The sequence below is a fragment of the Dryobates pubescens genome, chromosome 2 (assembly GCF_014839835.1).
Source record: "Dryobates pubescens isolate bDryPub1 chromosome 2, bDryPub1.pri, whole genome shotgun sequence".
NCBI classification, from domain to species: Eukaryota; Metazoa; Chordata; class Aves; order Piciformes; family Picidae; genus Dryobates; species Dryobates pubescens.
In genome coordinates, this window is record NC_071613.1 from 52,069,787 (window position 1) to 52,597,446 (window position 527,660).

At 49.3% G+C, this 527,660-nt stretch overlaps 6 protein-coding genes across 10 annotated transcripts; 4 read left to right on the forward strand and 2 right to left on the reverse strand.

Annotated features, from left to right (window-relative positions):
- The first annotated feature begins 31,163 nt into the window (after positions 1-31,163).
- STAM2 (signal transducing adaptor molecule 2) lies at positions 31,164-66,949 on the forward strand. Of its 2 annotated transcripts, none has more exons than XM_009909431.2 (14): positions 31,164-31,294; positions 41,939-42,023; positions 46,399-46,474; positions 47,399-47,494; positions 51,749-51,895; positions 54,670-54,739; positions 55,413-55,599; positions 57,963-58,057; positions 58,770-58,852; positions 59,032-59,119; positions 60,580-60,634; positions 61,831-61,984; positions 64,347-64,516; positions 65,767-66,949. In XM_009909431.2, exons 1-14 carry the CDS (start codon positions 31,255-31,257, stop codon positions 65,996-65,998), a joined length of 1,578 nt encoding a protein of 525 aa, XP_009907733.1. In that variant the 5' UTR covers positions 31,164-31,254; the 3' UTR covers positions 65,999-66,949. The 2 variants fall into 2 exon arrangements, with proteins under 2 accessions (XP_009907733.1, XP_054033566.1); XM_054177591.1 differs by having other exon boundaries at positions 58,773-58,852.
- A 6,144-nt stretch (positions 66,950-73,093) lies between these two features.
- Positions 73,094-203,774, forward strand: CACNB4 (calcium voltage-gated channel auxiliary subunit beta 4). 2 transcript variants are annotated; one of them, XM_054177601.1, is made up of 14 exons: positions 73,094-73,121; positions 73,233-73,316; positions 165,554-165,673; positions 166,001-166,123; positions 174,594-174,724; positions 179,050-179,126; positions 179,495-179,514; positions 179,624-179,704; positions 183,995-184,053; positions 188,526-188,635; positions 190,738-190,889; positions 191,970-192,065; positions 198,531-198,716; positions 203,498-203,774. In XM_054177601.1, the coding sequence occupies exons 1-14, from the start codon at positions 73,113-73,115 to the stop codon at positions 203,756-203,758; spliced, it is 1,509 nt and encodes a 502-aa protein (XP_054033576.1). In that variant the 5' UTR covers positions 73,094-73,112; the 3' UTR covers positions 203,759-203,774. The 2 variants fall into 2 exon arrangements, with proteins under 2 accessions (XP_054033576.1, XP_054033583.1); XM_054177608.1 differs by lacking the exons at positions 73,094-73,121; positions 73,233-73,316 and adding an exon at positions 132,558-132,757.
- Positions 203,775-215,680: 11,906 nt separating this feature from the next.
- Positions 215,681-235,405, forward strand: ARL5A (ADP ribosylation factor like GTPase 5A). 3 transcript variants are annotated; one of them, XR_008463056.1, is made up of 7 exons: positions 215,681-215,885; positions 218,314-218,374; positions 224,291-224,438; positions 226,390-226,473; positions 232,010-232,161; positions 233,078-234,677; positions 234,717-235,405. XR_008463056.1 is itself a non-coding variant. In XM_054177616.1 (6 exons), exons 1-6 carry the CDS (start codon positions 215,840-215,842, stop codon positions 233,124-233,126), a joined length of 540 nt encoding a protein of 179 aa, XP_054033591.1. In that variant the 5' UTR covers positions 215,681-215,839; the 3' UTR covers positions 233,127-235,405. The 3 variants fall into 3 exon arrangements, 2 of the variants coding, with proteins under 2 accessions (XP_054033591.1, XP_054033598.1); XM_054177616.1 differs by having other exon boundaries at positions 233,078-235,405; XM_054177623.1 differs by lacking the exon at positions 215,681-215,885 and adding an exon at positions 218,163-218,183 and having other exon boundaries at positions 233,078-235,405.
- A 26,417-nt stretch (positions 235,406-261,822) lies between these two features.
- NEB (nebulin) lies at positions 261,823-425,123 on the forward strand. Its single transcript, XM_054177633.1, has 145 exons — positions 261,823-261,906; positions 263,311-263,376; positions 265,960-266,004; positions 268,082-268,318; positions 270,440-270,547; positions 272,326-272,430; positions 273,243-273,347; positions 273,456-273,560; positions 274,936-275,040; positions 275,680-275,784; positions 276,480-276,587; positions 277,928-278,044; positions 278,774-278,875; positions 278,967-279,074; positions 279,167-279,271; positions 281,073-281,171; positions 282,419-282,523; positions 282,626-282,733; positions 284,108-284,419; positions 285,414-285,620; positions 286,448-286,552; positions 288,299-288,406; positions 288,664-288,975; positions 289,079-289,285; positions 290,598-290,702; positions 290,840-290,947; positions 291,571-291,882; positions 292,560-292,766; positions 295,363-295,467; positions 296,431-296,538; positions 298,656-298,967; positions 299,920-300,126; positions 301,308-301,412; positions 302,247-302,354; positions 303,549-303,860; positions 304,073-304,276; positions 304,764-304,868; positions 305,993-306,100; positions 306,638-306,949; positions 307,442-307,645; positions 308,002-308,106; positions 308,202-308,309; positions 309,432-309,743; positions 310,738-310,941; positions 311,298-311,402; positions 311,498-311,605; positions 312,531-312,842; positions 313,292-313,495; positions 313,852-313,956; positions 314,052-314,159; positions 314,668-314,979; positions 315,750-315,953; positions 316,645-316,749; positions 317,777-317,884; positions 318,475-318,786; positions 319,185-319,388; positions 320,129-320,233; positions 321,890-321,997; positions 322,982-323,293; positions 323,707-323,910; positions 324,025-324,129; positions 324,602-324,709; positions 326,421-326,732; positions 327,341-327,544; positions 329,493-329,597; positions 329,780-329,887; positions 330,403-330,714; positions 332,027-332,230; positions 333,087-333,191; positions 333,331-333,438; positions 334,046-334,357; positions 336,348-336,551; positions 336,924-337,028; positions 338,011-338,115; positions 338,650-338,961; positions 340,344-340,448; positions 340,700-340,798; positions 341,531-341,632; positions 341,810-341,917; positions 343,319-343,630; positions 344,154-344,258; positions 344,344-344,448; positions 346,014-346,118; positions 348,025-348,132; positions 348,220-348,333; positions 349,828-350,025; positions 350,573-350,677; positions 351,962-352,066; positions 352,164-352,268; positions 353,373-353,480; positions 354,170-354,283; positions 355,102-355,299; positions 356,525-356,629; positions 357,911-358,015; positions 359,083-359,190; positions 359,474-359,581; positions 360,746-360,853; positions 361,790-361,894; positions 361,987-362,091; positions 362,959-363,057; positions 363,524-363,634; positions 363,819-363,923; positions 364,608-364,712; positions 365,735-365,839; positions 366,947-367,051; positions 368,694-368,798; positions 369,508-369,612; positions 369,974-370,078; positions 372,089-372,193; positions 374,433-374,537; positions 374,754-374,861; positions 376,748-376,852; positions 378,156-378,260; positions 378,358-378,462; positions 379,199-379,303; positions 379,467-379,577; positions 380,753-380,863; positions 382,823-382,924; positions 383,057-383,155; positions 388,193-388,303; positions 388,974-389,078; positions 389,906-390,010; positions 391,754-391,858; positions 392,707-392,817; positions 393,234-393,344; positions 395,220-395,333; positions 395,465-395,569; positions 396,665-396,769; positions 398,352-398,456; positions 400,646-400,738; positions 403,292-403,384; positions 404,283-404,375; positions 411,545-411,637; positions 412,250-412,342; positions 412,903-412,995; positions 413,477-413,569; positions 414,979-415,071; positions 416,221-416,313; positions 416,611-416,703; positions 418,452-418,559; positions 419,161-419,344; positions 421,781-421,873; positions 423,126-423,275; positions 423,994-424,103; positions 424,948-425,123. The coding sequence occupies exons 2-145, from the start codon at positions 263,344-263,346 to the stop codon at positions 425,119-425,121; spliced, it is 20,199 nt and encodes a 6,732-aa protein (XP_054033608.1). The 5' UTR covers positions 261,823-261,906; positions 263,311-263,343; the 3' UTR covers positions 425,122-425,123.
- A 2,335-nt stretch (positions 425,124-427,458) lies between these two features.
- On the reverse strand, positions 427,459-473,165 carry RIF1 (replication timing regulatory factor 1). The gene is made up of 35 exons (XM_054173571.1): positions 473,059-473,165; positions 471,583-471,661; positions 470,032-470,128; positions 468,842-468,972; positions 467,587-467,681; positions 465,125-465,314; positions 462,992-463,084; positions 462,761-462,899; positions 460,048-460,199; positions 459,469-459,592; positions 457,707-457,880; positions 456,741-456,851; positions 456,437-456,499; positions 454,128-454,228; positions 453,694-453,780; positions 452,310-452,383; positions 452,030-452,210; positions 450,586-450,693; positions 449,195-449,344; positions 448,342-448,441; positions 446,833-447,097; positions 444,956-444,998; positions 443,941-444,143; positions 442,946-443,045; positions 441,864-442,007; positions 440,828-440,970; positions 439,873-439,962; positions 439,737-439,791; positions 434,448-437,135; positions 433,271-433,408; positions 432,963-433,040; positions 432,705-432,820; positions 431,112-431,265; positions 430,069-430,561; positions 427,459-427,828 (listed from the first exon to the last, which is right to left on the reverse strand). The coding sequence occupies exons 1-35, from the start codon at positions 473,163-473,165 to the stop codon at positions 427,608-427,610; spliced, it is 7,287 nt and encodes a 2,428-aa protein (XP_054029546.1). The 3' UTR covers positions 427,459-427,607.
- A 6,891-nt stretch (positions 473,166-480,056) lies between these two features.
- On the reverse strand, positions 480,057-499,893 carry TNFAIP6 (TNF alpha induced protein 6). The gene is made up of 6 exons (XM_054168889.1): positions 499,729-499,893; positions 490,674-490,811; positions 486,663-486,824; positions 483,601-483,829; positions 481,240-481,280; positions 480,057-480,227 (listed from the first exon to the last, which is right to left on the reverse strand). The coding sequence occupies exons 1-6, from the start codon at positions 499,820-499,822 to the stop codon at positions 480,064-480,066; spliced, it is 828 nt and encodes a 275-aa protein (XP_054024864.1). The 5' UTR covers positions 499,823-499,893; the 3' UTR covers positions 480,057-480,063.
- Positions 499,894-527,660: the final 27,767 nt, after the last annotated feature.

Below are 527,660 nucleotides of genomic sequence, written 5' to 3' on the forward strand. Positions count from 1 at the left end.
CCTTCTGGTGGCCTTTCAGTGCTTAAAGGGCTGATCAGAAAGCTGGGCACAGACTTTTGAGCGGGGCCTGTTGTGACAGGATAAGGGGTAACAGTTTGAGCTAAAAGAGGGAGATTCAGACTGGAGAGAAGAAAGAAATATTTGACACTGAGTGTGGTGAGAGCCTGGCCCAGGCTGCCCAGAGAGGTGGGAGATGCCCCATTCCTGGACCCATTCCAGGTCAGGTCGTCTGGGGCTCTGAGCAACCTGCTCTATTTGCAGGTGTCCCTGCTGAGTGCAGGGGGGTTGGACTGGATAAGCTTTACAAGTCCCTTTCCACCCAACCCATTCTATGACAATGTTTGCTGGGTGGAGATGAAATCTCCCCCTTCTTCCCCCAGCCAGCCCCCTTCATATCGCTCCCAGAACAAGAGGACACAGTCTCAGGCTGCATCAGGGGAGGTTTAGGCTGGAGGTTAGGAGGAAGTTTTACACAGAGAGAGTGATTGCCCATTGGAATGGGCTGCTGGGGGAGGTGGTGGAGTCACCATCACTGGAGGTGTTCAGGAGGAGACTTGATGGGGTGCTTGGTGCCGTGGGTTAATTGTTTGGGTGGTGTTGGATTGGTTGATGGGTTGGACGTGGTGATCTTGAAGGTCTCTTCCAACCTGGTTAATTCTATTCTATTCTATTCTAAGCAGCAGACCTGGACCCTCACTGACTGAACCCAATGAAGGTTTGTTCTTTGAGGACAGAAAGGTTGGGTTTGATCAAAACCCCATCTGGGGGCTGGTATCTTCAGATTCTGTTTTCCTTTTCTTTATGGCTCCCTGCAAGCTCTCTCCAACACAGCGTTCAAGCGTTGCGGTGGTCAAACCCAGACCTTGGCAATCATGGAATTGTAAAGGTTTGAAAAGACCTTTAAGACCATCAAGTCCAACCATGCACCAATGCCTTTGGCTTCAGCAGTATGATGATAGTTGCTTTAACCATTTTGGGTATTAAGCCTTTTATTTGGGGGAGCAACTGTGTGTCTGCAGCAGCTGAGCTGGCCAAAAATTCCGCAGCCCAGCTTGAGCAGGTATTGACCCATTTGGTGACGGTGCTGTATTGCACTGCTAGCTGTTTTATTCTCCAGTCAAGACCTAATTCCCCTCCTGTCACCCCTCACCAATCCATATCTCACTGTCTTATATTAACATTCGATTATCCTGCCAGGGAAGAACGATTTTCACTCAGCTTTCACCTTCCTGACAACACCCCTGCTGCCCTTCCTCCTCCTGCTCATCGCTGCCTTGGGTCCATCCTTGCCTTAGTGTCCCGTTGCAGGGGTGTGCTCTGCATGGTGCCAGCTCGCACCTATGGACACAATTACCATCATCATCATCCTGCAGCAGCCCTGCAGAGAAGGACTTGGGGGTGCTGGTGGATGAGAAGCTGGACATGAGCCAGCAATGGTAACCTGCAGCTCAGATGGCTAATGGCTGCAGCAAGAGTGCCCAGCAGGTGGAGAGGCGATTCTGCCACTCTGCTCTGCTCTGCTGAGACCTCACCTGGAGGGCTGTGTCCAGCTATGGGACCACCAACGTAAGAGAGACGTGGACCTGCTGGAGCAGGTCCCAAAGAGGGCCACAAAGATGATCAGAGGACTGGAGCACTTCTCCTATGAGGACAGGGTGAGAGGGTTGGGGCTGTTCAGCCAGGAAAAGAGAAGTCTCCAGGGACACCTTAAAGCAGCATTTCAATAGCTGAAGGTGAGTGAGAGGAAGGCTGGGAGTGAAGGCTGTTTAGAAGGACCTGTGGGGATAAGATGAGGGGCAATGGTTTGAAACTGGAGCAGGGCAGATTTAGGTTGGACATCAGGAGGAAGTTCTTCACAGTGAGGGTGGTGAAATACTGGAACAGGTTGCTCAGGGATGTGGTTGAGGCCCCATCACTGGAGATAGTCAAGGTCAAACTTGATATGGCTCTGGGCAGCCTGAACTAGTTGGAGGTGACCCTCCTGACTGCAGTGGGTTTGGACAAGATAACCTTTGGTGTTCCCTCCCAGCCCAATGCAATCTGTGTGAATCTGTAGAGCTGATTTTCTTTGGTAAACTGAAGGTTAGACTTTGAAGCTAGCTGAGGAGCAAAAGCAGGCATTGCTTTTTGAGGTTCACTTCCAAACTGCTGCCTTCTCTAATTCTGTGATTAAAGGCTTTCAGTCATTAGCTATGAAATTCTGCCTTTGCTGCAGTTCAGGACTTTTGGTAGATCTCATGAACCAAGCTACCTGAGGATTCACCGATTGCACTGGGCTAGAAGGGACCCTCAAAGGTCATCTTGGCCAGCGCCCCTGCAGTCAGCATGGACACCCCCCCAGATCCTGGGGTGCATTAAGAGAGGTGTGTCCAGCAGATTGAGGGATGTTCTCCTCCCCCTCTATTCTGCCCTGGTGGAGCCACACCTGGAATATTGCATCCAGTTTGGAGCTCCCCAGTTCAGACTCAAGAGAGGCCAATGGAGAGCTACCAGACTGGAACACTGCCCTTTGAGGAGAGGCTGAGGGACCTGGGGCTGTTTAGTCTGGAGAAGAGAAGACTGAGAGGGGATTTAATCAATGTTTATCAATACCTGATGGCTGAGGGTCAAGAAGGAGGGGCCAGGCTCTGCTCACTTGCACCCTGGGATAGGACAAGGGGCAGTGGATAGAAACTCCAGCACAGGAGGTTCCACCTCAACATGAGGAGGAACTTCTTCACTGGGAGGGTCACAGAGCACTGGAGCAGGCTGCCCAGAGGGGTTGTGGAGTCTCCTTCTCTGGAGCCTTTCCAGCCCCATCTGGATGTGTTCCTGTGTGACCTGTGCTGGATTCTGGCAGCGGGGGTTGGACTTGATGATCTTTGGAGGTCCCTTCCAACCTCTAACATCCTGTGAGCCTGTGATCAGGCTGCTAACACTAAGCTGGTGGCTGGCAGCAGATGCACCATCACACTCTGCCATGGGATTTGGTGGGAGCCATGCATTTCTACTGGGATGGTGCAGAAAATTTTGGCTTTGGTTGGTAGGAGGTGGTAACTGTCCACATGGAGATTAACTGGGGGAGAAAAAGCCAAGGAGATGAGCATTATTATTTAGGAAATGACCTTCTTAATTAGCTTAGGATGACACTTGTGCTGGAGGCACAGCTCAGGACACTCCGGGAGATGTGTGCTGCACACACGCAATCCTCCAGCTGAATCCCCAGGAAAGCTTTTCCCTCTGTGTGCTCTAAACTAATTAAATGTGCTCATTCTAATTAAATATGTTGACAACTAGGGCACACCCTGTCCCTGCTTACACTCTGCCTTGCCCCATGGAGCATCAGTCAGTGATGATGACCCAGGAAAATGGGAATTTAGGGCTGAGATCCAAAAGAAAAGAAGAAGAAGAAAAAGAAAATAAATGAGAAGGGGAAAAAAGAAAGGGAAAGAAGGGAAAGGGAGGGGGGAAGGGAAAGAAGGGAAAGGGAGGGGGGAAGGGAAAGGGGAAGGGAAGGAAAGGGAAGGGAAGGGAAAGAGAAGGGAAGGGGAAGAGAAGAGAAGAGAAGAGGGAAGGGAAGGGAAGGGAAGAGCTTGGGAAGTAAAAATGAAGTTGGGAAGAAAAAATGAGGTATGGAAGAAAAAAGGAGGTATGGAGAAAAAAAGGAGGTTGGAGGAGAAAAAAAGGGGGTTGGGGAGGAATAAAAAGGAGGTTGAGGAGGAAAAAAGGTTAAGGAGAGAAAAAGGAGGTTGGGGAGGGTAAAAAGGAGGTTAGAGGGGAAAGGCATTTAGGATGAAAAATGGAGGTTAGGAAGAATAAAGATTGGAAGAAAAATGGAGGTTGGGAAGGAAAGAAGAGGTTGGAAAGCAAAAAGGTTGGGAAGAAAAGAAGAGGCTGGGGAAAAAAATAAGTAGTTGGGAAGAAAATAAGGGGTTGGGAAGAAAAAATGTGATTGGGAAGGGAAAAGAGTTTGGGAAATAAAAAGGTTGGGAAGATAAAAGGAAGAAAAAAAGAGGTTGGGAAGGAAAAAGGACATTTGGGAAGGAAAAAGGACATTTGGAAAGGAAAAAGACGTTGGGAAGGAAAAAGATTAAGAACAAAAGTATCTTAAGGGGGGGGCTCCAAGAAAGCTGGGGAGGGACTTTTGAGGGTGTCAGGGAGGGATAGGACTGGGGGGGAATGGAACCAAACTAGAAATGGGTAGATTGAGACTGGATGTGAGGAAGAAGTTGTTACCCATGAGGGTGGTGAGAGCCTGGCACAGGTTGCCCAGGGAGGTGGTGGAAGCCTCATCCCTGGAGGTGTTTGCAGCCAGGCTGGATGTGGCTGTGAGCAACCTGCTGTAGTGTGAGGTGTCCCTGGCCATGACAGGGGGGTTGGAACTGGCTGAGCCTTGAGGTCCCTTCCAACCCTGACAATTCTGTGATTCTATGAAAAGAGGTTGGAAAGAAAACTGGAGGTTGGAAGAAAAAAGGTTGGGAAGAAAACTGGAGGTTGTGAAGGGCCACCTGAGTGATGCTGGAGGTGTTGACTCTCACTCTGCAGGCAGCAGGGAAGGTGTTACCCCAGAATTTGTTACCTTTGTTATTTTGTTAAAACCCTAACATTCTTGCAATATCCTAAATAAAGAAGGTTTTAAGGCCCCAGGCAGTGCTAGGGAGTTAATGCCCTTGTCAATAGTGATGGAAGGAACAACAGATAGTTTGCCTGATGTCTTTTATCTGAGACGATCACAGTTCTTTGAAAGATTAATGAGTTAATTAAGCTTCACACCACCGCTGCGAGATAAGGGAGCACAAGGCTGTCACAGATAACACACCAGGGGCAGGGTGCAGGGTGCTAAAGATCATCTCCAGCCAGGAATCCTTCATTCTCCCAGCCACTCCTCAGGCTCATGTTGCAGAGCAGGGCCTCACTGACACCTCAAAGTGGTCCTGGGTGCCTCAAAGTTGAGCCCTGGAAATCAGGAATCACCCAGTGTTACCCTCAGCTCCCTTTCAAACCCAGTTCCAAACTACATTTTCTGGTGTTTCAGCATCCCCAGAACATGGAGGAGCATGGTTTGGGTTGGAAGGGGCCTCAAAGATCATCAAGTTCCAACCCTTTGCCACAGGCAGGGACACCTTCCACTAGTCCAGAGGGTCATAGAAGGGTTTGGGTTGGAAGGGAGCTTAAAGATCATCAAGTTCCAACCCTTTGCCCTAGGCAGGGACACCTTCCACTAGTCCAGAGGGTCACAGAAGGGTTTGGGTTGGAAGGGAGCTTAAAGATCATCTAGTTCCAGCCTCCCTGCCCATGGGCAGGGACACCTTCCACTAGCCCAAGTTGCTCAAGGCCTCATCCAACCTGACCTTCAACACCTCCCTGGGCAACCTCTTCCACTGTCTCACCACCCTCACCATAAAGGATAAAAGATTCTATGGTTCCAGGACTCGATGGCCTTAAAGATCTTCTCCAACCAAACCAATTCTCTGATTCTATGAAATCCTCCCAGGATTTTGAAGTCCTTCTTGGATGAAGGAAGATGTTCAGAGCCTGGGAGCTGCTGCTAGCTACACATACCTGGGAAAGGTTAGGATAATTACTGGGCAAACTGGATTCTTTGGCTTCTGTTCAGGCAAAACTCAAAGGCAGCTCTGAATGGTGCTATGAGGCAGCTTGAGCTCAATAAGCAGACTTGCAAAACTTCTAATGAAGCTACCCACCCATGTGTGTGGTGACTGATGAAGCTCAATCAGATGGTGCAAAGGGAGGGAATCAGAGAATCATAGAATTAGGGAATGGTCTGGGCTGGAAGGGACCTCTGAAGGTCACCTAGTCCAAACCCTGCAGTAAGCAGAGGCATTCTCAACTAGATCAGGAACTCCTGCAAGAGAACCAGGTGATTTCTGAGCAGTTTGTTGTGTTCTCCAACTGGGATGTGGACATTTCCAAAGGTCAGAATTAGTGTGGGAGCACTGACAAAATAAAAAGAGCTCCTGAGCTGGCTTCTGTTTAGGCTAGAGAAATTATTCTGGGATGAAAAAATCCTAAACAAGGCCTTCCTTTGGACAGCTATTGATTGAAACTAACTAACCAGCTCCACAACTGTCATTTACAGAGCTCATCCCAGGCACCTGGGTGAGTATTGGGTCCTCTCCAGTTCAGGAGAGACAAGGATCTACTGGAGGATCTCCAAAGATGCTGAGGGGCCTGGAGCATCTGTGTGAGGAGGAAAGGCTGAGAGCTCTGGGGCTGTGGAGCCTACAGAAGAGCAGCCCCAGAGGGCATCTGATCAATGCTCAGCAAGAGATAAAGGACCTGTAGAGAGCAAAAGGATGTGGCCAGACTCTTGTCAGTAGTGCCAAGGGGCAATGGGCACAATCTGTAAGCCAGGAGGCTCCATCTGAAGATGAGGAGAAAGTTGTTTGGTGTGAGGGTGCTGGAGGCCTGGAGCAGGCTGCCCAGAGAGGTTGTGGAGTCTCCTTCTCTGGAGAGCTTCCAACCCAGCTGGCCATTGTGCTGCTGGGCAAGCTGCTGTGGGTGCCCCTGCTTTGGAGTGGATGATCTCCAGAGGTTCCTTCCAACCCCCCCAGTGCTGGATCTGGGATTTTCTGCAGTGGGATTAATGGCTGTAGCAGCTCTGCAAGGGCTCCATGCCACCAGAACATGTGGAATTTCACAGGAGAATGAGACACTTTTCAGCCTTTATTGAAGCTAACTTGTACCTCTGTGTCACCAAAATGATGTCATCCACATTACAGAATCATAGAATTGTTTCCCTTGGAAGTGACCTCTAAGATCATTGAGTCCAACCATCAACCCAACACCACCATGGCCATTAAACCATGGCCCACAGTGCTATGGCCACAGGTTTCTGGAACACCTCCAGGGCTGGGGACTCCACCACCTCCCTGGGCAGCCTGTTGGAACAGGTTGGAATGCCTGAGACTTTAAGAGAAAGCTGAAGTTCGTGGCCAAGTCTTCATTAAATTCCTCTGAACCAACCTCTGCTTCTCTACTGATGGGGGAAACCCAAGGGGAATGAGGGTTGTTTAACAAACCCTCCTTTTCCCCAGAGAGATCCTGGGGTGCCATTTCAGTGAAGTTCCAGCTGATAGAATGTTCTCCAAGCTGGAAGGGTCAGCACCAGGCTTTAATAACTAGCCAGACCCCAGCTCAGCAGTGGCACAGCTAATCTTCATCCATAACAAAGATGGAGTGCAACCATAAACTCCTCTGCGAGAGCTGAGCTGTGTGCGCTTAGGAAGAGCTTATTGATTGCCCCCCATGAAGAGCTTGACCTTGCCTAGAAGCCTGCAGAGGGCTTTTCCTTTTTTTTTTCCCTGTAATAACTGCTAAAAAATATATCTAATAGGCTGCTTTCTGAGGAGAGCCTCCTGAAGGAATGTCAGCTCCTGCAGGGATTGTCATGATGATGGGAAGTACATTGCTGGTAGTCTTTACCCTGACGCACGTCTGCCACTAAAGAAGAGGCTGTTCCACCTCAGTTCATCATGCTTTGCTTGGTGCAACAGTCCTGCTCTCCACTTCATGGCCTGTTAGTCTTCAATTTATAGACTTTCCTTCCAAGCACCAGACCCCTGCCTTTTCTCCCCTCAGCAGATCGTAAAGAAATGCGTTGCAAGGTAAAGGTCAGGCCTGGTAACCTCACTGGTACTGGAGAGTCATCTTGGAACAGCACAGAGTTTGTCTGAGAATTAAATCATACAATCATTTGAGTTGTTTGGCTTGGGAAAGCCCTCTAAGATCATCCAGTCCAACCATCAACCCAACACCACCATGGCCCAAAGTGCCATGGCCACAGGTTTCATAGAATCGTAGAATCAGTCAGGGTTGGAAGGGACCACAAGGATCATCTAGTTCCAACCCCCCTGCCGTGGGCAGGGACACCCCACACTAGATCAGGCTGGCCAGAGCCTCAACACCTCCAGGTTTCTTGAACAGCTCCAGGGATGGGGACTCCACCACCACCTCCCTGGGTAACCTATGCCAATGCCTGGCAGATCTAAGACCCATCTAGAACCTGAACCTGAAAAGCTCCTGGTCATTCCAACTGCCCTAATGACATCTTTTCCCCAAACACCCATATGTCAGCACATAAAGCCTTTGGTCCTAGCTTCTGCCACACAGGTGAGCAAGTCCACCTGTCTTATGGATTCATAGGATCAGAGAATGGTTTGGCTTGGAAGGAACCTTCACGATCATCTAGTTCCAACCCCCTTGGCACAGGCAGGGACACCTCCCACTAGCCCAGGTTGCACAAGGCCTCATCCAGCCTGGCCTTGAACACCTCCAAGAAGCAGGCATCCATGACTTCCCTGGGCAACCTGGTCCAGCCTCTCACCACCCTTACTGTAAAGGCTTCTACTCCCTTTTTTTCATGTCTGTGTCCACATCCTCGATGAGCAATTGCTGTTTCTGCATCTCATGCTGAGATCTGAGCTTGTGCTAACAGATGGAAATGATTGGTCCCAGCAGAGCAAGTTATTAGGTTCATATCTTATTAGCCCTCTGATTTTTCTCTGTCTCTGCAAATCAAATTATCAACTTTGAAGCTGATTTCCTTGCAGCAGCTCTGCTCGGCTTTGACTGTGCTGACGTCCTTAGCCTTAACTTCCAACAGTTGATTGCAGAGATCAGAAGGGGCTCCATCAAAGCAATCTGTGATGTCAGCAGCAATGAGATCAACCCCCACTTTCTCCTCAAGACCACTCCTCTGCCTGGAGTAGGCACTAAATCACAGAGGCATAGAATCATAGAATTGCTAGGGTTGGAAGGGACCTCAAGGCTCAGCCAGTTCCAAACCCCCTGCTGTGGGCAGGGACACCTCACACTACAGCAGGTTGCTCACAGCCACATCCAGCCTGGCCTTCAAAGCCTCCATGGATAGGGCTCCTACCACCTCTCTGGGCAACCTGTTCTAGTGTCTCACCACCCTCATGAGGAAGAACTTCTTCCTACCACCATAAATAGCAGATCCAGATCTTCTACAGGAGGGCATGTAGAGTTCTACACACTTAATCCAAGAGCAATCCATCCTTCCAGACTTGCTGCTTCATTCCAAGGTGCAGGACATCTCCCAGCCCATGGCACTGGACTGACAAGCCCAAAGCCAGGCTCTGTCTGAGCCCAGCATCAAGCTTGTGATGGTACCTACAAGATATGGTGCCACCCTGATGGCCCCATCCTGTTCAATATCTTCATTGATGATCTGTGTGAGGGCATTGAGTCCATCGTCAGTAAGTTTGCAGATGACACCAAGCTGGGGGCAGGAGCTGATCTGTTAGAGGCTAGGAGAGCTCTGCAGAGGGACCTTGACAGGCTGGACAGATGGGCAGAGTCCAAGGGCAGGAGATTGAACACATCTAAGTGCCAGGTTCTACACATTGGCCACAACAACCCCATGCAGTGCTACAGGCTGGGGTCAGAGTGGCTGGAGAGCAGCCAGGCAGAGAGGGACCTGGGGGTGCTGGTTGATGGTAGGCTGAACAGGAGACAGCAGTGTGCCCAGGTGGCCAAGAAGGCCAATGGCATCCTGGCCTGCATCAGGAACACTGTGGCCAGCAGGAGCAGGGAGGTCATTCTGCCCCTGTACACTGCACTGGTTAGGCCACACCTTGAGTCCTGTGTCCAGTTCTGGGCCTCTCAGTTTCAGAAGGACATCGAGACACTTGAACGTGTCCAGAGAAGGGCAACGAGGCTGGGGAGAGGCCTTGAGCACAGCCCTGTGAGGAGAGGCTGAGGGAGCTGGGGTTGCTTAGCCTGGAGAAGAGGAGGCTCAGGGGAGACCTCATTGCTCTCTAAGGAGCTCCCAGGACACAGAATCACAGAATGGTTTGGAGTGGAAGAGACCTTTAAGATCATGCAGTCCAATCATTCTCTAACAAGTCTGGTGCTAAGCCACATCCCTCAGCACCACATCCCTGTGGCTTTGAAACTCCTCCAGGGATGGGGATTCAACCACCTCCCTGGGCCACCTCTTCCAGTCTTTCAGAACCTTTTCAGTGAAGAAGTTTCTTGTAATATCCAACCCAAACCTCCCCTGGTGCAACTTGAGGCTATTTCCTCTTGTCCTGTCTCTTGTTCCTTGGGAGAAGAGACCAACCCCCACCTCACTCCAACCTCCTCTCAGGGAGCTGTAGAGAGCACTGAGGTCTCCCCTCAGCCTCCTCTTCTCCAGGCTGAACACCCCCAGTTCCCTCAGCTGCTCCTCACCAGCCCTGTTCTCCAGACCCTTCTGCACCTTCCTTGTCCCTCTCTAGACATGCTCCAGCCCCTCAGCATCCTTCCTGGAGCAAGGTGCCCAAAGCTGACCTCATGCCATGCAGCTATAAGAGGAGGGCTGTTTTCTGGTGTGATCTCCCCAGCCAGGAGCTCACTGCTTATTTGTTGGCAGGAAGGCAGGCAGACAAAACACAACTTCTGAATTCCCAGAAAGGCAAAGAATTGGAAATGCAAATGAAAGGGAGATAATGGAGCAGAAAATAATAGGAGGGAATGAGTCAATGTTTATGGAAGCCTCTAGCTGAGTATAGAGCAGCACTGGCTGTGCTCAAATGGAGCCTGGACTGCATCTCTGCCAGCTTTAAACCAGCTCTAAACATCACAGCTGAGACAAGAGGCACCAGGAGCACTTTTTACTACATGGACATTGTCTAACCTTTGTGGATTCCTGATTGACAGCCAGAGTGTGCCCAGGTGGCCAAGAAGGCCACAAGCATCCTGGCCTGGATCAGCAAAGGTGTGGCCAGCAGGAGTAGGGCAGGAACTAGATGATCCTTGAGGTCCCTTCCAACCCTAACAATTTTATGATTCTGTGATTGTCCTCCTGTGCTGGCACTGGTGAGGCCACACCGTGAGTACTGGGTTCAGTTTTGGGTCCCTCACTCCAAGAAGGACATTGAAGGACTGGAGAAAGTCCAAAGAAGGGCAATGAAGCTGTTGAAGGGTCTGGGGAACAGGGCTGGTGAGGAGCAGCTGAGGGAACACCTCACTGCTCCCCAAAAGGAGGTTGGAGTAAGGTGGGGGTTGGTCTCTTCTCCTTAGTATCAGGTGATAGAAGGAGAGGTAATGGCCTGAAATTGCCCCAGGGGAGGTTTAGGTTGGAGATGAGGAACAATTTCTTTGCTGCAAGAGTGGTCAGGCACTGGAACAGGCTGCCCAGGGAGGTGGTGGAGTCACCATCCCTGGAGGTGTTCCAGAAACCCGTGGCCATGGCACTTTGGGATATGGGCCATGGGCCATGGTGGTGTTTGGTTGAAGGTTGGACTCCATGATCTGAGAGGTCCCTTCCACAGTCTCACAGTATCACTAAGGTTGGAAGAGACCTCAAAGATCATGTAGTCCAAGCTGTCACCACAGACATCATGACTAAACCATGGCACCAAGTGCCACGTCCAGTTCTCTCCTGAACACCTCCAGGGACCGTGACTCCACCACCTCCCTGGGCAGCACATTCCAATGACCAATGACTCTCTCAGTGAAGAACTTTCTCCTCATCTCCAGCCTAAACCTCCCGTGGCACAGCTTGAGACTGTGTCCTCTTGTCCTGGTGCTGGTTGCCTGGGAGAAGAGACCAACCCCTTCCTGGCTACAACCTCCCTTCAGGGGGTTGTAGAGATCAATGAGGTCACCCCTGAGCCTCCTCCTCTCCAGGCTAAGCAACCCCAGCTCCCTCAGTCTCTCCTCACAGGGCTGTGCTCAAGGCCTCTCCCCAGCCTCATTGCCCTTCTCTGGACATGTTCAAGTGTCTCGATGTCCTTCTGAAACTGAGGGGCCCAGAACTGGACACAGGACTCAAGGTGTGGCCTAACCAGTGCTGAGCACAGGGCACAATGACCTCCCTGCTCCTGCTGGCCACACTATTCTTGATGCAGGCCAGGATGCCATTGGCCTTATTGGCCACCTGGGCACACTGCTGGCTCATGTTTAGGCAGCTGTCAACCAGCACCCCCAGGTCCCTCTCTGTTTGGCAGCTCTCCAGCCACTCTGACCCCAGCCTGTAGCTCTGCATGGGGTTGCCCAAACAATTCCATGATTCCATGATTGTTGTTCTGAACTGCAAAAGGATCTTTCCCCACCCCAGTTTTCTCTCCCCACGGGAGCTAGCAGTGTGTGGACTGGTAGGGCTGCAGCTCCCTCAGCTCCTCAGCCCTGAGCCTGGCCCGTGGCTCCTAGCAGCAGCCCCGGGACGATGCTGCCCGTTGTGCCGGTGGCAGGAGAGCAGCTCGGTGTGCTTCCATTGTTGGGGCTTTTGTCCCCACCCCCACCCCCCCAAGGCTCTTGACAAAGAGCTCCTGGGGAGAGTTAGGCCAGAGGGATAAAATCCATTTAATTTTTGCAGCTGATAGAAGCTGTTTCGAGGCCTTAAATGGGTTTCAGAACTCGTGAGAGAAACAGGGATTTCCACTCACAGCCCTGATTAATCCCAGTTGTCTCCCAGCAAGGCTGCAAGAAGGGAGGGGGGCTCTGCAGGAGCAGGAGCTGTGCACTCAATGGAGACTCCTTCTCCAGCTTTTGCTCACCAAACACAAGCCCTATGAGGAGAGGCCTGAACGTGTCCAGAGAAGGGCAACAAAGCTGGGGAGGGGTCTGGAGCACAGCCCTGTGAGGAGAGGCTGAGGGAGCTGGGGTTGCTTAGCCTGGAGAAGAGGAGGCTCAGGGGAGACCTTCTTGCTCTCTACAACCAACTCCCTGAAGGGAGGTTGTAGCCAGGAGGGGGTTGGTCTCTTCTCCCAGGCAAGCAGCACCAGAACAAGAGGACACAGTCTCAAGCTGTGCCAGGGGAGGTTTAGGCTGGATGTTAGGAAGAAATTCTTCTCAGAGAGAGTGATTGGCCATTGGAATGTGCTGCCCAGGGAGGTGGTGGAGTCACCATCATTGGGGGTGTTCAGGAGGAGACTTGATGGGGTGCTTGGTGCCATGGTTTAGTTGGATGGTGTTGGGTGATAGGTTGGACTTGATGATCTCGAAGGTCTCTTCCAACCTTGTTAATTCTATTCTATTCTGTTCTATTCTATTCTATTCTATTCTATGCTATTCTGTTCTATTCTATTCTATTCTATGCTATTCCATTCTATTCTACTCTATTCTATTCTAATGAGCAAGTGATATGTGTGCATGGCACTGTGGGCACGATTTAATGGCCATGGCAGTCTTAGGGTGATGGTTTGACTTGATGATCTTAGAGGTCTTTTCCAACCCAAACAATTCTCTGATTCAATGGTTGAGTGAAAATGAGCTCTGGGCTCTTTGAGTGAATCTGGAACTTGTGAGGTCCCCACCTGGTCTCGTGGTAGGGTCATTAGAAGGGTAAGTGGCACTGATTTTCACCAAACTGGTGAGCCTGTCCTCACCACTTAGGGTCTATTTATAGTGGATACTGGTCTAAGATTAAAGAATCTCAGAGTCCCAGCATGGTGGGGATTGGAAGGGAGCTTTGCAGATCATCCAGTCACACACCCATAGCAGCTTGCCCAGCATCACAGTGGCCAGGTGGCTTTGGAGGCTCTCCGGAGAAGGAGACTCCACAACCTCTCTGGCAGCCTGCTCCAGGCCTCCAGCACCCTCACACCAAACAACTTTCTCCTCATCCTCAGACAGAACCTCCTGGCTTCCTGTTTGTGCCCACTGCCCCTTGCCCTGTCCCTGGGCACCACTGACAAGAGTCTGGCCCCAGCCTCTTGGCCCCCACAGCTCCTTTATCTCTTGCTGAGCATTGCTCAGATCCACTCTGGGGCTGCTCCTCTGCAGGCTCCCCAGCCCCAGGGCTCCCAGCCTTTCCTCCTCACAGAGATGCTCCAGGCCCCTCAGCATCTTTGCAGCCTCCACTGGACTCTCTGCAGCAGTTCCCTGTCTCTCTTGAACTGGGAAGTCCAGAGCTAGAGAGAGGACTCCAGATGTGTCCTCACTACAGAGGAGCAGTGGGAGAGGAGAAGGTCCCTCAGCCCCCTGCCCCCCTGAATGCACCCCAGGACACCATTGGCCTTCTTGGCCACAAGGGCACATTGCTGGCTCCTGGGAAACTTTTTGTCCAGCAGCACTCCCAGATCCCTCTTCACAGAGCTGCTTCCCAGTAGGTCACCCACTCACCTGTACTGGTGCAGTTGGTTGTTCCTGTCGGGGTGCAGGACCTTGCATTTGACCTTGTTGAACTTCAGGAGGCTTCTTGATTGATCAGTCTCAGCTGATGTGTTTCCAGGACAGCACTCAGCACTGCCATGCCAGCTCAGGCACACTCATCTGGAGTTCCTCAGCTGCCTGGTGGGGCTTGCTGGTTGCTGGACACTTGGGCAAGTCATTACTCATGGCAGGCAGGCAGGAGCTCATGAGATGGGTCCTGGATGGCTCCATTTCCCTCCAGGTCTCACAGTGCAAGGTTTTGTTCCAGTGCTACACTACACCAAAGGTCAACAATGGAGCTTTTCCCATAAAGCAAAATCATCTCCCTTCCCATCCAGCTCCAAACATCTCCACTTCTGCTCCCAGACAAGGCCAACAGAAGTTCACACTGAATTATTTACTGCCACGGGGAAGCAGGGGACTGAAGGCAGACAGCTGAACCCAGACAGGAGTGAAATGCTGCTAGATGCAGGGAGGGTGAAGATGACTCCTGCATCTTTAATAGCTTCTCCAGGAAAGCAGCTGGGAGGGTTTGCAGATACCCAAAGTGATTGCCCCCCTGTACTGGGCACTGGTGAGGCCACATCTTGAATACTGGCTTCAGTTGTGGGCCTCTCACTCCCAGAAGGACACTGAGGGGCTGGAGCAGGTGCAGAGTACAAGCTAGCCTGTACTGGCCCTGAAAAAACTTATTGGAGCAACAACAGCTCTTCACATAAACAGGTCATGCCAACTACTTCTGGGACCCTGCTCCAATGACATTGAGGGGCTGGAATGGGTCCAGAGAAGGGCAACCAAGCCGGGGAAGGGTCTGGAGAACAGGGCGGGTGAGGAGCAGCTGAGGGAACTGGGGGTGTTCAGCCTGGAGAAGAGGAGGCTGAGTATCCTTAATATCAGGGGATAGAATGAGAGGAAATGTCCTGAAATTGTCCCAGGGGTGGTTTAGGTTGGACTTGAGCAATAATTTCTTTGCTGTAAGAGTGGTCAGGCACTGGAACAGGCTGCCCAGGGAGGTGGTGGAGTCACCACCCCTGGAGGTGTTCGAGGAACGTGTGGCCATGGCACCTTGGGACATGGCTTGGTGGCCATGTGGTGTTGGGTTGAAGGTTGGACTTGATGAACCCAAACCATTCTATACCAGCTGATAGCAGTTATGAAACCCCCACTGCTTTCCATGCTGCTGGTTATGGTGGTGGTGGTAACACAACCAGGGGTAGCAGCAGAGCCTTGGAAACGTGCATCCCAAACCCTCCTGTGCCTGGAGAAATGGTTGTGATGTCGGGTGAGTGGGATTCATGGACACCCTCGAGGCATCCCCTGCCTTAGGGCACTTCTCTGGGCATGCAGCTGCACCCAGCCAGCATCAAGAGATCAGCTTCACTGAGAATCACAGAACTACAGAATCACAGAATTAACCAGCTTGGGAAAGACCTTCAAGATCATCGAGTCTAACCTATCAGCCAACACCACCCCATCAACTAAACCATGGCACCAAGTGCCTCAGCCAGGCTCCTCCTAAACACCTCCAGGGATGGGGACTCCACCACCTCCCTGGGCAGCACATCCCAATGGCCAATCTCTCTTTCTGAGAAGAACTTCTTCCTAACATCCAGCCTAAAATGCAGAATTGTTTTAGAATCATAGAACTGTCAGGGTTGGAAGGGACCTCAAGGCTCAGCCAGTTCCAGCCCCCCTGCCATGGCCAGGGACACCTCACACTACAGCAGGTTGCTCACAGCCACATCCAGCCTGGCTGCAAACACCTCCAGGCAGGAGGCTTCCACCACCTCCCTGGGCAACCTGTGCCAGGCTCTCACCACCCTCATGGGGAACAACTTCTTCCTCACATCCAATCTAAATCTACTCATTTCTAGTTTTGTTCTATTCCTCCCAGTACTATCATGATCTGACACTCCAAAAGTCCCTCCCCCATCCCTGTTCCCCTCAAACCCAGAGCACCTGGGCTCTCTTGGAGTCTCCTCCCACCCCAGGTGTGGACACTTGGCCCTCCCCACCCACTCCCCTATTTAATCCCCCCCCAGGCAGGGCAGCAGCCCCAAGCTGAGCCCATCTGGGCTGAGGATCCTCCTCTCATCCCTGGTGAGTGCCCATGGAGCACACTGGGTGATGGTGGTGGTGACAACAAAGGCCGGGGGGCCTGGTGGCCCCCCGGTTGTTAGGGCCAACATTGATTGCTGCTCCAATCTCACCCACGGGTGCTGGCTGGGGCTGAGCTCCTCTGGGTGCTGTCTTGGCTGGCTGAGGGTCTTGCCCCTGGCTCTGGGATGGGTGTAAAAGTGGCCTAGAGGGAGCAGGAGCTGCTCAGTCCTATGATGTTATTCTAATTACACTATTTTTACCTGGAGGCCCCTTGAGTCTGCTCTCATCATTCAACAAACCTCTGCTTTTGTGCCTCACTTGCAGACCATTCTGTCCCCCTCACTGCCTCCTTTCAGAAATAAGGAAGGAAAGGAGTTCAAAAAGCACTAAAACATCTCTGGAAAATGCATTCACTTATCACCCAGCTCTGAGCAGGAAGCCTTCAGGAAGAGGGGCAGGTCAGAAAGTGAGAATCACTTCTCATGAAGCACAAGTCAAACTTCATAAAGAACAGACAGGACAAGACTGCTTCTTCTCCATGGTGGTTGTGTTTCATGGTGGTAAATGCAGGGGCTGGGGGTGGGGAGGGAAAGTTCAAGCTGGCTTGGAAAATCTCAGTCACAGTTCTGTACAGAAAGCATCTCTGAGAAAGGGACATGGTGACAAGTGAATCCCCATCTTTCAGACACAATTAACCAGGCTGGAAAAGACCTTTGAAATCATCAAGTCCAACCTATCACCCAACACCATCTAATCAACTAAACCATGGCACCAAGTGCCTCAGCCAGCCTCTTCCCAAACACTTCCACCTCTCTGGGCAGCCTGCTTCAGGCCTCCAGCACTCTCACACCAAAACACTTTCTCCTCTTCTTCGCAGAATCAATAAGGTTGGGAAAGACCTCAGAGATCATCAAGTCCAACCTATCACCTAACACCTCAGGACTTCAAGTGCCACATCCAATCCCTCTTGAACACCCTGAGGGAGGGTGACTCCACCACCTCCCTGGGCAGCACATTCCAATGGCCAATCTCTCTATGAAGAACTTCTTCCTAACATCCAGCCTAAACCTCCCCTGGCATAACTTGAGACTGTGTCCTCTTGTTCTGGTGCTGGTTGCCTGGGAGAAGAGACCAACCCCCACCTGGCTACAACCTCCCTTCAGGTAGTTGTAGAGAGCAAGAAGGTCTCCCCTGAGTCTCCTCTTCTCCAGGCTAAGCAACCCCAGCTCCCTCAGCCTCTCCTCACAGGGCTGTGCTCCAGACCCCTCCCCAGCTTTGTTGCCCTTCTCTGGACACCTTCCAGCAGCTCAACATCTTTCCTAAACTGAGGAGCCCAGCACTGGACACAGGACTCCAGGTGTGGCCTAACCAGTGCTGAGCACAGGGCAGAATGACCTCCCTGCTCCTGCTGGCCACCCCATTTCTGATGCAGGCCAGGATGCCGTTGGCCTTCTTGGCCACCTGGGCACCCTGCTGGCTCAGGTTCAGGGCATGCGTGTGCTGTGCATTGTAGCTGCTCAGCCACAAAACCAGGCCCAGGCTGGGATGTGAAGGGGGATCAAGCACGAGCAGTGGCCATGCCAAGAGCTAAGATGGGTGCCTGAGGAATGCTTAGTGAGCAGGGAAGGGCAGCAGTGGCCGCGCGAGCCGGCAGCCATGGAGGCCTTCTCCAGGCAGCGCTGCTGCCCGGCCCTGCTGACTCAGCTCCTCTTTGTTTGCCTTCTCCCTGCTCGCCGGAACAGAGATGCTGCCGAGCACGACTGGGTGGCTGACCTCAGCCTCGATGCCAAACGGATGACTGCAACCAGCAGAGCAAACACAAGGCATTGTCTTCTCCCTGAAATGCCAGCTTTGTTCCACGTGGAGCTGCTGGCTTATCGCCGGAACCCCTTCCCTGCTGCGCTGCCGCTCAGCCTCTGCAGCCGGGCCCTCGCCTCCTGCCTGCCCCGGCACTCAGCTGGGCTTCAGATAACCAGTGCTGGCACACAAAGGTTTGCATGCACCTGGCCAGATCTCACTGAGCAGCTCCACCACCTCCCTGGGCAGCCTGTTCCACTCTTACAGCACAGAAACTGTTCCTCATCATGTCCGACCTAAACCTCCCCGGCACAATTTCAGGCCATTCCCTCTCAGCTCCTCTGAGTGCAGAGCCTCCTTCTCTCCAGGCTGGACACCCCTGGTTCCCTCAGCTGCTCCTCACCAGCCCTGCCCTCCAGACCCTTCACCAGCTTTGTAGCTCTTCTATGGACCTGCTCTAGCACCTCAGTGTCCTCCTTGGAGTGAGGAGCCCAGAACTGAACCCAGGATTTGAGATGTGAATATTATGTCTGTATCAGCCAGCCTAGCCCCAGCTATGTCCTGGGCTGATCCCCAGCAGTGTGGGCAGCAGGGGCAGGGAGGGGATTCTGCCCCTCTGCTGTGCTCTGCTGAGACCCCACCTGCAGGGCTGGGGCCAGCTCTGGAGCCCTCAGCACAGACAGGGACCTGCTGGAGCAGGGCCAGAGGAGGCCACAGCAATGCTGGCAGGGCTGGAAGCCCTCTGCTGTGAGGCCAGGCTGAGAGAGTTGGGCTTGTTCAGCCTGGAGAAGAGAAGGCTGCAGGGAGGCCTTCTGGTGGCCTTGCAGTGCTTGAAAGGCTGATCAGAAAGCTGGGGACAGACTTTAGAGAAGGCTCTGTTGTGACTTGATAAACTCAAATGTCTCTTCCAACATCAACAGTTCTATGATTCTATACAGGACAAAGGGTGATGATTTGAACTAAAGGAGAGATTCAGACTAGAAAGAAGGAAGAAATGTTTGACACTGAGGATGGTGAGAACCTGTCCCAGGTCACACAGAGAGGTGGGAGATGCTCCATGCTTGGAACCATTCCTGGTCAGGCTGTTAGGGGCTCTGAGCAACCTGCTCTAGTTTCCAGTCTCCCTGCTGAGTGCAGGTGGGGTGGCCTGGATGACCTTGAGAGGTCCCTTCCCACCCAGCTCATTGCATGATTCTGTGAAAACTTTTTTGGTGGGATGAGAGAGCTGTGGTCCTCACTTGGGCCGATGTGAAATCCCTCTGTTGCTTCTCTGGAAGCTTGGGAATGTTGCTTTCAGTTTGCTATTGGATTTTCCAAGTGCTTTGGGACACCTCGAGCAAGGTTGCTGTGGGGTCCCAGGGCGAGCATGTTCACAGCAGCCTGCTAAATGAGTGTGAGGGGGGGACCCAGCCCAGGGGTGACAATCTGCATGTCCCTCTCCTGAAGGCACGTGCAGCACTCAGCTACCAGATACACCAGATAAGAGGTCTTGACGTCAGATAAGCACTGGCTGTGTTGACAAGGACAAGCACGGGATTAGCAGCAAGACACACGCCCTCAGGGAGCAGCACAACAGGGCAGGGGGGATCCTGCTGCCTGGCAGTTCACTCCTGGTGAGGCCAGGACAGAGGCCCCTGCAGCCATCCTGCTCAGGGACCCTTCCCCGTGCAGCTCAGTCCCTCACAGCTAGAGTTAGCCACAAACAGGCTAAAAGCAGTGGAGATTTTTGTGCACACCAAGCTGCTCCTGGACACAGGCATCCCTGACCCCTGGACATGCCAACCCCTCCAGGTGACAATCAGAGAATTGTTTGGGTTGGAAGAGACCTCTAAGATCACTGAGTCCAACCTTCAGCCCATTAAACCATGTCCCACAGTGCCATGGCCACAGGTTTCTGGAACACCTCCAGGGAGGGTGACTCCAGCGCCTCCCTGGGCAGCCTGTTCCACTCTTGCAGCAAAGAAATTGTTCCTCATGTCCAACCTAAACCTCCCCTGGCACAATTTCAGGCCATTTCCTCTCCTTCTATCACCTGACAGTAGGGAGAAGAGATGAGCTTGTACCTCACTCCTACCTCACACCAGCCTCCTTTCAGGGAGCTGTAGAGAGCAATGAGGTCTCCCCTCAGCCTTCTCTTCTCCACACTAAACACTCCCAGTTCCCTCAGCTGCTCCTTGCCAGTCCTGTTCTCCAGGCCCCTCAACAGCATCGTTGCCCTCCTCTGGACCCACTCCAGCCCCTCAATGTCCTTGGAGCAAGGGCCCCAAAACTGACCCCAGGATTTGAGGTGTGGTCTCACCGGTGCCCTGTACAGGGGGACAATCACTTCCTTACTCCTGATGGCCACACCATTGCTGATCCAGGCCAGGATGCTGGTGGCCTTCTTGGCCACCTGGGCACACTGCTGGCTGATGTTCATAGGGCTGTCAACCAGATGTTCCTGCTTGAGCAAGCCCCTCCATCCCCCCAGGTCCTTTACTCCTCTCTCACATGCCAACAGAACGTGGAGAAGGTGCCTCTGTGTGCCCCCCAGACCACAGGGCCACGCTGAGCGGTCCTGCTGTGAGGGTGCTACTGAAGAAGCAAAGTTTGGGAAGGAGCCCCTTTCAGTTTATTTGCCTTTTGGTGGTGGTGGAACCAGGGCTCTGTGGCCATGTTTGCCACCTCTCACGTGGAGCACACCTTGCTCAGCAGCACCCAGCAGTGCCACCACCCCCACTGGCACCAGGAATGGGTGGCATGTGGTCTGCTGGTCCCCAGCATGGCCATAATCACTTTGTTGGACCATCACTTGTCCTTGGCCTCACTTCAGATCCTTAACTGTGAGAGTTTTAGCATTTTTGGAAACAATTACAGTTGCAGCTCCTCCTGCCCCTGGCCCACTTCCCACCAGCTCTGAGCACACCTAAGCTCAGTTTCACGCCTGTTGGCCCCCACCTCAGGAGGAGCAGGCAAGACATTTGGGTGAAACTCAGCTGAGGTTACAGGGACCCAGCAGTGCCTGGAGAAAGCAGACAGAGCATTGATGTGGAGGGAGGAAATTCAGCCTGGATTTGAAAATTAAGCTTTTTTAATTAGCAAACCCCTGACTGAAGAGCAATTTCCATCAGCAAGTTTGTGATTCCTCATTGCTTGAGGGATTTCAAACCAGACTGCTTTCTGCCCCAGAAAAAGTGCTACAAGCAACAATTCTTTGCTCATGATGAACTGGAAATACTGGCAAGGCTCCATCTCCTTCAAATATTTCCCCTGCTACCTTCTGAGGTTGAAACAAATGACTCTGAGATGTAGCAGATGTAGAAGGCAGACAGGGACATCCCTCCAGCTTCTCTGACTGAGTTGTCTCTTCTCTAAAACATGTAAGCAGCAGCTTTGGTCAACCTCTGTTCCATAGAATCACAGAAAGGTTTGGGTTGGAAGAGACCTTCGAGATCATCCAGTTCCAAACCCCCTGTCATGGGCAGGGACACTTCCCACTCTACCAGGTTGCTCAAGGCCCCATTCAACTTAGCCTTGAACACCTCCAGAGAGGGGGCATCCACAACCTCCCTGGGCAACCTGTTCCAGTGTCTCACCACCCTCACTGCAAAGAATTTCTTCCTAACTTCCAGTCTCAATCTCCCCTCTTCTAGCTCAAGGCCATTGCTCCTTGTTCTATCACTAAAAGTCCTTGTCAAAAGTCCCTCTCCAGCTCTCCTGTAGCCCATTTCAAATACTGGAAGGCTTCTCTGAGGTCTCCCTGATGCCTTCTCTTCTCCAGGCTGAACAGCCCTAACTCTCTCAGCCTCTCCCCATAGGGAAGGTTCTCCAGCCCTCTGATCATCTTTGTGATCTCTGGGCCCGCTCCAGCAGTTCCATGTCCTTCTCATGCTGGGGTCACCAGAAGTGGATGCAGTACTGGAGGTGGAATCTCACCAGAGCAGATCAGAGGGGCAGAATCACCTCCTTTGTCCTGCTGGTCACATTTAGAATCCTGGAATTGTTTGGGCTCTTTGGATGCAGCTCAGCATGTGGCTGCCTTCTGGGCTGCCAGCAGTAACTGCCAGCTCATGTTGAGTTTTTCAACTTGTTGAGCTTGTCATCAGCTCTGTCCCCAAGTTCTTCTTCTCCAGACTGCTCTCAAGCCACTCCTCACCCAGCCTGGATTTGTGTTTGGGATTGCCCCAACCTTGCACTTGACCTTGTTGAACTTCATGAGGTTGCCTTGGGCCCACCTTTCAAGCCTGCCCATGTCCCTCTGGGTGGCATCCCCTGACCAGAATCAGCTCTGCTCTAGCTCAGACCAGGACATGAGGTCCAGGACAGGTCCCTTCCAACACAAACCACTGTATGAATCTATGAGGTCTGCAGCCCTGGTCCAGAACCAAGGGAGGGAGAGAGCAGCCTGCTGGGCCACGGTCACCCCAGGAGAGCCTGGTCCCAGGGAGGTGAGCAAAGCAGCACACGGCAGCTCTGCACCGTGAAGTCGGCCAGCACTGTGGTTGCCCACGAGGAGTTCAGAGCTGTGACCTTCTTGATGACATAAAGCAGAGGGGCAGGAGCAGCCTTTCAGTTATTGAGACAAGTCCTCCAGCCCCTTGGCTCTCTGCCTTTCTCTTTTTATAACAGAAGCCTTTTCTGTAGAGAAATGAAAATCGCCAGTGGCCAAACCACCAGATTTGTGCTTTTGGTCCGTGTCCTAATGGGGTGTTAGTGCTGGCTGCTACTTCAGAAGTGGCAGATGGTTTGTCCACGCTGTTTGTTTTGCATTTCCCCCCATTTGGCCACAGCATTTGCATGTGCACAGCATCCCCTGCCATGGGTGGCCAGCTCTGACTTGCCAGCTCCTCGCCCCAAGCTGAGCGCCCAGCACCAGCTGCGGAGCAAGGCTTGAAGAGGAAATGTTGCACTTCAAGAGGAAATGTTGCTCTGCTCATGATTCATCCATCAGATGAAGCTGTAATTGTGTTGCTTTCTCTTAAAATATTAAACAGCACAAGCCCTGTGGCATAGAGAACAGCCTCCTTCTGGAAGGGGGCTCTGCTGATGGTCACCCATCCAAGAACCTGAGGAGCACCATGGCTTGCGTGGTAGCTTCCCATCCTCTGTACACCCCCATGGATCAGTACAGGTTGGGCACCTGTTGGAGAGCAGCTCTGGGGGAAACAGGATGATCATGAGCCAGCAATGTGCCCTCATGGCCAAGAAGGTCAATGGCATCCCAGGGTGCATGAAGAAAAGTATGGCCAGCAGGTTAAGGGAAGTTCTGCTTCCCCTCTGCTCTGCCCTGCTGAGGCCACATCTGGAGTGCTGGGTCCAGTTCTGGAGTCCCCAGTTCAAGAGAGACAGGGAACTACTGGAGAGGGTACAGCAAAGGGCTACAAAGATGCTGAGGGCACTGGGACATCTCTGTCATGAGGAAAGGCTGAGAGAATTGGGGCTGTTTAGTCTGGAAAAGAGGAGCCTGAGGGGGGAATCTCGTCAATGCTGATCAATACTTCAAGGGTGGGGATCAGGAGGATGGGACCAGGCTTTTTCCAGTGGTGCCCACTGACAGGACAAAGGGTAGTGGGCACAAACTGGAACATAATTAGTTTCATCTAAGCATGAGGAGGAAGTTCATGAATTTAAGGGTGACAGAGCCCCAGAGCAGGCTGCCCAGAGAGGTGGTGGAATCTCCTTTTCTGGAGACCATTCAACCCCAGCTGGGCATTGTGCTGCTGGGCAAGCTGCTGTGGGTGCCCCTGCTTTAGCAGGGGGGTTGGACTGGACGATCTCCAGAGGTCCCTTCCAACCCTCACCATGCTGGGACTCCAGGATTCCCATCTTTCAGTGAATATTTGCAGGAGGTTTTGCACCAAGGCTGTGTGAATAGAGCTCAAAGAGAGAACCTAAAGGAGGAGGAGGCCAGCTGAAAACAAAGGGCTTCTCCATTTCTAAACCTTAGAAAAGAAGTTCAGGAAGGTTTTTCTCAGTTCATAATAAAACATTAGCTGGGCTTACAGCAATGGAGGGAATTCTGCATTTTGGCCTCCCTGGATGGCTGATAGAGACTGTTCCCAGACCACTTGTGTGATCTTGTCCTCCTCCATGTCTCCTTGAATGCAAAATTATCTGTTTATGAGGCTGGAAAGAGTTTGGCAGCTTACTCTTTTGCACTCCTAAATCCTTTTTCATCTGAGGATCTCAGAGTAGTTTATAAACATGAAGGAAGCCACAAAACACCCCTGCAGAGCCCATCCTATCATACTTGTCCAACAAGTGTGTGATCAGAAATGGAGCTTGCCTGGTTCTGCCCAGGAGAGGACATTTCCTTACAGTTTGGGGAATTTCCTTGAAGTGTGGCAGATGAGGTCTGTGGTGACAGGTTGGACTTGATGATCTTTGAGGTCTCTTCCAACCTTAGTGATACTGAATACTGACTCATCAAAGTAGATCTGAAATACAGACAAAGAGAAAAAAAGTAAGACAGGGAAACCAAGGGAAACATTTTCTGAGACACAGAAATTCAAGACAGCCTTTTTGGGGCTGGACTAGATGACCTTTGGAGGTCCCTTCCAACCCAGCTCATTCTATAGTGATTCTATGGTTCTTGCACACCTCGCCAAGGTGGAGGAGCATCCTGGGATCACAGCTGGGTACCAGGGCAAACCTCTGCTCTTAGAGGTAGATGTGCAACAGGGTCCTGCTGTGAGCAGGACATAGCTCAGAGTAAAGGATCACTCCCAAAGGCACCATTAACCCCTATGGAGGTTTACCTTGGAGAGAGCAGAATTCTTGAGGAAATGTCCCAGAAGGCAAGCTGCTCATGGCCAAAGAGATCAGGCAGGAGGGTGGAGGACCTAGGGTTCTCTCCCAGTGAAGCTGTTTGCCAGCTTGGGCCTGGCCAGCATCCCTAAGTGGGAAAAGGCAAGCATTTGCCTCTCTGCTGTCATGCTTCTGCTGTCAGTCCCAGGAGGGCCTCTTATCTTTGAGTTCTCCTCTCTAGAGGTATCCCACATCCCCCATGGGGTTTCAGCCCATGGATGGCATCTTCAGGAGCAAGCTGAGGGATCCCCAGGGTCAAGCCTCTACTTCATCCCAGCAGGACTCTGTCCCTTCTGCCTTCCATCCCCATCCCTGTGTTCCTGAATTCACTTCCAGAATCCATTTCCCATCTGCTGCTCAGTCCAGGCTGGGACTTGCCCAGTGCCTGCCCCTAGTATCAGTGGTGCCAACGGTGCCATCAGGGGCTGGGTTCCCTGTTGGTTTGCGTCTCTTTGTCTCTCTTCCATGATTGCTCTTCTTTCCACCCCAGCTGGTTGAGTTTCTTTCCCAGCCCATCAGCCTCTCTCCCTTCTTCCCTTTTCCTCCCTCTGGGCAGGCAGAGGGGTTCCTGGAGAGCCCTGGGCACTCCTCTGGCGCCCAGCCCTGACCCTGGACAAAGCCATCGACAAGTCTGCGTTTGGGGTAGATGGGTCAGGAAAGGAGATGAAGGTGGAGGAGCCCCAGCAGAGGCAGTGGCAGTGCTGGAGCGGCAGGCAGAGCAGCTCGGCGGGGGGCGCGCAGAGAATCGCTTACGCCGTGTCTAGGGGCGCACGGCCGCCGGCCAGCCCGGCGCAAAGCGGCGCGCAGGCAGTTTCCATTCAGGGCACAAATGCCCCGTGAAAGGACAGCGAACTTTGGAGCTCAGCAGAGGAAACGTCTGATCCCAGCTCTGCCCCGTGCTGGGAAACAATCGGGACGGCCGACAGGCGCATTCCTGCCCGCCGGAGCTGCATTCAGCCCAGGGATGTGGCCGGGGCGGGGGGGCGCATGGTGCCGGGGGGACACAAAGGTGTTGACAAAACCCAGAGCGCTGGCTTGGTGTCTGCTGCCCTGGGGGTGGGTGCAGAAAGCCCCCTCAGGGCTCAACCACTGCAGCTAGAACACTTCTCTGAGGTAAGTTTCCTGCTGTCCTGGAGCGTTATCCTACAGACCAAAGATGTGGCTCCTCTCACTCCAAGAAGGACATTGAGGGGCTGGAGCAGGTCCAGGGAAGGGGAACCAAGCTGGTGAAGGGTCTGGAGAACAGGGCTGGTGAGGAGCAGCTGAGGGAACTGGGGGTGTTCAGCCTGGAGAGGAGGAGGCTGAGGGGAGACCTCATTGCTCTCTACAACTCCCTGAGAAGAGATTAGAGTGAGGTGCGGGTTGATCTCTTCTCCCTAGTGTCAGGTGATAGGGAAGGTTTGTGTTGGACATGAGGAACAATTTCTTTGCTGCAAGAGTGGTCAGGCACTGGACCAGGCTGCCCAGGGAGGTGGTGGAGTCCCCATCCCTGGAGGTGTTCATAAATGTGTGGCCATGGCACTCTGGGACATGGCTTAATGGCCATGGCAGTCTTAGGCTGATGGTTAGACTCAGTGATCTTGGAGGTCCTTTCCAACACAAACAATTCTCTGATCTCCAGAGTTTTCTCTGCTTAATGAGTCTCCCTTGTCTGCATGACTCCTACACAGAGAAGCAGAGGAGAGAGACCTTTATGAAAAGAGGAAAGAAATACTTCAGTGAACCACAAAGCAAACCAGAGGGCAGCTGGAGGAACACAGAGAATCCACTCAGACACAGAACAAAGCTCAGAGCCTTAGCACGCTGCTTCTCTGCATGAGGAAAGAGCTCCTCAAGAGCTCCTCAAGCAAACTCTTACAATCACAGAATCCTTCATGGTGGAAAAGGCCCCTAAGATCACTGAGTCACCCTTAACCCAGCACTGCCAGCTCACCATTAAGCCATGGCCCTCAGCACCACATCTCCATGGCTTTGAAACCCTTCCAGGGATGGGGCCTCCACCACTGCCATGGGTAGCCTAGGCCAGGCCTTGACAACCCTTTCGGGGTTCCCCATGTCCAACCTAAATACCCACAAGGTGCAACTTGCAGCCACTTATTCTCATCCTGTCACTTGTTACTAGGGAGACTGACCCCCACCAACCTCCTCTCGGTGAGCTGCAGAAAGCAACGAGGTCTCCCCTCAGCCTCCTCTTCTCCAGACTAAACACCCCAGTTCCCTCAGCTGCTCCTCACCAGCCCTGTTCTCCAGGCCCTTCAACAGCTTCATTGCCCTTCCCTGGACCTGTTCCAGCCACTCAATGTCCTTGTTGTAGTGAGGGGCCCAAAACTGAATCCAAAATTTGAGGTGTGGTCTCATCAGTGCCCAGTACAGGGGGATAATCACTGCCCTTCTCCTGCTGGCCACACCATTGCTGATCCAGGCCAGGATGCCGGTGGCCTTATTGGCCACCTGGACACACTGCTGGCTCATCTTCAGCTGCTGTCAACTAGGACCCCCAGGTCCTTTCTCTTCCAGTTTAAACCCATTCCCTCTCATCCTATCACACTAATTCCTTGTAAAAAGTCCCCCCCCAGCTTTCTTCCCTTCACTTGGGTTATGGTTGTCACCTAGAGAAGTTCTGTAGATGCTTCTGAACTCTCTATTCCTACACTTCTGCTTGAACCTTGGGGGCTTAGACCTAGCAGTGATGATCCTGCTCACTCCATCTCCAGGGGGTAAGGCTGCTCTCAGAAGCATTGTCCCACCATAATCAGATAAAAAATGGAGCAGATGCCCATGAAGATGATTTGATGACATACATTTGATTCAACACTCAGAAACCATGTTTCAGGAGCTGAAGAAGTTATCTGTGGTTATCACACCACACATGGAATCCTACAATGGCTTAGGTTGGAAGGGACCTTAGACATCATCTACTCCAACCTCCCTGCCATGGGCAGGGACACCTCTCAACTAGACTTGGCTGCTCGAGGCCTCATCCACCCAGCCTGGAACACCCCTGAGGAGACATCCACAACCTCCCTGGGCAGCCTATTCCAGGGTCTCACCACCCTCGTACTGAAGAACTCCTTCCTAAGATCCAGTCTAACCCTGCTCTCCCTCAGCTTCAAACCATTCCCCCTTGTCCTGTCTCTAGACACACTTATGAAGAGTCCCTCTGCAGCCTTCCAGTAGGATCCCCTCAGGTATTGGAAGGCAGCTCTAAGACTCCCCTGGAGTCTTCTCTAGACTAAACAGCCACAGCTCCCTCAGCCTATCCTCATAGCAGAGGTGCTCCAACCCTTGGATCATTTTTGTGGCCTCTGGTTTACCCCAACAGCTCTGTGCCCTTCTTATGCTGGAGACACCAGAACTGGATGCAGTATTTGATGTGGGGTCTCACCAGAGCAGAGTAAAGGGGCAGAATGCCCTCTCTCGCCCTGCTGGCCACACTCCTCTCGATGCAGTGGAGCTAATGAGAGACAAATCCTTGTCCTGACTTCTGGAGAGCTCAGCATGATTTCCTTTTCAGCCAGACAGCATCAGTGGTTCTTGCCTCCCTGCACAGATTGATCCATCCTTCCTTTTTTCAAAGCAATTAAACCAATTACTGCCGATTTAGTTGTGATTCATTAAGTGAAATGCTAAGCTTCAGTGTAATTAGTGAATTTAAGACTGAGGGGAAGATGCTCTGGTTTTCTTGCCTTAAAAATCGGACAGAAGAGTTCATTGGCAGCTCAGCTCAGCTCAGCTCAGGCCGGGCAGCGCTGGCTGTGACCGTGGGACAATGGTGCCACCTGCAGACTGCCTCCAGCGCTGGAAAAGAAACGGGAACGAACCAGGAACGAAAGGGGAAGTGCCCCCATGAGAGGACACTGGCTCCGGAGTGCTGAGTGACCTGCTCCTGCCGTCTGCATACTCGATGGAACCCGCAGCAGCTGATAGCAGTGCACCAGCAGAGAGCCAGCAGATTTAAATCAGAATCATAGAGTCCTTGTGGTTCGAAGACACCTTTAAGATCATCCAGTTCCAACAACTAGCCCAGCACTGCCAGGTCACCACTAAACCATGGCCCTCAGCACCACAGCTACACAACTTTGGAACCCCTTCAGGGATGGGGACTTCACCACTGCTCTGGGCAGCCTGGTTCAGAGCTTGACAAACCTTTTGGGGAAGAAATTGTTCCTTGTGTCCAACCTAAACCTGCTTTGGTACAACTTGAGGCTATTTCCTCTTGCCCTTTCACTTGGTGCTAGGAGAAGAGATCAACCCTCACCTCACTCCAGCCTGCTTTCAGGCAGTTGTAGACAGCAATGATATCTCCCTTCAGCTTCCTCTTTTCCAAGCTGAACACCCCCAGCTCCCTCAGCTGTTCCTCACCAGCCGTGTTCTCCAGACCCTTCCCCAGCTTTGCTGCCCTTCTCTGGACCCACTCCAGCCCCTCAATGTCCTCCTTGCAGTAATGCTGCCATGCTTCACTTTTCCACCAGTTCTCTGCTTGAAGAAGTCAAAACCAGGCTCTGACTAATGCAGTGCCACTACCACAGTGATGACTAAGGCTCATGACTATGAGATGTGCCTTGAAGAACTATGACTGTGCATACTCCAAAGAGCACGTGGGGTATGAAAGTACTGACTCACACCTGGCCTGGCATGAGTTCCTCTGAAGCCCCATTACTCCTCACACAAAGGAGGTACCCCCCAGCAGTGGTTAGTAGCTCCCCCAAGATCCTGCTGGCAGCTGTTGATGGCTGCTTGCAGCAGGCATGGGGCCAGGAGTGCCCTGCAAGTGGCTTTTTGGGGAGCTCTTCCATATCTTAGCCTGAAGAAGAGGAGGCTGAGAGAAGACCTCATTGCTCTCTATGGCATCCTGAAAGGAGGTTGGAGTGAGGCCAGTGCTGGCCTCTTATAAGTAACTAATAACAGGACAAGAGGAAGTGGCCTCCAGCTGCCCCAGGGGAGGTTTAGGTGGAACAATTCCTTTGCTGCAAGAGTGGTCAGGCATTGGAACAGGTTGCCCAGGGAGGTGGTGGAGTCACCATCCCCAGAGATGCATAAAACAATACATTGATGTGGCACTTGGGGACACGGTCTAGTGGTCATGGAGGTGTTGGGTAGAAGGTTGGACTTGGTGATCTCGGAGGTCTTTTCCAACCTGAATGATTCTTTAACTCCCCTCCTGGTTACCCAAGCTGTGAGGCTGTGGGCACAGCCAGCAGAAGGCTGAATGCCCTCACCTCAGAATCACAGAACATCAAGGGTTGGAGAAGATCATCCAGTCCAGCTCCCCTGCCAGGGTCACACAGGAACAGATCCAGGTGGATTTTGAATGTCTCTAGAGGAGGCTCTACAACCTCTCTGGGCAGCCTGCTCCAGTGTTTTATCACCCTGACAGTGAAAAAAACCTTTTCCCATTAGCCATTGGGATGTGCTGCCCAGAGAGGTGGTGGAGACACCATCCCTGGAGGTGTTCAAGAGGGGATTGGATGTGGCACTTGGTGCCATGGTTGAGTCACGAAGTCTGTGGTGACAGGTTGGACTGGATGATCTTTTGAGGTTTGGTGATTCTGTGAACCTCCTATGCTCCAGCTTGTACCTATTGCCCCTTGTCCCATCACTGGGCATCTCTGACAAGAGCCTGGATCCATCCTCCTGACACTGCCCTTCACTTCTTTACAAACATCATCTCTTCAGCATGCTGGGGGTTGGAAGGGACCTCTGGAGATCATCCAATCCAAACCCCTGCTGAAGCAGGGCACCCACAGCAGCTTGCCCAGCAGCACAGTGGCCAGGCGGGTTTGGAATCTCTTCAGGGAAGGAGGTTCCACAACCTCTCCGGGCAGCCCGCTCCAGAGCTCCCTCACAGGAAAGATGCTTTTCCTCCACCCGCCCTCAGCCACACTCCCACAGCAGCCACTCTCGGGCTGCTTCCCCATCCTCCACTCCTCACACCCACTGAAACAATAAAGCTTTTAATTAAGTTTAATCAAGCTGATTAATCAAGACACTAGGGAGGAAGAAACAGGGAACGAAGGTGAGAGGGCGGTGAAACCACGAGTCACACCGGCAGAGACTCGCACGGCCACCACCACACCAAGATGGCGCCGGTGACGCCGCCGCCCACAGGAGCGGCGGAGGGGGAGTGGCCTCCACACAGGACCACCTCTAGCCCCGCTCCCTCAGGCCCCCTTCAGGCCCCCGCCTGACTCCGCCCCCCCGGGGTGCCCACGCCAGCGCCTGACTTCGCTGCGCCGCTGCCTGCCCCAGTAGCTCGTGTTCCCCTGCCCGGTACCGGTGCTGTCCCCCGCCCTCCCGCCTGGCCGCCGTGTCCTTGCGGTGCTGCTGGGGTGTTTCCTCCGCCACGCGATCAGGCGCAAAGGACAGCGGCGGGGGCCTTGAAGCGGCGGCGGTGGGGCGGAGGAGATCAGGCGTCCGGGGTCGGGGTGTCTGGGCTGAGGAGCGGGTGACCGGCCGAGCGCTGCCGAGATGCCGCTCTTCGCCCCCAACCCCTTCGAGCAGGACGTGGGTGAGCAGCGGAGTGCGCGGAGACCGGGTGGTGGCGGTGGCTGGGCCCGGTTGGGCGGCAGGGCCGGTGCTTGCAGGGCGGCGGCCTCCTCTCCGCGGCGGGCCCGGGGCTTCTGAGGGAGAAGGGGTAACGACGGCCCGGTGGTGGAAGTCGCGGTTGTGGGCCTGCTCGGTGAGCTGCCCGGCCCCGGGGCGCCGGCGGCTGCCGGCAGTCTCACCGCGAAGCTCCAGGCGGAAACCTACGTGCCGTTCCCGAGGGGATCCCCGGTACCCCGCGGCTCCGGGGATCGCCGGCCCGGCCGGCCTGCCTGCTCTCCGATAGAGGAGGGGGGCCCGTCGGTGCTCCAGCACAGCAGCCGGAGGCGCTGGCTCGCCCCATGTGCGCTCAGCAGCTGAGGGGAGCGTTTCGAGAGCCAGTCGGGCTGAAGTTTCCCTGCTTTGACAGCGTCTCTCGGAGGTGTTTGTTCACCTCCCGCCTGCCACGCCGTGTTGCTCGGTTTGCGGCGTTTCAGTGGAGTTCGGGGCTATGTAAACCTTGGGTTTGGTGTAAAAGTCGAGGGTGAAAACCAACTCCGAATGTCAGTAGGATCCAATTTTTATACCTCTTCAGTTCCTGATGCTAGGGCATCGTCTAAAGGTTGGAGGATCAAGTTAAGCCTTAGCTGACGTTTCTTCCCATTACAAAGCCATGAGACAGCTAGGGCTGAAGTTGGTGGCATCGGTAGGAAGAAGGAGGATGACTCAGTTGTTTTGTTTGGTGTTCCTGTGCTTTCTGGGGCAGCAAACTTGTTCTCTCTCTTGCTTCTTTAGGGTTGAGTGCTTTGTTTTCTAAACAAGACTTGTTCTGAACCAGAGCACTGGGGGGGGGAAAAAGCCCCAAAACACAATCTAAGGTAGAGACCAAAGTCAGATTTGCATTTCTTGTTGCTGCTGGAATTTTAGGCTAGAGGAGAATTCAGCATTCTTGGGGTTCTTCAAGGCCAGGATGGATACAGATAGAAGAGGTTGCTGGGAGTACTCCTGTTCCCACAGCATTCATTTTTTTATGTTGAGTGTATGTTGCAAAGTTTGTGTAATAAAACCATTCATTTTCTTGTTATCTTTCCACAAACCCTTGTGAGAGTTTCAGTGTTGACCTAGGTTTGAAAGCAGGAACTTGCCAGACCAGCTACAGGTAGTGCAGTTACTTCAAACACCTTCTCAAGTTTTGTGTGTGTGTTTTCCCAGACTTTTTATCTTTCACCTGGCTCTAGCTCTGATGTATTTGCACAAGAGAAGACTTTTTGACCAGGGCACTCTCCTAGCTGTGCAGAATTCTTGCTCAGACCTGGTTGCTTCAAGAACTTCAAGGCTGTGGCAGTCCCTCCACTCACAGTGCCTGAAATTTGGCCTCAGGACTCTCTGCACTTATTACAATTAAACAAATGCAAGAGAACAGGAACTTTGTCATGATTGAGGCTTAATCTTACAGCCCCTTGCCAGAAAAAAACAAAATCTATTTGCTAATAGGAGCTTTTAAAGTAATGACTGTTCCCTTGTAAATTAGACTGCCCAGAACATCCAGTGGGGATGGCTCTACTTTAACCTGCAGTATTTACATGAAGATTTTTTCAGGCTTTTAATATCTGTTTAACATTTTGTTGTCTTCTTTTCACTTAACCCCCTCACCCCAAAACAAGAAAATAGCTGGTCCTGTGGGGAAAGGTTATTCCTTTTCCATGGTCATAGAATCATGGAGTTGTCAGGCTTGGAAGGGACCTCAAGGCTCAGCCAGGTCCAACCCCCCTGCCATGGCCAGGGATACCTCACACTACAGCAGGTTGCTCACAGCCACATCCAGCCTGGCTGCAAAAACCTCCAGGGATGAGGCTTCCACCACCTCCCTGGGCAACCTGTGCCAGGCTCTCACCACCCTCATGGGGAACAACTTCTTCCTCACATCCAATCTCAATCTACCCATTTCTAGTTTTGCTTCATTGCCCCCAGTCCTATCCCTCCCTGACACCCTAAAGAGTCCCTCCCCAGCTTTCTTGTAGGCCACATCTACCCAGGTTTGTTTGGTTTATTATTGTTTTCTCCATTCACCATCCTGCTGATTCAATCCTTTATGGCAAGAAAACCTCATTTTCCAGAAGGAAATCTTTGGCTTGTGAGTTGGATTGTCTGTGAAGTTGACGAGTTTGGAAGTTTATTGGCTTGAATAAGCTCTGCAGAAGGTGTGAAGTGGCAGTGAAAAGAGGAGCAGGACATCCCTGCAGAGGTTCATGTGAAGAACAGGACCCTGCTTTTAGAATAGAATAGAATAGAATTAACCAGGTTGGCAAAGACCTCAGAGATCATCAAGTCCAACCTGTCACCCAACACCATCTCATCAACTAAAGCATGGCACCAAGTGCCTCAGCCAGGCTCTTCCTAAACACCTCCAGGGATGGGGACTCCACCACCTCCCTGGGCAGCACATTCCAATGGCCACTCTCTCTGTGAAGAGCTTCTTTTGTTAACAGCCAGTGGTGGGGTTAATCCAGCTCAGCTCTCCCTTCAGACCACACATGTAGCTCTGCTCTTGGAGCACCTGTAGGAAGTGCTGGTGAAAGCACTTCTGCTGTGCCACCACTGGTTTTGTTTCCTTGGTTCTAAGCTCATGTTTGTTTTTCAGCAGAGCTGTGCAAGAGCCTCCGTTTCCTGGCATCTGCTTTGGTTGCTTGCAGTGTTGCAAGACTAGCCTATGGAACAGTGTTTTAGAAGAGGGTGGGTTCCCTCATCTTTTTCTTACAGAGAGGGTACCCCAAAACCTCAATTGTTCAACGCTGAAAGGTTCTTAATTCCCTGTCTGCATCTCTTCCTAGCTAGTTCATAGAATCACAGAATGTTTTGGCTTGGAAGGGACCTTAAAGATCATCTAGTTCCAACCCCTCTGTCATGGGCAGGGGCACCTCCCACTAGACCAGGTTGCTCAAGGCCCTAACCAGCCTGGCTTTGGACACTGTCAGGCTTGGAGCCTCCACAACCTCTCTGGGCAACCTGTTCCACTGCCTCACCGCCCTCATGGGGAAGAATTTCTTCCTCATGTCTCACCTCTATCCCTCTTCTTCCAGTTTGAAGCCTCATGCTGTCTCTCCATGCCTTTGTAAAAAGTCCATCCCCAGCTCTCCTGTAGCCCCTTCAGATACTGGAGGGCAGCTCTAAGGTCTCCCTGGAGCCTTCACTTCTCCAGGCTGAGCAACCCCAACTCTCTCACAGCAGAGGTGCTCCAGCCCCGGATCTCATGCGTTTGCTGTTCCCTCAGCATTATCCTTCCTCTGAAACAGCCTTCACTTCTGAGGTAGCTGCTCCTTTAACAGAGGACCAACCTATTCCCTTTCATCTTTTGTTTAGTTATCTTCTTTCAGAGCATTGTTGAGAGGATCAAGGGAGCAGGAAGTGTTTTCCTGTGTGGTTTGTCTGGCATCCAGAATTGCCCAGGGGACGGCTGCTAACCTCTACCATAGCTTCTCGTTTCCTGCTGCTTTGATATGTTCACCTGGGGGGGCTTCCTTCTGGGGTTGTGCCTGCCTTTTGGTGGCTGCTTTCTTTCATTGAGTCAGTTGGTCAAGTCAGTTGGTGGCTTGGCCACCAGAACTTGGTGCACTCCAGAATCACAGAGTGGTTTGGGTTGGAAGAGACCTTTGCAATCCTGGAGTCCAGCTGTTCTGGGGTGAAACCACCGCACTGCGGCTCTGAAACACCTCCACGGGTGGGGATTCCACCACCCCCCTGGTGACCCTGGTCCAGGCTTTAAGAACCCTTTCAGTGAAGAATTTTCTTCTAATGTCCAACCTAAACCTCCCCTGGGGCAGCTTGAGGCCATTTCCTCTTGTTCTGTCGCTTGTTCCTTGGCAGAAGAGACCAACCCCCACCTGACTTGATGTGGCCCTGAGCAACCTGCTCTAGCTGGAGATGCCCCTGCTCACTGCAGGGGTGGGGGTTGACAAGATGACCTTTGAGAGCCTCTTCCAACCCCATGCTCTCTCTGAACCTGTGGTTCTCATCCCTGGAGGTGTTTAGAAGCCACAGAGGTGCTGAGGGCCATGGTTTAGCACCACCCTTGGTAGAGTTATAGTCTGATGATCTGAAAGGTCTTTTCCAACCAAAACAGTGCTGTGGTTTGATGAGAATCAGCTCTGAGTCTGCATTTTTTTAATGGCATTTCTTCCTCTTTTGAGGTCATTTACTGATCTGCTCCCTCACCCCTTCCTTGTTTTAGATACAACATAGCCTCTCTTCTGGTTTTAATTATGTTGTGAAGGATGTTTTCTTCTGGAACATGTAACAGCTTTCATTTTGGTGCTTTCCAGGCTTGAGACAAGGAGTTTCTATTAATCCCTCCCTTGACTTGTGGTGGTTTTCACAGAATCACAGAAACATTCAGGTTGGGAAAGACCCTCAGGCTCACCAAGTCCAACCAACAGCCCTACTCTACTCAAGCCTAAACCATTTTAGAATAGAATAGAATTAACCAGGTTGGAAAAGACCTTTGAGCTCATCAAGTCCAACCTATCACCCAGCACCATCTCATCAACTAAACCATGGCACCAAGTGCCTCAGCCAGGCTTTTCCTAAACACCTCCAGGGATGGTGACTCCACCACCTCCCTGGGCAGCACATTCCAATGGCCAATCTCTTTTTCTATGAGGAACTTCTTCCTAACCTCCAGCCTAAACCTCCCCTGGCACAACTTGAGACTGTGTCCTCTTGTTCTGGTGCTGCTTGCCTGGCAGAAGAGACCAACCCCCACCTGGCTACAGCCTCCCTTCAGGGAGTTGTAGACAGCAAGAAGGTCTCCCCTGAGCCTCCTCTTCTCCAGGCTAAGCAACCCCAGCTCCCTCAGCCTCTCCTCACAGGGCTGTGCTCCAGACCCCTCCCCAGCTTTGTTGCCCTTCCCTGGACACCTTCCAGCACCTCAACATCTTTCCTAAACTGAGCAGAAGTTTGCAGATTGCAGATGTCTGAGAAATGGGATTGGTTAATCCTCAGGTTATTGAACTCAAGAGAACTGCAAGAAGTTCTTTTGATATTCCACTTGAATACAATTATTTTCTTTTAGACTATAATGTTTGGAGTGACCTGGTTAAGGACCTGGGGTCATTCTAAGCGGTGCTGCACTTCCAGCAGGGGTCAAATGGACCACACAATGTTGCTGGAAGTGCAAGTCCTGTGACTCCAGTGTCCCTGTGTCTACAATCACTGAATAAATCAAAGCTAGAATGTTGGCATTTGCTTATGCAAAGGCAGAGTGAACAAATGAAGCTGTTTGGGATTGAATATAGAATCATAGAATAGAATCATAGAATCAATAAAGTTGGAAAAGACCTCAGGGATCATCAAGTCCAACCTATCACCTAACACCTCAGGACTAACTAAACCATGGCTTCAAGTGCCACATCCAATCCTTTCTTGAACACTTTCAGGGATGGTGACTCCACCACCTCCCTGGGCAGCACATTCCAGTGGCCAATCTCTCTCTCTATGAAGAATTTCTTCCTAACCTCCAGCCTAAACCTCCCCTGGCACAGCTTGAGACTGTGTCCTCTTGTTCTGGTGCTGCTTGCCTGGGAGAAGAGACCAACCCCCACCTGGCTACAGCCTCCCTTCAGGGAGTTGTAGAGAGCAAGAAGGTCTCCCCTGGGCCTCCTCTTCTCCAGGCTAAGCAACCCCAGCTCCCTCAGCCTCTCCTCACAGGGCTGTGCTCCAGACCCCTCCCCAGCCTTGCTGCCCTTCTCTGGCCATGTTCAAGAGTCTCAATGTCCTTCTTAAATTGAGGGGCCCAGAACTGGACACAGGACTCAAGGTGTGGCCTAACCAGTGCTGAGTACAGGGCAGAATGACTTCCCTGCTTCCATGGCTTTCAGCCATGTGGTCCTGCTTTATCTCCTGAAAGCCAGAAGTCTGGAGCACTCCTCAGTTTTGTTCCTCTTTCACTTTCCCTGTATCACCTCTGGTGGGTTGTTTTGGGGTTTTTTACTGTGTTGTAAAAGCTGAAATATTTATGTGCAGACAAGAATTTACTTCAGGGGGCACAGCAGCCTCCAGAAGGGGAGTGCTGACAAGGGCTTGTGGTGACAGGACAAGGGGCAGTGGCTTTGAGCTGGAAGAGGGGAGATGGAGACTGGAGATTAGGAAGAAATTCTTTACAGTGAGACACTGGCACAGGTTGCCCAGGGAGGTTGTGGATGCCCCCTCCCTGGAGGTGTTCAAGGCCAGCTTGCATGAGGCCTTGAGCAACCTGGGCTGGTGGAAGGTGGAGTTGGAACTAGATGATCTTTCAGGTCCCTTCCAACCCAAATTGTTCTATGAATCTATGAAGTGACTTTTGTGATCACTCTTTAGCAACTACCACATCAACTAGCAGAGTTTTGTGCTAAATCAGTGCTTGAGTGCTTATTTTTTAGCCCAAAATAGCACCAGGTGGAGGGGGGGGAAAGAAAATGTTCTCTTCCAGTGCTTTCATCCTTTTTTTCCACCTGAGATGTTATTTGGCATTGCTGACAAGTGTGCCCCAAGGGAATGCAGGACTGAAAGAAGCCAAGCTCTGCAGGTTTGAAGGTTGTGTGTGGTGGGCCAGCACAGAGGTAGAGGTGTCAGCAGCCCAGGCTTGCTGATTTGGCTGTGTCAGTGTCAAGTGCTGGCTGGTCAGGGGGATTTGGATTGCCAGCAGAAGCAGTCACTGGGAGATCTCTGTTGTGCCATTTCTGGTGGGAATCAAAATGTCACAGTGACAGAGATTGCCACTGAGCCTTTGGGGTGCCCTGGTCATGCTGGGAAGCTGTGAGCTTCCTGCTGTTCCTTTTCATAGAATTGGTTTGGTTGGAAGAGACTTTTGAGATGACCAAGTCCAAGCATTAACCCAGCACTGCCAGGTCACCACTAAACCCTCAGCACCACAACTACACAGCTTTGAAACCCCTCCAGGGACAGGGACTCCACCACTGCCCTGGGCAGCCAGGGCTTGACAACCCTTTAGGGAAAGAAGTTGTTCCTCATGTCCAACCTAAACCTGCTGTGGTACAACTTAAGGCCATTTCTTTTTGTCCTGTTGTTCCATCAGACTGACCCCCACCTCAGGAGAAGGTGATTCAAGTGGGAGATAAATCAAGAGCTACAACCTCCTCACCCCAGCCCCAGCACCTCTGCTACATTTAAAACCAGGGGCACCTAAACCTCCTCTTTCTTTTCTTCCTTTTCATCTTCACCTGGGTATTTTAAGATGCCCCCAGTTGCTCCAGCTGTTTCCCTTGCTTCTGGCAATGTGTTCTGAAGGGTCAAACCCTGAGCAGAGATCCTAGCACAGCTGCAAGAACCCTCCACCTGCATTTGGAAATGGGCTGTGGGACTTCTGGATTTGCAGACCTGAGAGCTCCCAGTGTTGCCAGGGCTTGGAGAAAGGAAAGCTGCAAGGTAGGGAGGCTGCAAGCTTTGCTGCTGTCTGCAAGTGTGTAAGAGGCAACGTGGAGGAGCACACTTAAATTATCACTGAAACTATCTTGACATTCTGCCAAGATCTTCAGAGACTGAGGACTTTGAAAGGACGTCAGCAGGGAGGCTTTTGAGGGTTGCCATGTGCTGCCCAGTTGCAGTCCTCATACTGTGGTGGCTTGCTTTCTGTTTTGGTGTTATTTATGTCTGTTGCTCATCCCCTGCTTGTGAACAAGGGGAAGCTGTTTAGTGCTGCAAAGGGTGATCCTCAGCTTCCTCTCAGAAACAGCACTCCTCCTGCTGGGTGCAGAGCTGGGCACCATGTGAGCCCAATCCCAGCTGTGTCCTGGGCTGATCCCCAGCAGTGTGGGCAGCAGGGGCAGGGAGGGGATTCTGCCCCTCTGCTGTGCTCTGCTGAGACCCCACCTGCAGGGCTGGGGCCAGCTCTGGAGTCCTCAGCACAGACAGGGACCTGATGGAGCAGGGCCAGAGGAGGCCACAGCAGTGCTGGCAGGGCTGGAAGCCCTCTGCTGTGAGGCCAGGCTGAGAGAGTTTGGGTTCAGCCTGGAGAAGAGAAGGCTGCAGGGAGACCCTCCAGTGCTTAAAGTGCCTTTCAGTAAGCTGGGGCCAGACTTCTGAGCAGGGCTTGCTGTGCCAGGACAAGAGGTGATGGTTTGAACTCAAAGAGGGAGACTCAGACTAGCGAGAAGAAATGTTTGACAGTGAGGGTGGTGAGAGCCTGTCCCATGTTGCCCAGGGAGGTGGGAGATGCCCCATCCCTGGAGCCATTGCAGGTCAGGTTGTCTGGGGCTCTGAGCAATATGCTTTACTTGCAGATATCCCTGCTGAGAGCAGGGGGTTTGGCCTGGATGACCTTTAATGGTCCCTTCCCCTCGATGATGTGCGCTGGAGGCTGCTGAAGAGCTTGGCCTTGGCCTGCCGTGGTGGATCATTGCCTTCATTCACAACAGTGTTTTGGGGCAGTAGCTCCACCAGCATGTCTTCTCTTGGCAGTGAGATCAATTCCCATCCCCTTCCCACCTGGTGATTTTAGTGCCATCTCCTCTCTTGTGTTGGCACGGTGCTCTGTGCAGCTGCCTGGCACATCGGAGCAGGGAACGGATCCAGTTCAACAGCAGTAATTGTAGGGGGGGTTTAATTCTTGGTGGGCTGCTGTTATTTCTGAGGAAGTCAGCTCAAGCCTAGTGTTCCTCCATGACTTGGAAGACTACAGACTAGAAGTCCTAGCATTTATTTGGGTTTTTTTTCCAAGTTGGTGTTCACTTTGCACTGAAACAAACACCCAACCCCTTGCAGAGTGCATCCTCCCACAGCTGGGCTTTTGGGCCTGCTCAAAGTCCATCCCTCAGCATCTGGGATGTGGTTTCACCCTTCTTGATTCTCCTTCAGCTCCAGCTCATGTTCAATGAAAAGCCAGATGCTGTGAAATCTGTCATGCTGGCAGGGAAGGAGAGCTCAGAACTTGCAGGGGTTTGTTGTAGAGCAGCCCTTCATCTTCTCACCAGCTCCTAGATTCATGCTGAGTGGGTCCAAGAGGGTCCATGGATGAGCTTGCAGGCTGGAGGAGAGGATGAAAGGCATGGGAGCTGTGAGTAAGTAGTGTTAGGGTAGCCATGCTGTTCTTCAAGGTGTAGATGGTGTGGAGTTGAGAACTTCTCTGTGAAGCCTGGTGAAGGTTCAGCCTTCATGCTGGTGGTGGAAGAGTTGCTCAGGGCAGCATGGGCCATCTCCTGCCATGGCAGGCAAAGCTGATAGTGACTTTGGTGGGGTTGTGAGCTCCAGGTGAGTGCTTGGACTTGATCATCTCAAAGGTCTTTTCCAACCTCAACAATCCTGTGGTTCCTCTCAGTCCAGGAAAACTTCAGCCTATCCTCTGGCAAGTGATTTCCAGCCTTCTGTAGAGGAGAGGCTGAGGGAGCTGGGGTTGCTTAGCCTGGAGAAGAGGAGGCTCAGGGGAGACCTTCTTGCTCTCTACAGTTATCTGAAAGGAGGTTGTAGCCAGGTGGGGGTTGGTCTCTTCTCCCAGGCCAGCAGCACCAGAACAAGAGGACACAGTCTCAAGCTGTGCCAGGGGAGGTTTAGGCTGGATGTTAGGAAGAAGTTCTTCCCAGCAAGAGAGATTGGCCATTGGGATGTGCTGCCCAGGGAGGTGGTGGAGTCCCCATCCCTGGAGGTGTTTAGGAAGAGCCTGGCTGAGGCACTTGGTGCCATGGTTTAGTTGATGAGATGGTGCTGGGTGATAGGTTGGACTTGATGATCTCAAAGGTCTTTTCCAACCTGGTTAATTCTATTCTAAATGTGACATATATCTCTGCATGTCACTTGGGATGCATTCAGTAGAGTGTGGCCAGCAGGTTGAGGGAATTTTTCTTTCCTCTCTGCCCTGGTGAGGCCACATCTGGAATACTGAGCCAAGATCTGGGCTCCCCAGTTCAAGAGAAACAGGGAACTACTGGAGAGAGTCCAGTGGAGGCTCTGAAGATGCTGAAGGGCCTGGAGCATCTCTGTGAGAGATGCCCTGTCCTGGGCACTGGTGAGGGCACACCTCAAACCTTGGGTTCAGTTTTGGATCCCTCACTCCAAGAAAGACATTGAAGAGTTGGAGAAGGTCCAAAGAAGGGCAATGAAGCTGTTGAAGGGTCTGGGGAACAGGGCTGGTGAGGAGCAGCTGAGGGAGCTGGGGTTCTTCAGGCTGGAGTAAAGGAGGCTCAGGATGAAGCTGCCTGCAGTTGTGGCAGGGGAGGTTTAGTTTGGACATGAGGAGAAAATTCTTTGGTGCAGGAGTGGTCAGACATTGGAACAGGCTGCCCAGGCAGGAGGTGGAGTCCCCATCCCTGGAGGTGTTCAAAAATGTGTAGATGTAGTGCTGAGAGACATGGTGGGCTTGGCAGCACTGGGTTAAGCACTCAACTTGATGGCCTTGGAGGTCTTCTCCAGCCTGAATGCCTCTGTGATTTACACCATTAGACTTGCAGAGTTGTTTATATGTTTAGAACCTTTAAATATTTCCCACATCTGTTAGACCTCTGCTGCAGACTGCAGGTAGCACTTCAGAAGGTGGCAAGGATATGTAGGAGACCCTGACAGCACTTTGTAGGTGGGGACTCTGGGGCTGGGAAAAGTGTCTGCTGTCTGGAATCTGAGCTTAACCAATCCTGGCTTTCTTTTGCAGAGAAAGCTACAAATGAATATAACACCAGTGAGGACTGGGGGCTGATCATGGACATCTGTGACAAAGTTGGGAGTACTCCTAATGGGTAAGGATGTATCTCAGGGGTGCAACATGGAGTTGGTTGGGTGGAGGGGAAACCTCATCAAGTTCAACAAGGGCAAGTGGAGAGTCCTGTCCCTGAGGAGGAATAACCTACTGCACCAGTACAGTGGAGGAGTGACCTGCTGGAAAGCAGCTCCACATAGAAGGGCCTGGCAGTGCTGCTGGGCAGCAAGTTCCCTGTGAGCCAGCAATGTGCCCTTGTGGCCAAGAAGGCCAATGGCCTCCTGGGGTGCATAAGGAACAGTGTGGGCAGCAGGTCAAGGGAAGTTGTCCTTCCCATCCACTTGGCCCCAGTCAGGCCACAACTGGAGTCCTGAATGCAGTTGTGGTTTCCCCAGTTCAAGAGAGGCAGGGAACTAGTGGAGAGAGTCCAGTGGAGGCTCCAAAGATGCTGAGGGGCCTGGAGCATCTCTGTGAGGAGGAAAGGCTGAGAGCCCTGGGGCTGTGGAGCCTGGAGAAGAGCAGCTCCTAAGGAGATCATCTCAATGCTCAACAAGAAATAAAGAAGCTATAGGGGGCAAGAGACTGGGACCAGACCCTTGTCAGTGGTGCCCAGGGACAGGACAAGGGGCAATGGGCACAAACTGGGAGCCAGGAGGTTGCATCTGAAGGTGAGGAGAAAGTTGTTTGGTGTGAGGGTGCTGGAGGCCTGGAGCAGGCTACCCAGAGAGGTTGTGGAGTCTCCTTCTCTGGAGAGCTTCCAACCCCAGCTGGCCATGGTGCTGCTGGGCAAGCTGCTGTGGGTGCCCACAGGGGAGTTGGACTGCATGATCTCCAGAGGTGCCTTCCAAGCCCCACCATGCTGAGATTCTGTATGCTTTCACATTCCTGTGGAGAAGAATCCTGGTTGAGAAAGAACACATCTCAAACTGCTCAGTGTAGTCAGCTCTGCAAGCGGCTCCAGCAATGTGACACTGCTGCAAAGCCTACAACTGCCTGGAGCTGGCTTGGAGATTCTTTGAAAGACACATTGCAAGAGGGTTTCTAGTAGAGGAGTTTGTAGAGCTGAGTGCATTCCAATTTTGCTGGGAGTGCTGCACAGCAGGCCAAGTTATTCATATTTAATGGTCCTGCATAAATTTCAAGGAGGAACTGTGCCAGTAGGAAAAACTTGAGCTGGGTTCCTTGCAGAAAGGGAACTAGCTAGGACAGTTTAGAATAGAATAGGATAGGATAGAATAGAATAGACCAGGTTGGAAGAGACCTTCAAGATCATCACATCCAACCTGTCATCCAACACCATCTAATCAACTAAACCATGGCACCAAGCACCCTATCAAGTCTCCTCCTGAACACCTCCAGTGATGGTGACTCCACCATCCCTGGGCTCCCTGGGCAGCACATCCCGATGGCCAATCTCTCTTGCTGGGAAGAATTTCTTCCTAACCTCCAGCCTAAACCTCCCCTGGCACAGCTTGAGGCTGTGTCCTCTTGTTCTGGTGCTGGTTGCCTGGCAGAAGAGACCAACCCCCACCTGGCTACAACCACCTTTCAGGTAGTTGTAGAGGGCAATGAGGTCTCCCCTGAGCCTCCTCTTCTCCAGGCTAAGCAACCCCAGCTCCCTCAGCCTCTCCTCACAGGGCTGTGCTCCAAACCCCTCCCCAGCTTTGTTGCCCTTCTCTGGACCCCTTCCAGCAACTCAACATCTTTCCTAACCTGAGGGGCCCAGAACTGGACACAGGACTCAAGGTGTGGCCTAACCAGTCCTGAGCACAGGGCACAATGACCTCCCTGCTCCTGCTGGCCACACTGTTCCTGATGCAGGCCAGGATGCCATTGGCCCTCTTGGCCACCTGGGCACACTGCAGGCTCATGTTCAGCCTACCATCCCTGGTGGTAGGCACTGATGAGGCCACACCTCAAATCCTGGGTTGAGTTCTGGGCTGCACATTGGCTGATGCAATAGCTGCAGTACCAACTGCTCCACCACTACTCCCTGTCGTGCTGAGTTAGGTGGTGATTTACACCCAGCTAGAGAAGTGAGTGTGGGTTTACTCCTGGCAGTATGTTTGCTCATAGTCAACACACACACAGCCCAACAAGGCCAAGCTTGTTGTGAGCTAGATATTTATTTAGGAGTAGGTGGCAATATTTAGTATTTCTGGAAGCTGGCTCTCAGTAAAGGTCAGGAGGGAAGCAAGCTACACAAAAATGGAGTGAAATATGCTCAAGAGTGGTGGCATTTGATGTTCTTTTGGTGCCAAAAAACCCCCAACATGTTTTAGGCAAGGTCTCAAAGGACAGTCCCCACTCTTTCATCAGGATTCAGAATTCCCAGCTTGAACAGATTTGTTGTTGTTCCTTGTGGGAGGTAATTAGCACAAAAAAGCCATCCCAAATTCTCAGGGCAGGCCTGTTAAATGTTACCTATCACTGATGAGAACTCCAAGATCAGTGAAGAATTCAGCCTGTGCACTAATTCAGGTTTATTTCAAAGCTCAAAGCATGTTGATTTAGATAAAGATCCTAGAACCATAGAATTCTTTGGGCTGGAAGAGACCTCTAAGATCATCCACTCCAACCTTCAACCCAGCACTGCTGTGGCCATTAAACTGTGGCCCAAAGTGCCATGGCCACACAGCTCTTGAACACTTCCAGGGATGGTGACTCCACCACCTCCCTTGGGCAGCCTGTTCCAATCCCTGAGCACTCTTGCAGCAAAGAAATTGTTGCTCATGTCCAACCTGAACCTCCCCTGTGGCACCTTGAGGTGATTTCTTCTTGTCCTTTCAGTTGCTACTAGGGAGAAGAGACCAACCCCCACCTCAATCCAACCTGCTGTCAGGGAGTTGTAGAGAGCAATGAGGACTCCTCTCAGCCTCCTCCACATTAAACACCCCCAGCTCCCTCAGCTGCTCCTCACCAGCCCTGTTTTCCAGACCCTTCTCCAGCTTAGTTGCCCTTCTCTGGACCTCCTCCAGCCCCTTTTGCAGTGAGCAGCACAAAACAAACCCAGGACTCAAGGTGTGGCCTCCCCAGTGCCCAGCACAGGGGCACAATCACTACCCTGCTCCTGCTGGCCACACCAGTGCTGATCCAGGCCAGGATGCTGGTGGCCTTTTCAACCACCTGGGCATACCCTGGCTCATCTTCATGGCTGTCAACCAATACTTCCAGGTCCTTTTCTGCTAGGGAGCTCTCCAGCTACTTGCAGTTGGTGCATATTCTTACTGCTCATTTAAGGGATGAACATTTAGAGACCTACTCCTGATTTTGCTGAAGCAAAACATAATATCTCCATATTAGTGTTTCCAAAATGGGATCCAAGAGCTGGCAACCTCTGAGCACAATTATAGAATGCAATCCATAAGGACCCTTCACAGCAGGCAGTAAAAGAAGCATTTGTTTTATCATCACTGCTCCTCAGTCTCTTTTTATTTATGTAGACATTTATTTCATTGTCTCTTTCAAATCCATTTCCTCAGCTTAATGCCAGTTGTTCCCTGGCTGGAGAGCAGCCAGGCAGAAAGGGACCAGGGGGTACTGGTTGACAGCAGCTGAACATGAGCCTGCAGTGTGCCCAGGTGGCCAAGAAGGCAAATGGCATCCTGGCCTGCATCAGGAATAGTGTGGCCAGCAGGAGCAGGGAGGTCATTGTGCCCTGTGCTCAGCACTGGTTAGGCCACACCTGGAGTCCTGTGTCCAGTTCTGAGCTCCTCAGTTTAGGAAAGATGTTGAGTTGCTGGAAGGTGTCCAGAGAAGGGCAACAAAGCTGGGGAGGGGTCTGGAGCACAGCCCTGTGAGGAGAGGCTGAGGGAGCTGGGGTTGCTTAGCCTGGAGAAGAGGAGGCTCAGGGGAGACCTTCTTGCTCTCTACAACTCCCTGAAGGGAGGTTGTAGCCAGGTGGGGGTTGGTCTCTTCTGCCAGGCAACCAGCACCAGAACAAGAGGACACAGTCTCAAGCTGTGCCAGGGGAGGTTTAGGCTGGATGTTAGAAATTTTTCCCAGGAGGAGAGATTGGCCATTGGAATATGCTGCCCAGGGAGGTGGTGGAGTCACTATCACTGGAAGTGTTCAAGAAAGGCTTGGATGTGGCACTTGGAGCCATGGTTTAGTAGTCAGGAGGTGTTAGGTATTAGGTAATAGGTTGGACTTGATGATCTCTGAGGTCTTTTCCAACCTGGTTGATTCTGTGATTCTTTATGAGCTGTCAGCAGTTTTGTAGGCATGAGCACAAAATGCTGGTGTGAAATGAGTCTGTTCCACTCCAGTCCACAGAGAAGAACAGAAAAAACCAGGTGGGAAATGCTTCTTTTGCAGCTGCCTCTGGAGGCTGCTTGCTCAGCTTGGTAGGCTTCATTCCACAGCTGATGTTGGTCACCTTGCTGACTAAGGGTTTGCTTTTGTCTGTTTTTCAGAGCAAAGGATTGCCTTAAAGCCATCATGAAGAGGGTAAATCATAAAGTTCCCCATGTGGCTTTGCAAGCACTTACAGTGAGTAAACTCTCTCTCTCTTTGTTCCTAAAGCTTGGTGTTCTTTTATGTAATGCAGCTCTTAAATCTGTACTCATCAGTGAGTACCTTCAGAGGTCATAGGACCATGGAATTTTTGGTTTGGAAGACACCTTTGAGGCCATGGAGGCCAACTGTTAATCCAGCACTGTTAGGTCCCCACTACACTGTGTCCCTCAGCACCACATCTACATGGCTTTGAAACCCTTCCAGGGATGGGGACCCTGGGCCAGGGCTTAAGCCCTCTTTCATTCTTCTAAAGTCCAACCTAAACCTCCCCTGGTACAACCTAAGGCTATTTCCTCTTGTCCTATTGCTTGTTCCTTGGGAGAAGAGACCAACCCCCACCTCATTCCAGCCTCCTTTCAGGGAGCTGTAGAGAGCAGTGAGGTCTCCCCTCAGCCTCCTCTTCTCCAGGCTGAACACCCCCAGCTCCCTCAGCTGCTCCTCACCAGCCCTGTTCTCCAGCCCCTTCAGCAGCTTTGTTGCCCTTCTCTGGACCCACTCCAGTCTCTCAGTGTCCTTCCTGAATTGAGGAGCCCAAAACTGAACCCAGTACTCAAGGTGTGGCCTCACCAGTGCTGAGTACTGGGGGACAAGCACTGGCCTAGTCCATTGCTGAGCCAAGCCAGGATGCTGGTGGCCTTGTTGGCCACCTGGGCACACACTGACTCATCTTCCACCACTGTCAACTAACACTCCTAGGTCCTTTCCCAGCAGGCAGTTTCCATCCACTCTGCCCTAAGTCTGGAACCTTCTTAGGGTAGTTGTGACTCAAGTGCAGTGCCTAGCACAGATCTTCAGTCAAGGGTCTGCACACTGAACAGAAGATCCAATTGAACTCTTCATGTTTGCTTTCATTTTGCCTTCTTTTCCCCATTTTCACCCCTGTGTTTCTGTTGTCAGCTTTTAGGAGCCTGTGTATCCAACTGTGGGAAGATCTTTCACTTGGAAGTCTGCTCTCGTGATTTTGCTGGTGAAGCTCGAAGTATCATCAACAAGGTAAATTCTGATCACCTCAGCTGCTTCTTGGGGTCACTTGGATTGTCCCAGCAGAGCAAAAGAAGTGGCAAAACCTTCCAGTTTGTGCTGTTCCCAGTTTTGGTGCAGTTGCTCATAGTGCTGCTTGAATTTTTACTATGAGAGTAGAACAGATCAAAGAATCACAGAATTGTTAGGGTGGGAAGGGACCTCAAGGCTCAGCCAGTTCCAACCCCCCTGCCATGGCCAGGGACACCTCACACTACAGCAGGTTGCTCACAGCCACATCCAGCCTGGCTGCAAACACCTCCAGGCATGAGGCTTCCACCACCTCCCTGGGCAACCTGTGCCAGGCTCTCACCACCCTCATGGGGAACACATCCAATCACTTCCTCACATCCAATCTCAATCTACCCATTGCTAGTTTTTTTTCATTCCCCCTAGTCCTATCACTCCCTGACACCCTCCAAAGTCCCTCCCCAGCTTTCTTGGAGCCCCCTGCAGAACCTGGAAGGCCACAATGAGGTCTCCTCGGAGCCTTCTCCTCTCCAGACTGAACAGCCCCAACTCCCTCAGTCTGTCCTCACAGCAGAGCAGCTCCAGCCCTCTGCTCATCCTTGTGGCCCTTCTCTGGACACCTTCCAGCACCTCCAGACCCTTCCTGTGCTAGGGGCTCCAGAACTGGGCACAGTGCTCCGGGTGGGGTCTCACCAGAGTGGAGCAGAGGGGGAGAATCACCTCCCTTGCCCTGCTGGCTCTGCTTCTCTTGCTGCAGCCCAGGCTCTGGTTGGCTTTCTGGGCTGCAAGTGCTCACTGCTGGCTCCTTATGAGCTTCTCATCCCCCAGCACCCCCAAGTCCTTTTCTTCAGGGCTGCTCTCAAGCCAGTCCCTGCCCAGCCTGTATTGGTGCCTGGGATTGCCCTGACTCAGCTGCAGGACCTTACACTTGGTCTTGTTGAACCTCATGAGGTTGTCATGGGCTCACCTCTCCAGCCTGTCAAGGTCCCTCTGGATGACATCCCTTCCCTCCAGTGTGTCTGCTGTGGCAGGCTGATAGCTTATATCTACTCCAAATTTTTACATAGTTATATGACCAATTTTAATTAAAATCTGTGGGTTTTTTCCCCCTGAGCCCTACTTAATTCAATCATGGGGAAGGCAGCTCTTGAAGAGAGTTCTGACTGGATTTCAGCCCATGAAAGGGAAAACCAGGGGAGAAAAACAGACTATGTTTTCACAAGGAAAAGTATAAAGCCTTCAAACTTACTTAGTGTCCAAAGGTCCTCAGAATGCTGAGTGAAGAGATAACAAAGAAGAGAAGACTGAACCTGTTAGGATCAAGCAGCTGATGGGATCTGAATCATAGAACACTTTGGGTTGGAAGGAAACTTAAAGTTCATCCAGTTCCAGCCCTCCTGCCATGGGCAGGGACACCTCACACTAGACCAGGTTGCTCAAGGCCTCAAGGAGGAGAAGTTGCCCTTCTGGTTGTGCAACTGCAGCACAGGAGAGCAGGCAGCAGGCTCCAGAGTGCCCAGAATCCAGTGTGGTGGGGGTTGGAATGGACCTCAAGTGTGGGTGTAATGAACTGGGCAAGCAAACAGCTTTCCCCTGATGACTGCTCCAGCTGCAAAGAAAGATGGCTGATGGGTTAAAAAGGAGAAGTTATGGCTAATGGGTTAAAATAAAAGTTAGTCTCCAAATATATGGGAGGCCTGGAATCAGCAGAGGTGGAGCAAAGCAATTAAGGAAACTAATAAACTTGCTGAGAAGCCAAATGAGTTCACAGTGCTTCTGTTCCTCACTTTCTATGGAAAAATAGGTCTGGAAGTCCTCCCCTTTGTTCTCATTAGCCATGGTCCATTCTGAAATAGAGCCCTGACCTTCGTGGTCTGACAGTGCTTGTGGGTGTGAGAACAAACCTTTAATCCCCTGCAGAGTGGCTGAGTGGAGCAGAAGTTATTTTGTTGGTGGGCAGTGCTGATGTTTCCCCCCCTTCCCTGGCCCACTTGGAGGAGCAGTCTTCAGAGGGCAGATAAAATTGGTCTTTCTCCCTTTGCTCTGTAAGAAAATGAGTTCAGATGAGTGTAAGAAATGCCTTTGTGCTGGGACTGAGCCTATCAGTCTTACTGCAATTAAGTGCCCGAGCTTGTCAGCGTTCTTGCTGTGCCAAAAAGACCTCAGGCTCCTAACCAGCCAAGTGAAGCAGGGGAAGGGGAGCCCAGCAGTCCCAGAACCCTTGTTCCACAGCAGTCTTTCCATCAACAGAACCAGGAAGTGCTTGGAGTCTCAAATGCTTTGGTTTGTGTTTTATCCTGGAGTCACAGAGCTGTTGAGGTTGGATGAGACCTCTCAGGTGTGAAGCCCAACCACTCCCCTAGAGCTCACAATCCCACCACTGCTGCTAACCTACCACCACTAAGCCACATCCCTCAGCACCACATCCATGTGGCTTTTAAGTACCTCCAGGCATGGTGACTCCACCACCTCCCTGGGCAGCCTGTTCCAGTGCCTGAGAACCCTTTCTAGGAAGAAACTGTTCCTGATGTCCAGCTTGACCCTCCCTTGGCACACCTTGAGGCCATTTCCTCTTGACCTGTCACTTGTATGTGAGAAGAGACCAACCTCCACCTGGCTCCAGCCTCTTTTCAAGGAGTTGTAGAGGCCAATGAGGTCTCCCTCAGCCTCCTCTTCTCCATTCTAAACACCCCCAGTTCCCTCAGCTGCTCCTCACCAGCCCTGTTCTGCAGACCCTTCCCCGGCTTGGTTGCCCTTCTCTGGACCCCCTCCAGCCACTCAGTGTCCTTGGAGCAGGGCCCCAGAAGTAGTTGGCATGATCTGCATGTGTGTTAGCTGCTCTGCTGAAGAGTTGTTCTTGCTCCAATCATTTGTTTTTTAGGGCCAGTACAGGCTTAAGCAGCTGATGTTTAATGTTACTGAGGTTTGCTCTGCAGGGTATTCTTTAGCCATACAGTAGAGTTGGTCCCCGTCCCAAACCCTGAGGTATCCCTGTACCTCAGCTCCTCATTCAGGAGCTGGTAGTACAAAGTGTCCCATCAGCTGCTTCACATCATGCAAGGTGAATCATTCCTTGTTGGGAGTGAATCTCAATGAAGGAGACACTTATGGATACACAGAGATCAGGGTTTGGGGAGATCCTGCCACCTGGGAAGTCAAAGAGGGAGAAATGTGGCATCTGAGAAGCCTGCAGAGGTCACAGGAGGTAGGGAAGATGCAGTCTAGGGAAAGACACTAGCTTATGTTAGACCAACTTCTGTGGCTGGGACTGGAGTAATAATACAAATCAGAAGTGATGAAGGGAAAAATGGAGGGGAACTAACACAGAAGTGCAAAGAAGTTGGTAGCAAGCCTTGAATTCTCCAAAACTGGGAACATGGCTAACATTTGAAAAGTCCAAAGTGTTGCCAGTCTCTTTTTTCCCTCACTCACCTAAAATTGACTCCAGTGAAATAACAGCAGACTAGGTGGGTGAGCTGCCTGCACCACCTGAGCTTGGGCTGTGCAGGAGGATTTGCCTCTGAGGGTTGCTGTCAGGCTTGAAGGAGCCCTGATTCAAAATAAGGAGGTTTCTGCCAGACTCAGGGAAATCTGAACTGCCTGGGGTGAAGAGCCTGGGAACTGCTGTGCCAGCTTTCCAGTGAAAGGGTGGTGCTCCAGAAGCTAAGCATGGGATCTCTGAGAGCAGAACTGGGGTATAAAAGATTATATATTCTAGGCTCTGGTTTTCATCAAGCTAATTACAGGATCCCAGAACTGTCAGGGTTGGAAGGGACCTCAAGGATCAGCCAGGTCCAACCCCCTGCCATGGCCAGGGACACCTCACACTACAGCAGGTTGCTCACAGCCACATCCAGCCTGGCTGCAAACACCTCCAGGCAGGAGGCTTCCACCACCTCCCTGGGCAACCTGTGCCAGTCTCTCACCACCCTCATGGGGAACAACTCCTTCCTAACATCCAATCTCAATTTCTAGTTTTGTTCCATTCCCCCTAGTCCTATCCCTCCCTGACACCCTCAAAAGTCCCTCCCCAGCTTTCTTGTAGCCCTCTTCAGGTACTGGAAGGCCACAATGAGGTCTCCTCAGAGCCTTCTCTTCTCCAGACTGCACAACCCCAGCTCTCTCATCCTGTCCTCATAGGAGAGCTGCTTATTAAGGATGTGTATAATAAAATGCTTTTGGTAGCAAAGTTTTACTGAGAGAGAACAACTCTTTTTGAGGTACAAGCATCCCTTTCTATGCAATTTTGTCTTTCAGGCTCATCCAAAAGTATCTGAGAAGCTAAAAACTCTAATGGTGGAGTGGTCAGAAGAGTTTCAGAAGGACCCACAGTGTAGCTTAATATCTGCAACCATTAAATCTTTGAAAGAAGAAGGTGTCACTTTTCCTGCTGCTGGATCACAGGTAAGAGCTGAGCAGGGATTCAAGGTAGTGTCAGATTCAGTGTTCCTGGTGGTGAACAAGTGAAAGAATCACACAGAATCACAGAATGTTAGGGGTTGGAAGGGACTTCCATAGACGAAGTCCAACTCCCCTGCCAGAGCAGGATCACCTAGAGCAGGTCACACAGGAGCACATCCAGGAAGGTTTTGAATGTCTCCAGGGAGGGAGGCTGCACAACCTCTCTGGGCAGCCTGCTCCAGGGCTCTGTCATCTTCACAGTGAAAAAGTCTTTCCTTGTGTTCCCATGGAACCTCCTCTGGCACCCACTGCCCTTTGTCCTGTCACTGGACTGAGCAGGGCCTGGCTCCATCCTCCTGACACTGCCCTGCACGTCTTTATCAACATGACTGAGGCCCCCCTCAGGCCCCTCTGCTCCAAGCTGCAGAGCCCCAGCTCCCTCAGCCTTTCCTCACAGGATGCCTTCAGCATCTTCATGGCTCTGTGCTGGACTCTCTCAAGCAGTTCTTGAGGCCCTTCTTGAAGTGAGGGGCCCAGGACTGGACACAGTATTCCAGATGCAGCCTCTGAAAGTGAGACCTTTTGTGCTTTGATCGGAGGAGAGTAAGATCCTTGGGTTAGTTTGGTTGCCTTGTGCTGAGGTTCATCTATCTTTACATCCTTCCTAAGGAGAAGAACAACAGTCTAAAGGTCATTTCATGATGCCTCCAGGAATTGTTTCACTTCAGATCCTTCTTCTAATCTTTTTGAGACCTTCATTGAGCTGTCAACCACCTTAACTTGAAGCAATTCTACGCCCACACTGTGTACCCAGTGTTTCATGCTTCTGATTGCTGTCTTGGAACACACACCTTCATTTTCCTTCACTGAGCCTCACAAAACAAAGGGCAGGTCTGGAATGGAGGCATTTTGGAGCACGAGCTGTGCTCTGCTTTCCTTCTCATCCCTGTCAGGAAACTCTCCTGGCTCTGCAGTGCTCCAACCCCTGACCCCCCACCCTTTGTGTCTTCCTTCTGGTGGTGTGCCATGCCTCACCTTCTGCTCTGGGTTTTTTTTCCCTATGCTTCATTATTGCTCCTTCTAAATATTTTCCTCTTTTGAATCAAGTGAGGACCAGTCCTGAAAAGCAGAACTTCAGCCCCTCTTAGGTATTCCTCACATGAGTTTTCCTTTTCTCTGTGTTAAACACAGAGGGGGTTCCTTTCCCCCCCCCCCCTTCACTTCTCTCAACCTTTTTCCTTCCTCCACAAAGATGTTTTCAGTTCTAAATCTAGGATATGTGTTAAAACATATGGCAGGAACATAGGAAGATCTACAGCACTGGCAACCAATTAGGCTTCCTTCCCTTCACATACAGGGAAAATGACATCTTGGTGTTTTTACCTCACACACTTCAAACAGGCAGGGCTGAGCTTTCATTGTATGCTGCTGGAAAGCAGCTCCCTGGAGAAGGACCTTGGAGTCCTAGTGGCCAAGAAGGTATCCATGGCACAGCAATGTGCCTTTCTGGCCAAGAAGGCAAATGGTCTCCTGCCTGTCCAGCAGCTCTAGGGAGGTTTTCCTCCCCCTCTACTGTGCTCTGGTGAGACCACATCTGGAGTATTGTGTCCAGTTTAAGAGAGTCAAGGAACTACTGGAAAGAGTCCAGTGGAGGCCATGAGGATGATGAAGGGACTGGAACATCTGTCTGATAAGGAAAGGTTGAGACACCTGGAGCTGGTTGGTCTGGAGAAGAGCAGCCTGAGAGGAGATCTTACTAATGTTTATCAATATCTGAAGGGTGGGTGTCAAGAAGAAGGGGCCAGGCTCTGTCCTATGGTGTCCTGTGATAGGACAAGGGGCAACACTCACAAACTGGGACCCAAGAAGTTCTACCTCAACATGAGGAGAAATTTGTTTGGTGTGAGGGTGCTGGAGGCCTGGAGCAGGCTGCCCAGAGAGGTTGTGGAGTCTCCTCCTCTGGAAGCTTTCAAGCCCCATCTGGATGTGTTCCTGGGTGACCTGCCCTGGGTGACCCTGCTTTGGCAGGGGGGTTGGACTTGATGTCAGGGGTTGGAAGGGACCTCTGACCATTCTCTGATTCTCTCATTGAGTGCACTTGCACAGACTTGTTTTGTAGGACCATTGGTAAGTCCTGGACACAGCAGTGTCTGAAACTTCCTTCCTGTTATCTGCAGGAAGACTTCCTTGTTGGAATGATGTCACTCTGCTGCTGTGTGGGCTTGTTATTTAAGTCATAAGTTTCCAGCTTGATGTATGGTTGCTCTTCCCTCCCATCATCCCACCAGCAGAGACAGAAAGGTGGCTTTTTGTTCTCCAGAGACAGATCTCCCTTTTCAGCAAGTCCAGCTGCTGCTCAGTAACCTGGGTCTTCACAGGTGTAGGTCTCCAAAGAGCTTTTCTTGACTTTGGAAGGGAGGAGTAGAGGACAAAGGTGGAAAGAGCAATCATTTCAGTGAGCAGCCTCACTTGAATAAGCAGCACTGAAATAATGACCTGCCTGAGGTTAGTTATTTAAACTAAATCTGGTGATTTCAATTTGTTCCTTGCTGTATACAAAACAAAAGAAAACCTGGCTGGGATTCTAGAGAATGCTTGTGGGTTGGTTGGTGTTTGGTTTTCTCTTCTTCTAGGAGGTCATTTTGATTCAGTGCTGGAGTGCTGCAGTAAGCAGTGAACCAGAGAGCAAATGATACTAATTATTTTAAGTCTATGATTAGAGAGCTCTGGGGTTTTGTTTGTAACCTCAGCTTGTTCTGTTCCCAACACCTTTGCAGGCTGCCACAAATGCTGCTAAGAATGGCTCAGCCTTGAGTAAGAACAAAGAAGATGAAGATATAGCTAAAGGTAAATTGCTAGTCACAGCCTTGGCTTAGACTTGAGCTCAGAATCTCAGCGTGGTGGGGGTTGGAAGGGACTTGTGGAGATCATCCAGTCCAGTCCCCCTGCTAAAGCAGCAGCACCCGCAGCAGCTTGCCCAGCAGCACAATGGCCAGGTGGGTTTAGAAGCTCTCCAGAGAAGGAGACTCCACAACCTCTCTGGGCAGCCTGCTGCAGGGCTCTGCTCAGCCCATGGATCCAGCCTGGCCAGGTCCCTCTGCAGAGCCTCCTCCTCTCCATCACTCAGTTTGGTGTCATCTGCAAACTTACTGTGGGAGCATTTGATCCCCTCGCCCAGATCACTGATAAAGACATGAAAGAGAACTGTCCCCAGCACTGAGCCCTGGGGGACACCACTGGTGACCAGCCACCAGCTGGAGTTAGCTCCATTCCCCACCACTCTCTGGGCCCAGCCACTGGCCAGTTCTTACCCCAGCAAAGCATCCAGCCACCCAAGCCACGAGCAGCCAGTTTCTGCAGGAGGACGCCGTGAGAAACGGTGTCAGAGGCTTCACTGAAGGCCAGACGCCATCCGCAGCCACTTCTGTGCCAGCAGGCAAGCAAACTGCCTCTGCACTCAGGGTTAACAGACACAAACTTCCTCACTGTGGCTTTTTTTCCCCTCCTCCCTTACCTGCAGCTATCGAGTTGTCACTGCAAGAGCAGAAACAGCAGCAACTGGAAACCAAATCCTTGTACCCATCAGCGGAAGCTCAGCAGAGCAACCAGAGTGCCAGGAAGGTCCGAGCCCTCTATGACTTTGAGGCTGTGGAGGACAACGAGCTCACCTTCAAAAGTGGAGAAATCATTTTGGTTTTGGATGACAGGTAGGGCAGAAGTCTTCAGATACAACTCCTGCTGTCTTAGGCTGGCACGTTTGTGCCCTTTTGTGCTTTTTTTTAACCCCACAGTTGTCACTCTAGCCTCCCCCAGATCCTATCATAGAATTGATAGGGATGGAAGGGACCTCAAGGCTCAGCCAGTTCCAACCCCCCTGCCATGGCCAGGGACACCTCACACTACAGCAGGTTGCTCACAGCCACATCCAGCCTGGCCTTCAAAACCTCCAGGCAGGAGGCTTCCACCACCTCCCTGGGCAACCTGTGCCAGTCTCTCACCACCCTCCTGGGGAAGAACTTCTTCCTGACATCCAATCTGAATCCACCCATTTCTAGTTTTAGTGCAGCAATTGGATGATCCTGTGAGTTAGAATAGAATTAACCATGTTGGAAAAGACTTTTGAGATAACCCAACACCATCTCATCAACTAAACCATGGCACTGAGTGCCTCATCCAGTCTCCTTTTCAACACCTCCAGGGATGGTGACTCCACCACCTCCCTGGGCAGCCCATTCCAATGGCCAACAACTCTTTCTGTGAAGAACTTTCTCCTCACCTCAAACCTAAACTTCCCCTGGTGCAGCTTGAGACTGTGTCCTTTGTTCCATTCCTCCTAGTCCTCTCATTACCTGACACCTTAAAAAGTCCCTCCCCAGCTTTCTTGTAGGCCCCTTCAGCTTGTCTATTTCAAACCACTGGTGGTGCACTGGATGTTAGGAAGAAGCACTTCCCAGCAAGAGAGATTGGCCATTGGAATGTGCTGCCCAGGGAGGTGGTGGAGTCACCGTCCCTGGAGGTGTTTAGGAAGAGCCTGGCTGAGGCACTTGGTGCCATGGTTTAGTTGATGAGATGGTGCTGGGTGATAGGTTGGACTTGATGATCTCAAAGGTCTTTTCCAACCTGGTTGATTCTATTCTATTCTCTAAGGTTGGGTATTTCATTCTGTGGTGCTGCTCCAATTTGCTTGTGCTTTTCAGGATGCTAAGTTGCTTCCAGTGTATGTGATAAGCAAATAGATTTCACACCACAGTGCTAAATGCCAGCTACCCCCAGAAATTACCTCTGGCTATCAAGCCTCAGATTTGCTAAGAATCAAACTGAATTAAAAACACTGAAGGTAATTATTGCTATTTGCACTCGATGGCTATGAAGCAGAACAGCTTCCCTGCTAATACTCTGGTTTAATAGGCTGTGACAGATCAATTCTGTCCCCACTGGTAGTCCCTTCTTGTGTAAACTTGTAGATGAGGCTGTGAAGAGCTCTCACCTAATCAACCTGAAAGCTGAAGTTGTGCTACACATTGAGTGATTGCTTCTGAATGATTTTACTTCCCCAAAACCTTCCTCTTCTCCTCCCCCCCTCTCTGCCTCCTGTTTTGGGCTTTGCTGCTGGGCTGCTCATCCCTACAGATGTTGCCCTTTGCCTTTGTTATCAGATATGCAGGGGAAAAAATGTGTTAGATGTCACAGGTGCTGTGCCAAAAGACCAGAAAAAAGGAAGGTTGGAGAACTGGGTGCAGGGGAACCTCCTAAAGTTCAACAAGGGCAAGTGCAAGGTCCTGCCCCTGGGGAGGGTCAACTCCCTGCACCAGCACAGGTGAGGGAGTGACCTACTGGGAAGCTGCTCCATGGAGAAAGACCTTGGAGTGCTGGTGGACAACAGGTTCCCCAGGAGCCAGCAATGTGCCCTTGTGGCCAAGAAGGCAAATGGTGTCCTAGGGTGCATAAAGAAGAGTGTGGGCAGCAGGTTGTCCTCTGCATCTACTCTGCCCTCATCAGCTACATCTGGAGTGTTGGATGCAATCCTGGGCTCCCCAGTTCAAGAAAGACAGGGAAGTAGTGGAGAGAGAGCCCTGGGGAGGCTCCAAAGATGCTGAGGGGCCTGGAGCATCTCTGTGAGGAGGAAAGGCTGAGAGCCTGGAGAAAGGCAGCGCCAGAGGAGCTCTTCCCAGTGCTCAGCTGTGTGGACCTGTGTGGGGCAAGAGGCTGGGGCCAGACCCTTGTCAGTGGTGCCCAGGTACAGGACAAGGGGCAATGGGCACAAACTGGAAGTCAGGAGGTTCCACCTGAAGATGAGGAGAAAGTTGTTTGGTGTGAGGGTGCTGGAGGCCTGGAGCAGGCTGCCCAGAGAGGTTGTGGAGTCTCCTTCTCTGGAGAGCTTCCAACCCCAGCTGGGCATCGTGCTGCTGGGCAAGCTGCTGTGGGTGCCCCTGCTTTATCTGGAGGGTTGGACTGGATGATCTCCAAAGGTCTCTTCCAATCTCACTGTGCTGGGATTCTGTGGAGAGCCCCAGAGCTGCTGCTGACACTGCTGCTGCTCAGGGTTTGTAACACAGCTTTATTTCCACAGTGACACCAATTGGTGGAAAGGTGAAAATCACAGAGGAGTGGGACTCTTCCCATCTAATTTTGTGACTTCTGACTTGACTGTGGAGCCTGAGGCAGGTGAGTTAGCTACTAAAAGCTGGCACATTACTTTAGTAAGGTGACTTCATGGTGGAACTAGTGATTAGCCCATCAGCTCAACAATGTCCTGAAATTGGCCCAAGGAACGATCTGAGAACCAAATCCTGCCCTTCTTTCAAACAAGGGAGCTGCTGGAGCTCACTTTACTGTTTTCTGTCTTCTGATTCTCTCCTGAGTTGTCCTCCTTGACAAAAGTTCCATTCAATTTGCATCATTCTTTGTCAGTAACCTCTCAGATAAGAATCCAGTAAGTTGCCATTTTCACATGTCTCTTCAGCCCTCAGCCCTGGTCTAGGATCACCTTCTTACTGGTGTCAGTGGTTTGCAAGCATCACACTGTGAGCTTTGCTCATCCTCCTGACACCAAAATAAATGTTAGCACTTTGAACTTGGCTGAAAGCAGCTATAGATGTGTTGGAAGTGTTTGTAGATGCTAACATGACTCTAGAGTCTTTCCCTTGCTGGGGCTAAGTTCATGATCATGCTAACAGCCCAAAGGAAGCAGCTTGTCAGAACTGTTTGCAGGCAAAGCCATCACCCCTTCTCCAGCAGCTAGGTGCCTCACTGCTTGAAGTCTTTATTCAGTGTCTCTCTCCTTGCAAGATCTGATGGCAAGCAAGGAGGAAGAACGTGTGCTTGAAGTTAGCACACAAGTCAGCTGCAGAGAAGAAACTAATGTTTGTTCTTTCAGCAGCTGTGGAGAAAAATTCTGTTCCTGAGGATGCAGCAGAAGATGTTAAGAAAGCAGAACCTGAGCCAGTTTATATAGATGAGGTATGCAGCCACCTTCCAGCTAAAGCACTGCTGAGCTGTTCCAGGGCTTGAAGCATTCTTTTGGGTGCTGAATGTTAGCAGATAATTCATGAGCTATAAAGAAGTTTTAATTAGAGAATTAAGCCAGTCCCTGCCACGCTTCAGCAAGCACTGTGCCTAATCCTCTCTTCACCTTCCAGGATAAGATGGATAAAACACTGCAAGTACTTCAGAGTATAGACCCTACAGATTTAAAGCTTGATTCTCCAGATCTTCTAGACTCAGAAGGTACTTTGAGCTCATTTTTTTTTGGGGGGGGGGTGTGTGTGTGTGTTGCTTCTCACAGTTCCCTTGTGTGGATGGGGCTGGTAATTCTTTTGTGGTTATTTTAAGCTTAGGGAAAGCATGCTCTGTGCTAATAGCATGCTGTGGAATTTCACAGTGGGAGCATGAAGCTCTGTGTGGAACTCTCCAATTCTCTAATAGTTGCCAAGCCAACTCCATGTTCAGCAGAGTCATTTGCATAACTCCCAGCTAGTGCACAATGTGATCTTTGCAAGATCTAGCCACCTATCCAACTCTGCTTGAAATAAGCAGTTTGGGGTCAAAATCCCTCCCAGATACTGCTGGTTAGGAGGGGAGAAGCAGAGCCAAGCAGCTGAAGGTGTGTAAGAACAATTGCATTTAGAAAGGAGTCTTCCTAGGATGGGAAGACTGAAGGAGAAGGAGGCTCTGTGGTGCAGCAGATGTGGGTGGACTCGCAGTCAGTCTAGATTGGATGTTCCAGAAGGAGATGAAGGTTGTAGATCTTGCACAAGGCAAGCAGAAATGCAAAATTCTCCACATGGGCCATGCTTCATCAGTAGCATTCTGCTTGAGAGGGTGGATGGCCAAGGAGAAGAACCAAAGTCATTCTCCTGTCTGGTGGGGCTGGAGGAACGGGATACACATGCCAGGGCTTGACAGCCCTTTTGGGGAGGAGGTTGTTCCTCATGTCCAGCCTGAAGCTCCCTTGGTACAACTTGAGGTCATTGCCTCTCTCCTTATCTGGGCAGAGCAAAGAATTTACAGTAACAGCAGCACTGCAGAGGGACACCAGAGGGCTGGGACTACCCTTAGCTGGCCAGATGATCACAGAATGTTAGTGGTTGGAAGGGACCTCAAAAGAACATCAAGCCCAACCCTCCTGCTAGAGCAGGACCACCTAGGGTAGGCCACCCAGGAATGGGTTTTGAATGTCTCCAGTGAAGGAGACTCCACAACCTCTCTGGGCAGCCTATTCCACTCACTGTCATGCTGCAGGGTCTAGAGAGCACTCTGGGGCAGCAGACACAGCTCTTGCAGGGAAGAAAGAGTCTTGTGGTGGATCAGAAATGATGCATCCAGGCAATAAATGACAGTGGTGGGATCTGCAGGGACTTTGTCCAGTTATTCTCAACAGGCAAGATTTGCTTGGGGAGTGGTGAGGAGGCTCAAGCTGAGGAATTTTTAAAGCAAAGAGTGGCTCACCCTCACAAAAGTGATGAGCAGGTGAGAAGCTTTTGTGTTGAGGACCATCTCATTTCAACTAGATTATTACCTAGAAAGGTTGGACCAGATGCTCCTCGGGGTCCCTTCCAACCTGGCCCTCTGTGATCATAACTAGGGGCACTCTCCAGTTTCCTGTCACTTTAGTGTATTTGGATAAAGTACTTTGTTCATTTGGCCTCTACCAGCCTCTAACCACCTCCATGCTCTTGCCTCCACAGATATTTGTCAGCAGATGGGTCCAATGATAGATGAAAAACTGGAAGAGATAGATAGGTGAGCCAGAACCTAGCTTCTGTGTTGCTTACCTTAAACTCTGCACTTGTATCAATCTCTCTTCACTTCTTCCATCTCCCAAGCTAGGAAATCATCCCAGACAGAAACTCTGACTATTCTACCTTTTATTTTTCAACATGTAGGTACTGAGGTCCCAGATTTGGCTGCTCCTCTCCCAGATTCGCTGCCTAAATTACTGGGTGCATTTTACTGCTTGTGTGGCTCCAGCCTTTTGCAGTCTTGTCTAGTACTTAGTATTTTCAGTCTGCCACTGACTGTCCTCCATGACAGGAAAAATCTGGTCACCACTGTCTTCACCTTTTCCTCTCAGGCTCCTGGGGATACTTGAGGATGAAAAGGAAAGGTGACTAACACCTGTGCAGTTGTGTTGTCTTGTTGCAGCTAGGGAAGGGCAGTAGGTGACCATTTGGACTCTGCTTCTAGTGCCAGTGGTGAGAGGAGGAGGAGGAGGAGAGTGGTAGGAGAGGAGTGTTGGGAGGAAGAGGGGAGTAGTTCAAGAGGTCTAAGGAGGAGAGTGGTGGGAGGAGGAGGGTGGAGAGTGGTCCAAAGGGTCTAAGGAGGGGAGAGGTCCAAGAGGTTTAAGGAGTGATCCAAGGGGTCTGAGGAAGGGAGTGGTCCAAGGGGTCTAAGGAGTGGTCTAAGAGGTCCAAGAAAGAGAGAGGTCCAAGAGGTCTGAGAGGAAAGTGATCCAAGGGGTCTGAGGAGGAGAGTGGTCCAAGAGGTCTAAGGAGTGGTCTGAGGGGTCCAAGGAAGAGAGAGGTCCAAGAGGTCTGAGGAGGGAAGTGGTCCAAGAGGTCTAAGGACCTCTAAAGGGTATAAGAGTGGTGTAAGAGGTCTAAGGAGACTGGCCTGTGAGGAGGAGAATGGTAGTTGTCCAATACAGAGGTGTTAAGAAATCAACCAGCTACATTGCTCATGATTTGTTTTCTTCCATATTCAGACCAGTTTCATGAACCACTCTTTCTTTAGCACCTAACATAAGATGTTAGGGAAACGTGCCCCCTCCCTGGAGGTGTTCAAGGCCAAGTTGGATGAGGCCTTGAGCAGCCTGGTCTAGTGGAAGGTGTCCCTGCCCACAGCAGGGGGGTTGGAACTGGATGATGTTGAAGGTGCCTTCCAACCCAACCCATTCTCTGATGCTCTGAACCTTAGTGTTTGCCTCTGTTTCACAACAGAAAACACTCAGAATTATCTGAACTGAACGTGAAAGTTCTAGAAGCCCTGGAGCTCTATAACAAGCTGATGAATGAAGCCCCAATGTATTCAGCTTACTCCAAACTCCACCATCCTGCACAATACCCACCCACATCTTCTGGTGTCTCAGTGCAGGTCAGTATCCCTTTCTGGAAACAGAGAGTTGCCTGATATAGAGTTTTCTATTTCCAAAGAGATGACAGCAGCACAAGGAAGCTGGTTAGCCTACGAACAATCTGACATTGCCTGTTGACTCTTTATAGCCTTCAGCAGGAAATATCATTTACCTGCTGGAGCAGGGGGGGCTCCAACTTGCAGCTACCTGCTTCTACACAAAGGTTTGGCTGCTGATTCTTTTGCTCTGCTTAAGGTGACCTGCTCCTGGGTGAAGGTTTGGTTGTCCATTTTGCTCTGCTTAAAGATACTGCCTGGAAAAGACTAAAAGATTCCTTTCCATGATGAATTGTTTTTTTTTTACAGTCAGAACTCTGTGTTTCAAGCAGCTTGGTGGGATATTCTTGCTGTGAGTCATGTCCTCAGCCTTCAAGTCAAAGCTTACCTTCTTATCTAATAGCAGGGGGAGCTTTAATATCAGTGCTTTAATCATCAGTGCAGTGAACTTCTAAATATAGTAACACTGCTCTGCTTTTAGCACTTTATTTTTTTCTCTTCTATTAGGCAGAAATTCTTTGCAGTGAGGGTGGTGAGACACTGGAACAGGTTGCCCAGGGAGGCTGTGGATGCCCTTTCCCTGGAGAGTTGTTCGAGACCAGGCTGGATAAGGCCTTGAGCCAACCTGGGCTAGTGGGAGGTGTCCCTGCCCATGGCATGGGGGTTGGAACTGGATGATCCTGAAGGTCCCTTCCAACCCAACCCATTCTGTGAATCTATGAATTCAGAGAATCAACAAGGTTGGAAAAGACCTTTGAGATATCAAGTCCAACCTATCACCCAACACCATCTCATCAACTAAACCATGGCACCAAGTGCCTCAGCCAGGCTCTTCCTAAACACCTCCAGGGATGGTGACTCCACCACCTCCCTGGGCAGCACATTCCAATGGCCAATCTCTCTTGCTGGGAAGAACTTTCTCTTCACCTCCAGCCTAAACCTCCCCTGGCACAGCTTGAGACTGTGTCCTCTTGTTCTGGTGCTGGTTGCCTGGCAGAAGAGACCAACCCCCACCTGGCTACAACCTCCCTTCAGGGAGTTGTAGAGAGCAAGAAGGTCTCCCCTGAGCCTCCTCTTCTCCAGGCTGAGCAACCCCAGCTCCCTCAGCCTCTCCTCTAGAACTGAAGATGTTATTTTAGGGGGTGTAGCTGCTCAGAGCTGTTTTCAAGTCTCTCTGATGTGCCATGCTTGATGTTGTGGTGGGTTTAGGCTGTGCCTTTAAAATGTAGTTGCAGATTTGGGGCAGAAAAGTAGAAAGCTAGCAATAAATCACTGCTGGGTGGAAAAAGGAAAACTCAAGATGGTTCTAAACAATTTCTGAGGATGTCTTAGGAAAACCACAATGGAGAAGAAAGATTTGATTATTATTATTACTCTTGTTTGAAAGGTCCTTTCTGGAGAAAGCCAAGAATGGGAGGTTTTGCTTTAAGTGGATTTAATGTTAATTGTTCAGTGGGAAAAGAATAGTTGCCATAGCAACTCCAGATCTGAAAATATGTCAGTTAAATGTAATTCCCTGTCCTCAGCTCCTGCTAAGGGTGGAAAATTCATTACATTTGGAGGTTACAAAGTAATTGAAGCCAAAAGGCAACTGGAGTTTACTGCTTCTTCCAAGAGGAATGCATCCAGTGGTGGAAAACACAGGACAAGTGCTAAGCTTGCTGGGCTGAGAGCCGTTCCGTGGTGCAAAAATATCTGTTCCTTCGGTGTCCATGTCCTAGCCAAAGTCTAAAACCAGACTTGTGTGGATTGAGCATGTTGCACCACCTGCTCCATCTGCATTTGGAGCAGAGACTTGCATCTTAAAGCAGAAAAGAAATCAAGAAACGGAAGGTTTTGCTTTCCTTTTGTGTTGCAGCCTTGGAATATTCCTCTGTTTTAATCTCCAAAGCGTGTTAAATAACAAACCTCATATGGTGCCCCTCTTCCTACTCAACTCTGTGCATTCAAAATATGCCAGGCTTGAACATTTTAAAGGCAAAGCAAATGAAAGAGAGAGAGGAAGAAATGAGGTTCCTGGGGAAGGCAAAGGCCTTCTGCGTGGTACGGAAGGTTCTTCTTTCACCCGTCAAGCCCTGACCTCGCTAGCAGAGCGTGTCTGGGAAAGGATGAGGAAACAAAAGATGCTGAAATCCAGGGGGTCTGCTTAAAATGTGTGTTGAGAAATGACAGGGATTGGGTTTAGAGCCTTGTTGAAACAATGAAGTGGTGTCCATCCAGCCTCTGAACCCCAACGTGTTCGGTCGTCCTGGGGATGATCTGTGCCACACCTGCTGCTGCTCAACTGAAAACTAAAGGTCCAAAATTGTTTGGCTTTTATTTACAGTCATATCCTGTACAGCCACCTAGTGGAAACTACATGATCCAGGGTGTTCACCAAGTCACCATCTCGCCGGGTTACAGCCTGGGACCTGATCAGATGGGACAGCTGAGGTCTCTGCCACAAAGCATCAACTCGTCTGGAGCAGCTCAGCCAGCTCAAGCTGCCTACTTAAGGTATCCCTTCAGCAAAGGCTTAAATCTCCTTGTTCCTGATGGGAGCTTTGCTGCTGTGTCAGGGGGTTGTGTGCTGTTGGATGTTATGCCTGCATGGAGGACTGTGTGATCATTGAGGAGGGTGGGGGAGACCCTGGCCTGGGTTGCCCAGAGAGGTGGTAGATGCTCCATCCCTGGAATTATTCCAGGTGAGATTGTTTGGGGCTCTGAGCAACCTGCTCTAGTTGCTGATGTCCCTGCTGACTGCAGGGGGGTTGGACTAGATGAGCTTTGAAGATCCCTTTCAACCCAAACCATGCTGTGGCATTGAAAATACACAGATCACTTTTAGAATCATAGAATAAAATCATGGTGTGGTTTTGGCTGGAGAAGACCTTCAAGTTCCTCAACTCCAACCATTGTAACTCCTTGAAGTCTTGTGCTAAGCTATGTCTCTCAGCACCACAATATTGGCTTTGAAACCCCACAAGGATGGTGACTTCACTGCCCTGGGCAGCCTGGTCCAGGCCTTGATAACTCTTTTGGAGAAGAAATGGTTCTTATTTCCAACCTATGCCTCCCCTGGTACAACCTGAGGCTATTTCCTCTCAACTGATCACTTTTTCCTTGGAAGAAGAGACCAATCCCCCAACCTGGCTCCAGCCTCCTTTCAGGGAGCTGTAGAGAGCAATGAGGTCTCCCCTCAGCCTCCTCTTCTCCAAACAACCTCAGCTGGTCCTCACCAGCCCTGTTCTTCAGACCCTTCACCGGCTTTGTTACCCTTCTCTGGACACACTCCAGCCCCTCAGTGTCCTTCTTACAGTGCTTTTTGGCCTGAGCAGAGCCCTTCCCTGCAGCCCAGTTGTGTGAGCTGTGGCAGGAATGGGATGGAATTGGAATGGAATTGGAATAGAATGGAATTAGAATGGGATGGGATGGAATGGAATGGAATGGAATGGGATGGAATGGAATGGAATGGAATGGAATGGAATGGAATGGAATGGAATGGAATGGAATGGAATGGAATGGAATGGAATAGAATAGAATTAACCAGGCTGGAAAAGACCTTTGAGATCATCAAGTCCAACCTATCACCCAGCACCATCTCATCAACTCAACCATGGCACCAAGTGCCTCAGCCAGGCTCTTCCTAAACACCTCCAGGGATGGGGACTCCACCACCTCCCTGGGCAGCCCATTCCAATGGCCAATCTCTCTCTCTGTGAAGACAAGGGGGAGGTAAGCAGGAGCTGTGCTGTGTGTCGTTGCAGCCCCGGGCCCGACGCCGTGCTGAACCAGCCCTACGGCAGCCCCAGCCCCGCCGTCCCCTCCGCCGCCGGCACCGCCGCCTACGCCCCGCAGCAGATGGGAATGGCCGTGGATCTCTCAGCCTACCAGAGCAACACACCCAGCTTGCCTCAGGGACCAGCTTATCCCCTGGCAGTTCCTGCTCATTCCGTGCTGCAGCAACAAACTAATTACCACCAGCAGCCTCTCCTCTAAAAGCGAAGCAGCTCCTGTCTCCCGCTTAGCGAGTGAAGGCTGCCTGACCCGATGAGTTGGAGAAGGAACCTGCCCCGAGATGGCAAACCCCATGGTTGTTGGGTTTGGGTTCTGGCTTTTTATGTTGTTGTTCACTTTGAAATAACCCAGCAGGGTCTCAGATATGCAGCAGATCTGATTGTTGAGCATTTGCATAATACCCTGAACTAGATTTAGCTGATGGTTTTCAAATCATTCCAGTTTCCTCTGGGCCCTTTGTGGTTGGTTGGTTGGTTGGTGGTGGTGGTTGTGGTTTTTTTCCCCCAGCCCTTTCCAGCAAACACCACTTGTGAAGCTTCACTTCAAAGAGATGCTCCCCAAAATAGTAGTTTGGTTGTTTTTTTTTCTTCTTTTAAAATGTATTTTTAGGAAACTTGAGGATGCTTAATCATCCTTCTGTGTTGCTCTCATGAAGTGTCGGTATCTTGCTCTCATCCTTACCCAAGGGAACCTCTGCTGCTGTAGAGAGCACCTCCTGTCTGCGCTGCGCGACGGGAGCGGCCGCGGGAGGACGACAGCTGGAGGGGGACCTGGTTTGATGCTGTGACAGTGAGGACCGCGGGCCTACAGCAGTAGGAGAAAGGAGGTTTTTGCAGTGCTGCCTGAGAGGTGGTTTTGGAAGCTGCAGAGAACATCTGATGTGTTTTCTCTTGAGGAAGGCAGGTGGGGGTTTGCTGGAGCTCGCTTTCGGCAGAGGTGGTCCTGCAAGCACAAGTCTCCTTTGCAAGAGCAGGCAAGGGATGCTCCCAGCTGACTGTGTGGGCACTCTGTGGATGGATCCAAGGTGCTGAGCCAGGGGCTCGTACAGAATCTCTTTTCTTCTCCTTTCTGGATGTGTTTAGAAGTGAAGGAGTATTGTAGTTCCTTGTGGTAAAAGGGAGGAGGCTCAAGAATGTTCGAAGCCTTTTAAGACTGAGAATCCACCTTGTTCTTTTTCCAGCGGGGAGCTAAGTGGAACAAGAATCTTTCTGGGACCAGAGGGCTCTTTGCCTCTCCTGGATTTCCTTTCTCTGCCACCATTTCCACCTCTGAGGGCACATCAGTCAGAGAAACTGAAACGATTGGCCGAGGTGTATTTGACGCAGCGGTGCTTTGTGGGGGGCACCGTGCTGGGACTGGGCTGGGTTCGGGCTCCTCCTTTGATCCAAGGAGCAGTTGCGTGCTGCAAGCCCGCAGCAAAGCCTTGGAGCTGTGGAAGCTTTTGGTGGCCACGAAAAGAAATCCAAGAATTTCTGCCCTGATGCACTTTTTTTTTTTAAGGGGGTGGGGTTTGTCCAAGAGGAGTGGGATTGTCTTTGAGGAATGTGGGAATTCTTCCTGTTGTTGTTTCAGCCTCTGGGTCAAGTCACTATTTCTCTACCCACTTCAGCACAGTCGTATTTCTGCTGCTTTTAAACAGTGATGAGTAATAATCTTTAAATTGGGCACATAATGAAAGCAAATCACTCATTTAACACATCTTGGCTCAGTGCATGAAACTCCCAGATGTCTCAGTAAGTTTGTTTGTTTGTTTGGGGGGGGTCTGAATTTTCTACCAAGTGAGAACTCTCTCAGCTTGTGGGCTGCTGAATATCAAACCCCAGCCTTCCCTCCATTCCTTTCCTCTGCTGTTTAACTGTTTAGTGTCATGACCTTATTGATTTGCAGCCTCATGCATGTGCAGTGAGGCACCTTTCAATCTGCTCTTCTGAATCATAGTTTTGATTTCAATCTGTGCAATCAGAGGGAAGCTTTTGTCTTTCCTTTTGACCTTTCATTTCTCTTTGTCCTTCACCCCCTCCCCCAGAAGTAGTTTAGCACACACCTTGCAATACTGAAGTATTAGGACAACTTGTTCTTTACTAAGAAGAAATCATTTTGATGCTGCTGTTCCAAATTCTTCATGTTTGGAGATGTCTGACTTTGTTCCAGGTGGGTGTGTAGTCAGACTAAACCATGCTGTGTTGTCGATATTGATTCTTCATTGAGATGAAAATAGATGTTTTCATTGATCCAGCAAAACTTGTCAGCCTGGGGGGCACCTCCCAGTTGACTGCCTGGCTGGTGGGCACCTTCCAGTTGAGTGCCTGGCTGGTGGGCACCTCCCAGTTGACTGCCTGGCTGGTGAGCACCTCCCAGTTGGCTGCCTGGCTGGTGGGCACCTCCCAGTTGAGTGCCTGGCTGGTGGGCACCTCCCAGTTGACTGCCTGGCTGGTGAGCACCTCTCAGGTGACTGCCTGGCTGGTGGGCACCTTCCAGGTGGCTGCCTGGCTGGTGGGCACCTTCCAGGTGACTGCCTGGCTGGTGAGCACCTCCCAGTTGAGTGCCTGGCTGGTGAGCACCTTCCAGGTGACTGCCTGGCTGGTGAGCACCTCCCAGTTGAGTGCCTGGCTGGTGGGCACCTTCCAGGTGACTGCCTGGCTGGTGAGTACCTCCCAGTTGAGTGCCTGGCTGGTGAGCACCTTCCAGGTGACTGCCTGGCTGGTGAGCACCTTCCAGGTGACTGCCTGGCTGGTGAGCACCTCCCAGTTGAGTGCCTGGCTGGTGAGCACCTCCCAGTTGAGTGCCTGGCTGGTGAGCACCTCCCAGTTGAGATGGCAAGAGAGCTGTGATTTAATTATGTTCAGTTAATTACTGACTATAAATAATGTATATACTAATTTGTCTTCAGATTTTCTACATGGCTCCATAAGCTGCACACTGTCCAAGCCTGAAGTTTTCTACAGAGCAGGATTTGTCCTCTCTCTCTCTCTCTCTTTCTCATCTCTCCTCCTCCCAATTCTGTGATATGCAACTTGTAGATAGTGTAAAATAATTTAATTATTGTTCAAAATGGTGTATTTAGAGGGGGTTTTGGTGTTAATAGCCTCTTGTTTTCTCTCTCTCTGTACTTCTCTACATGACCATATTTATTTTGAAGGCCTGATTGTAACTGAACATGCTGCCAAAGGATTTCTCTAACTTCCAGTTTCTACACCAGGTTTCTACCAGCCCTTTTATTATCAGGGTTGAGAACTTCTGCTTTTTTTTCCACAGAGACTCATCATGGTTAACATAGACATGGGGGGCAACTTTCTAATGAGCCTTTTCTTGTCACCTCTCTTGTTTCCCTGGGTGTTGGAAAAACCTCAGCGCTAGGTAAATTTTCTTCTGTTGTGTCTGAAAGCAACAGTTGGGTTTGTCTCGTGTCACCATGCACAGCTGTGTTTGGAGAAGTCTTGGTCTTTCAGGCAGCCTTGGGCTGATGAATGCATTCTCTGTTTCATTTGGGGCAGAAGTGGTGATGTTTAGGGATCAGGTTGTCTCTCTCTGCACCGAGCAGAGCCTGCAAAATATTGTTGTGCGTTCGTTGTCCTTCAGGTTTTGTTGGTAGATGTTGGTGGACTTGTGGACCAGTGTCATTCTTTTGAAGGCTGTCCTTCAGAGAGGAGAGCTGAGGGGGACGTGGCTGCTGCTGCTGCAATCTCTTCCAGGAGTTGTTTTCTGATAGGAAGATTTATTGGTTTGGTTTGTCCTTATTTTTATCTATGCATCTTTTTCTTTTCCTTCTAAGAGATAATAGGCACTACTCTTGCTGACACTGAACACTGTGATCTAGCTGCTGAATGAATGAATAACTTCCTACAATTTATGGCTCTTGGCAGTTCAATTGAACACTCAAACTGTTTGGAATTGGTGAAAATGAAAAGAAATAGAGCTGGGGCAGGTCGTGGGCACGGCTGAGCTTTCACAGCTCCTCTCCCTTCACCAGCACTGGAACTGATGGGAGGCACACCTGAACTTTGGAGTTCTGCTTCTCCTTCGGTGCGGGGTTGAAGGAGAAGACGTTAAGAGATGTGTCACAGTTCTTACAGAAAATGATCTTAAAGAGTTTGCAGTATGAAGAAGAGGGATCTGCTGTGTTGGGCTTTCCATGAGGCCTCCTGTCTGCAATCTGTGTGCATTGCCTTGTGTGAATAAAACAAAGTTTGGTTAACAAACACGGGCGGTCTCTTCTCTTTGCTACCTGGACAAGCCCTTGCCAGAGGGATGAAGCAAAAGCCATGCCCTTCTCTGCTCCCCTCTGTTCTCCTGCTGAGCCCTCAGCTTTGCTCCTTTGTGGGGATCCATGACAGAGGAGTCCCTCCTGGGCTTGCATCCCCGGGCTGTGCCACCAGCCTGACTGCCTCCAGCTCGTTATGTTCCCTGTCAGCACTCTGGAAGAGAGCATTGCATAGCTGTGCTGCCCTTCACCCCTGTTGATGAGCTCTTCAGCTGGGAGCCAGCACCCTGCTGCCTGAAGTGTCAGTGGGTTAGCAAGAGGGCACTGCCAAGTGTGAACTCAGGGAGTTGGAGAGAGCAATTCTGCATTAAGTGATCCTATATTTCACCAGACTTGGCAAGGAAAGCAAGTGCACTGCTCTAATTCTGATGGTGTGGAGCACCCTGGCTTAGTGGAAGGTGTCCTTGCCCACGGCAGAGGGTTGGAACTAGATGATGACAAACAGGAGGAACTTCTTTAAGGGTTGCAGAGCACTGGAGCAGGCTGCCCAGAGAGGTGGTGGTGTCTGCATCTCTGGAGACACTCAAAACCGCCTAGATGTGTGCCTGTGTGGCCTTCTGTAGGTGAACCTGCCTTGGCAGGAGAGTTGGACTCGATGCAGAGGTCTCTTCCAGCCCCTGCTATCCTATGGTTCTGTGTCTGATCTTGAAGGTCACTTGCAACCCAAACCATTCTGTGGTCCTGAGCAACCTGGTCTAGTGGAAGGTGCCCCTGCCCATGGAAGGGCTTTGGAACTAGGTATCTTTAAGATCCCCTCCAACTCAAACCATTCCATGATCTTAAGAGCCATGATTGTGTATGACTTACAGGTTTTCACCAAGGCTCTCAACAAATGATTTCCACAGAGACTCTCAACAAATTCTTCAGGGATCTCTAACTCATCCAAGAAAAAAGAATGAATCCTTGAATCAGAATGAATCCTTGTGCTTTTAGACATGTCTTCTGCTTAGGCTGTGAATGGACACCCAAAACAAAAGGCAAGCCAGCAGCCTAATGGACCTGAGAACAGCTCTTTGAGTCATCATTTAGCCATTAAGTGATGAAATCCCATTATTCTTCCCAGCACTTAGGAGGTGCTGACCCCAGTGAGTTGATTTCAGGTCATTTCAGGCTGCAGATGTAAATCTTGCAGAGCCTTCCAGCCGAAGCACTCACTGGATTCACAGCAAGTGCTGCTCTGGTGTCTCATTTCGGTTCTCAACCTGAACATTGCTATGTCTTGATGAAATGAGACAAGCTCTTGGGTTTCTGGACAAGGAAGTCAGCCCCAGAGTCACACTGAGGTGGATGTTAAAAGCAAAGGAGCCTTCCTAGTACCAACTTAATGATTAAACTGCATTTAAAAATAATCCAATTTAGACCACAGCATTCCTGACCCACATTCCTCTCTGACAAAGAAACCAGGCTGCCTAATTTCATCCAAGGAATTGAAAAAACAACACCCCCACCCTGCAGTTTGTGTCTATGGCAAGAAAGAGAAGGAAATGTTGGCTCTCTTGTGCTTTGGACCTCCACCAGAGGTGTATGCTGAGAGCTTTCTGGTGTAGAAGTGAGATCAGCTCCAAGAGGCACACGTTTCTCCTCTTATTCATTGCAGTGGGAGGTGTAATGTGCTTGTAGTTAAAGCACAGGAGTGGGAAGCAGGAAATCCAGGTCCTGCTTCCAATTCTTCCCCAGATTTCTTCTTGAACTTCAAAGAAATCGCTTGGGTCTCCTGATTTGTCTTCCCTGCTCCCTCCCCTGGAAGTTTCAGCGCTCTCCATCACTGGTAGTTGATGCAAATTAATGCTGATCAGTACTCGGGTGGCGTTGAGTGCCACTGGGGCTGATGGGGTCATGGCCTCAGTGTGAGGAGGTGAAACTGGGCTCAGAGGCTCATAGTATGCTGCAGGTTCACCCTGCTATGGTCCTCTATGGGATACAGAGAATCATGGAATTGTTTAGGTTGGAAAAGTCAGAGAATGGTTTGGGTTGGAAAGGACCTTAGGGATATCTAATTATCAATCCCCCTGCTATGGGCAGGGCACCTCCCACTAGCCCAGGTTGCTCAAGGCCTCATCCAACCTGGCCTTGAACACCTCCAATGAGGAGACATCCACAACCTCCTTGGGAGGTTAAAAGTCCCTTAAGGTCATTGAGTCCAACCATTAACCCAGCACTGTCAAGTCCAAGAAAGCCAGGATGGGAAAAAGGGTCACTAGTGCAGAAAACTGAGCCCAGAATCCCAGCATAAGTAGGGCTGGAAGGGACCTCTGGAGATCATCCAGTCCAACCCCCCTGCTATGCCAGGGGCACCCACAGCAGCTTGCCCAGCAGCACAGTGGCCAGCTGGGTTTAGAAGCTCTCCAGGGAAGGAGACTCCACAACCTCTCTGGGCAGCCTGCTCCAGGCCTCCATCACCCTCACACCAAACAACTTTCTCCTTGTCTTCAGGATGGAACCTCCTGGCTCCCAGTTTGTGCCCAGTGCCCCTTGTCCTGCCCCTGGGCACCACTGACAAGGGTCTGGCCCCAGCCTCTTGCCCCGCACAGCTCCTTTAGCTCTTGCTGAGCACTGATTAGATCCCCTCTGGGGCTGCTCCTCTGCAGGCTCCACAGCCCCAGGGCTCTCAGCCTTTGCTCCTCACAGCGATGCTCCAGGCCCCTCAGCAGCTTTGGAGCCTCTGCTGGACCCTCTCCAGCAGTTCCCTGTCTCTCCTGAGCTGGGAGCCCAGCACTGTCCCCAGTGCTCCTGGTGCGGCCTCAGCAGCACAGAGGGGTGCGAGCCTCTGGCTGTCCGCGCTGCCCACAGGCAGTGCCCGCCCCGCACGGAGGGCAGCGGCCGTGCCGTGCCGCCCCGCTCCGGGCGCTCCTCCGCCGCCGGAGCTCCCCCGGGGAGGGGCCCACGCGTGTCCCGGCCCGGCCCAGCCCCGCCCCGGGGCCGCCCGGCACCTCCCCGACTCTCTCGGCTCCCTCCCGCCGCCCGCCCTCGCCCTTCCCCAGGCGCTCGGCTGTCTGTCGGCGCAGGCAGCGAGCGGGGCCGGGGGCAGAGGGGAGCCGCGATCCTTGGGCCGCCATGGCCGCGGTGGGTGCAGCCCCGGGGCGCGGCGGCGGGGGAGAGAGGGCGGGCAGGGCGGGCGCGGCGGCTCCGGTGGCGCCGACACGACCTTGATGTCTTTGGCCTCCCCCGGGGCAGGTGACGAGGGGCACGGCGACCAGGAGAAGCCGGCTGAAGCGCTCGGACGGCAGCACCACCTCCACCAGCTTCATCCTGCGGCAGGTGAGGGGCGGCGGGGCTGGGCGGGGGGCGGCGGGCCCGGCCTCCTTCCCCCTCACCTAAGGGATTGATTGATTGATTGATTTTGGCTAAACCCCGCGTTCTGGGCCGATTTCGGTGCCCCTGCTCCCGTTGGGAGATGCTCAAGGTCCGGCTCTGAGAACACAGAAGTTGCGGTCAGTGCCTGTCCCCTCTGCGCCAGTCCAGGGGAGTTTTGGGCACAGGTCAGAGCTGGGCTTCAAACTCTCAGCCCCAGAGAGCTCCAGCATCAGGAGAGGAGCCTGAAGAATCCTCCTGGAGTCATGATTTATTCTGATCAGTCCATGGATTGTGTTCTCCTTCGGTGCCTGAGCTGCGATCTGCACCCTGGGCTGGTTTTCTAGTTCTTCCCCGTGGCGCTGCGGGCAGACTTCGCTCGGAGAAGGGAAGCTGAGGCTTTGGTGATCTTCTGAGTGGAAAATCTGATTGTCAAGGTGTCAGGAGCAGCTCAGCTTGGGGCTCGGGGCTGCTCGGTGCTAATTATACAGCAGCTCTGCTTCCCCTGGCACTGCAGGAGTGCCGTTCGTGATCTAGATGAAACCTCCTGCTAAAAGTCACCCTTCCCTCCTCCCTTCCCAGCCCTGCACCCTTCCCAGCCCTGCACCCTTCCCAGCCCTACACCTTTCCCATCCCTACACCCTTCCCATTCCTGGACCCTTTCCATCCCCACAACCTCCCCATGCCTATACCCCTCCTATCCCTGCCCCTTTCCCATCCCTACACCCTTCCTATGCCTACCCCTTTCCCATCCCCACACCTTTCCCATCCCTATGTCCTTCCTATCCCTACACCTTTCCCATCCCTACACCCTCCCCTGCCAGCTGTCTTCCGCTAAACTAAAACGCAGACCAAGGTCCTGTGTCTGCCCCAAGAGTCACTTTCTCACCTTCAAGACACTCCTCAGAGTAAATACTGTCAACCTGGAGGTAGGACATCTCTTGGAGCACAAACCTGTATCCCAAGCGCTCCCAGATTCCTGAGGAGCAGCTGAAAAGCGGCTCAAGGAAAGCAGAACCAGGCCCTTGACAAAATTGGGGACACTTGCCATGCGTGGCAGCATCTTTTGCTCAGGCCATGGAAGTTGTGAGGTCGACTGAAATAGCCAGGGGAAGGTGGATTTTGCTGTGTGGTGTCTCCTTGCCAGCAGCCGAGCAGAACCACGGCGGTGTCGGGCTGGCAGTTCCTGTTTCCACTGCCTGGCAGGATGAGATGTGAGAGTCTCAGCAGGAATTTGATGTTCAGTGTGAGCTCAGCCATGTAAATCAGAGGTGAAGCAAGGATAAGGAAATAACAAGAGAGTTCTAGCTTGTCGTGGTGGCTGAGGAGATGCTGCAGGCTGCTGGGGGCCCTTCGTGGATGTGTCCTGGAGAATCTTTCTGCTTGTCAGAAGTGTGGTTTCAACGGCTTCAGGTTGTGCCAAGGGAGGTTCAGGTTGGATATTGGGAAAAATGTCTTCCCAGAAAGGGTTCTCAGGCACTGGACCAAGCTGCCTAGGGAGGTGGTGGGGTCACCATGCCTTGATGTCTATAAAGGATGCATGGATGTGGTGTTGAGGGACGTGGTTTAGCGGCAGTGGCTTAGCAGCAGCATCGTGAGCTCGAGGCGAGCGGCTGGACTTGATGATCTCAAAGCTCTCTTCCAATCTCAGCAGTTTGATGATTCTGGGATTCTGTAACTCATGCTCATACAGAAACTGAGGGCTTGTGATTTAGGCAAAGGGACAGCAAAATCAACATCATCCTGAGCACTCAGGGTCTGAGGGAGCAAGGCTGAAGCGCTCAGGGTCTGAGTGGGCAAGGCTGAAGTGCTCAGGGTCTGAGGGGGCAAGGCTGAAGCGCTCAGGGTCTGAGGGAGCAAGGTTGAAGCACTCAGGGTCTGAGGGAGCAAGGCTGAAGCGCTCAGGGTCTGAGGGGGCAAGGTTGAAGCACTCGGTCTGAGGGAGCAAGGTTGAAGCACTCGGTCTGAGGGGGCAAGGTTGAAGCACTCAGGGTCTGAGGGAGCAAGGTTGAAGCACTCAGGATTGGAGGGAGCAAGGTTGAAGCACTCAGGGTCTGAGGGGGCAAGGTTGAAGCGCTCGGTCTGAGGGGGCAAGGCTGAAGCGCTCAGGGTCTGAGGGGGCAAGGTTGAAGCACTCGGTCTGAGGGGGCAAGGTTGAAGCACTCAGGGTCTGAGGGAGCAAGGTTGAAGCACTCAGGGTCTGAGGGGGCAAGGTTGAAGCGCTCAGGGTCTGAGTGGGCAAGGCTGAAGCGCTCAGGGTCTGAGGGAGCAAGGTTGAAGCACTCAGGGTCTGAGTGGGCAAGGCTGAAGCGCTCAGGGTCTGAGGGAGCAAGGTTGAAGCACTCGGTCTGAGGGGGCAAGGCTGAAGCGCTCAGGGTCTGAGGGAGCAAGGTTGAAGCACTCAGGGTCTGAGGGGGCAAGGTTGAAGCACTCAGGGTCTGAGGGAGCAAGGTTGAAGCACTCAGGATTGGAGGGAGCAAGGTTGAAGCACTCAGGGTCTGAGTGGGCAAGGCTGAAGCGCTCAGGGTCTGAGGGAGCAAGGTTGAAGCACTCGGTCTGAGGGGGCAAGGCTGAAGCGCTCAGGGTCTGAGGAAGCAAGGTTGAAGCACTCAGGATTGGAGGGAGCAAGGTTGAAGCACTCAGGGTCTGAGTGGGCAAGGCTGAAGCGCTCAGGGTCTGAGGGAGCAAGGTTGAAGCACTCGGTCTGAGGGGGCAAGGTTGAAGCACTCAGGGTCTGAGGGAGCAAGGTTGAAGCACTCAGGGTCTGAGGGGGCAAGGTTGAAGCGCTCAGGGTCTGAGGGGGCAAGGTTGAAGCACTCAGGGTCTGAGGGGGCAAGGCTGAAGCGCTCAGGGTCTGAGTGGGCAAGGCTGAAGCGCTCAGGGTCTGAGGGAGCAAGGTTGAAGCACTCAGGGTCTGAGGGGGCAAGGCTGAAGCGCTCAGGGTCTGAGGAAGCAAGGTTGAAGCACTCAGGATTGGAGGGAGCAAGGTTGAAGCACTCAGGGTCTGAGTGGGCAAGGCTGAAGCGCTCAGGGTCTGAGGGAGCAAGGTTGAAGCACTCAGTCTGAGGGGGCAAGGTTGAAGCACTCGGTCTGAGGGGGCAAGGCTGAAGCGCTCAGGGTCTGAGGGGGCAAGGTTGAAACACTCAGGGTCTGAGGGAGCAAGGTTGAAGCACTCAGGGTCTGAGGGAGCAAGGTTGAAGCGCTCAGGGTCTGAGGGAGCAAGGCTGAAGCGCTCAGGGTCTGAGGGGGCAAGGTTGAAGCACTCAGGGTCTGAGGGAGCAAGGCTGAAGCGCTCAGGGTCTGAGGGAGCAAGGTTGAAGCACTCAGGGTCTGAGGGAGCAAGGTTAAAGCGCTCAGGGTCTGAGTGGGCAAGGCTGAAGCGCTCAGGGTCTGAGGGGGCAAGGTTGAAGCACTCAGGGTCTGAGGGAGCAAGGTTAAAGCGCTCAGGGTCTGAGTGGGCAAGGTGAAACGCTCAGGGTCTGAGGGAGCAAGGTTAAAGCGCTCAGGGTCTGAGTGGGCAAGGTGAAACACTCAGGGTCTGAGGGAGCAAGGTTAAAGCGCTCAGGGTCTGAGTGGGCAAGGTGAAACACTCAGGGTCTGAGGGAGCAAGGTTAAAGCGCTCAGGGTCTGAGTGGGCAAGGCTGAAACACTCAGGGTCTGAGGGAGCAAGGTTGAAACACTCAGGGTCTGAGGGAGCAAGGTTGGAGACTTTGCACATAGGAACTCTCACACCAGCACACCAGCTGCTGATGGTGTGCAGGAGGGCTGCAGGCTCTGGCTCCTTGTAATGGGTTGCGGCAGGTCCCCTCCCCACCACAGGCAGAAATAACGACTCAGGCAAACGGATTGCAAAAGTGATGAAAGTTTAAATAGAAAGCAGTGAATGTTACAGAACACCCAAAGCGCAGTGACAAAGAAAGATCCCATCCCCACCTGAGGGTGCATGCAAAACCCCCAGGGCTCCTTCTTCCCCCTCCCTCTGCTGGGCTAGTCTCAGCTGGCCAGGCCTGAGACTGCCCATCCCCCTGTGGCCTTGGGCCCAATCAGGCCCATGGCCGGGAGATCTCTCCCCCAGTTACCAAGTCTCGGAGAGGGAAGGAAAGAGGAAGTGCCAGACCCCGCACTGGATCTTATAGTGGTGCAAAGAATTATGGTAGGAAATACACAATTTCCTGTGTCCATCCCTCTGGGCTGGACTTCTGGACACAGGAAGTGAACCCACCAGGGGGGCACCCAGCTCAAACTACAACACTCCTCCAACAGATACACTGAGCATCGTGGCTGGGTTACACAGGTGGCATCCCATGCCTCAGCCCCTGCAGAACACCTTGATGTGTGCTACATCATAGAACTATAGAATGGTTTGGGTTGGAAGGGACCTTAAAGATCAGCCAGTTCTGACCCCCCTGCCCTGGACAGGGACACATCCCAGTCCTGAGGGCCAGCAGTGTATCCACAACCAGCACCAGGGCTCCCTTTGCAGCAGCATTTGTCGGCACTCCCCTGGCAGAGAACAGTGCTGTGCTGTCTACATCAATATAAATTCAGGCCCATGCTATGGTGACCTTGCAGTCCTGGGTCAAAGACTGGATGATCTTGAAGGTCTCTTCCAACCAAAGATACTCTGTGATTCTGTAATCAATATCATTTCAGTAATAGACAGAAATGATTCACATTGATCCACATCAGAACTTGCTTATCCCAGCAGGTCAGAGGGCAGCAGACACACTGCTCTGGCTTTCTGAGGTCACCACTCAGAGACCTTTTAAACAGGCAACTGTGGTGGCTCTCAGGAGACTGGTGAGACACTGGAACAGGTTGCCCAGGGAGGTTGTGGATGCTCCCTCACTGGAAATGTTCAAGGCTAGGATGGATGAGGCCTTGAGCAACCTGGGTTAGTGGGAGGTATCCCTGCCCATTGCAGGGGGTTGAAAGTGAATGATCTTTAAGGTCCCTTCCTACCCAAACCACTCTGTGATTCTGTGATTCTGTGAGTCTCATTTGAACTCTGTGAGCAGCAGAACCAGCTCTGGGATTGCTTTCCTCCAGCCCTCAGTGGGGCTGAGTTGGTGATGTGCTGAGGCGAGGGTCTCACTGCTCCTTCCTGTGGACTTCGCGTGATGCTCCTCAGCATGCAGTGCTTCAGCTCAAGGTTTCCTTCCCACAGTGGTGTTTCAGCTGCTCCTTTAAAACTCTAATGAGGCTTTTTCTCAGCCTTTGTGGTTAGTTTTCCTTGGAGATTTCAGCTTTGCAGACACAGAGCAGTCCAGGCTGCCCTGTGGGGGCTGTCCTCTCCTCCCATAGTCAAGTTTCCCTGATGGCAATCAGGCTTTAGAAGCATTAGTGGGGGAAAAGGTCCTAATGGCAGAGCTTAACTTCAAGTAAGGTTGTGGTGGTTGTAGTTATAACTGGAAACCCACAGAAGTTCTCTCAGAGAGATTTGCAGTAGATGTTCCAAGGGAGCTTAAACTTCTTGGAGGTCTCATGTGTGTTAAGAAATGGTCACCAGCTGCTTGCCCAAGCCCAGAATACCAATGGAAATGTTGTTAATGGTTTTGTTTTCTGTCAAGAGAGGAGCAGGTCACCCAGATTTGAAGTCTTTTCTTGGTTTTACATTATCACAGACTCACAGCATGGTGGGGCTTAGAAGGGACCTCTGGAGATCATCCAGTCCAACCTCCCTGCTAAAGCAGGGGCACCCACAGCAGCTTGCCCAGCAGCACAGTGGCCAGGTGGCTTTGGAGGCTCTCCAGAGAAGGAGACTCCACAACCTCTCTGGGCAGCCTGCTCCAGGCCTCCAGCACCCTCACACCAAACAACTTGTTCTCCTCATTTTCAGGTGGAACCTCCTGGCTTCCAGTTTGTGCCCATTGCCCCTTGTCCTGTCCCTGGGCACCACTGACAAGTCTGACCCCAACCTCTTGCCCCCCACAGGTCCTTTGGCTCCTGCTGAGCATTGCTCAGATCCCCTCTGGGGCTACTCTTCTTCAGGCTCAACAGCCCCAGGGCTCTCAGCCTGCCCTCCTCAGATTGATTCTCCAGCACCCCTCAGCACTTTTGTAGCTTCCACTGGACTCTCTCCCATATTTCCCTGTCTCTCTTGAACTGGGGACCCCAGCACTGGACCTGGTGTGGCCCCTCCAGCTTTGATCAGCATTGAGAAGGTCTCCTCTCAGGCTGCTCTTTGCCAGGCTGAAGAGCTTGGGGAGCTGGCAGGAATCACAGGGTGGTAAGGGCTGGGAAGGACCTCTAGGGAGTCCACACCTCCTGCCAAAGCAAGATCACCTTAAGCAGGTCACACAGGAACACATCTAGGTGGGTTTTAAATGTCTTCAGGGAGGGAGACTCTGCTGGAAGCCATGGATGGAGTGATGGATGAGTGGGAGCAGGGAGATATGTGCTGGAAATCAGTGGGCTGGTATCAAAAAAAGCCCTACCCAGTGAGTAAGATCACTGGTGTCCCAGAGTGACTTGGGGTGGGGGAGTTTCCAAGCTGTTGGATGGGCACCTCTGTCTCCAGCAGTACAACCAAGTTTGGGAGTGGAGCTGGCACTGAAGCTGTTACTTGAGCAAGGAAGGGGTGTCCAAAGCCGTTCCTCTGACGTGGCAGCTGCTGCTCAATTATAGTGAAGCACTCCCTGAAGGGACAGAAGTCAATTGTAAGACAAGAAGTAGGGCAGCTGAAGACATATGCTTGGGATTCTGCAAGCTGCTGTCATGAGCACTCATGGTTGGGTTTGCTTTTCTCCTGGAAGATTTTTGTCTTTCCCACACTTGTTCTGGCATGATGTGACTGCTGAGTACATCCAGCTGAGCTTTTGGCTTCTGCTGGCAGCAGTTTCATTGCCTGTGAGTTTGGATGGCGTTTCTGCCGCTGAGGAAAGTGAAGTGACCTGAGGAGAACAGCAGCAGTCAGCCACAGGTTGTGCTAGAGCATCCCTTCTTGTCACTGGTGCCCAGTGGCAGCACAATGGGGCAAGGGGCACAATCTGGAACCTGGGAGGTTCCATCTGAATATCAGGAGAAACTTGTTTGCTGTGAGAGTGGCAGAAGTGTGAGTTTTGGTGTCAGGAACAACCTTTCTGCCTCTGTGTTTGGAGAAGCTCTGACTCCATAGGTATGGCATGGAGAAGGAAGGGTCTCTTGAGGCTGAGTGGGGTCTCTTCTGGGCATGTCCCTGGGCTGGTGTCCTGGGGTGCATTCAGGAGAGTGTGGGCAGAGGGCTGAGGGACCTTCTTCTCTCCCACTGCTCTGCTGTAGTGAGGACACATCAGAGTCCAATGACTAGTTCTGGGCTCCCCAGTGCAAGAGAGACTGGGAGCTGCTGGAGAGAGTCCAGCAGAGGCTCCAAAGATGCTGAGAGGCCTTCAGCATCTCTGTGAGGAGGAAAGGCTGAGAGCCCTGGGGCTGTGGAGCCTGCAGAAGAGCAGCCCCAGAGGGGATCTGATCAGTGCTCATCAAGAGCTGAAGGAGCTGTGGGGGGCAAGAGGCTGGGGCCAGACTCTTGTCAGTGGTGCCCAGGGACAGGTCAAGGGGCAAGGGGCACAAACTGGAAGCCAGGAGGTTCCACCTGAAAATGAGGAATAAGTGTGAGGGTGCTGGAGGCCTGGAGCAGGCTGCCCAGAGAGGTTGTGGAGTCTCCTTCTCTGGAGAGCCTCCAAAGCCACCTGGCCATTGTGATCCTGGACCAGCTGATGTGAGTGTCCCTGCTTTGGCAGGGAGGTTGGACTGGCTGATCTCCAGAGGTCCCTTCCAACCCTCACCATGCTGGGATTTGGGGATGCTGTAAAGGAAAACACCCCTGTCTCTGCTCTTTACTGAAGAAAGTGTCAGATGAGTTATCAGGGCTGGGGCTGCAGCTCTGGGTGGGTGTGCCAGAAGCCATCAACCCCCTTCTTTCCATCATCTGACACCTTTCTGGGAGGGAGGACAGCACATGGTGAATGGCTCCATCAGCCAGGATGTGGGCATCCCCAGGGAGCAGTCAGCACCTGAGAGAGGGACTTCTATGCTTGGAGCTGGGCTGAACAGGGCTACTGTGGTGCTGGAGGTGGAAATTCAGCCTCCCTTCCTCCTCCTCCTCCTCCTCACTCATTGAGTGTCTCCTCATGGCAGTGCCCACTCTGGAATGTTGATGCTCTTCACTTGCTGTTGACCGAACCGCAGCCCTTAGGACAGCTGTGACTGAATGTCTCCTTCTAGGTCTCCCTTCAGCAGTCCCTTCCTCCTTTAAAGAAGCTTTTCTGCAGTTCAGTGTCATGAGGTGGTCTGTGTTGAAGAAGAGTCAAGTAGCTCCACTTCTGCAGATGCCACCAGAATTCAGCTGGGTAGTGGATGATGTTTGGTCCTTTGTCTGCTCACGTTCTGGATTGTCCTGCTGGGTACCATGACCGGAAGTGAATGACAGAGTTCTTTGCTCTTCAGTATCACAGGGCCTTGTAATGAAATCTTCTTGCAGCACTCAAAGCAATCAGTAGAAGGACCTTGAGGTGATGGAGCATGTCCAGAGAAAGGCAACTAAGCTGGTGAAGGGCTTTGGACACAAGTCTTCCAAGGAACAGCTGAGGGAACTGGGGTTGTCTGAAGAAGAGGAGGGTGAGGGGAGACCTCTTTCTCTCTACAACTCCCTGAAAGGAGGCTGGAGCCACGTGGGGGTTGGTCTTTTCTCACATGCAACAGGTGATAGGACATTGGGATGGATATTTGCCCACTGGAATGTGCTGCCCAGGGAGGTGGTGGGGTCGACATCCCTGCAGCGTTTAGGAAGAGACTGGATGAGGCACTCAGTGTCATGATCCAGTTGATTAGATAGGGTTGAGTGATTGGTTGGACTTGATGATCTTGGAGGTCTTTTCCAACCTGGCTGATTCTGTGACAGGAGAAAACAGCCTCGAGTTGCAGCAGGGGAAGTTCAGGTTGGACATTAGGAAAAATGTCTTCTCAGGAAGGATTCTCAGGCACTGGACCAGGCTGCCAGGGAGGTGGTGGAGTCCCCATCCCTGGAGAGATTTAAAAGACATGAGGATGTGGTGCTGAGGGCTGTGGTTCAGTGGCAGGGGCTTAGGAGTACTGGTGGGATTGTGAGCTCTAGCTGAGCTGTGGGACCTGATGATCTCAAAGGTCTCTTCCAACCTCAACAGATTCTGTGACTCTAAATCCTTTGCAGCTCATGCCAGAGACTTCAGTGAAAGCCACCATGTGTACCTGTTTGGTCCAAGCATGTGTAACCCTCTATAAAATCATCTCTAGATAGAAAGAAATGAAGTTCCAGTTTAGATCTGCAAGGGGGTTTTTTTGCTGCATCCATTTAGAGATGAAGTTAGAAGTCAATTGCCTTCTCAGGCATGGTCACACCTGCTGTGGCATCTCTGGCAATGCTTGTTGGGATTTCCCCTTTGTGATATGAAGAAAACCAGAAGAGTTTTGCTGTCTTGTGTGCAGGTATTTCTGTATGTGTGGAGATGGCATTGTGGTGTCCTTCCTGCAGGACCAAGCAGTGGACTAGACCAGCCTGGTCCTAGTCTCTTTTCAGTGGTGTCCTGGGCAATGGATACAAACTGGAACCCAGGAAGTTCCACCTCTACAGGAGGGAAAAAATGAATAGACTAGACTAGACTAGACTAGACTAGACTAGACTAGAATAGAATAGAATTAACCAGGTTGGAAAAGACCTTTGAGATCATCAAGTCCAACCTATCACCCAACACCATCTAATCAACTCAACCATGGCACCAAGTGCCTCAGCCAGGCTCTTCCTAAACACCTCCAGAGATGGGGACTCCACCACCTCCCTGGGCAGCACATCCCAATGGCCAATCTCTCTTGCTGGGAAGAACTTCTTCCTAACATCCAGCCTGAACCTCCCCTGGCACAGCTTGAGACTGTGTCCTCTTGTTCTGGTGCTGGTTGCCTGGGAGAAGAGACCAACCCCCACCTGGCTACAACCTCCCTTCGGGGAGTTGTAGACAGCAATGAGGTGTCCCCTGAGCCTCCTCTTGTCCAGGCTGAGCAACCCCAGCTCCCTCAGCCTCTCCTCACAGGGCTTGTGCTCTGTTCTTTGCTGTGAGGGTGCTGGAGCCCTGGAGAAGGCTGCCCACAGAGGTTGTGGAGTCTCCTCTGGAGACTTTCAAGCCCCTTTCCTGTGTGACCTATCCTGGGTGATCCTGCTTTAGCAGGGGGGTTGGACTGGATGATCTCCAAAGGTCCCTTCTAACCCCTACCATTCTGTGAGTCTGTGACTCTAGCTGGGTGTTGGCATCTGCAGTCAGAAATCTCCTTTAGTCAAGCAGAAATAGCTGTAGGTCAGATCTGGGGAGCTTTAAAGGTGTCTGAGACTTGTTTGTCATTTATGAAGTCTGAAAACCTTTGCCGTGGCACATGGGCCACAGAGCTGTCCAGCTGCCAGCTCCAATGTGCCTTTGTGGATGCAAAGTGGACAAGGTCACTCATTGACTCTGGCAGATGTTAGCTTAATGACCTACACTGATGTTCCCAAGAGCAAAACATGGCCTGAAGTCCAGGACTGAGTTTCATAGTTGCTAGTTTTTGCTGATCTGACGTAGGGGGAATCAACATTTGGTCTTGATCATCAGTGATGAAATGGTTTGAGTTGGAAGAGACCTTAAAGATCACCTAGTTCCACCCCCTGCCACGGGCAGGGACACCTTCCACTTGCCTAGGTTGCTCAAAACCTCATCCAGCCTGGCCTTGAACACTTCTAGGAGGGGGCATCCACAGCTTCTGAGGTAGGCAGCTTCAGTGACCATTGCTTAACAAACTTTGTAACCAAACTGTGTGTTTGATTTCTTCCTTCAGTTCTGATTGCTTTGGACTTTAAATGATTTTCCTCTGAATGAAATCAGCCCTCAGCTGATGGCCTTGAGGCTGTGGTCATGCAGGTGTTGGTGCTGAGCAGTGTGGTCCATACCAACCTCAGCATGCAATTAGGGTTTTGAAATAGAATAGGGATAGAATAGAATAGAAATAGAATAGAATAGGAATAGGAATAGGATAGAATAGAATAGAGTAGGATAGGGTAGGATAGGGTAGGATAGGATAGGATAGGATAGGATAGGATAGAATAGAATAGAATAGAATAGAATAGAATAGAATAGAATAGAATAGAATAGAATAGAATAGAATAGAATAGAGAGAAGAGGGGAGGGGAGGGAGAAGAGAAGAGAAGAGAAGAGAAGAGAAGAGAAGAGAAGAGAAGAGAAGAGAAGAGAAGAGAAGAGAAGAGAAGAGAAGAGAAGAGAAGAGAAGAGAAGAGAAGAGAAGAGAAGAGAAGAGAAGAGAAGAGAAGAGAAGAGAAGAGAAGAGAAGAGAAGAGAAGAAACAAACCAGGTTGGACAAGACCTTTGAGATCATTGAGTCCAACCTATCACCCAACACCATCTCATCAACTAAACCATGGCACCAAGTGCCTCATCCAGTCTCTATACACCTCCAGGGATGGTGACTTCACCACCTCCCTGGGCAGCACATTCCAGTGTCCAATCTCTCTTTCTATGAAGAACAGTTCCCCAGGGAGGTGGTGGAGTCTCCATCCCTGGAGAGGTTCCAGAAGCCTGTGGCCATGGCACTTTGGGCCATGGTTTACTGGCCATGGTGGTGTTGGGTTGATGGTTGGACTGGGTGATCTTGGAGGTCTTTTCCAAAGCCCACAATTCTATGGTTGTGTGAGGCAGGTGTTTTCTCAAAAGCAGAGGCTGAGGAGATTGATAAAATAGCTCTCTGCAGAGGAGCAGCCTGGGGTGGCAGTGATTTACCAGGATGAGCTCAATTCTCTGATGAGTCATTAATCTCTAAAATATAACTTACTGCCACAGAACATGATTATCCCTCTGACACGGGGCTGGAGCCTGACTTCTCTGCGTGCAGTGTTTGGGAACTCTTAAAGCATTTGACAGGTGAATAAAAGAGTCAGCCTTTCCTCCTAAGAACAGCAGCCTTGGCTGCACAGCAGCCTGACAGCCTTTGAAGATGCCCTTCTGCTTAAATCAGCCTTGCAGCCAGCAGGAGCAGGGATTGTGTCCCTGCACCGGGCACTGGTGAGGCCACACCTCTGATCCTGGGTGCAGCTTTGGGCCCCTCACCACAAGGAGGACATTGAGGGGCTGGAATAGATCCAGAGCTGGGATTGCTTAGCCTGGAGAAAAGGAGACTCAGGGGTGACCTTATCACTCTCTACAACTACCTGAAGGGAGGTTGTAGCCAGGCAGAGGTTGGTCTCTTCTCCCAGGCAGCCAGTACCAGAAGAAGAGGACACAGTCTCAAGCTGTGCCAGGGGAGGTTTAGGCTGAATGTGAGGAAGAAGTTCTATACAGAGAGAGTGATTGCCCATTGGAATGGGCTGCCTGGGGAGGTGGTGGAGTCACCATCACTGGAGGTGTTCAGGAGGAGACTTGATGGGGTGCTTGGTGCCATGGGTTCGTTGTTTAGGTGGTGTTGGATTGGTTGATGGGTTGGACACGATGATCTTGAAGGTCTCTTCCAACCTGGTTTATTCTATTGTTCTATTGTTCAGAGAAGGGCAACCAAACTGGAGCATGTCTAGAGAGGGACAAGGAAGGTGCATAAGGGTCTGGAGAACAGGGCTGGTGAAGAGCAGCTGAGGGAACTGGGGGTGTTTAGTTTGAAGAAGAGGAGGTTGAGGGGAGACCTCATTGCTCTCTACAGCTCCCTGAAAGGAGGTTGCAGTGAGGTGGGGGCTGGTCCCTTCTCCCTAGTATCAGGTGATCTAAGGAGAGGAAATGGCCTGAAATTGTGCCAGGGGAGGTTTAGGTTGGAGGTGAGGAACAATTTCTTTGCTGCAAGAGTGGTCAGGGGCTGTAAGAGGCTGCCCAGGGAGGTGGTGGAGTCACCACCCCTGAAGGTGTTCAAGAATCCTGTCGCCATGGCACTTTGGGGCAGAGTTTAATGGCCATGGTGGTGTTGGGTTGGTGGTTGGAGTGGATGATCTTAGAGGTCTTCTCCATAAGAAACCTGATTCTGTCATCTTTTTGAGTGATGAAATCATTTTAAACTTTGAGGTAAGCCTGAATTAGTGCTTAGGCTAAATTCTGCAGGGATCTTAGTGATTTTCATCAGGACAAGGGGCAATGGGCACAAACTAGAACCCAGGAGGTTCCATCTGAAGATGAGGAGAAACTTGTTTGGTGTGAGGGTGCTGGAGCTGTGGGGCAGGCTGCCCAGAGAGGTTGTGGAGTGTCCTTGTCTGGAGAGCTTCCAAGGCCCATCTGGATGCATTCCTGTGTGGCCTGCCCTAGGTGACCCTGCTTTGCCAGGGGAGTTGGACTCAGTGATCACAGGAGATCCCTCCCAGCCCCTACCATTCTCTGATTCTGTGACCTAATGATAGAATAGAATAGAATAGAATAGAATAGAATAGAATAGAATAGAATAGAATAGAATAGACCAGGTTGGAAGAGACCTTCAAGATCATTGTGTCCAACCTATCATCCAACACCATCCAACCAACTAACCCATGGCACCAAGCACCCTATCAAGTCTCCTCCTGAACACCTCCAGTGATGGTGACTCCACCACCTCCCTGGGCAGCACATTCCAATGGGCAATCACTCTCTCTGTATAGAACTTCCCCCTAACCTCCAGCCTAAACCTCCCCTGGTGCAGCCTGAGACTGTGTCCTCTTGTTCTGGTGCTGCTTGCCTGGGAGAAGAGACCAACCTCTGCCTGTCTACATTGATCTCAGGTGCTCCAAAATCCTACCTTTCTTGTGTTCCTCCTTGCATGGCTAGGAGGAGGGGGTGAGTGGGGGACAAGCTTCCCCAGACTGCAGTCCCAGCAGGAGGAAACGTAAATGGATTTGGTGCCTGTAAAACAGGGAGTAGGGAAGTTGGCTTCTCTCCCCAGCCCTGCCATCACTTCATCAGGCCATGAAGAAGCCAGCAGACTCGTGTGGCTTTTGTTTCTTCATCTGGAAAGCCAGCATAGCTGTGTATCTCTGTGTCACCAGCAAGCTTAATTGAGTGTTTCTTAATGCACTAATTAAATCTCCAATTACCTTCCCACTTAGCGCTGCGTTAGGGAAGGAAAACGACTTGGTGCCTGTCTGTTTTGCAAGCAAAGCCTGGTGGTGATTGCATCCTCTCCAAACAAACCCACTCCCCTCCCCCCTCTACTTGTGGTTTTGCTGGTGCTTGGAGACGTTTATCACCCTCTCAGGCAGGTTCATAGAACGCTTTGGGTTGGAAGGCACCTTCAAGATCATCCAGTTCCAGCCCTCCTGCCACGGGCAGGGACACCTCACACTAGACCAGGTTGCTCAAGGCCTCAAGGAGGAGAAGTTGCCCTTCTGGTTGTGCAACTGCAGCACAGGAGAGCAGGCAGCAGGCTCCAGAGTGCCCAGAATCCAGTGTGGTGGGGGTTGGAATGGACCTCAAGTGTGGGTGTAATGAACTGGGTAAGCAAACAGCTTTCCCCTGATGACTGCTCCAGCTGCACACAAAAATGGCTAATGGGTTAAAAAGAATCACAGAATGTCAGGGGCTGGAAGGGACTTCAAGAGATCCTCTAGTCCAACCCCCCTGCCAGAGCAGGATCACCTCTACCAGGCCACACAGGAGCTCCTCCAGGCAGGTCTTGAGACTCCGGAGAGGGAGACTGCACAGCCTGCCCTGGGCAGCCTGTAAGAAGCAGTATTGGCCAATGGGTTAAAATAAAAGTTAGTCTTCAAATACATGGGAGGCCTGGAATCAGCAGAGGTGGAGCAGAGCAATTAGGGAAACTAATAAACTTGCTTCATCCAGCCTGGCCTTGGACACCCCCAGGGAGGGGGCATCCGCAGCCGCCCTGGGCAGCCTGCTCCAGTGTCTCCCCGCCCTCACTGCAAAGAACTTCCTGATCTCCAGAGTAAACCTCCCCTCTTCCAGCTCAGATCTGTTGCCCCCCATCCTATCACTACTCGTAGAACATCCCTCCCCAGCTCTCCTGTAGTCCCCTTGCAGGTACTGAAAGCCTTGCAGGAACCTTTGAGGTTCCCTGGCTTCCCTGGCTGTGTCCTGGGGCCCGGGTGAGCGTGGCACCGTGGAAGTGGGACGTGACTCATCTCCTCGGCGAGCCGGCGCTCGCAGCTGCTGCAGGCTCTCTGCTAGCGGCTTCTGGAGCACAAGCGGCAGCTCCTCAGCTCCCCAGGTCTCTGCTGGGTGACAGCTGAGCGAATCAGCGGCAGCCTGCGTGTGCCGCTCGCCGGAGTCGCCGGCGCGGATCCGCCCGAGCGGGAGCCGGTGGAGTGCTGCGCTGCGGAGCTCTGCTGTCCTGTTCCCCGGCGGCTGTGCTGGCCTGGCTTATGGTCTCCATGGCAACGAGGTTTCGTTTTTAAAATAGCCTCGAGCCACCGAAGAGAAGGCAGACGTGAACAGCACCAGCAGCAGAGGTACCCAGCCGACGCAGGAGCTGGCCCTCGCTCCCAGCTGGGGGCTGCCTGCCTCCTGCTGCGCACCGCGGGTGTCTGCAGGAAGGAGTTGTTCTGGTGTGACCCCCAAAAACTCATCCACCTGAGCCATGCACTGCTGCACAGGGAACTGGTGACCCATCTGAACCATAGAATCATGGCTTCATAGAATGGGTTGGGTTGGAAGGGACCTCCAAAGGTCGTCTAGTCTGACCCCCCTCTGCAGTCAGCAGGGGCATCCTCTACTAGATCAGGTCACCCAGAGCCCTGTCAAGGCTCACCTTGAATCTCTCCAGGGATGGGGCCTCGACCACCTCCCTGGGCAACCTGTTCCAGTGTTCCACCACAGAATGTTAGGGGCCAGGAGTGACCTCATGAGATCCTCGAGTCCACCCCTCCTGCCAGAGCAGGATCACCTGTACCAGGTCACACAGGAACTCCTCCAGGTGGGTCTTGAATATCTCCAGAGAGGGAGACTCCACAACCCACCCTGGGCAGCCTGTTCCAGTATTCTGTCACCCTCACAGTGAAATAATTCTTCCTCCTGTTTCCATGGAACTCCCTCATGGTACAGGATCTGGATGTGTTCCTGTGTGACCTGCCTGAGGTGATCCTGCTTTAGAAGCAGGGGGGTTGGACTCGATGACCTCCAGAGGCCCCTTCCGACCCCTACCATTCTATGATTCTGTGATTCAGGTGCTCAGTACTTCCCTGTGCAATGCTGCATGGATCAGGTCTGTGTTCAGGGCTGTACCAGGCTGGGCAGCCCCCTTGCCACCTCCCACCAGCCTCTCACAGTCTCAGCAGTGCCTTTTGGTGCAGGGTCCCAGGCTGCGCAGGGCCCCCGTTGGGTGCTTCAGCGTAGTGCCGCCTGCCAGAGCCCTGGCAGCAGCTCTGAGGAGCTCCAGCCGTGCTCAGGCTCTGCCTGCTTCTGCTGTCACACAGTTTCTATGGACACCAACGGGCTTGTGTCAAACACAGCCCCCATGCCATTGTCTCTGCTGAATGTGGCAGAAGCAGAGCTGATTACATGGGAGTCCGAACCTCTCTTTGCTAAAATATCTTTCTGTTGCGTGGAAAAGAATGTGGCAGAGACAGAAATAGATTCCTCCTGAAATCCTTAGCTCTTGGGTGACCCACAGAGCTGCAAAAAATAGCTTCTGAACTCCTTTCTGGTGGTTTCAGGGTTCTGGAGGAGAGTCTGATGCCTGTCAGGTGAGAGCACAGCAGCACAGGGCTTATGAGGAGCAGCTCAGGGACCTGCAGTGGTTTGGCTTGGAGGAAAGGAGGCTGAGGGGAGGCCTTCTGCTTCTCTACAGCTCCCTGAAAGGAGGTTGGAGTGAGGTGGGGATTGGTCTCTCCTCCTGGGTAGCAAGTCACAGGATGAGAGGAAATGGCTGCAAGTTATGCCAGAGGAGGTTTAGGTTGTGTGTGAGGAACAATCTCTTCCTAAAAAGGGTTGAGAGGGCCTGGCCCAGGCTGCCCATAGCAGTGGTGGAGTCCTCACCCCTGGAGGGGTTTCACAGCTGTGGAGATGTGGTGCTGAGGGTACAGTCCCTATCCCTGGAGGGACTGAAAAGCCATGGAGATGTGGTGCTGAGGGTACAGTCCCTATCCCTGGAAGGACTGAAAAGCCATGGAGATGTGGTGCTGAGGGTACAGTCCCTATCCCTGGAGGGACTGAAAAGCCATGGAGATGTGGTGCTGAGGGTACAGTCCCTACCCCTGGAAGGACTGAAAAGCCATGGAGATGTGGTGCTGAGGGTACAGTCCCTATCCCTGGAGGGACTGAAAAGCCATGGAGATGTGGTGCTGAGGGTACAGTCCCTATCCCTGGAGGGACTGAAAAGCCATGGAGATGTGGTGCTGAGGGTACAGTCCCTACCCCTGGAAGGACTGAAAAGCCATGGAGATGTGGTGCTGAGGGTACAGTCCCTATCCCTGGAGGGACTGAAAAGCCATGGAGATGTGGTGCTGAGGAGCATGGTTTCATGGTGACCTGGCTGTGCTGGGTTAATGCTTGGACTTGATGATCTTTGACTCCATGATTCTTTGATCCTGTATCATATGAAAAATTCTGCCTTAACCAATGCCAGAGCAGAGCCTTGGCAAAACCAAATGTAAATGGGAACTTCTTCAGCCACTTGCAGTGTTAAGACCTCCTGTGAAGGACAGGTTTCAGCCCACAGTCAAATACAACAAAACCAAACAGAGAATCACAGAATGGTTTGGGTTAAAGGCTACCTTCCTCAGCCCCCTGAGTCACTCCATCTGAAGGTGATTTTGATCATCAGTGGCAGATAATTGGACAGTTGACAGATGATGTAAAATAAGTGTTAAGAGAGTCTGACCAACAACAGTATGTTGGACCAGACCCAGTCTACAATGATGGGGTGCTGAGGAGAGCTCTGATGTAAGAGGCTGTGGCAAGGCCTTTGGGAATGCCACTGCAGAAAGTGAGGCTTAAAATCATTCCCTTTTGTCCAGGTGTGAGCCACAGCAGTTCTGCTGAGGGCTGGGACTTCCCAGCTCAGGCTCTGCTCAGTGAGGCACCTGCTGAAGTCCAGGGCAGGGTGGCACAGCCAGGGGCTGCTTCTAGCAGGGAGAAGCTGATGGGAGAGGTCCTGCCAAGGGCTGCCTGCAGAAAGGCTCTGCCTGAGACTTGCTCCTCTGCACACCAAGGGCACTGCCACAGCTTGGGGGCAGCAAGGCAGAGGTGGCAGCTGTGGGGAGGAGAGGCCAGGACAGGGGACCCTCAAGTGCCCAACAAGGGATTGCAGCCCATGGAGGGCATCTTCAGGAGCAAGCTGAGGGATGCCCAGGGTCAAGCTGCTTCTTGCCTGGCTGGTGCCCCAGCAGGACTCTGTCCCTTCTGCCTTCCATCCCTATCCCTCTGTTCCTGAATCCACTTCCAGAATCCAGCTCCTGAATCTGGTTTTCTCTGCTGCTGATTCCAGGCTGGGACTTGCCAATGGTGCCATCAGTGCCAATGATGCCATTGCCATCAGGGGCTTGGGTTCCCTGTTGGTTTGTGTCTCTCTGTCTCTTCCATGGCATTGTTCTTTCCATCCCAGCTGGTTGAGTTTTTTTCCCATCCCATCACCCTCTCTCCCTTCTTCCCTTTGGGAAGGCAGAGGGCTTCCTGGAGAGCCTCTGGCACTCCTCTGGTGGCCAGCCCAGCCCTGATGTGTGACAGTGAGATCTGGGCTGCTGTGAGTTAAACACTTGAAGGCACTGGAGTAAAAATACCTCTGAGTAGCTGCACTCCAGTCACATTCCTTCTGCATTCTAAGCCTCTTTGCACTCTGTTTCCTTGACACTCCTGAGGACGATCATCACAGGTTTGGGGGAAACCTCTTTTTGTTGTAAAGAAGAGATTTGATGTTGGGAAGTGCGAGTGTCTTTGAGTGCTGGGTTCTGACAGCTCTCTGCTGCTTGCTTCTGGGTTGTGACATCTTTTCTTGCACCTAAATAAGCAATATTCTGGGTGCAGTCTTCATCTGGTTTCACTTGAATCTGGTCTCTGCTGAAATCTGTGGGTTTCTGGTGGTCATTCTCCTGACCAATGGTTTCAGTCCTTAACTACAGCAACTCTTTCTATGTTGGAGAGCAGTGAAGGGGAAAGGGACCTGGGGGTCCTGGTGGATGGAAGGATGTCCATGAGCCAGCAATGTGCTCTTGTGGCCAAGAAGGCTAATGCCATTCTGGGGTGGATTAGAAGGGCTGTGATCAGTAGGTCGAGAGAGGTTCTCCTGCCCCTCTGCTCTGCCCTGCTGAGGCTGCATCTGGAGTATTGTGTCCAGTTCTGGGCCACTCAGTTCAAGAAGGACCTCAGGGAACTGCTTTAGAGAGTCCAGCACAGAGCCACAAAAATGACTGGGGGAGTGGATCATCTTCCTTATGAGGAGAGCCTGAGGGAGCTGAGGGTTCTGTAGCTTGGAGAGGAGGAGCCTGAGAGGTGACCTCAGCCATGTGCAGGGTGAGTGCCCAGAGGCTGGAGCCAGGCTCTGCTGGGGGATGCCCAATGGCAGCCCAAGGGGCAGTGGTGGAAGCTGAGGCAGAGGAAGTTCCATGGAAACAGGAGGAAGAATTATTTCACTGTGAGGGAGACAGAGCACTGGAACAGGCTGCCCAGGGGGGCTGTGGAGTCTCCATCTCTGGAGACATTCAAGCCCTGCCTGGATGCGTTCCTGTGTGAGCTGCTCTGTGTGACCCTGCTCTGGCAGGGGGGTTGGGCTCCGTGATCTCTCCAGGTCCCTTCCAGCTCCCTAGCATTTTGTGATTCTCTGTGATTCTCCCAGCTCATATAATGCATCCTTTTCCCATTTATTTCTCCAGACAGCAGGGTCTGTCCCTGTGTCTCAATACTGCTGTAGGTTCACACACAGAATTCCTTCTGATAACCCAAGCTTTTTCAGTCTCTGCAGAGAAAGACTTTCCACAGCCTCTCTGGGCAGCCTGCTCCAGTGCTCCATCACCCTTGGTTCTTTCACCTTCCTTTCTGTGTTTTTCTCTTGCAGAGGACTCTGTCTTCCATGATCTTTGAGTGAGAGGTTACCACTCCCATGCAGGAGACAGAGAAGTGTGATGAATTACAAGCCGGTGTAATTTATGCAGGAGCAGTGTGGGGGGGGAAAGCACAGCCCACTCTTGTTCCACATCAATTATGCATGGATCTCCTTGAAAATAGCTGCAGAGGGTGTTCAGATTCTTTTTGGGCTAATGAATCATGCCCTAAATTTCTACAGCACATACATTGACTCAAATGTCTCCCTTTTGCCCCACCTTTATTTTTAGCTCCTCGGTAAACCTTTGCTGACCGTGCCCTTCCGGCTGCTGCTGTGTTTGCCTCACAGCAGGCCCCTGCCTTCAAGACCCTGCTTTCCAAAGGGCTTCCTGCATTTCTCACTCCTCCCAGAGCCATTCCCATCTGAGAGTTTACATCTGCAGCTCTGGAGAGCTCCAAAGAGATCCTCTGGCTGTTGTAGTAAGGACGTTGTGGGAATCGGTGTGTGCTTAGGAGGGCAGCGTCATGGAACGGTTGAGGTTGGAAGTGACTTCTGGGATCATCAAGTCCAACCCCTCACCTAGAGCTCACAGGCCCAGCGCTGCTGCCAAGCCACTGCCACTAAACCATGTGCCTCAGCACCACGACCACACACTTTTTATAGGCCTCCAGGGATGGAGAATTCATTGCAGCTCAGCCCAAACCCAACACATGACTCCACCACCTCCCTGGGCAGCCTGGGGAATGGAATGGAATGGAATGGAATGGAATGGAATGGAATGGAATGGAATGGAATGGAATGGAATAGAATAGAATAGACTAGAATAGGAATAGAATAGAATAGAAGTAGAGTAGAGTAGAGTAGAGTAGAATAGAAAAGAAATAACCAGGTTGGAAAAGACCTTTGAGATCATCAAGTCCAACCTATCACCCAACACCATCCAATCAACTAAACCATGGCACCAAGTGCCTCAGCCAGGCTCTTCCTAAACACCTCCAGGGATGGTGACTCCACCACCTCCCTGGGCAGCACATTCCAGTGGCCAATCTCTCTTGCTGGGAAGAACTTCTTCCTAACATCCAGCCTAAACTTCCCCTGGTGCAGCTTGAGACTGTGTCCTCTTGTTCTGGTGCTGCTTGCCTGGCAGAAGAGACCAACTCCCACCTGGCTACAGCCTCCCTTCAGGGAGCTGTAGAGAGCAAGAAGGTCTCCCCTGAGCCTCCTCTTCTCGAGGCTAAGCAACCCCAGCTCCCTCAGCCTCTCCTCACAGGGCTGTGCTCCAGACCCCTCCCCAGCTTTGTTGCCCTTCTCTGGACACCTTCCAGCAGCTCAACATCTTTCCTAAACTAGTCCAGTCCCTGAGAACCCTTTCTGTGAACAAATTGTTCCTAATATTCAACCTGAACTTCTCCTGGTGCAACTTGAGGCCATTTCCTCTTGTCCTGTCCCTTTTTGCATGTGAGAAAAGACCACTCCCCACCTGGCTCCAACCTCCTTTCAAGGACACTTCTGTGCAGTCATCTCCCTTCAAACCATGGCTGTAGACATCTTTGGAGCTGTAGCCTTCAAGCCTTGGTCATGGGCAAGACCAAACCTTTGATCTTGAGCACAGAAAGAAAGAAGTTGTGAAGAAATCATGAAGAAAGATGGTCTGATGCTGTCCACCATGTGATACCTGCTTGCTGTGATATATAAACATAAGATTTGTTTGCCCATAAACCAGTGGAGCTGGGTTAGTGTGAGGCCACATCTGGAGCACTGGGCCCAGTTCTGTGCTCCCCAGCTTATGAGAGACCAGCAACTACTGGAGAGAGCCCAGTGGAGGCTCCAAAGATGCTGAGGGGCCTGCAGCATCTCTGTGAGGAGGAAAGGCTGAGAGCCCTGGGGCTGTGGAGCCTGGAGAAGAGCAGCCCCAGAGGGGATCTGAGCAATGCTCAGCAAGAGTTAAAGGACTTGTGAGGGGCAAGAGGCTGGGGCCAGACTCTTGTTGGTGGTGCCCAGGGACAGGACAAGGGGCAGTGGGCCCAAACTGGAAGCTAGGATGTTCCACCTGAAGACAAGGTGAAAGTTGTTTGTTGTGAGGGTGCTGGAGGCCGGGAGCAGGCTGCCCAGAGAGGTTGTGGAGTCTTCTTCTCTAGGGAGCTTCCAACCCCAGCTGGAGATTGTGCTGCTGGGCAAGCTGCTGTGGGTGCCCCTGGTGTAGCAGAGGGCTTGGACTGGATGGTCTCCAGAGCTCCCTCCAACCCTCCCCATGCTGGGATTTTGTGGTGGCTGGTTAGAGGAGCACTGTGTGTAGCCCTAGCCACCCAGTCACCAGTGATGACCCTGGAGCAGCAGGGCTCAGGAGCAGCTGCAGAGGTAGAACTCCCTGCGCCAGGCAGCAGGGGTGAGAGCAGCAAGCAGCAATTTTGGAAGGACTTGGGGAAGACAAGTGCTGTGAGGAGGATGTGGAAGGTGAAGAGTGCCTGTTTGGAAGATGAGCCGATGGAACAGCTTTGGGCCTATAATCAGCTTGCTCCAAGGCTACAGAATGCTGTGGAAAGAAGGAGTCAAGGAGAAGTGTGATGTTCATTATAATAAAGGTGTGGGTGGAGCAGCGTAGGCAAGCCTGGGAGAGGAGGTGACACAAGGCTTTGGCTGGAGTGGAGGAGCACAGATATAAAGGAGCAGGAGCTGTGGTGGGGAGGAAGGTGGGGGCAGCCCTGGATTTCGTCATGGATGTGGAAAAAGGAATTTCAAGATGCTAAAGAGAGACACTGGCTGCACTTTATCGTCATGGCTATTCATAGATGTGTTTAGGAAGAGACTGGATGAGGCTCTTGGTGCCTTGGTTTAGTTGATTAGATGGTGCTGGGTGATAGGTTGGACTTGATGATCTCTGAGGTCTTTTCCAACCTGGTTTATTCCATTCCATTCCATCCTATCCTATCCTATCCTATCCTATCCTATCCTATCCTATCCTATCCTATCCTATCCTACCCTACCCTACCCTACCCTACCCTACCCTACCCTAACCTACCCTACCCTACCCTACCCTACCCTATCCTATCCTATCCTATCCTATCCTATCCTATCCTATCCTATCCTATCCTATCCTATCCTATCCTATCCTATCCTATCCTACCCTACCCTATCCTATCCTATCCTACCCTACCCTATCCTATCCTATCCTACCCTACCCTACCCTACCCTATCCTATCCTATCCTATCCTATCCTACCCTATCCTACCCTATCCTACCCTATCCTATCCCTCTGTGCTTTCTGGAGGATCTTGCTGTGGTTCCCCCCCACCCCCCCTGTTTTATGTTATTTTTTAAGCACAAATGCCTATTTTCTTCTGATGTGTCTAAGTGAAAGTGTATTTGGGGCTAAATCCCTGCTGCTTCTGTCCTGCTCTTGCTGACAGCCAGGCCTGCATCAGGAGCAGTGTGGCCAGCAGGACCACGGAAGCGACTGTCCCCCAGTGCTGAGCGCTGGAGAGGCCACACCTTGAGTCCTGGGTTCAGGTTTGGGGTCCTCACCACAACAAGGACACTGAGGTGCTGGAGTGTGTCCAGGGAAGGGCAATGAAGCTGGTGAAGGGCCTGGAGAACAGGGCTGGTGAGGAGCAGCTGAGGGAGGTGGGGGTGTTTAGTGTGGAGAAGAGAAGACTGAGGGGAGACCTCATTGCTCTCTTCAGCTCCCTGAGAGGAGGCTGGAGTGAGGTGGGGGTTGGTCTCTCCTGCTGAGGAACGAGTCATGAGACAAGAGGAAAAGGCCTCAAACTGCACCAGGGGAGGTTTGGAGTGGAGTGGAGTGGAGTGGAGTGGAATGGAATGGAATGGAATGGAATAGAATAGAATAGAATAGAATAGAATAGAATAGAATAGAATAGAATAGAATAGAATAGAATTAAAAGGTTGGAAAAGGACCTCAGAGATCATCAAGTCAACCCATCACCCAGCACCATCTAATCAACTAAACCATGGCACCAAGCACCCCATCCAGTCTCTTCCTAAACACAGTATCACACACACAGTATCACAGTAACTAAGGTTGGAAGAGACCCCAAGGATCATCAAGTCCAACCTGTTCCAACAGACCTCACAACTAGACCATGGCACCAAGTGCCACATCCAATCTCCCCTTGAACACCTCCAGGGACGGCGACTCCACCACCTCCCTGGGCAGCACATTCCAATGACAAATGACTCGCTCAGTGAAGAACTTTTTCCTCACCTCGAGTCTAAACCTCCCCTGGCACAGCTTGAGACTGTGTCCCCTTGTTCTGGTGCTGGTTGCCTGGGAGAAGAGACCAACCCCCTCCTGTCTACAACCACCTTTCAGGTAGTTGTAGAGGGCAATGAGGTCGCCTCTGATCCTTCTCTTCTCCAGGCTAAGCAACCCCAGCTCCCTCAGCCTCTCCTCACAGGGCTGTGCTCAAGGCCTCTCCCCAGCCTTGTTGCCCTTCTCTGGACACCTTCAAGTGTCTCAATGTCCTTCCTAAACTGAGGGGCCCAGAACTGGACACAGTACTCAAGGTGTGGCCTAACCAATGCAGAGTACAGGGGCACAATGACCTCCCTGCTCCTGCTGGCCACACTCTTCCTGATGCAGGCCAGGATGCCATTGGCCTTCTTGGCCACCTGGGCACACTGCTGGCTCATGTTTAGGCGGGTGTCAATCAGCACCCCCAGGTCCCTCTCCGTTTGGCAGCTCTCAGCCACTCTGACCCCAGCCTGCAGCTCTGCATGGGGTTGCCGTGGCCAAAGTGCAGCCCCTGGCACTTGGACTTATTAAATGCCATCCCATTGGACTCTGCCCATCTGTCCAGTCGGTCAAGGTCCCTCTGCAGAGCCTTTAACACCTCCAGTGCTGGTGACTCTGCCACCTCCCTGGGCAGCCATTTAGGTTGGATGTTAGATGAAACTTCTTTACTGAAGGGGTTCTCCAGCACTGGAACAGACTGCCCAGGGAGGTGGTGGAGTCCCCACCCCTGCAGGTGTTTGAAAGCCACAGAGGGTCAAGGTTTAGCAGCAGCCTTGGTAGAGCTGGTTAATGGTTGGACTGGATGATCTTAAAGGTCTTTTCCAACCCAAGCGATTCCATGATGGTTCCATGAACTCCCCGAGAGTCTTCCCTATGCAGTGCAAGCAGGGTGGCCTGAGCTCATAAAAAAGGTTTTTTCCCTTGTCTGCTGTTGGCAGTAAAGTGAAGTTTGCTGCCCCTGCATGTCTGTGTTTTGCTAAGTGAAGAAAAACCACTTGGGGGAATGGCACCAAACCCAATTTGGATGGCACCGGAAGAATGAAATATGATTGGCCTGGGGGAATGATGTGTGACATGAGCTGGCTGTTCAGATGCCAACAGTGATGTGCTTAGGAGAAGTCATTTTCTGCTCTTCTAGGTAGCAGCAGGCTGATAAACTCTTCTGCTGCTGCTCTCCAAGACAAAATGAGTGCTGGGGCTTGCATCTTGACTTCGAAGGCCTCCGTGGGGGTGGATCATCCACTGCTTCACCAGGCAGTGACAACAGTCATCTCCTGGCATTGTCCAGCTCTGTCTTTCAGGCAGGGAACTCCTTGCCACAGGGGGCTGTGGCTGCAAAATCCCTTCAAAATAGATCAGATCAAGGAGGCACTGGACAAAGCAGCAGGAGAGGAATCTTTCACAGGCTGTCAAGCACTTGGCTCTAATTCCTGGCTCTGGGATGAAGCCAAATCGTGGGTGCTCGGAGCACGCAGCGGTGTGCCTGCCCTCTTCCTTTCCTCTCCCTGGGAGGGATCTGCTGGTCAGCCACTACAGGCAGGGCACTGGGACAGGCAGATCTTTCATCTGGCCTGAGGTGGCTTTTCTACCTGGGGTAACAAAGGGATTTCTTGAAGACCTCAATAAGCTGTGTTAGACCTCACTCCTCAGGGCAACTATTCAGAGCTTTCATTCCCATTGCAGTTCACACTGCTCTCTACAACTACCTGAAGAGAGTCTGTAGCCAGGTGGGGGTTGGTCTCTTCTCCCAGGCAACCAGCACCAGAACAAGAGGACACAGTCTCAAGCTGTGCCAGAGGAGGTTCAGGATGGATGTTAGAAAAAAGTTCTTCCCAGCAAGAGAGATTGGCCATGGGAATGTGCTGCCCAGGGAGGTGGTGGAGTCATCAGCACTGGAGGAGTTCAAGAGGGGATTGGATGTGGCACTTGGTGCCATGGTTTAGTCATGAGTCTGTGGTAACAGGTTGGATTTGATGATCTTTGAGGTCTCTTCCAACCTTGGTGATTCTGTGATTCACTTGGAGCCATGGTTTAGTAGTCATGAGGTGCTGGGTGACAGGTTGGACGTGATGATCTCTGAGGTCTTTTCCAACCTTATTGATTCCATGGAGCTTCAAGTAGACTGGAGAGTAGGAAGAAATTCTTTCCAGTGAGGGTGGGGAGACACTGGGACAGGTTGCCCAGGGAGGTTGTGGATGTCACAGTACCACAGTACATTAGAGGCTAGAAAGGAGCTCAAGAGGTCATCAGGTCCAACCCCCCTGCCAAAGCAGGATCACTCAGGGCAGTCTGCACAGGAATGCATCCAGCTGGGTTTGAAAGGCTCCAAAGAAGGAGACTCCACAACCTCTCTGGGCAGCCTGCTCCAGGGCTCTGCCACCCTCACTGTAAAGAAGTTCCTCCTCATGTTGAGGTGAAACCTTCTGTGTTCAAGCTTGAACCTGTTGTTCCTTGTCTTATTAGTGTACACTTCCAAAAAGAGCTTGGCCCCCTCCACCTGACACCCACCCCTCAGATATTGATACACATTGATCAGATTCCCTCCCAGTCAAGACTAAGCAGCCCCAGGCCTCTCAGTCTCTCTTCACAGGGGTGATGCTCAAGTCCCCTAATCGTCCTTGTGGCTCTCTGTTGGTTTCTCTCCAGCAGGTCTCTGTCTCTCTTGAGCTGGGGAGCCCCAAACTGGACACAGTACTGCAGGTGTGATCTGAGCAGGGCAGAGTAGAGGAGAAGAACCTCCCTAGCCCTGCTGGCCACACTTTTCTTGATGCACCCCAGGATCCCACTGGCTCTCTTGGTCACAAGGGCACATTGCTGTCCCATGCAGAACTTGCTGCCCACCAGCACTCCAAGGTCTTTTTTGTGCAGCTGCTTACCCTGCCTATGGCATGGGCCTTGGAACTGGAAGATGTTGAAAGTTCCTACCAACCCAAACCATTCTATGGATCTATGATTTGACTTCCCAGCTCAGTCTCTGCTCAGGGAGGCACTTTCTGAAGTGGAAGTTGATCTCTTCTCCCTAGTACCAGGTGACAGATGTGAGGAAATGGCCTGGAATTGTGCCAGGGGAGGTTCAGGTTGGAGATGAGGAGCAATTTCTGTGCTGCAGGAGTGGTCAGGCACTGGAACAGGCTGCCCAGGGAGGCATCACAGTATCACAGCATCACCAAGGTTGGAAGAGACCTCGAGGATCATCGAGTCCAACCTGTCTCCACAGACCTCATGACTAGACCATGGCACCAAGTCCCTGGAGGTGTTCAAGAAACCTGTGGCCATGGCACTTGGGGCCATGGCTTCATGGCCATGATGGGGTTGGGTTGATGGTTGGACTCCATGATCTCAGAGGCCTTCTCCAACCCAAACAATTCTCTGATTGTCTAATCTGTGTCCAAGACAGAAGCATGGAAGCCCAGGCCCTGGAGGTATGCTAATTAGCTGCTGAGGGGCAGTGAGGATGCATTGTGTTCATTTACAGCATGAGTGCTGGGCTTGGGTTTGGTGGTGGTTTTTTTTCCCCCCCAGTTCAGCTAAATTTGGCTTCTGGAGCTGGGTAACACTGCTGTGAGAAGCTGTTCCAAGCCACGTTTGTTCCTCATCCAGGTCTATTCTTAGCATGCTTCTTTGCTGCTGTATGTTTGAAAGCCATCACAACCCAAAATGCACTTTCCAGCTGGTTGCTGGCTCCCTGGTGTCCCCTCTCCTGACTCTGCCCATTCATTAGCCCTGTTGTGTTCACCTCCATGGCACTGCTTTGTAGGAGGGGGGAAAAAAAGGAACCTGGTGTGCCCAAAAAGCAGCTTCTGGTTTGTACCTAGAAAGCAACTTAAAGGGGTGAGCAAAGTTACATTGCTCATAGCTTCATGGGATGGTTTGGGTTGGAAGGGACCTTGAAGATCATCTGGTTCCAGCCTACCTGCCATGGGCAGGGACACCTCCCCTAGACCAGGTTGCTCAAGGCCTCATCCCATGGAACTAGGAAAAAAAACCCAAACACCACCTTCCAGGATCTGAAGGGGGCTACAAGAAGGCTGGGGAGGGACTTTTGAGGGTGTCAGGGAGGGATAGGCTGGTAATGAATGCTGGTGGAGGAGAAGCTCAACAGGAGCTCTCAGTGTGCACTTGCAGCCCAGAAAGCCAATCAGATCCTGGGCTGCAGCAAGAGAAGTGTGGTCAGGAGGGCAAGGGAGGGGATTCTCCCCCTCTGCTCTGCTCTGCTGAGACCCCACCTGGAGTACTGTGTCCAGTTCTGGAGCCCCTAGCACAAGAGGGATCTGGAGGTGCTGGGAGGTGTCCAGAGAAGGGCCATGAGGATGAGCAGAGGGCTGGAGCTGCTCTGCTCTGAGGACAGACTGAGGGAGTTGGGGCTGTTCAGTCTGGAGAAGAGAAGGCTCTGAGGTGACCTCATTGTGGCCTTCCAGGATCTGAAGGGGGCTACAAGAAAGCTGGGGAGGGACTTTTGAGGGTGTCAGGGAGTGATAGGAGTAGGGGGAATGGAATGAAGCTGGAGGTGGGGAGATTCAGGCTGGAGGTGAGGAGGAAGTTCTTCCCCATGAGAGTGGTGAAGCCCTGGAATGGGTTGTCCAGGGAGGTGGTTGGGGCCCTGTCCCTGGAGGTGTTTAAACCCAGGCTGGATGAGGCTCTGGCCAGCCTGATCTAGTGTGGGGTGTCCCTGCCCATGGCAGGGGGGTTGGAACTAGATGATCCTTGGGGTCCCTTCCAACCCTGACTGATACTGTGATACTATGATAGGACTGGGGGAATGGAACCAAACTAGAAATGGGTAGATTGAGATTGGATGTGAGGAAGAAGTTGTTCCCCATGAGGGTGGTGAGAGCCTGGCACAGGTTGCCCAGGGAGGTGGTGGAAGCCTCATGCCTGGAGGTGTTTGCAGCCAGGCTGGATGTGGCTGTGAGCAACCTGCTGTAGTGTGAGGTGTCCCTGGCCATGGCAGGGGGCTGGAACTGGCTGAGCCTTGAGGTCCCTTCCAACCCTGAACAATTCTGTGATTCTTTGTTCTTGGAAATTTGTGACCATTTCATTTGGCCTGAAATTGCAGCAGAGGATTCTGTGATTCAGTGAATGTCAGGCACTGGACAGGGCAGGTGCTGGGGTTTTCTATGCTCTTACCTCTTTTGTGGCAGCGTTAGGAGGAAAGTGAAGATCCTCTTGATGCACTGAAAGTGCTTCTCTTATCAAACACAACCTTTTCATTCTTTATGACCTCTGATTAAGTCAGGTGAAAATGCTTTTCCAACAGGACATGTGCCAAGTGTCTTTGCACAGGGATTTTTTTTGGACATGAGGAAAAATTTCTTTCCCCAGAGGGTTCTCAAGTCCTGGAGCAGGCTGCCCAGAAAATCATAGAATCAACCAGGTTGGAAGAAACCTCAGAGATCACCAAGTCCAACCTATTACCTAATACCTCACACCTCCTGACAACTAAACCATGGCTCCAAGTGCCACATCCAAGCCTTTTTTGAACACCTCCAGGGATGGGGACTCCACCACCTCCCTGGGCAGCACATTCCAATGGCAAATTACTCCTTCTGGGAAGAACTTTCTCCTCACCTCCAGCCTAAACTTTCCTTGGCACAGCTTGAGATTGTGTCCTCTTGTTCTGGTGCTGATTGCCTAGGAGAAGAGACCAACCCCCACCTGGCTACAACCTCCCTTCAGGGAGTTGTAGAGAGCAAGAAGGTCTCCCCTGAGCCTCTTCTCCAGGCTAAGCAACCCCAGCTCCCTCAGCCTCTCCTCACAGGGCTGTGCTCCAGACCCCTCCCCAGCTTTGTTGCCCTTCTCTGGACACCTTCAAGTCTCTCAATGTCCTTCCTAAACTGAGGGGCCTAGAACTGGACACAGGACTCAAGGTGTGGCCTAACCAGTGCAGAGTACAAGGGCACATTGACCTCCCTGCTCCTGCTGGCCACATTATTTCTGATCCAGGCCAGGATGCCATTGGCCTTCTTGGCCACCTGGGCACACTGCTGGCTCATGTTCAGCTGGCTGTCAACCAGTCCAGAAGTGGTGGAGTCCCATCCCTGGAGGGATTGAAAAGCCTTGGAGATGGGACATGTTTTAGAGGCCGTGGTGATCTTAGGTTGAAGGTTGGACTCGGTGATCTGGGAGGTCTTTTCCAACTGAAACAATGATTCCATGATCCTAGATGTGGTGCTGAGGGCCGTGGTTTAGTGGTGACCTGGTCGTGCTGGGTTAACTTTTAAACTTGGTGAGCTTAAAGGTCTGTTCCAGTCAAAAGGATTCTGTGGCTCCCTGATTCTGTGATGGTCTTTGACAACCGTGCTTAAACGTGGGCTGAAGCCTGCAGTTCCTATCGTTGCCACAGGGTGGCGGTGTTAGCCAAGGCTTGCTGGGGCGCTCCAGTCCCGAGCAGCAGCCTCAGCCCCTGAAGCCTCCGTGGCCCTTCAGTCCTTGAACCCTGCCCGGCCTTAGCCTTTCTCAAACTCTCCAGCAGAGAGCTTGGCTGGGGCACAAACGTCACAAGCCCGAGGTGAATTAATTTCCAGCGAGCTGCTTCTGCCGATTGTGTGGGGGATGATTTGCTGTGCTGATGTCGGGGGAAGATGCTGAGGTTATCTGGGGAGATGGGAGTCAGAGCTACAGGGAGGGCTCCTTCCAGGAACTTCTGGTTTCTGGAGCCCAGAAGGACAGAAATTCTCTCTCTCCTGCTCTGAATTTATATTTCATAGAATTGTTTGGGTTGGAAAAGCTGGAGCAGGTTGGAGCAGGTTGGAGCAGGTTGGAGCAGGAGCAGGAGCAGGAGCAGGAGCAGGAGCAGGAGCAGGGAGGTCATTGTGCCCCTCTACTCTGCATTGGTTAGGCCACACCTTGAGTCCTGTGTCCAGTTCTGGGCCCCTCAGTTTAAGAAGGACATCGAGACACTTGAATGTGTCCAGAGAAGGGCAACAAGGCTGGGGAGAGGCCTTGAGCACAGCCCTATGAGGAGAGGCTGAGGGAGCTGGGATTGTTTAGCCTGGAGAAGAGAAGGATCAGAGGTGACCTCATTGCCCTCTACAACTACCTGAAAGGTGGTTGTAGGCAGGAGGGGGTTGGTCTCTTCTCCCAGGCAACCAGCACCAGAACAAGGGGACACAGTCTCAAGCTGTGCCAGGGGAGGTTTAGACTCGAGGTGAGGAGGAAGTTCTTCACTGAGCGAGTCATTCGTCTTTGGGATGTGCTGCCCAGGGAGGTGGTGGAGTCGCCGTCCCTGGAGGTGTTCAAGGGGAGATTGGACGTGGCACTTGGTGCCATGGTCTAGGCATGAGGTCTGTTGGAACAGGTTGGACTTGATGATCCTTGGGGTCTCTTCCAACCTTGGTTATACTGTGATACTGGAAGAGGCCTCTAAGATCTTTGAGTCCAACCTTCAACCCAGCACCACCATGGCCACTAAACCATGTCCCACAGTGCCATGGCCACAGGTTTCTTGAACACCTCCAGGGATGCTGTGACTCCACCTCCTCTCTGGGCAGCCTGTTCCAGTGCCTGGCCACAATGTCAAGGTTTAATGTTATATAAGAAATAGCCAAGATGAGACATCTTGGATTGATAGTGGAAACTGTAAGAGACAGATGTTACCATCACCTCAGACTCTTGGGTTCAGTTGTGGGCCACTCACTCCAAGAAAGACATTGAGGTACTGGAGTGTGTCCAGAGAAGGGCAATGGAGCTGGGGAAGGGTCTGGAGAACAGGGCTGGTGAGGAGCAGCTGAGGGAGCTGGGGGTGTTCAGACTGGAGGAAAGAAATCAATCAAGACATCTCAGCTTTAATGTGAAAGCTTCTGGCCAGCTCAGCTGGGGAAAGCTGCCTTCAGAAACAAAAATCACAGCTGCACACCAGGTTTAGATTGGACATTAGGAAGAAGTTCTTCAGCATGAGGGTGGCAAGACTCTGGAACAGGTTGCCCAGGGAGGCTGTGGCTGCCTCCTCCCTGGAAGTGTTTTAGGCCAGGCTGAGTGAGGCTTTGAGCAGCCTGGTCTAGTGGGAGGTGTCCCTGCCCGTTGCAGGGGGGTTGGAACTGGATGGTTTTCAAGGTCCCTTCCAACTCAAACCATTCTGTGAGTCTGTGACTTCATATGCACTGGTGTAAAGTGACTCCAAACCAGCTACTTTGAAAAGGATTGGAGTCAGCTTTATTTCTGAGAGTCAAGACTTGATTCCTAAGCTCTTGGCATTGCCAAACTCTCCCAGGCTACATCTGCAGAGGATCCTTTTAGCACAGTCGATTGTCCAGCTCAAGTTTCTCGGAGCCCAGAGCTATCAACTGGAGCTCCTGGAAGCCCTGCCCAGAACTTAAGAGCTGTGCCTTCAGGATGCACCTAAAAATAAGCTGCAGTGCTCACCTGGGAATTCTGCCTGGAGCAGCCACTTGTCCTCCCTGCCTAATTGCTGTTAGTCAGGGAAGTCTAAACCATGCAGAAAAGTGGAAGGTTGGCTCTGCTGCAGAGAGAGATGCTCCTAGGAGGATCCCTCCTCACCTTTTCCTAGGAGGATCCACATGAGAATCATAGAATCATTGTTACAGCATGAATGTGAAGGGGGAAAAAGGTAGCTCATAGAATTGTGGAATCATAGAATCAGTCAGGGTTGGAAGGGACCACAGGGATCACCTAGTTCCAACCCCCCTGCCATGGGCAGGGACACCCCACACTAGATCAGGCTGGCCAGAGCCTCAGCCAGCCTGGGCTTAAACACCTCCAGGGTGTTAGTAGTGCTTTCTGTTTTGAGCAATATCTTTGTCTTGGAATAGAATAGAATCATAGAATCAACAAGGTGGGAAAAGACCTCAAAGATCATCAAGTCCAACCTGTCACCCAACACCTCATGCCTACTAGACCATGGAATGGTTTAGCTTGAAAGGGACCTTAAAGATCAGCTGGTTCCAGCCCCCTCCCTGTTACGGGCAGGTCGCACAGGGACACATCCAGATGGATCTTGAAAGTGTCTAGAGAAGGAGACTCCACCACCTCTTTGGGAGGCCTGCTCCAGGGCTCCATCACCTGTACAGTAAAGAAGCTTCTCCTCATCTTCAGATGGAACCTCCTGAGTTTGTATCCATTGCCCCTTGTCCTGTCTCTGGACACAACTGACAAGAGTCTGGCCCCAGCCTCTTGCCCCCCACAGCTCCTTTAGCTCCTGCTGAGCATTGCTCAGATCCCCTCTGGGGCTGCTCTTCTCCGGGCTCCACAGCCCCAGGGCTCTCAGCCTTTCCTCCTCACAGAACAAGGCAGCTCCCAGGAAGGCAACTGTGCACATTTGGCAGCCACATGGCACCAGCTGTTACCAACAGGGAAACCCAAAATGGGGGACAAGCTCCATGGCCATCCATCTTTCAAGCTGTGTCAGGAGACAGCTCTGGAGAGGCTGTCAGCTGCATAACCCACGACTCTGACTTAGGCAGCATCCTCATGGAGGTTATGGCCTCTCCATAGAAATGTCATCCTCTTCAAGAAGTGTCATCTTGAAGCCATCAAAGCTCTGGGATCCCCTGTGCTGAAGCTGCTCAGATACAGCACCCTCCATCACTGAAGTAGGAGCAGAGGTTCTGTATCACAGAATGGTTTGGCTTGGAAGACACCTTAAATGTCATCTAGTCCTCCCCCTCTGCCATGGCCTTCCTTCCACTGGAACAGGTAGTTTAAGGCCCTGTCCAACCTGGCCTTGAGCATCTGCAGCAATGTGCCCTTGTGGCTAAGAAGGCCAAGGGGATCCTGGGGTGCATCAAGAGGAGTGTGTCCAGCAGATCCAGGGAGGATCTCCTCCCTCTCTGCTCTGCCCTGCTGAGACCTCACCTGGAGTATTGCCTCCAGTTCTGGGCTCCCCAGTTCAAGAGGGACAGGGATCTGCTGGAGAGTATCACAGTATCACTAAGATTGGAAGAGACCTCAAGGGTCATCGAGTCCAACCTGTCACCACAGACCTCATGACTGGACCATGGCACCAAGTGCCATGTCCAATCTCCTCTTGAAGAGGAGTCTTGAGAGAGTCCAATGGAGAGTTGCCAGGATACTGAAGGGAGTGGAGCACTGCCCTGTGAGGAAAGACTGAGAGCCCTGGGGCTGATTAGTCTGGAGAAGACTGAGAGGGGATTTAATCAATGTCTATGAATACCTGAGGGCTGGGGGTCAGGAGGGAGGGGACAGGCTCTGCTCACTTGCACCCTGGGATAGGGCAAGGGGCAGTGGATAGAAAATCCAGCACAGGAGGTTCCACCTCAACATGAGGAGGAACTTCCTCACTGGGAGGGTCACAGAGCACTGGAACAGGCTGCCCAGAGGGGTTGTGGAGTCTCCTTCTCTGGAGCCTTTCCAGCCCCATCTGGATGTGTTCCTGTGTGACCTGTGCTGGATTCTCTGCTCCTGCTCTGGCAGGGGGGTTGGACTTGATGATCTCTGGAGGTCCCTTCCAACCCCTAACCTCCTGTGAGCCTGTGATCTCCAGGGAGGGGGGGCACCTGCATTTGAAGGGTTTTTGTTACCAAGATGTGTTGTAGGCAGCAGCTCCCCAGGGGAGGCAGCCCTGTTAGGCTTGTGCTAAGTGTCCTGGCACTGCTGTTTCCAACGGGGGTTACCATGGCAATCAGCAGAAGCTGGAATCAATTTGTTTCCTCAGGATTGCTGCCTAATTTTGGGCAAACAGCTAAATACTCTCTTACTATTTCTACCAGCTCCACTGAGGAGCTGGAGCTTTCCTGAAGCCCAAGGATGTGATGAAGGAGCCATCCCAAAATAAGAGGAATTGAAGCAATTATGATGATTTAGACCCACGAAGCCCGAGCGCTGCAAGCGAGTAGGAGGCTTTATTAGTGCTTCCATGAGTCAAAACAGTTCCATCTTTAGAGCATCTTCAAGAGTTTCCCTCTGCTCTTCCACACTAGAGGAGAAAGCAGAGAGATTTCCACATCAGCATTTTTGGGCTCACAGAGGTCAAAAGCTAAGAATCAGCCAGCTCTGAGACCCACCTGCCCAGGACAGGGATTCATAGACTGGTTTGGGCTGCAAGGGACCTTAAAGATCATTCAGTTCCCACCTCCTGCTGCGGGCAGGGACACTTTGCACTAGCCCAGCTTGCTCAAGGCCTCATCCAACCTGCCCTTGAGCACCCCCAGGGAGGCATCCTCCTCAATCTCCCTGAGCAATCTGTTCCAGAGTCTCCCCACCCTCACTGTAAAGATTTTCTTTCTGATATTCTACCAGTCCAGGATGTGGAGACAAGACAGCCCAGCCCCACACCCTCAGGACATGCTGGGAATGCCTAAGGCTGCCCTGAAAATGTACAACCACACACAGCAGGAGAGCACTTCTCAGCAGGGCTCATGAATTCCCAGTGCAACAACAGTTGGTGCCCAGAGCATCAAACCGCTGCATTTGTGCCACCACATTGCTCTGAGGCTTCCAGGCTGTGATACAACCCAGGACACTAAAGGCACTGTCCTTCTTTGAGACAGAGCTGATTCTGCTCAGGGCTGGGACTTCCCAGCTCACTGAGGCACCTGCTGGAGTCCAGGGCAGGGTGGCACAGCCAGGGGCTGCTTCTAGCAGGCAGAAGCTCCTGGGAGAGGTCCTGCCAAGGGCTGCCTGCAGAAAGGCTCTGCCTGAGACTTGCTCCTCTGCACACCAAGGGCACTGCCACAGCTTCTGCCACACCTTGGGGGGCAGCAAGGCAGAGGTGGCAGCTGTGGGGAGGAGAGGCCAGGACAGGGGACCCTCAAGTGCCCAACAAGGGATTGCAGCCCATGGAGGGCATCTTCAGGAGCAAGCTGAGGGCTGCCCAGGGCCAAGCCTCTTCTTCCCTGGCTGGTGCCCCAGCAGGACTCTGTCCCTTCTGCCTCCCATCCCCATCCCTCTGTTCCTGGATCCACTTCCAGAATCCAGCTCCTGCATGTGGTTCCCATCTGCTGCTGAGATCAGTCTGGGACTTGCCCAGTGCCTGTCCCCAGCATCAGTGGTGCCAATGGTGCCCTCATTGCCACCAGGGCTTGGGTTCCATGTTGGTTTGTGTCTCTCTGTCTCTCTCCCATGGCATTGTTCTTCTTTCCATCCCAGCTGGTTGAGTTTCTTTCCCATCCCATCAGCCTCTCTCCCTTCTTCCCTTTGGGAAATCATAGGGCTTCCTGGAGAGCCTCTGGCACTGGTCTTGTGAGCAGCCCTGTGCTGGCCCTTGACAACTTTCTGTATGGTAGCTCCCAAGTCCCCATGATGTAGAGGCAGGAGGGAATGGGATAGCACTGAGCCTATAAACAGAATCACAGAACTGTCAGGCTTGCAAGGGACCTCAAAGATCCTCCAGTTCCAACCCCCCTGCCATGGGCAGGGACACATCACACTAGATGTGGTTTCAAGCAAAGGTTTTCATGCTGCAAGGCAGCTGGACTCTCCTCTGGCAAGAAAGCCTCAGCTGTTCCAGATGTTGATCTTCAAAAGGGTGGTAGTGATAGAAGTGTTAGGACTGGAGACATCCTGTGAGGTAGGGGAGGATATGAGGTGACCTGGAAGGCAGGCAGCAGGCAGCTGAGGTGACCCTGAGCCCTGGGAGGAAAGGAGCTTGAGGGCAGCAGAATTAGCTGGGGCTTCAAAATAGATGGGGAAAACCAGAACTGTTGTGGCAGGAGGTTGTCTCCCTCCTGGCTGCAGCAGATGGCTTCAGTGGGTGCAGAGCAGGGGGAGTTGAGTTATCAGTTTGTGTGTGGTCCCTCAAGTGTGGCAGGGATGCTTTTCTTCTCTCATGGCCTCCAATTATTTCACTTGCCAGGAGATGAGGGAGCCATGTGGAGGGTGGGATTGTGCACAGCTCTGGGTGAGGCAGGGGATGCCCAGGAAATGCTCAGTGAAGGTGAAGTGGGATTGAATTGGGAAGGAGGCAGTCTGTGAGGCTGGGGATGCACTTTGGTGTCTAGGACTTAAGGCAACGCACAGGATCACAGCTCACAGGATGTTAGGGGTTGGAAGGGACCTCCAAAGGTCATCAAGCCCAACCCCCCTGCCAGAGCAGGAGCATAGAATCCAGCACAGGCCACACAGGAACACATCCAGATGGGGCTGGAAAGGCTCCAGAGAAGGAGACTCCACAGCCCCTCTGGGCAGCCTGTTCCAGTGCTCTGTGACCCTCCCAGTGAGGAAGTTCCTCACTCAAGTTCACAGATTCACTGATTCATAGAATGGTTTGGGTTGAAGAGACCTTCAAGATCATCCAGTTCCAACCCCCCTGCCATGGGCAGGGACACCTCACGCTGGCTCAGGTTGCTCAAGGCCTCAGCCAGCCTGGCCTTAAACACTTCCAGGCTTGAAGCTCCCCCAGCCTCCCTGGGCAACCTGTTGCAGTGTCTCACCACCCTCACTGCAAAGAATTTGTCTGCAATCTGCACTCTCAATCTCCCCTCCTCCAGCTCCAATCCATTCCCTCTCATCCTGCCACCACAAGCCCTTGTCAAAAGTCGCTGCCCAGCTTTCCTGTAGCCCCTTCATGCACTGGAAGGCTGCTCTAAGGTCTCCCTCACTTAACTGAAACCACATGGTGCTCTTCTTAGGAGGAGATGCTTGGAATGCTTTCCTCCCTTGGATTTGCCTAACAAAGGCTACAGGGCAAGCATGAAGCTGCTTTTCCCACGACACAGTTGGTGTGGTGCTGTTTCCTCCTGCTGGAAGGTTGTTTTCAGTGGCTCTGGAATAGCAAAAGCAAGTTGGCAATTTGGTGTTCTCACAAAGCCTGCAGCTTCTCATGTTTTGGGTTACTGGCCCACATCCAGCCTCAGCTGGTAAGCCTGCTTGTCTTGCTCGTGTCTCACAGAATCTGAGCATGGGGAGGGTTGGAAAGGACCTCTGGAGATCATCCAGCCCAACCCCCCTGCTAAGACAGGGGCACCCACAGCAGCTTGCCCAGCAGCACAATGGCCAGCTGGGGTTGGAAGCTCTCCAGAGAAGGAGACTTCACAACCTCTCTGGGCAGCCTGCTCCAGGCCTCCAGCACCCTCACAGCAAACAAGTTCCTCCTCACCTTCAGGTGCAACCTCCTGGTATCCAGTTTGTGCCCCTTGCCCCTTGTCCTGTCCCTGGGCACCACTGAGAAGAGTCTAACCCCATCCTCTTGCCCCTCACAAACCCTTTAGCTCTTTCTGAGCATTGAGATCTCCTCTCAGGCTGTTCTTCTCCAGGCTCAACAGCCCCAGGCCTCCCAGCTTGGAGCAGGCTGCCCAGAGAGGTTGTGAAGTCTCCTTGTCTGGAGAGCTTCCCAAGCCAGCTGAACACTGTGATCCTGGGCAAGCTACTGCAGGTCCACCTGCTTTAGCAGAGGTGTTGGGCTGGATGATCCCCAGAGGTCCCTTCCAACCCTCACCACGGTGGGATTCTGGGATCTGACAATACTTTTGGGCTGTTTGCTATCTGTGTGTAGCTGGCAAACTGCCTGTGAGCATTGCTACAAGGAAAGCTCGTAATGGAAAGAGCTTCTCAGGTTCCTGGAGCTGGTGGCTCACTCTGCATGATGGGCATTGGGAGGATTCACAGATTCATAGAATGGTTTGGGTTGGAAGGGACCTTACAGATCATCCAGTTCCAGCCCCTCCTCCAATGGGCAGGGACACCTCTCACTAGAGCCCAGGGTGCTCGAGGCCTGATCCACCCTGGCCTTGAGCACCTTCAGGGAGGGGACATCCAGATGTTGGGAGCTGGCAATAGGATAGAATAGAATTAGAATAGAAATAGAATAGAATAGAATAGAATAGAATAGAATAGAATAGAATAGAATAGAATAGGATAGAATAGGATAGGATAGGATAGGATAGGATAGGATAGAATAGAATAGAATAGAATAGAATAGAATAGAATAGAATAGAATAGAATAGAATTAACCAGGTTGGAAAAGAGCTTTGAGACCATTGAGTCCAACCTATCACCCAACACCATCTCATCAACTAAACCATGGCACCAAGTGCCTCAGCCAGGCTCTTCCTAAACACCTCCAGGGATGGGGACTCCCTGGGCACCACCTCCCTGGGCAGCACATTCCCATGGCCAATCTCTCTTGCTGGGAAAAACTTCTTCCTAACATCCAGCCTAAACCTCCCCTGGCACAGCTTGAGACTGTGTCCTCTTGTTCTGGTGCTGCTTGCCTGGGAGAAGAGACCAACCCCCACCTGGCTGCAACCTTCCTTCTGGTAGTTGTAGACAGCAATGCTCAGAAGCCCACAGGTAGGAAGACCATTCTCACCACCCTGCCATCCCAGCTCATTGAAGTGAGAAGCATTCATGGGGCTGCTTTGCAGCCTGCAGAGAGTTAGAGGTGTTGGCTACTTTAAGCAAATGTTCTCGTGAAAGCTTCAGACCCCTCAGGCTTCAGACCCCTCAGGCTTCAGATCCATCCAGCTTCAGACCCCTCAGGCTTCAGACCCCTCAGGCTTCAGATCCATCCAGCTTCAGACCCCTCAGGCTTCAGACCCCTCAGGCTTCAGACCCTTCAGGCTTCAAATCCATCAGGCTTCAGACCCCTCAGGCTTCAGATCCATCCAGCTTCAGACCCCTCAGGCTTCAGATCCCTCAGGCTTCAGATCCCTCAGGCTTCAGATCCCTCAGGCTTCAGACCCCTCAGGCTTCAGACCCCTCAGGCTTCAGACCCTTCAGGCTTCAAATCCATCAGGCTTCAGACCCCTCAGGCTTCAGATCCATCCAGCTTCAGACCCCTCAGGCTTCAGATCCCTCAGGCTTCAGATCCCTCAGGCTTCAGACCCCTCAGGCTTCAGACCCCTCAGGCTTCAGATCCCTCAGGCTTCAGACCCCTCAGGCTTCAGATCCCTCAGGCTTCAGACCCCTCAGGCTTCAGACCCCTCAGGCTTCAGATCCCTCAGGCTTCAGACCCCTCAGGCTTCAGATCCCTCAGGCTTCAGACCCCTCAGGCTTCAGACCCCTCAGGCTTCAGACCCTTCAGGCTTCAAATCCCTCAGGCTTCAGACCCCTCAGGCTTCAGATCCCTCAGGCTTCAGACCCCTCAGGCTTCAGACCCCTCAGGCTTCAGATCCCTCAGGCTTCAGACCCCTCAGGCTTCAGATCCCTCAGGCTTCAGACCCCTCAGGCTTCAGACCCATCAGGCTTCAGACCCCTCAGGCTTCAGACCCTTCAGGCTTCAGATCCATCCAGCTTCAGACCCCTCAGGCTTCAGATCCCTCAGGCTTCAGATCCCTCAGGCTTCACCTCTTGAGGCAGACACTGACAGCTCAGAGCATGCTTCAGCTCCCTTCGATTCCTTTGTCACCTCTGCCCTTCCCACCTACTTTCCCACCCCCAAGATTTGAGGTGGGTTCTCGAGAAGATGAATAAGCCCAAATTAGGCACCTGAAGAAGAATTGAGGGCTTTCAAATGCAGTGGGGGGAGCCGGCGTGTGGGCAGGAATGAGTCCACTGACAAAAGAAGCTATTAAACCTTTAACGCTGGCTTCCTGCTGCCATCAGAAGTGTTGGAGACATTTAGGAGAAACTCCTTCATGCTTTTTTATTTTGCATGACTAAATCTGTCAGGCTGCTCTGCTGAACCTGGCTGAAATTCCTCAGCTGGGAGATGCCCCCTGTTAGCACCTGCTTGAAGAAACATTCCCTGTGCTGGAGGTGGTGGTGGTTGGCTATGTCTTGATGTGAGCCAGAGCAGAACTGATTCTGGTCAGGGCTGGGACTTCCCAGCTCAGGCTCTGCTCACTGAGGCATTTGATGAAGTCCAGGGCAGGGTGGCACAGCCAGGGGCTGCTTCTAGCAGGCAGAAGCTGATGGGAGAGGTCCTGCCAAGGGCTGCCTGCAGAAAGGCTCTGCCTGAGACTTGCTCCTCTGCACACCAAGGACACTGCCACAGCTTGTGCCACACCTTGGGAGGCAGCAAGGCAGAGGTGGCAGCTGTGGGGAGGAGCAGCCAGGACAGGGGACCCTCAAGTGCCCAACAAGGGATTGCAGCCCATGGATGGCATCTTCAGGAGCAAGCTGAGGGCTGCCCAGGGCCAAGCCTCTTCTTCCCTGGCTGGTGCCCCAGCAGGACTGTGTCCCTTCTGCCTTCCATCCCCATCCCTCTGTTCCTGAATCCACCTCCAGAATCCAGCTCCTGAATCTGGTTCCCATCAGCTGCTGAGATCAGTCTGGGACTTGCCCAGTGCCTGTCCCCAGCATCAGTGGTGCCAATGGTGCCCTCATTGCCACCAGGGCTTGGGTTCCCTGTTGGTTTGTGTCTCTCTGTCTCTCTTCCATGGCATTGTTCTTCTTTCCACCCCAGCTGGTTGAGGTTCTTTCCCAGCCCATCACTCTCTCCCTTCTTCATGTTCTCTTCCCTTTGTGCAGGTAGAGGGCTTCCTGGAGAGCCCCTGGCACTGCTCTGGTGGCCCAGCACTTCCCCTCCACAGGCTCTATTACTGTTGTAATCTAGGCTTGCACAGAATTTTAGTTGAAACATGTTTTTGGTGGTGCTGTTTGCTTTCCTTCTGCCAAGCAATTCCATCTTCCTGCTTTCCACAAGCCATAGCAGAGCCTCCTCCCTGCAGTGAGAAGCTGCAGAAATGATTCCACCTCATAGAGTGAAGCAAGCCTGGTGTGTGCATCTTCCAGGAGCTGGGTGTATCCAGGCAGCAGGAGTGGAAGCAGCAGCAAGTTATTTTGAGGAGTGGTTGTGGAGGGATTGATGGAGATCCAACTGCATTGGAGTACAGACACAGGGATCACCACACAGAGAGGTGGCCAAAGAAGCAGGAAGATGCTGGCTCAACATTCTCTCACCATGCAGCAGGACAGGTGAGGGGGTGATCTGCTGGAAAGCTGCTCTGCAGAGAAGGACCTTGGAGTGCTGGTGGATGAGTTGCTCATAAGCCAGCAGTGTGCCCTTGTGTCCAAGAAGGCCAATGTTCTCCTGGGATGTACTGGGAAGGCTGTCACCAGGAGGTCAAGGGAGGTTCTCCTCCCCCTCTACTCTGCTTTAGTGAGGCCATGAACCCTTGGTGGAGTTGGCTGCACCCCTCCATCATGCTCCTATTTTATCCCAAAGCTGCAGACTTTGAGGCTCAGCAGGTCAGGCACCAGATGTTGAACCACAATCTGAACAGTGTGGATGGATCTCAGGTCTGGGAGCTCTGCCTGTGTGAACTGGAGAGTTTGGGTGTCCAGACAGTAATAGTTAGCTGCACCCCTCCACCATGCTCTTGTTTTGGTTGTTTGCACCCCTCCACCATGCTCCTATTTTATCCCAAAGCTGCAGACTGTGAGGCTCAGCAGGTCAGGCACCAGATGTTGAACCACAATCTGAACAGTGTGGATGGATCTCAAGTCTGGGAGCTCTGCCTGTGTGAACTGGAGAGTTTGGGTGTCCAGACAGTAATAGTTAGCTGCACCCTTCCACCATGCTCCTATTTTATCCCAAACCTGCAAACTTGGTGCCATGGTGTAGTCATGAGGTCTGTGGTGACAGATTGGACTTGATGATCTTGGAGGTCTCTCCCAACCTTGGTGATTCTGTGACTCTAACTTTGAGGCTCAGCAGGTCAGGCACCAGGTATTGAACCACAACAGTGTGGATGGATCTCAGGTCTGGGAGCTCTGCCTGTGTGAACTGGAGAGTTTGGGTGTCCAGACAGTAAGAGAGTGTGTGTGGGGGCTTTTCAGTTTGTTGGGAAAAACTTCTCCTTGTAATCATCTTGGATCCCTCCTGACAGTTGGGCAGCCACTGCCACACTGCCTGTCAGGAGAGAGGAGTGACTGAGAGGGATCTGTGCAGGTTAGGAGTGTGGGCAGAAAACAAAACACTAATCATCTGCAAAAGTACAGTGAAGGAGAGGTCATCTTCAGCATGCCTTGAGCAGATGGATGGTGAGAAAAACAAGGCCAGAAGATGTCTGACAAAGGGGAGCACAAAACATACCTTAAGTTCCTCAGAAAGTTTGTGCCTTTTGATAAGCACAGAAGTGCCACTTTGTTGCTCCACATCTTGTCTCCTCACTCAGTTAGAGGGCCAGAGCAAGTTTGAGAAGTGCTGGAACTCTGTTCCATGAAAGCAATGTCTATCTCCAGTACCCTTGGCTCAGGTAGTTGGAGGAAGAAGGAAGGCAGCTCTCCCCCAAACCCCCAGTGAGATCTGGACAGGCTGGAGAGCTGGGCAAAGGGGAAGATCAGGAGCTTCAACAAGGAGAATACAATAGAATTAACCAGGTTGGAAAAGACCTTTGAGATCATTGAGCCCAACCTATCACCCAACACCATCTCATCAACTCAACCATGGCACCAAGTGCCTCAGCCAGGCTCTTCCTAAACACCTCCAGGGATGGGGACTCCACCACCTCCCTGGGCAGCACATTCCAGTGGCCAATCTCTCTTGCTGGGAAGAACTTCTTCCTAACATCCAGCCTAAACCTCCCCTGGCACAGCTTAAGACTGTGTCCTCTTGTTCTGGTGCTGCTTGCCTGGGAGAAGAGACCAACCCCCACCTGGCTTCAACCTCCCTTCAGAGAGTTGTAGACAGCAAGAAGGTCTCCCCTGAGACCTGCAGGCTAAGCAACCCCAGCTCCCTTAGCCTCTCCTCCCAGGGCTGTGCTCCAAACCCCTCCCCAGCTTTGTTGCCCTTCTCTGGACACCTTCCAGCAAGCTAACATAGAGTCCTGAACCTGGAGAGGAACAAGCCCATGCACCACTACAGGTTAAGGGTTGACCTACTGGTGAAGGAAGTTGGAGTCCTGGTGGACAATAAGTTATCTATAGGACAGCAATGTGCCTGTGTGGCCAAGGAGGTCTTCTGAGGTGCATTAAGAAGAGTGTGGCCAGCAGGTCAAGGGAGGTTCTCCACCCCTTCTATTCTGCCCCAGTCAGACCACATCTGCAGTGTGGTGTCCAGTTCCAGGCTCCTCAGTTCAAGAGGGACAGGGATAGACTAGAGAGTGTCCAGTGGAGGCTCTGAGGATGATGAAGGGAGTGGAACATCTGTCTGATGAGGAAAGGCTGAGAGAAGTTGTCTGGGGCTCTGCTCAGCCTGCTCTTAGTTGTTGATGTCCCTGCTGATTGCAGAGGGGTTGGACTGGATGAGCTTTGAAGATCCCTTCCAACCCAACCCATTCTGTGATTCTATTGTTATGGACACTCTATTGTTGTTTTCACTCTGTTGTTGTTTTGGGTGGGGGTTTTTTTTGAGCATACCAAATGTTTGACCCTAAATATGGATCCATCTCCATGTATCCCTACTTGTTGTTTCCTTTCTCATCAGCAGTTTGAGATCTAGGGCAGAACTCTCCTCTCAGGAGCCTATTTTGGGGTTGGGTTGTTTTGTTGGTGTGTTTTTCTTTCAAGTAGGCTCTGTAAGGATGTTGTCAAAGGCTGGAATAAACCAAACATTCTGTTCTTCCTTTTTTATGCATGACTGCAGGGTTGGGGAGACTGGGGGGGGAGAGATGTCTAACAACGGCGTGAAAGAGTCAGAGGAAGAAAACATTGGTATTCATGGCGGCAATCACTGCGCCCCTGAAGGCCCAGCCAGCATGGATTTAGGCAGGGCAGGGCCTGCCTCTCCAACCTGATCTCCTTCTATGCCCAGGTGACTGCCTGGTGGATGTGGGGCAGGCTGTGGATGTGGTCTACCTGGACTTCAGCAAGGCCTTTGACACCGTCCCCCACAGCAAACTCCTGGCCAAGCTGTCAGCCCCTGGCTGGGACAGCAGCACTCTGAGCTGGGTTAGGAACTGGCTGGAGGCTGAGCCCAGAGAGTGGTGGTGAATGGTGCCACAGCCAGCTGGCAGCCAGGCACCAGTGGTGTGCCCCAGGGATCAGTGCTGGGCCCCATCCTGTTCAATATCTTCACTGATGATCTGGATGAGGGGGTTGAGTCAGTCATCAGCAAGTTTGCAGATGACACCAAGTTGGGAACAGATGTTAGTCAGTTAGAGGGCAGAAGGGCTCTGCAGAGGGACCTTGACCGACTGGACAGATGGGCAGAGTCCAATGGGATGGCATTTAACAAGTCCAAGTGCCAGGGGCTGCACTTTGGCCACAGCAACCCCATGCAGAGCTGCAGGCAGGGGTCAGAGTGGCTGAGAGCAGCCAGGAAGAGAGGGACCTGGGGGTGCTGATTGACAGCTGCCTAAACATGAGCCAGCAGTGAGCCCAGGTGGCCAAGAAGGCCAATGGCATCCTGGCCTGCATTAGGAATAGAGTGGCCAGCAGGAGCAGGGACGTCCAGTTCTGGGCCCCTCAGTTTAAGAAGGACATTGAGACACTTGAAGGTGTCCAGAAAAGGGCAGCAAGGCTGGGGAGAGGCCTTGAGCACAGCCCTGTGAGGAGAGGCTGAGGGAGCTGGGGTTGCTTAGCCTGGAGAAGAGAAGGCTCAGGGGTGACCTCATTGCCCTCTACAACTACCTGAAAGGTGTTTGTAGCCAGGTGGGGGTTGGTCTCTTCTCCCAGGCAATCAGCACCAGAACAAGAGGACACAGTCTCAAGCTGTGCCAGGGGAAGTTTAGGCTGGAGGTGAGGAGAAAGTTCTTCACCGACCGAGTCGTTCATCATTGGGATGTGCTGCCCAGGGAGGTGGTGGAGTCACCGTCCCTGGAGGTGTTCAGGAGAGAACTGGATGTGGCACTTGGTGCCATGGTCTAGTTATGATGTCTGTGGTGACAGGTTGGACTTGATGATCTTTGGGGTCTCTTCCAACCTTAGTGATACTGTGAGACTGTGATACTGTGATCTGAGTGTGCAGAGCACCAGCAATCACCTCATCTGTCCAAGCTTCTGAGCTTTCACAGGGTTGCAGCCCAGCATCATGTGCTGTGGTGCATCCTTGCAAAGTAGGACCACTGAAAGCTCTACTCGTGGGTTGAATCCCCAGGCCTGGAGGCGTTTGAAAGAAGCAGAGATGTGGTGCTGAGAGACGTGGCTTAGCACCAGCCTTGGGAGAGTTAGAGAATGGGTGGACTTGATGATTTGAAAGGTCTTTTCCAGCCCAAACAATGCTTTGGTTCTATGGTTCTACATGGGTTCAACCATCCAGCTTGACCTGCAGGAGCAGGGAAGTTCATCATCTCCCTGTACTTGGCACACTTAGGTTCAGTTTTGGGCCTCTCACTCCAAGAATGACATTGAGGGGCTGGAGCAGGTCCAGGCTGGTGAGAAACAGCTGAAGGAACTGGGGTTGTTTAGTCTGAAGAAGAGGAGGCTGAGGGGAGACCTCATTGGTCTCTACAACTCCCTGAAAGGAGATTGGAGTGAGGGGGGAGTTGGGCTCTTCTTCCTGGTTTCAGGTGATAGAATGAGAGGAAATGATCTGAAATTGTGCCAGGGGAAGTTTAGGTTGGAGATGAGGAACAATTTCTTTGCTGCAGGATTGGTCAGGCACTGGACCAGGCTGCCCAGGGAGGTGGTGGGGTCGCCAACCCTGGAGATGTTCAATAACTGTGTGGCCATGGCACTGTGGGACATGGCTGTGTTGGATTGATGGTTGGACTGGGTGATCTCAGAGGGCTTTCCCAACCAAACCAGTTCCCTGATTCTGTGGTCTTTGTCCAAGAGCTGAGGAGCAGATTCTAGTCAATGCTGGTTGAGTAGCTCCTCATGCATCAACCCCTTTTTACACACAAGAGTTTTTCATGCCTGTGGCATGAAGCTGGGCTTTGCTGCTGCCAGGATTGCTACAGTGAGGATTGTTCTGCTGTGTGAGGAGAAGGCAGAAGGTATTTTTAGTCCTTTCTAACTGCCTGAGATTTGTAAAAGGATTCCTGCAGTGCTGCTGGCACGGGGAGGATTTTGAGCTGCTGAATGAACTGAGAACTGCAGGTGTATGTCACACTGTGTGCAGCACACATGACTCAATTCATCCCAGCCTCTCACCTGGCTTTGCAAGAGCCTCGTGGTGCCCAGGGATCCCTGAACTCTTGTCCTGTCCTAAGTCACTCTTGTACCTGCATCCCACTGCAGACCCCAACCCTCTCCTGCAGGAATGGTCAGGCACTGGAACAGGCTGCCCAGGGAGGTGGTGGAGTCCCCATCCCTGGAGGTGTTCCAGAAACCTGTGGCCATGGCACTGTGGGACATGGTTTGATGGCCATGGCGGTGTTGGGTTGATGGTTGGACTCAGTCATCTTTTTAACCCAAATGATTCTATGATTAAATGACTTTACAGGCAAGGACTCCACTTACTCAGATAGGCAGAGCCAAATCCTTGAGTCTTTCTCAGCTCAGTTCCCAACTATCCTGACTGAATGTTTAAAGGAATCAGGTTGGACAAGTGGCTCCTCCTTCACTGATCTGTTGTTTCTGGATCAGTTTCTCCACTTGGATGGCTGTCATGGAAGTCTACTGAAATGACCTGAGGAGTTTCCTACAGTCTCTTGCCATCCACTTTGCAGTGCTGGGTTGCAGTACATGGAGAATGATGCATAAGAAAAGGCAATGGAGTCAACAAGGTAATGAAGCCACCCCAAGAAGCAGCAGCAGCTATAGATTAAGATCTGTATAAAAAACCTGATGGTGACCTTCCAGTACTTACAGAGGACCTGCTGGAAGGATGGGAAGGGCCTTTTGACAAGTAGGGATAGAATGAGGGATAATGGTTTCAAATGGAAAGAGAGGAGATTCAAGCTGGATATTAAGAGGAAATTCTTCATTGTGAGAGTGGTGAAGCCCTGGAACAGGCTGCCCAGGGAGGCTGTGGATGATTCCTCCCTGGGGTGTTCAAGGCCAGGCTGGATGAGGCCTTGAGCAAGCTGGGCTAGTGGGAGGTGTCCCTGCCCATGGCAGAGGGCTCCTAGATTCATAGAATGGTTTGGGTTGGAAGGGACCCTAAAGATCATCTAGTTCCAACCCCCTGCCATGGGCAGGAACACCCTCCCCTAGACCAGGTTGCTCAAGGCCTAGGTTGGAACTAGATGATCTCTAAGGTCCCTAGATGATCTTTAAGATCCCCAGATGGAGGATAAGGAGCGTGGAGCCTCCACAACTTCTCTGGGCAAGCTGTTCCAGTACCTCACCACCCTCAATGCTCTCATGTCTGTGTGTCTGGGTGTGGTTTGGTACTGATGACACTTTCCAGAACTCAGTAGTGACTCTCCTTGCTTGGGCAAAATAGCATCAGCTTCCCATCAGCTTTGTGACTGGCTTTTACTGGTGGTTTCCCATCATCACAGCAGTCTGAAGTGGAGGACAGCAACACCCAGCAGCAGCACTTAAGGCAGCTCACAGAATTGCAGCATCACAGAGTGCATCAGGTTGGAAGGAAGCCTCAAAGCTCATCTTGTCCAACCCCTGGCAGTGAACAGGGGACATCTCCAGCTAGACCAGATTGCTCAAGGCCCCATGGAGTTTGAGTCTCAGTGCCAGGAGATAAGGAGATTGATTTGCATTCATAGGAAAAGAAGAGTGGCTTGAAAGAAGAAATACAACAAATGCTTAATCCTTTGGCCCAGATGGGATTTTGGCATGGAAGATAACCCCAGATGGGGCTTTGGTGTGGAGGATAGCCCCATCTGTCTTCTCTAAAACCAGAAACCCACCCCCCCATCTTCCTTTCACCACAGAATGCAGGCACAATTCCAGCCATAAACCCACCCTGGCTGTTGGGGTTGGTATCTGCAGTGTGCCTCTGTGTTTTGGACCTTCAGCCAGTAGCAGCCTGATGGACACTGGGAGCTGCTGAGTTTCTCTGTAGGGAGCTCCAGGCTCTGTGACTATCACCACAGTGGGTGCAGGTACCTCAAGCTGCAGGTCTTTACAGGGAGCCCCATGTTAACACAGTGAGATGGCTGTGGGCCACGTCTTGCAGGCAATGCTGGGTTTGTTGCACTCAATCCTGTGCACCAGTGGAAGCCACAATTAGAGTTAGCCTGGGTTAGGAAAACCTCAGAGAGCATTCATAGCTGCCTCAGGAGGTGGAGACAATCAACTCTTGTCTATCAAAAACTACCCTGCAAGGCCCTAGCTAAGGCTCTCAGTTCCCCACAGCAGAACTTCAGTTCTTGCAGATCCCCACAGTGCCTGCAGGGAAGGGAGATGTCACAGCCAGTTAAATATAGAGGATACCTACAAATGTAGCCCAGTTACCTCTCTCCTTGAAGGTGCTCTAAAGCTAGGGGAAGTGACAATGAAGTCTTCACACTCCCTGTAATTATAGCAGCCTTTATGTAACAGTGTCAGATAAATGTGGTTTAGAATAGGTGGCACCTCACTTCCTGCAGAAGAGCTGTCAAATTAGACCCTACCAGACTAATTCATTACTTGAAATTCAAAGAAGGAAAGCATAACATCCAGTAGTCTCTGGGAAGAAAACCTTTAAAGAGACAGAATCCTCCATGCCCATGGCACATAGAATCACTAAGGCTGGGAAAGACTTCTAAGAGCATCAGGTTTAATCTAGGGAAGTGATTTTGCCTCTGTATGTGGCAGTGCACACCTCCAATTCTGGATTCAGTTTTGGGCTCTGCACTCCAAGAAGGACATTGGGGTCCTGGAGCAGGTCCAGAGAAGGGCAACCAAGCTGGGGAAGGGTCTTGGAGAACAGGGCTGCTGAGGAGCAGCTGAGGGAACTGGGGGTGTTCAGTCTGGAGAAAAGGAGGCTGAGGGGAGACCTCATTGCTCTTTACACCTCCCTGAAAGGAGGCTGGAGTGAGGTGGGGGTTGGTCTCTTCTTCCTAGTTTCAGGTAATAGAATGAGAGGAAATGGTCTGAAATTGCACCAGAGGAGATTCAGGTTGGAGATGAGGAACAATTTCTTTGCTGCAAGAGTGGTCAGGGGTTGGAACAGGCTGCCCAGGGAGGTGGTGGAGTCACCACCCTTGGAGGGGTTCAAGAAACCTGTGGCCATGGCACTTTGGGCCATGGTTTAATGGCCATGGGTTGGGTTGATGGTTGAACTCAATGATCTTACAGGTCTTTTCTCTGATTCTGTGATGTCCATGACCACCAGACCATGTCCTGAAATGCCACATCTACACAAACAGCACAACACTTCTTTCTCTGGAAAGCTAAATCCATTCTTATTCATCCGATACCTCCAAGGACTACCAAATGCCACAAACATTCTTCCAGTTCTCATTGCTCCTGAGGTGGTGGAGAACAAGATCAATGGGGATCTCAAGAGGTTATCTTATTTGTACCTCCCCCCCAAGGCAGAAGCTGGTAGTACTCAACCAAAAGCTTATCTAATCTATATTACAAAACAGTTGAGGAGAGGGAGAGAGAAAAATTGCTTTAGAGGGAGAAGGGGTGAGCATTTGGGCTGTGCCAAATAACTTAGGAGAGTGAGGACTTGAACTCCTTCCAACTGATGGAAGTAAGCTCTGCCTTAGGTGGATTGCTGGAGAATGCTGACAGTCATTTTCCTTTCTATTAATGAAATACAGACTTGGGCTCTTGTGCTGAGTCCAACAAGAGCAGCATCATATGGAAGAGAGCAATTTCCTTTAAGGGGTCCCAGAATTCAGGCAAGAGAAGGTCAAAAGCAGTTTCATATGAAGTGTGCTGATGATTGGAGAAGGACCTTGGAGTGCTGGGGGACAAGAAGTTATCCATGGGACAGCAGTGTGCCCTCGTGACCAAGAAGGCCAATGGTCTCCTGGGGGGCATTAAGAAGAGTGTGGCCAGCAGGTCAAGGGAGGTTCTTCTCCCCATCTGGTGAGACCACAGCTGGAGTATTGTGTCCAGTTCCACACTCCTCAGTTCAAGAGGGACAGGGATAGAATATACAGAGTCCAATGGAGGCTGTGAGGATGATGAAGAAAGACTGAGAGACCTGGGGCTGGTTAGCCTGGAGAAGAGAAGACAGCGGGGATGTTCATAATGTTTATAAATATCTGAGGGGTGGCTGTCAAGAAGAAGGGGCCAGGATCTTTTCAGTGGTGTCCTGTGATAGGACAAAGGGCAATGGATATAAACTGGGACCCAGGAAGTTCCACCTCAACATGAGGAAAAACTTCTTTGCTGTAGGGGTAAGGGAGCCCTGGAGTAGGCTGCCCAAAGAGGCTGTGGAATCTCCTCCTCTGGAGATGAAATTCAAGACCCATCTGGATGCATTGCTGTCTGTCCTGCCCTAGGTGATCCTGCTTTGGTGGAGGGGGGATCAGATATGATAATCTCTGGAGGCCTCTTCCAACCCTCCACTGTTCCATCAGCCCCTGATGCTGAGTTTTGGCGCCTTCTGTCTGCTTAGAACTGCTCAAAGGAGTGGGTTGCTCTCCAGATGTGCTATTAAGGTGACCACTAATGCTTCTTGGTTTTATGCCCTCACCTGCTGTGGTGAGAGTGTCTCATTACTCCTAAGTAATGTCCAGGAACATAGATTCATAGATTGATAGAATGGTTTGGGTTGGAAGGGACCTTAAAGATTATCTGCTTCCAACCCCCCTGGCACTGGCAAGGGACACCTTCCACTAGACCAAGTTGCTCCAGGTCACAGCAGGAAGAGGCCATAAAGAACAACTGACCTTCTCCACTGAGTTGGTGTTGAGTTTTTGTTGCTTCAGGGTTAACATTCCTCTTGATCCTTCTCCAGGAAAGGAGGCAGAGAGTGGCTTTTCCCAGACCTGAAGTGCAAAACTCACAGCATCCATCACAGAATGATGGGGGTTGGAAGGGACCTCTGGAGATCATCCACTAAAGCAGGGGCACCCACAGCAGCTTGCCCAGCATCACAAGGGACAGCTGGGTTTGGAAGCTCTCCAGGCAAGGAGCAGCCTGCTCCAGGGCTCTATCACCCTTAAATCCAAGAAGTTCCTCCTCATGTTTGGATGCAACTTTGTGCCTGTTACCCCTCATCCTGTCACTGGGCACCACTGACAAAAGCCTGGTCCCATCCTCCTGATCCCCACCCTTTAAGTATTGATCAGCATTGATGAGATCCCTCTTCAGCCTCCTCCAGACTGTATAGTCCAAATTCTCTCAGTCTTTCCTCATCACAGAGATGTTCCAGTCCCCTCAGCATCTTGGTAGCCCTTTGCTGTACCCTTTCCACCAAGTCCCTGTCCCTCTTCAATAGGGGAGCCTAGAGCTGGACCTAAGTACTCCAGCTGTGGCCTCACCAGGTCAGAGCAGAGGAGGAGGCGAACCTCCCTCGACCTGCTGGCCACACTTTTCTTGATGCACTCCAGGATGCACTCCTTCTGCACAAGTCTGCAGGGAGTTAGAAGCAGCAAAATCCCAGGTGGAAGTGGAATTTGTTCAAGTAGGAAGAGGAGAGAAGTTGCTGACTTACAGCTCTGGCTTTGCGCAGTGCGGTGCTGAGGCGTCGCCTTGCCTTGGCAATCTGGTTCCTGCGCAGTTGTTCAAGCAGCACTTGAGTGTGTTTATGCAAATAGTTCACTGCTACATCTCCTCAAAGAGCCCTAAGAGTGCTGTCATTTGATTGTGTAATCCTTGGATTGGGCTTTAAATAAAAGCTTCCCATGGTTCTGTACAGAACTCATGCCCTGGGGTGGAAAAAAAACACTAGAATGAAATGGTGTTGCCACATTTGGACAGCTCAGAAGGGACTAAAGAATTGATATGGGAGAGTATCTGGAAGCATGTCTCAAAGAGATGTCCTTTCTGCTTCAGAAAGGGCTGGCTTTCATAAAAAATGGAGAATATTGGGTGTATGCAGAGAAGGGAGGAGGAGTCCTGGTGGACAAGAAGCTGCCCATGAGCCAGCAATGTGCTCTCGTGACCGAGAAGGCCAGTGGTCTCCTAGAATGCATTCAGAAGAGTGTGGCCAGAAGGCTGAAGGAGGTTGTCCTCCCGCTCTACTCTGCCTTGGTGAGCCCACAAATGGAACCCTGGGTCCAGTTCTGGGCTCCCCAGTTCAAGAGAGACAGGGAAATACTGGAGACAGGGAAATACTGGAGACAGAGGCTCCAAGGTTGCTGAGGGGCCTGGAGCGTCTCTGTGGGGAGGAAAGGCTGAGAGCCCTGGGGCAGCCCCAGAGGGGATCTGATCGATGCCCAGTAAGAGCTAAGGGATCTGTGGTGTGCAAGAGAATGAGGCCAGACTCTTGTCAGTGGACAAGGGCAATGGGCACAGAGAGAAGGTAGAATGTACCATTAAAAAAAAAGGATTTAAAATGTTAGCCTTTTAAGACAGACTTTTCCAGTACTTCAAAGAGTTAGTTCATCTCATTTACCCATTCCATGTTTTCCTGGGGTCTCTCACAGCTCTTCGTGCTCACACACCCCAACACCGAGGGGCTTGCAGATGCTCATTGCTTTACTGTTAGCCAAGTGCAGACTGAAGGTGACAGGTACCAGAGCCTTTCTTGTTGGCCTGAGGCAGTGGAATTCCCTGCCTAATAATGTCAAGTCATTTGTATTCCTCTTCAGAAGCAGTCCAAGGATGCTTTTGATCTCTCAAACCCTTGAGTGAATCTGTGACCTTTATCTTCTATTGTGGAGGCTTTTCAACTGTTCCATTGAATCACTCCTTGGGAAGCTCACCTAGGAAAGTTGAAACCATCTCTGCTGTTGTACTCTGTCCATTTTGCCTGTGCTAAGCTGTGCTGGATGTTGAAGCCAGTGCTTTTCACTTTCTGGAAGCTGGCAGAGCTGGCCACCCACATACCCAGTGTAACACAGTGTCCCTCCCCATGTCCCTGTTTTACTGAAGAGGGCCCCATGCTCTAGCAGCCATTCCAGTGGGACAGGTCAGTGGAACAGTGATGGCTTCTCTTTGAAATACATCTTGAGCTCTGGGGTAAAAGACCTGGGAGTCCTGGTGGACAATGGGATGGCTGTGAGACAGCAATTGCCCTTCTGGCCAAGAAAGCCAATGGCATCCTGGGGTACATCAAGAAAAGTGTGGCCAGCAGGTCGAGGGAGGTTCATCTCCTCCTCTGCTCCGACCTGGTGAGGCCACAGCTGGAGTACTTAGGTCCAGTTCTAGGCTCCCCTATTGAAGAGGGACAGGAACTTGGTGGAAAGGGTACAGCAAAGGGCTACCAAGATGCTGAGGGGACTGGAACATCTCTGTGATGAGGAAAGACTGAGAGAATTGGGGCTATACAGTCTGGAGGAGGCTGAAGAGGGATCTCATCAATGCTGATCAATACTTAAAAGGGTGGGGGTCAGGAGGATGGGACCAGGCTTTTGTCAGTGGCACCCAGTGACAAGTCAAGGGGTAATGGACACAAACTCCACCATTAAGAAGTTCTATCTAAACATGAGGAGGAACTTCTTGAATTAAAGGGTGCCCAGAGAGGTTGTGGAGTCTCCTTGTCTGGAAGCTTCCAAACCCAGCTGTCCCTTGTGCTGCTGGGCAAGCCCCTGTGGGTGCCCCTGCTTTAGCAGGGGTGTTGGGCTGGATGATCTCCAGAGGTCCCTTCCAACCCCTGCCACGTTGTGATGCTGTGAGTTTTGCATTTTAGGCCCAGGTCTGGGTAAAACCCTATAAATACAATGGCTCCTGTATAATTTTTTTGCCTCTATTTCCATCTTGGATCATGAAAACTCATTTAGGGCCTCCACCCTAACTAAATGGGGCCAAGCCCTGCGATTTAGGCACCTAAGCTGAGTGCTTGGAGTGGGTTGTGTGACGCTCCCTTCTGTTTAGATCTTTTTGCAAGTCCAATCTCTATTTAATGAGCTGTGTGTATTTTTATAGCATCTTTTAGGAGCCTTTCAAGTTGAGTCATTAAATATATATTTTTAATAACTTCTCTGTCTTAAAAGGACAGTGTGAAATGTAAGTAGTGGAAATCCAATAGTGATTCCCCTGACTTCTGAGTTAAATGATTTCATTATAAATTCATGTGAAGTTCAGATGCCTTTTCATTTTTTCCCCCCCCTCCTCCTTGTGATTTCGTGGCCTCCTTTTCTTTTGAGCTGAGCAATGATTCCTTCTCCTCTTCAACTGTATTAGTCTCCCACCAACAATATAGTCAGTCCTTCAAATTTGTGACATCACAGGTCGCCACGGTGGGGAGGGGAAGGGACCTGTTTCGCAGCACAGGCCCTAAGAACCGAACCAAAGCCTCCCACACAGGGAGTTTCATGAGAATTTGAAAGCCAGTCCTAGAAGCTGAAATCTTCCTCCATCTCAGCAGCCTTGCTCGAACCACCATGAAGTGCCCCAGAACATAGTGGAGGTGTTCTGCAGCCCGCATTCAACTGGAAGGATCTGCCCCTGTACTCAGCACTGCTTAGGCCACACCTTGAGTCCTGTGTCCAGTTCTGGGCCCCTCAGTTTAGGAAGGAGGTTGACCTGCTGGAAGGTGTCCAGAGAAGGGCAACAAAGTTGATGAGGGGTTTGGAACACAAGCCCTATGAGGAGAGACTGAGGGAGCTGGGGTTGCTTAGCCTGGAGAAGAGGAGGCTCAGGGGAGACCTTCTTGCTCTCTACAACTCCCTGAAGGGAGGTTGTAGCCAGGTGGGGGTTGGTCTCTTCTCCCAGGCAAGCAGCACCAGAACAAGAGGACACAGTCTCAGGCTGCACCAGGGGAGGTTTAGGCTGGAGGTTAGGAAGAAGTTCTACACAGGGAGAGTGATTGCCCATTGGAATGAGCTGCCCAGGGAGGTGGTGGAGGTGTTCAGGAGGAGACTTGATGGGGTGCTTGGTGCCATGGTTTAGTTGATTAGGTGGTGTTGGATTAGTTGATAGGTTGGATGTGATGATCTTGAAGGTCTCTTCCAACCTGGTCTATTCTATTCTATTCTATTCTATTCTATTCTATTCTATTCTATTCTATTCTATTCCATTCCATTCCATTCCATTCTACTCTATTCTACTCTATTCTATTCTATTCTACTCTATTCTATTCTATGGATAACTCCCAGGAAGAGGATGAGCTGCTGCTTATTCCCTGGGGTGGTCCACACTTAGTGAAGATGACCATGAAGGAGCAAGTTGCCCAAGGGAGGTCAAGGATGCCCCCTCCCTGGAGGTGTTCATGGCCAGGGTGGATGAGCATGGAGGGTGTCCAGGTCTAGTGGAGGGTGTCCTTGCCAATGCCATGGGGGATGGAAGGAGATGGTCTTGAAAGTCCCTTCCAATGCAATCCATTCTGTGAATCTATGAATTATTCATACATGTAGTTTCTGTCTTCTGAACAAATATTCTACCTGAAGCAGGAGTGCTGTCTTGTTTGAAACAGGCCACTGGGAAGCCATCAGGGATTCATTGTTAGTTAACTACTTGCTGTGTTTTGTTTGTTGGTTTGGTCATGTTGGCAGCGAGCTTGTTGCATGGGGTTAGAGATGAAGTTGCTGCTCCTTGGAAGACCTCCTTGACCGAGGACTGGATCCTGGAAAACAATTCAAGAGACCTAAAGTCTAACATTCTTCTCTTAATCATCACTGGGACTATGCTTCCTCTATAGGATAGATACAGAAGGTCTTGCTCAAGACAAATTGTGCAAATCAAGAGGTTATATGGACAGAAGCAATGAGCACAAGGAGGGCACAGGAGGGGTAGTAACCTGGGAATAAGACTTACTCTAACTTTGGGGAATCTTTGATGGAATCATTGAATATGGGGAGAGTAACACCTTTGGCTTTGCTTCAGGTGCCTGTTGGACACTTCCAAGTGATTAGTGGTAACTTTGCTGAACTAAATCAAGTTTTGGGGAAGAAATAGCAGATATGAGCACAGAGATGAACATGTCCAGAGAAGGGCAACAAAGCTGGTGAAGGGTTTGGAGCACAAACCCTATGAGGAGAGGCTGAGGGAGCTGGGGTTGCTTAGCCTGGAGAAGAGGAGGCACAGGGGAGACCTTATTGCTCTCTACAACTACCTGAAGGGAGGTTGTAGCCAGGTGGGGTTGGCCTCTTCTCCCAGGCAGCCAGCACCAGAACAAGAGGACACAGTCTCAAGCTGTGCCAGGGGAGGTTTAGGCTGGATGTTAGGAAGAAATTCTTCATAGAGAGTATGATTGCCCATTGGAATGTGCTGCCTGGGGAGCTGGTGGACTCACCATCACTGGAGGAGACTTGATGGAATGCTTGGTGCCATGGTTTAGTTGATTAGATGGTGTTGGATGATGAGTTGGACTTGATGATCTCAAAGGTCTCCTCCAACCTGGTTTATTCTATTTTATTCTACAGATTGCACTGAAGATTTAGATTGTTTTAATAAGGCTATAGAAAGTCAGTTCACAAAACTGCAGAATGCATCAGGTTGGAAGGGACTTTCAAAGCTCATCTTATCTAACACCCCTGCAGTCAGCAGGGACACCTCCAACTAGATCAGGCTGCTCAGAGCCACAAGAAGTTTGACCTTGAATGTCTCCAGGGGTGGTGCCTCCATCACATCTCTGGACCCAGGGAACTACATCCCTGTGATTCTTTTATTATTATTTATTTATTATTTTAATCACCTGTGGTGATTTTCTGGTGTTGTGCTTGCCCACTACAAGTGTTGATGGTCTGAGAAGGAGAAAAATGTCTTCATTGATGATCTGGATGAGGGGATTGAGTCAGTCATCAGCAAATTTGCAGATGACACCAAGCTGGGAGCAGATATTGGTCAGTAGGAGGGCAGAGGGACCTCGACAGCCTGGACAGATGGGCAGAGTCCAACAGGATGGCATTCAACAAGTCCAAGTGCCAGGGGCTGCACTTTGGCCACAGCAACCCCATGCAGAGCTACAGGCTGGGGTCAGAGTGGCTGGAGAGCTCCCAAACAGAGGGGGACCTGGGGGTACTGATTGACAGCTGCCTGAACATGTGCCAGCAGTGTGGCCAGGTGGCCAAGAAGGCCAATGGCATCCTGGCCTGCATTAGGAATAGTGTGGCCAGCAGGAGCAGGGAGGTCATTGTGCCCCTGTACTCTGCACTGGTTAGGCCACACCTTGAGTCCTGTGTCCAGTTCTAGGCCCCTCAGTTTAGGAAGGACATTGAGAGACTTGAAGGTGTCCAGAGAAGGGCAACAAAGCTGGGGAGGGGTCTGGAGCACAGCCCTGTGAGGAGAGGCTGAGGGAGCTGGGGTTGCTTAGCCTGGAGAAGAGGAGGCTCAGGGGAGACCTCATTGCTCTCTACAACTCCCTGAAAGGAGGTTGTAGCCAGGTGGGGGTTGGTCTCTTCTCCCAGGCAACCAGCACCAGGACAAGAGGACACAGTCTCAAGCTGTGCCAGGGGAGGTTTAGGCTGGAGGTGAGGAGAAAGTTCTTCACAGAGAGAGTCATTGGCCATTGGAATGTGCTGCCCAGGGAGGTGGTGGAGTCCCCATCCCTGGAGGTGTTCAAGAGGGGATTGGATGTAGCACTTGGTGCCATGGTCTAGTCATGAGGTCTGTGGTGACAGGTTGGACTGGATGATCTTTGAGGTCTCTTCCAACCTTGGTGATACTGTGAGACTGTGTCATGCTGAAAATTCAGTGCTTAAGTGTAGGAGATGGGAAGTTTAGAGTCGTACAGGTGAAGGGCTCACTTTGCAGTTTCCTCACTCTGTGGTGGACTGTGTTGGTCAGTTGGCTTCCCTGGATGTGGTTTTTTCACCTGTGGAATGAGGTGTGCCAGTCTGGTCAACATACTCTGAGGTCCAGGCAGTGTGGCTGATGAGCTACGGCTGCTTGAAATGAGGGGGGGAACCAGAAACTTCCACTATTAGAGCTCCAGTAGGAATTTGTGCCTAAATTTGGTTGCAAATAAGGCCCAATCTTATGTTCTTTTAAGTCTTTAGTGTTTTGGGTCTGTTTGGCTTGTTTCCAGACCTTAGGGGAGTGTGGGGGTTGTGTGTTTCTCTCCAGCTGCTGTTCTCTGGGATCCTGAAGAAGCGGGGTTGTGGCAAAGAAAGGAAGAAACGGTGACAAAGAAAGAAAGAAAGAAATGGCCCCGTTACTTGCCTCCCCTCGCCACCGCCTCAGGCAGCCCGGCAAGAGGCGGCAGGCAGCCGCTGTGCTTAGTTTGTCAGGGCCGTGAGACGGCTGCCGAAGCGGCGGGCAGGGGGGCAGCGATGCTCCTGAGCGTCCCGCGTGGTGGCGGTAGTGGGTGCGTCGTAGCCAATAGCGACGCGGCAGGGGCGCACCGCAGCCAATGGCAGCGCGGCGGTAGCACGTCGCAGCCAATGGCAGCGCGGCGGCGCGGGGAGCGGGCCACGGCGGGAAGGCGGCGGCGGCGGGGGTGGGCTGCGGGGCGGCGCGGCGCGGCTGGGGCGTCCGCAGCGCTGAGAGGGCAGGCTCGGCCCCGCCGCCGCACAGGCCTCCGCCGCCGCTCGGTTCTTCCCCCCTTCCCCTTTCCCCTCCCCCGCAGCGCCGGTTCCGCACCGAGAGAGGCGCCCGGCGTCAGCGGACCTCCATGTACGACAATTTGTACCTGCATGGATTTGAAGACTCGGAGGCGGTGAGTGCTGGGGAGGGGGAGCCCGCAAGCCCACCCCCCGCAGGCTTTGTTAGTGGAGGTGGCGTGCGCCGGCGGGACCCCGCCGAAACGCTCCTCCGTTGCATAATTTGGGGGGAGCAGCTGTATTTCGGGGTCCCGGCAGAGCTTGCCGGCGGTCAGCGGCGCTTGTGCTCCCGCAGCCCTGTGCCGGCGGCTCCCGGGGCGGGCAGCGCCGGCTCCTGCCCCGCTTGGCGTTCATCGGCGGAGCAGTTCGGAGCCGCTAATTACACAATGCTCGGGCCGGGCTCGTCCGAACAACCCCAGAAGTTGCTGGGCTGCCGGCTGTATCCCGGCCGGGCTGTTGGCAGGGGACGAAGCAGCGGGGCAGGTGCTGTGGCAGCAGAGGCATCATGGGGATGACAGCAGCAGGGTTGCCCCTGAGAAGCTGGGGCAGGTCGGTGGTGTTCATTGGGAAATGATCTCCCCACCGCCTGCCCCCAGTTTTCCTTACTGGGAAGCTGGTGACATCCCTCACAAAATGGTTCTCTTGCAGCACGGAGGCTCCCCCCACTCCGTTACCATGGTCCGAGCTGGACAGCCCAAATAGGAGATAGTGGCGGTCTGTGCTCCAAGTGGTATTTCGGCCCCGGGTGGGCAGAAAGGAGTCGGGGCAGGGGCCAGCGCTGGGCTTGCTGCGGCGCTGAGCACGCCGTGCCATATTAAACAGGGATCTGTTACATAAGGCGTTGTGGCCAGCTCGTAAAACACACAGATGATAACATAAACCGGAGCGTACGTCAGCGCAGACGTATGGATGGTGCGATGTGCTGTCCCCAGGAGAGTGGACAAGGTGCTGGATGGCTTCAGAGGAGGCTTTCTGCCTTGCCTGACAATGAGGTAGCGTCGGTCTAGGGCTGGGAAGCATTACCTGTCTACGTGTTGCCTACCTACTAGCAACTTGATTCGGTATCTCTGTTGCTTCTGAGGGAGAAGGAGCCTCGGGTGTGCAGAATGGTGATGAAATGATGTGGTGCACCATGCAGGGAGGTTCTGCTCTGCCCTGGTGAGACCCCACCTGGAATATTGTATCCAGTTTTGGGCTCCCCAATTCAAGAGAGACAGGGATCTGCTGGAGAGAGTCAATGGAGAGCTACGAGGATGAGTAAGGGACTTAGACTTTCTTCACAGGAGAGATGTGCGAGAGATCTGGATCTGTTTAGTCTTGAGAAGAGCAGGCTCAGGGGAGATCTTATCACTGCCTGTAAATATCTGAGGGGTGGGTGTGAACACAACAGAACCAGTGTCTTTTCAGTGGTGTCCTGTGACGGGACAAGGGACAGTGGATACAAAGAAATCCGGGAAGTTCCTCCTCAACGTGAGGAGAAGCTTCTGCAGCCTGAGCGTGACAGTGCCCTGGGGCAGGCTGCTCAGAGAGATTGTGGGGGTCTGCTTCTCTGGAGAGATTCCACACCCACCTGGATGTGTTTCTGTGTGACCTGTCTTAGGTGACCCTGCTTGGGCAGGGAGGTTGGACTCGATGATCTCTAGAGGTCCCTTCCAACCCCCCACCATTCTGTGATTCTGCTGGGAGAGAACCTGCAGCATCTGAATCCCTCAAAAGGCAGAATGCTTTCAACACTGTGCTGCTTTGGGTCAATGTAGAAATCCCTGCCTGTTTAGCATGCATGTGTTAATTTGTGGTTTGTGTTTTCTGTCTCTGCTGCTTGCAAGCTGCCATGCCAAGTGCATATGAGTGTGTTGGTTCCTTTAGGGATGTGTTTTAGGATCCAACTGGATGTTTCTGTAAAGCAGGCAAAGCGTGAATGCCTGAGAACTGTTCTCAAGCCTGAATCTGTCTTGTGCTGCTGGTAATGCCTTTCAGCAAAGTGTAAATATGTTCTTTAAAACAAACAAACAACTGAAAAGTGCAGTAGCAAGGCTAAGAAGGTTTAACTTGCTGGATGCAGCTTGCTGTAGAAGAAATGTTTTGGCTATAAAAGGCAGAATTTGAAGCTCACTGGAGAAGGCAGGTAAATATCTAGTGGGATTCAGGGGTGCTTTTGAGATGCTTTGCAATAAAGCAGCCTGCTCTAGTTGGAGGTGTCCCTGCTGACTGCAGGGGGGTTGGACGAGATGAGCTTTGAGGGTCCCTTCCAACCTGCTGCAATCTGTGAATCTGTGATTTCTTCCAAGGCCTTTGTCTGGGAAAGGCAGTTTTACTGACAGCAGAAGACCTGTTACACAGATAGCTGTGTTGGGATTTGGACTGCAGGAATCCTGATAGCAGCAGAGGAGAGGAAAAAGCTCTTTGGTTTTCTGCTTTGAAGGGCTGGGATGAAGAAGGCATTTCCAGGTTCCTTAACATTCTTTTAAGCAGTTCCTGAGGATGCTTTTGTAGTTTGTAATTACAGCTGTTGTAATTTTACAGTCTCTCAGTGCTTAATAGTGTTTTTGATAGCCTTGCTTTCCAGAATCGTGGCAGTATGGGAGAATCTCAGATTTCATTAGTGAAAAACCCTACCCCAAACCTAGATTCACACATTGCATTGGGGTGGAAGGGAGCCTCAAAGGCCATCTTGTTCACCCCCCCTGCAGTCAGCAGGGACACCTCCCAACTAGAGCACGCTGCCCAGGGCCACATCAAGGCTGATCTTGAGTGTCTCCAGGGATGGGGCCTCAACCACAGCCCTGGGCAACCTGTTCCAGTATTTTACCACCCTCATTGTGAAGGACTTCCTCCTGATGGCCAACCTAAATCTACCCTGCTCCAGTTTCAAACCATTGCCCCTTATCCATCACCACAGTCCCTCCCCAACCCTCCTGTAGGTCCCCTTCAACTATGAAAATACAGCTCTAAGGTCTCCCTGGAGCCTTCTCTTCTCCAGGCTGAAGACCCCCAACTCTCTCAGCCTGTCCCCATAGAGGAGGTTCTTCAGCCCTCTGTCATCTTGGTAGCCTCCTCTGGACCAGCTCCAGCAGCTCTTATATTCCCCTGAGAAATCTCAAGGCTGTAAACCCCCAAGGCTCAGCCAGGAAGCAGACAGAATTCCCCAAGTGTTTGCTTGCTTTCTGCTCCTGAACCACTTGCTTCCAACATTTCTACCTTATTATTCTGTTGGATTCTGACTCATGGCTGGAGAATGCCTGCTGAGACAATATGCTGGCACACAGGTAGCGTGATGGGTCAGAGGAGGGCTGTTTGCAAGCCAAAAAGAGCCAACGTAATCAAATTAATCCAGTGCAAAACAAATGGAGGGGAGAATGCTGCTTCCCTGCTGTGAAGAGAAAAACAACTGTGAGCCTGCAAAGATTGAAGAAGGTGCCTCAGTGTTCTCCTGGGCTTTAGGACCTGGAAGGCTTAGCCCAGCTTTTGTGCAGCTAGTGACTCAAGGAGCCGTGAGCTGGTTTGCTCGGCGTGCTCTTTCCTTCCCTGCAGCACAGGGAGACGTGGTCCAGGATTTGTGCTACTTGAAATGCTTGTAGTGAAAAATAAACCTTCTCCAGAGGAGTCATTCTAGTACAGTAATATCTTCCTCGAGCAGGCTGTTGCCCTGATAAACCCCATGCAGCCTCATTCTGATGGCAGGAGGTAAGAGCTAACAAATCATTGTATGTTTTCACTGTTTTGCACACAGGCCCTGCTCACACTGCATTTCATGGAGTCATGGAATGGTTTGGGTTGGAAAGGACCTTAAAGATCATCTAACTCCAGCCCCCTGAGCTGGCCCCAGCACTGCAGGTGGGGTCTCAGCAGAGCAGAGGGGCAGAATCCCCTCCCTCCATCTGCTGCCCATGCCGCTGGGGATCAGCCCAGGACACAGCTAGGGCTGGGCAGTGGGCTCATAGTGCTGGGGAAAGTCCAGCTTCTCATCCACCAGCACCTCCAAATCCTTCTCAGGGCTTCTGGGGAAGTCCTGTTCTTTGAAGGAAATCCTGGTGTGTGTCTGAAGCAGCAGAAAGCTTTTACAACCTGATGGACTAGCAGCGTTCACTCAGAAGGTCCATTTCAACCTCCAGCTCAGAAGGCAGCTGCTCTGAGTGAGCCAAATGGGTGCAGGTGCTGGGCATGCTTTAGGGGTTCTCCCAGGCAGGACTTGGAAACTCAAGCTGTGCCTAGCTCTGTAGTGGTGAGGCTGAAATGAAAATCCACTCACTCTCCTGGCTCAGGTTTGTCCCTGCAGTGTGAAGGTGGCCTGGGTTTATCAGGGTGAGTCTCTCTGAGAGCAGAGGGAAGAGCAGCAGCTGTGATCAAGGGTTAAGCTTTGTGGCTCTGCACTGGACTGAAATAGATGTGTGCTGCTGAGTGCCTCTGAACTGCTTCCAGCTGCACTGGTAGTGGTACAATTAGGAATGAGCTGGATGGCAGTGACTTCAAAATCCATGGTGAGGGTTCTTCAGGAATAAAACTCTACCCATGTGCATGGCAATTGAGTCTGTGTTGGAGGGAGAGGTGAACTGTTAGCACTTGCACAGAGCAACTGGGCTCGCTTCTGGGAAGGTGCTAGAAGATCATAGCATTTAGTGATAGAGGAGCTGAGCTACATACTGAATTTATACCTAATTAATAACTGACAGTTTACATAATTAATCAGTGACAAGGATCAGGGCTGGCCACCAGAGCAGTGCCAGAGGCTCTCCAGGAAGCCCTCTGCCTTCACAAAGGGAAGAAGGGAGAGAGAATGGGAAAGAAACTCAACCAGCTAGGACAGAAAGAAGAACAATGCCATGGGAGAGAGACAAAGAGACACAAACCAACATGGAACCCAACCCCTGCTGGCAATGAGGGCACCATTTGCACCACTGATGCTGGGGGCAGGCACTGAGAAGTCTCAGCCTGGACTCAGCAGCAGATAGGAAATGGATTCAGGAGCTGGATTCTGGAAGTGGATTCAGGAACAGAGGGATGGGGATGGAAGGCAGAAGGGACAGAGTCCTGCTGGGGCACCAGCCAGGGAAGAAGCAGCTTGGCCCTGGGCAGCCCTCAGCTTGCTCCTGCAGATTCCATCCATGGGCTGCAGTTGGGCACTTGAGGGTCACCTGTCCTGGCTGCTCCTCCCCACAGCTGCCACCTCTGCCTTGCTGCCCCCCAAGGTGTGGCACAAGCTGTGGCAGTGCCCTTGGTGTGCAGAGGAGCAAGTCTCAGGCAGAGCCTTTCTGCAGGCAGCCCTTGGCAGGACCTCTCCCATCAGCTTCTGCCTGCTAGAAGCAGCCCCTGGCTGTGCCACCCTGCCCTGAGCTTCATCAAGTGCCTCACTGAGCAGAGCCTGAGCTGGGAAGTCCCAGCCCTGAGCAGAACTGGTTCTGCTGTGGCTCACACCAGAACAACTGATCCTGGAGCACTCTAGGAAAAGTGTGCAGGTGACATTTTCCTCTTCAGAGTAGGAACAAACCTGCCCTTTTTTAAGGGGGAGCAGATACACAGCTGATGCTTGTAACTGAAGCTGTTATTACAGCGTGTTTGTGTGTGTCCATAGCTATAAAACCCAGAGCAAACCACCTATTTTTATTTGTGCAGCTCTAAAGGCATGAGTATGTGCATGGGTGTTGCAGTCCCTCCCCAGCTGTGATGATTAATGTGAAGCAGATGATGCACGAGCTAGTGTGAGGCCTTTTGGAGGAGGAAAATTACACTGCTGAAGCTGGGGGAAAAAAAAGAAACCAACCAAACCCAGTCAGCCATTGTGGGCAAAAATTATTTGCCACATCAAGGAAAAGAGATGCAGAAAGAGGGAAACAAACAACTTGGGGAGGCAGATGTGCCCTTCTAATGACCACAGGGAGTGAGGGAAGGTGCTTGAACAGAGAAGGGCAGCAAGGCTTGGAGAACAGGGCTGGGAGGAGCAGCTGAGGGAACTGGGGGTGTTTGGAGAACAGGAGGCTGAGGGGAGAGACCACAGGGAGTGAGGGAAGGTGCTTGAACAGAGAAGGGCAGCAAGGCTTGGAGAACAGGGCTGGGAGGAGCAGCTGAGGGAACTGGGGGTGTTTGGAGAAGAGGAGGCTGAGGGGAGAGACCACAGGGAGTGAGGGAAGGTGCTTGAACAGAGAAGGGCAGCAAGGCTTGGAGAACAGGGCTGGTGAGGAGCAGCTGAGGGAACTGGGGGTGTTTGGAGAAGAGGAGGCTGAGGGGAGAGACCACAGGGAGTGAGGGAAGGTGCTTGAACAGAGAAGGGCAGCAAGGCTTGGAGAACAGGGCTGGTGAGGAGCAGCTGAGGGAACTGGGGGTGTTTGGAGAAGAGGAGGCTGAGGGGAGAGACCACAGGGAGTGAGGGAAGGTGCTTGAACAGAGAAGGGCAGCAAGGCTTGGAGAACAGGGCTGGGAGGAGCAGCTGAGGGAACTGGGGGTGTTTGGAGAAGAGGAGGCTGAGGGGAGAGACCACAGGGAGTGAGGGAAGGTGCTTGAACAGAGAAGGGCAGCAAGGCTTGGAGAACAGGGCTGGTGAGGAGCAGCTGAAGGAACTGGGGGTGTTTGGAGAAGAGGAGGCTGAGGGGAGAGACCACAGGGAGTGAGGGAAGGTGCTTGAACAGAGAAGGGCAGCAAGGCTTGGAGAACAGGGCTGGTGAGGAGCAGCTGAGGGAACTGGGGGTGTTTGGGGAAGAGGAGGCTGAGGGGAGAGACCTCACTGCTCTTTACAGCTTCCTGAAAGGAGGCTGGAGCCAGGTGGGGGTTGGTCTCTCCTCCCTAGTATCTGGTGACTGAATGAGAGGAAAGGGTATGATACAGTGCCAGGGGAGTGTGGTAGTTTTAGGCTATGCCTTTAAAATTTTGTTACCCACCACAGGGAGGTTTAGGTTGGAGATGTGGAACAAGTTGTTTTTGCTGCCAGAGTGGTCAGGCATTGGAACAGGCTGCCCAGGGAGGTGGTGGAGTCCCCAGCCCTGGAGGTGTTCAAGAAACCTGTGGGCATGGCACTTTGGGACATGGTTTAATGGCCATGGGGCTGTTGGGTTGCTGGTTGGACTTGAATGACCTTGGAGGTCTTTTCCACCCCAAACAGTTCTATGATAGACAGAAGCATCTTCCCCTTGAAGATTTTAGCCTTGGTTTTTGCCCTGTTGTTTGATTTTTGCAGAGCTCTGTCTGAGTGATTTGAGTTGTTTTAACCAGGGTCACCCTCTTGGGAAGGAAAGCTTGCTTCTCAGGGGGACAAGTATGTTTTCTTTTGTTCATGATAGCAAGGGAACAGGACATAAAACCCCATTAGCACAGAGAGTTGAAGGCAGTGAGGGGCACTGGGAAAGCAAATAAAACTGGTTTATTTTACAACTGTGAAGTAAGAGTTAATTTATGGTGGGGAAAAGATCTGCATACTGCTTGATAGGTTGGGTCCAGAATGTCTCAGTGCTCTTTGGTTTCAGTGAAGAATCCATCTTTATCAGAAACAAGCTCCCATGGAACCTGCCCAGGAGAAATTCCCCAGGTTCTTTGAGCTGGGAGAGGGCAGATTTAGACTGGAGATGAGGAGGGAATTCTTTGCAGTGAGGGTGGTGAGACACTGGAGCAGGTTGCCCAGGGAGGTTGTAGATGGCTCCTCCCTGGAGGTGTTCAAGGCCAGGTTGGATGAGGCCTTGAGCAATCTGGTTCTAGTGGAAGGTGTCCCTGCCTGTGGCACAGGGGTGGGAACTGTGTGATCTTGAAGGTCCTTTCCAACCCAAACCCTTCTGTGATGACTGAAAAAGGCTCTCCAGGAGTTAGCACCGAGCACCCACGAATGCAGAGCCCTTCCCGGCCCCATCAGTTGATGGGGAATGACACCCACTGCCATAAACATCAGCCATTTTGCAGTGGTGGAGCCATCAGACCAGTTCCTGTGGGACTGTTTTGTTTTGCCTCCAGAGCTGTCATTTCAGAGTGACAGCAGAGCATGTGCAGTGGCTGTCCTCACTTCTCAGGAGGTGGAACTTGAACGCTTGTCAGCTCACGAGAGGCGTTATCAGGAGCGCTGTTGGAAATCGCTGCCTGTGGCTAGAGCTTCAGCTTGGCTGTACGGCAGGGAGAGAGTGAGGACTGGCCTGAGCTGGTCTGGGGTGAGAAGCCCAGGCTGGATGGCCATGAGGTGGTGCCTGTGTGGAAGGGAGGGTGCTGCTCAGCCTCACCCATCAGCAGGAGCTGGTGACAGCCTGCAGCGCTCACTCCGCGTGCTTTTCCGCTTCATAATGCCAGTGCTTCCCATGCAGGTCATCCTCTTCCTCCTGGTGTGCAAGGCATCAGGCATCCTGAACTAGTTGGAATAATGGAATCATGAATTTGTTTAGGCTGGAAAAAACCTCTAAGATCATCCAGTCCCACCATTAATCCAGCACTACCAGGTCCACCTCTAAACCATGCCCCTCAGCACCACATCTCCACTGCTTTGACACCCCGCCATAGATGAGGACTCCACCACTTCCCTGCCCAGCCTGTTCCAGAGCTTGACAACCCTTTGGGGGAAGAAATGTGGGGGTATTTTGGTCAATATCAGAGAAAAATGTTTAGGAAGCATTTAAGAGATGTCCCTGCTGACTGCAGGGGGGTTGGACAAGATGACCCTTGAGAGTCTCTTCCAACCTGATGCGTTCTGTCACGTAGCTTGGTGTTTTAAGTTATGCCTTCATCTTTTGTCTAGGGAACTTCATCTTTAAGTACTGGATTTCTGTGTGGTACCTCTCTGATGTCTAAAGGAGGAGGAAAGGTGCTGTTTCCTTGCCCTGTAGATCCCTGTTGTAGATCATCTTGTTAACTGCATATTCACCTTCTAAGCCATACATATGCCTTCCCTTTGTGCCTTCTCTTCACCCTTTGACCTGCATCTCACCCAGCTCTGCTTTCTTTCAGATGCTTCTCATCCCTACACTTATAACCTGCCTCTTACTGCTGATGCTAGAGGGGACACTCAGTGCACACACATACCAGAAGCAGGACTTGGTTAGTGGTTTGTAAGCCAGGATGATGTTCTTCCATCAAAGGTACTAGGCAAGTCCTCTTGTCACCAAGAAGTAGATTAATGCTTCTGGTGGGATTCCTGCCCAAATCCACAAAAGCAGTTTAAATACTGCAAGTCCTTTGGTGTTTACAGGAGTTAAACAGTGGTGAGAGTGCTGCTGGCAGCTGGTGTTCAGAGTTTGCCGTAAAAGGGGCAGTGAGAAGGGCTGCAGGAGCCTGCCTGGACTCTGGAACACCAGGGCCCAGCAGGGAGTTGGGAATGGTGGCTGGCAGTGCAATGTCTAGGGTAGCATTGCAGGATACAGCATTGTCACTGCAGAGTATGGCATTGTGTCAGGGCTACAGAGATGCTGGGGGGCTTGGAGTGTCTTGTGAGGAGGAAAGGTGGAGAGCCCTGATCACCAGCACAAAGTGGAAGCCAGGATGTTCCATCTGAGGAAGAGGAGAAACTTGATTGGTATGAGGGTGCTGGAGCCCTGGAGCAGGCTGCCCAGAGAGGTGAAGTCTCCTTGTCTGGAGAGCTTCCAAAGCCAGCTGGATATTGTGGTCATGGGCAAGCTGCTGTGGGCACCCCTGCTTTAGCAGGGGGGTTGGGCTGGGTGATTTCCAGAGGCCCCTTCCAACCCCCACCATGCTGGGATTCTGTGACCGTGGAGCGCAGCTGAAATCACAAGGACTTCTCCCAGATGTGCTGATCCTGGCTTGCAGATGGCTTCAGAAACTCCCCAGTGCTTAAGAAAATGCTGCTGATAGAAAGCATAAACAACTCTCCCTGGGCTGAAGGGCAGCTGAGGGCAGGTTGTGGCTCTGGTGCTGAAGGGACACATCATAGGAATCATAAATAACACGAGGAGAAGCTTAACCCAGGATTTGTTGACGGCGTGGCTTGCTTCCCTATCTCCCTCAGACACGTTGTGCTGGTGAGATGCTGAGCTGGTAGCTGTTTTTCCATTGAGCAGGCATTTGCAGAGATGGAAGAGCCTGGGTTGAAAAAGCAGCAGCGTGCACAAATGCAGATGATGTGACAAAGAGCACGAGCCTGGCAACTGCTCTCTAAGAGAGGGAAAAGAATCCTGGGACAAGAGCTGGCAGGGCTGGTTCATAGGTCTTAAACTGATTTGCTGGCCACACTATTCCTGATGCAGGCCAGGATGCCACTGGCCTTCTTGGTCACCTGGGCACACTGCTGGCTCATGTTCAGCTGCTGTCAACCGCTGCTCCCAGGTCCCTTTCTGCATGGCTGTTCTCTCTGCCCCCAGCCTGTAGCACTGCATGGGGTTGTTGTGGCCAAAGTGCAGCACCCAGCACTTGGACTTGTTGAATGCCATCCTGTTGGACTCTGCCTACTTGTCCAGCCTGGCAAGGTCAAAAAGGCCTGGACATGGCACCTGAAGCCAGGAGGTGTTAGTCAGGAGGTGTTAGGTATTAGGTAATAGGTTGGACTTGATGATCTCCGAGGTCTTTTCCAACCTGGTTGGTCAGTGGCACAGAGTCAACTTGGAGGCCTGTGGCCAGTGGTGTTCCCCAGGGATCAGTCCTGGGTCCAGTTTTGTTCAGTATCTTTATCAACAACCTGGATGAGGAGATTGAGAGTACCCTCAGCAAGTTCCTGATGATACAAAACTTTGGGGGTGGCTGACACCTGCCAGGCTGTGCTGCCATCCAATGAGATCTGGGCAGGCTGAGATCTGGGTGCAGGCAAACCTCTCAGAGTTCCATAAGGACAACTGCAGGGTCCTGCATCTGGGGAGGAATAACAACAGGACAGGTTAGGGGATACCCTGCTGGAAAGCAACTCCATGGAGAAAGACCTTGGAGTGCTGGTGGGCAGCAAGTTCTGCATGGGACAGCAATGTGCCCTTGTGGCCAAGAGAGCCAGTGGGATCCTGGGGTGCCTCAAGAAAAGTGTGGCCAGCAGGGCTAGGGAGGTTCTTCTCCCCCTCTACACTGCTCAGACCACACCTGCAGTACTGTGTCCAGTTTGGGGCTCCCCAGCTCAAGAGAAACAGAGACCTGCTGGAGAGAAACCAACAGAGAACCACAAGGACGATTAGGGGACTTGAGCATCTGCCCTGTGAAGAGAGACTGAGAGCCCTGGGGCTGCTTAGTCTTGACTGGGAGGGAATCTGATCAATGTGTATCAATATCTGAGGGGTGGGTGTCAGGTGGAGGGGGCCAAGCTCTTTTTGGAAGTGTACACTAATAAGACAAGGAACAACAGATTCAAGCTTGAACACAGAAGGTTTCACCTCAACATGAGGAACTTGTTTACAGTGAGGGTGGCAGAGCCCTGGAGCAGGCTGCCCAGAGAGGTTGTGGAGTCTCCTCTGGAGACTTTCAAAGCCAGCTGGATGCATTCCTGTGCAGACTACCCTGCGTGATCCTGCTTTGGCATGGGGGGTGGACTTGATGATCTCTGGAGGTCCCTTCCAACCTCTGCTGTCCTGTGACACTGTGTTCTGGAATCCAGTAATTGATTGCAAAATGTCATTGAGCTGGCTGAACACTGAGGGATTCTGTAGGCATCCCAGGTGGAGTCAGGATTCTCTTGCAAACCTCCATCAGATCTGGTTTGTATTTTTCCACAGCTCTTTGCCACTGATTTTCATGCCAGCAGTGAACTGCTTTCAGCTCTTGAGTGTCTCATCTTGCCATGTCCCTTCTTGCTTCCCATGTCAACATCTGTTTAACATTCAGGTGCAGTCTGTTGGTGCTCCTGTGTGGAGCACAGTGAGGAGGTTGGTAGGCACAGGCTCTGTTGTTGTCCAGGTAGCTCTCTGCTCTCAGGGGAGGTGCATTGCTGGGAGGCATCTTGCATCTCTTCACTGATGCCATCACTGATGACATGGACCTGTGCATGCCAAATGAATTTAGCTCCCTGCCAGTCACTCCTGGTGGAACTCCCTGTGTAAAACTGGGACTGTGGCTTCGAGGGAACTTCTCACTGTGTGTTTCACAATCCAAAGTAAAGAAAGCTTGGGCTGCAGCTCCCTTGGGCCATTAAGCCTCACCAGATTGTCTCCTGGAGCCCTGGTGTGTGCCTGTTTTTTACCAGAGAGTAATTTCTCCTCTGGGAAAAGGCACAAGCCAGCAGCTGTGGAAAACTGGGAAGAGATGTGGGCAGCTGGGTGGGTTAGAGGAGAGTGCCTCCAAGCACACTGCCTGCTCTTCCTCTCTCCTGCATCTTTCATGACTTCCCTTTCCACTGAGCTTCTGTCTTTCCTTCCCTTGGCTCTGCTCCTAGCATCCTCCTTGTGCACAGCTGCTGGGTTTGTCTCTGTATACACAAACACACACAGGTGTCTATAGGTCCACATGTATCTAGGGGAGCTTGGGCTCAGGAGGCCCCTTCCAGCCTCAGCTGTTCTGTTACTCTAGGAAAATTAGAGGACTTTCAGAGCAGCAAGAAGAAGGGGGAGAGTTCTGTCCCACAACATTTTCTGGTGGCTCTATCTTGTGCCCTCCAATTAATTGCAGCCAGTCACAGGATCCTAGGATCATCTGGTTTGGAAGGGACCTTTAAGATCATCTAGTTCCAACCTTCTGCCTTGGGCAGGGACACCTTCCACTCAACCAGCTTGATCAAGGCCTCATCCAGCCTGGCTTTGTACAGTTCCAGGCTTGGGGCTTCCCCAGGGTCTCTGGACAGCCTGTTCCAGTGCCTCACCACCTTCATGGGGAAGAATTGCTTTCTAATGTCTAATCTAAATGCAGCTTCTTCCAGTTTTAAACCATTACTCCTCATCCTGTCATTCTGTGCCTTTGTCAGCAGTCCCTCCCCAGCTCTTCTGTTGCCCCCTGGAAGGCTGCTCCAAGGTCTCCTTGGAGCCTTCTCTTCTCCAGGCTGAACAACCCCAACTCTCTCAACCTGTCCTCATAGAGGAGGGCCTCCATCCTCCTAATCATCTCCAAGGCCCTTCTCTGGAGCTGCTTGAGCAGATCCATGTCCTTCTTATGCTGGAGACTCCAGAGCTGAACACAGTAACTTTCTTCATCTTAGATTTTTCTCTTGCCAAGTTCCTCTCAGTGCTTTGTTTCCTCATAACATGTGAGGAGATGAGAGAACTGATCCAGCCCCTGCAAGAAAGCTGCTTAGAGGAGATCCCTGATGCCATTTTGTGTGTGGATCTACTGCTGGCTGTGCACAGTGGGCAGTCTCTCACCTGGAGAACAGGACACAAGACCAGGAACTGCCTCCATAAGAACAGGAGCTTTTGTTCTTGAAGCAAAAAAATGACCTTACCTGACTTAATAGCCTTTAATTAATATCCTTTCCTGGGTTTTAATTGTAAAGGATATTAATTCTAATGGCTTTAATTAAAGGATATTAATTTTCTAGGGCTCTGCCAAGAGAGGAGAAGTTCCTTCACCACCCTCAGTGTCGTGCTGGTTGTAGCTACAGCGTTCTCCAGATGGATTTGCACACCATGGAGCAGGGATATTGGGACTTGGCACTTCTTATTGATGTCAGTAGAAAATGAGCATGGTATTGGCAGGTGGAAAAACAGATCCATCAATTACAGTCTGCCTGCCCCTGCAGTTTTGCAGCCTGCTTCCAACTGTCTCTTAGTTTTCACTTTGTGTCCCAAGGAGGAAGGAGAGCTGTAGGAAGTGGTGAGGAGCTGTTACAACCCAGAGTGGATTCATTTCAGGAATCACAGAATGGCTTAGGTTGGAAGGGACCTGAGAGATCATCTACTCCAACCTCCCTGCCATGGTGTCCATGGTGCCATGGGCAGGGACACCTCTCAACTAGACTTGGCTGCTCAAGGCCTCATCCAACCTGGCCTTGAACACCTCCAGGGAGGAGGCATCTACAGCTTCCCTGGGTAACCTGTTCCAGAGTCTCACCACCCTCATACAGAAGAACTTCTTCCTCAGATCCAGTCTAACCCTGCTGTCTCTTAGCTGCAAACCATTCCCCCCTGTCCTGTTCCTAGACACCCTTAGCAAAAGTCCCTCTGCAGCCTTCCTGTAGGACCTCTCCAGGTACTGAAAGGCAGCTCTAAGGTCCCCCTGGAGTCTTCTCTTCTCCAGGCTGAACACCCCCAGCTCCCTCAGCTTGTTCTCACAGCAGAGGTGCTCCAGCCCTTGGATCATCCTTGTGGCCCTGTTTAAGAGCCTTGCCAAATGCTTAGCTCCCCTTTTCTGAGCCTCTCTCATACAAATGCTTGCTTTTGGTTGGCTTGGGATCCAAGTGATGCCTCTCCATTCCATATAAACCTTCCCATCTTCCTGTCAGTGTCCCACCCTGCCCTCTTTACTTGCTCACTGGCTGTAGGCTTAGATGATGCAGGCTGCAGAGAAGGCTCTGAGCAACCTGCTCTAGTTGCAGATGTCCCTGCTGACTGCAGGGGGGTTGGCCAAGATGACCTTTGAGGGTCCCTTCCAACCCAATGCAATCTGTGATGCTGTGATTTCAGTGGCAAGTGCAGCTCCAAAGTCCTGAGGCCTGCTTGGTTTCCTCCAGCCAGGAGGTAGTTGCTGCCTTTGGTGGTGTTGCCTCTTAACCCACCTGCCTGTGCTGCATTAGGAGCAGAAGCTCCTTCCCAGCAGCTGGCAGCTTGAGCAACTTACCCTCAGCAAACCTTTTCAGGAAGGAAATCAGCAAAGTGGCTTCCCAGGTGGCTGCCTGCCTGAGTCTGCTGCAGTCTCTGGAGGTCTCAGAGGTATTTGGAAGGTTTTATTTTTGCTTTCATTTTATTACACCACTTTTCTCCTAGAGCAAGCCCCTCTCTGATTTGCTGTATTGCAACAGGGCTGCTGACACAGGATGTGGCTGTGAGAGGAGCTGTGGCTGCCAGGAGGGAGATGCCAGGTCCTGCTCTTCTCTTTTTCCCCCTCTTTCTCATTCTTCCTCCCAGACCACATGAAATTCAAGGGGACAATGTAGTGGTCAGGCCCTGGTCCAGGTTGCCCAGAGAGGTAAGAGAAGACCCATCCCAGGAAACATGCAAGGTCAGGTTGGATGGGGCCCTGAGCAGCCTGACCCTGTGCAAAATGCACATGGCACTTCTTCAGGACATGGTTTAATGGCCATGGTGGTGTGAGGTCAGTGGTTGGATCTGATGATCTTGGAGGTCTTCTCCAGCCCAAACCATTCTGTGCTTGTATGGCCTGGCTGAGCTGCAGGAGCAGCAGCCCACCGCTCGCTGCTTGAGGAGGAAGAAGAAGCCCTCCTCCCTCAGGCTCAGCCCCTTTCCCCCTCTCACTTATTTGGTGTCTTGTACTAAGTTGGTTGTTTATTGGTGTGTCAGCTTGCACTGCTCTTTCCCAACTCTGAGACCAGCATGAGCTGCAGGATGGGGATAAGGAAGGGGCTGCGTTAGGACAGCAGAACCGCAGCTCAGGAGCGATCCAGATCCGAGTGTCAGCAAGGAACAGCTTGAATCTTGGCTGTGCCTGTGATGACAGCATGCTTGCTCTGCAGTTCCCTGCCCACAGCATGCCCTGGAAAGATGTACAGTGCAGTAGGAACTTGACAGGATCCAAGAGCTCTGTTTCTGGAGAGGAGGTACATGAAGTGGCCTCCAAGGGGAAGGCAGAGAGGAGACGCTCCAGGATTTTGTGCTTCTTGCTCTGCTCTTTGTTGCTGATAGAGCTGGGTGAGAATCCTCCGTTAGGAGATGGCTCTGAGCAGAAGGGTGAGGTAAATCCTCAGTGGGATGGAAGAGGAGTGTGAGTACCCCAAGTGAAAGTGCTCAGCTCCTCCATCAACACATGAAAGTACAGCTTGTGCTGGCTGGGGTGCCCATGCAGGGGGCAGCAAGCGCCCTGTCACCTCCCTGGCTGCATCCCAGAAAGGCTGTGCTGTGCTGAGCTGACTGCTCATGCTTCTGTAAGGAGAAACTGAGGGAGTTTCTCCCTTTCTGAGGGAGAAACTGTGGAATCATAGAATGGTTTGGGTTGGAAGGGACCTTAAAGATCTTCTACTTCATCCTGCCATGGACAGGGATACCTTTTACTAGACCAGATTGCTCAAGGCCCCATCCAACCTGGCTTTGACCTCTGCCAGGCTTAGAGCATCCACAACTTCTCTGGGCAATCTGTTCCATGGCCTCACCACCCTCATGGGGAAGGATTTCTTCCTAACATCTCATCTAAATCCAGCTTCTTCCAGTTGGAGGCCATCACCCCTCTATGCCTTTGTAATGAGTCCCTCTCTGTAGAATTGTTTTGTCTGGAAAAGACCTCTAAGATCCAACCACCAACCCGACACCACCATGGCCATTAAACCATGGCCCAAAGTGCCATGGCCACAGGTTTCTGGAACACCTCCAGGGATGATGACTCCAGCACCTCCCTGGGCAGCCTGTTCCAATGCCTGACCACTCTCACAGCAAAGAAATTGTTCCTCATCTCCAACCTAAATCTCCTCTGGCACAATTTCAGGCAATTTCCTCTCCTCCTGTCACCTGGTGCTAGGAATATGCTCTCCTGTAGCCCCCTTTAAATGCTGTATGTGGGCTCTGCCACCTACATTTGCTGCTGGCAGCCCCTTCCTCTGCAGTTGTGCTGTGCTGGTTCATCCCTTCAGCAGGGAAGGACTGACTGTGCCCCTTGGGGGTCATCAGTTCTCAGGCTGGGTTGGAAGATGTTGCTGGAGCACAGCATGAGGCCTCCTTCTCCACACTGCTTGCTGTCTCTGCAGCCTTCCCACCTGTTGCCAAGCTGGAGAAGGCTGCTGGGCAGAGGAGGAGGAGCTGGCTGACCAGCAGGGTACAGTGCTGCTGTGCCCTCTGCATGGAGCTGATGGCACATGAGAGGGTTGACAAAGCAGACTCAGGGAGAGCTCTTTAGTCATTGAATTCTCCTGCAGCTTCTGTGCTGTGGAGACTGGGAAATGCACAGCAGCCACTGCAGCTGAACACAGACCTGATCCCAGGGGAGAGTTCAACCCTACAGCTGCCAGGGAGGCAGCTCCTGGCACAGAGAACTCTCTGCAAGTGCATGTAAAGGATGAAATACGAACCACTGAGTTAGTGCTGGAATGCCCTGATGAAAATGTGAGCTTCATCCCAGCCTTTCCTGCCTGCCATGGCACAGGGCACTTGGACTTGCAGAGAATTTTCTGGAGCATGCAGATCTCCTGGGTGCCACCATGCATTGATAATTAGAGAAGATGTAGCTGAGCTGAGTGTGTGTGTGTCCATCCCCCAGCCTCTGCTGTTACAGGAGGGAAAGGGGGGTATTGTTGATCTGTTTAGATCCACCTCATCTTAGCAAGACTTTGAACTGCTTTGTTAAAACAGCTGCAGTGGAAGGTAAGGGCTTGTCTGGCCAGCATGAGCAGCTTGTCATAGAATCACAGAATTGCAACAGACCTCATCCACTCCAGCCTTCAACCCAACCCCTCCATGGCCATCAAACCATGGCCCACAGTGCCATGGCCACAGGTTTATTGAACACCTCCAGGGGTGGTGACTCCAACACCTCCCTGGGCAGCCTGTTCCAGTGCCTGACCACTCCTGCAGCAAAGAGATTGTTCCTCATCTCCAACCTAAACCTTCCCTGGCACAATTTCAGGCAGTTTCCTCTTGTTTCATCACCTGATGCAAGAGGGAAACTGACTCCAGCCTCCTTTCAGGGAGCTGTAGAGAGCAATGAGCTCTCCCCTCAGCCTAATTTTCTCCAGATTAAACAACCCCAGTTCCCTCAGCTGCTCCTCACAAGACTTGTGCTCCACTGCCCTTCTCCAGCTCCATCAACTCAATGCCCTTCTTGCAGTGAGTGCCCCAAAACTGAACACAATTTTGTCTACCGAAGTGTCAAGCCCTGGGGCTTTTGCTGTGTTAGCCCAGGGCAGAAAGGGACTTCAGGAAGTTGCTGAAGTTCATCTGCCTGCTTTTTGGTTTATATCCTTCCTCTCATCCTTTTAATTCTTTGGGAGTGCAAGGAAAGGCTTTGCATTCTTCAGTGAGGTCCTCACCTGTCTGATGGGAACTGATTCAGGCTGGAGGTGAGGAGGAAGTTCTTCCCCATGAGAGTGGTGAAGCCCTGGAATGGGTTGTCCAGGGAGGTGGTTGGGGCCCCGTCCCTGGAGGTGTTTAAGCCCAGGCTGGATGAGGCTCTGGCCAGGCTGATCTAGTGTGGGGTGTCCCTGCCCATGGCAGGGGGGTTGGAACTAGATGATCCTTGGGGTCCCTTCCAACCCTGACTGATACTGTGATACAGAGTGATACCAACACAAGGGTGGTTGTGAGGAAACAACCACCTTCCTCCCAGCTTCTGGTCTTTAGTTCCTCACTCATGACTTTCATCTGCTGCTTGATGATCTTTGAATGATGTTCTTCTTTCTGCTGGGTAGTTTCCATACCTTTGACCCAGCTTTGGCTTCGCTCCCTGCCTTCCTGGTTCCCTCTCAGTGCAGATTTCCAGGGCACTAGCAGAACCCTTGACAGCAGTCACAGATACTGTTGGTTGCTTCTTTTTTTGGGGGGGAGCAGAGACACCTCTTCTAGAACATCCCAAAATAATGGCTAAAGCTTTCCACCAAAACCAGGCCTTTAAATCTTGTCAAGCTTTTGACACCTTCCACTCCTGACAGGACTTTTTTTTCCCCCTCTCCTCCTCCTCCTCTTCCTTTCAGAGCAAAGAACAATATCAAGGTGCTTAAAGTTGTCCTGTTTGCTGCTGCTGGAGATTTGTGTTGCTGATGCATGGGAGGATTTTGACAGGGAAGGAGTTTTTTTGTGCACAAAATTAGATCCTCAGTGTCTGCCTCACTTATTGGATCCTCAGTGTCTGCCTCACTTATTGCTTTTGCCAAGTCAGAAGAGGTTGTGGATGTGATAGAGATTCCTCAAGGGTTTGGGTTTTTTTTCATGATTGGAATGCTTCTTGGGTTCTAGCAAGAAGGGATATTAAATTGTTTCTCTTAAGCCATTTAATTAAGAATCCATTTGGAGAGAATACTTTAGGCAGTTATTAAAGCAAAAGGATTTTGTCTTTGCAGTTCCTAATTTTTTTTTTACTCCCTAAATAACTGTCAGACACTGCTGTACTGTGGAAAACTGCAAGAGTTTGTCATGAGCTCATGGTGGGCATAAGAATGAGATGGCACCAAGCCTGTGTGGCCTGGTTGACACGCTGGAGGGGAGGGATGCCATCCAGAGGGACTTGGATAGGCTTCAGAGGTGGGCCCATGCCAGCTGCAGCAAGTTCAGCAGGGCCAAGTGAAAGGTCCTGCACCTGGCTTGGGGCAATCCCAAGCACAAATCCAGGCTGGATGAGGAGTGTCTCAAGAGCAAACTGGAGGAAAAGGGCTTGGGGGGTGTCAGTTGATGACAACTTCCCCAGGAGCCAGCAATGGTCACTGGCAGCCCAGCAGGCAGCTGGGTCTGGGCTGCATCCAAGGCAGGGAGAGCAGCGGCACAGGGAGGGGATTCTGCCCTTCTGCTCTGCTGAGACCCCTCCTGCAGCACTGCCTCCAGTTCTGGTGCAGGGCAAGAAGGACCTGGAACTGTTGCAGGGGGTTCAGAGGAGGCCATGAAGATGATCAGAGGGCTGGAGAACCTCCCCTGTGTGGACAGGCTGAGAGAGCTGGGGCTGTTCAACCTGGAGAAGAGAAGGCTCCAGCGAGACTTATTCTCTCTGCTCATCTAGGTCTAAACCCCCACTACCATGGGCAGGGACTCCTCCTACTAGACCACAGATTGCTCAAGGCCCTGTCCAAGCTGCATTCGAACAGTCCCAGGCTTGGAGTCTCCACAACCAACCTGGGCAACCTGCTTCCAGCATTTCCCCAGCCTCATGGTGAAGAAGTTGACGTAGCAGTGGTAAAAGCCCAGCTCTGGTTGGGGTTCCTGTAGCATTGCTACTCAAGCAGTGCTCTCAGAGCTGCAAGAAGAGGTCAGAGTTGCTGTAATTGGGCATGCTGAATTTCCAGCCCTATCACTGGGAAGTGGGCAGCAAAGTACAGCCTGTAATAACCCTGAGGTGCCAGAAAGTCCTTAGAGTCCCAGATTGATTACAGCAATTAAGTTCCATGAAGTGTCGTTCAAGTGTTACCTCGGTGGGTGATAGCAAGAGGCCCTTTCTCTCGTATTTTGCTCCCAGCACGTCCAGGTTGGAGGCTGCAAGGTCTGGGGGAATGGAGTTGCTATTTACAGAGTGCAGAGGCTGTAGAAAATGAGGTCTTTTTCCTCCTCAGATTTTTCTGGCAGCACTTGATCCTCTACCCTGAGCTCAGTGCTTGTGTGAGTCCAGAGTTGGGTCCTTGCTGCAGGAGAAAAACCCAAGAGATTGCAGCACCTGAAAGATGGTTCCCTGGGGGGTGCTGGCTGACAGTTGTCTGAATATCAGCCAGAGCTATGCTCAGGTGGCCGAGAAGGCCACCAGCATCCTGGCTTGGATCAGCAATATTGTGACCAGCAGGACCAGGGAAGTGATTGTGCCCCTGCCCTGGGCACTGCTGAGGCTGCGCTTGGAGTACTGGGTTCAGTTGTGGGCTCCTCACTCCAAGAAGGACATTGAGGGGCTGGAGCAGGTACAGAGAAGGGCAATGAAGCTGGGGAAGGGTCTGGAGAACAGGGCTGCTGAGGAACAGCTGAGGGAACTGGGGTAGTTTAGTCTGATGAAGAGGAGGCTGAGGGGAGACCTTATTGCTCATCACAACCCCCTGGAAGGAGGTTGGAGTGAGGTGAGGGTTGGTCTCTTTTCTTAGTATCAGGTGATAGATTGAGAGGGAATGATCTGAAATTGTGCCAGGGGAGGTTTAGGTTGGAGATGAGGAACAATTTCTTTGCTGCAATAATGGTCAGGCACTGGACCAGGCTGCCCAGGGAGGTGGTGGAGTCACCACCCCTGGAGGGGTTCAAGAAACCTGTGGCCATGGCACTGTGGGCCATGGTTTATTGGCCATGGTGGTGTTGGGTTGCTGGTTGGACTTGGTCATCTTAGAGGTCTCTTCCAGCTGGAATGATTCTGTAAAGTTGTTTCTCAGCACCTGAGTTTGGAAGGCTGAAGAAGGAGAAAGCTCATCCAACCTTCAGTTCCACAGAGCACAGCCCAAAGCCTCTGAGTTGCTTGGCTTGAATTCAGCAGCATGAGATTGATTGCAGCCCCACCATAACGACTGTCACGACTCCTTCCCAGTCACCACACAGCCTGCACGCCTCCACCAAAGTCATTCTCCTATAATTACATGGAAGGTGGAAGTCTGGTTTGGGGTTCTGTGCCCTGGTGAGACCCTTTGCAGAACCTGTGAGAGGTGGGCAGAAGGAACGTGGCTGGGATGACTTCAGAGGAAGTCACTGCCACCTAAATATAACTTGTCACAGCAGAAAGCTGCAGTCATCTGAGTAATAAATGGAGTTTGGCTGCCCACCAGCTTCCTTTGGAGAAGGATTCCAAAGCATGTGCTATCTCCCACAACCTGGTCTAGTGGAAGGTGTCCCTGCCCATGGCAGGGGGGGTAGAACCAGATGATCTTCAAAATCCCTTCTAACCCATTCTGTGTTTCTGTGATCTGGGATTTGACTTCTATGACAGAAGGAGCTGGAAAGCCTGGTATCCTGCAGACCTGCAAGGCTTGATTGTGTCTACCAACTAGTGGGCAGTTGCAAAGCCAACCACTCATCCTCTTGGGCAGCTTTGGTGAGTGTGTGGCTTTACCAAATCATAGAATCAATAAGGTTGGAAAAGACCTCAAAGATCATCAAGTCCAACCTGTCACCCAACAACTCATGGCTACTAAACCATGGCATCCAGTCCCCTCTTGAGCACCTCCAGGGATGGTGACTCCACCACCTCCCTGGGCAGCACATCCCAATGGCCAGTCTCTCTTGCTGGGAAGAACTTCTTCCTAACATCCAGCCTAAACTTCCCCTGGCACAGCTTGAGACTGTGTCCTCTTGTTCTGGTGCTGCTTGCCTGGGAGAAGAGCCCAACCCCCACCTGGCTACAACCTCCCTTCAGGGAGTTGTAGAGAGCAAGAAGGTCTCCCCTGAGCCTCCTCCTCTCCAGGCAGAGCAACCCCAGCTCCCTCAGCCTCTCCTCACAGGGCTGTGCTCCAGACTCCTCCCCAGCTTTGCTGCCCTTCTCTGGACACCTTCAAGAGTCTCAATGTCCTTCTGAAACTGAGGAGCTGAGAACTGGACACAGCACTCAAGGTGCGGCCTAACCAGTGCAGTGTACAGGGGCAGAATGACCTCCCTGCTCCTGCTGGCCACACTGTTCCTGATGCAGGCCAGGATGCCATTGGCCTTCTTGGCTGTCTGGGCACACTGCAGGCTCATGTTCATCCTGCCATCAACCAGCACCCCCAGGTCCCTTTCTGCCTGGCTGCTCTCCAGCCACTCCGACCCCAGCCTGTAGTGCTGCCTGGGGTTGCTGTGGCCAAAGTGCAGCAGTCCAATTGTGAGATGGTTCAGCATGTTCTAAACCACTTCTGTTTCCAACATAAGAAGGAAATATCCAGGGTTATTTTGGTTGGCTCAGCCCTGCTGGTGTGGGAAGTGGTGACACCACGCTCGAAGGAAATGGGGACACTGCAATCATGAAAATGCTTGAAAAGCTGGAGTGCAGCTCTTTGGGTTGGGAAATGCATGGAGTGAAGACAGACAGGTGGTGAGGAGCTTCTCAACAGAGAGGTCTGAAGGAAAATTCCACTGCTTGCTTTACATTTCTAACACTTGGAAGGTTATGACCGAATCTCAGCCTGGTGAGGGATGGAAGGGACCACTGGGGATCATCTAGTCCAACCCCTCTGCTAAAGCAGGGTCAGCCACAGCAGATTCCCCAGGGCTGGGTTTGGAATCTCTCCAGAGGAGGGAATTAACAGGTCTGGTGAGGAGCAGCTGAGGAACTGGGGGTGTTCAGCCTGGAGAAGAAAAGGCTGAGGGGAGAGCTCATTGCTCTCTACAGCTCCCTGAAAGGAAGTTGGAGTGAGGCAGGGCTTGGTCTCCTAGTCCTCGTTTCAGGTGATAGAATGAGGGGAAATGGCCTGAAATTGTGCCAGGGGAGGTTTAGGTTGGAGATGAGGAACAATTTCTTTGCTGTGAGAGTGCTCAGGCACTGAACAGGCTGCCCAGGGAGGTGGTGGAGTCACCATCCCCAGAGGTGTTCCAGAAACCTGTGGCCATGGCACTGTGGGCCATGGTTTGATGGCCATGGTGGTGTTGGGTTGGTGGCTGGACTCCATGATCTTAGAGGTCTTTTCCAACAGAAACTGGTTATCTTTGGTGGACTGTAAGAGATTGCTGAAGGCCAAGTAAGGAGGGAGAGGATGTGGGTCTGCTTGGGAGTCATCTGTGGGAGGTGAAAACTGGCTCCAACATTGCTGGCTTGTCTGAGCTGTGCTTTTGCATGCAGGTATTTGGGAGTTCAGGCTGGATCAGTAGCTGGGCAGATTGCTGTGTTTGAATGCTCCACATGCCTGGTGCTGTGCTTTTCATTTGCCTGCTTGGCAATGACACTGTGCCGCTTCAAAACCACCCAGTGGCCCCAGCACAAGTCTCATCCCATGGCTCTCATACATCTCTCTGTACATCCTCCTCCTGTCCTCTTTGTGGGCACTGTGTTGGGTTAGTGCTGCTGCCTTTGTGCCTGCAGACCGAGTTCTGGAGCACAAGTAGATGCAATTGTAGAATCAGTTTGGTTGGAAGAGATCTCTAAGATCATTAAGTCCAGCCTTCATCTTAGGACCACCATGGCCCAGAATGCCATGTCCACACATTTCTTGGGGCTACTGTGTGCTCCTTTATTGAGGCAAAACAGGCTGAGTTGGGGTGTTTTTAAAGCAGGAACTACTACACTTTGTTGTTGCTCCCCTGGGGGCTTTTATAAAGATCCAAAGACTCACCAAAGTCCTGTAGAGGCAAATAAACCAGCAGTGCTTGTCTCCAGAGATCATTCCTACAGCAGCATTGTCACTGGGGCACTGGCAAACTTCTGTTTGCCTTGTTCCAGGCCTTGGCAACCCTTTCAGTGAAGAAATTGTTCTGCATCTCCAGCCTGAACCACCCCTGGTAGAACTTGAGGCCATTTCCTTTCGTGCTCTTGTTTGCTCCTTGTGAGATCAGCCCCAGCCTGGCTCCAGCCTCCTTTCAGGGAGTTGTAGAGAGCAATGAGGTCTCCCCTCAGCCTCCTTTCCTCTAGGCTGAACAACCCCAGTTCCCTCACCAGCCCTGTTCTCCAGACCCTTCACCAGCCTTGTTGCTCTTCTTCAGGAATGCTCCAGCCCCTCAATGGCCTTCTGGGAGTGAACCCAGGATTCAGGCTGTGGCCTCACCAGTGCCCAGTATGGGGCACAATGACTTCACTGCTCCTGCTGGCCACACCATTGCTGATCCAGGCCAGGATGCTGGTGGCCTTCTTGGCCACCTGGGCATGCACTGGCTCATCTTCATACCCCAAAGTCTTTTTCTGCTTGGTGGTTTCCAGCCACTCTGACCCAAGCTTGGAGACTTCGTGGGGTTGTTGTGACCCAAGTGCAATACCCAGCACTTGGTGTTCTTGAACCTCATCCCATTGGCCTTGGCCCATTGATCCAGCCTGCCCAGATCCCTCTGCAGAGCCTTCCTCCCCTCCAGCAGATCAACACTGCCACCCAAAGTGGTGTCATCTGCAAACTTACTGGGGAAGCCTCAGTCCCCTGGATAAAGACATTAGAGAGAACTGTCCCCAGCCCTGAGCCCTGGGGAGCACCACTGGTGACTAGTCACCAACTGGAGTTAACTCCATTCCCTACCACTATTGCTTGGGCCCAGCCATCAGCCAGTTTTTGGCCTGTTCTGGGCATGGGCAGCCAGTTTCTTCAGGAGGATGCTGTAGGAGCTGCTGCTTCTCTGTCCTTTGTGTCTCTCCACTCCAGGACACTGTGCGTGGAGCAAGAGAGACCTGCAAGAACAATACAGAGGAGGCAGTGTGGGGGAGACTGAGGGCTTGGGGAGCCCCTGAGCAATCCACCACAGGCATTTTGGCTGAGGACTTGATGCTGTGAGTCTGAGGAAACGTTGTGGTAGACCACATATGGTAAACACAGATGCTTGTGTAGCTGGCAGCATGAGTTAAGTTTAGCATGGGGGCAATATTGGTCTCTTTTTAGTTGCTGAAGACATAGAGAACATTCTTGAGTTCCTGAGGTGGTGCTGAGGCAGAGGCAAAGCAGCATCTTGGATGAGGCCTTGAGCAACCTGGTCTGGTGGAAGGTGTCCCTGCCCATGGCAGGGGGGGCTGGAACTGGATGTTCTTTAAGGTCCCTTCCACCTCAAACCATTCTATGAGGCTGTTTCCAGGTGAGCTCATTGAGGAGGAGAGGTGTAATTTTACTAACTGGCCTATTATTGCCAGGTGTCCTAAAAGCCAAGAGCAGTGGGTTCCTCACAGCATGGAGAAGATCACTCAGTACTTTGAAGAGCCAAAGTAATTAGCAAAAATCAAGCAGTGTCTCAATACTGCTGCAGCTCTAATTGGGTGCCTTTTAGCCCTGACAAAAGGCAGCTTTTGTTGGCACCCCTGGCTCTTCTGAATACCTGACATGGAAACAGAGGGACCAGCTGCAGAGATGGAAGCAAAATTCCAACTGAAGGTGTGCAGCTGTTGATTCAGTCATGCAAAGAGCTGGAGGAAAACACAGATCAGAGCATCCCCCGACAGGCTGGTCTCTTCTCACAGCTAACAAGTGACAGGGCAAGAGGAAACAGCCTCAAGTTGTGCCAGGGGAGGTTCAGGTTGGGTACTAGGAACAGTTTGTTCCCAGAAGGGGTCCTGAGGCGTTGGAACAGGCTGCACAGGGAGGTGGTGGAGTCACCATCTCTGCATGGATTTAAAAGATGTGGGGCTGAGGGATGTGGCCTGGTGGTAGCTCAGCAGCAGTGGTGGGATTGCAAGCATTTAAATGGACTTGATCTCAAAGGTCTCTTCCAACCTCAGCAGTTCTATGGCTCTGTGATTCTTCTATGCTTGAACCACAACAACAACATAAAGTGGAGTTGGAATGGTTTGCTTATTGTTCAAATTCTGTGGTTTAGACCCATTTTGGGAACAAACCAATGTGAGTCTGGAGCCAGCCAACCACCTGGCTGTGATCCTCAGCTTTCAGCTCACTTGGGAGACTGCAGAGTGAGTGCTTTGGGTGGTGCTTGGCGTGGGGAGATCTGACTGTCAGCCTCATTGCTGTCATTTCCACCTCATGGCTGCAGTGGGGTGGGGGTTGGTGTCTTCTCCCTAGTGTCAGGTGACAGAATGAGAGGAAATGGCCTGAAATTGTGCCAGGGGAGGTTTAGATTGTCCATGATGTCTCTTCTACCTCCTACCACCCTGGGATACTCTGTGTGTGTGTGAGTTTACAGGGACTTAGGACGTAAGAAATGACATCTGTCAGAGTGTGAAAAGTTCAGAACTGTCAGGCTGCTTCCTCAGTCTACATACAATCAGAGAATGGCTTAGGTTGGAAGGGACCTGGAAGATCATCTAGTTCCAACCATTTGCTGTGGGCAGGGACACTTCCTACTATCCCAGGTTGCTCCCATCCACCCTGGCCTTGAGCACTTCCAGGCTCGGAGCCTCCACGGTTTCTCTGGGCAGCCTGTTCCTCTACTCTGCTCTCGTGAGACCCCACCTGCAGTGCTGCATCCAGATCTGGAGTCCCTCACATAAGAAGGACATAGAACTGTTGGAGCAGGTCCAGAAGAGTCCACAAAGATCATCAGAGGGCTGGAGCACCTCCTCCTCTGTGGGGACAGGCTGAGGGAGTTGGGGCTGTTCAGCCTGGGGACCTTTGAGTGGCCTTCCAGTACCTGAAGGGGACTACAAGAAAGCTGGGGAAGGGACTTTTGACAAGGGCTTGGAGTGATAGGGTGAGAGGGAATGGCTTTGAGCTGGAAGAGGGGAGTTTTAAACTGGAGACTAGGAAGACATTCTCTCCAGTGAGGGTGGTGAGACACTGGAGCAGGCTGTAGATGCCCCCTCCCTGGAGGTGTTCAGTGCCAGGCTGGATGAGGCCTTGAGCAACCAAGTCTAGTGGAAAGTGTTGCTGGCTATGGCAGGGGGGTTGGAACTGGATGATCTTTAAGGTCCCCTCCTTAAGACCATTCTGTGAATCTGTGATTGCAGTGGCTCCCTGGCACCTGAAGCTGTAGACCTTTTCCCGTGTAAGCCCTGCTGAAGGCTCACCTGTGGCCCCCAGCAAGCACACCTTTGTACCTTGTGTGTGTTGAGCACGGCAGGAAGAGCTGCCCCACGCTGGCAGGAAATGTGTCTGTTACCACTGCTTTCCTTAAACCACATTTCCTGGCTGTGAAAACACAATCTGTGCAGAACTGAAGGCAGCTTGAGCAAGGAGATGGTGACTGCGAGGCTGGAAATGCAGGAGGCAAAGGCAGGAGCTGGTGAAAGGCTGTTCCAATGGCCTTGTTTGCTGCTGATTAGCATTCACCACCACAGAGTCCTGCTCTGAGGACCCAGCAGTTCCCACATTGCTGAGGCACCTCATCAGCTGGCTTCAGTCAGTGTACCACATGTGTAGAAGGACACAATTGCTGGGGGTGTCAGGCTGAAATCACCACTCCATCCAGCAGGGTCCTGCAGCTGCCTCGGGGGTGTGCCACAGAATGAGGGGGGTGGGAGCTGAAGCTTGCCCTCTTGGAGCCGTCACTGGCATGCTCACATGGGCTCTCAGATCACAGAACTGTTGAGTGGTGGGGGTTGGAAGGGACCTCTGGAGATCATTGAGTCCAACCTCCCTGCCAAAGCAGGTTCACCTAGACAGTGCCACACAGGAACTGGTGGACAAGAGGCTCACCAGGAGCTCTCAGTGTGCACTTGCAGCCCGGAAAGCCAATCAGAGCCTGGGCTGCAGCAAGAGAAGTGTGGCCAGCAGGGCAAGGGAGGGGATTCTCCCCCTCTGCTCAGCTCTGGTGTGACCCCACCTGGAGTACTGCCTCCAGTTCTGGAGCCCCTATTACAAGAGGGATCTGGAGGTGCTGGAAGGTGTCCAGAGAAGGGCCACGAGGATGAGCAGAGGGCTGGAGCTGCTCTGAGGACAGACTGAGGGAGTTGGGGCTGTTCAGTCTGGAGAAGACAAGGCTCTGAGGTGACCTCATTGTGGCCTTCCAGTATCTGAAGGGGGCCACAAGAAGGCTGGGGAGGGACTGCTCAGGATCTCAGGCAGTGATAGGACTAGGGGGGATGGAATGAAGCTGGAGGTGGGGAGATTCAGGCTGGAGGTGAGGAGGAAGTTCTTCCCTGTGGTGGGTTGAGAGAGGGCCTATGTCTGCAGTATTTTACTGGGATCCTTCTCCTAGCACATGCAGATTTTTCTGGCCCCAGCTTTGACTGCAGCACACTGGTAATGGTTTCATGCCAAAAGGAAGAGATACCCACTGGTTTGTGTTTGCTTCTTCATTACATCACCTTCCCAGGAATTCAATTTAGCTGCCCACCCTGACTGCTGAGGCAGGTGAGCACTAACTGTGGTCAGCAGTCCTGGCCACTGTTCCTTCAGATGGGAGGGCTCTGAAAGGTTTTGGTTCCTGTTTGCCTGTGTAAATCTGTTAGTCCTTACCCTCTGCAGCACCTGTCCTTGGGGCATGCTTACAGGAGTAATCTTGGTGAGGTCAAATGGTATTCCAGCAGAATCCCAATGTGGTGGGGGTTGGAAGGGGCCTCTGCAGGTCATCCACTCTGTTCCCCTGCTGAAGCAGGGCACCCACAGCAGCTTGCCCAGCATCACAATGGCATGGAGGAGACTCCACAACCTCTCTGGGCAGCCTGCTCCAGGCCTCCAGCACCCTCACACCAAACAACTTTCTCCTCATCTTCAGATGGAGCCTCTTGGCTTCCAGTTTGTGCCCACTACCCCTTGTCCTGTCCCTGGGCCTCATCTGAGTCTGGCCTCATCTTCTTGCCCCGCACAGCTCTTGCTCTTAGCTCTTTAGCTCTTGCTGAGCATTGCTCAGATCCCCTCTGGGGCTGCTCTTCTCCAGGCTCCACAGCCCCAGGGCTCTCATCTTTTCTGTCCTCAGAGATGCTCCAGGCCCCTCAGCATCTTTGCAGCCTCCACTGGACTGTCTCTTGAACTGGGAAGCCCAGAACTGCTCCCAGTGCCCAGAGCTGCTCCTGCTGCAGGGGGAGGAGGATGCCCACGCTCAGGCAGTGCTTCCCTTTGTCTTGGTTAATGGAGAAGGCAGAAGCTTTTCCTTGGAGCAGACGTTTTCAGCAGTGCTTTCTGGGTTGTGATGGACTCTGCAGCACCCTAAATCTTTTCAGAAGAGGCTGTGTGTCATCTGGCTCCTTGGAGCTCTTCATGGAGCAGTGCTTTAATTGCAGAGGCTGTGTGACAGAGTGTGCCAGGCTCCAGCTCGACAGGGAGCACTTCAGAGCTGGGTATTTGTGGCAGCTGGAAAAAAAAGTTATTTACAACCTCACTTATTCCCCCCCACCTCCCTTCTGAAGCCATAGCAGCTAAAGGGTGGTGTTTGCTGCTGCTCTTCTGCCTTGTGATCAGCACTGCAGAGTCTAGTTGGAGGTCTGCAGCTGGTGATGTTGCCCAGCGGTCAGGACTAGGTCCATTCTTGTTCATCCTCTTCATCAGCAACCTGGATGAAGGGACAAGGGTGGACCTTGAGGCAGTTTGCTGAGGAGACCAAACTGGGAGGAGTGGCTGACACCTCACCAGGCTGTGCTGCCATTCAGTCAGACCTGGACAGGCTGGAGAGCTGGGCAGAGAGCAACCTCATGACGTTCAGCAAGGGCAAGTGTAGGGTCCTGCACCTGGGGAGGAAGACCCCCCTGGGATTCTCTGTTATTCTGAGTGTGGAGCAGTGATGAAATCATGAAGAGTGAACCTTCATCTTGATTATCTGGTTTGGAAAACACAGGTTACAAACTTCTGAATGGAGATAGTGAAACAAGTCAGGGAATCCCACCACTGTGGATGCTCACCCAGTCCAACAGCCCCTGCTTGCCCAGGATCACAATGGCCAGGTGCCTTTGGAAGCTCTCCAGAGAAGGAGACTCCACAACCTCTCTGGGCAGCCTGCTCCAGGCCTCCAGCACCCTCACACCAAACAACTTTCTCCTCATCTTCAGGTGGAACCTCCTGCCTTCCAGTGTGTGCCCACTGCCTCTTGTCCCATCAGTGGGCACCACTGACAAGGGTCTGACCCCACACTCTGTCCCTGAATACCAACTTCCACAGCCTTGGGCTGCTTTCCCTGTCCCATCTGGCTGCTCTTGGCAGAGCCATGCCTGGTTGCAGCGTGATGCTGCAGCTCAGCACCACGTGAGTCACGGTCCTGGGGCTGCATCTCTCCCAGCAGGCTCTTGCTATCTGGGGTGTCTTCAGGAGCAGGGATGATGTGGCTGTGAGTGTACCAAGCCTGTCCCTTGGCGTGCAGGCGGCGAGGAGCCTGGGGCGGCCTGGCAGCGGCAGCTGCTTTGGAAAAGGCCACTTCATTCTGACAGCATTAACTAGGTCAGTGCTCAAACACAGACCAGTGAAAGCCAGTTGGGAAGCTGTGTGGCCAGCAGAGGTATCTGTGGCTGTTAAATGACCTCACAGAGCGATGCTGGAGCGTGGCCAGAGGACCTGATAACTCCGTGGATGCGAGGCTCTGTGCCTTCTGGTCACTGTGGCTTCTCTCCCAGGGTTAGGTGACCAGCAGCAGATACATTGGCAGAAAACAGACTTATTTGCCACATCTGTGGATTTTCTTCTCCTGGTTTGCTGTTACCAGCTTCATTTAAATGAGTCTGAACAATCTCCTTGAATCATTTCATAGAATCACAGAATGGCTCAGGTTGGAAGGGGCCTGAGAGATCATCTACTCCAACCTCACTGCCGTGGGCAGGGACACCTCTCAACTAGACTTTGCTGCTCAAGGCCTCATCCAGCCTGGTCCTGAACACCCCCAGGGAGGGGGCATTTACAACCTTCCTGGGCAACCTATTCCAGAGTCTCACCACCCTCATACTGAAGAACTCCTTCCTAATCTCCAGTCTAACCCTGCCCTCCCTCAGCTTCAAACCATTCCCCATTGTCCTGTCTCTAGACACCTTCATGAGAAGTCCCTCTGCAGCCTTCCTGTAGGATCCCTTCAGGTATTGGAAGGCAGCTTTCAGGTCTCTTCTCTTCTCCAGGCTCCCTTAGCCTGTCCTCACAGCAGAGGTGCTCCAGCCCTTGGCTCATCATTTCTGAGCAACTCAAGGTTGACACATAGGGTTCAGGAGCATCTCTTGGAGCATCACCATTGCTGCCCTAATGGTTTCAGTTGAGGTGATCTGGGGAGGTTTTGGATAATGTATCCAGTTACTGGTTGAGTCTTTATAGCACAGATGACTTCAGCTGTCCCAGTCATGGTGGTGTCTTGGGTTGAAGGTTGGACTGGATTGCAACCAAAACAATTCTATGATTCCCCATAGGTGTGACTTCTGTGATCCACCTACATGTGTGATGCTGATCTCTGCCTACTTGGTGATGTGCTCTGTGCCTTCTTCTCATGACCTTCCAGTCCTGTCAAGGGGCAGAGCTGGGCTGGCCACCAGAGGAGTGGCAGATGCTCTCTGTGAACCCCTCAGCCTTCCCAAAGGGAAGCCATAAAGCTAAGCTGTGTAGGGTCCTGGAGCTGGGTTGCTATGTGAAGGGAAAAGAGGAGCCACTGCACACTTCAGATGTCCTCAGTTATGTCCCAGACAGAAAAAAATCTTCTTTCCTCCCTTACAGGCTGCTGCACTCTGCTGCTGCTCGTTTGCCTTTCATAGTATTGTGGAACTTCTGTGTTGCCCTCTTGAGTAGCTTTTAATGATGCAGCTTCTTGCCCCTTTTTCCCTCTTGAAGCCCAGAAGAAAGCTTTCTGTGAGTGGCACCCATGCTGGGAGGGAGGGACTGCCACATTGCTGCTGGACTGACAGGGAGGGGGTGATCCCAGCCCAGCCTTATAATACCTTAATTGTGGTTGGTGTGACCTAGCCTTTGACAATCATGACTCAAACAGGATTTCAGCACTATAAAGGTTTCTGCAGGCTGCCCACAACTGAGCTGCATTTCACTGTGTTAGGAGCAACGTGATGAGGTGGCTGCTGATGGCTTGGGTGGGTGGAGGCTTCCCTGGGTTAAGAACTGGCTGATGGCCAGGCCCAGAGAGTGGTGGGGAATGGAGTTAGCTCCAGCTGGTGGCTGGTCAGCAGTGCTGTTCCCCAGGGCTCAGTGCTGGGGACAGTTCTCTTTCATGTCTTCATCAGTGATCTGGCTGAGGGAATGGAGTGCACCCTCAGTAAGTCTGCAGATGGCACTAGACTGGGGGGGGAGGGGTGTTGGTTTGATGGAAGGCTCTGCAGAAGCACCTGGCCAGGCTGGATCCATGGGTTGAGGCTCAACAAGGCCAAGTGCTGGGTCCTGCACTTGGGTCACAACAGCCCCAGGAATGCTCCAGGCTAAGGGCAGAGTGGCTGGAAACTGCCTGGTGGAAAAGGACCTGGGGGTTTTGTTTGAGAGCTGTTTGAAGCTGAGCCAGGGTGTGCCCAGGTGGCCAAGAAGGCCACCAGCACCCTGGCCTGGATCAGCAACGGTGTGGCCAGCAGGAGTAGGGCAGTGATCATGCTCACTGGTGAGCCTGCACCTCAAATCCTGGGTTCAGTTTTGGGGCCCTCACTCCGAGCAGGGTACTGAGGGGCTGGAGTGTGCCCAAAACAATTCTGTGAAATGGGTTGAAAGTGAAGAGAGGTTTTGTGAAAGCCACGAGGTTTTCATTGGGATTTTGCCTTTGCCTTCCTGCAGCTGGGGAATAAAGCCAGGTTGTTTCTCTGCTACGTTTTTGTGCCAGCCACGCTCCACAAACCCCACTCAAAGCTCTGAAGCAAGAAGAGTTTGCAAAGCATTTTGTGAATCTGCCTGGGGATGGGGTTGCTGTTTCCTTCCACCTGTTTTTTTCTAAGGGAGATGAATCTCATTGCAGGGCTCAGCAGATTCCTACACAAGCAGACCCTCAGACTCTGATGTCTCTTTGGAAGAAGACAGGGAAGCAATCCGCCAAGAGAGAGAGCAGCAAGCAGCTATACAGCTTGAGAGGGCAAAGGTCTGTGCTTTTCAGCTTTAATCATACCCAAGTTCTCTGCCTGCTGTTCAGATTCTCACTGCTGGGTTCAGAATGCTGCTGCTGCTGCTGCTGCCTTGTGAATCAGTTTGGGAGTTGAGTCAAGCAGCGAAGATGTCCGGGGCAGCGTAGGGTCAGTATTGTGGTGTCCATGGGGACCTTCCCCAGTGGGCTGAGCTCTGCTGCTTTGTGGGAAATGATCAGGTCTGAGTTTTGGTGTATTTGGCAGAATGACCTCTGCTGGGCTTTCCTGATTTGATACAGCACAGAAGAGTTTCCACTGGTTGTGATGTGTGTTTCTGTTTCCAGTCCAAACCAGTAGCATTTGCTGTCAAGACAAATGTGAGTTACTGTGGAGCCCTGGATGAAGATGTTCCTGTCCCAAGCACTGCCATCTCTTTTGATGCCAAGGACTTCTTACACATTAAAGAGGTAAAAGCCCAACAAGTGGTAAAAGGGAATGTGAAAAGGAAACTTTTTCATATGGTAAGGACTAGGATTTGAGCAATCAGGGCTGAGCCACACTGGGTTTAAGAGAGCCAAGAGCTTGTCAAGGGGACTTCCATTTTCTGAAGGGGGCTTCAAGAAAGCTGGGGAGGGACTTTTGAGGGTGTCAGGGAGTGATAGGACTGGGGGGGGATGGAACCAAACTAGCAATGGGTAGATTGAGATTGGATGTGAGGAAGAAGTTGTTCCCCATGAGGGTGGTGAGAGCCTGGCACAGGTTGCCCAGGGAGGTGGTGGAAGCCTCATGCCTGGAGGTGTTTGCAGCCAGGCTGGATGTGGCTGTGAGCAGCCTGCTGTAGTGTGAGGTGTCCCTGGCCATGGCAGGGGGGTTGGAACTGGCTGAGCCTTGAGGTCCCTTTTCCACCCTAACAATTCTGTGATGCTGTGATTTTAAGAGCTGAGTGGAGGTAGGAGAGCACATCTGTCTTAGTGGCAATGATCATAGAATGGTTTGGGGTGGAAGGGACCTCAAGGATCAGCCAGTTCCAGCCCCTGTGCCACAGGCTGGGATACCTTCCACTGGACCAGGCTGCTCAAGGCCTCATGATGGGTGGTACTTGAGGCTCTTCAGAGATCCAGCACCCTGGAGTGGTGATTCTGCTTTTTCTGGTGATCTGGGGTGGTGATCTTATTGGTTGGTGTTACTGACTTGTGGGATTCTTATGTCACAGGGAGGGAATCACAGCTTCCTGTATTTTAAATCATAGAATGGTTTGGGTTGGAAGGGACCTCCAAAGGTCACCTAGTGAGCAGGGACATCTGCAGCTACAGCATGTTGCTCAGACACTCTTCAGTGTGATAGATCCAGATTCTTTCCACTGAGTTTGTGATGGATCAGAGGTTGCAATAACAAAAAGGGTTGGCATTGATCAGGAAGTGGAGTAGCACCAGGTTACACTGGGTCTTCATACAATGCAAGATATGTTTGTAAGGAAGGAAGACAGAATAATACAGAATCCCACAATGTCAGGAGTTGGAAGGCACCTCTGGAGATCATCCAGTCCAAGCCCCATGTTCAAGCAGGGGCACCCACAGCAGCTTGCCCAGCAGCACGATGGCCAGGTGGGGTTGGAAGCTCTCCAGAGGAGACTCCACAACCTCTCTGGGCAGCCTGCAACAGGGCTCCAGCACCCTCATACCAAGTAAGTTTCTTCTCATCTTTAGTTGGAACCTCCTGGCTTCCAGTTTGTGCCCATTGCCCCTTGTCCTGTCCCTGGGCACCACTGACAAGAGTCTGGCCCCAGCCTCTTGCCCCCCACAGCTCCTTTAGTTCTTGCTGAGCATTGCTCAGATCCCCTCTGGGGCTGCTCTCCTCCAGAACCCACAGCCCCAGGGCTCTCAGCCTTTGCTCCTCATAGAGATGCTCCAGGCTCCTCAGCATCTTTGGAGCCTCCACTGGGCTCTCTCCAGTAATTCCCTGTCTTGTTTGAACTGAGGAGCCCAGAACTGGACACAATGCTCCAGCTGTGACCTGACTGTGGTAGAGTAGAGGGAAAGAGACCCTCCCCTGACCTGCTGGCCACACTCTTCTGAAGGGACTCTAGGAGACCATTTGCATTCTTGGTCACAAGAGCACATTGCTGGCTCGTGGGCAGCTTTTTGCCCACCAGCACTCCCAGTCCCTTCTCTGCAGAGAGAAATAAAGAAACCACTGAAGAGGACAGACACAAAAATCAGGAAAAAGGCATGGGGAGAAATGGGCTCTGCTGGAAGGGCTGTGGTGAAGCCAAACACTTCTTGCTGCACGGTGAGCACATTTGCTGCAGCTCTTTAGCTGAAGTGAGCCCTCCAGATTTGCATAACCCCCCATTGGGTGGTGGATTGGTACATCAGCATGCAGCTTGCAAAAGCATTTTCATTTTTCATCCCTGCATTCTGGGTTTATTTTGGGTGTTGAGTCCCCATTGGTCTCTTTCTCTGAACATGTGTCTGTCATCGCTTTCAGCTCAGTTCCCCTTCAGCTGAGCACATTCAGGAGGAGAACACCTGCCTCTGCACCTCTAGAGAGGGGTGGTGGAACAGGGGGTGGGGGTTTTATTTTGCTTTAAAACCTTTTCTCCTGGAGAGGGACACAGCAGAGGCAGCTGATTCCCTCCTTCCATTTATCTCTGTTTGCTGCAAACAGATGGAACTTTGAGTGGGGGTTTTGCTTTTATTCCTTTTGTCTCTCTTTTTGAGTGTGGAAGGGTGCTTAAATCCTGCTGAGGAAGTGGGGCCCTGAATCTGCCTGTGCCTGCATGCAGAACTGATTGGCCCTCCTCTTCATTCCCCATGAAGGCCTTCTTTTCTGTCTAGCACCACACCTGAGCTCTCTCCACTTCCTGAGCCTGCTTCCCATCAGGAAAAGCTCCTTTGTTGGCACTCAGAGTTGAATTCAGACCATGGCATCCATTACAGCACTAAGATCATAGAATGGTAGGGCTTGGAAGGGGCCTCCAGAGATTGTTGAGTCCCATGCCCCTGCCAGAGCAGGATCACACAGAGCAGCTCACACAGGGATGTGCCCAGATGAGTCTCCAAAGTCTCCAGACTCTGCAGCCTGCTCCAGGCCTCCAGCACCCTCACACCAAAGAGGTTTCTCCTCATCTTCAGGTGGAACCTCCTGGCTCCCAGTTTGTGCCTGTTTCTTTCCCCTTGCTCTTGCTGAGCACTGATCAGATCCCTTCTGGGGCTGCTCTTCTCCAGGCTCCACAGCCCCAGGGCTCTCAGCCTTTCCTCCTCACAGATGCTCCAGGCCCCTCAGCATCTTTGGAGCCTCCACTGGGCTCTGTCCAGCAGTTCCCTGTCTCTCTGGAACTGGGGAGCCCAGCAATGAGCCCAGAACTCCAGATGTGGCCTCCCTAGGTCAGAGCAGAGGGGGAGAACAACCTCCCTTGACCTGCTGGCCACACACTTCTTCATGAACCCCAGGAGACCATTTGCTGCCTTGTTCACAAGGGCACATTGCTGGCTCCTGGGTACTTGTTGTCCATGTCTTGGCATTCCATGGGTTTTATTCCCAGACCCAGATGACCAGGATCTCACTGCCACTGAAGTCTAAGCTCTCTGCCTTGCCTGCTGAGGGTTCACCATCATCTCTTTGTTAATGCTGAAGCCTTCAGCTTGCCTGAAGCTGTGGGGGTAACTGGTGGGATTTCAGGAAGGGTTCCCCATGGATAGCAGAGTCTGTTTTTCAGTGTTCTGGCTCCTTGCTAGGCCTGGGACAAGCATGATTCCAGGTTTTGGAGCAATGCTGACCTAGGTAAGGAGGTCACCCTGCTGCCAGGATGAAACATCAGCACTGAGCCATGAGCTGCTATATTGAGAGTGTGTCCTGGATGTCTCATCCCTCTGCTACCAGCCCATCCATTATGTGCTTCTTTCAAAGATGAGGTGGCAGCTGACAAAGCAGAAGAAATAATGGGCATGGCAAGCAAGAGGAACGAGCTGTAGTCCTCCCACGTGCTGAAGGCAAAGAATAACATCTGGGAGGTAATGGCCTCATGGAAATAGCCCTGTGTTCCTTGCTGCAGCCATGGCATTTGGACTGGTCAGATGTTCTCAGCATAGCACTCATTCTGATCTCAGATCCAGAGGCATCACTCAGAGGCCCAGGACCTGCTGATGGAGGGAAGATTCCTGTGCTGAAGCTGTGCATTAAAAACCAACTGACCTGGAAAAGCTGGAGAGGTGCCCCTGTGTGAACCTCAAGAGGTTCAACAAGGCCAAGTGCAAGGGCCTGCACATGGGTTGGGGTACCCCCTGGGATCACTTCAGGCTAGAGAGCAGCCCTGTGGAGAAGGACTTGGGGGTGCTGCTGGGTGCTAAGGTGGCCATGAGCTGGTGCCCAGCGCTGCCAGCCCAGCCCCAGCTGTGTCCTGGGCTGATCCCCAGCAGTGTGGGCAGCAGGGGCAGGGAGGGGATTCTGCCCCTCTGCTGTGCTCTGCTCAGACCCCACCTGCAGGGCTGGGGCCAGCTCTGGAGTCCTCAGCACAGACAGGGACCTGATGGAGCAGGGCCAGAGGAGGCCACAGCAATGCTGGCAGGGCTGGAAGCCCTCTGCTGTGAGGCCAGGCTGAGAGAGTTGGGCTTGTTCAGCCTGGAGAAGAGAAGGCTGCAGGGAGACCTTCTGGTGGCCTTGCAGTGCTTCAAGGGCTGAGCAGAAAGCAGGAAAAGAGGTGATGGTTTGAACTAAAAGAGGGAGATTCAGAGGGGAGGGAAGGAAGAAATGTTTGATGCTGAGGGTGGTGAGAGCCTGTCCCAGGTTGCCCAGAGAGGTGGAGATGTCCCCATCCCTGGAACCACTGCAGGTCAGGTTGTTTGGGGCTCTGAGCAACCTGCTCCACTTGCAGGTGTCCCTGCTGAGTGCAGAGGGGTTGGACTGGATGAGCTTTAAAGGTCCCTTCCCACCCAAACCATTTGATGGTGCTGTGATTTCAAACTAGAATGGGGCTCAGGCTTTGCAGTGGTTTAAATCCATTGACTGACAGCAGCATATTGCCAGATCCAGTTCATTTTAAAGAGTTCCAATAATGCTGTTGACTTAAGGAAAAACCCAACACCTTTAAACCCAGGCTTTGCTTACTGACATCCTCAGAGTCAGGATCCTAACAGCATGAAGAGCAGAGAGCTAAAAAGCTGAGAGGATATCATAATGGAACCTCTTGGAGCAGTAACAGCTGTCTAAAGAGGGCAGGTTTCAGGCTGGGGATAGGAGGAGCTGTTCAGGGTCATACTTGTGTTTAGGTAGGGCTTAATAAAAAGGCTAATTGTGTTTTTTCAAAGGGTGCTGAGCCTCTGTGTGCTTCAGAGACTCTTGTACCTGTGACATCCAGGACATTGTATCTCTGCAAGAGATCAGGTGCTGGAAACATAAGGCCAGGAGAGCTGATCATTGTTAAGATGAGATCTGTGTGATCATCCTCAAGGCATGCAATTAACTGGGCCAGTGTTTCACCACCCTCAGGGGGGGAAAAAGGGAAAACAAATGTTGGTCTTAATGACTTGAATGTTGGTTCTGAAAGGGAATGCTGCTTTTGAAGGCTAATGAAGCATGGCAGAGTGGAAGGATTGCAGATATTTCTCTTCCAAAGCCACCCAGCTCCAACAAATCCATTGACTACCAGCAGCAGAATGCCAGAGCCTGAAGTGTTGATCTGGTGTAACAAATGTGAATAGTTCTGTTGACTCAAGCAGAAGCAGCAATTTACCATCAGGCCTTGCTTTCTGGCATCCTCAGAACCAGGATCCTACCAACATGAGGAGCAGAGACCTAAAATGTTGATGGAAGTGCTGTTAATGATGATGGAAGTCTGTGGTGACAGGTTGGACTTGATGGTCTTTGAGGTCTCTTCCAGCCTTGGTGATTCTGTGATACCCTCACTGTGATACTGGACCCACAAATCCACTGGATTTGAAGTGGGCTACAGGAGAGCTGGAGAGGGACTTCATAGAGAAGCATGGAGTGACAGCACAAGGGGAGATGGCTTCCCACTGGAAGAAGCTTGATTTGGATTAGTCCATAGTTGGAAATCCTTCCTCATGAAGGTTGTGAGGCACTGGGACAGGTTGCCCAGAGAAACTGTGGAGGCTTCAGGCCTGCAAGAGTTGAAAGCCAGGTTGGATAAAGGCCTTGAGCAACCTGGTCCAGTGGAAGGTGACCCTGGCCATGGCAGTGGGGTGGGACTAGGTGATCTTGAAGATCCCTTCCAACCCAACCCATTCCATGCTATCACTCTTCAGCTTGCCATCGTTCAGGCTGGGCCAGGCTTTCACTAATGCAGCAAACCAGCTGTTAATAAAGGTTAATGAGGAAAATCAGTAGCATGCTTTGAGGGGTGTATTCAAGTTTCTTCCTCAAGGGGATTTTCCTTCCTCTGTCATAAATTCACAAGTATCATGGTATCAGTCAGGGTTGGAAGGGACCACAGGGATCATCTAGTTCCAACCCCTCTGCCATGGGCAGAGACACCTCACACTACAGCAGGCTGCCCAGAGCCTCATCCAGCCTGGGCTTAAACACCTCCAGGGCTGGGGCCTCAACCACCTCCCTGGACAACCCATTCCAGGGCTTCACCACTCTCATGGGGAAGAACTTCCTCCTCACCTCCAGCCTGGATCTCCCCACCTCCAGCTTCATTCCATTCCCCCTAGTCCTATCCCTACCTGAGATCCTGAGCAGTCCCTCCCCAGCCTTCTTGGAGCCCCCTTCAGATATTGGAAGGCCACAATGAGGTCACCTCAGAGCCTTCTCTTCTCCAGACTGAACAGCCCCAACTCCCTCAGTCTGTCCTCAGAGCAGAGCAGCTCCAGCCCTCTGCTCATCCTCATGGCCCTTCTCTGGACACCTTCCAGCACCTCCAGATCCTTCCTGTGCTAGGGGCTCCAGAACTGGACACAGGACTCCAGGTGGGGTCTCAGCAGAGCTGAGCAGAGGGGGAGAATCACCTCCCTTGCCCTGCTGGCCACACTTCTCTTGCTGCAGCCCAGGATCTGATTTTCTTTCTGGGAGTTCAGCTCCTTCCAGGCAGCAGCACTACAAAAGCCTTGTTTGTGGAGAGGTGCCACAACCTTTGGCTCTTTGCTGGAGCTGACAAGTTTTCTCTTTTATCTTGGAGAGCTTTGATTTGGCTTTGAGTTCCTAGAGGGATGTTTGTAGAGCTTTTCCACCACACCAACTCGCTGCAAAGGGTCAGCCTGGTGTGAACACCCTGGAAAGGAGGAAGGAAATGTGGCTGTGCTGGTGGTCTTTGGTGCAGACCATTACATTTGACAAGAAGCCAATCATGAGTTTGGTGGTGATCTGAAGGTGTCTGTATGTTCTAGGAAGTTATCTTTAGTTTCTAGGAAGAAATTCTTCCACTGAGGGTGGTGAGACACTGGACAGGTTGCCCAGGGAGGTCATGGATGTCCCCTCCCTGGTGGTGTTCAAGGCTGGGTTGGACAAGACCTTGAGCAACCTGGGCTAGTGGAAGGTGACCCTGCCCATGGCAGGGGGGGTGGAACTTGAAGGTCCTCTCCAACCCAAACCATTCCATGATTCTGTGGTAATGTTTCACTGCTTTATGTGGCTGCTGTGAGGTAGCCTGGTGGCTTTGGTTGACCAGAAGTTGGTTTGTCTCAGTAAATCATCTCAGTTGGTGACACCAGAGGAAAAGTCACAGCAGGATGTGTTGGGGCAGTTAAGAGAGAAGCCAGCATGGCCACAGAAAATGTAGGCTACAAAGGCCAGGAGAGCATTGGCTTTGTTGGCCACAAGGGCACACTGCTGTCCCATGAATAACTTACTGTCCACCAGGACTCCCAAGGTCCTTCTCCATGGAGCTGCTTTCCAGCAGATCAGCCCCTCACCTGTACTGGTGCAGGGGGATAATCTTCTCCAGATGCAGGACTCTACTCTTGTCCTGGTTCAACCTCTGGAGGTTCCCTTTTGCCCAACTCTCCATCCTGTCCAGGTCATGCTAAATGGCAGCACAGCCAGATGAGGTGTCAGCCACTCCTCCCAGTTTGGTATCATCAGCAAACTGGCTGAGGGGACACTGCCCCCTCACCCAGGTCATTGAGGAGGATGTTCTTCAGCCCTGAAGAAAAGGACTTGGGGGTGCTGGGGGATGAGAAGCTCAACAGGAGCCAGCAGTGAGCACTTGCAGCCCAGAAAGCCAACCAGAGCCTGGGCTGCAGCAAGAGAAGCAGAGCCAGCAGGGCCAGGGAGGTGATTCTCCCCCTCTGCTCCACTCTGCTGAGACCCCACCTGGAGTCCTGTGTCCAGTTCTGGAGCCCCTAGCACAAGAAGGATCTGGAGGTGCTGGAAGGTGTCCAGAGAAGGGCCATGAGGATGAGCAGAGGGCTGGAGCTGCTCTGCTGTGAGGACAGACTGAGGGAGTTGGGGCTGTTCAGTCTGGAGAAGAGAAGGCTCTGAGGAGACCTCATTGTGGCCTTCCAGTATCTGAAGGGGGCTCCAAGAAAGCTGGGGAGGGACTTTTGAGGGTGTCAGGGGGGGATAGGACTCGGGGGATGGAATCAAACTCGAAATGGGTAGATTGAGATTGGCTGTGAGGAAGAAGTTGTTCCCCATGAGGGTGGTGAGAGCCTGGCACAGGTTGCCCAGGGAGGTGGTGGAAGCCTCATCCCTGGAGGTGTTTGCAGCCAGGCTGGATGTGGCTGTGAGCAACCTGCTGCAGTGTGAGGTGTCCCTGGCCATGGCAGGGGGTTGGAACTGGCTGAGCCTTGAGGTCCCTTCCAACCCTGACAATTCTGTGATCTCTGTTGAATAAGAGTGGACTCAGTGCTGCTCCCTGGGAATACCACTCGCAGGTTTCGTTGGCCAAGGTGCAGCGAAGGATCGTGGCTCATGAAGTAAGGGTGTTCTGGCCAGGGAGGGCTTTGAGCTGAAGCCAGTGACCTTTCTGTGTTGCAGAAATACAACAATGACTGGTGGATAGGAAGGCTGGTGAAGGAGGGCTGCGAGATTGGCTTCATCCCAAGCCCGCTGCGACTGGAGAACATCCGCATCCAGCAGGAGCAGAAGAGAGGACGTTTCCATGGAGGGTAAGAGTGCTGCCACCTTTCCAAAGACTGGCAAACCAGTTCTGACTCCAGACACTCATTTCAAACACAGCAACAAAGCTGGAGAGGGCTCTGGAGCACAGCCCTGTGAGGAGAGGCTGAGGGAGCTGGGGTTGCTTAGCCTGCAGAAGAGGAGGCTCAGGGGAGACCTTCTTGCTCTCTCCAGCTCCCTGAAGGGAGGTTGTAGCCAGGTGGGGGTTGGTCTCTTCTCCCAGGCAAGCAGCACCAGAACAAGAGGACACAGTCTCAAGCTGCACCAGGGGAGGTTTAGGCTGGATGTTAGGAGGAAGTTCTTCCCAGCAAGAGAGACTGGCCATTGGGATGTGCTGCCCAGGGAGGTGGTGGGGTCAGCGTCCCTGGAAGCGTTTCAGAAGAGCCTGGATGAGGCACTTGGTGCCATGGTCTAGTTGATTAGATAGGGTTGGGTGATTGATTGGACTTGATGATCTTGGGGGTCTCTTCCAACCTGCTTGATTCTGTGTGATTCAAAGGTCACTGGGATTCTCTTTTATTGCAGTGAAGTTGGAGGAGTGCTTGATCTGGGCTCCTAAATGCAAATATGTATCTGCAGAGGGTAGATGTGTTAGATACTGGTGGTGAGAAAGCAGAAAAGGATCTGTGTTGGCTTTAGGAAAGATCAGTAAAGCAGCAAGGGTGGTGATGGCAGAAGGGTCTGAAGGGCTGGAGAGTTTTATGGCCTCATGGGACTAAGTCAGCTTGGTGCTCAATGATTGTCAGACTTTTTCCCATCTGTTATCCCATGGTGGGCATTGAAAGGGACCTCTGGAGATCATTGAGTCCAACCTCCCTGCCAAGGCAGGCTCACCTAGACAGTGCCACACAGGAACACATCCAGGTGGGTTCTGAATGCCTCCCTAGTGAAACAGATGTGAGTTGGTGGGAGAAATCCCACTAAATTGTGTTCCTAGACTCACAGAATGGTTTGGGTTGGAAGGGACCTTCAAGATCACCTAGTTCCAACCTCCCTGCCATGGGCAGGAACACCTTCCACTAGCCCAGGTGCTACAGCAGGGGCACTCACAGCAGCTTGCCCGGGATCACAATTGCCAGCTGGTGCTGGAATCTCTCCACAGAAGGAGACTCCACAACCTCTCTGGGCAGCCTGCTTCAGAGCTCCAGCACCCTCACACCAAAGAATTTTCTCCTCATCTTCAGGTGGAACCTCCTGCCTCTTGTCCTGTCACTGGGCACCACTGACAAGAGTCTGGCCCTATCCTCTTGCTTCCCACCCTTTAGCTCCTGATCAAGATGGACAAGATAACCTTGGAGAGTCCCTTGCAATCCAGTGCAACCTGTGAATCTGTGATCAGCATTGCTCAGATCCCCTCTGGGGCTGCTCTTCTCCTGGCTAAACAGCCCCAGGTCCCTCAGCCTCTCCTCCTCACCGAGATGCTGCAGTGCCCTGAGTGGGTACTGACTGTTCCTCGGGTGGTGGACTTTCCTTCCTTTTTATCTTTCTTCCCATCTTGGCCAAACCCAGATGTTTCAAACTGTATAGAGATGAGCTTTGACATTCAACTGTGTCTCCACACTGCTAGGCCTGGGGATTGCAAGTCCCTGAAGAAATATGACCAGGTCTGGGAAGTAAAACTGATTTCTCATCAGTTCAGCCACCGAAGTCACTCTCCTGTTGGCTCAATACCCAAGATACTTTTCCCTTTCTCTTTCCAATTCCATTACTCCTAGTGTGTTATTCCAGCTAATTGAAAACAAATTCTCCACCCAGATAAGGAGGAGAACAAACCCTGTGGTACTGCAGAGTAAAGAGAGGTGAGCCAATTGAATCTGCACCTAATAGATAGCAGTAAGAGGAGCATAATTCAAGCTGTGTAGCACTGTCAGGGAATTGGCACACAAATGGACTTCATCAAGGTCAGGAATCATTTGGAGTAGCAAGCAGCTGGGGAAATGTTTTTAGAGTGATTGTACAGCATTAACTCTGCTCTTTCTCTAGATTGCTTTGAAGTAGCTTCAGAGGATCCAGTGGTCCAGCAAGAAGATTATCTAGTGCAGAGAGATGGACACTGACAGTACATTTAGGGTGCTCCTTAGGATATGTTTGAGATACAGCAGATTAGAGAAATTCCCCAGGGCTCAGTGCTGGGGCCAGGTCTCATTAACATTTTTATCAGGGGATCCAGGCTCCCTCAGTAAGTTTGCAGATGACACCAGACTGGGTGGCAGTGTTGATCTGCTGGAGGGTAGGAAGGCTTTGCAAAGGGATTTGGCCAGGCTGGGCCCATGGGGCAAGGCCAATGAGATGAGGTTCAACAAAGCTGAGGGCTGAGTCCTGCATTTGGGTCACAGCAACCCCATGGAATGCTCCAGGCTTGGTGCAGAGTGGAAACTGCCCAGTAGGCCTGAGGGTGCTGGTTGACAGGCAGCTAAGATGAGCCAGCAGTGTAGCCTGGAAGGCACCAGCATCCCGGCCTGGATCAGCAGTGGTGTGGCCAGCAGGACCAGGGCAGTGATTGTCCCCACTGGCTGGTCAGGCTGCATGATGAAAAGCCTAAATAAGGTGCTGAAGACATGGATTGTACCGTGGGACTGTGTCCTTCCTGCCCTGAGTCTTCCTCTTGTCTTCTCAGCTGTTTGTGCAATGAACTGAGTGAGAGCTGAGTCACCTCGCATCTTCCCCCTCCCCAAACCAGTTTCCTGTTCTAGTCTGCTGTGGGTTTGCTGCATAAGCACTTCTGCTGGGTGCAGCACACAGGGAGCAGAGGGGCAGAATCATAGACTCATGAAATGGGCTGGGCTGGAAGGCACCTTAAAGATCATCTGGTTCCAACCCCCTGCCGTGGGCCTGCCAAAGGATGAGGTTGCTGAAGGCCCCATCCAGGCTGGTTCTGAATGTTTCCAGGGATAGGACATCCAGAACTGCCTGGCTGGAAGCAGGGAAGTAGAGTGAATGGAAAAAGGAGCTCCTTACACCACTATTGCTACATAACAGAAGTTATTTAAACCACCAGTGAAGGGCCCAGACTTCCCAAGTGGTGTGTCCCATCTACTGGTACAGAGACCCAGTGAGACAGGAGTGCTGGGTGGGGGATGTCCTGCAGAGCTGGGCTGTGCCCTCTGAGTTTGACAGATGTCTGTGACTAGAGCTGCTGCATTTCCCAGCCCACAGGCTGATCATAGAATGGTAGGGGGTTGAAAAGGACCTCTGAAGATCATGGGGTTCAACCTCCCTGCTAGAGCAGGTCACACAGGAGCACATCCAGAAGGGTCTTGAAAGTCTCTAGAGAAGGAGACTCCACAACCTCCCTGGGCTGCCTGCTCCAGGGCTCCAGCACCCTCCCAGTAAAGAAGTTTCTCTTCATGTTGAGGTGGAACTTCCTCTGTTCCAATTTGTATCCCTTCCACTTTGTTCTGTCACAGGACAGCACTGAAAAGAGCCTGGCCCCTTCTTCTTGACACCCACCCCTCAGATATTTATAGACATTAAGATCTCAGTCTTCTCCAGGCTAAACAGCCCCAGGTCTCTCAGGCTTTCTTCATCAGACAGATGTTCCAGTCCCTTCATCATCCTTGTATCTCCCATTGGACTCTCTCTAGTCTATCCCTGTCCCTCTTGAACTGGGGACCCCAGGTCTGGACTCCAGATGTGGTCTCAGCAAGGCAGAGTAGAGGGGCAGATCACAGGAGAGCTTTGCTCAGCCTGTGGTGGAACCTGCTCTCATAGCCTGTAGGTAGCTCTTCTAGACCTGGAGATCAATTCAGTGACAGATACTGTGGTTTCCCAAGTGTCTCTCACCTCAGAAGCAGCTTCCTGGCAGCATGAAGGTGGATGAGGACTCTCCTTGAATGTCTGATTTAGAATCCTAGAACTGTTTGGGTTGGAAAAGCCTTCTAAGATCATTGAGTCCAAGCTTCAACCTAACACCACCATGGCCAGTAAACCATGTCCCAAAGTGCCATGGCCACTCATTTCTTGAACACAGATTCACAGATTGCATCAGGTTTGGAGGGGGACCCTCAAAGGTCATCTTGTCCATCCCCCCTGCAGTCAGCAGGGACACCTCCCAGTAGATCAGGCTGCCTAGGGCCACATCAAGTCTGATCTTGCATGTTCTGAGGGATGGGGCCTCAACCACAGCCCTGGGCACCCTTCCAGTGTTCCACCACTCTCTTTTTGAAGAACTTCCTCCTAGTGTCCAACCTCAGCCTACCCTGCTCCAGTTCCAAACCATTTCTCACAGGGAGGTTTCTCCTAGCTGCTGCCTAGAGCCTCCCAGGTGTGCAGGTCTGGCTGCTGGCTGTGACTGAGGCTCTTTCTGATCCCACAGGAAATCCAGTGGCAATTCTTCTTCAAGTCTTGGAGAAATGGTCTCTGGCACATTTCGAGCCACACCTACTTCCACAGGTAAGACAGGAGGTTATTGCCAGGAAGCTCTGCCTGTTTCTGATCCCTCTCCCTTACAACTTGCAGATGAAGAATGCAGGTTTCCCCCCTGTGCTGACTTCCTAAGACATCCAACAGGGACGCGCTTGCCTGCAGAGGAGGGGATGTGTGGTAGACATCTATTTCTAGACACGTGGGAGTTGTTAAGGGAGCGGGGAAGAGCCTCAGGGAAAGCAGCAGCTGCCCCCAGATGGCATGAATGACCAGTTTGAGGGGGGATGAACAAAAAAAGGGGGTGCACTGAAGTGAAATCCAGAGTGGCGCAGAAGGGGGTTTGGGGTTGCAAGTTGTGGTCTGGTCGTTAACCAAGTTCTCGTTTGGTCTTCTAGCAAAGCAGAAACAAAAAGTGGTAAGTAGTGCTTTTGTTTTGTTTTCCTTGACTTCTGATGCATAATTCCTAAGATGTTCCTGTGGATCATCTCTGAGTAATGATCTGAAGGGTTGTTTTCTTCTTCTAGACAGAACACATCCCCCCATATGATGTAGTGCCATCAATGAGACCTGTTGTCTTGGTGGGACCATCACTGAAAGGCTATGAGGTAATCATTCCAGACATTGGTACTTCAGTATTTTCTTACCATAGAGTGCTTTGGGTTGGAAGGAGCCTTAAAGATCATCTAGTTCCACCTCCCCTGCCTTGGGCAGGGACACCTCTTACTAGATCAGCTTGTTCAAGGCCCCATCCAACCTGGCTTGGAGCCTCTGTAATGTCTGTGGTCAACCTGTGCCAGTGCTTCACCACTCTCATGGGGAAGAATTTCCTTCACCATAGGTGAAGAAATACCTATAACCTTTGTCTATTCAGTGTGGGGGGAGCAGTGCACCTGGTTGATGATAGTTTAAGGTGATTTTAGCTTAAATCATTCCCCAGAGTGTTATATAAGAACTAAGGGCACTTTGCACCCTTTGGGTGAAGCTCCAGATGGTTGTTTTTTCACCTTGCAACAGTAGCTGTTGAAGGGTAGGTAACATAGATTGGTGGAGTGGTTTGGATTGGAAAGGACCTTCAAGATCATCTGGTTCCAACCCCACTGCCATGGGCAGGGAGGCCTCCCACCAGACTAGGTTGCTCAAGGCCTTATCCAACCTGGTCTTGAACACCTCCAGCCATGGGGCATCCACCACCTCCCTGGGCAACCTGCTCCACTGTCTCACCACCCTCACTGGAAACAATTTCTTCCTGATCTCTCTGGTCCCAATCTCCCCTCTTCCTGCTCAAAGCCATTACCTTCATCCTATCACTGCAAGCTCTTGTAGTGCTCAAGACCTCATCCAGCCTGGCCTTGACTACCTCCAGGGAGGGGGCATCCACAACCTCCCTGGGTTCCAGTGTCTCACTCATCTTTGTGGCTGTTTGACTGCTTTAAACACAGAGCACATCCACTCTTGCCAGAACAGTAACTCTTGATCAAATCAAGTAAGGGTCCCAATGCATCTGGCAGGTTCTGAAGCCTGGTGGGAATGGTCATTTAGAATAGAACAGAATAGAATAGAACTAACCAGGTTGGAAAAGACCTTTGAGATCATCAAGCCCAACCTATCACCCAGCACCATCTCATCAACTAAACCATGGCACCAAGTGCCTCATCCAGTCTCTTCCTTCAGGGATAGTGACTCCACCACCTCCCTGGGCAGCACATTCCAACAGGCAATCGCTATTTCTGGGAAGAACTTCTTTCTAAGATCAAGCCTAAACTTCCCCCTCTGCAGCTTGAGACTGTGTCCTCTTGTGCTCATTGCCTGTGAGAAGAGCCCAACCCCCACCTGGCTACAACCTCCCTTCAGGGAGTTGTAGACAGCAGTAAGGTCCCCCCTGAGCCTCCTCTTCTCCAGGCTAAGCAACCCCAGCTCCCTCAGCCTCTCCTCACAGGGCTGTGCTCCAGACCCCTCCCCAGCTTTGTTGCCCTTCTCTGGACACCTTCCAGGTGTAGCTGTGGAAGGTGGTGAGGTGTCCCTCTGATGCTGCAGTGCAAGCCAAGACACAGAGAATTTTTGTCTGCTGCAAGCAAAAGCTGGAGCAGTCATATTCAAATGGAAAATTTTAGCCAAGCCAGCACATGCTTTGAGCCAATCAGCAAAAATTTAGGAGAAGCTTCCCCAGTAGTCTCCTGTTTTCTCTTACAAAAACTTTGTCTTCCCAACCTCAGAGTTGGCAAAGGAACTCAAGCTGCACCAGGGCAGGTTTAGGCTGCATCTTAGGAACAATTTCTTCCCTGCAAAGAGTGGTCAGGCACGAGACCAGCCTGCCCAGGGAGTCACCATCCTTGGTGTCCATAAAACATGTGGACAGGGCACTTTGGGACATGGGCTGGTGGTCATGGAGGTGTTGGGTAGAAGGTGCCAGCAGTGTGCCCAGGTGGCCAAGAAGGCCAACAGCATCCAGGCCTGCATTAGGAATAGTGTGGCCAGCAGGAGCAGGGAAGTCATTGTGTCCTGTACTCTGCACTGGCTAGGCCACACCTTGAGTCCTGTGTCCAGTTCTGGGCCCCTCAGTTTCAGAAGGACATTGAGAGACTTGAAGGTGTCCAGAGAAGGGCAGCAAGGCTGGGGAGAGGCCTTGAGCACAGCCCTGTGAGGAGAGGCTGAGGGAGCTGGGGTTGCTTAGCCTGGAGAAGAGGAGGCTCAGGGGAGACCTTCCTGCTCTCTACAACTCCCTGAAGGGAGGTTGTAGCCAGGTGGGGGTTGGTCTCTTCTCCCAGGCAAGCAGCACCAGAACAAGAGGACACAGTCTCAAGCTGTGCCAGGGGAGGTTTAGGCTGGAGGTGAGGAGAAAGTTCTTCACTGAGAGAGTCATTTGCTATGCTGCCCAGGGAGGTGGTGAAGTCACTGTCCCTGGAGGTGTTCAAGAGGGGATTGGATGTGGCACTTGGTGCCATGGTCTAGTCATGAGGTCTGTGGAGACAGGTTGGACTGGATGATCTTTGAGGTCTCTTCCAACCTTAGTGATCCTGTGATCTTAGAGGTCTTTTCCAGCCTTAGTGAGTCTATGAAGCAGCTGGACTATTGCAGCATGTTCAGTTTTGTTCTCCAGCACCTGAAACTGATGATGATTATTCCAGCAGCTTTTCCTGACCTTTAAGCTCTCTTTGGTCCTGCTTTGTAGAGGGGTTGGACTCGATGATCTCTGGAGGTCCCTTCCAACCCCTAACACTCTGTGATGAATTTATTGACAGAGATATGTAAAGAAATCTTTAATAACCCTGCTTAATTAGTTTGGGGGTGGAAGTAGGTGTAGTAACAGGCACAGATGAACAGGACACTCATTTTTCAGGCCTGCTGTAGAGGCAGATGAGCATTTAAGATGTGCTAAAAGAGCACAAGCTTCTAGCAGGGCATTGTGGTGAACTTAACCATCTGTTAAGTGTTGGGCTGAATGAGGAACTGAATGAACAGGGACAGAAAAACCAGAGCTACACTTAGAGTAGCTTGATTAATGCTGTAAGCACTTTAGAGGCTATCACCCAACAGACTGGAATGTTCCTTTTTGGTACTTCACAACATGATGTTTCAGAGGCTCTTGGGTGTGGTGCAGGGGGACGTGGTTTAGTGGTCATAGCTTAGCAGCAGGTGTGGGATTGTGAGCTCTAGGTGGGGGGTTGGACTTGATGATCTGGAAGGTCTCTTCCAACCTCAACAGGTCTGTGATTCTGTGAAGTTCTTCCCCATGAGGGTGGTGAGGCACTGGAACAGGTTGCCCAGGGAAGCTGTGAAGGCTCCAAGCCTGGAAGTGTTCATAGCCAGGTTGGATGGAGTCTCGAGCAAGCTGGGCTAGTAGGAGGTGCCCCTGTCCATGGCAGAAGGTTGGAATTAGATGATCTTTAAGGTTCTTTCCAACCCAAATTGTTGTATGAGTTCTGTGAGGCTGTTAACATTGTGGTTTGGTTAAGAAAGATTGGAAGTGTAGGTTAGCAAGGCAGGACTTTGGTATTTCATGTCCTGCTCTCTGCACTTTCATGTTATGGTGATGTTACTTGGCAGGAGTAAACTTCACCTCTTGAAGCTGATGGTGATGCACCACAGATTAATTTGCCAAGGCACTCTCAAGGTTGGAGGGGAGAGAGGCTTTTTGTTCACACAAAACTCTGCACCTGGAGAGGGTTTTTTTGTTTCTGGGTAAATTCTGCAAGAAGCATTTTGAAAGACAGCCTGGGAGAAATAAAACTGCCAGAGGCCTGGGGGCTTTGATGAAGTTCCTGTCTAGACTAGCAGATAACAGGTGTCAGCCTGAGTTGTCCTGCAGAGGGCAAGGAGCTCCCTCAATAAAGCAGATGACAAAGCTGAGCCCCTCTCAGACTCTTTCCCTTGTACAGGAAGGGAAGCATTCATTATTGTTTTCTCTGCTTGTGGGCCCCTCTGAGAAGGGCTTAGCTGTTCAAGCAGTCACCCAACACTGCAAATCTTGCACCCCAAGTTTTGAGCCAGTTCTAATCATGTTACTGGGGGTGGGGGGGAACCCAAAACCAACCCAAGTGATCTGTTCAACCCCAACAGTCCCAATGCTTCTGACACATTCTCAAGCCTGTTGGGAATGGTGTTGCTGTGGAAGGTGGTGAGGTGTCTTCTGATGCCTCAGAGCAAGTCAAGACAAGAGCAGAGTGACAGCTCTCCCACCCCCCACCCTGTTCTGCAGGTTGGAGAATGAGTCAGAAAACTTGCAAGTATTTATTACAAAGCCTGCTGCCAAGAGCATGGAAACCCAGTGACTGCTACCTACAGCAGGGACTGATTGCTGGCAGTGGCCTTAACCTTCTGCTCACCTCTCTTCTTACTTTTGACTTCTTTTTCTCCCTCTCAATCCTTCCTCTTCAATCTTCCTCACCTCTGCAAAGGTGACAGACATGATGCAGAAAGCTCTCTTTGACTTCCTGAAGCACAGGTTTGATGGGAGGTGAGAAACACTGTCCTTTTCATGCCTTTTTTGTTGTTGTGGTTTGTTGGTTTTCCCTAACATTGCAGTGGTTTCTTTTGGTTTTGATGCATGTTCACCACTGGCTCCGTGTCAACACTGAAATGCAGCTGGCTGTGAGGTGGAACATGGCTAATGCATGACTGGAAGTGCATGTGCCTTCATATCTGCTGTGTCTCTGGTAGGATTTCATTGTTGTAATGGGAATCACTCTGCCTCAGGGATTTCCAGCCTGAAGTTAAGAGGAAAAATCAAGATGAAAACATGGGGAGGGCAGATTTAGGCTGGAGATGAGGAAGAAATTCTTTCCAGTGGGGGTGGTGAGACACTGGAACAGGTTGCCCAGGGAGGCTGTGGATGTCCCCTTCCTGGAGGTGTTCAAGGCCAGGTTGGATGAGGCCTTGAGCAACCTGGGCTGGTGGAAGGTGTCCCTGTTCATGACAGGGTGGGGTTTGCACTAGATGATCTTGAAGGTCTCTCCCAACCCAAACTGTTCCATGTATCTATGCATCTTGTTCATCTGGCACATGGAGAATAGAATAGTATAGAATAGAATAGACCAAACCAGGTTGGAAGAGACCTTCAAGATCATTGCATCCAACCTATCATCCAACACCATCTAATCAACTAAACCATGGCACCAAGCACCCTATCAAGTCTCTTCCTAAACACCCCCAATGATGGTAACTCCACCACCTCCCTGGGCAGCACATTCCAATGGCCAATCACTCTCTCTGTATAGAACTTCTTCCTAACATCCAACCTAAACCTCCCCTGGCACAGCTTGAGACTGTGTCCTCTTGTTCTAGTGCTGCTTGTCTGGGAGAAGAGACCAACCCCCACCTGGCTACAGCCTCCCTTCAGGGAGTTGTAGAGAGCAAGAAGGTCTCCCCTGAGCCTCCTCTTCTCCAGGCTAAGCAACCCCAGCTCCCTCAGCCTCTCCTCACAGGGCTCTGATGAGCTGTGAGAAGGATAATTTGAATTTCTTTGCTAGGAGCATAGGCTTGGTCCACAGCATCTCCACCTTGCCACTCAAGCTCTTCAGTAGCTGTAGGTTTCTACTGCATCCTTGGATGTTCTGCCCTTCTTTCATCCCAGTATGTTCTAACTGGGAAGAGGAGCTTGCACGGTGCTGGCTAGTTCAGGTTTGAGGGTAACTAAAACATGGGGACTAGGGCAGTGAAAATCAGAGTGTCTGTTGTTTAGAGCGGGTGGAGTGGAATTTGTGGTCTTTTAGGGGTGCAGTGAGGAGATGACAGTGCTGAATTGTCATGGAGGAGATGGATTGAAGCTTGAGGAGGGCACATTCAGACTGGAGATTAGGAAGGAATTCTTTGCAGTGAGGGAGGGGAGACACTGGAACAGGTTGCCCAGGGAGGTTGTGGATGCCCCCTCCCTGGAGGCCTTCAAGGCCAGGTTGGATGAGACCTTGAGCAGCCTGGGCTAGTGGGAGGTGTCCCTGCCCATGGCCAGGGGAGTTGGAAGTGGATGATCTTTCAGGTGCCTTCCAACCCAAACCATTCTGTGAATCTATGAGCTAAGCCACAAACAGCTCAGACAAATCATTGAACGAGCCAACTGCTGTGCAAAAGCTCTTCTCTCCTGCCCTCTTTCTAACTGTCCAGCTCAAGTGTTTCTAGCAGATCCTCCAAACACTGTGATGGATCACAAAGCTGACAGACAAAGCCCTGTGCCTGGCAGCCTGCAGTGTAAATTTGTCATTGCTCTGAGCCCTTCCTGGGTCCTGTCACTGCCTCCTGAGCACTGGGGTTGCTCCGGTTCTGCTGCTTGAGCTCCAGAGTGTCCCTTCCCATTAGGTGTAGGTACACAAGCACATCATCTGCTCCCTTCCAGCTGCTGGCATGTGTCTGTCAGCTTTGCATATGCTGCTGGTAACTGAGATTGATTGTTTTTGGTAGGAAACCATGGCAACTGGAAGTGATAAGTCATCTCCAGTTGTCACACCGTGATTGCTATGGATAGATCCTGCGTGAGGTATATTTTTATACCCTCTGGGAGAGTGTACTCAGCCCCAGCCTGATCCACAAAGATCAGCAGTACCTAAAAACAGTGATTAAAAACCCACAGTCCCAGCATGCTGGGGGTTGGAAGTGACCTCTGGAGATCATCCAGTCCACCCCTCCTGCTAAAGCAGGGGCACCCACAGCAGCTTGCCCAGCAGCACAGTGCCCAGCTGGGGTTGGAAGCTCTCCAGAGAAGGAGACTCCACAACCTCTCTGGGCAGCCTGCTCCAGGCCTCCAGCACCCTCATAGCAAAGAATTTTCTCCTCTTCAGATGCAACCTCCTGGCTTCCAGTTTGTGCCCATTGCCCCTTGTCCTGTTTCTGGGCACCACTGAGAAGAGTCTGGCTACAGCCCCTTGCCCTGCACCAGTTAGTCCTTTAGCTCTTGCTCAGCACTGATTAGATCCCCTCCCAGCCAGGGGCAGTGTCAGTGATGATCAGAGTAAAGCACACTTAGATGCACCTCTTTTGGCAGCTGAACCTGATGGGGGCAGGAGTACTTCTTGCCTTGCTCTTCTGTCTACCCTCAGCATGCCCCTGGTGTGCACAGAGGGTTAGAGAGAGAAAGATCCTGCCCAAAGTGAGGTACTTTTTGGCCACCCTCTTGCCATCAGCAGCATTGGCAGCGAGCTCAGGTACAAGTATGAAATTTCAATGCTGAGAAGTTCAGTGTCACAAGCAAGCTGATACCATTGGCTGTAGCTCTGAGTAACTAGAAACATGAGTCAAATTCCTTTTCAGGACCCCAACTGCCAACACTTACAGCTTTCAAGTCTTTCTCCTCTCCCCCTTCTGTCCCCCTCCTTCCCTTCTGCCCCCCTCCTTCCCTTCTGCCCCCCTCCTTCCCTTCTGCCCCCCTCCTTCCCTTCTGCCCCCCTCCTTCCCTTCTGCCCCCCTCCTTCCCTTCTGCCCTCTCTTTGTCTTCCACAATTGTGTGCCAGGTCCACCATCTTACCAAGAAGGAAAAGGAGTGTCCAAGCAGGAGCTTTACAAAAGCCTTCAGTAAGATGTGAGCTAGCAGGACTCTTTCCCTGCCTCTTAACACACTTTGCTTCTGTCAGCTCCTCCTTTTGTGACATCCTCTTCTGGCCAGTAAAGCAAAGGAAAGGCCTGCGGGCTGTGCAGTGCCTGCTCAAAGGAGCCTGCTGAAGCTTGGCTGGCAGAGGGCATTCCAGGGCTGGCTGCTGCAGAGGCTCTGAGGCATCATTTGCTAAGTGCATTGTGTTTAATCACTCTTGCACAGACCCAGGCTGACTCTAGACAGTGTGCAGACAAAACAGAGCAGAGGCACATTTGATTCTCAACATCTTTCAGCAGCAGGGAGATTTAGGACTGCTGCTTCCTCAGGGAGGATGAAACCCTGCTAGTATCTGGCGCAGCAGGTGAGCTTTTGTGGTCCATCCTCTGTTACATGCCTCTGATTCCAGCAGTCAGAGATGCAGGCAGAGTGCTCAGCAGCACTGTGTTTTATCATCACCCCCAGCCCATGACTGATGGATTTCTCCCATTTCAAAACTCATTTATACTCTGCTGTATGTTCTGGCAGTGATTTACATACAGAAATGCTTGCACTTCTTTTTAACCCTCCCTCTGATCATTCCACTTAGAGCTGCATCAATCTTAGGTTCTGTGGAACAGCTGCTAGTCATTTCCAGCTTGCTTTCTTTTCATTATTCATGGCTCTCTGGCTCATCACACTCCTCCTCCTGAATGGATTTATGTGAAGTGATTTTGTGGTCTTTGTTTTATAACCTTTTCTCTCTCGTCAGCTCGCTGACAGACCGAGTTTAAAAAGCTTCCTTCTTAGGTTAAAGAGGAGGCTCCAGCAGTACAGGTAGCTGTGGCTCAACTCACTGTTCCCTTTTTAACCACAAGCTAAGTCCTGTAGCCCATCAGCTCCAGCTCCCTGTCTGGAAGAGAAGAGGGGAGCAGTCTCCCAAAGCCAGCAGCTCTGTTCAGCGACTCACAGGCACTTTAGATAGGAGTGACATGGTTTGCTCAGATGGCCAAATGTGGCCCTTCCTCACCTCTCAGCCACGTCAGTTTGAATCAGTGCTCTCACCACCTGGGAAGTGCTGTTCCTGTCCTGGCTCTGCTGTTCCCTGTGCCCCACCACTCCCTGCACTGCTGTGTAAATCCACGGAGGAGACGAGTGAGCTGGGGAGGAGAAACGTTAACTACTGCGTGAAGCAGAAGAGCAGATTCTCTATGGCAGAGTCTGGAGTAGTGCAGGGAGCAGAGAATCCTTCCCAGCTCTGCAGCATTTCCCTTCAGTTGTTGTTTAATGCTGCCATAACTCAGCTGCAGAGCAGCTGGGAGTTGTATTTTATTGCGTTTGCACTTCGGAACGGAACGTGGCTGTAAATCGTGCCCGGTGCGCTGCCAGTCTGACTGCTGTGGTTTTGTTCTCTCCTCTCCTCTTGCTCCTAGGATATCAATAACCAGAGTGACAGCTGACATTTCTCTTGCTAAGAGGTCTGTTCTAAATAATCCAAGCAAGAGGGCAATAATTGAGAGGTCAAACACGAGATCCAGTTTAGGTAAGCCGTGGGCAGCGGTGGCATGCTGAGCACGGGGACCTGCTGGAGGGAAGGTGTCAGGGTTTCAGCCTCCCAGGTGGCAGCAGCTCTGCAATTGTGAATGTGCCTGCAGCATTTTCATGTCATTCACATGCTCAGATGGGAGACAGTCAAGGGGAGGGCAGCAGAGCACCAGGGTGCTGTGTGAGCTTCTCCTGAAGCAGTTGCCTGGGCTGGGCTACAGCAAACAGTGTGCCAGCTGCTGGCTGCAGAAGATGAGCTTGGGGCCTGCAGTTGCAGTGTGGCTTCAGTGCTGGTCCCTCCAGAGGTGGGTTGGCCTCACAGCTCCCTCTGCTCCGTTCTGGGCTTTTCATTCCACGTCACAAGATGCCAAAGAGCTTTCACTTTGGCCAGCCAAGAAGAAAACATGTTCTTGACCCTGGGACTGGGGTTGTGTCTAATGTTGGAGAGCTACAGCTTAATTTTGCTGTCTAACATGACCCATGAGACTCTGGGTCTTCCCACCTTTCCTCATGGCTGCTGGGCTACACCAGCCTGATGGATTTCTTCCACAGGGGTGGAAATTTGGGGGTGCCAATAGCCTGGAACACCACCCAGGGAGGTAGGAGAAGTTGATTTTGAGACTCCTGAGGAAGAAAAGGCTCTTAAACCCAATTCTCTGCCAGCAGGGTGAGGCAGGTGATTCTGACCCTTTACTTTGCTCTGCCAAGACCTCATCACCATTACTGTGTCCAGTTCTGGTGTCCCAAGCATAAGAAGGACTCACAGCCATTAGAGTGAGTCCAGAGGAGGCCACAAAGATGATCCAAGGGCTGGAGCACCTCTGCTGTGAGGACAGGCTGAGGGAGCTGGGGCTGTTCAGTCTGGAGAAGTCCTGAGGGGGACCTTAGAGCTGCTTTCCAATACCTGAAGGGATCCTACAGGAAGGCTGCAGAGGGACTTTTCCTGAGGGTGTCTAGAGACAGGACAAGGAGAAAGGGTTTGCAGCTGAGGGAGAGAAGGGTTAGACTGGAGCTTAGGAAGAAGTTCTTCAGTGTGAGGGTGGTGAGACTCAAATAGGCTGCCCAGGGAGGCTCTGGATGCCTCCTCTCTGGGGGCATTGAAGGCCGGGTTGGATGAGGCCTTGAGCAGCCAAGTCTAGTTGAGAGGTGTCCCTGCCCATGGTGGTGAGGTTGGAGTAGATGATCTCTAAGGTCCCTTTCAACCTGAGCCCTTCCATGATTCTGTGATCCCAAGTGTCTGAAAGAGAGTCCTAGGTTGTAGGACTCTTCCCTGCAAGTTGCCATTCTAGTCCAGGGGTGGGCAGCCCAGAATGAAGTGCTGCACAGGCGAGCACTAAATCTCCTTGTGGGGAAGGTGCTGCTGTGTGGAACAGCTCTTAGGCAAATGCAGGGCATGTGAGTTGCTGCCATTCAGCCCTTTTTCATGGGGCAGCCTCAATCTGTGCTGAGTTTTCTCAGTGTACAGTCCCCTACATGCATGTGAACAGTGAAGAAGGGGTTAGAACAATGAATACCAGAAAGAGACTTGAGCAGGAAATCAATCTCTTTCCTTTTATTTCTTGCTTTGGTGTGAGGGTTGCCACTGGTGTCCCTCTAAAGAATAACCCCTGGCAGTGTTTTAACACCCAACAGTTTTGGGTGGCTGTAGAATTAGGAGGCCACAGGGGTCTGCTTCTCTTCTTGTTACAGGTAAACCAGAATTGCAGTCTGAGAAGAGAAGAGCTCTGAAGGGACAGCCACACATCACTGGCTGCCTGAAATGAGAAATCTTAGGAACATATTAGGGTTTGGAACCTGTGCTGAAGTTGTGTTAATTAGAAGCATGCCATTAATGACACACCCTTTCAATGCACTGGTATCACAAAGGGACACAGGATGCCTGTGTTCTCAGGCAGCAGAATTGGCTCAGAGTTGTTATTTATTTAAAGAAAACCAAACCACAGCTCCTGGAGTAATCAGATTTTGCCTGGAAGTGGCACTAACTAACACCTGGGGCTCCTAACACTGCATGGATAGAGGCTATGAAAATCAGTGGGGGAGGAAGTTGTTGCCTAAGCAGTGCTGGGCTTGACTGACTTGCCCCCTGTTTTCCTTTCCCAGCTGAAGTCCAGAGTGAAATTGAGAGGATCTTTGAGCTGGCAAGGTCCTTACAGCTGGTTGTCCTGGATGCAGACACTATCAACCACCCTGCCCAGCTTATCAAGACTTCTTTAGCACCAATTATTGTCCATGTCAAAGTGTCTTCACCAAAGGTAATGCCTCTCCCCCTGGCAAACACCTGCACTTGAGAGGGCCTTGGAGGGCAGGGTGGGAGTGAGCAGGGTGGGATCTCCACCTGGAGTGAGATGAAGAGAAGGAAAAAGTGAAATTCTTAGATCAAGGCCCTGGCCAGGGACTGTAGGATTCTGTGATGAAATCTTTTGCTGCCCTAAACCTTCACCTAGCCCTAGGCTGAGCTTTAGACAAGGCACCCACCAACTCAGCAGACAAATTCCTGAGGAGCAAATTCTTTCTGGAGCTCCCAGTTCCCTTTGGCAGTCCCTTGGCAGCCCCCAGCCCCAACACACTGCTAGTCAGGGTTGTCTCTTCACGAGCCCTAACCTTAGGCTGAGCTTTGGAGAAGACAGGCAGCCCTTTGCCCACCCCCCAGGCAGTTGCTTCATGGATGGTGAAGGGCCTGGAACATCTGTCTGATGAGGAAAGGCTGAGAGAGCTGGAGCTGGTTAGTCTGAGAGAAGAGCAGCCTGAGAGGAGATCTCATGAATGGTTATTAATACCTAAAGGCTGAGTGTCAAGAAGAAGGGGCCAAGCTCTTTTCAATGGTGTCCTGTGATAGGACAAAGGGCAACAGGCACCAGCTGGAGCACAGGAGGTTCCACCTCAGTATGAGGAGAAATGTGTTTGGTGTGAGGGTGCTGGAGCCCTGGAGCAGGCTGCCCAGAGAGGTTGTGGAGTCTCCTTCTCTGGAGACTTTCAAGACCCATCTGGACATCTTCCTGTGTGACCTGCCCTAGGTGATCCTGCTTTGGCATGGGGATTGGCCTCAGTGACCTCCAGAAGTCCCTTCAACCCCTGCCAATCTGTGGTTCCATGATTCCCTTTGCATTGGAGACCCTTGCAAGGGATGAAGCGTGATGCGGAGGGCAACGTGCCTGGCTTTCAGGGCCGTTCTCAGGAGGGGTTCTGCTTGTCTTCAAGGACAATGTTTGATCCATTTTGTTAAACACAGTGGAGAGCTTCTGCACTTGGCAGTCCTCCACTGGGATGCTGGTCTGAGCTTTGTGGAGAGAGATTGATTCTTACCCTCCCCTTGTGCTCTTTTCCCTTGGCAGGTTTTGCAGCGGCTGATTAAATCTCGAGGGAAGTCCCAAAGCAAACACTTGAATGTTCAGTTGGTGGCAGCTGATAAACTTGCACAATGCCCACCAGTAAGTACAGAAGAAAGGCTAAAGAGCTTCTGAGACATGGAGCTGTAAAGATTCCTGTCTGGAGAAGAGAAGCCTGAGAGGGGATTTAATCAATGTTTATAAATCACTGAGGGTCAAGAGGGCTGGACCAGGCTCTGCTCAGTTGCATCCTGTGATAGGACAAGGGGCAATGGATAAAGACTCCAGCACAGGAGGTTCCACCTCAGCATGAGGAGGAACTTCTGCACTCTGGGGGTCACAGAACACTGGAACAGGCTCCCCAGAGAGGCTGTGGAGTCTCCTTCTCTGGAGACTTTCAAGCCCCATTTGGATGCATTCCTATGTGACCTGTGCTGGATTCTATGGTCCTGCTCTGGCAGGGGGTTGGACTTGATCTTCAGAGGTATCTTCCAACCCCTAACATCCTGTGATCCTGTGACAGCTGACTCATATGTTCTGGACCTTTGGTCCTGCTTATCTGCTGTGCTGAGTTATGCTGTGAGGTGAGGTGCAGGGCAGCAGTGACGTGTGTGGCAGACTCGATCTCCTGCTGCACTGGCAAATGACATCATTTGTGCACTAGGGTCAGCTTAAGGCCCTGAAGGGTCAAAGTCTCGGATCCAGGCCTCAGCAGAGGACTTTCCTCCAGCTGCCTAGTGAGGCCAGCCCCTGGATGGTGTGTCTGCACGCCTGTGATCCCCAAGTCTCCTGACTCAGCAGCTCCTGCAAGCATTTTCAGTTCCCTCATTGGAGCACAGGCACTGCTCACACCCCCACTTTGTCAAAGGTAGTGATGACTCACCTGGACTAACCTCCTGCTTGAGGAGCAGAGGTCCTGGAGAGCTGGTGAGGCAGGCAGGTGCTGTGTGCAAACACTGCACCAGTGTTTCAGTTCAGAACAGACACTGATAAGGCTTCCAGGATGGTAGCCTCTGACTCAAAACAGGCAAAGGGCTGACCAGTGAAGTCACAGAAATCACTTTGGTTGGAAAAGACCTTGAAGATGGATTCTTCCCCTCTATTCTGCTCTTGTGAGACCCCACCTGGAGCACTGTGTCCAGGTCTGGTGCCCCTAGCACTGGAAGGACATTGAGCTGTTAGAGAAGGTCCAGAGGAGGCTATGAAGATGATCAGAAGGCTGGAGAACCTTCCCTATGGGGACAGGCTGGGAGAGTTGGGGCTGTTCAGCCTGGAGAAGGCTCCAGGGAGACCTCAGAGCAGCCTTCCAGTACTGGAAGGGGGCTGCAGGAGAACTGGGGAGGGACTTTTGATACAGGCTTGGAGTGACAGGCTGAGGGCAATGGCTTTGAGCTGGAAGAGGGCAGATTTAGACTGGAGATTAGGAAGAAATTCTTTGCAGTGAGGGTGGGGAGACACTGGAACAGATTGCCCAGGGAAGCTGTGGATGCCCCCTCACTGCAGGTGTTCACAGGATGGTTGGATGGGACCTTGAGCAACCTGGGCTGGTGGGAGGTGTCCCTGCCCATGGCAGCAGGGTTGGAACTGCATGATCTTGAAGGTCCCTTCTACCCCAAGGCATTCTGTGATTCTATGATCATCAAGTCCAACCATTATCTAGCTCTGCTAAGCCTGGTGCTGAACCAGCACCACTTTGTCCAGCTGTCAGGAGCAGTAGCTGGTGGCTGCATCTGTGTCCAGCTGGTTGTGTTACTGCAGTGACCTGTAAGCTTCTGGTTTCAGTAACTGTAGATCATTTTGCTTGCTCCCTCAACCCTTTTTTTCCACTTTGAGCAGCACTGAGAGGTGCTGAAGCCATCTCAAGTTCTTCTGCAGAGCTGAGCTCTGCTCTGTTTCTCAGATGTAATGTTCTGAAGAGTCTCTTGAAAGGGTGATACAGAATTCCTGTGAGCCATTCAGGTGCCCTGAACTAAACCAAACTCATCCACTTGTCTGTAGAACAGAATCATTCCTACAGAAGCTTTTAGCTTCCTCACTCCTCAAGTGGGAGCTGAGTTCAATGGAGTCACACCTGCACCTCTTTGAATGGGGCTTGTGGTATTTGCACCCAGCTTACACAGCCAGCAGCCCACCACACCTTGCCTTTGAAAGGTGCATTTCTCTCCCCACCTGGATGTGTTTCAAAGCCTGCTTGGCTCTTTAGACCCTGGGATTGCCTCTTCTTCCACCTCACTTTGCTCACTTGACAGGAGCCAGCAGCACACATGTTGTAGCTGGGTGAAGTCACCTAAACTGTCCAGCCCCAGGAACTAGAGAGCTCTGCCTGAACTCCCAGCCCTCTGTTTGGTGGCCTAAGGCAACAAAGGTCAACATGAATAAATGTAGAGTCCTGTCCCTGGGGAGGAGCAACCCCCTGCACCAGCACTGATGAGGGGTTGACCTGCAGGAAGCAGCTCCATGGAGAAGGACCTTGCTGTGCTGGTGGACAAGAAGTTATCCATGGGACAGCAAAGTGCCCTCATGGCCAAAAAGGCCAATGGTTACATTAGGCCAATGGGTACATTAAGAGGAGTGTGGGCAGAAGGGCAAGGGAGATTCTTCTCCCTCTCTACTCTGCCCTGGTGAGACCAAATCTGGAGTACTGTGTCCAGTTCTGGGCTCACCCAGTGCAAAAGGGACAGGGATAGGCTAGAGAGTGTCCAAGGAGAATGGAACAGCTGTCTGATGAAGAAAGGCTGAGAGCCCTGGGGCTGTGGAGCCTGGAGAAGAGCAGCCCCAGAGGGGATCTGAGCAATGCTCAGCAAGAGACAAAGGAGCTGTGGGAGCCAAGAGGATGGGGCTTTGTCAGTGGTGCCCAGTGACAGGACAAGGGGCAGTGGGCACAAACTGGAAGCCAGGAGGTTCCATCTGAAGATGAGGAGAAAGTTGTTTGGTGTGAGGGTGCTGGAGGCCTGCAACAGGCTGCCCAGAGAGGTTGTGGAGTCTCCTCTGGAGAGCTTCTGGAATAGCATCTTTTGTCTGGAAAAGACCTCAAAGATCATTGAGTCCAACCATGCTTGGAGGCCTGGAAGGGAGGTGACAGTCTTGGTGAAGTTTAAGTGAAAGGACCAAGCTGATCCATGATGGTAATCAGTAGAATCACAGAAGGTTGGAAGAGACCTCCAAGATCATCAAGTCCAACTGATCACCCAACCCTATCTAATCAACTAGACCATGGCGCTGAGTGCCTCATCCAGGCTCTTCTGAAACACCTCCAGGGATGCTGACCCCACCACCTCCCTGGGCAGCACATTCCAACGGCCAGTCTCTCTTTGTGAACAACTAGGATCAAGTCTAAACTTCCCCTGGCACAGCTTGAGACTGTGTCCTCTTGTTCTGGTGCTGGGTGCCTGGCAGAAGAGACCAACCCCCACCTGGCTACAGCCTCCCTTCAGGGAGCTGTAGAGAGCAAGAAGGTCTCCCCTGAGCCTTCTCTTCTCCAGGCTAAACTAAGATGTACACTGCTAAGAGCAGTGCCACTGCTGCCTGCTGCACTGTGACCTGCTTCACCTCTTCTGCAGCTCAGATTCCTGCAAGAGGAGGATTTGTGTGAAGGGAAGATGGTGGAAACCCCTAAAACCCTCTCTTTTGGCTCATCTGCTGAGAGCCAGCCTGAAGTGCTGAGATGGTGCAGCAGGTCTAGACATTACAAAACCAGCTGAGCTGTGGGGCAGAGTTCAGAGCAGGAGCTGCTTGCATTATTCATTCCCTGCTAATCTTTCACTGCTGCTGCTCAAGCCAGTGCTGAACGCTCCCAGGGCTGCACAACTCCACCGAGCAGCAGCACAGTGTGGCTGAGGGAAACCCAAACTGTGCTAAGCACCCAGCTTTGAAGCCACCAGGCAGACCCCACAGCTCATGCTGGTGGTTTGCTGGAGCTTGCAGATTCATGGCAGAGCTAAGGAGGGTGCAGACCCCTCTGGTCTGTTTGACAGCACCTAAAACCCAGCAGAAATGAGATTCCAGCAGAACTGGTGGAAATGAAACCAGATACAGCTGCAAGGTCAAACTCAGAGAATCAAAAAGGTTGGAAAAGGCCTCAAAGATCATTTGAGTCCAAGCATTAACCCAGCACTGCCAGGTCACCACTAAACCATGGCCCTCAGCACCACAGGGATGGGGATCCAGCACTGCCCTGGGCAGCCTGGGCCAGGGCTTAACCACTCTTTCAGGGAAGAAGCTGCTTCTAATGTCCAACCTAAACCTCCCCTGGTGCAACCTGAGGCTGTTTCCTCTTGCCCTATCACTTCTTCCTTGGGAAAAGAGACCAACCTCTACCTGGCTCCAACCTCCTTTGAGGGAGTTGTAGAGAGCAGTAAGGTCTTAAGAGCTGTGCATTTCTTAGATCTAAGTGATCCAGAGGAAACAGAAAGTTGAGGAACAGTTCCTTAATTTAGCAGGAGGCTGGAAGGTGTTGGAAGAGTTTTCCCTGACCTGTTTGCTGCTTCAACCCTGTACAGCTGAAAATCTGCCTTGAGACAGACTTTGCAAAGCCAAGTTTTGTAGAGCCAGCCAGAGCTGCTCTCAGACTGATGGCCTGTGATGCAAAGATGAGCAGTGCAGGAGAGCTGCAAACTGCTCCCAGCCCTGAAAATGCCAACACTGATTCCTTGTTTAGGAAAACACAGGCAGTGTCAGGGTTTAATTTCAGTCTTCTCTAAAGTGAGATGTTTGTAAGCAGACCCCAGGGAGACCTTGGAGCAGCCTTCCAGTACCCAGAGGGGGCTACAGAAGAGCTGGGGAGGGACTTTTGACAATGGCATGGAGTGACAGGACAAGGGGTGATGGGTTCAGACTGGAAGAAGCTGGACTTAGGAAGAAATCCTTCACCATGAGGGTGGGGAGGCTCTGGAACAGGTTGCTCAGGGAAGCTCAGGTTGCTCAGGGATTGTAGCCAGGAAGGGGTTGGTCTCTTCTCCCAGGCAACCAGCACCAGAACAAGAGGACACAGTCTCAAGCTGCACCAGGAGAAGTTTAGGCTGGAGGTGAGGAGAAAGTTCTTCACTGTGAGAGTCATTTGTCATTGGAATGTGCTGCCCAGGGAGGTGGTGGAGTCACCATCCCTGGAGGTGTTCAAGAGGGGATTGGATGTGGCACTTGGTGCCATGGTCTAGTCATGAGGTGTGTGGTGACAGGTTGGACTTGATGATCTTTGAGGTCTCTTCCAACCTTGGGGATACTGTGAAGCCGTGGAGGCTCCAAGCCTGGAAGTGTTCAAGGCCAGGTTGGATGGAGCCTTGAGCCACCTGAGCTAGATTGGGAGGTGTCCCTGCCCATGGCAGGGGGTTGGAACTGGATGATCTTGAAGGTCCCTTCCAACCCAAACCATTCTGTGATAAATTCATGGGGTTTAAAGCTCTAAAAGTGCCTCTGTTCAGCACTTTCCTATCTCCCTGCAGCACTGCCAGCTCAGTGTGTACTGGCTGCAGCTATAAATACACACAGAGGAGAAGCAGCCTGTGTTCTGTTTCAGTTACTCTTAACACCTGCAACACCTGCACTTATTTTTCACTTCCTGTCCTATTTTCACAATGGTTTGGGGTTTTTTTCCACTAAGGCATGAGTTAAGGTTAAAGATCAGGCACAAAATGTCACTGCTGCAAGCACTCTTTCTCTTGAGGGACTCAGTTGATGCTGCTTTACTATCAGCTGTTTCTTATCAGCACTTGTCACACAAGGGACGTAAAGACATTGGCTGCAGAGTGTCCCTGGGTAGAACAGAAGCCACATGGCTTTGAATTCCTCTCTGTGATTGCATGGTGAGCAGCTCTGAGGCAGGAAGGCCACCAGCATCCTGGCCTGGATGAGCAATAGTGTGGCCAGCAGAACAAGGGAAGTGCTTGTGCCCCTGCACTGGGCACTGGTGAGGCTGCACCTTGAGTAGTGGGATCAGTTTTGGGCCCCTCACTCCAAGAAGGACATTGAGTGGCTGGAGCAGGTCCAAAGAAGGGCACAAAGCTGGTGAAGGGTCTGGAGAACAGGGCTGGTGAGGAGCAGCTGAGGGAACTGGGGGTGTTTAGTCTGAAGAAGAGGAGGCTGAGGCTGCTCTTCATAGCACCTTGAAATGTTGGAGCCAGGTAGAGGTTGGTCTCTTTTCCCAAGGAAGAAGTGACCGGGCAAGAAGAAACGGCCTCAGGTTGTACCAGGGGAGGTTTAGGTTGGACATTAGAAGCAGCTTCTTCCCTGAAAGAGTGGTTAAGCCCTGGCCCAGGCTGCCCAGGGCAGTGCTGGAGTCCCCATCCATGGCGGAGTTTCAAAGCTGTGGAGATGTGGTGCTGAGGGCCATGGTTTAGTGGTGACCTGGCAGTGCTGGGTTAAGGGTTGGACTTGGTGGGCTGAAAGTTGGAATTAGATGATCCTGAATGTCCCTTCCAAGCCAAACCATTCTGTGATTCTGTGAACCCATTTCTGATTCTTGTTTCTTGAATGCCACAGGGTGGGGGTGATGAGAACCGGTTGACATCTCTCTCCTTCTTGCCATCTGCATCCTTGTCACGAACCAAACTCTGTTGTTACTGTTGCCACCAGGAAATGTTTGATGTCATTTTGGACGAGAACCAGCTGGAGGATGCCTGTGAACACTTGGCAGAGTACCTGGAGGCATACTGGCGTGCTACCCACACCACCAGCAGCACGCCCATGACCCCTCTCCTGGGGAGGAATCTGGGATCCACCGCGCTCTCGCCGTACCCCGCCGCAATCTCTGGCTTGCAGGTACGCAGGTGCCCCTCAGCCCCAGCCAGCAGCGCAGATCTGGTGGGTTTCTTTGGTTTGTGAGCCAAGCAGTGGGAGAACAGCAGAGGTGACACCTGCTGCAGTAGTGAGCGGTCCCTGCTTGGCCACTGCCAGCAGTAAGGAGGGAAGCTCAAAGCCCATAATCAATGAGAGCAGTTCGACAGCCGAGTGCTGAAGCTCTGCCACTGCTCGTGGTGTAATGGGAATCAAATGGCCCTGAGCTCTTGAGGAGGAGTTAAATGCCACTGGGTCAGGTGGTGGTAGAGCTAGATTAGAAACCAGCCCTCGTTAATTGAGGGGGGGAAAGTGGCCTTGCAAATGAGAGCCTTGCAGAGGGAGACTAAACAAGTGCAGGGTGTCCCAGGCAGCCACTGGAAGGGAAGTTGTGGATGCCCCAGCCGGGAGGTGTTCAAGGCCTTGCTCTAGTGGAAGGTGTCCCCACCTAAGGCAGGGGCTTAGGACTAGATGGTCTTGAAGGTGCCTTCCAACCCAAGCCATTCTGTGTATTGAGGAATGCAGAGCAGTGTCTGTAATGATCCCTTTGGTTTCCCTCCCCCCCTCATAACTTCACGAAGCATTCACTTCCCAGTGAAAAACCTTCCATGCTTGTCTCTCGTTATCAGCCCAAACACCTTCACCTTTTTGAGTTCCTTTTGAGTGTGAATGAAATAACTTCCTTTGTTTGGATTTGACTTGATTTGATGATTTATTTATTTTTTTTGGTTACCCACTGGAGAAGAAAAAAAAATCTGCCCCTTTTTTTCCACAGGGATAGCTCAAAATCGGCTGAACTTTGACCCTTCCACCCTGGCATGTAAATAGCCCTTAAAGAGAAGTACGTGCTTTCCTGAGTTTGCAAACAGCAAATGAATGGTCTTTGGGTTTGTAGTTCTGAATGCTTGAGAAGATCAGGAGGGCAGCCAGCTTTGAAGGCTGCAAAGCCTGAGGAGGAGCTCTGGATGCCTGGTGGCTCCCTAGGAGCGTGCCCGTTGCGGAGCGGCTGTGGAAAGCAAGAGTTGAGCCTTTTAAAATGAATAAGTCACCTGAGAAATGTAAACCTCTCTTCTGCTTGGAGGCTTACCTGGAAGCAGCTTAATGGTTTTGGAAGGCAGCGCTGTGTTTTCAGTTAACCTAAAGCTGTCCTTCGCTGTGAGTGAACTGCACTTCCCTGAAGGTGCATGGCAGTTGGCGCTCACACGTGGTGATGCTGTGCTTGGTTTTGGTGTAGGCTCAGTGAGTCACCCTTTCCTGACTGGCTGAATGCACAAGCACTGTCCTGTGACTGAATAACCTGCACCTCTCAACTGTTGTTTCCATTCAGATTTCAGTTTTCCATCCCTTCATGCCAACGAAACACCATCTGCAGAACTTTCCACCTCTTCAGTTCCATGTTGAAAGCTGGCTGTGTCCACAAGAGTTTTTTTCAGGCATTTATTTCTCTCTGATCAATGACACCAGCAGTAACTGTGCCATGTTGCTCCATTTACTTAGGGAAAACTCACACTGAAGATGAAAATCACCCCTGTGCAGTGGGCTGGCTGAAGGTATGCATCACTTAATCCCCACTTCACCCGGATTGTGAAGCCTTAGGTGGGACTTGACTGGTGCTAGTTCTCTGCAGAGGGGTAAATTTCTCCCTGAGTGAATGCTGCCCAACTGGAGACTGCAGCATTTGGCTTTCAGGGCCATTCCAGTGTCCAGGCCCATTTCAGGAGTTCTGATGTTTGGTGTGGTCTGAGGTGCTTACCCACCAAGAGCTTTTAGACTAACTCAAGCCTTCAGCGTTGGTCAGTGGTTGGACTCAATGATCTTAGAGGTCTTTCCAACCAAACCAATTCTGTGATTTTCCCCCTGTAATGATGATCATTGTAAAGCCCTCAAGCAAATCCTAGGAATTAACCTAGCTGAGGTGCTTATGATGTGTGGAGAATTTATGTTTCTTATGACCTTGAGACTCCTCCTTACCCAGTACCTTGGGGAACTCAATGCCAAAAGCACAGCCCCCGGTGTAACAGTCACACCTGGGGGTGGTACAGGTTTGCTGGGACACCCTGTACAGACTTCACCCAATCAGGCCTTAGGAGTAGCTTGGGCTTTAGTTTACTGAGAAGTTAAACTCTGCTTTAACTTAAGTCTTTGGGCTTCACCGAAGGTCAGCAGGATGAAGTTAAATGACACAGACACAGAAGAGTCAGAGTCAAAGGGAGAGTGCACACCACAGTGTGCTCCAGCTGTGTCCCATTGTACTGTGTTCCATCCCAATGTCCACCCTGCCAAAGCTGGTGGTCCTTTGGTCCTTGCCCAAAGAGGGGAAGATGTCAACACTGAGCTCTGTGTGTGTTCACAGCCCTCAGCAGGAAGAGTAAACTCTCTCATTGCTGATTCCAGGGGGCCAATCATTTCCCTTTTGGGGCTAATCCCTGGTTAGCTCCAAACCTCCTTAGTTTAGCCTAATTTCAGCTGGTGGACTTGACCCTCTAGTTCAAGTTGTGGGGATAGGAGTTCAGTGTCTTAGACTGCAGGAGATGTGCATTTGAAGTCCATACCTGCAGCAAACTGCAGCTTGTCATCCTGACCACAGCAGTGACGTGGGGCACAAGACCAGTGTGTAACCACACCAGTCTGGTGCCACTTGAAACCTCCCAGGAGGTAAATAGCAGGATCAGGATGACTACACAATGGAGGCAATGAAACAGGGAGGTTTCTAGAGAGGAGCAGGTTGCAACCAGAGAGGTAAATTACTGCAGGGGAGCTAGAGGGTGTGAGAGCAGCACTTTAAAGCTGAGGTGATGATATATCAGAATTGCATACCTGGGCCAAATAAATACAATCATTTGTGAGGGAAATGTGTGGATAATGCAGAAGTTGCTACCCAGTAGCTGAGCTTGCAGAAGGGCAGCTTTTCCTTGCCAGATGGTTAGGTGGGATTGCTCAGTGAGTAACCTTGGTAGCATCAATCTGCAGAAAGAGCTGTGACATCCTATCTGCTGGGCTGCAAACCTACACCTGCCTGCAGTCACCTCTCCAGGCAGGCAAGCCTCTGGTTATCAATTATGCAGCTAACCAGTTGCTGGCCAGAGAGGGTGCAGTGATGGGAGGGAGGGTTCATAGCATCAGAAGTGAGAAGGAGCAGATGATGGTGAGACCCTGGAACAGGTTGCCCAGGGAGGTCATGGATGCCCCCCCAGTGGAGGTATTCAAGGCCAGGTTGGATGAAGCCTTGAGCAACCTGGGCTAGTGGGACATGTCCCTGCTCATGGTTGGGGCAGTTGGAACTAGATTATCTTTATGGTCCTTTCCTACCCAAACTATTCTGTACATCTATGAACCTGAGGCCCCAGAGTGCAGCCATCATGGGCAGCACTCCCCTGGCACTTCCAGGATCAGGATGACATTGGCTGTGTCATCTCATCAATGCTGATCAATGGGACCAGGCTTTCTTCAGTGGTGCCCAGTGACAGGGTAAGGGGTAACAGACACAAACTTGACCATGAGAAGCTCCACCCAAACATGAGGAGGAACTTCTTTAATTTAAGGGTGACAGAGCCCTGGAACAGGCTGCCCAGAGAGGTGGTGGAGTCTCCATCTTTGGAGACATTCCAAACCCACCTGGATGTGTTCCCTGAGTGACCTTCTCTAGGTGACCCTGCCTTGGCAAGGGGGCTGGACTCAATGATCTCCAGAGATCCCTTCCAGACCCTACCTTTCTGTGGTCTGGAGAAAGAAAAGCATTGACTGAGTTTGTTCTGAGGGGATGGCCAGCTGTACTCTGGAGAGGTTCAAGCTTTATTTTCAGGCTGTTTCTTCATTGTGCCATTTTACTGGCAAAAAACCCCAGGAACTAATGTTGTTTGTGGGACAAGTGTAGGACATTAGCATTCTGGGAGCATGAGGGAAGCAAAGGCCAAGCCTTTTAATTAGTAAATGATGTTAGAAAAGGATTTTCTGGCAACAGATTTAAAATATCTACTAGGTTTCAGTGGAAAGAATTTGTTAATATTTAGTCATTTTAGCCATCCTTGGCAGCCCATAGAGTCAGAGAATGGTAGGGGATGAAAGGGACCTCTGGAGATCATCCAGTCCTACCCCCCTCTCAAAGCAGGGTCACCTTGGGCAGGTCACACAGGAACGCATCCAGACAGGGCTTGAAAGTCTCCAGAGAAGGAGACTCTCTGGGCAGCCTGCTCCAGGGCTCCAGCACCCTCACACCAAACAACTTTCTCCTCATCTTCAGGTGGAACCTCCTGGCTTCCAGTTTGTGCCTGCTGCCCCTTGTCCTGTCACAGGACACCACTGGCCTCTTCTTCCTGACCATCATTTGGTTGGTCATAGGAAGGGTTTTAAGTAGGGCTCGGAGCTGCACCTTGTTAAAAACCAAACCAGACCAGCAAACGTCTCCAGATGTTTTCTAAAGCCACCTAAAGCAATGCTCAACGTTTTCTAAGCATGAATGTTATGTTCATGATCAGAGGAAAGTGATAAATGCTGACTACATCAGCTCACTTTTCATGCTCAGGGGCCTGTAGTGGGTGAACAGCAGGAGGCACACCTTTGTAACACCACCTTCGGTCCGCTCCCAGCACTAGGACCCAGCCTGTCCTTGTAGAGCACTCCTGTAGCACACAGGCTTGACTCTAGAATGAGTGACCCAAAAGTGGATGGATTCTGAAAAGAGCTGAGAATTCAGTCTCAGGAGCAGCTTAAGAGCCTTTGAGCTCCCCTTTGTCCGTGCTAACTCGTGGCTTGTTTGGCCCTCGCAGAGCCAGCGGCTGAGGCACAGCAGCCACTCTACCGAGAACTCTCCAGTCGAGCGCCGAAGCCTAATGACCTCAGATGAAAACTACCACAACGAAAGGGCTCGGAAGAGCAGGAACCGCTTGTCTTCCAGTTCCCAACACAGCAGAGACCACTACCCTCTGGTGGAAGAAGAATACTCTGACTCATACCAGGACGCTTACAAACCCCACAGGAACCGAGGATCCCCGGGAGGCTACAGCCATGACTCGCGACATAGGCTTTGAGTTGAAGAACCTGGGGATGGGGGATGGGGAGTGAGGGGGGGGGGAGGGAAGGGGGGGGAGGGGTGGGGACAAAAATAATAGGATTCATCAGTTGATAACTTGCCATGAAGTAGCCAGGAATCAAAAACCAAAATCATCTAGCTTTGGCAGATGAAACAAAACCAACTCATCTTGGTTTGGCAGGTGTGACCGCAGTGGCACTCTGCTGTCATCTGCTGCGTTCCAGTAGGGGGCAAAGCCAAAAGTGACCGTGCCCTGACATTTCTGCCCAATCAATCAATCAATCAATCACTGAGGTTGGTTGCTTTGATTTTTTTTTTTATTTTTTTTTTTGGATTCTGGATGTATTTTTTGGTGGTGTTTTGGGTTGTGTTCTTTTTGTTTCTCTTTTGCATTTAGAGCCATACTTTGGTTTGGTTGTTTGTTTCCTTGTCTGTAGGTATTAGACACATCCATTTGTAATTATTGGGGTACTTCAAACCCAGGCACTTATAAAAATGATAATTTCCTGTGCTGGAAATTCCAAATGACCAGTTCCAGTTGGAACCACTTTATAAGCCAATTCCTGTTGGAATTTGGGGGAATTGACTGGAAAGTCGACTTGAGCATGTTGCAATCAATTGAAAACAAACCCAACCAACCACCACGAGGAAAAAAAAAAGGAGAGGGTGGGGGGGAGGGGGAATAACAAAAAAGAAACAACAACCCCCCCACACACACCCCCCACAACCAAACCCAAATGAAGAAGAATCTTGACAATTACAAACCACTAGAAGCCTGAAAGTCAGCTCCAGGATTTGTTTGCTGGAAGCTCAGCGTCTAGTCAAAGTTAGAATAAACCAAAACCCAGCCAAAGGCTTTATTCTAACTGCTTCTCTCCAGAGTGGCTTTTTGGGGTGGTTTTGGTTTTTTTCAGGGAGTGCCAACTGTCACCAATTCTTGCAGCAGTTACAAAACCACTTTCCAGTTTGAAATACTTAATACATTTTTTTTTTTTTTTCCTTAGACCTGGTGTGAAGGTGGCAGCAAAAGGATTGCTTTAATGGAGCCAGTACTGATGGGTTTTGTTGTGGTCAGCGGGGAGGAACTGTGGCAGGAGAAAGGGAAACAGGGAGATGGAGCAAACCTGAGGGTAGCTGGCTGTGGTTGGAGGTTGAGAAGAGGCTCTTTTGTTGCTCCTCTTGACCTGAACAGGTTGAGAAGAGGCTTTTTTGTTGCTCTTCTTTACCTGAACAGGTTGAGAAGAGGCTTTTTTGTTGCTCTTCTTGACCTGAACAGGTTGAGAAGAGGCTTTTTTGTTCCTCTTCTTTACCTGAACAGGTTGAGAAGAGGCTTTTTTGTTGCTCTTCTTTACCTGAACAGGTTGAGAAGAGGCTTTTTTGTTGCTCCTCTTGACCTGAACAGGTTGAGAAGAGACTTGTTTGCTTTTCTTGTTAACCTGAACAGGTTGAGAAGAGGCTTTTTTGTTGCTCTTCTTGACCTGAACATGTTGAGAAGAGGCTTTTTTGTTGCTCCTCTTGACCTGAACAGGTTGAGAAGAGGCTTTTTTGTTGCTCCTCTTGACCTGAACAAGTTGAGAAGAGGCTTTTTTGTTGTCTCTTCTTGACCTGAACAGGTTGAGAAGAGGCTTTTTTGTTGCTCTTCTTGACCTGAACATGTTGAGAAGAGGCTTTTTTGTTGCTCCTCTTGACCTGAACAGGTTGAGAAGAGGCTTTTTTGTTGCTCCTCTTGACCTGAACAGGTTGAGAAGAGGCTTTTTTGTTGTCTCTTCTTGACCTGAACAGGTTGAGAAGAGGCTTTTTTGTTGCTCCTCTTCACCTGAACAGGTTGAGAAGAGGCTTTTTTGTTGTCTCTTCTTGACCTGAACAGGTTGAGAAGAGGCTTTTTTGTTGTCTCTTCTTGACCTGAACAGGTTGAGAAGAGGCTTTTTTGTTGCTCCTCTTGACCTGGACAGGTTGAGAAGAGGCTTTTTTGTTGCTCCTCTTGACCTGGACAGGTTGAGAAGAGGCTTTTCTTGTTGTCTCTTCTTAACCTGAACAGGTTGAGAAGAGGCTTTTTTGTTGCTCTTCTTAACCTGAACAGGTTGAGAAGAGGCTTTTTTGTTGCTCCTCTTCACCTGAACAGGTTGAGAAGAGGCTTTTTTGTTGATCCTCTTCACCTGAACAGGTTGAGAAGAGGCTTTTTTGTTGTCTCTTCTTGACCTGAACAGGTTGAGAAGAGGCTTTTTTGTTGCTCCTCTTCACCTGAACAGGTTGAGAAGAGGCTTTTTTTGTTGTCTCTTCTTAATCTGAACAGGTTGAGAAGAGGCTTTTTTGTTGTTTCTTCTTGACCTGAACAGGTTGGGAAGAGCCTTTTTTGTTCCTCTTCTTGACCTGAACAGGTTGAGAAGAGGCTTTTTTGTTTCTCTTCTTGACCTGAACAGGTTGAGAAGAGCCTTTTTTTTTCTCTTCTTGACCTGAACACAGCTTGTAGTCCCAAAATGGAGTATTAGTGTATAGAGACATCATCTTTCCCCCCCATTTTTAGCCTTTTGTAATGGGAAACACCACCCCTCTTACCCAGTGTGTAGAGTACCTCCATCCCAGCACATCACAGAACCTCCCAACAGGTTACATCTTTCAAAGTCCATCTTTGAATGTCTTCAGAATTCAGCATCGCACAAGAAGTCTCCAGCAGCTTGGTTTCAATTCCAGTGATGAAGTCTGAGGGAGGGGAGTGGGGTTAACCTTTGGTGGATGACAAACCATTTGACAGAACACCTTGGTCAGAATTAGCTGGCAATAAAGCCCACGTTAGCAGGAAGAACCGCTCTGCTCCCGGTGCAGTTGTTGAGCTGCTGTTTGTGATTCAAAGCAGGAGGATCAATCTGTGGAGATGTTGCTGCCTTACTTCCTAACACTCACTTCCTTGCACCTCCTGAGTCTTCAGTTTTCTTTACCTAGGCCCATTTGTGTGACTGGCCTCGTGTCTTACGTGATCAGGGAAGCCTTAGGTGCAGTGTGACACCACCGCTCACCCTTCTGTGTCTTTGCACAGTTGCTCCTCAACTTCTCCATTTCCTCCAGCTGACTGAATTTGCAATTTTTTTAATGCAGGTTCATGTCAAAACTAATTTTTCTCCCCCTTTGTCCAAAATGGGGATCATTAACTTTCAGCTGGGTTTATATTTTCCTCCTAAAGTCTAGTGGAAGGTGTCCCTGCCTACAGCAGGGGGGTTGGAATCTTCAAGGTCCCTTCCAACCCAAACCATTCTCGGAGTCTAGGAATACATGAACATTATGATGTCTTCTCCTTTCTGGACCAGTTAGAAAAGATCACTGGTATTTCCCACCACTACAGCTGAGTCTGGTTATCTTCTTGATGTTAATAATGAGAAAAGTGATCTCCTGCCTGGTGCAACCCCAACTGATGCCCATCTCCAGCAGCATGAAGAGATGGTGGATGCATGGTTCGTGTTTTCAATGCCTCGACTGCCTGAAGGGCAGCTGTCAACACCATGAGATGATGCAAATGGGCCACTGACCAAGAAAACCAGGGGAATCTCTGCATCCATTGGGAGTTAAGAATGGATATGACAGACCTGATCCTGTCTGATCTTCTCCTGTCTGATTCCAAAAGAGCATTCAGGCTGAGGAAGGGTGGCAGGATCTGGTCTGAGAGTGGTGGCATCAGCTGCCTTCTCTAGTGTTTTTTCTGCTACAGCACAGTGGAGCCTTCTCCAAACCTTTGTTCCATGTACAGCACACGTACCTGCATGAGAAAAGAAGGCATTTAGGCAAAACCATTGATTTCTTCCCCCCCCCCCCCCTTTTTTTTCCCCCTCTAAGCTTTACTACTAAGTTTCTTGCTTGTGTGCATTAAAAGTATTAATTGCAAAGGATGCACTGAGATGTATTAAACCTAGAGTAGCCAGCTCTTTATCTTTATTCTGTAGTAGCAGTAGGGATCAGATCATTTAATTGCTTGAAGATATTTGCATTTGAAATGGCAGGTGGCTGCCAAAGCAACCTAACTTAGATTTCTCTAGTAAACAAGGTTACTGCTTTATCATCTCCTGGCCAAAACTCTTCATCTCTTCCTAAAGCCTTTTGGAGCCTTGTTTTCAAGTCTTCCATGTCATGCTAGGGAAAGATCTACAGGACACATATGCACAAATCCCATCACCTGCAGCATCTGAAGTGCCAAAACTCCCCTGTTTGTTCTCCTAACCCCACGCTCGTGAGGGAAGTTGCCTCTTCTCTTGGAAGAACACGTGGACTTCTTTCACCATGTGGATTTACCTTGACTTTCCTCTCCTCTGTAATTAGTTTGCCCTCTCCTCTCCCTCTGCCCTTTCCACTTGAACCAGTTAGAAGTGATCCCAGCAGGTCTCTTGCTTGCTGTTTGATTTTTCTTTTTCACCCTTTGAGCTATCTCTCTCTCTCAGTACACCTATACCCAACGTGCTAATAGGTTGTTCATTTATTCTAGAGACAAGCTAGGGGAGCTCTTTATTTTACAAAGCAAATTGGTTTTAGGAAGCAGAGTAATCAGTAAAAGCTGCAGTGTCCAGCAGGACACATGTTAGCATCTGTCTTAGACCTCCAGCAGTGCTTGCCAGCTGTGTTGTGATTCCTTAACCCCACTGCGCTGTGTGGAACCATCAGGTTCCTGCATCCCTGAAGGGATATGTGGAAGGCTCAGTTTTCCCAGCCCTGCCCCACTTCTTCCTGTTACTAAACTGCTACTAAATATCACAGGTGTGTCCCTAAGCTCTGGCTTCCACAGATTTCAGAGATGTTTTCTAAAACCTTTGGGTTTATTTTTCTGTGTGGTTGGCTTAGGTTTTTTTGGTGTCAGCTTAAAAGCTTCCTTAGGACCCTTTGGGATGAACAACCTGATAAAGGTGACCCCAAACCATCTCCAGATCTAATGGTGCAGGGGTAATGAATTAACAAAGTGTTGCCCAAGTCCTGAAGCCACTTGAAAGACAATTAGTTGTTGAGCTCTTGAATGTATTGGCAAGTTGTATTTAACAGATGTCTGGGTTCTTCCTTTCCTGCTTCCAGAGATGTTTCTCCCATGGGATGTGCAGCTCCCAACTGCTGATGCTTTCTAACCCCAGCATACGCAACTAAAAAGCTGTTCCACATCCAATTTTAGTTCATAAACAGTGGGCCAAATTAAATGATTGTTTGCTGAACAGATTGGCTTGGCAAAAAATAACTTCCTCTGCTTGAGAACTGACAGTGCAGCAGCAGCAGCTGGATTTGATCCTGGGGGGGGGGGGGGGGTGGAAATTCATCTTGCCGTGGAAATTGGGCACCCCTGGGTTTGTCCCTGAGCAGCCCCAGCAGCTTCTGCAGCCAGTGCTGTTCTCTTTTGCTAATCACAGTTCCTCAGCTGCTCCTGATTCCACAGCTCTTTGAGTTAACTCTGCTGGACCCAGATAAACCAAGCGTGCTTGGAGCTGGCTCTGTGGACGCCGTTGCTGGCGGTTGTACTCCACAGCGTCGGTGGTGGGCTTGCTGCAAATCAGAAAAGCCTTTGAGCAGGGTTGAAAGCTGCTTCTGATGTTGACAGGTGAGGAGGGTTCAGCCTTTTGTGCTCCTTGCTTTTCAAATGATGTTTTGTAGGTGCTTAGAAGAGGGAACATGGCGAGGAGGAGAGGTGGCTGGAGGAGGAACACGCTGATGGTAGTTTCTCTGGGTGCACGCAGGATGGAAACTGCAAGCTCAGTTTGGCCTCAGACCCACAAACTTCTCTGAAACAGACTCCTGCAATCCAAGATCTTTACTGACATTCCCATTCCCCAAAGAATATTGCTGAGACTGTTACTTGAGAGCAGACCAGTTGGGGTAGCTTAGGGGTTTAACCAGGCATTTCTTTTGTCCTCTGCTGTATTTTGGTGTCCAAGCTTGATTCATGCCCTTGATTCATGGCCTTCATTTTGAGGTGAAACTAATTGGAGACCACAAATGAAAATCAACTAGATGCATATTTTGTTAAGATACTGCTTCTGCTAAACTAGTTTTACTCCTAATTGTTGGTTTCTATTAGCCTAGTTGGCATTAACAGGAGTTTGGATACAGGGGGTGCTGCTGCCGTGTCATCTGCTGCAGTTGCTCCTTGTTCCTTTCACCAGTGGCTCTGCAAAGAGAAACAAGATGCTGTGGTGTCACCAGTTTGGGGGAGTGAAATCCCCAGATGATGCCAAAAGGGAAGATGGTGTTTAAAGAGCCGTTTGAAGAACCTTTGTCAGGTTCAAGTTATGCAAGTCCAGATTAAACAGAGGCCTGTCTTGAGAACCAAAGGGGTATCAGTAATGGTTGTGAGAGAGATGTAAGGGGTTAGCTTGGAGAAGGAGCTGAGATTGCTGCTCAGTGTGGAAATCTTGTGTTGAGATCTCTCAGGATTATTTATGGCATCCCTTTGAAGAGGCCAAGAGAAATATTGACTCCATGCAGGAGGATTCAGGGAGAAGGTGGAAGTCGAGTTTAAAAGGTTAATAATAATCTAGTTGGAGATTGTTCTGCTGACTGGAGGGGGGTTGGAGTAGATGAGCTTTAAAGGTCCTTTCCTTTAAACCATGCCATGATTCTATGAGTGTGTCAATCCTTTCTTCCTGGGATTAGCACTCTGGGTGATGTTTGGTAGATTTGCCTTTTCCCCCTCACCTTTTTTGGCCTCTTTTGGACTGGATCCTACTGCTGGATGCAGGCTTTGTTACTGCCTTCTCCAAAAGCTGATAACTGGCAAGGTCTGACCAGAAATGGCACATCCTGGTTATCAGAAACCTTCTCAGTAGATTTCCTGAAAAGCAAAATGGAATTCCATGAAATCCCAAATCCCCTTTGCTATTAACTGTACTCAGTAGAAGCAGCAGCAAACCAAACAAAATCAATACAGTGAGAGAAGCTCTTCTCCAGTACAGAGGAAAAGGCTTTGCCAGTGATGCAAAAAGAGAGCAAGGAGAAAGAAGCACATCTGTGATAGCACAAACCCCTGCAGTCGCTGGAGTGGCCTTGAGATGGGTTTTGGATCCATTCTCAGGGGGGGTTATTGCAGTTTTGATCCCTTTGACTCACTCTCTGCTACCTGGGCAGGTCATTTCTAAGCCTTGCATTTTGCCTGTGTGATTTATTTTTCAAGAAGCTGTATTCCTTCCCCATTAATTAATGAAAACAACAACAAACCCCAACCCCCCTACATCTCTGAAAATTAGAAAGCCCACTGCACTCATTTCTGCTAATTTTCCTCCTCAAAGCTGAAATGACATCAATAAGCTCTGGGTTGAGCTAGTTTTGGTATGTAACTGAGGAGTAGACCACAAATACACCAGTAGCCCAAGGTCTGGCATGGAAAACAAGTCCCAGTAAGGAAGTTTTTGGGGCTACAGAGCCACTTGCTGGGGATGGGGAGGTTGGGGAGAGAAGAATGTTGCATCCTCAGAGCTCTGTCTACTCCAAACTTCCACTGAGTTTAGAATGTGAAGGGAAATGAGGTGAAGGGAGGGGGCTGGACACAGAGAGGAGTTCTTGCCCACAGCAGGGAGGTTGGAGTAGAGGATCTCTGAGGTCCCTTCCAACCTAGGCCATTCTGTGAAGATGATCTTTTAAGGTTCCCTTCCAACCTGATGCAGTCTGTGCACCTGAAGTGCTCTCAGTTCTCTTCTCTTGTATGTAGAGCAGCAAAGGAAGAGAACTGAGCACAACACAACTTGTGTGCATACACCAGACATGGGGGGGGGGGGGCAAAGAAAGGTGAAAACAGTCACTCAAACTACAAACTATGGACCTTGGGCTTCTCAGATCCCACAAAATCCACGGGTTTTTTCACCCAAACTGGTTCCCAGTGACAGCCTGGCAGTTATTAAATCTATAGCTACGTTTCAGTGTCCAGAGGGGACCTACAGGAAGGCTGGAGAAGGACTGTGTGGAGGGGCCTGTGGTGATAGGATGAGGGGCAATGGATTGAGACTGGTGCAGGGGACATCTAGGTTGGACATCAGGAGGAAGCTCTTCACTTGTGTCCAGAGAAGGGCAACAAGGCTGGGGAGAGGCCTTGAGCACAGCCCTGTGAGGAGAGGCTGAGGGAGCTGGGGTTGCTTAGCCTGGAGAAGAGGAGGCTCAGGGGAGACCTTCTTGCTGTCTACAACTACCTGAAAGGTGTTTGTAACCAGGAAGGAGTTGGTCTCTTCTGCCAGGCAACCAGCACCAGAACAAGAGGACACAGTCTCAAGCTGTGCCAGGGAAGGTTTAAGCTGGAGGTTAGGAAGTTCTTCATAGAAAGAGAGATTGGCCATTGGAATGTGCTGCCCAGGGAGGTGGTGGAGTCACCATCCCTGGAGGTGTTCAAGAGGGGATTGGATGTGGCACTTGGAGCCATGGTCTAGGCATGAGGTCTGTGGAGACAGGTTGGACTCGATGATCTTTGAGGTCTCTTCCAACCTTGGTGGTTCTGTGATACTATGAGGGTGGTGAAACACTGGAACTGCTTGCCCAGGGATGTGGTGGAGGCCCCATGCCTGCAGACATCCAAGCTCAGCCTCCTCGTGCCCCTGGGCAGCCTGCTGTAGTCGGAGACGTCCCTGCTGACTGCGGGGCAGGCTTGAACAAGCTGTGAGGGTCCCTTCCAAACCTGCTGTGACATTCACTGGGAGCCAGTTCAGCTGGTAAAGACACTTCCCAAGAACAACTACTCCAAATTGGTGTTTTCTGCTGATTTCCCTCTTTCTGTTGTCCCTCCTATAGATACTGTATGTGTAGCATTCGACGAGGCATGCTGGGTACAATATACTATGCAAATGTGTACAGTGTTGCATGCTTTGCTCTCCCTCTGCTTTTAGTGGCTTTCCAAGGATTAAAAACAAAAACAGCCAAAAAAAAAAAGCCCTCAAAGGAAAAGAAAAGTGTTGTTATTTTTGTGATCAGAATCATTTAAACAGAGACAAATGCAGCCTGCATGCAGATAGTATCCTCATTTCTATGGTTTTCTGGACTTTAGATGTACAAAACCCAACTGCATTCCCAGGACTTTTCTACAATAAATGAAAAAGGAAGGAAAAAAAAGAAATGGCAAACCTTTTAAAAGCCTTTTGGAGTCTCTTGGTGTTCTCTGCTGGGCACTGAGGAAGGGTTCGGGGCCTTAGGGGTGGTTTTAACAACGAGGTGATGGCCACAGTCAGGGGGAATGGAGGTAACTCCAGCTGGTGGCTGGTCACCAGTGGTGCTCCCCAGGGCTCAGTGCTGGGGACAGTTCTCTTTAATGGCTGCCCAGGGAGGTGGTGGAGTCCCCATCCCTGGAGGTGTTCAAGAGGGGACTGGACGTGGTACTTGGTGCCATGGTTTAGTCATGAGGTCTGTGGTGACAGCTTGGACTGGATGATCTTTGAGGTCTCTCCCAACCTTGGTGATTCTGTGTGATCCAGGGGACTGAGGCTTCCCCAGTAAGTTTGCAGATGACACCACTTTGGGTGGCAGTGTTGATCTGCTGGAGGGGAGGAAGGCTCTGCAGAGGGATCTGGGCAGGCTGGATCAATGGGCCAAGGCCAATGGGATGAGGTTCAAGAACGCCAAGTGCTGGGTATTGCACTTGGGTCACAACAACCCCACAAAGGCTTCAAGCTTGGGTCAGAGTGGCTGGAAACCACCCAGCAGAAAAGGATCTGGGCATATTGGTCAACAGCCAGATGAAGATGAGCACCAGCACTGGCCTGGATCAGCAATAGTGTGGCCAGCAGGAGTCATTGTCCCCCCTGCACTGGGCACTGGTGAGGCCACACTTCAAATCCTGGGCTCAGGTTGGGGCCTATTATTCTAAAGACATTAAGGGGCTGGAGCAGGTTCAGAGAAGGGCAACAGAGGTGATGAAGGATCTGCAGAACAGGGCTGGTGAGGAGCAGCTGAGGGAACTGGGGGTGCTCAGCCTGGAGGAGGCTGAGGGGAGACCTCAGTGCTCTCTACAGCTCCCTGAAAGGAGGTTGAAGCTAGGTGGGGATTGGTCTCTTCTCCCAAGGAACAAGTAGCAGGACAAGAGGAAATGCCTTCAAGCTGCAGGAGGTGAGGTTTAGGTTGGACATTGGGACAATTTCTTCCCCTTCAGTGTTGTCAGGTCCTAACCCAGGCTGCCCAGGGCAGCAGTGGCATCCCCATCCCTGGAGGGGTTTCAAAGCCATGCAGATGTGGTGCTGGGGGCCATGGCTTCGTGGTGACCTGGCAGTGCTGAGGGTTCGACTCGATGATCTTTGAGGCATCTTCCAGCCTAAATGGTTCTCTGATCCTAGGATTTACTGTTGGTGCACAGCTTTTGACAGCAGCTTCACGTGTTAGCATTTGCAGTCAACAAGGTTCCAAAGAAGGAGATGTATCTGGGCTGGGAAATGAAGGGAGCTGATTTTCAACTCCCTGCTCTTAACTAGCTGCAGCTTAGAAACACAGAAATGCATCCAGTGCCTCCCTGCTCTGCTGAGTAAGATGCACCCAGCTCACTGCTCAGCTGAAGGAGTCTCATGGACCTTGATGGCCACATGAACTGGTCCTTGCTAGGAGCTTCTATGCATTTCAAATGGGTTCCTAGATAGGAACTGAGAGCTGGGGGTCAGGAGGGAGGGGGCAGGCTCTGCTCACTTGCACCCTGGCATAGGACAAGGGGCAATGGGTAGAAACTCCAGCACAGGAGGTTCCACCTCAACACGGGGAAGAACTTCTTCACTGGGAGGGTCAGAGAGCACTGGAACAGGCTGCCCAGAGGGGTTGTGGAGTCTCCTTTTGTGGAGACTTTCATGACCCATCTGGATGTGTTCCTGTGTGACCGGTGCTGGAGTCTATGCTCCTGCTCTGGCAGGGGGGTTGGACTCCATGATCTCTTTGGGTCCCTTCCAACCCCTGACATCCCAAGAGCTTGTGAACAAGTACCAGAATGAGGGAGGTGTTTAGAACTGAACAAATAATTAACATAAAATGTAAGTTTATAGTATCTTGAATGCAAGAAAACACTGACAGATTCTCCCTCCAGCAGCGAGTTCCATGTTAGCTCTTCCAAGCCACAGTACCATGGAATTGTTTGGGGTGGAAAAGACCTCTAAGATCATCGAGTGCAACCACCAGCCCAACACCACCACGGCCCTTAGACCATGTCCCCAAGTGCCATGGCCACAGGTTTCGTGAACCCCTCCAGGGATGGCGACTCCAGCACCTCCCTGGGCAGCCTGTTCCAGTGCCTGGCCACTCCTGCAGCACAGATACTGTTGCTCGTGTCTCCTGGTGCAGTTTCAGTCACCCCTTGTCCTGTCCCAACGGGTCCCGTTGCAAAGCCTGTCCCCAGCTTTCTGATCGGCCCCTTCAAGCGCTGAAAGGCCACCAGCAGGCGCCCCTGGAGCCGTCCCTTCTCCCGGCCGAACAACCCCACGGCTCCCAGCCACCCGCTGCGGGCGCCAGCAGCAGGGCCGGGGCGGAGCCGTCCCTTCTCCCGGCCGAACAACCCCACGGCTCCCAGCCACCCGCTGCGGGCGCCAGCAGCAGGGCCGGGGCGGAGCCGTCCCTTCTCCCGGCCGAACAACCCCACGGCTCCCAGCCACCCGCTGCGGGCGCCAGCAGCAGGGCCGGGGCGGAGCCGTCCCTTCTCCCGGCCGAACAACCCCACGGCTCCCAGCCAGCCCGCTGCGGGCGCCAGCAGCAGGGCCGGGGCGGAGCCGTCCCTTCTCCCGGCCGAACAACCCCACGGCTCCCAGCCAGCCCCTGCGGGCGCCAGCAGCAGGGCCGGGGCGGAGCCGCGTAATGGCGGCCAGCGCCGCCCTGACGTCACAGCGCCGCGCACGCCCCCGCCCGCCCCGTCCCTACGGTGGCCGCGCAGGGCGCTGCTCGCGGCGCGGTTTCTCCTTCGTTCCGCGGCCGGCGCTGAGGCGAGAGGAGCGGGGTGGCGGCGGCGGCTGTGGCCGTGGCGGCGGCGATGTCCCAGCTCGAGCAGGCCTGGCGGGGCCCTAACCCGTCTTTTCACCGGCAAAGCGGGCGCCGGGCCGGGCCCTGAAGCCGCCCGCCGCCCCGGGAAGACTGGATAACCCCCCGAGGGAACCGGCGAGGCCCGGAGCTGCCCCGGCTGAGGATGGGGATCCTCTTCACCAGGATATGGAGGCTATTCAACCATCAGGGTGAGGGGACGGAGCTGGAGGAGCAGGAGGTGGCCTGGGACGCGGCGGCGGGACGCGCAGGTGCCGGGCCGGGCCTGAGGGCGAGCCCCGGCCGGGTGAGGCGGCGGCGGCGGCGGCGGCGGTTCCTCACCCCTTGAGGGGCGGCCGGAGTGGGTCGGAGCTGGCTGCCCGCCCTGCTAAACCAGCCCAGCTTTGCCCACCGAGGCTAAAAGGCGGTGTGGCCTCAGTCCCTCAGCCCTGCCCGGGGTTGGGGGGTAGCCCCAGAGGACAAGCCGCCACCAGAAAAGTTGGGGGACTTTAACCCGTTTCCCCCCGCCCCGGTCTGAGTCACGGGCGGGCTCGTCTGCTGCAAGGTGGATGTTCAATTATCGAGGTGTGCCGAGAGAATCCAGCCGTGTTGGCGTGTAGTTTCAGCTCGTCATCTGCAGAGCGTGCTTTATTCGTGGCATTGAGCGATAAAGCTCCGTACCTGGCGAAGTCGCTCATTTGTGGAGTAGAGGTTGGAAGTTCCTTCGGATTCGGAACGCCCGGCTCCCAGCAGCGAGGCTTTAGTGGGAGCTGTAACTTCATACTCCGCACGCTGACGCCCTTCCCCCGTGTTTGTTGCCGAGGTCTTTTACTTTTGGTTTGCAGTGAACTTCAGCAGGCTCCCCCACGCCTGTTGAACGTCCCAGTTATGTGCCCGTTAACACTCGCTGCAAATCCAACCGCACATTTTTGTCTTGTGGCCTCCAGCCCCACCTCAGATCTCCCGTTCCAGCTGCTTTCCTAACCTCTGCTGTGCTGGCAACACCACACCAGAAACAAAAGTTCCCAGGTTTTGTGGGGGTCAGGTGAGCAGCTGTTTTGACAATATTGTGCAGTTCTGCAGAGTCCTCAAGACTGGAGTTTCTGTTTGATGCTCCATCAGGCAACTCTGCAAAACCACACAATATTGGTAAAACCTAAACCAAGAGACCCCCCCACTTACCTGGCCCCTCTCCCTTCCCTCTCTCCTCTGTGATAAATCAATGCAAGGGTACTTTGCTGACAGGAGGAATTGATCTCTGGTTGTCTGAAGCTTGGGCAGACATATAATGGCTTTTTGTTGCCCTTGAGGACCACAGGGGAGGGGGTGGAAGAAAGCCCCTTCTCACAAAGCTTTTACTTGCATGAATAGTGCTGTTGAAGGCAGGGCTGTTTGTGCAGGGGAAAGTTGTGTACTATAACTGAGAGCAGGCAGCACTCACTTGTCCTAGAAATCATAAATTGGTGTGGGCTTGACAGCAGCAGCTGTAGAATTCAGGTTCCATTTTGTGCTGCATGGGAGAGAAGATCCTAAACAGAAAGAGTCATTGATTCTGGTGTTGAGCTCCCAAATGCCTTCACATATGTGCTAGGGGAGTTTTGTGTAGGACTCCGTGGTTTACCTCAGACTAAATTGGGTGGCTGCTGTGAAGTATTTGTGGGCAAAAATCTGTTCCCCAGATTCCAAACCTGCCAAAAGGAAAAGAGGCTGCTGAGGGAGACAGGTGGAGCACCCTGCTCATCAGCGTTGTTGGGGGACCTCCAGATCGCATCAGGTTGGAAGGGACCCTCAAAAGGGCATCTTGTCCAACCCCCCTGCACTCAGCAGGGACACCTCCAACTAGATCAGGCTGCCCAAGGCCACATCAAGTCTGATCTTGAATGTCTGCAGGGATGGGGCCTCAACCACACCCTGGACAACCTGTGCCAGTATCTCTTCGTTGTGAAGACCTTCCTCCTAATGTCCAACCTAGATCTCCCCTGCTCTAGTTCCAAACCATTGCCCCTCGTCCTATCCCCACAGGCCTTTCTGAACAGTCCCTCCTCAGCCTTCCTGTGGGTCCCCTTCAGATACAGAAATGCAGCTGTAAGATCTCCCTGGAGCTTTCTCCAGGCTGAGCAGCCCCAGCTCCCTCAGCCTGTCACCAGGGGGGAGGTTCTCCAGCCGCCTGATCATCTTTGTGGCCTCCTCTGGACCTGCTCCATCAGGTCCCTGCCTCTCTTGCGTCTTTCACGGCTGTTTGCAAAGAGATTAAAATGTTGCAGGATGTAACGAAAGAGCAGCCTTATGGAAATGAACTTTCAAAGTGTGTTTTGGAGAGCTGCTGAAGTTTGGGAGATGGAGACAGCAGCCTGCTCTGCTCTGTGTGGAAGCTTAGGGAAGGATTCCAGCACCTGCAATCCCTCAGAAACTGTTCCTGTAGATGAGCAGATGGGGACAAATTTACACTCACTGACCTGCTAGGGAGAGTGCAGGGGGTTGTGCACCTCTGCAGGCAAAGAGGCTTTTAGGTATGGCCTGTGAAATGTGGCAGCTGAAGTGTGGTGCAGTGTTTGCCTAGGAAATGGCTCTGCGAGTGCAGCGTTAACCTTGTTGTTATCACGATGGCAAAGTTAACCCTGGTGATCTCTCTCCTTTCAGAGCACAAAGTAATCATTGTTGGGCTGGACAATGCAGGCAAAACCACCATTCTCTATCAATTGTAAGTATGGACTGCAGCTGCACTTCCTGCATCTCGAGGTGTCTGCTGAATACATGTTGCTCTGAAGGGCTTTTTGCTGCTTTGCTTTGGGTGGTTTGGGTTTGGGGTTTGGGTGTTTTTTTTTTCACTTGGAGATCATCCAGCTGGGGATGACAGCAGAGCAGAGGTGGCAGTGGGTCAAAGCATGTGTTTGCAGTTGGGAAAGGGCCCTGCTTTGCCTGCTGTATGGGTAGGGTTTTGTTTGGAGCTTTTCTTTGTCACATTGCTGTGCTTCTGCCACTTAAATCAGAGAATCGTAGCATGCTGTGGGTTGGAAGGGACCATAAAGCTCTTCTAGTCCAACCCCTCTGCACTCAGCAGGGACATTGCAACTAGAGCAGGTTGCTCAGAGCCCCAAACAGCCTGACCTGCAATGGTTCCAGGCATGGGACACCTACCACCTCTCTGAGCACTCTGGGCCAGCATCTCACCACCCTCAGTGGCAAAAATTCCTTCCTTCCCCCCTCTCTGAATCTCTCTGTTTTGGTTCAAACCATCACCCCTTGTCCTGTCACAACAGGCCCTGCTCAAAAGTCTGTCCTCTGCTGTATTCTCAGCCCCTTGAAGCACTGCAAGGCCACCAGAAGGTCTCCCTGCAGCCTTCTCTTCTCCAGGCTGAACAAGCCCAACTCTCTCAGCCTGGCCTCACAGCAGAGGGCTTCCAGCCCTGTCAGCATTGCTGTGGCCTCCTCTGGCCCTGCTCCAGCAGCTCCCTGTCTGTGCTGTGCTAAGGGCTCCAGAGCTGGCCCCAGCCCTGCAGGTGGGGTCTCAGCAGAGCACAGCAGAGGGGCAGAATCCCCTCCCTGCCCCTGCTGCCCACACTGCTGGGGATCAGCCCAGGACACAGCTGGGGCTGTGCTGGCAGCACTGGGTGCCAGCTCCTGTCCAGCTTTGTGCCTATCAGCACCCTGAAGTCCATCTCCACGGGGCTGCTCTCCAGCCTTCCAGCCTGGATTGATAGTGGGGGAGTTGCCCAGCTACAGGACCTTGCAGCTGGCCTTGTTGCCCCTCCTGAGGTTCACACAGAGCCACTTCCCCAGCTTGTCACAGCTGCCTTTGGTGTCACTGTGCAGGCTGGTGGCCAGCTCTTCAAGATATGGTTGCATTGAGTCTAGCCACAGGACAGTGCCACAGCACATGGAGACTAAACTGTTGTGGGAGTAGCAAAGCCTCCCCTCACCCTGCCCTGACTGCTTGTGTCCCAAGTTGTGCTTCCATGCTGTTTGTGGTAGAGGATGAAGGAGGAAGGCTGAGGTCTGGCTGAGCTCAGGGCAGCGTAGCTCTGTGGCTGGTGGCAGTCCATGCTGTTGTGCAGCTCCTGCCTCTCCTGGTGGCTCTGGCTGGTGTTTGCCTGGGGTTAGCCCTGCTGCTGGTTCACATGAAGCTTGTGTGAGCTTCCTATCGCTGCTGCTCAGCTGTGTTTTGGTAAAAGGCTACGAAATTGATCCCAGGCTCAGAAGCTTCTAGGTGGGACAAGCAGCTCAAGGTCTGTTTAGAACAGGTTTGTGGTTTCCCATGTGAAGCAGTCTGGTGGTAGGAAGCATTCCTGAGTTGATAGCAGAAGTCATTCCAGCGCAGTGATGTGGCCACACGGGTCCCAGTCCTACACTCCAAGTGTGCTCTGTCTCAGTGCTGGGGTTTGGTCAAGTCGTGGCCTGCTTTTGCCTCTCTGCAACATGACACTCCTGCAGCGTTTCCAGCAGGCTCTGTGGGGAAGGTGGAAAGATGAGGCTGGCTGTTGCTACTTAGATCAGGAGTGAGAGATTTTAAAAGCACAGATAGAAGGAAGAATATTTTTTTACAACGAGTAGCTGCTGCAGCTGAGGGCTCTCCTTGGTGCATTTTAATGCTGCCTGTCTCTTTCTGCTTCCTCCACAAGTGTCTCATGATTCTTCTCCTTTCTGCAGTCTCAATGTTTTCCTTTCCCTTTTGTACAGTGGATCTCTCTGTCTCCTTTTCCTTTATACTCTTTTTAGCTCCACAGGACTTCCCCTTCTCTCTTCTTGTTTTCCAACTCTGACTGCTGTCCTCTGTTCCTCCTCCTTTTACCCTACCTCCATCTGTGCACAGCCCATTTTTACTCTTACCATTTCCTTGTGGCACCAAAGTGTCCTGAGCAAGAATAAACATGTTTAACTCATGGACTATGTCCCTGAAAGCATCATCTTTATTTTTCTCATTAACCTTTCCTAACATCTGATTTGCTGCATTATTGAAAGCCTGGCCCAGCTTTAATAATGGAAAGCTGAGAAGTGATATCATAGAATGATTGGGTTGGAAGGGACCTTCAAGATCATCCAATTCCAACCCCCTGCCGTGGGCAGGGACACCTCCCACTAGATCAGGTTTGCTCAAGGCCTCATCCAGCCTGGCTTTGAACAACTCCAGGCTTGGAGCCTCCACAGCTTCTCTGGGCAACCTCTTTTAGTGCTTCACCACCCTCATGGGGGAGCATTTCCTCTAATGTCTCATCTAAATCCAGCTTCTTCCAGTTCTCACAGGAGATGAGCAGAGATAGCCAGCAGCACAGCTAGCATTGGTTGGTGCCCTGGCCTTTGCTTTGATGTCAGGAAGGGTCACAGCAGACATGGTGGTGGTGACTCTTCTCAAAGATCATGGCAGCTTCACTCCCCTCAGGCAGCAGTAAAGGTTTTGGGCTAAAATGTCTGAAAATGCCTTTAAGCTTCATGCTGCCCTTACTTCAGTGAGGAGGAGGGAAGAGTCCACCAGTCCTACTGCAAACTGTGAGATGCCAGCAGCCTGAATGTGTCTGGTCAAGGAGAGGGGCATTCACACAGTGCATCAGGTTGGAAGGGACCCTCAAAGGTCACCTTGTCCAACCCCCCTGCAGTCAGCAGAGGCATCTCCAGGTAGAGCAGATTGCTCAGGACCATATTGCCCTTGAATGGTTCCAGGGATGGGGCCTCAGCCACATCCCTGGGCAACCTGTTCCAGTCTTTTACCATTATACATCTCTTCCAAGCATTAAAAGAGTTCTCCTCTGTCCCTGCCCATGGCAGGGGGGGTTGGAACTAGATGATCCTTGTGGTCCCTTCCAACCCTGACTGATTCTATGATTCTACTTAAAACCTGAGGGTTGGTGTTTTTAATATCAAATCAACCACAGACAGCTTTTAACTGTTGGCCTAGCTTTAATGTTAGGATTCCTTCTTCTCATCCCTCCTTTCCCCTTTTTCTCTATAGTTGCCTCCACATGTGAGAGGGTTTCTTGTTAAGATGCTGCTAAGACACTGGGTAACTGGGATTCCTTCTCCTTGATATCTTCAATTCTCTAAGGAATTATACCAGCACTGTTGCAAGCCTCAAATTGCTGTCACTGTAACTAAAAGCTCTGCTGAAGCCTCAGAACATGTTAAACTGAAAGGACAGATCAAGATTAAAAGGGAAGGGACAAAAATAATAATGAAGCTCTCTGACAAATGGTTGATGTTTTCCTTGGAGTTCTTCTCATTGTCTTGGCATATCCCTGACAGTGTAAATAGACTGGATGTTAGGAGTGTCCAGAAGGCACTGCTGATGGGAAAGTGGTGCTCTTGTGGCAGGCTCTGCAACAACGTGTTTGAAGTGTGTCACGTCTCATCTTTTTACTTTGGAGATCTTCTGGTGGCCTTTCAGTGCCTAAAGAGGCTGCTCAGAAAGCTGGGGACAGGCTTCTGAGCAGGGCCTGTTGTGACAGGACAAGGAGATCTTCTGGTGGCCTTTCAGTGCCTCAAGAGGCTGCTCAGAAAGCTGGGGACAGGCTTCTGAGCAGGGCCTGTTGTGACAGGACAAGGAGATCTTCTGGTGGCCTTTCAGTGCCTCAAGAGGCTGCTCAGAAAGCTGGGGACAGGCTTCTGAGCAGGGCCTGTTGTGACAGGACAAGGAGATCTTCTGGTGGCCTTTCAGTGCCTGAAGAGGCTGCTCAGAAAGCTGGGGACAGGCTTCTGAGCAGGGCCTGTTGTGACAGGACAAGGAGATCTTCTGGTGGCCTTTCAGTGCCTCAAGAGGCTGCTCAGAAAGCTGGGGACAGGCTTCTGAGCAGTGCCTGTTGTGACAGGACAAGGAGATCTTCTGGTGGCCTTTCAGTGCTTCAAGAGGCTGCTCAGAAAGCTGGGGACAGGCTTCTGAGCAGGGCCTGTTGTGACAGGACAAGGAGATCTTCTGGTGGCCTTTCAGTGCCTCAAGAGGCTGCTCAGAAAGCTGGGGACAGGCTTCTGAGCAGGGCCTGTTGTGACAGGACAAGGGGTGGTGGTTTGAGCTAAAAGAGGGAGATTGAGCCTAGGGAGATGTTTCACACTGAGGGTGGTGAGACCCTGTCCCACACTGCACAGAGAGGTGGGAGATGCCCCATTCCTGCAGCCATCCCAGGTCAGGTTGGCTGGGGCTCTGAGAACCCTGCTCTAGTTGCAGGTGTCCCTGCTGAGTGCAGGGGGGGTTGGATTATATCAACTTTAAAGGTCCCTTCCCACCCAAACCGTCCTATGGTTTGTCTCCCAAAACTAGTGTTGGAGGGGGCGGGGAAGGAAGTTTGGATGTTAAGTAACTGCATTGTGAAGAAACTCTGCTCTCAGTGGCCTGGGTGCATGGAGAGGTGTAGTACATTTGGTGGAGCTGGACTGTGAGCTGTTTTTCTGCAGCCTTGGAAATCTTGTGGTCTAACCACACTGTTGAAGCAAAACAACTGTGCTGTCTCCTGTGTGTGCCAAGCTCGGGCTGGAAAGAAAGAAGCTGAGCGCTTCAAACAGCTGCTGAAGGAAATCTTCCCTCAGCTTTGTGATTTTAGTTCATTCTGGTAGAGTTTGGTCCATGAAAGCTCTCTGAGCTCTGTGATTGGGGTTCTGCAGAGTCCACAGAGCCCCTTTTTTATTGCTGTTTTTAGTTAGTGTTCTGCAATAACAATAAATGAGGAGAGACCTCATTGCTCCCTGCAAGGAGGTTGGAGTGAGGTGGGGGTTGGTCTCTTCTCCCTAGTATCAGGTGATAGAATGAGAGGAAATGGCCTGGAATTGTATCAGGGGAGGTTTAGGTGGGAGACAGGAGCAATTTCTTTGCTGCAAGCATGGTCAGGCGTTAGAACAGGCTGCCCAGGGAGGGGGTGGATCACAGGATATTAGGGGTTGGAAGGGAGATCATCGAGTCCAACCCCCCTGCCAGAGCAGGAGCATAGAATCCAGCATGGGTCACACAGGAGTACACCCAGATGGGTCCTGAAAGTCTCCAGAGAAGTAAACTCCACAACCCCTCTGGGCAGCCTGTTCCAGTGCTCTGTGACCCTCACAGTGCAGAAGTTCCTCCTCATGTTGAGGTGGAACCTCCTGTGCTGGAGTTTCTACCCATTGCCCCTTGTCCTATGCCAGGGTGCAAGCGAGCAGAGCCTGGCCCCTCCCTCTTGACCCCCAGCTCTCAGTTCCTATCTAGGAACCCATTTGAAATGCATAGAAGCTCCTAGCAAGGACCAGTTCATGTGGCCATCAAGGTCCATGAGACTCCTTCAGCTGAGCAGTGAGCTGGGTGCATCTTACTCAGCAGAGCAGGGAGGCATTGGATGCATTTCTGTTTCTAAGCTGCAGCTAGTTAAGAGCTCCCTTTTGAGGCCCAGCCCTCCGTTATTGATAAACATTGACTAACTCCCCGCTCAGCCTTCTCTTCAGACTGAACGGCCCCAGGTCTCGCAGCCTCTCCTCACAGGGCAGTGCTCCAGTCCCTTAACCATCCTGGTAGCTCTCCCTTGGACTCTGCAGGGTCGGCATCCCTGGAGGTGTTCGGGAGAGCCGTGGCGCTTTGGGCTCGGGTTTGCTGGGGTGCCTGTTGGGCTGGCTGATCTGGGAAGCCCTTTCCACCCCGGCCAACTGCGTGCTTGTGTTTGCGGCGGCGCAGCTCCATGAACGAGGTGGTGCACACCTCGCCCACCATCGGCAGCAACGTGGAGGAGATCGTGGTGAACAACACGCGCTTCCTCATGTGGGACATCGGCGGCCAGGAGTCCCTGCGCTCCTCCTGGAACACCTACTACACCAACACCGAGGTGAGCGCCGCGGCCCCGCTGGGCTGCCCTGGCCCCGGCCGCTGCTGGCCGCAGGCCTGCAGGGGGCCTGAGCTCTGCGCCGGGGGCGCTGCCAGAGGCCTCCGTTAGCTGCTCCCACTGCTTGCTCCTTGAAGTTAGAGACCTCCTCCTCCAACTCTTCCCTAAGGTGCATGATGGGATGTTCCAGTGAAAACCAACTTGTTTGTGAGGATTCTGTGTCCACCTTTGGGTCTGGACACCAGTTTGTCATGGAATTGCAGATCTCTGTGCTTACAGGTCCCCTTTTGTGGACCATGACAGCTCTGATGGAGTCACCATCCCTGGAGGTGTTTAGGAAGAGACTGGATGGGGTGCTTGGTGCCATGGTTTAGTTGATGAGATGGTGTTGGGTGATAGGTTGGACTTGATGATCTCAAAGGTCTTTTCCAACCTGGTTAATCCTCTCCTCTACCCTCTCCTCTACCCTCTCCTCTACCCTCTCCTCTACCCTCTCCTCTACCCTCTCCTCTACCCTCTCCTCTACCCTCTCCTCTACCCTCTCCTCTACCCTCTCCTCTACCCTCTCCTCTACCCTCTCCTCTACCCTCTCCTCTACCCTCTCCTCTACCCTCTCCTCTACCCTCTCCTCTACCCTCTCCTCTACCCTCTCCTCTACCCTCTCCTCTACCCTCTCCTCTACCCTCTCCTCTACCCTCTCCTCTACCCTCTCCTCTACCCTCTCCTCTACCCTCTCCTCTACCCTCCCCTCTACCCTCCCCTCTACCCTCCCCTCTACCCTCCCCTCTACCCTCCCCTCTACCCTCCCCTCTACCCTCCCCTCTACCCTCCCCTCTACCCTCCCCTCTACCCTCCCCTCTACCCTCCCCTCTACCCTCCCCTCTACCCTCCCCTCTACCCTCCCCTCTACCCTCCCCTCTACCCTCCCCTCTACCCTCCCCTCTACCCTCCCCTCTACCCTCCCCTCTACCCTCCCCTCTACCCTCCCCTCTACCCTCCCCTCTACCCTCTCCTCTCCTATCCCTAAGTAGATATAATCATAGAATCACAAAGTTGTTTTGGTTGGAACAGACCTTTAAGATCAACAGATCTTTTCCAACCTGGTCTGGTCTGGTCTGGTCTATTCTATTCTCTCCAGCAGATGCTGTAGCACCTGTCCAACCCCTTAGGAGTAAGACTTAAAACCCAACAGTATTCCTCCAAGGTTTGGGAGCTCAGACTTGCAAGCTCCCATGATCTTAGAGGATCTTCCCTAAGCACCTCCAGGAATTTTCAGAACTCCTTTGGCTGTTTAAGTTGCAGCATGTAGCCTGAAGTTGATTAAAGCAATGCCTCGTGTCAGGTTTCCTATGTGCTATCAAATATGGTTTAAAAAACACCAGGTTCTTTTCTGTAGTCACTTAATTTCCTTGTCCTGTGCTCCCTGTCTGATGCTGTGATGTGTGTCTGCATGTATGCTTCTGAAGCACAGAGCTTGCAGGGGTTTGAAATCCCTTTACAGTGTGTTTTTGCCTGTCAGCACAAGTAGAAAGCTGATACAGTTTGCCTTTTCAAGGCTGCAGCGAAGTATTTGAGGCGTCCTTGTGCTCCCTCAGGACAAAAACCAGATCTGGGATTACAGAGCCAGTTGCTTTCAGTATAAAATTCTTGACTTGAAAATGGGAAATCAAAGGATGTGTCAGAGCTGCCTTTGTATGCAAACCACAGCACAAGCTGTGAACCAGCAGCTTGTGTTGGGTAATCACACTCTGGCTGCGAGAGGTGACCTGGCAGGGCTGGCTTAATGGTTGGACTTGATGATCTTAAAGGTCTCTCCCAACCAAAACAATCCTGTCATTCCATGATATCTGGTATCAGTCTGGATAATGTGATGGGAGCAGTGAACTGTTGTGCTGATGAGTGTCTAGGCCAGGAGCAGAGTTTGTTCTGACTAATCACTTCTCTCTTCTTCAAGTTTGTGATAGTTGTTGTGGACAGCACAGACAGAGAGAGAATTTCTGTGACTAAAGAAGAGCTCTATAAAATGTTAGCACATGAGGTGAGTAGACCCTCTCTTTTCTCTGCTTTCATACTTAACTGTGGGTAAAGGTCTGGGTGATACATGTTAAGGGAAGCAGATTGTCATGATGTTAGTGAAAGGTTCACACTTAAACCTGTAAGCTGGAGACAGACCAGGAGGCAGCAAAGCCTCTCCAGTGAGCCCAAGGCAAACGTGGATCAGAGCTGTCTTGGCCCTGCTAAAAGCTCTGTCTTGTGATCCTCCCAATATAGCTGTAAATGAGTTACAAATTTCTCAAGAGAATTCCCACAGAAGTAGCTTTTCAACATTTGAGTGCCTCACTGAAAGAGAGCCCCAGCAGGGTAAGGGCTGGAAGGGGCCTCAGGAGATCATCCACTCCAACCCCTTGCTAAAGCAGGGGCCAGGTGGCTTTGGAATTTCTCCAGGGAAGGAGACTCCACAACCTCTCTGGGCAGCCTGCTCCAGGCCTCCAGCACCCTCACAACAAACAACTTTCTCCTCATCTTCAGATGGAACCTCCTGGGTTCCAATTTGTGCCTATTGCTCCTTGTCCTGTCCTTGGGCACCACCGACAAGAGTCTGGCCCCAGCCTCTTGCCCCCCACAGCTCCTTTAGCTCTTGCTGAGCATTGCTCAGATCCCCTCTGGGGCTGCTCTTCTCCAGGCTCCACAGCCCCAGGGCTCTCAGCCTTTCCTCCTCACAGAGATGCTCCAGGCCCCTCAGCAGCTTTGTAGCATCCACTGGGCTCTGTCCAGGAGTTCCTTGTCTCTCTTGAACTGGGGAGCCCAGAACTGGACCCAGCACTCCAGATGAAGATCCTAACAGAAAACAGAAGCTGTATATAGCTTTTGTGATTTTTCAGCTTCAATCCTTATTAATAGCTGAATGAGGTCATTATAAAAACAAACAAACATTGTTTCCTCCAGCAACTTAATGACTGGTTTGGGTAGTTCTGTGGTTGCTGAATGTTTCCTGATTTCATAGTGACACAGGCACAGCCTTAGTCACGTGTGTTATATGAACCAGCTCTGTAAGTGAAGAAGTGAGCTGCCTGTGGCTGTAGTAGCCATGCTCCTGTGTGCAGGGGGAATTGCAGGAGCAAGGTGTCATTTGCCAACTTTGAGAGACCTTCTTTAAAACTGAGCCCTGTATTGGGTCTAAAACTGAGCTGTCTGGGTCTGACTCAGAAATACTAGAGTGGTGTACAACCAAGAAGTACCCACTGACCTTTAAAGGTCCCTTCCAACCCAGACCATTCTGTGACTCTGTTACATGACCTGAATATCCCAAAGATTTCCATCCATCCATGCAGTGCAGCACCACCAGAGCCCTTTTTACCTAAGCTTGACTCCTGCTGGGACTCAAGTTCAGTGCAGACTGGATCAGTTGGAGATGACACTGAGGACACTGAGCTTCCAAATTGGAGAGTCTCTATAAAGATGTGCATTAAATTGATGCCATTGTGCCCCAAAATCTTACATCTCTGTGCCTTCCAGTATTAGACAGTGGCTACAGGAGACCTGGAGACATTAGAAGGTCATTCTGCTCATGAGGGTGGTGACAAGCTTGGTAGTCAGTTTGTGTTGGCAGGATTCAGATAGTGTGGAAGTTAAAATGAAGACAGGCTGAGAGAGTTGGTGGTGTTCAGCCTGGAGAAGAGGAGGCTCCTGGGAGACCTCATCAGCCCTCCAGTGTTTGAAGAATCCAGGAGAGCTGGGGAGGGACTTTGGACAAAGGTACGGAGTGACAGCACGAGGGGTGATGGCATCAAACTGGGAGAAGCTGGATTTAGACCAGACATCAGGAAGAAATTCTTCCCCATGAGGGTGGTGAGGTGCTGGAACAGGTTGCCCAGAGAAGTTGTAGAAGCTTGAAGCCTGCAAGTGTTCAAAGGCAGGCTGGTTGAGGCCTTGAGCAACCTGGTCTAGTGGAAGGTGTCCCTGCCCATGGCAGTGGTGTTGGAAGTAGATGATCTTGAAGGTCCTTTCCAACCCATTCTGTGATTCTATATTTAAACTTGGGGCATTCTTTACTAGACCTCAGGAAGGGCAAAGACATCCTGAGCATATCCTTTGGGTGCTCATGGTAATCTGAAGCATTTGAGAAGCCACAAGTGCTTTGCCTCCTGCCCTGAGTTTCTGATTTCTGGTATTTAAACTCAACTTGTGTTTAGTAACACCTGCTAAAGTAGGTCTGGCTTTCGTGGCTGTGGGGGAGCATTAAATGTGCATGGGGAAAGAACTGTTGCTGTTGAGTCTGCTGCTGTCAGTGCCAGAGGTGAGCTGCACAGTCTGTTGCAGTCTCTGAGCATGAGCTTCATCTAATCTCTGAAGGAAGGTGCAGAAGTTGTTAACAAACACCATCCCCCACAGCAAACTCCTGGCCAAGCTGTCAGCCCATGGCTTGGATGGGAGCACACTGCAATGGGTTAGGAACTGGCTGGAGGCTGAGCCCAGAGAGTGGTGGTGAATGGTGCCACAGCCAGCTGGCAGCCAGGCACCAGTGGTGTGCCCCAGGGATCAGTGCTGGGCCCCATGCTCTTTAACATCTTTATTGATGATCTGGACGAGGGCATCGAGTCCATCATCAGTAAATTTGCAGCTGACACCAAGCTGGGGGCAGGAGTTGATCTGCTGGAGGGTAGAGAGGCTCTGCAGAGGGACCTCGACAGGCTGGGCAGATGGGCAGAGGCCAAGGGCAGGAGATTGAACACATCCAAGTGCCAGGTTCTGCACATTGGCCACAGCAACCCCATGCAGAGCTACAGGCTGGGGTCAGAGTGGCTGGAGAGCAGTCAGGCTGAGAGGGACCTGGGGGTGCTGGTTGATGGTAGACTGAACATGAGCCTGCAGTGTGCCCAGGCAGCCAGGAGGGCCAATGGCATCCTGGGCTGCATCAGGAACAGTGTGGCCAGCAGGAGCAGGGAGGTCATTCTGCCCCTGTACACTGCACTGGTTAGGCCACACCTTGAGTACTGTGTCCAGTTCTGGGCCCCTCAGGTTAGGAAGGAGGTTGACTTGCTGGAACGAGTCCAGAAAAGGGCAACAAGGTTGGTGAGGGGCTTGAGCACAGCCCTGTGAGGAGAGGCTGAGGGAGCTGGGGTTGCTTAGCCTGGAGAAGAGGAGGCTCAGGGGTGACCTTATTGCTCTCTACAACTACCTGAAGGGGGTTGTAGTGAGGCAGAGGTTGGTCTCTTCTCCCAGGCAACCAGTACCAGAACAAGAGGACACAGTCTCAGGCTGGGTCAGGGGAGGTTTAGGCTGGAGGTTAGGAGGAAGTTTTACACAGCGAGAGTGATTGCCCACTGGAATGGGCTGCCTGAGGAGGTGGTGGGGTCGCTGTCGCTGGGGGTGTTCAGGGTGAGGCTTGACAGGATGCTTGGTTGTATGGTTTAGTTGATTGGGTGGTGTCGGATGATAGGTTGGACACGATGATCTCGAAGGTCTCTTCCAACCTGGTTAATTCTATTCTATTCTAAACTGAATTTGAAACGAGGGAAGTCTGGAACTCCCAGCAGCATGAATGCCCTGGCTCCGTGGTGGGAGCCTCTTTGCTGTGCTCTCAGAGTCCTCATCTCACAGTAAATGTGCCCTATTGTTTTCCAGCAGGATGTTTTCAGTATATTCTGCTAACTCCAGATGCTGTGATGATTGAGGGGAACAACAATACACATGGGCTGAGCTGAAAGTCAAATATTTACTTAGTATAGTTTTTTTCTTCCTTGCAGTCCTTCAAGGCTTTTTCTTTGGGCTGAACCAGTCAATGGAATTCTGGTGAGGGCAACATGGAATTGCCCAGGTCACTTCCAACTATTTTCTGCACTAGGAGATTGTGAATTCTTTCTAAGGCTTGTAAAAATTGGTGTGCCTGATAGGCACTGAAGTGAGTGGAGTACTCTTGGCTTCCTGCCTCTTCTTGTCACAGGGACAGCTCTTCAGAACTAAGTGTACTACTGTACTAGTGTCGTTCCAAGAAGCTGGAGATAAAATAAGCTTGCCCCAAATGCTGCTAAATTACAGAATCACCAAGTGGTGAGGGTTGGAAGGGACCTCTGGAGATCATGCAGTTCAGCCCCCTGCTAAAAGAGGGGTGTCCACAGCAGCTTGCCCAGCATCACAATGGCCAGATGAGGTTGGAAGCTCTCCAGTGGAGGAGACTCCACAACCTCTCTGGGCAGCAGCCTGCTCCAGGCCTCCAGCACCCTCACACCAAACAACTTTATCCTCATTTGCAGATGGAACCTCCTGGGTTCCAGTTTGTGTCTCTTGCCCCTTGTCCTTTCCCTGGGCACCACTGACAAGAGTCTGGCCCCCCACAGGTCCTTTGTCTCTTGCTGAGCATTGCTCAGATCCCCTCTGGGGCTGCTCTTCTCCAGGCTCCACAGCCCCAGGGCTCTCAGCCTTTCCTCCTCACAAAGATGCTCCAGGCCCCTCAGCATCTTTGTAGCCTCCACTGGACTTTCTCCAGTAGTACCCTGTCCCTCTTGAGCTGGGGAGCCCAGAACACTCCAGATGTGGTCTGACTAGGGCAGAGTAGAGGGGGACCTCCCTTGACCTGATGGCCACACTCCTCCTAGTGCACCACAGGTCACCATTGCCCTTCTTGGTCCCGAGGGCCCATTGCTGGCTCCTGGGGAATTTGTTGTCCCTCAGCACTCCTGGGTCGTCCTCCCCAGAGCTGCTTCCCAGCAGGTCAGCCCTCACCTGTACTGGTGCAGGGGATTCTTCCTCTCCAAGTGCAGGATCCTACATTTGCCCTTGTTGACCTTGATGAGCTGCCCCTCAGTCCCAACTCTCCAGCCTCTCCAGGTCTCACTGAATGGCAGCACAGCCTGAGGTGTCTCAGCCACTTAGTTCTGATGTTTTAAATATTTCATGGACCTCATAAAGGAGACTTTTTGTGATGTGCTTGTTCCTGCAGACATCCCTCCTTTGATTCCAAAGCAGTGCAAATGCTGATTTTCCACAAATTCTGTGTTTCCTCTAAATAAAATACTGCTGCAGCTTGCTTTTTGCTGCCAGCTGCACTCTCAATGCTTGGGAAGGGGTGGGATTCCCTCTTAGAGGGCTTGTGTACAGGGAGAGCCTGCTTCTGGCTCTGGTGAGCCTCAGGGCTGCCTCACAGGCAGGCTTGGTGAGGTTTTACCAGGGCTTAAAGAGCTCACTCCTGCTGCAGAGTCTGCTGATCTGGTGCTCATGTCAATCTACACGACAATGTGGTGTGGAAATAAAAGCCTGGCTCAGGAGAAGGCAGGGCTTAGTTTGGATGCAGAGGAGCCTGCAAGGTCAGGGTTAAATAAGATACAGGGTACCTCTGATCCTCACAGAGCACAGAAATCCTTTCCAGGGCTTCAGAGAGCATCCTAGGCAAAGACTGGACCTCTGTGCTGCTGGATCCAAAGGTTCTCTGAAGGTAGATGGCAGTCAGCCTGCAGCATTGTATAGTTCAGGGCCATGTTTCTGCTAGGACCTGAGCTTCTCTGCTTTGTTAATCCTATCTTTACCTCTGAAGGATGGTTTGTAATCACCTTTTCCCCCCCCTTCTTTCTCCCTAGGACTTAAAAAAAGCAGGTTTGCTGATCTTTGCTAACAAGCAAGATGTCAAAGAGTGTATGACAGTAGCTGAAATCTCTCAGTTCCTGAAGCTGACTTCAATTAAGGATCACCAGTGGCACATTCAGGCATGCTGTGCTCTAACTGGAGAGGGGTAAGAGTTATTTCTGTCTGGAGAGGGGGAATCTGGAATGGATCTGGTGTTTTTATTGTGGTTTTTAACACAAATCCTTCCCCTGGCAATAGTAATTTTACACTTCCAGATTTTTTTTTTTGCCTCAAAAAGTGTTGACTTAGGATCAGTCATGATCTAAAAACCAACTTCTTGCCCTCAGAAGATGCTGACTTAGGATCAGTCATGATCTAAAAACCAACTGGGCCTCACCTTACAGTGATAAAACTTTATATGACTTGGGCCTCATGAGGGTGGGTTTGGAATCACCTAAAAGCTCTTCTGGTTTATTAAGAATAATTGTAATTAGAGACAAGTTCATTTTACAGCTTGAAGTGCTGGGATCTGAAGTCTCCCACTTGCATAATGAGATCTAGGAGCTCAGAGTGAGCTCAGTGTTCCTGGAAATGATTCCTTCAGTCAGAACTGGAGTTCTCAGGAAGACTTGACATTGATGCCATGGAATAGAGACCTTGTAAGGCCTAATACAGACCTTAGAGCAGCCTTCCAGTACCTGAAGGGGCCTACAAGAAGGCTGGGGAGGGGCTTCTGACAAGGGCTTGCAGTGACAGGATGAGGGGCAATGCGTTTGAGCAGGAAGAGGGGAGACTGAGACTGGGGATTAGGAAGAAATTCTTTGCAGTGAGGGTGGGGAGACCCTGGAACAGGTTGCCCAGGGAGGTTGTGGATGTCCCCTCCCTGGAGATGTTCAAGGTCAGGTTGGATGAGGCCTTGAGCAACCTGGGCTAGTGGAAGGTGGCCCTGCCCGTGGCAGGGGGGTTGGCACTGGAGGATCTTGCAGGTCCCTTCCGACCCAAACCCTTCTGTGAATTCTCTTTGAAGGAATTCCCCTGAGCAGTGCCTGTGTTCCTTAAAACCTCTCTCTTTCTGTTCACAGACTGTGCCAAGGACTCGAATGGATGATGTCAAGACTTAAGATCAGATGATTTTTAATGACCTCTTTGCACAGACCTTGCTTCAGAAGAGCTGTCCCCGTGGTTACCTTCCCAGTGGCAGAATTAATGGGTTAGGTGTATTTATACCAAACTGATTGCAACTTTATTTTCTACATTAGATGCACACACACACACACACATACCTGTATATACATTAAGACCATGCAGCAAAAAGCAAGCTGCAGCTGATGGCTCCAGTTTGGCTTTCCTCTTTTCTTTTTCCTCTGAGGATGAGTTTAAAAGCTGTGATCAACCTTCTTGTCAAGAGACAACCACTCGGAACAGTCTGGTGGTGAAGATGGAGAGGAAGGAGCTTTGACTTGAGTTCTGCTATTCCAGTGTAGCCCTCCCTAGGTGAAGATCTTGGCTTCATTACTCCAGTAAATTAGAGAGCAAATTGATGGCTTAGATACCCACCAACCTGCCAGTATTTTTAAGGTTCCTGATGTTACAAATGCAGAACTCTTTCCCTGTCTGTGTACTGTACATATTTGTGTATATTTATACCTCAATTTTAGGCTAACTGCAATCTGTTCAGACCAGTGTGTGAAGCTGCATCAGTATGTTGACAGCAGGACCTCCCATTTGAGATGGCCAACGTTGTCACCACCTCTTTCCCTTTGTTACCTGCGTGGCTGGAAGGCTCATCCAGGCGGGCAGGCGGGTGGCTCACCACGGCTTGATAAAGCAAACTCTCTCTTAAGACCAGTGCTGCTTTCTCCCAGGATTTCTCCATTAGGATGCCATGATGGATTTGGGGTGCATGGATTGAGCTGCAAATTGCAGTGTTGGCAAAGGATCCAGATGTATCAAAGCAGCTGAAAATGAGATGGATTTCCTTTGGATTAGGTGACTCCAGGTGATTCGTGTGGTGTCACGCTCTCCCGTGGTACTGCTCTGCTGGGTTCTGCAGTACTGTTCAGTTATGATTCAAGGCTAGGACCTCAGAAAGGGAAAAAGATCATCTCTCTGTTGTTTTTCCTTTTTCTTAACCAAAGAAGAGGCACAAAAATATGTTCAGAGTCCCACTGGAACCTTACAGACGAAATCATACTCTGCATTAAGTGTTTGGGGGTTTTTTTCAGAGGAGGGCACACTTTGATAGCATAAAATGTCTCTATTTATATCTGTATGCAATGGATGGAACTGGGATGGGGAACAAACAGATCACACTACTTGAAAAGCCATCAGTCAGCCCTTGATGGTGTTCCCACAGCAGTTCCAGGGCAGTCCTTCTTGAAAAGAGAATTCCCTTGCGTGGTCCCCAGGTGAGTTAGGAGTGTCAGAACACTACATGATTATCTGCTCTTGCTGTAGCACCTGAGGGGATGGAGGTCTGCAGCAGCTCTCCACAATGCCCCTTTTGGAGGACACAGGTTTGGCAGTACCCAGAGTGCCCCTTTTGGAGGACACAGGGGTGGCACTGGAGTGTCTAGAGTGCCTGTTTTGGAGGACAGAGGTTTGGCAGTATCCAGAGTGCCTGCTTTGGAAGACACAGGGGTGGCACTGGAGTGTCTGGAGTGCCTGTTTTGGAGGACACAGGTTTGGCAGTATCCAGAGTGCCTGCTTTGGAGGACACAGGGATGGCAGAGCATCCAGAGTGCCCCTTTGGGAGGACACAGGGGTGGCAGATGGATGCTCTGAGGCGTGGGCAGTGCTGTGGAAGTGTGTGTAGCCTTAATCCCAGGCTTTATTATGTTGGGGACGGATATTTGGGGAGCAAAATGAAATAAGTCCCTGTTTCAAATGTCCCCCCCTTTTGTAGCTGATACATCTGGAAAAGGCTCTCTTTTTCTTTTTTTTCCTTTCCTTTTTTTTAAAGAAAAAGCTTAGTTTGAACTTTTTAAGGTGCTTCTCTTTGGGATAATCTAATCAGCACCCCCTGCCTTCCCCTCTGCCTGCTTCACGTCGTGAACCTGTGGGGAGAAGAAAGGGAGGCAGCCTCAAAAGTCTGTGTTTAACAAAGGCAGGTAAAGCATTTTACCTTTTTAATCTCTTTTTTTCTGGTCTCTCTGATGCTGACTGGCTGGGGAATCTGCTGTCTCTGTTCTGCATTTTAACATGGACATGCATATACTTAGGGTGCATGCACATAGGTCTTGGTATTTAACTGGTGTATTGCAAACTGTATCCACGTTCCAAGAAATAACAATGGACTGCAAAGAACTCTTCTCAGTTTGTCTGCAGGAAATGAGCTCTCTGCACACCCTTGCCTACAAGATGGAATTGTACCTTTTCTAGTCCTAAAAAGAAAAACCCAACAACAATAACAGAAAAGAAAAAAAACAAAGCAGACTTGCTTCTAAACAAGAGTTTGGGTTTGGAGTCTTGTGTCTTCCCTTTCACCCTGCTGAAACACTGTGCTGTGGGACTGTGAAGTGTCCCTTCTTTTTGGCTGGATCTCTAAAGGTTGTGTCTTGTGGTGGGATTTGGTTTGTTGGGAAGAAAGCTGAGTTGTGCCTGTTCACGGTGAGACACTGGAACAGGTTGCCCCAGGGAGGCTGTGGATGCCACCTCCCTGAAGATGATCAGAGCAAGGTTGGATGAGGCCTTGAGCAACCTGCTCTGGTGGAAGGTGTCCCTGCCTATGGCAGGGGGGGTTGGAACTGGATGATCAGAGAATTATCAGGGTTAGAAGGGACCTCAAGGATCATCTAGTTCCACCCCCCCTGCCATGGGCAGGGACCCCTCATACTAGATCAGGTTGCTCCATCCAGCCTGGCCTTAAAAACCTCCAAGAATGAGGCAGCCTTAAAAACCTCCAGGAATGAGGCTTCCACCACCTCCCTGGGCAACCTGTTCCAGTGTCTCTCCACCCTCATGGGGAAGAATTTCTCCCTAACATCCATCTCGAAGGTGCCTTCCAACCCATTCTATGAATCTATGAAAGAAGAATCACAGAGCAGTCTTTTGGTGTCTGCTTCTTGCTGAAATTTGTTGCTCACTCCCTGGATGAAATTTGTGGGACCTGCTGCAGCTGGGTAATGAAAGTGTGGTGGCTTTTCCAGGCCTGGCTCACCTTGCAGCCAGACATCTGAAGTTTACATATGGCTAAAGTTATGTTCACTCTTTGGTTTTTTACCTTCTCAGTATCCTGCCCACTTCTACTTCCCATGGCCTCTTAAGTGTGTGGTTCACTTCATCTTTGTTTCACAAGCAGGAAGTTGGGAGTGAAGCTGTGACACAAAAACATCATCTGTGCTCCAGAGAGTTTAGGATCCCAATGGTTGTCTGTGTGTTGAATGGTGAACCATCCAGCCTTAACCTGACTACAAAAAAAAAAAGATGTGGGGACACCATCTAGTGACCTTTCAGTGCCTGAAGGGGGATGCAATAAAGCTGGGGAGGGACTTCTGGCAAGGGTTTGTGGTGATAGGGTAAGGGGGGCATTGGCTTTGAGCAGGAAGAGGGGAGATTGAGACTGGAGATTAGGAAGTGAGGGTGGAGAGACACTGGAACAGGTTGCCCAGGGAGGTTGTGGATGTCTCCTCCCTGGAGGTGTTCAAGGCCAGGTTGGATGAGGCCTTGAGCAACCTGGGCTAGTGGAAGGTGTCCCTGCCCATGGCAGGGAGGTTGGAACTAGGTGATCTTGAAGGTCCCTTCCAACCCAAACCCTTCTGTGAGTCTATGCCCCGTGTGATGATGACTTTTCTATCTATTCCGTGATCCCATCATGTTTTAGAGGGCAGATTTTCTCCTCAGCAGCTGGAATCCCACGGTGGCCAAAGCCTTCTGATACACTGAGTGCCTGTAGCATTCCAGAGTTGGGAATGGAAGGAAGCCACAGCTTCCTTGGAAGTGCTGGGTTTGCAGTCTCCATAAGGACGATGGCTTGTGTCCACAGTAGTTGGGCAACTCCTTGCCACCCCATTCTAAACAGAGAGGATGATTCCAAGTTCACAAAATCAGCCAGGTTGGAAGAGACCTCCCTGATCATCCAGTCCCACCCAGCCCTATCCAATCAACCAGACCATGGCACTAAGTGCTTCATCCAGGCTTTTCCTGAAGATCTCCAGGGACAGTGACTCCACCACCTCCCAGGGCAGCCCATTCCAATGGCAGATCACTCTCTCTGTGAAGAACTTCTTCCTGATAGCCATCCAGTTTTCACCTTGCCTGGTGTGATTGTGCCTTTTAAGTGCCACAAAGCACAGCAACAGTGCAATGGTGTCATCTCAGAATGGTGTTGGGTTAGACATCAGGAGGAACTTCCTCATGGTAAGTGGTGACACACTGGAACAGGTTGCCCAGGGATGTGGTTGAGGTCTTGTCCCTGGAGACCTTCAAGATCAGACTTGATGTGGCCCTGGACAGCCTGGTCTAGTTGGAGATGTCCTTGCTGACTGCAGGGGTGGGTTGGACAGGATGACCTTTGAGTGCCCCTCCCAACCCCATGCAATCTGTGAAGCTGTGTCACCCAGCTGTTGAGGCAGAAGCTTTTGTAGGCAGGTTTGTCAGCCTGAAGCTTCCTCCCAAGAAGCAGTGTGCTTGCACAGCTGCTGAAGAGATGCACACCAGAATCTACAAGTGTACACCCTCATGGAAGGGTGGTGGCTGTGGTGGTCCTTTCCTCTTGTGGAAAGGTAGAAATGCTTTTAAATGTAGGCACCTGGTGGAGCTGGGGAAGGGCAGGTGAACTTTTGACCACACCACCACCTCTTTCTGTGCATGCTCCTTGCTTACAGCTCTTTGCCCTGTAGGACAATTCCCATTTTTCCCACCACCCTGCCCAAGTGAAATCTGCATCAATACTGCTTTGACCCTCCCTCAGTTATTGTTTGGAGGCCATTGTCTTTGCCATGAGTCACAACCTTGCTTTCTATTGCTTTTGTGCTGTTGTGTTGCCTCAGCTTTCAGCTAGCACTGGAGGTTTGCCTTTGTTCTTCGTGGAATCGTTCTTGGGATATTAGAGAGAAAAGAGGGAAGGAGCCTTTCAAAGTGGTTATTGAAGTGTGGTCTGCAGAGTGCCATTTTCCTAGGAAGAAAAAACCCACCCAAATAACAAAGTCATGTTTCAGCAATCTTAACACTTCAAATGTTTCTTTTGGTTTAGCAGATAATAAACTTGGTAAATCAGCTCTGCCTTCGTGAGCTGCAAGTAGAGCAGATGAGTGAGTGTGAGGAGAGCTGGAGTGTAGAGCCTGGAGAACGTGGCCAGGAATCTCTGTGGCTTCATTTTGTTCATGATTTAATTGTTGTTTGTCCTCCAAGGAGGTTTAGTTGCTCTTTTCCTCTGCATTATACAGCATGTTCCTGGGTGGTGGAGTCCCCATCCCTGGAGGTGGTCCAGAAACCTGTGGCCCTGGCACTTTGGGACGTGGTTGTGTTGGGTCGATGGTTGGACTTGGTGATCTTAGAGGTCTCTTCCAACCCAAACAATCCTGTGACTCTGTGTGTGGGTGTTAAACATATCTGATGGGCACCAAGAAGGACACTGAGGCTCTTGAATGTGCCCAGAGAAGGGCAATGAGGCTGGGGAGGGGTCTGGAGCACAGCCCTGTGAGGAGAGGCTGAGGGAGCTGGGGTTGCTTAGCCTGCAGAAGAGGAGGCTCAGGGGAGACCTTGCTCTCTACAGCTCCCTGAAGGGAGGTTGTAGCCAGATGGGGGTTGGTCTCCTCTCTAGCAACCAGCATCAGAACAAGAGGACACAGTCTCAAGCTGCACCAGGGGAGGTTTAGGCTGGAGGTGAGGAGGAAGTTCTTCCCAGCAAGAGAGATTGGCCACTGGGATGTGCTGCCCAGGGAGGTGGTGGTGTCACCATCCCTGGAGGTGTTTAGGAAGAGCCTGGCTGAGGCACTTGGTGCCATGGTTGAGTTGATGAGAGGGTGTTGGGTGATAGGTTGGACTTGATGATCTCTGAGGTCTTTTCCAACCTGGCCTACTCTACTCTACTCTACTCTACTCTACTCTACTCTACTCTACTCTACTCTACTCTACTCTACTCTACTCTACTCTACTTCTCAGACTTCACTTTGGAAATCCTACATTTGTCCTTGTGTCAGGATGGTCAGCTGTTTTCAAGGAACTCTGTGGAAGTATCTTAATCCAAGTCTGCTTGGCCTTGCAAGCCTCCTCCTGTGAGCAGGTCCTTCTGAGTGGCCCTAATAAAGCATTAATTCTGTGGCTGTCAGACTAATTATGTCTGGAGAATGGTTTGTAACTAATTGAGGTGGATGTAATATTAAAGCCTTTAACTGGTGCATCACTGAGCATTACAGGACAAGGGTGACTGGATGGCACCAAGAAAGAAAAATGTCTCTATGTATAGTTCAGTGCTATAAATAGAGAATCCCAGCGTGGTGGGGGTTGGAAGGGACCTCTGGAAATCATCCAGACCACCCCCCCCGCTAAAGCAGGGGCACCCACAGCAGCTTGCCCAGGAGCACAGTGGTCAGGGTGAGGCAAACATGACTTGAATGCAGTTGTTGCATTAAAAGTGCAGAAATGAGGGGTTCTAGGCATTGCCACTGCCACTTCTGTTCAGAGTGCTTTAGAATCACAAGCAGAAAGGACATTCCTGCCTCACTGGGCTTTGACTGGGTCATTCTTATGTTGTCCAGGCTTCTTCACATCACTTCTTTTATTCCTGACAGGATCATGCTCATGGAGCAGGTCCAGAGGAGGGACACAGAGATGATCAGAGGGGTGGAGCACCTCCCCTGTGGGCGCAGGCTGAGAGCTGGAGCTGTTCAGCCTGGAGAAGTGAAGGCTCCAGGGAGACCTTAGGGCAGCCTTCCAGTGCCTGTGGGGGGCTGCAGGAGAACTGGGGAGGGACTTTTGCTAAGGGCTTGTAGTGACAGGATGAGGGCAATGGCTTTGAGCTGGAAGAGGGGAGATTTAGAGTAGGTATTGGGAAGAAATTCTTTATGGTGGGGGGGTGGTGAGGCACTGGAACAGGTTGCCTAGGGAGGTTGTGGATTCTCCTTGCCTGGAGGTTGGATGGGGCCTTGAGTGACCCAGTCTAGTGGGAGGTGTCCCTGCCTGTGGCAGCAGGTTTGGAACTAGATGATTTTGAAAGTCCCTTCCAACCCAACCCTTTCTATGAACCTCTGAATGGTAACTGTTCCAGTTTAAACTCTAACTACATTCTGTTTGAGCAATGCTTTCGCCATGGCCTCAACTTTCATACTCCATTCTTTCCCAAGCCCTTAAATCCTGTCCCCACAGGCCTGCACTCAGCCTGTAGCTGCTGTCCTAAGCAGGTGACGTGAAGGCACCCAACTCTTGGCTCCTTCAAGCACAAACAGAGCTCTAACACTGAACCTGCAGGTCTTTGAGGAGAAAGTCAACTGCTCAGATGAGTGTATTACCAGTGGAGTTGGGCTGCAGCAGATTCATTGTGTGTTACCAAATGCAGAGTAACTCCTGTGCCCCCTGTGTTTTCATCCCAAGGCCACAGTCACATTTCTGCTGATCACTTGTGTTTTCTACTTCTCTTTCTAAAAAGCTTCTCTCTTCTTTCTGAAAGCAGTGCCTGAAGGATGAGGCTGACATTGATAGTGCAATAAAACTTCATTCCAGAACATAATTAGCACTTCAAACTAATTCCCAGCCGTCCAAGGGCTGGTGTTCTTTGGCTTGAGTGCTTCTGGGTCTGAACCTTAAGTGTGGGTATTGAAGTCATTCAGCTAAATCTTTTAATAAAGATATTTCATGTAATAAATGCCATTTATGGTTCCAGTCAGGAACTTTTCCTGGCATTTTAGCAGCACATTCCTTGAATTCTTTCCCCCTTTTACCTCTTCCTGGCTTTTCAGATCTGATTTCAACAAATCCAAGTGCCAGGGGCTGCACTTTGGCCACAGCAACCCCAGGCAGAGCTGCAGGCTGGGGTCAGAGTGGCTGGAGAACTGCCAGGCAGAGAGGGACCTGGGGGTGCTGATTGACAGCTGCCTAAACATGAGCCAGCAGTGTGCCCAGGTGGCCAAGAAGGCCAATGGCATCCTGGCCTGCATCAGGAACAGTGTGGCCAGCAGGAGCAGGGAGGTCATTGTGCCCTGTGCTCAGCACTGGTTAGGCCACACCTTGAGTCCTGTGTCCAGTTCTGGGCCCCTCAGTTTAAGAAGGACATTGAGACACTTGATGGTGTCCAGAGAAGGGCAACAAGGCTGGGGAGAGGCCTTGAGCACAGCCCTGTGAGGAGAGGCTGAGGGAGCTGGGGTTGCTTTGCCTGGAGAAGAGGAGGCTCAGGGGAGACCTCATTGCTCTCTACAACTCCCTGAAGGGAGGTTGTAGCCAGGTGGGGGTTGGTCTCTTCTGCCAGGCAACCAGCACCAGAACAAGAGGACATAGTCTCAAGCTGCGCCAGGGGAAGCTTAGGCTGGAGGTGAGGAGAAAGTTCTTCCCAGAGAGAGTTGTTGGCCATTGGAATGTGCTGCCCAGGGAGGTGGTGGAGTCACCATCCCTGGAGGTGTTCAAGAGGGGATTGGATGTGGCACTTGGTGCCATGGTCTAGTCATGAGGTCTGTGGTGACAGGTTGGACTTGATGGTCTTTGAGGTCTCTTCCAACCTTGGTGATACTGTGAGACTGTGATTTTCATCTAGTTGAAGGGAAGTAGATTTAGACTGGAGATTAGGAAGAAATTCTTAGCAGTGAGGGTGTGGAGACACTGGAACAGGTTGCCCAGGAAGGTTGTGGATGTCCCCTCCCTGGAGGTGTTCAAGGCCAGGTTGGATGAGGCCTTGAGCAACCTGGTCTGGAGGAAGGTGTCCCTGCCCACAGCAGGGGGGTTGGAACTAGATGATCTTGAAGGTCCTTTCTAACCCAAGCTGTTCTGTGTATCTGTGCCTCTCCTGTGCTGAAAGCAGATGTGGGTGCTAAAGCTGAGCCCAGAAAAAGAGGGGGAGGTGCAGGGCAGCGAGCAGCTGGGCATTTGGATGATATCTCTGCTTAAGTTGTCTGAAATTGGAAATTGAACCTTATTTCTGATTTTTCTGAAAGCAGAGGCCCCTCTGGATTTTGACCCATGGGTTTCTCCTCACAACCCTCAAGGACAGCTAGCTGAGCTTTGCAGGCCATGTGGACCCTACACTGCCTGGCAGTGTAACACAGAATGCAGAAAGTGGTGGAGGTTTGTAGAGCTCCAACAAATACAGCTCCTCTTTTTATGGTATTTGGTGGCAGGCACAGATCTGTTGAGGGCCTCTGGTTCCCTTCCCACATCAGCAGCAGATGGTGAGGTCTATATATTCCTCTCCATGTGGCACACTTGGACCCATCTGTGCCCCACAAACAAGCCATGGCATGACTGGAGCTGCTCCAGAATGGTTATGATCATCTCCTCTTTCTGCCAGTCAGACCCTGATCCAAACCCTGAATTATGGCTCATTTCAGGGGCCACCTTTTGCATCCTGCCCAGGGTTCCCCTTTTGAAGCCACCTGGTCTAGTGGAAGATATCCCTGCCCATGGTGGGGGGTTGGAAGTGGATGATCTTGAAGGTCCCTTCCAGCCTAAACCATTCTGTGATTCCATGATTTCTTGCTGTGTCTGCCCATCCTAGATTCACAGAATGGTTTGGGTTGGAAGGGATCTTAAAGATGATCTAGTTCCAGCCCCTTGCCATGGGCAGGGACACCTTCCACTAGAAGAGGTTGCTCAAAGCCCCATCCAGCCTGGCCTTGAACACCTCGGGCTGCTACCCTCCAGGGAGGCCAGATGGGGGCAGGATCCTCCTGTTTATTGGCAAGGACTCCAAACTAAAAGCTTTTACAGTTTAAAGGGAATTTTGCTGTATCTGAGGTGATCAATCACTTTAAGCCTCTGCTGCCACCAAAAGAAATCCTCATCTCTCCCTTGCAGCACCACAAATGCTTGTTGTGGGGCTTGGGGACCTAACTATCACTCAACTACTTTTGTTTGCAGCCTTCTGACTAAGTTACAGCTAAACCAGCGTGGGTCAGGCTGTTTAAAGAGCTTTTTGTGCCACTGGCATGAAGTGGTAAGGAGCAGAAAGAAGGTAAGTTGGAGGTGGGACTGAAAAACCTGGAGGTGTTGGGAGGGTCGGTATACATTTGTGTGGTAGTAGTGATGTTTTAGCACTTCAGCCTGCTTGCAAGCACAGGGCACACAGGGACCTGTTGGAGCAGGGCCAGAGGAGGCCACAGCAATGCTGGCAGGGCTGGAAGCCCTCTGCTGTGAGGCCAGGCTGAGAGAGTTGGGGTTGTTCAGCCTGGAGAAGAGAGGGCTGCAGGGTGACCTTCTGCTGGCCTTGCAGTGCTCAGAGGGCTGATCAAAAAGCTGGGGATAGACTTTTGAGCAGGGCCTGTTGTGACAGGACAAGGGGGGAATGCATCTGTGGGTGCATTAAGAAAAATATGGTCATGAGGTTGGGAGAGGTTCTCCTCACCCTCTGCTCTGCCCTTGTCAGGCTGCATGTGGAGTACTGGGTCCAGGTCTGGGCTCCCTGGTTCAAGAGAGACAGGGAGCTGCAGGGGAGAGTCCAGTGGAGGCTACAAAGATGTTCAGGGGCCTGGAGCATCTCTGTGAGGAGCAAAGGCTGAGAGCCCTGGGGCTGTTTGGCCTGGAGAAGAGCAGCCCCTGAGAGGATCTGATCAATGCTCAGCAAGAGCTAAAGGAGCTGTGGGGGGCAAGAGGCTGGGGCCAGACTCTTGTCAGTGGTGCCCAGGGACAGGACAAGGGGCAGTGGGCACAAACTGGAAGCCAGGAGGTTCCATCTGAGGATGAGGAGAAAGTTGTTTGGTGTGAGGGTGCTGGAGGCCTGGAGCAGGCTGCCCAGAGAGGTTGTGGAGTCTCCTTCTCTGGAGAAATTCCAAAGCCAGCTGGGCATTGTGCTGCTGGGCAAGCTGCTGTGGGCACCCCTGCTTGATCTGGGGGGTTGGACTGGATGATCTCCAGAGTCCCTTCCAGCCATGCTGGGTTTCTGGGATCCTATTTTGTAGATCATCACAGACTTCAACAGGAGCAAGATCTGAATCCTTGCTTTACCTCAGCCCCCAGCAGTGAGGAACCAAAAGCCTCAGTGGGGTGTTGGGAGGGGACAGCAATCCTGTGTAGATGTGGAAGTTCAGAATCCTCGCAGGGGGGGGTGTTAAAATCTGGTGTAGCCTCTGCCCAGCAAAAGACCTGCAGCTGCTTGAGGTCTCTCTTGTTCAGGGCTCATTGGCACAATAAACCATTAATGTGAATTCAGGAAAATCAAGCTAAAAATCTCAGGACAAGCCCTGCTCTTCAGGTGAGGTTTGCAGTAGGTAACTTGGGTCTAGTGGTGAGGGACCTGGAAGGAGCTATGGAAATGGGGCAGCATCGCTCCTGGCTGCTGCTTGTCCCTCTGTGTGTCCTTGAGCATCAGCCTGGCTGAGCAGGTCCCCTCTTGTGCAGGAGAGAATGGGGGCAAACCCAGGACCAGATTTGAGGAGATACAACCTTGAGTCATGCCATCTGTGTGGGAAGGATGTGTCACCTGAGATGTGTCACCTAAGCTGCCTTGTTTCTCAGACTGTGGCAGGTACAAACTCGCTGTTCTGTGTGCTTACCTGGTACTGAAACCTTGCCTGGGCAAAAGCTGCTGCTGGTTTCTTTAGGAACTGGGGCCTTCAGAGGGAAAGCAGCAAGTGTGGTGGCTGGTAGGACAAAGTGTCCAGTCCTGCTGCTGGTAAGCCCAGAGCAGCTGGTTCTCAAGGTTTGGGCAATGCTGGGTGGAAACCTCGCTCATAGATTTGGGTTGGTTGGAAAAAAACTCTAAGATCATTGAGTCCAACCTTCAACCTAAGACCACCATGGCCATTAAACCATGTCCCTAAGTGCTATGTCCATGTTTCTTGGAAACCTCCAGGGACCTCATGCTCACCTTGGGGGAGCTCTGCTCTCTGTGTGCCTAGGAAAGCCCTGATCCTCCTGGATTAGGCTGGGGCTGGAGTTCAAGGAGGTGATGTAGCTGCAGCTGATGGACATCCATGTCTTAAGTGGTTCAGCCAGTTCTAAATGTGCAAACACATACTAATAGTCATGGAATGGTTTGGGTTGGAAAGGATCTTTAAAGGTCATCCAGTCCAATCCCTCTACAGTCAGCAGGGACATCTGCAACTAGAGGAGGTTGCTGAAAGCCAAACAACCTGACCTGGAGTGGTCCCAGGCACAGGGCATCTACCATCTCTGGGCAACCTGGGACAGGGTCTCACCACCCTCAGTGTAACAAATGTCTTCCTTCTCTCCAGTTTGAATCCCCTCTTGTCCTGTCACAGCAGGTCCTGCTCAAAAGTCTATCCCCAGCTTTCTGATCAGCCCTTGGAGCATTGAGAGGCCACCAGAAGGTCTCCCTGGAGCTCCTGGCAGCTCCATTCTGCCTTCATCCCCTCCATCAAGTGGTAGGTAAGGAACAATTTCATGCTTGCTGAGCACCTCAATTTATTATTTCATGTGAGGAGGGAAATACTGCTGCAGTGTGGGGAAGGAGGTGACCCCTGCTCTTGAGCAGATACTTTATTTGCTGTGCAATTTATTGCTCCCTGAGGGTGTTCTAAAGGGAAAAAACCACTGCTGGTACTGCAGGGTTGTCCCTGTTCCTGCAGCTCTTCCTGCTCTCAGGGGCAGGAAACTCAGAGTTTTTCCTGCTCCCCAGTCAGGAAAACTTGACATTTCTGCCCCTAAATTTGAGCTCTGTGGTGCCCAAAAGGGTTCTCAGACACTGGAGTCAGGGAGGTGGTTGAATCCCCATCCCTGGAGATGTTTTAAAGCTGCAGAGATGTGGTGCTGAGGGCCATGGTTTAGCACCAGAACTGGTGGAGTTAGAGAATGGTTGGATTGGATGAACTTAAAGCTCTTTTCCAACCAAAATCATTCTGTGATTCTCTGATCTGGAAGAAGAGTTGCTTTGAACCTCTGCTGGGATTTGGGGATGAATGGGTTGCACAAAACCAGGGTTTCCATAACTGGAATATGTTAAAGACCATAAAGCCACTGCTTTTCCCTGAGACAATGATGCTTTTAGAGCTGCTGCCTTCAGAAAGCAGCTGTAGCAGCCAACCTTGTATCATCTGAAGATTAGGATGTACACTGAACTGCAAATGCACTCAGCTTGACATGAAACAGAAGCAGTTTTGCAGTCCTTCAGGTACTCATGTGTAAACCCAGTTTATTCTGATTCTACATGAATGGAAGTTAAACCACAATCAGCTTCCCCAACCTCCCCTCTTTGTCTGTTGACAGTTACAGCTTTAAGTTCCATGGGATTGCTCTTCAGTTCACAGAATCACAGAATGTTAGGGGTTGGAAGGGACCTCCAAAGATCATCCAGTCCAGTCCCCCTGTCAGAGCAGGTGGGTGTTGATAGTCTCCAGAGAAGCAAACTCCACAACCTCTCTGGGCAGCCTGCTCCAGGGATTCAGCACCCTCACAGGGAAAAAGTTTTTCCCTATGTTCACATGGAACCTCCTTTGCTCCAGCTTGCACCCACTGCCCTTTGTCCTGGCACTGGACTGAGCAGGGCCTGGCTCCATCCTCCTGACACTGCCCTCTACATCTTTATCAACATGACTGAGGTCACTCCTCTGCTCCAAGCTGCAGAGCCCCAGCTCCCTCAGCCTTTCCTCACAGGGAGATGTTCCACTGCCTTCAGCATCTTAGTGCCTCTATGCTGGACTCTTTCAAGCAGTTCCCTGAGGTCCTTCTTGAAGTGAGGGGCCCAGAACTGAGCACAATATTCCAGCTGTGGCCTCAGTGGGACAGAGTAGAGGAGCAGGGGACCCTCTCTCAAGATTCAGCTGCATTTTTAGGGTGGAAGCCTGCTTATGCTGGAGTTCTTGCAACTGGTTTTAAAAGCTCCCAAGCTAGAGCTGGAGCCTGACGGATTTCAGCTGGCTATGGATTACAAAACCAGCTGAAATTGAAAGACCAGAGTGATCCCTGCCTGGCCTCTCCTGAGCCAGCCATCTCTTTGTAGGCTATCATCTTTCCTCTAAATCATCAGCTGAATGTGCTGCTAAAATCTCGGTCACCTCTTAGCCCAAATCAATGCTGACAATGTCACAGAGGCATTTAATGATCTGTTTTGAAGACCAGGAACCCCTTACTCATGGTGGCTTTTATAGCTTAGGATGAGCTTTTACTGCAGACAGCCACACAGCAGGGCTGTCACCAGCCTCCTGATGTGCCTGTGACACTTTCTCCCCACCCAGCTGCTCCCTGTGTCTGTCCTTGGCCCTCAGGTAGCACCCAGGATCTCCTTTTGGTGTCCTCAACATCCATCACCTGAATCATTTCAGTGGTCAGGTCTAGCACACAAACCCAGCTCTGCTGGTATGTGGTTAGGATGGGGAATTGCCTTTGGTGGCCACAATAAGCAGCCCAGAAGAGGAACACTTGAAGCCATCCTCACCACTGAAAGATGAATCACAGAATGGTAGGGGTTGGAAGAGACCTTGGGAGATCACAGAGAGATAGAGAATATATCTAGTTGGAAGAGACCTCAAAGATTATCCAGTCCAGCCAACCCAGATAACCCACTGATTCTCTTCAGTGGATTTGGCTGTCCTGTAGATAAAGACCTTTTAAAGCCAGGGCAATCATGGAATTGTTTTGGGCAAAAAAAGACCTTTTAAGATCATCAAGTCCAATCATTCTCTAACTCTACCAAGTCTGATGCTAGGCCATGTCCCCCAGCACATCTCTGCCTCTTTTAAACACCTCCAGGGATGGGGATTCTACCACCTCCCTGAGCAGCCTGGTCCAGTGTTGGAGAACCCTTTCAGTGAAGAAGTTTCTTCTAATGTCCAACCTAAAACCTTCCCTGGTGCAACTTTCCTCTCATCTGGTCACTTTTTACTAGGGAGTAGAGACTAACCCCCACCTGGCTCCAACCTCCTTTCAGGGAGTTGCAGAGGGCAATGAGGTCTCCCCTTGCTCTCCTTCTCTCCAGGCTGAACAAGCCCAGTTCCCTCAGCTGCTCTTCTCCAGACCCTCACCAAGTGACCAAAGCAAGCAGCTGCCTTCCACCACCCGACCCTTCCACATCCCTACCGAGCATCGCTCAGAACGTGCTCAAGCACTGCAGGAGCTGTCCAGAGATCTTCCCAAATGCAAGATAAGCTGCCTCCTTCCTTGAAAAGCAGGCTGTCCCCCACAGCACCACCACCAGTACCCCCTGCCCTGCGGTGACAGGGCCACGCTCTGCACCTGGCAGCTGGGGGCTGGAGCCCCGTTGAAGGCCACGGCAGCCGTAGCCACAGGCAGGGTAATTCTGCAGCTGTTTCTATCCATCCACCAGCCTGGTGCTCCTTTATAAAAAGACCAATGAAGTCATCAGGGCTTTAGCCTCCCCTGGAATCATTTTCAAGGAAATGAGCTGAAAGTCTGCCAGGCTCAGTGGAATGCAAACTGTTTCACAAATGAAGTTGGCCTCCTCCCCCCCCCCCCCGGCTCCTTTGTTGTAGAGGCAAAAAATGCATGGAGGAGCCTGAGTCCCTTCTGACAGGTGAATGAGACAACCTGAGGGGATCCACAGGTGAGACTGGGCCTCACTCAGCACCTCTGTGTGTGTGAGTGGGGAGGGACAGAATGGCTCAGGGGGCACCTACAGCCCCTTTGGCGTGGGGCTGAGCAGCAGGAACCCTGCCTTACCTCAGCATCAGACTGGAGTGAAAGGCTTGTGGGTTTGATGCTGCTGGCACAGCACCAGGGCTGTGTAAGGAAAGGGGGAAGAACAGAAAGTATCTCCTGAATTCCAGCTTGTAGAATTTGTAACTTTGCTGGGGTTATCTCTTTGTTCTGCCCTTGGTGTGAGTTCTTCAGGTAAGATTCCCATTTGTGCCACTGAGGGAGCAGCAGTGGGACCACTTCATTAGGAGAAGTTCGTGTCAGCTGATGAGCTCCTCCAAATTGTACCACTGAGGGCCACAGAATTGTTTGGGTTGGAAAAACCTTCTAAGATTATTGAGTCCAACCATCAACCCAACACCATCATGGCCATCAGACCATGTCCCAGAGTGCCATGGCCACAGGTTTCTTGAACACCTCCAGGGGTGGTGACTCCACCACCTCCCTGGGCAGCCTGTTCCAATGCCTGACCACTCTTGCAGCAAAGAAATTGTTCCTCATCTCCAACCTAACTCCAATAGTGGAACTAGAGGCTATTTCCTCTCATTCTATCACAGAATCACAGAGAATCACAGAATGTTAGGGGTTGGAAGGGACCTCCAGAGGTTGAGTCCAATCCCCCCACTGTCAGAGCAGTATCAGCTAGGGCAGGTCACCCAGGAAAAAAACCAGGTGGGTGTGGATAGTCTCCAGAGAAGCAAACTCCACAGCCTCTCTGGGCAGCCTGCTCCAGGGATTCAGCTCCCTCACAGGGAAAAAGTTTTTCCCTATGTTCACATGGAACCTCCTTTGCTCCAGCTTGCACCCACTGCCCTTTGTCCTGGCACTGGACTGAGCAGGGCCTGGCTCCATCCTCCTGACACTGCCCTCTACATCTTTGTCAACATGACTGAGGTCACCCCTCAGGCTCCTCTGCTCCAAGCTGCAGAGCCCTCAGCTCCCTCAGCCTTTCCTCACAGGGAGATGTTCCACTGCCTTCAGCATCTTAGTGGCTCTGTGCTGGACTCTTTCAAGCAGTTCCCCGAGGTCCTTTCTTGAGTGAGTGGCCCAGAGCTAGACACACTATTCCAGATGCAGCCTCAGCAGGACAGAGCAATTACCTGATACTGGGGAGAAGAGACCAACCCCCACCTCACTGCAGCCTCCTTTCAGGGAGCTGTAGAGAGCAATGAGGTCTCCCCTCAGCCTCCTCTTCTCCAGGCTGAACACCCCCAGTTCCCTCAGCTGCTCCTCACCAGCCCTGTTCCACAGACCCTTCCCCAGCTTTGTTGTCCCTCTCTGGACACTCCAGCTCCTCATTATCCTTCTTGGAGTGAGGGCCCAAAATTGAACCCAGGATTCATGGTGTAGCCTCTCCAGTGCCCAGTACAGAGGGACAATCGCTTCCCTAGCCCTGCTGGTCACAGCATTGCTGATCCAGGACACATTGCTCCTAGGACACAATGCCAGATGAGTTAGAGGACACTATTTGTGGTGGTATCATTCCTGATTACAATGAAATGTCAGCTTAGTGCCTTCAGTAATGAAGTCCTTGTCTCATTGTGTAGTGCCACTGCAGAGCTGAGCAGTAGGAGGCACAGCAGATTCCTTACAGCTGGTTAGCACTGTTAATAATAGTCCCAAGGAGTTCTCATGGTGGGTCTTGTGTTAATGATCTTTGTGTTGTGTTAATGAACTTTCAGGGAGCATTCTGCTGCTGGGAACTGCTGCTGTGAAGTCCTACAGGCCACAGCTAGTGAGTAGGCTTTATATTTTATGGACTACTGTGGATTGTATTTCAGGATGTGAGCTCCCCTGTCAGCAATGTCAGGCAGGAATGCTGAGCATGTGGCAGTCTTTCCCCTTGCTTTACAGTTGGAGGTGTTGGTCACACAGTTGGAGGTGTTGGTCACTTTTAGTCTGAATGTTTTCCATTTAAATGAGCTGAGGAAAAGAGAGAAACTCCCCCAGGGAGCTCCCAGACACAGCTTACAGTTTCATACAATCACAGAATGCTTTTGGGTGGGGAAAAACCTCCAAGATCTTTGAGTCCAACCATCAACCCAACACCACCATGGCCATTAAACCATGGCCCAAAGAGACATGGCCACAGGTTTCTTGAACACCTCCAGGGATGATGACTCCACCACCCACCTGGGCAGCCTGTTCCATGCCTGACCACTCTTGCAGCACAGAAATTGTTCCTCACCTCCAACCTAAACCTCCCCTGGTGCAATTTCAGGCCATTTGCTCTCATTCTATCACCTGGTACTAGGGAGAAGAGACCAACCCCCACCTGGCTCCAGCCTTCTTTCAGGGAGCTGTAGAGAGCAATGAGGTCTCCCCTCAGCCTCCTTTTCTCCAGGCTGCACACCCCCAGTTCCCTCAGCTGCTCCTCAGCAGCCCTGCTCTCCAGACCCTTCAGCAGCTTTGCTGAAGTCTGTCATGCTGCAATTTAACCATGAGCACTTCAGCCCATTGCTTAGGCAGCATCCTCCAGGTCAGGAAGGCTGCAGCCACAGGAGCTGTGTATTGGTGAAGGGGTTTTATTATTATGGTGTTTCCTGAGTGCACTCACTGAGCTTTCATCTAAATCTCACCCTTTTCATAGCAGCTTTTGTGACCTTGCCTTAGATGGTTCTTTTAGAAGCTCACATCTCACCTGAGCTGCAGGTTTGGTTTTCCATTTGCTATGGGAGCTAGTCTGGGAGTCAGGGGAGTTCAGAGAGAGAGATCAAGTGGCAATATGTGATGTCACTTCACCAGAAGCCTTACAGGTGAACCCTGCACGAATTTGAACACCCTTGGGATAGGGAAATGCCATAAGGAAGACTGAGAGTGGCACTTCTCTTCTTTTGCCCAGGAAAAAAAAGCAAAGGTAAAAGGGCTTTCATGTCAAACATACCTTTGTAGTCCTAGTTTGTGCCCTTCATGGAAGCATGTCCTTGGTGAAGGAAGGTATTGGGGCCTAAGTACTAAGTAGTTGAAATTTTGCTTCTGTTCTCATGTGGGTTCCAGAGGGACCTGGTCAGGCTAAAGAAGTGGACTCAGCTGAACCTCATGAGGCTCAATAAGGCAAAGTCCTAAGTCCTGCACCCGTGTCAGGGCAATCCTTGATATGAATCCATGCTAGGGATAATAAGATTGAGAGCAGCCCTGCAGGGAAGGACTTGGGGGTGCTGGTGGGTGAGAAGCTGGACATGAGGCAGCAATGGGCACTTGCAGCCCAGAAGGCCAATGGCATCCTGGTCTGCAGCAAAACAAGCATGGCCAGCAGATGGAGAGAGGGGATTCTGCCACTCTGCTCTGCTGACACCTCACCTGGAGGTCTGTGTCTGGATCTGGGCTCCTGACACAAGAGGGACATGGACCTCATTTCCTGGAGGTACACTGAGCCTGTGTTATCAGTAGCTTGTCTCTAGTCCTGGGTCTGCTGGACTTACCTTGGACCTGTCTTGTAGGTAACTTGTCTTTAATCTCTGCTCTGTTTCCCATCCAGCTTCTAGCTGGATGGATCTTGGCCCTGGTTCCTGGGGCAATGGTGGAGGCACCATCCCTGGAGACATTCAAGGTCGAACTTGATGTGGCCCTGAGCAACCTGCACGAGTTGGAGGTGTCCCTGCTGACTGCAGCAGGCTCGAACAAGATGATCTTTGAGGCTCCCTTCCAACCTGATGCCTTCTGTGAATCCACAGGGCATGGACATCTTTCAGTAATATCTCAGTGCAGTAACTGTGGAATGACAAAGGCAGCAGAGATGAGTTCAGAACTAAAGGGCTGATCACAGTGTTTGCAGAAGGCAAGGTGTGTGTGAAGCCCTGTCCCTTCAGCCCAGGTGATTCATGGCAGGGAATGCCCTTCTGTTCTGGCTGTGTTTATCCACTGCTGTCTCTGTTGCTGTTGGGGTGATGTGGAAAGTTGGCAGCACTGTTCAAAGGCACATGAAAGCCTCCTGCTGCCAAGCTTGGTTGGAGATAACAGATTCAGGGGGAAGATTTAACAAATGATATGAATGTGGACTGGGATATAAATTAATCTGAACCAGTTTATGAGTCCTCAAGAAATGGTTTCAGGTCAGTTCCATCAGAAACCACAACAACTGTTCCTACTGAATTCCTCACACTGAAGAACTTCTTTCTAAGCTCCAGTCTAACCCTGTTCTCCCTCAGCTTCAAACCATTCCCCCCTTGTCCTGTCTCTCATACCCTCAGGAAAAGTCCCTCTGCAGCCTTCCTGTAAGATCCCTTCAGGTATTGGGAGGCAGCTCTAAGGTCCCCTTGGAGTCTTCTATGTTTCCCCAGGCTGAACACCCCCAGCTCCCTCAGCCTATCCTCATGGCAGAGGTGCTCCAGCCCTTGGCCATCTTTGTGGCCTCCTCTGGACTCACTCCAACAGCTCTGTGCCCTTCTTATGCTGGGGACACCAGAACTGGACACAGTATTGGAGGTGGAGTCTCACCAGAGCAGAGGGAGATCATTTGAATCTCTGAGGAACAAAAGGTTCTTTGGAAAGGACCTCCCATTCCTTTCCTGGTTTATGCTCACTAAAATCAATATGGAGAGCTGGGCCCAGGTGAACCTCCTGAGGTTCAACAAGAGCAAGTGCAGGGTTCTGCACCTGGGAACAATCCAGGCTGGGGGATGAGGTGACAGAAAGCAGCCCTGTGGGAAAGCACTTGGGGGTGCTGATAGATGAGAAGCTGAACATGAGCAGGCAGTGTGAGCTTGCAGCCCAGAAGGCAAATCACATTCTGGGCTGCATCCAAAGCAGCATTGCCAGCAGAGCCAGAGAGGTGATTCTGCCACTTTGCTCTGCTCTGCTGAGACCTCACCTGGAGTGCTGTGTGCAGGTCTGGAGCTCTCAATAGAGGGAGGACATGGAGCTGATGGAACAGGTCCAGAGGAGGCCATGAGAATGATCAGGGGGTTGGAGCACCTCTGCTAGAAGGACAAGCTGGGGGTGCTCAGCCTGGAGAAGAGGAGGCTCCAGGGAGACCTAATAGCAACCTTCCAGTACCTGAGGGGGGACTACATGAAGGATGGAGAAAGCCTGTTTGCAAAGGCCTGCAGTGACAGGACCAGGGGCAATGGCTTCAAACTAGAGAAGGGCAGATTAGATTGGGTGCTAGGAACAAATTCTTTACCATGAGGGTGGTGGAACACTAGGACAGGTTGCCCAGGGAGGTGGTTAAGCCCCATCCCTGGAGATATTCAAGGAGAGGTTTGACAGAGCTCTGGGCAGCCTGATCTAGTTGGGGATCTAGTCCCTGCTGACTGCAAGGAGGTCAGACTGGATGACCTTTGGAGGTCCCCTCTGGCCTGGCCCACTCTATGATTCTATAAATCAAGCTAGCAATCTTGTGTTAGCTTGTGAGCTGTGTGCTGTATCTAAGCTGACCCCAGGAGCTCATGCTGGGAAACCTGAGCTGGGTTTGTGTTCTCGAAGAAGCCTTCCTTGGATCTCTCTCCTTTCTGCTCAGCGCTTACGTGGAGAACGTTTGGAGGGGAGATAAATCAGGGGGTTTGACGTCATCTTGGTGATGTTTTCTTTCAAGACTCTCAGAAGGACCTAAGTAAAGAGCACTGGAGGGTGTGACAGGTGCTGTCATGTGAGGAGAACTACCCTTCAAGAGGCCTACCCTTCATGCCAATGACCAGATTCAGTTAGGAAAAAACACCCCAACAAACCAAGGCTGCTGCTGACTTCATTTGGTGTAAACATCTTGTGGCAACCCACAGTATCTTTTGCACTCTGCTTTTACCTCTTCAGTCTTGTTTTTCCTCTTTTGAATCTTACACTAATTTTGAAGTTTCTACAGCCAGTTGGAGTGTTAGGTTGAGAAGCATTTCTACACCTGAGCTCTCTTTGCTGCGTGGTATCACCAAAACCAAACCAAACCAAGCCCCCCCAAAAAGCAACAAACCAAACCAAAAAAGAAGCCACAAATATTTGGCATCTTGTTCATATTCTTTTCGCTTTGGGTTTGTCTGAGTTGATTTTTCCCTTTGAATCCTCTCTTGATTCTCTCTTGGAAATATCCCAGTTGAACATAGGGACTAGGCAGCCTGGAGATGTGGGCTCAGGAGAATAGCATGAGGCTCAGTAAGGCAAAATTCAAGGTCCTGCACCTGGGTTAGGGAAATCCTCATTATCAATCCAAGCTGGAGGGTGATGAGATTGAGAGCAGCGCTGCAGAGAAGGTTTTGGGGGTGCCGGTGGATGAGAAGCTGGACATGAGCCAGCAGTGGGCACCTGCAGCTCAGAAGGCCGATGGCCTCCTAGGCTGCATCAAAGGAAGCATGGCCAGCAGGTGGAGAGAGGGGATTCTGCCACTGTGCTCTGCTCTGGTGAGACCTCACCTGGAGTGCTGTGAACACCTATGAGAGCCCCAACACAAGAAGGATATGGACCTGGTGGAGTGGGTCCAGAGGAGGGCCACAGAGATGATTCAGCCTCTAGGCTGAGTAACTCTGGTTCCCTCGAGTGCTCCTCACCAGCTTCATTGCCCTTCTCTGGACTTGGTGCCATGGTTTAGTAGTCATGAGGTCTTGGGTGACAGGTTGGAGTTGATGATCCTTGAGGTCTCTTCCAACCTTATTGATTCTGTGACATGGTCCAGCACCCCAATGTCCTTCTTGTACTGAGGGTCCCAAAACTGAAGCCAGGATCTGATGTGTGGCCTTCCTAACCAAGCAATTTGATCAGTGAGATGAGAGGTCCTTCTTTGTCCAGAAACATCAGGAAGAATGAAATGAGTTTTGGTTTCATACTCATTTCTTTCCTTCTCGTCCAGCAAAGTCTTTTTGGCTCATGGTTGGTTTAGACAACACACAATCACAGAAGGCTAGGGATTGGCAGGGACCTCCAGAGATCATTGGGTCCACCCCCCCTGCCAGAGCAGAATCACCTAGGGCAGGCCACACAGGAACACTTCCAAGTAGGCTTTGAAAGCCTCCAGAGAAGAAGACTCCACAGCCTCTCTGGCCAGTCTGTTCCAGTGCTCCCTCAGAGTAAAGTTTCTCCTTATGTTAGGGTGGAACCTCCTGTGTTCTAGCTTGTATCCATTAATCCTTGCCTTATTACTGGGTGCCACTGAAAAGAGCCTGTCCCCTTCCCCTTGACACCCACCCCTCCAATATTTATAGACATTAACAAGGTCCCCGCCCTCAGCTTTGTCTTCTCCAGACTAAACAGCCCCAGGTCTTTCAGTCTTCACAGTATAACTAAGGTTGGAAGAGACCCCAAGGATTATCGAGTCCAACCTGTCTCCACAGACCTCACGACTAGACCATGGCACCAAGTGCCACATCCAATCTCCTCTTGAACACCTCCAGGGACGGTGACTCCACCACCTCCCTGGGCAGCACATCCCAATGACGAACGACTCGCTCAGTGAAGAACTTTCTCCTCACTTCGAGTCTAAACCTCCCCTGGCGCAGCTTCATATCAGGGATGTTCAAGTCCCTTCATCATCCTCATAGCTCTTTGATGGACTCTCTCCAGCAGATCCCTGTCTTTCCCAAACTGGGGACCTCAAAACTGGACACAGGATTCCAGGTGTGGTCTCACCAGGGCAGAGCAGAGGGGGAGGAGGACCTCGCTAGACCTGCTGGACACGCATTCACTAATGCCCCCCAGGGTACCATTGAGTTTGTGCTGCTGCTCACCCTGTGCTAACCTGTCAGCATCAAAAAATAAACACGAAAATAAGACACTGGAGATGATGTACTCATGACATTTGGACTGCCTTGCCTCTAAGTATAGTCTTTGTCATGACCTAATATTTTCTATTAATACTTTAAGAAAGAGGATAAGCAGCACCAAAAACAACCAAGTGAAGGAGTTCTGGGGTTGTGTTTTAGCCTTTCTTTAACCCCCCACATTTTGGTGGCATTTCCATTAAAAAATAAAAACACTGTTTGAAAGTATTGGGTATATGAAAACCAGCAATGAATACTTCTGGAAGTAGTGATTCTAGCATTTCTGATTGCAGAGAACAGGAGCAAAGGAAGCTGATCTTATCAGTTGGTTGGGGATTTTTTCATCAGGGTGGGGTTTTTTGGGTATCTCCAGTTAGTTAATTGTTCAGCTGTTAATGAACTTGGAACCCGTTCAGCATTAGGTCCTGACTTGCCTCCTGTGTTTTGGAAGTGCCCTCCAGATGTCATCCAATCCAACCCCCTCTGCAGTCAGCAGGGACATCCCCAATTGGATCAGGCTGCCCAGAGCCCTCTCCAGCCTCACCTTGAATATCCCCAGGGATGGGTCCCCAACCCCCACCTTGGGCAACCTGTTCCAGTGTTCCACTACCCTCATGGTGCAGAACTTGTTCCCAGCATCCAGTCTAAATCTGCCCTTCTCTGGTTTGAAGCCATTGGCCCTCATCCTGTTACTGCAGGCCTTTGTAAACAGTCCCTCTGCAGCCTCTTTCCAGGCCCCCTTCAGGTACATGCAGGCCACTAGTCTCCCCAGAGCCGCCTCTTCTCCAGGCTGAACACCCCCAGCTCCCACAGCCTGTCCTTGTAGCAGAGGTGCTTCAACCCCTGATCATCTTTGTGGCCCTTCTCTGGACTCCTTCTATCAGGTCCATGTCCTTTCCCTGTTGAGGGCTGCAGAGCTGCAGGCAGCACTGTGGGTGAGGTCTCGCCAGAGCAGAGTGACAGAATCACCTCTCTGGGTCTGCTGGCCTCTTGTACTGAATGGTAATGAGTTAAGGAGACAACAAGGCAAATGCTGGAAAGTAAAGATCTTTTGACCTAGCAGAGCCTGACTTTTCCTTTGCTTATACACTTCAGACCAGCCTTGGTCACTGTGCTGTCAGTTACAGACCCTGCAGGGGTGCCTGGCATGTGTTCAAAGTGTGGGTGCTGCTTTGCTCTGCCAGCTTAAGGGATGTACAGATTCCATACTGCCTGCTAAGAGTGCTTCCCTCAGCTGCTCCTAACACTGCAGCAAGTCAAAGCACACGGACCTGATGGAGTGGGTACAGGGGAGACCATGAAGATGATCAGAGGGCTTGGAGCACCTCTCCTACTAAGACAGGCTGAAAGAATTCAGGCTGCTCCTGGAGAGGAGAAGGCTCCAGCAAGGCCTTCTCTGGAGACTTTCCAGACCCATCTGGATGCATTCCTGTGTGACCTGTGCTAGATTCTATGGTCCTGCTCTGGCATGGGGGTTGGACTCAATAATCTTCAGAGGTCCCTTCAAACCCCTAACATCCTGTGAGACCTTAAAGCTGCATTTCAATACTCGAAGGGGACTTATATTGCCTGAAGACCTCCAGGGATGGTGACTCCACCACCTCCCTGAGCAACCTGCTCCAGTGCCTGACCACTCTCGTTGTTCCTTATGTCCAAACTAAACCTCCCCTGGCACAATTTCAGGCCATTTCCTCCCATTCTATCACCTGACACTGGGGGAGCAGAGGCCAACCCCCAGGTGGCTCCAATCTCCTTTCAGGGAGCTGTACAGAGCAATGAGGTCTCCCCTCATAGGTCTCCTCCAGACTAAACAATCCCAATCCCCACAGCTGCTCCTCATCAACTCTGCTCTCCAGACCCTTCCACAGCTTGCTTTGCCTTTCTCTGGACATGCTCCAGGGGAGATCACAGCCTACAGGAAAAAATTGGACAGCTGATCAGCTTAGGTAAGCACTTTCTAAATGCTCCAGTACCAGAGTGGTGTTATTTGGGCTTGGTTTGGGGTTTGGTTTGGGGTTTTTCCCCAGCTTTGTGCAGAATCTGGTAGGCAGAAAGGCATGGTGTGAAAGGGAGGAAGTAACTTAATAATATGGGTTAAAAAAGCAGACAGAGTCAACCAAACATGTGTTAAAATGTGGCCTTTTCCAGTGATTACACTGCTTGCCTGTTCTGGGTGGCCTCCTGATGACCTGAGGAGGTTGAATTTAGTCCCTGTGATGTCAGCCAGTTTATCCACACAAAGGGCAAGACACAGAGAAGCCACTGGGATCTCTGGCACAAGATTAGGAAGGACTTGGACCTGATGGAGAGGGTCCAGAGGAGGGCCATGAGAATGATCAGGGGGTTGGAGCACCTCTGCTACGAGGACAGGCTGAGGGAGCTGGGGAAGAGAAGGCTCTGGGGAGACCTTAGAGCTGCCTGCCAGGCCCTGTACCTGAGGGGGGCCTACGGGAAGGCTGCAGAGAGACTGTTTGCAAGGGCCTGCAGTGACAGGACTGGGGGCAATGGCTTCAAACTAGAATAGGGCAGATTTAGATTGGATATCAGGAAGAAGTTCTTCACTATGAGGGTGGTGGAACACTGGAACAGGTTGCCCAGGGAGGTGGCTGAGGCCCCTGGCCTGGAGATACTAAAGGCGAGGCTGGGCAAGGCCCTGATCTAGTTAGGGAGGTCAGACTGGATGAGCTTTGGAGGTCCCTTCTGGCCTGGACCATTCTGTGATTCTATGATTTTTCTGTGTAATTCTCAGTCAGATGCAAGGAGATCTATTGATTCTATGATTCTGTGATGGATGGAAAGCCTCTTGAGCCTTGAAGGTGTTGTCTTCAGGAGGCAACTGCAGGCCTGCAGTTCCCAGACGTGAACTGTTTGGGGTTTGCGAGGTGGGATCTGGCCTTGGCTTGTCAGCCTCTGCACTGGGATCCAGAGAGAGAGGCATTGCAGAAGAAGCACAAAGGGCTGGATGATCAAGGCAATGTCAGTAACCAGCAGGAAGGCTGTAGAAAACTGGCAGTTCTGCAGCAGTTCTTTTAGGGGTGAGGAGTTACGGTGTGGCTGCTCTGGGGCCTCTACAGACAGAGCCTCTCTGTTGATTGCCCCCCCTGTACTCAGCACTGCTGAGGCACCACCTCAGAGAGGGGGTCAGTCTGGGGCCCCTTGCTACAAGAAGGACATTGAGGGGCTGGAGTGGATCCAGAGAAAGGCAGTGAAGATGGTGAAGGGTCTGGAGATAGATCTGTTGAGTGACCTGGGATCGTTCAGCCTGGACAAAAGGAGGCTGAGAGGAGGCCTTCTGGCTCTCCACAACTCACCTGAAGGGAGGTTGCAGCCAAGTAGGAGCCAGTCTCTTCTCCCAAGAGGCAAGCAATAGGATGAGAGGAAATGGCCTCAAGTTCTAAGCTGGACATGAGGAACAAATTCTTTTGCAAAAGGGTTGTCAAGCCCTGTTGCAGCTTGCCCCAGAGCAGTGGTGGAATCCCCATCCCTGAGGGGACTGAAAAGCTGAACAGATGTGGTGCTGAGGGACATGCTTTAGCAGCAGATTGATAGTGCTAGTTTAATGACTGGTCTTGAACTTAGTCTTCTTCAGCCTAAATGATTGTATGGAGTTGATGTCCTAGTGTCTTAGGAGTTGCAGAGTTTATCCTTAAGGGCCAGATTGCTTGCAGGAGCTTGCAAGAGAACTGCACAGCAAATCACATCCCGTTTGGAAGCGCTTGCTGATTTTTGTCAGCACAGCCATCAGGACAGAGGAAAGCAAGCTTCTGTAGAGCTGGGAAAGCTGATTTTAAAGCAGGTGACTGGAATGAGGTGCAATAATAGCCAATATTGGAGCAGTGACTAGGAGGGAATGTCTCTTGGAGGAAGAGCAATGTAAAGTGCCACTGCTAACCAGACCGTGAACCCGGACTTGTTGAAAGGGGACCACGAAGGGGAACGGTGAGTCACCAGCCACGGTGCTAATTATGGCATCAATGGAGATTTGAGCTGGAAACAATAATGAATTACATGTTTAATTAAAAAAAAACTAGAAAAAGTTGGCTCTTCACTCCATAAAGGCTTGTCATCACTTCTGTAGATGTCACATTGTGCATCCAATCAGTGCCTCGGAGCAAAGCCACTCGGAGTTATTTCTGGAATGCACACACAGGGGATCTGGATGGGAGGGCAGAAGGTTAAGCTGACATTGCTCTTGTGAGACTCCATCAGCGTGCTGCATTCATTTTTAGGCATCTTCAAAAGATGTTAAGAAAACTGAAGGGCTTTTAAATCAACAGAAATCAGATTAAAAGGGGAAGGATTGCCTAGTAAAGCAAAATGCTAAGTAACTGACAGCATGGAGCTTGCCTAAAGGAGAAAGGGAAGGATCTGCAGCTCCCTGCAGAATATAAAATGCTTGGCAGTGGTGAATGAGGTATGATATTTCATGTGGATATAAATATTAACCTCTGGAAAGAGTTAAGGGACAAGATGATGGCTCTCAAGGGCTCCTGACAATCATGTGTTGAATTCTGTCATATAGTATATGAGCTGAGATGATTGCTGGTGTTGGAGTTTAAATGCACCTCCCTGAAGAACTAAAGCCAGGCCTATAATGTGAATCAACTAGATGACCTAAGAGGCCACTTCTGTTATCACCAGCATGATTGTGCTGCATACATCATATAAAATTTGACCACCTAAAATACTGTGTGCATTAGAATTGCTCCTCTGTCACTCAATCTGTTTATTATGTGTTCTTAGGCCTTCTTTACCAGGCATGTTGGTTGTTAATTGTGTTCAAGCGTTTTTTGCCTGTTCCAGGGTCCATGTGTTCAGCTCTGTACCATAAGAAGTGATGGAACTATTGACACATGATTTGTATCACATTAAGTTGATGAAGAACTTCAAGTAGAGTTAGGGATGAAATTAAAGCCAGGCTTGTACTAAAAAAATGAATTCACATTCCAGACTTTTCTTCTTTCTCCTGAAGTTCAGAGATTCTTAAATTGGGGTAGTTTTGATTCAGGCAAAACAGAGGAATTAATTTTTCTCTCATTTCAGATTAATTGTTATTCTAAGTTCAAGGCCTGCCTGGAGGTGTTCCTATGTGGTCTGCTTGAGGTGTTCCTGCTCTGGCAAGGGGGGTTGGACTTGATGATCTTCAGAGGTCCTTTCCAACCCCTAGCATTCTGTGACTCTCACCTGAGAATGAAGGAAATGTCCCTTGTTTTCCATGCCAGTGCTCCCCCTGATTCGCCTAGGGACCCATTTCAGCAGGGACCTGGTGGCGTTCAGTCAAGCTCTGATGTGTTTTGGCTTTCCTTGGGAGCACAGAACCACTCAGCTCTCCTCTCCTTCATGGTGCTGAGAACAGGTGGCCTCCTGTGGGGTCACCAAGTATATTTTGGGCTGAAACTCGAGCAGGCTGGAGCCAGATTGGCTGTGCTAGCCACATGAGTAATTAGGAGCTGATACACCAAGCTTGTTCTCGCCTGGTGCTGCTCAGGAGGGAAGGCTGGAGAGGCTTTGCTCCTAAGGATATTTACTGGATGTTGCTGGTAAGGACATTTAAATCCCATTTCACTTCTTTTTCCTGGAATGGGGTCTTGAGCTGTTTCCTGATCCTGTAGGAGTTGGGGAGTTGTGGTTATGCCTTGCCCATGGAAGTCAGATTTTTCTGTTGGGATGACCAGTTGCAAGCTCCAGTAAGAGGAAAAGAACCTGGAAGTCGGCTTTGGAAGCATGGCTGAAGGTTATAATAGGGGCAGCTGGTAGAGATTGTATCCTTATATTCAATCTCTGCTTCTAGATTTTTATTCATAACCTTTGGCCTACTTTTTCCCCACAAGATGCTGCTCATTAATGGGAGTTATTTTACTGATTAACGTTCTGGTTTAACCAATTGATCCATTTTTTTTGTGGGGGAGGAGGTAATTTCTCTCAACACATTGGAACTAAGAAGGGACAGTATTCCATGTCCCTATATTTAACCTGCAGTACTAGACTCCACTTGCCTCAGAAGGAATTGCAGCTTAGCCAGCTAAACAAAACCACCCCTGTCATTTGATAGTATTGGTTTTCATGGCAAATATCTCTGGACTCAGGAGCAGCTGTTCCAAAGCCTCATCCCCTACCAACATTAGAAACAGGGTTGCAGTCTCTGGTGGCAAACTGTACCTTTGCCTCACAGCAAAATCATTGCATTAATTAATTTGCCTAAAGGTTTTGATAGCAATTTGTGCTTTGCCATGCAGCCAGCTGTATGGATTTTCATCTCTTTTTAGGTCTGAAGAAATAGAGAAGGGGAGGGGGAAAGGCCACAAGAGCTGAAAAAAAAACCCCAACCCTCACAGAACATCTGCATAAGCTAGTGGTGGGAAAACACAAATTGCCTCATTAACCTAAAGTCACCTTAACCCAAACACTTGCAATCTTTTCCTACATTATGTTTTGATTTATGAATGAAGACAGAATATAGAGAGAAAGCTCCCATTCAAACGGGAGCTTGGGTAGTGTAAGGAAATAACAGAGGAAAGTGGCAAAGGCATGAAAATATTCTTCATATCATCTTGTTGTGATGGAAAAAACCCAATCATAATCAGCCTTCAGGAAGTCTCTTCCTCTGATTTTTGGGGCTGTTTGTTTTCTTTTGTTTGCTTTAATTCCAGCATTGGTGTCACAACTCTTAGAATATTGTCCCAGGTTGTGGTTCAGATCAGCATGTTTGAGCCTTAACCCAATGCTTTCCCAGGATGGTCAAAATAATGCCAGATCCAAACAACTTTCTGGGGCTCAAGTTCTTTCTGCTGTCTCAGGTTCTTTCCCTGACCAGCCAACAAGGTTGGAATAATCTGATTAGTGGCTAACCATGGCCCCAGGTGCTTTATGAACTGGAATAGTGGTTTTTCACAGTCCTTTCATTCTTGGGCTAATACTGTCTTATTCATTTGCTGCTTGACCAGTGAGTGGGGGAGAGACAGAAGAATACCCTCAAAATGGAGGAAGAAGAATATGAGGAGGTTGTGGAGGTAAGAAGAAAGTCTGAGTGTAGAAATATTTGCTTCCTGCCTTGTGAATGAATGTATTAATCACTTCAATGAGATGTTGCTCATCAGCACTGATGGTTGCTTGCTGTTTGCTCTCTGAAAATCAGGGTGCTGTTAGGTGCCTGTTAAATGGTTTAATCAATAGAAAGCAGCAACAACAACAAAACTGCTCTCAGTGGAGCGAAGTCTCCCTGGTTCCTGTCATAGTTTCTCTGCTTAAATAAGGGTTGTAACCATCCCACACCCCTATTGCAAGGCTTTCTGATTACTCCTCTGCATAATTATAGATGCAGTGGGCCATCTTCTTTCCCTCCTGGCTTGCCCTCTGTCATCCAATCCATGCTAGAGGGGATGACTTGGGAAGCCACTTTCTAGCCTCCCCTCTGTGCCCACTGCAGTGCAGAAATGCAGCAGTTTTGTGGCAGCAGGGTTTCACTAACCAATTTAACCTTACATGTTGCAGAGGTGGAGCTAGATTTAAGCCTGTAGATATCCATGGAGCTACATCAGGGACTGGTCTGTTGATGGGGCATTTAAATTCACTGTTCTATGCCTCACTGTTTAGTCCCAGCAATCTGATTTAAAAATTCCTTGGGAACTGGGGAACCTACAACTTGATGGTAAGAGAGAGTTCCATTGGAATGAGTTTGTTACTGGAACAGGTAAGGGTAACAAACAGTCTGATCTTACCTGTTGCTGTGTTTCTATTCTGAAATGCAATTGTGTTATGAAACACATAAATGGTTATAACTAATTGCCCAGTGTTTTCACAGGGTCACAGAATAGTAGGGGTTGGAAGGGACCACCAGAGATCATCCAGTCCAACCCCTCCTGCCACAGCAGGGTCACGTAGGACAGGTCACACAGGAATGCACCCAGACAGATCTTGAAAGCTGCCAGAGAGGGAGACTCCGCAACCTCTCTGGGCAGCCTGTACTAGGGCCACAGCACCCTCACAGCAAAGAAGATTCTCCTCATGCTGAGGTGGAATCTCTTGTGTTCCAGTTAGTACATGTTGTTCCTTGTCTTGTTACTACCAAAGAGACTGGCCCCTTCATTTTGATACTCACCCCTCAGATGTTTATGTACATTAATAAGATCCCCCCTTACCCTTCTCTTCTCCAGACTAAACAGCCCCAGGTCTCTCAGTTTTTTTTCATAGGAGAGATGTTCAAGTCCCCCAGCCATCCTTGTAGCTCTCTTTTGGACTCTCTCCTGCAGATCCCTGTCTCTCTTGAACTGAAGAGCCCAAAACTGGACACAGTATTCCAGGTGGGGTCTCACCAGGGCAGAGTAGAGGGGGAAGAGAACTTCCTTAGACTTGCTGTTTGAGGAAAAGGAGAATCTGGTACAAATGTAGACATCTCCCAACTCTTTTATCTCTGGACTGCATTCAATAGACTGTTGATTTCTGTCAGTGTGACAGCACTGGGCCTTGACTGGCTTCATACATTTCAAACAGTGAATGGGACAACATTTTGCCAGTGGAATGAATTAAAGTTGGTTTGGAAGATAAGTGTTATTGCTCAGAAAGTCCTTTATAAAGACCTTCTTACAAACACACCAGGCCTTCATTACATGCCCTGTTGCCATGTAAGTGTGTTTGTGCTTCCTGAGCTCTCTGTAACAAAATGTACCTTTCTTTTTTGGTCAATGTTTAATTGCTGCTGCTGGAATGATTCATAGATTCATAGAAGGGTTTGGGTGGAAAGGGACCTTGAAGATCATTCACTTCCAAACCCCCTGCCGTGGGCAGGGACACCTTCCGTTAGATCAGGTTGCTCAAAGCCTCAGCCAACCTTGAACACCTCCAGGGAGGAGGCATCCACTACCTCCCTGGGCAACCTGTGGTATGTTGGGGGTTTGCCTAAACAGCTTTTTATGAGTTCACTGGTGCTATGGACAAGGGGAGACCAGTCAGTGTTGCAGATGGGAGACCAGTCAATGTTGCAGATGGTACCAGAGAATGTTGCAGGCCTCTGAAGTAGTCTGCCATAGTCTTCTTGTCACCAAAGTTATGAGATGTGGGATGGAAAAGTGGACAAAAACATGGGTGGCAAACTGACTGGGCTGCTGAGCTTAGAATGGTGCTCAGTAGTACACAGCCTTGCTGGCAGCTGGTAATTATTGGTGTCCTTCAAGGATCTGCAGCTAGGAAGAACTCTGAGGAGTTTAAAGAGAGGAACCTACTGCAGTGCTCTCACTGTGCCAGACACGTGGAAAATGCTGGGGTTTGCAGTGCTGCTTCTTTCTTTTAGTGTGGGCATCATTGTCTTCACTCTTGTGGGTAAAACTAGATAATGAACCTGCCTTAATTGCCAGGGGGGAGGGGATGATTGATTAAGGAACACATGGAGACAAATCCAATCATTAATGCAAAAACTGAGCAGGTGCTCAGAAGTCCTGAGGATGCCAGTGTGGCTGTGTAGGAGCTGATGGACTACAGCACTGTTTCTCCACAGCTTACCAGCAAGAAAAATTTGCTCTTCTCTATGATCTGAGCTAACAATGATTTATTTTTTCCCCCTTTCTGTTGTGTTGTTTGGTTTGGTTTTTTTTCCATAGTACTACATAGAAGAAACAATTATTGAAGAAGGTGAACCACATGAGGTAAAGGTCCCTGTCATGTTGCATGTGGTGTATGCCTGCATGTAATGGATGCCTAATGCTCAATCAGTGACCTTTTGTGCTCTGAGGTCTAGTTTTTCAGGTAAAACACACAAGCATCAACCACCACTTGCTTCTTAATGCTGTACTTCCTCTTGCAAGATCCTGTTCTGGAATGGTATCAAGGAATCCTGGCTTGTTCTTGAGTATCCTGTCTGCCACTCTTTGATTTGCATTAGAAGGAGCTGTGGATGTGACCATCAGAAGAGCACTGTGCTCATTTCTGTCCTGCCCTGCATCATGCTGTCAGTCTTCATGCCTGGCCAGCAGCTATTTGCACAGGAGCTGACAAAAAGAGGTTACATGAATAACAAGAAACACAGGCAGGAAGATTACTGAAGTAACATATTGACAGCAATCCAATTCTTAGTACAAAAGCAGATTAGAGCACAAAGGTCAGGGCTGGGCTGGCTGCCAGAGGAGTGCCAGAGGCTCTCCAGAAAGCCCTCTGGCTTCCCAAAGGGAAGAAGGGAGAGAGGCTGATGGGCTGGGAAAGAAAGTCAGCCAGGTGGAATCCAAAGAAGAACAATGCCATGGGAGAGAGACAGAGACACAAACCAACATGGAACCCAAACCCTGAGGGCACCATTGGCACCACTGATGCTGGGGGCAGGCACTGAGCAAGTCCCAGCCTGGACTCAGCAGCAGATAGGAAATGGATTCAGGAGATGAATTTTGGAAGTGGATTCAGGAACAGAGGGATGGGGATGGAAGGCAGAAGGGACAGAGTCCTGCTGGGACACTAGCCAGGGAAGAAGGGGCTTGGCCCTGGGCATCCTTCAGCTTTCTCCTGAAGATGCTATCCATGGGCTGCAATCCTTTGTTGGGCACTTGAGGGTCACCTGTCCTGGCTGCTCCTCCCTGCTGGTGCCACCCCTGCATTGCTGCCCCCCAAGGTGTGGCAGAAGCTGTGGCAGTGCCCTTGGTGTGCAGAGGAGCAAGTCTCAGGCAGAGCCTTTCTGCAGGCAGCCCTTGGCAGGAACTCTCCCATCAGCTTCTCCCTACTAGAAGCAGCCCCTGGCTGTGCCAAGCTGCCCTGAACTTCAGCAATGCCTCACTGAACAGAGCTCAGAGTCCTAGCCCTGACCAGAATTGCTTCTACTCTGTCTCAGACTACCACTATATGTTGATAAACAAGTAGGTAAAGGATTTAATGGATGCTTGAGTGACTGATTATTGAAGCAGCACAGCTATGTTTCTGCCATGACTGTGATCTGGCCATGAGAAAATGCAGTTTAGTAGAAAAGGTGATTTTTGGGTGTCTGTTCATTTGTGCATTGTGTGTTTACAACAACATCCCAAAGACTTGGTCCCAAGACTGTCTCCTGTGTCCAGGCCTTTCCTTTTGCAAGAGGAAGATAATCCTTTTGCATAACAGGAAGCACCTTTCACCTGCCTTCACAACTGTCAGTGACAACTTCAGAAGCCTTGGCTCTGTTTCTTCAACACAAATTGGGCACTGAGAACACTTCTACACTTGGTTGTAGCTGCTGGTGGTCCCACCTGGGCAATCCCCAGGTTCCAGTGAGAAAAGAGGCCACAGGAGCTTTCTGAGTAATTATCATAGAATCACAGAATGCTCTGGGTTGGAAGAGGCCTCCAAAAGTCACCCAGTCCAACCCCCTCTGCAGGAAACAGGGACACCCTCAACTAGATCAGGCTGCCCAGAGCCCTGTTGAGTCTCACTTTGAATATCTCCAGAGTTGGGGTCCCTGGGCAACCTGTTCCAGTGTTCCACCACCCTCATGGTGCACAACTTGTTCCTAACACCCAATCTAAATCTGCTCTTCTGTACTTTGAAGCCATTGTCCCCTGTCCTATCACTGTCCTACCAGCCATTCACTTCATTTCTTGGCAGGGGTTTAGGTTCAGTGATCCCCGTAGGAAAACTGTCACTGATTTTTGGCCTTGCAGGTGGTTCCTGGATAAGCCCTGATTTTGCTAGATAGGGGAGATGAAAATTGCTCATTGGATGATTTGTAGTTATAAACCAAGTAACTCTTTTCTTCTTTATTCCCAGGTGGTCACTGAGATCACTGAGACTATTAGCACAGACTTCACAGGTCCTGAAACAGCACAGGTCACCTACACAGCTGAGTCTGGAAAACCTGCTGCTGCTCCTGCTGCTGCTCCTGCTGCTGCCACACATGCAGCAGCTCCAGCCAGAAAGAAGACAATACGGACTAAAGTGGACGTCTCCAAGTTCCTGACGCCTTACCTGGAACACAGCAATAAAATGAAGGACCTCTTCAGTGAGGTAAAGTCTTTCACAGAATCATCAAGATTGGAAAAGACCTCAGGGATCATCAAGTTCAACCTATCACCTAACACCTCATGGTTAACTAAACCATGGCTTCCAATCCCTTTTTGAACACCTCCAGGGAGGGTGACTCCACCACCTCCCTGGGCAGCACATCCCAATAGCCAATCTCTCTTGCTGGGAAGAACTTTCTCCTCACCTCCAGCCTAAACCTCCCCTGGCACAGCTTGAGACTGTGTCCTCTTTTTCTGGTGCTGGTTGCCTGGGAGAAGAGACCAACCCCCATCTGGCTACAGCCTCCCTTCAGGGAGTTGTAGAGAGCAAGAAGGTCTCCCCTGAGCCTCCTCTTCTCCAGGCTAAGCAACCCCAGCTCCCTCAGCCTCTCCTCACAGGGCTGTGCTCCAGACCCCTCCCCAGCCTCATTGCCCTTCTCTGGACATGTTCGAGTATCTCAGTATCCTTCTTAAATTGAGGGGCCCAGAACTTTCTTGAGGAACACCAGCTTTAGAAGTATTTAATAGGTACCTTCAAGCTGCTGTTTCATCTCCTATATTTAATTTTGTCTTGTGTATTATTAATGTCACTTGCCTGAAGTAGGAAGTTTCCTTCTTTTAATTAGCCCCTCGCTTGCCTGTTTCCTGCTGAAGCGCATGAGGCACAAAAAGTGCCTTGAGGCAGATGGCTGAATGCTGTCAGAGATGTCAGGTAGTAGGACTCCTGCACTGCCTTCAGTATTTGAGTGAAGGATCATAGAATCACAGAATTGTTGGGACTGGAGAAGACCCCCAAGATTGAATCCCAACACCACCATGGCCACTAAACCATCTCCCAAAGTGCCATAGCCACAGGTTTCTTGAACACCTCCAGGGATGGTGACTCCACCACCTCCCTGGGCAGCCTGTTCCAGTGCCTGACCACTCCTGCAGCAAAGAAATTGTTCCTAATCTCCAACCTAAACCTCCCCTGGCACAATTTCAGGCCATTTCCCCTCATTCTATCACTGACACTAGGAAGAAGAGCCCAACCCCCACCTGGCTCCAGCCTCCTTTCAGGAAGCTGTAGAGGGCAGTGAGGTCTCCCCTCAACCTCCTTTTCTCCAGACTAAACACCCCCAGTTGCCTCAGCTGCTCCTCACCAGCCCTGCTCTCCAGACCCTTCATCAGCTTTGTTGCCCTTCTCTGTACCTGCTCCAGCCCCTCAATGTCCTTCTTGTAGTAAGGATCCCAAAACTGAACCCAGGATGATAACTGAGAGACTAATATGTCTTGAACAGCAAAACCTCAGTATTATTTCTGCTAGTATATTTCTCCACCCTGTACAGTAGATAGGAACAAGCACCAGCCTAATTTCCTGATATGGGGTAGCAAAGCCCAGTAAACCAATACTAGAGGATGTTGTGGAAAGAGGAAACTCACTCTGCTCAGAGCCCCTTTCCTACATTTTAATGTCTGTTGCCCACTAGCCTTCACTTTTTAAGGTTAATGTGAGATCATAGGTCTAAGAGTGCTACCCTCACCCACACATGTCCCTTGTCTTTGGTCACTGAACCAAATAACTGTGAGTTTACCAGTATCAAGCTCCCAAGGAGAATATAATCAGTTGGAAGTGATCTAAAGCAGGCTGAAGGTGGAAATTCATGGATTCATTCATAGAATTGTTTGGGTTGGAAGGGACCCTAAAGGTCATCTAGTTCCAAACCCCTTGCCACAGGCAGGGACATCTTCCACTAGAACATGTTACGCGAGGCTTCATCCAGCCTGGCCTTGAACACCTCCGGGGAGGGGGCATTCACAGCCTCCCTGGGGCAACCTGTTCCACTGTCTCACCACCTTCACTGTAAAGAATTTCTCCCTAATATCTAGACTACAACTGCAATCTCTTCAAGCACTTCAAACTTCAGCCCATTCCCTCTCACCCTGTCAGTGCAAGCCCTTGCAAAACTGAATGAAGAAAACCGGTCGGCCGAAATAAGCACAGCTCTGTAAATACAACTGAGTGATGGCCAGGTTCTGCTATCCCATTATCTGCTCCAAACCCCTCTGCTAGCCAGATAAGTCAGTCAACACTTGCTGCACTCATTTCTGTGGGTACATTTTGATTGTCACTGTTTTCTTCCAGAACAAGTACAAAGAAAAGTTCAGGAAAGAAAAAGGCAAACCGTATGCTTCCACAGTCGATACCCCTGAAATCCGGAGGATCAAGAAAGTGCAAGACCAGCTCAGTGAGGTAGGCAACAAGGGTCAGAAGGCCCCCCCCTAAAAAAGAATGTCTTTGCTGAGTGCTAAAGCAGCAAATTGAGCCATAGTTTGAAATGTTAGAGGGATGATCTATATGGTGCTAAGGCGATCGGGAAGTTTGGCAGAAACGAGAGTGAGGGACACAGAGCTTGTGAGTGTTGTCTTGTCAGTTGGAATTGAGGGCTCTCAGGAATGAAGGTGGGATGGGTCCTTTCTAGCTGACCTACAGCACTGCTTCATTGTGCCTAAAGAGGTTTGACAGTTCCTGATCAGGAGTTACAAGCATGGGAGGTAATTCAGAGATTGCACTGGGTTTGGAGGGATGCTCAAAGGTCATCTGGACCAACCTCGCTGCAGTCAGCAGGGACACCTCCAACTAATTCAGGTTGCCCAGGGCCACATCAAGTTTGATCTTCAATGTCTCCAGGAACAGGGGCTTCAAATACGTCTCTGGGCAGCCTGTTCCAGTATCTCATCACTCTCATTGTAAAGAGCTCCCTCCTGATGTCCAACCTAAATCTCCCTTGCTCCAGTTTCAAACCATTGCCCCTCATCCTATCCCCACAGGCCCTTCTAAACAGTTCCTCCCCAGCCTTCCTGTTGGTCCCCTTCAGATAATTGAGATGCAGCTATAAGGTCACCCCAGAGCCTTCTCTTCTCCAGGCTGAACAGCCCAAATTCTTCCAACCTCTCCTCACAGGAGAGGTTCTCCAGCCCTCTGATCACCTCTGTAACCCTCCTCTGGACCCACTCCAGCAGGTCCATGTCGCTCCTGTGTTGGAGCTAATCAGTGCTCAGGAGAAGAGTATGTGTTAAATTCTGCTCCACTCCTTACTTAAGATACTTGGAGAAACATGATGCAGCAATCCATGTGCTAATGCTGCCTGAACCTGCTGTCAAGCTGGGGGTGGTACCACTACATCAGGGCGACTTTGTGCCCAAGCTGCTGGGCACAATGGAGTAGAATAGAATCATACTGGGTGGAAAAGACCTTTAAGATCATAAAGTCCAACCATTATCTAACTCTACCAAATCTGGTGCTAAACCATGTGTCTGGTGCTAAGGCATCACATCTCTGCATCTTTTAAACACCTCCATGGATGGGGATACAACCACCTCCCTGAGCAGCCTGGTCCAGTGTTCAAGAACCTTTTCAAGGAAGAATTTTCTTCTAATATCCAACCTAAACCTCCTCTGGTGATACCTGAGGCCATTCCCTCTCATCCTGTCTCTTGTTACTAGTGAGAGGAAGCTGACCCTATCTTGCTCAAAATTCCTTTCAGGGAGTTACAGAGAGCAAGGCCTCCCTCAGCCTGCTTTTGTCCAGGCTGAACAACCCCAGGTCCCTCAGCTGCTCCTCACCAGACCTGTTCTGCAGACTGTGGTGGTCGTGGTTTGACACTGCAGCTGGTGTTTACATTGTAGTGGGCTGTGCAATGCAGGTGTACCACACAGCATGGGGATCTCTCCATCTCCTTATAGAGGGTGGAAGTACTCTGAGGAAGGACTCTGATTACAGAGGGACCCTACCTCCAGCTTGGACTCACAGCTCTTGAAGCTGTCTCCAAGCTGCATTTCTTCCTCAGTTCACTCACAAGAAGTCGGTTCCCAGCAGATCCATCTCTGGGAAACAACTAGTGCTAAATATTTTCTTGAATTCAGATTCTGGGTGTTTGCAGTGTCAGGAAGTTGCCATCCTGCTTTTAAATGCCAGACTGTCAGCTTTTGCTGCAAAAATGAATGCACTTTTTTTGGTGCCCGGTGTAGGTTAAATACCGCATGGCTGGGGGAGTTGCCAGAACTATCTGCCACGTTGATGAGAAGGCCATGGACATAGAACATGCAAAGAAGGTGTCACAGCAAGTGAGCAAGGTGAGAGAGAGCTCTGGCTTTCTGGCAGGGTTGGGGATGTTGGTGGATTGTGATGTTGCTGGTGTGAATAAAGGTTTGAGCTCAGGGCACTGAAGCCGTGTCTGTAGAATAGTTTAGAAGCACAGGAAGAGAGAGCAGAGGAGTTAATAAGGTGAGTAGAAATATGGAATGGTTTAGGATGGAAGGGACCATCTAGTTCCAACCCTGTGCCATGGGCAGGGACACCTCCTAGACCAGCTTGCTCAAGGCCCTGGCTTTGAACACTTCCAGGGTTGGAGAACTTCCACAGCTTCCTTGAGCAACCTGTTCCAGTGCCTCACCACCCTCATGGGGAAGAATTTCTTCCTAATGTCTAATCTAAATCCAGCTTTTTCTGGTTTGAAGCCTTCTTATGTAAAAAGTCCCTTTCCAGCTGTCCTGTAGCCCCTTCAAATCCTGGAAGGCTGCTCTAAGGTCTCCCTGAAGCTTTTTCTCCTCCAGATTGAACAACCCCAACTCTCTCAGCCTGTTCTCACAGCAGAGCTGCACTAGCCCTTGGGTCATCTTCATGGCCTCCTCTGGACCTGCTCTAACAGTTCAATGTCCTTGTGTTGAGGGCTCTATTGCTGGACCCAGCACTGCAGGTGGGGTCTTATGAGAGTGAGGTAGAGGAGGACAATCACCTCCCAAATGAAATGCTTTCAGTTGATGTTAAATGTTACTGGTTTAAGAGCTTTCCCCTTGGAAAAAAAGTCTTTGTAGCAGGGAGTTAGTTCACCAAAGTCAATGTTTTTGAATGATGGAGTAACAAATGCACTGCTCTTTCTTTCCAGGTATTATATAAACAGAACTGGGAAGAGAATAAGGACAAGTACCTGCTTCCCCCTGATGCTCCAGAGCTTGTGAATGCAATAAAAAACACAGCAATGTTCAGCAAGGTAAGAGGGGGGAAAAAAAATCCCAGGCCTGGGCAGCTGAAGTGCAAGAGTCATCCCACATCAGAGATGAATTCATAACAAGCATTCTGGCATTTTCCTATTGATTAGAAACTCTATACCGAAGACTGGGAAGGAGACAAAACGTTGTTCTATCCCTACAACGACAGTCCAGAGCTCAGAAGGGTGGCAGAGGCTCAGAAGTCTCTGAGTGATGTAAGTATCAAAGCTGGATTGACAGCTGGGGGACTGTACAGTGTAACTTGGTGGTCTTCTTGGTGGACTTTGAGTAGGTAGAAAAGCTTCATAACACAACAGAAGGTCAGAAGACCTAGATGGGCTCTGACAGGAGTGCTATTTGAACAGAATTATAGCTACTTCAGAGTAGAAATCTGTTGGCAATTTGATGCCAGATTATGAGTGAAATAATTAATTTATTAAAGATCTTCTGAGGTAACCAGTAAGAAGACCTCCAGCATCTCTCCAAATGCCTGGAGAAACTCAGGCTTGGCTCTAAGCCCAGTGTTCTCTGTTGTGACTCTGCAAATATGTGTTTCTAGAATCACATGGAATGCTCTGGGTTGGAAGGGACCTCCAAAAGGCATCTAGTCCAACCCTCTCTGCAGTAAGCAGAGGCATCCTCAACTAGATCAGGTTGCCCAAAGCCTTGCTGAGCCTCATCTTGAATATCTCCAGGGATGTGGGTAACCTGTTCCAGTGATCCACTACCTTCATGGTGCAGAACTTGTTCCTCATATCCAATCTAAATCTGCTCTTCTCTAGTTTGAAGCCATTGGCCCTCATCCTATCACTACAGGCCTGTGTAGAAGTGATAAAAGAAGTCAGGCATTCATGAGGCTGTGTGATTTGCTGATATCTAGATAGACAGAACTCTTCAGGTAGTTTTCTAGATGTCCAGAAGTTCACCCCATGATTATTAGGAGCAGCAGAGTACTATCCATGAAAACTTTCCCAAGGAACTAATTCTTTTCCTCTGTCTCCTACCAAGAGGCTTCTCAGTAGTCCTCCAGCATACATGGATTGAAAGAGTTCACACTGCAGTAGCTGTGGAAGGAACTACTTTTGTTAATCACAGGCTCACAGAATGTCAGGGGTTGGAAGGGACCCAAAGAAATCACCAAGTCCAACCCCCCTGACAGAGCAGGACCATACACTCTGGCTCAGGTCACACAGGAACACATCCAGACAGGCCTTGAAAGTCTCCAGAGAAGGAGACTCCACAACCTCTCTGGGGAGCCTATTCCAGTGCTCTGTGACCCTTACAGTAAAGAAGAAGTTCCTCCTTGTTTTGAGGCGGAACCTCCTGTGCTGCATCTTACATCCGTTGCTCCTTGTCCTATCCCAGGGAGCAAGTGAGCAGAGCCTGTCCCCTCCCTCCTGACCCCCAGCCCTCAGATATTGATAAACATTGATTAAATCCCCTCTAAGTCTTCTCTTCTCCAGACTAAAAAGCCCCAGGTCCCTCAGCCTCTCTTCATAAGGCACATGTTCTGGTAGTGTTAGCAGAGTTCTGTGCTCTGGTGCTTCAGCGGGGGGTTCCTCTAAGTGTTGACTTCTTTGCTGTTTTCAGATTGTCTACAAGAAAGGGCATGATGAAAGGAAATTGAAATTTACTTCTCTGCCAGATCCACCTGATGTGGAACAAGCCAAGAAAGTGACAAAGCAGCTGAGTGATGTGAGTAGAGTGCAGACCTATTCTTTCTGCAGAAATTTCACGTTTGGAGTTAGGGAGGCAAAAAGGAAAGGCAAACAAAAGAAAAGACCAGAGCTCGTATGAAGAACCCTCTGGTTGCCAGTGCTAGAAGCCACTTCCCTTCTTCCTGAAGTGGCTCAGAGAAAACACTGGCAAGCCTTAGGGGAAAGGTGCAACTTTGTTCTTGCCAGTGAATTCAGTTTTCCCAAAACATGTCTGAATTTATTGGTCAGCATGGTGAAGACCCCCTTATCAATCTTCTCCAGGCCAAACAGCCCCAGGGCTCTCAGCCTCTCCTCATCAGAGAGATGCCCCAGAACTCTCAGCATCTTTGTAGCCTCTGCTGGATTGTCTCTGGGCACCACTAACAAGAGTGGCACTATTTTTTTGTCCCCTGCCCTTCAGCTCTGGCTGAGCATTGAGAAGATCCCTTCTCAGGCTGCTCTCTCCAGACCAAACAGCCCCAGGGCTCTCAGCCTTCTTCCATTTTGAGGCCATTACTCCTCATCCTCTCACTGCCTGCCTCTGTAAAACTTTCAAAAGACCTTTGAAACCAACTCTGCAGAGTAAAGCTGGAGTTGTTTCTTGGAGACTGAATTGGATTCTCTGATTTTGTTCTAGGTTATTTACCACAAGGACTATAAAACCAATGTCAAAGGCAAGTGGAGCCAAACTCCATGCTACGATGTTGCAGTTGCAAAAATGAACGCAGAAAATCTCAGCATGGTAAGGGAAGTCTTCAGCAAATCTCTAACATCTTCATCCTCTGGTTATGGTAATGTGGAAAGCACTGGCTGGTTTTGCCTCTTTCATAGAATTATTTGGGTTGGAGAAGCCCTCTAAGATCCCTGAGTCCAACCATCAACCCAACACCACCATGGCCCAAAGTGCCATGGCCACAGGTTTCTTGAACACTTCCAGGGATGGTGACTCCACCACCTCCCTGGGCAGCCTGTTCCAGTGCCTCACCACTCCTGCAGCAAAGAAATTGTTCCTCATCTCCAACATAAACCTCCTCTGGCACAATTTCAGGCCATTTCCTCTGGTTCTATCACCTGATACTAGGGAGAAGAGCCCAACCCCCATCTGGCTCCAACCTCCTTTCAGGGAGTCAGAGAGAGCAATGAGGTCTCCCCTCAGCCTCCTCCGGGCTGAACAGCCCCAATTCCCCTCAACTGCTCCTCATCAGAGCAGTTTTCTAGATCCTTCAGCAGCTTTGTTGCCCTTCTCTGGACCTGCTCCAGCCACTCGGTGTCCTTCTTGGAGTGAGGGGCCCAAAATAGAACCCAGTATCTGAGGTGCAACCTCATCAGTGCTGAGTACAGGGGAATAATTTGCTAAATAAGCTACTTGGTGGGTGTCTGATTTATGATGCAACTGCAGATGATAGGCTGTTATCTGTTTGTCTGTCTTCCTCACAGAGAAAATACCAGGAAGACTTTGAAAACATGAAAGACCAGATCTACTTTATGCAGACTGAGACTCCAGAATATGAAGCTAATAAGCGAGCTTCAGAAAACATCAGTAAGGTGTGTCCTGTGTGCTGCCTCAGGAGAGTTCTGATGTCACAGCATTGCCTAGACTGGAAAAGACCTTTAAGTTCATCCAGTCCAATCATTAGTCTAACACTCACAAGTGCTCATCTGAACCATATCACTGAGCATGACATTTACATGACTCTTAATTACCTCCAAGGCTGGGGACTCCACCACTTCCCTGGGCAAGTTTGTGCTGAAACTGTTTTGTCAACTGTTTTATTTTCTCATACACAAAAGATCTGTCCCAGAATCACAGAATGACTCCAAGGATCATCTGTTCCAACCTTTCTAGGTGATAGTGTAGTTGAAATGAATGGCCCAGCAGCCTGTCAAGCTGAGTCTTGAAACTGCTGAATGTAGGAGAATCCACTGCTTCCCTTGGGAGATGATTCCAGTGTCCAATTTTTCTCATGGGGAAAAATTTTCTTCAGGAATCCAATGGGAATCTCCCCAGCAGTAACTTGTACCCCTTGCCCCTTCTCTTTTCCATGGGACTCCTTATAAAAAGGGAGTCTCCATCCTCCTGGTACCCTTTATGTACTGGTCTGTGGTATTCCCTAAGCCTTCTTTTCTCAAGGCTGGGAAAACCCAGCTCCCTCAGTCTTTCCTCTCCTCTAGGAAGTCTCTAACAACTCCTAGCCATGCTTATCACAGGATGCATTGTGTTGGAAGGGATCCTCAAAGGTCATCTTGTCCAACCTCCCTGCAGTGAGCAGAGACATCTCCAACTAGATCAGGTTGCTCAGGGTCCCAGCAAATTTGACCTTGAATATCACATCATGACTTGCCACAGTAGCACCCATCAATTGACTTTTTTCTTTCAGTGCAGTAGAATTTGCTTCATTGTTTGTTTGTGATGGTGTGTGGTTGATTTTTAGTTGGAACAAGTCAATATTCTTAACCCAACCAACTGAAGCTTGCTGAATGTGGAGGAGTTTTCATATTTTGGTCTCAGTGATGTTGTGCTGGGCCATCTTTTGTCCCAAACACAGAATTTCTTTGGCTTCTGCACATTCTGCAGTAGTGCCTGCACCAACAAAGGCAATCTTGGGTCATTAGTTGTAAGAATGTGACTGTTCAGGGATGTCAGCTGATACCTGACAAGTCACAGTGTCTGGAGAGGGACCTAGAAGTCATCAACTAAATAGCTCCTGCTTATCTCTGCCTCCCATCTCCTCACCCACTCACACTTCCAATCTGAGTGCCACCAGGAATCCTAAATTAAAACCCAGGAAATCTGAGAAGCTCATGATGATAAAGGCTAGGGAGCATCTGGCTTTTAATACTGATCTTTAAACCTTCACCCTTTTTTATTTTCTTTCTCTTTAAAGAAAAAATACAGAGCAGACTATGAGAAGAACAAAGCTATTGCAGATTATAATGTGCTTCCTGCTACAGAGAACCCCTTGCTGAGGCAATTAAAAGCTGCAGGAAACATACTGAGTGATGTAAGTATTATCAAAGTATCATAGAATGGGTTGGGTTGGAAGGAACCTTTAAGATCATCTAGTTCAAATCCCTCACAAGGGGTAGGGACACCTTCAACTAGACCAGGTTGCTCAAGGCTTCATCCAGTACAGCAGGATGGTTTTCAGCCAAACTCAGTTCTTCATGAGGCTTCTCCTTTGGCTCTCTTGAGTTTTACAGATCAATACCTGTCATGAGATTCCACCACCCAGAACTGTGTAGATAAAGAGAGATTTCTCCACACAGAATGCAGCAGTAGCTGTGGCATGCTTGGGGATAGCCAATTGTTGTGCAGTTCCTTTAGATCCCTGTGGAAAATGGATCACAAGGTGACAGTTCTTCCCTTCCTGCTTTAAGCAAGTTCAGCAGGTGCCAAAAAGGATAAGGGATGTGGCACTTTCACACACACATATAGTGCTCTGGTTAGTCATTGGCATGGCTCTACTTGCTGTTTTCATCTGTCTGGAAAGAGGCTGATCATTTCTCAGTCCCAGAACTTCCAAACCCATTAGTCAGATCTTCCTTTACAAACCCAAGGCTCACTACAAAGAGTTTAAATAATCACTGGAATTAAATTGCCCTCTGTTTTTTTCAGTCTTGTGGGAAGGTTTTTCCTTGAATCACTTCAGTTTCACTCTCATGGGGTTGAAGGTGTTGTGAGTCCCAGTGAACTCTGCCTGACCTGAAGTGATTTCTTTTTTCTTTTGCAGAAATTGTACAAAGAAGCCTATGAACAATCCAAAGGAAACAGAATGAATTACTGTGACACCCCCAAGTTCCAGATTGACAGTGCCATGAAGAACTTCAGTGATGTGTGTATTTGATTTGTGTGGTGCTGTTCAGTGCTGAGCCCCCTGATTTACTTGGGTTTATCAACTTGTCTTTACTGTTCTCTTTTTCCAGGTGAAATATAAAGATTCCTACCAAAAGAATATTTTGGGACACTATTTGGGCAGCTTTGAGGACCCACATCACACACACTGCATGCAAGTGGAAGCTATGAAGAGTGATGTAAGTGTGGCAGACGTTGTTTGCACCATCATGCTTCCATTTCAGAGAAAGCTCAGTTGGGGTTTCTCACTGTCTGATGCTTTTATTCCTAGAAAAATTACAAAGCAGATTATGAGGAGGAAAAGACAAAATGCTACTTCCCTCAGACCATAACTCAAGAGTATGAAGCCATTAAGAAGTTGGAGCAATGTAAAGATGTAAGTACAAGACACTGGTTGCTCTCAAATAGCCCCCTTCATGCAGAGTATCTGCTTCTGAGGCAGGTAGACATTTACACCATGGTTCCAGTCCACAAGCTCACAGACTGCATCAGGATGAAAGGAACTCTCAAAGGTCATCTTGTTCAACCCCTCTGCAGTCAGCAGGGACATCTCCAACTAGATTCAGGTGTCCAGGGCCACATAAGGCCTGATCTTGAATGTCTTCAGGAACAGGGGCCTCAAGCACATGTCTTGGCAAACTGTTCCAGTATTTTACCACTCTCATTGTGCAGAACTTCCTCCTGATGCCCAACCTAAATCTGCCCTGCTCCAGTTTCAAACCATTGTCACTCATCCTATCCCCACAGGCCCTTCTAATCAGTCCCTCCCCAGCCTTTCTGTAAGTCCCCTTCAGATATTGAAATGCAGCTTTAAGGTCCCCCTGGAGCCTTCTCTTCTCCAGGCCGAACAGCCCCAACCCTCTCAGCCTGACTGCATCACCATCACTCTGATCATCTTTGTGGACTCCTCTGGACCCACTCCAGCAGGTCCATGTCTCTCTTGTATTGAGGGCCCCAGAGCTGGACACAGTCCTCCATGTGAGGTCTCATCAGAGCAGAAGGGCAAAATCCCCTCTCTGTATCTGCTGGCCACACTTCCTTTGATGCAGCCTAGGATGCCATTGGCTTTCTGGGCTGCAAGTGCCCATTGCTGGCTCATGTGCAGCTTGTCATGCACCAAGTCCTTCAAGTTAACTTCTATGAGTTGCATTTGGCCTTAGCAAATGGAACTTTTAAGCACCATATTCATCTGTACTTTAGAGCCTTTTGTGACATCTAGTGATCAATTCAGATATAGCACCATCTGGTTTTTAACAGGTAAAATCCATACAATTAGAGGAAGAGTCCCAAAATGAAGAGTGAACCTCAGACATTTACTTGCTTAAGCCAACCTGTTTTTGTAGTCATAGAATCATAGAGTGTTAGGGGTTGGAAGGGACTCTGAAGATTATCAAGGGCAACCCCCTTGCTCAAAGAGGATCACTTAGAGCAGGTGACACTGGAACACATCCAGCCTTCCCCTGGCACAGCTTGAGACTTTGTCCTCTTGTTCTGGTGCTGGTTGCTTGGGAGAAGAGACCAACCTCTTCCTGGCTACAACCTCCCTTCAGGGAGTTGTAGACAGCAATAAGGTCTCCCCTGAGCTTTTCTCTAGGCTCTTCTAGCTCTTCTCCAGGCTAAGCAACCCCAGCTCCCTCAGCCTCTCCTCACAGGGCTGTGCTAGAGGCCTCTCCCCAGCCTCGCTGCCCTTCTCTGGACACATTCAAGTGGATATACTTATCCAAAATGTTACATTAAGGCTTTAAAAATACTTCTAAATTTTTTATTTTCTCTCTAATGGTGTTAAAAAAGAACTTACCTCCACACATGCCATAACTGCTGATGAGCATAGAACCTTAGGATGGTCTGGTTGGGAAGAGACCTCCAAAGCTCATCTAGTCCAACCCCCTCTGCAGTAAGCAAGGAATCCTCAACTAGATCAGGCTGCCCAGAGCCCTGTTCAGCCTCACCTTGAATATCTCCAGGGATGAGGCCTCAACACCCTGGGCAACCTGTTCCAGTGTTCCACTACCCACATGGTGCAGAACTTGTTCCTAACATCCAATCTAATTCCGCTCTTCTCTAGTTTGAAGCCATTGCCCCTGGTCCTGTCACTGCACTTCTTTGTAATCCCAATTGTTTGCCCTATGAAATGCTCACTGGAACTTTCTGCAAATCTTTTTATTCTCTTCCTTCAGCACACCTACAAAAAGCACCCTGATCAGACCAAATTTACTCAAGTGACCGACTCTCTAGTACAGAAGCAAGCAGAGATCAACACCAAACAGCAGAGTGATGTAAGTAAACTCGTTGCTATGCTCTGACATGAACAAGTTCTGCCCTGTGGCCACCTTTTCTTCATCATCCAGGTCTGAGAGAACTCACACACAAGCACAAAAAACATATGTGGGTATTCAAAGGTTCCCTGGCCTCTGCAAGACAGGGATTCCATCCCTTCCCTTCCCTAACAAGTGTTAGTCAGCCAAGTATGTCCCACTGTCAAAAAATCCCAAACTCTTGCAATAGCAACAGCCATGTAGCCAGAAGTTGAATCATAGAACCATAGGATCATTTGGGTTGGAAAAGACCTTTAAGGTCATCAAATTCAACCATTAATCCAGCACTGGCAGGTCACCACTAAACCATGGCCCTCAGCACCGTATCTACATGGCTTTTAAACCCCTTCAGGGATGGAGACTGTTCAGAGCTTGGCAACACTTTTGGGGAAGACTTTTCCTTATGTTCAGCCTAGACCTCCACTGGCACAACTTCAGGCCATTTCCTCCTGTCCTATCACTTGCTCTTTGAGAGGAGACCAACCTCCACCTCACTCCAGCCTCCTTTCAGGGAGTTGTTGAGAATAAGAAGGTCTCCCCTGAGCTGAACAACTCAGTCTATGGAGCTGAGTGAGGAACAAGCCAGTCGGGGTTTAGACCACCCACTGGGCAAGGGCTTAGTCTCTGACTTTCCTTGTGGAGGAGATAACAAGAGAGCTTCAAGTTGTGTCACTCAGCACTATTAAGCATTTACAATCTATTAACATTGGGCTGCTATTTTTCTTTCTTTTTTCTTTCATTTCTCTTTCTTTCCCCTTCTGTCTTTTCTCTTTCTTTCCACTTCTATATTTTCTCTTTCCCCTTCTTTCTGTTCTCTCTCTTTCCCCTTCTTTCTGTTCTCTCTCTTTCCCCTTCTTTCTGTTCTCTCTCTTTCCCCTTCTTTCTGTTCTCTCTCTTTCCCCTTCTTTCTGTTCTCTCTCTTTCCCCTCTTTCTGTTCTCTCTCTTCCCCCTCTTTCTGTTCTCTCTTCCCCCTCTTTCTGTTCTCTCTTCCCCCTCTTTCTGTTCTCTTTCTTTCCCCTTCTTTCTGTTCTCTTTCTTTCCCCTTCTTTCTGTTCTCTTTCTTTCCCCTTCTTTCTGTTCTCTTTCTTTCCCCTTCTTTCTGTTCTCTCTCTCCCCTTCTTTCTGTTCTCTCTCTCTCCCCTTCTTTCTGTTCTCTCTCTTTCCCCTTCTTTCTGTTCTCTTTCTTTCCCCTTCTTTCTCTTTGCAGATACTGTATAAAGCCAAAGGTGAAGAAGTTATTCACAAGTACCACCTCCCTCCAGACGTGCCTCAGTTCATTCAGGCTAAAGTCAATGCCTACAATATCAGTGATGTAAGTACAACTGGAATCCAGAGCTCCTGGTCCTCTTTACAGCACAACATAAAGTTTCTGCTACCTAGAAACTGTTTGCTCAGAATTCACCTTTTCTTTCAGAACTATTACAAGGCTGGATTGGAAGAATTAAAATCAAAAGGATATGATCTCAAAATCGATGCTATTCCCATCCAAGCTGCCAAGGCTGCTAGACAGGCTGCAAGTGATGTGAGTATCCCCTTCCTTAAAGGAACTATTTAATCTGAAAGAGTTCAGTTAAGCAGTGTGATGAAGAGGTTATTAATTTAGGAACATGAAATATGAATTATAGAAATACGAATTGCATTAATTATGAAAATTATCAATAACAGATTAATCACTCTTTTCTATTCAGATTCTAGTGCATGACTGTGAAATACATTCCATAGGTGGCTTAGAATTTACAATTTGGACCCAATTAGCATATTCACAGAATTGATTTCTATTAGTGGAACCAGGGGTACAATTAATAGAATAGAATTAACCAGGTTGGAAAAGACCTCAGAGATCATGAAGTCCAACCTATCATCCAACACCATCTCATCAACTAAACCATGGCACCAAGCACCCCATCCAGACTCTTCCTAAACACCTCCAGTGATGGTGACTCCACCACCTCCCTGGGCAGCACATTCCAATGGCCAGACTCTCTTTGTGGGAAGAACTTCTTCCTAACATCCAGCCTAAACCTCCTCTGGCACAGCTTGAGACTATGTCCTCTTGTTCTGGTTGCCTGGGAGAAGAGACCAATCTCCACCTCTCGTCCAACCCCCTCTGCAGTAAGCAGAGTTTGCCCAGAGCCCTGTTGAAGCTCACCTTGAATATCTCCAAGGATGAGGCCTGAACTACCTCCCTGGGCAACCTGTTCCAGTGTTGCACCACCCTCATGGTGCAGAACTTATTCCTAACATCCAATCTAAATCTGCTCTAGTTTAAAGCCCCCTGTGCTATCACTGCAGGCCTGGTAAACAGTCCCTCTCCATCCTTCTTGTAGATTCTTACTCTCCCCCAGAGTAGGTTGTGTGGAACTTTGTGCTCGTCTTAGAATCACAGAAGCATTTTGGTTGGAAGAGACCTTTAAGATCATCAAGTCCAGCCATTAACCCAGCACTGCCAGCTCGCTGCTAAACCATGGCCCTCAGCACCACATCTCCATGGCTTTGAAACCTCTCCAGGTTTCAAAGAGTTTGCTTTAGAGAGGACAGTGCTGCCACACTGTGATTTTTAACCCACTTTTCAGAGGAGAAATGACATCAGCAGTTCTTGCAATCATTCTGGGACACTTGCCAGGAAAGACACTACATGAGCACCTAGGTCTTCTTTTTTCCTCTCTTTCTGTGTTTTTTTTTCCCCTCTCCTTCTGTGGTTTTTTGTTTTGGTTTGATGTTGTTTCTCCCTTTCTGGTGGTGTTTCTCCCTTTCTGGTGGTGTTTCTCCCTTTCTGGTGGCGTTTTTCTCTCTCTCTTTTCTTCTTCTATCTTATGTTTTTTCCCTCTTCCCCTCCTCCCTATTAGTGTGTCTTTCAATAGCCACAGCACACTCAATCTCTCTTCTCCCTTTCCAGTATAAATACAAAGAAGCCTATGAGAAGGCTCGAGGGAAGCAGGTTGGGTTCAGAAGCCTGCAAGATGACCCTAAGCTTGTCCACTACATGAATGTAGCCAAGATTCAGTCTGATCGTGAGTACAAGAAAGACTACGAGAAGAGCAAGACTAACTACCATACCCCTCCAGACACATACAGCGTCCAGGCTGCTAAACATTCTCAGGATGTGGCTTCCAACACCCACTACAAAAACCTGATCCATCACTACACTTACCTGCCAGATGCCATGGCTGTGGAGCTTGCAAAGAACATGATGGAAATTCAGAGTGATGTAAGTATTTCCATGATTCCAGTTCCATAGAGGTTTTCCTGCATGCTGTAACAAATAAAAGGCAGGTTTCTATCCAGTGAAAATGGCCATCCCTGGCTGGGGGTGGTCTGAGTTTGTTATGTCTTGGAGAAGATCATTAGAAGTTTGCCAGCTGGTATTTTGCTTTATTCTTTAAGGCTACTTTTAAGATGTCTTGGTTTATGACGGATACAATGGTGTACCTGGACTATTATTAACTACTTAGGACAAAGGAGTGAACAAACCCTAACTATTGATATTATTAGAGATAGTTCTGGAGGCCTCTGGCATAGGAGATCTCTCCTAGGACCTTCTAGATCCTTCTCACAAATACAGAGTTTCAAATAGTTGTCAGGGCATGCTGCACCTCTTGGTGAAGGTGGAATTTGATCCCTGTGGAGGTCCGCTCATTTCATAGATTCGTAGAATGGTTTGGGTTGAAAGAGACCTTAGAGAAACTTCAACCTCCCCACCATGGGCAGGGACACCTCTCATCTAAACTCAGCTGCTTGAGGCCTCATCCAACCTGGCTTTGAATAGTTCCAAGAGAGGGGCACCCACAACCTCCCTGGGCAGCTTATGCCAGGGTCTCACCACCCTTATACTGAAGAACTTCTTTCTCACCTCCAGTCTAACCCTGCTCTCCCTCAGCTTCAAACCATCCCCCCTTGTCCTGTTGCTAGACACCCTTAGGAAAAGTCCCTCTCCAGCCTTCCTGTAAGATCCCTTCAGGTATTGGAAGGCAGCTTTAAGGTCCCCCTGGAGTCTTCTCCAGGCTGACCAACCCCAGCTCCCTTAGCCTGTGCTCATAGCAGAGGTGCTTCAGCCCTTGGATCATCTTTGTGGCCTTCCTCTGTACTGTCTGAGTCACTTGCTGTTGTTGAACAGACTGGCTAGACTGTGATCATTGTTTTGAACAGGGTTATTAGAGCTCTAAAGGGAAAATCTTCTTCCATGTTGGCTTTCTCTCCTGCAGAATGCCTACAAACAGGATTACAACAGCTGGTTCAAGGGTATTGGATGGAGTCCCCTCGGTTCTCTGGATGTTGAAAAAGCCAAAAAGGCTGGAGAAGCACTAAATGAAAAGAAGTATCGACAGCACCCCGGGACCCTGAAATTTACAAGCTTAAACGATTCCATGGCAATGCTTTTAGCTCAGGACAACACCAAGAAACTGAGCGATGTAAGAAACATCTTGTGACTCATTTATGCTTTGTGTTCCTGGCTGATATTCCAGCTAAGAACCCTTTGGATTTTGAAACTGTAAAAAACAGAAGAATTGCAATTTGTGGGCAAGAATGAAACAAAGTTGGAATGGTTTGGAAGGCACCTTAAAAACCATCCAGTTCCAACCCCCCTGCCATGGACAAGGAAACTGCCTACAAGACCGGGTTGCTTAAGGCCCCATCCAAAACCTGGCTTTGAATGCTTCCAGGCTTGGAGCCTCTATAGCTTCTCTGGGCAACATGTTTCAATGCTTCAGCACTGGAAGAATTTCCTCCTAATGTCTAATCTAAATTGACCTTCTTCCAGTTTGAAGCCATTACCCTTTGTCCTGTCACTCTATGCCTTTGTAAAAAGTCCCTCTCCTGCTCTCCTTTAGCCCCTTCATCTCCTGGAAGGCTGATGTTAAGGCTCCCTGAAGCCTTCTCTTCTCCAGGCTGAGCAAGCCCAACTCTCTCAGCCTGGCCTCACAACAGAGGCCTTCCAGCCTTCCCAAGTGTTGCTGTGGCCTCCTCTGGCCCTGCTCCAACAGGTCCCTGTCTGCACTGAGGACTCCAGAGCTGGCCCCAGCCCTGCAGGTGGGGTCTCAGCAGAGAGGCAGAACCCCCTCTCTGCCCCTGCTGTCCACACTGATGGACATCAGCCCAGGACACAGCTGGGGCTCTGCTGGCAGTGCACTTCGATAACTCATGTTGAACTTCTCATCACCCAGCACCCCCAAGTCTTTGTTGTAATGTCTCTGTTGTTATTACCAACAAATAAACATTTGTTTCTTTTCCCTTGCAGATAGCCTATAAGAAAGAGGGTGAAAAAGTAAAGCACAAATACACCCTGGATCCTGATGTTCCTCAGTTTATTCAAGCCAAAGTCAACGCCTACAATCTGAGTGATGTGAGTGTAGAACCAACAGCTTGTTCAGTAGTAGCTTTCTTTGTCACTTCCCTAACAGAAAAATTAACTTCACTTTCTTCATGCTGTGGTACTGAATTTAGACATGCAGAAGCTCTGAATTCAGCTAAATTTTTACTCCTAGGAGTCAGTGAGTTTGGTGTTTGTTAAGCACTTTTTAATGCTCTCTGATCCTTCATGACCATGAGAATGAGAAACCAGTATCACTTTCTAATTCAGATTCCTCTGTGTTTGGAGACTTAACATCATCTAGAACACACTGCAGAGGCAGACAGGACAAGTTCTCTGTATGTTGCTTCCTGCTGCTGGGCTCTCAAAGGATACTAACTCACACAGTGGAAAGACTGTGATTCCTTTTCCTGCCATTTCACCACTGCTCTGCTTCCGTTCCATCACTTCTCACACCCATCCAACACCCTGAATACCTGCACTGACAGTATCAATTTTATTCCCTTTGTGATACTAGCTTTTTTGGTGGCATTATCAGCTCTCCAGGAGCCAGATAAAAGCTGCCATCTCCTTTAACAGCCTTGAAATACTATTAGTCTGGCCAGACACTAACTGCTGACAAAACAATACCCAAGCCAGACTGATTTATTCAGTCATTTGATAGAGTCATCGAATTTTTTGGTTGGAAAAGGCTTCTAAGATCAGGTAGAACCTTTAACCTAATGCCACTGTGGTCATTAAACCATAACCCAATGTGCCATGTCCACACATTTTTTGCTTGAACACCTCCAGGAATGCTGACTCCACCACCTCCCTGGGTGGCTTCAGACCACACAAGGCCTGATGTTGATGCCAACAGGAAAAAAAAGTCTGAATGCTCAAATGACAAAGGGTTTTGGTTGAGGGAGGGAGGAAAAATTGCCACTGAGTGAGGTGTTCAACATAAATATTGCAAAATGTGGGTGGGGATAGAGTAGAATAGAATAGAATAGAATAGAATAGAATAGAATAGAATAGAACAGAATAGAATAGAATAGACCAGGTTAGAAGAGACCTTCAAGATCATTGTGTCCAACCTATCATCCAACACCACCTAATCAACTAAACCATGCAACCAAGCACCCTATCAAGTCTCCTCCTGAACACCTCCAATGATGGTGACTCCACCACCTCCTCAGGCAGCCCATTCCAATGGGCAATCACTCTCTCTGTGTAGAACTTCCTCCTAACCTCCAACCTAAATCCCCCCTGGCGCAGCCTGAGACTGTGTCCTCTTGTTCTGGTGCTGCTTGCCTGGGAAAAGAGACCAACCCCCACCTGTCTACAACCTCCCTTAAGGTAGTTGTAGAGAGCAATAAGGTCACCCCTGAGTCTCCTTTTCTCCAGGCTAAGCAACCCCAGCTCCCTCAGTCTTTCCTCACAGGGCTGTGCTCCAAGCCCCTCACCAACGTTGTTGCCCTTCTCTGGACACGCTCCAGCAAGTCAACCTCCTTCCTAAACTGAGGGGCCCAGAACTGGACACAGTACTTGAGGTGTGGCCTAACCTAATGATTTAGCTAGATGAGTTGGACTTTTGAGCCTTGATGGCCTTTCCATCCTTGCTAGTCAATTTATTTACTGTACCATCACTGGCTGGTGTGCAGGTTAATATTTTTGCCTTGCATTTGCACAAGTTGAGTATTTTTATTCCTGAAACTGTAATAAAAATAGTATCTTCTACCTCTTTGTTGAAGTTGCTGCTGGTAGCACTGCTAACTCAGGCCTTTCTGTCCTTACAAGGCTAACTACAAAGCTGACTGGAAAAAAACCATTGCCAAAGGCTATGACCTGAAGCCAGATGCCATTCCCATTATTGCTGCAAAAGCTTCTCGAAATATAGCAAGTGATGTAAGTATGATTTCCATCAAGTGGGCTACACACATCTGCCTATGGCACAGCTCTCTACAGTTCCTCATGTTTAGATGGAACTTCCTATTTTAACTGCTTATATTCAAAACCTTCTTGTGTTAACATCTTACATTCAAAACCTTCTTATGTTAACTTCTTGTAGTCAAAACCCTGAGCTTCAAAGGATTCAGTTATCCCAAGTCTGCTTTCTTTCCTGTGGGTAAGGCTTTCTTTTCTTTCTTTTCCTGTGTCTCTAGTACAAGTACAAGGAATCCTATGAGAAAGATAAAGGCAAACAGGTTGGGTACCGCAGCCTGCAGGATGATCCCAAACTTGTGCATTACATGAACGTGGCCAAGATGCAGTCAGACCGGGAGTACAAGAAGGATTATGAAGTCACCAAGACCAAATATCACACTCCTTTGGATATGTTCAGCGTGACAGCTGCCAAGAAAGCCCAGGAAGCAGTGACCAACGCTGGCTATAAGCAGCTCATTCACAACTACACACTCCTGCCTGATTCTGTGAATCTGGAGCTATCAAGAAATGTGATGCAGCTGCAGAGTGATGTATGTGATGCATGGCCAGGAGAAGGTTTAAGGCCTTACCTGCTTTTCTGCATGCAGCCTTTCTAATTTTCCTCATGTTTTTTCCTTCTTTGTTTGTTCAAAGAATGTGTACAAAGCAGACTTCAATAACTGGTTGAAAGGAGTTGGCTGGGTACCACTTCAGTCACTGGATGTAGAAAAGGTCAAGAAAGCCACACAGATCCTCAGTGAGAAGAATTATCGCCAGCACCCAGACAAGCTGAAGTTCTCCATCCCAACAGATGCAATGGAGCAAGTGCTGGCCAAGCAAAATGCCCAGACCATGAACAAGGTGAGAATTTGTGCAGATGATAATAACTGAGACAGATTGGATCTTTATCTGACAAAATCATAGAATGTTAAAGTCTGGGAAGGACTTCTAGAGATCATCCAGTCCAACCCTCTGCCAAAGCAGGATCACCTAGGGCAGGTCACACAGGAACACATCCAGACAGGTTTTGAAAGTCTCCAGAGAAGGAGACTCCACAACCTCTCTGGGCAGCCTGCTCCAGGCCTTCAGCACCCTCAAACCAAACAAGTTTCTCCATATCTTTGGGTGGAAACTCCTGGGTTCCAACTTGTCCCCATTGGCCCTTGTCCTGTCCCTGGGCACCACTGACAAAAGTCTGACCCCAGCCTCTTGCCCCCCACAGTTCCTTTAGCTCTTGCTGAGCATTGAGAAGGTCCCTTTTGGGGCTGCTCTTCTCCAGGCTCCACAGCCCCAGGGCTCTCAGCCTTTCCTCGTCACAGAGATGCTCCAGGCCCCTTTGGAGCCTCTTTGGAGCCTCCATTGGACTCCCTTCAGTAGTTCCCTGTCTCTCTGGAACTGGGGAGCCCTTATTCCCCGGTACTGTGGGGAGCAATGTAGTGCCTTGTCTCTTTCTGCAGGAAGTATCTTTACTCAATGAGCTGGAAACCCCCTGAAATTCTGTCAGATTTATAAAGGTGCCTTGAGAAGGAAATTTAAATTAAGTTTTCTCTGAGATTTGACTTTACTTCCTTGAAAGGAAATCTTTCAATTAGTCCTGAGATGTCTGGGACACCACTGATCCCTATTGCATATTTGCCATGGAAAGGAGGTATGTGAGATAAAACCAATTTCTGCTTTGCATTAAAGCAGAGAAGAATGCAGACTGCAAATTCTCAGCCATCAAAACCTACTCTGCAGATCTCTCAAAGCTGTAAAGAAAGAGAAGGAATTTAATACTGCCCCTCAGCAGTGACCTTTGTGAAGGTTATGTAGTCACCTTTTGTGAAGGTTATTTCTTGTGGTTAGGGAATCATATTAAAATATGATTTACAGCAAATGAGCAAACCAAAAGCAAAGTTTAGGTTGGAGACTAGGAACAATTTCTTTGGTGCAAGAGTGATCCTGTTTTGGAACAGGCTGCCCAGGGAGGTGGTGGAGTCACCATCTCTGGAGGTGTTCAAGGAAAGTGTGGCCATGGCACTTTGGGACATGGTTTAATAGCTATCGTGGTGTTGGATTGAAGGTTGGACTTGATGATCTTGGAGGTCTTTTCCACCCTTCATGATTCTGTGATTCTCTTCATTTCTGACTGCAAAGCCAATTTTCAACACTAACTATTACTTTGTAACTGCAGAGACTCTACACTGATAAATGGAACAAGGAGAAGACCACCATCCATGTTATGCCAGATACTCCAGAAATTCTGCAGTCTAGAGTGAACCAGATCACCATGAGTGATGTGAGTTACCTTCAGTGGCTGCTGCACACAACCAAAACTGGTGTCACTTCTGTGTCTTTTTGGAAAGCATTTACATTTCAGCTGCAGGATACTTCATTAGTTCTTCATAACAAGGTTCTTCTTCTCTTTTATGTTAGAAACTTTACAAAGCAGCATGGGAGGAAGACAAGAAGAAAGGTTATGACTTGAAGCCAGATGCTCTTCCAATACAGGCAGCCAAAGCCTCCAGAGATATTGCAAGTGATGTAAGTTTGATTTGATGATTCTACTCAGGGTAGCTGCAAAGGCAGTCGGGAGGTTTTTCAGGGTGCTTTTATGAACAAATGTGGTTTCAGTTTTGTGTATGGTGGGATAAACCTTAGCTCTCCAGTGGAGTAATGCTCAGTTGTGCTGTTTTGCTCTTGGCAGGCTGCCAAGCCCTGTGTGCCTGTGTTCAACAGGCTATTTGGTGAAATTATTCATTCATAGAATCACAGAATGGGTTGGTTTGGAAGGGACCTTAAAGATCATCTGATTCCAACGCCCCTGCCAAGGGTAGGGACACCTTCCACTAGCCCAGGTTGCTCAAGGCTTCATCCAACCTGGCCTTGAGCATCTCCAGGGAAGGGAGGCATCCATGGCCTGCCTGGGCAACCTGTTCCAGTGTCTCACCACTCTCACTGCAAACAATTTCTTCCTAATACCCAGTTGACACCTGGCCTCCTCAAGCTTCAATCCATTCCCTCCTGTGCTGTTATGTTTAACTAAAACCGAGATCTTATGATGAAAAAGAACTGACATGTTCTGTGGGTTCAGAGGTGAAGTTGAGCTTCATAATGCAGGGGGTTTTGACTGAAATGTTTCTGCTCTTCCTCTTTCCTGCTGACAGTATAAGTACAAACTAGCCTACAAACAAGCCAAAGGGAAGCACATTGGCTTCCGCAGCCTTGAAGACGACCCCAAGCTGGTGCACTTCATGCAGGTGGCTAAGATGCAGTCTGATCGTGAATACAAAAAAGATTATGAGAAGGCAAAGACCAATTTCCACACTCCAGTGGACATGTTCAGTGTTGTGGCAGCCAAGAAAGCACAGGAAGTGGCTACAAATGCCAACTACAAGAACTTGATCCATACCTACAACGTTTTGCCGGATGCTATGAGTCTTGAGTTAGCCAAGAACATGATGCAGTTGCAGAGTGATGTAAGTGAGCTGCTCTTCAGCCTTTGCTTTGTGAATTCAGTGATGCTCAGCTTATGAAAGCATGCTGCAAGATGCAGAGTTCCATTTGCTTAGTGAAATTGGTTCAGTTATGTACTGAAATGGAGCAAATTAAAGGAGACCTTCAGCAGTGATAGCTGTTGTGTTTCTCTAAGGCTCTGAAATATTTGGGCTCAGAAGGAGTCATTTATATGTGAAGTAAAATGGATTCTTTACAGAACCCCTCAGGCTCTTCAGGAGCAGCAGCTGTTTTGCAGGCCAAGGCAGGGAAAGCTTCACCTTTCACTAATAGCTTCATCTTGTGCTTCGAAAAAGATCCCTTTTTAGAAGGGGAACTCACCTATGTAGGGTGATTCACAGACTGTCTGAAAGGCTTTTTGTCTCAGTACAGCGATTCAAGATGATCCTCTTCTTCAGGAAGGCCTTGGCTTGTAATCTCACCCATCATAAAGAGGATCTGAATATTGTGTGAAAGGTGGAGTGATAAAGGCCCCACTGTAACAAATGTGTTTCCAAATAAACCTTGAAAGCACCTTGATGCTGGCTGCTTCTTTCCAGAGACAAATGCATTCCAAATCTAATCTTAAACACAGAAGTTGTTGTCATGGGTTACAGACTTTCTTACATGCATCTGATTTGTTTTTCCTTTCTGCCTCCAGAATCAGTACAAAGCAGAATATGATGAAACCATGAAAGGTGTTGGATGGATGCCTCTGGGCTCCTTAGAAGCTGAGAAGAACAAGAAGGCAATGGAGATTGTTAGTGAGAAGAAGTATCGTCAGCACCCGGACAAGCTGAAGTTTTCTGTTCCCATGGATTCCATGAGCATGGCCTTAGCTTTAAACAATGCTAAAATCATGGATGAGGTAAGAAAGTGATCACTACAATTTGTTCCAGCTTGCAGGAGTAAGACACAAATTACACCTGGTGGTGTAGTCAGTCCTCTTGTAGGCATAGCTTTGGAAATCATCCATTGTGGCAGCTCGTGAATGTGCTTGGCTAATTGTGGCTCACCTTAACAGACCTTCAATACCCTGATGTCTCTAATGAAAAAAAAACCACCACCAAACATAAAGAGACAAACATGGAGCTTACATTTTGTTAGTAAATTGACCCAAGGTAATTGATTTTAGACTTTAGCAGTTTAGGGGCTAAAAACACTGAAGTAATCCCTTTAGGTAGCCCAACTTCAGCTTTTGAAGCAATATCTGTTTTATCTAATGCCTATTGCAGCAATATTGCTCCTTGATATGAAAGTTTTTATCATGAGCTATTTATTTACTGATCCTCCTCCTGAACTGATGTAATCTACTGGTGTTCTTTGAAAATATCTAGACTTCCTATGCTTTGTAGTTCACAGGATCACAGGATGTTAGGGGTTGGAATGGACCTCTGGAGATCTTTGGGTCCAACCTCCCTGCCAGAGCAGGACCGTAGAATCTAACACAGGTCACACAGAAACACATCCAGACAGGTCTTGAAAATCTCCAGAGGAGACTCCACAACCTCTCTGGGGAGCCTGTTCTGGTGCTCCATGACCCTTACAGTAATGAAGTTCTTCCTCGTGTCGAGGTGGAACTTCCTGTGCTATAGTTTACATCCATTGCCCCTTGTCATATCACAGGGCACAAGTGAGCAGAGGCTGTCCCTTCCTTCCTGACACCTAGCCCTCAGATATTTATTGACCTTGATCAGATCCCCTCTCAATCTTCTCCTCTCCAGACTAAACAGCCCCAGGTCTCTCAGCCTTTCCTCGTAAGGCAGTGCTCCCTTAATCATCCTTGTAGCCCTCCGCTGGATTCTCTCCAGCAGATCCCCATCCCTTGTGAACTGGATGCAATATTCAAGGTGGGGCCTCACTAGGGCAGAGTAGAGGGGGAGGAGGACCTCCCTTGATCTGCTGGACACATTCTTCTTAGTGCACCCCAGGCTACCATTGGCCTTCTTGGCCACCAGGGCACATTGCTGTCTCATGGATAACTTGTTGTCCACCAGGACTCCGAGGTCCTTTTCCATAGGGCTACTCTCTAGCAGATCACCTCCTAACCTGTACTGGTGCAGTTTCTTATTATTTCCCAGGTGGAGTTTCATGGACATCAGAATCTTACACACACTTTCCTTAGTTCTGTTTCCTCTAAGCAAAGCTCTATTGCCTCTCTCAACTGATACTTATTTTCCAGGAGATAAACCAAAAATCTTCCACCTCCAACAATTATTTCTGGCTTGGGTTTTGCTTGTGGGTTAACCTTGGTTGACAGCTGAGCACCACACAGTCACTCACTTCCCCACAGTGGGATGGGGAAAGAAAAGCAGAGTAAAAGTAAAAAAGAACTTGTGGGTCAAAATTAAAAAATGTTTAATAAGCAAAGGAAAAGGAAAGAAAACAAAACAAGTGATGGGAAAACAATCACTTGCCACCTCCCATGCCCAGCCAGTTCCCAAACAAAAGGTGTCTAACCTCTCTAAGCCTTTTCTTCTCCCTTGAATTTTGCTATCCATGGTATTATATGACATAGAATATCTCTCTGATTATTTGGGTTCATCTGCCTGGTTATGGACCCTCCCAACTCCTTGCACACCCCCATAGTCTGTGGGGGCAGAGAGAAACAGAGAAGGGCTTGATACTGTGCAAACACTGTTCAGCAAGAGCTGAAAGATTTTAGTGTGTTAGCAGCAGTGTTTTAGTCACAGCTGTAAACCACAGCACTGTTGGAGCTGCTCTGAAGAGGATTAACTCCATCCCAGCCAGACATAGTATGTTTGGAAACCTATTGTTCTCTGCTGGGCAAGAGACAAGCCCTGAAGTGCTCCAGCCAGACTGGGATTTCTTCCACATCTATTTCAGCCTCACAAAATTAACTTCCTAAGAGCTCTTCCTCATTCACACTGCTATTAAATGGCAAAATAAAATGGCAGATGCTGCTACCACGTTAGTAATTTCATCATTCTAAAGGAGTTTTATATTTCAGATAGGAAACATTCTTAATTTCTTGGTTATGGTTATCCTGGTTTTATTGGGACACAACCAAAGGCCAATCATGGGCTGCAGGCTGTTAGCAGTCTGGAGTCAGCCAGGGCCACTGATATAAGTTGGTTACTGATGTATCTCAGACCATAAACTTCATGCTGAGGACAAAGGAGGAAGGTTGCTGAGGACAAAGGAGGAAGGTTGCTGAGGATGAGGGGATCTCTTGTTCCTGCTCTTGCCTGCATTCCCATTTATTGTGACTACTGTGCCTTAACTGGGCTGAGTATAAATTTGTACCCTTGATATTGGCATTGGGATTAATTTCTCTGTTTCATTAAATCCATTTTCATTTCAACCCACTGGTGTTCTTTTCCTGATTGCCCTTCTCTGCTGGGGGAGGGCTCATCAAGGGATGGACCAGCTGCTGGAGTGTAACCTTAGATATGGGCTTAACATAGACAGTTGACATCTGTGTTTTTCTTTTATCCTTCCAGCACAAGTACAAACAAGCCTGGGAAGAAGACAAAAAGAAAGTTCACATCACCCCAGATATTCCACAGATTGCTTTAGCAAAAGTGAATGCATTTAATCTGAGTGATGTAAGTACTGTTTGTAAGGCTGGGATGTAGCTCTTGGGGTTTTTATTAGGGATGAAACAGCAGCAAATGAAACTCTTTCTACTTCTCAGTTTGTTACCTTGTAGTAACTTCACAAAAAGCAAATTTTCCTTTTCCCCACTTCTTTCCCCAAAATTAAATGCAAAAAGCTACCAAGAAAAAATAACAAGACTGTAAGTATATAGTCAGATTATGACATAAAATCATAGAATTTGTGCATGTGGGAGAGAAATTATCATGCCCTTTTGTTTCAGGTTGTTATAGAATGGCTTAGGTTGGAAGGGACCTTAGAGATCATCTACTCCAAGCTGCCTGCCCTGGGCAGGAACACATCCCTACTAGACTTGGCTGCTCAAGGCCTCACCCAACCTGGTCTTGATCACCCACAGGAAGGAGGCATCCACAAGATCCCTGAGCAACCTATTCCAGAATCTCATCACCCTTATACTGAAGAACTTCTTCCTAAGATCCAGTCTAACTCCACTCTCCCTCAGCTTAAAGCCATTCCCCTTATCCTGTCTCCTGACACCCTTATGAAAAGTCCCTCTACACCTTCCTGTAGGATCCTTTCAGCTCTAAGGTCCCCCTAGAGCCTTCTCTTCTCCAGGCTGAATAGCCCCAGATCCCTCAGCCTATCCTCACAGCAGAGGTGCTCCAGCCCTTGGATCATCTTTGTGGCCCTCTTCTGGACTTGCAGTCCAGCTGCACAGGTGTCTGAATGCTAGAATTTGAGTTAAATTAAAGAATGGTAAGTTAAAAAAATACCAATATTCACCTCTCTGTGTCCCTGAGGGCCTTAAACAACTGCTCAAGGAGTATTAAACATATGAACAGTCTGATTCAAGTTATCATGTAGAAGTAATCAAATTTTCTTAAAGTGCCTGTAGTTTGCTTGGCTTTTTGTTTTCTTTTTTTTAAAGATGCTTCTTTTGTTTCTTTCCACAGAAAATGTACAGGCTGTCATTTGAAGAATCTAGGAAGAAAGGCTATGACCTCAGAGCTGATGCTATCCCCATTAAAGCTGCCAAAGCTTCTAGGGACATTGCTAGTGATGTAAGTGCTTGAAAGACAAAATACTCAGTTCAGATACTGTGAAACATGAATTTCTTGGCACTATTAGAATAGAATAGAATAGAATAGAATAGAATAGAATAGAATAGAATAGAATAGAATAGAATAGAATAGAATTAACCAGGTTGGAAAAGACCTCAGAGATCATTGAGCCCAACCTATCACCCAACACCCTCTGATCAACTCAACCATGGCACCAAGTGCCTCAGCCAGGCTCTCCCTAAACACCTCCAGGGATGGTGACTCCACCACCTCCCTGGGCAGCACATTCCAGTGGCCAATCTCTCTTGCTGGGAAGAACTTCTTCCTCACCTCCAGCCTAAACTTCCCCTGGCACAGCTTGAGACTGTGTCCTCTTGTTCTGGTGCTGCTTGCCTGGGAGAAGAGACCAAACCCCCACCGTGCTACAGCCTCCCTTCAGGGAGTTGTAGAGAGCAATAAGGTCTCCCCTGAGCCTCCTCTTCTCCAGGCTAAGCAACCCCAGCTCCCTCAGCCTCTCCTCACAGGGCTGTGCTCCAAACCCCTCCCCAGCTTTGTTGCCCTTCTCTGGACACCTTCCAGCAAATATATGTAGTCTCTTTATTGTCTTGTTTGTAAACAACTCTGACATATTGATATAAGTTCTAACACATTTCCTAGCAGGGTTAAGGAAACCTTTGCAAAGGTTAAGGAGATGAGGGACTCAGAAGAACCAAAAAAGGCAGCTGATTCCATACTGTGATGGTGCTTGGACACTGTGTAAATCTATGTTGTGCATTTGTAGTCTAGATAAACTGGCCAGAGATCAGCCTCAGAAGTATCTGAGAAGAACAGATAAGGACTTAACTTTACCACTGCAGTAAAAAGGATTTGTTCCTTTGAGTTTCTTGATGCTGAAAGCCTCTGGAATCAGAACCATTCTGAACTCCTTTGTGTACCAGTGATGAAGGGTTTGCTGTGGCAACCAGCAGGCAAAACCAGCCTGCGAAAGGGATGAAGTTAGGGCTCAGCATTTGTTTTTGACAACACAGGGGATATTGCAGCCACTGCAAGGTCAGTTTGGTTTGCCACTGCTCTGAGTCTGTGGAGAAGGTGCTTCCATTATCAGTTCCTTCCAAGCAGTAAGCAATGAAGGGAAAAGGAACTGATTCTTGATATGTGTAGTTCATTGTCCAGGGAGGATAAGAAATTGAGGAAAGGGTTAAGGATTTGGATTATTTGCTTTATTAAATGAAAAAAAGGCAAAAGGTCTTGGGATGTGTCTTGAATTTTTTTAATCATCTGAGGAAATGAACTAATGGAACTGATGATTAGATCTCTATTTGATGGTTAGTCTTGAGATATGGACTGAATAGGATGTGTTCTGAATATGATGCAAACTACCCCCAAAACAGTTATCTAAGCCAAATATTGGAAGCAGGACAGCAAGAGCAACAGAGAACTACCTGTGTGGGTTAATATACCTTGGTTGTAGTGGTTGTGAGAGCTCACAGAATCACAGAATGGCTTAGGTTGGAAGTGACCTTAGAAATCATCTCTCAGGGATGCTTCTCAGCTAGACTTGGTTGCTCAAGGCCTCATGCAACCTGGCCTTGAACACCCCCAGAGAGGAGGCATCCACAACCTCCGTGAGCAGCCTGTTCCAGAGTCTCACCACCCTCATACTGATAAACTTCTTCATCTTAGAGCTGAGTATCTCTAAACGACAGTGTGAAGAGAACTCCCTTGTGACAGTTTCTAAACCATTATATCCCTTCAGCAAATCAGATCTTGGGTGTTCCTTTGCCTTTTGCTTTCCATCAGTATGTTCCATGTTTTCACTGTGCCATTTATAATGAGATTAGAAAGTGATTGAACCTCAGGCTACATTGAACCTGGTGCAGGAGCAGAATAAACTGTGGTAAGGAAATGTCATTTATTAAGAAAGTCTTTTCAAAGGGCCACGAGACATTAGTTTTGCTTTGGAGTGCACCCTAAGAGTAAGTGGACAAAGCCACAACTGGGATGTTTTCTTACCAATGTGAAAATGTTACTTGAATCTAATTTTTTGTGGGCTTCTTTTTTTTTCCTTACAAGGTAGGTGCTGCTTATTAAAGTCTCTGTCTCTGTTCTCTTTACAGTTTAAATACAAGCTAGGCTATGAGCAAGACAAAGGGAAACTCGTAGGCTTCCGTAGCCTTCAGGATGACCCCAAACTTGTCCATTACATGCAAGTGGCCAAGATGCAGTCTGACAGGGAGTACAAGAAAGCTTATGAGATGAGCAAGACGCACTACCAGACGCCTACCGACGCGCTCAGCATCGTGGCAGCCAAGGAGGCCCAAGACCGCGTAACCAATACCAACTACAAGAGGCTGATCCACCAGTATATGCTGCTACCAGATGCAATGAACTTAGAGCTCTACAGAAACATGAATCAGATACAAAGTGATGTAAGTTGCTCTTTTCTTTCTGCCATTCACAGCTGTGACCTTTTTCCCCCACCCTGTGTTTTCATTATGGCTTTGTGTTGGGAGCAGTGGAAATATTCTGTATCATAGAATCACAGAATGGTTTGGGTTGAAAGGGACCTTAAAGATCATCTAGTTCCAACTCCCCTGCCATGGGAAGACCTAATTTCCACTAGACCAGCTTGCTTAAGGCCCTATCCAACTTGGCTTGAAACACTTCCAGGCTTGGACCCTTCACAGCTTCTCTGGGCAGCCTGTTCCAGTGCTTCACCACCCTCGTGGAGAATTTCATCCTAGTGTGTCATCTAAATCCAGATTCGTTCACTTTGAAGGCAACAAGTCTGCAGAAGGGTCTAGAGAACAAGTGTTAGGAGGAGCAGCTGGGGGGACTGAGGTTGTTTAGTCTGCAGAAGTGGAGACCAATGAAGGGAGACCTCATTGCTTTCTACAACTCCCTGAAAAGAGGTTGCAGTGAGGTGGGGGCTGGTCTGTTCTCCCTAGTATCAGGTGATAGAATGAGAGGAAATGGCCTGAAATTGTGCCAGGGGAGAATGGAGTGGAGTGGAGTGGAGTGGAATGGAATGGAATGGAATGGAATGGAATGGAATGGAATGGAATGGAATGGAATGGAATGGAATGGAATGGAAGATTTAGGTTGGAGATGAAGAACAATTCCTTTCCTGCAAGAGTGGTCAGGCATTGGAACAGGCTGCCCAGGCAGGTGGTGGAGTCACCATCCCTGGAGGTGTTCAAGAAACCTGTGGCTGTAGCACTTTGGGACGTGGTTTCATGGCCACGGTGGTGTTGGGTTGCTGGTTGGACTCCATGATCCCGGAGGTGTTTTCCAACCCAAACAGTTCTGTGATTCCTCTTCCTTCACATTGCCTGAGCCATTAGCAACCTGTCAGCTTTCCTGTTGTGTTCTGATTGGCAGAATGAGTACAAGCAGGATTACAATGAGTGGTTCAAGGGGATCGGTTGGAGTCCTGTTGGGTCTCTGGAGGTGGAGAAATCCAAGAAGGCCACAGAGATTGCAAGCGACCGGAAGTACCGCCAGCATCCCAGCCTCTTCCCCTTCACCAAACAGAATGATGCCATGGACCTGGTCCTTGCCAAGCAGAATGCAAACATCATGAACAAAGTGAGTATCTGTGGGGGAGATGAGGCAAATCTTCACGTGCAACCCATTTCAGTCAACAGTGTCTCAGCCTCTCTCACCACCTTTACCCTGGGTAAAACAACTGCCCCTTACAGGTTCTTCTTCAGGGAGGTTGTAACCAGGTGGGGGTTGGTCTCTTCTCCCAGGCAACCAGCACCAGAACAAGAGGACACAGTCTCAAGCTGTGCCAGGGGAGGTTTAGGCTGGGTGTTAGGAAGAAATTCTTCATAGAAAAAGTGATTGGCCATTGGAATATGCTGCCCAGGGAGGTGGTGGAGTCACCATCACTGGAGGTATTTAGGAAGAGACTGGATGGGGTGCTTGGTGCCATGGTTTAGTTGATTAGATAGTGTTGGATGATGGGTTCGGAATTGATGATGTCAAAGGTCTTTCCAAACCTAGTTAATTCTATTCTATTCTGTTCTATTCTATTCTATTCTTTTTTTTTTCTTAATGAAGCACTCAGTTACTGATAAATACCTTTAGTTAAATGAATCTTTTCACATTATTTTCATTGCTGCCTCTCCAACCTCTGTTCTTCCCATTCTTGTATGGAAATTACTGGCCCTGAAAATCATGATAGCAGGGTTGCATTAGCAGTAAGACTGGATCCTAATTCAGCAGATTCTGGATTAAGGCATAGAATCACAGAATGGTTTGGATTGGAAAGGATCTTCAAGATCATCCAGTTTCAACCACCCAGCCATGGGCAAGGGACGCTTCCTACTAGACCAACTTGCTCAAGGCACCATCCAACCTGGCTTTGAACACTTCCAGGCTTGGAGCCTCCATGACTTCTCTGGGCAGCCTGTGTTAGTGCCTCACCACCTTCATGGGGAAGAATTTCTTCTTAATGTCTAATCTAAATTCAGCTTCTTCCAGCCTGAAGCCATTGCCCCTATACCTTTGTAAAAAGTCCCTCCCCAGCTCTCCTGGAAGGCTGCTCTAAAGTCTCCTTGGAGCCTTCTCTTCTCCAGGTTGAACAACCAGCCCTCTGATCATCTTTGTGCCCTCCTCTGAACCTGCTCTAACAGTAAATTACATCTACATCTTGGTCTTTTTACCCCTCCTTATCCAAAGTGTGCAAATGCAAAGTTGAATACCTCTCAAGATCCATCCTTTGTCATTGCTATTAACACATCTGGTGTTACTTTTCTCAACAGCATGCTTATACTCAAGCTTGGGAGAAGGATAAAACTCAGGTTCATGTGATGCCTGATACCCCAGACATTCTGCAGGCCAAACAGAACAAGACAAACTACAGTCAGGTAGAGTTTTTAATACTTCCTATGACAATTCTACTTTCTTCAGGTATCTACAACATCTACTTTCTTCAGATTTATTCCAAAACAATGAATTGGTGTAAGTTAGAAGGACTGGGATGGGGGATTTAAAACAGAGGTAAGAATGGGTATGTGAGTAATATTTTTTTTCAGAGTAGCAGCAGTTATCATCTTTGGATTAACAAAGCAACAGTCAAAATGACATTATAATGTGTTTGAAATCTGGGTGTAGGTGAATGGTCCATACCCTTACCACAGGAACCAATCATGTTAAAGATTCCTTGCTGCAAAATCACCAGTACATGCTGTCTATTTTTAACTTAACATATGGGAAAAGAAACATGTGCAATGATTCTAACTTCCCTGCCAGCTTTCAGATCTGAGAAGGTGACAATTGTGGCAGTATAAAATACAGGTTTTGCTTTACATCATTCCTCAGAGGCCAACCTTGGACTCACTGCTTAAAATAGCTATTCAATGACTACATTACAGCCTTATTAATTCCATTTTTAACCCAGCTGGAAAGTTTTCAGTTCTCCCAGACAGATCTATTTCAAATTCCCCAGATATGTTTGAAATCCCCAAGATATTTTATAGTAGGTTGCTGCTGTAAATTAAAACTCATTAACCACCAGCCTAAGATTTGGAAGACCTGTGTTTCATGCTTCCAGGTTCCCATTCTAGTAGTTTTTCTCTCACAACTGAAGCCAGTTCTCCTGTAACTGTCCACTGAGGTGGCCAGAATTTGGTTAAATGGATCATTGACATATCTAAAGAGATGTATTAAGGCTTTTAAATCCATGCTGGTTTTTATTTCAGAAACTCTACAAGCTTGGCTGGGAAGAAATGATCAAGAAAGGCTATGACCTCACACCTGAAGCCATGTCAGTGAAAGCTGCCAAAGCTTCAAGGGACATTGCAAGTGATGTAAGCAACCTTTCTAGTTCAATGTGATGCAGACTTTATCTGGTTACCATAACCTGCAGTTCCACTAGATTTGAGATGCACCTCTCTGCTAAGGCATGGCTTGGAGTGAGGAGCAAAACAGCTGACAAAATTCCTTCTTGTGCTCCCATCCTGATCTCTTCTTGTCAGTGAGGACAATTGTAAAAGGGTTGCTCTGGCATCTTGACAGCTCCAAAGATTGTGTGCTCCATTGTTAGGACTTGTCTGCTCTTTTGGATGTTGCATTTCCAGAGCAGCAGTAAGGTCTAATCAGCTGATCCCAGTGTTTGTACTGAGAAATCCTCTTTGCAGCTCTGAAGTAGCCACTGCTGTTACCATCAGTTGGCATGAATGCAACTCCTCCATTTACGGAAGAGATTTTATTCATCACAGAATGCAGTGGGTTGGAAGGGACCTTCAAAGGTCATCTTGTCTACCCCCCCTGTAGTCAGCAGGGACATCTTCAACTAGAGCACTTGCTCAGGGCCCTGCCAAGTTTGTCCTTGGATGTCTCCAGGGATGGGGCCTCCACCACATCCTTGAGCAACCTGTTCCAGTATTTCACCAGTCTCCTGGTAAAGAACTTCCTCCTAAAGTCCAGCCTAAATCTACCTTGCTCCAGTTTCGAACCATTGCCCCTTGTCCTATTACCACAAGGCCTGCTAAACAGCCCCTCTCCAGCCTTTCTGTAGGTTCTCTTCAGATATTACTGCTCTAAGGTCTTTCTGGAGCCTTCTCTTCTCCAAGCTGAACAGCCACAACTCTCTCACAGAAGAGGTGCTCCAGCCCTCTGATCATCTTCATGGCTGTAGTCATGGGGAAATGTTTCCAGTGGTTAAGCACCTAGATTTTTCATTGATGATTAGTTTATTCATCAGTGTGTCAAAATGTGGGAGTTCTCTAGAATCTGATTGTGTCAGTCAGATGGCAGAGGAACCCATCCTCAGTCCTGTGCACTCTTCCCCTCCAAGGACTCTTTTCACTCCCAGGGAGAGTGTGATGCCCATTAATGAAGGCGTTACCAAGACTTTACACAAGGTGCCAGAACAAGTTGCTGGCATTTAATTCCTAAAGAGAATCATTAAACTGAGAGATCACCTTGACTATTTTGCTCACCTGTTTTACCACTGGCTGTATCTTACTCTAATTTCACCTTTGCAACCTTTGTCCTTCCAGTACAAGTACAAAGAAGGTTACCGCAAGCAGCAGGGACACCACATTGGGTTCCGCAGCTTGCAGGATGATCCAAAGATGTTGTGGTCCATGCAAGTAGCGAAGATGCAGAGCGAGAGGGAGTACAAGAAAGACTTTGAGAAGTGGAAGACAAAGTTTAACATGCCTGTGGACATGTTGGGCTTCCTTCTGGCTAAGAAATGCCAGGAACTGGTTAGTGATGTAGACTACAAACACATACTCCACCGCTGGACTTGTCTGCCAGACCAGGTTGATGTCACCGAGGCAAAGAGGATCTACGACCAACAGAGTGATGTAAGCTTCCTCTGCATATAATGAACTTCATTTTTGTCCTGCTCCTTGAAAAGTGTCTTTAATAACTCTCTTGGGGTGTTGGTACAGATCAGATTGAAGCTAAAATCCCTTTTAGCTACCTTACTAAATTAGCCTTTTAATATGGTTTAATAAATGAACAGGGGAAATAACCTACTACGATTTTGATGTTTTGTTTCTTTCCTCCTCAACAGAATTTGTATAAGTCAGATCTACAATGGCTCAAAGGCATTGGATGGAGTCCTTTGGGGTCTTTGGAATCCGAAAAGAACAAGAAAGCTGCTGAAATACTGAGTGAAAGGAAGTACAGGCAGCACCCTGATACTATTAAGTTCACGAGTATTCCAGATGCCATGGATATTGTCTTGGCAAAATCTAATGCCAAAAACAGAAGTGATGTAAGTTGCCTCTGGAAACAGAACATGTGATTCCAGAAATGAATCTATTTTTAAGTCTCCATATCAGAATATATGCTTAGGATGCAGGAACAGGTGTTTATAGCCAGTGCCTTAATGCTCAGCTGTCAAGATGTTGTTCAGAAGATTCAGGTCTTCGGTGCAGTATAACTTACTCAGTTGTAACAGCAAATAAGACCTGTACTATGTAGGCTGTAATAATTCTGTTTCCTTGGCATTTCATGGATATAAAGGAGTGAAAAAACCAAAGTGGTAATACAGTTTCCTTGACTTGATGGATATGAGTAAAACCAGGTGGTATTTCAGTAGGAAGTCTTTGTATTATTTGATTTTAATATCTCGTGTTGCTTACATAGCTCACGCATTCGCAGCATGCCTTTGCTCTGCTGTCACAGAGGAAAAGTAAGCTGAATTCACTGCTATGCAATGAGCCTTTCATCAGGCAAAGCAATTTTGTGTCCCTTTGCAGATACTCTACAAAGAAGCTTGGAACAAGGACAAGACTCAGGTTCACATCATGCCTGATACTCCTGAAATTTTGCTGGCTAAATCAAACTTGATTAACACAAGTGAGGTAAGTGTGTCTCTAGGACCTTTCTTCTGTTACATTTGGGTGACTCATTGTACCTTGAAGTGTAAAAGCAGTGGAGTAGTCCTACAATTGTAACACCTCTAAGCACACTTGGGATCTTCGCCTGAGAAAATTGTGGTGCACAGGGAAGCCCAAATGGAATTGCTAAAACATGAAGGGGGATTAGCTAGGATAGAAAAAAAAAGCCAACAAAATATTCAGCCCAAGTTAGCAGTTTCCTCTTTCTTCCCTCCTGATCATATTAATGTTGTAAATATGTGGTCAGTGCTTTTTAGTAAGCCCATTGTTGTTGTTGTCAAATTGTCTCATTATATCCAACTGCCTCTTCAGAATTACAAAGAATTGTTTAATTTAGATCAAATTCCTGGTTATAGGGGAACAAGTATGGATTACAAGGAAAGGTAAAGAAATCTTGGAAGCTCTATCATAAGAACTTAAGAAGACAAAAATGATGGCAGTTGAAATTGAGGGTAGAGAATCATGGGCCAGTATATTTCACATCTGTAGAGGACTCTCTGAATGATCCAGATTCTCAAATGAGTTAAACAGAAAACATAGAGGTTGTCACTTCTAAATAGTTTAGATCATCAGGTATAAAATACACATTACAGACTCCTCAAACCTCAGCATATTGGAGGGTGGAGGGGACCCCTGTAGATCATCCACTCCAACCCCCCTGCTCAAGCAGGTTTACCCACAGCAGCTTGCCCAGCATCACAATGTCCAGGTGGGTTTGGAATCTCTCCACAGAAGGAGACTCCACAACCTCTGTGGGCAGCCTGCTGCAGGCCTCCAGCACCTTCACACCAAAAAATCTTTTCTCCTCACATTCAGATGGACCCTTCTGGGTTCCAGTTTTTGCCTGTTGCTCCTTGCTGGGCACCACTGAGCAGAGTCTGGCCCCAGCCTCTTGCCCCCCATCCTTTAGGTAATGTTCAGCCTTGAAAAGATCCAAATAAAAAAAAAGGTATGGAATTTAATTTGATGAAAGAAACTGTTTGCAATCTCCTGCTTTATTGTCAGTAGTCAAGGAAAGTAAGCTGTAGTGTTGCAACCTCTCTAAAGACTTTTCTTTGCAATGACTGCTTTGAATCCTTCTCCAACAGAAATGTTACAAGTTAGGCTATGAAGAGCTGAGGAAGAAGGGTTATGATCTTCCTCCTGATGCTATACCTCTCCAGTCAGCAAAGGCATCCAGAGACATAGCTAGTGAAGTAAGTACTGCAGGATGAAAATAACACTGGGGAATAGAGCTGGTACACACTAGGGATAAAGAGGCTTTCTTTGAAAGAATCATAGAATCAATAAGGTTGGGAAAGACCTCAAAGATCATCGAGTCCAACCAGTTGCCTAAGGCCTCATAACTACTAGACCATGGCACCAAGTGCCACGTACAGTCCCCTCTTGAACACCTCCAGGGATGGTGACTCCACCACCTCCACCAAAGGAAGAGAAGTCTAAACTTTTAGCAGTATGTTGCTGCCCTCTCCAGTGGTTGTTTAATTCTTAATGATGTAAAGTTAATTAAATGCAATAATTTGCAATGAGTTAGAATTTAACTACTAAAAAATGTGATAATGTATTTTGGATGAGGAAGAAAAACTCTAACAGTATTGGAGAAATGTGGAGAAAAATAAAAGATGGGGAAAATAGGAAGATAAACATTTGATAGGAGAATATGAATGGCTGTATTAACAAAGACATTCAGAGCTTGAAAAGAGGTGATAATCATTGTTTCTCTATTCAATTAGTACAAATACAAAACTGCATACAGAAAGCAGCTTGGCCACCACATTGGAGCCCGCAACATCGAGGACGATCCCAAGATGATGTGGTCAATGCATGTAGCCAAGATCCAGAGTGACAGGGAGTACAAGAAAGCCTTTGAGAAATCCAAGACTCACTTCAGTAGCCCAGTGGACATGCTGGGAATTGTGTTGGCCAAGAAATGTCAGGAGCTGGTCAGTGATATTGATTACAAGCACCCTCTGCATCGCTGGACCTGCCTGCCAGACCAGAATGATGTTATCCATGCTAAGACAGCTTATGACCTCCAGAGTGATGTAAGTTGTTCCTCCTGGCAGAGTGAAAAACAGAAGTATCTCCTCTGTTCTCTTGCTTTGTTGGAGAAGGTCTACATGTGGAGCTTAAATGTAGGCTAATTCTGTGTGACTGTGTTGTGGCCATGCTGTCCTGCTGAGAGTTGATGTGGTGAAGGGTCAGGGGTGAAGCTTGTGGGGGGTTCTGCTTTATGATGACAGAATAATCCTCTCTTGCCTGGAGCATTTTGGAGGTAGGTGAGCAGCAGGTGACTAGAGATTGCCAAATGGGAATGGTGTTTCCGAGGAGATGAAGAAGATAGAAAGGGAAAGTCTCTGGGTTACTTGACACCTTCTTGTGCTGTTACAGGCATGAAGAAAGAGGTGGGAGCTGAGTTTGATGGGGTGGCTAGTGGGGAATGTTTTCTGATCGGTCAAGCCTCTGTGGGTAGGAGCAGTAGTTACCCCGAGCAAGGAGGTTGCTGAGCTGCATTGTGTCCTTGCCTGCCCTTTCAGAATGTCTACAGGTCTGACCTTCAGTGGCTGAGGGGCATTGGTTGGTCTCCAATCGGTTCCCTGGATGCTGAGAAGAATAAGAGGGCAAGCGAGATCCTGAGTGACAAGAAGTACCGGCAGCACCCAGACACCATCCGATTCACCAGCCTGCCTGACTCCATGCCCATGGTTCTGGCAAAGCACAACTCTGCAATTATGGACCAGGTCAGATTTCTCCTGTTGTGTGCAACCAGAAGGAAGTGAGGACCTTCCTTTCCCAGGATGTTGGTCTCTCTCCTTGCAGGGCCTGGATTTTGCAAAGGGAACACTGCATCCTCTCGCACGAGGGATTTGTGTTCCTTGTTTCAGACCAAATTCTGTCTTGTGCGGTTGGAGCAGCGATCTGGGTGGGGTGTGGGATGAAAGGAGAGATGTGTTAGAAGGGTTTGAGACCAATAATGATGTCCCTGAGTCAGTGCACCACAGAGGCCCCCAGCCTCTCTTTGTTGCTGTCATTTTGTGTCTGAGTTTGCTGCCCTGCCCTTGTGTGATCTCACGTGCCCTCGTGCTCCTGTGTGCAGCGCGCGTACACCTCAGCCTGGGAGAAGGACAAAACCAGCATCCACATCATGCCAGACACCCCAGGGATTTTGCTAGCCCAGCAGAACAAAGTGAACTACAGTGAGGTAGGTGCTTGAGGTGGGGTTAGGGGTTGATGGCCGTCCCTTGGTGTGTGCCAGGCAGGAGAGGTGTTTGAGGGGAGTGTTTGTTTTTGTTTCAGAAACTGTACAAGCTTGCGATGGAGGAGGACAAGAAAAAGGGCTACGACATGCGGGCAGATGCCATTCCTATCAAGTCTGCTAAAGCCTCCAGAGACATTGCAAGTGATGTAAGTACCCAGCAGCCCTTGTCCACACAGCCTGCTGGGCAGTTTCCAGGTCCTTCTGTTGACACCTCTGGTGTCTTAGTTAAAATGAGACCACACAGCTCTTACCTGTTGTTACCGTTCAGCTAATCGGTAAATGTGTTGTTTCTGGAGGGTCTGCCTGTAGCTGTCCCTGCATGTTATGGATTGGCTGAGTGACTGTGTAGGTGTTATGGGCAGAGTAATTGTGGAGCTGGCTGATGGACACAATCCAAAGCATCATCCCTCCTGAACCTGTGGCAGCGTTTCTCCATGCAGAAACATGGATGTTCAGCCCTTGGTTCTGCCAGTCTGCTCTCCCCTCATGTTGAAGCTACACAACTGAGATGGGTATTAGGAAGGAAAATCCAAGTTTTGCTGTCACCAGGGCACTTCCTGGTTCTCTCTGGACTGAGGGCAGGTTCACTGACTGTAGCCCAGTCATTACTGTGCCCCAGAGCATCTTTTCAGGCTCAGCACTGCAGGAGCTGAATTTTCATTCCCAGAAGACATTCTGTAGTTCAGGTTTGTTCTCCTTACATAGATGAGTTCAATCTCTCCTCACTCACACATTCCAATAAGAGACCCATCACTGTCCCAAGCCCAGTAACTGTATCCTGCAGCTGAGGACACACACTGGGATGGGACAATAAGACTCCTGAACACTGTGCAGGAGGTCCTGGTGCAGTGGAGTGTGTCTGCTGCTGTGGGCTCTGTGGGTGAGTGCAGACAGGGCTGCACGGGACAAAGCTCAGGTTGTCTGCTGGAGAAGTCTGGTGATTTTCCCCCAGTTTGGCATCCCAGCCAATGAGCTGTTCTCTCAGTCATGGTGCTCAGGTTGTGTGGACACCCTCTCTGCTTGCAGGAATTGCTCCTGGTTCCTGTGCTAGATTGATTAGAGGTGACATCTGGGCCACTGTGTGCCTGCTGTACGTCTGTGTTGGGGTGATGTGGGATGCAAGTGTGGGGCACAGTTGGAATGCACTCTGCTTAGAAAACCTCTTCATATGGTGACCTTCCCAGGCTCCATTAGCAAAGCATTTGCTGACAGAACAGTGTCAGAAGGGACACCAAGTGGGCTGACACTGAGCTGCTTTACCCCCACAGTACAAGTACAAGGAAGGCTACCGCAAGCAGCTTGGCCACCATGTTGGAGCCCGCAACATCGAGGACGATCCCAAGATGATGTGGTCAATGCATGTAGCCAAGATCCAGAGTGACAGGGAGTACAAGAAAGCCTTTGAGAAATCCAAGACTCACTTCAGTAGCCCAGTGGACATGCTGGGAATTGTGTTAGCCAAGAAATGTCAGGAGCTGGTCAGTGATGTTGATTACAAGCACCCTCTGCATCGCTGGACCTGCCTGCCAGACCAGAACGACGTAGTCCAAGCCAGGAAAGTGTATGACCTGCAGAGTGATGTAAGTTGTTCTTTCCTGACTGTGGGAAAACCAGAAGTGTTTCTTGTATTCTGTTGCATTGTTGGAGAAGGTCCATCTGGGAGGCATAAGCTCAGGCTTGATTCTGTGTGACTGAGACTGTTGTGGCTGTACTGTCCTGCTGAATCTTAAAGTGGTTTGGGTTGGAAGGATCATTAAAGGTCAACAAGTTCCAACCCCATTGCCCTAGGCAAGGACATCTTCCTCTAGACCAGGTTAGTCCAAGCCTCATTCAACCTGCCTTGAACACTCTCTGGGATGGGTCGTCCACAACTTTCTTAGGCAATCTGTTCTGTTGTCTCGCCACCATCATAATAGAGAGCATCCTCCTAATACCTGATCTAAATCTACTCTTTACAGTTTAAAACAATTACTGCTGTGATTCTGTGTTTTCTGTTTCTACATTTCTCAGCCACATAACTTTAGTTTTTCAGTTTACATTTCCTGAGAAATCTCAGCTGTTCATTTTTCTGCTTGCTGAGATTTTGTCAATAATGAGTAGGAGCTGAAGTTTGTGTGGGTCCATATTTTATGGTCACAGAAGAGCACTTTGTGGAGGAAATTGTGACAGGTGGTTTGAGTTCTCTGTGACAGGAGACAGGCAGTGAACTCAGATAGTTTCTTTTGGAGGATGAAGATGAGCAAAACCAAGTTGTGTGCAGTGGCAAGTGAAGACCATTAGGTGGTGAGTTATAAGGCACCTCCTGTACATCTGCCAGCTGGAGATTGCCAAATGAGGCAGATCTTTCAGAGAGAGACTTAGGAGATGGAAAGGGAGCCTTTGTGGATTGCTTGGTACCTGCTTGCACTGTTGTAGGTGCAAAGAGAGAGGTTGTGGGAACCTGAGCATCATGTGATGGTTGGTGGTTGAGTGAGGGGAATGTGGTTTGCGAGTCTGAGCTTCCATGGGTAGAGGATTGGTTGCTTGAAGTGAGAAGGTTGCTGAGCTACTTTGTGTCCTTGCCTGCCCTTTCAGAATGTCTACAGGTCTGACCTTCAGTGGCTGAGGGGCATTGGTTGGTCTCCAATTGGTTCCCTGGATGCTGAGAAGAATAAGAGGGCAAGCGAGATCCTGAGTGACAAGAAGTACCGGCAGCACCCAGACACCATCCGATTCACCAGCCTGCCTGACTCCATGCCCATGGTTCTGGCAAAGCACAACTCTGCAATTATGGACCAGGTCAGATTTCTCCTGTTGTGTGCAACCAGAAGGAAGTGAGGACCTTCCTTTCCCAGGATGTTGGTCTCTCTCCTTGCAGGGCCTGGATTTTGCAAAGGGAACACTGCATCCTCTCGCGCGAGGGATTTGTGTTCCTTGTTTCAGACCAAATTCTGTCTTGTGCGGTTGGAGCAGCGATCTGGGTGGGGTGTGGGATGAAAGGAGAGAAGTGTTAGAAGGGTTGGAGACCAATAGTGATGTCCCTGAGTCAGTGCACCACAGAGGCCCCCAGCCTCTCTTTGTTGCTGTCATTTTGTGTCTGAGTTTGCTGCCCTGCCCTTGTGTGATCTCACGTGCCCTCGTGCTCCTGTGTGCAGCGCGCGTACACCTCAGCCTGGGAGAAGGACAAAACCAGCATCCACATCATGCCAGACACCCCAGGGATTTTGCTAGCCCAGCAGAACAAAGTGAACTACAGTGAGGTAGGTGCTTGAGGTGGGGTTAGGGGTTGATGGCTGTCCCTTGGTGTGTGCCAGGCAGGAGAGGTGTTTGAGGGGAGTGTTTGTTTTTGTTTCAGAAACTGTACAAGCTTGCGATGGAGGAGGACAAGAAAAAGGGCTACGACATGCGGGCAGATGCCATTCCTATCAAGTCTGCTAAAGCCTCCAGAGACATTGCAAGTGATGTAAGTACCCAGCAGCCCTTGGCCACACAGCCTGCTGGGCAGTTTCCAGGTCCTTCTGTTGACACCTCTGGTGTCTTAGTTAAAATGAGACCACACAGCTCTTACCTGTTGTTACCGTTCAGCTAATCGGTAAATGTGTTGTTTCTGGAGGGTCTGCCTGTAGCTGTCCCTGCATGTTATGGGCTGGCTGAGTGACTGTGTAGGTGTTATGAGCAGAGTAATTGTAGGGCTGGCTGATGTACAGAATCCAAGGCAGTGCCTCCAATGTGCATGTGGTGGCATCTCCTCATCAAAAATCTGGTCTTTGGAGCTGATGTGCTGCCCTCTGCTCTGCCAGTCTGTACTCCACTAATGCTCCACCTCCAAAACACAGCTGGACAATAACAAGGACAGCCCCAAAGCAAATGTTTCTTGAAAAGTAAAGGCAGTATAAAAGTAAATTTTAAAAATATCTATTATTACTATTAAATATTAACATACAGATGTATTGCAAATCTGTTTGGTGCCTCTCTTTAAACTCCCAGGTTGGTCTCTTTGTCCTTTCAGTCTTCATTTCCTTAATAGATTTGAATAGGACTTTAGTTGAATCCCATGCTTGAAGGTGTCTCACTGGTTCTTCCTGCAGGATATGGACCTTTTATATTGCTGTCATCATGTGGAGACCTTTCTTACTCTCAGTTGCTGATTAGTGGCTCTAAGTATGTAGGCCAGGGAGTGTCTTCAGAAATGTGAAGTCCTATCAGGCAGAAATGTTCCGTGAATACTTTTGTAGCTGTACAGTGCAGCTCATCAGCTGAGTACTTTCTCACTCTGAGGTCTCTGTGTTTGCAGATACTGAGCTGTATGGAGGTTCTGCCACAGAGGGAGGCTGCAGGGGATGTAAAGAAAACTAAACTAAAATTCATTGCCTTTTTTTCCCCTTTAGTACAAGTACAAGGAAGGCTACCGCAAGCAGCTTGGCCACCACATTGGAGCCCGCAACATCGAGGACGATCCCAAGATGATGTGGTCAATGCATGTAGCCAAGATCCAGAGTGACAGGGAGTACAAGAAAGCCTTTGAGAAGTCCAAGACTCACTTCAGTAGCCCAGTGGACATGCTGGGAATTGTGTTGGCCAAGAAATGTCAGGAACTGGTCAGTGACGTTGATTACAAGCACCCTCTGCATCGCTGGACCTGCCTGCCAGACCAGAATGATGTTATCCATGCTAAGACAGCTTATGACCTCCAGAGTGATGTAAGTTGTTCTTCCTGGCAGAGTGGAAAACACAAGCCTCTCTTGTCTTGGTGTGCTGAAGGGTCAGGGATGACATCTGTGTGGGATGCAGCTTTATGGTGACAGAATAATCCTGTCTTGCCTGGAGTATTTTGTAGGGAGTGTTACAGCAGGTGAGTCGAGATTGCCAAATGTGGCAGCACTTTTCCAAGGAGAAGAACAATAATGAGGGAGTGGAAGGGTTTGTGGATTTCCTCTCATGTGCTTGTGCTATTGAAGGCATGGGGAATCAGCTTGTTGTAGGAGTTGCTTGATTAGGGAGCTGAGCTTGATGAGAGTTGCTTCATAGAGGCTTGGAAGTTGACCCAGAGGAACATATGTTTATCAGCCAAGCTTCACTAGGTAGGAGGAATGGTTACCTGGAACGAGGAGTTTGCTGAGCTGCTTTGTGTCCTTGCCTGCCCTTTCAGAATGTCTACAGGTCTGACCTTCAGTGGCTGAGGGGCATTGGTTGGTCTCCAATCGGTTCCCTGGATGCTGAGAAGAATAAGAGGGCAAGCGAGATCCTGAGTGACAAGAAGTACCGGCAGCACCCAGACACCATCCGATTCACCAGCCTGCCTGACTCCATGCCCATGGTTCTGGCAAAGCACAACTCTGCAATTATGGACCAGGTCAGATTTCTCCTGTTGTGTGCAACCAGAAGGAAGTGAGGACCTTCCTTTCCCAGGATGTTGGTCTCTCTCCTTGCAGGGCCTGGATTTTGCAAAGGGAACACTGCATCCTCTCGCACGAGGGATTTGTGTTCCTTGTTTCAGACCAAATTCTGTCTTGTGCGGTTGGAGCAGCGATCTGGGTGGGGTGTGGGATGAAAGGAGAGAAGTGTTAGAAGGGTTGGAGACCAATAATGATGTCCCTGAGTCAGTGCACCGCAGAGGCCCCCAGCCTCTCCTGGTTGCTGTCATTTTGTGTCTGAGTTTGCTGCCCTGCCCTCGTGTGATCTCACGTGCCCTCGTGCTCCTGTGTGCAGCGCGCGTACACCTCAGCCTGGGAGAAGGACAAAACCAGCATCCACATCATGCCAGACACCCCAGGGATTTTGCTAGCCCAGCAGAACAAAGTGAACTACAGTGAGGTAGGTGCTTGAGGTGGGATTAGGGGTTGATGGCTGTCCCTTGGTGTGTGCCAGGCAGGAGAGGTGTTTGAGGGGAGTGTTTGTTTTTGTTTCAGAAACTGTACAAGCTTGCGATGGAGGAGGACAAGAAAAAGGGCTACGACATGCGGGCAGATGCCATTCCTATCAAGTCTGCTAAAGCCTCCAGAGACATTGCAAGTGATGTAAGTACCCAGCAGCCCTTGGCCATATGCCCAATTAGCTAGATTCCAGGAACTTTTGTGTAGCAACAAAGATAGTTTAAAAGTAGGTTTTAATATAAAAATGTGTTCCCTACTGGGGTTTGATGTCTCTCTTTAAACTTGCAAATCTCTCTCCATGTTCTTCACATGTTAACTCCTGAATAGGAGTGGTTTTGGTAGTCATGCTTGAAGGTCACTCCTTGATTCTTTCTGTACTGGGTATCTAGTGAACTTTAGTTTTGGGTATTGCTGTGATAATTTTGGAGGCCTTTTGTACTCCCAGTTACTGAGAGTATTTTGTGGGCCTTGGAGTATCTCCAGAAATGCTCCAGCTGCTCTAGAATGCAGTTCGTCAGCCGAATACTTTGTCAGTCTGAATCTCTGTGGTTTCAGAATCTAAGTTGTCTGAAGGTTGTGCCCCAGAGGCTGCTGGGGACATAAATAAAACTAAGCTGAAACTCACTGAGCACCTTTCTTATTGCCATTTCAGTACAAGTACAAGGAAGGCTACCGCAAGCAGCTTGGCCACCACATCGGAGCCCGCAACATCGAGGACGATCCCAAGATGATGTGGTCAATGCACGTAGCCAAGATCCAGAGTGACAGGGAGTACAAGAAAGCCTTTGAGAAATCCAAGACTCACTTCAGTAGCCCAGTGGACATGCTGGGAATTGTGTTGGCCAAGAAATGTCAGGAGCTGGTCAGTGACGTTGATTACCGCCACTATCTGCACCAGTGGACTTGCCTGCCGGACCAGAACGATGTTATCCATGCTAAGACAGCCTATGACCTGCAGAGCGATGTGAGTACTGGATGATAAGTGTGGGAATTGGAAAGTGTGTGTCATTTCCTTGCACTGCAAGGTATAGAAGCTGCACTCTCACCAAACTCACTCTCTCATACAGCGATTTTTTGCACCTGTTTTGTTTCATCTGTTCCAAGCAAGGTCATGAGATCTTCAAGAGTGAATGAATCTCTTGAAGGAAGGTTGAGTATTACCAAGGTTTATATGCAGCTAATCAGTCAACCAAACAGTAGAATTAGCTGCATGTTATTCTTGATCATAGACTATTTAATGCCTTTAAGTGCATAGAAACAGGAAATTGCTTATGTTGATTTTTTGGTTGCAAGACTTTGGACAGGATTCCTTTCTCCTACGTTGGGGAAAATGGTTTCAGTTAAGACCTGCTGTTTTAGTGGGTGATCATTTATTTGTTGTGAATAAAGGTTACAGGAAAAATCTACACATTCTTTCAAGGCTATGTTTTAATCCTGTTACTCTTTAACCATTTCCCAACATGCCTCTTAAAGACAGATAGAGGGTCTGAATCTAGGCTGCCAGCAGAGTTTCTTGCAGATTGCACTAGGAGGAAGACAACTTATAGAAAGTAAGCATTAGCTGCATGGTATATGTGAAATGCTAATTGAAAGTCAATGAGATATCAACATTAATGAGACAGCTGTCTTTGTATTTTGCACTTAGAACTTTAACTGTGAAAACTTCTCAGAACCATGTGAACTTTGTTGCTATTTTTATAACTAGCATAACTTGTGTCATGTTTTTGGTACCAGAACTGCTACAAATCCGACCTTGAATGGTTGAGAGGTATTGGCTGGGTCCCAATTGGGTCCTTGGAAGTTGAAAAAGCCAAGAGGGCAGGAGAGATCCTGAGTGATAAAATATACCGTCAGCATCCAGACACCATCAAGTTCACCAGTGTTCCTGATTCTCTAGAGATGGTCTTGGCCAAGCAGAATGCACAGACCATGAATAAGGTGAGTCTAGGTTTCTTTAGGTAACACATCAGCAGTCTCCACCTCAACCCTGGAGACAGGATTAGAGCTACAGATGTGTGGTTTGCTGTGTGAGATTTCAGCATGATTAGGCTTTCAAAGTGTGGGTTACCTTCTTGGTAATCAACAGATGAAGTTATCTTCAGGAAGGGCTAATTTAATAGCAATACTCTAGGGAGCATTCTGCCCTTTTTTATTAAGCATAAATGTTTGATGGAATTCTTTCTTGTTTACTAATTCCTAACCTGGACATGAAGAGGAATGAAAACAACTTCTTATGGCTACATAAAGAATTAGGATGTTTTAGACTTGCAGTACAGATCTGTAATTGTTCTTATCATAGGATAGGATAGGATAGGCTAGGCTAGGCTAGGCTAGGATAGGATAGGATAGAATAGACCAGGTTGGATAGCTTGACTTGGAAGGGGCTTCAAAGAATATCTAGTTCCACCCTCCCTGCCACGGGCACTGATACCTTCCACTAGACCAGGCTGCTTAAAGCCTCATCCAGCCTGGTCTTAAACACTTCCAAGGATGAGGTGCCACCAACTTCTCTGGGCAACCCATTCCATCATCTCACCACTCTCACAGTAAAGAACTTATGTTTTAGGAGCTCTCCAAGTAGTCACTGTTGGTTTTTCTCCACTTTTAACATCCATTATTTCTCCTGCAGCGTTTGTATACTGAGGCCTGGGATAAAGACAAGACTCAAATCCACGTAATGCCTGACACACCTGAAATCACTCTGGCCAAACAGAACAAGCAGAACTACAGTGAGGTGAGTGTGGTGGTTCTCCAAATGTAACTACTCTGTATCATCATCAGTCTGATAAAACTAGGTGATCATAGGCTCATAGAATGCCTTAGGTTGGAAGAGACCTTAGAGATATCTACTCCAACCACCCCGATACAGCCAGGGACACCTCTTGACTAGAGTTGGCTGCTCAAGGCTCCATCCAACCTGTCCTTGAATACACCCAGGGAGGAGGCATCCACAGCCTTCCTGGGCAATCTATTTCAGAGTCCCACCATCCTCGTACTGAAGAACTTCTTCCTAAGATCCAATCTAACCCTGCTCTCCCTGAGCTTCAAACCATTCCCTCCTTCCCTGTCACTAGACATGACTATGAAAATTTCCTCTCCAGCCTTCCCATAGGATCCCTTCAGGTACTGGGAGGCAGCTCTGAGGTCCCCCTGGAGTCTTCTTTTCTCCAAACTGAACAACCCCTGCTCACTCAGCCTGTCCTCATAGAACAGGTGCTGCAGCCCTCTTGTTTGTGTACAGCGGTGCATAGATACAACAGTGAGAATTACTGAAAGTAAAGTCCATGAGAAGTTGTCTCTTAATGAATTTTGGGAGTCCTTTCTGCCACTGCACATACTGTTGGGTAGGGACAAAACTAATTCCCACACTGGAAATACCATAAAATCAATTTCCAGCACAATTCTGAAGAGCAGTGATCTCAGTGTTGGATGTTAGCTGTGGGGAACAATTTCACATCAGAAAGAGGTGGATTTAAAAAGTAAGTTTTGCTCCACTTGCAAAGAATAATGGCTTATCTCTAATAAATATCAGTGCTGTTTATAGTATTGAAAGTAAAAACATGTCAGCTGATGCATTTATCAAAGACCTTCTGTTGATATGAATTTCCATCAGCTGCTGATCTGGGGTTTTGAGTTACACAGAGTTGGGCTGGAATAAGTCTAAACCCAGGGGTTTACATCTACTCCAAAGCACTTTGTTTTGCATACAATGGAATACATGGAACTTATTTATGAAGGCTCTTGTTTCATTCCCCAACTAGAAACTCTACAAACAGGCCATGGAAGAAGACAAGAAGAAAGGCTACGACCTGAGAATTGATGCAATCCCCATCCAAGCTGCCAAAGCATCCAGGCAAATCGCCAGTGATGTAAGGGACTACTGCTTTTCTTCTTTGGGTGGTGATAACCTCAAAGTTATCAACTGCATTCCATAAAAAGCATTTCACTTCAAGTGTGATCTTAAAGCATACATTTTTGGAAGCAAGGTATTAGATGTGGTTGAAGACTTAGGTGTAAAAATTAACTATTGAGAAGTTCTAAGGACAACATCATGTGAAATTTATAGCTCATAAACCTGTGTCTTGAATTAAATCTTGACACTGTGTAATTACATTTAATAAAGATGAAATATATTGAATAAGGAGAGGATTATTTCTCACTAATATCAGTGGAGATTGTGAAATATATTGAATAAGGAGAGGATTATTTCTCACTAATATCAGTGGAGATTATTTGTTCACAAAGCTTACTTCACAGATCCCTATTTGGGAGTCTAACAGAAATCTCAAAAACTGAATATGAAAAGCCATGTCATTAGCCCCAGAATGGCCTAGACAGTTTGGTTTCCTCATACTCTAGATTCCAGAGAAATTCAGAAACTTTGTTATTGTAAATATGTAACATGAGTAACTGGTTTTAAAGGTGATGTAGAACCATAACACCTGGGTTGCTGTTTCAGTACAAGTACAAGGAAGGCTACCGCAAGCAGCTTGGCCACCACATTGGAGCCCGCAACATCGAGGACGATCCCAAGATGATGTGGTCAATGCACGTAGCCAAGATCCAGAGTGACAGGGAGTACAAGAAAGCCTTTGAGAAGACCAAGACTCACTTCAGTAGCCCAGTGGACATGCTGGGAATTGTGCTGGCCAAGAAATGTCAGGGGCTGGTCAGTGACGTTGATTACCGCCACTATCTGCACCAGTGGATCTGCCTGCCGGACCAGAACGATGTCATCCATGCCAGGAAAGCCTATGACCTGCAGAGTGATGTAAGCTCCTTGTGATTTAGTGTTGCATGAGGAATGTATTTGATGTCAGGCCATCTCATGCCAAAGTGATAAACCCAAATTGTCCTGGCTTATCTATAGTTTTATGGCTAACTGTAACTCAGGTCTCCAACAGAACTTGTTTATTAATTGGTATTTAAATTGAGTTCTGTAATTCCAGAGTTTTGAGTGCTTATCATTTGCTATTATATGCATTGTGATTCCTATCTCAGAGTAGGTGAAATGGAGTTATTTCTCCTAAGACTTCCTGTAGGGTTTTGTCTTCATTTGAATTCAATATTGAGAGTGATGTTAGTAAACTGTGAAGACTTCTCAGAACCATGTGAACTTTGTTGCTATTTTTATAACTAGCATAACTTGTGTCATGTTTTTGGTACCAGAACTGCTACAAATCTGACCTTGAATGGTTGAGAGGTGTTGGCTGGGTCCCAATTGGGTCCCTGGAAGTTGAAAAGGCCAAGAGGGCAGGAGAGATCCTGAGTGATAAAATATACCGTCAGCATCCAGACACCATCAAGTTCACCAGTGTTCCTGATTCTCTAGAGATGGTCTTGGCCAAGCAGAATGCACAGACCATGAACAAGGTGAGTCTAGATTTGGTTAGGTCAGCAGTCTCCACCTTAGCCTTGAAGATAGGACTAGAGCTATGTATGTGTGGTGAGATTTCAGTACAAGAAGGCTGTTTGAGATGTCAGCATGAAGAGGCTCTAAAAGTGTGAGTTACCTTCTTGGTGATCAACAGGTTAAATTACTTTCAGCAAGTGCTAATTTTAATATCTTCCAAGTTAAATTAGAATTGTCAATGTGAAGCTTAGAGTATTTCCATATATTCTCTCCAGTGATGTGCTGTCTAACTTTCACCTAACTGTTAATATAGATAATTGCTATAATTAAGCTTACCTCACAATCTGCTATTAAACCAAATAATTTCAGGGCAGTTTTTGAATTATCCTTATTTAGTTTAGCATGGTATTTAAAATGTGGGGTTTTTTCTTCTCTGTGGCCATGATCTCAGTTTTATTTCTGTCACTAAACCCATGCCCTCTTTCACACAGACCTTGTTGATGGAGCTTAGATCTCTCTGTTTCTGTTGAGCATTCTCTGCCTTTTTTCTAAACATGCCTTTTAACAGAATTCTTTCCAGGTTTGCTAAGTCCTAACCTGGACATGAAGTATCTAGGGGAGTGAATATAAAATCTCATTGCTATGCAAAGAATAAGGATATTTCAGATTTGGAGGACAGATTTATAATTCTTGTGGTTTAGGAGGTCTCCAAGTAGTCCACTTTCTTTTCCACTTTTAACATCCATTATTTCTCCTGCAGCGTTTGTACACTGAGGCCTGGGATAAAGACAAGACTCAGATCCACGTAATGCCTGACACACCTGAAATCACTCTGGCCAAACAGAACAAGCAGAACTACAGTGTGGTGAGTGTGGTGGTTCTCCCAGTGCAGCTGCTCTATCTCATGGCTAGATCAGCAGCAGCTTGATAAACCTTACCTAGATGATACCATCTCATTCTTTACGTCGCCCCCAATATTTATCCTCAAAGCTGTGGCTTTGAAACCATGTTTGCATATTGGTACAGTAGGTACAAAATGAGCACTACTAAGAGGAAATTCTGTGAGAGGGTGGGTGTTTATAGTGGGTTGTTGAAATCCTTTCTACCATTGAGCATTCTGTTGGGAAGGCACAAAATTGATTGCAATACTGCAAATACCACAAAGGTAATTTCCAGGACGTATCTGAAGAGAGTGACCCCAGTCTTGGATGTTGATTTAGGGGAACAAATTCACATCAGTAAGAAGTAGGTCTAAAAAGTAAGTTTTATTCTACTTGTGTAGAAGAATAGTGTAGCTCCAAAACCAAACCTATAGTCAATGTTATATATAGAATAGAATAGAATAGAATAGAATAGAATAGAATAGAATAGAATAGAATAGAATAGAATAGACCAGGTTGGAAAAGACCTTTGAGATCGAGTCCAACCTATCACCCAACACCATCTCATCAACTAAACCATGGCACCAAGTGCCTCAGCCAGGCTCTTCCTAAACACCTCCAGGGATGGTGACTCCACCACCTCTCTGGGCAGCCCATTCCAATGGCCAGTCTCTCTTTGTGGGAAGAACTTCTTCCTAACATCCAGCCTAAACCTCCCCTGGTGCATCTTGAGACTGTGTCCTCTTGTTCTGATGCTGGTTGCCCGGGAGAAGGGACCAATTCTCACCTGGCTACAGCCTCCCTTCAGGTAGTTATAGGCAGCAATTAAATGCAGTCTTGAAGAATCACAGAAAGACAGAATGCCAGGTTGGAAGGGCCCCCAAGGATCATCTAGTCCAACCTTCCTGGGTGGTAGTGTAGTTGAAATGAAATGGCCCAGCACCCTGTTAAGCTGAGTTTCAAAATTGACTAATATAGGTGAATCCACTGCTTCTCTTGGGAGATTGTTCCAGTGTCTAACTGTTCTTATGGTGAAACATTTTCTTCTGCATTACAATCATTTTGGCTGGCAAAGATCATTAAAACCATTGAGTCCAACCCTTAACCCAGCACTGCAAGGTCACCAATAATATCATAGTATCAGTCAGGGTTGGAAGGGACCACAAGGATCCTCTAGTTCCAACCCCCCTGCCATGGGCAGGGACACCCCATGCTAGATCAGGCTGGCCAGAGCCTTGTCCAGCCTGGTCTTAAACACCTCCTGGGACAGGGCCTCAACCACCTCCCTGGACAACCCATTCCAGGGCTTCACCACTCTCATGGTGAAGAACTTCCTCCTCACCTCCAGCCTGAATCTCCCCACCTCCAGCTTCATTCCGTTCCCCCTAGTCCTATCACCACCTGAGATCCTGAGAAGTCCCTCCCCAGCCTGTGTCCCTCAGTACCACATCTACATTTTGATCTAATGTTGATATGAATTTTTTATTAACTGCCAGTCTGGGGCTTTGAGTTCAGGTAGTTAATTAGAATAAATCTTAAAGCAACTTTTTAAGTCTACTCTACGTAAAGCCACTTTGCTTGGCATAGAATCTATTATATGTAACTTATGAATCCCATTGTTTACTTTTTTCCCCAACTAGAAACTCTACAAACAGGCCATGGAAGAAGACAAGAAGAAAGGCTATGACCTGAGAATTGATGCAATCCCCATCCAAGCTGCCAAAGCATCCAGGCAAATTGCCAGTGATGTAAGAAACTTCTTTGTTTCTTTGTGTGGTGACATCTGAACTGTGCAACCTGACAGTTATCAACAGGATTCCATAAAAAGCATTTCAATTAAAATTTGATCTCAAGGAATAGAGTTTTGGAAGCAAGTTATCAGATGTTTAAATACCTACTCAGAAAATGAAATGTTGAGAAGTTATTAGGACAATATAATGCTGCTACTATGTTACTATTATAGCTCATAAACCTTTGTCTTTAATTAAATCAGTATCTATGTTATCATATTTAATAAGGATTAAGTATATTGAATAGAATTATAGAATCATACAATGGTCTGGATTGGAAGGGACCTCCAAAGCTCATCTAGTCTAACCCCCTCTGCAGTAAACAGGGACATCCCCTACTAGATCAGGTTGCCCAGAGCCCCGTCGAGTCTCACCTTGAATATCTCCAGGGATGGGGCCCCAACCACCTCCCTGGGGAACCTGTTCCAGTGTTCCACTACCCTCATGGTGAAGAAATTGTTCCTGACATCCAATCTAAACCTGCTCTTCTCTAGCTTGAAGCACTGCCCCTTATCCTGTCACCACAGGCCTCTGTAAACAGCCTCCATCCTTCTTGCAGGCCCCTTCAGGTACTGGCAGGCCACTATTAGGATTCCCCAGAGCCTTCTGTTTTACGTACTGAGCAACCCCAGCTTCCTCAGCTTGTCCTTCATATCAGAAGTGCTCCAATAATGAGGAGAGGATTATTCATCACTAATATTTGTAGAGGTTGGGGTTTTTTTTCAGAAAGCTTACTTCAAAAATCTGTTCAGGATCAAAACACAAATCTCAAAAATTAAATGTGAGGATCCATGCTGCTAGCCCCAGAATGGCCTACACAGTTTGAACTCTTTTACTCCAGGTTGTAGAGAAATTCAGAAACTTTGTTGTTGAAAATATTCAACATGAATAACTGATACAGAAAGGTGGTGTAGAACCATAACACCTGGGTTGCTGTTTCAGTACAAGTACAAGGAAGGCTACCGCAAGCAGCTTGGCCACCACATCGGGGCCCGCAACATCGAGGACGATCCCAAGATGATGTGGTCCATGCACGTAGCCAAGATCCAGAGTGACAGGGAGTACAAGAAAGCCTTTGAGAAGACCAAGACTCACTTCAGTAGCCCAGTGGACATGCTGGGAATTGTGCTGGCCAAGAAATGTCAGGGGCTGGTCAGTGATGTTGATTACCGCCACTATCTGCACCAGTGGATCTGCCTGCCGGACCAGAACGATGTCATCCATGCCAGGAAAGCCTATGACCTGCAGAGTGATGTAAGCTCCTTGTGATTTAGTGTTGCATGAGGAATGTATTTGATGTTTTCCATAAGTGGGTCAGGCCATCTCATGCCAAAGTGATAAACCCAAATTGTCCTGGCTTATCTATAGTTTTATGGCTAACTGTAACTCAGGTCTCCAACAGAACTTGTTTATTAATTGGTATTTAAATTGAGTTCTGTAATTCCAGAGTTTTGAGTGCTTATCATTTGCTATTATATGCATTGTGATTCCTATCTCAGAGTAGGTGAAATGGAGTTATTTCTCCTAAGACTTCCTGTAGGGTTTTGTCTTCATTTGAATTCAATATTGAGAGTGATGTTAGTAAACTGTGAAGACTTCTCAGAACCATGTGAACTTTGTTGCTATTTTTATAACTAGCATAACTTGTGTCATGTTTTTGGTACCAGAACTGCTACAAATCTGACCTTGAATGGTTGAGAGGTGTTGGCTGGGTCCCAATTGGGTCCTTGGAAGTTGAAAAGGCCAAGAGGGCAGGAGAGATCCTGAGTGATAAAATATACCGTCAGCATCCAGACACCATCAAGTTCACCAGTGTTCCTGATTCTCTAGAGATGGTCTTGGCCAAGCAGAATGCAGAGACCATGAACAAGGTGAGTGTTGATTCCAGGAGGCAACATCAGCAGTCTTTCTTTGTTTTAGGTGATTCATGAGAAACTCACTTGTTTTGGAGTGCAATATTAATCCCTTCCTGTGTCCTTTCCTAGCGTTTATACACTGAAGCATGGAATAAAGACAAGACCAGCATTCACGTCATGCCTGACACCCCAGAAATCCTGCTAGCTAAACAAAACCAAGTCATCTACAGTCAGGTGGGTAAAACTGAAGGGTTGAGGATATTAAAGTACAAGTACAATTTTGTCATCTCTGACTTTTACTTAATCTGATAATATCACTGAAGTTGTTTAGTGTCACAAATTGCCAGCTCCAGTGCTAAAAATCAGAGGCCTTATTTTCCTAGTTTTTTCCTCCTGGCTAAGTGATTGGGTTTTTAAATCTATTGTCTGCCATAAATGAGCAATCATTTCCATATCAAGATAGGGAAAGAGATAATTTAACTTCTAGAACATACCTTTGCTTATCTTCTCTAAGTAATTTCCATTTTCCCAATATCTACAAGACCCTTGAAATCTGTGTTTTGTTTCTGGTTTTCTAGGGCTGTGTTCAGTTACTTAAGTTGTCTGAATATTAACAATATTGTTTAGGGACTTATTTTTATCACCCAGACATACTTCACTCAAGTGCAATTCCAGTTTTGAAACAAAAAATGTCTTTTTCTTACAGAAAATGTACAGACTAGCTTTGGAGGAGTCGAAGAAGAAGGGTCATGATCTGCGTTTTGATGCCATTCCTATTCAATCTGCCAAAGCATCCAGAGAGATTGCCAGTGATGTAAGCAGGGCTTTTTTATCATATTTGTGGGGATTTGCTAACTGAAGTCAGTCAGGATGTTTGTTCTGTTGTTTGTGTCTTGGGTTTATAGGGAGCGAGACAGATGCTCTTTTACACCCCCCAAAAAGGGTAAAAGAGAACACTCCATGCAGGATTGGAAAGGGTTTGAAATGTCAATGGAAGTTCTATTCACAACTAGGTATCACAGAACAAAAAGCATACACAATACCCAAGTTCATAGTCCACCTCATTAAGCCTAAAGCTTTCCACAGCCTTCCCCCAAACTAGGCCAAAGCCCAGGCCTCAAATGCACACAGGGACACACATCCCAGCCCCGCCATACCTACCTGTACCTCCCTACCCAGGCCTGAATCGAATTGAGTAGAGTAGAGTAGAATAGAATAAAATAGAATGATAGAATAGGAATAAGAATAGACTAGACTAGACTAGACTAGACTAGACTAGACTAGAATAGAATTAACCAGGTTGGAAAAGACCCCTGAGATCATCAAGTCCAACCTATCACCCAACACCATCTTATCAACTAAACCATGGCACCAAGTGCCTCTAAAAATCCAGCTTGGCAGCACCAGCCCCTGCTTCCCCAAAAACCTGAGACAAGGGAGCAGGGAGAGGAGGAAAGGCAGAACAGCTTGTGCTATTCATTTATAAAGGGGAGATGCAAGCATTCTGGGAATGAGATAACAGAAGATTACACTTCCTGGTCCACCCCTGGACCTATCTGGCCTCTAGTGGTCTGTACTATATGGTTTAAGACATCCTAGTTGCTTAAACCCATAATAGTTTCTTAATGTAATACCCTAATTTTATAAAATAGGAAATACTGACATCCAGTTATTCTAGTGCAGGCCTTTAGAATGTGGAAAGAATGAGATATATATGAAAGGAACAAATAAACCAAGAATGAATATAATTCCTACAGATTCTTAGAATGCTAGAGGCTGGAAGGGACCTTCAGAGATCAAGTCCAATACCCCTGCAAAGCAGGATCACCTATGCCCCCTGTAATTTTCCACTGATGTCCATGGATGTTCAAGTAGGATAATCAATCAGACAAATGAGACTAGGCTTGAATTGGCCAAATGAATTTGATTCAAAATAAGAAATATTCTTAAATCTCTTCCCCAAAATAGATGCATTGGTATTAAATAAATTCTAAATGGTTGTTTTCCTCAGGAAAAATAAAGAAGTAGTTCTGTTTAATTACTGAAATGCCAGATGTCTGAACACAAAAACAGGGGGGAAATTCTGCATTGACTATGGCAGGTTTTGCCTTCTGTGGTGAGGAAACCTCACTAATACACAGAGGATATGAATCCTTTATGCTCTTTAGTATTTAAACCATCTGTATTAAGACTAACTCAGACTATCTTCATCCAGGTGTTTTGCAATAAGCTTTTGAAATAAGCTGATCTTTACATTTTAATCTTAATGGGAATAGAATGTGAAGTATCAAACTTGTTGGTAAGTAGGTGGCACAAAACATTCAGTGGTGATGTAAAACAGCAGGCAGAGTGATGGAACAAAAAATCTTAAGAGGGTAATAAAAACAGGAGAAAGAGAGAAATCATCTTTTTAGCTAAGCAGAATATGAATGGTTTTGTAAAACTGTGTGACTTGTTTATAAATTTAATAATTGATGATTATATTTATTAATACAGCATGTGAATATGAATCTCTTTGATTTCAGTACAAGTACAAGGAAGGCTACCGCAAGCAGCTTGGCCACCACATCGGGGCCCGCAACATCGAGGACGATCCCAAGATGATGTGGTCAATGCACGTAGCCAAGATCCAGAGTGACAGGGAGTACAAGAAAGCCTTTGAGAAGACCAAGACTCACTTCAGTAGCCCAGTGGACATGCTGGGAATTGTGTTGGCCAAGAAATGTCAGGAGCTGGTCAGTGATATTGATTACCGCCACTATCTGCACCAGTGGATCTGCCTGCCGGACCAGAACGATGTTATCCATGCCAGGAAAGCCTATGACCTGCAGAGTGATGTGAGTGAATTGTTAAATTAGTAATAGGTAATTAAAAATACTGGGTCTTTCATCCATGGAATTATGGAGTCATTATGGTTGGAAATGACCTTTAAAATCATCAAGTCCAACCATTAACCCAGCACTGCCAGATCACCGCTAAACCATGGCCCTCAGCACCACATCATCTACACCTCTTTTAAATCCCTCCAGGGGTGGGCATTCCATCACTGTCCTGGGCAGCCTATTCCAGGCCTTGACAGCCCTTTTGCAGAAGAAATATTTCCAACCTAAACCTCTCCTGGCACAACATGCTTAGTTACTTATGTCAGACATGTTGCTAGAGGTGAAATGTTTAGTAGTCTGTCATCAAATTTCTGTTTAATTCTATTTTCTTCATCCTCAGCCTGAGGTATAAAATGTGTGTAAATCTATTTGTGGTGTTCTTCAGTGACTCTAGTCTGTTTATTAGTCAATTATTCAAACATAGCAATTGCTTTCAAAACCATCCCATGCTACTATGCAGAAAGATGTACAGTTGTTCATTTAGCCTAAGATATGCTTATTTATAGTTACAATTATCTTAATCTTTGATCACACTTGCACATGTGTCTTTCATATTCTTTCAGGCTGTTTACAAAGCAGACCTGGAATGGCTGAAAGGCATTGGATGGGTTCCTATTGGCTCTGTGGAAGTTGAGAAAGCCAAGAGAGCTGGAGAAATCCTGAGTGAAAGGAAGTATCGTCAACCAGCAGACCAAATTAAATTCACTAGTGTGACAGATTCTTTGGCCATGGTCTTAGCCAAGCAAAATGCTGAGACCATGAACAAGGTGAGGCTTTATTTTGTCAATATTATTACTAGCTGATAAAACTTGTTCATGGGGTGAAAAATACAAAATAAGAAGTAAAGACTAAACCCTTTCATTGTAGACTTAGAGAGAGGCCAGATGCAGCCTTTGCTCAGGAAGCTCTGTCTGAACTAAACAATTAGCAAAAGTACCAAGTAAAAAATTGCCTAAATCACATCTTTTTCAGTAGTAATACTAAAAATTGTGATGAATTCCCCTCTTCCTCAAATCTCAGCTGAAATCCTGTTTTTAAATGTTTGTTTAGTATAGTTCTTCTGTTTTGTTAATGTTGCTTCACTGTATGAAGCTCGTCTCTGCCAGAACAGGCTACATTTTTCCTGTTGTCCTTACAATCCTGTGAAATTGGCAGAAATGGTGTTCCAGACAGGTGATAGAGTATGTCCAGAGGTGGTGGTGCCTTAAACATGCTACAGTATAGGATGCAGTAGAACAATGTGGCTCTTCCTGCAGCTGCTGTGATGCTGTATTCTTGACTGAATGTCATGCTGCGTGATGAACAAGTTATGAGGAAACAGCTTATGCTGTATGGAAGTGAAGCTTCTGTAATTTATCTCAGACATGGAGGATGAAAGTCACAAAGCACCTACTCCCTTATTAAGAAACATCAATCTAAGGTCTTGTAGAGATAGAGCAGAATAATTACAGAAGCAGAATCACAGTATGTTAGGGGTTGGAAGGGACCTCTATGTATCATCCAACTCCTTGCCAGGGAGGCTGTACAGGAACATGGCCAGGCAGGTTTGAAAGCTTCTAGTGAGGGAGATTCCACAGCCTCTCTGGGCAGCCTGCTCCAGAGCTCCAGCACCTTCATACCAAACAAGTTTCTCCTCATGTTGAGGTGGAACCCCCTGTGTTCTAGCTTGTGCCCACTGTTCCTTGTCCTGTCACTGGACACCACTGAAAAGAGACTGGCGCCTTCATCCTGACACCTACCTCTCAGCTATTCTATAAGATCCCCTCTCAGCCTTCTCCTCTCAAACCTAAACATCCCCATTTGTCTCAGTCTTTCCTTACAGGAGAGATGTTCAAGGCCCCAAATCATCCTTGTTGCTCTCTGTTGAGCTCTGTCCAGTAGGTCACTGTCTCTCTCTTATAGCAACTTCCCAGCAGTCCTATACCAAGGCATTGCTGTGCCAGCATGACCTGAGAAATAATGAAGGAGGACAAAGTTTCCTTCTTGAGCTGTTCCATGAGAAGATTTGCTCTGTCAGGGTGATTAAAGCTTGCTTGAACAACCCCTCATAGATTGTAAAATACTTTATTTGGTCAAACATATTAAGGTACACTAGAGGTTGGAAGGGACCTCCAGATATCATCCAGTCCAAACCCCCTGACAAAGCAGGATCACTTAAGGTGGTCTGCACAGGTGGTTTTTGAAAGTCTCCAGAGAAGGAGACTCTACAACCTCTATGGGCAGCCTGTGCCAGGGCTCTGTCACCCTCACTGTAAAGAAGTTTCTCTTCATGTTGAGGGGAAATCTTCTGTGTTCACGCTTGTACCCTTTGTTCCTTGTCTTATTATTGCATGCCACCAAAAAGAGCTTGGCCCTCTCCACTTGACACCCACCCCTCAGATATAGATACACATTGATGAGATCCCCACTCAGCTTTCTCTTCTCAAGACTAAACAGCCCCAGGGCTCTCAGTCTCTCTTCACAGGGGAGATGCTCAAGTCACCTAATCATCCTCGTGGCTCTCTATTGGATTCTCTCCAGCAAGTCTCTGTCTCTCTTGAAACTGGGGAGCCCCAAACTGGACACAGTATTGCAGGTGTGGTCTGAGCAGAGCAGGGTGGAGGGCTCTTCTCTCAAGGATATATTTTTGATAATTACTGCTTTCAGCTTTGAAGTCTTTCCATCATGACACTGGTGAAGGACCTTGCTAAAGGAATGTGTTTTCCTCTCTCCTAGCGTCTGTACACCGAAGCCTGGGAGGCAGACAAGACATCGATCCACGTCATGCCTGACACGCCGGACATCCTGCTAGCCAAGGCCAACGCCGCCAACGTTAGCAAAGTAAGGACACTGAAACAGAGACTCAAGTCATGGGAACTCAGAAATGAAGTAGCATTTTGTGAACCAAAATACAATCCTCCAAAATAATCATTTGTGAAAACTGTAAGGCAAAAAAACCCCCTCTGAGATGTAGAAATTCTTTCAGACTATTGAGAAGCTCTTTTCTCTCTCCTTTTGTACAGAAACTTTATGTACAAGCCTGGGAAGAGGCCAAGAAGAAGGGTTATGACATGAGAGCTGATGCAATTCCAATCCAAAGTGCAAAGGCTTCAAGAGATATTGCAAGTGATGTATGTTCTTCCTTTACCTTTCTTTTCAATTAACTTGAGAAACAAGAATGAACTAATAAGCTAGGTACAACTTAACAAGCCATGGTGTGTCAGAGTCACCATGAAAGCCTACTAACAAAGGATTCACTGCAGAGAGAAAATGGGTAACAGGTTCCAAAAGGAACTTTGAATTCCAAATCCTGACATTAAGCAGATAGTAAAAAAAAAAAATGCCTACAACAAACTAGAATGAAAATGAACAAAAACAGTGGAGCAAAAATGTGTTAGGCATTTCTGAACTCTAGATATTTCATGGCATATAAAAAGAAGTTTGTGATCAGCAGCAATATGAAATGATGGAAAATTCATCCCAGAGTCACTATTTCTCTTATTTTTCCATTTCACAGCTGCTCCTCATAGGGCTGTGCCCAAACCCCTCACCAGCTTAGGTTGACAGCTTAGGAAGCTGGAAGCCTTTTCCTAGTTGTATCCAGGTGAGCAGTATGTGGCTGCTGACTTTGTTTCTGTGTTTCTAGTACAAGTACAAACTGACCCACGAGAAGGAGAAAGGGCACTACGTTGGGTGCAAAACTGCCCAGGAGGATCCCAAACTGGCCCTGGCAGCACGTGCCATGATGCTGCAGAACGACCGACTCTACAAGAAGGCCTACAATGACTCCAAGACCCAGATCCACTTGCCAGTGGACATGCTGGCAGTGCAGGCAGCCAAGGAGTGCCAGACACTGGTCAGTGACGTTGACTACCGCCAATACCTTCACCAGTGGACCTGTCTGCCTGACCAGAATGATGTGATCCATGCCAGGAAGGCCTATGACCTGCAGAGTGATGTGAGTGAGAGTATCTATTGGAAAGCTTTATGGCAGCTGTGTGCCTGGGCAAAAATCCTTTCACATGCACATTCCTGAGCCTGTAGCTAGTCTTGATGTATTTCTTTTGATCCAAATTGGAAGAAGCTAGACTTAGATTAGACATTAAGAAGAAATTCTTCACCATGAGGGTGGTATCACAGTATAACTAAGGTTGGAAGAGACCTCAAAGATCATAGAGTCCAACCTGTCACCACAGACCTCATGACTAGACCATGGCACCAAGTGCCATGTCCAATCTCCTCTTGAACACCTCCAGGGACGGTGACTCCACCACCTCCCTGGGCAGCCCATTCCAATGGTGAGGCACTGAAACTGGTTGCTGAGATAGGTTATGGAGGCTCCAAGCCTGGAAATGTTCAAAGCTGGGTTGGATGAGGCCTTGAGCAACCTGGTCTAGTAGGAGGTGTCCCTGCCTATGGCAGGTGAGTTGGAACAGAATGATCTTTACATTCCCTTCCAACCCGAACCGTTCTGTGGTCTTGTAATGGGTTGGGGCAGACCCCCTCCCCACCACAGGCAGAAATAACGACTCAGACAAACGGATTGCAAAAGTGATGAAAGTTTAAATAGAAAGCAGTGAATGTTACAGAAAACCCAAAGCGCAGTGACAAAGAAAGATCCCATCCCCACCTGAGGGTGCATCCAAAACCCCCAGGGCTCCTTCTTCCCCCTCCCTCTGCTGGGCTAGTCTCAGCTGGCCAGGCCTGAGACTGCCCATCCCCCTGTGGCCTTGGGCCCAATCAGGCCCATGGCCGGGAGATCTCTCCCCCAGTTACCAAGTCTCGGAGAGGGAAGGAAAGAGGAAGTGCCAGACCCCACCACAAAATTTATAGTGGTGCAAGGGATTATGGTAGAAATACCTAATTTCCTGAGTCCACCCACTGGGATGGACTTCTGGACACAGGAAACACCCCTGTAGCAGAGGGCACCCAGCCCAAACTACGACAGGTCTGTGATCCTTTCCAAACCAGTAATGTTTTCAGCTTAGGGGCCATTCACATGGAAGGGAATCATGTTTCTGACAGGTTTTTGGTCTGCTGCAAAATGGCATCACTGGTCTACATGGAGCAAGTATCTTTAAAAGACAAATAATGTCCTTGCTCTGCACATCAGGGACTCAGCTGTGTGTGGAAAGGACCTGGCGCAACACAGTCTCATTGACCACTTGCTTTGTGCCTGTGGGAAAAGGAGCTGGGGGAAAGCCTTGTGTGAAAGATCTCTGCACTCAGAGTTCTCCCTGCAGCGTCACTAACCCTTGGCCTATTTGCAGAACGTGTACAAGGCAGACCTGGAATGGCTGCGAGGCATCGGCTGGTTGACAGAAGGCTCTGTTGACGTGGTCAAAGCGAAGAAAGCCCAGGAGCTGCTGAACGAGAGGCTGTACCGCACGCGGCCCGAGGAGCTCAAATTCACCAGCATCACTGACGCGCCAGACGTTGTCCAGGCGAAGATCAATGCTGCACAGATCAGTGACGTGAGCTCAGCTTTCATTTACCTCTCACAGACTCACAGGTTGTTAGGGGTTGCAAGGGACCTCCCAGGATCGAGTCCAACCCTCCTGCCAGAGCAGGACCATAGCATCTAGCACAGGTTGCACAGGAACACATCCAGATGGGGCTTGGAAGTCTCCAGAGAAGCAGACTCCACAAGCCCTTTGGGGAGCCTGTGCCAATGCTCTGTGACCCTCACAGTGGAAAAGTTCCTGCTCGTGTTGAGGTGGAACCTCCTGTGCTGCAGTGTCTGTGCCTTGTTCCTTGTCCTGTCACAGGGTGCCACTGAGCAGAGCCTGTCTCCTCCCTCTTGACACCCAGCCCTCAGATATTTATAGACATTTATTAAATCCCTTCTTAGTCTTCTCTCCAAACTAAACAGCCCCAGGGCTCTCAAACTCTCCTTACAGGACAGTTCTCCAGTCCCTTAATTATCCTGGTAGTTCTCTCTTGGATTCTCTCAAGTAGGTCCCTGTCCCTCATGAACTAGGGAGCCCCAAACTGGACACAATATTCCAGGTGTGGCCTCACCAGAGCAGAGTAGAGGGGGAGGAGAATCTCCCTGGATCTGCTGGACACATTCCTCTTAATGCACCCTGGGATGCTATTGGCTCTCTTGGCCACAAGGGCACATTGCTGACCCATGGATAACTTCTTAACCCTCCAGGGTTAACCACCCACAGGGAATTGTTTTTCTTTGTGGTGGAGAGTACAGCTTCTGCTGTGGGAATGACTAATTGGAAACTAACTCAAACCAGTGTTGGCAAATGATTCCTCTTGGTGGGTTCTGTTCCTTCTCCAAACCATAGGGAAATGTCATTGTGCTTCCTCTCTCCTCAGCGTCTGTATCGTGAAGCCTGGGATAAAGACAAGACGCAGGTTTCCGTGCCCTCTGATACCCCTGTAATGCTGCAGTCCAAAGTCAACGCTCTCAACATCAGCAATGTAAGAGAAGATCTTTGTGTGTGAAGCATTACTAGATGCAGAGTGAAAAAAGCGCTCTTCCAGAGCAGGCTTTAAGAAAAGGTATTGGTACCAGCAGGTCCTGACTGCGTCTAACAAGGGTGATTAATTTTCTTTGCAGAAACACTATCAGAAGGCCTGGGATGAGGCCAAGGCCAAAAGCTATGACATCAGAGCTGATGCCATTCCCATCAAACAGGCCAAGGCTTCCAGAGACATTTGTAGTGAGGTACAGTCTTCTCTTAATGTGCTTGCTGTGTCCAGCTGAAGTTCAAATCAAAGGGTTAGATTAGACTAGACAAGTCTAGACTAGACTAGAATAGAATAGAATTAACCAGGTTGGAAAAGACCTCAGAGATCATCAAGTCCAACCTATCACCCAACACCATCTAATCAACTAAACCATGGCACCAAGTGCCTCAGCCAGTCTCCTCTTAAACACCTCCAGTGATGGTGACTCCACCACCACCCTGGGCAGCCCATTCCAATGGCCAATCTCTCTTTCTATGAAGAACTTCTTCCTAACATCCAGCCTGAACCTCCCCTGGCACAGCTTGAGAGTATGTCCTCTTGTTCTGGTGCTGGTTGCCAGGGAGAAGAGACCAAACCCCCACCTTGTTACAACCTCCCTTCAGGGAGTTGTAGAGAGCAAGAAGGTCTCCCCTGAGCCTCCTCTTCTCCAGGCTAAGCAACCCCAGCTCCCTCAGCTGCTCCTCATAGGGCTGTGCCCAAACCCCTCACCAGCTTAGGTTGACAGCTTAGGAAGCTGGAAGCCTTTTCCTAGTTGTATCCAGGTGAGCAGTATGTGGCTGCTGACTTTGTTTCTGTGTTTCTAGTACAAGTACAAACTGACCCACGAGAAGGAGAAAGGGCACTACGTTGGGTGCAAAACTGCCCAGGAGGATCCCAAACTGGCCCTGGCAGCACGTGCCATGATGCTGCAGAACGACCGACTCTACAAGAAGGCCTACAATGACTCCAAGACCCAGATCCACTTGCCAGTGGACATGCTGGCAGTGCAGGCAGCCAAGGAGTGCCAGACACTGGTCAGTGACGTTGACTACCGCCAATACCTTCACCAGTGGACCTGTCTGCCTGACCAGAATGATGTGATCCATGCCAGGAAGGCCTATGACCTGCAGAGTGATGTGAGTATGTGTAGAGATGTGGTGGTTGCTACTTGTGCTACTTAATATATGGCAGCCTGATTTTGATGATTTCATGAATTATAGAATGGTTTGGGTTGGAAGGAACCTTAAAGGTCATCTAGCTCCAACCCACTGCCGTGGGCAGGAACACCTCCTGCCAGACCAGGTTGCTCAAGGCCTTGTCCAGCTTGGTCTTAAGCACTTTTGCATATGAAACACATTTGATATTAGACAGCCACAAGGGATTTATCTTTAGACTGCCTTCTTCAGTTTTACTTGTTGCTGATCTTATCTGCTCTTCTTTTATCCTTTAAAAAGTGTTGGTATTACCTCTATTTTGTTTTTTTAACTCTTTAGTTGGTGTCTCTTATGTTTCATATGGTTGTTCTAATCTAAGTTAGTTCTAATCCCCATTACCTCTATAACCTTTTTTTTGCTTTTACTTTTTCCCCCATCCTTTTTGTTAAGTTTTCCTATGGTCAGCTTGATTTTTTTGTTTGTTTGCCTGGACTTGTAAACTGAAGTGACTAGAGGAATAAATATTGTGTAGGGGACAGGAGTACACTTTTAAGATCTTGGCACTCCTCATCATTAATGGCAATTTGGTTCACTTGTTTCCTCTCTATTTAACTTCACAAGGTTTAGAGTCAGAGAATTATTTTGGTTGGAAAAAACCTCTAAGATCATCGAGTCCAACCATCAACCTAACACCACCATGGCCATAAAATCATGTCCCAGAGTGCCATGCCCACACATTTCTAAATGTCATAGAATTGTCAGGGTTGGAAGGGACCTCAAGGGTCATCTAGTTCCAACACCCCTGCCATGGGCAGGGACCCCTCACACTAGATCAGGTTGCTCAGAGCCACATCCAGTCTGGCCTTAAAACCCTCCAGGGATGAGTCTTCCACCACCTCCCTGGGCAGCCTGTTCCAGTGTCTCATCACTCTCGTGGTGAAGAACTTCCTACCCCCAGGGAGGTGGTGGAGTCACCATCACTGGAGGTGTTTAGGAAGAGACTGGATGGGGTGCTTGGTGCCATGGTTTAGTTGATTAGAGGGTGTTGGGTGATAGGTTGGACTTGGTGATCTTGAAGGTCTTTTCCAACCTATTCTATTCTATTCTATTCTATTCTATTCTATTCTATTCTATTCTATTCTATTCTATTCTATTCTATTCTATTCTATTCTATTCTATTCTATTCATACTTCTCTTCTCTTCTCTTCTCTTCTCTTCTCTTCTCTTCTCTTCTCTTCTCTTCTCTTCTCTTCTCTTCTCTTCTCTTCTCTTCTCTTCTCTTCTCTTCTCTTCTCTTCTCTTCTCTTCTCTTCTCTTCTCTTCTCTTCTCTTCTCTTCTCTTCCCTTCCCTTCCCTTCCCTTCCCTTCCCTTCCCTTCCCTTCCCTTCCCTTCCCTTCCCTTCCCTTCCCTTCCCTTCCCTTCCCTTCCCTTCCCTTCCCTTCCCTTCCCTTCCCTTCCCTTCCCTTCCCTTCCCTTCCCTTCCCTTCCCTTCCCTTCCCTTCCCTTCCCTTCCCTTCCCTTCCCTTCCCTTCCCTTCCCTTCCCTTCCCTTCCCTTCCCTTCCCTTCCCTTCCCTTCCCTTCCCTTCCCTTCCCTTCCCTTCCCTTCCCTTCCCTTCCCTTCCCTTCCCTTCCCTTCCCTTCCCTTCCCTTCCCTTCCCTTCCCTTCCCTTCCCTTCCCTTCCCTTCCCTTCCCTTCCCTTCCCTTCCCACTACTTCTACTCTACTCTACTCTACTCTACTCTACTCTACTCTACTCTACTCTACTCCTTACAACCTAGTTCCCAGATTGTATTTTGCTTATGACCCTGAACATCCTCTTGATTATGAAAAGGATTCATCTAAATGTCAGCTGGATGACACTTTAAGTAGACCTTTCCCGAGACACCTGCTGCTTTATGTAGTTTCAAATAATGAAGGTGGTCACTTTAAACACCATGTTTTCCTTTGTTTTTTCCTGACTGTATCTGTAGGCTGTCTACAGGGCAGACTTGGAATGGCTCCGTGGAATTGGCTGGCTGCCTAATGACTCCCCAGAGGTTAAGAGAGTGAAGCAGGCCCAGGACCTCCTGAGTGACAACGTGTATCGCACGCCCATTGACAGCGTGAAGTACACCAGTGTGGTGGATTCCCCAGATGTTCTTCTCGCCAAAACCAACGCTGAGCAAGTCAGCATTGTACGTTGCACTCTTCTCCAAGTTGTGTGGAGGTTTTAAACGGCATCACAGAATCTATCTGGTTGGAAGAGACCTCAGAGATCATCCAGCCCAACCTTCGACCCAGTGCTGAAGGGTCAACACTAAACCGTGTCCCAAAGCGCCAGGTCCGCACGCTGCGTGAGCACCCCCGGGGATGGTGACTCCACCACAGCTCAAGAGACATTTCACTGTGAAAATGTCAAATTGTTTGGTGGTATTTTAAGTCAAGTTCAACATTTTTCCAGTCATTTTAGTTTTTTAGAGATCATTTGGGAGAGGTTTGTGGGATTTTGTGTTATTGACAAGTGAGCTTCCATATGGAAAATATCATAAAATGCTCTGTTTTCACAGCAAAAGTACAAAGAAGCCTGGGAGAAAGACAAGACTATGATCCATATTATGCCAGACACACCTGAAATCAACCTAGCCAGGAGTAATGCTGTTAACTACAGCAAGGTATGCTTATCATTTTATTTCTTTACATTTCTGTAAAACAATGTGGTGCATCCTGCAATCTTCCTAGAGCCACAGAGTTCCTAGGAGGAAGGGACCCCAAGGATCATCTGGCCCAACCTTTCTAGGTGATAATGTAGCTCACAGGATGTCAGGGTTTGGAAGGGACCTCCAAAGATCATGGAGTCCAACCCCCCTGCCAGAGCAGGAGCATAGAATCCAGCACAGGTCACACAGGAACACATCCAGATGGGACTTGAAAGTCTCCAGAGAAGCAGACTCCACAATGCCTCTGGGCAGCCTGTTCCAGTGCTCTGTGACCATCACAGTGCAGAAGTTTCTCATGTTGAGGTGGAAGCTCCTGTGCTGGAGTTTCTATCCATTGCCCCTTGTCCTATCCCAGGCTGCAAGTGAGCAGAGTCTGTCCCCTCCCTCTTGACCCCCAGCCCTCAGATATTGATAACCATTGATTAAATCCCCTCTCAGTCTTCTCCAGACTAAAAAGTCCCAGCACCAAGTTTTAAAACTGTCCAATGTAGGGGAAGCCACTGCTTCCCTTGGGAGTTTTGAACATTCTAAGATCTTCCAAAGCTGAAGATTAAGTTGTGTGAATCTCATAGAATCACAGAATGGTTTGGGCTGGAAAGGACCATAAAGATCACCAAGTTCCAACCCCCCCTGCCACGGGCAGGGATACTTTCTGCTCAACCAGGTTGCTCAAGGCCTCATGCAAACTGGCCTTGAACACTTCCAGGTAGGAGGCACCCACGACCTCCCTGGGCAACCTGTTCCAGGGTCTCATTGCCCTCACCATCCATGTTTGAGAGGCAGGAAGATTTTCAGCAGCATTTCTGGCGAGGAGGAGGAGGAGTAATGCACAAAACTTCTTACAGTATTTCAGCCAGTGGGGCTGTGAAATGTGTGTTTCCTGAATGGCAAATTCCAGAGCATTTAGCAAATGTGTGACATTCTGCTGTCTTTCCAGAAAATGTATAATAAAGATTGGGATGAGCTGAAGACCAGTTATGATTTGAGGGCAGATGCAATCCCCATCAAGACAGCCAAAGCGTCTCGAGAAATCGCTAGTGACGTAAGTGCCAGATTCTGTTCTAACTGGAGGCAGTGCTGAGGGGGGGTCTCAGCAGAGCAGAGGGGCAGAATCCCCTCCCTGTGCTGCTCCTCTCCCTGCTTTGGATGCAGCTCAGCACACAGCTGCCTGCTGGGCTGCCAGTGACCATTGCTGGCTCCTGGGGAGTTAGTCATCAGCTGACATCCCCAAGTCCTCAAGGCTGCTTTCAATTCCCTCCTCTCCCAGTCTATGTTTATGCTTGGGATTGCCCTGATCCAGGTGCTTGGCCTTGTTGTACTTCATGAGGGTGGCATGGGCCCACCTCTCAAACCTGTCCAAGTCCCTCTGGAACTCTTATAAAATCCTGTGATGTTTCTGCTCAGACTTGTATTAAGGTGCTTCTAGCTCTTCACAGGCTTGAAGAGCCATTTCATGAGGACTGGGCAGTGATGGTGCTCTTTGCTCTTTAGAATAGGTGCTTCTAGCTCTTCACAGGCTTGAAGAGCCATTTCATGGGGACTGGGCAGTGATGGTGCTCTTTGCTCTTTCCCCCAGTACAAGTACAAACTGGATCACGAGAAGCAGAAAGGACATTACGTTGGAGTTCCAAATGCAAAGGAAGACTCCAAAATGCAGTTTGCCCTCGGCATAGGCAAAGTTCAGAGCGAGCTGGAGTACAAGAAGCACTTTGCCAAATGGAAGACACAGTGTCACCTGCCAGTAGACATGGTGTCCATTGTAGCAGCCAAGCAGGGCCAGTCTTTGGTCAGTGACGTCGATTACCGGCATTACTTGCATCAGTGGATCTGCCTCCCGGATCAGAATGATGTCATCCATGCTAGGAAAGCCTACGACCTCCAGAGTGATGTGAGTTGATGTAAAGGTTCAGCTTAATGGCTACACTGGCTCTTCTTAGGATCACAGAAGTGTTTCAATTGGAAAAGATCTTTAAGATCATCAGCTCCCACTGTTACCTAGCTACCAAATCCCTAAACCATAGAATCAATAAGGTTGGAAAAGACTTCAGAGATTACCAAGTCCAACCTATCACCCAACACCTCATGACTAACTAAACCATGGCTTCAAGTGCCACATCCAATCCTCTCTTGAACACCTCCAGGGATGGTGACTCCACCACCTCCCTGGGCAGCACATTCCAATGGCCAGTTACTCTTTCCGGGAAGGACTTTCTCCTCACCTCCAGCCTAAACGTCCCCTGGCACAGCTTGAGACTGTGTCCTCTTGTTCTGGTGCTGGTTGCCTGGGAGAAGAGACCAACCCCCACCTGGCTACAACCTCCCTTCAAGAAGTTGTAGACAGCAAGAAGGTCTCCCCTGAGCCTCTTCTTCTCCTGGCTAAACGACCCCATGTCTCTCAGCACATGTCCGTGTCTTTGCAGCACCTCAGAGATAAGGATTCAATCACTTCTCTGGGCAGTCTGTTCCAGTCTTTGAGAACCCTCTCAGTGAAGAAGTTTCTTCTAATATCCAACCTAAACCTCCCCTGGTGCAACTTGAGGCCATTTCCTCTTGTTCTGTCACTTAGAACCATAGAGTCATAAAACTGTTGAGGTTGCAAGAGACCTTTGAGATTATCAAGTCTAACTGCTTGCTTAGAGTTCACAATCTCATGACTGCTGCTAAGCCACTACCACTAAACCATTTCTCTAAGCACCACATCCATGTGTCTTTTAAATACCTCCAGGGGTGGTGACTGCACCACCTCCCTGGGCAGCCCATTCCAATGTCTGATAATGCCTCTGGTGAAGAAATTTTTCCTAATATGCAACCTGAACCTCCCCTGACACAACTTAAGCCCCTTTGTCCTTGTTACTAGGGAGCAGAGACCAATCCCAACCTGACTCCAACCTCCTTTCAGGGAGTAGAGAGCAATGAGGTCTCCCCTCAGCCTTTTCTCCAGGCTGAACAGCCCTGCTTCCCTCAGCTGCTCCCCACCAGGCCTTTTCTCCAGACCCTTTGAGAGACAAAGAGCTTTATTGCTCTTAGTCTGATCCAGCCCCAAGTAGTGGAAATCTTCTGCTGAATCCAGTGCTGTTTCTTAGGAGAGCAAAGTTATGTGCCAGTGTTACCTGTTGCCAGGCTTGAAGTGTGATCAATATAGAAGTAGAGCTCATGTTGGAATTCCTGCTGCCCTCTTAACCAGTGGAAGTAAATGCCATTACTTGTGAATCTTACTGGGTTGTACAGGGAACTGGAGCTCACAGCATGGCCCCCATTTTGTTTTCCCAGGCTGTTTACAAAGCTGATTTAGAATGGCTGCGGGGTATTGGATGGCTGCCCAATGATTCAGTTGGAATCAACCATGTCAAATACGCTGGAGATCTCTTGAATGAGGTAACAAAACATTTTTCCAGGCTCACATTTTCTGAAAGACTATTTGCCACCTGAAGTATTTTTACATGATGAAACACAGCTGCATTTTCCAAACCAGGAAACAGAACTGGACTATTTCCACAGCATTCATTCTGTGTACGGAGAGTGTTCTTTTCCATGTCATCTTTCTTGTCTTGTCTGTGTTTTCAGGATTTCTGGGTTAGCTGTGGAATATTCCAGCCTAATCTTGCCTCTTCTTTTCTCCTGTGTAGAGAAAGTACCGTACCAAAGCTGAAACCCTTCCATTTACTCCAGTGGCAGACAGAATTGATTACATCACAGCGAAGAACAGTGGTGAAATTCTTAGTCAGGTGAGTTTGCTGGGGCTGTTCTGGGCTGTTAAACTGACCTGTAAATTTACATGATAGGATTTTTAACTATAAAAGGATATTAGTTTGATCTTTTCATACAGAACACACAAGGACTCTCAATCAGTCTCTGGGAATTCCATGAATCTATGGCATAAAGATGGACAGGACTTAGCTCATCTCCATCACTTGTGAGGGAAGAAGCTCCTCAAGCAGAGTCACTGACACCATGAACAGAAAGAGCCACTTGCACTCCAGAAATCATCATGTTTAAACCTTCTCATTTACACCAGCATGAGTTTATACTTTTCACTGTGTGACAATAAAGATGAGCAAAGCTGGTGTGCTGGCAGCTTGCTGTTCTTCACATTTTTGGAGGCTGAGGTCATGCTGAGTAAGGAGATTTTTCCCTCAAAAAGCTTAAAATCTAGTGCCCTTGTTCAAATGTTTTTGCCTGCTATTTGCTGTACCTCCCTGCAGACCAAACTCTTGACTTCTGAAGATCCTTCCCTGTCCACTTGGAACAAGTTTTTTCAATTGCCATTGTGAATTCCTTGTCTTGTATAATTTCCTTTTTGAAGCAAACCACATGTTTGGATATGCATTCAGTGCACCACACCTGACAGCCTTGCAAATTGAGGGTGTTATACATTGCTTCATACATGAAATATGGATATTCTGTCTTCCTAATTTCATGGTGGTGCTGCAAGGTAGTCATCACTTTCTCTGTTCCAGGTTAAATACCACAAAGCATGGAATGAGGCCAAGTCACATTATACTCTGACAGATACACCACAGCTGGATATGGCTCGAGAGGCAGCCAGAATTCTTAATCAGGTATGTGACCTCTCCTTGACAGCAGAGCTAATAACTCACATGAAAAACTCTTTGGAGGAATGTAGAAAACGTGCCTTATTAAGAAGATCCTAAAAGAAGGATTTATTAGCCTTACACTTTCATATAGATCAAGATGATAATGACTATCATGCTTGTCCTCTCCTTTATTTTCCACAGAACTTATACAAGGAGAACTGGGAGAAAGAAAAAGCCACTGGTTACCTCTTACCTCCTGACAGCGTGCAGATCTCTCATGCCAAACACTCAAATGATGTCCAAAGTGAGGTAATAATTCTTCTCATCAGGAAAGCAAGTGCGTGGGAGCCTGGAAATGTTAAAGGCCCTGCAAGTTCAACAACAGTCAGAGAAAGCTTTCCATTAGGGGTAGCACCCAGCAGGCTTTTCATGACCCACAAAGTCCACTGTCCTCCAAACAATCCAGGCATCTTTGTAATGATGGGGTTGAACAGATTCAGGTTCTCCTGTCTACCTTCATTTTCTCTAGAAACTCTCCTTTCAAAACCTTATTTTATGAATGTTAAATAACTGATGTTATGGTAAAAACATTTAGCTCTGATTTCACTTGCAGGCATATTAAGCTGTGAGCTAGCATGCACATTACATTTTAAACTTCTTCATATGACTGTTGAAATCATAGAATCATTGAATTGTTAGGCTTGGAAGGGACCTCAAGGATCATCTACTTCCAACCCCCCTGCCTTGGGCAGGGACACCTCACACTACATCAGGTTGATGGCATGACTCTTAGTTTGAGTGTACAATTTATCAAACCAGTGTGATGTAAATACCTTAAACAAACATCCACTCTTCAGACAGTCTCAATTTCTTAACAACATTTGTTACAAAACTGAGCCTAAATGCACTAATTGCAGAATGGGAGGGGTTGGAAGGGACCTCTGGAATTGATCGTGTCCAACCACCCTGGGCAGCCCATTCCAATGGCCAATCTCTCTTGCTGGGAAGAACTTCTTCCCCTGGCACGGCCTGAGACTGTGTCCTCTTGTTCTGGTGCCGGTTGCCTGGGAGAAGAGACCAACCCCTTCCTGGCTACAACCTCCCTTCAGGTAGCTGTAGACAGCAAGAAGGTCTGCCCTGAGGCTAAGCAACCCCAGCTCCCTCAGCTCCTCCTCATAGGGCTTGTGTTCCAAACCCCTCCCCCAGCTTTGTTGCCCTTCTCTGGACACCTTCCAGCAACTCAACATCTTTCCTAACCTGAGGGGCCCAGAACTGGACACAGGACTCAAGGTGTGGCCTAACCAGTGCTGAGCACAGGGCAGAATGACCTCCCTGCTCCTGCTGGCCACACTGTTCCTGATGCAGGCCAAGATGCCCTTGGCCTTCTTGGCCAGCTGGGCACACGTCTGGCTCATGTTCAGCCTACTGTCAACCACTACCCCCAGATCCCTTTTTGCCTGGCTGCTCCCCAGCCACACTGACCCCAGCTTGTAGCACTGCCTGGGGTCGTTGTGGCCAATGTGTAGAACCCAGCACTCAGATGTATTCATCTGATCTTGTAATGAAAATTTGCAGATGAGAGTTGAGCTCCCTCTATCACCTATTTATTTTATTTTTTTTTCTTAACAAAACCATAGCTCTTCACAAGCTAAACCCAGAGCAGACACAACCAGTGTTGACTTCACCCCTATTCTTTCCCTTTCCCACCAGCTCAAGTACAAAGCCGAGTACGTCAAACAAAGAGGGCACTACGTCGGAGTTCCCAGCATGAGAGATGATCCCAAGCTGGTGTGGTTTGAGCATGCAGGCGAGATCCAGAATGACAGGTTATACAAGGCAGACTATCACAAAACAAAGTCCAAAATCCACATCCCAGCAGACATAGTGTCAGTTGTAGCAGCAAAGGAAGGTCAGAGCTTGGTGAGTGATGTTGAGTACCGCCAGTACCTTCGCGAATGGACTTGCCACCCTGACCAGAACGACTGCATCCAGGCGAGGAAGGCCTATGACCTGCAGAGTGATGTAAGTGCTGTTACAGGCATCCTGGGTAATTTCCACTTAGAATCACAGAATGATAGGATGATTAAGGTTGGAAAAGACCTTCAAGATCATCCAAGTCCAACCAAGCTACCATGACCACTAAACTATATCCTGAGGAGCCACATCTACACGCTTCTTGAACACCTCCAGGGATGGTGACGCCAGCACCTCCCTGGGCAGCCTGTTCCAACTCCTTACCAGCCTTTCAGTAAAGAAATTTGTCCTAATATCCAACCTAAACTATATTCTGAAGAGCCACATCTACACAATTCTGGAACACCTCCAGAGATGGTGACTCCACCACCTCCCTGGGCAGCCTGTTCCAACTCCTCACCACCCTTTCAGTAAAGATGTTTGTCCTAATATCCAACCTAACCCCCTGCCATGGCACAACATAAGTCCACTTAGCTTGTTCCAAGTGTATTGTCCATATCAGGTAAGGCTGAAAAATGTCATCCTGAACTGAAGAATTTCTTTCCCTTGTGATTTATCTTTTGTGATTTAGAATGTTTATAAATCTGATTTGGAGTGGCTTCGTGGCATTGGCTGGATTCCTCTGGACTCAGTGGAACATAAGAAAGTTAAGAATGCCCAGGAGCTGATAAATAAGGTAAGAGAAAATATTTGAACAGTTCTGCAGTTAGCTTTTTTGGTTTAGGCACAGCATGTACAACACATCTTCCGTTTCTTTGCAGAGATCATACACAAAAGAAGCCCTTGAGAACTTCTCCAACTATACCAGTGTGGTTGACACTCCTGACATTGTTTTGGCAAAGATGAACTCTGTCAATCAAAGTGATGTATGTGCTTCTTAAGCTATTCTATTACTTAGAATCAGTAATGACTTAATTCATTGTTTTTGCTAGACTCTGCTATGCTTAACCTTCTTGGTTCTACTTCTTGACCTTCTTAACCTTGTGTGTCTGTGTCTGTATGCATGCTTCATGAGCAGCAGACTTTGACTGGGCTAAATAAGGTTAGTAAAAAGTGATATAAATTCACACCACAATAATGTTTTGGGTTTTGTTCTGTAGAAGAATAAAGCATGTCCCTTACCTAGACTTTCTCTAGAGTTTTGCTCATAGTAGCTTCAAACTGAGGCCTATTCATGTTGAACCAGCAGTTAGTTGTGTAGTGGTGGAGGTCCTGATGTTGCTACTAACCTGTATTTGTTGGTAAGCACATTTAATTTCACTAGAGTTCTCTGCAGATTCAGTGCTGTGGTATTTGCCTGTGTGTTACAGTAGCTGAAATGTACTACACAACATGATTATAGAATCACAGAATGGTAGGAGTTGGAAGGGACCTTCAGAGAACATCCAGTCCAACACCCCCTGCTAAAGCAGGGTCACCTAGAGCATGCCATATAGAAACACATCCAGATGGGTATTGAAAGTCTCTAGCAAAGGAGACTCCTGGGTGGCCTGCTCCAGGGCTCCAGCACCCTCAAGAAGTGGTTCCTTGTGTTGAGGTGGAACCTCCTGTGTTCTACCTTGTGCACATTGTTTTTTGTCCTATCACTGAACACCACTGAAAAGAGACTGGCACCATCACCTTGACAACCACCCCTCAGATATTTATAAACATTCATCAAATCCCTTGTCAGGCTTTTCTTCTCCAGGCTAAACAGCCCCAAGCTCTAAGCCTTTCTTCATAGTGGTTCCCCAGTCATCCTTGTAGCCTCCATTGGACTCTCTTCAGCAGATCCTTGACTCTCTTGAACTGGGAAGCCCAAAACTGGACACGGTATTCCAGGTGTGGTCTCACCAGGGCAGAGGAGAGGGGGAGAACTTCCCTAGACCTGCTGGACACACTTTGGATGCACACCCCAGGATCCCATTGGCTCTCTTGGCCACAAGGGCACATTGTTGTCCCATGGAGAACTTGCTGTCCTCTAGGACTCCAAGGTCTTTCTCCATGGAGCTCCTTTCCAGCAGGATGACCCCTACTTTGTACTGGTGCCTTGGGTTACTCCTCCCCAGGTGCAGGGCTCTGCCCTTGTCCTTATTGACTTCATGAGGCTCACCTGTACCCATCTGTCCAGCCTGTCCAGATCTCATTGGATGGCAGCACAGCCTGGTAGGGTGTTAGCCACCCCCTCTAGTTTTGTATCATGTGTGAACCTGCTGAGGGTATACTCCATCCCCTCAATCCAGCTCACTGATGAAGATACTGAACAAAACTGGACCCAGTACTGATCCCTGGGGAGCACCACTGGCTACAGGCTTCCAAGTGGACTCTGCTCATGATCATATCATGAAGATATAATAACAGCAGCAAATTAATGTTTATTTCTAAGGGATGGGCTAGTTGGGATAATGGATTCCTCCTGTGGAATTAACCTTGTGTTTGTTTTCTTTTGTAGCTAAAGTACAAAGAGACATTTAACCTTGAGAAAGGCCAATACATTGGATCTGATGATACTCCTGCACTGAACCATGCCAAGGACATGGCCTTACTCTACAGTGATGTAAGATTTCATCTAACTCAGCTTGAAGTTGTTTCTTTTGAAAGGAGCAGAATGTGGAGTGGACCTCAGAGAACTGTCTTATTTCTGTCATTAGTCTACTGGGTGCCACTGGGAAAGTGATTTAGTCTCTTTGTTCTTCAGTCAGTCTCAGTTGGGATCATTTAGATAATTCCTTTCCTTATTGAACTGTTGGTTGAAAGCATTGCTGTGTGGTGTTTGGAAGTAGTGGTAGTAGTAGCAGTAAAGGAGGTAGTGGTAGTAGTAAATTTTGTGTGACAAATGCTCTTTATAATTCCATACAATCATAGAATTGTTAGGGTTGGAAGGGACCTCCAGGGTCATCTAGTTCCAACCTTCCTGCCATGGCCAGGGACGCCTCACACTACATCAGGTTGCTCAGAGCCACATCCAGCCTGGCCTTAGAAACCTTCAGGGATGAGGCTTCCACCACGTCCCTGGGCAACCTGTGCCAGTGTCTTCCTCATGGGGAAGAACTTCTTCCTCACATCCAATCTCAATCTACCCATTTCTGGTTTTGCTCCCTTTCCCCCAGTCCTATCACTGCCTGACACCCTCAAAAGTCCCTCCCCAGCTTTCTTGGAGCCCCCTTCAGATCCTGGAAGGCCACAATGAGGTCTCCTCAGAGCCTTCTCTTCTCCAGACTGAACAGCCCCAACTCCCTCAGTCTGTCCTCATAGCAGAGCAGCTGCAGCCCTCTGCTCATCCTCGTGGCCCTTTTCTGGACACCTTCCAGCACCAATGGCAATGGCATCTTCCAAGACTACTCATGACTTTTGAATTAGTTTTTTTGTAAGGGAGAAAAATTGTAGATTATTTACATTATTAAGCAGCTACTTTTCAGTAGTTTTAATAATTTTAATTGAAAACCTCTCATTTTGGAGAAAGTGACCACTCATCCATATGAAGAGCTGCTTTGTGATTTAGTCTGAAGGGCAAGATATTTAATGTTTAACAAAATACCTATCACAAAAGGGATCCTGACACAGTGAATGCTCTTACAAGCAACAATGATATTGGAGATTTTTCACAGTTTTGAGCATGTATCTATAAAATGATTGATGTCTGTCCTAGACTTCACTTCCAAGCAATAGTTCATACCTGTATTTGGGAGATTTTTATTACCCTTCTGGCTAAGAAATGTTTCATTCCAAATAGAATGCAATAGAATAAAGTAAACCAGGTTGGAAGAGACCTTCAAGATCATTGTGTCCAACCTATCATACAACACCACTTAATCAACTAAACCATGCAACCAAGCACCCTATCAAGTCTCCTCCTGGACACCTCCAGTGATGGTGACTCCACATAACAAAGCAAGTAGAGATCAGCTCAGGTTTTGTGCTCTGATACCTTCCTGAACTGGAGCACTTTGTGTTACTCATTCTGCTTTACAGACACTGAGTAAATGCCCAGAGTATCATAGTATCATAGCATCAGTCAGGGTTGGAAGGGACCACAAGGATCATCTAGTTGCTACGAACCTGCCATGGGCAGGGACACCTCACACTTGACCAGGCTGGCCAGAGCCTCATCCAGCCTGGGCTTAAACACCTCCTGGGTTGGGGCCTCAACCACCTCCCTGGACAACCCATTCCAGGACTTCACCACTCTCATGGTGAAGAACTTCCTCCTCACATCTTCATCTGCTTTATTGGGACAATTCCTGAAAGAAGGTACTCCATAGTAGTTTATTAGTGTGCTACTAATTTAGTATCATAGAAGGATTTTGGTTGGAAAAGACCTTCAAGATCATCAAGTCCAACCATTATCGAACTCTACCAAGTCTGGTGCTAAACCCTCTCCCAGTCTATCATATCCCATGTGCAGAGTTTCTTGGAAAGTAGAGTGGATTTCTTTAATCAAAAGCTGTATGTGTTTTGTCTAGAAACTCTACAAAAAAGCTTGGGAAGTCAGCAAGCCCATTGGATATACCCTGGATGAGAAATACATTCCAGTGGTGGGAGCCAAGCACGCCAACTACATCAACAGCGAGGTCAGTGTGACTGCTCCCTGCTGTCCCTTCTTTCCCCTCTGGGTTGTTGCAATGAACTTTAACACTGCCACGTGAATACTTTTGCAGCGTAATTACAAGGCCATATATGAGAAGCTGAAAGGCCATTACCTGGCTGGGAAGGAGATTGGTGATTTCCCCAGCGTGGTTCATTCCCTGGAGTTCCAGAAAATAAGGAGCGCGGTAAGCAGAGGCTCAGTCTGGCTGGAGCCTTTTCCTTCCTCTGCTGGTTTAGTGTGGGTATGTTTAAATATGAACAATGCAGTGGTTAACAGGATCAGTTGAAGTGGTTTCAATGTGGTTATGTTTCCTGAATGGTTGTTGTGTACAGAGCTTGAATATCACAGAATTGGAGGGGTTGGAGGGGTTTCCTCTAGAGGGCATCCAGTCCAACCCCACTGCCAGAGCAGCATCACCTAGGATAGGCCACACAGGAACACTTCCAGGCAGGCTTTGAAAGTCTTCAGAGAAGGAGACTCCACAGCTTCCCCGGGCAGCCTGTTCCAGGGCTCCAGCACCTTCACAGGAAATAAGTTTTTCTCATGTTGAGGTGGAACATCCAGGTCTCTCAGTCTTTCCCCATAGGAGAGATGCTCAAGTCCCCCAGTCATCCTCATGGCTCTCTGTTGGATTCTCTCCAGCAGATCCCTGTCTTTCTTGAACTGGGGAGCCCAAAACTGGAGACACTATTCCAGGTGTGGTCTCATCAGGGCAGAGCAGAGGAAGAACCTCCCTAGACCTGCTGGACACACTTTTCTTGATGCACCCCAGGGTACCACTGACCCTTTTGGCCACAAGGGCACATTTCTGTCCCATGGAGAGCTTGCTGTCCACTGGCACTCCAAGGTCTTTCTCCATAGAGCTGCTTTCTAGCAGGATGAACTCTTGTCTGTACTGGTGCCTGGTGGTATTCCTCCCCAGATGCACTTTTCCTTATTGAACTTCATGGATCATTGAAGTTGAAATGGTTTAGGAGATTAACAAAGGATTTGTTCAGTTGTTAGAACAGTGGGGGGGAACTTTTTCAGCTGAAGAATCTGAGCAGTAAGAAATGCTGCACAACTTGGCATACTTTTGCTTTGCAGAAGAACTGTTCATTTGGGGTTGAAATAGGAATTTAAGAACTGGAAAAGACAGTGCACATTTGTTGTTGTTAGCATCACTGCATGTAGAGCATGTCATGCAAGGCATAGAGTTAGTATAATGCCAAGCCTTCTGTTTTCATTCAGACAGGGAGATGTAACTAGATTAAAACCATGTTTGTAATCATATGACTATTTTATCTTGAAGTCTTGCTGATTATATGTTAATAAAGTTATGATTTCAAGCCTGTTGAATCCCATGGAGGCTTAACCACTAAGTCTTAGAATTGTTTGGGTTGAAAAAGACCTCTAAGATCATCTAGTCCATCAACCCAACACCACCATGGCCATTAAGACATATCCAACCTAAACCTCCCTTGTCACAATTTCAGGCCATTCTCTGGTAGCACTGAGCCAGGGTTCCAAAAATGTGCCTTAGATGTTCCAAACCCATGCTTCAGGTGTTCCAAACCCATGCCTCAGGTGTTCCAAAACCACACCTCAGCTTGTGCTATAACCTGTAGCCTGTTTAGAGTCAAAATTACTCAGCCAACCACTATTCTGTCTTCTCTTTCCCCCAATCCTTCCATTTTAGTTGGCATACAGGAAGAATTATGAAGACACCAAGACAAATGTCCATATTCCAAGTGACATGATGAACCATGTGCTAGCCAAGAAGTGCCAGTACATCCTCAGTGACCTTGAATACCGACATTACTTCCATCAGTGGAGCTGTTCACCTGAAGAGAATGATGTTATCCAAGCCAGAAAAGCCCAGGAAATTTTGAGTGATGTATGTGTTTCATTTAGTTGTTTCACATGTTACAGAATACAGAATTGACCAGGTTGGAAAAGACCTTTGATATCATCCAGTCCAACCTATCACCCAACACCATCTGATCAACTAAACCATGGCACCAAGTGCCTCAGCCAGGCTCTTTTTAAACACTTCCACTGATGGTGACTCCACCACCTCCCTGGGCAGCACATCCCAATGGCCAATCTCTCTTGCTGGGAAGAATTTCTTCCTAACCTCCAGCCTAAACCTTCCCTGGCACATCTTGTGACTGTGTCCTCTTGTTCTACCTTCCATGTATTTGTTTGTTTGTTTTAATATAAAATGCTTTCCTGTATTTTTCCACAGTATTTAAATAGCAAATGACCTAATCAAGTCTTTAAGCTTCCAAATAGTTTGAGCCTGGTTCAGTTTCAGGAGTAACCTTCTCCACTGAGTTTTGCACAAGTGGAAGATACTAAGTGTAGAGAAGAAAGAAATGCTGCTTTCTCCAAGCAGAAGGCAAATTCTTTCCTGACTTAACAGTCTGTTTTCTTCCATATAGGTGGTGTATAAAGATGACTTGAACTGGCTGAAGGGACTTGGATGTTATGTCTGGGATACTCCACAAATTGTGCAGGCAAAGAAATCCTATGATCTCCAGAGCCAAGTAAGCATGGATTCAGATTGCCTCAGGTTGGAAGGGGCCCTCAAAAGTCATCTTGGCCAACACACCTGCAGTGAGCAGGAACACTTCCAAGTAGATCAGGCTGCCCAGAGCCACATCAAGTCTGATCTTGAATGTCTCCAGGGATGAGGCCTCCATCATATCCCTGGGCAACCTGTTCCAGTATTTCACCACCCTCACTGTGAGGAATTTCCTCTTTTTCTCCAACCTAAATCTTCCCTGCTCCAATTTCAAACCACTGTCCCTCATCCAATCACCACAGGCTCTCCTCAGCCTTCCTGTAGGGCCCCTTTAGACACTAAAATGTAGCTTTAAGGTCTCCCTGCAGCCTTCTCTTCTCCAGACTGAACAGCCACAGTTCTTCCAGCCTGCCTTTGTAGGAGAAGTGCTCCAACCCTCTGATCATTTTTGAGGCCCTCCTCTGGACCTGCTTCAGCACACCAGATGAGGTCTCACCAGGGCAGAGTGGCAGAATCACCTCTCTTCATCTGCTGGGCACACTTCTTTTGATGCAGCCCAGTCTGCCACTGGCCTTCAGGGCTGCAAGTGCCCATTGCTGGCTCATGTCTATTCCTCCAATAAGTAAATATTTTCTAGGTTGAAGACTTTTTTTCTTCTATTTATGATTCCCTGGGACTGACCAAGCAGAACAAAGTCATTTCTATGACATCAGAAATACATTGTTCACTCTTCCACTTTTGCCTGTAGAGGCATGATCACTTTTCTTCTTGAAAGTGCAGAAAGCTTAGAGGTATGGAAGGACAGTGGAGCTGTGGCTTCTAACAGTGAGAAGATAACACTTTGCCTTTCTGTATGCCACCCTGTGCACAAGATACCTCAATGAGGAGGCATTTATGGCGGGGAAATAATGTCTCTTGCCTTGCTGCCTGTAGTCCTGGCCTAGCAGCTGCTACAAAGTGATGTGCAGTTTTCTTTATCCCTTAGTTCCTTGGCTGTATATTAAGTATTTCTCTTCTATGGCCTGTCACTTTTATCTTAACTGGGCTGTAATCCTCAGCTTCAGTTGTCCAGAACTGATTCTAAGGGAAGCTGGCAGGGAATTTCTTGCTCATATTCAGAGATTCACAGATTGCATTGGGTTGGAAGGGACCTCCAAAGGTCATCTTGTCCCACCCCCCTGCAGTCAGCAGGGACAACCTCTACTAGCTCCTGGGACCACATCAAGTCTGATCTTGAATGTCTGTCTGATCTTCAATGTTTTTAATTTTTCTGCATTAACCTTTTGGTTTGGTTTTGTGTCCTTAGATAAAATACACAGCTGCAGGAAAAGAGAATTTCCAGAACTTTGGTGTTGTTACCGACACCCCTGTCTATGTGACTGCAGTGCAGAGCGCTATCAATGCCAGCGATGTGAGTCTCCCTACTTCTTGCTTCCACTCGGGCTTTTCCTTCTGCTCCTCCTAAGAACTCAAGCAAGTTAACTAAATCTGTCCTTTTCATTTCCCAGGTGAAATACAAGGAGGATTATCACAAAAATAAAGACAAGTACACACCTGTGGCTGAGACAGTGGATTCTGAAAGAGTTCAAAGTTTGAAACATCTCTTCAGCAATGTAAGTGTTTCTACAATGATTTTTTTCTTTCCTTTCCAGGTGCTACTGTGTCAGGGTTTTGGTTGATTTTTGTTTGATCACTGTTTGATGATTAACATCCAAATGTGGAACACACCAAAGGCAGTGGTATCCACCTTGACTGTGGAGGAGATGCTGTATTTCAGGCAGAAGGCAGATTTTCATCTGCAGTCCCAGCCTTGTCCAACTACATGCATTAATGAATGGATTCCTTGAAGAAAAAATGCACCTGAACAAAACTGGGACCTTGCATGAGAATGCATGTGAGGAGTTAGAAGGCATTTTTGTCACCCTGCACTGAAGTACAGGCTCCTGGTATTAAGTAAAAGTTTCAGTGTCTAATAGAATCATGGAATGGTAGGGATTAGAAGGGACCTCCAGAGATCATCCAGTCCAACAGCCCTTCCAGAGCAGGATCACCTAGGGCAGGTCCCACAGGAATACATCCAGATGTGTTTTGAAGGTCTCCAGAAAAGGAGATCCTACAACCTCTCTTGGCAGCCTACTCTAGGGCTCCAACACCTTCACAGCAAAGAAGTTTCTCCTCCTGTTGAGGTAGAACTTCCTGTGTTCCACTTTATATCCATTGCCTCTTGTCCTATCACAAGACACCATTGAAAAGAGACTGGCCCCTTCTTCTTGACACTCACCCTTCAGATATTTATAGACATGAATAAGATCCCTTCTCAGCTTTCTACTCTCCAGACTAAACAGCCTCAGCTCTCTTAGCCTTTCCTCATCAGACAGATGTTGTTCCAGTCCCTTCATCATCCTCATAGCCTCCATTGGACACTCTAGTGTGTATCCCTGTCCCTTTTGAACTGGGCAGCCCAGAACTGTCCACAATTCTCTAGATGTGGTCTCACCATGCCAGAGTGAAGGAAGCAGAGAGCCTCCCTTGAGCTGCTGGCCACTCTCTTCAGAGTGCACCGCAGGGATCCATTGGCCTTCTTGGCCCCAAGGGCACATCGCTGGCTCATGGACAACTTGTATAAAACCCAAAGGGCTTTTGATTTCTGTTGATCTTTGGTCATTACCCAGGAGAAGAGTTTTTTTCACTCACAGAGACTTTCTATTTCCTCACAGAACCTCTACAAAAAAGCCTGGGACAAAGTGAAAGCCACTAGCTATATGTTGCCCTCTGATGCTGTACCCCTGGCACGTGCAAAAGAACTGAAGCACAACGCTAGCATTGTAAGTGGATCAAGTACTTTCTTGGCTTTTTAAACCAGATCATCAATTCCAGCAAGGAAATCCATCATGCCTTGCATATACTATAGGAACAATAAAGGCTCTTTTTATTGATCTTCTGTTTTAACTTAGATGTGTACATGTGCATGATCAGTGTTCTGTGGTAATCTTTTTGGATAACAGCCCCTTTGCTGCTGCTTGTCATTAAAAACCAACCACCACATTTTATAGTAGTAGAAACTGTCTTCAAAATGTCTAATTAGTGATTTGGGGGGCTTGGGGGTTGAGTCTAAATTGCATAAGCAGCCAGGTCAGAAAAAACACTGGATGGCTTTAAATGATGTTTTACTGAGTACTGAAAAACATAATCTTATGCTTGACTGAACTGAGGCTTGTGAGAGGTCACTCTCTTCATGGATAGCTTTAAATGGGATTGCTGGCACAATAAATAACAACTTCTGCATCTATTTAATTCTGAAGCTTTCTGGTCAGCTGTTGTTATTTTGATAGCAGGATAGTTAAGATTCTCTTGCTTTACTATTTAAAACAAAATGGAAACCCAAGATACTGCTTCAAAGTCTTTTGTCTGCTGTTGGACTCTAGTACAAATTTTGGTTACTTGATTAAGTTTTGATCCAACATTTAACAGTTGACTCATTGATGTCTGCTTGCTTTTCTTTGCACCTGCTTAGGTAAAATACCGAGAAGAATACGACAAGTTTAAAGCACTCTACACACTGCCCAGAGGTGTTGAGGATGACCCCAACACAGCAAGGTGCCTTCAAGTTGGAAAGCTTAATATTGATGTAAGTGTTTGCTGCTCTGTGTCTCCTGTTAAAGCCAGGTCTCTTCTCTCAGGAGAATCCAGATCCATCCAGACACTACCCTTCCACATCCATCTGATGGTGCTCAGCATTTGCTGAATCCTATAGCACACCTACAAATGCCTTTTCAAGCTCAACTGTTAAGTTCCCTGTGTGGCTAAACCCTTAGTGTCACATCTTTGTGTCTAAAATGGAGCACTACAGAGTCTACCTGCTTCTAACACAGCAGTGCAATGAAAATTTCACAGATCAGACTTTACCACCCTAGGTAAAGTTCTGCAAATTGTTTTTAGAGCAGGCAAGATGTAAATTTTCAGACATGCACAGTTTGCATTTGGTTGGAAGGGACCCTCAAAGGTTATCTTGTTCAACACTCCTGCAGCCAGCAGGGACACCTTCAACTAGATCAGGCTGCCTAAGGCCACATTGAGTCTGATCTTGAATGTCTCCAAGGATGGGGCCTCAACCACATCCCTGGGCAACCTGTTCCAGTGTCTCACCACCCTTATTGTGAAGAACTTCCTCCTGACACCCAGTTTGAATCTGCCTTGCTGTAGTTTCAAACCACTGCCCCTCATCCTATCACTACAAGCCCTTCTAAACAATCCATCCCCAGCTTTCCTGTAGGTGCTTTCAGATACTGAAATGTATCCCTAGAGCCTTCTCTTCTCCAGGCTGACCACAGCCAAAGTGATTGCTCTCCCGCTACCACCCCATGAAAATAATTGATCATTTTGCTTCAAACTGATCTGCTTCAGCCTCTTTGTCAGTCTTATTAACCTACTGCTTTCACTCTGCAGCGTCTCTACAAGGAAACCTATGAAAAGAACAAGGCCAAAATCCACATCATTCCAGACATGGTAGACATAATTTCTGCTAAGGATGCCCAGAAGAAGATCAGTGAAGTTGACTACCGCACGCATCTCCATGAGTGGATCTGTCTGCCAGATCTCCAGATCAATGCCCATGTCAGGAAAGTGACAGATCAGCTCAGTGATGTGAGTTCCTAACTTCTGTGTCCTTGGCTCACCTGGAAAGAATCATGCTCTCATGGCCTGGTTTTAGCAAACACTTCGTTGGAGCTCTCTGAAGTTGCCACTTGGATCTGTTGTATTATGCGCTCCTAAGCAGCCTCTGGATTTTGTTTTCTTAATGCTTGTGTGTGGAGATGTGGCTTGGTTTGAGTCACTTCAGTGTTGTCAGTGAGAGCACTGGGTTCTACCAGTTCAGCCACCCCATCTGAAAATTGTCCCTATTTTAGAATAGAATAGAATAGAATAGAATTCCAACCTGGTTTATTCTATGTATTCTATTCTATTCTATTCTATTCCATTCTATTCTATTCTATGGAATAGAATAGAATAGAATAGAATAGAATAGAATAGAATAGAATAGAATAGCATAGCATAGCATAGCATAGCATAGCATAGCATAGCATAGCATAGAATAGAATAGAATTAACCAGGTTGGAAAAGACCTTTGAGATCATCAAGTCCAGCCTATCACCCAACACTATCTAATCAACTAAACCATGGCACCAAGTGCCTCATCCAGTCTCTTGTTGAATAAGATGTAGAATAATAGAATTGTCAGGGCTGGAAGGGACCTCAAGGGTCTTCTAGCTCCAACCCCCTTGCCATGGGCAGGGACACCTCACACTAGATCAGGTTGCTCAGAGCCACATCCAGCTTGGCCTTAAAAACTTCCAGGGATGGGGCTTCTACTACCTCCCTGAGCAACCTGTTCCAGTGTCTCACCACTTTCATGGTGGTAGAAACTTGTTAAGTCTGATAAAATCCTGGCAGTGCAAAGCTTCTGCACACTTGCCCTGCATAAGTCATCCCAGAAGAATCACAGGGTCGCAGGATGTTAGGGGCTGGAAGGGACCCTCGATGATCATCAACTCCAGCCCCTCTGCCAGAGCAGGACCATAGAATCTAGCACAGGTCACACAGAAGGCCATCAATTAATCATTGCCCAGCAGGATATGCAAATAGTCTTCTGGCAAAACATTGTTTTGATTTTTATTAGCCAAACTGAATAGTTTTGATTTTCTTAAGGCAATAAAAAGTTACAACAGTGCTAACCTTGCTTGCCCTCGCTTGGCAGCTGCGTTTCAGACTGCGTTTAGCAGGAAGAGATTACAGATTGCTTCAGTTAGCAATAAGAGGTTAGAGCTTAGCAGTGAATCTTACAGCTTGCTTCTTTGCTCTGATCCCTTAGGTGGTGTACAAGGATGATCTGAACTGGCTGAAAGGCATTGGCTGCTTTGTTTGGGACACTCCAGAGATACTCCATGCCAAGCACGCCTATGATCTGCGCAGTGACGTGAGTGGATGAGCAGGGTTTACTTCTTAGCTGTATTCGCTCCATTGTAGTAAAAGGGTGGAGGAGCTTTGTCCTAGGCCAGGTGTAATCTGAGAAATGGTATGTATCCTGCTCTGCTGAAGTTCTCCTGTATGAGTGTTTAAACATCCTTTTCTGGAAAGCATCAAGCATATTCATGGAATCATAGGGATTAGAACGGACCTCCAGAGATCATCCAGTCCAGCAGCCCTGCCAGAGCAGGGTCACCTAGGGCAGGTCACACAGGAACACATCCAGATGGGTCTTAAAAGTCTCCAGAGATGGAGACTCTACAACCTCTCTGGGCAGCCTGCTCCAGGGCTCCAGCACCTTCACAGCAAAGTTTTTCCTCATATTGAGGTGGAACTTCCTGGGTTCCAGTTTGTGCCTATTGGCCCTTGTCCTATCACAGGACACCATAAAAAAAATCCTGGCCCCTCCTTCTTTGACACCCACCCCTCAGTTATTTGTAAATATTAATAAGAACTCCTCTCAGGCTGCTCTTCTCCAGGTTAAACAGCCCCAGGTCTCTCAGCCTTTCCTCATCAGACAGCTGTTCCAGTCCCTTCATCATGCTCATGACCTCCATTGGGCTCTCTAGTCTATTCTGGGCCCTCTTGAACTGGGGAGCCCAGAACAGGCCACAATACACCTGATGTGGTCAATCTGTGGCAGAGTAGAGGGTTGTCTCCCTTGAGCTGCTGGCCACACTCTTCTGAACACACCTCATATGTTTAAATACTTGTCTTCTCAGAGAAGCACTTCAAGGGTTCTGAAAGAAAATTATTTTAAGTAAAGCAGAAATGATGCAGAGTTCACATCAAAAAATACTTTGATGTTGATGTTAAGATTTCTTCTTCTACTGTGAAGATCTTATGGCACATCCTTAGTTTGGGGTGAAGGCATTAAAACAGGAGAGTATCCATCCTGGGGGTTGAGAATGTGTGTTCCCTCATTGAGCACTCATCCTGTGGTTGCTATGTCTGTTCTGTGAATGAGTATTGACATTTCCTAGCAGTCCTTGATAAAACTTATCAGCTCCTCTTATCTAATGAGTAATAGCTGACAGTAGAAATAGATAGTAGATAGAAAGCAATGCCATGATCATTTATTTAGCCAGAATTTCAATACACTCTCTGTTTAAATGCTGGTTCACTAATAGAATAGTTCAGTAACAACATCAATAGAAAGCAGGGTAATTGAATTTATTAGCTTACTAATGACTGGCCTGACTAATTAAAGCTCTTCAATTTTTCTCTACAGATTAAGTACAAATCTAAAGCAGAAAAAATGAAGAGTAAGTTCACCACGGTTGTGGACACTCCTGTCTATGTCCAGAATGTTCTCAGTGGCTTGAATCTAAGTGAAGTAAGTGTCTGTATCACCTTTCACCCCCAGTATTGCACCTGCCATGACCACACAAGTTCTAGAAATGTGACTTTAAAAAATCATTTCAGTTTAATAATTATGTCTGGTTATCTGTAACACATTCCCTATGCCTTGGCTGAGATATCAGTGAAGTATATCTCTTTATATGCAATCTATATCTTTACAGGCTTAGTGATATCTAAAAAGATAAGTTTATACAGAATTAGAGAATATTAGGGGCTGGAATGAACCTCAAAAGGTCATCCAGTTCAACCTCCTGCCAGAGCAGGATCACCTAGAGCAGGTCTCACAGGAACACATCCAGGAAAGTTTTGAATGTCTCCAGAGAAGGAGGCTCCACAACCTCTCTGAGCAGCCTGCTCCAGGGTTCTGTCACTCTCACAGTGAAAATATTTTTCCTTATGTTCCCATGGAATCTCCTTTGCTTCAACTTGCACCCATTGCCCCTTGTGCTGTCACTGGACTGAGCAGAGCCTGGCTCCATCCTCCCACCACTGCCCTTCACACATTTATAAACATGACTGAGGTCACCCCTCAGGCTCCTCTGCTCCAAGCTGCAGAGCCCCAGCTCCCTCAGCCTTTTCTCACAGGGAGATGTTCCACTCCCTTCAATGTCTTTGTGGCTCTGCGCTGGACTCGTTCAAGCAGTTCCCTGAGGCCCTTATTGAAGAGAGGGGCCCAGAACTGGACACAATATTCCAGATGCAGGCCTCATCAGGGCAGAGTAGGAGGGGAGGAGAACCTCTCTTGACCTACCAGCTACTCCCCTTGTGATACACTCCAGAATGCCATTGGCCTTCTTGGCCACAAGGGCACATTGCTGGCTCGTGGTCGTCCTGTTGTCCACCAGGACTCCCAGGTCCTTTTCTCTAGAGTTGTTCTCCAGCAGCTCAGTCCCCAGCCTTTCACTAAAATCATTAACTGCCTGAAGACTGAAAAACTTCATCCCCAGGAGAGATTCCTGTGTGTAAGCAAACAATAGACCCTGTGAGAGAACAGCAGAGCTGTGACTCTCCTCTCATGACTCCTTCTTTTCCTCTCCCCAGGCTGTGTACCGTAGCGAATATCAGCACAATGTTAAAGGCAAAGTGATTCCTACTGATAAAACAGTGGATTTGGAGCGGGCATACAATGCAAACAAAATACAGAGTGAGGTAAGTATGACACTTTTGGGGTCACAGAGGTTCTGATGTACAAAGAACAGATCCTCTTCAAGTTCATGTCTGTCTTTAACTCTTCAGATATAGAATGCAGATGTCCCTGATCCAAAATCAAAGTGGGAGAAGTCCTCATTTCATCTACGCTCTGCATTAAAATGCAGACAGGGGGGAAAATCTTTTGCCAGTTGCCATGAAGATGTTTCTGATGCAGCTAAGGAAAGCTCTCAAATGTCACCCCCAGCTGACACATGCTCTCTCTTTCTCTCTTCTCTTGCAGAATCTGTACCGCTGGGCTGGTGTGAATGCTCTCCCCACTGGATACAGCCTCCCCACAGACACCCCCAGCTTCCAGCATGCAAAACATGTCCAGTACATTGGCAGTGATGTGAGTAATCTGCTAGGTCCTTCTACAACCTGAGCAGCAAGGGAATGTTTAATGCCTATCCTGTATGAGAACACAAGTGTTTGATGTAGTTATTGCTCAGATGAGAGATTGCTTGTCAGAGAGCAACAAGGAGTGGGGTAGTTCCATGTGGATGCCTGAGCCAGGAACTGAGGGTGACGACAACATAGGCAGTGACCTCATCATCATCCAGGATGAAGTCCCACTCTACCTGAATGGGGATGGGCAGAGCAGGGTGCTGAGGACAGGTTGCATCAACAATTCTAGACAAGATGAGGAGTCACAGAATCACAGAATGCATTGGATTGGAAGGGTCCCTCAAAGGTCATCTTGTACAACCCCCTTGCAGTGAGCAAGGGCATCTCCAACTAGATCAGGTTGATCAGGATCCCATCAAGTTTAGCTGTGTATGTCTTCAGAAATGTGGGCTCAACCACCTCTCAGGGCAACCTGTTGTAGTATTTCACCACCCTCACTGTGAAGAGCTTCCTCCTAATGTCCAACCTAAATCTACCCTGCTCTAGTTTAATACCATTGCCCAGGAACCAGGGCCAAGATCCATCCAGGGGGATCAACTAGGAGCTGTGGGAAACAGAGCAGAGATTAGAGACAAGCTACCTACAACACAGGTCCAAGGTAAATCCAGGAGATCCAGGACTAGAGACAAGCTACTGATAAGACAGGACTAATGTCCATCCAGGAAATAAGGACAGAGATAGGGCTGAAGACAGGTCTGCTTACAACACAGCTCAGGCAAGGCCTGATGTGCCATGGGTGTCTGGTCAACGCAATTAAGTCTCGTTCCTGCACTCAGGCTCCACCATTGATAATGTTTGCCTTAACAGAATTGAAGTATTACCAACCCCAAGAATTAGCTGAATAAATTACTATCAAAAAGCTGAATCTCCTCAGACAGATCTGAGTCTTTTATTAAATGCAAGGGAAATTTAAAGCAGTATCACTCTTGAGCCACTTTATAAAGGTAAAAACAGTGATGATGGAATTATTTAACTCTGACATAGCCACATCTTAGCTGTTTGTCTCTAAAACCCTGTCTCTTTGTACAGCAGAAATTACTGTCAGAACTGCAAGGCAAACAGAATAACAAACAAATGAAGTTTCTGTATGTTTTTGTTCCTTTTATAGCTGAAATATAAAGAAGCCTATGAGCACATGAAAGCTAAAGGCTATACTCTGGGACCTAAAGATGTTGGGTTTGAAAATGTGAAGAAAGTGAATCAAGTCATTAATGAGGTACAGTAAAGGCTTGTGTTTGCTTTCAGTTGTATTTGTAGTGCCCAAAATAGGAGAGTGGGGCTGTAGGATCTCTGCTCTTGGAGGCTTTGAAGAGCAATTTAAACAAACACCCATCAAGAATGGCAAGGGATCACTGATCCCATCTTGGAGTTGAGCTGTTTGGTTGTTTGAGGTTTTTGATAGCTCTCCACTTTCTGTAATCCTGCAAAAAAATGTTACTGTAACAAGATGAATTGTAGATGAGTTTAACTACTGATCTGCTGCTATTTGATTAAAGCTGGGTAGAAAGGATGTTACCTTTGTGACATTGGGTCTAAATATTTTTAGGTTTCATGTTTATGTACTCATTTATTTGATCATAGAATCACAGAATGGCTTAGGTTGGAAGGGACCATCTACTCCAGCCTCCATGCCATGGGCAGGGATACCTCTCAACTAGACTTGGCTGCTCAAGGCCAACGTAGCCTTGAACACCCCCAGACAGGAGACATCCACAACCTCCCTGGTCCAAAGTCTCACCACCCTCATATTGAAGAACTTCTTCCTAAGATTCAGTCTAAATCTACTCTCCCTCAGGTTCAAAACCTTCTCCCTTGTCCTGTTGCTAGATACCCTTATGCAAAGTCCCTCTCCAGGTTTCCTGTAGGATCCCTTCAGGTATTGGAAGGCATTATCTTCAACAGGACTAACCCAAACACACATGTTTACATGTTTGTAGGACCAGTGTCTCAGATCCTGCATGCATTAGAGGTGATGCTGTCAAAACAATTGTGGAAGATCTTTACCTGGTTACACAACAGAATGCTTCCCTTTTCTTGCTTGTTCTACAACACCTAGCATAAAGCCTGCTCTTGAAGGAGAGAGAAGCTCTCTGCCAAACTGCTTCTTGTGTTGTTTTTAACGTGAGGCATGCTGTCTCCTCTTCTCCTACAGAGGTTGTATCGGGCAACATACCACAAGAACAAGGACAAGATCCACACCACGCCAGACACCCCAGAAATCCGTCAAGTTAGAGCAACCCAGGAAGCTGTCAGTGATGTAAGTGTCTTTCTAACAGAAGAACCAGAAGAGGCTTAGAACAATTCAGCATGAACAAGCATGTGAAATGCTGCTTTTGTTTTGTCTTCCAGCTGATCTACAAGTCAGACTTCTTTAAGATGCAAGGACACTTGATCTCCTTGCCATTCACTCCTCAGGTGTTGCACTGCCGCTATGCTGGGGACATCACAAGTGATGTAAGCATCTTCTGGTACAGTACCTGCTGTTTGAACCCATCAGGCCTGGTACCTTTATATTGAAAGTGGAATTTGGCTTCAGAAAATCATAGGATGGTTTGGGTTGGAAGGGACCTTAAAGATCACCTAGTTCCAACTCCCCTGCCATGGGCAGGGTCACCTCCCACCAGCCCAGGTTGCTCAAGGCCCCATCCAACCTGGCCTTGAAGACCTCCAGGGAGAGGACATCCACAACCTACCTGGGCAACCACTTCCAGTGTCTCACTGCCCTCACTGGAAAGAATTTCTTCCTAACCTCCTTTCTAAATCTTCCCTCTTCCACCTCAAAGCCATTGCCCCTTATTCTATTACTGTAAGCCCTTGTCAAAAGTCCCTCCCCAGCTCTCCTGTAGCCCCCTTCAGATAGTGGAAGGCTGCTCCATCATGTCCCTGGAGTCTTCTCTGGGCTGAACAGCCCCAGCTCTCAGCCTGTCCCCACAGGGGAGTTGCTCCAGCCTTCTGCTCATCTTTGTGTCCTCTGGACCTGCTCCAACATTTCCATGTCCCTCTTGTGCTGGGGGGTGCCATAACTGGACACAGTAGTGCAGGTGTGGTCTCATGAGAGCAGACTAGAGGGACAGAATCACCTCTCTCATCCTGCTGGTCACACTGCTTTTCATGCAGCACAGGACATGGTTGACTTCCAGGCTGTAAGCTCTCATTGCTGGCTCATGTTGAGTTTCTCATCAGCTGACACCCCCAAGTCCTTCTCCTCAAGACTTCTATCATTTGCATTCTATTTTGAAATAGATAAATGCTTTGGGACTGTGCTTAGGGACTGATAAGTGAAATTATCCCCAAAATTAACTGTTTCTAATTGCCTTATAGATTAAATACAAGGAGGATCTCAGGTGGTTGAAGGGCTTGGGCTGCTTCCTCTATGATACTCCTGACATGGTCCGTGCTCGCCACCTGCGTAAGCTCTGGGTAAGATTTTTCTCCTGAGAACCACATTAAGCTGCAATTGAGTTATTTATTTACACACTCTTTACTCAAAAGCACTTTACTTGTACTCTTTATATACACACTTCTTTACTTCCAGAAGTTAAATGCATGAAACAGGGAATCATTAAGGTTGGAGAAGACTTGTAAGTTCATCAGGCCCAACCTTCTACCCAGCACCTTCATGACCACTAGGCCATGTCCTGAAGTGCTGCATCTACTTGTCTTTTGAGCATCTCCAGGGATGGTGACTCCATCACCTCCTTGGGCAGCCTGTTCCAGTGTTTGACCCAAAACTCATGAAAATGAATGAAAACTTCAGCCTGAATTTCTTGCCATGCAGCTAGTTAGTTGTTTCAAAGCACTGTCAGATTTCACTCTAAAATCTTCTTTACTACCAAGAGTAAAAGCTTCCTAAATAATCTGTTTTGTTTTTTTTTCCCTTTTCCAGTCTAATTACATATACACTGACACTGCCAAGAAGATGTTGCCTAAATACAAAGTGGTGTTGGATACTCCTGGATACAGAACAGTTCAGGAACTGAAAACCCACTTGAGTGAAGTAAGTTCCATATTACTCCTGTACATCTTTGTTAGCTACAATTAAGCTCAGACCCTCTCAGTGTTTCATTGTGGGTTTTTTTTCTGCAATACATGAGATATTAGAATAGCAAAGCTGTGATTGTTCAGCTCTTAAATGAATGTATGCAACAGAGGAAATAATTCATGGACTTGTCTTTTCCCAGCTGGTTTACAGAGCTGCAGGCAACGAGCTGAAGACAAAATACACTTCTGTCCTTGACACACCTGACTTCCTAAGAGCCAAGAAAGGACAAAAGATACAGAGCCAGGTGAAAAACTTGTACTGATAACAAACCTAGTCAAGGAATCCCTCTTAATGTACTCTTTAAGTACAGCAAAATCTTGGCAGGCCATTTCAAACTAATGTCAAATTCTTAGAGAGGATGTTTAAGTGACTGCTGCTCATTTTGAAGCGGCTTTAAGCTTTCATGTTGACCCTGTCTGTGGAATGGACATGGTCAGCTACGTCCATCTGAAACAGAGCATCAAACTCTGCTATGGTTCAGTTCAAATTGTCTGAAACTGCCACTGTCAGAGGAATAAATATGTGTGTCCATCTACCTTTATTCACTGTAATTTCATGACTCACATTGTAGTTCATTATCTGAGTTATTAGCTACCCATTTTGTGGGAGTTTCCTGTTTACTCATCAGAGAAAAATGAACCTTCAGGAGGCTTTTATCTAAACCTAGGTCTGGATGTAGGGCAGAGAGATCATTAATATCCCAAACATTTGACTTCTTGGTTTATGAGGATGTTACTGGCAGTTAGAGAATATCAAGAGTATGAAGTGAGATGGTATGGAAGAGGAAAGGACTCTTTCATTTTCCCTGGGGTAAATTCTGTGGTTCTGTATAGGTTGGGAATTACTTACAATCATTTTTCAGGGAGACAAAGTAAAACTTAAATGAAATGTGTGGGGTTTTCTCTTTTTTCTTTTCTTCTGGCTGCAGTACTTGTATGTGGAACTTGCCACAAAAGAGAGACCCCACCATCATGCTGGTAGTCAGACTCAAGCCTTATCACATGCCAGGCACGTCAAGGACATGATCAGTGAGGTAAGGTATTGGGGTTTTTGTTTGGTGAACTGTTTGCAAGTTACATTTCTAACTGTAGTGAGAGTTTCAAGGCTCAGATCTGTTCACCCTTCATTTAGCTTTGTATCTATTATGCTCTTATCACATTTCCTGTAGAAGTTTTGGTGAAAGAGTACAGTTTTTTTAATATCTTCTAGTATTTTATAAGGTACCTATTCCTAAGTGCTTGTCTGCAGACTCTAAGCTGTGCTGGCTGCAAGACCAGGTCTCTCTAGGTCTGAAGAAGCTGAACTTGTTTCTCAAAGTTTTGACGGAATCATGGAGTGGCTTAGGTTGGAAGGGACCTTAGGAATGGAATGGAATGGAATAGAATGGAATGGAATAGAATAGAATAGAATAGAATGGAATGGAATGGAATGGAATGGAATGGAATGGAATAGAATAGAATAGAATTAACCAGGTTGGAAAAGACTTTTGAGATCATCAAGTCCAACCTATCACCCAACACCATCTCATCAACTAAGCCATGGCACCAAGTGCCTCATCCAGTCTCTTCTTAAACACCTCCAGTGATGGTGACTTCACTACTCCAACCTCCCCACCATGGGCAGGGACACCTCTCAACTAGTCTCAGCTGCTCAAGGCCTCATCCAACTGCCAACAATCCCAGGGATGAAGCAAAACTGAGTTCAATGTATCCAAACTGTGTGGAAAGCTAATTTCCATATTCCAAATCTGAAGGAAACAGTAGCTGGGACATATATCCAGTACCTAATAATTTCAGTACCTCACATTTCAGTTATGGCAAACAAGGGCTGGACACTGATTATGATAGGTATATTTTGGCAGAAGTCAGAATGACATGCCCTGGACAGGCAGGAAAGGTGGACCCTAGCCAACCTCAGGAAGTTCAGCAAAGAAGCTCTTTGCAGGAATGACTTTATTCACTGGGTGTAGCATCCCTGGGTGTTACCATAATACCAGATTAGCAAATGCTTCTAAGATTGAAAAGCTGATTTTTCCCCTTTTTCTCTCTCTCTTAGAAAAAGTACAAAACCCAGTATGAGAAGATGAAGGACAGATACACACCTGTCCCTGACACACCAGTCTTGATCAGAGCCAAGAGAGCCTACCTGAATGCCAGTGATGTATGTAGCCCATGAATGCTTTCACTGCTGCTTTTGCTTGCTTTCCTTATGAAAAGAAGAGGAAAAAGGACTCCTGGGGAAGGTTCTGCTTCTCCAAGAGCCCATATCTCAGTGTGGGTCATCAACTGGGTCACCCCATTTCCATTTGATATTATGGAGATCATTAAGTTTTACTTTGATGTCGTTGCAATGCTTTTTCATTTATTATGATTCATTTTCATTCTTCATTCATAGAATCATAGAATGGCTTTAGGTTGGAAGGGACCTTATAGAGATCATGTGCTCCAACCTCCCTGCCATGGGATGAAGGAAATGAACAAGAAGATTTTAAGTCATTTGCTGACACATGAAATCTGCCTTTAGTGGAGCCTGGAGTAAAATGACTGATGCTGGAGCCAGGCTAGAATAACTTTTATCAACTGTATTCATCTCAGCTTTGGGTTAGAAGTAAACTTGCCTCTCACTGAGAGTGGGCTCCTTGTTTCAATTAGAAGTAAATTGGAGGGAAAAATTGTCTGAGCTGCTGCACATAAGGTTGCTAAGGTGAAATTTGGTTTTCCTTCAGGTATTTAATAGTGATTTGTGACTCAAGACAAAGGCTAAGAGCACTCTAGCCACTCATGAGGCCTTTGCTGAAAGGATATGTGCCAGGCTGCTGTTTTCTTCTAGTGACTTCTCTTCTCTTAGTGACTTCAAAATACTCCAAAGCAGCATCCTAGTTCACAGCTGAATCTGTCCTCTTGGGACCGTCTTTCTCCAAAGGCTGGAATGATCCTCCTGCTTGCTTCCAGATCAGGAAATGGAAGTGGCATTTTCAGTATCTTAGAGTAGTCCTGTAGTACATAGATGTTTTTACCTTAGTCTTCAGTTTGAAAGTGGATAGGATGAAATATTGCTTTAAATGTACCAACTCCTTTTCTGCCCAGTTTTCATCAGAAGCCTTGGTCAAGCTGCAGTTGGTTGCAGGCAATTAAAGCTCCTTAAGATTCCTCAGGGCTTGCACTCGAGTGTGGGGCAGCAACACATCCCTGGATGTCCTTGCTAAGGGGTAGGAAATGTATGATTCCTGACAGATCACTGTAAATATTGCTGTGTTTTTCTTACCAGCTGCGCTACAAAGAAACCTTTGAGAACACAAAGGGCAAATACCACACAGTGAAGGATGCTTTGGACATTGTCTACCATCGGAAGGTCACCGACGACATTAGCAGTGTATGTATGCAACACTGGCATTCCTGGGGAGACTTTGTCATTTACTCATAGAGCTATTGCTTTGGTTGGAAAAGACTTCTAAGATCACCAAGTCCAGCCATCAACCCAATATCTTCATAGCTATTAAACCATGTCCCACAGTGCCATATCCACACCTTGCTTGAACACCTCCAGGGATGATGACTCCACTGCCTCCCTGGGCAGCCTGTTCCAATGCCTTGCAGCAAAGAAATTGTTCCTCATGTCCAACCTATACCTCCCCTGGCACAATTTCAGATCATTTCCTTTCATTCTATCACCTGATACTAGGGTGTGACAGGGAAAACAGACTAACCCCCACCTCACTCCAACCTCCTTTCAGGGAGCTGTAGAGAGAGCAAGGAGGTCTCCCCTCAGCCTCCTCTTATCCAGATTAAACAATCCCAGTTCCCTTAGCTGCTCCTCACCAGCCCTGTTCTCCAGACCCTTCCCCAGCTTCTTTGCCTTTCTCTGAACATGCTCCAGCCCCTCAATGTCCTTCTTGGAGTGAGGAGGCAAAATGAACCCAGGATTCAAGGTGCAGCCTCACCAGTGCCAAATAGAGGGGGGACAATCATAGAATCAACCAGGTTGGAAAAGACCTCAGAGATCATCAAGTCCAACCTATTACCTAATACCTAACACCTCCTGACAACAAAACCATGGCTCCAAGTGCCACATCCAAACCTTTTTTGAACACCTCCAGGGATGGTGACTCCACCACCTCCCTGGGCAGCACATCCCAATGGCCAATTACTCTTTCTGTGAAGAACTTGCCCCTCACTTCCAGCCTAAACTTCCCCTGGCACAGCTTGAAACTGAACAGTCTGGACTGTTCTGTCCTTTCATCATAGTATCATAGTCACTAAGGTTGGAAGAGACCCCAAGGATCATCAAGTCCAACCTGTTCCAACAGACCTCACAACTAGACCATGGCACCAAGTGCCACGTCCAATCTCCCCTTGAACACCTCCAGGGATGGTGACTCCACCACCTCCCTGGGCAGCACATTCCAATGACGAATGACTCGCTCAGTGAAGAACCTTTTCCTCACCTTGAGTCTAAACCTCCCCTGGCACAGCTTGAGACTGTGTCCCCTTGTTCTGGTGCTGGTTGCCTGGGAGAAGAGACCAACCCCTTCCTGTCTACAACCACCTTTCAGGTAGTTGTAGAGGGCAATGAGGTCACCTCTGATCTTTCTCTTCTCCAGGCTAAGCAACCCCAGCTCCCTCAGCCTCTCCTCACAGGGCTGTGCTCAAGGCCTCTCCCCAGCCTTGTTGCCCTTCTCTGGACACCTTCAAGTGTCTCGATGTCCTTCCTAAACTGAGGGGCCCAGAACTGGACACAGTACTCAAGGTGTGGCCTAACCAATGCAGAGTACAGGGGCACAATGACCTCCCTGCTCCTGCTGGCCACACTGTTCCTGACGCAGGCCAGGATGCCATTGGCCCTCTTGGCCACCTGGGCACACTGCTGGCTCATGTTTAGGCAGCTGTCAATCAGCACCCCCAGGTCCCTCTCTGTTTGGCAGCTCTCCAGCCACTCTGACCCCAGCCTGTAGCTCTGCATGGGGGTGCTGTGGCCAAAGTGATTGCTTTAATTCATTCTTCCATTTTCTTTGTAGGTGAAATATAAAGAAAATTACATGAGCCAGTTAGGAATCTGGAGATCAATCCCAGACCGCCCGGAGCATTTCCATCATCGCGCAGTCACGGATGCTATCAGTGATGTGAGTTCCAATAATTCCCTGGATGTCAGATGTTGGAAGTTAGAATTAGGTTTCCAAAGTGGGGGGAAAAGAAAAACAAATAAACCCAACCAAGTTTTATTTCCTGAGAAATGGAAGGCAGCTGAAATTTTTAAGGTGATTCACCTGGCAGATCTGGGAAGTGACAGAGCAAAAAATGGTTAAGATTGCTGCCCACCTCCTTTGGAAATGGACAGAACAGTCTCAATTCATTGCAGTTGCATTTACTTAGATTTCTTTGTTAACCCTTTAACAAGCTTTTATTGTGCCTATCTGTACATGTACAACCACCCCTTAATTGCACAAGAATCAATGTTTCTTAAAATTCACAGACTGGTGGAATGGTTTGGATTGGAAGACACCTTAAAGATACCTACTTCCAACCCCCCCCTGCCATAGGCAGGGATGCCTTCCACTAGACCAGGTTGCTCAAGGCCCCATCCAACCTGGCTTTGAACACAGAAACATTGGTCAATTCACACAGGAAGCACAGGAAATCCAGTAGCTGGGGATAGATTAGATATGAGAATAAACTGAGTCCATCAGAAAGTATGAGCAGCTGTAACTTCTTTTATATGGAATGATAATGGATGCATCTCTGTCTGCTACCCCTTGTGTGGAGGTGTCATTTCAGCACTGATCAGCTACCACTTGCTGCTGCTTTAAAGTGAATCCTACTTCTTTTCTAAAGGTTAAATACAAAGAAGACTTAGAATGGCTGAGGGGCACTGGCTGTTATGCATGGGACACTCCAAGTTTTGCTCTGGCAGAAAAGAATAAGGTGCTCTACAGTGGGGTAAGTAAAACAGTCTAAATTTTGGTAAGTAAATTCTAAACTACTGTGAATTTATTTATTTTATTTAATGATGGCTTGGATTGTAGATAGCCTTTCATGGATTAATCCATTGATATGAAGAACTCATGTAGAATTTAATGTATAGCACTTAAAAATGTCATTTCTTGCTATAAAACAAGGAGGAAAAAAGATCTTTGACTTCTCCCCTCTGGTCCTTGCAAAGCTATCAGCTCCATAATATTTTTGTTTCCAGTGATTCTAAGTTTAGCTTTTCATTTCCTTATCCTTCTTTGGATTAACATGGATTTTTATTTGTGTGTGTGTGTGTGTGTGTCTTTGCTTATCTTTTTTTTCTCTCCAGTGTAAGTACAAGGAGCAGTTTGAGAAGACCAAGTCAAAATTTAAGTATGTAGCTGACTGTCCAATTAATGAGCATTTTAAATATGCAACTCAGCTGATGGATGGGGTAAGTGAATGCTTCTGCTGAGTCACATATTGAAGTAGGGAGTACATTAAAACTGAGTTGAAGAGTGATCTTCCTCATGGAAGTTGTAAATAAATCAAAATATATTCAGGGCTTAAAGATATCTTAATTAAGGTCTGATTAAAAGCATGAAAGATAAGGTTGTTCTTATTGTCTGCCTGAGCATTAGGACAGGGCAGGTTTCCAGTCTAAGAAGTGAAATCTTGAGCCCTGTTCCATTACTTTGCCATCACAAGGAAATATCTCCTTTGACTGGTAAATATGTTATGATATTATCTGTTCTAGGTAAGAAAAACTGTTTCAAGCAGGTAGCACTTCAATACCATTGCTATCATTTCATACTCAATTTAATAAGCAATGGACCAGAAGTTGTTATGGAGTTTGTGAGTGTTCAGTTGATATGAAAACCATAAATGAGTAGCATTCTAGCAGCAGGGCCTCCTCCATACATTGAAATGACCTGACCTAAATGTCTACTGTTATCTAAGCATTGAAATGAACTTGCCAGAATGCCTTTTGTTACCTAAGTGATGATTTTTATGATGAGAGATTATAGGGTTTGGGTTAAAAAAATGTGATAATATAACCTTAAATTATGATAATATTATAACCTTAAAATATGATAATATTACCTTAGATCTCATTGTCTTCTCATTGCACTCGAATCAAGAATCTAGTTCCATACAGAGTTGCTTCTGCAGTTGTTTTGCATGAAGAAAGCAGGTGATAAAATGGGTTATTGAGTGAGGAGTGGCAAGGAAAGAATACAGGCATCCTTAAATTGCTGATTAGGCTTTCCAATGGGGATTCAAAAATGCATATACACTATTTTCTGTTTGCTTTGTTTTAATATACTCTTCTTTTTTCCCCCCTCTCTTTTGGACGTGAACTTCAAGCCCAGCCTTTAACTAGTCCATATAAAGAGTTTTGGGTTTGTTTTTTTCAATGGTCAGCACTATGATCTCTTTGTGTCTTCACTCTCTCTTAATTTGTTACACTGTATTATGCTATTCTGAGCAGAAACTATATAAGGCTGCCTATGAGAAGCTCAAAGATAGGTACAGCGTTATTGTGGATGATCCTAGGAATCTCCTGGCCAAGTGGGGGACCAAACTGAGCAGTCAGGTACCGTAGGAGCACTGAGCAGTGCTGCCAGAAAGTGCCTGGTTCATTCACAGCTACTCTGCCTGCCTGAAGTGTCTCCAGCTGGGCAATATCCCAGGGCTCCCCTGGGATGTTGTGATGTTTCAGTTCAGTGGATCAGACACTCTTTGTATTGCCACCCAAAAAGAGCTCTTGCTTTTTGAGTGAGCCAATCTCTACTGTATGTACTGTATGAAAGTACAGATACCTTCATACATTGTGCATCAACTGACATCAGAAACCTAGTGCCTCCTGGGGTCTTTGGAGAGGTTTGAAACAAATACATGCTGCAGCATGCATTTGGGTTTTCTGACCTCTCTTAATGACCTCTAAAATGTGATCTTCTTGCCCATTACTCAAGCAACAGTGACTGATTTGGCTTTTGAGTGCCCTCACCACAATCTGTCCTTTAATCTTACCTCCCAAACACTAGTTTTCCATTTTCCTTAATGGGACAGTAAGCAAATCTTTTCCTAGAATCATGGAATTGTTTGGGCTGGAAAAGACCTCTAAGATCATTGAGTCCAACCATCAACCTAAGAGCACCATGGCCATTAAACCATGTCCCAAAGTGCCATGGTCATGTTTCTTGAGCACCTCCAGGAATGGTTACTCCACCACCACCTTGGGCATCCTATTCCAATGCCTGACCACTCCTGCAAGAAATTTTTCATGCACACTCCTGACATTCTTAATTCTATAGATGTAAGATGGATGCACATCAGAATGAATACATGTAGTACCTTGCCTACATCTCTCCACTCTCCAAGTGTCTGGGATCTAGAGCTGTGCTGTTGTTTATGTTGTTTACAAGTCTCTTTTGTGCTTCGTTGCCATTTGCATGAACAGAGAAAGTATAAATCCTTTGCCAAGATGCTCCAGCAACAAGGATGTAATGAAATTCTGAGGCCAGATATGCTGACAGCACTCTACAATACTTACTTATGGAGCCAGGTAATATGAAGAGCTGCTGCTATAGGACACATCTACATTTTAGCTGCTTCGACTTCTAATATTTAATGCTTGGGAGTTCTCCACATTTCTGTGGATATCAGACTCCAGAATTTTGTTGATGTGCTTAATATTGGCTGTGATAAAATATCATTGAGGACAAAAGATCTGAACCATTATTGACTGTAACGTGGATTTCACTCAGCTCTGGCTGATTTTTGCCTCCATTTTCTCCTTTCATAATAAATAGCTGATACCTACTTCTATATCATTTTACATGGTCACATAAAGATCAACTTTCCATATATTTAATACATCAGCTGTTCTGTATATTTAACTAACCCAAATTCTCATTATGCCACCATTTCTCCTTTCATAATGAATAACTGTGATATCTACTTCTATATAATTTCACATAATCACACGAAGATCAACTTTCCATACATTTAATGCATTAGCTGGTCTGGATATCTACCTAACCCAAATTCTCATTCTGCCACCATTTCATGGACTGCCCACTCCTCAAAGCACAAGTCCCTTGATTCACTATGAACAGATTACAAGGATGGTGCCAGAATGTGAGCCAGGCCTCACTTCTGAGTGCTCTTACACATGGTCTAATTGCACAGGTCTAAGGTAAATCAGGTTTTCATCAATGTCATTGCTTACTGCTAGCAAAGCTGTCCTCAGGCAGTCACATAATACACCATGTACAATCAGAAACCCTCCTTTTGGCCCTTTTTACCAGTTCTAATAAGAATCAAAAGGCAGACAGTAAGTTCAATTCATCTATTTGTTCATACAGAACAAAGAGCCCAACATTTCTATTTCTGATGAGGTGAAAGCAAGCCTGGCATGACTCTGGTGTTGCTGTGAAGAGGTTCACATTTCATGTAGTCTACCTTCATTTAATCTGGATTCCAGCAAATACATTTTGCTTGTGCCAGCTGGATGAAAATGTGGCTCATGAAATAGCTGACACACATTTATTTCAGCTCTGAAATCACAGCTGCTAGCAGCAACCTTACTCTTTCCAGTGATAAAAATGATCCCTGACTGGGCTAGGTGAACCCTGCAAATAGGAATGCAACAGTAGAAACCAATTCCATGAGAGGGAGAGGGTTGTTCTGCTTTGTTACTGTTAGCACAGCTCATTAAGTTCTTCAGTACTGAGGGACTGAAGGTCTTTACTAGACATTTGTGTTCAATTTATCCACATTATTTCATTAAGAAACTCCTTGCAGGTAAGTTTGTGTGTGTATGAGTGAAGCAAATAAGAAACCACCCTGCCTGACCTGCATGTTCATCTGAGCTGACTTCATGTTATGGTTTGTTTCCTGTGTATCATTTTTTCTAGCAGGTGCTTGTAGTCCTTTCTCAAAAGCATGGGTTTATTTTTCTGAGGCAAGATTAAGAAGCATGGAAGTTCCTTTTTAAAACATGTTCCCCCATCTTCCACCTGCCCTCAGGCTGCCTACGATGAGTTCTCAGTCCTGGTGTGCAGTGTTCTCATTGAATTCTGTGAGAATAAGGTTAGAGTCCTGACTAGGGTAGGAAGATCTCTAAGAAGAATATCATTAAGATGAAAACTTCTGCTGTCAAAGCCTTTAAAACAGCCCTGGATTCTGACATACTCAGTGGATGTTTTTATCTTCTACTGTGTGAGATGTTTCACATTTCCCTTCATTTGATGAACATTTAAACATGACATATTGTTTAGTTATGAATTTTAAAAGTCATTCATTGGGCAAGATTGTGTTTGTAGACTGGAATAGAATAGGATTGGTTTGGTTGGAAAAGACCTCCAAGATCACTGAGTCCAACCACTGACCCCACACCACTGTGGTCATTAAACCATGTCCCAGAGTGCCATGGCCATAGTTTTCTTGAACATCTCCAGGGATGTTGACTCCACCACCTCCCTGGGCAGCCTGTTCCAATGCCTGACCACTCTTGCAGCAAAGAAATTGTTCCTAGTATCCAATCTAAACCTTCCCTAGCTCTGTCTTGGAGCTTTAGGATAGGAGTGAAGCTTTTCCATGTAAAATTAATGACACAAATACGTAGGCAGCCTCTTGGGCACATAAGGGGTTTGCAAAGTGTGGCTCATTGTGCATGTTCAGCTTCTGTTGTCTTTGGTGGTGGAAGGCTTTTGCAGTTTTATGTGTGAATGTAAAGACAAGTCCTGTAAAGGCCTGGTCTTGGGTTGTGTGGTTAACACGTGCTCTTCCCCAATCTCCAGATCCAGTACAAAAAGGACTATGAAAAGAAGAAAGACAAATATACAATGGTTGTGGATACTCCAGAGCACTTAAGGACTACAAAAGTCAACAAACAGATTAGTGATGTAAGTGTGGCCATTCCCTTTCAAGCCTACTTCCTTCTCTGAGTGCTGCCCTTCCAGGTGGGATTAATTCAGAAGATGACATTTTCACTACTCCATTGTTCAGCTTTTCTCATCTTGATTTTTCTTATTGGTTGGTTGTTTGGTTGGTTGTTTTTTTTACAGCTGACACCAGTGATGTCAAGAAAAAAATCTAGCTATTTATTTTTTCATCTTCAGATTATTTACAAGCTGGAATATAACAAAGCAAAACCCAGAGGCTATACCACCATCCAGGACACCCCCATGCTACTGCATGTCCGCAAGGTCAAGGACAGAATAAGTGATGTAAGTAAATCCTCCTTGGCTGTGGCACCCAGAAGATACTTAATGAACTTTTTACTTGCATCTGTCATTAAAATTGTGCTCCTTGTTGGAGGCTGTGGGGTTTGTTTGCACACCAAGCTCCTTATGTGCTTAATGCTTTTTCAAAACCCCCAAGAGATATGGAAGTATTCAGGAAGTTCCTCTGGGTAACATTCTTCTGTAGCTCTTGGAACATTTTTTGCTGGGTTAGGAAAGCTCTCACTAGTAATAAAAGCTGTGAGCTGACACTGGGATCTAGTTAAAGCATGGGTTTGGGGGAGTTTGTTTCTGGGGTTTCTTCCTCTGATTTTGTCGGTGGGGTTTGTAGAGCCTTGAATAGGGTTCTTAATACATTGCTGGTTTTGTAGAGCCTTGAATAGGGTTCTTAATGCATTGCTGGGGTTTGTAGAGCCTTGAATAGGGTTCTTAATACATTGCTGGTTTTGTAGAGCCTTGAATAGGGTTCTTAATGCATTGCTGGGGTTTGTAGAGCCTTGAACAAGGCTCTTAATACATTGCTGGGGTTTGGAGAGCCTTGAATAAGGCTCTTAATACATTGCTGGGGTTTGTAGAACCTTGAAAAAGGCTCTTAAAACATTGCTGGGGTTTGGAGAGCCTTGAATAGGGTTCTTAATGCATTGCTGGGGTTTGTAGAGCCTTGAATAGGGCTCTTAATACATTGCTGGGGTTTGTAGAACCTTGAATAAGGCTCTTAAAACATTGCTGGGGTTTGGAGAGCCTTGAATAAGGCTCTTAAAACATTGCTGGGGTTTGTAGAACCTTGAATAAGGCTCTTAATACATTGCTGGGGTTTGTAAAACCTTGAATAAGGCTCTTAATACATTGCTGGGGTTTGTAGAACCTTGAATAAGGCTCTTAAAACATTGCTGGGGTTTGGAGAGCCTTGAATAAGGTTCTTAATACATTGCTGTGTTTATTAATTTCTTCTATAGGTGTTGTGAATATGTAAGGTAAATAATCTTATCTGAAATAAATATGCCTTTGGGTTATGGAGGAATAGGTTAAGTAGGAGAGAGAAAGTAAGATGAAGTGGATAGAATTACACCATAGGAACTGGGAGTCCAGGTCCTAATTCCTCCCCTTCCCCTAGGCTTTCTCTCTGACCTTTGTATTGTGCTCTAGACATATCCATAAATAAAATGAGGACATTTCTGTAACTCATGCAATTGTTTTGATTGGAAAAGTCCTCTAACTAATCATCAAGTCCAACCATTGACCCAACACCACCATGGCCACCAAACCATGTCCCAAAGTGCCATGTCCACACGTTTAGTACTGTGAGAATAAGTAGCATGAAAGTCACCCCGATGCTACATGGGTGATCTATGTAATGAGTACATCTAGGAGGAAAAAAATATAACCATATTATGCAGATACTGACACAGATAATTGAGAGACAAAGATGTTCAAAAGCCATCTGTGGACTAAAGTGCATTGTTCCAGTTCCAAACTGAGTGCTGGGTTGGAGATTCAGGAAAGGAGTTTTGATGAAGCATTGAATGTGTGCCCATCATCAGAGAAGATTTCTTTAATACATTTCTATTAGGTGCAGACACCTAGAAACAGGCAGAACTCCTGTTCATGTGTAGGTTTTGTTATATCTTGGTCTGTGCTTCATAGTGAGTCCTACCTGCTGCATTTCCTAACTCAGAGAACTGCTGCTGGAGAAGACCTTTCTTTGGGAGGGTTGATTGATTCCAAGTGATGGGGACCAAATTCCCTTTCCTTCTGTTAAGAATCATTCTGGAGAGGGGCCATTTTTCACATTAGGTTTTTCATATTTTGATGCTTTCCTTGTTGGTGATGCTGTTGTCTTTGTAAACACTTTGGTGGTTGTCTTTCTGCAGCTGAAATACAAAGAAGTGTACGAGAGGAATAAATCTCACTGCAACGTCAAAGTCGACTCGGTTCATATTGAGACTCCCAGGCACAGTTACAAGCTGAACAGCAATGTGAGTTTGGTCATACTAACACTTTAATTTTATCATGGATAATGTCTGGGGCTGGCAATCATAGACTCATAGCATGGTAGGGGTTGGAAGGGACCTCTAGAGATCGAGTCCAACCCCCCTGCCGAAGCAGGATCACCTAGAGCAGGTCACACAGCAACACATCCAGGTGGGTTTTGAAAGTCTTCAGAGAAGGAGACTCTACAACTTCCCTGGGCAGCCTGCTCCAGGGCTCCAGCACCCTCAGAGTAAAGAAGATTCTCCTCATGTTGAGATGGAACTTCCCATGTTCCAGCTTTTACCTGTTGTTCCTTGCCCTATCACTGGCACTCTCATCTTGACACCCACCCCTCAGATATTTATTGGCATTAATAAGATTCCCTCTCAGTTTTCTCTTCTCCAGACTAAACACCCCCAGGTCTCTGAGTCTTCAGAGACCACCAGAAAGTACTTTTAATTCCACTGAAAATTCTGAACTTCGACTTTGCTTCTAATTCTCATGCTGGTTGAATAAAATATGTTCTTATTTGCTTCATAAGAAAGTGGTCACTCTTGCAAGCTGTCCTTGAGGTCACTTGAGGTCCTTGTACGTCATGGAATCACAGAATGATAGGGATTGGAAAGGGACCTTTGGAGATTATCGAGTGCAGCCCCGCTGCCAAGGCAGGGTCACCTGGAGAAGGTCTCACAGTAACATGTCCAGGTGGGTTTGGAATGTCACCAGAGATGGAGACTCCACCACCTCTCTGGGCAGCCTACTATGTTGCATACCTACTGTTCCTCTAGACCCTTTCTGGTTTTCTGACAGAAACATACTGCCCCAGAAACTCTCTCTGATGATGTTCTTGTAGACAAAGCATGGGAAACTTTGTCCCAGCCCACTCTAGGAGGATTGGTCTAGATAACCTTTAGATATCCCTTCCAACCCAAAGCATTCTAAGAAGCTCTCCTACTTAAGTAGGCAAGGAATTGAAAGCACTGAACCTTCTTCAAAGCCATGGTGTCCTCCCAGTCATTCATGTTCCTTTCTCCAACTAGCAGTGGAAAAACTAGTGTGAATGGACTCAGTACATGATTCAGAGGACAGCTCTAGTCTGATGGAGATGCAGTTTCTTAGAATCATAGAACCACAGAACTGTTGAGGTTGGAAGAGACCTTTGAGATGACCAAGTCCAACCGCTCTCCTAGAGCTCACCATCCCACCATCTCTTCACCTACCACAGACCAATGTATCAATGTCAGGTGTAAAATATACAGCTTTCACTTAACCCCTGATTGGTTTTGTTTCTTGTTTCACTGTGAACAGCTGGATTATAAGAAGAAATATGAAGCAGCCAAGGCCCACTGGCACTGGATTGCTGACAGGCCCGACTTTGTTCAAGCAGCCAAGTCCTATCTGCAGCAAAGTGACGTAAGAAAATCACAACCAACTGGGCAACTCCCTTTCCCCACAGCTGTGTTCAAAAGGTAGAAGACTTGAGACTCCCTTTTATCTTCTCTTCCTGCAGAATGAATACAAACTGGACAGGGAATTCCTAAAGGGCTGCAAACTCTCTGTCACGGATGACAAAAACACAGTATTGGCCTTAAACAATGCCATCCTGGCGAGTGATGTAAGGACTTGAGCACTCTTTCTTTGTTCTGCTAAGGCTTTACTTACTAAACAAACTGCTTGATTGGAAATAGGACTGGGTTGAGAAAAGCTGTTCTCAGCTTCACTTCGTTATTTGGTTTGTTTCATTAACAAACTGGCAGCAATCTGAATGGATTCAGCCTTGTGCTGGCCCTGGGTTGGGTCATGGATGAAATAAACATTCAAAGTTAACATTCCTGAAAATCCTAGACCTTTGGTGTGTCTCTGCATTCCTGAAATGGAAATACCTGGGTGGGGGGAGGGAAAAATAACCAACAAAAAAGCTGCAGGCATAACAGAAAGTATCTTCAGTAATCACTGATACTGTATTACTATCCAATACATTACTCAATACCCAATGTATTACTAAATGCCCAATATATTACTAAATGCCCAATATATTACTAAATACCCAATATATTATTAAATACCCATTACTAAATACCCAATCTATTACCAAATACCCAATCTATTACCAAATACCCAATATATTACCAAATATCCAACATATTAATAAACATTCAACATATTAACAAAATCCCCAGTGAGAGCTATACAGGAATATATAGACTGGAATAACTTGATCAGAAATTGATCAGGATACAGGATTTCTTCAAGTTATGGTGGTTTGTTTTTTTGCACTAACCAAGCAAGCACTGCTGCAGTAATGTCTTTTAAGATTGATGTTGCTTAAAATGGTCTTTTCTTCCTGCTAGATAAAATACAAAGAGAAGTACAACAAAGCTCGAGGAACCTACCACGTTGTTCCAGACACACCTCAGATCCTCCTGGCTAAGAATGTCAGCTCTCTGGTGTCTGAGGTAAAACACTGGAGAGTTGTTTCCTAGAAGCATTAAGGTTGGAAAAGACCCCCAAGATCATCAACCCAACACCTCCGTGACCACCAGACCATATGGAGGGCTGGAGGGAAGGGCTGGGGCTTGCATTGCTGTATTTTACCTGCTTCTTATTCTGTGCTTTCAGAACAAATACAAAGAATACAGCAAGAAGCAGCTTCCACATGGGTCTTTCACAACCCTGCCAGAGACACGAGACACTGCACATGTGAAAGAAGTGACCAAGAATGTCAGTGAGGTAGGAAACTTGTCTACCAACTGTCTATGGTGAGACTGTCACCTGCTCCATGCTTTAGTTAGCATGCAACACATTCAGAATCTCATCATGAAATACCCAATTATTAATTCCTCCCAGAATGAGGCTTTAACAAAGAACTAAACACATTTTGGGGGGGGAATCTGTTGAAAGATCCTGGAGAAAAGTGACAGGTTGGAGTGTTAAGAGGTGCCCTTCATTCAGTTTTTTTTTTCACAGAACACCATTTAAACACAAATCAGATAGCAAACCTTGGTAATTTAAAGTACATATTATGACAAACTGCATTTTTGAGACTGAGGAAACTGCATTTGGTCTATCTTAGCAGTTTCAGTGAGCTTATCTCTAAGTTTCATAGAATCATGGGATCATAGAATGGCCTAGGATGGAAGGGACCTTAGAGATCATCTACTCCAACCTCCCTGCCATGGGCAGGGATACCTCTCAACTAGAGCTCAAGGCCTCATCCAGCCTAGCCTTGAACACCCCCAGGGAGGAAACATCCACAACCTCCCTGGGCAGCCTATTCTAGAGTCTTACCACCCTCATACTGAAGAACTTATTCCTAAGATCCAATTTAACCCTGCTCTCCCTCAGCTTCAAACCATTTCCCCTTGTCCTGTCTCTAGAAACCCTTATGCAAAGTCCCTCTGCAGTCTTCCTGTAGGATCCCTTCAGGTATTGGAAGGCAGCTCTAAGGTCCCCCTAGAGTCTTCTCTGTTCCCCCAGGCTGAACAACCACAGCTCCCTCAGCCTATCCTCATAGCAGAGGTGCTCCAGCCCTTGGATCATTTTTGTGGCCTCCTCTGGTTTACCCCAACAGCTCTGTGCCCTTCTTATGCTGGAGACACCAGAACTGGATGCTGTGTTTGAGGTGGGGTCTCACCAGAGTAAATAGGCAGAATGCCCTCTCTCGCCCTGCTGGCCACACTCCTCTTGATGCATTCAGCACATGATTTGCCTTGTGGGCTTCATGAGCTGACTTCTGGCTCATGGTGAGCTTCTCATCAATCAATACACCAAAGTCACATTCTTCAGAGCCACTCTCAACCCACTCCACACCCAGCCTGTATTTTAGTCTGGGATTGGCTAGACCCAGAGCACGTACCTTGATGTGAAATGAAAACATCACAAGTTACCCTTTTTACTCTTAACAGACAAACTATAAGAAGAAGTTTGTGAAGGAGAGGGGCAAGTCTAATTACTCTGTCATGCTGGAGCCTCCTGAGGTGAAGCATGCCATGGAAGTTGCTAAAAACCAGAGTACAGTAAGTTTGTCTTGTCTTTTTGTGAAGTAAGCAGCTTTGTGTTAGCAAATTCCTTCAGAGTTATCAGAATCCCAGCATGGTGGGGCTTGGAAGGGACCTCTGGAGATCCTCCAGTCCAATCCCTCTGCCAAGGCAGGGTCACCTAGAGAAGGTCACACAGGAACATGTCCAGGTGGGTTTGGAATATCTCCAGAGATGGAGAATCCAGCACCTCTCTGGGCTCCCTGCTCCAGGGCTCTGTCACCCTTAAATTAAAGAAGTTCCTCCTCATGTTTAGATGGACACAAACTTGACCATAAGAAGTTCCATTACCCCTGGGCACCACTGAAAAAAGCCTGGTCCCATTCTCCTGCCACCCACCCTTTAAGTGCTGATCAGATCCCTTCTCAGGCTGCTCTTTCTCAGGCTAGTAAGACCAAACGTTCTCAATCTTTCCTCTTAAGAGAGGTGCTCCAGTGCCCTCAACATCTGTGTAACCTCCACTGGACTCACTCCCAAGGTTCTCTGATTCTCTTAAACTGAGGAGCTCAGAACTGGACCCAGTACTCCAGATGTGGCCTCACCAGTGCAGAGTGGGAGGAGAAGCTCCCTCAACCTGCTGCCAACACTGTTCTTGAGGCACCCCAGGTGACCGTTGATCTTCTTGGCCGCAAGAGCACATTGCTGGTTACCTGCCATGAACCAAAATTCACATATTTGAGGACTTCCTCCCAGCTCCCATGTTCAGAAGGATGAAGCTGCAACTATTTACAAGTGTAAAATTGCCCTAAAATAAGGATTTCACCCAAATCCTATTTCTGCTTAATCACATGGTGGGTTGAAACTATTCTGGTGTCAATCACAGCTAACATTTTAATTGATTGGTTTTTTCAGTCCTCCAAATACAGACAGAATTGCAGGTGCTTATTGCTTCATTTCTGGCCAAACTCCTCTTCCCTCTCCTCTCCCTCTCCCTCTCCCTCTCCCTCTCCCTCTCCCTCTCCCTCTCCCTCTCCCTCTCCCTCTCCCTCTCCCTCTCCCTCTCCCTCTCCCTCTCCCTCTCCCTCTCCCTCTCCCTCTCCCTCTCCCTCTCCCTCTCCCTCTCCTTCTCCCTCTCTTTATCCCTCTCTTTCTCTTTCTCTTTCTCTTTCTCTTTCTCTTTCTCTTTCTCTTTCTCTTTCTCTTTCTCTTTCTCTCTTTCTCTTTCTCTCTTTCTCTTTCTCTTTCTCTCTTTCTCTTTCTCTCTTTCTCTTTCTCTCTTTCTCTTTCTCCCTGGTCTATCCTATCCTAATACTATCCTATCCTAATTCTATCCTATCCTTATTCTAATCTATTCTATCCTATCCTTATTCTATTCTATTCTATTCTATTCTATTCTATTCTATTCTATTCTATTCTTGGTCTCTTCCAACCTGGTCTATCCCATCCCATCCCATCCCATCCCAATTCTATCCCAATTCTATCCTATCCTTATTCTATTCTATTCTATTCTATTCTATTCTATTCTATTCTATTCTATTCTATTCTATTCTATTCTATTCTATTCTATTCTATTCCATTCTATTCTTGAAGGTCTCTTCCAACCTGGTCTGCTCTATCCTATCCTCTCCTAATTCTATCCTATCCTCTCCTAATTCTATCCTCTCCTATTCTATTCTATTCTATTCTATTCTATTCTATTCTATTCTATTCTATTCTATTCTATTCTATTCTATTCTATTCTATTCTATTCTATTCCTCTATTCCTAAATCCATTCCTTGTGAAGTTGTTGCAAAAAAATCACAGAATTATCACAGCAGGTTGCAGGGGACCCTCAAAGCTCATCTTGTCCAACCCCCCCTGCAGTCAGCAGGGACAGCTCCAACCAGAGCAGGTCACTCCCCACGTGTTTTCCCAGCGCCATCACTGTGCCCTTGTGTATATTATTCAGGAACAATCCTCAATCATTGTCTTTCCCTCTGTCTGTCATCATGGATTAGGTTGAATACAAGAAAGATGCCAAGTCAAAGCTGCACTACACACCTATTGCAGATCGACCAGATATCAAGAAAGCAACTCAGGCTGCCAAGTTAATTAGTGATGTAAGTGAGGTTGAAGTCTTCTGTGTAATTCCTCTGCAGTAATTTTACTTTGTAGATGCAAGATAAGTAAAATAATTGAAGGGGGATATCCTCCCTACTAAACCATAGCTTTTCTTTTCTTTTTCTGATTAGATTGAATATAAGAAACGTGGAGGAGCTGGCCTTGGTGTCAGCATGCTGGGACGTCCAGATATTGAACTGGCAAAGGAGGTGTCCAAGCTCACAAGCCAGGTAATGACAAACTGGTGGTGACACTTGGAAGCAGGGAGAGAAGTGAGACATGATGTTAATTCAGGGAGTAATCCTAGTACTAGAATTGAAGTGGTTACTCAGCTAGGGGGATAAGGGACTGTCTTGAAGTAAAAATTGAATCCCAATGCAAAGTATTTAGTTGCTAATTAAGCATTTCTGCTGACTTACTAAATGGCAGTCATGGAGGTATGGAATCTCCTTCAACTGATGAGGTCTTTTCAATGCTGAGGCTGAAGTGTTCACTGTGTTCTCTATTTTTAGCTTTTCTGGGTGTTGGCTTTAAAAGAAGCAACCTTTGACCTAACTCTTCTTACCCACCCTTTATAGAATCCTAGAATCATTTTGGCTGCCAAAGACCTTCAAGATGATCCAGTCCAACCATTCTCTAACTCTCCCAAGGCTGGTGCTAAACCATGGCCCTCAGCACCACATCTCTGCCTCATTTAAAAACCTCCAGGGCTGGGGATTCAACCACCTCCCTGAGGAGCCTGTTTCAGTGTTTGGGAGCCCATTTGAGTGGTGTTTTTTTTCATCTCCCCTGGTGCAGCTTGAGGCCATTTCCTCACTTCTGAGGTGGATATTCTGAGTGGTTTTTTTCCAGCCACTTTTTCTCCTTGGTGCCTTTAAAAGAATCTTATTTTGAACTGAATACATCCATAGAAGCTTACTGACTTTTACACAATAATCATGTTCTCCTCTGTGACCATTTTTCCCACCAGCACCTCAGCTCAACTTGGTTGCTTCTCACCCCTTGATGCTTGAAATCCTGGGTTTGTTTCATTTCTGACCTTGCTTTCTTGCCACACATTATAGGCTGAATACGCCAAACAACACTTGAAAGGGCATGGAGCTGCATCTTATGATACCCCATGGATGAGAACCTTTAAGAAAGCTAATATGCTAAGTAGTCATGTAAGACCATTTTAAGTGTCTCTTGCTTGCTTATTATCTTGCAGTTCAAAGCTGTGAGAAAGTTTATGTTGCACCACTTGCATTGGGTCTTGTTGTGTCTAAGGTGTTGATCGTGGAAAAACTTGTTAGATGTGACCTTCTTGGTTGGTTGTTGGGGTTTTTTTCTCCCCTCATGAACATTCTGTGGGTGGGGAGTTTGTTTCAGACACACAAATGAAGCCTGAAATGTTGTTATGCCTTTCATAATGGTTTTGGAGCTTCCAGTCTTTGGAATTGAAGCTTGAAATCTTGCTATGCCTCTCACAATGGTTTTGGAGCTCCCATTCTTTGGAACTGAAGCTTGAAATCTTGCTATGCCTTTCATAATGGTTTTGGAGCTCCCAGTCTTTGCAATTGAAGCTTGAGATGTTGTTATGCCCTTCATAATGGTTTTGGAGCTTCCAGACTTTGGAACTGAAGCTTGAAATGTTACTATGCCCTTCATAATGGTTTTGGAGCTCCCAGTCTTTTGGATTGAAGCTTGAAATGTTACTATGCCCTTCATAATGGTTTTGGAGCTCCCAGTCTTTTGGATTGAAGCTTGAAATGTTACTATGTCCTTCATAATGGTTTTGGAGCTCCCAGTATTTGCAATTGAGACTTGAAATGTTGTTATGCACTTCATAATGGTTTTGGAGCTCCCAGTCTTTAGAACTGAAGCTTGAAATGTTACTATGCACTTCATAAAGGTTTTGGAGCTCCCAGTCTTTTGGATTGAAGCTTGAAATGTTACTATGCCCTTCATAATGGTTTTGGAGCTCCTAGTATTTGCAATTGAGACTTGAAATGTTATGCCCTTCATAAAGGTTTTGGAGCTTCCAGTCTTTAGAACTGAAGCTTGAAATGTTACTATGCCCTTCATAATGGTTTTGGAGCCTCCAGTGTTTTTAATGGAAGCTTCCAATGCATTTCTGAAGTGTGAAAATTTGCCTTTCTCACCTCAAACAAAGTAAATCCAGACAGAAAAGCTTGAGCTGGTGTCCCTGAAACTGCAAAACCAGTAGAAATTTCAGTTTATGGCAAGCCTGGTGCTGGTGTTTTCCAGTGCCCACTCATTTCTAATGCATAACATTCATGTCAAAACTCTATTCACCCTTCTGTTTAAAGTTCCTTTTTACTCTCCTGTTTCCATTGTGCTGGAGTGACATAACAGAAGCACAGTGTGTGACTGAATCAGCCCCCAGAGCCTCTGAGAAGTGCACCCAGTGGTGATGTGAGGGGCATATAGCTGCTTCTATTTCTTTGCCATCTCTCTTGGCTTTTCCACATCCAGCCATGACTGCTGCATGGAGCTGTTGCATGTATGAATGTCAGCTACTGTGGATGTCAGGAAAACCAAGAATCTTTTTGGCAGAACCCAAGGGGTTTTATACTGAATAACTGAACTACAAGAAAAAGAAGAAACTACATTTACTCCTCTTGAATGATGAGAACCACCTCCTCCATGCTTTTGCTTCCAGTGCTACCCACTTCTCCTCTTACAAACAGACTTCAAGATTGTTCTTGCTCTGAGAGAAAATTAACCATTGTAGAGGCAATAAGGGAGCAAAGAATAATTGGCATCATCTTTAACTTTCTTTTTCTCTTTGATCTTTCTTCCCTTCAAACTCTTTATAAAGCTTCTTTATACCCATTTTGCCCACTTGCCTTTTTATCAGTTGGATTTCCCCTACCTCTCTGGCATGCTGGCTTTTAATTTTGCATGGATCTTCCAACACATTTTCTTCTGGGCTTAAAAAAAGGAAACAAGTGAGCTCTTTGGCATGATGGTTTGATCTTGCTCCTATGTTGCATTGCTTGCAAAACTGAAGGGATTCCAGTATAGTCCTGCTGGGTTTTTAACTGGTGGGAATCAGGTCAGAGTCAATACTGAATCCTTTATGTTCAAACAAAATGTGAATATCCTTTGTTTTGCAGCAGCTCTGACTTGTGGGTTTGCTTGTTTCACTGTGTGCTTGATCTGGATGTTGCAGTGTTATGCAAAGCAAAAGAGCAGCAGTGGCATCCAGCATGAACCATGTGGTGCTGCATGGGCAAGAAGGAGACAGTGAATTCAAAGTGCAAAATGTGATTTAATTCAGCAGTCTGTCACCCTTCTGGCTTTACTAATGCAAAATGATCTGTTTGTGCCTCTGGTTGTCATAAAACCCTTTATCATGACTCTCCTGTTCCTTATCTTAGTTATCAGGTAAGGAATAAGGTAGTTACCAGTTCCTCACTAGCTTATTTCATTCCAATTTTCACATGAATGATGCTTGGGAGCTCAGGTTTTTCTCTGAGGTCCCCATTTAATTCTTTTTACTCATCAGCCACAGTACTGTGCATTTCCTCTGTGCTTTTTAGAAGTATGATTTTGGTGCTGAAGAAGATGAAATCCTTTCAGAAAGACTGATGAGGTTGTTCAGTGCTTGTCCTTTAGAGCAGGGATGGGGGTTGCCAGTTGATTTAGTATCAATTATGGGTTGGACTCGATGATCTGTGGAGGCCCCTTCCAACCCTTAATGTGCTGTGGTATATCTCTAAGGAAATGTGGATTGGTAAACAAAAAATGTTGCCTCACTTGTTTCCAGCCCAGGCTGGAGAAATACTACAAAGAAAACATCACAGGATACCAGGGGTTGGAAGGGACCCCCAGAGGTCATTGAGTCCAACCCCCCTGGCCAGAGCAAGACCATAGAATCAAGCACAGGTCATACAGGAATGCATCCAAAAGGGTCTTGAAAGTCTCCAGAGAAAGAGACTCCACAACCTCTCTGGACAGCCTGTTCCAGTGCTCTGTGACCTTCACAGTGCAGAAGTTCCTCCTCATGTTGAGGTGGAACCTCCTGTGCTGGAGTTTCTATCCATTGCCCCTTGTCCTATCCCAGGGTGCAAGTGAGCAGAGCCTGTCCCCTCCCTCTTGACCCCCAGCCCTCAGGTATTGATAACCATTGATTAAATCCCCTCTCATGATAAACCCTGACCATTTTTATATTGATATTTACTCTAATGGTGATGAACATGATGCTGTACGATGAGATCCATTTAGAAAAGCCAGAACTTCATCTTTAACACTTTGAGTTTCTCTTGTGCTCCTCACTAACTCCTCTGAAATAGTTTTATGCATCTTTGTCAGCAGAAATTAATGACATTCTCAGTGGAACTATCTCCTTTGCAGGCTTGCAAGAAACAGTGAGGAATCAGCCTCTGGTTGCACTTGCAGCAGTGGGGATAGGACAAGTCATGATGGATGAAGGACTTGCCCTCATTTAAGTCATTAGCAGAACTAATTCCCCATCAATATTTCAGTGCCTCCAGCTTGGGTCTGATGGATGATTGTGGCTTGCAATGCTGTGGTTTACCTTGCTGCTGTGGTTTGGAAGTGCCTCTAAGCCTCTAGTGTGATCTAACTGCTAGTAATTAATTGTATCACTGTTCTGTTTGTCATCAGTAGCATCCTTCTTCCTCTCTGATTCCTGCAGCACATGGGGTGTGTCCAACAGGATATAGATAAAAGTATTTGCTGTATTGCCATCTTCCACTGCTCTTATGTCTTGAGGTAGTTTGGGAAGCTCTCATTTCTCCCAGAAGTATACAAAGAAAAGTTCTTGTAAATACTCTTTGTCAGGTGTTTTTTGGGGGTTGTTTTGGTTTGGTTGGTTGGTTGGGTGGGTTTTTTGTTAGGGTTTTGGTTTTTGGGGGGGGTTGCTTCTTTGAAATAGGGAATCTATTATCTATGTGCAGTTCCCATCAAGTGACTAAATTCCTCATCTCTGAGGGTCAGGATTTAGCTGTCTTTTGTCACCATCATTCTCTTGACTCTATGTCAGCAGTTTTTCACAATGAGGAGATGTAACTTGAATGCCAAATTGCAGGAGGTGTTTTGTAAATACAAATGCAGATTCTCTTTCCACATCAGGTCACCCTGACAATTGCTTTTATTCCAGTGGATGCCTTCCAGTTGCTACAGTTTTGTTCTTCTGCTTCCCATCATTGCAGTAGGATCTCTACCTTTTGCAGCCAAAAACAAAGGGAGTACTCAAGATCAAGAAGAGTTGTAACCTCTGGTTGTTTTCCTTGATTTAGGTGAAATACAAGGAGAACTTTGCCAAAGAGCTGGGTAAAAAGCCCAAATATGATTTGAAGGAGGCTAAAATCTACAAGACCATGAAAGATGCTCACAACATGGCTAGTGAGGTATGTTTAACTTCTGGTTTTCCCTAAGAGAAACTACAAGTTTCCACATAAAAGAGGTCTTTGTTTTAGGGATTTATAGATGCATTCAATGTGACAAAGTTTTCACAGCCTCCTGATCTGATGTGGTTTGTCACAGGCTCACACAGGCTCACAGGATGTTAGTGGGTGGAAGGGACCTCTGAAGATCTTTGAGTCCAACCCCCCTGCCAGAGCAGGACCATAGAATCCAGCACAGGTCACACAGGAATGCATCCAGATAGGGCTTGAAAGTCTCCAGAGAAGGAGACTCCACAGCCCCTCTGGGGAACTTGTTCCAGTGCTCTGTGACTCTCACAGTGATTAAGTTTTCTCCTCACATGTTGAGGTGGACCCTCCTGTGCTTTGTACTGTAGTTTATATCCATTGCCTCTTGTCCTATCACAGAGTGCAAGTGAGCAGAGTCTGTCCCCTCCCTCTTGACCCTCAGCCCTCAGATATTGATAAACATTGATTAAATCCCCTCTCAGTCTTCTCTTCAGCCCCAGGGCTCTCAGCCTCTCCTCACAGGGAAGTGTTCCAGTCCCATCCTCATAGCCTCTGTTTGACTCCCTCCAGCAAATCCCTGTCCCTCTTGAACTGGGGAGCCCAAAACTGGATGCAATATTCCAGGTGTGTCCTTTCTCCCCTGCAGGTGAAATACAAGGCAGATTTGAAGAAGCTTCATAAGCCTGTCACAGACATGTCTGGATCCCTGATCATGAACCACGTCCTGAGCACGAGCCAGCTGGCCAGTACCGTAAGCTCACTCAGCCCAGCTCCAGCTGCTTTTCCCATTTCTCTCCATCCCATTCCAAATTGATCTCTGCTAACTACTTCTGTAACACCTCCTCCCTCCTTTCTTCCTGGGCCATCACCTGGTAGTGATCTCTTCCTCTACTTTCTAATGAGCCTTTCCTAGTTAACAGCCACTTTGCCACATTTCTCCTCTGGGAAGTGAAACCTTTCTTAGCTCTCAGACTGCTAATGTTTTAAATCCTCTAATCATTTTTGAAGGACTGATTCTTTATGACATTTTAACTGATTGTTTCACACTAACAAACCTCATTTTCTTCTTTTTTTTCCTGCTTACTGCACTTTAAATTACCTTTTTTTGGTTTTGGTCTGGCCTTTTTTTTTCCCCCCCACATTTATGTTTAACATCCCCTTGTTGTAGATCTACAGACTCCTGCTTAACAAATTACCTGATCATTGCACTGTGCAAAAGACAAAAGTCACTATTACCTGATGCAGCCTTTTGATGGATTCACTGCTTTTGGGTTTTAGTTGGTTTTTTTCCCTTTCTTTTCTTTTTTTCTTTAATCCTGGCTTTGAAAGAAGTCTTCTTTGCATTCAAAATGCTCCAAACAAATAACACAACTTCACCCACCTCTTGAGAAGTGCTGTCTGGTATTGGGTGTTAACCTTCTTGGGTTTTGTTTTGCTTTTTGGCTTTCTAATTCCTCTTTGATCCTCCATTGAAGTGTTGGCATTGACTGGACCCAAGAAGTTAAATTTTGCTGAGGGATTACTTAATTTTTTTATTTTTTTTTTGGATTGAGATGATTTTTGACACCTTCCCTTCAGTACCAGTACAAGAAGCAGTATGAGAAGAGTAAGGGTCACTACCATGTGGTGCCAGATAATCTTGAGCAGGTTCATCTAAGGGAGGCATCAGAACTACAGAGCCACGTAAGTTGGTTGTGTGTTTCTCCTTCACCCCGCTCACCCAGTCCCACTCTCCAGCACTGGAGTCACCCTAGCAAATTCTCCAGGATCTAACAATCTCTCTGCCCATCTGCTTTATAAACACCTGAGTCAAGGAGAAATATAGAATAGAATAGAATAGAATAGAATAGAATAGAATAGACCAGACCAGGTTGGAAGAGACCTTCAAGATCATCGCGTCCAACCCATCGACCAATCCAACCCACCTAATCAACTAAACTATGGCACCAAGCACCCCATCAAGTCTCCTCCTGAACACCTCCACTGATGGTGACTCCACCACCTCCCCAGGCAGCCCATTCCAATGGGCAATCACTCTCTCTGTATAGAACTTCTTCCTAACATCCAGCCTAAACCTCCCCTGGCACAGCCTGAGACTGTGTCTGCATGTTTAGAACACACATAAAACACCTGTACGACTTCTTCATTCCAGAGCAGGGCCCAGAGTGACTTATATCTGCTGAGCATGGATCTCTTTACACAGTTTAACACATTTACCAGGGTGGCTTCCTCTAGAGCTTGGAATCACAGGAACAGCAAATTGAAAGGAGTCATTGCTGAGATCATATTTTGAACTGCTTTATCCATGCCAGCCTCAAGGAGACCTCTTGTCAGCCTTATTCTGCAATCCAAAATGGCATTAACCAAACCAATACCTATTGCCTGGCATTTTTGCCCTCTGGAATGCAGCAAATGGTGAATCATTCCAGGGAAACTCATACTCTGCTTTGGTCTCTGATTCTCCTTGTTCCAGGTTCTGTTCCAAGATTTTTTTTTTAACACTAAACAAGGAAGAAAAGCTGCAAGAACACAAAGTTACTGCTCTGCTGCCTGGCACAGAGAGCAAAAAGGTTTCATAGGAAAGAAAATGGCTGTTAAGCAGTTTGTAGTTAAAGTCACTCCTTGTTGCCCCAGTTTGAGATCAGGATCTGTCTCAGCCAGAGACAGGGCATAACCTCATGCAGCAGGCTGGAAATTGATGCCTTAAAGGCTGGATAGAATAGCCTTAAATGCTGGATATAATAACCTAAAGCAAGAGTAACTTCCTCCTTGTGGACATTTAACTTAAAGGAAGAATGGCTGGATATAATAACTTAAAGCAAGAGTATCTTCTTCCTTGTGGACATTTAACTTAAAGGAAGAATTCCTTCTTCCCTGTGGGCATTTAACTTCCTGGACACTCCTGCACAGAATTAGTTAGCAAGTGGCTAAATTATACCTTTTCAATTCCTGCTCTAATGCTCCAGTGCTCCATTAACATGTAACTGGTCATGAGCAGCCTGAGTCCCTTCAAGTTAGGTTTCTACAGCTACCTCTCTTCCTCCTTGTGCTCAGAAAATTCCTCACATCTGAGCTGACACTGCAACAGGAAATTAATCAGTGGAATGTTAGGTAACACACATTTTGCTACAAGCCTGACCTTTGATTTTACACTTTGTGGTCAATAATATGGCTCTGAGGAAGGTAAACACTATTAGGTGCTCACTTTTTAAACACAGATCATAGAATGGTTTAGGTTGGAAAGGACCTCCAAAGGTCATCTAGTGCAACCCCCCCAACCCCTCCAACTGTTGAGCAAAGTAGGCACACACTAGTTAAGGAGCTGGTTCTTTGATTATGTATAGGAGAGTAACCTTTTTGATAGTTAAGGAGTTGGTTCTGTGATTATTTAGGAGGGTAACTTCTTCTTTTTTTCGTCCTTTTCAGGTGAAATACAAAGAGAAGTATGAGAAGGAAAAAGGAAAGCCTATGCTGGACTTTGAAACTCCAACATACCTTACTGCAAAGGAATCTCAGCTCATGCAGAGTGAGGTATGGTTAAAATTGATACTAAAGAGACTGAAAAAAACCCACCCTTTAAATTTATGCTTTGATAGTTAAACTTCCACAGTGGTTTAGTTAAGCTTTTCTACTTGCATCTCGTGCATGCTGACAGACTGGAAAAGTGAGAGACATTGTGAAGTACTGTGTTTAAAATTCAGAAAGCTCTCTTGTGTCACAGCCAACTGTGTATTATCTGTCAGTTTTCATCAGGAAGCTATCACTAAAGAAAGCTTAAGCAAGTCTTGGGGTCTTCAGAAGGAATGTAGGATGAAATATATATCACTTAAAACTTTTGCACAGGAGCACAGCCTGTGTCTGGGTTATCCCAGTCCACCAAAAGTTGTTCTTTTCACCCCACAAAGCTCTTTTTGAGAAATCCATTTATTTCCTGGGTGTCTCTGCTGTCATATCATTCTTCACTGACCTGTCATTCTATTTCCTCCAGCAGATTGGGGGTTTTTTTTCCTGTTTATTTGAAGCATAATCTTGTTCTGTCCCAGATGAAAGCTTATAGAGGCTGAAAAACAGTTGTATAGAGACATTAATCATCATGAGTCCACTGAATGTTTTTCTCTGCATAAAAATATATAAGTAGGGGGGGGGGGGGAAGGATTCAAAAGAAGGCAGCATCAGGTTCTGTTTCCACTGAATCTAATGAGCTGTTTCAAGGCCTTCAGTAGAAACAGGATTTATTGCCTTAGGTGCCCAAGGCAGCAGGTTGCCATTGTGGCATTAATGCCAAAGCACTGCTCCATCCTCCCGGCAGTTTCCCACCTCGTGAATGTAATAAGCATTTTGCTCATTTGCCTTTTTTTTTGTCTTCTTGCTCTCACTAGAAAGAATATAAGAAGGACTTTGAAGAGTCCATTAAAGGCAGGAACCTCACTGGCTTGGAGATTACACCATCCTTATTACATGTCAAATATGCAACCAAAATAGCAAGCGAGGTAGCAGTCACTCTGTGCTTGTTGCCTCTCTCAAGTGAAATAATTCCACTAAGTATCCTCAGCAGCATTTCTGTTTCACCCCTTCCCTTTTCCTAACCATTCCCATCAAGCATGTTTACAGCCCATTCTGTGTTGTGCTCTGATTTGTTGTGGTCATTATTTCATTGCCTGTTAACTGTGCTCATATTGACTCTGTGATCCCTTTCTGACATCCATCAGCCTAACTGTGTCCATAGCAGGGTGTGTGTGCCTTTGCAATTTCTCCTGAACACTAATTGTTCTCTGGCAGTTCTTTTATAACCCTGGACAATATTCTTGGGTGTTTGGAATCTTTTTTCCCCCCTATCTCTCTTTCTTCTTTGCAACAAAACTTTCTTTAGTCCGGCTTTGCAGCTTTCCTGTTCTTTCTTCTGCAGAAAGAGTACAGGAAGGATCTGGAGGAAGGTGTCAAAGGTAAAGGACTAACAGCTTTGGAGGAGACTCCAGACATGTTAAGAGCCAAGAATGCAACTCAAATCCTGAATGAGGTATGTCACACAATCACAGTATGGTAAGGGTTGGAAGGGACCTGTGGAGATCATAGAGTCTAACCCCTCTGTCAAGGCAGGGTCGCCTAGAGAAAGTCACACAGGAACACATCCAGGAGGCTTTTGAAGGTCTCCAGACCTGGAGACTCCACCACCTCTCTGGGCAGCCTGCTCCAGGGCTCTGTCACCTGCAAATTAAAGCAGTTCCTCCTTGTGTTCAGATGGAATTTCTTACCTTCCAATTTGTGCCCATGACCCCTTGTCCTGTCGCTGGGCACCACTGGTCACATCCTCCTGACTCCCAGCCTTTAAGTATTGATCAGCATTGATGAGATTCCCTCCTCAGTCTTCTCTTTTCCAGACTAAAAATCCCCAGCTCTCTCAGTCTTCCCTCATCAGAGACATGTTCCAGTGCCCTCAGCATCTTTGTAGCCCTTTTCTATACCCTCACCAGCAAGTCACTGTCCTTGTTGAACTGAGGAGTCTAAAACTGGACCCAGTACCTAGATGTGACCTCACCAGGGAAGAGTAGAGGAAGAGACCCTCCCTTGACCTGATGGCCACACTGTCCTTCATGTAGCCCAAAATGCCATCTTGGCCACAAGGGCACATCGCTGCCTCATGGCCATCCTGTTGTCCACCAGGACTCCCAGGTTCCTTCTCCCCAGTGCTACTCTCCAACAGTTCAGCCTCCAACTTGTCCTGATCCATGGGGTTACATCAAAAGCTATTTAGAAAATACCTGAGAGGATGTAAAAGCCTCCAGCTGTTAAATGCTGTTTAACATCAGTATAAGAATAGAATAGAATAGAATAGAATAGAATAGAATTAACCAGGTTGGAAGAGACCTTCAAGATCATCATGTCCAACCTATCATCCAACACCACCCAATCAACTAAACCATACAACCAAGCATCCTGTCAATCCTCACCCTGAACACCCCCAGCGTCGGCGACCCCACCACCTCCTCAGGCAGCACATTCCAGTGGGCAATCACTCTCTCTGTGTAAAACTTCCTCCTAACCTCCAGCCTAAACCTCCCCTGACGCAGCCTGAGACTGTGTCCTCTTGTTCTGGTACTGGTTGCCTGGGAGAAGAGACCAACCTCTGCCTGTCTACAAGCCCCCTTCAGGTAGTTGTAGAGAGCAATAAGGTCACCCCTGAGTCTCCTCTTCTCCAGACTAAGCAACCCCAGCTCCCTCAGTCTCTCCTCACAGGGCTTGTGCTCCAAGCCCCTCACCAACCTTGTTGCCCTTTTCTGGACACGCTCCAGCAAGTCAACCTCCTTCCTAACCTGAGGGGCCCAGAACTGGACACAGTACTCAAGGTGTGGCCTAACCAGTGCAGTGTACAGGGGCAGAATGACCTCCCTGCTCCTGCTGGCCACACTGTTCCTGATGCAGGCCAGGATGCCACTGGCCCTCCTGGCTGCCTGGGCGCACTGCAGGCTCATAAGCTTTGTCATTCCCTGAATCAGGCTGAAAGCTGGGGAAAATGAACTTCATTATATCATTCATGATTTTGCTTTCTGACAAAATACTCTTGAGGTAAACACCCTTACTGACAACAGCATCTGTTCTCAGAGATTTTGAGCTCTTGACAGAGCCTGGATTTGATTGCCAGGCTAAATTCAGCAGAGTGGGCTTAGAGAGATATGAATTCTGTTGATTTACACAAGATAAACATTTTAGGCCTTGGTGGAAGATCTCTTTGGGAAGAGTGGCTGCTGCAGCACAGATATTAAGGATGGTATTAATCCCAAAATGACATAATTTGTGTGTAGTATTCCTGTTTTGTGGTGTGGTCCTGAAACAATCTGAAGCTGGTCTTGCACTCCCTTTGTCAAAAGTATCTATTTGCTGTCTTCATCTGCAGAAAGAGTACAAAAAAGCCTTGGAATTAGAAATCAAAGGCAAAGGGCTGACAGAACTGGCTTTGGAAACACCAGATTTTGTGAGAGCCAAGAATGCCACTGACATTGCCAGCCAGGTCTGTATGAATATCATCATCTGTTGTCCTCTTTAAAGGAACATTTATTAATGTGGGGTTTTTTTTTCTGTTAAATGAAAATTGTTGTCCACCTATGATTCAGGCACCTAAATGTGAACTTCCCCCAACAGATCAAATACAAACAGCTGGCAGAAATGGAGAAAGCCAACTTCACCAGTGTGGTTGATACTCCAGAGATTGTTCATGCCCAGCAGGTCAAGGACCTCTCCAGCCAGGTAAATCATTATTCATGTGGCAACCTGGAGTGGATCATAGAATCCTAGCATGGTAGGGGCTGGAAGGGACCTCTGGAGATCATCCACTCCCCTGCTCAAGCAGGGTTACCCACAGCAGCTTGCCCAGCATCACAATGGCCAGCTGGTTTTGGAAGCTCTCCAGAGGAGACTCCACAACCTCTCTGGGCAGCCTGCTCCAGGCTTCCAGCACCCTCACACCAAACAACTTTCTCCTCATCTTCAGATGGGACCTCCTGGCTTCCAGTTTGTGCCCATTGCCCCTTGTACTGTCCCTGGGCACCACTGAGAGGAGTTTGGATGCTAATTTGGAGCACCTGGAAAACTACCTGTCCCAACATTCAGGAGACAACCAGAAAAACAAATCTCTCTAGAGCTGTAATGTGTCATCTCTTACTCTGAAATTCCATTTCAATATAGAAATGAAGTCATTTTTAGACTGAGTCAATCATTCCTATTGCTTTTGCAGTAGCAATTTTGTTCTAAGTAGATTTAGCTTCATTTTCCTGCTCCTTAACAACATTAATGTCTGAAATAAATCTTAAACAGAGGTATCATCTGAATTTATATCCAAGCAGTACTCAAGCAGTTCCCAAGCTGTGCCAGGAGAAGTTTAGGCTGGAGGTGAGGAGAAAGTTCTTCCCAGAGAGAGTTGTTAGCCATTGGAGTGTGCTGCCCAGGGAGGTGGTGGAGTCACCATCCCTGGAGGTGTTCAAGAGGGAATTGGATGTGGCACTTGGTGCCATGGTTTAGTAGTCATGAGGTGTTGGGTGACAGGTTGGACTTGATGATCTTTGAGGTCTTTTCCAACTTTATTGATTCTATGATTCATGCTGCATAAAATCACAGAATGGTTTGGGTTGGAAAGGACCTTGAAGATCATCCAGTTCCAACCCCCCTGCCATGGGCAGGGACACCTTCCACGGGACCAAGTTGCTCAAGACCTCATCCAACCTGGTCTCAAACACCTCTAGGGGAGGGGACATCCACAGCCTCCTTGGGCAGTTTCCATCATGCACAAAGGGCCAGTGTCAGAATATTTTGTACTAATTAGTTGTATTTTGTATTTTCCATCAGAAAAAGTACAAGGAAGATGCAGAAAGGACCATGCCATACTATGTGCCTGTGGCAGACACCCCAGAAATGCAGAGAGTCCGTGAGAATCAGAAGAACTTTAGCACTGTAAGTAGAGAAATAATAAGGAATAATATTCAGCTCTTTTCATTTCATAAGAGCTCAATAGCAGACTCTGATCCCATCCAGGCTGCCTTTATATCCTCAGGGATCTTCAATTACAGGTTTTGCTATGTCTGCAGCAGCCCACTTAGGCATTACTCACAGATTTAGATTGCATCAGGTTGGAAGAGATCCTCAAAGCTCATCTTGCCTAACTCCCCTGCAGTCAGCAGGGACACCTCCAACTAGATCAGGCTGCCCAAAGCCATGTGGGTTCTGATCTTGAATGTCTCCAGGGATGGAGGCTCAAGTCCATCCCTGGGCAACCTGTTCCAGTATCTCACCACCCTCATTGTAAAGAACTTCCTCCTAATGCCTATCCTAAATCTCCCCTGCTCCAGTTTCAAACTGTTGCCCCTCACCCTATCCCCACAGGCCCTTTAAACAGTCCCTCCCCAGCCTTCCTGTAGGTCCCCTTCAGATACTGAGATGCAGCTATAAGGTCACCCCAGAGCCTTCTCTTCTCCAGGCTGAACAGCCCCAACTCTCTCAGCCTGCTCCCATAGCAGAGGTGCTCCAGCCCTCTGATCATCTCTGTGGCATCCTCTGGACCTGCTCCAGCAGGTCCATGTCCTTCTTGTGTTGGTGGCCCCATAGCTGGACACTGTAGTCTAGTTGAGGTCTCACCAGAGCAGAGCAGAGTGGCAGAATCACCTCAATTGACCTGCTGGCCATGGTGCTTTTGATGCAGCCCAGGATGCCATTGGCCTTCTGGGCTGCAAGTTCCCATTGCTGGCTCATGTCCAGCTTCTCACCCACCAGCAGCCCCTAGTACTGCTCTGCAGGGCTGCTTTCCATCTCATCATCCCCCAGCCTGGATTGATATTGAGGATTGCCCCAACCTAGGTGCAGGGCCTTGCACTTTGCCTTATAGAACCTTATGAGCTTCTCCTCAGTCCACTTCTCCAGCCTGCCCAGGTCCCTCTGAATGGCAGAGTTTATGCAGGGACCCAGAAACATTCTAAAGGTTTCCTGAGGACAAACATTTCTGCTGCAGTGTTTTGCCTATTTGCCAACTGATAAAGAATCATAGAATCATAGGATGGTCTGGTTTGGAAGGGACATCTGAAGGCCATCCAGTCCAACCCCCTCTGCAGTCAGCAGGGATATCCTCCACTAGATCAGGTTGCCCAGATCCTTGCTGAGCCTCACCTTGAGTATCTCCAGGGATGGCTCCTCAACCACCTCCCAGGGCAACCTGTTCCAGTGTTCCACCACCCTCATGGTGCAGAACTTGATCCTTACAGAAGTTGTTTGTGGGACTACCTGCAAGCCTGTATGGTCAGTAACAACTCCAATCTGACCTGAAATCCTCAACTTTCATTATTGCAAGTGAAATGATTTAGATACAAGCTGGCACCTGGCAGGATATTGTAATGAAGGTAGGGAAGGATCTCCTATTACCCATTTAAATGAGAATATTTAATGCCACATCTAAACCTCCTCGTGACATCTACTTGTATTTACTTTTCCCCCTCATCCTCACAGAGAACTGAGTTCACCATTTGACTTTGACCTTTCCCAACAGCTTCAGTACCAGTGGGACCTCCAGAACAGTAAAGGCAAAGTCACAGTTGTACAAGACACCCCAGAAATTCTGCGTGTGAAAGAAAACCAGAAGAATTTCAGCTCGGTAGGAGTCATTTGCTGGTTTCTCAGTTGAGGGGAGCAAAAAGGAATTACAGTTTAACAGGTTGAAGAGGCAAAAATATTTCTCTTATTACAGCTACTTAGCTTCTTGATCTACTTGAAGCCTTGAAGTACTTTTTCAAACAAAATGAATTTTGTTCTCAATAGATTTAGTTGATTTTCGCTACCCCTTTTTATCTGCTGGGTTTTCCTACCCCTTTTTATCTGCTGGGTTTTCCTACCCCTTTTTATCTGCTGGGTTTTCCTACCCCTTTTTATATCTGATGGTTTTTCCTACCCCTTTTTGTCTGCTGGGTTTTCCTACCCCTTTTTATCTGCAGGGTTTTTCCTACCCCTTTTTATATCTGATGATTTTTGCTACCCCTTTTAATATCTGATTTTTTTTTTGCTACACCTTTTTCTCTGCTGTTTTTAACTACCCTTTTTACCTGCTGGTTTTTGCTACCTCTTTTTTTATCTGCTGTTTTTTGCTGCCCCTTTTTCCCTGCTGGTTTTTGCTGCCCCTTTTTATATATGATGGATTTTGCTACCCCTTTTTCCCTGCTGTTTTTTTGCTGCCCCTTTTTATCTGCTGGTTTTTGCTGTCCCTTTTTCCCTGCTGGTTTTTGCTACCCCTTTTTTTATCTGCTGGTTTTTGCTGCCCCCTTTTCCCTGCTGGTTTTTGCTGCCCCTTTTTATATATGTGGATTTTGCTACCCCTTTTTTTATCTGCTGGTTTTTGCTACCCCTTTGTCCCTGCTGGTTTTTGCTGCCCCATTTTATCTGCTGGTTTTTGCTACCCCTTTTTCCCTGCTGGTTTTTGCTGCCCCTTTTTATATATGATGGATTTTGCTACCCCCTTTTTTATCTGCTGGTTTTTGCTACCCCTTTTTTTATCTGCTGGTTTTTGCTACCCCTTTTTCCCTGCTGGTTTTTGCTGCCCCTTTTTATATATGATGGTTTTTGCTGCCCCTTTTTACCTGCTGGGTTTTTTTCTACCCCTTTTTCCCTGATGCTTTTTGTTTACCCTGTTTTTCTCTGCTGGGTTTTTCTGCCCCTTTTTACCTGCTGATTTTTGTTACCCCTTTTTATATATGATGGTTTTTGCTATCCCTTTTTACCTGTTGGTTGGGGTTTTTTTGCCACCCCTTTTCATATCAGCTGGTTTTTGCTACTCTCTTTTTTAATCTGCTGGTATTTGTTACCCCTTTTTTCTCTGCTGGGTTTTGCTACCCCTTTTTATCTGCTGGGGTGTCTTTTTCTTGGTGGAGTGCCCTGATTGCACTCTCTCACATATACATAGCTGGAATGTAGTTTAAAACAACCAACCCTGTCCTTAAATTGCTATTCCTGGTATTTAATTTTTGTCCTGTTTCCATGCAAGTGGTGTTTTCTTGTTGTGTTGCAACTGTTGTCTTCCAGTGAAAATTGAATTGTCTGCCTGAGCTGCTTCACCTCCTGTCTGTTAGGATGAAGTGCCTCAAGTCTGCTCTATCATTTGGCCACTAACAGCATTAGCATAAAGAGTAGCTGAGTGGAAACCATTTGTGTAAAACACAAGCTTAGAATCATTAAGGTTGGAGAAGATCTCTAGGACCACCAAGTCCAACCTTCTGGCCAGCACCTCCACGACTGTCATGGGTTGAGTTGAATCTGCTGCTGCTATTCAGCAGCATGCTGCTGTCAGGCCAACTTCAAAAGGACAGCAGCAGGGTCAACTCAACCCATGAGGTTGAGGAGCATTAGAAAGAAAGAAATATAGTAATAGACACAAATATAGTAATAAATCTAATACTATAAATATAATACTAATAAATATCTACTATTATATATCATATATTTAATACAGACTATTATATCTAATATAAATATCATAATAAAGATAAACAATAAACATAAATATTATAATAATAAATATAATTTAAACAAATGAGAACAAAAGTAAGAAATAAAACCAAGCACTTTTGATATTCTGCTTGCAAATTACTCCTGCAACTACCAGTGGTCAGCCTCTGTTTTGCACAAATGGACAGAACTCAGACAGGCAACGAGGCAGTGACTGGAGATGATCCTCTGTGCAGATCACTGCTCTGTGCAGATCACTGCTCTGTGCAGAGCCTGTATTCGCTCTCTAGAAGGAACAATGTTGTGTTCTGTATGCTTAACCTTGTTGTCTTCATTCTAAATATTAAGATTCTATATAAAGAAGATGCTGGACCTGGAACTACTATTGAAAAGACCCCAGAGATGCAGAGAGTTAAACGAACCCAGGATGCAATCAGCTCGGTACAAAACAATTGACTTTTAATACTCTACCAGTGCTAATTCAACATGAAACAGTGGGGGTTTTTTTCCTGCCCCCTTCTCTTCTTTCTTTACATGCTGCTAACAGATGTTTGGCAATAATCCAGCCAACCTAAACCTTTTTGCCTCTTCTTGTACTTAAACAGTAACCTTTCTAATGATTCACATGCAATTTATTACTTACAATCCATTTCTAAAACATGAAAGCTCTTGCCAGCACTTTAACCCCATCTCAAACACAGTTTATTCAGGACATGATCAAGGAATCATTTAGATTGGAAGGAACCTCTTGAGATCATCTTCTTCAAGTAGAATCAGCTAGAGCAGTTTGCCCAGGACCACATCCAGCTGAGTTTTGGATCTCTCAAAGGATGAAGACTCCACAATCTCTCTGGGCAGCCTGCTCCAGTGTCTGGCCATGTCCACAGCTCAAGAGTGTTTTCCTGTGTTCAGATTTGCATCTTCTGTGTTTTGATTTGTTGTCCATCACCTCTTGTCCAGCCAACTGAGCACTGCTAAGAGTGGCTCCCTCTTTGTTTCTCTTTGTGCAGCACAACCCTCGGGTCTATCAGCCACTCTTTCCAGTAGCTGAGGGTATGCTCTGTCTCTCCATCCAGGTCACTAATGAGGATGTTAAACACTATTGGCCCCATTATTGACCTGGGGTGGGTACACTACTTGTGACTTGCCTCCAAGCAGCCCTTGTGTCACTGATCACAATGGTCTGGGCCTGACTGTTCAGCTGGGTTTCAGTCTGTCTCACTGTGCACTTGGCTAACCTTGCTCTGTTACCTTGTCTGGGAGAATGCCAAAGCAGACAGTGTCCAAAGGCTTACTAAAGCATATCTCAGAAAGCTTTTCTATCCTACCAAAAAGCTCTAACACCCTAAAATTGGAATAACTGTATGTATCCCTTTTGAGATGGAAATACTTGTTCATGCTTCTTTTGAATACTGCCATCATTTTAGTCCTAAAAGTCACCAGCAGTTCAGCTTTTTGTTTAACAGAGTGTGAAACATGTTCCTCTGAGGTGCTGTTTTTGTTGTTGTGATGCTGAAGTAGAAATGCAAATGCCACTGGAATTGTTCAAATGCTGTATGACATCTCCCACCTTTGGTGGATTTGCACAAATCCAAATCTCTCCTTTCCTGGGTAGAAGGAGCAAATGGTGTCAAGTTGAAAAGTATTTATACCTGGCTTTAGGAAACCCTTTCAGGGAAGTGCTGTTCATCTCATCACCAGCTGAGTCTGACTTCTAACAGACTGCTTGTAAAGATGATGAGCTCTTTGCTCATGGTGAAGCCAATGAGATCTTCTGCATTTTCAGTCTCCAGGAGAGATCTACATTTTCAATCTCCAAGAAATCAGCATCACAGAATCACAGAATTGCCAGGGTTGTAAGTGACCTCAAAGAGCACAGGATATTAAGGGCTCTAAAGATCAACCAGTTCCAACCCCCCTGCCATGGCTCCCACCACCTCCCTGGGCAACCTGTGCCAGGCTCTCACCACCCTCATGGGGAACAACTTCTTCCTCACATCCAATCTCAATCTCCCCATTTCTAGTTTTGTTCCATTCCCCCCAGTCCTATCCCTCCCTGACACCCTCAGAAGTCCCTCCCCAGCGTTCTTGTAGCCCCCTTCAGATCCTGGAAGGCCACAATTAGGTCTCCTCAGAGCCTTCTATTCTCCAGACTGAATAGCCCCAACTCTCTCAGCCTATCTCCACAGGAGAAGTGCTCCAGCCCTCTGATCATCTAATATTGCTCTTTACCTAGCCACAAATGAATCAAGGTGACTCTGTGATTCCAGTGCCATTAGGCTAAGATTTCCAAAAATTACTTCAATTTTTTTTATATCCTTATTTATTTATTTATTCCAACTCAGTACAAGAAAACTTGAAATGGTTCAGTTTTAAATCAAGGGGTTTGCTCTTGCTGGAAGTAAGCTCTTGGGAGTCAGCAGATCCTCAAATTTTAAGCTTCAGGTGAAAAGTTTTGCTCAAAACCACCCTGATTTGTTTTTTTTTTTCCTTAGAATCACAGAATTGTCAGGGTTGGAAGGGACTTCAAGGATCAGCCAGTTCCAACCCTCCTGCCATGGGCAGGGACACCTCACACTACAGCAGGCTGCTCACAGCCACATCCAGCCTGGCTGCAAACACCTCCAGGCATGAGGCTTCCACCACCTCCCTGGGCAACCTGTGCCAGTGTCTCACCACCCTCCTGGGGAACAACTTCTTCCTCACAGCCAATCTCAATCTACCCATTGCTAGGTTTTGTTCCACTCCCCCTAGTCCTATCAGTCCCTGACACCCACTTTAAGATGAGTTCTTGGTAGTGCTCTGTAGAAGTGTGGAAGAGTTATCTATCACATAACTCTCAGAGAAAGTGAACTTGAGGATTTCCTTTGACTAGAATCAGTCTGAAGGAGTGTGTGAAGGATCTTTGTTTCTTTATTCCTGTACCTGGTTGCTCACACCTGCCTCAGCTGAGCTCAAGCCATTGACTTCTTCCTAATGTCTGTGCTTTTGCAGATTAAGTACAAGGAGAGCATTGGGAAAGGAACTCCCATTCCTGACCTCCCAGAAGTGAAGCGTGTCAAGGAGACCCAGAAGCACATCAGCTCGGTAATGACCACTATTTTCTCTCCCCCTCCATACTCATGGCACCTTCTCATGAGTATCTTAGGGTCCTCATTTCACAAGCACTGTTTCCTTTTGAGCTGTTTATGGCACTATTGCATTTCACAGCTCACTCCTTCACAACTGAGTTGCTTCTTTCAAACGAGTCTTTGTTTTTCCCACCCCTTCTACTTATTTTTTCCCTCCTTCCTTTTATTGCTTGATTTTGCTATTTTTTTTTTGCATTCTTGCACTGTGATTTTTATTTATCTTGTTGTATTGCATCAGAGCTGTATTTGTAATGTATTTCTACATCCTTTAGGTTTCAAACCAATCCAGGCATCTCCTATGCAATTCCTTCCCTGCATTCTTTAAATCACACAGAAGTTAAGCCCAACCTCATGAAATGGGAGCTAAAGCTCAGCTATTTTCCTTGCTAGAGACCTAAAATTAAGTAAAATGGAACAAACAGTCAGAGATCAAAATTAAATAGAGCCCACAACCAACTGGGTTTTGTCTTAAACCTATCTGTAAAAGGTTCAGCCCTTTGTTAACACCAAAAAAACCACCCCTCCAGAAACACTGGCTGCCCCAAAAGTGATGCTGTTGAATTCCCTGAAGATGAAAGCAGAACCTCCCTCTCATGCCAGGGCAGCAGAATATTTAAGCTTGCCCTCCTCTAATGAGTACCCCACTGCCTCCAGCACATTGAAGTGCCTTCAGCACAGGCAGAAAGCACTTTGAGCTGACTTCTAAAGGTTACACCATGAGCAGAACTCCTGGTTCGCAGATAATCCCAGCTGAAATTTACCCGTGAGGCAGGGAAGTGATCTCTCCAGACCTACTGTGGCCGTTGAGGAAGGGCAATGATCATCTCACCTTGCTGGGGGCTTGTGTTCTGCAGGTGTTGTACAAAGAGGACGTGGGGACAGGTACCCCCACACCTGTCACTCCAGAAATAGAGCGAGTCAGACGCAATCAAGAACACATTAGCTCGGTACTGAAACCTGAAACCCATTGCAACAACTCAGTTCTGCCTAACATCCTAACAGATGGTTTTCTTCATTGCTTTGAAGAAAATCTTCCTTCTGCCTTTTCCCTGGCAATATTTTAACTCATTTATCTTCCACCTGTGGGTGCTTTTAACCTCCTTTGTTTTTACCCTTTGGGTGGTTCCTGGCTTTACAAGCGTTTAAGAACCAAACCCAGAAGTAAGCTGTGACATTCAGGTGGTGTTTCTCCCCATCTTTGTTTTACCTTGATCCTCTGGTACCTGCAGTGCCAGTATTTACAAAATAACCAGCCTTCAACCTCCTCTTTTAATCTTTGCCTCTAGAATGAGTGTGAAATTAATTACAGAAAGTGTTCCTAACTAAAGGTAACTCTCCAAGGGGTCAGATTTCATGGTCTGAACGGGCACAAAGTGCTCAGGTTTCGTGGGTTCTGCCTGCGTTGAGTGGTTGGTTGGGGTTTTGGTGGTGGTGTTTTTTTAAGGGGGTGGGGTTGGGGTTCCTTTTGGTTGTGTTTTAGGGGTTTTTTTGGTGGAAACTTTCTTGTACCTCACAGGTGCTATACAAAGAGGGCCTGGGGACTGGCACCCCAACACCGATCACTCCAGAGATGGAGAGAGTCAAACGTAATCAAGAGAACATTAGCTCGGTACAGCCAAATAAGCCAGCCCCTACTGCTTCAAATGCAAACCCCATCCCTTTAACTCCTCCCATGTTACATTTTCCTTCCACTTCTCTGTTGAGCTTTGAACAACCCTTTCTGTAAGCCTCTCAGTATCCCTATAGCTTCATTTTTCACTTGGTCTAACTTAGCGGTGGTGAAATATTCCCAGCCGTGAGATTTTAACCACAATTCCCTTCAAGCAGTCAAGCAGCACCTCTGTTTTTTCCCTTCCCATAGTAACAGTGTCTGGGTGATGTGACTTTCCTCCTCAGTAACAAAGTGGATCCTTCCAGCAGCCTTCAGACTCACCACAGTGGTTGCACTGCAAATGAGAAATAAACTCTTTAATGCTTGCTGAAGCAGAGCGAGCTCTAACACTGTGAGCCCTAACACAGCGAGCCTGTGCTGCCTCTTCTCCTGCTCCTGCTGGGCTGGGTGCTTTCTGATGCACTACAGGTCTTGGTGGGGGGACATCTCTGCATCATTTCACTCTGAAAACAGGATGAAAATTGCAGATTTCAGAAAAAAATGAGTAATGAATTTGTGTCAGGATTGTTTCTACTCATTCTGGTCATTGTTTCTAAACATTCCAGTCAAACAGCCACGATGGGATGCATTTGTCCTCTATTTCTGCTTTAATTAGAGCAGCTCAGGACTAGTTTTGGCTCAATCTGACCCAATTCAGACACATCAGAGAGGAAATTCAGTCCTGGCTTGAGAGTAATGGCATAGTTCAGAAAGGCTGTTAAATGTTTAGCTCCATTTAATTGTTTCTGGGCTCACCACAGCTCTCTTCTGCTGGGGAGCCTGATTGGAATGTTAAGAGGTAAATAATCTGCTGGTGTGAGGAAACAGAAAGAATCATAGAACAGCTTAGGCTGGAAGGGACCTTAGAGGTCATCTACTCAAACCTCCCTGCCATGGGCAGGGACACCTCTCAACTAGACTCTGCTGCTCAAAGCCTCATCCAACCTAGCCTTGAACATCCCCAGGGAGGAGGCATCCATGACCTCCATGGGCAGCTGAGGCCAGAGTCTCACTGAAGAACTTCTTCCTAAAATCCACTCAAGCTGCTCTCCCTCAGCTTCAAACCATTCCCCCTTGTCCTGTCTCTAGACACCCTTATGCAAAGTCCCTCTGCAGCCTTCCTGCAGGATCCCTTCAGGTGTTGGAAGGCAGCTCTAAGGTCCCCCCAGAGTCTTCTCCAGGCTGAACAACCCCAGCTCCCTCAGCCTGTTCTCCTAGCAGAGGTGCTCCAGCCAGTTTGAAACAAATAGGAAACCCTTGCAAGGAGCTTGCAGGTGATTTGGCCCAAGCTATGCTTTGCCAAACACTGCTGCAATCATCATAGGAGGGCTTAGGTTGGAAGGGACCTTAGAGGAGGTCATCTACTCCAACCTCTCTGCCAGGTGGTTTGGCTCAAGCTGTGCCTTGCACCAAACACTGAATGAATCACAGAACCAGAGCATGGCTGAGGTTGGAAGGGACCATAGGGATCATCTACTCCAATCTCCCTGCCATGGGTAGGGACACCTCCTGCTAGCCCAGGTTGCTCAAGGCCTCATCCAGCCTGGCCTTGAACACCTCCAGGGAGGGGCAAGGTCTTCTGCCATGATTTGTGTGCACCCAGGAGAGGTGACAGCAAACCTCCTAGGAATATTAGCTGATGATTTTCAGAGGGAGTTGGACTAGGTGACCTTTGCAGGTCCCAGGTGTTTGCAGCCAGGCTGGATGTGGCTGTGAGCAACCTGCTGTAGTGTGAGGTGTCCCTGCCCATGGCAGGGGGGGTTGGAACTGGCTGAGCCTTGAGGTCCCTTCCAACCCTGACAATTCTATGATTCACTTTATTTCTTGCTAGCCTTAGAACAAAGCTGACAAATCTGTTTGTCATACTCTGACCTTTCACTGTGGTGTTCAATCACTTGTCCTGTCTGTGTGTGTCTCTCTCTCTCTCCTTCCTGCCCTCCTCTTTCCATTCCATTCCTTCCCTTTTTGTTTTGTCTCAACACTTCCCTGCTGGCACACAGGTGGTGTACAAAGAGGGGCTGGGCATTGGCACCCCGGTGCCTGTCACTCCTGAGATGGAGAGGGTCAAACGCAACCAAGAGAACTTTAGCTCGGTATTCTTTTTGGTCACTTCAGAAATAACCCTTTAAGGACTTCCCTGTGACTGTTTAACACCTGCAAATTATCTTCTGTAATTAACTCATCAACCTAGAAACCTGCCCCTTTCTGCTGTTAAAACTTTTGGTGGTCATCCATGAGTGTGTTTTCACAGATTGATTTCTCCCACGAGCTTTTTCTTTCAGCCTAACACTTGATCCTTTGTGCCCTTTCATATTTAACCCCCCTTTTTTGGGGGGTGGGGGTGGGGGGGAGGTGTGTTTAAGATATTTTGATGAAGTTAAGGTATTTTGCTGTTTTATAAAGCACTGGAGGGGGTTTGATTGGCTTAATTTGATGCCTCTCATGCTCGATTAGTCTGTTGAAGCACATCCAAGAAGTGTTTCTAGCGAGCAGGAGACTTCCCTCCATTCATCACCATTCTTAACTGGGTTACACTTCCCTTTTGGATTTTGCTTTCCCTGCTTTCTGGCATGTTTAAAGGGGCATGGGAAGTCTGTGTGTTACCAGCAAACCCAGTGGGATTTGTAAGCTCTTAACTCCTGTGTTACCATTTCGTTTTCTTAACTGGTTTTAACTCATAGAACCGGGTAGATTTCTTCTTGTTCTTAACTGATTTTAAACCCCCATTGCTACCATTGCTTTTTGTTCTTAACTGGTTTTAAACTCCCATTTTTGTTCTTAACTGGTTTTAAACTCCCATGTGACCATTTCTTTTTGTTCTTAACTGGTTTTAAACTCCCATGTGACCATTTCTTTTTGTTCTTAACTGGTTTTAAACCCCTATGTTACCATTTCATTTTCTTAACTGATTTTAAGCTCACAGTACCAGGTAGATTTCTTTCTGTTCTTAACTGGTTTTAAACTCCTATGTTACCATTTCTTTTTGTCCCTAGCTGGTTTTAAACTCCTATATTAGAATACAGCTTTCTTTGCTTTTTGTTCTTACCTGGTTTTAAACTCCTATTGCCATTTCTTTTACTTCTCAACCGGTTTTAAGCCCCCATGCTGCCATTTCTTTTTGTTCTTAACTGGTTTTAAACTCCTATGTTACCATGTAGATTTCTTTTCTTTTTGTTCTTAACTGGTTTTAAACTCCTATGTTACCACTTCCTTTTGTTCTTAACTGGCTTTAAGCCCCCACTTCTTTTTGTTCTTAACTGGTTTTAAACTCCTATGTTACCACTTCCTTTTGTTCTTAACTGGCTTTAAGCCCCCATGCTGCCATTTCTTTTTGTTCTTAACTGGTTTTAAACTCCTATGTTACCACTTCCTTTTGGTCTTAACTGGCTTTAAGCCCCCATGCTGCCATTTCTTTTTGTTCTTAACTGGTTTTAAACTCCTATGTTACCACTTCCTTTTGGTCTTAACTGGCTTTAAGCCCCCACTTCTTCTTGTTCTTACCTGGTTTTAAACTCCTATGTTACCATGTAGGTGTTTTGGGGTTGGTTCTTTTCGTCCTGAACTGGTTTTGAACTCCCATGTTACCCTTTTTTTTTCTCCTTTCATTCCTTTTTTCTTTCTTTTCTTTCTTTCTTTTTCTTTTCCCTCTTACCTGTTTCTGAACTCCCACATAGGTGTTGTACAAAGAGGATCTGGGGACAGGCACCCCAACTCCTGTCACTCCTGAGATCGAACGAGTCAAACGCAATCAAGAGATCTTTAGCTCGGTACCTTTGGGGTTTCTTTTGTCCCTTCCCAAAGCAGCAATTTCCCCTTTCAATCCCTCTCAAAATCAATTTTAACATGAACCAAATGCTCCTGGATTTGCCTGTAATCAATTTGCAGCAAAAAAGAGAACATCCTCTTCCCAATGTGTGTTCCCTTCCCCCCCTCCCCCAGCCCCATAACTGTTGCTTACTTTGGTTTCCATCATCCTACTAATGATGAGTTCTAGCTTCTGTGTTTCCATCTTTCTCGTGACTCTGACCATATTTATTTCTCCTCCATTAATAGCTGATTTTTTTCCCCCCCTTTTGATAATCCTTGGTTGTTGTGGGGTTTTTTAATCCCCTGATTTTACCACATACAAGTTTAACTTTTGTTGCCTGATCCCAGCCTGTGGAAACGACCTTGGTGTAAACAGCGCTGTGATCCGTGCCGGTGTGACCTGCTGTGATGTTTCTGGGATGGGTGAACAGAACAGAATTGAGTTCTTTGCTTCCATTGTTTTTTTGGTGCTGTATTTGATGCTTTCTTCCTCTAGGAACTCTTTATGTTGTTGCACAGAAACAGTGGTCTGAAACTGCTCTGGGTGTGTTGGTTGGTAGCACAGGGTTGCAGGATAAAAAATTCAGTAGCATGAAGACGGTGAGGGAACAGTTGGAGAGCACTGCTCATAATGTCTCAGGGACCATTTTCACACTCAGGTCTTCAGTATGATTGTGTCACTGTGTCCTTCCTGAAACCAGCCAGCTGGGCTCTTGGGGGAGAAACTTTTCATACCATGGCTTAGGTTGGAAGGGACCTTAAGAGATCATCTACTCCAACCTCGCTGCCATGGGCAGGGATTCCTTGCAACCACACTTGGTTGCTCAAGGCCTCATCCAACCTGGCCTTGAACACCTCTAGGAAGGGGGCATCCACACCCCATTCCAGAGTCTCACCACCCTCATACTGAAGAAATTCATCCTAAGATCCAGTCTAAACCTACTCTCACTCAGCTTAAAATCATTTCCCCTAGCACTAGTTTTGGTAGTGTTTTACTCAGGGGATGGATGACTCAGGGAAGAGGGCCTACAAGAAAGATGGGAAAGGACTTCTTCCAGAGCTTGTAGTGATAGGATGAGAGGGAATGGGTTGAAGCTTGAGGAGGGCAGATTTAGAGGGGAGATTAGGAAGAAATCTTTCCAGTGAGGGTGGTGAGACACTGGAACAGGGTTGCCCAGGGAGGTTGTGGATGCCCCCTCCATGGAGGCGTTCAAGACCAGGTTGGATGTGGCTTGAGCAACTTGGGCTAGTGGAAAGTGTCTCTGCCCATGACAGTGGGGCTGGAACTTTAAGGTCCCTTCCAACCAAGAGATTCCATGAATCTATGGCTTGGTGAGGTGTGTGCATACAGGAAAACTTTAAGGAAGGTGCAGAGGGAGCCTGATCCTGCAATGACTCAGGTGTGGTCAGGAAGAGTTTACCTTGCTGCTGGTGAGAAGACCATGGTGTAATTTGTTAATGTTTACAGAAGACTTCCCTTTCCTAAATACCAGTTTTAAATACCCACCTTGAGAAGCACTTCAGCAAGTCAGGAAGGCATCCTGGTCAGAGCCACACTGCTCTGCCTGTGGTTGATATCCTCAGAGTCTCAAACTCGTCTTTTACTTGCGTGGATATTTGAATCTCCCAGGGTTTCATTCCGGGCGTCTCAGCAAACCACCTCACGCTCCTCCATGTTCTCTCAGCAGAGTGCTGCTGTTGTGTGCTTGTCTTTTCCCCTCCTTTTAACACAGCCATGTCACCCCCACAGGTGTTGTACAAAGAGGATGTGGGGACAGGCACCCCAACCCCTGTCACTCCTGAGATTGAAAGAGCCAAACGCAATCAAGAACAGATTAGCTCGGTATCTTTTCCTTTGGAGAGCAGAAAGCTCCCTGGTTTGATCTCTTTTAAAATGCTTCTAACACCCATGCACACACACACACCCCCACCCCCCATTCTTGCTCCCCTGTAATCAACTTACACAAGAATTGTAATCCCTTTGAGGTTTGGTTGTCTTTTTTCCCCCCCCTTCCATAATTGTTGCTTGCCTCATTTTTGGTCCTTGCATCATTCTTGTTCCCCTTTCTACATTTTTATTACACCCTCTTAACAACTTTTAATTCCACTTTCCTTTTGAGCCTGATTATCTTTTGATGTTGTTTTTTCTTCTCCTAAACCCACCCTGTTTCCCTTTCCTTATGGCAACAAGCCTTGGTTTTGTGTTGTGTGGTGGGGTTGTTTTTTTTCCCCCTTTGATTCTACTTAAAAGGTGAGAACTAAACTCTGGAGTGCCTGACAGAAGCCTGTGGCAATGCCCTCGAATTAACACTGATGTTTATGGGGTGGCCAAAGGCAACACAGCTGATTCCTTTGTTCCTTTTGTGTTGTGTTTGATGCTGGGTGCCTCGAGGTGGTGTTTCATGATCTGTTGCACAGGTTTTTCCTCTCTAGCTCCCGAGAAGCAGACAGAAGCACACTGTTGGTTGCAGCTCGCTGCCAAAAGGCACTGCGGTGTTGGTGTTCAGCTGGGCAGTCCTGAGGAGCATTTTCAGCTCTCCCTTCTCTTCCAAGCTTAGGCTCAGGGCGCCTCTGATAAACCACTCAGTCTGTTTTCTCACCTGCTGTTGTGTTCTTGTGCCTTTTGTCTTCTTGTAACGTGGCTGTGTCACCCCACAGGTGTTGTACAAGGAGGATCTGGGGACAGGCACCCCTGTACCTGTCACTCCTGAGGTTGAGCGAGTCAAACGCAATCAGGAGCAGCTTAGCTCGGTATTGTGTGGAGGACAAGCAGTGTTCCCTTTAACTCCACTCAAACAGCACTTGTTAACCTGTGTTCAGAATGGGCAACCCCACTCCTTCCTTCCATGTAATCGACTTATACAAACATCCCTCCTCCTTCACTCAATTTTCCAGTCTTCCTGGCCTAACCACTCTTCCTGTTTGACATCATTTACACAATCCTAAATACTCTTTTAACCCTTTTGTTCCCTCTTCCAGCTTCCTCTTCCTTTTCTGCCTGCTGTTTCCCTTTTTCAAACCCAGCCTGATCCCTGTTCTACTGGTTTATGGTAAAAGAGGGAGGGTCTGACTTTTCTAGCAGGCTCCAGTGGTAATCCAAAAGCTCTCCTCCACCATGACAATGGACCTGGGTTGGCTTTGTGGCACCTGCTGTGATAAAGCATTAAACCTCTTTGCCTTCAGACCCTCGTGGGTGCGAATCGCATCCTCCTTGCTCTTCCAGGGCTAGCTGCTAGGGCAGGTTAGGGCAGAGTGAGCTCCATCGTCTCTGACACTTCACGTTGGATGCAGTTCCTACCGAGTTTGTGACTCTCTTTTGTTGCTTTTGTTCTGTTTTTTTGGCTGCTTCCTGTTGCTGCACAGGTGTTGTACAAGGAGAGCGTGGGGACTGGGACCCCCACCCCTGTCACCCCAGAGATGGAGAGGGTCAAACGCAATCAAGAGATCTGTAGCTCGGTACTTTGCCACGACAAAAAGCCCCCCAAAGCTCCCTGCTTAACTCTGTGTTTTGAAAAAGAGCTCCCTTTTAAACTCTACTTTAACAGCTTTGTAATAAAGGGATGTTGTAACCCCAAATAATTCTGCTGTGGAGCTAGGGCTGGACGTGGTGACTCCTCACCTGCTGCAGCGGTGGCTTTAACCTGTTAAGAGGTGTTGAAGGGTGATTTCCCTGCTCTGCTCTAATCCCACAAACACTTAACCAAACTCCACTCCATCTTCTCTGCACTGCTGCCTTTTTGTTTGGTTGGGTTTTTAAAGTATAGTTAACTTATAACCACCCTCAGCCCCCTCCCCCGGGTGTTTTTGTGGTCTCATTCTTGTCCTACTCACACAATTTCTTAGCCACTTAAAAAGCCAAACCCTACTCCTCTAATAAAACATTGCCGAGTACCTGCTTTGACCAAAAAGACCAAATCCCAGAAGCAAAAAATGCCCTTAGGCTGCAAGTTTGCCTGTGGATAAAACTGTTGGTTTCTCATTGTTGCTTTCTTTGGCTCCTTTGTTGTCTCTCCTAGGTGTTGTACAAAGAAAACATAGGGAAAGCCACCCCAACCCCTGTCACTCCCGAGATGGAAAGAGTCAAACGCAATCAAGAGATCATTAGCTCGGTATTTTCCACAGGAAACCAGCTGCTAAAGAGCTGGCTGAAGCGTTTAACATAACTGCAGCAGTTCCCTCACTCCGGGCTTCCTAACTTTTACCAAACCCTCCTCCCTCTTTGCTTACCAACAGCTCCTAATGTCTTCTCCTTAACAGTGCCCGCGGCAGGACTTCGCTAGCCCTAGGTGTGACCTGGTTTGGGTGGTTGTTTCTCTGCAGTTGTTAATTTTAACCCGTTGTTGTTGTTATTCACTGCAAGTGTGTGTCAGGCAGAGTGGATTCCACCCAGGGCCCACCTCTGCCATTTGCCATTCATCGAGCAGATCAATGGCAAAGCTGCAGTTGCTTCCCTCGGGGACAGCCTCCTCTAACCCTTTCTATGCGGATTGATTCAAAGCGACATTGCCTGTCGGGTTGGGGGTTTGGGGTTGGTGTGGTGGTGGTGCCTTAATTGCTAATGACATTTGGACACTCCCTTGTATCCTGTAGGTTTTGTACAAAGAAAATGTGGGGAAGGTGACCCCAACCCCAATCACTCCAGAGATGGAGAGAGTCAAACGCAATCAAGAAATCATTAGCTCGGTACCTTCCAAGAGATCTCTTCGGGTTTTCTGCCTTGGTGCTTCTATCTTACTAAAGTAACCTTCTAACTACCTACTGGGAATGGGTTTTCATGTGGAAATTAATTGCTTCTCCTCTAAAATGAAACTACTTCAGTGTTAACAGCCTGAGCCAGACACGTAGGCCTTCTCTACAACCTGGTCTGTGTGCCTGTGGGCTCTGTCCAGACAATAGGAAGAGCTTAGTGTCCTCTGGTGATGCTATTTAGGTTCACCTCTCTGGAGTGTGAGCTTTGGGTGGCTTTGCAGGGGTATTTGACTTTAGTGGAAAACACAACTCCCACCCTTCCCATCCCCAAAGTATCCCACCTCTAACCCAGGTGAGATGGTACTGCTGCCTCAGGAGGCATTGCATGGACTGGCCCAACAGTCTCTGAAAGGGCTGTCTGCCCAGGGAGCTGGTGGAGTCCTCATCCCTGGAAGGATTGAAAAGCCCTGGAGATGTGGTGCTGAGGGACGTGGTTTACTGCTGGGCTTGGTAGTGTTGGGTTAATGGTTGGACTCTATGATCTTCAAGGTCCTTTCCAGCCCAAACTGTTCTGTGATTCTATGAGCAGGAACAGCCTTGTTCCTCTTTCTGGGTGGTGTATCTGAGAGAGCTTCCAGGTGGCCTCATGGGCTGGGCAGATGTGTAGGGGCAGTGATGCAGTGATACCAGACCCCCCATCCCCAATGCCCTTCTTCATTGGGCTGCTCAATTCTCAGCACAGCAACAAAACTCCTTCAAAAGAAGGAAGACAGCAGATAGCTAAACCACTCAAGGAGCTCACCAGGGCCACAGGCAACTTCCCCAAGCTTATGTGGCCTTCCAGGATCTGCAAGAAAGCTGGGGAGGGACTTTTGAGGGTGTCAGGTGGTGGCAGGACTGGGGGGAGTGGAACAGAAATAGAAATGGGTAGATTGAGATTGGATGTGAGGAAGAAGTTGTTCCCCATGAGGGTGGTGAGAGACTGGCACAGGTTGCCCAGGGAGGTGGTGGAAGCCTCATCCCTGGAGGTGTTTGCAGCCAGGCTGGATGTGGCTGTGAGCAACCTGCTGTAGTGTGAGGTGTCCCTGGCCGTGGCAGGGGGGTTAGAAGTGGCTGAGCCTTGAGGTCCCTTCCAACCCTGACAGTTCTATGGTTGCATGGAGCCACCAGCAGAGCTGCAGCTGGACAGACCCCACCTTTGTTAAGCAGAACAATAACAAAGCTTTCCTTTTGTCTCAGCCTGACAGCAGTAGGTGTTTGGCTTTTGTGCAGTGCTGCCCATCATAATCAGCAGTGATTTTTTTGTGAGGTTTGATAACCACAACGATAATCTCTGTTCAAGTCCTTGTGGGGCTTTGGGGAGGGGGTTTGAAGATCCTGGATACATCTTCTGCATCCCACAGGTGTTGTACAAAGAGAACGTGGGGCGAGCAACCCCCACACCTGTCACTCCAGAGATGGAGAGAGTCAAACGCACCCAGGAACACATTAGCTCGGTACTGTGTGGTGGAAGGAAAGGGGGCACCCCAGAGCACTCTGGGTTAACAGCTTAAAGCCTGCCTGGTTTTGTTTAACCCTGTTTGGTTTGGCTCAGACTTGGAAAGCCACCTCTTGAAACTTGGGCCTTTAAAAGCTTTTTTCTTCTGAATTTTCAATTAACTTTTTAACACCTGGGGTTTTCTTCTCTGACCTGTTTGCTTTCTCTGACCCTTTTTGGTTTCCCTGACCCTTTTTGCTCTGTTCTTTTTTTCTGAGCTTTTCTCTCAGACATTTTTTTCCATTATTTTTTTCTCTGAGCTGTTTCCTTCTCACCATTTCCTCACCCTTTTTTCTTCCACCTTCTCCTTCCCCCTTTTCTCTTCCTTCCCCCCTTCTCTTCCCCCTTTCTTCCCCTTTTCCCCCATCCCTTGCTCTTCCCCCCTCTCCCTTCCCCCCCCTCCCTTTCTCTTCCCCCCTCTCCCTTTCTCTTCCCCCCCTCCCTTTCTCTTCCCCCCCTCCCTTTCTCTTCCCCCCCCTCCCTTTCTCTTCCCCCCTCTCCCTTTCTCTTCCCCCCTCTCCCTTCCCCCCCTCCCTTTCTCTTCCCCCCTCTCCCTTTCTCTTCCCCCCTCTCCCTTCCCCCCCTCCCTTTCTCTTCCCCCCTCTCCCTTTCTCTTCCCCCCTCTCCCTTCCCCCCCTCCCTTTCTCTTCCCCCCTCTCCCTTTCTCTTCCCCCCCTCTCCCTTTCTCTTCCCTTCTCTTCCCCCCCTCCCTTTCTCTTCCCCCCCTCCCTTTCTCTTCCCCCCTCTCCCTTTCTCTTCCCCCCTCTCCCTTTCTCTTCCCCCCTCTCCCTTTCTCTTCCCCCCTCTCCCTTTCTCTTCCCCCCTCTCCCTTTCTCTTCCCCCCTCTCCCTTTCTCTTCCCCCCTCTCCCTTTCCTCCCCCTTTTCTCTTCCCTCTCTTTCCCCCCCTTGCTCTTTTCCCCCTTTATTTCCCTCCCCCTCTCCCTTTCTCTTCCCCCCCTTTCTCCTTTTCCCTCTCACCTTTTCCTGTCTCATTTTCCCTCTGCCCCTTCCCCCCTGCTGCCAGTGGCTGGTGCTGACCCTAACCCCAGTAAGAGGATGGTGTTTGGTTTGTCCCCCTGTGACTCTGAGCTCCTCTGTGGTCTGTAGGTTGTGTACAAAGAAGGCTTAGGGAAGGCAACCCCCACGGCAGTGACTCCAGAGATGGAGCGAGTCAAACGCAACCAGGAACACATCAGCTCGGTACTGAACCAAGACAAGCAACCACCTTGCACTCAAAATAACCACTCTGGACAGCAGCTCCTTTCTAATTGACCTCCATCTCCTCTCTTTTCCTTCCTTCTACCTGGTTTCCCTTTGATTTATTCATTTCTTTATTTAAACCTTTTGCTCTAGCAAATAACTTTCCAGGGGCTTTGTTTACTGCCCAAGGTGTCTCCTCCTGCTGCAGTGCTGAGTGTGCTAAACAGTAACAGCAGGCAGAGCAGAGCTGGGGGTTGCTCCAGGCTGACCTGGGGGCAATCCCTTTGTGTGCTGCAGGTTTTGTACAAGGAGCAGATGGCCAAAGGGACCCCAACCCCCCTGACTCCAGAGATGGAGAGAGCCAAACGCAACCAGGAGAACATCAGCTCGGTGAGTCCTGCTCAGCCAAGCACAGGGCACTCAAAGGCCACACTGCAGCCCCAGAAACCCTGACTCAGGCCAGCAGTGCAGGTGGCTGTGGAACTGCTCGGTTTGGAAGCATGAAAAAAACCCCAGAGCCTTTAACAGGTGGCCCTGGGCAGCCTGACCTAGCTGGAGGTGTCCCTGCTGACTGCACAGGAGTTGCACAAGATGAACTTTGAGGGTCACATCCAATCTGATGCAGAGGGATCCTGGGGTGCATCAAGAGGAGTGTGCCCAGCAGATCCAGGGAGGTTCTCCTCCCCCTCTGCTCTGCCCTGGGGAGGCCACACCTGGAATATTGCCTCCAGTTCTGGGCTCCCCAGTTCTGCTGGAGAGAGTCCAACAGAGAGCTACCAGGATGCTGAAGGGACTGCAGCACTGCCCTGTGAGGAGAGGCTGAGAGCCCTGGGGCTGATTAGTCTGGAGAAGACAGAGGGGATTTCATCAATGTTTATCAATATCTGAGGGCTGGGGGTCAGGAGGGAGGGGCCAGGCTCTGCTCACTTGCACCCTGGGATAGGACAAGGGGCAATGGATAGAAACTCCAGCACAGGAGGTTCCACCTCACCATGAGGAGGAACTTCTGCACAGGGAGGGTCACAGAGCACTGGAACAGGCTGCCCAGAGGGGCTGTGGAGTCTCCTCTGAAGACTTTCCAGCCCCATCTGGATGTGTTCCTGTGTGACCTGTGCTGGAGTCTATGCTCCTGCTCTGGCAGGGGGGGTGGGTTCAATGATCTCTGGAGGTCCCTTCCAACCCCTGACATCCTGGGATCCTGTGAATCCCTGCTGTTTACTTTCTGCTGAAGTGGTTTCTGTGATCAGCTGCTTTACTTTGGGGCTTTAAGCTGTAATTGCAATGTGCTGCCCAGGGAGGTGGTGAAGTCATCATTGAAAGGGTGCTTGGTTGCATGGTTTAGTTGATTAGGTGGTGTTGGGTAATAGGTTGAACATGATGATCTTGAAGGTCTCTTCCATCCTGGCTCATTCTATTCTATTCTAATGTCAAAGTTAACATCTGTGACCTCCAAGGTTCTTGAAAGTCTGTTTTTACTGGTCTTAACCTGTGTGTGTGCATCTTCTGCTGTGGGGCTGAGAGGCTCCAGGGAAGGGCAAGAGCTGGGGAAGGGTCTGGAGAACAGGTCTGGTGAGGAGCAGCTGAGGGAACTGAGGTGGTTGGGCCTGGAGGAGGCTGAAGGGAGACCTCATTGCTGCTCCCTGAAAGGACGTTGGAGTGAGGTGGGGGTTGGTCTGTTCTCCCAAGGAAGAAGCAATAGGACATGAGGAAATAGCTTCAAATGGCATCAGGCAAGGTTTAGGTTGGACAGTAGGAGACATGCCTTCACAGAAAGGGTTGTCAAGGCCTAGCCCAGGCTGCCCAGGGAGCCTTTGAAACCCTGGAGGAGTTTCAAAGCTGTGTAGCTGTGGTGCTGAGGGCCATGGTTCAGTGGTGACCTGGCAGTGCTGGGTTCATGGTTGGACTGGATGATCTCAGAGGTCTTTTCCAGCCAAAGCAATCCTGTGAGCTACGAACTGCTCCTTCCTCAGCAACACTGCCATTGCTGTTGGATTTGTCACCCCACAAAAGCCTGCCAAGTCTGGAAGCGGCCACCTCTGGGCCATCCTGTCCCTGTGCTGGATTGGATTGTCCTGGGAGGCTGTGGACGCAAGAGCTGCTTGGTGCCCGCTGCTCACCGGCTGTTCCTCCTCTGGCAGGTGCTTTACTCGGACAGCTTCCGCAAACAAGTGCAAGGCAAAGCTGCCTACGTGCTGGACACCCCCGAAATGCGGCGCGTGCGCGAGACCCAGAGGCACATCTCCACGGTAGGGGCCTTCCCACAGCTGCAGCTTGGCAGGTGGAGTTCCCTTCTGAGAACCTCACCTTGCTCCTCACCCGTTCTTGGGTGGGCAGCTGAAGGCTGCAAGAGCTGGGGCTGTTCAGCCTGCAGAGGAGAAGGCTCCAGGGAGCAGCCTTCTGCTACCTGCAGAGGGCTACAGGAGAGGTGGGGAGGGACTTTCGACAAGGGCTCGGAGTGACAGGATGAGGGCAGTGGCTTTGAGCTGGAAGAGGGGAGGCTGAGATTAGAGATTAGGAAGAAATTCTTTCTGGTGAGGGAAGTGAGACACTGGAACAGGTTGCCCAGGGAGGTTGTGGATGCCCCCTCCCTGGAGGTGTTCAAGGTAATCTTGGATGGGGCCTTGAGCAACCTGGGGTAGTGTGAGGTATCCCTGGCCATGGCAGGGGGGTTGGAAGTGGATGATCTTGAGGGTCCCTTCCAACTCAAACCAGTCTATGAATCTATGACTGGAAGGGAGGTGAGCAGGCATCCAAACTCTTCCTCTTGATGACCTCAGAGTTCATTCCCAGCCAAAAGAAGCCTATGGTCTGAGCCCTGGAGAGCAGAGCTTCCCTTTTAACTTGCAGGTGAAATACCATGAAGACTTTGAGAAGAGCAAAGGTAGCTTCACGCCTGTGGTGACCGACCCCATCACGGAGCGCGTCAAGAAGAACATGCAGGACTTCAGCGACATCAGCTACAGAGGCATCCAGCGGCGCGTGGTGGAGATGGAGCGCAAGCGCGTGGACCAGGACCAGGAGAACCTCACGGGTCAGCACACCATGCCTCTGCCCTGCAGCACCCTCACCCCTGCCTTCACACCCCTGCCCTGCAGGAGCTGTTCAGTATCGGCTCACTGGCACCAGCTCCAGGCCATCCCCACCTGGAGATGGTTTGCTGCAGAGCTGGTACCAGCTCCAGGCCATCCCCACCTGGAGATGGTTTGCTGCAGAGCTGGTACCAGCTCCAGGCCATCCCCACCTGGAGATGGTTTGCTGCAGAGCTGGTACCAGCTCCAGGCCATCCCCACCTGGAGATGGTTTGCTGCAGAGCTGGTACCAGCTCCAGGCCATCCCCACCTGGAGATGGTTTGCTGCAGAGCTGGTACCAGCTCCAGGCCATCCCCACCTGGAGATGGTTTGCTGCAGAGCTGGTACCAGCTCCAGGCCATCCCCACCTGGAGATGGTTTGCTGCAGAGCTGGTACCAGCTCCAAGCCATCCCCACCTGGAGATGGTTTGCTGCAGAGCTGGTACCAGCTCCAGGCCATCCCCACCTGGAGATGGTTTGCTGCAGAGCTGGTACCAGCTCCAAGCCATCCTCTCCTGGAGATGGTTTGCTGCAGAGCTGGTACCAGCTCCAAGCCATCCCCACCTGGAGATGGTTTGCTGCAGAGCTGGTACCAGCTCCAAGCCATCCCCACCTGGAGATGGTTTGCTGCAGAGCTGGTACCAGCTCCAGGCCATCCCCACCTGGAGATGGTTTGCTGCAGAGCTGGTACCAGCTCCAGGCCATCCCCACCTGGAGATGGTTTGCTGCAGAGCTGGTACCAGCTCCAGGCCATCCCCACCTGGAGATGGTTTGCTGCAGAGCTGGTACCAGCTCCAAGCCATCCTCTCCTGGAGATGGTTTGCTGCAGAGCTGGTACCAGCTCCAGGCCATCCCCACCTGGAGATGGTTTGCTGCAGAGCTGGTACCAGCTCCAGGCCATCCCCACCTGGAGATGGTTTGCTGCAGAGCTGGTACCAGCTCCAAGCCATCCTCTCCTGGAGATGGTTTGCTGCAGAGCTGGTACCAGCTCCAAGCCATCCTCTCCTGGAGATGGTTTGCTGCAGAGCTGGTACCAGCTCCAGGCCATCCCCACCTGGAGATGGTTTGCTGCAGAGCTGGTACCAGCTCCAGGCCATCCCCACCTGGAGATGGTTTGCTGCAGAGCTGGTACCAGCTCCAAGCCATCCTCTCCTGGAGATGGTTTGCTGCAGAGCTGGTACCAGCTCCAAGCCATCCCCACCTGGAGATGGTTTGCTGCAGAGCTGGTACCAGCTCCAAGCCATCCCCACCTGGAGATGGTTTGCTGCAGAGCTGGTACCAGCTCCAAGCCATCCTCTCCTGGAGATGGTTTGCTGCAGAGCTGGTACCAGCTCCAAGCCATCCCCACCTGGAGATGGTTTGCTGCAGAGCTGGTACCAGCTCCAAGCCATCCCCACCTGGAGATGGTTTGCTGCAGAGCTGGTACCAGCTCCAAGCCATCCCCACCTGGAGATGGTTTGCTGCAGAGCTGGTACCAGCTCCAAGCCATCCTCTCCTGGAGATGGTTTGCTGCAGAGCTGGTACCAGCTCCAAGCCATCCCCACCTGGAGATGCTTTGCTGCAGAGCTGGTACCAGCTCCAAGCCATCCCCACCTGGAGATGCTTTGCTGCAGAGCTGGTACCAGCTCCAAGCCATCCCCACCTGGAGATGCTTTGCTGCAGAGCTGGTACCAGCTCCAAGCCAGCCTCACCTGGAGATGGTGTTTGCAGCAGAGCCCCTGTTGAAGCTACCCTCTTCAGCAGCTGACCTGAGCTCTGCTTGTCCTGGTCTGCCCAGCCTTGCAGTGCAGTGCTGGATTTCCACTTTGGCCTTCTGGTTTTAATCTAATCTCTCTGCATATTAGAGAAATGTCAGAACAGCCCAGGCTGGGTGAACCTCAGATGCTCCAGCACCAGCCCTGGCCAGTCACATCCCAAAACCCTCCAGTGTGAGAGTTTGTTGCTCCAGGAGACATCACAAGTGTGAGCTGATGCGCTGGGAAGGGTCCCTCGAACGGTCCTAGACAGGCTGCGCTCCAGCATGGACACAATGCTCTGCTCAGGGCAGGATGGGAAGGTCCTGAGGACACTTCCCACATCCACCACCCAAGTCTGGACCCTCTGACCGTGCAGGCAGCTTCACCCTCCAAACAAGCTCCCCATGTCCCCAGCCCTGCTGCTCTGGGGCTGTTCTTTCTGGCAGCCTCAGGAGCAGAACACAGCAGGCAGGACTGACCCCTGGGGGCTCTCTAGAGGGCTCCACCCTCAGCCACAGCTCTGCTGTAGGTTAAGTTCTGGACTACTGCTGCCCTCCTCTCCTTCACTTAAGCCCTACTCAGGACAGATGTGTGCTCCTCAACCTCCCCAGAAGCCACCTGAGCTACAGATCTCCTCAGGCAATGTCACTTCTCTCTGGCAGGCCTTCGTGTGTGGCGCACCAATCCCGGCTCAGTCTTTGACTATGACCCAGCAGAAGACAACATTCAGTCCAGAAGCTTACACCTGATCTCTGGTAGGTTCCACAGGCCCTGCTGGCTGTGCAAACCAGGTGCCAGGCTTGTGTGAATCCAGTGGGAACTGCCAGCCTGGGGGGGGCCAAAGCTCAGCTTGGAGCAGTAGGATCCAAGGCAGCGTGACAGTGCCATCGGCTGCCTTCTGCAGCACCAGGCCGCTCCTCAGCTGCCTCCTGCCCTGCTCATTGCTGCAGATGTGTCCTGAGTGACAGAGACATCTCAGGCATGGCTCAGCTCTGACAGCTGATGAAGGGAACCATGCCCAGGTTGCACCCTGGCGTGGATCAGCAACAGTGTGACCAGCAGGGCTAGAGAAGCGATCAACCCCCTGCACTGGGCACTGGTGAGGCCACATCTTGAGCCCTGGCTTCAGTTTTGGGCCCCACACTCCCAGGAGGACATTGAGGGCTGGAGTAGGTCCAGAGAAAGGCAAAGGAAGCTGGGGAAGGGTCTGGAGAACAGGGCTGGTGAGGAGCAGCTGAGGGAACTGGGGTGTTTAGTCTGGAGAAGAGGAGGCTGAAGGGAGACCTCATTGCTCTCTACAGCTCCCTGAAAGGAGGCTGGAGCCAGGTAGGGGTTGGTCTCTTCTCCCCCTTATCAAGTGATAGGATGAGAAGAAGTGATTTCAGGTTGCCCCAGGGGAGGTTTAGGTTGGGCACTAGAAGAAACTTCTTGACTGAAAGGGTTCTCAAAGCCTGGAAGAGGCTGCCAGGGAGGTGAGTGAATCCCCCTTCTTGGAAACGTTCCAAAGAGGCAGGGATGTGGTACTGAGGGAGATGGAAGAGGGAGGTGATGTTGGGACACAGATGTCTTTTCCAACTGAAGTGAGTCTGTGGTGGGCAATAAAAGATGGAAGGAGCTGGTGCTGAAGGGAAGGAGGTGAGGGCAAAGAAAAAAGACTCTGGGTAACGAAGCCATTAAAGATGAGAGGGACAGAGCTGTGCCTTGGAGCAGAACTTCACCACTTCACTGGTGGCCACAGAACACTGTCACAAAGTGCCACCACCCTCTGTGGAGCCTCAGCAACAGCAGCTGGGACGCTGAGGCTTTTGCCCACAACCTTTGTGAGACACAGCAACCGACTGGGGCAGGTTTCTGCTGAGCAGCGGTGGACAGCTGGGGGTGTTCTCAGCGAGTGTGAAGCTGCACCCGTGTGGAGCCAGGCTCAAAACAAACCCTGGCCGTGTGTGTGTGAATGCAGAGAGCTGGCTCTGGCTGTGCCCCTCCCCAGAGCCCGCTCTCGCCCCGCAGTCCAGGCGCAGCGCCGCAGCCGGGAGCACTCTCGCTCCGCCAGCGCCCTCAGCCTGAGCGGCGGCGACGAGAAGTCCGAGCCCTCGGACGCCGTCGATCAACAGCTCTCCTTCTACAGCTCCGGGGGCTTCTTCACCTCCACTGCCACAGGTACCACAGGCACAGCCAGCCCCTTCCTTTCTGGGGGGGACAAACCTGCTGAAGCAGGCTGCCCAGCATCACAAGGGCCGGGTGGGGTTGGGAGGACTGAGAGAAGTGCCCAGAGAGGGGGTTGGGGCCCCAGCCCTGGAGGGATTCAAGGGGAGGCTCGACAGGGCTCTGGGCAACCTGATCTAGGTGAGGATGCCCCTGCTGACTGCAGATGACCTCTGGAGGTCCCTTCCAACACAGACCATTCTGTGATTTTAACTGGGGCTTTTTAGCCTGGAGAGGAGCAGCCTGAGGAGGATATCCATACTCATCAATACTTCAAGGAGGAATGGGGCCAGGCTTTTTTCAGTGGTGCCCAGTGACAGGACAAGGGGTAAGGGGCACAAACTGGAACATAAGAAGCTCTAAACACCAGGAGAAGCTTCTTGAATTTAAGGGTGACAGAGCCCTGAAACAGGCTGCCCAGAGAGGTGGGAGGCTTCACCTCTGGAGACATTCCAAACCCACCTGGGAGGTGTTCCTCCGTGACCTTCTCTAGGTGGCACTTCCTTGGCAGGGGGGCTGGACTCAAATCTCTTCCTGCCCCTTCCATTCTTTGAATCCCTCCAGAGATGGAGCCTCCATAACCTCTCTGGTCAGCCTGCTCCAGCCTTAGGCCCTATCATGCCCTGCTCTTCCTGCCAGGTCTATAGTAACACAGCTCCTTTTCCTTTGGCAGTGGGCTACAAACATGCCAAAACCATCGAGCTGCCACAGCAACGTTCCTCCTCTGTTGCCACCCAGCAAACAACTGTGTCATCTGTTCCTTCCCACCCCTCCACTGCTGGGGTAAGTATCAGCCAGCCCCTGGACTGAGACCTCACCCCACGCCAGCAGCTGTAAGGGACCAAAGGAGGGCTCCAGGAGCTGTTGGGTGTGCTGTCCATCACTCCTAAGCTGATGTTCCTCTGCTGTAATATGCAAATCTCCATGGCCTGCCAAAGCTACTCCAAAACAACCCTTCTGTGTTCCTCCAGGACTGAGGTGGGACCATGTCTACCACCTGGGCTGAAGCTTGGTAGAAAACCAGGTGAAGGTGTATGAGGGTCATTGTAGTAGGACACCTGAGAAGTTTTACATGCTGGGGCTTCAGTCTCAGAGATGACAATGGGTTTGGCATCACCTCCCCATCAGATCTGCTGGGAGGTGACATTTTCAAGTTACAGCTGAAGCTAGACTCTGCTCCAGTGCACTCTGAAAACTCTTTGCTCAGCTTCAGCGTCACCAGAACACAGAGGCTGTCACCCAAGCTAGGGCAGTGCTTGGGCAGCCAAGTTACTGAGTGAAACATTCTTCCCAGTGAGGGTGGAGAGACACTGGAACAGGTTCCCCAGGGCAGTGGTGGATGCCCCCTCCCTGGAGGGGTTCAAGGCCAGGCTGGATGAGGCCTTCAGCAAGCTGGGCTGGTGGGAGGCGTCCCTGCCCATGGCAGGGGGGTTGGAAGTGGACGATCTTCACCGTCCCTTCCAACCCAACCCCATGCCATGACCGGGATGAAAGCAGGAGCTGCAAGCCCACCAGCTGCTCCGGCGGTAGCCCTTGGAGAGCGGTGCAATGAGCGAGAAGAGCTCTTGTGCTTGGCCTGCTCTTCCCTTCCGATCCTCACTGTGGGCTTTCTGTCCCCCCTCCGCAGAAGACCTACCGGGCCATGTACGACTACACGGCGGCCGACGCCGACGAGGTGTCCTTCAAGGACGGGGACACCATCGTCAACGTGCAGGCCATCGACGAGGGCTGGATGTACGGCACCGTGCAGCGCACCGGCAAGACCGGCATGCTGCCCGCCAACTACGTCGAGGCCGTCTGAGCCCGCCCGGGGCAGCCTCAGCAGCTGCCTCCAGCCCCACTCCTCAGCGCTGCACTTCTTCCAAGGCCAAAACCAAAGGAAGTGGTTGGTGGTGGTTTGGTTTTGAAGCCTTGCCTGGACTCTGGAACACTTCACCCCCAGGGTTTAACTGCTGGGCTGGGAGCCAGGGCAGTGTCTAGAGAGGAACCCAAGCCTGACACTACAACTGGTTTACTCCTCCTCCTCCCACGAGGTATGAGGTTTCTGGGCTACTTTAAAACATTTCTAGCCACTTCTTTTCCATTTAACTAACATTTAGCCTTAGTGTCTCCAATCATTTAGCTAGGGGAGGGAACCCAACTGAACCCAAAAACCTCTTCTGCTTGCTGAGCTCGTCCTCATCTGTTGTCCTGGGGTCAAAAAGCTGTTACTGTGGATTAGTGACTCAATAAAGCTGATGTTTCTGCAGCAGGCTTGGTGTTGTCACTGCTGAAGCAATCAGCCTCACTGTGAACTGCCTTGGCTCAGGAAACTGTCTTCAGGAAGGGATTACCTCAGGTGGTGAATCCAGAACCACACAATCACAGAAGTGTTAGGCTTGGAAGGGACCTCAGGGATCAGCCAGTTCCAACCCCCCTGCCATGGCCAGGGACACCTCACACTACAGCAGGCTGCTCACAGCCACAGCCAGCCCTGCCTTAAAACCCTCCAGGGATGAGGCTTCCACCACCTCCCTGGGCAACCTGTGCAGGCTCTCACCACCCTCATGGGGAACAACAACTTCCTAACAACCAGTCTCAATCCACTTTTGTTCCATTCCATTGCTGCTCAATATTTCAACACAAGAGTCAAGCCCTGAGGGGCTGTGAGTGGACAAGTGATTTCCTACCTGAACACATGGGTCGGTGCCTGCTCAGCTCCTGAGGCATCTGGGATCAGCCAGGATCCAAGGAAGAGGAGGTAAGAATTCCCTGTGTGCTAAGTCCAAGATAAAAGTCAACAATGAAGTCATAAAGCTGAGTGTTAGCTCTGAGGGCCTTAGACCAAAGGGAAGCCTGTCTTGCTCTACACAACCAGCCTGAAAAGGTGATGTCCTCCTTCAGTGCTTGGTATGAGCTTCTGAGGTGTGTTAGGGACAGCCTCAGAACGTGAGAGTTGGACAAGCCCAAGGCAGCAGCTTTGGGACCAAAAAGAACACTTGCAGCAAAGAAGGCAACCTGCAGCTGAACTCCTCACTGGCACCACTCACATCCCACCTCTGGCCTGCTCCCTTCTCCTCATGAGATGCATGATCACGGAGTGCATTGGCGTGGAAGGGGCCCTCAAAGGTCACCTTGGTCACCCTCCCTGCAGTCAGCAGGGACACCTCCAACTCCATCAGGCTGCCCACATCTTGCATAAGGACAAAGAACACAGAGTCTTGCAGATGCATTATCAGAACCTGCTCCTCCCAAGGTCCCTCCCAACCTTGTGACCTGCTCCCACAGCAGGCCTGAACAGCTCTGATGTGGCACAGCCCCCACCTCCCCTCCCCAAACCACACCAGCATTACCAAGCTTGGGAACTACCATCTGCTCTTTTATTTGCCCATGTGTAAGTTCTAAAATGTCCTGCAGCATCTCCTCTCCACCCAAGGTCCATCTTGACAGCTACAGTACAATATATACAAACGATTTCCTTTGTCCAGAGTAAAAGCCCAAGGGCTCCCTCTGGATGTCTCTCAGAAGCAGCACTGCAACCCATGCAATTAAAACCTCTAGAAAGTCATAAATTATTAACCAACATTTGCCACAAGTCTGTACAGGAATATACAAAGAGCTCCTGGGTCCAGCCATTTCCTTCAGGGGAAAGGAAACAACCACACCAACCCAACAACAGTTCTTCTCCACGGAAGAACAGAGAACGTAACATGGGGTGGGGAGAACAGCCTAAGAGGGGTTGGAATTGGTCACCTCCAAGGGAAGCAGCTTCTGAGTATGTGTCCTACAAAAATAGATCTCATCCTGGGGTCACCCTGGGCTGGGAGGAGTTAAAAGGGGGGGAGGTGTAAAAGAGGCTGCTCTGTCAGCTCCTGAGGCAAGGAGCAGAGCTGGGGGATCCACTTCCTCGCCGGCCAGAGCTGGCAGCGCTAAGAACACTTCAGATTGGGGGGAAAAATAATTCCTAGCAGTAACAATGCAGCTCCTCTGGGGGCCTGGCTTCAGAGTCTTCTTCTGCTATTGCACAACTTGATCCAAGTTTTCTTTCACCAGCTGAAAGAACTATGCATAGCAAGGCAAGACAGACCAAGAGGGAACACACCACCCATGAAATCAGCACACACACACAGGGAGAAAGAGAGAACACCAGGCCAGCACAGCACATTTGGCCCCAGCAGGTGCTAACAACATCTCCTCTGGTGCAAAATGCACAGGGCTCAGCACTCACTCACCCTAAGGGGAAAAAAAAGGGGGCTGGGGAAACTTCCTGTAACAAAAAATCCTCCTTACTCAGAAAGAAGGAAGGGGCTAAGAACCTTCAGGAGGTGGCTGCTGCCAGCGGGCCTGCAGGTTCCTCATGATGCAGTTTGTCATGGCAAGCAGCTTGGCCTGCATCTCGAAGAGCTGGCTTCCTGAGTAGCACTGGAGGAGCTCTGCAGAGCTCAGCTGAGCTGCCAGGGCTTCCATTTGGCTCAGGAGATCTGCTGGGGCTGGTGCAGCTGGAGCTGGGGCAACTGCTTCAACCAGAGCTGGAAGGGAAGGGAAGGAGTCACAGATTGCATCAGGTTGGAAGGGATCTTGTCCAACCCCCTTGCAGTCAGCAGGGACACCTGCAGCTAGAACAGGCTGCCCAGGGACACAGCCAGGCTGATCTTGAATGGCACCAGGGCTGAGGCCTCAACCACCTCCCTGGGCAACCTGTTCCAGTGTCTCATCACCCTCACTGTGCAGAGCTTCCTCCTGATGGCCAACCTAACGCTGCCCTGCTCCAGTCCCAAACCACTGCCCCTCGTCCTATCCCCACAGGCCCTTCTGAACAGTCCCTCCCCAGCCTTCCTGGAAGTCCCCTGCAGATACTGACCACCAGGGACAGCAGCCTGAGAGCCCTTCCTCCTGGAGGTGTCTCCTGCAAGCCTGGGGACAGCCCTTGCTGCAGGCCCCTCAGCCCCAGCGCTGGATGCTGTCCCTCCCCTCTTTGGTTCAAGTCCCTTTCTGCAGCAGAGCAGCAAACACTTGGGGCCCATTTAGCTCCTGCCAAGCTCCAAAGCTGCTCAATTTATTTCACTTTTGAAGTGAAATGACCAATAAAGAGGGAGAAGAAAAAAGGCTTTGTTGTGCCAGTGCCCTGTGGACATTTCCCTGCCTCTGGGGCTCTCCATGGGCCCACAGCACAACCTGCTGGAGCTGGGTCCTGTCCCAGCAGGACCAGAGCTTTGCTGCTGGGTTTAGGTGCAGGAAGAGTGTAAGAAGCTCCATCTGAACATGAGGAGGAACTTCTCCAAGTTAAAGGTGATGTAGCCCTGGAGCAGGTGGTGGAGTCTCCACTCTGGGGACATTCAAACCCATGAGATCCTCCATGGCCTTCCCTAGGTGACCCTGCTCTGGCAGGAGGGGTGGACTCAATGATCTCCAGAGGTCCCTTCCAACCCCACCACTCTGTGACTCTCTGTGGTCTGGATTGAGAGCTGAGCAGAGCTGATGTTACAGCTTAGGCTGCACACCAGAACAGATTAAAGCAGAGGGGTTTGTTCCACACACCCTGAGAGCTGCTGCTGACAGAGGCAGCCCTCAGAACTCCATACCACCCCTCACAGAGACCTTCATGATGTCTGAGCATGATAAGATCATGCTGAAATAGAACTCAGGTCAGAAATCACACACACAGAGTGCTGGGGCCTGGAAGGGACCTCTGAAGTTCATCTGGTCATAGAATTATAGAATGGTTTGGGTTGGAAGGGACCTTCAAGATCATCCAGTTCCAACACCCCTGCCACGGGCAGGGACACCTTCCACCAGCCCAGGTTGTTTGAGGCCCAGGCTCATCCAGCCTGGCCTCAAACACCTGCAGCAGGGAGGGGACATCCACAACCTCCCTGGGCAACCTGTTCCAGTGTCTCACCACCCTCAGTGTAAAGAATTTCTTCCTAATCTCCAGTCCCAGCCCTTGTAAAATGTCCTTCCCCAGCTCTCCTGTAGCCCCCTTCAGGTACTGGAAGGCCACACTAAGGTCTCCCTGGAGCCTTCTCTTCTCCAGGCTGAAACCCCACACCTTCCAGAGCAGGGTGACCTGGAGTAAATCACCCTGGAACACATCCAGGAGCCAAATGAAAGCATCTGATCATGTTCCAGGTTTGTCACCTCTATGTCCAGCTTGTCAACTGGGCACAAGCTGCTCCTGAGTTTTGATCTCCAGTTAACCAAATGCTTCAAGGCCAGGGTTGATGAGGCCTTGAGCAACCTGGGCTGGTGGGAGGTGTCCCTGCCCCTGGCAGGGGGGTTGGAACTGGGTGATCTTGAAGGTCCCTTCCAACCCAAACCATTGTGTGAACCTTGTGGGAGGAACAAGCCCAAGTTCCTCTACCCAAACTGAGCATCCAGGAATCAGCCTCTGTCCTGTCCCACTCCCCTCAGGATGAAGCTCTGCTTCACCTGGCTGGTGCTGTGCACACCCAGAGCCACAGCAGTTACCCAGCTCAGGAGACACCCTGGCTGAGTCCCAACATGAACTACCTGGAGCCTGGCTGAACTTGTTCTTCACATGCTTAATGCCAGCTCCTTGAGGGAAAAGCAGCATCCTTCCCTCAAAGTACCCACCAGGGTGCCAAAAGCCTTTGCTGCTGGGCTCCATCACGTGGCCAACACCCAACTCACTTGCTGAGAGTGCCTAGCACTACTCCTTCCCTCAAAGACCAAGTGGTCCCTGAGGGGAGAGCAGCAGCAGCACACAGCAGGAACACCCAAAGCCAAGCAAAAAGCCAGCAAGAGCTACCTGTGGAATGCTGTTCTTCCACAAGAGGTTTCTCCTCTTCATGATCCTCAGGCTCCTCTGCATCCTCTGAGGGGTGTTCCATGTGCTCAGACATCTCCACATCCTCAGAGGGCTCCTCCATGGCCTCAGATTTCACTACATCCTCAGAGGGCTTCTCAAAGTCCTGAGGTTTTTCCACATCCTCAGAGGGCTTCTCTAAGTCCTGAGGCTTCTCTGCATCCTCAGAGGGCTCCTCCATGTCCTCAGACTTCACTGCATGCTCAGAGGGCTTCTCAAAGTCCTGAGGCTTCTCTGCATCCTCAGAGGGCTTCTCTACATCCTCAGAGGGTTTCTCAAAGTCCTGAGGCTTGTCTGCATCCTCAGAGGGCTTCTCAAAGTCCTCAGTCTTCTCCACATTCTCAGAGGGTTCTGTGTCTTTGGGCTTCTCTGCATCCTCAGAAGGCTTCTCCACATCTTCAAGCACTGCTATTTCCTCAAGCCCTCGAGATTTGACCTGAGGAGTTTTGGGGAGAGAGCAAGAGATCTGGTTTTTGCCTCTGGAAAGGCACAGGAGCAGCTGGTGGGACATCTTCTAACCTCCTAATAGGCACAACCCTTACTGCAGCTAACAGCACTGCAACCAGGCCACCAGTGCCTTGAATTCCAGCTAACAGGCCAAGGGAAGACCTCACTGCTCTCTACAACTCCCTGAAAGGAGGCTGCAGTGAGGTGGGGGTTGGGCTCTTCTCCCTAGATCAGGTGATAGAACGAGAGGGAATGGGCTGAAGTTGTGCCAGGGGAGGTTTAGGTTGGACATGAGGAGTGGTCAGGCATTGGCACAGGCTGCCCAGGGAGGTGGTGGAGTCCCCACCCCTGGAGGTGTTCAAGCAAGGTGTGGGCATGGCACTGATGGGCAGGGTGGGGTTGGGTGCGTGGCTGGACTGGACAGCCTCAGAGGGCTTTCCCAAGGCAAACTGTGATTCTGTGAAGCCCCACCCCTGATTCTCCCTCCCAGTGAACATCAGCAGCCCTCAAGGCCCAGCCTGGGCTCTCGGGTGCCTCACCTGTTGCTCGTGGTAACCTCTGAGAGCTTTCCTAACGTTGTAAACTTTGGGTGAGAGGATGGGAAGGTTCTCGATCTCCGCCGCCGTCAGGTTGCTCAGGTCCCCCACGGTCCTGATGTTCCGCGCTCGAATGACCTGCACCATGCCCCTGGCACTGCACACAGCGGGCAGGGGGGAGAGAACAGTGGGGGTCATGAGGCCACAAGTCATGGCCTTTCTGCCTGGCATGGAGGAGCACAACAAAATGGAATGAAGCTGGAGGTGGGGAGATTCAGGCTGGAGGTGAGGAGGAAGTTCTTCCCCATGAGAGTGGTGAAGCCCTGGAATGGGTTGTCCAGGGAGGTGGTTGAGGCCCCAGCCCTGGAGGTGTTTAAGCCCAGGCTGGATGAGGCTCTGGCCAGCCTGATCTAGTGTGGGGTGTCCCTGCCCATGGCAGGGGGGTTGGAACTAGATGATCCTTGTGGCCTCTTCCAACCCTGACTGAGTCTATGATAATCCTAGAGGAATGCTGATTCATGTGCACAAGGGTGAAAGGCAAAGCAAAACTCAATGAGGTTCTACCTGGAGAAGAGGAGGCTCAGGGGAGACCTTCTTGCTCTCTGCAACTCCCTGAAGGGAGGTTGTAGCCAGGTGGGGGTTGGTCTCCTCTCCCAGGCAACCAGCACCAGGACAAGAGGACACAGTCTCAAGCTGTGCCAGGGGAGGTTTAGGCTGGAGGTGAGGAGAAAGTTCTTCCCAGAAAGAGTAACTGGCTGTTAGAATGTGCTGCCCAGGGAGGTGGTGGAGTCACCACCACTGGAGGTGTTCAAGAAAGGCTTGGATGTAGCACTTGAAGCCATGGTTTAGTTGTCAGGAGGTGTTGGGCAATAGGTTGGACTTGATGATCTCAAAGGTCTTTTCCAACCTGGTTCATTCTATGATCTCAAAGCAGTTTGTCCTAGAGCCATCATAGAACAGCTTTCTAGAGCCTGTTTCTGTGTCATGAGTGGAAGCAAAAACAGTTGAGTACACCAGAAAAGGCCATTTGGAGCCTAGGGAAGGTCACAGAGGATCTCATGGTTTGGAATGTCTCCATAGATGGAGACTCTACCACCTCTCTGGGCAGCCTGCCCCAGTGCTACATCACCCTTAAATTAAAGAAGTGCCTCCTCATGTTCAGATGGAGTTCCTTATGGTCAGGATTGTGCCTGTCAGCCTCTGTCCTGGGCATCACTGAGAACAGCCTGGTCTTGCCCTCCTGCCACCCACCCTTTAGAATAGGAACAGAACAGAACTAACCAGGTTGGAAAAGACCTTCAAGATCATTGAGTCCAACCTATCACCAAGCACCATCTCATCAACTAAACCATGGCACCAAGTCTCTTCCTAAACACCTCCAGTGATGGTGACTCCACCACCTCCACTCCAATGGCCAATCTCTCTTGCTGTGTAGAACTTCTTCCTCACCTCCAGCTTGAGACTGTGTCCTCTTGTTGTGGCGCTGCTTGCCTGGGAGAGGCAATGAGATCCCCCCCACATCCCACTGTGCATGAGAACACTGGGGTTGGTAGGCTGAGCAGGCAGGTGACTTTTGAGCAGAAACCAAGCCCTTACCAGAGGCTTGTTGTGATCTGAGGTAGAATGACACTGACTGGGGTCTTGCAGCCAACCAAGGCGGGGTACATGCATTCCTTCCGGGAAGGGGGCGACTCCATGGCCATCTCCCTGATCTTGGAATGAGACAAGAGAGTTACATGAATTACCACACAGCTCCAGATGGGGGGAGTGGGGGGGGGGGGGGGGGGGGGGGGGACACACAAAAAAACCCCAAAACAACAATGAGAGAGAAAAAGGAATCAAATCACTTCTTACTAAACACTTCTTGGAGCTTTTCAGCTTAGATTTACGTGATTCTAGGGGCAGAAATCCTTTGGTTGGAGTGGTGATACGCTGGGTGGAAAAAGAGGAGAAAAGATCTCTCAGGATCTCTCAAGGGTTTAGTTAAGCACAAGACACTGCCTAGATCTCAAGGGGATGTTGTCCTTCAAAGGAGGAGCCAGGCCAACAACTCTCACCTTACACTGCCCTTACAACTGCTTGCAAGCGGCCAGGAGCCACGGCAACGCTGCCTACGACCCAGGGCAATTCAGGAGGTGCAGGAGGCAGGGAAGAGAACTGACCTTGGGCTGACCATTGGACAAGACTTTAAGGCTTCGTGAGGAGGGTGAGGAATGGGATCTGACCACAGGGCTTCTCCTGTCGATGTCGTCTGCCAGCCCCTCCTGGTAAATGGGGTTTGCGAAGGAGACACGGCGGCTCTGAGGGCGAGAGGGGAGGGGGGTTGGTGGGATGGACTCAAAGCATCACCCTCTGCTGAAGTCAAGTCTGAGCAGACAAAGCAGCCTGAAATAAAGCCATCAAAGCTCCTTGATGGTGTTTCACCCAAGGACAGAGCTGTGGCTTCCTTCCTGCTAAAGGAAATGGGGGACAGGCACCTGCTGGAGCTGGTCCAGAGGAGACCACAAAGATACTCAGAGGGCTGCAGCGCCTCTCCTCTGAGGAGAGGCTACAGAGTTGGGGTTGTGCAGCCTGGAGAAGAGAAGGCTCCAGGGAGACCTTAAACCAGCACTTTAGTATCTGCAGGGGAGCTAGAGGAAGGCTGGGGAGGGAGTGTTCAGAAGGGCCTGTGAGGACAGGATGAGGGGCAACGGTTTCAAACTGCAGCAGGGCAGATTTAGGCTGGCCATCAGGAGGAAGCTCTGCACCATGGGGGTGGTGAGATACTGGAACAGGTTGCCCAGGGATGTGGTTGAGGCCCCAGCCCTGGGGGCATTCAAGGTCAAACTTGATGTGGCCCTGGACAGCCTGATCCAGATGCAGGTGTCCCTGCTCACCTCTGAAGGTCCCTTCCAACCCAGTGTAATCTGTGAAATACTCAATGCATTTGGTAAGAGGCTGCTCAAATTCCAGCCCTGGGAACCCTCTTACTGGTTCTGCAGTGACACCTGTGGGCAGCAGGTAAGAACTCTGGTGCTGTTCTGACCACACAATACATAGAATACATACATAGAATAAACCAGGTTGGAAGAGACCTTCAAGATCATCGCGTCCAACCCATCACCAATCCAACACCGCCCAAGCAACTAACCCACAACTCCCCACCCCATGCACTGACACTAGAAGCCTGTCAGTGCTTGCAGAGCTCAGAAAGAAACCTCCACCTCTTTGGCTCCAGCACAAGGTCACTTCAAATGAAGAACAGAACCAGTCACCCAACAGGTTTAGAAGCTGTCACACTCCAGACCCTGTCAACATCCCTGTGATGAACCAAGGGAGTGGCAGCTCTGATCACAGTACCTTATTAGCAGGTGAGAGGGAGTCATCATCCTGGCTCCTCTTGACACCCCTCTTTAAAATGCCCGTGGATGGAGAAGCCGAAGGAGACCACACGCAGCGTGCCTGCACACCATTGGGGCTCTCACTGACCACAGAGCTGACATCTGCTGGCTTCTGAGGGGACCCCACACCTCTGCCTTCTGCTACATTTTCTTTGTCTAAGGCCACATCTTCAGACACTGTGGCTTCAGTTTCCCCCAGTCCCTCTGTCTCTGCATCTTGGACACCACCGGTTTCCCCTGCCTTGCTCTCAGCTTTTTCACCATCCTGATGGCTTTCTAGCTCCTTCAGCTGTTTGCCCTCAGGTTTGCTAACAGTCAGCACCTCAGAGGTCTCCTCCAGTTGTCTACTCTGACTTGTGTCTTCATTTTCTGCAGCTGCTGGCTCTTCACTTTGGTCCCCTGCTGCCAGACGGCTATCACCAGGCTCATCCGAAGCAGGTTCAGACAGACACTGGTCAGTCTGACCAAAGGGTCCTTGTATTTCCACTAAGGAGAGGATGATTTCACCTTCAAGGCACTCTGCATCCAGATTCTCCTCCACCATGACCTTGTTCCCTTGCAGGTTCTCTGCAGAGGATCCCTCTCCTTCCACGTTCAAGGCACGGAGCTGCTTGGGAGGATGCAGCGGAGTGCTCATTGCACAAGGTGCCACGGGCAAGCTCTCATCAGACTGAGAACTACCAGACAGCTCTGGGGTGCTCGCAGGCGTCTGAACTGGGGTGGTTTGGGGCTCCTTCTCTTCATGAGTGACCTCTTTTGGGGATCTGGTGAAGGGCACCGCTTCCTCCTTTACCTTTTTAAGGCAGCAGCTACAGTTCTTTAACCTTTTCAGCCTTTTGCTTCTCTTGAGGTGCCCCTCAGGTGTTTGTGAAGGAGGAACTTTGCCACTTGAAGCAGAGTCTTCTGTGGGTGGCTGCTTCTCAGGCTGGCTGGTCTCCTCTGCTGCTCTCAAACCCTGACCACCAGATGCAGGTGGAGCAGCGTGCAGTTCCGCCAGCGCGCCGCTCCTGCTTTGCTCCCCGCTTGGGCTCTGCAGGTCAGGCGACGCCTCAGAGCTGGCAGGTGCCACAGCTCTGCTGCTGTCTGCTGGGGTGACCTGGGTTGGCAGCTCACCGGGCTCAGCTGTTGGTGCAGCATCTCTGCTGGCTTCATGGCTCAGCTCAGCTCGATTCTCTGCCTCCAGGCCCTTAGTTTCACCTCCTTGGGAGGACAGCTCCTGGCTACAGCTTCCTGGCTGCTGCTCTTTCAACTTGTCTTCGGGAGGATCATCTCTGCTTTTCCCCTTGGCCTGTTTCCTCCTCTTTGCGCTTTCCTGCTTGGTCTCAGAGCCCTCAGCCTCTGAATTTTCAATGCTGGAAAGCAATCCTTGGGAAGCTCTCCTGGTGTGGTACCGTGGCCGTTTCGGCTGCGTCTGCCCTTCTGCGCCCTCGCTGCTGTCAGGCCCCTCCGTGGTGTCAGCCTTCAAGTTCTCCTCTGGCCTCCTTGCACTTCTGCTCACTTCCTCCAGACCCCTCGAAGCAGGAGGCTCCTTCGAGCTCAAGTCCTCTGCGGCCGCTCTCTCGCCCAAGCTGCTTTCTGGTTTACTTGTGTTTTCTGTGCTCTTCCCAGAACCCACCTTCTGCTTTTGGGAGCCATCATCTTTAGCCTGTGGCACCTTCTTCTGGGCAGATTTTTCACTGTCTTTGTGTCTGCTTCTCTTTTGGTGGCCATCTTCTGCCTCCTGACTACCGGCCGCGCTCTCCGCAGCTTCCGACCGCCGTCGCAAGCTACGCCTTAGTACCTTCTGGCTAGGAGAGGCAGGAGGAACCTGACTGTCCTCAGCTGTCACCTGCTCAGAGGACACAGCGGTGCCTGGAGGTGTGTTTTCTTTAGCATCCATATCTGCTAACCTTTCCCTTTCTATTTCTCCTACGACATCTTCAGCTTTTTTAATGTCCAGATCTGAAGAGCGGAGAGCTTGGGACTGAGCGAGGAGAACCTGCTCCACGTCTTCTGCAGAAAGCAGTCCAGGGCTGTTTTCCACACTGCTGGAAGCCAGAGACTCTTGCTCTAACCTGGCTGAGAGCTGGGACTGCTTCTGTCCTTCTTGCTCCATCTTGCTCTGCCGCCGCGTCAGCTTCCGTATGGCAGTGAACACCTGCTCAGGCTTTTTGTCGTCGTCTCCGGCTTTCTCTGGCCCAGCAGCGGTCTTGCTGCTGGTGCTTTCCTTTTTACCTGCCCCAGAAGCACTTGCAGAGGTCCCTGACACGCTGTTCAATGGGGATGGGCTAAAAGGCCTGCTCTCCGAGCTCCCAAACTTCTCCAGGGTAATGAAGGACTGCCGGCGGCTCGCGGGCTGCGGCGTGCCAGAGACGACGTCGCTGGAAGCCGAGCTGCTGCTGACATTGGCGGTGTTGTCATTGCCTTCTGAGGGCTCCTCTGGAGCTGCTTCCACACTGCTGGTCTCTAACCCCTCTCCAGCTGATGGCTGCTCCACAACCATTTCATCTGTTTCCTCTTTGGAGTCTTCCTTCCTCTTTGAACTTGAGCTCTCCTCCAGGCAAGTTACAGGGGACGTGGGCAGGCAGGAGGCAGTGTCCTCAGCAGCAGGCTCTGAGATTTCATCTGCTTTGGTGCTGCAGCCTTCTTCACTCTTTCCATTTTCTTCCTGTCCCAACAACATGAACAGCAAAATGTTGCAGTTACACTACAGATACAGGAAAAACAAACCAAAACACACACCCCCCCCAACCAACCCCCTGAACAAAGCCCTCGGGTGGAACAGAGCACAACACACCCACGAGGGGTGTTTTGTGAGACCCCACCTCCAAAACTGCAGCCAGCTGGGGTGTCCCCATCATAAGGGGGACTGAAAGCTGCTGGAGGGAGTCCAGAGGAGGCCACAAAGATGATTCAAGGGTTCAAGCACCTCTGCTATGAGGATAGGCTGAGGGAGCTGGGGCTGTTCAACTTGGAGAAGAGAAGGCTCTGGGGGGGGACCTTAGAACTGCCTTCCAATACCTGAAGAAAGGCTGCAGAGGGACTTTGCATAGGGGTGTTTGGAGACAGGACAAGGGGGAATGGTTTGAAGGTGAGGGAGAGCAGGGTTTGAGTGAATCTTTGGATTCCAGAGAAGGGCAACGAGTTGGTGAGGGGTTTGGAACACAGCCCTACGAGGAGAGGCTGAGGGAGCTGGGGTTGCTTAGCCTGGAGAGGAGGCGGCTCAGGGGTGACCTTCTTGCTCTCTACTACTCCCTGAAGGGAGGTTGTAGACAGACAGATGTTGGTCTCTTCTCCCAGGCAGGCAGCACCAGAACAAGAGGACACAGTCTCAAGCTGCACCAGGGGAGGTTTAGGTTGGATGTTAGGAAGAAGTTCTATACAGAGAGAGTGATTGCACATTGGAATGGGCTGCCTGGGGAGGTGGTGGAGTCACCATCACTGGAGGTGCTCAGGAGAAGACTTGACAGGGTGCTTGGTGCCGTGGGTTAGTTGTTTGGGTGGTGTTGGATTGGTTGATGGGTTGGATGCAATGATCTTGAAGGTCTCTTCCAACCTGGTTTATTCTATTCTAACACAAGGGGGTGAGACTCTAGAATAGGCTGCCCAGGAAGGTTGTGGATGCCTCCTCCCAGGGGTGTTCAAGGCCAGGCTGCATGAGGCCTCCAGCAGCCAAACCTAGTTGAGAGGTGCCCCAGCTTGTGGTGGGGAGGTTGGAGTAGGTGATCTCAAAGGTCCCTTCCAAGCCAAGGTTTGCTCTGAAGAATCTGTTGTACTTCATCTATTATTTGCTCAACACTACAGCTGGTCAAGTGTTCAGCCAACTCCACAAGTGAACAAATCTACCTTCAGATTCAGAGCTTCTTTTAACTTCCCCAAATCTCCAGCTCCTCTCAAGCCCTCACAGCTTCACCCAGAAGGAATTCAGGATGTGGACACATAACTCAAGCTGTTTCAAAGCCTCCAGAATAACACAGAAATTAACACTAAGAGTTCTGAAAGTGAAAATAGCTTCAGAAAATCATGGTGTGGCCTGAACTCATCTGCCAGGGAAAGCAAACATGCTGTGGAAGAGAAGTGACTGTGGGGATTCCTGACAGAGCTCAGATGGACTCAGATGGGCAGAGGCCAAGGGCAGGAGATTGAACACATGTAAGTGCCAGGTTCTGCACATCGGCCACACCAACCCCAGGCAGTGCTACAGGCTGGGGTCAGAGTGGCTGGAGAGCAGCCAGGCAGAAAGGGACCTCGGGGTGCTGGTTGAGAGTAGGCTGAACATGAGCCTGCAGTGTGCCCAGGTGGCCAAGAAGGCCAATGGCATCCTGGGCTGCATCAGGAACAGTGTGGCCAGCAGGAGCAGGGAGGGCATTCTGCCCCTGTACACTGCACTGGTTAGGCCACACCTTGAGTCCTGTGTCCAGTTCTGGGCCCCTCAGCTTAGGAAGGAGGTTGACTTGCTGGAAGGTGTCCAGAGAAGGGCAGGAAGGCTGGGGAGGGGTTTGGAGGAGAGGCTGAGGGAGCTGGGGTTACTTAACCTGGAGAAGAGGAAGCTCAGGGGAGACCTTCGTGCTGTCTACAATTACCTGAAGGGAGGTTGTAGCCAGGTGGGGGTTGGTCTCTTCTCCCAGGCAAGCAGCACCAGAACAAGAGGACACAGTCTCAAGCTGTGCCAGGGGAGGTTCAGGCTGGATGTTAGGAAGAAATTCTTCCCAGCAAGAGAGATTGGCCATTGGAATGTGCTGCCCAGGGAGGTGCTGGAGTCACCATCCCTGGAGGTGTTTAGGAAGAGCCTGGATGGTTCAGTTGATGAGATGGTGCTGGGTGGTAGGTTGGACTGGATGGTCTCAAAGGTCTTTTCCATCCTGGTTAATTCTATGCTATTCTATTCAGCAATTAAATGGTCCTTAGCACCAGAAGTAAGTCACAGTAAGTTTGTTCCTTTTGGGGTGTTTTTAGTCCAATACAGTTTCTGGGGGTCAGTTCAAATAAAATATCAATCTACTAATGCAAATCATCAACAAAATATCAGTGGTCACACAGGGACATGACTGATCTGTTAGTCCTTGCAATCCCTGGAGATGTGGGAAACAATTTAAACATATTCAGAGTTGATTTATTCATTGCTTTTAAGAGCTTTCCAATCAATTGTAAGTATCATTTCCTAGCCATAATCCAAGAGTTTTGCCACTGATCACCAGAGCTAACATGAAGAAAACAGCACTGGTTAGAATTCTGCTCTCTTAGTCACCACTGGAGAACAAGAACTCACCTGAGGCTTGTCTTCAACAACTTCTTTTGCATCTTCCATTAAAGAGGACTTCTCCCTGCAACAGAAGTTAACTCAATTAGAAGTGCTGCAGGAAAAGGAGGTGCCTTTAATGCACAGAGTGGCCACACTGACTTACAAAGAATCTTCCTGGCTTTGAGTGTACTGAGAGAACAAGGTCGTGTCCTGTGAGCTGTCCAAATTGTTGTACATGGCAGGAATGCCAATCCTGAAACAAACAGACAGAACAGATCAGGAAGGGCAGGGCAGAGTTTTGCTGAAGCAGTTAAAATAAGGGCAGGAGGAGAGGAATGAATTCATCACAAGAGAGCAGAGTCTTGGGAGAAATGGAAGGAGCTTCCCAACTCTCCAAAATACTCAAACTGCAACACCCATCCAAGCAGTGACTGCTGCACAGAAGTCAGGGCAGCACATATTAAGTATCAGGAGAAGTGGTATCACCAGGGGTGCTCTCTGGGGCTCATCCCTGGGGCCAGTTCTCTTTTCTGTCTGTATCAGTGATCTGGAGGGGATCAAGGCTCCCTCAGTGAGTCTGCAGGTGACACAAAGCTGGGAGGGAGTGCTGGATCTGCTGGAGGGGAGGGAGGCTCTACAGAGGGCTCTGGCCAGGCTGGATCCATGGGATAAGGCCAGTGGGATAAGGTTCTACAAGGCCTAGTGCCAATTGCTGCACTTGGCTCACAACACCCCCATGAATGCTCCAGGCTTGGGGCAGATTGGCTGGAAACTGCCTGGTGGAAAAGGACCTGGGGGTGCTGGTTGACAGTGGCTGAAGATGAGCCAGGCTGTGCCCAAGTGGCCAAGAAGGCCACCAGCATCCTGGCTTGGATCAGGAATAGTGTGGCCAGCAGGAGCAGGGCAGGGATTGTGCCCCTGTACTGGGCACTGCTGAGGCTGAGGGGAAAAAGGACCTGGGGGTGCTGGTTGGCAGCCAAACAGGAAACACAGATCAGACAAGAACTTGGTTGCTTTACAATAGTGAAGGGAGGAGAGAGAGTCTGAGACAGAGGAACTGAAGTCATGCCAGTGTAGGGACACTGCCCATCGAGTTGGAAGCAGAACAAATCACAGACCTCTTTGACCTAAGCACTTCCTTCTGATGCTCTGTCAGTACTCTTGTTTTTGTTTCTGGAGGAATGAACACGAAATCAGCAGATGCCTCCTCTTCCAGAAGCACCTCACTTCTAGGCTTTGAAGATGAAAAGTCTAGTTTTAACTGCAGAAAGGAAAACCAAGCTGGATCAGAAACACAACACAGGAACTGGAGGTGTTCTCATAGTGCAGGGGCAACTCATCCTACATGGAACACTTATCAAAGCACCACAGTTCTGTCAGCATATTAGCTGGCACAGATTGAGTCCCTGCCCATGGCAGGAGGGTTGGAGGATCTTTAAGGTCCCTTCCAACCCAAACCACTCTGTGATTGTCTTCTATGAAATCCCTCAGTAGGTGCTGGCTTTCTTCATGACATTTACTTTTCAGGTGCTCAAGAAACAGGTAGATGTGGCACTTTTGGACATGGTCTAGTGGTCATGGAGGTGCTGGGTGGAAGGCTGGACTTGATGAAGGTCTTTTCCAATCTTAAGGATTCTGTGATTTTCCTCCTCTAACACTATCACTTAGGAGAGATTTTGCAACCCCTCCTCTGTGCCCCTCTGCACCTCCTTCAGCATCATGAAGTCCCAAGACTGTAACAGCTGAAGGTAGCTCACTACTCATGAGGGTTATTACGTCCTGCTGTTGGCCCAAACCACCAACTCCTTACAGAACACAACACCCTGCTTCCCTGGGACCAGGGACAGACTGGAGCACACAGCTCAACTCTGCCAAAACCTCAAGATCCACCTCAACACCAGAAGCTGCTCTAACTGCATCCAGACTGAGGTGTGACTTTTCTCCCTGCTTGCCACCTCTCCCACTCACCAGGCAGCCCTCCATGATCCCTCCTTAAAACTCCACCCTAGCTCAGCAGGGGAGTGTGACAGGAAAACTTCAGGTGTGCCCCAGGGCTTTAATACCAGAAAAGGTGTTTTCCTGAGCATTTACAGCAGCACATGAGATGTTCTGCTGCAGGACAGAAGGGGTTGGATTCTCTCACACCCTCCTTACCTTTGCAGGTGTTGCTTGCATGTTATTGCATTTGTCTTTCACTTCATTTCCTATTTCACTGGTCTGCCCCAACACTGAGTCTCGTTTCTGACCCAGCTTTACCTCCATTCCACTGATCTTTGCATCCAGCTGGGAGTCTTCCACCTAGCCACATAAAAATGCTCTATATGAAGAAGCTCCAAGCTCACAAACCCACCCTGGGATGCATTTTTTCACAGGTTATCTGTCCCACACTCCAATTTCCCTCTGCATTACACTGAGGACAACTGAAAAATTAACCCTTTCAAACAAACTGGCAAAACCCAGCCTTTAAAATGCATTAATTGATAAGAACCTTTACACACTGCTCAGCCAGCAGGTTTTATCATCCATCTCCAAGCAGACCTCATTGTGGCCTTCCAGTATTTGAAGGGGGCTTACAAGAAAGCTGGGGAGGGACTCTTTAGGGTGTCAGGGAATGGAAAAAAAGAAACTAGAACTGGGTAGATTGAGATTGGATGTTAGGAGGAAATTCTTCCCCATGAGGGTGGTGAGAGACTGGCACAGGTTGCCCAGGGAGGTGGTGGAAACCTCAGCCCTGGAGGTGTTTGCAGCCAGGCTGGATGTGGCTGTGAGCAACCTGCTGTAATGTGAGGTGTCCCTGGCCATGGCAGGGGGTTGGAACTGGCTGAGCCTTGAGGTCCCTTCCAACCCTGACAATTCTATGATTCTATCATGCTTCCCTCCTTGGAGGCTGGATGAGGCCTTGAGCAACCTGGCTGAGGCACCTGGTGCCATGGTTTAGTTGATCAGATGGTGTTGGGTGATAGGCTGGACTTGATGGTCTCAAAGGTCTTTTCCAACCTGGTTCACTCCATTCCATTCCAGTGGAAGGTGTCCCTACCCATGGCAGGGGGGCTGGAACTAGATGATCTCGAAGGTCCCTCCCAACCCAAACCATTCCATGATTCTATGAATCATTCCAAATATGAAGCAAGTCAATCACAGTGGATCTCAAAAATGGACCTTGTCACCACCCCCAGACCAGTTCCCATGGGGTCATGCACAAGGAAGCAACCACTGGGGTCAGGAGAAATATTTACCACATCAGAGAATGGGCTGCTGCAGTCTTCAGCCATCTCAATGTTCTCAAATCCAGGCAGCAAGAGGGGCATTTTCTTTTTGGCTTGGCTCAACACAGCTCTGCTCAAGAGAAAAGGAAGTTAGGGTTATGGAGGAGAAGGTACCCAGCCACAGCAGGAGGAGGTACACAGCATCATCAGTGATTCCCCCAGCCTGCACAAAAAGCAGAGTATGAATTGGCACTGTTTTGGTGAGCATTTCTCTGGCCATAATCCAAGCTCTCAGAATCCCTGCATGGAGATGGTGGAAGGGACCTCTGGAGGTCATTCAGCCCAACCTCCCTGCTAAAGCAGGGGCACCCACAGCAGCTTGCCCAGCAGCACAATGGCCAAGTGGCTTTGGAATCTGTCCAGACAAGACTCCACAACCTCTCTGGGCAGCCTGCTCCAGGGCTCCAGCACCCTCACACCAAACAAAGTTTCTCCTCATCTTCAGATGGAATGTCCTGGCTTCCAGCCTGTGCTCACTGCCCCTTGTCCTATTACTGGGGACCACTGACAAGAGTCTGACCAAACCTCTAGCCCCCAACAGGTTCTTTAACTCTTGCTGAGCATTTACATCCCCCTCTGGGATTGCTCTTCCACTCTTCTCCAGGCTCCACGGCCCCAGGGCTCTCAGCCTTTCCTCATCACATTGATTCTTCAGGCCCCTCAGCATCTTTGCTGCCCCCACTGGACTCTCCAGTAGTTCTGTTTCTCTTGAACTGGAGAGACCAGAACCGAACCCTGGACCCTAGACACGGCCTCCCTAGGGCAGAGTAGAGGGGGAGGCCACAGCCTTCATGCACCCCAGGTGCACTAAGAACACACATTTGCCTTCTAGGCCATGAGGGCACGTTGCTGGCTCATGGGGATCTCATCCACCAGCACTCCCAGGTGAATACAGAAGTAAAAACACATGAAAACCAAAACCCTCCAAGCCACAGCACAAACCCCACCACACCCCTGTATCTTACTTCAGCTCCTCAGGGTAGGTCAGTGCTGCAGCCTTGGCAAAGGTGGCATTCCAGAAGTGGGCTGCCTGGTTACGGATCTGCTTGCTCTTGTGCTGGAAGGTGACACAGAGCAAGGGGCAGAGCTGCTCCAGCAGCTCAGCGTCATAGGAGCCGGTGCAGTGGGACTGCAGGCACAGCATTATCTCAGCCAGCAGCTTTTCCAGCTGAGGGAGGGGAGAAGAAAGAGGGCTTTCATTTGGCTCAAATATTGGAGAGACTCACCATTCTAAACATCTTTATCCCACAGGCTGAAACACTATCACAGAATCACACAGAATGCATGGGGTTGGAAGGGAGCCTCAAAGGTCATCTTGTGCACCCCCCACCTGCAGTCAGCAGGGACAGCTCCAACTAGAGCAGGCTGCCCAGGGCCACATCAAGTTTGACCTTGAATGTCTCCAGGGATGGGATCTCAATCACATTTCTGGGCAACCTGTTCCACTATCTCGTCACTCTCATCGTGGAGAGCTTCTTCCTGATGTCCAACCCAAATCTCCCCTGCTCGTTTCAAACCACTGCCCCTCACCCATCCCCACAGCCCCTTCTGAACAGTCTCTCCCCAGCCTTCTTGTAGCTCCCTGAAACGCAGCTCTAAGGTCTCCCTGGAGCCTTCTCTCCTCCAGGCTGAACAACCCCAACTCTCCCAGCCTGTCCCCACAGCAGAGGTGATGCCCTCTGATGATCTTCATGGCTGCTCCAGGGTTGGGGGCCCCGTAGCTGGACAGAGTCCTGCAGGTGAGGTCTCAGCAGAGCAGAGTGGCAGAATCCCCTCCCTTGATCTGCTGACCACACTTCTTTGGCCACCAACAAGGAAGCCTAACAGCTAAGCTCAGTGTTCCTGCCCTCAGCTACTTTCCAGTCAAACCCAACCCATTTACAGATTCAATCTCTTCTTTCATTACAATGGTTTTTTTAGAGCACAGGCTGGATGGTAAGCCTCCTCTTCCCACATCCTCCCCAAGCCCAGCATGCTCACCTTGGTGTTAAGATGACTGTAGACTTTAGAGACATCAGGAAGCCTGCCAAAACACACACAGAAAGCAAGGGTTTATTCTGCTGCCTCCTTGATCTCAAGCACTGCACACTAGTTCCAAGGCATGACCTGATGAGATAATGCTGTGAAACAAGCCTCCTGTTGAGTGATTAAAACACTTCCTGATCTAACTAGTTTGCAGTAAGCCTAATCCTTTAACCTTCACTGAAAGTCAAATGCTAACTCCAATGCCACATAAGACTAATTGAGAATGGGTAGTAATTAGTGCAAACTGAATGTTAAAGGGGTTTTCATGAAGTAATTTCTGCCTGCCTTACTTGAGTCACTTTGAACCTTCTCCCCAAACAGATTTTCCTATGTCCCAGAAATATCTGCATGAGAAAGATGAAGTGTGACCTCGTTTGAGTTACTTCAGGTAAATAAATCCCTAGGTGCAGCCTGGAAAAGGTGAGAAAATGCCATTTAATAACTCACTTCATAAGCCTGAGGCCTCTAACCTGAGGAGTTCTACTTCCCTGCACATGACTTCCTTGACAAACAAACATCCAGCACTCAGTCCTCCCTTTTAATGATTACTCATAGAATTGTTTAGGCTGAGGAAGATCTTTAAGCTCTTCAAGTCCAGCCATTAGCTCAGTACTGCCAGGTCACCACTAACCCATGGCCCTCAGCACCACATCTCCATGGCTTTGAAACCCTTCCAGGGATGGGGACTCCATCACTGCCCTGGGCAGCCTGGTCCAATGCCTGACAACCCATGTGGGAAAGAAATAGTTCCCCATGTTCAACCTACACCTCCCCTGGTGCAACTTGAGGCCATTTCCTCTTGCCCTGTTGCCTCTCCCTTGGGAGAGGAGACCAACCCCCACCTCACTCCAGCCTCCTTTCAGGGAGCTGTAGAGATCAATGAGGTCTCCCCTATATTCAGGTACGTCACACACACACAGAATCACCAAGGTTGGAAGAGACCTCAAAGATCATCAAGTCCAACCTGTCACCACACACCTCATGCCTAGACCATGGCACCAAGTGCCACATCCAATCCCCTCTTGAACACCTCCAGGAACAGTGACTCCACCACCTCCCTGGGCAGCACATTCCAATGGCAAAAGACTCACTCAGTAAAGAACTTTCTCCTCACCTCAAGCCTAAACTTCCCCTGGCACAGCTTGAGACTGTGTCCTCTTGTTCTGGTGCTGGTTGCTTAAGAGACCAACTCCCTCCTGGCTACAACCCCCCCTTCAGGGAGTTGTAGACAGCAATGAGGTCTCTCCTGAGCCTCCTCTTCTTCAGGCTAAACAACCCCAGCTCCCTCAGCCTCTCCTCCAAACCCCTCCCCAGCCTTGTTGCCCTTCTCTGGACACCATCAAGTGTCTCAATGTCCTTTTGAAACTGAGGGGCCCAGAACTGGAGACAAGACTCAAGGTGTGGCCTAACCAGTGCTGAGCACAAGGCACAATGACTTCCCTGCTCCTGCTGGCCACACTACTCCTGATGCAGGCCAGGATGCCATTGGCCTTCTTGGCCACCTGGGCACACTGCTGGCTCATGTTCAGGCGGCTGTCAGCCAGCACCCCCCAGGTCCCTCTCTGTTTGGGAGCTCTCCAGCCACTCTGACCCCAGCCTGTAGCACTGCATGGGGTTGTTGTGGCCAAAGTGCAGCCCCTGGCACTTGGATTTGTTGAATGCCATCCTGTTGGACTCTGCCCATCTGTCCAGTCGGTCGAGGTCCCTCTGCAGAGCCCTTCTGCCCTCTAACAGATCAACTCCTGCCCCCAACCTGGTGTCATCTGCAAATTTGCTGACCACATAAAATGTCTTCTACTGACCAGTTTTCCCTCTGCTCTGAAGATACTCACATGGTCTTCTCATAAAAGACTGCCAGGGGCTTGGACAAGACTGCAAACATGCTCCCAATCACTGAAGGCAAGGAAACGTGGCTGATGATGCTGTGCAGGAGGGCAAAAATCGCAGGGCCAACAGAAACCAATGTGTCTGAGCAGGGCTCCTTGGAACTGAGCACGTGGAAAGAGCTCAGTAACATCACCAGCAGTTTAAACAGAGAAGCAAGCTTGCCAAGGGGCTCCTTCTTCTTCTTGGCCCAGTCTGTAGAGGTCTGTGGAGCTAACAAAAAAGAAACCCCTTCAATTAATTTTTGTTCTCAACCAACAGGTATTAAAACAGAACAGATTTGCTCTACACTGAGAAGACAGACTATCCACATGAGACCTTGGGATTCCTGACCTCTATCCACACACAATTTAAACTCAGATCTAACAGAAAATATTCACCTTTAATGCATCATTTCATCATATCACTACAAATCTGATTTCTGTTGAGCCTTCTTATATTTACACTTGGTCACAGAGAGTAGCTTTAATACCCTCTTGCAGAGAGTCAGCAACCACTCTACAAATGTCAAGGGACATGCAGGACTTCTGGGAGAGGTGAGGAAAAGGGAGGAGGAAGTATCAAGTTTTACTAGCTTATTCATACATAAGGTGAAATTTCCATCCTCTTTTTTCCCTCACCAACACTTTTGATTCAAGCATTTCACTCTTCCAGCTGTCCAACACAGCATCTCTACTACTTTAATAAATGATGAAGGTTAAGTTACAGAAACTTCAGGTTTATACTTTTGTTTGTGAATTACTCCTTGAGCTGTAAATGAGAGCAGGAAACAAAACAAAGAACATTTCACATCCACTGATTTTTGTCTCCTGCTAAACCTACTCTCAATTATTTCACACAAAGCAGATTCAGGAGCAGTGTCCTCTTTCCAATGCTGTGTTAACAGCTCATCAGCAGTTTTAGTAAGGTATCACCTAATTAGTCTCCAGGGAGACCTCAGAGCAGCCTTCCAGGACCTGAAGGAGGCTACAGGAGAGCTGGAGAGGGACTTGGTAAAAAGGCATGGAGTGACAGGATGAGGGGTAATGACTTTAAACTAATTAGACTGTAGATAATGATCCACAGATCATACAGATCTGCTTCAGATTACATCTGAATCAAGGAAAAGCAGATTTCACATGCAAAACCCATCAGTTCCTAGCCAAGATATCCAGTGAGACTTCAGAACCCAGCAGTGCTTAACAGTGAACTGAGAAGTGGCCTCAACAATCCCATCAATTTCAGATGTATTTTGGCATTAACTACTCAGCTGCTCAACAAATAGAAGGGCTCTGCTCCTCAAACATGCACAGGGGATGGCATGCTTAGTTTTTTCTGACAATCCCTTCAGTGCTTACTATCTGCAAGCACATACAGATCATTTGATAGCCTACAGTCATCACTTCATTAACTCTAATTGCCAACCAGCTCTGGAAGATGAGACACAGAAAAGCCCAGTATTCAAGGAGTTTTCTTACCTCTGGTTTTTGGCTGATATTTAGTAGCATATGGTGCAAAGTTGATGCAGTCAACCATAACTGACAGAATATGGGTGAGACCATCCATCATTGACAACATCTGAGGAGGAAACAGAAGTTATCAAAGCCCAAAAGAGCAACAGTGACAGAAGAACCACCATGCTGGCCATTCAGAACAGCAATGCAGACAGCTTTGGTATTCCAAAGTGAACTAAACCTCCTGCATTATCAGCAGGTAAGACTCAGAGATCAGGCTTTAAAACACAAGCTGAAGAGTCCTTCCAATTCTCTACATCTTATATACTATTTAAAGATGCAAACCAGGAGGAGGCAGCAGTAAGGTGCCAGATTTCAGAGGCATCAGAAGTTCAAGGCAGCAGCAAAACATCTCACTTCTAACCCAGACCATTCTGTGATCCTATGAATGGAGCGAGTCATGCCCTCTGCATGCCACCCCCTGGTTTTTCTGGCTATTTATTAATTCAATATCACTTAACATATCCACACACATTTCAAGTGGACAAGTCCCAGTTCCCATAGTGATGGCATTCACTGAACCATCATTACATCAACAGCAGACAAAACCAAAGGTGGCTTAACTGCCACCTTTGCAATTTTAAGGTTTAAAATTGGTTTTACCCTTTCAGTCCATTTCCAACCCAACTCCCAGCTCCTGTTAGGGAAGAGATTTTCCTCACAGCTTTAAACACTTTCAAGTTAGGAGAAACACCTCTCGAATTGAACCTGGACTCGATGACCTTCGAGGTCTCTTCCAACCTTGGTGATAGTGTAAATTCTATTTCATTTCAAACATATCTGTTTAGAGAGTTCAGCATCACTGGTTTATACTCACTACTGGAGTTTCACCTTCTAGCCCAGCTATTATTTTGGCACAGAGCTCTTCACAGCAGAGGTTTTCTTCTGCTGTTGCAACTAAAGCAGCACAGCGAGCAAAGGCTCTGTACAGGTCCGACCAGGTGCGCAGCAAGGATTTCATCGTTGGCTTGGGGAACAGCAGGAAGGAAAGAAAACAAAGTGAGAGATATCAAATGTCTGGCCATAAAGAGAACAACTTCAAAGCTTTCTTCTTCTGTCAAAGCCTATGGAGCTTGAGAAATCCAACCTGGAGTAGTGGTGCAATGCATATGCACAGGGTAGGCAGCGGGGTGGGAAGAGGATGGTCTTTAAGGTTCCTTCCAACCCAAGCCACTCTAGTAAATCAATCTATGAGGTATCAAAGAGCACTGCAGAGTTTCTAAATCAACATTATGTAAAGGAGACCCCAAAGCTGAAAGTGTTCAAAGCCAGGCTGGATGGAGCCTCAAGCAACCTGCTCAACTTGCCATTTGAATTCGTTTCTTATCTGGTCATTCGTTCCGATGGTTGGAAAAGAGAAGGCTCCAGGGAGACCTTCCAGGGTTTGAAGAGGCCACAAGAGAGATGGAAAGGGACTTTTCACAAAGGCATCTAGTGACAGGATGAAGGGTAATGGCTTCAGACTGGAAGAAGCTTGATTTGAATGAGACATTAGGAGGAACTTCTTCCCCATGAAGGTGCTGAGGCACTGGAACAGGTTGCCCAGAGAAGCTGTAGAGCCTCCAAGCCTGGCAGTGTTCAAATCCAGCTTGGATGAGGCCTTGAGCAAGCTGGTCTATTAGAAGGTGTTCCTGCCAAAGGCAGGGGGGTTGGAACTAGATGATATAGATGTGTCCAGTTCTGGGCCCCTCAATTTAAGGACATTGAGACTCTTGAATGTGTCCAGAGAAGGGCAACAAGGCTGGGGAGGGGTCTGGAGCACAGCCCTGTGAGGAGAGGCTGAGGGAGCTGGGGTTGCTTAGCCTGGAGAAAAGAAAGCTCAGGGGAAACCTTCCTGCTCTCTACAACTCCCTGAAGGGAGGCTGTAGCCAGGTGTGAGTTGGTCTCTTCTCCCAGGCAACCAGCACCAGAACAAGAGGACACAGTCTCAAGCTGTGCCAGGGGAAGGTTAGGCTGGAGGTGAGGAGAAAGTTCCTCCCAGAGAGAGTTGTTGGCCACTGGAATGTGCTGCCCAGGGAGGTGGTGGAGTCACCATCCCTGGAGGTGTTCAATAAGGGATTGGATGTGGCACTTGAAGCTATGGTTTAGTAGTCACGAGGTGTTGGGTGACAGGTTGGACTTGATGATCTTTGAGGTCTTTTCCAACCTTATTGGTTCTATGATATTTAAAGTCCCTTCCAACCCACTGTGACTCTGATTCACCCTTACCTGTGGGAATTCCTGAACGGGGAGGATGTGCAACACCGGTAGCAACAAGGCACTATAAACAGCATTGAAGTTGTGCTCCAGTGCATCACCCTGGTTTACTTCATTAGTCTGCAAGGAGAAAACAAATTTCTGATTAACAAAGATGCAATGACAGAAGGCTGTCCTAAGCACACTGACTTCACACATAAGATCTGTGCAAGCTCAACTGCCAGCGGCGTTCGGAACTTGGCTCCTTTGAAAGCCCAAAGAGACAAAAAGCTCTGCTTCTAAATTCCAAAGTAATTTCATTCCAAGAATACAATCAGCTAGGAAGTGTCTTGTGTGGGTTTTCATGATTTCAGTTGGAAGAAGTAGCAGCAACAAAGGTGATCAGAGGGCTGGAGCAACCTCTCCTGTGAGAAGAGTCCAAGAGAGTGGGTTTTCCCACCTGGAGAAGAGAAGGCTCCAAGGAGACCCTAGAGCAGACATCCAGGATATGAAAGGGGCTACAGGAGAGCTGGGGAGGGCCTTTGACAAGGGCTTGTATTGATAGGATAAGGGGTGATGGTTTCAGACTGGATGAAGCTGGATCTAGGTGAGACTTTAGGATGAAATTCTGCCCTAGAAGGGAGGGTGAGGCACTGGAACAGGTTGCCCAGAGAAGTTGTGGAGTCCCCAAGCCTGCAAGTGCTCAAAGCTATGCTGGATGGGACCTTGAGCAACCTGGTCTAGTGGAAGGGTCCCTGCCCAGGGCAGGGGGTTGGAACTGGATAACCTTGGAAGGTCCCTTCCAACCCAAACCACTCTATAAAAACTCTCCTTAAATTCTAGGATTTGTAGGTCTAATGACAGGAGCTCAACAGCTCCTAGCTCACAGTCTCTGCACTTCTAGCAGTGGATCTGAGGAACCTCTTGACTATTAGTTACACTTTCTATGGCTTTCATCAAGGCTTCTAACTGACAAGTCCAAGATCAGCAAGAAACACTCTCCTGATTACACCCTGGAAGTCACAAACTGGTATTTGTTTTCACATAAAGCAAACAAGCCTCTTTGGATTTAAAGGGTCCTGGAGGCCAGGTTTCCACCCTTTGTAGCAGCAAGGCTATGCCAAGGAGGGAAGGCTTGAAGCACACCTATGATTATAACCTGAATTCCCAACACTACACTGATGCTGTACTTTACAGTGATGACCCTCAGTGAGTGGAAATCATGCTCTGGATCACCTCTCCACTACTACCCCTCCTCCTACCTCACTGCAGATGTTCATACTCCAGTCAGGGACTCTAAATAATGCTGCTCACATTCCAGTTTCACAAACACTACCAAAGCTTATTTAATTTCACCATCCCCTCAGGAAGTCTCATTCCTAGAAACAAATCATAAGATCAAGCCCAATTTTCCTTGGTTTTGTTTGGGTTTTTTTTCCCCTGGAGGTATAGGGAAGAGAAGAGAAAGCCACCATACCCTATTGATCCATTCAGTGAGAGGATTAACAACAATACTCCACATTCTCCAGAGATGCTCCTTATTTTCCACTTGCTTTGCACTCTGGTTAATAATGCAGATCACAGACTCACTGAAAGCCAGGGGAGATGCAGGCCCAGACAGAACATAACCCACAAGTGTTTCCAGAATGACAAAGAACCTGGGGAAGAAAATAAATACAGGTTCAGATTTTCCTGACTTCAGCTGGGGGGGGGAGACACAAAAAGTTCTGTGAAGGCTTGGAAACACCACCACATACCTCTCTTCTGTGACACAGCATTCCAAGAGGTTATTATGGAAAGGCAGCTGGAGTAAGAACAAAGCTGGTGTTCCCTTGGAAGAGAAATTGAAGAGGTCAAAACAACATAAACGTTGGTCAAGTGAAACACTTTGAACTCCAAGCCAGCAATTTGCAGTCATGAAAAGTGGTACAAAATGGTCAGTTTCTAAGACCTCAGGAGAAAAATGAGGGAAAGATAGAAGCCTAAGCTTCTGCTGAGCCTGGTGCTTCAGCACAGTATGAACTAGAGCTGAAGCAAACTTTTCTGTTTAAAAGGTTGTGAGATTTATAGTATATAGCCATCACTGCCTCAACATTACTATACCCTGATTGCATAGGATGGCACCAGGAGCATGATGGAACAAGCTGAGCTGTGCTCATGTCAAGGTTTCAGCACAACCTCTCAAAACAGTAGTTGTCTCAATCACAGGGAGCTCAGATCCACTGGGATTCAAGTGTTTAAATAAATGCCTTTGCCATCTGACAATGGAAACACCAACCACAAAGTTCTGACTGCTGTAGCCACGTCAGAAAACATCTCCAAATGTTAAGCAAAACAAAGGATAAAAGCTGGGAGAGATTGAGAGCTGAACTCTTCAGCCAATTCCAGTAGACAAAGCTTTATACTACTGACTTGAGTTAAGCATTCAGTTATTTTTGCTGCTCTTTGGTTTCCCCTCACAGGTGTCATCCTGGGAGACCAGTGGTCTCCTGGGCTACATGAAGATTGCAACCAGCAGATCAAGAGAGGTTTTTTCCTCCTCTTCTCTGCCATAGTCAGGCCACAGCTGGAGTCCTGGGTCCAGGTCTGAGCTCCCCAGTTCAAAGGAGCCAGGGAATTACTGGAGAGAGTCCAGTGGTGGGGCCTGGAGAATCAGTGTGAGGAGGAAAGGCTGAGACACCTGGGGCTGTTGAGTCTGGAGAAGAGGCAGCCCAACCCCCAAAACCACAGGATTCTCTGTTTAGCTTGTGTTGATGTCATTTTTCCTGAGGAGCAGCACTTTCTACCTTTATGTACTTCCCTCTCAAGTTCAGAACATTTCCCCAAACCATCATTTTTCAGATTAAAAGCAGCACTCCACACTTTGGCTCTTCAGCCTCCTTGCAAAGGATCTGCAACTGTATTTTAAATCAGGACCTCAACAGGGGAAAACCTCTTTCAGTTGCAGGACTTTCAGCCTATCTTTTTAGTTACAGACAGGTCCATTACTCATCAGAAGTGAGGAGAAGTCTGCAGTCTGGAAGAGGGAATAAGATGATTTCCTGAGAGATCTGGACCTCATGAAGAGCTCTGTGCAAATATGATCTCCTAACACCTTGCTGCAGAAATGAAGAGGAAGCTCTGGAATGAAGTCAGACTTACATTTAAAAGATCCATATCAGCAATCTGATAAGCTGGTGATCCCAACACTTTTGGTGGCAGCTCCTTAACAGTAATATCAATGAGGGACTGAAACAGAAGAAAAGAAGGAAAAGGATGGTAAGTATTTCATTCCTGATGGCTCAAAGATTTTAACAGCACAAATCAAAGCAACACCATAACAAGTAGAATGAAAACTCCATCATGGAAGTAACTGCCTTTTGAAGCAGGAGGTTCTGGAAGGAGAAACATGTACCCAGTTCTGTGAACACTGCTGAAACCCTTCAGCATCACCCTGCTCCCTGGTGAGAACGGCACAAGTCAGGTCTTGCACCAAAGCACAGTTGGATTGGAGATGCAAAAGGCTGCTCCCAATCAGAATCCAAACCATCAAACAGAATTGAGACTCAAAAACCAGATAAAGCTACCCAACTCACCAATATTTTCTGCACAGGAAGAGAATTGGATCTAACAATGTTCTTTAAGGCTTGGAGCAACAAAGTCAGTATTTCAGAGCCTTGCTTTTCTTTCTTATTTCCTGGAACGAAGGATATGACATTTACAGTTAAAGCAGAGCCAAGCAATGGTCACACTAAGCATCATTTAGAGCTTTTAAGACTTACAGGATCAAAACCTTCTGTAGTTATATACACCCCCCCCAAATAATTAATAGATTTGGATAACAAGTCTCTGAAGAAAAGTATGACTGACATTTCAACTTGAAATGGAAACACCTTCACAGAATCAGTTTGGTTGGAAAAGATCTTTCAGATCAAGTTCAACCATTCTCTGACTCTACCAAGGCTGGTGCATAGCTTCAGCACCACATCTCTGCCTCAATGAAACCCTTCCAGGGATGGGGATTCGACCACCTCCCTGGGCAGCCTGTTTCAGGGTTTGAAAGAGCTTTCAGTGAAGTTTAGCAATGTCCAACCCTAAACCTCCCCTGGTGCAACCTTGTTCTATCACTTGTTACTAGAAGAAACCAACACCCATGACAGTATCATTAACAACTTTCACTTTGACATGCTAAAATGAGACATTTTGCCATCTTCCAAGCAAAACACTTCACTTCTCTTCATCATCTCTTCTTCAGTTAGATCTTGTAATATGAAACTAAGCATATGCTGGACTCTCAAAGCCTCTACAGAATAATGGAACATGGTTTGAAACAGAAAACGAATTCTGTACACCTGTCAAAACACTACACTATGAAATAAGATTTAATTGGAGAAGAATGGTGTCCCTAAGTCCCATGACAAAGATTTCAACACTAGTTTTACACTGAATGTCTCAATTTCTCAATACCAAAGACCTGGAGTGGGGTTATTTCTTTTGGAAATGGTTAAGATTTCTTGAGCAGAAATAGCAGTCAACGTGCTTCAAGTCTTTCTCACTGACACCTGCAGTCATATGCTACTCTTGCCTTCCCTATTGAAGCCTCACTGGCTCACTATGACTTTGTATTAGCCACAGGAAGATGCAGGCATGAAAACTACCAGTTATTGCCTCAAAAAGATGCCTAAAATCAAGCTTCACCAGGAATGAAACAAATACTACCTGAGGTAGAATAGAATAAACCAGGTTGGAAGAGACCTTCAAGATCATCATGTCCAACCCAGCAACCAATCCAACACCACCTAAACAACTAACCCATGGCACCAAGCACCCCATCAAGTCTCCTCCTGAACACCTCCAGGGATGGTGACTCCACCACCTCCCCACACAGCCCATTCCAATGGGCAATCACTCTCTCTGTGTAGAACTTCCTCCTAACCTCCAGCCTAAACCTCCCCTGGTGCAGCCTGAGACTGTGTCCTCTTGTTCTGGTGCTGGCTGCCTGGAAGAAGAGACCAAACCCACCTGGCTACAACCTCCCTTCAGGTAGTTGTAGACAGCAAGGTCACCCCTGAGGCTCCTCTTCTCCAGGCTAAGCAACCCCAGCTCCCTCAGCCTCTCCTCACAGGGCTGTGCTCCAGACCCCTCCCCAGCTTTGTTGCCCTTCTCTGGACACCTTCCAGCAACTCAACATCTTTCCTGAACTGAGGGGCCCAGAACTGGACACAGGACTCAAGGTGTGGCCTAACCAGTGCAGTGTACAGGGGCAGAATGACCTCCCTGCTCCTGCTGGCCACACTGTTCCTGATGCAGGCCAGGATGCCATTGGCCCTCTTGGCTGCCTGGGCACACTGCAGGCTCATGTTCAGCCTAACATCAACCGGTATCCCCAGGTCCCCCTCTTCCTGGCTGCTCTCAGCCACTCTGACCCCAGCCTGTAGCTCTGCATGGGGTTGCTGTGGCCAATGTGCAGAACCTGGCACTTGGATGTGTTCAATCTCCTGCCCATCTGCCCAGCCTGTCGAGGTCCCTCTGCAGAGCCTCTCTACCCTCCAGCAGATCAACTCCTGCCCCCAGCTTGGTGTCAGCTGCAAATTTACTGCTGATGGACTCAATGCCCTCATCCAGATCATCAATAAAGATGTTAAAGAGCATGGGGCCCAGCACTGATCCCTGGGGCACACCACTGGTGCCTGGCTGCCAGCTGGCTGTGGCACCATTCACCACCACTCTCTGGGCTCAGCCTCCAGCCAGTTCCTAACCCATCTCAGTGTGCCAGGGGCTGACAGCTTGGCCAGGAGTTTGCTGTGGGGGACGGTGTCAAAGGCCTTACTGAGGTCCAGGTAGATTAAAAAGTGGGTTTTAAGACTAGTCAGCAGTGTCAAATAAACAGACCACCCCCAGTTACCTGATTCAATAGCTGTTTTCACATAGCCATTGATGTCCTTCCATATAACATTCAGCATACAATCTACAAGACAGCAAAATGTTTGTCATCAAGAAGACCATTAAACAAAACTGCAGTTAAAACACACACAAAATGTATTAAGCAGCAGACTTTGATGTAACCCAAAACTGACATATGTCAGAGCAGCTCCACCTCATGTGACACAGGAGTATCACAAGAAGGGGTCGGGTGTTTGGTTTTTTAGTGTTTCCTCACACTTTTGTTTTTCCAGAGAAGAAATCAAACTGCAGCACAACATTCTTACCAGGGACTTCTTTTCCTATGGCAATAAACCCATCCTGAACTGCATTTATAAAGGTGCTGGCATGCTTACAAAAAAAAGAAGGGGTACTGATCAGTGGATTCTGGAGAGGCTCTAGGAGAAAAAGGAAAAGACATGCCATAAATCTGTGATTTTTTCAGCTGACTGGCAAGATAATCCTTAAAAACAACCAAGAACATTACAGGATTTCATTATTACATTACAGTAACACATGTCATTATATGAATTATAATATTACAGCATTTAATTCATCAAGAAACTTACAGTATTTAACATAAAACCAGCTTCTAATATCAACGAAGACAAGTAGCAGGTTGAGGAGGGAAGATTGATACTGGGTATTAGGGGAAAATTCTTTACAGTGAGGGTGGTGAGACACTGGAACAGGGAGGCTGTGGATGTCCCCTCCCTGGAGGTGTTCAAGGCCAGGTTGGATGAGGCCTGCAGCAACCTGGCCTAGTGGGAGGTGTTGCTGTCCTTAGACAGGGGGCTGGAACTGGATGATCTGCAAAGTGCCTTCCAACCCAACCCATTCTGTAAGTCTATGAAATGTATAAAGCATTTCACTCTCACAAGTCCACCAACACATCTGATGTGAAAGCAGACCAGCAAAACACATACCTAAACTGAGCACAACTTTGGTTTGGGGTTGGTGCTGTGATTTCACTCTCACAAGTCCACCAACACTGTTATCACACCTGATGTGAAAGCAGACCAGGAAAACACATACCTAAACTGAGCACAACTTTGGTTTGGGGTTGGTGCTGTGATTTCACTCTCACAAGTCTACCAACACTGGCATCACATCTGATGTGAAAGCAGACCAGGAAAACACATACCTAAACTGAGCACAACTTTGGTTTGGGGTTGGTGCTGTGATTTCACTCTCACAAGTCCACCAACACTGTTATCACACCTGATGTGAAAGCAGACCAGGAAAACACATACCTAAACTGAGCACAACTTTGTTTTGCTTAGCAAAATCTAAAACTTCTGGCCCCATCAGGAAGTGAAGCAGCATTTCAATTCCCAGCAGCTGGATGGAAGGAATGGCCACCAGTCCTGCTGTGCTGGAATTCAAGTTCATCCTTGGTGTGGCAGGGGTTGCAAAGGAGTAAGGACCTAAGGGAGGGGACAAAAAAAGAGTCTCATATCACAGCAGCAATCATGTGAGAGGCAAGATCCAACAGACCAAAAGTTAGTAAGAAGGAACAAGTCCCAGTACAGCACTGGCTAGAAAAAGGACCTCTAACAGCCAGGTTGTGCTCCTAATTCAGGAAGGTTTAACATCAAAGACATACCCATCTCTTCTGAAAGAATAAATATCTCCCAAAGACTGCAAAGTCTCAGGCACCAGACCTTACTTTGGCCATTAAAGCCTTCACAATTATGAGACTAGCAGCCTAGAATTACACAGCTTGTGAAGCTTCCCATGCAGAGAGGAAAGAGGCAGCTCCTCAGGTCAGGCATTTATAGATATGAAATCTCACCTACATGAGCTGTGTAAGTGTTTGAAGTACCAAAGCTGTTGATGTGATGTGATCAGTGGGGTTACTGTTCAGGCAGAAACTAAAGAGGCTTAACAACTAAAACTGACATCTATAAATAGCACAGACAGGAACACACACCAAAAATACCCAGCAGGCAGCCCTCCTGCCCAAGAAGGCCAGTGGCCAACGGGGGTGCATAAAGAAGAGTGTGGCCAGCAACACAAGGGAAGTTCTCCTCCCCCAGTACTCTGCCATAGTCCAGGCTAGAGTCCTGGGCTCCCCAGTTCAAGAGAGACAGGGAACTGCTGGAGTGAGTCCAGTGGAAGCTATGAAGGTGCTGAGGGGATTGGAGCATCTCTGTGAGGAGGAAAGGCTGAGAGCCCTGAGGTTCTTGAGCCTGGAGAAGAGCAGCCCCAGAGGGGAGCTGAGCAATGCTCAGCAAGAGATAAAGGAGCTGTGGGAGGCAAAAGGCTGGGGCCAGACTCTTGTCAGTGGGGCCCAGGGACAGGACAAGGGGCAAGGGGCACAAACTGGAAGCCAGGAGGTTCCACCTGAAGATGAGGAGGAAACTGTTCGGTGTGAGGGTGCTGGAGGCCTGGAGCAGGCTGCCCAGAGAGGTTGTGGAGTCTCCTCTGGACAGCTTCCAACCCCACCTGGCCATTGTGATGCTGGGCAAGCTGCTGTGGGTGCCCCTAGTCTAGCAGGGGAGTTGGACTGGGTGATCTCCAGAGTCCCTTCCAATCCCCACCATGCTGGGATTCTGATTATGTGAAAAGCCTCCAACTGAATTCCCTAACAATGGCTAACTAACAATGCAGATCTTTAGCTCCTGTCACAGGCTAAACAGCTCTGTCTCCAACTGCTGCAAAATAAACCACTGGTAGATACAGAATAAGAGGTCCATTCCAACCCCCAGTATGCTGGTGGGACTCTTAATTCCAACCAAGAGCTTCCTTGCAAGGAAGAGCACGTCTCAGGACACAAAAACCAGTCCTCAGCACACAACTTGACAAGCACAATGCTGTCAGCTTGCAATACTGACTACAACAGCCTGATCTGCCCCACTGTAAGACACTGCCTCTGAGCTCTCCAAGAGCCTGCAGAAAACTGCCTGTTTTCAGTAACAAAGTACAGCAAATGAAAAAGCATAAACAGGTCAAATGGAACAGGTAACTTCCTGAACCTTGAACAGAGTTGGAAATAGGCTGATGCTTTAATACCTGATTTCTGTGCAGGGGTTGCTGGAGCTAAGCTTTGGTTGGCTGGTACACGTGAGGGAGTTCCTTGCAGCACAGCAGCAGAAGAATCTAGACTTAGAGTACTTTGGATTAATGGCACACAAACCTGCAAAGACACCAAACCTCAGTGAGAAGAGGTATGACAAGCCATAAGCCACAAAGAAAAGGATGTTTCAGGCATCAGGGAGACTGGAATGCTGCTCACAGCATCAGTGATTCAACTTCTGGGTGTTTCTGGTTAGTATTTGTAAGATGCTGTAGAAGATACCCACCTTGATACAGGAACTGGAAACAGGGAGACAAAAACTCATCTCAGAATGATCCAACTATACTAAAAAGGTAATTGTCTTTCCTCCTCATCCTGAAGTTCAATGAAATTCAGCAGGCTAACAGAAACATTGTTTGTTACAGTTATGAGATGAGTAGCACTGAAACACTTTGAACCATTCTTCTCTCTGTGCATCTCAGCACTTTCTCATCTTTTCAGTGTGTTTTCCTACCCCAGACTTCCCAAAGCAGACACTTGCACAGTGAATGTTGCTCCATTTCCAGCTGTGTTACCTGTTCAAAGTTGGCAGGCAGCTGAGGCCCCAGCCTCATGAGTAAGTACCACCAGACTTCCAGTTTGGTCAGCGCCAATGCCTCTGTTCTCACATGGATGGAACTCAGTGGTTGCATGAGCAGTTTCAGCCTTTTAGCACTGCACAGGATATCTTGAAGATCAAAACAAAACACAGCCCAAAAAGCAGATTTTTAAGCAACAGGATTATTTGATCACAGAGCTACCATCATGGAAAGCTTTTCAACAATTTGGTTTCATCATGAAATATTTTAGCCTAAATTTCATAGCCTAAAATCCATAGCAAAGCAACCTTCAAGCAATTTTATTGCTCTAACTGCTATCTAAAGGCCTGGAAACACCAAGTATTTCTTTCCATTACCAATGCTGAAATGAAATATCCAGGAAACTAACATAAAAAGCAGGGAATCCACTCTTGATACCTTAAGAGTCCTATTTGCCACAGGGAAAGAGAACCCAACACTTCACATCTGTGTGCATTAGCACTGGATGAGAATGCCTGATCTTAAGTAACAGCATTTTGAGGCCACAAACAATCATTTCCTGTCTCACTGAGGTAGGAATTGCATGGCATGTCTGGACAGAAGTTTGCCCAAGCCTATGCAAGTGTTCAAAGAGGGAAAAAAAAGCTTTTAGCCAGCTCAGCAGCATCAGAATCTGTCTACTTTAAGACTGGTAAGGGAGAGCTGACAGCTGCTTTGGTAGCCATGCTGGGACTTGCACAGTGAACACCAGTCCTGGTGTTCCTCTGGTCAGAAGAGTTTTATCTCCTGATTAAATGAACTATTCCAAGGAACAACCATAGAATGGTTTGGGTTGGAAGGGACCTTCCAGATCATCTTGTTCCAGCCCCCTGCTACAGGCTGGGAAACCTGCTAGACCAGGTTGCTCAATGCCTCATCCAACACGGCCAGTAACGCTTGCAGGCTTGGAGCCTCCACAGCTTCTCTGGACAAACTGTTCCAGGGCCTCACCACCCTCATGGGGAAGAATTTCCAACTAATGTCTCCTACAAATCCAGCTTCTTTCAGTTTGAAGCCATCACCCCCTTGTTCTGTCAGCCCATGCCTCTGTAAAAAGTCTGTTTCCAGCTCTCCTGGTGACCTCTTCAAAGCTGCTCTAAGGTCTCCCTGGACCCTCCTCTTCTCCAATGATTACAACAAATGACCAAAGAAGAACCAAACTCAATTGACAAATGCAGCTAAACTAAGGAACACCCACACAGTTAGCTTTCTCTGCAGCAAGCATAATTTAGGTTAAAAACAACAGAATAGTGGGGTTCAGCAAAGATTAAAAGACTTGTTCAAGTCTCAGTTATGCTTAAGCAACTCTAAAGCAATGCTGGTTTAGTCATGGGATCTGTGGTGACAGGTTGGACTCGATGAGCTTTGAGGTCTCTTCCAACCTTGGTGATTGTTTGTTCAAACACTTGTGGAATCCTGAAGCACTGCTCCTCTCCAATTAATCCACAGAGTCAAACCCAAGACCAACAGAATGTTTCAGTCTCTATTTCCTTGCTGTGACTCAAAGCACCACAAAACAGCTTATCAATGTGATTTCTCTGAGCAGAAAGATAGAATTACTGATCAAACTGTGACTTTTCCTTAAAGAATCAACCCAAAGACCCAAAATCTTGAATTTTACTGCTGTATATGAATGGAATAGAACAGAATAGAATTAACCAGGTTGGAAAAGAACTTTGAGATCATCAAGTCCAACCTATCACCCAGCACCATCTAATCAACTTAAGCATGGCACCAAGGGCCTCAGCCAGGCTCTTCCAGTGATGATGACACTCCACCACCTCCCTGGGCAGCACATCCCTATGGCCAGTCTCTCTTGCTGGGAAGAACTTCTTCCTAACTCCAGCCTAACCTTCCCCTGGCACAGCTTGAGACTGTGTCCTCTTGTTCTGGTGCTGCTTGCCTGGCAGAAGAGACCAACCCCCACCTGGCTACAACCTCCCTTCAGGCTCTTCTCCAGGCTAAGCAGCCCCAGCTCCCTCAGCCTGTCCTCACAGGCCTGTGCTCCAGACCCCTCCCCAGCTTTGTTGCCCTTCTCTGGATACCTTCCAGCAACTCAACATCCTTCCTAAACTGAGGGACCCAGAACTGGACACAGGACTCAAGATGCAGTGTACAGGGCAGAATGACTTCCCTGCTCCTGCTGGCCACACTGTTCCTGATGCAGGCCAGGATGCCACTGGCCCTCTTGGCCACCTGGGCACACTGCTGGCTCATGATCAGCCTACTATCAACCAGCACCCCCAGGCCCCTTTCTGCCTGGCTGCTCTCCAGCCACTCTGACCCCAGCCTGTAGCCCTGCATGGGGTTGCTGAGGCCAATGTGTAGAACCCTGCACTTAGATGTGTTCCATCTCATGCCCACCTGTCCACCCTGCCCATCTGTTCAGCCTGTCGAGGTCCCTCTGCAGAGCTCTCCTACCTTCTAACAGATCAACTCCTGCCCCCAGCTTGGTGTCATCTGCAAATGTACTGATGATGGACTCACTCCCCTCATCCAGATCATCAATAAAGACATTGAATATACCACTACAGAGAGATTTGCACCCCTCTGGATATGCCAGAGGGATGCTCTGTGTAGATCCAGCGGTACGCACCGTAACACTGACCACTAGGGCAGAGCATTCTCTTCCACTTATGTAAAAAGCAGTCAAAAAACAATTTGGATCTACCTGGATTCAGAGCAAAATTATCTATTAGGCTCTTCCACGCAATGAAGGCTATTTTCTTCACCACTGGTGAGCCACTACGGAAGCCCAGCTCCTCCAGCTGCAGCAAGGAGTTGATGAAACTGCCGCTACGGTGCAGAGCCTGAGGATGAAGAAATTCAGAATGAGGAGACTGCTGTTGCTCAGAACAATCCCCTCCTTCCAAGACATGGGAACACTTCTTTCCCTGCTTACCTTTCCAAGCAGTTTGACAAAGAGAGGCCACAATTTCAAGACATAAGTTTCGTTTTTCGTAGAGAACAGCTTCTGAAGCTCTGAAATCAATTTCTGCAGACAGAAAGAAACACAGTTGCTACAAGAGAGGGATTCAAAGTGCTCTGCAAACTGGTCTCTGCAGACACAACCAGCCTGGAACTGTGCTAGCTTTCTGTACCTCAGCATATCTGCTGGTAAATCAGTTGAATGTTGCTACCATCTGATTGAATTAGTCCAGCTTTGGTTGGGTTTAATGATTGCAGCTGGGTCGGGGCAACCCCAAGCACCCATATAGGCTGGGCAGGGACTGGCTGGAGAGCAGCCCTGAAGAAAAGGACTTGGGGGTGCTGGGGGATGAGAAACTCAACAGGAGCCAGCAGTGAGCACTTGCAGCCCAGAAAGCCAACCAGAGCCTGGGCTGCAGCAAGAGAAGCAGAGCCAGCAGGGCCAGGGAGGTGATTCTCCCCCTCTGCTCCACTCTGCTGAGACCCCACCTGGAGCACTGTGTCCAGTTCTGGAGCCCCTAGCACAGGAAGGATCTGGAGGTGCTGGAAGGTGTCCAGAGAAGGGCCATGAGGATGAGCAGAGGGCTGGAGCTGCTCTGAGGACAGACTGAGGGAGTTGGGGCTGTTGAGTCTGGAGAAGAGAAGGCTCTGAGGAGACCTCATTGTGGCCTTCCAGGATCTGAAGGGGGCTCCAAGAAAGCTGGGGAGGGACTTCTGAGGGTGTCAGGGAGTGACAGGACTGGGGGGAAATGGAACAGAAATAGAAATGGGTAGATTGAGATTGGATGTGAGGAAGAAGTTGTTCCCCAGGAGGGTGGTGAGAGATTGGCACAGGCTGCCCAGGGAGGTGGTGGAAGCCTCATCCCTGGAGGTGTCTGCAGCCAGGCTGGATGTGGCTGTGAGCAACCTGCTGTAGTGTGAGGTGTCCCTGGCCATGGCAGGGGGGGTGGAACTGCCTGATCCTTGAGGTCCCTTCCAACCCTAACAATTCTATAATTCTGTGAGAATAGTAGCAACCAACAGATCCAAACCTGTGTCCTTAAGTACCTCTAGTGTCTGTAATTCAATTCAAACCACACTGTGACCCTAAAAAAACCACCTTGTTTGAGACTTGTTTTGAACAGCAGCAGTGAGTAAGGCATAATAAATGAGCTCTGATCAGTTCTGGAAGTGAAGGAGAACATGAAAGTTTCATCAAGAAGACCAAGAGGGACTCCTGCTGAATAGGATGAGGAAACTTAATAGTCATGGAAAATGCTAAGCTACTCAAATGAACTCTCCTGTCTCCATCTTTACTCTCAGGCCTCTGACATCCATTTCCATTTCTGCTGATTCTAGCTCAGTGTCCTGCTCTCAGCCAGGATAAAGTTAACCTCTTCCTAGCAGCTGGCACAGTGCTGTGCTTTGGACGTAGCAGGAGGATGATGTTGATAACATGCTGATGTTTTAGTTGTTGCTAAGCAGTACTTATCTGAAGTCAAGGATTGCTCATTTCCCTGTGCTCTGCCAGCAAGGAGCCTCACAAAAAAGACTGGAGGGAGAGCAGTCAGGAACCAGCCCATGGGATATTCCATACCACAGGATGTCATGCCTATAAACCAGGGGGGAGCTGATTGCTGCTTGGGGACAGGTGAGCAGCTACACTCTGCAACACTTGCTGGGTTTTACTTCTTTTTGTTATCTTCCTTTTAATCACTATTATTGTATTTTATTTCAGTTATGGAACTTGTTCTTAACCCATGAAGTTTGCTTTTCTCTCTTTGATTCTCCTCCCCATCCCACTGAGCAGGGGGAGTGAGTGAGCAAGTGGCTATGTGGTGCTTATTGTCAGCTGGGGTTAAACCTTGACATTCAAGTGAGCACATCATCTCCAAGAGACAATAGAAGTTTAATGATGTGGATTAATCCTATCAGGACAGGTCATTTAAAAGGACAAGTTGTTTTCCTAACCACTGCTTGTCAGAACTCAACTGGCCCTGTATTTACGTTGCTGTTCCATTCAATTTTGCTGTCCAAACTGCTGTCAACTCATTACCCATACTGAGAATACAATGTAAAACCCCTCCAAGCAACCAACAATTCACTAGAAGGCAGCATTTCCACTTACTGTGGTCATCAGGTGCTCAGTGACAGCAGCCACCTCCTGCTGTTTCTGGAGCAGCAGGGGCATGCCCATCTCCAGGGCAGTGGCACCTCTCAACTGCACCTTGTGAGTGGAATGGACAACCAGGGGAATGATCAGTTTTGCCCACCTCACAGCTTCTTCTCCCATCTGGGCTGGAGTTTGCTCCACTAAGCTAGATTTAAAACAAAAAGAAACAAACCACCCAAATAGAAGTGTTACAAACCTCATTAACAACTGCTCTAAAAATCAACACATGTGCAGGGAAACATTTCAAACCATTTTATATCTTGCTCTTCCAAGCAATGTTGAGAGTTCACTTAAAGCTGCAATGCTGAAAGGTTATTTCACATAAACTTAAAATCACAGAATGGTTTTGGTGGGAAAAGATCTTTAAGGCCATGAAGTCCAACCATTTGCTAACTCTGCCAAGTCTAGTGCTCAACCATGACCCTCAGCACCACATCTCTGCCTCTTTTAAACACCTCCAGAGGTGGGGATTCAACCAGCTCCTCAAGAAGCCTGTTCCAGTTTGAGAACCCTTTCAGTGAAGAAACAACTTCTATTGTCCAGCCTAAAACTCCCCTGGTGCAACTCAAGGCTGATTCCTCTCATCCTATCACTTTTTATTAGGGAGAAGAGACCAACCTCCATCTGGCTCCAGCCTCCTTTCAGGGAGCTATAGAATAGAACAGAATAGAACAAGGGCTCCCATCAGCCTCCTCTTCTCCACACTAAACAACTCCAGTCCCTCAGCTGCTCCTCACCAGCCCTGCTCTCCAGACCCTTCCCCAGCTTTATTGCCCTTCTCTGGACACACTCCAGCCCTTCAATGTCCTTCTTGGAGTGAGTGGCCCAGAACTGAACCCAGCACTCAAAGTGCCTACAGTGCTGAGCAGAGGGGTGCAATCACTTCCCTGGTCCTGCTTCTCCAAAAGCAGAGCAGACTGACATTTCTAGCTGTCCTCTCCACCACAAGTTTTTGGTCAAAAGAGCTGAGCTGAGAGCCTGCACAAACTGTCACTTCCTTACAAGTGACCAAGTACAAAGTTTGGTCACCAACCTGCCCTGCTGTGTTCTGAGCAGCCCAGAGCAGCTCCCACCTGCTCTGTGAGCCACAAACAATAAATGCCTGCTTCTGAAGAACTCAACCCCTGAAGCAGCACAGGATTGTACAGATTCAACATACATTAGGCCAGCTGAGTCTTCTTATCCCTCTGTCACCAAGCTGTTGGGAAATAGTTTGTCACACTGTGCACTATGTTTATACCATCCCACACAGAAGAGAAAAAGGCTTTCAGAGATGGGAGCACCCAGCAAATATTCAAATCAGCCTGGAGGAACCAGAAGGGTTTGCTATATTGAGGAAAACTGCTGTCTTTCAAGAGATTTTCTGAAAACCAGAGGACAAGCCATACTTAGAAGATTTTTCCATCCCATCTGTCAGCAGTCAGACTTCTGAACAAGTTTTGTCTTACTACTGCCATCAATCATCCTGAGACCCTCTGTTTGAAGATTCTGTTCAGGTACAACTTTTGCTCTTGGTACCTCATTTTCCAGAAGCAACAGCCCAGTGAAGCTCAGATTTGCAAGAGGAATTGCCATGCAAGAAATTGCTAAATACAGAGCAAATTGTAATACTCAACTTCTCTGCTATCTCACTTTGAAAGGAATTTGCAGTTCAAACCAGATGAAAAGTTTAATACTTAGAAAGTAAAGATATATCAACTCCTGGACATGCTCCTGTGTGACCTTCTCTAGATGAACCTGCCTTGGCAGGAGGGTTGGACTTGATGGTCTCCAGAGATCCTTTCCAATCCCTACCATTCTGTGATTCAACATATTGGCCAAGAAATTCAATTGGTACTAAGTAAAGATCAAATTTGACTGTTCTAGTACTGACACACACACAAAAACCTCATCACATTCTCATTATTGGCCCTAAAAAGCTCCCTTTGTAATTAAACAGAAGCCTGGGAGAAACACTGCAGTAGAATTTGTGAAGCACCACACACAGGCCTTAAGATGAACCCCAAGTATCTGTGCTCCTCAGCCAGACAGATGGGGGAAACAAAAGCTAGAATGCAAGAACATGACTTGAAGTGCCCAAGGCTCTGCAACTAATTCCTAGGCAGGCATTAAAAAGGAAAGCAATGAAGGTTTAGCTGAATATTGACCACTCTGGGCCAAAATTAAATGTTATCATTGGTTCAAGAGAACCACTTGCAAAGAGAGAGAAAAAGTGATCAGCTCACACAATTTCACTCTCTTCTACTGTCTGTAAAGCAAAACACTGTGGGAAACGTTTTCAACTCATTCAACACTTCAAAGAGCACCCACATTTGTTTTTTTCTTTAGTGTATTCAGTGTCACAAAGATTTGGTTTCAAGTGTTGCCCCAAAGCACCAAGCAACTGTTTTACCAACTGCATCTTGGAGGGAACATACCGTATAATAACATTCAGTGCTTCGTATTCAACCACTGAAGACTGCAAATCCCCTTTAGTAAAGATTGTTTCCAAGGTAGAAATAATATTGGACACCTGAAGAGAGAAGAACAACATCAGAGTGAGCACCTAAAGAGAAATATTTCTGCAAGGATATAGCAGATTTTGGTTCCCAGGAATGTGTTTGGATTAGGGTTGGTTTAGTTTTAAGGTCAGAGCTCTGATCAAACTGGAGCACTATCTAAAGAGTGAGGAGCAAGAGAATAGTATCATAGTATCAGTCAGGGTTGGAAGGGAACTCCAGGATCATCTAGTTCCAACCCCCCTGCCATGGGCAGGGACACCCCACACTAGATCTGGCTGGCCAGAGCCTCATCCAGCCTGGGCTTAAACACCTCCAGGGTCAGGGCCTCAAGCACCTCCCTGGACAACCCATTCCAGGGCTTCACCACTCTCATGGGGAAGAACTTCCTCCTCACCTCCAGCCTGAATCTCCCCACCTCCAGCTTCATTCCATTCCCCCCATTCCTACCTGATATCCTGGTAAGTCCCTCCCCAGCCTTCTTGTAGCCCCCTTCAGACACTGGAAGGCCACAATGAGGCCACCTGGGAGCCTTCTCTTCTCCAGACTGAACAGCCCCAGCTCCCTCAGTCTGTCCTCATAGCAGAGCAGCTCCAGCCCTCTGCTCATCCTCCTGGCCCTTCTCTGGATATGTTCCAGCACCTCCATATCCCTCTTGTAATAGGGGCTCCAGAATAGGAATAGGGCCAGACTCTTGTCAGTAGTGCCCAGGGGCAGGACAGTGGGCACAAACTGGAAGCCAGGAGGTTCCATCTGAAGATGAGGAGTAACTTGTTTGGTGAGGGTGCTGGAGGCCTGGAGCAGGCTGCCCAGAGAGGTTGTGGAGTCTCCTTCTCTGGAGAGACTGCACCTGGCCACTGTGCTGCTGGGCAAGCTGCTGGGGGTGCCCCTGCTTTAGCAGGGGGGTTGGAGTGGATGATCTCCAGAGGTCCCTTCCAATGCCTTCCACGCTGGGATTTTTGCTTCACAGAGAAGCAATACTTTGTTGGCTCTTCTCCCTGTAGCTGCCCCTAAAGTATTTCCCAGAACCTTGGCCCTAAACTTGGCTGTCAAGCTAGCGGAAAGCAACCTTTGGATTGGAAAGCTACCGGGTAGGGAGTGACAAAGAGACCGCACCGGCCCTCATCTGCCTTGTGAAACCAGGTGACCCAAAGAAAGGGGTGAGGAAACCTACCTCCTTTTGAACAATCTCAGAAGGAAATGTCTGCTTAGAGATCACCCAAAGTGCCCGAGTGCGAGTGTTTTTGTCTGAAGCTTTGACGGCGACGCTGGTCACCTCCGACAGCAGGGCTCGGATTTCAGTCGCTGAAAGCACAGCACACAGCACTCACAATCTGCTCCAACAGACCCTCTGGAACAAAAAGGCCTTCCTTCTCTTCAGTCTGAATCTCCCTTTCTTAGGATGAACCATCACCCCTTGTCCTGGCACAGCAGGCCCTGCTCAAAGGTCTGTCCCCAGCTTTCTGATCAGGCCGTTCGAGCACTGAAAAGCCACCAGAAGGTCTCTCTGGAGCCATCTCTCTTCAGGCTGAACAACCCAACCTCTCAGTCTGGGCTCACAGCAGGGGTTTTCTACCCATCTGATCACTGTTGTGTCCTCCTCCAGACCTGCTCTTTCAGGTTAATGTCCCAAAGAACCAGGTGAAGACAGCTTTTTGGCAAAAAAGCCCAGACTGTATCAACACAGGACATTAGTGATGTAGCACATCTCCAGTGCCTTTGTGAGAAAGCATTACAGCAGAAGACAATTCCACCCCAAAACAACTCATGGTACAGATGAAACATTGAATCATTCAAAACTTCTTGGAGTTCAAGTGAATTTAGCAGCACTTTGGTCAACTTCCCTGCTGTGCTGGCATCCATCAATTCATCTTAGGGTCTACAGAAAGCCTTTTTAAAGCTGTAACTGAGGCAACAAGAGGCTTACTACTGAAATAAAACAAGGCATTAGGCCAACAGATCACTTGTATGCAAGTGGGAAGACAGATGGAGAAATCCTGCATTCCCTTCAAAATCCAAGCTAATGAAGCCTGCTTTCTTCAAGGGTCTCATTATCTAGGATACAAACTCACAGACACTCTTTTCCCTCAATCAAGAGTGCATGGGTTTTGTCCTCCCTCCTTAACTCTCCACTGCTTTCATTTCTGAAACCTGGCATTCTCCACCACAACTGTCTGTAATTTGTGAAATGGTTTAAAAACACTGCAGGGGAAAGGAAAGAGACCACGTAGATATTATCATAGGTGTGTGAAGCAAGCTAAGCTTGGCATCTAGGAAAGCAGACACTGGAAAACTGAGCATGAGAACACATACACACACACACACCCCCCATTCCAGCATCCACGCTGAGGTTGGTTTGCTTACCTGATAATTCAGATACAATACTTGAATTAAAAACACAGAATCCCAGTGCCTGCAATGCTGCATTATTCAGCTCTGAGTTTTGATTAGAAATATGTGCCTGAAAGGAGAAAATAAAAACAACACAACAATGCACACAGAGACAAATTGTCAGTTGACAGGAGGAGCTGTGAAGTGTCATCTTGATATCAACACTCCTGCTTCATGAAGAGAGCTCTCAAAAGAAAACACTTGATGATAAATGAACCCTTGTAGGAAACCCTCTCTGACTGCATACACTTCAAATCAATCTGAGCTTCTCAAGGCATTTTCACTCTCTAATGTAGACATCTCTGCTGAATTAAGTTCTACACATCTAAGGCTCTCCATTTCTTTGCTTACGTGCCGCCCCTTGACTCGCCAGCTGTTTTTAAACACCTTAAAGCAAAGAGCACAAAGGTGGCTAGGAATGGGCTCTACATTAATCTTCAGAAGAATGTTATAGCTGCTGCATATTCCAAATCCCCAAACTGTTTTCTAAAGGCAGAGGCAACACACTGTGTGCTTTCTAGCTGGTAGATCAGCTTGGACTGCGTAGCACTGCCTGAACACATCCAAGACCCTGGATTCTATTGTTCTGCTGGAGCAATTCTGAAGCTGCACTTTGCCAACAGACACTGACTGCTACATCACCAGCTTGGAATCTTAGAATGGCTTAGGTTAGAAGGAACCTTAGAGATCAGCCACTCCAACCTCCCTGACATGGGCAGGAATGGCTCTCAACTAGACTTGACTGCTCATGGCCCAGCCTTGAACACCCCCAGGGAGAAGGCATCCACAACCTCCCTGGACAACCTGTTCCAGAGTCCCACCACCCTTGTACTGAAGAACTTCTTCCTAAGATCCAGTTTACACCTACTCTGCCTCAGCTTAAAAGCATTCCCCCTTGTCCTGTTGATAGGCTGGAGAGGGATTTTCATCAGGGTGTCTTTCTGTAGGATCCCTTCAGGCACTGGAAGGCAGCTATAAGGTCACAGAATCATAGAATGATTCTGTGGTGGAAGGGACCTCCAAACGTCACCCCTCTGCAGTCAGCAGGGACATCTTCAACTAGATCAGGTTGCCCAGACCCCTGTCAAGCCTCACTTTGAATATCTCCAGGGATGGAGCAACCTGTTCCAGTGCTCCATTACCCTCATGGTAACAAACTTGTTCTTAACATCCAATCTAAATCTACACTTTAGTTTGAAGCCACTGCCCCTCGTCCTGTCACTGCAGGCCTTTATAAAGTCTCTGCATCCTTCATGTAGCCCCCTTTGGGTACTGGAAGGCTGATACTAAGTCTCCCTGGAGCCTTGTCTTCTCCAGGCTGAACAACCCCAGCTCCCTCAGCCTGTCCTTGTAGCAGAGGTGCTCCAGCCCTTGGATAATCTTTGCGGCCCTCCTTTCGGACTCGCTCCGACAGCTCTCATTAAAGCACCCCAAACCCAAGTCCTACAGTGGCCACCGTAACTCTGGCCATCTCATCTCATCTCTGTCCACTGAAATGCAGAAAATCGAAGCAAAAAGACATACCTTGAACACCTTGCAAAGCCGAGGAAAGTGTTTCCTGACGTTCGCAGTGAACTGTTTGCTTTCCTCGCCAGTCAAGCGACTTGAAGGAGCAGAAAGGGAAACCAAGCAAAATCCACAGGTTAAACGTGCTGGGACTGACAGAACTTCAACATCCCTAAGCACAGCTCATTTGCTGACACAGAAGCACTTCTTTCCTTAGCAAGCTAAAACACCTTAGCAAGTTCTAATTCCACACAACACCGAAGGAGTAACAGAAGCGAAGCCACCACTCAGTTTGACACATCAGCAAAACGTGGAGTTACAAACTAACACAGCTCCTGTTACACTAGGAAAAAAGCAAAGTGATTAATGAGCCTTTTAATGCTTATGGGAGCATAAAAAACCCCAACCCTGGGTGGCTTTCGTTTGTTTTGTCAACTTAGAATCACAGCATCAGATTTCTACAGAAATCACAGAATCAATCAGACAAACTCCCAAAGACTGCGAAAAAAAAATTAGCCCCAATCAGACACGCTCTCCACAGAACTGGATGAGCTTAAACAGTGCCTTCCCCTAAAGCAGCTGTGGAATGCAGGCTCCTCGCAGCAGGAAAATTCTGGTTTGACAACCGGCAGGGATGACTTTGCACGTTTCTGAAGATCCACGCAGGAAAGAAAAAACCCTAACCCTGCACTTCTCCCACCAAACCTTAACCGGGGGTTTCACACAGCGCAGCCCAACCGCGCAAAGCGCAGCCCTCCGGGAAGACAACCTCGGGAAATTCCTCGTTGGTACTACCTGCGAGTTAGGACTCCCTGGCGGTCACTACCTGCGAGACCTGACGGGGTGAGCTCAGCACCGCCGGCTGCCGAAGCGGCTGCAACTTTAAAGTCGCCACCAAACGGACAGCCAGGAACTCGAGGAGGGACGGATGGAGAGAGAGCGTGCACACGCTAACAGATTCGAAAGTTCCAGGTAAAAGCAGAACTTCACGGCTTAAACAGCACCTTTCAGAAACTATTGCAATTGAGAGAAGGCACGATCATTCCAACTCTCCAACCCCACCCCCCCAAAAAACACAACAAACCTAAGCTGGAATGCAAGTCGCAAAAAAAGTTACGGTCTCCCCAATATTCCTTCATCTACCACTCTGCCACTGCCCCAGGAAATGCGAGGGGGGGAAACTTCGCGGATGAGGAGGTCACCGAAAAGCCTCCCTCCTTCCCTCCAGGCCGGCACGTTTCCCGCGGCCACGCAGCCCTCCGCAGCCGCCCCAACTCCAGCGGGGGCAGAAGCTTCCCGTCCCTCGGGGCTCCCCCTCCCCTGACCACGCGGGCCGAGCCCACCGGGCCCGGCCTGCACACCGCCTCCCCCTCCACCCCTCCAAGATCGCGGGGAGCCACAGGGGCCGAGGGGGGCCGCGACTGCCTCGGCCAGCGCGGGCCTCCCCGCTCCCCTCGCGCTGCCCCAGAGGAAGCGATCGCGGCCGGCGCTCACTTGACGATGGTGAGGTGCGCGTCGGTGAGATCCTCCGGCGGAGCTGTCGAGTCCTCCAGGGTTTCCAGCAGGGGCTGCAGGCTGGAAGCGGCGGCGGAAGCGTTCATGGCAGCGCGCGGGCGGGCGGGCAGCGCGGAGCCGCCAGCCCAGGAGGCGCTCGCCCCTCACCGCGTTCCCGGGCTAAGATGGCGACGGGCGGGACTGGCGGCGCGTGAGCCCGGGCTGCGGCCAGCCCAGCCAATGGCAGCGCGGGGGCAGGCGGCGCCCGGAGGCCGAGCCGGAGAACGTCGCGCGGCGGAGCGCCGAGCGATGGATGGGTTCCCGCGCCCGCCGCGCGCCGCCCCGCGCCGCGGATTGGTGGAGGCGGCGGCGGGCGGCCGGCGGCCGGCGCGCGCGAGGCGGCGTCTGCGGCCGGCGGCGGCCGGGGGCACCGCGTGGCTGCGGCTGCGGGGCCCTGGCGGCAGCCCCTGCGCTCTGCGGGTCGTCTGTGGCTCACTGGAAGATAAGCTCTGGGCCTGCTGGAGCTGGGCGGTGCTTACACTTGAACCCCAGCTCTGCAGAAACCTACCGGCATGAACCTGGCCTGCCTTAAGACCACCTGAGTGTGGGGGGCAGTGCTGTGAAATCCTAACATCGCAGAATCGGTGTGGTTGGAAAAGGCGTTCAAGGTCGTTGAGTCCAACCATTAACCCAGCGCTGCCAGGTCGCCACTGAACCACGGGCCTCAGCATCACATCGCCATAGCTTTGAAACCCCTCCAGGGATCCACCACTGCCCTGGGCAGCCTCATCCAGGGCTTGACAACCCTTTTGGGGAAGACATCTTGTGTCCAACCTAGACCTCCCCTGGCACAACCTGAGGTTCCTTGGGAGAAGGGGGCAACCACCACCTGGCTCCAACCTCCTTTCAGGCTGTTGCAGAGAGCAACGAGACCTCACCTCAGCCTTCTCTTCGAGCTGAACAACCCACAGCTGCTCCTCAACAGACCTGTCCTCCAGACCCTTCAGCAGCTTCATTGCCCTTCTTGGGACATGCTCCAGTACATCAATGTCCTTGTAGTGATGTTTTCCCAGATCTGGGTTCTTTACCTGGTGTGCAAAGAGCAATTCCAGTTCTGCACAGAGATGGGTGCTAGGCACCAATTTACAAAGCTAGCACAAGTATTCACAGATAAACAGTGTGTTTATGCTCTCAGGGATACACAAACACCCCTACTTAATGTATAAGCATGCTCCTACTTGATAACTATTGGACAAGTCTTTGTTTGCCTTGATTTAAAAGTGCAGTGTATTTTGAATCACAGAATCAATAAGGTTGGAAAAGACCTCAGAGATCATCAAGTCCAACCTGTCACCCAACACCTCCTGACGACTAAACCATGGCCCCAAGTGCCACATCCAAGCCTTCTTTGAACACCTCCAGGGATGGTGACTCCACCACCTCCCCGGGCAGCACATTCCAATGGCTAACAACTCTGAGAAGAACTTTCTCCTCACCTCCAGCCAAAACTTCCCCTGGCACAGCTTGAGACTGTGTCCTCTTGTTCTGTCACAGCTTGTCTGGGAGAAGAGACCAACCCCCTCCTGTGTACAACCTCCCTTCAGGGAGTTGTAGACAGCAAGAAGGTCTCCCCTGAGCCTCCTCCAGGCTAAGCAACCCCAGCTCCCTCAGCCTCTCCTCACAGGGCTGTGCTCCAGACCCATCCCCAGCCTCGTTGCCCTTCTCTGGCAAGTGTCTCGATGTCCTTCTTAAACTGAGGGGCCCAGAACTGGACACAGGACTCAAGGTGTGGCCTAACCAATGCAGAGTACAGGGCAGAATGACTTCCCTGCTTCTGCTGGCCACACTGTTCCTGCAGCAGGCCAGGATGCCATTGACCTTCTTGGTCACCTGGGCACACTGCTGGCTCATGTCCAGCCAGCTGTCAACCACTGCTCCCAGGTCCCTTTCTGCCTGGCTGCTCTCCAGCCACTCTGACCCCAGCCTGTAGCTCTGCATGGGGCTGCTGCTGCTCGGTGAGTAGGGGTTTTTTCACTCAGAGCTAGGTAACTTCAATCCTGGAGGTGTGCTTTGCAAGTAACAACGAGCTCAGTTCATCTGAAAGATATAACCTGAGCAGTTCTTGTGGGCACATGGCCAGGGGCATCCCTTTGTTCCTTCCTTAAAGGTCCCCTTGTTTCTTTTTCCTTCTCTGTTTTGGAAGGCTCTGATGTCTTCCAGAGAGCACTTCAGCCTATTGTCTCTTCCCAACGCTTGGTCTTGTGAAAGATGTTTTGTCTGCTTTATTTGTTTGTTTGAATTTTTAACCTTTCACCAGTGAGGGGCCCAAAACTGAGCCCTGTGTTCAAGGGATGACCTCACCACTGCCCAATAGAGGAGCTCAATCCCTGCCCTGGTCCTGCTGGCCACACAATTGCTGATCCAAGTCAGGATGCTGTTGACCTTCTTGACCACAAACTGGCTCGTCTTTGGCCAGGTGTTGACCAACATTCCCTTGTGTGTGGGGAATGTGTAGCTCTGCAGCCATTTCCAGTTGTTTGTGGGGGTTTTGTTATGGCTGTTTAATGGAGGCCCCCCAAGTAAACTTGGGGTCCCTGAATGGTGGGGAAAAGTAAGTGCAACAGAAAATGCTCAGTGTCTTCACTTTCCATCCTGGCTGCATCACCAAGCACTGCCCAGCATTCACCTGTGGGTGGGAAATGTTAGCATTTAGCTGTTTATGGGACACCCCTCCTCGTGGTAAAGCCCCTAAGTGGGGACAGGTGATGGATGTGTGAATCACCTCGAGCATTTATGGGTGCAAGATGAAATAGCAGGGGTGACAGCAGATCTGAAGTGTGGAGAAACTCAGTTTCTGAGGGGTAAAAAGAGGTCTGAGCAGACACACTAAAGGGCTGAGGCTTTCTTTCTCAGTCACCCACACTGGGGTGTCTGTTCTGAGAGGGGATCTTATCAATGTCTATAAATATCTGAGGGGTGGGGGTCAAGATGAAGGGGCCAGGCTCTTTTTGGTGGTGCCCAGTGACAAGGCAAGGAACAACAGGTACAACACAGGAAGTTCCACCTCAACATGAGGAGAAAATTCTTCATTGTGAGCCCTGGAGCAGGCTGCCCAGAGAGGTTGTGGAGTTTCCTTCTCTGAAGACTTTCAAAACCCACCTGGATGCATTCCTGTGTGACCTGCCCTAGGTGACCCTGCTTTGGCAGGGGGTAGGACTGGATGATCTCCAGGGGTCCCTTCCAACCCCTACCATTCTCTGATCCCATGATTCTGGAAAGAAATTCTTCCCCACACAGCATCAGCCCTCTGGCTCCATGGGGATTTCCAGGCAGGCAGATATTTCCTGCACACCCTTTAGTTCTGATCCATCTGTCTTCCTCCCAGACTGCTCCTGGAGAACTGGGATGACTTTTTGTAAGGGGAGGACATGAAGTGGTTTATTCAGCCCACGAGGTGGCAGGATTAAAAAGCAGATTGGAGCTGCTACTTGATCCCATTAAAGCAGGGATAGGAACTTTGTTTCCTGGTGCTCCCATGAAGCGTGAACAAAGTGCTGGAAACGGAGAAGCTGCAGTGCTAGCTGCAACACTGACCTCTGACACAAGCAGGAAGCAGGATTGTGGAGATTCATAGATTCAGGGAATGGTTTGAGTTGGAAAGGACCTTCAAGATCACCTAGTTCCACCCCCTGTCGTGGGCAGGGACACGTTCCACTAGCCCAGGTTGCTCAAGGTCTCATCCAACCTGGCCTTGAGCATCTCCAGGGAGGTGGCATCCACATCCTCCCTGGGCAACCTGTTCCAGTGTCTCATCACCTTCATTGCAAAGAATTTCTTCTACATACCCAGTCTAAATCTCCCTCCTTCCAGCTTCAATCAATTCATAGTATCATAGTATCAGTCATGGTTGGAAGGGAACTCCAGGATCATCCAGTTCCAACCCCCCTGCCATGGGCAGGGACACCTCACACTAGATCAGCCTGGCCAGAGCCTCATCCAGCCTGGGCTTAAACACCCCCAGGGACGGGCCCCCAACCACCTCCCTGGACAACCCATTCCAGGGCTTCACCACTCTCATGGGGAAGAACTTCCTCCTCACCTCCAGCCTGAATCTCCCCACCTCCAGCTTCATTCCATTCCCCCTAGTCCTATCACTACCTGAGATCTTGAGCAGTCCCTCCCCAGCCTTCTTGTAGCCCCCTTCAGATCCTGGAAGGCCACAATGAGGTCACCTGGGAGCCTTCTCTTCTCCAGACTGAACAGCCCCAACTCCTTCAGTCTGTCTGTCTCCTCTTGTCCTGTCACTATGAGCCCTTGTAAAACAGTGAAACAATACAACAACAAGAGATCAAAGAATATAAAGAGCTGATGATTAGAATGAGGCAAAGATGGGTCTGATTAGCTTAAGTTCCTCGTCCTCATGTGCAAAACTCTTTCTGAGAACCTCACAGTCATAGAACCACAGAGTTAGGTTGGAAAGGACATGGTATTTGGGGATATGGCTTAGTGGTGGGCTTGGTAGAGTAGGGTTAATGGTTGGACTTGATGATCTTGAAGGTCTTTTCCAACCTAAATGATTCTATGACCATCTGCTTCCAACCTTCTTGTCACGGACAGGGACAGCTTCCACTAGACCAATTTGCTCAAAGCCTTGCCCAACCTGGCCTTGAATGCCCCAAAATGAAAAGAATTCAGAGTAAGATTCTCAGTGAGCAGCTCAGGGGTCAGACAAACATTCAGAGCAAAAAGAGAAAGAAACTCTTCCAACTTACTCACTGCTTTAAAGCAAGGAAAGTCTTTCAAAGTCCACAAACGTGGCCAAGAAGCAAAAAGAATCCACTGGAAACTCAGCACATTATTAAAACAGAGGTAGCTTTAATGCTGCTTCAGACTGAGGAGTTTAAACTGCAGTTAAGAACACATGGAGAATGATTTCTCTTCATCAACTTAAGTGGTGCAGTCTTCTTCCAACCCGTGTAAACAACGTGCAGCATCTTGACAGGACCTTCTGAAGGGCTTTGCTGGTACTCAGCAACTTCTTCTGGTGCTTCAGCCCACCTGCTTTATTGAAGTCTTTCATTTGATTGGTTACTCAGTGAAACCACAGAAATGAAAGGACATGAACATCTCAGTTATGAACACCTCAATGACCAGCAACGTGCCCTTGTGGCCGAGAGGGCCAATGGTGTCCTGGGGTGCATCAGGAAAAGGGAGTTCTGCAGGTCTAGGGAGGTTTTCCTCCCCCTATACTCTGCTCTGCTGAGGCCACACCTGGGATACTGTGTCCAGTTTTGGGCTCCCCAGTTTGAGACAGATATCTACTGGAGAGTCAATGGAGAGCTAGGAGGATGATAAAGGGACTTGACCATGAGAGCTGGGGCTGTCCAGTCTGGAGGAAAGAAAGCTGAGAGGGGATCTTATCGATGTCTATAAATATCTGAAGGGTGGGTGTCAGGATGAAGGTCCCAGGCTCTTTTTGGTGGTGCCCAGTGACAGGACAAGGAATAACAGGTACCACCTGCAACCCAGGAGGTTCCACCTCATGAAGAGGAGAAACCTCTGTATTGTGAGGGTGCTGGAGCCCTGGAGCAGGCTGCCCAGAGAGGTTGTGGAGTCATCTTCCCTGCAGACTTTCAAACACATCTGGATGCATTCCTCTGTGACCTGCCCTAGGTGATCCTGCTTTGGCAGGGGGACTGGACTGGATGATCTCCAGAGGTCCCTTCTGTGATCTCCAGATGAGGAAACCCTGACAAAATGAATTGGGCAGTTTCTGACTCATCTCACAATGAAATGATGATGATGATATCATTGACTCTGTGCTGTTTATGTTGCTCCCCATCTTTTGACTTTGGACAATGACATGGGCCAGCCAGAGGATGAATTTATGTATCCTAAAAATAAGATTACTGTGAAAGCCCTTTGAGTTCAGGGAAATGAGTTAGGCAGAACCAAACCCCAAACTAATTAGTAATGGGTAGAGAACTGGGGAAAAAACACAGCAACAATCTCAAAAAAAAAACCCAAAATTATGAGGGAATCAAGGAAAATGAGGAGAGATTGAAAACAATGGAAAGAGTCACCCCAGAAAGTTTGTGTCAAATCCTTCAAGGAATGAGGAGAAGGAGCAATTTATATAGAAGGATAGGATAGGATAGGATAGGATAGGATAGGATAGGATAGGATAGGATAGGATAGGATAGGATAGGATAGGATAGGATAGAATGGAATGGAATGGAATGGAATAGACCAGACCAGGTTGGAAGAGACCTTCAAGATCATCACATCCAACCCATCATCCAACACCACCTAATCAACTAAACCATGCAACCAAGCACCCTATCAAGTCTCCTCCTGAACACCTCCAGTGATGATGACTCTATCACCTCCCTGGGCAGCCCATTCCAATGGGCAATCACTCTCTCTGTGTAGAGCTTCCTTCTAACCTCCAGCCTAAACCTCTCCTGGTGCAGGTTGGGACTGTGTCCTCTTGTTCTGGTGCTGGTTGCCTGGGAGAAGAGCCCAACCCCCACCTGGCTACAACCTCTATTCAGGGAGTTGTAGACAGCAAGAAGGTCTCCTCTGAGCCTCCTCTTCTGCAGGCTAAGCAACCCCAGCTCCCTCAGCCTCTCCTCACAGGGCTGTGCTCCAAACCCCTCCCCAGCTTTGTTGCCCTTCTCTGGACACCTTCCAGCAAGTCAACCTCCTTCCTGAACTGAGGGGGCCCAGAACTGGACACAGGACCCAAGGTGTGGCCTTAATTTTAAGGTCTTTGGTACCAACGAATTCCTTGGAGCTTTACAGTACTTGTAATCTAAAAAGAGTCTTCTGTTATTCACCTAAGTATATTTTATAACTTACTTCCTAGTAATACTTCTATTGACAACACTTACAGAAAGGCAGGGAATCAGAAAGAGGTGAAGGAAATGCCTGATCAGCAGAACCAGCTATCTCAGCTGGGTTCTAAGCCAAGTTTCTCCACGAGTCTATATCTCCTTCCTCTGCTCACATAATACCAAACTTCCCAGATAAGAAGTTGTTTTTCCCTTGGGCTGTTGTGTTCTTCCCATCACTTGTCTTGGAGGGTATGTCCATGGTCGTGTATCTGATCTGAAACCCACCAGCAGTCACGGAGGCATCTGTCAAAAACTTCAAGGTCATAACATTGCCTGGGACAAGAAAAAGAAAAGCAAAGGTTACATGTTTTTTTTAATCACTCTGAAAGTGCTCTTTCATCCAAGATCTTTCCTGTCAGGCTGGTGAGACACTGGAACAGGTTTTGCCCAGGGAGGTTGTGGATGCCCCCTCCCTAGAGGTGTTCAGGGCCAGGCTGGATGAAGCCTTGAGCAACCTGGGCTGGTGGGAGGTGTCCCTGTCCACAGCAGGGGGGTTGGAACTAGGTGATCTTGAAGGTCCCTTCCAACCCAAACCATTCAATGAATCTTTAGAGAATCCATCTAGTCTGTCTGCTTCCAAGCTGTGGCCTGGGGGGATTCTTAGCCTCAGGCAGACTTCACAGGCTCACAGGATGTTAAGGGTTGGAAAGGACCTCTGGAGATATTTGAGTCCAAGCCCCCTGTGTGTGGGTTGGGATGGGTTACTGGTGACTGATCTGCTGTGTAAAAAGACATCTTTGTGGAAAGTCCCTCTTGCTCAGGGGTGTGCTACCGCTTACAGGCCAGCAGGCTGCACTCTGGTCATCTTCCAGCTCGACCTTGCTTTTAGGTTTCATAGAATCACAGAATTGTCAGGCTTGGAAGGGACCTCAAGGATCAGCCAGTGCTAACCCCCCTGCCATGGCCAGGGACACCTCACACTACAGCAGGTTGCTCACAGCCACATCCAGCCTGGCTGCAAACACCTCCAGGGCTGAGGCTTCCACCACCTCCCTGGGCAACCTGTGCCAGGCTCTCACCACCCTCCTGGGGAACAATTTCTTCTTCACATCCAATCTCAATCTACCCGTGCTAGTTTGGTTCCATTCCCCCCAGTCCTATCCCTCCCTGACACCCTCAAAAGTTTGTTTAGAAGCAATTAGATGACAGAATGTGCTGGCACTACTGAGCAGCACTTTAGGACATGAAGCTGTGTCATTTTATCCATATATTATTGGGGGGTGGGGCAAGGGGGAAGTGATTTTGGCTGATTTTGGTTTTAACTTAACAAGTGCAAATACATTACCTGTGCTGATGATGTCATCTGGCAGCTCATCTCCACAGAACCTGGAAGGAGAATGCAAAGATGGGTCTGATTAGCTTAAGTGCCTCGTCCTCACGTGCAAAACTCTTTCTGAGAACCTCACAGTCACAGAACCAGAGAGTTAGGTTGGAAAGGACATGGTATTTGGGGATATGGCTCAGTGGTGGACTTGGTAGAGTAGGGTTAATGGTTGGACTTGATGATCTTGAAGGTCTTTTCCAACCTCAATGATTCTATGACCATCTGCTTCTAAATGGTCACGACCAAAACATGCTGAAAGTATGCCACAGGCTCCCAAAATGAGGACCTGCAATGAGAGGTGGCTCCTGCCCTGGGCTCTCCTCTGGAGCTGTGGTTGGTGGAGCTCAACTGGTTCTAAGCATTCAGTTAAGGCAGGTGCCTAAAGGAGTTTTGTCCTTGTGCTATAGTAAGGCTTGGGGGGAGGGAAAAAAGGAAACATTTGTCAATATTAGCAGGAAGTAAATGATGCAAAAGAAGAAAAGGAGGAATTTAATGAGGTGTGCAGGGAAAGAGCAGTGGCCCAAGGCTAAGGAAGGAAGAGCCTTGTCAAGAAAAACATTTAGAATGATCTGTAAAGACAAAATTGTCAGTAAAGGCAAAACTGTCCTTCCTTTGCCACACTCCATTTGGAGAGAGGAGGTGAAAAGAGGCAGGAATTGGCCACTGGGTTTTTATCACTTTTTCTGGCTTGTTTTCACTTTGGGGCAGGGGTTGTCCCCTTGTACTCATCCCTGGAGAGGCCAAACCTGAAATCCTGGGGTCAGTTTTGGGCTCCTCACTCCAAGGACACTGAGGGGCTGGAGTGTGTTCAGAGAAGGACATCAAAGCTGGTGAAGGGGCTGGAGAACAAGGCTGGTGAGGAACAGCTGAAGGAACTGGGGGTGTTTAGTCTGGAGAAAAGGAGGCTGAGGAAAGACTTCATTGCTCTCTACAACTCCCTGAAAGGAGGCTGGAGCCAAGGGGGGGATTGGTCTCTTATCCCTAATATTAGGTGATAGAACATGAGGAAATGGCCTGAAATTGTGCAGGGGAGGTTTAGGTTGGACATAAGGAACACGAGTGGTCAGGCACTGGAACAGGCTGCCCAGGGAGGTGGTGGAGTCCCCATCCCTGGAGTTGTTCAAGAGACCTGTGGCCGTGGCACTTTGGGCCATGGTTTGATGGCCATGGTGGTGTTGGGCTGTGGCAGTTGAGGCTGGGTGCCTCCTGCTGCTGGCACACAAGATACACCTCTGGTGTCCCAAGTGTCCAGCCCAGTGGGTGGACACAGGAAATAGCCTACTTCATACCCATAATATCCTGTGCCCTGTAAATCTATCAGCAAGGGCTCACACTTCCTCTCTTTCCCTCCTTGCTCTCGTGGGAGATGCTCCATATCTGGTGATGGTGGGGGAATTATCTCAAGGCCTCTTAGGCTTGGCTAGGCCTAGTGCCAGCAGGAGAAGGGGGAGGGGTGGTCACAGATCTGGCCAGCTGAGATTAGCCTAGCAGTGGAGGGGAGAAGAAACAGCCCTGGGGGGTTTGGGTATACTCTCAGGTGGGGAGAAGGGAAATGTTGGAAGGCTTTTGGGTATGAATTAGAATTAGAATGAACCAGGTTGAAAAAGACCTTCAAGATCACCAAGTCCAACCTATCACCCAACACCATCTCACCAACTAAACCATGGCACCAAGTGCCTCAGCCAGGCTCTTCCTAAACACCTCCAGGGATGGGGACTCCACCACCTCCCTGGGCAGCACATTCCAAAGGCCAATCTCTCTTGCTGGGAAGAACTTCTTCCTAACCTCCAGCCTAACCTTCCCCTGACACAGCTTGAGACTGTGTCCCCTTGTTCTGGTGCTGGTTGCCTGGGAGAAGAGACCAACACCCACCTGGCTGCAACCTCCCTTCAGGGAATTGTAGAGAGCAAGAAGGTCTCCCCTGAGCCTCCTCTTCTCCAGGCTAAGCAACCCCAGCTCCCTCAGCCTCTCCTCCCAGGGCTGTGCTCCAGACCCCTCCCCAGCTTTGTTGCCCTTCTCTGGACACCTTCCAGCAACTCAACATCTTTCCTACACTGCTGTAAGGGAGTCTGTATGCTTTGGGTTTCTTTTGTCACTATGCTTGCAGCTCTCTGTAACACACTCATTGCTTTTCCATTTACACTTTCCACCACTCCTGCAATCCCTGTTGTGTGAATGTCATGCTTTTGCCCCTCTCAGGGGGCAAGAGAGGATCTGCCTGGCCTCAAACCAGGACATTGGTCTATGGCTGGACTCCATCCTAGTGGTCTGCTCCAAGCCAAGCAGTTCTATGATTCCATATTCAAGCTGGACTTGCTTTACCTGCCCACGAAGCCGTTGACATCGTCATAGCTGTCATAGATCTCCAGGAAATCAGCCAGGCAAGCAGTGTCCTCCTCCACATCAAACTCCAGGAACTGCAGGTGAATGCGCTGGCCATACTTCACCCTGATATGCCAGTAGCAAATCTGGTCATTCTCATACTCATTTGGGTAGCCTGGGGACTTAAAGGTGTGTTTGGAATCCGTGAAGACTCCACCGCATTCTTTCCCTAGGAGGCAAACAAAACCATCAGAGTTGGAGCGTTCCTTCTGGACTGGGTTGTGGTTTAAATCACAATCACAGAACTGTTGCAGCTGGAAGAGACCTCTAAGATGGAGTCCAACCAGCAACCCAACCCCACCATGGCCATCAAACCATGTCCCACAGTGCCATGGCCACAGGTTTCTTGAACACCTCCAGGCATGGTGACTCCACCACCTCCCTGGGCAGCCTGTTCCAGTGCCTGACCACTCTTGGAGAAAGAAATTGTTCCTCATCTCCAACCCCAAACCTCCCCTGGCACAATTTCAGGCCATTTTATCTCATTCAGTCACCTGACACTAGGGAGAAGAGACCAACCCCCACCAGGCTCCAACCTCCTTTCAGGGAGCTGTAGAGAGCAATGAGGTCTCCCCTCAGCCTTCTCTTCTCCACACTAAACACCCCCAGTTCTCTGAGCTGCTCCTCATCAGCCCTGCTCTCCAGACCCTTCACCAGCTTCCTTGCCTTTCTCTGGACCTGCTGCTGCACCTCAGTGTCCTTCTTGGAGTGAGGGGCCCTAAACTGAACCCAGGACTCAAGGTGTGGCCTCACCAGTGCCCAGTATGGGGGCAGGAGCCCTGCCCTGGTCCTGCTGGCCACAATCTTGCTGCTCCAAGCCAGGATGCTGGTGGCTTTCTTGGCCATGTGGACAGTTTCCCCAGGACTTGCACTCTGGGCTTCTGTCCAGGTGAGAAAAGCATCAAAATGTCCAGGCTGTGGCTGTGCCACCTGCACTCAGGCTTTGCAGCAGAGTGTCCATCAAGAGTGAATATAAATCCTTTCAGGAGGAGAGACTGACATCATCTGCTGCTTGTGGGCTGTTCTGCTCTCCTTTTGTCCTCTGCCCAAACCCTGCCCTTGGACAGCAACCACCTCTCAGCCCAGAGCAGAGGGCTAGCAAGGAGGACGTTGGGCTGACATGCAGCAATACAGAGTGCAGTAGTTCCCTCTTGCAGCTTTCTTTTGCTGAACATCTGTGTGTCCCCCACCCCACAGAGCTATTTGATTTACAACTGCCCAGCTCACACAAACAACCTCAGGCCCTCTGAGCACAAACAGAATGGCCACAGCTGGACAGACGTCACGGGCAGCTCCAGCTCTGGGCTCTGCCAGGCCGGGGAGGACGCTTGGAGGAGTAGGAGAGCTGAGCCGTGCACAAAGCTTTGCTTTTCTTGTTGGTGCCCACTTTTCTGTCCTCCCTGCTAGAGGATGTGGTATCAGGCAGTGTGCCCAGGTGGCCAAGAAGGCCAACAGCATCCTGGCTTGATCAGCAATAGCGTGGCCAGCAGGACCAGGGCAGGAATCAACCACCTCAGCACTGGTGAAGGCACACCTTGAGTACTGGGTTCAGATTTGGACCCCTCACTGCAAGGACATTGAGGGGCTGGAGTGTGTCCAGAGAAGGGCAAAGAGGCTGGTGAAGGGTCTGGAGAACAGACCTGGTGAGGAGCAGCTGAGGGAACTGGGGGTGTTCAGCCTGGAGAAGCAGAGGCTGAGGGGAGACCTCATTGCTCTCTACAGCTCCCTGAAAGGAGGTTGGAGTGAGGTGGGGGTTGGTCTTTTTTGCCAAGTAACAAGGGAGAAGAGGAGATGAGGACAAGATCTTCTGCAAGGGCAAGAGGAAATGGCCCCAGGTTACCCCAAGGAAGGTTTAGGCTGGACATAAGGATCAGTTTCTTCCCCAGAAGGCTTATCATGGCCTGGACCAGATTGCCCAGGACAGGGGTGAAGTCCTCATCTCTGAAGGGGTTTCAAAGCTGTGGAGATGTGGTGCTGAGGAGCATGGTTTAGTGGTGACCTGGCAATGCTGGGCTGATGGTTGGACTCGATGATCTTAAGGGTGTGTTCCAACCACAGTGATTCTATGATTCAATACACTGAAAGAGCAGCCATGTCAATATGTCACTCATCAGCAGTGTGCTGAATGCAGGAGGATTGGAGAGGTGCCCCACATCTGCACCTGTCCCACATGTGCTCTGGTGAGACCCCACCTGGAGTACTGCATCCAGTTCTGGAGCCCCTAGGAAGGAGCTGGAGGTGCTGAAGCATGTCCAGAGAAGGACCATGAGGATGAGCAGAGGGCTGGAGCTCCTCTCCTATGAGGACAGACTGAGGGAGTTGGGGCTGTTCAGTCTGGAGAAGAGAAGGCTCTGAGGAGACCTCATTGTGGCCTTCCAGGATCTAAAGGGGGCTCCAAGAAAGCTGGGGAGGGACTTTTGAGGGTGTCAGGGAGGGATAGGATGATGTTGAGGTACTGGAAGGTGTCCAGAGAAGGGCAACAAAGCTGGGGAGCAGTTTGGAGCACAGCCCTGTGAGGAGAGGCTGAGGGAGCTGGGGTTGCTTAGCCTGCAGAAGAGGAGGCTCAGGGGAGACCTTGCTGTCTACAACTGCCTGAAGGGAGGATGCAGCCAGGTGGGGGTTGGTCTCTTCTCCCAGGCAACCAGCACCAGAACAAGAGGACACAGTCTCTAGCTGTGCCAGGGGAGGTTTAGGCTGGAGGTTAGGAGGAAGTTCTACACAGAGAGAGAGACTGGCCATTGGAATGGGCTGCCCAGGGAGGTGATGGAGTCACCATCCCTGGAGGTGTTTAGGAAGAGCCTGGCTGAGGCACTTGGTGCCATGGTTTAGCTGATGAGATGGTGCTGGGTGATAGATTGGACTCGATGATCTCAAAGTTCTCCTCCAACCTGGTTAATTCTATTCTATTCTGTTCTGTGAGAGTCTGGACTGTGTCAGGCAGGCAGCATGGTGTGCAGTCCCAGTGCTGGAGCTGAGGAGCAGTGTGTGGGTGTGGAACCCACCGTGGGGGTTGTAGCAGTAGGCATCCCACCGCTCGCTCCTGTTGAGGCGAATGCCGTAGTCGACGATCCCGGTTCTCCCAAAGCCGCAGTTGGCTCCGGCTTTCACGATGGGATAACCAACTCTGCCCTTTGCCATCCAGCCAGCAGCACACACATGGAAACCTGCAACAGGCAGACAGGGAGGCTGGGATGTGATAAAGCAAGCCTAGGGAAGAACCTCTGCTTTTGTAGTCAAAGAAATCAACTCTTGCTCAAGCTGATGCTCAGAAGCACAGAATGCTTTGGGTTGGAAGGGACCTTCAAGATCATCTAGTTCCAAACCCCCTGCCATGGGCAGGGACACCTTCCACTAGCCCAGGTTGCTCAAGGCCTCATCCAAGCTGGCCTTGAACACCTTCAGGGTGGGGGCATCCACAACCTCCCTGTTCCAGTGCCTCACCACCCTCACTGCAAAGAATTTCTTCCTAATCTCCAGTCTAAATCTGCCCTCCTCCAACACCAATCCATTCCTTCTTGTCTCTATCACTGCAAGCTCTTGGACAAGCTCCAGTCTAAATCTGCCCTCCTCCAGCACCAATCCATTCCTTCTTGTCTCTATCACTGCAAGCTCTTGGACAAGCTCCAGTCCAAATCTCTCCTCCTCCAGCACCAATCCATTCCTTCTTGTCTCTATCACTACAAGCTCTTGTACAAGCTCCAGTCTAAATCTCTCCTCCTCCAGCACCAATCCATTCCTTCTTGTCTCTATCACTGCAAGCTCTTGGACAAGCTCCAGTCTAAATCTGCCCTCCTCCAGCACCAATCCATTCCTTCTTGTCTCTATGACTGCAAGCTCTTGTACAAGCTCCAGTCTAAATCTCTCCTCCTCCAGCACCAATCCATTCCTTCTTGTCTCTATCACTGCAAGCTCTTGTACAAGCTCCAGTCTAAATCTCTCCTCCTCCAGCACCAATCCATTCCTTGTCTCTATCACTACAAGCTCTTGTACAAGCTCCAGTCTAAATCTGCCCTCCTCCAGCACCAATCCATTCCTTCTTGTCTCTATGACTGCAAGCTCTTGTACAAGCTCCAGTCTAAATCTCTCCTCCTCCAGCACCAATCCATTCCTTCTTGTCTCTATCACTGCAAGCTCTTGTACAAGCTCCAGTCTAAATCTGCCCTCCTCCAGCTCCAATCCATTCCTTCTTGTCTCTATCACTACAAGCTCTTGTAAAAAGTCCCTCCCAAACTCTCCTGTAGCCCTCTTCAGGTATTGGAAGGCTGCTCTAAGGTCTCCTTGAAACCTTCTCTTCTCAAGGCTGAGCAGCCCCAACTCATTGACTTGGGTATAATAGGCCTAACAGAACTTGAGCTACAGGTTGGAACAGGAACAGGTTGCCCTGAGAAGTTGTGGAGGCTCCAAGCCTCCAGCTTGCCTGCTTTGTGGGACGAGTCCCTGCCCATGGCAGGGGGGTTGGGACTACATGATCTCGAAGGTCCTTTTCATCCCAACCCATTTGTCCTAGTTTATGATTGTATGGCACAGGAAAGAACAGGACTTTGTGAGGATGGTTTTAAACACAGATTATAACATTGATTTGTGTCACAGATTCACAGACTGCATGGGTTTGGAAAGGTACCCCAAAGGTCATCTTGTCCAACCCCCCTGCAGGCAGCAGGGATGTCTCTGACTAGAGCAGGCTGCCCAGGGCAACATCCAGGCTGATCTTGAATGTCTCCAGAGATGAGACCTCAACCACATCCCTGGGCAGTCTGTTCCAGTGTTCCACCACCCTCAATGTGCAGAACTTCTTCCTGATGGCCAACCCAAATCTCCCCTGCTCCAGTTTCAAACCCTTGCCCCTCGTCCTATCCCCACAGGCCCTTCTGAACAGTCCCTCCCCTGCCTTCTTGTAGGTCCCCTTCAGATACTGATTTGTCTTCTCCACACCATAATTATTAGTTCTTCACTGGAAACCAAACCCCAAATGCAGATGGCCTAGATGGTTTCCTGGGTGGTGAGTTTGTAAGTGCTGTGCTACCAGCATTTGTAACTGAGTTTCCTCTTGGATGAGCCATAAAAGTCTGGGGTTTGTTTCCCCTTGTTTGCATCTCGAGAGTTTGCAGCATTAGTGCAGAGCATGAATAAAATATCATGCACAGGAGACAGCTCAGAAAACAAAGTCTTCACAGAGTTTCAGTTGCACTTCAAACACCTGGAATGCCTCAAGTATTCCTCACTCCTCCCCCTAGCTCCTCTCTGCATATTGTGGCTGAGAACTCAAGAACAGCAGCCAAGGAAGGCTGCGCTGTGCTCTGTCTGCTAGAGACCGGCTCAGTGTTTTCACCCAGAGGAAGCAGAACATATTTGTGGTGTCCTAGGGCTGTGAGCTCCTCAGAGGAGGCAAAAGTACCCTTTTGACATGTGTGCTGGTGCTGGGAGCCAGCTTCTGACTCAGTGGTGGGGGAGATTTTCCATTGTGTTCCCAGTGCTCTGCACGAATCAATCATTTCTGACTGGAGATAAACAGAAATGCTGCAGAGCCCACGCTCAGCTCTGCTCTTCACTCCAAGCACGCCACTCAAGAATGGCTGCAGTACACAAGAAGGACATGGAACTGCTGAAGCAGGTCCAGAGGAGGCCACAAAGGTGATCAGAGAGCTGGAGAACCTCTCCTATGAGGACAAACTGGGAGAGTTGGGGTTGTTCAGCCTGAAGAAGAGAAGGCTCTGGAGGGACCTTAGAGCTGCATCTCAACATCTGAAGGGGAACTACAGGAAGACTGGGGAGAGACTTTAGAAGAGCCTGGGGTGATAGGATGAGGGGCAATGGTTTGGAATGGGAGCAGGGGAGATTTAGGTTGGACATCAGGAGGAAGTTCTGCATAATGAGAGTTGGGAAATACTGGAACAGGTTCTCCCAGGGACGTGGTTGAAGCCCTGACCATGGAGACAGTCATGATCAGACTTGATTTGGCTCTGGGCAGCCTGATCTATCTGGAGGTGTCCCTGCTGACTGCATGGGGGTTGGACAAGATGAGCTTTGAGGGTCCCTTCCAACCTGATGCACTCTGTGAATCTGTGACTGAGAGGCCTGTAAAGTCCCAGGGTTTTTGCCCAGGTTGCAAACCATCTTCCCCCTCAGTGACAGAGCATGACTGTGCTGCCTGCAGAGTTGTCAGGGATGACATCTGCACACATCTCCCCTGAGCTCTGGGTGTAGCACAGTCCTGGAACCAGCAACATCTAGTTGGGAGCTGTCTGGCCAAGCAGGGAAGCAGCAGGACCTCCCTAGCTACTGCACCTGGGGGCTACAGAGAAAGGTGCTTCTCCTGAGGGAGCTTCTCTAGGAGATGTGCATTGCTGCTTTTCATAGCATCAGTCAAGGTGTTTTCAGCCAGTTTATTCATAAGACTCATAAGAATGCTTTGGGTTGGAAGGGACCTTCAAGATCATCTAGCTCCAACCCCCATTCCATGGGCAGGGACACCTTCCACTGCACCAGGTTGTTCAAGGCTCCATCTTTGAGCCTTCTCCAGGCTGAACAGCCCCAATTCCTTCAGCCTGTCTTTGTAGGAGAGGTGCTCTACCCCTCTGATCAACCTCATGGCCACCTCTGGACCCTCTCCAGCAGGTCCATGTCTCTCTTGTGTTGGGAGCCTCATAGCTGGACACAGCCCTCCAGGTGAGGTCTCAGCAGAGCAGAGTGGCAGAATCCCCTCTCTTGACCTGCTGGCCACACTTCCTTTCCTCCAGCCCAGGATGCCATTTGCCTTCTGGGCTGCAAGTGCCCACTGCTGGCTCATGTCCAGCTTCTCACCCACCAGCACCCCCAAGTCCTTCTCTGCAGGGCTGCTCTCAGTCTCCTCACCCCCAGCCTGGACTGATGTCGAGGGTCACCCTGACCTAGGTGCAGGACCTCGCGCTTGGCCTTATCGAACCTCCTGAGCCCACGACATTGATGAAAATACAAGACTGGCAACAGCAGGAAGGAGCAAGACAGAAAGCAAAGAGCCATGATGCTGTCCAAACCTATTTTCCTGGCTGCCTCCAGCTGCTGGTAGGTGGCCAGGTGTCCTCCCTCGTACTCGCAGACGGCTTTTGCCTCGACGTAGGTGAGCTGGTACTTGCCCGAGCGCGACTCCCTGTGGTACACTCCAGCTGCTCGTTCTGTGGGACCAAAGCAAACCATTATTGCAGCAAGCACAGCACAGCTCAACCACCTTCTGGGCTGCTCTCAGACAACTCTTTGGCTTGGAAAAGGCCTTTAAGATGAAGGAGTCGAACCACTCTCTAACTCTACCAAGGATGGTGCCAATCATCAGCACCGTATCTACCAGTCAGAAGACACCTCCAGGCATGGGGATCCAACCACCTCCCCGGGGAGTCTGATCCAGTGGTTGAGAACCCTTTCAGTGAAGAAGTTTCTTCTAATGTGCAACCAAAACCTCCCCTGGTGCAACTGGAGGCCATTTCCTCTTATCCTGTCATTTGCTACTAGGGAGAAGAGGCCAACCCCCACCTGGCTCCAGCCTCCTTTCAGGGAGTTGCAGAGAGAAATGAGGGCTCCCCTCAGCCTCTTCTTTTCCAGACCAAACAATCCCAAGTTCCTTCAGCTGCTCTTCACAAGACTTGTGCTCTAGACCCTTCACCAGCTTTGTTGCTCTTCTCTGGACCCTTTCTTAGCACCTCAATGTCTTGTAGTGAGGGGCCCAAAACTGAACCCAGTACTCAAGGTGTGGCCTCACCAGTGCCCAGTCCAGGGCCACAATCACTTTGGTCCTGCTGGTCACACTGTTGCTGATCCAAGTCAGGATGCCATTGGCCTTCTGGGCCACTTGGGCAGTTTCCCCAAGACCTGCACTTTGGGCTACTGTCCAGGTGAGAAGACAGCATCAAAATATTCAGGTTGTAGCTGAGCCACTTGGGAAGTGGCATGAAAACACGTCCCTCCCTGCCCAGGGGCATGTTCTTGCAACCCAAAGTCATGTTTTCGTTTGGGAGAAGTTTTGAACAACAGAGCTTGCCAGGATTTGGTCAGTTGTTGAACAACAGAAGATCAACAAATGCAGGGAAGGACTCTCCTAGGACCACTCTTGAGGCAGTAGCCATGGGAACGACGAGCTGGTGACAGCATCCCTGGTTCTGTGTATCCTCTGCGGCTCAGGGGAAGCTCCTTCTGGATTGCTATCACAGCATCCTTTTGGATGCAACTCAAAAGTGCCTTTGTAAGATGAATCAGAGCTTTGTTTTGAGTCTCCAGAGAAGTTATATCAGAGCTACTTGGATGGAGGAGAGGCAGAAATTAAAGGGAACGAAAATGTGAAATAAAAATATCTGAGCTTGTGTCACAAAGGGCAGGACCAGAACAATTGCTGGCTGACATTTCTGCTGCACACAAAATGAATGCACTTTCTGCTTCATTTATTTTTTCCCTCCTTCTCTGTTACAAGTACAACATAAAGCAGCTTTCCAGGGAAACCTAGAAACTGTCACTACTGCTACAAGCTTCAGAAGCTTTTCACAGCGTGCTTGTCTGCTGCCATATGCATGGAAATCTGTCCCAGAACCAATCTGCATATCTAATCTGAGCATGGGCTTTGCTTAGGTCTGCCTTATGTTGAGGGTAATCTGAGGGAGACAGATGTGCAAAACCAGGAATAATTTGGTACAGTACTTGCTTAACCATGGGGGAAACCAGAATCTTTGCTAGGGACATGATACTGGCCTGCATCGGAAACAGTGTGGCCAGCAGGAGCAGGGAGGTCATTCTGCCCTGGACTCAGCACTGGTTAGGCCATGCCTTGAGTCCTGTGTCCAGTTCTGGGCCCCTCAGGTTAGGAAAGATGTTGAGTTGCTGGAAGGTGTCCAGAGAAGGGCAACAAAGCTGGGGAGGGGTCTGGAGCGCAGCCCTGTGAGGAGAGGCTGAGGGAGCTGGGGTTGCTTAGCCTGCAGAAGAGGAGGCTCAGGGGAGACCTTCTTGCTGTCTGCAACTCCCTGAAGGGAGGTCGTAGACAGGAGGGGGTTGGTCTCTTCTCCCAGACAATCTGTGACAGAACAAGAGGACACAGTCTCAAGCTGTGCCAGGGGAAGTTTAGGCTGGAGGTGAGGAGAAAGTTCTTCCCAGGAAGAGTAATTGGTTATCGGAATGTGCTGCCCAGGGAGGTGGTGGAGTCACCATCCCTGGAGGTGTTCGAAAAGGGATTGGATGTGGCACTTGAAGCCATGGTTTAGTTAGGTGTTGGGTGATAGGTTGGACTTGATGTTCTTAAAGGTCTTTTCCAACCAGGTTGATTCTGTAACTTCAGATTAGAGTCAATAGTTTGCTCCAATAAAGAGCTGTGGTCACCACTGAAGTGTGCTGAGATTCCTTCTCAGATCATAGATTCATGGAATGGGTTGGGTTGGAAGGGACCTGAGAGATCATCCAGTTCCAACTCCCCTGGCTATGGGCAGGGAAACCTTCCACTAGACCAGGTTGCTCAAGGCTTCATCCAACCTGGCTTTGAGGCTTGGAGAGCAAGGAGAAATGGCTGACTGGGGCTACCACTGTTCAATCTGACTTAAAATAAAAGCAAAGCAACAGAGCAAAATCATGGTATCATAGTATCAGTCAGGGTTGGAAGGGACCAGAATTTTGTACAGTACTTATTTAACCATGGGGGAAACCAGAATCTTTTCTAGGGATGTGATTAAAGTCAGTAGTTTGGAATGAAAAAAAAAAGGCCATGGCCACCACTGAATTGTGCTGAGATCCCTTCTAGATCATAGATTCATGGAATGGTTTGGGTTGGAAGGGACTTAAAGGTCATCCATTTCCAACTCCCCTGGCTATGGGCAGGGAAACCTTCCACAAGACCAGGTTGCTCAAAGCCTCATCCAGCCTGGTCTTCACCACTTCCATGGATGAGGCATCCACAGCCTCCTTGGGCACCCTCACTGGAAAGAATTCATTCCTAATGTCCAGCCTAAATCTGCCCTCCTCCTGTTTCAAACCATTGCCCCTTGCCCTGTTACTATAAGCCCTTGTAATAAGTCCCTCCCCAGCTCTCTTGTAGTCACTTCAGGTGCTGGAAGGCTGCTCTAAGGTCTCCCTGGAGCCTTCTCTTCTCCAAGCTGAACAGCCCCAACTTGCTCAGCCTGGTGAGTATGAAGTAGATCACAGAATAGTATCATAGTATCAGTCAGGGTTGGAAGGGACCACAAGGATCATCTAGTTCCAACCCCCCTGCCATGGGCAGGGACACCCCACACTAGATCAGGCTGGCCAGAGCCTCATCCAGTCTTAAACACCTCCAGGGCTGGGGCCTCAACCACCTCCCTGAAGAACCCATTCCAGGGCTTCACCACTCTCATGGGGAAGAACTTCCTCCTCACCTCCAGCCTTAATCTCCCCACCTCCAGCTTCATTCCATTCCCCCTAGTCCTATCACTACCTGAGATCCTGAGCAGTCCCTCCCCAGCCTTCTTGTAGCCCCCATCAGATCCTGGAAGGCCACAATGAGGTCACCTGGGAGCCTTCTCTTCTCCAAACTGAACAGCCCCAACTCCTTCAGTCTGTCCTCATAGCAGAGCAGCTCCAGCCCTCTGCTCATCCTCGTGGCCCTTCTCTGGACATCCATATGATGGTTGCTGCTATAGTTTTGGAGCCAGAATCACTGACTTTGTAACCCAGTGAAGTAATCTGTATGGTTGACACCTTTCAGAGGACTGAGAGCCGCTTTCTGGGAATGTCACTGGCATAGGCCCCATCCCTGGAGACATTCAAGGTCAAACCTGATGGAGCCCTGATCAACCTGATCTAATTGGAAGGGTCCCTGCCTGACTGCAGGGGGGCTGGACAAGATGACCTTTGAGGGTCCCTTTCAACCTGGTGCATTCTGTGCCTCTGTGGTCTTCTCTGTTAGAGGATTCTATGTGGAGGCTGCTCTCTTCATCTGACCTCCCTGAAACTTCCTCTCCCTGGAGGACAGTGAGAACTTGCAGCAAAGTTCTTTCTTTCTTTGCCTGAAAATCTGCATGCTGGGACTGTTCCCCCAGGAATTTCTCCACCCTCTGATCTTCTTTTGTTCTTACTCAAAAGATCATGGGTTACATGACAGGAGGACATGTTTCTTCCAACTCACTCTCCCTAAAGTCTCCCCTTGAAGTCCAAAGACAGCAAAATCCTGCAAGGACAGTGACCCTCTACTCACCCACAGCAGGAGGAGATGGTAAAGTGTAACCAAATCTCTTCTGCACAAACACAACAAGCATCAGATTTGGCTTCATAAAGCACCCTCAATATGCACAACAAAATTACTGAATGCTAAGAAAAAAAAGAGAGACATATTGGACTTCTAATCAGAGGATGGCCACATAGAGCTCCTGGCTTGGGCCTCTGCACGTCTAGCCTGCCAGGAGCTCAAGATATTATTTGGGCAATGGGCACAAAGTGGAACCCAGGAGGTTCCCCCTGCAGATGAGGAGAAAGTTGTTTGGTGTGAGGGTGCTGGAGGCCTGGAGCAGGCTGCCCAGAGAGGTTGTGGAGTCTCCTTCTCTGGAGAGCTTCCAAACCCACTTGGCCACTGTGATGCTTGGCAAGCTGCTGTGGGTGTCCATCTCCAGAGCTCCCTTCCAACCCCCAGCGTGCTGGGATGCTGGGGTGCTGTAATGCCCTGATTACTTTGTTTACTCTCTAGGTAAAAGCTGAATGTGTGGCAGAAGATGATTTCATGACCTTCCACTCTGCTGCTTCTTTTTAAAGACTTAGAGAATTGCTCTTCAAATTGGCCTCAATTAGTGAGGCAGCATCCCAAACCTGTCTTGTACTGGACCAAGATCTCTAAGAACAACTTAAAGCCACTTGAAATATATATATATATAAATCAGTCCTATTCCCACAGTGTTTTAAACCCATTTGAGGTATAAAAACCCCGACTCCCACAGAATTTAAACCTATCTGAGACATGGAAACCCTATTCCCACTGCATTTTAAACCCATGTGAGGTATAGAAACCCTATTCCCACAGCATTTTAGACCCACTTGAGTATAAAAACCCTATTCCCACAGCATTCAAACTTACCTGAGATATGGAAACCCCATTTCCACAGCATTTTAAACCTATGTGAGATATAGATATCCTGTTCCCTAAGCATTTTACACCCATTTGAGATATAAACCCTCTATTCCCACAGCATTTTAAATCTATCTGAGATATGGAAACCCATCTGAGATATGGAAACCCTATTCCCACAGCATTTTAAACCCATGTGAGGTATAGAAACCCTATTCCCACAGCATTTTAGACCCACTAGAGTATAAAACCCCTATTCCCACAGCATTCAAACTTACCTGAGATATGGAAACCCCATTCCCACTGCATTTTAAACCCATGTGAGGTATAGAAACCCTATTCCCACAGCATTTTAGACCCACTTGAGTATAAAAACCCTATTCCCACAGCATTCAAACTTACCTGAGATATGGAAACCCCATTTCCACAGCATTTTAAACCTATGTGAGATATAGATATCCTGTTCCCTCAGCATTTTGCACCCATTTGAGGTATAAACCCTCTATTCCCACAGCATTTTAAATCTATCTGAGATATGGAAACCCATCTGAGATACGGAAACCCTATTCCCACAGCATTTTAAACCTATCTGAGATATAGAACCCCTATTCCCACAGCATTTTAAACCCATGTGAGGTATAGAAACCCTATTCCCACAGCATTCAAACTTACCTGAGATATGGAAACCCTATTTCCACAGCATTTTAAACCTATGTGAGATATAGATATCCTGTTCCCTCAGCATTTTGCACCCATTTGAGGTATAAACCCTCTATTCCCACAGCATTTTAAACCCATCTGAGATATGGAAACCCTATTTCCACAGCATTTTAAACCTATGTGAGATATAGAAACTCTATTCCCACAGCATTTTACACCCATTTGAGGTATAAAAACCCTATTCCCCCAGAACTGAAACCTATTTGAGATATGGTAACCCTATTCCCACAGCATTTTAAACCCATTTGAGGTATAAACCTCTTATTCCCACAGCATTTGAAACCTATCTGAGATATGGAAACCCTATTCCCACAGATTTTAAACCTCTCTGAGATATAGAAACCCTGTCCCCACAGCCTATTAAACCCATTTGAGGTATAAACCCCCTATTCCTACAGAATTTAAACCCATCTGAGGTACAGAAACCCTATTCCCACAGTGTTTTAAACCTGAGATATAGAAACCTTGTTCCCACAGCCTATTAAACCCATTTGAGGTAGAAACCTCCTATTCCCACAGCATTTTAAACCCATGTGAGATATAGAAACCCTGTTCCCACAGCATTTTAGACCCATTTGATTATCAAACCCCTATTCCCACAGTTTTTAAACTTATCTGAGATATGGAAGCCCTATTCCCACAGCATTTTAAACCCATCTGAGATACAGAAACCCGATTCCCACAGCTTTTTAAACCTGAGATATAAAACCCTTTATCCCTACAGCATTTTAAACCCACCTGAGATATAAAAACCCCTGTCCCCCACATAATTTTAAACCTGAGATGTAAAAACCCTATTCCCATAGAATTTAACCCCATCTGAGATAGAAAAACTCCATTCCCACAGCATTTTAAACTTGAGCTACAAAGAAACCCTATTCCCACATTTCCTGTAGCCCTCTTGAAAGCGTCTCTCCACTCTTTCATGATGTGAGCAAACCCACAGCCAAAACAGAGCCATTTCTGTGCTTTCCTAGAAAGCCAGGAAATATTCTCACTATTATTTCCAGATCATTTAGTTTCATCTGTGGGACCCCAGGCATCCAAAGTATGCTCATGCAGAAAGCCATTCATTCCTTGGGCAAATGCTTCTTTTCATACTCATTTTCCTTCATTAGAAGGAACTGTTGGTTAATGTTGTTTTCACTGCCTCATGCTGCTGGAAAATGCATTCAGAGGAAATATTCCAGCTCTCTTTTTCCTCCCCCACCTCCCCAGCACTCCAGTAATGACAGAAATGAAGCCACGAGGGCAAAACTCAGCGAAAAGGATCACATGAAATGATCAAAAGAGGATTAAATGATCCAAAAGTGATTAAATGGTCAAATAGATTGATGGAAAAAATCACACAGTGAGCAAAGAAAATGATCAAAAATGATACAATGAGCAAAGAAAGTGATCAAAAGGTGATTAAATGATATGAAAAATGATTAAATGGGCAAACAAATGGAGCTAAAAAATGACACAGTGAGCAAAGAAAATGATCAAAAGGTGGTTAAATGATCCAAAAGTGATGAAATGGTCAAATAAATTGATTAAAAATGACAGAGTGAGCAAAGAAAATGATCAAAAGGTGGTTAAATGATCCAAAAGTGATGAAATGGTCAAATAAATTGATTAAAAAATTACAGAGTGAGCAAAGAAAATGATCAAAAGGTGATTAAATGATCCAAAAGTGATGAAATGGTCAAATAAATTGATTTAAAAATGACACAGTGAGCAAAGAAAATGATCAAAAATGATAAAATGAGCAAAGAAAATGGTCAAAAGGTGATTAAATGATCCCAAAATGATTAAGTGATCAAATAAATGGAGCAAAAAATGACACAGTGAGCAGAGAAAGTGATCAAAAATGATACAATGAGCAAAGAAAGTGATCAGAAGGTGATTAAATGATCCCAAAATGAGTAAGTGATCAAATAAATGGAGCACAAAATGACACAGTGAGCAGAGAAAGTGATCAAAGATGATACAATGAGCAAAGAAAGTGATCAAAAGGTGATTAAATGATGAAAAAATGATGAAGTGGTCAAATAAAGGGAGCAAAAAATGACACAGTGAGCAGAGAAAGTGATCAAAAAGGATAAAATGAGCAAAAAAAAAAGGCTAAGAAAAATGCATTATCAAAAATGATTAAGTGGTCAAACTAAATGCTAAAAATATTAAATTATCAAATAAAATCATTTAAAAAATGAGTGAATGGTCCAAAAATGATAAAATGATCAAAGAAAATGATCAAATTAAGAGATTTTTGAAGGATAAAATTGTTCCAAAATGACCAGAAGAGCAAATAAAATGGGGTTGAAAATGATTAAATGGTCAAACAAATGATTAAATGGCCAAAAAAAGGATAAAATGGCCAAAGAAAATGCTTAAACTTGACAAAATGATCAAAGTAAGATAAAAGGCTCAAATGCAGTGATTTTTAAATGGTAACATTAGCAAAAATGAGGAAAAGAACAAATAAAATGGGGTTGAAAAACTGATTAAATGGTCAAAAAAGGATAAAATGGTCCAAAAAGGATAAAATGGTCAAAGAAAATGCTCAAACTTGACAAAATGGTCAAAAAAAAAAGATAAAATGACCAAATAAAGTGAGAAAATGATCAAATAAAGTGATTTAAAAGTGATACAATTATCAAAACTGAGGAAAAGGACAAATAAAATGGGGTTAAAATGATTAAATGGTGAAAAATGATTAAATGCCCCCCCCAAAATTACTAAGATGGTCAAAGAAAATGCTCAAATGTGACAAAATGATCCAATGAAGTGATAAAATGACCAAATAAAGTGATTTAAAAGGGACACAATTATCAAAACATGGTCAAAAGAGCAAACACAATGGGGTTTAAAATAATTAAATGGGTAAAAAATGATTAAATGCCCCCCCAAAAATGATAAGGTGGTCAAAGAAAATGCTCAGACGTGACAAAAATGATCAAAGAAAATGCTCAAAAACTATCAAAGAGAATTGTCTTGCAAGGATAAAATGATTTTAAAACGCTATTAATTAATTACTATTCTCAAGGATCAGGATTTTAAATGGTCAAAAAGATGATTTTAGATGCCAAAAGGCTGAAAGAAAATGATCCAAGCAACTGTTAAATGACTGCAAGTTTCTGTTCAAATACAATTAAATGAATCAAAATAGGCTAAAACGGTCCCCAAAAGCAAAGCAGCTATAATGCTTCAGTGCAGCACTGTGGTGCTGTTAGCACAGAGCTCAACTTTCTCACTGCTGACTGATTCTCCTGCCAGGCTACCCCAGGCAGTTCAGCAGCAAAGCACTCAGGGGTGAAACGATTCCTTACCTAACCAAATCGAGTTATGCAGCACTCCGTCCTTGAAGCCCCATGCTCCAGCCTTCTCCCACAGCAGGGCACAGAAGAAGAGGAGGGCAATCATCTCTTCCCAGTGTATTAGGGCTGGGAAAAACCACTCAGGGTAAGTTCTGCTAGCAGCTGGCTAGATCCTAGTGGAACATCTGGTAGCCAGATCTTAAATAGTGCTTTCAGCTGTGAGGTCAGCAAGGCTGCTCCAATTGTGCTCGCTGCAGGCTTCTTACACAATTCACTGTGGTGTCTGCAGTCACCCATGTGACTCAGTTTTGGCTCTCTCCAGCCCCAGCCTGTCCAAGAATCCATCCTGTCCCTCACTACTGCATGCACATGAATGCTTCCCCCAGCCAAAAGCTCCTCATTCTTCAGCACTTGCAGTCCTCAGATTCCATGAAACACTAAAGCTAACTGGCAGCCTGTGTGCTGCTGAGTGCTGGTTGGATTCGATGATCTCTAAGGTCCCTTCCAACCCAAACCATTCTATGAATCTGTGAATCTCAGAGGTCTCTTCCAAATCAAACAAGTCTCTGATTCTACAGACCTGGAAGAGTTAGGTGATGCTTGGACTTGTTGATCTTAAAGGTCTGTTCCAACCGAAACAATTTGGGGATTCTATGATTATATCTACTTAGGATTAGAATAGAATAGAATAGAATAGGAGTAGAATAGAATAGAGTAGGATAGAATAGCATAGAATAGAATAGCATAGCATAGAATAGAATAGAATAGAATAGAATAGAATAGCATAGCATAGAATAGAATAAGAATAGAATAGAATAGCATAGCATAGAATAGAATAGAATAGAATAGCATAGCATAGCATAGAATAGCATAGCATAGCATAGCATAGAATAGCATAGCATAGCATAGCATAGCATAGCATAGCATAGAATAGAATTAACCAGGTTGGAAAAGACCTTTGAGATCATCAAGTCCAACCTATCACCCAACACCATCTCATCAACTAAACCATGGCACCAAGTGCCTCATCCAGGCTCTTCCTAAACCCCTCCAGGGATGGGGACTCCACCACCTCCCCAGGCAGCACATTCCAATGGCCAATCTCTCTTGCTGGGAAGAATTTCTTCCTAACATCTTATCACACCATTTGCAGGACTAAAAAGAATCCCAGAATCCCAGCACAGTGCAAGGTGGAAGGAACCTCTGGAGATCATCCACTCCAACCCCCCTGCTAAAGCAGGGGCACCCACAGCAGCTTGCCCAGCAGCACAATGCCCAGCTGGGGTTGGAAGCTCTCCAGAGAAGGAGACTCCACAACCTCTCTGGGCAGCCTGCTCCAGGCCTCCAGCACCCTCACACCAAACAACTTTCTCCTCATCTTCAGATAGAACCTCCTGGGTTCCACTTTGTGCCCACTGCCCCTTGTCCTGTCCCTGAGCACCACTGACAAGAGTCTGGCCCCAGCCTCTTGCCCCCCACAGCTCCTTTAGCTCTTGCTGAGCACTGATCAGATCCCCTCTGGGGCTGCTCTTCTCCAGGCTCCACAGCCCCAGGGCTCTCAGCCTTTCCTCCTCACAGAGATGCTCCAGGCCCCTCAACATCTTTGAAGCTTTTGCTGGACTCTCTCCATTAGTTCTCTGTCTCTCTTGAAGTGGGGAGCCCAGAGCTGGACACTGCCCCTTGTCCTGTTGCTGGGCACCACTGAGAAGAATCTGGCCTCATCCACTTGACCCCCCACCCTTTATCTATTTATAAAGACAGAGGAGATCCCCTCCCAGGCTGCTCTCTCTCTCACACACACACACACACACACTACCTCTCACTCTCCTTTCAACCTTCTCTTCTTTCCTATTTAATTTGGCTTTAATTTCCCAGCCACCCCAATTCAGGAGAAGCTACAAGGAGGGTATTTCACGATGCCTGCTTGAATTCACTTTCCCCACACAGATTCTGTTCTTGTGAGTCAAGCTCCCAGATCAGCATAAAACTGCAAGTGTCAAAAACAGATGCTCTTTGTTCTCCAAAGTGGAAATGAAGCTGCAACCTTCCCCTCCAAACCACAGTTTAAAGTCTAATTCATAGCGTGACAGCTGTCTGCTTGTCTTCCCTTCTGGCTGCAAGTGAATTCTGCAGCTGCTCCTCCTGCTGAGTGGGAGAGCAGAAAGGGGGGAAGATGAGAGGATGGAAAATGGTCTCCTCAGCAGCCCTTGGAAGAGTTTGCTCTCCACATCTGATAACATTCTGGTAGTTTCTGAGTCAGGAGCTACTCGAGAAGCTGTGCTCATGGGCATGAAGACAATCGAGTTCAAAGGAAAGGGTGGAGGTCTCTGTGTCTACTCTAAAATATTTCACATAGATGACTTACACCAGGGAGGAGGACACTCTTCATCACCCCAGTCCCACCACCCAGTGAGGAATGCCTAGCTACACTGGATACACAGGCACACACAAGGAGTCCTCCCACCTCCAGCATGGGCAGAAGCTGACGGGGAGAGTTGTGGGGAAATGGGGCTGGGAGTGAGGCTTTCCCCTGCATCAGAGCTGCAAAGCACCTCCCACCACCACAAAGAATCACACCATTCTTTTGGCTGGAAAAGACCTCTGAGACCATCCAGTCCAACCATCAACCCAACACCACTGTGGCCATTAAACCATGTCCCAGAGTGCCATGGCCACAGGTTTCTTGATCACCTTCCAGGGACAGGGACACGACTGCATCCCTGGGCAACCTCTAAGATCATCTAAGCTTAGCCATCATCTGATTCTATCAGGGCCACCACCACACCATATCCACAGAAGGGCAATGAGGCTGGGGAGAGGTCTTGAGCACAAGCTCCATGAGGAGAGGCTGAGGGAGCTAGGGTTGCTTAGCCTGCAGAAGAGGAGGCTCAGAGGAGACCTTCTTGCTGTCTACAACTCCCTGAAGAGAGGTTATAGCCAGGTGGGGGTTGGTCTCTTCTCCCAGGCACCCAGCACCAGAACAAGAGGACACAGTCTCAAATTGTGCCAGGGGAGGTTTAGGCTGGAGGTGAGGAAATTCTTCCCAGCAAGAGAGATTGGCCATTGGAATGTGCTGCCCAGGGAGATGGTGGAGTCACCATCCCTGGAGGTGTTCAAAAAAGGCTTGGATGTTGCACTTGGAGCCATGGTTTAGTCAGTCATGAGGTGCTGGGTGACAGGTTGGACTTGATCTTTGAGGTATTTTCCAACCTTATTGACTCTATGATTCTATGATCCTTCATGATTAACTAAACTCTTTCTTGGTGGACCCTCAGCCCTATTTCTTCCTTTTGCTTCAGCAGACTAAAGTAGCAAATCCTTCAGGAGCCCTTTGCAGCAGGGAAGTTGTGTTGCAGCCACGATTGTCTCTCACTTCAGTGTTCTCCTCAACAATAAACAGGCTGCTCCTTTCATCTTTCCTGTAGGTCTTATTTTCTAGTCTCTTAATCATTCTTCTTCCCCTCCCCTGGACTTCTCCCAGGTGGCCTCCATCCTTCTTGAAGTGTCATGCCAAAAGCAAGCACAGAGCTCCAACAAAAGGTTCTGCAGTGTCAGAGAGCACAGGACTGAGCCCTGTGTTTTCCAGGGGACATTTTGGTTCATGCCAAAACCAAGGTGGACATTTGCTGTTGGGGAGATTTCCCTTCAAAAATCACAAGTTAGGTGTTTAAAATACCAATTTAATTCAAACTGCCTTTGACAAGAAGATGCTTGATGGAAGCAGTGTTCCTAAATGCAGCCAAAGTGAAGGGAAGCAATGAGATTCCATAGGCTCACCTGGAGCTATTAACCTGCTTCTCCAGGCTTCCTTTTCCTGTAAGCTCTGGGTTTTAGAGAAAGCTGGGAAGTACAGCAGAAATGGTTTTCCTCCCCCCCTGCTCTGCCCTGGTGAGGACACAGCCGTAGTCCTGGGACCAGCTCTGGGCTCCCCACTTCAAGAGAGACAGAGAACTAATGGAGAGAGTCCAGCAAAAGCTTCAAAGATGCTGAAAGGCCTGGAGCATCTCTGTGAGGAGGAAAGGCTGAGAGCCCTGGGGCTGTGGAGCCTGGAGAAGAGCAGCCCCAGAGGGGATCTGAGCAATGCTCAGCAAGAGCTAAAGGAGCTGTGGGGGGCAAGAGGCTGGGGCCAGACTCTTGTCAGTGGTGCCCAGGGACAGGACAAGAGGCACTGGGCACAAACTGGAAGCCAGGAGGTTCCATCTGAAGATGAGGAGAAAGTTGTTTGGTGTGAGGGTGCTGGAGGCCTGGAGCAGGTTGTCCAGAGAGGTTGTGGAGTCTCCTTCTCTGGAGAGCTTCCAACCCCAGCTGGCCATTGTGATGCTGGGCAAGCTGCTGTGGTGCCCCTGGTGTAGCAGGGGGTTTGAACTGGATGATCTCCAGAGGTGCCTTCCAAGCCCACTATGCTGGGATGCTGTGAAAAGAGTTACACTTTGGTACATGGTTTATTGGCCAAGGTGATCTGAATTTGATGGTTGGACTCAGTGATCTTAGAAGTCTTTGCCAACCAAAACAATTCCATGATCAACATATTGGCCTAGTGAGAGTCCCTTCCTGATGAATTTATCTAGCAGCTTGGTAAGCTGTCACACATTTGTTGTACTTCAAGGAGAGTGGAAGGAATTTCTAATCAAATTTCCTACCTTTTTGTGTCCCCTCTATACTTTTGATGATGCAATTTCAGAAGAATTTTCTAATGTGAGGATTTATGTGTCTGGGGAATAAGTCTTATGAGGAGCAGCTGAGGGAACTGAGGTTGTTTAGTCTGAAGGAGAGGAGGCTGAGGGCAGATCTCATTGCTCTCTACAACTCCCTGAAAGGAGGTTGGAGCCAGATGGGGGTTGGTCTCTTCTCCCTAGTGTCAGTGATAGAATGAGCCTGAAATTGTGCCAGGGGAGGTTTGGGGTTGGAGATTAGGAACAATTTCTATGCTGCAAGAGTGGACAGGCACTGGAACAGGCTGCCCAGGGAGGTGGTGGAGTCACCATGCCTGGAGGTGTTCAAGAAACCTGTGGCCATGGCATGTGAGACATGGTTTGATGGCCATGGTGGTGTTGGGTTGCTGGTTGCACTCCATCTTAGAGGTCTCTTCCAGCTGCAACGGTTCTATGATTCTGATCCTAATGTACAGGCTCAGAGGGTGAATCATGTTCTCCAGCTCCTCATTCACCTGAATTACCCTTAGAAAGAAACTCCCTCAGCTCACCTCCCAGGTCCAAACTCAAAGAACTATCATGAATCCTAAAGGCAGGCAGTGGGAGGTCCCCAGGTTGGTTGGTTGGTTGGTTGAGTCCCACAGTCAGGGAGCTGGCAGGGTTCAAATCTGAATCCTAAAGGCAGGCAGTGTGAGGTTGGGTTGGAGGTTGGACTTGATGATCTTGGAGTGATCTGAAACAATTGTGTGATTCTGTGATAATCTTTCAAAGAGCCTTTCTCCTTACAACTGAATGTTTCCAAACTTACTCTCCTCTGCCTCAGAGCTTCATTCTCATGGGAGTTGATGCCCATTTAGAATAGAATAGAATAGAGTAGAATAGAATAGAGTAGAATAGAATAAACCAGGTTGGAAGAGACCTTCAAGATCATCAAGTCCAACCTATCATCCAACACCACCTAATCAACTAAACCATGCAACCAAGCACCCTGTCAAGTCTCCTCCTGAACACCCCCAGCGATGGTGACTCCACCACCTCCCCAGGCAGCCCATTCCAATGGGCAATCACTCTCTCTGTGTAAAACTTCCTCCTAACCTCCAGCCTAAACCTCCCCTGGTGCAGCCTGAGACTGTGTCCTCTTGTTCTGGTGCTGGTTGCCTGGGAGAAGAGACCAACCTCTGCCTGACTACAACCTCCCTTCAGGGAGTTGTAGACAGCAATAAGGTCACCCCTGAGCCTCCTCTTCTCCAGGCTAAGCAACCCCAGCTCCCTCAGCCTCTCCTCATAGGGCTGTGTTCCAAGCCCCTCACCAACTTTGTTGCCCTTCTCTGGACACCTTCCAGCAACTCAACATCTTTCCTAAACTGAGGGGCCCAGAACTGGACACAGGACTCGAGGTGCAGCCTAACCAGTGCAGTGTACAGGGGCAGAATGACCTCCCTGCTCCTGCTGGCCACACTGTTCCTGATGCAGGCCAGGATGCCATTGGCCCTCTTGGCCGCCTGGGCACACTGCAGGCTCATGTTCAGCCTACCATCAACCAGCACCCCCAGGTCCCTCTCTGCCTGGCTGCTCTCAGCCACTCTGACCCCAGCCTGTAGCTCTGCATGGGGTTGCTGTGGCCAATGTGCAGAACCTGGCACTTGGATGTGTTCAATCTCCTGCCCTTGGACTCTGCCCATCTGTCCAGCCTGTCGAGGTCCCTCTGCAGAGCCTCTCTACTCTCCAGCAGATCAACTCCTGCCCCCAGCTTGGTGTCAGCTGCAAATTTACTGATGATGGACTCAATGCCCTCATCCAGATCATCAATAAAGATGTTAAAGAGCATGGGGCCCAGCACTGATCCCTGGGGCACACCACTGGTGCCTGGCTGCCAGCTGGCTGTGGCACCATTCACCACCACTCTCTGGGCTCGGCCCTCCAGCCAGTTCCTAACCCATCGCAGTGTGCTCCCATCCAAGCCATGGGCTGACAGCTTGGCCAGGAGTTTGCTGTGGGGGACAGTGTCAAAGGCCTTGATTTTTATCAGCAGCAAGCATCACCATGATAAGCATGAAGCATTCTGTGCACTGGTGCTTTACTTAAAGGAAAGAGGGGGGAGAAAAACCCCACTCCCTGTGAAAGCAGAGCAAACCCAAACCCATCTGGGATTATTAAGAGCAGATGTTTAAAGAGTTATAATGGACTTGCTTCTTAACAAAGTCTGAGCATTTGCCAAGGTGAAATACCTCTCAGCTGAAGCCCTACAGTGACAGCAATGCCAGATAAAAGAGATGAACCTGTCCAAGTTAAAAATGTCTACAGAGGGAAAAGCTGCAGTGCCTCAGGGATGTTCCTCTATTTTTAAATGATATAAACAGGTATGTAAAAAACACCACCAGAAATCACCCACTGTTGTAAGCACAGTTGGACATTAGGAACAATTCCTTCCCCCAAAGGCTTGGCAATCCCTGGCTGAGGCTGTCCAGTCCCAGAGGGACAGGGATCTGCTGGAGAGAGTCCAATGGAGAGCCACCAGGATGCTGAAGGGACTGGAGAACTGCCCTGAGAGGAGAGGCTGAGAGCCCTGGGGCTGTTCAGTCTGGAGAAGACTGAGAGGGGATCTGATCAATGTCTATAAATATCTGAGGGCTGGGGATCAAGAGGAAGGGGCCAGGCTCTGCTCACTTGCACCCTGGGATAGGACAAGGAACAATGGATATAAACTACAGCACAGGAGGTTCCACCTCAGCATGAGGAGGAACTTCTTCACTGGGAGGGTCACAGAGCACTGGAACAGGCTGTCCAGAGGGGCTTTGGAGTCTCCTTCTGTGGAGCCTTTCCAGCCCCATCTGGATGTGTTCCTGTGTGACCTGTGCTGGATTCTATGCTCCTGCTCTGGCAGGGGGGTTGGACTTAAATATCTTTGGATGTCCCTTCCAATCCCTAACATCCTGGGATCCTGTAATCCTGTGATCCTGTGCCCAGGGCACTGGTGGAGTCCCCAACCCTGGAGGGGTTTCAGAGCTGTGTAGATGTGCTGCTGAGGGTCCTGGACTGGCAGTGGACATGGCAGTGCTGGGTTAATGGTTGGACTCAATGATCTTAAAAGTCTTTCCCAGCCTCAATGACTCTGTAATTGTATGAAAATATTGGTGTCTGTCAAACTTCTATGGTTCTGCTCTGGCAGGGGGGTTGGACTCTCTGGGCAGCCTGCTCTAGGTCTCCAGCACCCTCACACCAAACAAGTTTCTCCTCATCTTTAGATGGAACCTCCTAAGTTCCAGTTTGTGCTCATTTCCCCTTGTCCTGCCACTGGACAAGGGAGGTTGCTCCATAGTTGGCCTTTAAATGTCCCAACCCAACCCATTCTAACATTCTAACATGGTGGATGAGAAGCTCAACAGGAGCCAGCAGTGTGCACTTCCAGCCTGGAAAGCCTGGGATGCATCAAGAGAAGAAGAGCCAGCAGGGTGAGGGAGGTGATTCTCCCCCTCTGCTCCACTGTGCTGAGACCCCACCTGGAGTCCTGTGTCCAGTTCTGGAGCCCCTAGCACAGGAAGGGTCTGGAGGTGCTGGAAGGTGTCCAGAGAAGGGCCATGAGGATGAGCAGAGGGCTGGAGCTGCTCTGCTATGAGGACAGACTGAGGGAGCTGGGGCTGTTCAGTCTGGAGAAGGCTCCAAGAAGACCTAACAGCAGCCTTCCAGTGTCTGAAGGGGGCTACCATAAAGCTGGAGAGGGACCTTTGAGGGTGCCAGGGAGTGATAGAACTGGGGGGAATGGAACAAAACTAGCAATGGGTAGATCGAGATTGGATGTGAGGAAGAAGTTGTTCCCCATGAGGGTGGTGAGAGCCTGGCACAGGTTGCCCAGGGAGGTGGTGGAAGCCTCCTGCCTGGAGGTTTTTGCAGCCAGGCTGGATGTGGCTGTGAGCAACCTGCTGTGGTGTGAGGTGTCCCTGGCCATGGCAGGGGGGTTGGAACTGGCTGATCCTTGAGGTCCCTTCCAAGCCTGACAATTCTGTGTCTCTATGATTCCATCCAAATCTTGCCAGGTATTAAAATTCTTGGGATAATTTTGCCTTCTCAGTGGTGATCAAAATGTCTTCTGCTCTGTGCTCCTGACACATCTCTGCTCGATATTCCCGGTGGAGAGATTCAACAAGGAGTTTATTAGGCTGAAGGTGGAAGTAAAATGGAAGTCCAGCACTGTATCACTGCTCCCTAAACCCAGCACTTTGCAAAGCCTGGAGGCCACTGAACTCATCCTGGGTTTTATCCAGTGGCCACAGAACTGTGGAATGGTTTTTGCTGGAGGGAACTTTAAAGGTCATCTAGTTCAACCCCCCTGCACTCAGCAGGGACATCTGCAACTGGAGCAGGTTGCTCAGAGCCACAACCAACCTGACCTGCAATGCTTCCAGGGATGGAGCATCTACCACCTCTCTGGGCAGCCTGGGACAGGCTCTCAACACCCCCAAGGTGAAAAATTCCTTCCTTCTCCCCAGTCTCAATCTCCCTTTTTCAGTTCAAACTTTCACTCCTTGTCCTGTCACAGCAGATCCTGCTCAGAAGTCTGTCCCCAGCTTTCTGCTCAGCCCCTGAAGCACTGCAAGGCCACCAGAAGGTCTCCCTGCAGCCTTCTCTTCCCCAGGCTGACCAACCCCAACACTCTCAGCCTGGCCTCACAGCAGAGGGCTTCCAGCCCTGCCAGCATTGCTGTGGCCTCCTCTGGCCCTGCTCCATCAGGTCCCTGTCTGTGCTGAAGACTCCAGAGCTGGCCCCAGCCCTGCAGGTGGGGTCTCAGCAGAGCACAGCAGAGGGGCAGAATCCTCTCCCTGCCCCTGCTGCCCACACTGCTGGGGATCAGCCCAGGACACAGCTGGGGCTGTGCTGGCAGCACTCAGTGCTGGCAGCACTCAGTGCTGGCTCATCTCCAGCTTTGCTCTCACCAAATACAGTGATGTGAAAAGCAAGAAGCTGCAGGGCAGGTCCTAGAATCCAGGGGAATATCCCTCAATCACTAGGAGCTACCTGTCCAGGCTCTTTCTTCCACTGTTTCCTTCTGATTGTACAAGTCAAATGCCTTCTCTGGAGACATTCCAACCCACCTGGATGTGTTCCTGTGTGCCCTGCCCTAGGTGATCCTGCTCTGCCAGTGGAGTTGGAGTGGATGATCTCTTGGGGTTTCATTCCAACCCTTAACATTCTGTGTTTCTGTGATTCTTGCTACCCTGGGTTGCAGCCTTACCACACAACCAGCAGCTCATTCTACATGCCCCATGATAGAGGTCTCCTTTCCTCTTCAGGAGCACAGAGACCTGTGCCTGCTGTGTGATGTCCACCAGTACCTCCAGTCCCATGGACAAGCCATACACATTAATCTGCCTCTTGGTGAATGCCTCTCTGAAACCCAAGCAGATGAGGATGATGATAGCATACTGGGTGGGTTAGTCTCAGCAGTCATTGCTTTAGACATCCCTTTATGCCTGCAACACTCATTTCCTACCCCACTGCACATTCATCTTCCCCCCTCCCTCCTGCTGTCTGCTCCAGCTTCTGAGAGACTCAGTCCTCTGCCTTCTCCTAAGCCCCAGGTGACTCAATATTTTGGAGGCCTTTCTTTTTCTGCTTCATTTCATTTGGTGTGGTGTATCACAGGTTGCATTGGGCTGGAAGGGACCCTCAAAGGTCATCTTGTCCACCCCCCCTGCAATCAGTGGGGACACCTCCAACTAGAGCAGGTTGCTCAGAGACCCAGCAAGTTTGCCCTTGAATGTCTCCAGGGATGGGTTCTCCACCACACCTCTTGGCAACCTGTTCCAGTATCTCTCCACCCTCATTCCTCCTGATGGTCAACCCAAGTCTCCCCTGCTCCAGTTTCCAATCCTTGTCCCTCGTCCTACCCCCACAGTCCCTTCTAAACAGTCCCTCCCCAGCCTTCCTGTAGGTCCCCTTCAGATACTTCTCCAGGCTGAACAACCCCAATGCCCCCAGCCTGTCTTCACAGGAGAGGTGCTCCAGCCCAGATGGTCAGAGATTCATCCTTCTGGCCCTCCTATAGACCTGCTCCAGCAGGTCCTTGTGTTGGGGGCTGCAGAGCTGGACTCAGTACTCCACACTGCCCTTGAGGAGAGGTCTCAGCAGAGCAGAGCAGAGAGGCAGAATCCCCTCTCTCCATCTGCTGGCCTTGCTTCCTTTGCTGCAGCCCAGGATGCCATCTGCCTTCTGGGCTGCAAGTGCCCACTGCTGGCTTGTGTCCAGCTTCTCACCCACCAGAACCCACAAGCCCTTCTTTGCAGGGCTGCCCTCAATCTCCTCATCCCCCAGCCTGGACCGCTATCAAGCATTACCCTGACCTAGGTGCAGGACCTTGCGCTTTGCCGTACTGAACCTCACGAGATTCTCCTCAAACCACCTCTCCAGCCTGCCCAGGTCCCTCTGGGTGGATCCTGTCCTTCAGTCTTATCAAGGTGTCATCTGCACACTTGCTGAGGGTGTCACAATCCTGGACTCTCTGTATCATTGATGAAGGTATTGAACAGCACTGGTCCCAACACAGAGCCCTGAGGGACACCACCACTCATCCATCTCCATCTGGACATTGAGCTGTTGTCTACTACCCTTTGTTTGCTCTGTCACCATTGTCTAACCTTCTGTGAAGAGCTGGGCTATGGATTTCATAGAATCACAGAATCAACCAGGTTGGAAAAGACCTCAGAGATCATCAAGTCCAACCTATCACCTAATACCTAACACCTCCTGACAACTAAACCATGGCTCCAGGTGCCACATCCAATCCCTTTTTGAACACCTGCAGGGGTGGTGACTCCACCACCTCCCTGGGCAGCACATCCCAATGGCCAATCTCTCTTGCTGGGAAGAATTTCTTCCTAACATCCAGCCTAAACTTCCCCTGGCACAGCTTGAGACTGTGTCCTTTTGTTCTGGTGCTGGGTGCCTGGGAGAAGAGACCAACCCCCAGCTGGCTACAACCTCTACAACTACGAGAAGAGAAGAGAAGAGAAGAGAAGAGAAGAGAAGAGAAGAGAAGAGAAGAGAAGAGAAGAGAAGAGAAGAGAAGAGAAGAGAAGAGAAGAGAAGAGAAGAGAAGAGAAGAGAAGAGAAGAGAAGAGAAGAGAAGAGAAGAGAAGAGAAGAGAAGAGAAGAGAAGAGAAGAGAAGAGAACTTGATGATCCTTGGGGTCTCTTCCAACCTTAGTTACTGTGATACTGTGATACTGTGTTACCATAGAAGAGAAGAGAAGAGAAGAGAAGAGAAGAGAAGAGAAGAGAAGAGAAGAGAAGAGAAGAGAAGAGAAGAGAAGAGAAGAGAAGAGAAGAGAATTAACCAGGTTGGAAAAGACCTCAGAGATCATCAAGTCCAACCTATCATCTCATCAACTCAACCATGGCACCAAGTGCCTCATCCAGGCTCTTCCTGAACACCTTCAGGGATGGTGACTCCACCACCTCCCTGGGCAGCACATCCCAATGGCCAATCTCTCTTGCTGGGAAGAATTTCTTCCTAACATCCAGCCTAAACCTCCCCTGGCACAGCTTGAGACTGTGTCCTCTTGTTCTGGTGCTGGTTGCCTGGGAGAAGAGATCAACCCCCACCTGGCTACAACCTCCCTTCAGGTGGTTGTAGAGAGCAGTAAGGTCTCCTCTGAGATGGTCTCTTCTCCCAGGCAACCAGCAGCATTTCCTTACAGCCCATGGCAGGGAGGTTAGAACTAGTTGATATTGAAGGTCCCCCCAGCTCCAACTGTTCTCTGAGTCCATGACTCTGTGATTTGTGTGGGCATTGTGCACATCCTGTGAGCTCAACAGGACCAAGTTGGTGCCTCTGGCCATTACCTCACACATGCATAACCTCACACCACCATTACAACACTCAGTGTGGTGCTAATCCACATGCTTGGCATTGTGTCCCAATCCTGGAAATGCCCAGTTGCACAAGCTGTCTGGAAATGGTTTTTATAACGGTATGGATTATTCCTACTGCTTCTGGGATGACAGCCCCTGGAGTGTCACAGTACACCAGAGGTTGGAAGGAACCTCCAGTCCAACCCCCCTGCCAGAGCAGCATCACCCAGGGCAGGCTGCACAGGAATGCATCCAGCTGGGGTTGGAAAGTCTGCAGAGAAGGAGACTCCACAACCTCTCTGGGCAGCCTGCTCCAGGGCTCTGCCACCCTCACTGTAAAGAAGTTCCTCCTCATGCTGAGGTGAAACCTTCTGTGTTCAAGCTTGAGCCTGTTGTTTCTTGTCTTACTATTGCATACCACCAAAAAGAGCTTGGCCCCCTCCACCTGACACCCACCCCTCAGATATTGATAGGCATTGATCAGATCACATCTCGGCCTTCTCAAGACCAAACAGCCCCAGGGCTCTCAGTCTCTTTTCACAGGGGAGATGCTCAAGTCCCCTAATCATCCTCATGGCTCTCTGTTGGATTCTCTCCAGCAGGTCTCTGTCTCTCCTGAACTGGGGAGCCCCAAACTGGACACAGTACTGCAGGTGTGGTCTCAGCAGGGCAGAGTAAAGGGGAAGAAGAACCTCCCTAGCCCTGCTGGCCACACTCTCCTTGATGCACCCCAGCACTGGCAGTCTGAAGCACACCACCACCAAATGAGATATTCACTGGGGGTAACATCACACTTTCCTCTTCTAATCATTCTGGACTAACTCTGGACTACTCTAATCATTCTAATCATGACTGGAACAGCTGTGTGATGAGGAAAGGCTGAGAGACCTGGAGCTGATTAGTCTGGAGAAGAGCAGCCTGAGAAAGAACCTTAGCAATGTTTAAAAATGTCTGAAGGGTGTCAAGAAGAAGGGGCCAGGCTCTTACCATTGGTGTCCTGTGACAGGAGAAGGGGCAGTGGACAGAAACTGGAACACAGAAGTTCTGCCTCAGCATGAGGAAAAACTTCTCTACTGTGAGGGTGCTGAAGCCCTGGAGCAGGCTACCCAGAGAGGTTGTGGAGTCTCCTTCTCTGGAGAGCTTCCAAAGCCAGCTGGGCATTGTGCTGCTGGGCAAGCTGCTGTGGGTGCCCCTGCTTTAGCAGGGGGGTTGGGCTGGATGATCTCCAGAGGTGCCTTCCAACCTCCAGCATGCTGGGATTCTGGAGTTCCATAAAAGCAAAAGTGCCTCAAAATAAGCTGGGATGAAGACAGGGGCTCACAGCCCAGGAAATAAATCAATATGCAGACCACAGAATCATGCAATCATGGAATGGCAGGGGGTGCAAGGGACCTCTGGAGATATCCACTCCAACCCCCCTGCTACACCAGGGGTACCCACAGCAGCTTGCCCAGCAGCACAATGCCCAGCTGGGGTTGGAAGCTCTCCAGAGAAGGAGACTCCACAACCTCTCTGGGCAGCCTGCTCCAGGCCTCCAGCACCCTCACAACAAACAACTTTCTCCTCATCTTCAGGTGGAGCCTCCTCCTTCCAGTCTGTGCCTGTTGCCCCTTGTCCTGTCCCTGGGCACCACTGACAAGAGTCTGGCCCCAGCCTCTTGCCCCCCACAGCTCCTTTGTCTCTTGCTGAGCATTGCTCAGATCCCCCCTGGGGCTGCTCTTCTCCAGGCTCCACAGCCCCAGAGCCTTTCCTCCTCACAGAGATGCTCCTAGATGTGGGTTAGCAGGGGCTTGGACTGGATGATCTCCCTAGGCTTCTTCCAACCCCCAGCATGCTAGGGTTCCTGGATTGTGTGATTTTTAGTCTTGATTTTACCAGGCAGCTAGGATGACTTGTGAGATGGAAAACAGAGCATCAGGAAGCATGAGTCATTTATTTCAGAGCTGGACCCAGCAAAGTACCTTTAGCCAGAATCAGTGGCACCAAACTCCAGTGCCTGAGAGGAAAACAAACCTGTAAAAACGAAAAGCAGCTTTCAAGAGTGAACAACTCCTCATCTGGAAAGGAGCCTGGGGTACCAGCTGCTGTGTCTTTATCTTCTCAAGAGTGCTTTATGTGCATGAGCACAGGGAGGAACTGAAATGAAAGCTAATCCAACACTAGCAAACCCCAAGCTACTTGGGGGGGAAAATGGGGAAGAAAAAAGGAAATATCCACAACCCATGAAATCTTCCATCTGTACCCTGGAGGCACTCTCTGGGGAGATGACTCTGTGGAGAAGGAGGTGGAGGTTCCACAGGAGAGTAAGAGACAGCCATTAGTCAGCCCTTGGCTTCACACTGGATCCTTTGATGGGTGAGAAATACCTGCAGGCAGGGTTTTGAGGGCTCTGCAGCTAGGGCTCTGCCAAGGGACCTAAGGATGGAGAATCTATCACACAAGGACAAAACTCTCTCTGTTGGAACAAAACCTTTGAGATCTTTGAGTCCAACCTCCAACCTAAGACCACCATGGCCATGGGATCTGAACATTCAATTTCTATCCACTCACTGAACAAATTAAAAGCACAGACTAATTTGTGCCCTCATAGCCCAGAAGGCAAATGGTCTGCTGGGATGCATTAAGAAGAATGTGACCAGCAGGTCAAGGAAGGTTCTCCTATCCCTTTGCTCTGCCCTAGTCCAGCCATATCTGGAATATTTGGTCTAGTTCTGGGCTCCCCAGTTCAAGAGAGACAGGGAACTGCTGGAGAGAGTCCAGCAGAGGCTACAATGCTGCTGAGGGGCCTGCAGCATCTCTGTGAGGAGGAAAGGCTGAGAACCTTGGGGCTGTGGAGCCTGGAGAAGAGCAGCCCCAGAGGGGATCTGAGCAATGCTCAGCAAGAGCTAAAGGAGCTTTGGGGGCAAGAGGCTGGGGCCAGACTCGTGTCAGTGGTGCCCAGGGACAGGACAAGGGGCACTGGGCACAAACTGGAAGCCAGGAGGTTCCACCTGAAGATGAGGAGAAAGTTGTTTGGTGTGAGGGTGCTGGAGGCCTGGAGCAGGCTGCCCAGAGAGGTTGTGGAGTCTCCTCTGGAGAGCTCCCAACCCCAGCTGGACATTGTGCTGCTGGGCAAGCTGCTGTGGGTGCCCCTGGTGTAGCAGGGGGTTGGACTGGATGATCTCCAGAGGTGCCTTCCAGCCCCTGCCATACAGGTGTTCATAATATTGACAGGCTGATCACCTCTACTCCCTCTCCTCCTCCCCTTTCCTTCCCCTTTAGGTGTCCCCAGTGTAAAACACCCCCCACCGTGGCATTTGTTTTGCCTCTCTAACCCAATCAGCCTGAGTGAAACGCACACAATGTTACTGGAGAGAGGCATTTCATTAGCAGGCAGTGATTTACAGCCAGAGCACTGCAGTGTGATTCAAGCCTAACAACGTGGCTCTCAGATGGCTTCTCCTTCATTGTTTGCTTCCCAGCGGGTGTGCTGGGACTATTTACTGAACCGCTGCATTGCCTCATAGTGCTGTCTGCTGGGACACACAGCTCAGGGAAGCTGAAACCTTCCCAAGTGCTGCTGGATACAGTTCAGACCCCTTCCTGTAAAGGATGTAGATCAGTATAATTCTGCTTGTGTTGGAAATGGGCTCCTGCATTCATAAGGAGCAGATATTTGCCAGCTGAAGGTGCTGGATGTTCGCTGTGCGTTTTTCCTCTCTTGCTTCGCTGGAAGAAAGGTCTGAAGAAGGACTTGGTTTGGTGATGTAGACCCCTTGAAACAAAACCTGGAGCCTCCTCTGGCACTGAGGCACCCTCTACACCACCCTCAGCCAATGAGGCTTTGTTGTGTTGAGTGCTTTCATGGATTCATGGAATGGGTTGGGTTGGGAGGAGCCTTCAAGATCATCCAGTTCCAACCCCCCTGCCACAGGCAGCGACACCTTCCACTAGATCAGGTTGCTCAAGGCCTCATCCAGCCTGGCCTCTAACACCTCCAGGGAGGGTCACCCACAACCTCCCTTTAAGCCATGTTGCATTGGCAGCACCACTGAAAGAAGTTGTTTTTCGCCCCTGCTGAGCCTCCTGACCCCTCCTGGGGTGCCACACCGGGGTTTTTTTGACCACAGGATGAACTGGGTTGGTAAAAGGAGCCAGGTAAAGCCAACTTGGTTCAGAGTTAGGTTTTTAAGCTGGTTCATGGCCCAGTCTAGATTGCTACCTGGATGTAAAAACACCCAGGATATGGGAGAAAAAAAAGGGAATAAAGGCAACATAGTATCAGAATCATGGAATTGTTTAGGTTGGAAGAGACCTTTAAGATCACTGAGTCCAACTGGTAACCCAGCACTGCCAGGTCACCACTAAACCATGGTCCTCAGCATCACATTTACACAGCTTTTAAATCCCTCCAGGGATGGGGACTCCACCACTGCCCTTGGCAGTCTGTTCCAGGACTTGGCAACCCTTTGGGGAAGAAAATGTTCCTCATGTCCAACCTAAACCTCTCCTGGTGCAACTTGATGCTGTTTCTTCTTGTCCTGACACTTGTTCCTTCGAGAAGAGACCAACCTCCACCTCACTCCAACCTCCTTTCAGGCAGTTGTAGAGAGCAATGAGGTCTCCCCTCAGCCTCCTCTTCTCCAGGCTGAACACCCCCAGTTCCCTCAGCTGCTCCTCACCAGCCCTGTTCTCCAGACCCTTTGCCAGCTTGGTTGCCCTTCTCTAGACCTGCTTCAGCCCCTCAATGTCCTTCTTGGAGTGAGTGGCCCAAAATTGAACCCAGCATTCAAGGTGTGTCCTCAGCCCAGTACAGCTGCTTTAGAGACACCACCCTCTGTGTGCTCTTGCTGTAGCTCAGCTGTGATGAACTACAGGCTGTGCTGTCTCTGCAGTGAGATGCAGAACTGGCAGCATGGTGATTATTGAGGCTGCTTAGAAGTCACTGCCCTCAGAAGACTTCACCTAGAGTTACCAAGAACACAATGAAAGGTAAGATGCAGATCTGCTCCTTTCCAGGGCCTGGTGCTGCACCAAAGAGTGAAAGAAATTGGTCTTTGCCCAGGGTTTGCAGGGTGGTTTCTCTTCCAGTAACTGAGTAGGGATCAGTAAGGATGGGAGGTGCTTCACAGAATCAGAATGGGTTTGACTGAAAAAAGACCTTTAAGATCATCCAGTCCAACCATTACCTAACTCTGCCAAGCCTGGGGCTAAACAATGTCCCTTAGCACCACATCCCTGCATCTTTCAGACACCTCCAGGGATGACAGAATAGCATAGCATAGCATAGCATAGCATAGCATAGCATAGCATAGCATAGCATAGCATAGCATAGAATAGAATATAATAGAATAGAATAGAAGTAGAGTTGAGTAGAATAGAATAGGAATAGAATAGAATAGAATAGAGTAGAATAGAATAGAATAGAATAGAATAGGAATAGAGTAGAATAGAATAGGAATAGAATAGAAGTAGAGTTGAGTAGAATAGAATAGGAATAGAGTAGAATAGAATAGGAATAGAATAGAAGTAGAGTTGAGTAGAATAGAATAGGAATAGAGTAGAATAGAATAGAAGTAGAGTTGAGTAGAATAGAATAGGAATAGAATAGAGTAGAATAGAATAGAATAGAATTAGAGTTGAGTAGAATAGAATAGGAATAGAGTAGAGTAGAATAGGAGTAGAGTAGAAGAGAATAGATTAGACTAGACTAGACTAGAAGTAGAGTTGAGTAGAATAGAATAGAATAGAATAGAATAGAATAGAATAGAATAGAATAGAATAGAATAGAATAGAATAGAATAGAATAGAATAGAATAGGAATAGGAATAGAGTAGAGTAGAGTAGAGTAGAGTAGAGTAGAATAGAATAGAATAGAATAGACCAGACCAGGTTGGAAAAGACCTTCAAGATCATCAAGTCCAACCCAGATGATGATTCAGCCACCTCCTTTTGGGGGACCCTATTCCAGTTTTGGATAACCCTTTCAGTGCAAATCCTGAAAGCATTGCTGCTCTCTGTTGGCCAGGTTTGAAAGGGAGCACAACCTAAACTGGGCAGCCATGGAACACAGTTCTGTTGGAGTGTGGAAGTACCACACGTGCCATGAGAGCAGCTCAGTGGTGGAATGTGGCTTCTAAGCATCACCAAGCCAAAGCACCAAGAACTGCCAGCATGCAGGTGCTGCTAGACCTGTCTGGAGAGCAAGGCTCCTTTGCAGCTGGAGCTCCTCAAGGATCAGATGGGCTTTCCTTATGGCACTCATGATCTAAGCACCTCAATTCCATTTTCTTCCTTCTTTGGACCTGTTCTAACTCTACAAAGAACCAAACCCCTCTCCCTCTGATCCCATCTGATTCTTAACAGTTACTGCCCAGAAGCTGAGGTGTGCTAAAGTTGTTTTGGCACCAATAAAAGGTAAGGTCCTGGCTGTAAACCTTCTTCCATCTTAATCAAAGTATTGTGGATGAGTCCTAATCCCAAGTTGCCAGATGGGTCATGGTTTTCTTTTCAAGTTCCCAGATCAGATTTCTAGGCTTATCAAGAGCATTTCAGGCTCCTGAATCTTGGAATCAATGTGGACTGCTCAGAAAAATCCTGAGAGTTTTAAAGCTTCTTGTACTCCATATTATCACTGAATCATCTAGTTACATCCCCCACCATGGGCAGACACCTTCCACCAGACCAGATTGCTCAAGGCCCTGTCCAGCATGGCCTTGAACACCTCTAGGGAGGGGGCACTGACAACCTCCCTGAGCAACCTGTTCCAGAGTCTCACCATCCTCACTGTCCAAAATTCCTTCCTAATATCCTAATTTCTTCCTAATCTCCCTTCTTCCAGCTCAAAGCCATTGCCCCTCATCACTACAAGCCCTTGTAAAAACTCCCTTCCCAGCTTTCTTGTAGGCCCCTTCAGGTAGAGAAAGGCTGCTCTAAGGTCCCCCTGGAGCCTTCTCTTCTCCTGGGGCTGAACAGCCCCAACTCTCTCAGCCTGTCCCCACAGGGAAGATGCTCCAGCCTTCTGATCATCATGACCTCCTCTCGACCTGCTCCAGCATGTCCATGTCCTTCTTGTGTTGGGGGCACCAGAACTGGCTGCAGTACATGAGATGGGGTCTCACCAGAGCAGAGAAGAGCAGAGGGGCAAAATGGAATGGAATGGAATGGAATGGAATGGAGTAGAATAGAATAGAATAGAATAGAATAGAATAGAATAGAATAGAATAGAATAGAATAGAATAGAATAGAATAGAATAGAATAGAATAGAATAGAATAGAATTAACCAGGTTGGAAAAGACCTTTGAGATCATCGCATCCAACCTATCACCCAGCACCAATTCATCAACTAAACCATGGCACCAAGTGCCTCAGCCAGGCTCTTCCTAAACACCTCCAGTGATGGTGACTCCCCCCTGGGCAGCACATCCCAATGGCAAATGGCCTCCCTCATCCTGCTGGTCACATTTCTTTTGACAGAGCCCAGGATGCAGCTGCCTTCTGGGCTGCAAGTAACTATTACTGGCTCATGTTGAGTTCTTTCATTGACTGCACCCCCAAGTCCTTCTCCTCAAGACTGCTCTCAAGCCACTCCTCACCCAGCCTATATTTGTGCTATATTTTCCTGCTTGATTTTCCCCTTTAGCCAGACTCTTCAGAGTTGTGAAATCAACACTCTTCCCTTCACTCTGATTCATGTGTGGTTAACACTATAAATTCATCAGACAGAAATCAATTAACATACCAGCTCCAGGTCAACTCCATTTCAGTGGAGGAACTTGGCCCAGCTTAGTATCTCAGATAGATTTCCTTCACCAAACAAGCACAAACACACTGCTGAGCTCAAATCCCAAAGCAGGCTGTGTAAACAGCTCGGCATGGCTGCATTCCCTGGGGTTCAGAGCAATAAAGCTCTTGCAGATCAGCAGTGGCTTCCCAAGATGACCACTGGAGAAAAAGCCTGCCACTCTGACATTTAGATCTGAAAGCTGATGCACTTAGGTCATAACATAATCACCTCCTCCTCCCTGGCTACCCCAACCTAACCTCTCCCTTTTACTCATCTCATTAGTAACCAGCTTTGTGTTTATAAAGCAATAGTAAACATAGTTATCCACTGTCAAGGCAGAAAGTCAGAAGTGAAACAGCTCGGACCCAGGGGCTGAGTTTCATCCCTGTTATCTTAACAAACAGATAAGGACACTTGAAACTGCCCTAATAACAACCCCATGGGTAAGCCTCCCACTGAAGTCAGTGGCACAAGGTGATTGCTGTGCAAGCAGGGAGCGATCCAAGAATTGCACAGCCAAAGAAAGCAGCCTGGATCTGGCTGCTCTTGTGCAGACCTCCTCAAGTGTGCGTGCAAAGCTCAAGGCCAGCTTCTGCTCTTTCTCCAACTCTTTGGCATATTTGCATTTCAAAGCCCAACCAAATTCGCTGTGACCCTTGGCTGCTATACAGCTCACAGATTGCTTTGGGTTGGAAGGGACCCTCAAAGGTCATCTTGTCTGATCTCCCTACAAGGACACCTCCAACTAGATCAGGCTGCCCAGAGCCACATCAAGTCTGATCTTGAATGTCTTCAGGGATGGGGCCTCAACCACATCCCTGGGCAACCTGTTCCAGCATTTCACCACCTTCCTTGTGAAGTCCTTCCTCCTAAAGTCCAACCTAAATCTCCCCTGCTCCAGTTTCAAACCATTGCCCCTCATCCTATCACCACAGGCCCTTCTAAACAGTCCTTCCCCAGCCTTCCTGTAGGTCCCCTTCAGATACTGAAAGGCAGTTCTGAGGTCTCCCCAGTGCCTTCTCTTCTCTTCTCCAGGCTGAACAACTCCAACTCTCTCAGCCTGTCTTCGTAGGGGAGGTTCTCCAGCCTGCTCCAGCAGGTCCACGTCTCTCTCGTGTTGGGAGTCCCATAGCTGAACACAGTACTGCAGGTGAAGTCTCACCAGAGCAAAGCAATGAGAGTTTGCTCTGAAAGTAGGAGTCCACATCTGCTAAGTGACAAAGTCACCTTCTACTCCTTCTCCAACTGTTTGGTATACTTGGAATTTCTGAGGCTTAATGTCTTGAACGGATGGTGCTGGCAGACAGCTAAGCACAGACAACCCCTTCAGCCAAGGGTACAAGTCTGTTTGCAATTTTGAGGGTGACACTGCAAAATTACTCAGCTTCAGGGAAACCTGAAAGCAAGATGATTCCTTTTTTCCCCTTTGTCTAGGCACTGCCCAATATTTGTGTGTGACTGCAACGCGTCTGCTGTGAGTACCAAAAGGGTCTTGAATCCGGAGAGTCAGCCGTGGCCAGCTGCTTGGCTACAGTCTTGGGTGGATTGTGTGCTCCTGGATCCAAGAGCAAGATGTGTGTGGTGCTTTCCATTCACCACCCCATGCTGCACACACTTTGTACCTGCCACCTGACAGCTGCCATCATCAGAAGTCCACCCTGTCCTTCACAACAGTGAGTCATACCAGCTCTTCCAAGATCCATAAGAGACTCTCCTCCTCTTTTCCTTTACTCACATACATGAAGGAAGATCATTCAGTAGCCAAACCCTTTTACCCTCCCCTTCAAAAAGAAGCCAGGGCTTCCTCTTCCTCAAAGTGCTTTTCTCTTCCTTTCTGCCAGCTCTGCAGGCCAGCTGTCTGGAAGATAAAGATGTCAAGCTCCTTCCAACATGCTGAGCACCTTCAGAGATGGTGAGATCCCTCTGAGATGCTCCCTCTGAGGCTGTGGATGTAGTCTACCTGGACTTCAGCAAGGCCTTTGACTCCGTCCCCCACAGTAAACTCCTGGCCAAGATATCAGCTCGTGGCTTGGACAGCAGCAATCTGAGCTGGGTTAGGAACTGGCTGGAGGCTGAGCCCAGAGAGTGGTGGTGAATGGTGCCACATCCAGCTGGCAGCCAGGCACCAGTGGTGTGCCCCAGGGATCAGTGCTGGGCCCCATGCTGTTCAATATCTTCATTGATGATCTGGATGAGGGCATTGAGTCCATCATCAGTAAATGTGCAGATGACACCAAGCTGGGGGCAGGAGTTGATCTGTTAGAGATCTCTGCAGAGAGACCTTGCCAGGCTGGACAGATGGGCAGAGTCCAAGGGCAGGAGATTGAACACATCCAAGTGCCAGGTTCTGCACATTGGCCACAGCAACCCCATGCAGAGCTACAGGCTGGGGTCAGAGTGGCTGAGAGCAGCCAGGCAGAGAGGGACCTGGGGGTGCTGGTTGATAGTAGGCTAAACATGAGCCAACAGTGTGCCCAGGTGGCCAAGAGGGCCAATGGCATCCTGGCCTGTATCAGGAACAGTGTGGCCAGCAGGAGCAGGGAAGTCATTGTGCCCTGTGCTCAGCACTGGTTAGGCCACACCTTGAGTCCTGTGTCCAGTTCTGGGCTCCTCAGTTTAGGAAAGATGTTGAGTTGCTGGAAGGTGTCCAGAGAAGGGCAACAAAGCTGGGGAGGGGTCTGGAGCACAGCCCTGTGAGGAGAGGCTGAGGGAGCTGGGGTTGCTTAGCCTGGAGAAGAGGAGGCTCAGGGGAGACCTTCTTGCTCCCTGAAGGGAGGTTGTAGCCAGGTGGGTGTTGGTCTCTTCTCCCAGACAACCTGTGACAGAACAAGAGGACACAATCTCAAGCTGTGCCAGGGGAGGTTTAGGCTGGAGGTTAGGAAGAAATTCCTCCCAGCAAGAGAGATTGGCCATTGGGATGTGCTGCCCAGGGAGGTGGTGGAGTCCCCATCCCTGGAGGTGTTTAGGAAGAGATTGGATGGAGTGCTTGGTGCCATGGTTTAGTTGATGAGATGGTGTTGGGTGATAGGTTGGACTTGATGATCTCTGAGGTCTTTTCCAACCTGTTTAATTCTATGCTATTCTATTCTATTCTATTCTTATTCTAGTCTAGTCTAGTCTATTCTGTTCTGTTCTATGGTGAGGTCCTTCCAAGACAGTGGGCTCCCTCCAGGATGATGGACTGCTGCCATCCCAGGGAAAGTATTTTCCAGAGCTTTTCCAGATATTCCTTTTTGGAATGTGTCTCCTCCATCAGCCAAGGGCCTTTCCATCACTGGATGTTTCCTGCCCCCTGCCACCACCCAGCAAAGAAGGATGACCTGCTGCTTCTGATGCAAACACACAGTTCCAGGGAACGTGGTTTAGAACTAAACAAACAAACAAATAACATCCACCAGAGGCAGTGTGAGGGTGCCAAGCCTTAGTCATTTCACAGGAAAATCCTGAGCCAGACAAAAGGATCCCAGCCAAGATAAGAGCTGGGTGACAAAGAGGGGAAATGCAAGGGAGATGATGGCTCCCCTGAAGCATTTGTGCCCTCCCTGAAGGTGCAGCACAAGCAGCCTGCCCCAGCTCAGCCACTCCATAACTTTGCTGGGATTCTCCCATTTTCTGTAGGACACTGCACATGGGTGCTGCCCTTGGGCTATTGATCACTGCTGCCTCAGGGCTCTGCAGCCAAGCCCCCCTTTCCTGAGGGGTGGTGGAGCCTCCTTGCTCATGGATGAAAAGCTGGACAGGAGCTGGCAACGTGTGCTGGCAGCTCAGAATCCCTGAATCCCATCCTGGTAAGGGATGGAAGGAGCCTCTGGAGACCACCCAGTCCAACCACCCTGCTTTAGTATAAGCACCCACAGCAGTCTGCCCAGGATCACAGTGGACAGGGAGGTTTGGAATCCCTCTGGACAGGGAGACTCCACAAGCTCTCTGGCAGCCTGGTCCAACCATAGATCAGCTGTGTCCTGGGCTGATCCCCAGCAGTGTGAGCAGCAGGGGTGGGGAGGGGATTCTGCCCCTCTGCTGTGCTCTGCTGAGACCCCACCTGCAGGGCTGGGGCCAGCTCTGGAGTCCTCAGCACAGACAGGGACCTGATGGAGCAAGGCCAGAGGAGGCCACAGCAATGCTGGCAGGGCTGGAAGCCCTCTGCGGTGAGGCCAGGCTGAGAGAGTTGGGGTTGGTCAGCCTGGAGAAGAGAAGGCTGCAGGGTGACCTTCTGGTGGCCTTTCAGAGCCTCAAGGGGCTGAGAATAAAGCTGGGGACAGAGTTTTGAGCAGGGGCTGTTGTGCCAGGATGAGGACTAAAGGTTTGAACTGAAAGAGGGAGATTCAGACTGGAGAGAAGGGAGAAAATTTTGACAGTGAGGGTGGTGAGAGCCTGTCCCAGGTTGCCCAGAGAGGTGGGAGATGTCCCCATCCCTGGAAGCATTGCAGGTCAGGTTGTCTGGGGCTCTGAGCAGCCTGCTCCAGTTGCAGATGTCCCTGCTGAGTGCAGGGAGGTTGGGATGGATGACCTCTGCCGGTCCTTTCCCACTCAGACCAACCGGGCTGAGCGCAGGCTCTGCAGCCTCTGCTGCCCTCCCAAGCGGCGGAGCCGCGGCCCCGCCGCCCGGCGCTGCGGGAAGCGGTGCGGGGCCGGCAGCACCTTCCCCGCCGCACGTCGAGGAAGAGGAGCGGCGTGCCGAGGGGAAACACACACAGCCCGGCCCGGGCGGCTCCTCCTCCGCCAGCGGCAAAGGGAAAGCGAAAGCGGCGGCCCGGGCAGGGAGGTGTCTCTGGGGCCCGGCGGGGGCTGTTCCGGGAAGCGGGCTGCGAGCCGAGAGCCGCGGGGCAGCGCCGGACCCGTCGCCGTGCCGAGACCGCGGCTGCCGTGAGTTGTGCGAGCCCCGCGCCGAGCTCAGCCCCGCGCCGAGCTCAGCCCCGCGCCGAGCTCAGCCCCCCGCCGAGCTCAGCCCCCTGCCGAGCTCAGCCCCCCGAGCTCAGCCCCCCGCCGAGCTCAGCCCCGCGCCGAGCTCAGCCCCCCGCCGAGCTCAGCCCCGCGCCGAGCTCAGCCCCCCGCCGAGCTCAGCCCCCCGAGCTCAGCCCCCCGCCGAGCTCAGCCCCCCGCCCCTGCGTGCCAGTGGGTGCCCGGCCTCGCCGTGGCCCTCGGGCCGGTGCGACCTTGCCAGCCGGGCCGCAGTGACAGCGGCCCCCCCGCACAGGAGAGGCCGTCCCGGGGAGCGGAGGGGCTGGGGCGGGCGGCCGGGCTGCCAGAGCTGCGAGTGCGGCCAAGAGCCGTGGGTTTGGTCCCCTCCGAGCACCAGGGAAGCGTGCGACCCTTCTCTTACCGACTGCCCGGGCTGTCCCGTAGCGGAGACAAAGGCTGGTTCTCAGCTGTGCCCCTCTCTCTTTGCTGAATCAGGAGTGTCTAGAGAAGCCGGCATATTTTCCTTACTGAAGGCAAGCCAGAAAGGGATTCCTGGATCATTAACCGAGAATGGCCTCAGTTTCGAGTTAACTGTTAACAGCTATCATAGACTCACAGAAGGGTTTGGGTTGGAAGGGACCTTCAAGATCACCTAGTTCCAACCCCCGGCTGTGGGCAGGGACACCTCACGCTGGACCACTTTGCTCAACCTCCCTTTGAACACCTCCAGGACGTGGCAGTGATCCCGATCCGCAGGAGGGGGGATCACAAATGTCCAGCTGGGTCATGATGCAACTCAGGTCCTGACGGGTGATAAACAACGCTCCTCAGAGAGTGTCTAACCCTTGGCGTGAAGCCCTTGTGCACCCCAGCAGCATTTACTTGGGAACTTGGGCACTTCAGCATCTGTTTCTGGATCAGTGGCTCACAGACTTGTCTAAATTCCTTTTTATCTGCCTCCACCAAATGCTGTGGCAACAGATTCTGCATTTAACGTTATCTGCTGTAGAGAGGAAGTGTTTGTGTTTGTTCAGCAGGCTTAAGGGTTATATGTCTTAAAGCAGAGAGCATAGAGGATGTCAAGGGTGTGTGTAGTGTCAAGGTAAGCAGAGGAGTTTTCAGGACAGTGACATCAAGTTGTGCAATGCACATTTCCTCCCATATGTTCTTAGTTCTTAAGCTTAGTAAAGCAGGAGGCTTCACATACCCAAAATACATCACTTTAGCCTGTGAAATGATCAAGAATTTGTGTGTAAAAATTCCTTTAGAATAGAATAGAACAGAATAGAATTAACCAGGTTGGAGAAGACCTTTGAGATCATCCAGTCCAACCTATCACCCAACACCATCTCATCAACTAAACCATGGCACCAAGTGCCTCAGCCAGGCTCTTCCTGAACACCTCCAGGGATGGGGACTCCACCACCTCCCTGGGCAGCACATCCCAATGGCCAATCTCTCTTGCTGGGAAGAATTTCTTCCTAACCTCCAGCCTAAACCTCCCCTGGCACAGCTTGAGACTGTGTCCTCTTGTTCTGGTGCTGGTTGCCTGGCAGAAGAGACCAACCCCCACCTGGCTACAACCTCCCTTCAGGTTGTAGAGAGCAAGAATGTCTCCCCTGAGCCTCCTCTTCTCCAGGCTAAGCAACCCCAGCTCCCTCAGCCTCTCCTCACAGGGCTGTGCTCCAGACCCCTCCCCAGCTTTGTTGCCCTTCTCTGGACACCTTTCAGCACCTCCACCTCTTTCCTAACCTGAGGGGCCCAGAACTGGACACAGGACTCCAGGTGTGGCCTAACCAGTGCTGAGCACAGGGCAGAATGACCTCCCTGCTCCTGCTGGCCACACTGTTCCTGATGCAGGCCAGGATGCTGTTGGCCTTCTTGGCCACCTGGGCACACTCAGCACAGCTTCTGGTATTCTGCTGCTGCAGATAAAGAAGCCAAAGCACACAACGTTGTGACTTCTTTCCCCTTTGTTTTCTCAGGTTGCAATGGATTTAACGAGTCCCCCACTACCTCTGGAAGAGAATGGGTTTGTAAGTACCTCCTGATGTGCTGCCTGGAAGGAACATCTGTCTCTGCCTCTGTCTCTGAGGCTTTGTGCTACTGGGACAGTGCTTCTGAAATGTCTCATCTTTCTTCCAGCCTTCAATACTTTGGGAATTCCTCATTCCCACCTCCTCTTTCCACAGGGAAAGTCCCAGTCCAAAGTGTCTGCTTCTCAGATCCTGTCAGAATGCTTCCTGTCCTGCCTTGCTTGCTCATCTGTCCCTTTGGAGGGTGCTTTGGCATTTCCTTTTGCCTGCTGCCTCCCTTGATTCAGTTCCCGGGGTGGGAATTTCCCTCTGATTTCTGCTGTTTTCCTTCTTATTTTTAACTTAAGTTGAAAAAGGCTGTTTTAGGTGATTTTTCAGTAAAAAAACCCAACACCACACATCCTTTCTCAACACCCTAAGCAAAGGACTTTTTTAAGGCACTTTTCAGTTATAAGCAGATGGGGATTTCCCTGTGGCTTAACAGGCATTTTCAACTTGGTGTTTGTAGGAAATACCCAGCATCAGCAGGAGGGCTACACATTGGCCATTGGGTTCTACACAGTGGCCACAGCAACCCCAGGCAGAGCTGCAGCCTGGGGGCAGAGTGGCTGGAGAGCAGCCAGGCAGAGAGGGACCTGGGGGTGCTGGTTGACAGCAGGCTAAACATGAGCCTGCAGTGTGCCCAGGTGGCCAAAAAGGCCAATGGCATCCTGGCCTGCATCAGGGACACTGTGGCCAGCA

Excerpts from the sequence above, each read along its gene's own strand:
- RIF1 (XM_054173571.1), bottom strand. The coding sequence starts at position 473,165 with ATGAACGCTTCCGCCGCCGCTTCCAGCCTGCAGCCCCTGCTGGAAACC. Across the intron at positions 463,085-465,124 it reads CTGAGCACCTGATGACCACA|AAATTGATTTCAGAGCTTCA; the intron begins GTAAGTGGAAAT and ends TTCTGTCTGCAG. Across the intron at positions 448,442-449,194 it reads TAGAAGGTGAAACTCCAGTA|ATGTTGTCAATGATGGATGG; the intron begins GTGAGTATAAAC and ends TTTCCTCCTCAG.
- CACNB4 (XM_054177601.1), top strand. Across the intron at positions 188,636-190,737 it reads AAACACGAGATCCAGTTTAG|CTGAAGTCCAGAGTGAAATT; the intron begins GTAAGCCGTGGG and ends TTCCTTTCCCAG. Across the intron at positions 198,717-203,497 it reads CCGCAATCTCTGGCTTGCAG|AGCCAGCGGCTGAGGCACAG; the intron begins GTACGCAGGTGC and ends TGGCCCTCGCAG.
- ARL5A (XM_054177616.1), top strand. The coding sequence starts at position 215,840 with ATGGGGATCCTCTTCACCAGGATATGGAGGCTATTCAACCATCAGG. Across the intron at positions 215,886-218,313 it reads GAGGCTATTCAACCATCAGG|AGCACAAAGTAATCATTGTT; the intron begins GTGAGGGGACGG and ends CTCTCCTTTCAG. Across the intron at positions 226,474-232,009 it reads ATAAAATGTTAGCACATGAG|GACTTAAAAAAAGCAGGTTT; the intron begins GTGAGTAGACCC and ends CTTTCTCCCTAG.
- TNFAIP6 (XM_054168889.1), bottom strand. The coding sequence starts at position 499,822 with ATGATTGCCCTCCTCTTCTTCTGTGCCCTGCTGTGGGAGAAGGCTGGA. Across the intron at positions 490,812-499,728 it reads GCATAACTCGATTTGGTTAG|AACGAGCAGCTGGAGTGTAC; the intron begins GTAAGGAATCGT and ends TTGGTCCCACAG. Across the intron at positions 480,228-481,239 it reads AGATGACATCATCAGCACAG|GCAATGTTATGACCTTGAAG; the intron begins GTAATGTATTTG and ends TTCTTGTCCCAG.
- STAM2 (XM_009909431.2), top strand. The coding sequence starts at position 31,255 with ATGCCGCTCTTCGCCCCCAACCCCTTCGAGCAGGACGTGG. Across the intron at positions 58,058-58,769 it reads GACTGTGGAGCCTGAGGCAG|CAGCTGTGGAGAAAAATTCT; the intron begins GTGAGTTAGCTA and ends TTGTTCTTTCAG. Across the intron at positions 58,853-59,031 it reads AGCCAGTTTATATAGATGAG|GATAAGATGGATAAAACACT; the intron begins GTATGCAGCCAC and ends TTCACCTTCCAG.
- NEB (XM_054177633.1), top strand. The coding sequence starts at position 263,344 with ATGGAGGAAGAAGAATATGAGGAGGTTGTGGAG. Across the intron at positions 282,524-282,625 it reads ATGCCTACAATATCAGTGAT|AACTATTACAAGGCTGGATT; the intron begins GTAAGTACAACT and ends CTTTTCTTTCAG. Across the intron at positions 306,950-307,441 it reads CTTATGACCTCCAGAGTGAT|AATGTCTACAGGTCTGACCT; the intron begins GTAAGTTGTTCC and ends CTGCCCTTTCAG.